We start from the raw sequence: 576,716 nt of genomic DNA, 5'->3' as shown, positions 1-576,716 counted from the left end.
CTGAGCGGAAGTGGCAGGCTTTGAGCACATCCTCTGACAGACTGGCCTGCCGCCTGCTTCAAAGGCAATACAGACTATCCATCTATTCAAAGAAGAAGGCCTATATCCAGGCCTGCATCTCTGGGGCCGCTAACAACACGGATGAACTGTTCAAACTCTGCAAGGAACTCGCCAATGGTACTGCAGTCTCCATTTCTCCTCTGCCTTCTCTGACCCTCTGCACTTCACTGGCTACACATTTCATTACAAAAACTCAGGACATCCTGTCCTCACTCTTCTCTCCACCACTCCCTTCTCCCTCACCTGCTCTCAGGGCTCCCTTGGACCCTTTCACCCCTTCCTTCCTACTCTCCTCTTCTCCTCTTTCTCTCCCATATGACCTAATGAGGTCTCTAGACAAGTCCACTCTATGAAAGCCTCATCCAAACAGGTGCTGCCCTGCTCCTCCAGAACTATAAGGTACAACATTGCCTCCCTTGCTCCAGCCTTGGCTGATTTCTGCAATCACTCGTTTGCCACTGGATCGTTCCCGCTACTCATCAAGCACTCCCTTGTGCACCCTCTCCTCAAAAAGTCTTTTGCAGAACTTTCCGGTCAGCTAACTACCACCCTGTCTCCATCAGCCCCTTCATGGGCAAACTCTTGGAGAAACGGGCAATCTCCCAGCTTATCCACCACACTGAATCTGTTGTTTGTGTCCACGACCACCAGTCTGGCTTCAAACTGCACCGTGACCACCTATGAAGATCTACTCTCTAATCTCGATTCCAACTCTCCTTCCATTCTCATCCGCATTGACCTTTCCTCTGCCTTTGATATGGTCTATCATGCCACCCTTAGAAATCGGCTCTGTGATACCCTTGGCATCATGGACCTGGCTCTGGGACAGGTTGACCTCCTACCTCTCTGACTGACCTTCCCAGATTCAACTTGCCCTTTTCTCTCCTCCTTCACACTCTTGCTGTGGTATCCCTCTACCTTGCCCCTCTAGCCCATTTGATCTCTGCCTTCTCTTCTAACTTTGAGTGTTATGTGGACGACACGCAGCTCTCCTTCAAGCTTCCCCGCACTCCCTCCTCTTCTTCCTCTCTCATTCCTGACTATCTGTCTGCTATTCAAGCATGGTGCACTGCACACAATCTCTTCCTTAATCTCAGTAAGACTGAGATCCGTTCTCATTGGGAACCCAGCTCCCTCCTTCCGTCCTACTCTCTAGCCGCCCTCCATGGGCCCCTCCCCTCATCCTCCTGTGATGCAAAAAACCTTACTGTCGGGGGGCGTGGCTAGCGCGCAAACGATGCGGACGTGAGCCGAGTGAGCTCCCGTAAGCGCCGATACAATCCTGTACTTTTATCCTGATTCCTGGGGATTTCGAGCGACATCAACGCCGCGATTGTGCCAGCGAAGCTGTGGGCTGGGATCGACTGAAATCTGGGCAGCCATCTGCCCACCCGGCGGGCCAAATCTACAATTTGCTGAAGGCTGGTGGCCCCGAACTGCGAAACCAAGATGGCCGCCGGGGCCTGAGGGCAGACCTCCTTTGCATGACTGGGACTCGGGGCGGCCTGACGTGGTGCGGTGTGGAGCGGTACATGAGGCGGACACCAGTTGAATCTGCTGACATCCGGAGGACGCCCGGACAGACCCGAGCCCGCTGACAGGCGGCTCCTGCTCTTAGGCTGTCTCGACCCAGCCCCGAGCGGTGGAGGACAGCAGCGGCTCGGCTCGACCGCGCCAGAGGTAGCTGGGTCCCCCCCCCTGCTCCATACAGAAAACGAACTCGGGTGTCGCATAGGAGGCATAAGGGGGCCACCACCTAACGGGTGTATTGTGAGATACAACGGAGGCCTGTGCGATCTCTGGAGGCCCCGTCAAACCCCAATAAAGAACGCCGAGCCCCTGCCACCCAAAGTACATATTAGCCTGTTGGAAGACGCTCTGGGGGACCCGCGGCTCTCCATCTGACCCGCTGCAGGGCTGCAACACCACACACCGGAGAGGATCCAACTGAGTATAAATAATATTGCTCGACCCACTGTGCCGGACGCTCCACGCCCTTCGGAGCCATGGGGAAAGACAGGCAGAAAAAACCATCTACACAGAGCAGTATGGACCAATTTGCCGTCGCTACCACCCTGGCCCCGGCGGGCCCAGCAACACGACCGAACTCCCCCACCGGGGATGGCTCTCTTTCTCTACATGACATAATGGCGGCAATTGCTAATTCCCGATCCTCCATGGAGACCAAAATAGACAGTATGGCGGCGGACGTTTCCTTCCTGCGCCACGACCTGCAGAAACTAACTTCCAGAACGGGAGAGGCGGAACACCGCATTTCTGAAGTGGAAGACAACATTGGCGGGATCAATCGTCAACTGTCCCAGGCCTTAAACCGCCTTAAAACCCTTGAATCAAGAGTGGAGGATGGAGAGGGAAGATCCCGCCGCAACAATGTCCGCATCCTGGGCCTGCCGGAGGGGGAGGAGGGACAATGCATGGAACTATTCTTGGAGCAGTGGCTCGTGGACATCTTCGAGGCCACATCCTTCTCAAAGTTTTTCTCAGTGGAGAGGGCTCATAGGATGCCGCCGGGCAAACCACCCCCGGGTGCTCCGCCACGTACTATCATTGCCCGCCTACTCACCTACCGAGATAGGGATGCCCTCCTGCAACTGTCACGAGCACAAGGGTCGATTACCCACAACGGCTCCCGAATCGCCTTCTTCCCGGACTATACCCGAGAAGTGCAGCGGGCATGACAATCGTTTGAGCCACTCAAGAGACAACAGGCTCAACTGAATGTGAAATACGGCCTGCTCTTCCCGGCCCAACTAAAGATATACCATAAAGGAACTACGGTTCACTTCAACGACCCACAAGAGGCATGGAAGTGGGCGGAGGCCCACGTAGAAGGCGACTGGACTGCAAGACCAAGGAGACCAAGAGGAAGACCCCGGCCGAGGCCTAGGCGAGCTTCCCCGAGGAGAAACCCAGACTGGGAAGGACAGGAGATCCTGGAGCCAGTGGCAGATCAGGAAGAACATTAAACGGACTATTGCCCCCTATTCCGGGGGCCTAGGAGCAGCGCTCTGACGTGTGGGCGTGCACTTTTCGCACCCCTGAGCCCGACGCATAAGTAGTCCACCATGGAAGATGTTGACATTGGCGCAAGGGAGGGAACTCTGGAGGAGGCTCTCATCCCCCCCCATAGCCAAGTCCTTTCCCTTTCCTTTTCCCTCCCCCCCTCTCTCTTTCTTGTTCATCTAGACCCTGCCCAAGGGTCTGGTTTTCGAGCTGACACCTTAAGTTGAAGGTTCAGCTATGTTTGGGCGACAGGTACTTCGTGTTGGGGTGGAGTATAGGGTGGGGGTGAGTTGGGAATGTTTGAAACTTTGTTTGTTATTTCAAGACTGTCACATGTTCATAGGTGACACAAACCATTATCTCTGGTTGAAGTCGCTCTGTACCGCTTTACAGAGCACCCCCGCCCTTCTGATACAGGCGTGTACCATATCACCATCTCTCACTGATTGCTACACTCTTGAAAACCCCATCATGTGTAATAGGTATCCTCTGCACAGACTAACAGGACACCCATGCGACATACTAAATCCCTGAAATTCCTTATTTGGAACGTGAATGGGATGGGGTCCGGGATTAAACGGCGTCTTCTCAGGCAATTTTTAAATAGACACTCCCCTGATGTGGCCCTTCTGACAGAAACCCACCTGGCCGGATCACACTGTGCCTTTTTTCAGAGGACTAACTACCACCTTGCCTTTCAGGCGGGGTACACAATGGGCTCCAGGGGCACCCTCATTCTGATACACAAACGCATCCCATTTACTCAGCAAATGGTTGAACGGGACCCGAGGGGCCGATACGTGTTCCTCATGGGAACGATCTGGGGTCAGACGGTGGCTATTGCCTCAATTTATTCTCCACCTGGGCTGGGACAGGAGTTACTGGACGACCTCACTACCCTTATAGGGAAACACCATCCTGATACACTCGTTCTGGGGGGAGACTTCAATGACACCATGAATGATAACATTGACCGTTCCCATCTCCGAAATCGCAACCCAGACACTCCCACTAGATTAGCCAACTTTACGTCTGCTCTTGGGCTCCGAGATGTATGGAGGGAGTTACACCCGAACGCTAGGGAGTATTCTTTCCACTCCGGCGCTCACGGCTCCATGTCCAGACTGGATTACCTCTTTTTGCCACATACCGACCTTTACAGGGCAATGTCCGCAGATTTACTCCCCCGGGGTATCTCGGACCACTCACCTCTCTTAGTTGAAATGTGTATGCAGGGTCCCCTTCCCCCTAGAACGTGGAGACTTAACAACTACTATCTAGGGTTCCCGGAACTGATAGATCGCCTAGAGGAAGTATCTGCCAAATACTTCGAAATTAACGAGGAGTCGGTGGACAACCCCGTGATACTATGGGAGGCATATAAAACAGTGCTCAGGGGTGAAATTCTCTCCTGGACGACACATAAAAGAAACATCCTGCTTCGGGAAATACTAAAAGCCGAAGAGGAAGTGAGTAACTGGGAGATTAAGCATATTTCTGACCCTACGCCCGAGACCCATCGATCCCTCCAGCGCGCCCAAGAGTGCCTCCGGAACAGAGCGATGGATGACGCTAAGCAGGCCCATTGGCAGGCTAGAGCGAGGGTGTACGAACTAGGGGACAAGACGGGTAAACTGCTCGCCTGGCTGCAGAGGAGGGACAAAGGACAACGCCATGTCCGGGAAATTGTTACGCCACAGGGCGACAGCTATCACTCAGACTCTGGGATTGCTGAGGTCTTCGCAGAGTTTTACGCAGACTTGTACCAAGCCCCGACCTCACCGCTAAACCCCTCCCTCTTAGATGCGGTAAAGCTGCCGACTCTCTCGGGGCAACAGAGAGACCAGCTGGACTCTGCCTTATCGGAGGCTGAGATTTCAGAGGCGCTATCTCAGCTCCAATCAGGGAAGGCACCGGGCCCGAATGGATTCCCTGTTGAAACTTGGCAAAAGCTAGGAGCAGATAAAATGGCTGCTCCTCTACACAGAATGTTCCTTGCTGCCCGGGAACAGGGGACCCTCCCACCAGATCTTTGCAAGGCGACTATTGTGGTCATTCCCAAGCCTAGCAAACCTCCACATGAATGTGCCTCCTATAGACCTATATCACTGATCAATGGGGAGGCTAAGATCCTTGCTAAGTTACTAGCGAACCAATTACAGTCAGTTGCACCCACCCTGGTCCACCCGGACCAATGTGGATTTATGCCTTGCAAATCGACTCGGATGAATCTACGCCGCCTCCATTTAGCATTGGAGAGATCCCCGATCATAAACGAACCCTTGGCCCTGTTGGCAATCGATTTCGAAAAGGCGTTCGACTCCATTCGATGGGACTGCCTCTGGGAGATCATGCGCCGTATGGGATTCGGAGAGGCCTTTCTGGGATAGGTGCAGTTACTTTATACTAACATCAAAGCTGAAGTGAAAGTAAACGGCTGGTCCTCCGGGTCCTTCCCCCTGGGCCGGGGTACACGACAGGGATGCCCACTGTCCCCTCTCTTATTCGCCCTTGCTATCGAACCACTGGCTCTTTGGCTTTGCCAAAACACCGCCTGGAAAGGATTCAGATGGCCGGAGGGACATGAGGATCGTACATCCCTGTATGCAGACGACCTCCTTGTATATCTGGGTGACCCACCAAGGTCTTCCCCCATTGTAACACAACTGCTCATCCGCTTTGGGGAATTCAGCGGACTCAGAATCAACTGGGAGAAATCAGTCTTCTTTCCGGTGAAGGGTGGAGAACAGGCAATTCCCCAGGAGTGCCCGTACCGGGTGGAACGACAGGGCTTTCGATACCTGGGAATATGGATATCTGGGGACCTAACAAGTTATATAGAACACAATCTCCGACCGATCACAGACCGCTTCATTATTGACGTCCAACACTGGAAACTCCTCCCCCTGACACTTATGGGAAGAGCGGCACTCTTTAAAATGATGACCCTTCCCAGATTCCTTTACGTTCTTCAGAATGCCCCACTTAAAATCCCCGATCTGGAGTTCCACCAAGTGGAGACACTTCTCAGAGATCTCATATGAGGGGGAGGCCAACCACGAATTGCGTTAACCACACTTCAAAGATCTATCTGGGAGGGAGGAATAGGAGTTCCCCGCCTCCAAACGTATTACTGGGCATCACAACTGGTAGTGGTTAATGATCTTCTCCATGGAAACCGAGACCTGCCCCATATACGTGCTGAGATAGCCACTATGCGGAACACCGACCCGCTGTCCCTCCTCTATCAACCCCTCCCGAGAACTCCCCCACCCACAACCACAACACACATGATTACGGTGTGGAGACAAGCACACCGATTCATTGGGTGGGAAAACAAAGTTACTACTGCACAACCCCTCTGGCAAAACAATAACCTAGCTGAGACCCGGAAGTTTGAGCCGTGGCCCAAGTGGGTGAATGCGGGGATTATTAGGATTGGGAATGTGCTCACGCAGGGGAGATTGACCTCATTTGATGACCTACAATTGCGATTCCAGATTCCGAATACGGAACGATACCACCACATACGCCTCGCCCACGCCCTAAAACCTTACCTAACAGTAGATACACAGCTACCAGACTATACCCCTATAGAGCGTAACATCCTCCCGGCGTACATTCCCACCAAATGCACTTCCATCCTCCATATCCTCCTTTGCTACCCCTGAATTGAACGAGCTGAAGGCGAAATGGGAAGTGGATGTGGGGGAGATAGATCCAGAGGACTGGATACAAGTCCTCATGCACCCCCGAGAAATCGCTATTTCCTCTAGGCTTCGACTCGTGCAGCTGAAAATACTGCACCGGGTTTATTACCCTAGGACGCGCCTATATGGCTGGAAACGGGCCCCAAACCCAAACTGTTTGCGATGCGGGGACGAGGAGGGAACCTTCATCCACATTTTGTGGGCATGCCCCCGGATACAAACCTTTTGGAACGCATGCTGTAGGGAACTCTCCCGAGTTCTGACCCGCACCATACCACTGGACCCAAGGGCCTTGCTCCTAGGTCTGCCTGACGAGATAGAAGCTAATAAGTGGGAGAGATTACTCCTACACACGGCGATGGGACTGATCAAGTGCAACATAGCGCAGAAATGGGGAGCCCCTGACTCCCCAACACTGGATCAATGGAAATTAGATATGGACATATGCGCTATGATGGAGCGTAGGATTTACTCAGCACGAGGCTGTCCCAACAAAGCCTCGAAAATATGGGACAGATGGGAAGAAGGAGCGACCTGAGAATCCCTCCTACAGGCTGGGGAATGTGCACTGGGTGTTTTGTATTTGTATTTGTATTACACATTATTACACGTGCTGAGGAAGCCGCTCAACTTCTGATGTTATGGGTACTATCTCCACTGATTATGAACGACCATGACAGTCTTTGAGTTGATTTGTTTGCTTGTTGCTTTATTGTGATTATTTTATTATGTTAATAACAATAAAATACTTTATAAAAAAAAAAAAACCTTACTGTCATATTCAACTCCTCTCTCTCCTTCTCTCCGCACACCACAGACCTTGCCAAGAAGGCCCACTTTCAGCTGCACCTCCTCAGAGGCATTCTCCCTTTCCTCACCTTCCCCCAGAAACTCAATGTCTCCAGAGCTGTGGTCTTCTCCAGTCCGGACTACTGCAACAACCTCTTCCTCAATCTGCCTAATTCCTCCCTTCGCCCCCCTCAACTAATCCAGAATAGGACTGTGAAAATTATTCTAGGCCTCAAGCCTAGGGGTCACATCTCTCCAGCCCTAAAATCTCTCCAATGGCTCCCGGTTGCTGTAACGATCAAGTGCAAGACCCTCTGCATCATCCACAAGGCTTTCTGGGGCTTGGGACCCCGACATATCCAACTCTCTCTCCCTAAATGCATCAGTGATGGAGCCCTTTGGTCTTCTAGCTCCAACTCTCTGCAGATCAGACACTTTCCCAAAGCGAGAGTGGGGGTTAGATCTCTTTCCTCTACATGTGCCTCCCTTTGGAATGGCCTCCCTGCCCCTCTTTCTGACTTGAGCGGGATCTCCTTAAATTCAGGAAGCTTCTCAAGACCCTGCACCCCTTGAGCCCTTCCAGCCCCGTCCCTCGTACTTAGCACGTGGACCTTTTTCCCCTGCTATCTCTGCGTTCCCCTGACACTTGTTCACCTGACCTCCCCTTAGCACTCACCTAACCCATCGCCCTTTTTCCACCCTGACCAGCACTTCCCCCTGCCTCTCCCCCACACTTCTTGTTACTGCACTTGCACGGTCCAAAAGACACAAGACCTAGTGGGACCATTTTTGTTTTCCTTCATCCCTGCCTTTCCCCCACTTCTTGTCTTGTTGCAACTTGAAACAACTTTTGCTGTATTGCATTATAAATACCCAACAAATAAAATGCAATATTTGAGTTAAAGGGTTTGGTTAAGGTTGCCAGCTGGGTCGCAAGAATGCAGAGTCATGCTGTTAACACAGAAATAATTCCAGGGCGCAACATGTTCTGGCTTATCATTTATTTAGGTTAGGTGGCAGAGAAGATGTGATAAGAGTAATTGTCAGAAATTGACTATGTGTCGCATGATGGCGTCATTGGTAAAGCTGAATGGGAGGCAGCGGTCAAAAATGACAGTGACATGTTATGTGATATACAGGGTGTAAAATATGGATGGCCAGGAAAGTGGAGATTAAAAGAAGAGGTGAGAGCGTATTGGGAGGTAAAAGAAGAGCTAAGTGTTGAGAGAGGATTGTTGTACCAATGGGGTAGGATACTTATACCTACGATGTTAAGGGAGAAGTTGGTGGCAATGGTGCATGTTAGGCACATGGGAGTGACGAGGACAAAAGCTGTGTTCAGAGAAGATTACTGGTGGCCAGGTTTTGATAGAACAATAGAGAAGAGTTTGGAAGACTGTGTTGAATGTGTGAAATCAGGAAGGGTTTAATGGCTTGCGGACATCCTTTGGTCAAGGTGGGGGTGCCAAAGGGTGTGTGGGATGAGTTGGTCATGGATGTGTTGAGTCTTGCTGATGTTGGAAGGAGCCATGGCAAGATTATTGTGCTGTTGGTGGATTTGCTGTCAAGGTGGGTGGAATATAAAATTGTGAGGGAGGCTAATGCTGTGATGGTCACAGAGTTTTGGGACAAGACTTTTTAGAGGGAAAGATTTCTGGGGAGTATTTTGAATGATAATGGTAGTCAATTTGTGGGAACAATTTTAAGGGAGTATTTGAAGAAGTATGGTATTGTTCACAAAAGGATGAGCTTGTGCCATCCGGTTTGTAATGTGGCGGTTGAGATGGTGAACAGGAGCATCATGGATGCAATAAGGATGGCCCGTGTGTGTGTTGTGAATAGGAGAGTGGCTGGGAGGGAGTGTATTGGAGCTCTCAGGATATCACCTCATGCAATGACGGATGGGAGTCAGTTTGAAATTATGAGAGGAAGACATGGGAATATGAGGGCTTTGCCTCTGTGGTTGGTAAGGCCGCGAGAGTCTGTTGCGGTGGTGGAGGATGTGAGGAAAGAAGTAGATTGAAGGAAGGAGAAATGGGTGAGGAGTGTTAAAGAAAGGAACGCCTGGAAAGCTATTGAGATATGTGTTGGAGATTGTGTAAGGATAAAGAAGGGTGTTGTGAGGAAGAAAGGAGATACTTCATATATAAATATAAATATATATACATATAGCTTTATTCAGCATTTGTGCAATTAAAGCAAAGTACATTTCATAAAAAGTTTCTTATAAAATCAGAATTGCATATAAAAGGACCATATAAAAAGAAAGGTAACATTCCATTTGTAAACAGTTTAAAACCATAAAACAGGTACAACCCCTCCATTTCGGCACATGCTCAGCCTCCTTAACCACGCCCAGTGCAACTATCTAGCAACAAAGTACAGAGTATTAAGATCATTGCTTTTCATACGTAGGTTCATTGCATCTGCTGCCCCTCTTATGTCTTTCAGATTGAAGATTGGCTTTAAGTACATCACTCGAATATCACCGTAACTAGGGCAGAACAAGACAAAATGAGGGACAGATTCACATTTTGCCCCACATGCTGTGCATTTAGTATCATTTTGCCCATACCAATTCCTCTTGAAGGAGGCCACTCGTAACATCCCCGCTCTAAGATCCTTAAGGAGCGAACGGCATAGTCTGGGTTAATAACATCCAGGTACTGTTTGTATCTGAAGGTTACCTTTAACTGCAAATATTGTGACGCCACAAGAAAGCCTTGCACAGGCTGCCTCCATTGTTCATCTACTGAAAGAGGCTGCCCTAAAGACCTTGTAGCTGTCATCAAAGACCTCTATACCGGAGCATCGCTACAGATTAGGCTGGATAAAGAGGAGAACCTTACAAAGAAAATCCTCACCATCAGGGGTCTCAAGCAGGGTTGCCCAAAGGCTCCTATTCTTTACAATCTATTCATCAACAATATGAAATATATTCTGGATCCTCCAAGATCATGCCCCCCACCCCCGAAGATCAACGGAACCTCGGCCGGCTGGTTCCTATATGCGGACGACCTGGTCCTTCTGGACAGAAAGGCCATGGATCTTAAAAAAAACGGGACGCCCTCCAGAAATAGTTAAATGCAATTTTGGAGCATGATATTCGCGCTCTTTACAAGCGTAACTAGATATTTGTAAGTCGTGAGTCAAAATTGTATTCCCAAGATGAGATTGGTACATCCAAATAGTAAGAGAGATATGCAGTTTCTTGAGTGCGAAGAAGTATAGATTTATTTCTTTGTCTTCATAAAGGTTTAAGAAACAGCCGACACATGTTTCGACCAGCTTGGTCGTTCTCATGGCCCAAACTTGAATTTGTCACGTCCCGCGGGATTCCTGATGTCTCTAATGTTCCTCCCCAAACCTCCGATCCCCTTACCCCAACTACTGCCCATCCACTTGCCCGGATCCGGGACCCACGTGTGTTCTCCGCAACCCCCCATATGCCAGGGCGATTGTGTCAGCCGTCCGCCCGCCTCCGAGGATGCCGGTTTCATTGGCATATTCCGTGGCGGCTGCGACATCAGCCTCGCTTCCTGCTTCCGCGTTGCGTGACTGACGCGTCCCGCTCACGTGTTGCTGGAACTCGATCACATGATGCGGGCGCTGGTTACGTGACCGGAAAACACTCGTAGCACTGCTATTTAAACGCTCGCATCACAGTGTTTAGTGCTTCACAGCTTTTTACCTTGGACAATGTTGGGCGCTACGTCTGCTTTTGGTTTGGATCTTGTGGAAACTGACCTCGGATTGTTTCACGGACTGTTTTGGATTCCCCTGATTAATGACCCTTGGATTTTGGAACTTTTGCTACGGATCACAGACTGTTTTTTGGACTTCCATTCTGCTACACCCCTTGGCACTACGTTTCTTGGATTTCTTGTTTGGATTCCAACTACAGGTGGGCCCAGCGCACTCAGACTTCCATATATTCTCCTGAGCTTTCACCCACTACTGGGAGCGAGACACTGGTGGGTCCCAAAACCCCTCCATAGGTTCAACTGAATCTCTACTGTCAACCCTTGGTAAGACCATTCCATTTTCTTGTTGATTGGTTTGTGGATGTTGTTCTGGCTAAGTACTTAACCGGTGTTTCTTTTCAGTGGCACAGGGATTCCCAGAAGTCTGCATCTCCGGAAGAACATCTCCCACCTGTGGCCTCAAAGGTTGTACAGAGAGTGGTTTGGACTATCTCTGTGCGACACTTGTGGACAGAGGTTTCTTCTGCCTACAAGACAGTCAAGACAGTCAAGACAGTCGATACACAACAGACTGTGAAGCCATCCTGTGGTGTAGGCAATGGAGGGTGCTGCGGAGGAACCCTTGGCTACTATGGTTCAAGCCATAGCCGTGTTACGTGCGGACATGGCCGCAGCGAACACTGCCATTCACCAACGGTTGGACTACCTCCAGAGCACGAGACATCCTCTGCACCTGAAAATGAACCCGGGGATGCCCCACAGGTTGCCCCGCCTTTAGCTCCGGTCCCACAGAATCAAATGCCCATAGTATTCCCTACTCCTTTTCCCTTGGCCACTCCAGAGAGGTATCAGGGGGAACCCAGAAAGTTCAGAACCTTCATTAATCAATGCAATGTGTAGACCCCATGTCACAAGTCACTCCCCTTCTCACCTATTTCTGTTGTGTACTTGCGACCTTCTGGGATTTCTTCTTCTTTACGGTCCAGGATTTGTATAGTCCCGAACGCTGGTCTTCGGCGTCCAGCGTGAGAGTAGCGGTTCAGTTTCCAGGAGTGTTCTACAAGTCCAGCGTAATTCCAGGAAGTAATTAAGGTACGCTCGGAGGCCCGGAAGACCGTGAATCGAGCACGCAAGGTTTTCCAGGAGATTGGGGAGGAAAGGGAACAGGAGGGAATTCAAGGGACTAGGAAAAAGGAATCAAGCGAGTGCCCCGATCGAACTCCGGCTAAGCACATCCGACTACAGGTAGCGGTAGCGTTGAGACACGCAGAGCCGCAGGGGCGTGTCTCTTTTGTAGGATGAGCAGCATGGAACGCATAGACTGATCCAGAGTATTCTGTTCCGGGTGGCCACGTTGGAAGGATAACTGCATGCAATCACCTGCGAGTCAGGGACCAGGAGGTCCAGAAAGGACGTAGACGACGGTTCATGACACCCCAGGCCTTTCCAGACTCAACCGCAAAAGCTGCCTTTGCCCTATCACATTTAGCAGGCATAGCTGCCACTTGGGCTTACCCTCTCCCAGAAAACGACGATCCAGCCCTTTATGATTTCGATCTGTTGATCACGGAAATGTCATGAGTATTTGACACCCGCCATAAAGTGCAGTCCCGGGATTTGGAACTCTTGGACCATGGACAAGGGAGAGGGCCCTTGATTGAGTATATCACTAGGTTCAATCAGCTTGCAGCAGAAACATCTCGGCCCGAAAATAAAAAGGCAGTCGTGTTTTACAGGGGTCTGTGTAACGCCATGAAGGATGCTCTTGCAGTAGTCCCCCCCTTGCCAACTACTTACCATGATCGGGTGGATCTGGCCCTGCAGGTGGATGCTAGGCATTCAGAACGCAGAGCCGAGGCCAGTTTTGCTCCTGTTCCATCATCGTCCACCGTCCCTACTGCCCCTATTTCCAGTCAGGAACGCATGCAGATTGGGGGCATACATAGTCCACTTACACCTACAGAGAGAGAGCGCAGGAGGGTGGGTAATGCATGCTACTACTGTGGCCTGACTGGCCACTATGTCAAAGAATGTCCCCGTCGGCCAAAGCTCAAGGCCCCGGGTTTTCGGAATGCTCGACCCTGGAACAGGGGGCTGGGTCGGGCGAATCCTCCTACACCCCGAATCTGAAACCTGCTTTTGGCCGTGTTAGGCCTGTCCAAGTGCAAGCCACTCTGCAACCCACACCCGATGTTTCGCACCCAGTCACGATCATCATAGACTCCGGGGCCACGGGCAACTACATTGACATTGCACTTGCTCATACTCTCAATTTGCCCCTTCTAACTAAGACCAGGCCAGAACCAGTCCAGGCGGTTGATGGTACATCATTGATATCCAGGCCCATTCAACAACAGACGGCTCCTATGCTCCTAACAATTCACGCTGCACACAAAGAAACCTTGAGTTTCGACCTCATTTCGATGCCCCAATTCGGCCTCATATTGGGGATCCCCTGGCTCCAGGAGCATAACCATCTGATAAACTGGAAAACGGGCTCGGTCCACTTCGAATCAGATCTATGCCAACACTTTTGCCTTCCTGCAACCACGAACGATACCACATCTGCTCAGGCTCTGGGGGCTATAGCACATCTAACCATAGGGGATGCTGCGATCCCATCAATAGAACATCATACAGTGGGACTGATCTCTGCAGTCATTCCCGCCCAATACCAAGACTATACAGGGGTGTTTGATCGCGGCTCCTCCGAGGTGTTTCTCCCGCATCACCCCTACGACTGCCCGATAGACCAGGTACCAGGTAGTACGATTCCTACGGGCCGGTTTTATTCCCTGTCTCCCATAGAGGACATAGCCTTAAAAGAATACATTCAAAAATCCCTTTGTTTAGGCCATATTTGTCCTTCCACATCTCCTGCGGCCAGTCCCATCTTCTCGTTCCCAAAAAAGAAGGCGACCTGCGCCCATGCGTGGATTACTGCCGACTCAATGCCATCACAGAAAAGAACCGCTATCCCATTCCCCTGATCACGCCATTACTTCATCGCCTCACTCACACGTCTTTTTTCACTAAATTAGACCTTTGCGGGGCCTACAATCTGGTCCGTGTACGTCCTGGGGACGAATGGAAAATGCTGTTTTGCATTCATTATGGGCTATATGAATACACGGTCATGCCATTTGTTCTCTGCAGTGCCCCGGGTACATTCCAGAGGTTCATGAATGACATCTTCACCGACATCCTAGATGTCTTTGTTGTAGCCTACCTGGATGACATTCTGATTTTCTCCCGAACCCTGAAAGAACACGTACCCATGTACTAGAGGTACTTTCACGGTTGCAAAAACATTCATTGTTCGCGAAACCAGAGAAATGCCAATTCCATGCTGTCACAGTGAAGTTTCTCGGTTTCCATATCTCGCCTGGGGGCCTGGCCATGAATTCCTCCAAAGTACGAGCAGTATTAGACTGGCCGGCTCCGAAAACCCTGAAATCGCTTCAGTCATTCCTTGGCTTTGCTAATTTTTATCGGCACTTTTTCTCTGGCTTCTCGTCGCTAGTGGCTCCCCTCACTTCTCTTACAAGTCCTCGCGATCCCTTTCTCTGGACCAAAACACACCAACAAGCCTTTGAGTCACTAAAGACAGCGTTCACTAACGCCCCTGTTCTACAACACCCGGACCCAGAACTACCGTTCATTGAGGAGGCTGATGTCTCCTCTTTTGCCTTGGGCGCAGTGTTGTCACAAGTCTGTCCCACCTCCTGTCGGCTTCACCCCGTGGCCTTTCACTCCCGCAAGTTTACTGATGCCGAATCCCATTACACGGTGACTGAAAAGGAGTTACTGACAGTCATGGACACCTTCCGTGTTTGGCGACACCATCTCTTAGGGGCCAAACACCAGGTCACAGTGTATTCTGATCATCAAAATCTACAGGATCTGGCATCGTTGAAATGCATTAACAGCAGACAGGTCAGATGGCATTTGTTCTTCGCAGCTTTTGACTTTGTTATCAAACACCGCTCAGGCTCTGCCCAAGGGAAAGCCGATGCCTTATCTCGTTCCCCTGGGGGGATTGCATTACCAACATACCCTGACACCCTCGTAGTCTGGGGCAAGGTGGTTTGTCTGTGCACCACATCAACACCCTTACTGGAAGAGATTCGGCATTGGGTCACCCTACACCCGGACCAATTGTCTGACTGGCACCTTATGTTTCAGGACGGTTTACCATTCGTTGCGGACCGTCTGTTTCTACCCACTACAGACACTCGCAACATGGCCCTTGCATGGTCCCATGATGCCCCTATTCATGGAGACCCCGGTCAGATGCGCACACTAGCATTGCTGAAACGTTGGTGGCCCTCCATGAAAAGGGATGTGGAGTGCTATGTTAACACCTGTGCGGTATGCGCACAATGCAAACAACATAGAGGTCATCCACTAGGCCTCCTACTTCCTTTGCCCGTCCCTCCCAGACCTTGGCACACTGTAACTATGGATTTTATCACTGATTTACCCCGGGTCCAAGGGTTTGATACTTTGTGGGGGTCATTGATTCTTTCTCCAAGATGGCTTGCTTTATCCCCTGCAAGGGCATCCCCTCCGCTCCTGCGCTGGCTAGACTGTTTTTTGAGGGTGTTATTTGTCTCTTCGGATTGCCATCGGTTATCATCTCTGACAGGGGTCCTCAGTTTACGTCACGCTTTTGGCGCTCGTTAACCGGATTACTGGGCATTGACGTGTGCTTGTCATGATGCCTACCCCCGGGGATCCAGATCAAGTCCAGCAACCCTGGAAGCAGGCATTAAGCTATTCCAAGCAAGCCCACAACCCCTGCTAGGGGCTATTTGGGTGCAGTCCTGGCATCTATGGCGCCAAGCTCATATGGAGAGTCAGTCCTGGCACCTTAGGCGCCAGGCTCATAGATTAAAACTTACCTGATGCAGACCATGCTGCAAACTTACCTGATGCAGACCATGCTGCAAGAGCTCCAAGCCAAAAGAGGCTTGGAAGGGACTACTTTACCTAGGGACTATTTTTTACTCGGGTGGGGTCGGGGAGAAATACTTACCTGGGACTACTTTGGAGGCTATTTAAACCACGCCCGAAGAGCAGCACACGCTTCGCGTTATTCTGCATCCAGCAGCGTAACGCTCACCGTGCCTACAAGTCTGCATCCAGTCTTCTGCCACGCCCGCCTCGAGTCTGGTGCTCCTAGAAAAAGGGAGAAAGAAGGAGAAAAGGTTAGAACAAGAGCAATACCTTTGATCCTTACCTGAATTCCCGTTCCACCGCGCCGTCGAGCTGGAAGAAAGAAGTTATTTTATGCGTGTCGCCTCACCTGCTGCAGCGCTGCGCTGAACTCACCGGCCTTCGCAGCATCTTTACTATCCACCACATCCTTCTGCATGTTCCCGCCGCACTCCAGCACCTAAAGAGAACACAAGAACAGCAAAGTGAGCCAAGGGAATAAACAGAGGCAATATTAGTTACCCCCTATATAGACTTACCTGATTTTACCACCGGGGGTACTATTCCTCTTCAAGGGTCGGCGCAGCCTCCACCGCATCTTTGCCGTACCCCGGCCCCTAAGGGAAACAAAAGGACAGCAAGGTGAAACAAAGGGACAAACAAGGGGAATCCTCCTCACCGCAATAGACTTACCTAATTTTACCACCGGAGACATTATTCCCCGAGACTTCATAATTTCTCTCAGCACCTGAATAAGGGAGAAAGCAACAGTTTACATACTGACATTATTTTATCGAACTGTGTTGGATAATACAAATCCTTACCTGAATGTTACCGGTTGCCACGAGGAACTCTTCGCTAGGATCAAGCTGCAACCTGCAAGGAATCGGACAAGAGTGAAAGTCAGACATTTGAACTCTTACGAACTATATACTTACGGCGTCTCACCGGAAATCTCAGAGTCAATATTGTTCTGGAACTCACCAATTCCTTTGAACCAGTGAAGCAACTGGTTATCTACACGCCCCTGCGCTCAATGCAGGATGGAGAGCTCATCTTTCCAAACCATCAGGTGAGACTATAAGAGGGGACATTAAAGGTGATCAGTGGGTAGAACAGCAGGGGGGGTTAACACTCAACTCCACGGGTGGTTAATTTCCTTTCTCCATTTGCAGAAGAATACTCCTACGGGCCAAGCAAACGAAGCTAGGTGGGCCAGTTCAGTCTGTCATCTCGGCACTACGCGTCACATTGGTGGAGACCGCAGCTGTCCAGTTCAGATTGACGCCCATGTGGGAGCCAGGTGAGCGTAACAGAACGCAAAGCCTACCCACAAATTCCCACCCGGGCATTATGGATACCTCAGAAACTGACCAATTGGCCCAATTGCTAGGGGAACTGAGGGCTGAAGTGCATTCCGCCCGTCAAGAAACCAATGCTCTTAGGAGAGAACTGATTTTGTCAAAGGAGCGAACTGATGACCTTGCTAGGCAACTACTGCAAAGCCAGGCTGGACAAACACCCCTACCAGGACTCGGGGGAAATCCAGCTCCTGTGTCATTGAGTAACCCTGTGCAAATAAGCCTACCAGGAACTATTCCATTAGCTCCGCCAGAACGCTTTTCCTGGGACCCCAAAAGGTTTGCCGTGTTTATGAACCAATGGCGCTTGCACTTTTTATGCAGACCTGGAGCCTTCCCAAACGATCAAGCCAAGGTAGCCTTTGTATTGTCATATCTCAGCGGCAGTGCAGCTGATTGGTCAATTCCACTAGTTAATCAGGATGATCCAATTCTTCGGGATTTTCAGGGCTTTCAAATGAGCATGGAAATACTATTTGCCCGGCACTCCCAAGGACAGGCCCTGGATAACGAACTTTTGTCCCTACGACAGGGTAACCAGGACCTTCTATCCTACATCGCGACCTTTAATAGGTTGATAGTGGAAACTGGATGGCCCGGGGTAAAACAAATCACATTATTTCATCGAGGGCTTTGAGGAGAACTCAAGGATGTCTTGGCTCAAGTTGTGAACCCACCTCAAGACTGCGCTGAATATATAGACTTAGTGGTCCAGTTAGATCACAGACTTCAGAACAGAAAGGCTGATCGAGCCAAGTTTGAGAATCGGGTGTTGGTCAAAACCCACGCTAACCCCAAAGGAGCAGATGCTTCAGAACCCATGCAAATCGGAGGGGTTAAAGGACCCTTAACCCAGAAGGAAAGAGAAAGGAGACGGCAAATGCAATTGTGTCTATATTGCGGAACTTCTGGGCATTTTCTACGGGATTGCCCTGTAAAACCACCCAAGAAGGTGGTAGGAGCTGCTGATAAAAGCCATATGGAGTCAGACTCAGGAAACGACCACGCCCAACAAGCGTAGAGGTCTGCTTGCCGAGCTTGAAGAAGGATACTCAGACCTCGCATTTCATCATACCAATGGTCCTCGTAGATCCAAGGCAGCCATCATGTATGCACGCAGTCAGGGCACACATTGATAGCGGGGCCATAGGAAACTATGTGGACTACAAATTGGCTTCCAGGATGAATCTACCTCTCTGCCGAAAGACCACCTCAGATGTCATCACTACAGTCGATGGAACTGAAATTGCCTCTGGGCCTGTAAATCATTCCACCGCAGAGATGACACTACTGGGTCAGGATGGGCATCGAGAGACTATTGTGGTTGATCTAATCAAAGCCCCACAGTTCCAAATAATACTGGGGATACCTTGGTTGGAAACACATAATCCTTGTATTGATTGGCGAGAGAAGAGAATAACCTTCCCGGATTGTGCACAAACCTGTTGCCCAAAGAAAAACTTGAACGCAGGCCTGGCCACAGTCACCACATTAGTCGTGCAATTACCTCCAGAATATCAAGAATTCCAGGATGTCTTCCAAAAAGAACAGGCAAACACCTCACCACCTCACAGATCGTACGATTGTCAAATCGAACTCATACCCAGTGCACAAACCCCTTGTAGCAGCATCTATGCCTTAACGGAACCTGAGAACCTTCACCTACGGCAATACCTAGACCAGTACCTTGCTAATGGCTTCATTCGCCCATCCAAGTCCCCTGATTCTTCAGCTTTGTTCTTCGTGCCCAAAAAGGAAGGTGACCTCAGAACGTGCATAGACTTCAGCGCATTGAACCAGATCACTGTTAAGAACCGATACCCATTGCCTCTGATCCCTGAACTACTAGACCAAGTAAAGGACGCCTGCATATACACTAAGTTGGATCTCTGGGGGGCATTGTTATGACTCTTGCAATTATTTACTAACAACAAAGTTTCTATGAATATATTTTTAAAGAGGTTCACTGAACCCTTACCTGCGAAGAGGGAAATGGGTAAGGATGAACAGTGGGGAGCTTTCCCAGCTCCACCTGTGACCTCGATAAGGTGAAAACAAGATCCTAGGTAAAGCAGGGGAAACCCTCCTGGGGAAGAAAACCCAAACGTAGAGTCAGACTGTAGGTCCGGAAGCAAAGTTTCCTATCTTTACGAGCGATGCAGAGTTTTGTGCGGATTTGCAGTGTTCTGGGTCCAGACGCATAAAGAGAAAGAAAAACCTTCTTAGTATTCTTGTTACAAGGATAAAGGGGTATGCAAGGGAGAATAGCAACCAAAACAAATCAGGAAAGCAGTCAGTGGACTTACCAGTTGCAAGATATCCTTTGCTTTAATTTAACTTTTTGGTGCACGTGTTGCGCAAAGTAGGAAGTCTTGATCGGGTGTGATGCACAAAGTAGTAGATTGTCCTGGCGTCTGTGAGAGGGTGTTTGCCTTTATAGCAAATATAAATTGACTGTCTGACAAATTAAACAGATTGGCAAAAAGTCCAATGCAGGGTTAATCCGACGAGTTCAGAAAGAAATTCCCCTTGGAAACACTGTGTTAGAAGTCACACAACAAGAAGGGTTTTAGATACGTATTCCTAGTTTAATTTAGACTAGAATTACAATAAGAGTTCAGAGTGGCAGAATGGCAGTGAGTATGAAAGGCACTGCTTTCCCGTCTGAAATTATGTGTTAATATACACACGGAGTATCTGCAGCCAAAGTCTCGCCGGGAACAAACTTTGAAAGGATCCCAAGATTAGTTCCGGAGTCGTAATCCAAACAAACTAAGCGAATGGGAAGTGCTGAGCAAGCCACGGGGAAGCCGTGCTGCAGCTCGAGTTACAGAGCAGGGAGAAATGAATGAGAAAAGAAAGGAAAAAAGGAAAGGAGATAGCACTTACTTCGCCCGGAGATCCATTAGTTTCACAGAGTTAAGTTTGAAGTAACGCGCCGTTCTGGGTTGGAAAGCTAGTAATAAAGGAGGAGTTAGAAGCGGCCATTTTGGAAGAGACTAGACCAACGAAGATGTTAAAATAATCGCAGTGAAAAGAATCCGCCATGTTGGGGAGGTGATTCTTGGCTTACCGATGTATTCTCCACCTTCTCCATAGGGAATACCTATGTATGACAGTATGCCCCCCTTGTGAGGGGTTAGGACCGGGTTTCCAGGGACGTGACCTGTGAAAACGTCGAATACAATCCGGAGCATGGACCTGTGAAGCAGGTTCCCATGTACGATCAGATATAGCATATTCTTTCCAGTCAATTAAATACTGAAGTACACCACGAAAGTAACGGGAATCACAGATGCCGGCCACTTCATATTCAGGCCCAGACTGAGTATCGACAGGCGGTGGGGATGTTATGTGCTTTCTCTGGAACCGATCCGGAATATAGGGTTTCAATTGTGATACGTGAAATACAGGATGTATTCTGGACCAGGAAATTGGCAGTTTCAGTCGGTAGGCTACGGTTCCAATGGCTGATAAAACAACAAAAGGTCCGAAATATCTGGGTGAGAGTTTGGAAGGTACCAGGTGGCGGGGGAGGAATTTAGAAGCTAACCAGACCTGGTCCCCTACTTGAAGAGGTGGAGTATACATTCTTTTTTTGTCAGCCTGTACCTTTTGTTGTTCTCTCGAATGGGTTAAAGCGGTAAGGGCCTTTGAATGACCTATCTTAATGGAATCCATCAAGGAAGTTATCGAGGGACTATGGGGACTAGAGGGAGTGATGGTAGGTATGCTGGAAGGGTGGTAACCATACGTGCAACAGAAGGGGGAGGTGTTGATGGAACTATGGTGGGTGTTATTATATGCAAATTCTGCTAAGGGTAAGAGTTCTGACCAATTGTCTTGAAGGGTTGACACAAAGCATCGTAAATAGTGTTCAAGGGTTTGATCTAGTCTCTCGGTTTGGCCGTTAGTCTGGGGATGGTACCCTGAACTTAAGGCACGTTTGATGCCCAAGGTTTTACAGACCAGGGTCCAATACCGAGATGTATATTGGGATCCGCGATCCGAGATTATGGTGTCAGGAAGGCCATGTTTAGAAAAGATTGAGTGGAGAAATATGGTGGCCATTTGGGCTGCAGTTGGTATTTTGGGAATGGCTACAAAGTGAGCAAGCTTGGTGAAGTAGTCAACAGTAACCATTATGGCTGTGTGATTATTGGAAGGTGGAAGATCAACAATGAAATCAGTTGATATTTGTTGCCATGGTTTGGTGGGGAGAGAAGGTTGAACCAGTAATCCAGAGGGATGATGGCGGGACGTCTTAGTTTGGCTACATACTGCACAAGAATTTACATAATCTTGCACATCTTGAGAGATTTTAGGCCACCAAAAGTGTCGGTTAATTAGCAACAAGGTTCCTTTCACGCCTCGATGTCCAGCGATAACGGAGTCATGATTCATTTGTAGAGCTTCCTTTCTTAATTCTTCCGTGGGAAGATACAATTTAGAATCATGGAAGTACAATCCATCTTCTGCGATGAGATTGAATCTTTGCTTGTCAATGGTGATAAGGGGTTCCATTGTGGAAGTTACATCCTTGATAGTGGATAAATAATCTCTAACAAGATAGATGAAAGTAGAGTCTGGGAACATCTTTTCTTTTTGAAAGGAGTGTTGGTGAGTGATGGGTTTTCGAGATAAGGCATCTGCCATGATGTTGGTGTTGCCTGGAATAAAAGTGAAATTTATCCGATAAGATGAGAAAAAATGAGCCCATCTGGCCTGTCGGCTATTTTGTGTTTCTGTATATTGTAGAACTCGTAAATTGTGATGATCGGTTCTTACCTCAATGGGAAATTGGGCTCCGATCAGTAAATGTCTCCATTCTTGTAAGGCCTTTTTTATGGCCAGAAGTTCCTTTTCTAGGACGGTGTAATTGACCTCTGAGTTGGATAAAGTCTTGGACAGATAGGCGAGAGGATGTTCTCTTCCGGCCGTGTCCATCTGTTTTAGTACCGCTCCTATGGCCTTGTTAGAGGCATCGGATTCAACTATAAAGGGTAGTTTTTGATTTGGTAGTCTCAAGATGGGGGCTGTAGTAAAGGCCTGTTTCAATTTCAAAAAGGCTTCCTGGGTTTCGTTAGTCCAGTCAAATTTGTGATTCTTCTTAAGAAGTCTAGTGATGGGAAGTATGGTACGTGAGAATTGTGGAATAAATTTGCGGTAAAAATTTGAAAACCCCAAAAAACTCTGAATTTCTTTTATGGTTTGTGGTATGGGCCAATTTAGAACTGCTTGTACTTTGGTGGGGTCCATTTGTGTCCCTTGTGCGGATAGTATGTACCCCAAATATGGGATTTGGGGTTGATGAAATACGCACTTTTCTAGTTTGGCAAAAAGATGGTTCTGTTTTAGTCTTCTTAATGCTTCCCGAACATGGATGATGTGATCAGGGAGGTTCTTGGAGAAAATCAAAATATCATCGATGTATACCACTACCGTGTGTAGTAAGAGGTCTGAAAAAACATGGTCTATAAACCTTTGGAAAACGGCAGGTGCGTTGGAGAGACCAAATGGCATAACCCTGTATTCGAAATGTCCGAATGGGGTTCTAAAAGCAGTCTTCCACTCGTCGCCTTTGCGTATTCGGATGAGGTGATAGGCGCCTCTCAGATCGAGTTTGGTGAATATGGTTGCTCCTCTCACGGCTTCTAGGATGTCTGGAATAAGGGGCATGGGGTACTTATCCGAAATGGTTATTTTATTTAACCCTCTGTAGTCTATACAGGGCCTAAGTTCAGTTGTATCCTTTTTTGGGATAAAAAATAACGACGCACCTGCCGGTGAATGAGATTCTGTGATGAGTCCGTTACGGAGATTGCTTTCCAAGTATTCATGTAGGACATTTTTTTCTGTTTGAGACAGAATGTACATCCTACCGAAAGGAATAGGTTGGTCTGGAATTAAGTCAATGGAACAATCGTCCCGACGATGGGGAGGGAGTTCTTTGTACTCAAGATCAGAAAAAACTTCTTTATAATCATGATAATGGTTAGGCAAGGTTGTCATCACTTTGATGGAGGTTGATTCCTGAGACTGAGGTATAGGCGGGAGGGTGTGAAACCCTACTGATCCCTCATTTAAACAATGGTTTACACAATGTTCTGAACCTAGAAAAAGAGTTCCTGCTGTCCAATTGATAAAAGGGTTATGTAGTCGGAGCCATGGAAGACCCAAGATCACGGGATAGTGGGCTGCTCTTATGAGGTCGAAAGCTATGTCTTCTTGATGGGTCGAAATAGTCATGTTTATCAGTTCGGTTTCTTCTTTGATAAGTCCCGAAGAGAGTGGGGTACCATCCACTCCTTCTACGGGGATGAATGTAGAACGTGATCTACGAGGGATATGATACTTGTGGGCCCAGTGGTCATCCAGGAAGTTTCCTGCGGCTCCACAATCGATCAGAGCTGGGATGTTGTCAAGTAGGTGATCTTTCACTCTCAATGATATTTTGATGAGCACCATTTGGGTAGAAATTGGAGAACTGTGTTTTCCTTCCCGGATCATAGTTCCCCTTATGACCGGGAATTTGCGTTTCCCGATCTTCTAGGAGGGACCAATGGGCAATCCTTTAACTCGTGTTCTTTGGAGGCACAGTACATACAGAGACCCAAAGTACGGCGTCTGATTCGTTCTTCTGTGGTTAAGGGGCCTCTTGCAGATCCTACTTGCATGGGTTCTTCTTCTTTGGAGGATTTGGGATGGAATTTAGTCTTTTCAGGTAAGCGGGGGTTTCTGGATCGTTTCTTTTCTGTATTACGTTCTTGTAGGCGGTAATCTAGTTGGAGAACCATAGTGATCATTTCCGCGAAATTCCCAGGTCGAGGCAGTCTAGAAATCTCGTCTTTTAGATCTTCGTTGAGTCCTCTACGTAGTAAGGTAATTAAGGCATCATCAGACCAGGCAGTCTCATGGGCCATTTGTTTGAATTGGGTTATAAAAGATAAAGTCTCCATAGACCCCTGTCGAAAGTCTAATAGATGCTCTTGTGCTGATATGATTACTTCTTGTCTTCCAAACATTGCCCTCAGACTATTGATGAATCCAGGATAGGAATCTAAAATTGGATTATTGGTTATCACTAGTGGGGTCGCCCAAGCGAGGGCAGCTCCTACAAGATTAGAAATCATATGGCCTACTTTAATGCGGTCTGTAGGAAAATAAGCAGGTTTAAAGGCGAATTGCACTACACATGAGTCTAAAAACTCACGAAGTTTTTTTGGATTACCATCATATTTACCGCCCGGTAATGGGCCTGGTGGTAAGTCGTGGTGTTGCATCATTAATTGTCTGAGAACGGATTATCGTTTTTTAGGGTCTGGACCTCTGTGGTGAGATTTTGCAATCCCGCCATCATTTGTTGTATTTGTTGGTCCATTTATTCTATTATTTTAGGCGTTACTTTCTGTTATGACTCTTGCAATTATTTACTAACAACAAAGTTTCTATGAATATATTTTTAAAGAGGTTCACTGAACCCTTACCTGCGAAGAGGGAAATGGGTAAGGATGAACAGTGGGGAGCTTTCCCAGCTCCACCTGTGACCTCGATAAGGTGAAAACAAGATCCTAGGTAAAGCAGGGGAAACCCTCCTGGGGAAGAAAACCCAAACGTAGAGTCAGACTGTAGGTCCGGAAGCAAAGTTTCCTATCTTTACGAGCGATGCAGAGTTTTGTGCGGATTTGCAGTGTTCTGGGTCCAGACGCATAAAGAGAAAGAAAAACCTTCTTAGTATTCTTGTTACAAGGATAAAGGGGTATGCAAGGGAGAATAGCAACCAAAACAAATCAGGAAAGCAGTCAGTGGACTTACCAGTTGCAAGATATCCTTTGCTTTAATTTAACTTTTTGGTGCACGTGTTGCGCAAAGTAGGAAGTCTTGATCGGGTGTGATGCACAAAGTAGTAGATTGTCCTGGCGTCTGTGAGAGGGTGTTTGCCTTTATAGCAAATATAAATTGACTGTCTGACAAATTAAACAGATTGGCAAAAAGTCCAATGCAGGGTTAATCCGACGAGTTCAGAAAGAAATTCCCCTTGGAAACACTGTGTTAGAAGTCACACAACAAGAAGGGTTTTAGATACGTATTCCTAGTTTAATTTAGACTAGAATTACAATAAGAGTTCAGAGTGGCAGAATGGCAGTGAGTATGAAAGGCACTGCTTTCCCGTCTGAAATTATGTGTTAATATACACACGGAGTATCTGCAGCCAAAGTCTCGCCGGGAACAAACTTTGAAAGGATCCCAAGATTAGTTCCGGAGTCGTAATCCAAACAAACTAAGCGAATGGGAAGTGCTGAGCAAGCCACGGGGAAGCCGTGCTGCAGCTCGAGTTACAGAGCAGGGAGAAATGAATGAGAAAAGAAAGGAAAAAAGGAAAGGAGATAGCACTTACTTCGCCCGGAGATCCATTAGTTTCACAGAGTTAAGTTTGAAGTAACGCGCCGTTCTGGGTTGGAAAGCTAGTAATAAAGGAGGAGTTAGAAGCGGCCATTTTGGAAGAGACTAGACCAACGAAGATGTTAAAATAATCGCAGTGAAAAGAATCCGCCATGTTGGGGAGGTGATTCTTGGCTTACCGATGTATTCTCCACCTTCTCCATAGGGAATACCTATGTATGACAGGCATACCATCTGGTACGTGTGAAAGAGGGCGACGAATGGAAGACTGCTTTTCGCACTAAGTACAGGTTATTCGAATACCAGGTGATGCTCTTCGAGTTGTGCAATGCGCCAGCAGCCTTCCAATACTTTATGAACGATGTCCTTCGTGAACTCATTGACGTTTGTGTTGTCGTATATATCGATGATATTCTAGTGTACTCCTCTTCAGAATCTGACCATGTGAAGCACGTCCGAGCAGTCCTTGAGAAATTGCGCCAGCACAAACTATATGCAAAACTTGAAAAATGCGTTTTTCATGCCACGGAAGTTGAATTCCTTGGGTTTATCCTGAGTCCAAAAGGAGTCCGAATGGACTCAAGAAATGTGGATGCAATTCTTAAGTGGCCATCACCAAGTTCAGTTAAAGGAGTACAAAGCATGCTCGGCTTTGCCAATTTCTACCGCAGATTCATCCCGGATTTCTCACATGTTGTACATCCCATCACGCACTCTTGCGAAAAAACAAATTCTTTATGTGGACTGAAGAAGCTGAAAATGCCTTCCAAGAGCTGAAAGCGAAATTCACGTCTGCACCTGTACTAAAGCACCCACGCCCTGAACTTCCATACATAGTGGAAACTGATGCATCCAGTTTAGCCATGGGAGCTGTCCTGTCCCAAAAGGACCCTGAAACTGGCCAGCTTCACCCAGTAGCATTTTGGTCCAGAAAGTTCTCGGCACCCGAGTTAAACTATGCGGTTACCTACAAGGAGTTATTAGCCATTAAATCCGCCTTCAAGGCTTGGCGGCACTATCTTCTCGATGCCAGGCATACCATTACTGTGATCACCGATCACCGGAACTTGCAGTATTTAAAGACAGCCAAGGCCCAATCGTCACGCCAACTCCGATGGGCATTATTCTTTGCCGAGTTCGATTTCGTGATAACCTATCGACCAAGTTGCAAGAATCGTAAAGCAGACGCCTTTTCCCGAAAAGGGATGGGAGAGGCAGAAGTGAACCCAGAAGCAGTACCTATAATTTCCAAACAAAGGATTCTTGGTATGACTACTCTACAGACACTAGAGGACATTCAGGTAAAGATCCAGCAACTCTTTGATCCTTCAGCCCTGCAGGACTGGGTAAAGAAAGGCCCGGACTACTCTGTCACCAATGACCTGCCTTATTATCAAGGGTGGCTATTTCTGCCACACAAGGAACTACAAGAGCTAGTCATTTCCCATTATCATGACACCCTAATGGAGGGGCATCCAGGTATCGCAAAGACTGAAGCTAAAATTGAGAAACAATTCTGGTGGCCCACCTGGCGAAAGGATATTAAATCATTTGTAATGTCTTGTGGCATTTGCGCCCAAAACAAAAGTGAGAAGAGAAAACCAGCTGGACTCTTACAACCTTTAGACATTCCGCCTACACCATGGCACACCCTATCGTTAGACTTTATTACTGATCTACCTCCATGCAATCGATTTAACACCATTCTAGTTATTGTGGATCTTTTTTCCAAGATGGCCCACTTTATTCCTTTAAAGAGATTACCTTCAGCTTCAATCCTGGCCAAGGAGTTCCTCGAAAACATTGTTTGCATACACGGATTTCCATCCGTATTGGTCTCTGACCGGGGCAGTCAATTCATTTCACATTTTTGGAGGAAATGTTGTCAATTGGCGCAAATCGATGTGAGGTTATCAACCAGCCACCACCCCCAAACCGATGGTCAAACGAGAGGACCAACCAGACTCTTGAACAATACCTGCGTTGTATGTTACATCAGACTGAGAGTAATTGGAAAGACATTCTTTTGGATCACCGAATATGCATACAATAATTCAGTACATTCTGGAACTGGACAAAGCCCCTTATATACCTTATATGGGCACCATCCTCGAACCTCAGACCTTGACTCACCCCAACACATTTAAAACAAGCGAAAGAAAAATACAAGAAAAATGCTGATCGGCATAGAAGTGATACTCCACAATACCAGATAGGGGACCAAGTATGGTTGGCCACAAAACACATACCTCGAAAGGGAACACGGACCTTTAACCCCAGATATTTGGGACCTTACTCTATTAAGGCCATTATCAACCCAGTGGCCGTCAAGTTGGACTGACCTGCTAATATGCGAATTGACCCCGTCTTTCATGTGTCACTTTTGAAGCCAGTGCAACCAGGGACAAGACTAACCAAGCCACCAGACCCCATCCTTATAGACGGGGAACCCGAATTTGAGGTTAAGAACATCCTGGACTCCAAGCTGGTGAAGTCAAAGCTTTTTTATTTAATCGACTGGAAAGGTTACGGACCACAGGAAAGGTCATGGGAACCTAGTGACCACGTTCATGCACCCCGATTGGTGAAAAAATTCCATTGAAATTTCCCAGACAAACCAAAACCACGGGGAAGAACGACTTTAGGAGGGACCTTGGGGGGGGGGGGGAGTGCTGTCATGATGCCTACCCCCGGGGATCCAGATCAAGTCCAGCAACCCCGGAAGCAGGCATCAAGTTATTCCAAGCAAGCCCAACAACCCCTGCTATGGGCTATTTGGGTGCAGTCCTGGCGTCTATGGCGCCAGGCTCATATGGAGAGTCAGTCCTGGCACCATAGGCGCCAGGCTCATAGATTAAAACTTACCTGATGCAGACCATGCTGCAAACTTACCTGATGCAGACCATGCTGCAAGAGCTCCAAACCAAAAGAGGCTTGGAAGGGACTACTTTACCTAGGGACTATTTTTTACTCGGGTAGGGTTGGGGAGGAATACTTACCTGGGACTACTTTGGAGGCTATTTAAACCACGCCCGAAGAGTAGCACACGCTTCGCGTTATTCTGAATCCAGCAGCGTAACGCTCACCATGCCTGCAAGTCTGCATCCAGTCTTCTGCCACGCCCGCCTCGAGTCTGGAGCTCCTAGAAAAAGGGAGAAAGAAGGAGAAAAGGTTAGAACAAGAGCAATACCTTTGATCCTTACCTGAATTCCCGTTCCACCGCGCCTTCGAGCTGGAAGAAAGAAGTTATTTTATGCGCGTCGCCTCGCCTGCTGCAGCGCCGCGCTGAACTCACCGGCCTTCGCAGCATCTGCATGGAATCCGTCAAGAGTGAAAGTCAGACATTTGAACTCTTACGAACTATATACTTACGGCGTCTCAACGGAAATCTCAGAGTCAATATTGTTCTGGAACTCACCAATTCCTTCGAACCAGTGAAGCAACTGGTTATCTATGCGCCCCTGTGCTCAATGCAGGATGGACAGCTCCTCTTTCCAAACCATCAGGTGAGACTATAAGAGGGGACATTAAAGGTGATCAGTGAGGAGAACAGCGGTGGTGGGGGTTAACACTCAACTCCACGGGTGGTTAATTCCCTTTCTCCATTTGCAGAAGAATACTCCTACGGGCCAAGCAAACGAAGCTAGGTGGGCCAGCCCAGTCTGTCATCTCGGCACTACGCGTCACATTGGTGGAGACCACAGCTGTCCAGTTCAGATTGACGCCCCTGTGGGAGCCAGGTGAGCGTAACAGCGCTTCTCCTCGGCATACCACCCCGAGACGGATGGCCCGACTGAGAGGCTCAATCAGACCCTAGAATAGTACTTACGTTGCCTGACCCTGCAACAACAGACATCATGGTTGGGGGTGGTGCACCTCGCAGAATTCGCATACAACAACGCTGAACATTCATCCACCGGGTTCTCCCCGTTCTATGTGTTGTATGGGCAGTATCCCCATGTCCTACCCTTCCTTGACAGGCCATCTTCCATCACCCCTGCTGCTGCCGCTTGTGCTAGATACCTGTCCTCCATCCACGCTCAGACCACGGCTCACCTCCTCGAGGCTCGAGCGTCTATGAAGGCTCAGGCAGATAAAAGACGGGTGATGGCCCTGTCGTATTCAGTGGGTTCCCGCATCTGGTTGTCTACCTGCCACTTACGGCTAGCGGGTTGTTGCAAGCTCCTGCCCCGCTTTGTAGGTCCTTACGTGGTCACCCAAGTCATCAACCCTGTGGCCTTTCGTCTTGCTCTCCCGAAGTCCTGGCAGATTCACCCGGTCTTCCATGTTTCCCTCCTCAAGCCCTGCCCCGGTCCTACGTGGCTACGTGCTCCGGTGGCCCCGGTGTCCCTTTCTTCTACCAATGTTTTTGAGATTCTCTGGTATTTTGGGTTCTCATTTCTGTAGGGGTCACCTTCAATACCTGGTGGATTAGTCTGGGTTTGGGCCTGAAGAGAGGTCCTGGGTGCCCGCTGTTGATGTCAGTGCTCCGCGCTTGGTGGCGCGTTTTCATAGGGACAATCCTTCTTGCCCACGGGGTCGTGGGCCTTTGGGTGGGGGCTCTGTCACGTCCCGCGGGATTCCTGATGTCTCTAATGTCCATCCCCAAACCTCCGATCCCCTTACCCCTACTTCTGCCCATCCACTTGCCCGGATCCGGGACCCACGTGTGTTCTCTGCAACCCCCCATATGCCAGGGCGATTGTGTCAGCCGTCCGCCCGCCTCCGAGGACGCCGGTTTCATTGGCATATTCCGTGGCGGCTGCGAGAACGGCCTCGTTTCCTGCTTCCACGTCGCGTGACCGACACGTCCCGCTCACGTGTTGCTGGAACTCGATCACGTGATGCAGGCGCTGGTTACGTGACCGGAAAACACTCGTAGCACTGCTATTTAAATGCTTGCATCACAGTGTTCAGTGCTTCACAGCTGTTTACCTTGGACACTGTTGGGCGCTACGTCTGCTTTTGGTTTGGATCTTGTGGAAACTGACCTCGGATTGTTTCACGGACTGTTTTGGATTCCCCTGATTATTGACCCTTGGATTTTGGAACTTTTGCTACGGATCACGGACTTTTTTTTCGACTTGCATTCTGCTACACCCCTTGGCACTACGTTTCTTGGATTTCTTGTTCGGATTCCAACTAGAGGTGGGCCCGGCGCACTCGGACCTCCATATATCCTCCTGAGATTTCACCCACTACTGGGAGCGAGACACTGGTGGGTCCCGGAACCCCTCCATAGGTTCAACTGAATCTCTACTGTCAACCCTTGGTAAGACCATTCCATTTTCTTGTTGATTGGTTTGTGGATGTTGTTCTGGCTAAGTACTTAACCAGTGTTACTTTACAGTGGCACAGGGGATCCCAGAAGTCTGCATCTCCGGAAAAACATCTCCCACCTGTGGCCTCAAAGGTTGTACAGAGAGTGGTTTGGACTATCTCTGTGCGACACTTGTGGACAGAGGTTTCTTCTGCCTACACGACAGTCAAGACAGTCAAGACAGTCCATACACAACAGAATTGGTAAACTTATTGGTTCTGAGGGACCATACTGTCCCGAAAATACGAAAAATAAATATCCTTTCCAATGGTTTGTCTCTCAAATTCTTCGATATTGTGTTGCTCTTCAATATGTTATTAGTAGGCGGATTCACAGCATGCTCTTTTGAATAAAGCGTTCTGTTAAACTTGATAAGTATCCCTTGGATAAATCCCTCGTGCCAAAGTCTCAGCCCAATGGCGTTCCGTGCAGATCAGGGTATCCTCGAGTTGACACAAACAACCAGAAACTTTACATGGATAAAACTGAGATTCTGCAGATCCAAAAACCCAGGAGGAAGGAGGAGGAGACAACCGCGATGCAGGCTGGGAAATAATCAAATTAGCCCTACAGCTTCCGTAAAATACCTAGGAATTATGATCAGTGCTAGTGGGAGTGAGAAGCTTGGATCTCCAACCTGATTCTGAAAACTAAGCAATTGACAACGCAAGGCTTAGTGATTGGGTGAAAATATGGCAAATTTACTCTCTTGCCTGTTATCCACTTTTATAACCAGAAGGTGATTCCAGCACTGTCATATGCAGGAGAGGCGGGCTTGGGGTTATCCTGGGAAACATGGGAGAAGCTGGAGAGCACATTTTGGAAGGGCATTTTAAGACTCCTAATGCAATCCCAATGGCAGTAATAAGGCATGAACTGGGCCTCTCATCCTTATATGCAAGAATTGTTTGGAAATCTCTCACTGTCTTCAGAAAAAAATAAACTCCCTGTACTGCCCCCCCCTCAATACCACCTCATCAAGATGAAACATGAAGGTATGAATGACTGGGTACGGAACCAATAGAGATCCAAATGTATAGAAATGTTGGCACAATTGGGTCTCTCAGTGAAAACATTGTTCGGGAATCGCCTCCTGGTTAAAAGGGCGCTGTGGTCGCAGATTGGTCGGAAACAGAAGCTAGGAGATCGGCCTCCAGGATTCACACCTTATCGAGAACCCTGACCACTCTCCCTAACATCACATCGGAATATCTAAGAAAATCCCTGAACCCAAGATTTCGAGACCTCTTTTTGAGATTTCGTTTAAACGTTTTACATACAAGATCCACATTGTTTCGCTATGGAGGCAAGGTCAAGGACAACAATTTGTCGACTATGTAAACTTCGGGAGGAATCTTTTCAGCACTTAGTCTCGAACTAAGAATGGAGAGAACCTTCCTTCTATACGAGAAGATGAAGAACGTCAAAGGTACGTACGCTGATGCTTGGTGGGAGAGACTTTATGAAGGTGCAAGTCCGGCAGTAACTAGGTGCCTGGTGGCCTTCCTAGAGAGGGTGTTTATGAAGGAATGTAAGGATCCTTTGGAGGAGCAGAATCTTTTGACTAGCTGAGCCTGCAATAAATAGCCACCAATGGATGCCTATTTAAAAAGTGGAAACTGGAGTCTGTCCTAGAACGGACCCTATACATGGGAGTGGATTAAGGGGAGGAGGCCTGGAGTGCAGGATAAGGGAGAAGCCCAGAGGTGTCCGATGCAGAGTCAACCTTCTAGGGCTAGAACCTTCCCCCTAACCTCCAGGATCGATCTGGGAGGTGGCTCCCCCCCGTTGGTCCAGATGACTTCCCTTTGATCTTTTTCGTTCTTGATTGTGCTTTCTTCATGTTCTTTCCCTGCTGACCCCTCCTCTTCTCACTTCTTTCTCTTTTTCTATACTTTTAACGAATTACCAGTTTGTCTTTTCTATACATATTGGTGGAAAAACAAAAGTTTTAATCTAAAACACCATTTAATAAATAAAAAAAATACAAATTGTTCATCTACAGTCCAGTCTGCATGCTGTTTTTACCACAGTCTTAGAATTGGCTGGCATGCTAGATGGACTTTACCAGAGTGATCCTAAGCCCATTTCCATGCACCAGAATTGTATGTGCTTCAGCCACAGAGTTGATCTGTTTCCTTCCAATGCCAGATCATTATTCAAAGGTTCTCTGAACATACATAACCCTGGTGCCGTCCAAATATAAACCCAAAAGGGAGTGGTTTAATAGACATTGAATGGTCAATGGGAGCAAATCACATTCAATATGCAATTTTGCATTGGGCGCACTACTGGGTTGCATCAACAGAGATTTTAGGAATGTATTTTCCACCACGCTCAAGGGCCCTATTTTGGCGTGGCCCCAGATCTCTGAGCAATATATTGCAACTGGGCTAGCTTGTACTATATCATTCTAAAGCTGGTGTTAAAGCTCCTCTCCCATGTGTTTGGAAGACCTTCCTGATGCCCCCATTTTACCTGTTTAAAGTTGTAATTGCTTTTATAACTTGTAGGTCGATTCATGGAATTAATGTGCGCCAAAAATTCCCGCGCAGAGGTGCCAAAACGTGCGATTCGCAGTAAAAGTGCGAAAATCGCAGTGCAAGTGTGAAAATCGCAGGGAAACAGCGCACATTGATTCATGGAAGTCCGTGCACGAGAAAAACATTGGATGTGCGCTAAAAATGTGCACCGCGCACGCCGGCGCACAGGTCATCCAACAGGGTGCGCCACGGCCACTGCGAAATCGCACATAGCGCGGCGCACATCACAAAAGTAGGCGTAACACGGGGCGTAACACTCGGAATGGGGAACAACGCGTGAAAATATGGGCGTCACGGGGGAAGTACAGGAGGGAAGTGCGCGGAACGCCCACACGCTCGCCTACAACCCGTATTCATGGAATCGAAAAGGGCAAACCAGCGCACGGTCAAAGACGCACACAGGGCCAAACAAGTACGCCACAAGAAAGCAGGCGGTAGCGCCCTGCACCTGAAAAAAATGTGCGCCAAAATGTGCGCTAACAAAAAGCACCCATATACAGCCATGATGAATGGTCCATACAGTGGCCCTCTAGGACAAATGAGGTGCAAAGGGGTACCGACAAACACGGACACCCGCTGTGTGAAAAATAGCATGTGCGTGTGTTCCTGGGTGCGCGGGAAGTTCCACACGCGATAGGCCTAGGTACGTGTACTTCAGGGTGCGCGGGAAGTTCCACACGCGATTAGCCTGGGTACGTGTACTACGAGGTGCGCGGGAAGATCCACACGCGATTAGCCTGGGTACGTGTGTTTCGGGGTGCGCGGGAAGTTCCACACGCGATTGGCCTGGGTACGTGTACTATGGGGTGCGCGGGAAGTTCCACACGTGATTAGCCTGGGTACGTGTACTTCGGGGTGTGCGGGAAGTTCCACACACGATTGGCCTGGGTACGTGTACTTCGGGGTGCGCGGGAAGTTCCACACGCGATTGTCCTGGGTACGTGTACTTCGGGTGCCGGGAAGTTCCACACGCGATTGGCTTCGGTACGTGTATTCCGATGTGCGTGGGAAGATTCACACGCAATTTCAGCAGGGTACGTGTATTTCGGTGGTGCCGGGGAATGCTACACGTGATTTGGCCGTGTGGGTCCTCCCAGGTGTTCCCTCTACACCCTCCACGGCCCCTGCAGGCAGCCCACACCACAGGGGACTACCCTGCACCCCTGCTCATGTCCCACAGGCAACCCATCCGCCATGGCCATGCCCACCAGCCAACCCACATCTCACCTTGCACTACTGATCACCAACACATGTCTCCCAGCACCCCCACCCCCCAGCCACCAGGGGCACCCTCCACCAGGCCCCCACTCATGTCTCCCACCGCCCCCCCCCAACAGTGCAGGGGCACCCTCCACCAGGCCCCCACTCATGTCTCCCACCACCCCCACCCCCCAGCAGTGCAGGGGCAGCCTCCACCAGGCCCCCACTCATGTCTCCCCAACCATGTCTCCCACCACCCCCACCCCCCAGCCACCAGGGGCACCCTCCACCAGGCCCCCACTCATGTCTCCCATCACCCCCACCCCCCAGCCACCAGGGGCACACTCCACCAGGCCCCCACTCATGTCTCCCACCACCCCCACCCCCCAGCAGTGCAGGGGCAGCCCCCACCAGGCCCCCACTCATGTCTACCACAACCCCACCCCCCAGCCACCAGGGGCACCCTCCACCAGGCCCCCACTCATGACTCCCACCACCCCCACCCCCCAGCAGTGCAGGGGCACCCTCCACCAGGCCCCCACTCATGTCTCCCACCACCCCCACCCCCCAGCAGTGCAGGGGCAGCCTCCACCAGGCCCCCACTCATGTCTCCCACCACCCCACCCCCCAGCCACGAGGGGCAGCCTCCACCAGGCCCCCAACCATGTCTCCCACCACCCCCACCCCCCAGCAGTGCAGGGGCAGCCTCCACCAGGCCCCCACTCATGTCTACCACCACCCCCACCCCCCAGCATCCAGGGGCACCCTCCACCAGGCCCCCACTCATGTCTCCCATCACCCCCACCCCCCAGCCACCAGGTGCACCCTCCACCAGGCCCCCAACCATGTCTCCCACCACCCCCACCCCCCAGCCACCAGGGGAAGCCTCCACCAGGCCCCCACTCACGTCTACCACCACCCCACCCCCCAGCATCCAGGGGCACCCTCCACCAGGCCCCCACTCATGTCTCCCATCACCCCCACCCCCCAGCCACCAGGGGGACCCTCCACCAGGCCCTCACTCATGTCTCCCATCACCCACACCCCCCAGCCACCAGGGGCACCCTCCACCAGGCCCCCACTCATGTCTCCCACCACCCCACCCCGCAGCAGTGCAGGGGCACCCTTCACCAGGCCCCCACTCATGTCTACCACCATCCCCACCCCCCAGCAGTGCAGGGGCACCCTCCACCAGGCCCCCACTCATGTCTCCCACCACCCCCACCCCCCATCAGTGCAGGGGCACCCTCCACCAGGACCCCACTCATGTCTACCATCACCCCCACCCCCCAGCAGTGCAGGGGCAGCCTCCACCAGGCCCCCACTCATGTCTCCCACCACCCCCATCCCCCCGGAGTGCAGGGGCACCCTCCACCAGGACCCCACTCATGTCTCCCATCACCCCCACCCCCAGCAGTGCAGGGGCAGCCTCCACCAGGCCCCCACCCATGTCTCCCACCACCCCACCCCCCAGCAGTGCAGGGGCAGCCTCCACCAAGCCCCCAACCATGTCTCCCAGCACCCCCACCCCCCAGCCACCAGGGACAACCTCCACCAGGGCCCCACTCATGTCTCCCACCACCCCCACCCCCCAGCAGTGCAGGGGCACCCTCCACCAGGCCCCCACTCATGTCTCCCACCACCCCCACCCCCCAGCAGTGCAGGGGCAGCCTCCACCAGGCCCCCACTCATGTCTCCCCAACCATGTCTCCCACCACCCCCACCCCCCAGCCACCAGGGGCACCCTCCACCAGGCCCCCACTCATGTCTCCCATCACCCCCAACCCCCAGCCACCAGGGGCACCCTCCACCAGGCCCCCACTCATGTCTCCCACCACCCCACCCCCCAGCAGTGCAGGGGCACCCTCCACCAGGCCCCCACTCATGTCTACCACCATCCCCTCCCCCCAGCAGTGCAGGGGCACCCTCCACCAGGCCCCCACTCATGTCTCCCACCACCCCCACCCCCCAGCAGTGCAGGGGCACCCTCCACCAGGACCCCACTCATGTCTACCATCACCCCCACCCCCCAGCAGTGCAGGGGCAGCCTCCACCAGGCCCCCACTCATGTCTCCCACCACCCCCACCCCCCAGCAGTGCAGGGGCACCCTCCACCAGGACCCCACTCATGTCTCCCATCACCCCCACCCCAGCAGTGCAGGGGCAGCCTCCACCAGGCCCCCACCCATGTCTCCCACCACCCCACCCCCCAGCAGTGCAGGGGCAGCCTCCACCAGGCCCCCAACCATGTCTCCCAGCACCCCCACCCCCCAGCCACCAGGGACAGCCTCCACCAGGGCCCCACTCATGTCTCCCACCACCCCCACCCCCCAGCAGTGCAGGGGCACCCTCCACCAGGCCCCCACTCATGTCTCCCACCACCCCCACCCCCCAGCAGTGCAGGGGCAGCCTCCACCAGGCCCCCACTCATGTCTCCCCAACCATGTCTCCCACCACCCCCACCCCCCAGCCACCAGGGGCACCCTCCCCCAGGCCCCCACTCATGTCTCCCATCACCCCCACCCCCCAGCCACCAGGGGCAACCTCCACCAGGCCCCCACTCATGTCTCCCACCACCCCCACCCCCCAGCAGTGCAGGGGCAGCCCCCACCAGGCCCCCACTCATGTCTACCACCACCCCACCCCCCAGCCACCAGGGGCACCCTCCACCAGGCCCCCACTCATGTCCCCCACCAACCCCACCCCCCAGCAGTGCAGGGGCAGCCCCTACCAGGCCCCCACTCATGTCTACCACCACCCCACCCCCCAGCCACCAGGGGCGCCCTCCACCAGGCCCCCACTCATGTCTCCCACCACCCCCAGCAGTGCAGGGGCACCCTCCACCAGGCCCCCACTCATGTCTCCCACCACCCCCACCCCCCAGCAGTGCAGGGGCAGCCTCCACCAGGCCCCCACTCATGTCTCCCACCACCCCATCCCCCAGCCACCAGGGGCAGCCTCCACCAGGCCCCCAACCATGTCTACCACCACCCCCACCCCCCAGCAGTGCAGTGGCAGCCTTCACCAGGGCCCCCACTCATGTCTACCACCACCCCCACCCCCCAGCATCCAGGGGCACCCTCCACCAGGCCCCCACTCATGTCTCCCATCACCCCCACCCCCCAGCCACCAGGGGCACCCTCCACCAGGCCCCCAACCATGTCTCCCACCACCCCCACCCCCCAGCCACCAGGGGCAGCCTCCACCAGGCCCCCACTCACGTCTACCACCACCCCACCCCCCAGCATCCAGGGGCACCCTCCACCAGGCCCCCACTCATGTCTCCCATCACCCCCACCCCCCAGACACCAGGGGGACCCTCCACCAGGCCCCCACTCATGTCTCCCATCACCCACACCCCCCAGCCACCAGGGGCAGCCTCCACCAGGCCCCCACTCATGTCTCCCACCACCCCACCCCCCAGCAGTGCAGGGGCACCCTGCACCAGGCCCCCACTCATGTCTACCACCATCCCCACCCCCAGCATTGCAGGGGCACCCTCCAACAGGACCCCACTCATGTCTACCATCACCCCCACCCCCCAGCAGTGCAGGGGCAGCCTCCACCAGGCCCCCACTCATGTCTCCCACCACCCCCCAGCAGTGCAGGGGCACCCTCCACCAGGACCCCACTCATGTCTCCCATCACCCCCACCCCCAGCAGTGCAGGGGCAGCCTCCACCAGGCCCCCACCCATGTCTCCCACCACCCCACCCCCCAGCAGTGCAGGGGCAGCCTCCACCAGGCCCCCAACCATGTCTCCCACCACCCCCACCCCCCAGCAGTGCAGGGGCAGCCTCCACCAGGCCCCCACTCATGTCTCCCCAACCATGTCTCCCACCACCCCACCCCCCAGCCACCAGGGGCACCCTCCACCAGGCCCCCACTCATGTCTCCCATCACCCCCACCCCCCAGCCACCAGGGGCACCCTCCAGCAGGCCCCCACTCATGTCTCCCACCACCCCACCCCCCAGCAGTGCAGGGGCACCCTCGACCAGGCCCCCACTCATGTCTACCACCATCCCCACCCCCCAGCAGTGCAGGGGCACCCTCCACCAGGCCCCCACTCATGTCTCCCACCCCCCCACCCCCAAGCAGTGCAGGGGCACCCTCCACCAGGACCCCATTCATGTCTACCATCACCCCCACCCCCCAGCAGTGCAGGGGCAGCCTCCACCAGGCCCCCACTCATGTCTCCCACCACCCCCACCCCCCAGCAGTGCAGGGGCACCCTCCACCAGGACCCCACTCATGTCTCCCATCACCCCCACCCCCAGCAGTGCAGGGGCAGCCTCCACCAGGCCCCCACCCATGTCTCCCACCACCCCACCCCCCAGCAGTGCAGGGGCAGCCTCCACCAGGCCCCCAACCATGTCTCCCAGCACCCCCACCCCCCAGCCACCAGGGACAGCCTCCACCAGGGCCCCACTCATGTCTCCCACCACCCCCACCCCCCAGCAGTGCAGGGGCACCCTCCACCAGGCCCCCACTCATGTCTCCCACCACCCCCACCCCCCAGCAGTGCAGGGGCAACCTCCACCAGGCCCCCACTCATGTCTCCCCAACCATGTCTCCCACCACCCCCACCCCCCAGCCACCAGCCACCAGGGGCACCCTCCACCAGGCCCCCACTCATGTCTCCCATCACCCCCACCCCCCAGCCACCAGGGGCAACCTCCACCAGGCCCCCACTCATGTCTCCCACCACCCCCACCCCCCAGCAGTGCAGGGGCAGCCCCCACCAGGCCCCCACTCATGTCTACCACCACCCCACCCCCCAGCCACCAGGGGCACCCTCCACCAGGCCCCCACTCATGTCTCCCACCAACCCCACCCCCCAGCAGTGCAGGGGCAGCCCCTACCAGGCCCCCACTCATGTCTACCACCACCCCACCCCCCAGCCACCAGGGGCGCCCTCCACCAGGCCCCCACTCATGTCTCCCACCACCCCCAGCAGTGCAGGGGCACCCTCCACCAGGCCCCCACTCATGTCTCCCACCACCCCCACCCCCCAGCAGTGCAGGGGCAGCCTCCACCAGGCCCCCACTCATGTCTCCCACCACCCCATCCCCCAGCCACCAGGGGCAGCCTCCACCAGGCCCCCAACCATGTCTCCCACCACCCCCACCCCCCAGCAGTGCAGGGGCAGCCTCCACCAGGCCCCCACTCATGTCTACCACCACCCCCACCCCCCAGCATCCAGGGGCACCCTCTACCAGGCCCCCACTCATGTCTCCCATCACCCCCACCCCCCAGCCACCAGGGGCACCCTCCACCAGGCCCCCAAACATGTCTCCCACCACCCCCACCCCCCAGCCACCAGGGGCAGCCTCCACCAGGCCCCCACTCACGTCTACCACCACCCCACCCCCCAGCATCCAGGGGCACCCTCCACCAGGCCCCCACTCATGTCTCCCATCACCCCCACCCCCCAGACACCAGGGGGACCCTCCACCAGGCCCCCACTCATGTCTCCCATCACCCACACCCCCCGGCCACCAGGGGCAGCCTCCACCAGGCCCCCACTCATGTCTCCCACCACCCCACCCCCCAGCAGTGCAGAGGCACCCTCCACCAGGCCCCCACTCATGTCTACCACCATCCCCACCCCCAGCAGTGCAGGGGCACCCTCCAACAGGACCCCACTCATGTCTACCATCACCCCCACCCCCCAGCAGTGCAGGGGCAGCCTCCACCAGGCCCCCACTCATGTCTCCCACCACCCCCACCCCCCAGCAGTGCAGGGGCACCCTCCACCAGGACCCCACTCATGTCTCCCATCACCCCCACCCCCAGCAGTGCAGGTGCAGCCTCCACCAGGCCCCCACCCATGTCTCCCACCACCCCACCCCCCAGCAGTGCAGGGGCAGCCTCCACCAGGCCCCCAACCATGTCTCCCAGCACCCCCACCCCCCAGCCACCAGGGACAGCCTCCACCAGGGCCCCACTCATGTCTCCCACCACCCCCACCCCCCAGCAGTGCAGGGGCACCCTCCACCAGACCCCCACTCATGTCTCCCACCACCCCCACCCCCCAGCCACCAGGGGCACCCTCCACCAGGCCCCCACTCATGTGTCCCACCACCCCCACCCCCCAGCAGTGCAGGGGCAGCCCCCACCAGGCCCCCACTCATGTCTACCACCACCCCACCCCCCAGCCACCAGGGGCACCCTCCACCAGGCCCCCACTCATGTCTCCCACCACCCCCACCCCCAGCAGTGCAGGGGCACCCTCCACCAGGCCCCCACTCATGTCTCCCACCACCCCCACCCCCCAGCAGTGCAGGGGCAGCCTCCACCAGGCCCCCACTCATGTCTCCCACCACCCCCACCCCCCAGCCACCAGGGGCAGCCTCCACCAGGCCCCCAACCATGTCTCCCACCACCCCCACCCCCCAGCAGTGCAGGGGCAGCCTCCACCAGGCCCCCAACCATGTCTACCACCACCCCCACCCCCCAGCATCCAGGGGCACCCTCCACCAGGCCCCCACTCATGTCTCCCATCACCCCCACCCCCCAGCCACCAGGGGCACCCTCCACCAGGCCCCCAACCATGTCTCCCACCACCCCCACCGCCCAGCCACCAGGGACAGCCTCCACCAGGCCCCCACTCATGTCTACCACCACCCCACCCCCCAGCATCCAGGGGCACCCTCCACCAGGCCCCCACTCATGTCTCCCATCACCCACACCCCCCAGCCACCAGGGGCACCCTCCACCAGGCCCCCACTCATGTCTCCCACCACCCCACCCCCCAGCAGTGCAGGGGCACCATCCACCAGGCCCCCACTCATGTCTACCATCACCCCCACCCCCCCAGCAGTGCAAGGGCACCCTCCACCAGGCCCCCACTCATGTCTACCATCACCCCCACCCCCCAGCAGTGCAGGGGCAGCCTCCACCAGGTCCCCACTCATGTCTCCCACCACCCCCACCCCCCAGCAGTGCAGGGGCACCCTCCACCAGGACCCCACTCATGTTTCCCATCACCTCCACCCCCCAGCAGTGCAGGGGCAGCCTCCACCAGGCCCCCACCCATGTCTCCCACCCCCAGCAGTGCAGGGGCAGCCTCCACCAGGCCCCCAACCATGTCTCCCACCACCCCCACCCCCCAGCCACCAGGGACAGCCTCCACCAGGCCCCCACTCATGTCTCCCACCACCCCACCCCCCAGCAGTGCAGGGGCACCCTCCACCAGGACCCCACTCATGTCTACCACCACCCCCACCCCCCAGCATCCAGGGGCACCCTCCACCAGGCCCCCACTCATGTCTCCCATCACCCCCACCCCCCAGCCACCAGGGGCACCCTCCACCAGGCCCCCACTCATGTCTACCACCACCCCCACCCCCCAGCAGTGCAGGGGCACCCTCCACCAGGCCCCCACTCATGTCTCCCTCCACCCCCACCCCCCAGCAGTGCAGGGGCACCCTCCACCAGGCCCCACTCATGTCTCCCACCACCCCCACCCCCCAGCAGTGCAGGGGCACCCTCCACCAGGCCCCCACTCATGTCTCCCAACACCCCCACCCCCCAGCAGTGCAGGGGCACCCTCCACCAGGCCCCCACTCATGTCTACCACCACCCCCACCCCCCAGCAGTGCAGGGGCACCCTCCACCAGGCCCCCACTCATGTCTCCCACCACCCCCACCCCCCAGCAGTGCAGGGGCACCCTCCACCAGGCCCCCACCAGGCCACCAGGACCCCCCACTCATGTCACCCACCCCCCAGCAGTGCAGGGGCACCCTCCAGCAGGACCCCACTCATGTCTCCCATCACCCCCTCCCTCCAGCAGTGCAGGGGCAGCCTCCACCAGGACCCCACTCATGTCCAACTCATGTCTCCCTGCACCCCCACCCCCCAGCCACCAGGGGCACCCTCCACCAGGCCCCCACTCAGGTCACCCACCACCCCCACCCCCCAGCAGTGCAGGGGCACCCTCCACCAGGACCCCACTCCTGTCTGCCACCACCCCCACCCCCCAGCAGTGCAGGGGCACCCTCCATCAGGCCCCCACTCATGTCTCCCACCACCCCCACCCCCAGCAGTGCAGGGGCACCCTCCACCAGGACCTCACTCATGTCTCCCATCACCCCCACCCCCCAGCAGTGCAGGGGCAGCCTCCACCAGGACCCCACTCATGTCCAACTCATGTCTCCCTGCACCCCCAACCCCCAGCCACCAGGGGCACCCTCCACCAGGCCCCCACTCAAGTCTCCCACCACCCCTCAGCAGTGCAGGGGCACCCTCCACCAGGACCCCACTCATGTCTACCACCACCCCCACCCCCCAGCATCCAGGGGCACCCTCCACCAGGCCCCCACTCATGTCTGCCATCACCCCCACCCCCCAGCACTGCAGGGGCAGCCTCCACCAGGCCCCCACTCATGTCCCCTATTACCCCCACCCCCCAGCAGTGCAGGGGCAGCCTCCACCAGGCCCCCACTCATGTCCCATATCACCCCCACCCCCCAGCAGTGCAGGGGCAGCCTCCACCAGGCCCCCACTCATGTCTACCGCCCCCCCCACCCCCCAGCATTTAGGGGCAGCCTCCACCAGGCCCCCACTCATGTCTCCCATCACCCCCACCCCCCAGCCACCAGGGGCACCCTCCACCAGGCCCCCACTCATGTCTCCCACCACCCCCACCCCCCAGCAGTGCAGGGGCACCCTCCACCAGGCCCCCACTCATGTCTACCACCACCCCCACCCCCCAGCAGTGCAGGGGCACCCTCCACCAGGCCCCAACTCATGTCTCCCACCACCCCCACCCCCAGCAGTGCAGGGGCACCCTCCACCAGGCCCCCACTCATATCTACCATCACCCCCACCCCCCAGCAGTGCAGGGGCAGCCTCCACCAGGCCCCCACTCAGGTCCAACTCATGTCTCCCTGCACCCCCACCCCCCAGCAGTGCAGGGGCACCCTCCACCAGGACCCCACTCATGTCTCCCATCACCCCCACCCCCAGCAGTGCAGGGGCACCCTCCACCAGGACCCCACTCATGTCTACCACCACCCCCACCCCCCAGCATCCAGGGGCACCCTCCACCAGGCCCCCACTCATGTCTCCCATCACCCCCACCCCCCAGCCACCAGGGGCACCCTCCACCAGGCCCCCACTCATGTCTACCACCACCCCGCCCCCCAGCAGTGCAGGGGCACCTTCCACCAGGCCCCCACTCATGTCTCCCACCACCCCCACCCCCCAGCAGTGCAGGGGCACCCTCCACCAGGCCCCCACTCATGTCACCCACCCCCCAGCAGTGCAGGGGCACCCTCCACCAGGACCCCACTCATGTCTCCCATCACCCCCACCCCCCAGCAGTGCAGGGGCAGCCTCCACCAGGACCCCACTCATGTCCAACTCATGTCTCCCTGCACCCCCACCCCCCAGCCACCAGGGGCACCCTCCACCAGGCCCCCACTCATGTCTCCCACCACCCCCACCCCCCAGCAGTGCAGGGGCACCCTCCACCAGGACCCCACTCATGTCTACCACCACCCCCACCCCCCAGCAGTGCAGGGGCACCCTCCACCAGGCCCCCACTCATGTCTCCCACCACCCACACCCCCAGCAGTGCAGGGGCACCCTCCACGAGGACCCCACTCATGTCTCCATCACCCCCACCCCCCAGCCACCAGGGGCACCCTCCACCAGGCCCCCACTCATGTCTACCACCACCCCCCGCAGTGCAGGGGCACCCTCCACCAGGCCCCCACTCATGTCTCCCACCACCCCCACCCCCCAGCAGTGCAGGGGCACCCTCCACCAGGCCCCCACGAATGTCTACCATCACCCCCACCCCCCAGCAGTGCAGGGGCAGCCTCCATCAGGCCCCCACTCATGTCCAACTCATGTGTCCCTGGACCCCCACCCCCCAGCAGTGCAGGGGCACCCTCCACCAGGACCCCACTCATGTCTCCCATTACCCCCACCCCCCAGCAGTGCAGGGGCACCCTCCACCAGGCCCCCACTCATATCTCCCACCACCCCCACCCCCAGCAGTGCAGGGGCCCCTTCCACCAGGCCCCCACTCATGTCCCCTATCACCCCCACCCCCCAGCAGTGCAGGGGCAGCCTCCACCAGGCCCCCACTCATGTCTACCACCACCCCCACCCCCCAGCCGTGCGATTTGCCTGGGTACGTGTATTCCTGGGGTGCGCGGGTAGTCTCCCATGCAATACCATCAGGGTACGTGTATTATGGGTCCGCGTGAACTTCCACACGTGATACCAGCGGGCTATGTGTTTTACGGGGTTCGCGGGAAGTTCCACACGCGATTGCCCTCGGTACGTGTATTTCGGGGTGCACGTGAACTTCCACACGTGACTGGGCCTGTGAGAGTGGGGACGTGTATTCCAGGGGTGGGCGGGAATATTTACACGCGACTGGGCCTGGGAGAGCGTGCTACGTGTATTCCTGGGGTGGGCGGGAAGATTCACACGTTTGCCTAAGACGCGCCGAAAAATAAATGGTCCAATCCTGAAACACGTATGCCAGCATGAAGCAGGCGTACGTCGACCCGCGCAGCATAAACGTGCGCGCAAACAACAAACAAGCTCAGACGCCAGGATGAATATACCGTTCCTAGCAGCAGTGGCCGTGGGTTACCAAAGGAGGAGGAGGAGGATAGTGAGGGCCCGAATTTTCACTCCCAGAACCAGCCTTTTTGGGATGCCTGATGACCAGGTGTATGGGAGGTACAGGTTTCCACCACACATAATACTGGACCTGGTCAGTGAGTGGGAGGATGACCTCACATCACCCACCCTGTGCTCCCAAGCACTCAGCCCCCTGGAGAAGGTCCTTAATGTACTGCACTTCTTGGCCACAGGATCATTTCAGCGGACAAGTGCCATAGTGGGTGGGGTGTCACAGGCCACGCAGTCACGCTGCCTACACCAGGTCTTGAACATCATCACTGCACGCCCATCAGTCCGTAGGCACATATACCTGCCCAGGACACCTGCAGAAAGGCAGGCTGCCACCCTCGATTTCTACGGTGTGGCACAATTCCCAAAAGTGCTAGGTGCCATTGACTGCACCCATGTGGCACTACGTCCCCCCAGGGCATCTGAGCACATCTATAGGAACCGCAAGCACTAGCATTCCATCAACGTGCAGGTAGTATGTAATGCCAAGGGAATCATCACCTCAGTATATGCCAACTATCCAGGGTCCACCCACGACAGCTTCATTTACCGAATGTCTACCCTAAGCCGGGACGTAGAAGCTGGGCGGCATGGCGATACATGGCTGCTTGGTGAGTATGGATGCCACTGCACATGCATGCATGTCAGATGCAGAGTTATGTCACTACCCCACTAATGATACCCATCACCTCCTCACCAGGGGACAGTGCCTACCCTCTGAGCACCCACATGATGACGCCAATTCGGAACCCCATCACACCTCCAGAGGTAAGATACAACACAGCCCATATTGCAACCCGGGGCATAGTGGAGCGCACATTCGGAGTGCTCAAGTCACGCTTTCGCTCCCTTGACCGTTCTGGCGGGCAGCTGTTATATGCGCCCCCAGTAGTGTGCAGGATCATAGTGGCTGCATGTATCCTGTACAATGTTGCAACACGCTGGGGCCTGGCTGTGGACATGGTGGTGCCCCCACAACCCCAACCACATACACGCCCGCTGCGCATGGGAGGGGATAGGGCACGGGGTGAGGCAGCCCGTACGCAGCTGGTGGCTAATTACTTCAGATAGAAATCACACCCCTGTGGAGTGCACACAGCCCTGGCACATACCATCTGATAAGCAATGATGACTCGACCTGACAATTATGACGGACAAAGGGACAGTCAACTGTCAGAACCATAGCAGCCTGAGATTGTTCATGTGGAAGTGTCACAATGTGTGCATCCCTACCTACACAAACACCACCAATGCAGTGTCATCAAAAGACACACTTCCATGCTGCAGAAATGAATACCCACTTGCAAAATACTACATGAAAACAGTGCCTTGTCACCCAACCCCTCCCCGGCACGGCCACACAACACACCATGGCATGTCATGCAATGTGAGAGGAAACAAATTAATCCCCACAACATGCCCCAAGTGTCACCAGCTACAGTGTCCCTAATGGAAACATGGCCACACATGAAATGCTCACAGTAATGCAGGACCTACAACACACATTACCAAATACTTACCAAGAATACCAATCACCTACACAACCTCCAACCTACCTTAAACATGACATTACAGACTTAAAAATTTGCTAGCCTCACTACCTGATGATGCCAGCACTCCGAACACTTCCAAGTATACAGTGTTAGCACCACGCAAGAGTGTAGGTGCACTGCTTACAACATGGACTCCAGTTCCAAGGTGTACCGCCTTGTGAAGACATGAGAAATGGACCTGCAAATTAGGAGGATGAGATGGATGCAGAGGCACATATCAATACACCATGCAGTCTACAATACAACAACAATATGCACTATGAATTTATACACAGTATTGACTACAGACTGCCCACACATTGAATGGGAGTCCAATGTCACCATGTATGTTAATGTCACTTGGGCACACCCTTTGCAAGCCCATGGAAACGGGAAGCAGGAGGTGTCAGAGCCTTCAGTCTTCTTCTCCTGGTGCAGAGGCAGAACAAACACCTCCCTTCCCGTTAGGTCTTGGGGCCTGGAGATTACACCATTGCAGGCTTCCGCGACCCTTCGGGGAAAGAGGGTTAGGGTCCGTGGAGTGGATAGGTTGAGGGTTTTAGGTTCACCGGAAAGAGGAAGAGGAAGGAGTTGTGGATAGGAATGGGGAAATTAGGGTAACATGCTCCTTGGCTCCTGCTTCCTTTCGGTGGAGTTGTAACCTGTCACTCCAATACTCTTTACAACATCTAGTAAACACTCAATACGGGAGCCTTTGTGCTGGAGCTCCAACCAGTTTGGCCTACTGCTTCTGCAGAGCCAGTGAGGATGCCAATGTTGTTCACAAACACCTGCAAAACATTTCTCAGATTATTGCATGCAAGATTCCCACATTACTGCATGTAGAAATAAGCGTTCCCCACATTGCTTCATGTGAGGTGCAGTTCTGTTAGACGTGACTCACTAGGCTCACTCTGTCATTAATTGCAACAAGAAACATAAACATGCACTTAGCTTCGTTATCAGGTGATCTGCGGTGACTGCCGTCTTTTCTGTCCATGCACCGTTCCGCGGAGTCGTCTTCCACTAGAAACAAACAAGGAATGTCAGAACGGATGCGTGCGCTAGTTCTACCCTTAAAGGGTTGATTGTTCTGAGATCGAGCGGCCCGTGTCTTTCGTTCCCCACACGGGTCTTAAGAAGTCTGGACCATGCAATGCTCCCCAAGATGCATGCGGTAGTTATGCAAGCATTACCCATGCAGGATTAATAGTTTGTGCCCCAAGAGTTAGTTTAGTTTTGCACGCGACTTGGTTTTCGTGGTTTTCTTGTTAGTGTTAGGAAAATCCCTTCCATGCAATTAGCCGCTGCGCGTAGGAACATGCGCTACTTATCTCAATTCTGACGCGGGGCCTGGGGTATGTTTTCAGGCGGGCTGGTGCCCCGCTGATGCTTGCCGACAGGAGCTCTGCAGATACACGTCAGCTCAGGTTGCCGGTCAGGATTGCGAGCGGCGCTCGTGGGGCACGGCTCGCGCATGCGCCCTCGCGTGGGCGCGGTTCCCATGTGTCCTGCCACTGGGGTTGCTGGGAAACGTAGTTTCTTGGCTGTTCTCCACCCCTGGCCTCGCGACCTGGTAAAGGGGCTAAAGGGGTGGAGAACACGTCTTGGAAAGCCAGTTGGGCGCCGAAGAGGCCCCCTCCTCCCTCCAAAACCCAACATAGGGGCCCTTTTCCCTGCCACCACCCCAACACTTGCCAGGGTCCTGACAGTACTTCCCCTCCCTCCTGTAGGCCCAGGTTTAGAGGGATTCCTTCGGTGGAACTGGCGGAGGAGCCGAGGAGCATGAATATTAGATGCTGGTTCCCAGGACCTATCCTCAGGGCCATAACCCACCCAATCCACCAGATACCACAGTGCACCTCGCCTTACTTGTGAATCTAGGATAGCCTGGACCTCGAATTCGGGGTACCCATCGATCAGGACAGGTCGAGGTTTCTTGGGCGGAATGAAAGACGGGGCTGGTTTGAGCAAAGCAACGTGAAATACTGGGTGCACTTTCATGTTTGCGGGTAGATCCAGTTTTGCTGCTACTGGACCAATCAGAGCTGTGATTTTAAATGGGCCAATGAATCGAGGTTTGAACTTAGGCGACCCCTGTAACCGAAGATTCCGTGTTGACAGCCAAACCTTGTCCCCAATCCGGTATTGCGGGCTGGGACGCCTTTTCTTGTCTGCCTGTAGTTTGTATGCCTGTTTGGCTTTATCCAAATTGTCTCGTACCTGTTGCCAGATAACCTCTAGCTGCTTCTTCTTTGTCACCACTGCTGGAACCTCTGGATACTCGTATTGAGGCACCGGCTGAAAGCGAGGATGATGCCCATACATACTATAGAAGGGCGAGGTCTTTGTTGATGTGTGAAATGCGTTATTATACGCCAGTTCGGCCAGCCATATCACCTTTGCCCAATTGTTCTCTAAACCTTGTGTCAAACAACGAAGGTATTGCTCTAAAGATAGGTTCAAGCATTCAGTTTGGCCGTCTGTCTCCGGGTGATAGCTGGTTGAGAGCCTTATTTCCATTCCCACTGATTTGCAGAAGGCCTGCCAGAACCTTGATGTGAACTGTGGTCCTCGATCCGAGATTACACTATAGGGTACACCATGTAACCGGATTATATGTTGTAGAAACAGGTCTGCCACTGTGCTGGCCGAGGGGGTACCTTGGCAGGGAATGAAGTGTGCCATTTTGGTGAGATAGTCCACTACAACCAAGATGGCATTGTAACCTTGACTTTGTGGTAGTTCCACTATCAGATCCATAGACACGGTATGCCATGGGGTGGGTGGTGTTGGGAGTGGTTGTAAAACCCCCGCCGGTTTCTGATGCTCCGACTTATTTCTCAAGCAGGTTTCACATTTGGCGATGTGTTGTTGAACTTCCTGGTTTAACCCTGGCCGCTAGAAATGCCGGAGAAGTAGCCCTACAGTCTTTTTCTTCCCTGGATGTCCCACCAAGGGTGAGTCATGGCACCATCGAATGGCCTGTTGACGAAGAGGCACTGTTGGGAGATACAACGCTGATTTAAAGAAAGGCAACCCGTCTTTCACGGTTTTGTCCTTGTCTCCGGCTGTCCAATGCACTAATTCCTGTGCCGACATGGCCTTTCTAATATCTTCAAAGATAGTATCCACAGCTATGCTACCTATGACACGACTTGGGTCCAAAATCGTCTTTGGCACGAGTTCTGATTGGCTGGAATCCGAACTAGGTTCAGGGTACCGTGAAAGTATGTCAGCTTTCCGATTCTCTACACCCGGACGGTATGTCACCACAAAATCGTATTCCGAAAATTGCATTGCCCACCGAAGCTGTCTTGGACTCAATGCTTTGGCTGATTCCAAAAATTGTAAGTTTCGGTGGTCTGTATATATCGTGACAGTGTGTCGAGCTCCCATTAAGTAATGGCGCCATTCGTCGAAGGCTGTTTTGATAGCCAGTAACTCCATGTCTGCTATTGCATAATTTTGTTCAGCTGGCAACAACATCCGGGAGTAAAAGGCAACTGGATGCAACTGACCGTCTTCATCTCTTTGTGATAATATTGCCCCAACAGCATAACTGGAAGCGTTGGTTTCCACAATGTACGGCTTGGCTGGATCCGGATGTCGCAGAACTGGCGCAGTGGTAAATGCCGCCTTCAAAGCCTGAAAACCTTCCTCTGCCTTCTCGTCCCACTGGAACGGAACTCCTTTCCGTAATAGTCGTGTCATGGGCTGCACCTTCTTAGCAAAGCCATTGATAAAACGGCGGTAGAAGTTGGCAAATCCTAAGATAGTTTGAATATCTTTCACTGAACCAGGGGAGGGCCAGTTTAGAATGGATTGCACCTTCTTTTTATCCATAGTGACCCCTTGAGGAGACAGAATAAACCCCAGGAATTCTACTGTTGTTTGATGGAATTCACATTTTTCTAGTTTGGCGTACAAATGATGTTCCCGTAGCCTTTGCAGAACGGCCTTGACATGACTCTGGTGTTTTTTAGGGTCTCGTGAGTAGATTAGTATATCGTCGATGTACACTACTGCAAATACATCGATGTAGTCATGCAAAACTTCATCTAGAAAATGTTGAAACGCTGCTGGCGCATTGCAGAGCCCGAAGGGCATTACCTGATATTCATAAAGGCCAAATTTCGTGCGGAATGCTGTCTTCCACTCGTCGCCTTGTTTTACCCGTACCAGGTGATATGCCCCACGGAGATCTAGCTTGGTGTAAATTGTGGATCCGCGCACCTGATCTAGTAACACGGGTATCAAAGGCAGGGGGTAACGATTTTTTATGGTTATCTTGTTAATTGCCCTATAGTCAATGCATGTTCTTAGATCCCCTGTTTTCTTTGGCACGAAAAATAGAGGTGAGGAAACCGGAGACTTGGAATGTCTAATAAACCCATTAGCCAAGTTCTTTTCAATATATTCTTTCAGATGTTTATCTTCTGCTTCCGTAAGTGCATATATTCGACTGCAGGGCAGTACTGCTCCTTCCACAAGATCGATTCGGCAGTCAAAAGGCCGGTGTGGGGGTAGGGTCTCGTCCGCGGCTTTGCTAAAGACGTCCCGATATGCTTCATACTCCATAGGCAGGTCGGTTTCTGAACTCCCTCCTACACAGTGAGTTACCTTCTCTGATGTTCCACAGTTCGCGTGACAGTGAGTGGAATTAAATTCCAGTACCCCGGTGCTCCAATCTATGGTTGGGTTGTGCAGCCGTAGCCAAGTCAACCCCAAAATAAACCCGAACTGGGGAGCTGCTATTACGTCAAAGCGGATGGTTTCCTGATGTGTTACTCCACAACTCAAGTGTAAGGGTAGCATTTGCTGTGTAATCGGTCCTGAAACCAACTGTGAACCATCCACCGATTTGACTTCTTCTGGACGGGATTTGTCACACAATGGAATTCCCAGTTTCATGGCCACCTGACGATCCACGAAATTCCCTGTGGCCCCAGAATCCACCATCAATGACACTGATGTCCGCTTTTCTTCCCATCTGAGGTGACCTGCTATCAAAACATGACCTGCCTGGCTATGTTGCACATTCGCTAAAATTTCAGGGGTGTCTTCAACTTTGCTCGTCCTTGCCACCCTCATGGGCGAGCGGTCACGTTTCCCGAAGGACTTCCCTTAATAGGCTTGTTCGTACATTCCCGCACAAAGTGGCGGCCTTGCTGCAATATAGACACAGTTTCTCTCTTCGCCTCTTCTCTTTCTCCTCTTTAGACAGGGGCCCACGCACAGTTCCGATCTGCATTGGTTCGTCTGTTCCTTTTTCCGATGTTTTAGGAGTCTTTTGTTGGTCGAGCCTCACTAGAGGCTTGTTCTCCCATCTGCGCCGGTCTTGTCGCCGCTCATTTTGTCTTTGGTCCAATCTAAGAGCTAGATCAATCATTGTTGAACAGGTCTTTGGTTGTGGGTCAACCTGTGCTACTAGGTCTTTTAGATCTTCCCTCAGCCCCTGATAGAACAAAGCCATCCTTTTATCCTGGGGCCAATAAGTTTCCATAGCCAGTCGATTAAATGCCGTGACATAAGTAACCAGTTCTCTATTGCCTTGTTTTAGTGTCAATAGTTCTCGATCCTTTACTAGAGTTGCAGCCCTACGATTGAAGATTTTACCAAACTCTTCGAGGAACAATTCCCAATCGTAGAGCAAACCATCGTCCTTTCGGACCAAGGGGGTGGCCCACGAGGCCGCGTCGCCCGTAAGGTAGGAAATTACAAATGCGGTGCGCGCTTGGGCTGTCCGAAAAACTGCTGGTTTGGTTAAGAAATGCAGTTGGCATTGCATTATAAACTGATTAAAGTTCTGAGGATCTCCATGGTACCTCTCTGGGGCTGCTAGGGGTATTGGTGGTTCTGTGGACACTTGCACCTGTACGGGGATAGGGGATGACACTCTAGGGGTTGGTGGTGGCGTAGCTTGGGCCTGGCTTTGGATTGTTAAAGTATGGACCTGACCCGCCAGATTCTGGTAATCCTGTCTGGTTGCGGTCAATTCCGCTTTCAAGTCCTGAAGGAGTGTAACCACATCAGCCATGGTTGTACTGCCTGGGCGCCTGATTTACACGTGGGCTCGCATTTCTGTCAGAGCCTTCAGTCTTCTTCTCCTGGCGCAGAGGCAGCACAAACACCTCCCTTCCCGTTAGGTCTTGGGGCCTGGAGATTACACCATTGCAGGCTTCCGCGACCCTTCGGGGAAAGAGGGTTAGGGTCCGTGGAGTGGATAGGTTGAGGGTTTTAGGTTCACCGGAAAGAGGAAGAGGAAGGAGTTGTGGATAGGAATGGGGAAATTAGGGTAACATGCTCCTTGGCTCCTGCTTCCTTTCGGTGGAGTTGTAACCTGTGACTCCAATACTCTTTACAACATCTAGTAAACACTCAATACGGGAGCCGTTGTGCTGGAGCTCCAACCAGTTTGGCCTACTGCTTCTGCAGAGCCAGTGAGGATGCCAATGTTGTTCACAAACACCTGCAAAACATTTCTCAGATTATTGCATGCAAGTTTCCCACATTACTTCATGTAGAAATAAGCGTTCCCCACATTGCTTCATGTGAGGTGCAGTTCTGCTAGACGTGACTCACTAGGCTCACTCTGTCATTAATTGCAACAAGAAACATAAATATGCACTTTGCTTCGTTCTCAGGTGATCTGCGGCGACTGCCGTCTTTTCTGTCCACGCACCGTTCCGCGGAGTCGTCTTCCACTAGAAACAAACAAGGAATGTCAGAACGGATGCGTGAGCTAGTTCTACCCTTAAAGGGTTAATTGTTCTAAGATCGAGCGGCCCGTGTCTTTCGTTCCCCACACGGATCTAATGGAGTCTGGACCATGCAATGCCCCCCAAGATGCATGCGGTAGTTATGCAAGCACTACCCATGCAGGATTAATAGTTTGTGCCCCAAGAGTTAGTTTCGTTTTGCACGTGACTTGGTTTTCGTGGTTTTCTTGTCAGTGTTAGGAAAATCCCTTCCATGCAATTAGCCGCTGCGCGTAGGAACATGCGCTACTTATCTCAATTCTGACGCGGGGCCTGGGGTATGTTTTCAGGCGGGCTGGTGCCCCGCTGATGCTTGCCGACCGGAGCTCTGCAGATACACGTCAGCTCAGGTTGCCAGTCAGGATTGCGAGCGGCGCTCGTGGGGCACGGTTCGCGCATGCGCCCTCGCGTGGGCGCGGTTCCCATGTGTCCTGCCGCCGGGGTTGCTGGGAAGCATAGTTTCTTGGCTGTTCTCCACCCCTGGCCTCGCGACCTGCTAAAGGGGTGGAGAACACGTCTTGAGAAGCCAGTTGGGCGCCGAAGAGGTCCCCTCCTCCCTCCAAAACCCAACATAGGGGCCCTTTTCCCTGCCACCACCCCAACACTTGCCAGGGTCCTGACAGGAGGGGTGTGTGTCACAAAAACCCAAGCATCTGAACCAAATTCATGACAAGCCTGCATGTGCCCAGCCACAATGCAGCGTATGCCCACGGGAGCCACACAAGGCAACACACTGTCCCAAATAAATAAATAAATAAATAAATAAAAAAAATAATCAAAAATGCCCACCTGTGTGGATCTTGCGAAAAAAAAACACCTCCATGGGCTCATGGCCTACACGGCTACCCTATTGTGGGAGAATCACTGCTGTGGCTCTCCTCACCCTCTGCAGCTGCATCAGGAGGTGGTGGCACTATGGGAGGCAGCCCACGCAAAGCCCTAGTCTGTTCCTCCATGGCTGCAAGCATGCGGGTGTGGTAGGTCTCGTTCTGGAGGATAATTGTGCGGAGGTCCCCATGAAACAACTCATGGGATGCCCGGGCCTCCGCCCTAGTTGCCTGCATCTCAGCTGAGAGCGTACGTGTGAGATGCTCCAGCTGCTGTTCTGTCCTTCTGTTTGTTGAAGCCTCAAGCTCAACAAGAGTCGTCCTGAGGTGAAGGAGTTCCACCCTCAGGGGTTCCCTGCGGCCCTGGGACTCTATGGAAATGGCTTCCTGCAGAGTCGCCAGTGCCGCCCGCCTGTCCCTGTCGGACGCCAACATGTCCTCCCTGTGTGACTGGCAGATGGAGTCTGTTGCCTGCTGTAGTCGCTCCATCAGCCTTTCGGGGGGGACAATGGAAGTGGCCCCCCTATCCATGGCCTGAGCCATCATCTCTGATGATGCTGCCTGTTGGGTTGCCATACCGTATATGGATTGCTCCCATGCGGTATTGCCAGGTGACTGACGGCCACCACGTCGGCGGGCACCACACCTGTCTGGGGCAAGGCGAACTGCGCCTTGCTGCGCCGGCACTGCCTTAGGCTGCAGGACTGCATTCCCCCTCTGATCTGCTGGCCCAGGAACAGGATCAGATATCGTGGAATGTGACCCTGCATCCGTAACCACCAAAGGCGTACCTGCCAACACTGACATCCCCATTGAGGGTTCTAACCCTGGTGCAGGTGGGTCGGACAGAACAGAATCCCTCCCAGGAACACTCACCTGCGACGGCACATAGTTCTCATCATCCGAATCGACACCTGAATACAGCTCGGGGGAGGTGCAGCCAGAGACACCCCTTGAGAGCACGACCTGCAGCAGTTGTGGGTTCTCACCCACCACCACACCACGTCCCTCACTTGTGGTTGGTCGGCCCTCAGACCCCTCCTGGGTCTGCACCATCTCCACAACCCCAGCAGTATCAAGTGCGTCATCCCCTGCAAAGACATAAAAGAAAACAAATGGAACAGGCATTAGCACTATGGCACACAATTAGGGCTGAGAGGCTACAGAAACAGTACTTGATTGACACATGTCCCACATGACTAAAACCCTCCCATGCATGCACCGTCACTGCGTGTGAAGGGTAGGCAGATGGCACACATTGATGACACCAAGATGGAAGATGAACACATTTGCTGTATGCTGCCTAGCAGTGGCATCACACATTGGCCAGTGATTGGCAGGTCAAATACACATGCCATCACACAGATGGCATGTACCCTAGCCATGAAGTGAAGAGGGAGAGGAGGGCACCAGTTGTTCATTCAGTCCAGTTTGCTCATGAAATTGATTTTTTCATTGAAATGGTTCAAATGTTTAACCTGGAGCTGCCAGTCCAAAATGGTCCTATAGCACAGGGACATGTCTAAACAAATCATGTCCAGGAAACAAAGCCAGTCCACTGTACCATAGCCATGTCAGACATGTGACAATAGGACTGAGAAATCCCGAGTAAAAGTGGTGGTATGCAAACAATCTGCCTGAATAAACAGAGGTAAATAAGCAACAATGTTGTGGCAAGATGACACTCCAAGGGCAACTGGCGTGGTGTTGGGCTGGATGTCTAATGTTGGCAGAAGGGATGCTGCTATACCCAAATGCTGGTGTGCAGAATGTATAGGATGAGGCACATGGGTGACCCAAACCACTCATGCACACACACCCTCACCTGGCACCCAAACAGAAGCCCTCACACACACACCATGCACATGGATGACACACACATGCATGTGCACTCACCGGACAATGCCTCATAATCTGCCAGTTCTCCCACGCCTTGGATCTGTTCCTCCGTGACGTAGGTCCCAGCAACCTGCTCATGTGGAGTGAGTTCTATGTCCTCTGCTAGAGACCCACCTCCAGTCACTAGAGTTGCGGCATGACTTGAGGCCAGCTTATTCTTTGCCCTGCGCTTCAGGTCATTCCAGCGCTTGTAGCATTCAGTAGCTGTGCGCCTCACGATTCCAAGGGCACTTATGATGTCCGCAATGGTCTGCCAGTGTGCCTGACGTTGTGCAGGTGTGGTCTTGGATCCTGCAACAATCACCATTTCGCGGTCATGTGCGGACACATACTCTACAAGTGCATTCAGTTCGGCCTCATTGAAGCTGGGCTTCCTTGACAGTCCGGACTGTGTAGCCATGTCTGGGGCATCAGCCTCTACTGGATGAGCACTCGTCCTCTTCTGCTTGGAAGGTGGTGGGGATCCTGAGTGTCCTACGCCGCTCTGGACACTAGGGGCAGGAGCCCCGGTGGACTCTGTACTAGGAGTGTGGGATTGCACACTCAGCATGGGAGTTGGTGCAGGCATTAGCTCAAGTGTGATGGTGTCAGGGGGAATGTCAGCATGATGGACTTGGACCGACACTGTCCTGGCTGGGTGTGTGAGAGGTGGGGTGGATGGAGCCGCAGCTGCCCCTGCAGCCTCCCCAGCCTGCCTACGCGGGGCTGCAGATGACCTAGCTGCCCCTGATCCACGTGGCCTGATGACACCAACGTTCACCGGCGCACGTGGCCTAGACCTGCTGACCTGGAAGTCAGCCATGGAGTCACCCTGTGCCAGGTCTGGTTCCACAGTGGGCTGGTCCAACAAGGGCTGAGCATGGATGGTGTCAGCCACGTTAACCTCAACCAGGGGGGGGGGCATGGGTGTCCCTGACTGCTCCTCCACACATGGGGGACTAGGGGCACCCTGCAAGTCACGGCCACGTCCCCTACCGGATCCACCACGGCCACCACTTGGGGCTCGGCCACCTTTGCCACCCTTACGGCTTGTTCGCCTCCCAGCCATGGCACTGATGTTATTGTGCGTATGGGAGTCGATGTGAACTATTGTCCTGGGCAATTGGGGGTGAAAGGGGTTGGGTACCAGATGGTAATCGTACCCTAGTGCTCTAGCAAGGCTGTATGTCACCCCTGGGGAAAGATGACGGGTCACGCAACGCACAGGCACCCCAAAAAAGGGAAGTAAGGTGCACTCAACCCCTCCTAGACCATGTGCGTGAAGAAATAAACCTGCACTACGCTGTGGCACCCAGAAACACAAGAATGAACGTATGCGTGTCACACGCAGCCTAGAATGACCTCTGAAGGGGTACGTGACACACGAGGCAAGCACAGATGTTAAATACGTGCGCGACTCACCGTCTGTCAGGAACAAAAGCGTGAAAAATATGCGCGGGTGCGCGTTGGCAACACCCCCGCCAAAAGAAGAATTGTACGCTGTATGAGGAGACAGGACAACAGTAGAAGGGAACGCTGTTTGAGGAAACAGACCCAGGAAAAAGAGGAAAAGAGAAAAAGCTGTCAGAGGTAACAGGGAGTACGAACTGGAAACGCCGTGAAGTAAATCGCGTGTGAACCGACAAGAAGTACAGATTTCACCCTCTCGCTCTCCACGAAAAGCACGTACAAGGAAATGGCGTTCTACACGTACCTTTTATACACACGTCACAGACGCGCATAAGCGATGAGGCCATTTCCACCAATTACACGCTTTGACACTCGGACGTGTATCTTCTTTTTTACACGCGCCATTCTCTACGGCCATGCGCGTGAAGTCACAGCTGCGCCTGGGGGCCTTTGGGCCAATGAAATCGCGTATGCGTGCAGACGCGCTTACGCGCTAACGGCCTTTCCTCAAATTACACGCAGACGTGCAGGACTTTTCACGTGCCAAATCACTCCGTATCAAGCTGGCCACGCGTAAGCACACGGAAGACCACGCTCATGCCCAGAAAGCCGATTTACTGCCCCCCAGAGACCCGAGCATGCTCCCACCTGCCATCTGCTGCTGCCTGACTGCCTGCTGTCCACGTGCCCTGCCATTTGCTGCCTGCACATCAGCCAGGGGTGCTGTTGCTGTGACCACCCCTGCTGGAACCAAAGACTCCCGACTGGGATTCCATCGCTCCACAGCCCAGCCCCAGGACCCAGTTGCCCACCCACTCCTGCCTCTGGGGTTGTCATGTCGGGCACTGCAACATCTGGCACCACTGACAACCCCTGGCCAGAGAGGCAGAGGGGCACCAGCTTCTGTGCCAGGGAAGTTGGTGTCCTGGTGGAGCAAGTCCTGGGGCAGTATGATGCCCTCTACAGAAGGGTGCGCGCCGACAAGGAAGGACGGACTCGGATCTGGACGGACATCGTGACTGCCATCAACGCGGAGGGGGTGGCAGTCCGTGACTTCCAACATGTCAAGAAGTGCTGGGAGGACTTCAGGTCCAGGACCCTCAGCAAGGCCCGGCGCCTCTTGAAGGCAGCGGATGCTAAGGGGCGCCGGGGCCACTTGTCGGAAGATCAGATGAGGGTCCTGGAACGCATATCCCCAGCGCTCCACGTCCAGGTCCTTGAGAGGCAGACCCGTCTGGAGTCGAGCGGTAAGTGTACATGCATCATGATTGTAAGCTGTGCGTGTGGTGATGTGCCAGTAGTGTGCCGGTTGCACATCTGTTTGTATGGGGCCGAGTATGGGTGGGGGTGTACAGGGCCGTGAGGATAACACATGCGAGGGCTGTCATGTGTGAGACATGGATGGTGCTTGTGTGTGTAGGCTTGCATGCCAAATGCAGTTGTGTGGGCACACATGTTTGGATGAATGTGTATGCAAGTAGGCATGTTTGTGATGTCACGCATGTATGTTGTTTTCAGCTGCATGTATCAGCACTGTGTACATGTGCATGTGTGTGTATTTGACAAGGGTGCAACAGTGATGCAACATGGATGCATGTGACAGCGGGATGTGGAAGCCTGATTGGCAGATGTGACATGGATGCCCATCGGAACACTGCGACAGTTGGCTGAGGTGTACACATGCATGCAAGTGTGGTGGTGTGCGTGCATGTGTAGTGTACTCCCTGTGTTGCATGTGATGTCTGGCTCACCTTTGCCTGCTCATGCTGTTGTATGTGTATGGATGGTGCTGGCAGTTGCGATGTGGCTGTGGTATGGCTCATGTGTGCATGTAGAAATGACATGTGTGTTGCTAATTGTGATGCCATGTCTGGGGTTTGCCAATGCCACTCATGTGCAACTTTCATGTGTGTATGTGTCCATTGTACAGTGCCCTGATGCCTGTGTTTTATTTCTCCCTGTCTGCAGCGTCAACTGATGAAGAGGGCAGAGAAGGTGCTGTGGAGCACAGCGGCGGGGATCGCACCGCCAGCCGGAGACGCAAGGCCCGGCTCCCCTCCCAGGTTGTGATCTCGTCGGGGAGTGAGGAGTCCGGTGCCGCATCCCAGGCCGCAGCTGCCGGGGGGAGGTCCAAGAGGCAGAGGTCGGAGTTGAACTCCTCGGCAGCAGAAGAGGCAGCTGTGACCCCACAGGGCCCAACGGGGGAAGATGGCACGGAGTCATCCAGGTTGGTGGGGACTTTGGTGGAGGAGGAGGCCGTGCAAGCAACAGAGACGGGGTCTGGAGGTGGGGATTCCACTGGTGCTAGTGGTGCAGTGCAGGATCAGGGACAGGAGGCAGCACAGGTCGCCGCGGAGGTGCCTGTGTGCAATCCTGTCCCTGATCCTGTCACTGCATCATCTTGCACCAGCAGGGATGCCTACGTCCAGACCCGTTTTCAGGCAGGGGATGAGCTCACGACAACTGGCCTTCCTCTGCCTGCGGACGTGGCTATCCGGGTCTGGGTTGAGCCTGTCCTGACTGGTGTGGCGTTGCGTCAACGGGCCATGCCAGGTGACCTGCAGTCTTTTCATGAGGAGACTGCACGTCATCTCGAATGGCTCGTTGACCGCGTCGGCCTACTGGGACAGGTCACCCAGGCCGGATTCCTCCGTTTAATGGGGCTTGCTCAGACCCCCTCCTCAACTGAACCCCCTATGCGCCAGTCGTCCTCCGTGCCATCTTCCCACCCATCAGTCACCTGGGTGCCCTGTGGAGCTGCCTCTGATGGTGCGGCCAGGCTGGTGGAGGAGACATCCCTGCCACAGTCGGGAGTCAGACGTCCAGCAGGGGTGGCCACATCAACGACTGCACCCCAGCCAGCGGAGGATGTGCAGGCAGCAGGAGGCAGTGCACGGGCAGAGGCGCAGCAGCAGCAGCAACGTGGTGGGAGCCATGATGGCTCGGGGCCTTCGACATCGGAGGGGCAGGCATCGGCCGGAGGGCAGGAGGACCCAGGACGGGAAGTGTCTTCCGTGTGGCAGCGGTTGGGCCACGCCATAGATGCGGAGCGGCAGCGGGCAGAAGAGGCACGGCTCACGATGGTCAGGGCGGAGAACTCCATGCGGAGGGCCCTGAGGCGGGCCGAGTGCCTCGAGGCAATCCGCAGGGAGTTTGGGGGGAACATGTGGACAGCCCTGCGGACCCTCGGGGCCATGGAGGAGGAGCGCCTCCGGGACATTGAGCAGGAGTTCGATGATGCCCTGGCCCGGAACATCCCGAAGTGAGCCGTCGGACTAGCCCGCTGCCCTTGTAAATAGTTCTGTAGTTAGTGTTAGGTTTCCTTTGGTTTAGCATTTTTTTTGGACCTTTTGGACAATGGGCCACGATTTTGTATATATATATTTTTTTTAGGTAGTGTTATTAGATAGGTTTCATTTCTTCGGTTGGGATCATGGACCCTGGATTGTTTCTCTGTATATAGTTGACTTTTGGATTTTCATTTTTTTTTTATGATTTCCCCATGGAGCAATGGTTTTCGATTTTAATTTTCCATTGGATTTACTTTTGTGGACTGTGACTTTGGACACCTTTCGTTTGCATTATGATTTGTGGTTTTGCATTATTTCACGTACCTGCTGGTTTTTTTTAAAAAAAATTCCATTATTGTTTGTTTATTTTTGATTCAATTTATGTTGCGTTTAATACATATTTTTTCTTCAAACTTCAATGTGTAGTATCATCTCATTGGTTTCATGCATATCATGATATGGGTTTTGACATTCACTGACACCCATTGGGGGTATGTGAGGGACATGTGTTAATTTCAAAACTTGCAATTGGGGTTATATCATGTTTTTGCCATTTCTAAGTGGGTGGATGCAATACTCGGGTGGGTGTTGGGCATTTGGAGGCTGACCATAAGGGCCAGGGATCTAGATTGTGATGACATGTTGGCTGGGGGACATGAGTGGGGGCCTGGTGGAGGGTGCCCCTGGATGCTGCGGGGTGGGGGTGATAGGGGACATGAGTGGGGGCCTGGTGGAGGCTGCCCCTGCACAGCTGGGGGGTGGGGGTGATGGTAGACATGAGTGGGGGCCTGGTGGAGGGGGTGGGGATGGTGGGAGACATGAGTGGGGGCCTGGTGGAGGCTGCCCCTGCACTGCTGGGGGTGGGGGTGATGGTAGACATGAGTGGGGACCTGGTGGAGGCTGCCCCTGCACTGCTGGGGGGTGGGGGTGATGGTAGACATGAGTGGGGGCCTGGTGGAGGGTGCCCCTGGTGGCTGGGGGTGGGGGTGGTGGGAGACATGAGTGGGGGCCTGGTGGAGGCTGCCCCTGCACTGCTGGGGGGTGGGGGTGATGGTAGACATGGGTGGGGGCCTGGTGGAGGGTGCCCTGGTGGCTGGGGGGTGGGGGTGGTGGTAGCCATGAGTGGGGGCCTGGTGGAGGGTGCCCCTGCACTGCTGGGGGGTGGGGGTGATGGGAGACATGAGTAGGGGCCTGGTGGAGGGTGCCCCTGGTGGCTGGGGGGTGGGGGTGGTGGGAGACATGAGTGGGGGCCTGGTGGAGGCTGCCCCTGCACTGCTGGGGGGTGGGGGTGATGGGAGACATGAGGTGGGGCCTGGTGGAGGGTGCCCCTGGTGGCTGGGGGGTGGGGGTGGTGGGAGACATGAGTGGGGGCCTGGTGGAGGCTGCCCCTGCACTGCTGGGGGGTGGGGGTGATGGTAGACATGAGTGGGGGCCTGGTGGAGGCTGCCCCTGCACTGCTGGGGGGTGGGGGTGATGGTAGACATGAGTGGGGGCCTGGTGGAGGGTGCCCCTGGTGGCTGGGGGGTGGGGGTGGTGGGAGACATGAGTGGGGGCCTGGTGGAGGCTGCCCCTGCACTGCTGGGGGGTGGGGTGATGGTAGACATGAGTGGGGGCCTGGTGGAGGGTGCCCCTGGTGGCTGGGGGGTGGGGGTGGTGGGAGACATGAGTGGGGGCCTGGTGGAGGGTGCCCCTGGGGGGTGGGGGTGGTGGGAGGCATGAGTGGGGGCCTGGTGGAGGCTGCCCCTGCACTGCTGGGGGGTGGGGGTGATGGTAGACATGAGTGGGGGCCTGGTGGAGGGTGCCCCTGGTGGCTGGGGGTGGGGGTGGTGGGAGACATGAGTGGGGGCCTGGTGGAGGCTGCCCCTGCACTGCTGGGGGGTGGGGGTGATGGGAGACATGAGTGGGGGCCTGGTGGAGGCTGCCCCTGGTGGCTGGGGGGTGGGGGTGGTGGGAGACAGGAGTGGGGGCCTGGTGGAGGCTGCCCCTGGATGCTGGGGGTGGGGGTGATGGTAGACATGAGTGGGGGCCTGGTGGAGGCTGCCCCTGCACTGCTGGGGGGTGGGGGTGATAGGGGACATGAGTGGGGGCCTGGTGGAGGCTGCCCCTGCACTGCTGGGGGGTGGGGGTGATGGTAGACATGAGTGGGGGCCTGGTGGAGGCTGCCCCGGCACTGCTGGGGGGAGGGGGTGATAGGGGACATGAGTGGGGGCCTAGTGGAGGCTGCCCCTGCACTGCTGGGGGGTGGGGGTGATGGGAGACATGAGTGGGGGCCTGTTGGAGGCTGCCCCTGCACTGCTGGGGGGTGGGGGTGATGGTAGACATGAGTGGGGGTCTGGTGGAGGATGCCCCTGGTGGCTGGGGGTGCAGGGGGACATGCGTTGGTGGGCAGTAGTGCAAGGTGACATGTGGGTTGGCTGGGGGGCATGGCCATGGTGGATGGGGTGTCTGCGGGACATGTGCAGGGTAGGCCCCTGTGGTGTGGGCCACCTGCAGGGGCCGTGGAGGGTGTAGAGGGAACACCTGGGAGGACCCACATGTGCAATTCACGTGTGGTGCTCCCCGCGCAGCCCTGGAATACACGTACCCTGATGGAATCGCGTGTGATACTTCCTGCGCACCCCTGAAATACACGTACCCTGCTGCTTTTGCGTCTGATACTTCCCACGCACCCCTGGAATACACGTACCCTGATGGAATCGCGTGTGATACTTCCCGCGCACCCCTGAAATACACGTACCCTGCTGCTTTTGCGTGTGATACTTCCCGCGCACCCCTGAAATACACGTACCCTGCTGCTTTTGCGTGTGATACTTCCCGCGCACCCCTGGAATACACGTACCCTGCTGTTTTTGCGTGTGATACTTCACGCGCACCCCTGGAATACACGTGCCCTGATGGAATCGCATGTGTTACTTCCCACGCACCCCTGATGTACACGTACCCAGGACAATCGCGTGTGGGACTTCCCGCGAACCACTGAAATACACGTTCCCCGCTTGGCGTTTGCCAGCCCTGTGAACTGGTCCAGGGTTAGCGCCGCCCTTTGCGATGATTTGGGGATTTTGAAGGCTTTTCCTTGCGCGAGGGCGTTCTTGGGGGCATTACTGGCACTGCTGCAGGGTCGCTGCGCCACTCTGCGCCACGGCTGGTTTCGGAGGCTAAAATCCATGAATACGCTGTGCGATGAAAAGGATTTTTTCGCATGCGGCTGGCGCAGTGTATCACACGGGGACACTGTGCGCCAGCTGCGTGCGCCATTTTTGTGCGAATTTCTTTGAATTACCCTGTTAATATATTCAATCTTGAAAGAGACACTGAATTTAACAAACACACACCTGAAGAGAAAAGCAGAGTGTTTAATGAGAGAAATACAAATGCAATAGAAACTTTAAGACACACTAAGAGTGCGAGAGCCAGGCCTGAGGAGAAGGGCAAACTGGAATATCTGTCAAAAGACGCAGAAGCGAAATTGAAAGAATGGTGTGACCTAAGGAGGTGTCCAGTCAAAGGGTCGACTACAAAGGGTTGAATGGTCAAAGGATCGACACCAAAGGACCGAAAACAAAAGGATTGAATTCTTTTTTTTTAAATTACATTTTTTTTTGGGGGGGTTTTCGTTTATGGAGAAAAAGAAAAAACAGGGGTTGGGGGGGGGGGCCCAAAAAAAAAATGTAAAAAATAAAAAACTGTTTTCGATCCTTTTGTTTTCGGTCCTTTGGTGTCGACCCTTTGACCTACAACCACCTAAGGAAAGGAGAATAGGATATAAAAAGAGAGAATTACAGACATTGGGTAACACTACCCTGGGAAAGGGGGACAGCAACTCTGTATAGGCAAAGTAGTTTTCAAGGTTCAAGAAGCCAATCTCTGAGAAAGGAAAAGAGTGTGATAAAGTCTTGAAGGAATTTTATGAACTAATTAAAGGAGTCACAAGAGACTACTTAAACATATCATATTAACAAGAACTGAGAAGAGGAAACCTGCAAGAAGGAAGCTGATGAGAACAGAGTCCTTCTCTTGTGCAGGGCTTCTCTTATGTTTAGTTGTTAGAATAGTGGCAAGGACAGTTAGGCTTAGTTTGGACTGTGGACTCTTTTCTATTGGAAATCCAAAGATGACTGACAAGCACATTAGTTAGTTTAATAGGTAGGGAACACCCCATATAGATAGGGACAGCTAAGCGTTACATGTATTCTTTAATAAAAACATAATTGAAATTTCCTTAAAGAGTCTTTTTCTGATCCGCCACATTGAGGTGCACAAAATTGAAGTTGAGATTGTTTGAAAGAATTTGTTCTCTAGTAATTTATTATCATATTGCTGCAAAGATTTGCTAAGCACCCCAATCTTATTATGAACTACGAGAAGACGAAGGTCATGAATTGTTCACATACGGCGGTTTCTTTTCCAACCTTGGTTATTGATGGGAACATCATTGAGCATGTTACCAGTTCAAATACCTGGGTGTGGAATTTACCACGAGGACCGACTATAGAGAACTTATTGATACAAGGAACCGTAATTCAGTGTCCAAACTGAGCCTGATGTACAGATGTATGAGAGCAGCTTCTGGCTTCAGTTTTCAGGGTGTCTTCACTCTCTACAAGCGGTGCTTCTGTACCTCAGTTCTCTATGGCTTGGAAGCACTTAGCATGAAAGACTTTTCCTGGTTAGATGTGTTGGAGGGCAAACTGGGTCCTAGTGTCCCTGTCAAAATGATTCATCTGGAACTGGGCCTCATATCATTGTCTACTATAGCTTTGAGAAGGAGAATCGTATTGTTTCTTAAATCCTGCAAAGCACCAAGATGCCCACTGTTGCACCTGCTAGGTCAACAAGTGCCTATTGTCCATCATGACCCATTGGCATCCTTGGTGTTTGCCAGTTTTGAAAACATGGGCTGCTCATTTAAATTACGTAAATCTGAAATTAACGTATTGTTGCGTGTACATGGATTGTTTCTATTTTCTTTTCTTTGTTATCCGTGATGAATTGATTCGTTTTTTTATAAGTACTATAATGTATGTTCTGGTTTCTAAATGAATGTTAAATGTATTTATTGTCTTATTGTATTACGATAAAGCTGGTTTGAGCTATAAGCATAATAATACACAAGTATTATCATACTCTTCTGGATCTCCTTACTGCCTGTTTGCATGACATGGACAGCCGGAGCTGGGGTAGTTAATGAGGGTATTCCCGCTGGAACTGACTCCACTTCTCTGCATTTCGTGTCCTTCATTATGTCAACATTACATAGAGAGTTTAACAGGTTTTCAAAACCTATTATCAATGTTTTTACCTCGGAGATGGGAGTCATTATCAAGGAGGACCTCTTAGAGGCCACTTCTGGGTAAAGTTTAGTCAATGCACTCTGTTTATTCCCCATGGGCCATTTAAAAAGACATGACGAAAATCCTCTTGAAGCATTGAGAAAATCACCTTAGCTCAAGAATATAAAAAATATTAAAATGCTCCTAAATTGTGCAAGTAAAATAAAACACCAAAAAGCAAAAATCAGCGAGGGGCGCATCATGTTATCCATGTGGAGGTCACTCTTGCCTAGAGTAACACCTTATCTAAAACTGTTCTATCAGTAGGGTCTTGAATAACAACAAAATACAAGTAGCAGGAATTTTCTATCCAGGTAGTTACTGTTCCCACAGTGCCTTGCCAGTGACTGCATTTGCCGCCTCCCTTTCGCGCTGACGCTTCACGCTGCACTAAGGATTTTGAAGGGTAACTTTGCTCCTGCAACACAGCACCGTCTCCCCAGGGACTGCCCTTGCCATTGCCCTTTCGTGCCAGCACATTGTACAGCGCTGCGGTTTTTGAAAGATAATGTTGCTCCACCAATACAATAGGGTTGTCCAAGGTCCTCCTAGTGCCTTAGGTCCTTATAAGTGTCTTCCACACTGCCTGCGACTGCCCTTGCTTCTGCCCTTTCATAGATGTCGATTTGTCCAAGCTGTAGTGAGGTGCCTTTGTTGCTGTTTAATTTAATTGAAATGCAGTGAATTAGAAGAATGTTTGAATGAGGTTCCTTCAAATGAGGAAACACAGTTCAGGGATAATTCTCCACACACAACTGCATATCTACAGCATCGAGCATTGCAAAGATAAGTTCATAGATGTCTCTCAAATCTACCAGATGGTCAACGAGTAAATATGTATGTGTGTATGGGATTAATAAACTACAGAGCAAGGAAGCAACATAGTGATGTACATAGAAGAAGCAGCACAGGGGTGACATGGAGGATGCAGCGGTAGGAGAGGTTGCAGAAGTTGCTAGGCAGGGTTGGTGGAGCGGGGGAGGGAGCTCGGCGGGATGAGGGCAGAGACGTGGTTTTGAGTGGGCCGATACACATCTGGCGAGCGGTTCTTTGAAGAATAAAGTCTTCAGGTCCTTCCAGAAGTGTAATAACTCAAATGTGATTTTAATATGTATCCTCCCAATCTATTTGTACCATGGCTTACTGTCTGACTTACAGCGCATTGTGTAGGGTCCTATGCGACTAAGAGGACAATGCTGGAGAAAACTCACCTGCAAGAGTAATATGGTACTGCTGGAAGGTATTCACACTGTTCTGAACAGTTGCTCAACACCTTCGTGGTATGTTCATTGCTAATGGTGGCTAACAGAGCACTTTCTAGCACTGCCTGAGTCTGGAAGGATGTGTGGTGTTAAGAGCTGTTTTTATTGTATCCGTTGATTAAAAAAAAAAGACGCAGGAGCATGTCATGTTCTGGTCCGAGCATGCGACAAACAGAGTATGTGGGGGCAGAAACATGACATGTGTTGATATTATGTGTAACAGTTCGAAAGAACCTTTCACGTGTCTTTTATATTCAAATTGCAAAATGCTTACAATAACACAATATAATTATAAAATACATCATAAAATAACATTTCATTCATGGTCCGATCATAAAAGAATAATCAATAGAAGGAAGATTTCCATGAGCATTTAGACAGTTGCCTTCTCAAGCTGTCCATTAATATGTTGCCACATCTTTAAACAGGCTATCATCATATGGCTACTTCCAGCCAGTAGACAGCTGGCCAGAAGCAATCTGAGCTTATTTCATTAGCATCATATGAGAACTCTTCCAGGTACATCATATATACAGGACCCAATGATCAACACGTGTGTATAGGCGCGTTAGAAAGGCCACTTCATATCATATCATAACACTGGCTCGTAATCTGCCTATTTGTTTCCATTTGTTGGCTGTTTTTACACAGGCGGCACCATCTACCTTTCTTGAGCATTCCAATTCTAGGCTCAGTTACGGCTTGTGTCGGCAGTAAATGTAAGCATAGCAGAAGGATAAATCACCCTAATGCAGGAGAAGAGGTCAAAGTAAATATTTCTGGGGATGCAGATATTCACATTGCGCACTAACGTCGTCTGTATACGATTTTAGTCTCGCCAGATGCTTGAAATGTAGTTCCCAGTCCCAGCCTTTAAGACTGCAAATGAAATCCCTATTAATAGTTACCAAATCTCCATTCCAGTACGGGTTCCAACCGATTTCTTTCAAATACATTCATTTAGTCTTACTAGCTCTTGAAGGGCATGTTTTCCGTTGTTTTTCATATGGGGGGTGGTCATAATAGGCGACTGCAGCGACTTTAGGGCTTTGATGTAGTATAGTCCTCTGCCCACGTATAAAAGGCCAGTCAATGATGTAATTCCCATCTCCACTCTTAATGCCTCTTTTGGGACACACTGCGGCAAGCCGAGAATTCCCCTCCAGATTTCACCCTCTACTCTTTTTAGCCACTTAACGTCAGCCATAACAGTAGCTTCCAACCCATATAGTATAGCCGGAGCTATGCTTTGCCCACGGTTTTGCCTGCAAAAGCCTTAATAGTAGCAGCACAGTCCACTGCATTGTTTACCTTATCTTCTACACTATCTTCCCACAGATCTCATCTGCAAGCAATGATATTTCTATACAGAAACTCTCTCCGGGACGGCCACAACTGTGTTTGTTCTCCCAGTCAGGACCTGAGCACGACTTACTAGCATTGCCTGAGTTTTATCTGTATTCATTAAAAGCCTGTTCTCAGTTGCATACAAGCAGAGCTTGCTATAGGCCCTTCTAATACCCGTCACCAAAGTGTGGCCCATAAGGACCACATCATCAGCACAGGAGAGCCCTGTGTCTGATGAGTCCCAATCCTAGAGTGGAAGCAGCGGGCACAGGCTGGTCTAGCCAGCAAATCAGTCAGATAGAGATTGAATAACATGGGCGCCAGCCCACACCCTTGCCTTAAACATCTTGTAGTGGGTATTTCTTTTATTGCAGGTGCCCATGCTGCTCAATCTTACTTGCACGTCCGTTTCCTCATGGAACTGTTGTAATATCTCCAGAATGGTCCCTGGAACATCCTGATTTCTCAGCTTGCTCCACAATCGGTCTCTGTCAACTGTATCAAGGGGGGACTTAAAGTCCACATAGAACATGTAAAGAGGGGGGTTTCCGTTCTTCCTAGCTTCAGTGGCTAACAAGCTCAGTAAGAGTATATTATCGTTAGTAGAGCAACCCACTCTGAATCCTGTCTGGAAGGGCTTAAGATCTGCCTTGATCTCTCGATATCAAGGAGACAAAGATGTTGCCCGTCTCATGGAGAATTTGTAGCGTTATTACATTCTTTACTTTTGTAGATGGGTATTAAGATTGCCCGTCTTCAAGATTCAGGAATAACTCCCTCCCTACAGACCTGGGCAAACAGTTCCAACAAGATCTCACACCAAAGCTCTGAGTTTTTGATCATTACTACACCAGCCAGACTGTCAGGCCCTAGGGCTGTAGACCTATTGAGCCTTCGAGCAAGTTTAATATCTCTTCCCCGCCAAAACTAATGTCAAACTTCGAAGGGAGCCTTTATCGGGTATAAGTAGTCTCAGTAGTTGTTGTACCATATGTTTTATCCATGATTTTTCCAATAAGGGATTTATAACTATAAGTGATTTAGGTCTTTTTATTTTGTTAAGAGTCACTTTTTTTGATGACACGCAGCATGTAGTGCCACTGGGCGTTTTTTATAGAAAGAAGCCACCTTTTTAGTCAATTGCGGTAGCCATTTCTCTCCCCACGGATCATGGCCACTGCAGCTGACACATCGGGCGTTGTTGTTCTTATCGCTTTTATTTTATGCCTGAGCCTATTTACTACCTCACAGATGATGAAATTGTATACCCCATTGTGTTTTACTTCAGTTCGTTGTGTATATGTTTTTACCAAATGCCTTGATTTTAGAGGCACAGTGGGAGAGCCATCTTATAATTTCAGTTGCCATACTAGGGGGCCTACAGTACACTATCCCCTCCCAATTTTCCATAACAAACTTCTGCATAGCCTCCAGGTTTTTTTCCGACCAGTTTACTTTGTTTCCCTCATGTTTACGTCAGTGTCACCTATGTATAACGAAAATGGGCCCACTATGTCTAGTTTTACAATCAATGTTACCAAAGAGTGGTTACTGTACGTAGTATGTTGTGTTACTAGGACTTCTTCGCAGCAGCCTTCCAGGTGTAATTTTCAGGCCTGTCACTCACCACACGCCCATTAAGCATAATGAATCCCCACCCTTTCAGGAACCGCCTTCAACTCAAACAATAGCTGTTCGGATGGCTCTGCATCACAGTGCTTTGTGCCAACACACACTTTGCAGACCCTACACTTTATCAATGCATTGTGCGTTAAAGTGACCACCAATTATAATTGAACCCCCATCATGAAAAATTACATTTAGCCTACGGTGGTTAAAGTCTGCATCAGCCATGGTTTGAGTGGCAGCAGCAGTATCTGACGGTCAGCCCTGCCATTCCGTTGCTGCTACACTGTCATTCTATAATGAGAGCAAACAAACTGCAGTGATTACAGCAGACTTTACATGCCCCCCTGTAAAGTGGCGCTCTAGGCAAGTACCTAGATTGCCAGTGCTTCCTCCAGCCCTGGATTCTGCAATCATCTTCAATTTGCACCTTAGAGTTTCAGGATATCAATACTCTCATGCATGTAATACTCACTCAGGGACAATTCTTACAGACTCATGCCTAGTGCCCGCCTCCTCCCATCTCCAGGGTACCTTGGCAATAGAAGACTGTTGCAGGCATATGCATCACTGCCAGAACACCAAGGCCTTAACTGTTTGGCCTGCTTCCTCTCTATCCCTTCACCAGCTTCAACTAAACTGCCAATCTGCAGAGTCTATTGGCTCTAACTTGCTGCTCCATCCCTGTCGGTCTGCCACTGGGAGATTGTGGCGTGGGAAATTCTAGCTTGGTGCATAAATTCAGGCGCTCTCCATGAGCACTGCAGCGCTCCCCGGCAGCTTGTTTCCACCTGTACCTGTGAATTTGTCAGTCCATTGACAGAGCAGCTTCCTGATCGTGCACCCTATTCTTATGCGAATCCTAAAACATTTGCTACGCAGTACTCTTTGGACTCTATGACCGTCCTTAGTTTTATCAAAGCAGTTTTCCTACTAAAGGAAATGCCCTTGTATCAGGCACGTCACTCACAGCCAAAAATGCTGTGCTATAAAATGATTAGGTAACTTGAATTACTTAAATGTCCTGTTTGAAGATCCTGCCATCCCACACCCAATGAGCAAAAGATATGCAGATAACCTTATTCTGCAAAAGATGATTTGAAGTATTGCCTCGCCCAGTTTATCCCAACTCTTGATACAAAAAGGGGGTTTAGTGACACTTCAGAAAGAAGGTAGGGCAAGAGACAAGGGGAAAAGGGAACTCAGGCATTCTTATAGAAAGATTTGCTATCGATGAAATCTTCCTGAATCAAGTTTCCAATACCTCGTAAAGGAAAATGAAGAAACCTTTAGCAATTGGACACTGAGAATTCTGGAAATGGAATTAAATGCGGTCCATACAGTCTGCATGTATGAAAGGTATGTACAAAGAAGTGCTCCTTTGATGATCCAGTCGAACTGCAGACCTTCCTCAATCTGCACTCCCAGTATCAAATGGAGATTTTGTTGACCTCTTGTGTCAGGCTTCGGACCCTCTCATATCTCACAGGAACTGATGTCACCCAGCACCAAACCCTCACTACCCAAACACTTCCTCAAGAGGCAACGAGTAACGATGGAAAGTTGAGTGGGCCAGGACCGTCTGGACAGGACAGATGTAGACATCTTCCTTGAAGCGTGGGGCAAAAAGGCAGGAAGGGATGGGACAGGGAGCTTTGCAGTGTAATGCCAGTGAGGCAGGAAAAGAAGTGAAGAGCAATCAGGTCCCAGACCTGTCCATAGCCCTCCCCACTCTCCAGGTGATCAGATTCTTCAGAAGATCCCCAAACTCCCCTGGGTGGACAGTCCAGCGGGTGGAAATGGCGGAAAGACTCTGGCGAGGCACAACCAGGGCTTGATGGATAATATGAAGACTTGGTGGTGAATACTAGTAGGTGCGAGTCATGAAGGCAAGCACTGGCATGTAAGGTTTTTTACAGGGACGACGAGTGAACACTAATCAAGGAGGTTGCAAGGTAAAGGGTGTGAGCAAGGAGACAGCTTTTGTAGACAACAGTTCTAACAGGTGGCTGCATCTTCTGATGAGCACTAAGCATGAGCAAAGACAATTCAGACAAGGATAACTCTTATGGTTCCTTCAAAGGGCACTGAGGCCTGCAGTCAGTGACCTGTGCAAGAACCTTTGATGATTTCTGACAGCTCGCTTGACCCACCAAATGACATGGGTGACCTGGTGAGGCAACCTGCTTTGTGGCCCACATATATGCTCAACTATACTTCCATTGGAAGAACTAGTCACATGGGTTTACGAAATAATGTCATCTTGATCCCTACAACAGTTGAATTACCTCTCCCTCATATGTCTTATTGAAACGTGATGTGCCAATTGTGTTTTCTCTGGAGACAATGGTGCAGATCCTTACCTGCTTAGCTCTGTATCCCATATGCTCAGGCTAACAACATTCTTGTTTTTCAAATATAGGGGCAGTATGCCCCTTGTTCTCCACTGTCTACTAATGGTTACCCCCTCCTGCTTGAGGGCAAATTACATAGTGCCTTCAGTAATCCCTAGATCATCGGTGCAAAGTGCCAGGGTAATGTGTTCCAATGTGGAGTACTGTCGGAAGCGGCTGACTTGGCGATTGCTCAGCGCGGCTTGACGGTCTGACGTGTGAGTAGTGTTGCGTGCAAGACGCAAGGTACTTTCCTCTGTTTCTGTTCCCAGCAGCCTCGACCTGAGCGACCTGAGCGGATAGCTGTTACGCCGGAACCGAAGCCCGTGCCGTGCCGTGTACGTGAAAGCGGAGGATTGGAGGAGTATACACGGCAGAGGCTCCTTCCAATCATCCACGGGCTGGTTCCCTGCTCCCTGCTCCTTGTGTTCCTTGTGCTCCTTGTCTCTGACGGAAGCAGGAGTTGGTAAGTGCGCGGGGGTGAGGTCCATTGGACGCCCTCTATATCGTGCACTCTGTTTAAAATACAGGAACGAAGGCAGTGTTTTGGGGCTAAGTGTGTGGCCCTACGCGTTCTCAGATAAAGAGAATGAAGTATTGGCATTGGAACACTGAACACTAAACATTGTTTTTCAGTGTATTGGAACATTAAACACCGTACTGTTTCATTGTTGAGTGCACCAAAATCCTTACCACTTCGAATTTCTACTCAATGCTCGTTGTATGTCAGCAAAAGTTTATTTAACTTGAATATACTGATTCAGTGTGTCGGAAGCGGCTTCTCTCTCTACGTGCGCATGAGAGTACGAACGTGAGGTGCGGCTTGACACGCCCCTACAGGTCCTTTCCTCTAATCTCAGCGGAGCGAGGTGGTAGCCGAGCTGAGTGAGTGAGGAGCGAGGAGTGAGGAGCTGAATTCGGCCAGGTGTCCGCTACGGCTTGGCTACGGGTCTTGGGTGGATCCAGTGAGGCGCTGCCCTGGTCGCTCACCGAGCACTGCGGTGGTGTGGACCCGCAGCAGCGGAGCGGAGTTACAGAGCTGCGGGGACACAGTCGAGCGGTGGGTGAGTTCCCTGAACATACTGGGGAACAGTGTGGGGGCCGGCCCCACCAGGTAATTGACCAGACAGGGGCGTAGAGTGTCTACGAGCCCGGGTCGACTTTGGGGGCGGGACCCCGCGGCCGTATTTTGGCTGGTCTGGTTGTAGACCACTCCGGTCGAGACTACAACTTACCGCCCCCCACGACTTTCTCAACGCCAGTTGTCTGGCACAGTTGTCTAGAGCCTGGTTGGCTGAGTGATTGCGGGTGGCCTTGAGCAACTTCCCACTGGCGAAATCTGGTTGTACAGGGCCTGTCTGCCCATAACTTTGGTGATGAATAGGGAGTAGGTAGAATCACTGAACTTAGCCTATTGAGTCCATTGAGGCTAATCAGCCCAGTATAGCAAATAATCAGTGTAACACACTAACAGTGCTAAGCTAGGTGGATCTCCTGGAATAGCTAGTCCTCTGCTATCAATCTAAGCAGATAATACCTGGAGACTGCGGGCTGAAGCCTTTGATCCAGAGCTAGTACAATAACAGCGTGCTAGTGGGAAAATAAAGTGGGCGATACCCTGCAAACTGTGAATTGTCGTAGCGTGTGGTCTGGGTACTCGTAGATAGTCCACTCGAGACGTCTCTAATGCAATCAGACAAGAATCCTAATTATCCTGTGTACAACTTAAGGAAGACCAAGTCAAGAACAGTTGCGTGGGGACCTGCTAACAAGAAGGCTGAGATGGATAACCTGATGCCCAAAATAAAAGCAAAAAAAAAAAGCTCTCCGATCAAACAAGGTGTGATTACTTCCTTCTTCCCCCCTCGAGAAATAAACTCAACTACAATCGAAGAAGTTGCATTTGACCAACGGGACAATCCTTTGGCGAGTATATCTAATTTTGAAGACATTGACAATAACTCACTATTAGACCTATGCTTAAATATCCAGAGAAACATGACACCACAACCTGAAGTAAGATTCAATAATAACAGCTGTCTATCAACAGATAAACCTATGGACATAATTTCAGGGTCTTCCATGGTCAGAGATCGACCTGAGAGACTCTCCGCATCTCCTAATTTAGCGTTAGCCTCAATGGAAGATGACCCTGATGAAATAATAGAACCGCATTGATAAATCTAGTACAGGGCTAGACGAAATAGTGGAGATTCAGGCATCGGTAGCCTCGCTGCAATTCGCACTTAAGATCTTGCTGAAAATGTCGGGGCGGATCCTAGCCAATATGGACATCCTCATCAGGGGAAATAAGGAGAGAACGATTTCGGTTGAAGATGTGGAGGCAAATCTATCTGAGGCAATCCATGCTACTAGTGAGATGGATAAGCAACAAAATTTGGAGATTAACGAGGAGTCAGACAGACCTGATCCATTCTTTTCCAAAAAACAGAAGCGTTTAGCAAGAAAAATAAACAAGGGCAAAAAAGTCAGTGTTACACAACTAACATCGACAGAGATGAATGAGAGTGGAATGACTACTAAGAAGAGTAGGAAAAGAGTCGCAAGAGCCAAGAAAAGAAAGGCAACTCGCGATGGATATTTGACCAGCTGGCTTCTCCCCGAACAGGGACCGACAGTGGACCATGAAGAAAGTGCAGAGATTGTGGAAGGGACGGAGGCGAGCCATAGCAGTGCAGTAGATACAGCCAAGGTAATCAGTCAACCGACGGTACAGGAAGATCTACCCCTTGAAGTAACAGGCACTTTGGTCAATAAGAACGAGAAGAAAGGCAGTCGAATTTGCCTTATTAAAAATCTATATCAGAGTAAGGTTAATAAATGGCTATCGCGATCAGAGTTTTTGACAAGATTATATTCTGTCCCTCAACTGCGGGTATTAATTTCAGATGACTTCCAATTCATCGAACCACTGAAAGGTCCGAACCCCAATGTCTCAGCCATCCACTGTAAATTTGCAGCCACGGCGGATCTATTAAGAAAGTATAAAGAGGAATTAAAATCAGTAGACGTGGAAGTGGATGTTGATTTAAATGAAATAGACCCCAGCTGCCGGGAGGAAGAGGTTGCCATTGCTGTGGATACAGTACCCTGCCCCAAAATACAGATGGATAAGAAAATAGAAGTGTCTGATGTCCAACAGGTCTTGAAATGGCTGGCCGACGCCCTTCCTGAGATCTTAAAGCAATCATGAGATCTATCTGTTGTATCTTGGAACTGTTGGGGTTTTAGGCATTTACTCACACCAGAGGGTTCTACGAAACTGTTTGACAAATCCAGTTGTTTCTGCCTGCAAGAGTCTTGGACATTGGACCCTTTGGTATTAGATGGGTACACGCTGTTTCATGCTGCTGCAAAAAGAGGCGACAAAGGCCGGCCTTTTGGTGGTCTGGTGATAGGAGTGGCCAATACCTTGGGCTCCAGGCAGATTGGTTCTAACTGTGGAAACAACTTACTCGCAGTTGAAGTGATACTTGAGGACATAGATTCTATGGTTTCTTTTTTGTTGGTAAATCTTTACAATCCACCTGGAGCTATACTAAGCAAACATTTGCAAGACTCACTGCAGGATGTGTTGGCAAATTGGTCACCTATAGCTATTAATTTGGGAGTAATGGTTGTGGGTGATTTCAATTGCCATATGAGAGGACGGGTGTGTAAAATGTAAAATGCAAAACCCTAAATTGAAAGAGAAGAGCATTATGCTGCATAACAAAAAAGATATTGAGGGCAGTACCTGGGAATCCCTGTTTGAATTATGGGATATGATAATGCTTAATGGCAGAACAGCTAGTGATCACCCTGGACAGTATACTTGGTCCAATGGTGCTGCTAACAGCACATTGGACTATATATATATATGTCCAGGGCTTCAAGAGCAGATTGACGATCTGATAGTTATGCCCAACGTGGGGAGCGATCATGCCGCATTAAAATGTACAATGAGTATTCCTCGAAAGCAGCCCTCAATTAGCAATACGGGTATTGTAAAAGTCAATAAGACAGGAACTAGGATTTCCTGGTCAGATAAGAATATAGCACTTGCGGCAGAAACTCTGGGAATAGTAGTGCTTAAAGAGCTACATAAATTCAATGATATGTCCATCAATTCCATAGAAGACTGGATTAGGGCTTTTTCAGGTAAACATGCTGCAGCCCCTATGGGGTGTATGATAAGTAGTGTGGGGAATAAACTACCATTCGATAAAACAATCAGAGACATGAAGCGTAATCTTAGAGCCGAGCTTCGCAGAGTTAAGAAATCAATGGCCCCAGGGGAAGCCTATTATCGGACAATTAGAGTGATTAAAAATAGATATAGATCGGCCATCAAGGAGAAAAAAAGGGCGGACAAGGTTCTTACCTGGCAAAAATTAGTGAAGACTGTATGCGAAAAGAAGACACGTAATATCTGGTCTCTCTTAAGCGAGGCTCAGGGTACACAGAGGGGGATATTGGTCAATCCGATTGAAGCGGGAGCGTGGGTCACATATCTAGAAAACAGAAACATGGTGGGTGAGGAAATAACAATATTGGGTAGGCCGCCCTGTGAGGCCCCATTTTCTGTAACGTATGAGCTCATTTTGAATAAAATCAAAGAGTTAAAATCATCAAGAGCACCGGGACCCAACGGTTTGGCTAATGTTGTCATGAAAGTATACCCAGAGTTCTGGGCAAGTTTGCTAAATATCCTGTTTCAGAAAATACTAAAGACAGGTAAAATTCCCTGCTCATGGCAGACGGCTATATTAATTCCAGTTTTTAAAAAGGGCGATAGACTCGACCCAGGCAACTACAGGTTGCTTTCCATGCTTGATGCTACTGGAAAGATATTTGCCTCACTTTTGCTTAAGGAGTTACAATCCTGGGCAGAGGGCAGAGGAGTACTGTCCAGATTCCAAAGTGGGTTTAGACAAGGTTACTCCACTGCCCACAACATCATGATCATGGATATTTTGCGAACCAGAGCCTTACGAACTGGATCGGTCCCGCTCTATGCATTATATATAGACTTCACAGCGGCGTTTGATTCCATACCCCGTAGTCGGTTATGGAACAAACTGTATACAATGGGTTGCCCTGATGGCCTAATATACTATCTAAAACTCTTGCATTCAAATAATTCAGTTAAACTGAAATTAGATCAAGATGGCCATACAACTCAAAATGTTATACAAAACAGGGGTGTCAAGCAAGGATGCGTAACGGCTCCTTTAATTTACAATCTATATACCTACGACATCCCTGAAGCATTAAATAAGGTGAGAAATTGCCCGCCGAAAATTGGGAAAGCTCGCTGCCCAGTACTAGCATACGCCGATGATTTGGTGATATTTGATCACACCATCAGTGGGATACGAAGATCTGCGGTCGCACTATGGGAATACGCAGAAGAGAATGGCTTAAGCATCAATCTAGGTAAAACAAAGATTATGAGATATACAAGAAAAAAGGTCTCCCGCGTGCAATTCACAGTAGGGGCAGTGAATATTTCATATGTCCCTCGATATTGTTATTTAGGCATTGACTTTGAAAATACTGGGGATTATTTGGCATGCAAACAAACACGCTGTATTAAAGCTGCACAGTTGACTGCCTTATTTTATAGATTTACGATCAGCCATAGCGGCTTTACTCTATGGGGTATAAGGCAACTCTATATACAGGTGTTTGCCCCGGCGATAATATATGGCCTGGAAGCACTATTAGAGTCTGATCTTAGATGGCTACAGATATTAGAGGGTAAATTCTGGCGACGTGTGCTTGGTCTACCTCCCTCTATTCCGATGGCCATCCTCAGATTAGAATTGGGTCTAACCTCCCTAAAGGCATTGGTGTTAAAGAAGCGAGCCGTGTTATATCTCAGAATGGCTCGAGACACAAGTAATGACATATTACTAGTGATACACCAAGAAATTATAAAGGAAGGATCGACCTCTTCAATTGTAGATCAGATGAACAACCTGTTCTCCGAAATAGGCTGGCAATCCAGAGATGGTAAATACTCAGATAAAGTAAACAGAGCATTGAGTAAACGTATTGATCTCTGGGATTGGCTGGAGAATCTTGTACATCTTAAGAGTTTGAGCAGCTACCAGTTTGTGCAATATAGACTATTTGAATTCAGGAAACCCCAGAGACACTTGAATATCTGTCCATCTATTAGGCTTAGACGATTTATATTACTGCTTCGCCTAGAACAACTACCTACCCTAAGCAATACGGGGAGAAAAGACAGCATGGCTGCCGAGGAACGCATCTGCCGATTATGTAAAGTGCATAAGCATTTGGAGACTGCAAAACATTTGCTGACTGAGTGTTCGGAGATGGTTGGCACTTTTACTCCCCTTCTTGGCAGTTATGTGCATGAAACTACATATATTGGGGAAGCTCTGTTTTGGCATCATTGCCTCAACTCCAACAGTCTACGTCTCTTAATAGCTCTGTATACTATTTGGTTGCAAATTGAAATAAGATTGAGTATAACTCAGTAGAGGAATAGGTTTTATGAAAATAATTCTTATACAGAAGGTGTGAAATTTATATATATCTGTGAATAATGTGAATTATTTGTTTTAAAATAGTATTTTGTATTGCAATTCATGTATATTTAAAAATTGTATTTGAAGTATGTTAGTATTTTTATCATGTTAGTCATGTTAAATTTGTGTAAAGTTTATAGTTTAAACTATAGCACAATAAATATTAAATTAAATGTGTTCCATCTTTCTAGTTTTAGTATCAGTCCAGTTGCTGAATTTTGAGCTTTCTGTAAGCGGTTCAGGCATTTTTCGTGGAGTCCTCTGTAAAGGTGGTTGGTGTTGTCCGATATGGACAGGATTACTGTGGAGTTCTGTACGGGAACAACAAATAACTAAGCATACGTCACATACATCAAATAGTTCTTAGGTGGATAAAGCAGATTCTGACAAGTGCGTTGATGTGTGGATCCAGGCAAAGGGAGTGGTCAATAACAAATTCAATATTTATTACTGCCTTGTTGTGCTGAGCGCTGGCCCCCATCTCTTTGGATGGAGTCTAAAAGGGCAGCCGTGTAAATGAGGAAAAGGAGGGGTGACTGGATCTCTGTGTGATGCCACACGTGATATTATCCTATTTTGAGAGAAATGGAGTAATCCATCTTAATGGTCTTTGCTCCTGCCTCGCTTCAGCTAGGCTGGGACAGGAGGTCGTGGATCGTGTATTGAAGGTGGCTGAAATGTACAAGGAAGCATTGGAATTTCCATTATTCTTCAGATTATCCCAAATAACTGAGAGAGCAGGTTCTGCTCCTTTCATTGACTGGAATCCTACCTGCACCTAATGCAGGATGTTGTTAGATTCCATATAGTCAAGCAGCTGTATTTACATATATTTTCTGAAGACCATAACAGAGTACAGAATGTTGGAAATTGTGTAATAGTGGCCAGGGTCAGTGTGGCAAGTAGCTGCCTTCTTTGAAGGGGCTTTATGTATGCTGTCCTACAGATTTAACAAAGTTACACCACTGCTAATTGCCTTCTTATGTAATAACCTCAAGGGGGAGTATATTGGGGATGACCCAGAGCCTCCATCCCATACCCAGCCTCGCATTTCAGTTATCCATTCCCACCCTTCCCTCCGCCCACCTCAAGGCTCCCACCATGGTCTTGAAAGCATGTCATCCAAGCAGAACAAAGAAGCTTATGGAGCATAAGCTTGTGAACGCCGGTCATGGGACTTCCCAAACCACCTGTCAATCATAGCAGGTGCTGATGACAGCAGTGGACTGGAACATGAACTGGTTAGAGTTTCCACAAGACAGCCCCACAACAGAACCAGCAAACATGTTGATGGGCGAAGATGTCACACAGGAAGATAGGAGTTCTGGGGCAACATACCTCTGCACTCTATGTCTCAAGGAGGGTTTCCCGTTTTATGCATCACCCAGTTTCCACAGGGGGGTGGGGTTCACTGGGAAATCTAGTAATAGTACTTGAAAACCCAGGAGCAATAAGTCTGTAGCTTTTGTTATGATAAGGAATTATTCAGGTTAATATGTGCATGTGGTGTCACAAAAACATCATGGTTTGTTATACAACATATAGGGCCTCATTACGAGCCCGGCACTGCACTCGTGACATTTTACTGGCACCTAGCTTGCTGGTGCCACCGGGACATTACTAGGTGCCGGTAAATGTTGTTCCCCATTCCTGTGGAGTCCCAACCGACTACATGGGAAAGGGTTCACAGAAGCGCCGGCACCTTTGCTAACGGTGCCGGCGCTTCTGTGAAGAATCTGCCTACCGTGGCAGTGTCAGACCTGTCGGATGCAGATCCCCTGACAGGCAAACTTGTAGTTTGCCGGTCTGTAAACAAGGGTGCCGGTGAGCGTACCAGCACCCTTATTTCCGGACCGGCAAAGTCGCAATGAGGCCCACAGAGTTTATTGTTACTAATATTATTAAAAACATACAAAACGAAATCTACAAAATACAAATCCACAGTGTTGATTGAAATATAAAAGGCACACGATGCATTTAAGCATCCCTAAACAGTTCAGCTACTAGGAACCATACTGAATGGGATATTAAAATCTGCATAGTAGGTGAAAGCATATTCCCTCCATTTATACATATTATTTATTTCTCTGTAGCTTTAAATCAGATAAGGATTGTTTAAAGTTATTAATTGCAAGGCATGTTTAGTGCAGATGCAAAGACATAAACCACAGCAAGTCTTTAAAAGAATATGATGGAACTAAGAGTGATGATTATTCCCTGAAGAATGTCCAGAAAATTGTGCAGTAGCACCTGGGGCGTTCCAAGTGCTGAATGAGATTACCAAAATAAATTATCTCAGGCCCAAATAACTGGACAAACTCAAAGAATATGGCAAAATACTTGTTAAGATGGATTTCTGAACTCTGACCTGGTGGGCAGAGGTTCAGAAGGCCAGCCTAGTTTCTTGGAACAGGGTAACCTTCTGGACAAGCCAGACCAATCAAGGTAGCATTGGCGGCAGTCAAGACTTGGTCTCAGGAGCGGTGAGGGTGACTGAAAGACCTCAGTGAGCACACAGATAAAAGGACCCTTACAAATAACTTCCAGTCAGGTGTATATATGTTAAAAATACAAAATAAAAATACATGTATTCAAGGCCTTTGAGTTTCAGCACAATAGTTATTAACAGCAACACTTTTAAACCAACACAATCCTACTAAAATACATATATACAAAACCCAGGGGCCTAAAGGGTTAATGCACGAAATGGGTCCATAACCTGGAAAAAGGAAGGAAGCAGGTAGTGCAAAGAGTCTTTAGGCCGTTCTGCAGTAAGCACAATCCTAACTTAAAGGCAGTCCAGTTCCTAAGAAGAGAGGAGCCTATTGCTCAAATGTATTTGCAGTGCTGGCGCACGCGGTAGTGCAGATGGGCGAAAACGGGGTCTCTTGTAGGATCTGTAGCAGTTCAGGAAGGTGGGTGAGGTGATGCAGACTAGGTTCCCACTATTCATGGAGGGTCTCCCTGTGAGGGCAGAACAGGTTCCAGGAATTAGCAATAGTTTGATAGATCAGGCTATCGGTGGAAAGGAGAGGGGCCCTCAAGGGCAACTCATGCGTAAAAATAGATGGATGCGCTGGGGGCCACCGGTAAGGGTTGCAATTACTCACCGATCCTGGTGCACTCCGGACCATACTTCGGCAGTCGAGTCCAATTCGTTTGCAGGTTCAAATGCGGCAATTCCGTGGCTCTGCAGCTTTCAGCGACGAAATTACAGCGTTGATTCCCAAACGGGACAGTGGCCATGTCTCTTCTCCTGGTGGATGGATCAGGCCAGTTTCACTGTAGCAGGCTTCAGGGCACAGAGGGGAACATCTGAAATACACTTGCAAAGTTCGTCACCACTGTTGGGTGACACAGTAACCGCGTGTTCTCCGGTTCAGGCGCTCTCTTTTTACTCCAGACCTGGGAACGCCAAGTATACGAAATTCGGTGTGAGAATGCCGTAAACACAGGATGTACCAAGTTTCATGGACATCCTCGAAACAGTGGCGGTATCAGAGCAAAGGTCCTGGGCAAGCTGGTCAGCCCACTGGTTGGCCCAGGGACACTTCAGAGAAGGCTTACTTTCAGGATTTGATAAAGGTGCCGAGAATAGTTAGTCCCACTATTCCAATGGGTCGAAGTGCCTTTGCAGACCTTCTAGTTCAATCAGATGCAGAGGGGTCCAGCGGGACGACAACGGGCTCAGTTGTTAAACCGTAATCATATAGTGCCTCCTTATTATGAATATTGGCCTAAACCCATTCGTGTTACGCAGAAAACCACGTTTGCAAAGTTCCAATTTTGGGTTAACTTCGCCGCCATTTTAAGACTCATCCGCCATTTTGATTTCAACTCATGTTCCATGTTCTAAAATGGTGAACTGTGTTTTCGACTTGCAGTCAAGCCGAACGATCTTTGAGTTTCGTTAATGTTTAGGTTGACTGAGAGCCAACAGTTTAACCTATGCAAAGAAACCTTGCGCTTCAAACGCTGCGCTCACAAGCCTCATCCTCGTATTAACATCGGAACAATGAAGAGTAAACTTTGATCGTATGCTTTAGCTGGACTGTATTGTAGTGACTCTTAGAATAAGGCTTACCATGGATCCGAGAACCTACAGCATCATTTTATTTTCATGGACATGTAAACTTTTTTAATCCTTTGCATTACATTGTAACATTTGTCATGTGAACTAGGCACAAACTCTAGCCCGCAAATTATTAACATGGATAGAGGCTGGACAATATTGCTAAAATGGTATAAATATGTCTGTGTTTAGATGTCCAGCTCTCTCACTCCTCACTGTGTCTGCTGTTACACACTGCGAGGTGTTAGGAGCCAGATAACTATCTGTTTTGCTTTGTAAACTGTACAGTAATAAAAGATATTTGTATCTTTTCAGCCTGCGATTGGTGTATTTCAATTGTGGTACTAAGCCTCAATATTTCTTTGGTCTTTCAAGGGTGCCAAACCTTCCAGCGGTTCTTCGACTCGGTTTCTTAGTTTCAGGATACTTGGATCCTATCCTTCGTTCAGTGAGAACTCAGTGAGAACTCAAGAGATCAACATGGTATGGGTGTTTGGAGCCTTCTCTTATCCAGAATCTCCTTCGCGGCAAAACAAAGAGGACCCAATGGGAGATCTGCTCTCATACAGACCAATCATGGACCCAGGCATTCACAGCACACCAGACTCTCTGGCACCCAGGACGTGTATTGGAACCAGTCCAACCCACATCCTGTAAGCACACACACAAGGCATGCAGAAGCCCGCGAAAGCTTGGCGTTTCGCGGGAGAATGCATGCCCAAATAAGGACTGACCCAGCTCGGCTCAACCTGGGGAAGGTGAAGGGGCAAGATGGCGAAAGGACAGGACAAGAACCTTGTGGCATGGCCCTTTTGTAGCCAGGCCACCTATTTGTGCCAAACGCGGTAAACGCAGTTTACCTGGCAGGAAAGGGTTAAAAATACATGAAAAGATAAGCTGCCACAAGCCCTGTCCAAGTGACATCTGCACTTCTACTAAAAATTCCTTCGAGAGTATCTAGGGCCTTTAGAAATGACAGGAAGACCCAAGTGCACTATACTGGAAGGTACATTGTGCACTAGCAACATGTTGCAACATTGACAAGGATTAAGGGAAATAAAGTCTCCCAGTACTGACTGTCTTTAAGGACATGTCAGTTTCCCCATAATAAAGTGAGCGAAAAGACCAGGCGAGTGCAGCTGAAGGTTGTGCTCCTCTAGCAAAGTCTGACTATCGTGTACAACAGCAGCAAAAAGTTGGGGGTACACAACTGGAGGGAAAATTACACAGGAAATGGAAATCTTTCCTAACAATACTACTTTATTTTAAAGTAGGGAAACCTCGCGAACAAATAGATTGTAGCTCACACACACTCAATGCATTTCAATTAAGCAAAAGATTTGATACCTCGATATACGTCAGCTATGACGTCATCCTATGTGGAAAACAGTAAAAACCTACCTGGTGGAGGGATTGGTTAAGGGAACATATATACCTATAGTTTATATGAGTGTTAGTATCATCAGTAGCTGCCCCGTATCTGGTAGGCACGCAATGAACAACCTTTAATTACGTAAAATACTGATAACATAATACCAGCAGCGGACAGGCTTCTGCAACAATGTCTACACCCCCATTGCATAGGACCTCATGATTGGTTGACATTCTCTTCCAACCTTGGATATTCGGCTCGTTAGCAGCATGTAAGCAATGAAACCCAGGTGCAGGGGAACAATGCCAGACAACTGCCTTATTAGCCTACCATCTCCCATCAGTAAGGCCCTAAGCCAAGGCTTCTTCTCTGTAGTTGACCTTGCTGCTTTACTCGCGGTACATTTCCTAATCCAGCAAGCTTCTACATTGTCTTATCTACCTTGCGTTTATGCGTATATATATCTACTGCATCTCTTGTTATCTTCTAAGTGTATATGGTTTTCTTAATCTTTGCATATATATTTACTTCATCACTTTAGTCACATCTTCATTCTCTAGATATCCATACATCAAGTTTAGTGCATCCTTGTATCTTCTCTCCTCTATGGTGCCACTTTTCATTTGTCGGACTTCACTTATAGTCCTTCTATGTCCAGTGGTCTATGCCGGTGCATTTCTACCTTATCATTTCGGGAATACATTAGATACGGTTGTCTGAGTGCATAACGTCTCTCATACCTTTGATGTGTTATTGGTATGATACCAAGTGTCATGCACAGTGTGCTCTTGCTGTTCTTCCAATATGACAGAGGTGAGGGGTTGGGCTCTATAGATAACAAACATCTGCCTCTCTACAAAATAAAAGAGAAAAGGACTGAAACATGCGCATGTAGGGTTACCACACAGCTAATAGAGCTGTGGGCAAGAACTACATTAGTAACAGAGACTTTAGGAGTATAGTTGCAACATATTACACGAACATATCAAGTGGTCAAGGGACAAATGGTTTTTGTATTGCTTTTTGCTGTTATTAGGTGTATTCTAATGGGTTTTCGGTAGAAGAGTGTTTGAGGCATGGTTTTTGACGAATTGATATTTCAATACACACTGTGGATTTTGTAGATTTAGTTGTGTATGTTTTAAATAATATTAGTAACAATAAACTCTATATTTTTAATATCAAACCATGATGGTTTTGTGACACCACATGCAAGCAGAGATCGAAATTAAGATTCAATAAGCAGGAGCTAAAAGCAGCTCCTTGGTAGGCAGCATTAACCAATGACCAGGCGCTACCACTGAGGAACCAGGATCCAGTACATTAAGTCGGTCCGATAGCACAGCGAGCAGACTGCTCGCTTTGACATCTGTGCAGCGCCTGCTGACGCAGGTTTGAATCCCGGCAGAGCCAAACTCAGCCTTTCATCCTTCCAAGGTTGATAAATGAGCACCACACACCGTGGGTAATAATAAGCAGCACTCAGATGCCTGAGGCTTTTTAGTGTTATATAAATGCTAAATTATTATTATTATTACATGGCGTTCCACAATTCTAACTTACACATAATATCCAAACATACACCACTGTGTCCATTATTTATGACCTCCTATGTTTTAAATGCCATATAGACATGTCCTAATGATTATCTGTAGATTGTCACAAACGCACACCCACATAGGTGTGTTTGTTTGGGAGTAGTTGGTCTGGGGAGCCAAAAGTAGCTCCTGGTAGTTGTTGGTGTCACACTAACCAGGCTCTTCTATGCCACAAGCAGGGGCTGAATAGCTCTCAGCTCCCCTCAATTTCGAACCCTGTGCAAATATTTACTTGAATAATTCTTTATCAGAAAAGAAGCTGCAGACTTCTTGCCCCCGAGTTTTGAAGTAATTACTGCAACATCACCCTGGATTCAAAATGCCATGAACGTATTTCCACCCGAATTTAAGATGCCAGATACCCCTTTCAATTCCCTGGGTATGAGGTGCTGTAGCACTGTCCATAACACAAATAAAAACGGATGGGAACATTTTACTTTTCTAAGACCCCCACCAATCTAAAGCCCTATTCATGATTAGCCCACAGCTGCTTCGGGGCCCCCACTCACACACCCAATACATCTCATAGTTACAGTGTAAAAAGAGTGACACACAGAAGGGGGTGTAGTAGTTAGGAAAACACAGTACAGTAGAGTAGAGGCGAAGTGAAGAAGTCAAGAGAGGACCATTGATAAGGAGAGAGAGAGAAGAACATGTGGTTAAATGGAAAGACAAAGAGGGGGAGAGACAACTGGTGAAAAGAGGAGAGTGGCAAGTAGTAGGAAGGGGCAAAATGGAGAACTCTTCAGGAAAGTGCTCATACGCTGGTGAAAAAAAGTGTCCAGATCAAGTGCCAGAAACAAGAGGTTGGGATCTCTAAGACCAGTCTTGAGTTGAGAAGAAGTCATTGGGAGATCAAACAAGAGGGGAAGAGTGAAATAACCTGTCGTCCCATTTTTCTAGCAGTGTCAGACCCCATTGAATGACCAAGGTTCCCGACATGGTGGTAACTGAAAGTCCAGTCCAGGTATACCAACTAGAGAAGGATCTGGTAGAACACCAGACTGTTCTACATATTCCAACCCCACCACTGTTGGTTCAGTCATTCCTAATCCCTTTGGTAACAAGAATAAAATTAACAAGAGAACGTCAAACTGGTTTTGAGTTATCCATTGACTCCTCGGTCATCACTACATATACTTAGTTGTGTCACATGGCCAAAAGGTTTAGAGAACACTCAGGACAAGTTTTGAGTTGTTCTCACAGAGATTATATTTACTTTCATCAAGGAGGGATGGGATAAAAGTTCCAAGACTGCCCCAGCCAAAAATAAAGTGAGAAAGCAAATGGTGCTCAGGGAAAGGAAAAATAACTTGCGCTGGGGGGTCGGATCTTTTCTCATTTCAGTCTTTATTGTCCTGCAACCCACAGTTTCAGAGTTCTATGCATAAGGCCAACTGAACGAAATAAGTGCAATATACATCACCTTTCTTGGTTCCATACTATTCTGGTTCTCCATCGTGCCGTCCCCCTGGTTCTTTCTTGAGGTGTGGCTGTATAGTCTCTGGTAGAAGGAGGGTGCTTCTGGGTGTATTGGTTGTAATGGCCCTTGGACTAAAGCATGCATTCACTCTAGGATTTACCAATGCATGCGTCCCTAAAGATAGTTGGCTTTGGTTTTTAGTTGATAGTTGTATTTCGTTTCACATGTGCTTTCAAGGTGGGTTTGCAAGAACATGGTTTCCTTGGGCCTCAAGGCAGCCACCCTACAAAGCATTCCAACACGATGGACCTCAGAGGTGCTGAGCCTCTTACTACTCTTCGTTGACATGGCTGGGGGTTGTGAAACTCTGGTAAAATACTTCGTCTGCAGGAATGAAGCTGGTGTTGCCCCACAGCTGGAGCAACAGGCATTGCATCCATCTGGCTGGCCCTTACAACAACTTCCATGTGATAATCTTCCCTTTCTAGCTTCATCCCCTCCTTGGTTCCTGGGCATATGGTGTTTACTGAGATTTCCCAGCTTCTGTCTCCCCACACAAATATTCTTGGCCATTCCCTAGTGCCTGCCTTTTCACCTCATCACCTTTACCGGTGGTGTTTTCCTCTTCCTCTCTGATTCCTTTGCCCACCTTTCCTTCTCCTCATGTTTTTCTATTTCCACACTGTTGCAGTTCTCAGGGTGCTTCTCCTTTGCTCGGTTTACAGTCTCTAATAATCTAGTCATCCGAGGCCCATCTTGCTCCAACGACCCTCTCTGTTGCCCCCTAGAACCTTTACCATTTCCTCCTACACAATTGTATCTCCTTCTCTACTCCTCTTGTTGAACAGTTTGATTTTGTTAATTTACTTCTCCTCTCCTCTCAAATTCATTGTTCTGACACTGTTTTCTTCTGGGACTTTCGTTCCACTGTTGCTCTTAATGGACAGGTCTCTCCCTCCTTGTTGCCCTGCAACCCTCTCTAACCTCCTCTATCCCCTTTACTGCATCTACCTCTTTCTTCCAGGCCTCCTTCTAACCATCTGTATACCTTCAACTCTCTCTCTCTCCCTTTTCTCCTCCACCAGGTTTGTGACTTCCCCTTTCCCCACTTGTCACGATTGTGTCACTGGCGCACCAATTGGCACCCATCATGGACTATTTAGGACTCAATTGTTTCCGTAATACTCCCTGGACAACACTTATTCATATTATTGTCTTTACTTTCCGTTTACAAGGCTTTGGAACATTCATATTTACTTTTACAAACTACATGTCCCATAATGCCCCTTGTGGCAGTTCCCATTTCCTGGCTATTTCTATACAGCAGTTCTAGCACTACAATCCCCAGAAGCCTTAGAAAACAATACAGCTTTCGCTTTCCCAGGACTAGAGAAGGCGGAGGCCAATTACATTCAGGTGTGCTGCTCCAGGTGCTGCTAATTAACCTACTTCAGCACAGGACAGCTCAGTATTTAAGCAGCTGCCTGCAGGAGCACAGGCCTCTTGCATTGAGCTTTCTACCAGTACTTTGTTGCCCTGTTTCTTGGATATTTGCTGTGTCCTGTGGCTTCCAGTTCCTGCTCTTGTTCCAGAGCCTTGTACTTCCTGCCTTGCTGCCCTGCTTCTCAGCCCTCTCTCCGCTACCTTTTGCCTGCACCTCTGTGCCTTCCATACAGCAGCCCTGCTTCCTTGTTTGCAGCTCTCTGTTCCCTGGCTACAGCCCCCTTGCTCTCTTCCTTGTTTGCAGCCCTCTGTTTCCTGGCTACAGCCCCCTAGCCCCCTATCTTATTTAAAGCCCTCTGTTTCCTGGCTACTGCTCCCTTGCTTTCTTCCTTGCCTGCAGCCCTCTGTTCATGATTCCTGTCCTTGTTTTCCTTGAGTCTTCAGTCCTCCCCCTTTGGTTATCCCCTTCAGGTATACTGTTTCCTTAATTTCCCTCTGCTAGCTTTCTCTTATCTTTCCAGCCCTGAGTTACTTTTCTTGTTTCCCGTTTACAGTTTCCTGTCGCCATTCCCTGCATTTAGATGAACAAGTTACTTCTTACCTTGTAACGCTCTTTCGACGGGATGTTCCTCCGACATATTCCTTATCTTTGATAATACGTTTCCAGCTTGCTGGTCTCAGAAATTTTTTCTCTGTAGAGGGCGCTGCGCATCGACGTCCGCCGAGTCGATGTCCCTCGACGACCACCGTATCAGCGCCGACGTCACCATGCACATAAATAGCCACGCGCAGCGCCCGTTGCTCAGTTCCGTTTTGTAGCATACGAAAAGTCATGCCTGAATTGGTTATTAACCTTGAAGGAGCGTAAACTGCAACCACAAGGGAAGTATTACTGCGGGGAAGGATGGGAGGGGCGATAAGGAATACGTCGGAGGAACATTCTGTTGAAAGAACGTTATAAGGTAAGAAGTAACTTGTTCTTCGAAGGGATTGTGTCTTCCGATGTATTCCTTATCTTTGATAGACTGCCATAGCAGTGGCATGTAATTGGAGGTGGGAGTAAGAATGTTATGTATCCCTTTAGAGATGGCCCGAATGTAATACGCCTTGCCAAATCTGGTCTCTTGACTAGTGGAGGAATCCAGGTTGTAAAATTTTGTGAATGTATGTGCGGACGACCATGTGGCAGCCGCACATAGGTCTCTGACCAGTACCCCTCTTTGGAGAGCCGAAGAGGCTGCGATACCCCTGGTTGAATGAGCCCTAAGATTTTGGGGCGGCTCTTTCCTTGCCAGTTTGTAACATTCCAGAATGGCCAAAATAACCCACCTGGAAATGGTTTGTTTTGTTATGGGTAGTCCCAACTTGTGACCTGAGTATCCTACAAACAGTTGGTCTGCTTGCCTGATCCTAGCCATTCTGCTGATGTAAAAGCTTAGAGCTCGCCTTGGGTCCAGCCAATGTATCCTTTCTTCCTCTTTCCCCGAATGGGGAGGAGGGTAGAACGAAGGTAAGGTAATTTTCTGAGTAATATGAAATTCAGAAACCACCTTTGGGAGGAAATTAGGCTTCACCTGTAGGACAACTTTGTCCTTGTGGAAAATTGTATGTGGGGGTTTACAGGAGAGAGCTTGTAGCGAGATCACCCTCCTAGCAGATGTTAGTGCTACCAATAGGACAGTTTTAAGCGTGAGAAATCTCAGCGAACAAGAGTGAAGCGGTTCAAATGGAGTGCCAATTAGGAAGTTTAAGACTAAATTTAAGTCCCATAAGGGAACCTGGAATGGTTTTGGAGGATAAACATTAGTTAATCCTTTGAGAAATTGTATTACTAGAGGTAGTTTGAAATACGATGGTTCCTCCGCAGTGCGCTTGAAGAATGAAAGCGCTGCGAGATAGCCTTTTACAGTGCCAACTTGAAGGCCTGAGTTTGCCAAGTAGAGTAGAAACGATAACACAGTTGGTGTACCACATGAAAAAGGGTCGATATTCTCTTCCCTACACCAGCTGCAAAATTTGTTCCAACGGCAGCGGTATAAAGACTTTGTTGCTGGCCTTCTGGCCGAAAGCAACACCTCCATGACGTCATCAGGGAGATCCCAATCCTTGTACCTCACCCTTTCAGAAGCCAAGCGTGAAGGTTGAGGGTTCTGGTGTCTGGATGGAGAACCTGACCTCCCTTCTGCGAGAGAAGATTCTCTTTGAGCGGAAGACGGATTGGAGGGCAGATGGACATATCTAGAAGGTCCGGGTACCACGTTCTCCTGGCCCAGTCTGGGGCAATTAGGATCATGGTTTTACGGAATCTTCTCAACCTCCTGATCATTTGAGGAATAACAGGGACTGGTGGAAACGTGTAAAGGAGTGGAAACTCCCAGTCCACTACGAACGCGTCTCCTAGAGCTCCTCTCGGGGGAAATTCCCTTGAACAGAACAGATCGCACTTCCTGTTGATGCTTGTGGCGAACAGATCCACCTGAGGGGTTCCCCAAAGGGCGAAGATCTCTTGAAGGACTTCCTGAGCTAGCTCCCACTCATGGGAGACTGTACTCTGCCTGCTCAGAGCGTCCGCTGTCAAGTTCTTCTCTCCGGCTAGGTGGACTGCCGATAGAGAGATTCCTTCCCGAATTGCCCAAAACCAGAGCTGCATTGCCTCTCTGCACAGTGGCAGTGACCCTACGCCTCCTCTTTTGTTGAGGTAGTGCATGGCCACCGTGTTGTCCGTCATTATCAGGACAATTCTCCCCTGTACTGATGGCAGGAAAGCTTTCAGCGCTAGTCTGATCGCTCTCAGCTCCATTAGGTTGATGTGTAGTCTGGACTCCGATGGAGACCAACGACCGCTGATGGTCAAGTCGTTGGCATGGGCTCCCCACCCCGTGAGTGAGGCGTCTGTGACTACTGTTATCTCCGGCCATGGTTGCCAAAACAGTTCTCCTTTCAAGATGTTCTCTGGATAGGCCCACCATTGAAGGTCGCGGGCTACTTTGTCCGGAATCCGGAGGAGATCTGTCATTCTCCCTGAGAATTGCGACCACTGAGTTCTCAGTGCCCACTGAAGAGATCTCACTCATTCTCAGGCGAGCCTCTGGCACAAGGAAGATGCAGGATGCCATGAGGCCTAGCAACCTCAAAAAGTCGAAGGCTGGGAGATGCTGGGCATTTTGAAACTTGTTGACCATCTGCAGAATATCTTGAGCCCTCACCTCTGGTGGCGAGGCTTTTCCCAGGGGAGTGTCCAGGACCGCTCCAATGAACTGGAGTCTCTGTGATGGTATCATCTGTGACTTCTTTAAATTGAGGTAGAAGCCCAGTTTGTGAAGGAAGTGGCAGACATAATCTAGCTGGGTCTGAGCTTGTTCCGAAGATACAGCCCTGATCAGCCAAACGTCCAGGTAGGGGTAGACGTGGATCCCTTCCCTCCTTAGACTCGCAGCCACTACCGACATTAGCTTGGTGAAGACCCTCGGGGCGGAGGTCAGCCCAAATGGCAGAACTCGAAATTGATAATGAGAGTCGCCAATTGCGAACCTCAGGTATTTCCTGTGTTTGGGATGGATTGGCACATGGAAATAAGCATCCTGAAGGTCCAGAGATACCAGCCAGTCCTGGAGCTGGAGGGCCTGAAGGATCTGAGAGAGAGTTAACATCTTGAACTTGTCCTTCCTGAGGAACTTTTTCAATTCTCGTAAGTCCAGGATGGGTCTCAGTCCTCCGTCCTTCTTTGGTATGAGAAAGTAGGGGGAGTACCAGCCCTTGTTCCTGTCCGCTACAGGTACCGGTTCTATGGCACCTTTCTCTAGCAGGTCTATAATTTCCTGCAAGAGGAGCGGATCTGGAACTTTTAGAGAGCTGTTCCCCGGTGGATGACTCTGAGGGATGTGTAGAAAGGGTAGGCAGTAACCATGGGCAACTGTCTCCAATGCCCAAGCATCTGACGTTATAGCCTGCCATTCCGTCAGATGATGAGTTAACCTGCCCCCTACAGGTGTCTTGTGTGGCAAGACCTCAGAGTGGTTTGGGGTCGGCTGATGCAGATGCCGAGGGTAAAGAGGCACCTGCTGCTGCTGTAGCCTTAGTACCTTTGACCCGTCCACCTCGGGTGGGTCTCCTTTGGCCTCTTTGAGCCGGCTGTCCTCTGCCTTTCCCGAATGCGGAATAATAGCTAAAGGACTTTCCTCTCCCAGAGGTTCCTGAGGGGCGAAAAGGAGTTTGGCGGATAGCAGCTCCTAAAGATTTTGCTGCTGCTTTAGGTGTCTGCAATTTTTCCAGACTGTCATCAGCCTTTTTTCCGAATAATGAAGAGCCGTCAAAGGGCATATTCAAAAGTCTGGCCTGTACATCTGGAGCAAAGCCAGACTTTCGCAACCACGCATGCCTGCGGATTGCTTGCCGCCATGGTCCTGCTGATACTGTCAGCGGAATCGATGCCAGTTTGAAGTGACTCGCACATGGCATCTTTGCCATCTTTAATAATGTTAAGGAAGGCTTCCTTTTCCTCTCCTTCGGGTATGTAGTCAGCCGCTGATGAAGCACACTCCCACAGTGTGTGACTGAAACTGGCGAGCGTACAGGTGGCGTTGATGGACTTCAACGCCATACTACAAGCAGAGAAGACTTTCTTTGCCATAGAATCATATCTCTTGTCATCTCTATCCTGTGGGACAGTAGGGTAAGCGGTCCTGCTGCTTGATGAAGTTGCCGCTTGGACCACCAGGCTCTCTGGAGTCGGGTGTTTCGATAAGTATTCAGGGTCAGCAGCAGCTACCCTATACTTGGCTGATAATCTTTTATTGACAGCAGGGATAACTTCAGGAGTTTCCCAGTTAGATGCAATTTTTCTTTGTAAAGCTGTATGGAAGGGGACCACAGGATCCTCCTGTGGACCTTTGTCTAATATGTCTGTCAGGTCATCCTGTTGAAAAACAGGCGAAGGCGCAGACCAACCCATGAATTCAATAATTCTTGCCATCAGGGTTCTATAGGGTGTTTGGCATGTTCCCCTGGGTCTGGCTTAACAAATCCCACTTCTGGGAAGTGTCCAGCCCACTTGCCTCATGTAATGACTCCTGTAGGTCTTTCAACCTTCTTTCCTCAGAGGTGAAATCCTCTGAAACAGGTAGTGTGGTCCTCTGCAACTCGAAGGTTTCCTGGTCAGAATCTTCCCCTTCTTCATAAATTGAAGATAATCCAGGGTACTCTGACCTCTGAAATGGTATAAAACCCATTTCTAAGGAAGAAGGAGCCAAATTCATCATTATCAGGCGAGAAAACGTTGATGTCGTTGTCGCCGATGTGACAGGCTTCCAAGGTGCCGAAAAGGGCGTCGAGAAAACCGGAAGAGGCCTCGAAGAACTCGAGAGGATCGGGATCCTACTCGAGGACATCGACGACGGTCTCGGCGTCGTGCCGGAGGCTCTTGGAATCACCATTGGCTGTGGAGTACCCGTGGTCTTCTCTTTCATCGGCGTCGATGTCGACGATGGCGTTGAGTTGATCGAGCGATGCGTCGAAGAATCCTTCGACAACGGCGTCGATGGCGCCGAACCATGCGTCGAAGGGATCTTCGACGACGTTGAAGACGGTGCCTTCTTACCCGATGGCCCGTGGCACTCTCGGGTGGAATGTTTCGCCGGGTGCTGCGACTCGCGGCATTTTGATTTTTTGTGTTTTTCACCCGGGGTATCACCCTCAGCTGTCTTTGAGGGGGACGAGGCCGCTTTCTCGAAGACGCTTAACATTTTCTTCCTGAATTCCTCCCACTCAGCCTGAGAGCTGTGTTTTGTGGGGCAGGAGACCGTTTCGGGGGAAACAGAAGATGAGGAAGGGGATCTTCAACGTCTCTTCTTTGAGTGTCTTGATCTCGACGAATGGTGGGAGCTACTTCGAGATCTAGAATGGGAATGTTTTTTCGACGGCGAGGAGACGAATGCCTCGACTCGGCCGAAGAAACTTTCGAGGAGGTTTTGACTGACTTACCTCTCTTGAGCTTCCCCTTGCGCTCCTTCAAGGCTTTTGCCGTCATGGACATGCAGTCCTCACACTCCGAACAATGGTGCTCGACTCCCAAGCACCACAAGCAGATCCTGTGTGGATCCGTTATCGACATTTTTTTACCGCAGTCTCGACATTCTTTGAAGCCGTATCCCGGCGTTGTTGGTTCCGATGAAGATGCCATCGAGAATGAGTTGGATATTTCGAGTAGATGTAGATTAGTTATCTGACTGAACTGAGCAATGATGTTCCGAGGCCCCACGAAGCGCAGAAAAACGGAACTGAGCAACGGACGCCGCGCGTGGCTATTTATGTGCATGGTGACGTCGGCGCTGATACGGTGGCCGTCGAGGGACATCGACTCGGCGGACGTCGCAGCGCAGCGCCCTCTACAGAGAAGAAATTTCCAGAAACGTATTATCAAAGATAAGGAATACGTCGGAGGACACAATCCCTTCGAAACTAGGTTTCTGCCCTTCGTTTCTTCCAGTTCTCTGTTCTGAACCTTGCTCTCTTTGACTTCCTTTTCCCTGGATATTTCTGTTCTTGTCTTCATTTGTGTTTTATGTAAATCCTATGTACAGAGTTTGACTGTTGGATTCCAGCAGGCAATCTCTGCCCCTTCCCTTGTCGCGTTTCAGTGTTGTACTTCGTGCCATTGTTTACAGTGTACTGGTTCCTGTTTCAAGAAGCATTCATTGTTTGGTTCCTGCACAGTCTTTTTTTTTCTCTCTCTCTCTCTCTCTCTCTCTCCTCCTCCTCTTTCTTTTCTCGGGTTCCCTGTCTTTGACCCACTCATAGTCTTCTCTTTTCATCCTTGTCCTTAAGGCCCTGTGTCTTTCTTACTCCATCTGCCACAATCCCACTTTCTTAAAGTATTTTGCATCTTCATTCTTTCTATCCTTCTCTGCTCCTCCACCACCTCCTCATGGACACGTCTCTTCACTCCTTCTCTACTCCTACCTTACTTCTTCATGACTATTTCTCTGCACTCTCTCATTCCCAACTCCTCCTCTGCTTCCTTGCAGATATTTCTGTGCACTTTTTTCCTTGTCTGACCCTCCAACTTTTTCCCTTCACCTCCTCACACTTTCCTAGTTTCTATCCTATCTTTCAGGGAACTTCAGGACTGTACTCTGCCCAGTTTAAGGGTGGAGAAGGAGGAGACTGACACAGAGGTGGCATGCTTGTTGGCATACAATTTTAATAGTACTGAAAATAAAAGCAAAACCTAACTTTCCCTAACTCTAAGAGGGGTTTCCCTACCTCCACTAAAATACTAAGGGATTCATTAGGAGTCTGGTAGTATGTATCCTGGCGGTAATCCCACCAGAATACCGCCAGCACAAATAGCACTAGCACTACTCGGTCCGGCGCTATTAGCACCAGATCAAAAGTAGCGGTACAGCAGTAAGTTCTCATTGCCCATTGGGTCCATTGGACCCAATTGGGTGGGGGTGGGCACTATTACAGCTGCTGGTAATTACGTCAGCGGCAATAGCACTGAAAACGGCTGAAAATAGGCGGTAAGGGGACATTTTAACCTCCAACAAAAAGCTGGAGGTAAAACTCCCACTTACTGCCCGGCTCATGATTGAGCTAACCCTTAAATTCGGTGGTAATAGCATAATAGCATTACCGCCGCATTTAAGGGCAAAGGCCCAACTCATGATGAGACAGACCCTAAGCGTTAAGTCAGAATATCAGTGTAAATCAATAATCCACCATCTTTTGTCAAATACGCCTACTACTGTCCCTTACATTTGCAACTAAACTAAAGAGGTAATAGATTGATCTCCTTGGTCTAGAGGAATGACTTCCTTGTTCTGGACAGCGGATCACAGTTCTAATTGTTAGGTGGGATCTTTACCTGAGTGAATGATCCCCTTCCCCAGGTCTCAACCCCTTTCCAAGGTACAAAACAAAATTCCAGGTTGAAATGTCAACACATCAATATTCCTTATTGCCCATAGTTGTTTCTTCATTATTGGGTTTCTGGAGAATGCCTACCATTCTCCAGTTTTATTGTATCTAAAACACCAGAAAAATTACTCTGTATTTTCTTCTACACACGCACCGCCAGGGGGAATGACTCCCTACCCCTGGCCTTCCTCAGGCATCTTATTGTAGTTCACAACAGTTGGGGGAATGTCTCCCTTCCCCTAGCCTTTCTCAGGCTTCTGATTGCACTTGACAGCGGTTTGGGGGAATGTCTCCCTTCCCCTGGCCTTTCTCAGGGTTCTTTAGTTTGGCAGACCTGGTTCACTCTTCTGCCAGGTACTGCCACGAAGATTACTTTGAATGAATCTCTTTTCTTCTTATTTTGGTGCAGATCTCAGACCCATATTTCTCTGTCCTGATAACTTGGCAGGCTTGGTTCCCTCTCCTGCCAAGTACTGCCACGAGGAAGAGGATGTTGGACTTCTGGTTTCCCACTATTTTGGCTCGGGTTTTTGACCCTGGTTTCCTATCTCTCTTTGTGGGATAAACTTGGTTCCCACTCTCGCCAACTACTGTGACGAAGAGGAGGGTATTTTAAATGAGGCCTCATGGGAAGGGGCTCCCCTTGGGGAGAGGTGACATCTAAGGATTTGACACAGCAGACAAGCAGTCAACCTCCTGTCTTTCCCATTCCACTTCCAACTGTGTCACTGCTGAGGGCCCACCTCTATTTTCTTTGTTTGACCTGCTCTATTTTACCTTTACTCACTCCACTTGTCTTTTTTAGCCTGCCACCAAACCAGCTACTCTACTCCACCTTCTGTCTGTAGCCCACTCCTTTTCTCCTCCACCTCTCCAGTCTCTATGCATTCAACCTCCAGTTTTCCCGACAGAGAGCTCCCTGCCACTAGGTACCACTTTTTATTCTTTACTGTGCCTCCTAATAGCTTTCCTTGACACCTACACACATAGCCTGCCTGCACTGGATGGTGGTCTGATTCCCCTTTGGCAGCCAATACCCATGACGTTCCTTGTGGTTTTCCCACTTCAATCTGTCTCAGCTATCAGAGGCTCATGGGGCTCTCCTCTGGACGTTGCTGGACTTCGCCTGATCTCCTGCACCTGACAGCAGTCTAGCTCTCACTGATCTTGTGCCTGTCTTCACCACCCCCTCCACCAGAGAATCCCAGGTAGGTGAGAAGATGAAACCCAGGATCATTATCCAATTGTTTAGTGCCCCAGTGGGAAAGGTTAGACCATGTGACACTCACAGCCGTCACAAGGATTATATGCAAACATCAGCAAATTTGCTTTTCATCATGCTACTGTAGTTTTCCTAGACAACATCCTTACACTGCAAAGGGTTTCCATGGCCCAAACAAAGAATGCATAATGCATGGCCACCTCCTGCGTTTATGAAAGCATTACAAGCTTTCCACTACGCTGACACATCTGCTCACAAAGGGAGTTCCATTTAAGTGGCGTAATGAAACCATTTGCATTTTTGGAGATTGCAATAGCTATCACAACACCTAACTTTTCAGATCCCTTAAATTATGGGAGCCGACAGCTCTCGCCTTGTGCACAGCGCTTTTCTATCCCAGAAGAACTAAGTAATGCAGTAGCATTTTAGGAATCTTACAGTTGCTGAACAACATATTACTATATTGGAATGACAACTATTAGCCATTCAAGGTTTGTAGTATAAAGGCACTATTTGGAAAGTGCAGAACAACAGGTCATGGTCATCACTATTCCCTGCAATGTGGCATACATAAAGATAGCTTTATATATGAACCAGAGGCAGTCAAGGTGGGTTCTGTTTTGATTCTGCTTTAACACTGTGACTTGACATTCTGGAGCTTTGCAATGATGTATTGGCGATGCAAGATCAAGAAAAACAGTATGGCGGATGTGTACTTCTTTCATTTAAAAACATTGATGGCTCATTTAGACCCATCATCAACAACAAGTTCTCAATTTGGGTTGAAAAAAACTCCTTTCCTGAACTTTGACAAGTAACAGGTGTGTCCCTCCTTTCCAACTTCACATTTGAATGAAAACCATACTTCGTACACATGAATATACTAAACACAGCAGTGATTTTGGCATGATAGTTCCCACTGATGGTATGAGTGATCAGGTCTTACTTTATATCAAACCTTTTGAAATGAGTTCAAAAGTGGCAAGCCACGTACCTGTGTTCTTTCTGGATACCACCCCAGAGCGAAAAATCTCACCCAAATCTTAAATACAGTAATAAAACAGTACTACAAAAAATTCTGAAACCAAAGGGAGGACAGGGTGACTACTTTTTAGCCCTTCCCTAATTGTAGTACAATACACATAGATATTACATTTTTTTGGGGCATGTAGATTTCACCTAAGAGTTGTACTGTTGCAAATGGCCCTGACCTTCAGATTCATAAAGCCGAGTAATTCCTAAATGCTCGGCATGAGAATTAGGAGGACCTTGAAGACAACTTTTAAGTCCTGGAATGCGTATTGCCAATGTAAAGAAGCTTCAGTTTACCAACAATGTGATAGAGTTTGGTTTCAACATACAGCATCCAACTGCAGATAACATTGCAAACTAAAATTATGTGACATAGGCCTCCATGAAAAAGCAGAGCCATCATCCCGTCACTCTACATCTCCTGTTGTCTTCACCTCTTATAATGCGTCCTCTGTTCATTTATCTTCTTTACTGAAGCCTGTGAAAATCTGCTACTATTTATCCAAACCTTCTTATGGAGTCTCTATTACACCAGAGCCACTCTCAGCTGTTTGTGGTAGCAATATATTGTGCTACTCTTCAGATATTTGACGGTCTGACGTTCATTCATCGCCTGTTTTTTACCGCTGCTTTTTTTGTCAAAGATTTTTGCCCCCCCAAAAAATTGAATAATATGGGGGAGGGGGTAAGGGCATATGAGGGGTAGGCTGAGGAATAAATAATAGGGGAAGAGGTTTTGGGGGGACCCTGTCACGTCCCCCGGTTTCTTAGGCTATCCTTATGCCCAGGGGAGAAGTCCGTGGCGTTTAACTTGGCGTTTGCGGCAACGCCGACCCCACCGCCGGTAATCAACTACATCTCCCAAGAGGACGATGCCCGCAAGGAACCTTTGGAACGTTTTTTACTTTCTTTTTGCGTGCGTTCCACGCCTCAATTACATTTCACTTCCTATAATTGGCCACGCCCCCAGCAAGCCGGTGCTCCTAAACCATTGCGTTACGTGAGCTACGCTCTTGGAATAAGTTCCTTTTCCCCTATTCCTTGCCTTTCTGGTTCCTGAATTCTATGTTTACCTTGGACCTTGTTATCGTCTCCTTGGTTCTGCTTTAGACCTTCGTTTGATCAACTCCCCTGCTCGACCACGGAATACACCTCGGACTTGTTTTGGATTCTGCTTCTCATGTCTGGTTTCCGCCTCCCTTCAACCCCGTAGTCTTCAAATCACTCTTGGCCACCCGCTCCCCGAGCGGAGAAACCTCACTTCTTGATTATTGTTGGGACGCTTTGCTGTGCTCATCACTTGTGGGATTTTTTGGGACGCTTTGCTGTGTTCATCACTTGTGGGATTTTTTGGGACGCTTTGCTGTGCTTATCATTTACTCCGCCCCCTTGGATAATGAGACACTTGGCTTCACTCCTTGGATACTAGGACGCTCTGCTGTTTTCTCTTGCCTACTTGCTTTTGGAACATTTGATTTTGTTTTCACTCATTGGATAGGGGGACACTCTTCTGTTGACATCACTAATCCATCATTGAGGGAAGTCTATGGTCCCCCTTCATTCAAGCAAGAAAACTTCCTCTGACCTTCACGCACTCCCATTCTTGTGTATTGTCACAAGTAGGTATTCCGCTGAAGGAAAGGAATACACAGGTAAGCTTGTGGGGCTCGGAGGGGGTAGAGGGACTGGAATTGTCAACAAACGGTATGTAATATTTGCTTTGTTTGTTTTCTTCCCTCTAGCTCCGCTGTGCGTTCTGCCTTTTTGCCTGAGCCCTTGGCCTGACAGGTGTTTCTTTTCCCTGCAAGCTGTGCTCTCAGGAGGGAAGTCTGAATTACTTTAGCGGCATCTAACCCAAGTGATTCCTCAGACTGATCGTGGAACCCTCGAAGTGCGACAGATTTAGGAGCCTAATACTGGTGCCTGCCTGTCCGAGATGGATCCTAATGCAGATCCTATGGCTGCTATGATGCAAGCCTTTACCACGTTACGCACAGACATGGCAGCAGCACATGCCGCTTTGCACCAACGCATGGATGTCATGCAAAGCTTTGTGCAACCCTTGCCGGTGGATGAGGAGTTTGGGGATGTTCCCGCTCCTGTACCACCACCGGTTCCTCCGACACCCCTAGCCCCTGTGGTGTTGCCGGGTCCTTTTCCATTGGCACCACCGGAACGCTTCACGGGAGATCCAAAAACGTATAGGACATTTGTCAATCAATGTCGTTTACATTTCCTATGCCGTCCCTTGGCATTCCCTAATTCTGAAACAAAAGCAGCTTTTGTGCTCTCTCATCTAGGCGGTATGGCTGCGGCCTGGGCGAATCCGTTGTTGGAGTCCAATGACCCGGTCTTGTACGATTTCGATGCCCTACTAGTCGCCATGAATCTGGTCTTTGACACCAGATATAAGGCTCAGGCTTCGGATTTAGAGTTTTTGGCAATATCCCAGGGGAAACAACCTCTTTTGGCGTATTTAGCCCGATTTAATCAGCTGGCCGCAGAAACCTCTTGGCCTGAATCAAAAAAGGCGGCAGTCTTTTATAAGGGGTTATCAGACGAACTTAAGGACGCATTGTCCGTTGTCCCTTCTATCCCTTCAGTATTTCCTGAATTGCTTGATTTGGTGTTACAGGTCGATGCTCGGATGCAACAAAGGCGTGGAGAACGCCGTCACCTTGATCCTCGCCCTGGCAAATCCGAATTGGGATCTTCTCCAACCTCTGGAGAGGTAGAAACCATGCAAATTGGGGCAGTAAAAGGTCCCCTCTCAAAAGCAGAGAGGGAGAGAAGAATGCAAAACAATCTGTGTCTGTATTGTGGACAAACGGGACATTTCATTCGTGTCTGCCCTAAACGCCCTGTTAAACGGGCGGGAAACGCCACGACCCGTCCCTAAATCGAGCCGACGTGACGGGTCAGCCTTCCAATGGCTCATTCCTTCAGACAGCTGCCGCGCACATATATTTAGATATGTCTTTTATGTTGCCCAACTCTCAAGTCTTTTCTAGTCCAGTCATGATAGATTCCGGGGCAACAGGTAATTATATGGATGAACATCTGGCAGCAACCTATGGTATCCCGGTAGACCCTAAGGAGTCACCAGAACTTGTTTATGCAGTAGACGGCTCCTGTTTGGTTTCGGGTCATGTTGTTAAACAAACACAACCCTTGCGGATGAGCACAACGGAAGGGCATGCAGAATACCTGTCCTTCGATCTCATTTCCACACCGCAATTTGGGGTCATCTTGGGCCTCCCATGGTTGCGTAAACATAACCCTATCATTGACTGGGTGGAACAAACAGTGCTTTTTTCTTCTCCCTTGTGTCTGAAGGACTGCTTTCCAGTTCACGGGACATCTCACCCATCTCCATGTAAGGCTCTGATTTCAAGTATCCTCACTTGTAACGCTACTACTAGGATGACGGTGGAAATACCTTCTGCATATCAGGACCTGATTGAGGTGTTTGACAAAGGTTTGTCTGAACAACTGCCGCCACATCGGGAATATGACTGTCCGATTGATTTGGTATCCAATGCCATTCTCCCCCACGGAAGGATATATTCTTTGGCACGGCCTGAGGAAGAACTCCTAAAGGAGTACGTCGAGAAATCTCTGAGATTGGGCCATATAAGACCTTCCCGTTCTCCAGCTGCTTCCCCGATTTTTTTTGTCCCAAAAAAGGAAGGGGATCTCCGGCCTTGTGTAGATTATCGTGCACTTAACGCTGTGACAATAAAAAACCAGTATCCATTACCCCTCATTTCGGAGTTGTTGGATCGCCTCTCTACCGCCAAACTCTTTACGAAACTAGATCTAAGGGGGGCCTACAATCTGGTGAGAGTGCGTGCGGGCGACGAGTGGAAGACTGCCTTCAAGTGCAAATACGGCCTTTTTGAATACCTAGTAATGCCGTTTGGTCTATGTAACGCCCCCGCAACCTTCCAACACTTTGTCAATGACATCTTCCGAGATCTGTTGGATGTTTTTGTTGTGATATATCTGGATGATATATTAATATTCTCGGAAACGTTATCACAACATGAGAACCATGTCCGGACGGTGTTACTACGTCTTCGGGAACATGGGTTATATGCAAAGGCTGAAAAATGTGTCTTTCATGTTTCCTCTGTGGAGTTTCTAGGATTCGTGATATCCTCTCAGGGTGTTCATATGCATGATGCAAAGATACGAGCAGTCCTTGATTGGCCTGCTCCTACTTCGCTTAAGGGTTTGCAATCTTTCCTAGGATTTGCTAACTTTTATAGACGCTTTATTGCATCCTTTTCAGCCATTGTAGTCCCATTGACACGCCTTACCAGTCCCTCAGTTCCCTTTTGTTGGGACATTCAGGCTCAGGACGCCTTTCAGGCCTTGAAAGAGGCGTTCACTACGGCTCCGGTCTTGCTACATCCAAACCCCCTATTACCTTTCATCATCGAAGCTGATGCCTCTGCCCTTGCCCTTGGGGCGATCTTATCTCAAAAATGCCCCACGACTCGGCAACTACATCCAGTAGCCTTCTTTTCCAGGAAATTGACTTCTCCGGAAAAACATTATACTATAATGGAACGTGAGCTATTGGCTATTCGAGCTGCTTTTAAGGAGTGGAGACACCATCTACTGGGGGGTCGACACCCTGTCACGGTTTACACGGACCACCGTAACCTACAAGCTCTATCCACGGTGAAATGTACCAACTCTAGACAAATCAGATGGCATTTGTTTTTTGCACAATTCAATTTCACGGTTTCTTATCGACCGGGCCCCTTGCATGGCAAGGCCGATGCACTTTCTCGTATCGGAGTTGATATCCCCTTCGAGGAGGCAGTCCTTCCTGTTTTGCCACACAACACGGTTATGTGTGTCTGTGCTGCAACCGGTTCCTTATTAGAACGGATCCGCCACTGTGCTGCTGACCATGGGGAGGTACTTCAAGGGCTAAAAGCACAATTGATATCAGGATTACCTTACGTACAGGAACGTCTGTATATCCCTGATGCTCGGACTCGGTTACAGGCCCTAAACTGGTCCCATGATACTCGCCTGGCGGCTCATCCAGGACAAACTAAAACAACTGATCTACTCCTCCGGTGGTGTTGGTGGCCCAATATGAAACGGGATGTGGCAGACTATGTATCTAAATGTGCCGTCTGTACACGATGCAAAACGGTACCTGGAAAACCGGTGGGGCTTCTCCAAAAAATGCCCATCCCATCACGCCCATGGCACACTGTGTCACTTGATTTTGTGGTAGAGCTGCCACCAGTCCAGGGGTTAACCACTATCTTGGTGGTGGTAGATGCCTTCACCAAGATGGCACGGTTTGTCCCCTGCAATGGTGTTCCTTCTGCTCCTACATTGGCCAAGTTGTTTTTCGAACAGGTGGTCCGCCTATTCGGCCTCCCTCAGATCCTTATCTCAGATTGTGGATCCCAATTCACCTCGCGTTTTTGGTTGGCTCTCACTCGATTTCTTGGCATTGACGTTCGCCTATCCTCAGCATACCATCCTCAGACGGACGGGCAGACAGAACGTCTTAATGCCACAATGGAGCAGTATCTCCGATGTTTGTGCCTACAATATCAATCGGACTGGCTGTCTGTATTGGGGGCTGCGGAATTCGCTTACAACAATGCCTGCCATGCATCGGCTGGTTGTTCACCCTTCTATGCCATGTATGGTTTACATCCTCGAGTTCTACCATCCACCCTTCCTTCAGTGGCACGAGTACCCGCAGCTCAGGCAACAGCCCAGTCGTTACGGTCTATCCGTGCCGCTGTGCTTCAGCATCTACACCAAGCACAGGATCGCACAAAACAAAATGCTGATAGGCATCGTAGGTCAGCCCCGGAGTATCACCTGGGGGACAAGGTCTGGCTATCCACTGTGCACCTTCGCATACCAGGCAAACGTAAGCTGAATCCCCGCTACGTGGGTCCCTATACCATCACGCGATGCATCAACGCAGTGGCATATCGTTTGGGCATACCCTCAGCTTGGAAGATCCACCCCGTGTTCCACGTCTCCCTATTACGGCCTTATGTTGCCGGTACACGTTTGGGTGATCGTCCCGCTCCTATTGCGATTCAGGGGGAGGAGGAATATGAGGTTCAGGCCATATTAGATACTCGAGTAATCCGGGGCACCCGGCATTATCTAGTAGATTGGAAAGGCTATGGCCCCGAAGATCGTACCTGGGAACCCGCCTCAAATCTTCACGCTCCGCGTCTTTTGCGGGCGTTTCTCCGGTCTAATGGTTCGAGACCCGGGGGAGGCCCATCTTTGAGGAGGGGTACTGTCACGTCCCCCGGTTTCTTAGGCTATCCTTATGCCCAGGGGAGAAGTCCGTGGCGTTTAACTTGGCGTTTGCGGCAACGCCGACGCCACCGCCGGTAATCAACTACATCTCCCAAGAGGACGATGCCCGCAAGGAACCTTTGGAACGTTTTTTACTTTCTTTTTGCGTGCGTTCCACGCCTCAATTACATTTCACTTCCTATAATTGGCCACGCCCCCAGCAAGCCGGTGCTCCTAAACCATTGCGTTACCTGAGCTACGCTCTTGGAATAAGTTCCTTTTCCCCTATTCCTTGCCTTTCTGGTTCCTGAATTCTATGTTTACCTTGGACCTTGTTATCGTCTCCTTGGTTCTGCTTTAGACCTTCGTTTGATCAACTCCCCTGCTCGACCACGGAATACACCTCGGACTTGTTTTGGATTCTGCTTCTCATGTCTGGTTTCCGCCTCCCTTCAACCCCGTAGTCTTCAAATCACTCTTGGCCACCCGCTCCCCGAGCGGAGAAACCTCACTTCTTGATTATTGTTGGGACGCTTTGCTGTGCTCATCACTTGTGGGATTTTTTGGGACGCTTTGCTGTGTTCATCACTTGTGGGATTTTTTGGGACGCTTTGCTGTGCTTATCATTTACTCCGCCCCCTTGGATCTTGAGACACTTGGCTTCACTCCTTGGATACTAGGACGCTCTGCTGTTTTCTCTTGCCTACTTGCTTTTGGAACATTTGATTTTGTTTTCACTCATTGGATAGGGGGACACTCTTCTGTTGACATCACTAATCCATCATTGAGGGAAGTCTATGGTCCCCCTTCATTCAAGCAAGAAAACTTCCTCTGACCTTCACGCACTCCCATTCTTGTGTATTGTCACAAGTAGGTATTCCGCTGAAGGAAAGGAATACACAGGTAAGCTTGTGGGGCTCGGAGGGGGTAGAGGGACTGGAATTGTCAACAAACGGTATGTAATATTTGCTTTGTTTGTTTTCTTCCCTCTAGCTCCGCTGTGCGTTCTGCCTTTTTGCCTGAGCCCTTGGCCTGACAGGTGTTTCTTTTCCCTGCAAGCTGTGCTCTCAGGAGGGAAGTCTGAATTACTTTAGCGGCATCTAACCCAAGTGATTCCTCAGACTGATCGTGGAACCCTCGAAGTGCGACAGACCCCCCCAAATAAAAATAAAAGATGTGATTATTTTAGTTCAGCAAAAATGCCACAAAAAAGGCGGGCGATGAATGAACATAGAATCACAGGTGTTATGGTCTGAATGGGCCGTCTCTCAATATAAGTACGGGTTACTCAATAACAAGACTTGTGTGACTGGGTATTGTGTATGTTCTAAGTAGCGAACCATTGGAGGTGGATCAACTCTGCAAATATAATCTGTAGCATTCGCAGTATGTCTTCAATTTCAGCTGCTCCTATCTTCCGGCTTGTATTGTGATTGGCACTAGGAACAAGAATTTGTTAAGTGCCCCACAGATGTCAGAAACCGACACAACAGAAATACCTCAAGCAATTAAATCATGTAACATATGGATTAATTGTAGGGTACAGCTTTTTAAAAAAAACCTATGTAGTCTTTAAAGTCCACCTAATGACATATGAAATGAAGAATCGTGAACGTGTGAAAAAGGTCTAGAGCTGAAGAAAACTGACTTTCTCAAGAGCAGAATTTAGGGCTTAGTTTAGTGGGCTGTGAAAAAGGAATTATTCTTGAATCAGGCACCGAGACAGTGGTAAGTTTGGAGGCAGAGAGAGCACTGGGAAGCAAGAGTGGGCTCTATATCAACTTTAGAGCTAATATAGCTAAATGCCGCCTCAAGAGTCAACTCACATTATAATCTATAGCGGAATGCATTAAGATATAAGACGTTTGCAAGAAACCTGCTGATCAGGGACAGTAAATGGAAGAAAAGACTACTAATTATCGTAAACCTCTATTGGAATCAAATGACTATTTCATAATAACAATGGAAAACACTATGTTGAAAAAAGTGCTAAAAACATGATATTTATGTGGAGAAGAGACAACCATGTGAGCCTGCTCTAAAACAGATAAACCTGGCATGGCATGGAAATCCCACCAAATTCAGTTGAAAGTAAAATGCCTGAACATAGAATGCTTTGAACATATGCCTCGCAATAGGATTTTTTTAGTTCTGAATTGTACACCTGACTTCAATTTCTGAATGTCTGCTGGCTTGTAAATTGCTTTTGTTTTAGCCATTTTTAAATTAGATAGAAAAGATACATACAATAATCCTCAATTGGAATTACTCACTTTTTGGGAACTTTTTTAATCAAGTAATAGAACCTTTTTTCTGATCCCCTGGACAGCTTGACCAAACACATTTCAGGCAAATTGACATTATAAAAGTTATGGACAGATAATGTATTTACTTAACATGATCAACCATTGAACGTTAGCATTTTCTTCTTGTGCCACTTATGGGAGAGCTCTTGGATGTGGTCCAATGTGCGTTCTGCGGTGACGCTGGAGATTCGAGCTGCACGTGAAGCATTTCTCACACTCTGGACACTTATATGGGCGCTCTCCATTATGCGCCCGCTGGTGAACAATCAAACTGGAGACCTGGATGAAACGTCTTTCACAAACAGGGCACTTGTATGGCCTCTCCCCTGTATGGATCCTCTTGTGTTCCACTAAACTGGATTTCGCCCAGAAGCATTTTTTACAGTCATTGCATTTATATTGTCTTTCTCCCAAATGATGAATCTGGGTTGCGGTAACTCTGGACTTTATACTTACATTTTGCCCACAATCCATATTCTTTGGGAGCATATCCTCTCTGAGAAGCCTCTGGTGCGGGAGAAGATTGGACTGGATGCTCACCATGTTGATGCATTCGTTGTTTGCATGGGAGATCACCCCCATCTGGCCTTCTGTCTGAAATATTGGCGCCATTGATGTTTGGATGTTGTTTGCACCTTTAGCAGAATTGCTTTGCATGGGCCATACTTGCTCTGTGTCCTGTCTGATGAGGCTCTGCCCTCTGCAGCTAAATCCCGTTGTGTGACCCTGAGGAACAGTCAAATTGGCTTTTCCTGATATTCCCATGATTTTAAGGGATCCGTCCTCTTCGGCATTAACATTCACTGTACGATCACCTGCTGAAATAAAATGAGACACACAGACTTCACAAACCAATACATAAATGTAACGTAGATTGAGTAAAAATGCAAACAGCTCACACATGTTGGCATGTTGGTTGAAATAGAGGAATAATGATAACCGGGTCCAAATATGTCACACATTTATTAGCTATGAACCTTGTACACCACACAATGAATACATTCTGCTTGCTGAAATTTCTGGAGAACCAATTAGTAGGATATCATAGTATATGAGTATTCACATTTTTCATTTCAGTTACCCACATTAGTGTATATTCCCAGGTTCTTTCATTAGAAAGCCTTTTTGGGTAAGCTCCCCTTTCCATCAGATTTCATCCTGTTGCGTACGAGGGCCATTGCCCAGTGGGCGACAGTTTTTTTTAAGAAACAGTGCTCACCTACATTCACTATAACAGAAGTTCATGTCATTTGTTTACCACAGCGATTCAGGTATATGATTTTGATCAGCTTTTGGAAATTGAAAAAAAAAAAGACAGCACTAGCCCGTATCCTTTATTTTGTTCAATATTGCACATTCTGGCCATTATTATTTAAAAGAGTATACTAATGGTCCACTATAAGAATATGAGCTGGGGGAACTGCAAAGGTTTAACTTCGCCAAATGTAGAGAGACACACACACTCACTCACTCACTGCAGGCCATTTCTTTAGTGTAGAAGAGACATGTACCACAAATCTGAAAGCTTCCAGAATACCCTCATTTGCGTGCACTTCTCTCCACCAGTATCACAACCAACCTAGACCAATGTCCTGTGTTTTTGAGCTCTCCTCCCAGCCTACATATAGGCTAGTCATGTAACACCAAGGCTATGCTTTCCCCTGGTCATCTGCCAGGAATCTGTAAAGATCACCTTTCTTCTTTGCTAACAATCAAGAAGCCACCATAAAACAATAGGAGTACCGGAAGTTGCAACCTACTCTCCTGGAATCCCTCCAAGTCCCAAACAGTGTATAAAGACATTTCGGAATGTTTAAAAACTACAACCACCATCCACTTATTCTTCACGGTCTCTCTCTGCTGCTCTACCCTTTCGGGACCCTGCATACATGTATGCCACGGTTCCTCTTTCCAGGTTGGATTTGGAGTTTCATTAATCATTCTTATTTATCACCTCATTCCTTTGTCCGTGAACAAGTCTGAGCTGTAGAGTCTTTAAAAATTCTGAAATCATCCTTGGCCCATTCTGACATTATATCCCCCAAACCTATGCTGATGTCCAGTGGAAAGGAATTTGCTCCCCCCCCAACATTAGCCCTGGTTCATAGGTTTCTGTGTTTCCCCGTAGTTTCCCCTGTCCCTGCTGTTTTTGTCCTATATCAACCTCTTTAGCACTTTTGTTTGGCATCCTTGCCTCACTGGTGTATTTGATGAAGTGCCTCTGCCTGGCTCTCAGAGTAAGGGATGGGGTGTTCATGAGGGTCTGATACCGCCACCCGCTCCATGTTGCAGGACCCAGGGCAGCTAGGGGATAGACCCCTTTCATAGGATTGGGGCATGGACAAATTGCACCAACAACTAGCATTGCCCCTTTAAGGAATCTGGAGAGAAGTGAATACACTTTTGAGCAGCAGGCAGACCACAGAGGCACTACTGTGCCACAGAATACCCTGTGGGGAGAAAACATCCAATCGAATGATTACCATATTGAACCCAGCGTGCTGGACAATCTATTTACAAGCGCTGGAACTTGCCAATATAGAATTCCTGCAAAGAGCACAACTCCGCTCCACAAACCTGATAGCAAGCATGTGAGAGTGCCAAAATAAAGATGGAGAGGGCCCTAGATGTCAGCTTGGTTCACGGAATTCCGTAAAGGAGAGGCACCCACAGAGTAGGAAGAGCACCAACAGTAGATTTAATTTAAATAAACGAATCCCATATGACAAACTATTATCCAGACACATTACAGATACTGAAGAGGGGAGGTCTCACAGAGAAGTGACAGGGCCTTGACAAAAAGCGTCAGGGTTTGGCAGAAAGGTGTGGGAATATGGAGACAGTAGAGGTGCTTAGAAGGAGCATGTTATAAGAGACAGGAAGTGAGGAGAGAAGGCTGGTTTGGATGAGGATTAAGGAAAGGAAGTGAAAGAAGAGTAGAGAAGGTGATTTGCAAAAGAGAGGAAGAGGTGAGAAACAAAGAAAAGGAGGAGGTGGAAGTGAAAAGGAGAGGGGTGATGACAGATCAGGAGATGGTGATGAGACAGACAGATAACAGAAAGAGGAGGGAGAAGTGGTGAAAGAACAGGATGAGGTGGACAGACATCTAAAGAAGGAGGTGGTGCGTGAACAGGAGGTGGTGTTAGAAAAATAGGAGGTGGTGAAAGAACAGGATGAGGTGGAGAGCCAGCTAAAGGAGATTAAACAGCAAGAGAGACACCAGGGGAAGGGGGAAAGAGGTATAAAGAATAGATAGCGAGACAGCAGGAGAAACTGAAGGAGAGGTGTGAGAAGGAGGGGGTGAAACACCCAGTGGGGGCCTGGTAAGAAGTAAAGTGGCAAGAGTGGAGAGGTAATCGCAGATGGAGAGCTGACAGAACAGGTGGTGGGAGAGAGATTGAAAGAAGCGGAGAAGAGGAAGCGGGGCCTGGGCAGGCTGATCCAGAGAGGGGAGGTACCCCTGATACACTACACATCTGATGATCCAGTGTGGATGGGAGGAGGTTGAAGAGATGGTGACAGCAGTTCATGGTAAGGAAGAACCTAATTGAAGAGGTAAAGAAGCAGAGGAGGATACCTGATGAACAATATCATTGCAGAGGTGTGTGAAGGGTAGATAGAAGGAGAGGTTTGGTGTTTGTCAGAAAACACCCAGGCTAGAAATAGAGGTGCCGCCTTCCAATTCAGCCATCCAGCCAAAGACCACCTGGAGAACTTGGGGGCATAGGATTGGTGACCTCTAGCCTCATTGTCATGGTTGCCAAGATTTGCTGATTGGAAGGGTAGGACCTCTGAAGCAGAATTTCAGAGAGAAACTGGACAAGGAGAAGTATTGGATCCTGGACATTTGGAAAGAAGTGCAGGGGAATCGTAAACGCTCCACACAGGGAGTGACATAAAACCCCAATGATTGCCAGTAAGGGGCCTGGGAATTGTAGGCTGTTGAAAGCTATGAACCTCCTTTTGGCTTTTGGTTTTGCTGGATCTCAAAGAGAAAAACTTTCTATTGGCCTATAATACTGGAACTTAAAGAGAACAAATCATGTTAGTTGTTACTGCTTAGGTCATGGGTAAGGAAACCTGTGTCCTGTGGCTTCCAGTTCCTGCTCTTGTTCCAGAGCCTTGTACTTCCTGCCTTTCTGCCCTGCTTCTCAGCCCTCTCTCCGCTACCTTTTGCCTGCACCTCTGTGCCTTCCATACAGCAGCCCTGCTTCCTTGTTTGCAGCTCTCTGTTCCCTGGCTACAGCCCCCTTGCTCTCTTCCTTGTTTGCAGCCCTCTGTTTCCTGGCTACAGCCCCCTAGCCCCCTATCTTATTTAAAGCCCTCTGTTTCCTGGCTACTGCTCCCTTGCTTTCTTCCTTGCCTGCAGCCCTCTGTTCATGATTCCTGTCCTTGTTTTCCTTGAGTCTTCAGTCCTCCCCCTTTGGTTATCCCCTTCAGGTATACTGTTTCCTTAATTTCCCTCTGCTAGCTTTCTCTTATCTTTCCAGCCCTGAGTTACTTTTCTTGTTTCCCGTTTACAGTTTCCTGTCGCCATTCCCTGCATTTAGATGAACAAGTTACTTCTTACCTTGTAACGCTCTTTCGACGGGATGTTCCTCCGACATATTCCTTATCTTTGATAATACGTTTCCAGCTTGCTGGTCTCAGAATTTTTTTCTCTGTAGAGGGCGCTGCGCATCGACGTCCGCCGAGTCGATGTCCCTCGACGACCACCGTATCAGCGCCGACGTCACCATGCACATAAATAGCCACGCGCAGCGTCCGTTGCTCAGTTCCGTTTTGTAGCATACGAAAAGTCATGCCTGAATTGGTTATTAACCTTGAAGGAGCGTAAGCTGCAACCACAAGGGAAGTATTACTGCGGGGAAGGATGGGAGGGGCGATAAGGAATACGTCGGAGGAACATTCTGTTGAAAGAACGTTATAAGGTAAGAAGTAACTTGTTCTTCGAAGGGATTGTGTCTTCCGATGTATTCCTTATCTTTGATAGACTGCCATAGCAGTGGCATGTAATTGGAGGTGGGAGTAAGAATGTTATGTATCCCTTTAGAGATGGCCCGAATGTAATACGGCCTTGCCAAATCTGGTCTCTTGACTAGTGGAGGAATCCAGGTTGTAAAATTTTGTGAATGTATGTGCGGACGACCATGTGGCAGCCGCACATATGTCTCTGACCAGTACCCCTCTTTGGAGAGCCGAAGAGGCTGCAATACCCCTGGTTGAATGAGCCCTAAGATTTTGGGGCGGCTCTTTCCTTGCCAGTTTGTAACATTCCAGAATGGCCAAAATAACCCACCTGGAAATGGTTTGTTTTGTTATGGGTAGTCCCAACTTGTGACCGGAGTATCCTACAAACAGTTGGTCTGCTTGCCTGATCCTAGCCATTCTGCTGATGTAAAAGCTTAGAGCTCGCCTTGGGTCCAGCCAATGTATCCTTTCTTCCTCTTTCCCCGAATGGGGAGGAGGGTAGAACGAAGGTAAGGTAATTTTCTGAGTAATATGAAATTCAGAAACCACCTTTGGGAGGAAATTAGGCTTCACCTGTAGGACAACTTTGTCCTTGTGGAAAATTGTATGTGGGGGTTTACAGGAGAGAGCTTGTAGCGAGATCACCCTCCTAGCAGATGTTAGTGCTACCAATAGGACAGTTTTAAGCGTGAGAAATCTCAGCGAACAAGAGTGAAGCGGTTCAAATGGAGTGCCAATTAGGAAGTTTAAGACTAAATTTAAGTCCCATAAGGGAACCTGGAATGGTTTTGGAGGATAAACATTAGTTAATCCTTTGAGAAATTGTATTACTAGAGGTAGTTTGAAATACGATGGTTCCTCCGCAGTGCGCTTGAAGAATGAAAGCGCTGCGAGATAGCCTTTTACAGTGCCAACTTGAAGGCCTGAGTTTGCCAAGTAGAGTAGAAACGATAACACAGTTGGTGTACCACATGAAAAAGGGTCGATATTCTCTTCCCTACACCAGCTGCAAAATTTGTTCCAACGGCAGCGGTATAAAGACTTTGTTGCTGGCCTTCTGGCCGAAAGCAACACCTCCATGACGTCATCAGGGAGATCCCAATCCTTGTACCTCACCCTTTCAGAAGCCAAGCGTGAAGGTTGAGGGTTCTGGTGTCTGGATGGAGAACCTGACCTCCCTTCTGCGAGAGAAGATTCTCTTTGAGCGGAAGACGGATTGGAGGGCAGATGGACATATCTAGAAGGTCCGGGTACCACGTTCTCCTGGCCCAGTCTGGGGCAATTAGGATCATGGTTTTACAGAATCTTCTCAACCTCCTGATCATTTGAGGAATAACAGGGACTGGTGGAAACGTGTAAAGGAGTGGAAACTCCCAGTCCACTACGAACGCGTCTCCTAGAGCTCCTCTCGGGGGAAATTCCCTTGAACAGAACAGATCGCACTTCCTGTTGATGCTTGTGGCGAACAGATCCACCTGAGGGGTTCCCCAAAGGGCGAAGATCTCTTGAAGGACTTCCTGAGCTAGCTCCCACTCATGGGAGACTGTACTCTGCCTGCTCAGAGCGTCCGCTGTCAAGTTCTTCTCTCCGGCTAGGTGGACTGCCGATAGAGAGATTCCTTCCCGAATTGCCCAAAACCAGAGCTGCATTGCCTCTCTGCACAGTGGCAGTGACCCTACGCCTCCTCTTTTGTTGAGGTAGTGCATGGCCACCGTGTTGTCCGTCATTATCAGGACAATTCTCCCCTGTACTGATGGCAGGAAAGCTTTCAGCGCTAGTCTGATCGCTCTCAGCTCCATTAGGTTGATGTGTAGTCTGGACTCCGATGGAGACCAACGACCGCTGATGGTCAAGTCGTTGGCATGGGCTCCCCACCCCGTGAGTGAGGCGTCTGTGACTACTGTTATCTCCGGCCATGGTTGCCAAAACAGTTCTCCTTTCAAGATGTTCTCTGGATAGGCCCACCATTGAAGGTCGCGGGCTACTTTGTCCGGAATCCGGAGGAGATCTGTCATTCTCCCTGAGAATTGCGACCACTGAGTTCTCAGTGCCCACTGAAGAGATCTCACTCATTCTCAGGCGAGCCTCTGGCACAAGGAAGATGCAGGATGCCATGAGGCCTAGCAACCTCAAAAAGTCGAAGGCTGGGAGATGCTGGGCATTTTGAAACTTGTTGACCATCTGCAGAATATCTTGAGCCCTCACCTCTGGTGGCGAGGCTTTTCCCAGGGGAGTGTCCAGGACCGCTCCAATGAACTGGAGTCTCTGTGATGGTATCATCTGTGACTTCTTTAAATTGAGGTAGAAGCCCAGTTTGTGAAGGAAGTGGCAGACATAATCTAGCTGGGTCTGAGCTTGTTCCGAAGATACAGCCCTGATCAGCCAAACGTCCAGGTAGGGGTAGACGTGGATCCCTTCCCTCCTTAGACTCGCAGCCACTACCGACATTAGCTTGGTGAAGACCCTCGGGGCGGAGGTCAGCCCAAATGGCAGAACTCGAAATTGATAATGAGAGTCGCCAATTGCGAACCTCAGGTATTTCCTGTGTTTGGGATGGATTGGCACATGGAAATAAGCATCCTGAAGGTCCAGAGATACCAGCCAGTCCTGGAGCTGGAGGGCCTGAAGGATCTGAGAGAGAGTTAACATCTTGAACTTGTCCTTCCTGAGGAACTTTTTCAATTCTCGTAAGTCCAGGATGGGTCTCAGTCCTCCGTCCTTCTTTGGTATGAGAAAGTAGGGGGAGTACCAGCCCTTGTTCCTGTCCGCTACAGGTACCGGTTCTATGGCACCTTTCTCTAGCAGGTCTATAATTTCCTGCAAGAGGAGCGGATCTGGAACTTTTAGAGAGCTGTTCCCCGGTGGATGACTCTGAGGGATGTGTAGAAAGGGTAGGCAGTAACCGTGGGCAACTGTCTCCAATGCCCAAGCATCTGACGTTATAGCCTGCCATTCCGTCAGATGATGAGTTAACCTGCCCCCTACAGGTGTCTTGTGTGGCAAGACCTCAGAGTGGTTTGGGGTCGGCTGATGCAGATGCCGAGGGTAAAGAGGCACCTGCTGCTGCTGTAGCCTTAGTACCTTTGACCCGTCCACCTCGGGTGGGTCTCCTTTGGCCTCTTTGAGCCGGCTGTCCTCTGCCTTTCCCGAATGCGGAATAATAGCTAAAGGACTTTCCTCTCCCAGAGGTTCCTGAGGGGCGAAAAGGAGTTTGGCGGATAGCAGCTCCTAAAGATTTTGCTGCTGCTTTAGGTGTCTGCAATTTTTCCAGACTGTCATCAGCCTTTTTTCCGAATAATGAAGAGCCGTCAAAGGGCATATTCAAAAGTCTGGCCTGTACATCTGGAGCAAAGCCAGACTTTCGCAACCACGCATGCCTGCGGATTGCTTGCCGCCATGGTCCTGCTGATACTGTCAGCGGAATCGATGCCAGTTTGAAGTGACTCGCACATGGCATCTTTGCCATCTTTAATAATGTTAAGGAAGGCTTCCTTTTCCTCTCCTTCGGGTATGTAGTCAGCCGCTGATGAAGCACACTCCCACAGTGTGTGACTGAACCTGGCGAGCGTACAGGTGGCGTTGATGGACTTCAACGCCATACTACAAGCAGAGAAGACTTTCTTTGCCATAGAATCGTATCTCTTGTCATCTCTATCCTGTGGGACAGTAGGGTAAGCGGTCCTGCTGCTTGATGAAGTTGCCGCTTGGACCACCAGGCTCTCTGGAGTCGGGTGTTTCGATAAGTATTCAGGGTCAGCAGCAGCTACCCTATACTTGGCTGATAATCTTTTATTGACAGCAGGGATAACTTCAGGAGTTTCCCAGTTAGATGCAATTTTTCTTTGTAAAGCTGTATGGAAGGGGACCACAGGATCCTCCTGTGGACCTTTGTCTAATATGTCTGTCAGGTCATCCTGTTGAAAAACAGGCGAAGGCGCAGACCAACCCATGAATTCAATAATTCTTGCCATCAGGGTTCTATAGGGTGTTTTGGCATGTTCCCCTGGGTCTGGCTTAACAAAACCCACTTCTGGGAAGTGTCCAGCCCACTTGCCTCATGTAATGACTCCTGTAGGTCTTTCAACCTTCTTTCCTCATAGGTGAAATCCTCTGAAACAGGTAGTGTGGTCCTCTGCAACTCGAAGGTTTCCTGGTCAGAATCTTCCCCTTCTTCATAAATTGAAGATAATCCAGGGTACTCTGACCTCTGAAATGGTATAAAACCCATTTCTAAGGAAGAAGGAGCCAAATTCATCATTATCAGGCGAGAAAACGTCGATGTCGTTCTCGCCGATGTGACAGGCTTCCAAGGTGCCGAAAAGGGCGTCGAGAAAACCGGAAGAGGCCTCGAAGAACTCGAGAGGATCGGGATCCTACTCGAGGACATCGACGACGGTACACCATTGGCTGTGGAGTACCCGTGGTCTTCTCTTTCATCGGCGTCGATGTCGGCGTCGACGATGGCGTTGAGTTGATCGAGCGATGCGTCGAAGAACCCTTCGACAACGGCGTCGATGGCGCCGAACCATACGTCGAAGGGATCTTCGACGACGTTGAAGACGGTGCCTTCTTACCCGATGGCCCGTGGCACTCTCGGGTGGAATGTTTCGCCGGGTGCTGCGACTCGCGGCATTTTGATTTTTTGTGTTTTTCACCCGGGGTATCACCCTCAGCTGTCTTTGAGGGGGACGAGGCCGCTTTCTCGAAGACGCTTAACATTTTCTTCCTGAATTCCTCCCACTCAGCCTGAGAGCTGTGTTTTGTGGGGCAGGAGACCCTTTCGGGGGAAACAGAAGATGAGGAAGGGGATCTTCGACGTCTCTTCTTTGAGTGTCTTGATCTCGACGAATGGTGGGAGCTACTTCGAGATCTAGAATGGGAATGTTTTTTCGACGGCGAGGAGACGAATGCCTCGACTCGGCCGAAGAAACTTTCGAGGAGGTTTTGACTGACTTACCTCTCTTGAGCTTCCCCTTGCGCTCCTTCAAGGCTTTTGCCGTCATGGACATGCAGTCCTCACACTCCGAACAATGGTGCTCGACTCCCAAGCACCACAAGCAGATCCTGTGTGGATCCGTTATCGACATTTTTTTACCGCAGTCTCGACATTCTTTGAAGCCGTATCCCAGCATTGTTGGTTCCGATGAAGATGCCATCGAGAATGAGTTGGATATTTCGAGTAGATGTAGATTAGTTATCTGACTGAACTGAGCAATGATGTTCCGAGGCCCCACGAAGCGCAGAAAAACGGAACTGAGCAACGGACGCCGCGCGTGGCTATTTATGTGCATGGTGACGTCGGCGCTGATACGGTGGCCGTCGAGGGACATCGACTCGGCGGACGTCGCAGCGCAGCGCCCTCTACAGAGAAGAAATTTCCAGAAACGTATTATCGAAGATAAGGAATACGTCGGAGGACACAATCCCTTCGAAACTAGGTTTCTGCCCTTCGTTTCTTCCAGTTCTCTGTTCTGAACCTTGCTCTCTTTGACTTCCTTTTCCCTGGATATTTCTGTTCTTGTCTTCATTTGTGTTTTATGTAAATCCTATGTACAGAGTTTGACTGTTGGATTCCAGCAGGCAATCTCTGCCCCTTCCCTTGTCGCGTTTCAGTGTTGTACTTCGTGCCATTGTTTACAGTGTACTGGTTCCTGTTTCAAGAAGCATTCATTGTTTGGTTCCTGCACAGTCTTTTTTTTTTCTCTCTCTCTCTCTCTCTCTCTCTCTCTCTCTCTCTCTCTCTCTCTCCTCCTCCTCTTTCTTTTCTCGGGTTCCCTGTCTTTGACCCACTCATAGTCTTCTCTTTTCATCCTTGTCCTTAAGGCCCTGTGTCTTTCTTACTCCATCTGCCACAATCCCACTTTCTTAAAGTATTTTGCATCTTCATTCTTTCTATCCTTCTCTGCTCCTCCACCACCTCCTCATGGACACGTCTCTTCACTCCTTCTCTACTCCTACCTTACTTCTTCATGACTATTTCTCTGCACTCTCTCTCATTCCCAACTCCTCCTCTGCTTCCTTGCAGATATTTCTGTGCACTTTTTTCCTTGTCTGACCCTCCAACTTTTTCCCTTCACCTCCTCACACTTTCCTAGTTTCTATCCTATCTTTCAGGGAACTTCAGGACTGTACTCTGCCCAGTTTAAGGGTGGAGAAGGAGGAGACTGACACAGAGGTGGCATGCTTGTTGGCATACAATTTTAATAGTACTGAAAATAAAAGCAAAACCTAACTTTCCCTAACTCTAAGAGGGGTTTCCCTACCTCCACTAAAATACTAAGGGATTCATTAGGAGTCTGGTAGTATGTATCCTGGCGGTAATCCCACCAGAATACCGCCAGCACAAATAGCACTACTCGGTCCGGCGCTATTAGCACCAGATCAAAAGTAGCGGTACAGCAGTAAGTTCTCATTGCCCATTGGGTCCATTGGACCCAATTGGGTGGGGGTGGGCACTATTACAGCTGCTGGTAATTACGTCAGCGGCAATAGCACTGAAAACGGCTGAAAATAGGCGGTAAGGGGACATTTTAACCTCCAACAAAAAGCTGGAGGTAAAACTCCCACTTACTGCCCGGCTCATGATTGAGCTAACCCTTAAATTTGGTGGTAATAGCATAATAGCATTACCGCCGCATTTAAGGGCAAAGGCCCAACTCATGATGAGACAGACCCTAAGCGTTAAGTCAGAATATCAGTGTAAATCAATAATCCACCATCTTTTGTCAAATACGCCTACTACTGTCCCTTACATTTGCAACTAAACTAAAGAGGTAATAGATTGATCTCCTTGGTCTAGAGGAATGACTTCCTTGTTCTGGACAGCGGATCACAGTTCTAATTGTTAGGTGGGATCTTTACCTGAGTGAATGATCCCCTTCCCCAGGTCTCAACCCCTTTCCAAGGTACAAAACAAAATTCCAGGTTGAAATGTCAACACATCAATATTCCTTATTGCCCATAGTTGTTTCTTCATTATTGGGTTTCTGGAGAATGCCTACCATTCTCCAGTTTTATTGTATCTAAAACACCAGAAAAATTACTCTGTATTTTCTTCTACACACGCACCGCCAGGGGGAATGACTCCCTACCCCTGGCCTTCCTCAGGCATCTTATTGTAGTTCACAACAGTTGGGGGAATGTCTCCCTTCCCCTAGCCTTTCTCAGGCTTCTGATTGCACTTGACAGCGGTTTGGGGGAATGTCTCCCTTCCCCTGGCCTTTCTCAGGGTTCTTTAGTTTGGCAGACCTGGTTCACTCTTCTGCCAGGTACTGCCACGAAGATTACTTTGAATGAATCTCTTTTCTTCTTATTTTGGTGCAGATCTCAGACCCGTATTTCTCTGTCCTGATAACTTGGCAGGCTTGGTTCCCTCTCCTGCCAAGTACTGCCACGAGGAAGAGGATGTTGGACTTCTGGTTTCCCACTATTTTGGCTCGGGTTTTTGACCCTGGTTTCCTATCTCTCTTTGTGGGATAAACTTGGTTCCCACTCTCGCCAACTACTGTGACGAAGAGGAGGGTATTTTAAATGAGGCCTCATGGGAAGGGGCTCCCCTTGGGGAGAGGTGACATCTAAGGATTTGACACAGCAGACAAGCAGTCAACCTCCTGTCTTTCCCATTCCACTTCCAACTGTGTCACTGCTGAGGGCCCACCTCTATTTTCTTTGTTTGACCTGCTCTATTTTACCTTTACTCACTCCACTTGTCTTTTTAAGCCTGCCACCAAACCAGCTACTCTACTCCACCTTCTGTCTGTAGCCCACTCCTTTTCTCCTCCACCTCTCCAGTCTCTATGCATTCAACCTCCAGTTTTCCCGACAGAGAGCTCCCTGCCACTAGGTACCACTTTTTATTCTTTACTGTGCCTCCTAATAGCTTTCCTTGACACCTACACACATAGCCTGCCTGCACTGGATGGTGGTCTGATTCCCCTTTGGCAGCCAATACCCATGACGTTCCTTGTGGTTTTCCCACTTCAATCTGTCTCAGCTATCAGAGGCTCATGGGGCTCTCCTCTGGACGTTGCTGGACTTCGCCTGATCTCCTGCACCTGACAGCAGTCTAGCTCTCACTGATCTTGTGCCTGTCTTCACCACCCCCTCCACCAGAGAATCCCAGGTAGGTAAGAAGATGAAACCCAGGATCATTATCCAATTGTTTAGTGCCCCAGTGGGAAAGGTTAGACCATGTGACACTCACAGCCGTCACAAGGATTATATGCAAACATCAGCAAATTTGCTTTTCATCATGCTACTGTAGTTTTCCTAGACAACATCCTTACACTGCAAAGGGTTTCCATGGCCCAAACAAAGAATGCATAATGCATGGCCACCTCCTGCGTTTATGAAAGCATTACAAGCTTTCCACTACGCTGACACATCTGCTCACAAAGGGAGTTCCATTTAAGTGGCGTAATGAAACCATTTGCATTTTTGGAGATTGCAATAGCTATCACAACACCTAACTTTTCAGATCCCTTAAATTATGGGAGCCGACAGCTCTCGCCTTGTGCACAGCGCTTTTCTATCCCAGAAGAACTAAGTAATGCAGTAGCATTTTAGGAATCTTACAGTTGCTGAACAACATATTACTATATTGGAATGACAACTATTAGCCATTCAAGGTTTGTAGTATAAAGGCACTATTTGGAAAGTGCAGAACAACAGGTCATGGTCATCACTATTCCCTGCAATGTGGCATACATAAAGATAGCTTTATATATGAACCAGAGGCAGTCAAGGTGGGTTCTGTTTTGATTCTGCTTTAACACTGTGACTTGACATTCTGGAGCTTTGCAATGATGTATTGGCGATGCAAGATCAAGAAAAACAGTATGGCGGATGTGTACTTCTTTCATTTAAAAACATTGATGGCTCATTTAGACCCATCATCAACAACAAGTTCTCAATTTGGGTTGAAAAAAACTCCTTTCCTGAACTTTGACAAGTAACAGGTGTGTCCCTCCTTTCCAACTTCACATTTGAATGAAAACCATACTTCGTACACATGAATATACTAAACACAGCAGTGATTTTGGCATGATAGTTCCCACTGATGGTATGAGTGATCAGGTCTTACTTTATATCAAACCTTTTGAAATGAGTTCAAAAGTGGCAAGCCACGTACCTGTGTTCTTTCTGGATACCACCCCAGAGCGAAAATCTCACCCAAATCTTAAATACAGTAATAAAACAGTACTACAAAAAATTCTGAAACCAAAGGGAGGACAGGGTAACTACTTTTTAGCCCTTCCCTAATTGTAGTACAATACACATAGATATTACATTTTTTTGGGGCATGTAGATTTCACCTAAGAGTTGTACTGTTGCAAATGGCCCTGACCTTCAGATTCATAAAGCCGAGTAATTCCTAAATGCTCGGCATGAGAATTAGGAGGACCTTGAAGACAACTTTTAAGTCCTGGAATGCGTATTGCCAATGTAAAGAAGCTTCAGTTTACCAACAATGTGATAGAGTTTGGTTTCAACATACAGCATCCAACTGCAGATAACATTGCAAACTAAAATTATGTGACATAGGCCTCCATGAAAAAGCAGAGCCATCATCCCGTCACTCTACATCTCCTGTTGCCTTCACCTCTTATAATGCGTCCTCTGTTCATTTATCTTCTTTACTGAAGCCTGTGAAAATCTGCTACTATTTATCCAAACCTTCTTATGGAGTCTCTATTACACCAGAGCCACTCTCAGCTGTTTGTGGTAGCAATATATTGTGCTACTCTTCAGATATTTGACGGTCTGACGTTCATTCATCGCCTGTTTTTTACCGCTGCTTTTTTTGTCAAAGATTTTTGCCCCCCCAAAAAATTGAATAATATGGGGGAGGGGGTAAGGGCATATGAGGGGTAGGCTGAGGAATAAATAATAGGGGAAGAGGTTTTGGGGGGACCCCCCCAAATAAAAATAAAAGATGTGATTATTTTAGTTCAGCAAAAATGCCACAAAAAAAGCGGGCGATGAATGAACATAGAATCAGAGGTGTTATGGTCTGAATGGGCCGTCTCTCAATATAAGTACGGGTTACTCAATAACAAGACTTGTGTGACTGGGTATTGTGTATGTTCTAAGTAGCGAACCATTGGAGGTGGATCAACTCTGCAAATATAATCTGTAGCATTCGCAGTATGTCTTCAATTTCAGCTGCTCCTATCTTCCGGCTTGTTTTGTGATTGGCACTAGGAACAAGAATTTGTTAAGTGCCCCACAGATGTCAGAAACAGACACAACAGAAATACCTCAAGCAATTAAATCATGTAACATATGGATTAATTGTAGGGTACAGCTTTTTAAAAAAAACCTATGTAGTCTTTAAAGTCCACCTAATGACATATGAAATGAAGAATCGTGAACGTGTGAAAAAGGTCTAGAGCTGAAGAAAACTGACTTTCTCAAGAGCAGAATTTAGGGCTTAGTTTAGTGGGCTGTGAAAAAGGAATTATTCTTGAATCAGGTACCGAGACAGTGGTAAGTTTGGAGGCAGAGAGAGCACTGGGAAGCAAGAGTGGGCTCTATATCAACTTTAGAGCTAATATAGCTAAATGCCGCCTCAAGAGTCAACTCACATTATAATCTATAGCGGAATGCATTAAGATATAAGACGTTTGCAAGAAACCTGCTGATCAGGGACAGTAAATGGAAGAAAAGACTACTAATTATCGTAAACCTCTATTGGAATCAAATGACTATTTCATAATAACAATGGAAAACACTATGTTGAAAAAAGTGCTAAAAACATGGTATTTATGTGGAGAAGAGACAACCATGTGAGCCTGCTCTAAAACAAATAAACCTGGCATGGCATGGAAATCCCACCAAATTCAGTTGAAAGTAAAATGCCTGAACATAGAATGCTTTGAACATATGCCTCGCAATAGGATTTTTTTAGTTCTGAATTGTACACCTGACTTCAATTTCTGAATGTCTGCTGGCCTGTAAATTGCTTTTGTTTTAGCCATTTTTAAATTAGATAGAAAAGATACATACAATAATCCTCAATTGGAATTACTCACTTTTTGGGAACTTTTTTAATCAAGTAATAGAACCTTTTTTCTGATCCCCTGGACAGCTTGACCAAACACATTTCAGGCAAATTGACATTATAAAAGTTATGGACAGATAATGAATTTACTTAACATGATCAACCATTGAACGTTAGCATTTTCTTCTTGTGCCACTTATGGGAGAGCTCTTGGATGTGGTCCAATGTGCGTTCTGCGGTGACGCAGGAGATTCGAGCTGCACGTGAAGCATTTCTCACACTCTGGACACTTATATGGGCGCTCTCCATTATGCGTCCGCTGGTGAACAATCAAACTGGAGACCTGGATGAAACGTCTTTCACAAACAGGGCACTTGTATGGCCTCTCCCCTGTATGGATCCTCTTGTGTTCCACTAAGCTGGATTTCGCCCAGAAGCATTTTTTACAGTCATTGCATTTATATTGTCTTTCTCCCAAATGATGAATCTGGGTTGCGGTAACTCTGGACTTTATACTTACATTTTGCCCACAATCCATATTCTTTGGGAGCATATCCTCTCTGAGAAGCCTCTGGTGCGGGAGAAGATTGGACTGGATGCTCACCATGTTGATGCATTCGTTGTTTGCATGGGAGATCACCCCCATCTGGCCTTCTGTCTGAAATATTGGCGCCATTGATGTTTGGATGTTGTTTGCACCAATAGCAGAATTGCTTTGCATGGGCCATACTTGCTCTGTGTCCTGTCTGATGAGGCTCTGCCCTCTGCAGCTAAATCCCGTTGTGTGACCCTGAGGAACAGTCAAATTGGCTTTTCCTGATATTCCCATGATTTTAAGGGATTCGTCCTCTTCGGCATTAACATTCACTGTACGATCACCTGCTGAAATAAAATGAGACACACAGACTTCACAAACCAATACATAAATGTAACGTAGATTGAGTAAAAATGCAAACAGCTCACACATGTTGGCATGTTGGTTGAAATAGAGGAATAATGATAACCGGGTCCAAATATGTCACACATTTATTAGCTATGAACCTTGTACACCACACAATGAATACATTCTGCTTGCTGAAATTTCTGGAGAACCAATTAGTAGGATATCATAGTATATGAGTATTCACATTTTTCATTTCAGTTACCCACATTAGTGTATATTCCCAGGTTCTTTCACTAGAAAGCCTTTTTGGGTAAGCTCCCCTTTCCATCAGATTTCATCCTGTTGCGTACGAGGGCCATTGCCCAGTGGGCGACAGTTTTTTTAAAGAAACAGTGCTCACCTACATTCACTATAACAGAAGTTCATGTCATTTGTTTACCACAGCGATTCAGGTATATGATTTTGATCAGCTTTTGGAAATTGAAAAAAAAAAAGACAGCACTAGCCCGTATCCTTTATTTTGTTCAATATTGCACATTCTGGCCATTATTATTTAAAAGAGTATACTAATGGTCCACTATAAGAATATGAGCTGGGGGAACTGCAAAGGTTTAACTTCGCCAAATGTAGAGAGACACACACACTCACTCACTCACTGCAGGCCATTTCTTTAGTGTAGAAGAGACATGTACCACAAATCTGAAAGCTTCCAGAATACCCTCATTTGCGTGCACTTCTCTCCACCAGTATCACAACCAACCTAGACCAATGTCCTGTGTTTTTGAGCTCTCCTCCCAGCCTACATATAGGCTAGTCATGTAACACCAAGGCTATGCTTTCCCCTGGTCATCTGCCAGGAATCTGTAAAGATCACCTTTCTTCTTTGCTAACAATCAAGAAGCCACCATAAAACAATAGGAGTACCGGAAGTTGCAACCTACTCTCCTGGAATCCCTCCAAGTCCCAAACAGTGTATAAAGACATTTAGGAATGTTTAAAAACTACAACCACCATCCACTTATTCTTCACGGTCTCTCTCTGCTGCTCTACCCTTTCGGGACCCTGCATACATGTATGCCACGGTTCCTCTTTCCAGGTTGGATTTGGAGTTTCATTAATCATTCTTATTTATCACCTCATTCCTTTGTCCGTGAACAAGTCTGAGCTGTAGAGTCTTTAAAAATTCTGAAATCATCCTTGGCCCATTCTGACATTATATCCCCCAAACCTATGCTGATGTCCAGTGGAAAGGAATTTGCTCCCCCCCCAACATTAGCCCTGGTTCATAGGTTTCTGTGTTTCCCCGTAGTTTCCCCTGTCCCTGCTGTTTTTGTCCTATATCAACCTCTTTAGCACTTTTGTTTGGCATCCTTGCCTCACTGGTGTATTTGATGAAGTGCCTCTGCCTGGCTCTCAGAGTAAGGGATGGGGTGTTCATGAGGGTCTGATACCGCCACCCGCTCCATGTTGCAGGACCCAGGGCAGCTAGGGGATAGACCCCTTTCATAGGATTGGGGCATGGACAAATTGCACCAACAACTAGCATTGCCCCTTTAAGGAATCTGGAGAGAAGTGAATACACTTTTGAGCAGCAGGCAGACCACAGAGGCACTACTGTGCCACAGAATACCCTGTGGGGAGAAAACATCCAATCAAATGATTACCATATTGAACCCAGCGTGCTGGACAATCTATTTACAAGCGCTGGAACTTGCCAATATAGAATTCCTGCAAAGAGCACAACTCCGCTCCACAAACCTGATAGCAAGCATGTGAGAGTGCCAAAATAAAGATGGAGAGGGCCCTAGATGTCAGCTTGGTTCACGGAATTCCGTAAAGGAGAGGCACCCACAGAGTAGGAAGAGCACCAACAGTAAATTTAATTTAAATAAACGAATCCCATATGACAAACTATTATCCAGACACATTACAGATACTGAAGAGGGGAGGTCTCACAGAGAAGTGACAGGGCCTTGACAAAAAGCGTCAGGGTTTGGCAGAAAGGTGTGGGAATATGGAGACAGTAGAGGTGCTTAGAAGGAGCATGTTATAAGAGACAGGAAGTGAGGAGAGAAGGCTGGTTTGGATGAGGATTAAGGAAAGGAAGTGAAAGAAGAGTAGAGAAGGTGATTTGCAAAAGAGAGGAAGAGGTGAGAAACAAAGAAAAGGAGGAGGTGGAAGTGAAAAGGAGAGGGGTGATGACAGATCAGGAGATGGTGATGAGAGACAGATAACAGAAAGAGGAGGGAGAAGTGGTGAAAGAACAGGATGAGGTGGACAGACATCTAAAGAAGGAGGTGGTGCGTGAACAGGAGGTGGTGTTAGAAAAATAGGAGGTGGTGAAAGAACAGGATGAGGTGGAGAGCCAGCTAAAGGAGATTAAACAGCAAGAGAGACACCAGGGGAAGGGGGAAAGAGGTATAAAGAATAGATAGCGAGACAGCAGGAGAAACTGAAGGAGAGGTGTGAGAAGGAGGGGGTGAAACACCCAGTGGGGGCCTGGTAAGAAGTAAAGTGGCAAGAGTGGAGAGGTAATCGCAGAGGGAGAGCTGACAGAACAGGTGGTGGGAGAGAGATTGAAAGAAGCGGAGAAGAGGGAGCGGGGCCTGGGCAGGCTGATCCAGAGAGGGGAGGTACCCCTGATACACTACACATCTGATGATCCAGTGTGGATGGGAGGAGGTTGAAGAGATGGTGACAGCAGTTCATGGTAAGGAAGAACCTAATTGAAGAGGTAAAGAAGCAGAGGAGGATACCTGATGAACAATATCATTGCAGAGGTGTGTGAAGGGTAGATAGAAGGAGAGGTTTGGTGTTTGTCAGAAAACACCCAGGCTAGAAATAGAGGTGCCGCCTTCCAATTCAGCCATCCAGCCAAAGACCACCTGGAGAACTTGGGGGCATAGGATTGGTGACCTCTAGCCTCATTGTCATGGTTGCCAAGATTTGCTGATTGGAAGGGTAGGACCTCTGAAGCAGAATTTCAGAGAGAAACTGGACAAGGAGAAGTATTGGATCCTGGACATTTGGAAAGAAGTGCAGGGGAATCGTAAACGCTCCACACAGGGAGTGACATAAAACCCCAATGATTGCCAGTAAGGGGCCTGGGAATTGTAGGCTGTTGAAAGCTATGAACCTCCTTTTGGCTTTTGGTTTTGCTGGATCTCAAAGAGAAAAACTTTCTATTGGCCTATAATACTGGAACTTAAAGAGAACAAATCATGTTAGTTGTTACTGCTTAGGTCATGGGTAAGGAAACCTTGAAGAAGGACTAAATCAAAGGAGGAGCTATCCTGACTATCTATTACGCTCTCCTTCTGCAGCCTGATCATTATGTTATCCCCCTCTAGTTTTAACAGATCCCAAACAAATATTAGAAACCGCATAATGTGGTGACCAGCTGATGTTTGATCCATGTCTTATGTGTGACACTAAAGTGGAGCTACCAAGCAGAGTATTGCAAAGTAAGAATGAAAGATGGAAAGAACGAGTGAAACAAAAAGAAGTGTTTGCTTTGCATGGAGGATTTGACCTAAAAGTATTCTCTGAGACTAACCTTCACTCGCCGTTCTTTCCCTCTACATTGTACAATTGACCTTTAACATTCCTTGCCACAATTCCCAAAGTTCCCTCCGTCGCACAAGTCTGTACTTTTTAGTGTTGGCAGCCAGCCATCGCAAGCTTTGCTGTTTTAAAGTACTCCCACTGTACCCAAATTGTTTCTGGTTTCCCGATGTATTCCTAAGGCCTACAGGCATGCTTGCCAAAAGCAACAAATCATTAATTTGGTCATGTCTCTTGCCTAACCATTTTCTGATTTCTCATGAAAGTGTTTTGGAAACATAACATTTGTTCAAAGCATGTATATAATGGTCCAAATCAAACATGCATTAACCAATATGTATGTCTGATTAAACCACTTCACAAAAGAGGTGTTCGAAAAATGAATCAGGACAGTATTTGTAACTTAAAAAAAATATATAATACCTTCTTTAGAAAAGCAATCAATACCTTTTTATAATTTCACCCGCCCCAATTAACCTACGTTTCAACATTCAATTCTTCACTTGTCCAACATATCTTAGTAATATATTATTTAACACTGAAAAAGGACGCTTCTCACAGGCCCCTCTAATAATGTATCTTTTCTTTGAAATCTTATTGTCAACAATCTTTGGCGGCTACGATACCGGACAGTTGACAGAAGACTGATAAATGACAATGTAAATAATATACTGGCATACACTTCTTCTGAGCTTTTATTCACTGCTTGCAATCAAACCCTGAATAAAAAAGTGGCATAAAATAAGGTGAGTTCAACTTCCATGGGAAGTTGTAGGACATGGAATGGCCAATATTGTAATTTCTTCTTCACTTGCAGGCCTTTGAGCTGGATAAGAAAGGAAACAAAAGGAATTACATCTGAGGTTTTCTTTTCTATGTCAAACAGCACACAAAAAGGTTCTTCAGTGCTATTTTAAATAAGCCTCTAAACCAATGTCTACTGCCACTCATTGGAGAGCTCTTGAGAAAGACAGCCCTGTGTGGGTTCTTCGATGTCGAATTAGATTTGAGCTACAAGTGAAACACTTATCACACTCAGGACACTTATAAGGGCGTTCTCCGTTATGAGTTCGCTGATGAACAATTAGACTAGAGTCCTGAGTAAAACTTCTCTCACAGTTGGTACATTTATATGGCTTCTCCCCAGTGTGAATTCGCCAGTGTTTAAGGAGGCAGTATTTGTTTTTGAAGAGCTTTGCACACTCATTGCACTGATACTTTCTTTCACCAAAATGTGTTCTCTGATGTACAATAAGTTTGGACTCTTCATAGAAGGTTTTCTTACAGTCTGAACACTTATACAGCAGTTCTCCTCTATGAGTTCTCTGATAAACAGACCAATTGGATTGGTTGTTGCCAATTGACATACACATTTCGTGTGCCAGCGAGCTGTCTCGTACGTGCGTTTCAAGCTCAATAATGGGGTCTATCCATTGATGTAAGCTTTTTCCACAGTCAATAAATTTGTTTTGCCCAAATTCTGTTTCTTCCAACTCCCTTTTAATGCTGATTTCCCCTGTGATGGGGATTCCCATATCATGGTCTTGGAGACGACACTCCTTGGAGTTTGTTTGAAACATTCTGTTTAGTTCAAGAATTTCATCTTCTTCAACATTTCTGTTGGCCGACCAACTGCCTGTTGGAGAAAACGAAAATCCAGTCATTTGAATTTCACAAACTGGATTAAGGAAATAAAAAAAGATTAACATTCTGATTGCTAGTCAGTGAAAGCTGACATGCTTGCTAAAAAAATGGGACATTTTCTTAATGCAGAAATTCAAGCTTGATACATTTATTTGCTTTATCAACAGAGACTTCAGAATCCACCTTCAGTGTATTTGTTTATACTGAAAGATGTTTCTGAAACACAGCGTCTGTGTTACATGAAGGCTTAGTGGGTCCCAACTCAGAGTACAACTGAGAGACAGAAGATTCTGTCTATACTCTTTTCCATCAAATCTCACCAACCCCTCTCAAAAAAACCCACACACACACACACACACACACACACACACACTATAAGACCATGAATCGAACTGAAAAGGATACAAATGACATTTGTGAAATAGAATGAGCTCAATTTGATTCAACAATTTCATCTCAGTGAAAAAAAGAAAATATTTTCATCTGACGAACACCATTAAAAGGCATATATACGGTCCCTCCTAAGACAAACAACATAACTACATATAAAAGTTGTTTAAAGGAAAAGAGGCACAACCAGACATGTCTTTGTGAGAAATCAATCCATGACTCAAAATAAAGGAACCTCAATTGATATAGTTTGGTTGTTTCCATTATTTAATCACTTTGGACAGCAGAGAAGAGATTCTTTTTAAAGTGCAACATACCAAGCTACAGTTGGAACAGGTTTTAGTTCACAAGCACGTTTACATGTGTTAGCTATTCCATTGATGTCTAAAAGTGATGTAGATGATATAAAAGGGCATTTTTTCTCTAAGTCGAGACACAAGGTGTCAGAGCTAAATGATAGTCTATAACTGGTCTTTTCTTCACAGTGAAATATATAGGCATTTCATCTCTTCCTTTGTCATTGCATTATGTAAATAAATGGCATGAAAGAGTCAAGGGGTCTTAATTAAGGTTGTTGAAAGGGGATGCACATTTGTTTCAGTAAGATAGCAAATATAATGTCCGGGTCAACTTTATTAATTATCAAAATAAACGTCTGTTAACACTCATGACTGAGCTCTTGGACGTGGTGCACTGTGTGTTCTTCGATGACGCAAGAGATTTGAACTGCAAGTGAAACATTTTTCGCACTCCTGACACTTGTAGGGGCGTTCTCCTTTATGGGTTCGCTGATGAACAATAAGACTGGACACCTGGATGAAGCGTTTCTCACACTCGGTACACTTGTATGGTCGCTCGCCTGTATGGATCCTTCTGTGTTTCACCAGGCACGACTTGTCCCGGAAAGTCTTGGCACACTCGTTGCACTGGTAAGGTCGATCACCCATGTGAGTCCTCTGGTGTGAGAGGAGTTTGGACTTTTTCATGAAGCACTTGCCACATTCGGTACACTTATGTGATAGATCCAAACTATGTCGTCTCTGGGGGGATGCTTGCATTTGTTGATTAACGTTAATGTTGCTGTGCACACAAGACCTATCCCACACATGGGCTTCCTGTTGAAGAACGGGAGCAATCAATTTGTGTGAGGTCTTTGGACTGTCTGCCGACTTATACTGTTGTAGCCCTGTTCTTTGAAGGCTCTTTGTTGTGCACTTTTGTTCGTTGAGGAAACATCTCATCTTGTGCTGCTGGAGAATGGTCCCCTTGGCTTTTTCTGGTAATTTTCTGTGTCGTTCAAGAGTTTTGGCATCTTCAACATTTCTGTTCACCAGCGCACTGTCTGCTGGAGAAAATGAGAACCCAGTCATATGTATTCTACCAACCGAGGCAAAAAAACTGAAAAAATATACAATTGTGCATGTGTCAATCAGACAACACACCAGAAAAATATTTTCTTTGTAAATTTGTAATGAAAATTATGTCAATCAGACAAGTATTCCGATATATTTGAGGAGAAACACATGCATATATGTGGATTCCAGGAAATAGCACTAATGATGAACATAAAAACATGATGGAATACAAACAGACCATCTCTGCACATAAACACAACCGCCCACAAAGTCCATATCACATTCTCATTTAGCCGTGACTTAAAACTGATAATTCAGCTAGGGTAGATTTCAGCTAAATCAGGGTTCACAGGCATCTCAGAGCTGTATACACTTGGTTCTGATCATTTACTGTAAACAACAACAATTCTCATCATAATTCTGCATGTCTACTTTTATATTTCAAAGTCCTCACTTGGAAATTAAAATGAATAGCTGTGTTTCTCCAAGTGCCCATCACCAATGTCCATCGTCAGAAAAGTATACTGAAGGCGCTTACTTTGAAAACAAAACATGTTTGTTTACATCTACAATATACCTCAGCGTGGTTTAAACTGTCGGACACCAACTTGTTTTTATTTGTGCACAAGATGTTCTTCATGCAGCCACACAATTTGCCATTAATTTGAACATCTGATATTATTCATTTGAACTCTAAAGCCCAGACCCTCCAAAAGAGATGAACACATTCAGATTCCCTTTGACACCTCCTTTGCGCATTTGCACAAATTGGGGCAGATCCTGCGCATTTCAATGCACATCTTGAATTCAAAAACAGGGTGAACAATGAAATGTGCAGAAAAGATGCACATTCCCTGCACCTGATTGGTGATTTGTTATGAATGACAGGGTATTTCCTGACTGTGTCCTGTTTTTTTGTATTGTAGCACCATTGGTTTGAACCACTGCTCTTACAGTTACATTTATATCCCACAAACTGGTATAGAAATATGTTTATTTTCCCAGATTAGTGGGCCCTTTAAGAACCAGTCACTGTGAGATGTGCTCGCAGCACCTACGTGTTTGTTTTTTCTCCAAAGGTCTTTGAATTTGGTTCGTAGGACCATCATGCTCTTTAACCTGGGGAGGGTGTCGGTATAGATACCTCTGTGACTATCCTACCACAGGGACTAAGGGAGGGTGACAAATTGATCCTGTCCAGGTCGCCTGCAGGGCCATAACTCTCTGGCATGGGAGGCCCAGATAAATGTCCCTAAAGCAAGGCAGGGGACATTGTCACAGGGTTTACTGTGATGCTTATGGTACCATTGCCTCTTGCAGTTATGCAGGTCTCGGCCTAATTATGACTTTACTGCCATGGAAGCGATGACAAAGAAGTACTTTTGGAAATTCTACATGCCATATTTCTATTAATCCTTATTTTTCTTTTTTTAAATTAATATTTTGGGGATGTAAATGGATGCAGTACAGCAGCAGATCATACTGCTACTGCACAATTTTGAATAATGCTGAGCAGGATCCTTAGTGAATGCATTACATCTTCTAAGCATAACGTGAAGAGGTTAGATGGTGGGCAACCGAGATGCCCACTTTTCAAATTCTTCAGTGGTCGTCCTGTAGATTCCTTTTCATGAAGTTGAAGGTATGCCTCAGTGCACCCTTTCACGTCATGATTTTTTAAAAACTTCTACGAGACTTTTTCAATGTTTCCCGCCACCTCTGGATACAGGTAAAAACTGGAGTAACTTACATGAGGTAGTTCAACTCATAATCAGGAAGTATTAACTGAATGTAGTATTCCTATGAATAGGAATACTGCATGAAGAAAACACCACGTAAGTTATCATTGTGTGGGCAGTAAAAACACACCGGTTTTTAAATAATGTGACCGTCAAACTCATAATGAGGGCTACTTTGTGAAATCACAATTGTCTTTTTCCATTGTTTTGCCATCTGAATGTTTCCCCAACACCTTTAGCCAATTGCTTGCTTCTGCAGGAAAGATGACGATTATGATTACCAACTATTTGCTTCATGGCATAATCACAAAACACAGGTGATGAGACACGGTTTTCTTTGTACATGATACTACCATGAGGGAATTTAACAAAGTTACTCACCGTAGTGACTACCTTACTCCTAGTCCATAGTTCCCTATCCTCCATAATTTTAGGACATTCCGTCCTGTGGGATGGGACCGGAGCACTTTTTTGTAAAAAAGCATGAAATTGAAAAATGTGTCCTTCTCTTTTTACGCGGGGTACCGCACGCAGCCGTAACCCCGCTCTCCTTAGCTCTGCCCGCACACTGCCCTTCAGTCCTTTTCTGAGACCATTTAAGCAATAATAGAGGATACTTATTACAGGAGACGGCGGGCGGGCGTATGGAGGAAAGGGGACTATGGATTAGGAGTAAGGTAGTCACTACGGTGAGTAACTTTGTTATACTCCTACGTCCCGTCCCCTTTCCTCCATACTTTTGGGAGATCACCAAGGGTGGATGGAACTCTTTACTGAAAAAGGTTTTTGAGAACAGCTTGCCCGAACTGGGCATCAGCCCTAGAGCTCAGGTCTAAGCAGTAATGTTTTACAAAAGCTGAGGTGGAAGCCCACGTAACTGCTTTGGCAATGGTTTCCCAGGGAACATATTTTTGGAAGGCAATGGCAGCTGCCTTGCCCCGCACCAGATGGGCATGAATTCCCTTCGGAGGCTTAAGGCCCTGAATGGTATACGCCTCAGAGATACAGGAAGCAATCCATCGGGAGATAGTTGCTTTCGAGGTCGGCTTTCCTTTTGGGTCACCGAATGACCTCGCCTTACATCCAAGTTATGCAGAACCTTCTCGGCATCTGAAACCGGTTCTGGGAAGAAAACTGGTAAAGAAATAGACTGGTTCAGATGAAAATCGGATACCACCTTCAGAAGGAAAGAAGGATTGGTCCGAAGGACAACCTTATCCTTGTGAAATGTGAGGAATGGATGTTCTACCCACAAGGCCTGGAGCTCACTTATACGCCTTGCTGAGGTCACCACAATCAGAAAAGCTATTTTCCATATAAGGAATTTCAAATCCACTGTAGCCATAGTCTCAAAGGGTTTATGGCATAAAGCAGTAAGAACCACATTCAGTTCCCACTTAGGATGCGGGTTATGCACAGGTGGATACAGATGCAATAGACCTGCAAAGTGCCTTTTAATGACAGGGTTTGTCATAGAAAAGGAGCAAGAGTCCAAAGGCAGGTAAGCGGCAATAGCCGACAAGTAAGTCCCTGCAAGAAAAAAAACATGCATGCCTGAAGCTGCCAGATGAGAAATGAAGGACAGCACTGTGTCCATGGCAGCTTCTCTGGGGTCCAGCTTTTTTGCTAAACACCAGTGACAGAAACTGAGCCATTTGCTCCTATACTGAGACCTGGTCGAAGGTTTTCTAGCCGCCTGGATGATGCACATATTATCTGCAGACAAATTGAATCTTTCTAAAGATTTGAACTCGGGCACCAGGCCGCCAAGCTGAATTATTGTGTAGAGGGGTACCACATCTGCTGATCGCTCTGGTGACGCAGGTTGGGAATCAGCAGAAGCCTGATTGGTGAGCAGACTGACAGATGCTGAAGCTGTGAAAACCGGAATCTGGCTGGCCACGAGGGGACTATGGACAGAAGAGGGCAATTCAACATGTTCCTGAGCTTGCATAGCCCTCAGTGAATCAGAGGAAGAGGTGGGAAGGCGTAGGCCCTCATATGGTGCCACTGAATCTCGAGAGCATCCCCCAGGGAAGAAGCTCCAAGCCCGTTCTTGGAAGCATAAAGAGGAAGTTTCCTGTTCGATGACTTCGCAAAGAAGTCTACTTCTGGAGTGCTCCAATGGAGAAAAAGGTCAGAGAGGATCTCCGTGTTCAGCTCCCACTCGTAGCGGACCACGGCTCGCCGGCTGAGTGAGTCTGCCATTACATTCAGCTTGCCCGGAATGTGTACCGCCAACAGCCAAACACTGTGCTGAATGGCCCATTCCCAAATCTGAATAGCTAGATCTACAAGGGGAGGTGACCTGGTACCACCCTGCTTGTTGACATAAAACATGGACAGTACATTGTCAGTGCGGACCAGCTTGTTCACAATCCATGGCTTGAAAGCTTTGAGAACCAGGAAAATCGCCAGGAGCTCCAGATAATTTATATGAAATTGTCCTGCGGCGACCACAGGTCGAAAACCTGGAGATGATCCATCGTCATGCCCCACCCGATAAGGGAGGAGTCTGTCGTAATGGTCACCTGAGGGGAGGGCTCCTGAAAAGGCGCACCCACCAACAGATTGTTGGAAGAAGACCACCATAAGAGATCTGTCATCATGCAGGGTGGAATCGGAATCATTTTGGTGTCTGGGTCCACTGCCTGAAGCCAGGAGCGCCGAAAAGCCAACTGCGTAAGTCGCATCTTGAGACGCGCAAGGAGAAGAGCAAGAATTCATGAGGCCATGAGGCCCAGTAGCCTCTGGAAGCACCAGGCGGACATGCATTCTGACTGAATGCAGACTTGACATGTGGTTAACAGATCCGCCATCCTGTCCACCGTCAAGTACACTCTGCAGTCGATTGTGTTCCAACGGAAACCAAGGAATATCAGGTCCTGAAAGATCGTCATGGAGGATTTCCGCCAGTTCACCGACAGCCCGAGACTGAACAGGAGCTGAAGGAGAGACTGAAGATTGCTCAAGGCTTTCACCGGACAAGGACTGCACAGAAGCCAGTTGTCCAAGTATGGATACACATGAATACCCTGTAGCCTTAAAAAGGGCGCAATGACTGACATCATCTTCGTGAAGACACGCAGCGCCGAGCTGAGACCAAAAGGGAGCACTCGAAACTGGTAGTGCTCCTCTCCCAGGGAGAACCGCAGATATTTACGATGAAGCCTCCAAATCAGGATAGGCATATAAGCATCTTGAAGGTCCACAACACTGAGACAGTCACCCTTCTGAAGAGAGGACTTTATTTGGCAGGGCGTAATCATCTTGAATTTCTCTTGGGGAAGAGAAAGGTTGAACTGGGAAAGGTCTAGAATGGTGCACAGGCCAGCCTGGGTGGGTTTTGGCACTGTAAACAGAGGAGTAGAAGCCACCCTCTCGTTCCACTGGGGGAATGGGTTCTACAGCCCCCAGATCTAGAAGCTTCTGGACCTCGGCAGAGACGTCTTTATGGGAGGGCAAAAGGGGCACTTGCCCAGGGCCCCCACCTTGGAGGAGGCCCCACAAGGCTAGCTGATCTGAGAAAGTAAGATTCCATTGTTCACCAGTCTTAAATAGCACACGTCAGTATATTTTATGGGGGGCTGCTGAGGCTCTAAACCCATTGCCTTTCTGTTTTGGCAAGTGCATTCTGCCTTTATCAATTCATCATGTATTGCTTTCTGTGTTCACTGTGGTATACATAGATTGTGTGTTTCTTATGGCAGAACTCTGTAGCATTCTTTCCTTCCTTTGGGAATTATGTTGATCATGTACAATAGGCAATGGTGAAATGCATATTGATAAATTGAGTACCGCAATGGTTCAGTAGTTAGCTCAGTGTGTGAAGCACCCATTGCAGAGATGTGTTCATATGCAAAATTAGAATATCACATTTCAGCAAGGCTGGTTGAGCCTTTCCTATGTCTGAAGTTTATAAACCTGCCTGTATGTACTTGGTTTTGCAGAACAACCTCTGCTATTATCAGCAATGTACCTGTACCAGATAGGAGTTGCTATAAAAACTAACATATCATCTGTATGGTGAAGGTCTAGAAATTGGTTTGTTCAGGTGAGATGTTGTGAAAACCTAGGCAATCGCCTCCAACGATGGCATAAACTGTAAGTCCAAGAGGTGAATAAATATCCAAATTCAAGACTATGATACGACAACGTCCATGTTTGTATCCTGGATTTGCCAGCAGATGATACAATGATCCTGGTCAAATTAGCTAATATATCTTAAATTACTGTGCTGTCTTCTGTGAGGTTGGCCTTCTAGCATGCTGCTCGTATCGTTTAGCCCATTACTTGATCTTTCTTCTTATGTAGGCCATTTGGGTGGAAGGGTTGATAGACGACGGAAGAGAGCGGACCATATGTTGCAGGCCTCAGACAAGCATATTTTAAGGTCTGCTTGTTTGACACAAAAAACAGTTTGCTTTTTGGTAAAAGTCAAACGTTTTTATGCACGTTTATAAATGAAAATGTCACAAGCCATTGTTTTAGAAGTATTTATAGCTTTAAAACACAAACAACAAACCCAGATTAAATGTGTTAAATCACATTGATTGGTGTGCTGGTTCTTATATACTTCCCTGTATGATGGAGAGAATGAAGCTAGAATCATTCCCATTTTGGATAACACCCTTCTATAATATTTTGTTTAAAAATGATCATGCTTGGTAATGTGATTTATGTACTTTACAAGTCCGTTTTTTATAAAATGAGATTGTTTTAGTTCATGTTGATGAGAAGGCAAACCTATGGATAATTTCGGGCGCTGGGAGGATTCAAAGATCCATGAATATAGCTGATTTGCTAGAGATTTGGGTTCATCACCAGGTCCGAGGAGTCTTGGTTGTCTTAGTCATTTAATGTTTTGTTATTGTTGTAAAAAACCCAATACCAGCACAATTTCAAAACATTAAGTTGGACAGAAATTGCCCGTTATGTTCAACATAGGTAAGTGCACACAGCCGACGCGCGTTTCGACCTAAGTCTTTTTCAGGGCTGTGAGTAGTGCATGTGGTTTGTGTGATTAGGGATTCGGTGAGCGATGCAGTGACATGATTGTGTACCATAATTGAATAAACAAAAAACACAACATTAATATCAAAACATTACGGTCCCATGGTAGTTTGTAAGGTTTGCAAGAAACAAATGCAAGAACACAGGTAAAGTAGCATAGTTGGATGGTTTATCAGGTGGTGATAGTGAGTGCATGTGAAGTGGTTCGCCAAGGCAGGTAAAGTAATGCAATGTCATAAGATACAGTTGGGTGTACATTGATTATCATTTGCGAGGTAAATGATACAAAATAGATGAGCAAAGTACCAAGGAAAGAAGAGAAGGGGAAATGAATCGGTTAGTTAATAAAGCCAAGTAGGATTTATAAGGCGGTGAGTTAAGAAGCAGGGTGTAGTGGCTTACCCAATGGAGTAGCGATAAGGCTCTGGATAGACCTGATGGGTGGTCCTCCTGAGTCAGGGCGCCACTGGGGCTGGATAGCCAATTCTGAGAAAGATAAGGGTAAAAGTTGTAGGTCCGTGGAAGGAGATAATAAAGTAGGAGAGCACCCATGTTGGGGGTGCCGGAAGGTGTTGTTTGGACCCGAGGGTGGGTGGGGCAGAAGTGTGCCATTAGGAAGGGTAGGGGACAAGCAGCTAGTGTTGGATCCAAATGCTCAGTAGTTAGGTAACCAGAGTGTCGTGAAGCGCAAGTAAGGAGAACGGCAGGGTGGTCAGGTGTAGTGGCCCTAAGGTTGAAGGAGGTGAATTGGAAGGAAGGCAGGATGGCCTCGGAATTAGTATTACAAGAGGTCTCGGTAAGAAACAAGCTTGCACGGGGATGCCCTCATGAGGTAAGTACGGGGATGTGAGGCGTAAAGAGCGGTGCACAGAGAGATGCGGGGCAGCCTGGGACCTTAGAGGATCTGGGTTGCATGGTTGGTGCAGAAGGGGGGGGGGGCCTGCGAGGGCCAGAATATGAGGAGGAGCCATAGCAAGGTATGCTTGCAGAGAGCTGAATACAGCTGCTGGCAAGGGAGCGGTTAGCGCTGGGGGAGGTTGGATTGAGGTCGGATGCGGGCGGGAAATGGGGAGGAGAAAGAGGCTTGAAATATATCGGAGCGTTAGCGTCCCTATATATAGGTACAGTGAGGGGATGAGAATCGTGTGAATCGATGGGCAGGTGAAAGTGAGGGAACCAGGGACCTGGTATGAAGTCGGTTGGGCGGTTCGTTCTGGAGGGGGGGAGGAGCCCGGGAGGGCTAGGCAGCTGAGCGGCGCATGAACGAGGTGTGCTCGCGGTCCGCTAAAAAGACCGCTGGGTTGCAACGGGTGGCGCTAGGGGGATGGGATAATGTAAAAGGTGGCCGTGAATATGTGAAGCCGTATGAAACAAGCTTGCACGGAATGGCTTTAGCGTCCGGGACTTACCTGGTGCCGAGTCGGCGTGTTTTAGTTCATGGTAAGAACTGTAAAAGAAAGTGGTCAAATGCAGAAATTGCAGAGTTGGCACAAATCCCAGCTTCACCTCTTAACCAATGTGTGATCATGGGCATCTCATTTAATCTTGCATTGCCTAACCTCTCAACATTGCCAGTCCCTAAACCTTTCAAAATTGTCAGCCCTTACGAGTGATTTCCTTCTCATGGTATGATCTTCATAAAAACCTTATTCATGGTTTCACTGTGTTAATAGTGAGCATATTTATATCGCACACCACAGGAATTTGTTCCTTTGATATTTAATGGCAACACTATTTGAAAACCCTATCCCACTTCTAATCTCTGTTTGGATAAAGACACCTTGTTGGTAGCTTCTAATATGCCACCACTATCCATGCTACGGTTTGTTTAGCGTTCTCCTTCCGTCCAAATGGTGGTCTCTATCGCTGCATGAGCACTTTTGCATTCTGTGAGGCAGCTAATGTGAGTTCTCGGTCTATTATGGGTTACATGTACCTTTTATATACGGTCCTGCATTAATACTACATCTACCTACCTGGATGTCATTGATAAAAAAGTATCCTGTATGTACAAGAACAGTAACCCCTTTGTTGACTGCTAATGTTGATCTTCAAATGCTACTTGTTTATCATTCTGATTAGAGCAAGAATGAAGAGGGCAAGGGGACTTAAAGGGAGTAAAAGTGCTCATTATGCTGCGAGACAGCATATCAACCTATAGGTTGTGAGCGTGAGTGGTGGAGGTTGATGGGCGAAACCAGTATTCTTGATCCCTTTATTCCTTTGGTTTGGTGGAGGGGGGCCCCAAATATGTCCATGCGCAAGGCCCCAAAAGTGCTTAAGATGGCCCTGGACCTCGGCTCTGAAGGAGGGCATCCCCGACTGCTGAAAGGAAGGATTGAAGAGTGGGGTAGGGGGAAGGGGCAAGCAAAGCCCGCCCGAGCACTGGACAAAACCCACCGGTCGTCGGTGATGGTTTGCCACGTCTCCAGTTGAGACGAGATTCGTCCTCCCACCGGAGTCTCGTGCGAGCGCCAAAAAATATCATTTTGCAGACTTTTCGGCAGAGAGACTACCTGTCCCTGAAGAGGAGGCTGACGGCAGAGAAAAACCAGCCACGTTGCTGCCTCTGGTCCTGCGCGATCTGCGGTCTTTGAACCCTCTGAAGCCTGAAGAGGATCGAGATAGGGACCCAGATCTCTGAGCTGTGACTGGGGCCTTCACGAGCAGCGACAAAGACTTGGCAGTTTGCGTGCTCGCCTTAGTCTTACTGAGCTCGTCATCTGTTGAAGAATGAAACAACTCTTTGCCATCAAAAGGCAGGTCCAGAACTTTATATTGGACCTCCTTCAAAAACTTTGTTGCATGAATCCAAGCCTGACAATGGGCCGAGGTGTCAACATGATGCGCAGAAGCCTCCAGCATATCCTGCACCAAAACACTCTGGCGTCCGACAAGCCGACTTTAAGGTCTTCCAACCTGTCAGCAGGAATGAACTCCTGGAAGTCAGCCAAATCTCTCCACACTTTCATATTTACTGCCACAGGATGAGCTCTGCGTTGGCCTGACGCAATTGCAGCGCTAAATTGGCAAAAATATTCTTGCCCAAGCAATCAAGCAATTTGTCCTCCTTGGAGAGAACTTGAGCCACAGCTGTGGAAGTCGGAGAGGCTGGCTTGGATTGCAGAGTGGCGCGGGCATGATGCCAAGGCTACTCCCAGACCTTGCGGGCCTCGGCCAGGACGTCCCTCTGAAGGAACAGGCCGGTGCGCTTCTGTGGAGACAAGGTTAGCACCCCCGAAAGCACCCCTTCCTGCGGAGCGGGTGCCTGACGCACTGGTATGTCAAGGAGTGACATCATGTCCAGTACCCGGTCGTGAAAAGCTCGGACAGAGCGGTGCTGGTCCTCACTGTCCTGATCTGCCAAAGGATCATCTAGAACATCCGGATCCCCCAGCTGCGACGTGACCGGCGTCAGATTGACATCACGCTCTGCTGGAGTCTTGTCCAACGGTGACAAGGGGGGCAGAGGTGGAAGAGCTGGAGGAGGAACGGGAGGCAGAGGAGGTGCTGCTGCCGGGGCGACAGGCGCTGTGACAGGAACTGTTGGGGCAGGCAACCAAGTCTGAGGGCAGATTTCCCTAAAAAGGCCCTTAAAGTACTCTCTCATGGGATCAGAATTCCTTAGACTAAGAAATTTCCCAAACAAGGCATCCTCTGCCGAGACCTTAGGCACTGGAGTGGGCAGAGGCATCTCATGAGGAGCATAACCCCACAAACGCAGTGAGGAGGGCTGCCAAGAGGGCCCACCACCAACCGGGTCTACATAGACCAATGGGGCAGATGTAGGAGGAAGCAAGACTGAATGTGGTAGTGGCATCGGAGCACGCCAGTCATGGGAACGGCGGAACGGATTCACACTGTCGCGTGGAAAAGGTTGTCCACCGAAAAGAAGGTTCCCAGCACCCACCGTCGATAGCGTGGGTGTAAGGGAAGAATCCGAAATGGCCACCGTAGTCCACGCGGGAAGGCCCACCATTTTGTGAACATCTGAGGAGAACTGCATCACATGTGTAGATGAGGCAAGGACTTGACTGAAATGTTAGCCTTGACACAAGGATCCTCGGCAGAGACGGTACTATGGGGCCTTGGATGTTTACTGGACATCCTGTCCCCTGAATTAGCCTCCAAAGGAGGAACATCTGCAATGCCGGTAACGGAGGAGTTACGGTCGATGACCTCTCCCTGTGCCCCCTCAACAGAACCGGTAACACCGCGAGGGTGGGAAAGTTGGGGAATCCACCTCACAGACAAGACCCTAACAGGCCTCCCGGTTCTGTTGGCAACACCTTAGCCTCGTTAAGAGGAACCTCGAAACTGAGTCTGGTCTTAATAGCTCCCCCGAGAGGGGCCTCGACCCGTGGTTCGGTACAGAAAGACTCAACAGAGGCCTCAGGGCGCCCCCCGGTGTCTGTGTGGGAAGCACCTGACAAGGAGACCTTGGAGCGAACTCTGGGACCCAACGCCTCAGCACGACTATGTTGGCTATTAACACCTGATCGCTGAACCTTGGATCGTGATCTGCGGAAACCGTCAGAGAAAACCCTGATACGTCTATTAGGTCTGCGTTGCACCTCAGGGAGAACCTTGGTAGCAGAGCGTTTGAAGCCCCTCCCATACCTGGAGGACCCCGGAAAGGAGTCCCCCGGCCGGGGTTCCCTGAAAAGTAAGGAACTTACCAGGCCTCTCTTCTTTCCGTCGATGAAGAGTTGGAAATGCGATGGAGGAACCGTCTGGAAGATCTGCTCTCACCGACGAAAGCGAGTTGCAGAAGAAACACGAGTCCCAACGGTGATCCGGTCACAGACACTCCAAGCAGAGAGAATGGCGATCCGCCCTAGCGAAGCGAAGTTCGCAAGAACAGCAAGTGGCAAATCCCAGATGCTCCGGCACAGACGGAGGACTACGCGACCGCAGAACTGGAGCAGGAGAGAAGGACAATGGGAAGAAAAAAGGGTCTTACCAGTGATGTTAGTGTGTCCAGCCCCGACCGCGCGGAGAAAAGGACTGAAGGACGATGCTCGGGGCAGAGCTACGGAGGGCAGGGTTATGGCCGCGTGCGGTACCCCGCATAAAAAGGACACATTTTTCAATTTTGATGCTTTTTTTTTACAAAAAGTGCTCCTGTACCGTCCCACAGGTCGGAATGTCCCAAAAGTATGGAGGAAAGGGGACAGGACGTAGGAGTAATCCCCAAATTCAAGCCATTATGCACATTTCTCTGTGTCAAAACACACACACACACTTTGGTGATCTGCCAACATCTACAGCACCCCTATCAGTGCTTTTCACTGTCCCTATGGCATGAAAATACAGGGGACGACATAACCTGGCATATGGAGCTCACGCAAGGAGTTTAAAAGTGTGTTGTCCTCTGGGGGCTCGGCTTTGGGAGCTTTCTGTGTCTCCTTGGCAGCACTACCAAGACGGCTGCGTCACCAGATCCACGAGACGCTAAGAAAAATCCAGGTATGCACCGAAAAACGCGACACTTTACTTGTCAGATGGGAGGAATTTTACTAAACAGACAGCCACATTCATAAAGCAATAGATGCCTTTTAGACAAAACCTTTGTAGGGAAGTGAAAGCAAGATGGGACAGCTTTTCGAAGAGGACTCGCAAGAGTCTATTTCTCAAGGCAGAGACTGCATAATATGGTCAAAGGTGAGGATAATGTATGCCTTTGGTGCAAAAACACTGTCTGGAGCTTCTATCACATGATTTGGGAATGCTGAACGATCCAGCGTCACTGGACGTTGGTAATGAGTGGATGTATCAGAAATTGTTGGGTAGACCAAAACCCAAAGTAGTTCTACTGGAATACTGGTTGGCCATGGCTGTAACTAGACACACAAAACTCCTACCAGCCACAGGCTTTATTGTCACCAGGAGAGATGTTGCCGTGTCCTGGGGGCACATACAAGTCAGCGGCTTTCTGTCTGGAGTGAAGGTCTAGATAGAAGTAAGCTCCTGAATTAAATGGTATATCAAACCGGTCATGCCCGACGAAATATGGGAACCATAGACCCAGTATTATGTCTACAAAGGTGTGAGATGATAAACATGAGTCTCCCGGATGTCTTGCCAGGACTCAATACCCGTGTTAAAAAATCTGTAAAAAGTTTGGCATTTGGCCGGGAAGGGAGGGAAGCGATGAACAGTGCAGTGTAACTGTATTCTGTTTATCCTCAAAGCAATGACCTAAACTGTATCAGATGCATTAAAAACGCCAATAAAAATAACTTAAAGTTCAAGTGAATCATACAGTTGTATGTTTAAATGGTGGGCACAATGCAGGTGCCACCATTCTATTACACATTAAAGCAGTAAATATGCTCAAGGTTCATTTGTACAACAAAATGATAGTTTAATACACATTTTATAAACTTTGCAAACAAGGTTATATTGCATTTTGAATACAAATAGTTCACTTGTTCATATTCATGTTCACTAAAACATGTAACTAATGTACCATTGCGTACTACCACCCCATCCTCTTCCACTTATCCATCTTAATGGTATGGGTATTAGCTTTATGGAAAGGAGTTCGGACCATGAAAGAAGAACTGTATTAATGCCCGGCTCTTCAAAAAATGAAAATGTTTAACCCATTCCCTTGACGAGTATGTACCAACTTGACCCCTCACCAAGAAGTCTTATTCTCTTGCTTGCCCTTCCGTAGAAAGTCCGGCCCCCAGCTGAAGATGGATGCGACCACGTTGCTCCTGCGTTTGGTTGCCTCTTTTTCTGTAGATAATTGGCTTGGCTTCTAGTTATGGCATATTAACGCTTGCATTCCGAGGCTGTGGCGTGATAGGTGGTAGGGAATAGGACTGCTTGATGCAGCAGTTCGTGGCTGTACCTTGTTTAAGTATCTTTAGAGTACTTCAGGCTGTGCTTTGTTGAGGCAAACATATGAAGGTGATCTATTTCCTCTGTATGAGCAGGGTCTTTGCACTTCTTTTATTTCCATCAGAATGTCTTAAACAGGTGTAGTCCATCCCGGTCATGAACCACATCGGAAGGTTGATCAGCAATGCCAGAGTTTGCTTGGTTTTGTGGATCTTGTTGGCGGCCCCTATTATTCTACTTTGAGCCTGTGCTCGCAAGCTTGCAGTCTCGCATCTGGGATGTGCAGTGTTGTAGAACTTGTGTCTGTGTTTTTTTTCCATGGGTTGGGTCCGTGAATCTCATGTGTTGCCTCACTGCATTAGTCAGCCGATGAGAGTATCAGGTGAAGACTTGGTTCGGCTTTGGTATGTCTTCCTAGAGTAAGAACTTTGGCAAGGAAGAGAAGCAGGGTGGCAATTCATTCATTACTTACAAAGACCTTGCGTTTCCATGCCATGCCTTCTGCTGATGTCGGTACACTAAGCAACCTTTGTGGGGAGCGATCATGCACAAGTACATCGAGGTCAAGATGAGAGATGTATAGATAATTTTTAAAGGACAAGTGGTATTGCTGTTTCAAGAACTACATCCTAGCCGTGCTAATACCGCCAAACTTAAAATACTCTAACCGCCTTCATGACATGACATGCTGTAAAGTAGCATGGTTACAGGCTTGCGTTAGTCCTCATTAAGTAGTACGTCTGGAATGGTTACCTCTTCTTTCTTGGAGGCATTTGTGCCTCAATGTCAAAGTAGGCAGTTTTTGAATTTCTTGGTTAGCAAACCCATAATCCTGCCAAGTGGTAAAACTGGCAGCATTCAGAAATGTTAGCATGGACTGGTTGTAGAAGTGCACTCATATGTCACAAGATAGAAATAAGTACATTAAATAAATTGAGCTAATAACCAAAGAATTCTAGGTGCTTACCTATTAGATCTGTGCTACCAGATCAAACATACTGTTCGACGATCCTCTGCACGCCAGTTCACTACACATCAGAACACTGCTCACATTTCTTCACCATCCCCTCCCACGGTTCCAGGCTCAGGTGATTCGGTTAACCCAAAGAACCGGAATCCCCGTACCAGCTTTGGTGTACGGGCTCGATTGCAACCCTTTCTGCATTGGCAATTGCCTTGGAGAGCGTTTAGCAGAAGGGGCGGTGTTACGTCACCACGTCGGTCACGTGATCCAGAGTCACGTGTCCCTGTTGGACGTCACATGATCCAGAGACGTCACATGACTCCCAGACACACAGTATAAAGGTCTGAGAGACAGAACACTCATTGCTTCTCAGCTGGCTTCAGACCCTGTTTGGCGTTACTACTTGCTCCTTGCTATCTTGATCACGGAACTCTACCTCGGACTCCCTCGGACACCCCTTTTTGTACCTTTACTTGGAACTGTTGACCTGTTGCCGGATTTTGGACTACACCTCGACTTGCCTTTGGATCATCCCTGGTTACCTTGCTGAACTTCTACGCCCTTTCCCTTCTTGGGATTCAAGTCAAGCCCTCTCTCCTACAGGTGGCTAGCCCTTCATCCACGCTAACCTGCGGTTCTACCATTCCAGGGACCGCCGCATCAACTGAGTCTCGAACCTCTCTACTAGGTTACCTGGGTTACCCTTACACCAGATAGGTAAGACATTTTAGATCCTTTTGTTTATCTGACTGTGTTGTAATTGCCTGGTACTTAACCCCGTTCCTTCTCGACAGCAGCATCGGTGTTCCAGAGGCTCCGTGGATCTGGGAAGACATCTCCCACCTGTGGCCTCAAAGGTCACGCAGCGGGTTTCTATTTAAGTTCCCCTGTGCGTCATTTGGGGACAGAGGACTCATCGGTCTACACGACACTCAAGTCAGAACAGACTGAGAAGCCGTATAGTCGTGTTTGACGATGCAGGGATCCACGGAAGAACCCATAGCTGCTTTAGTCCAGGCAATTACAATATTAAGGGCAGATATGGCAGCCGCGAACACAGTGTTCCACCAAAGGTTGGATTCCATACAGAGTGTTCAGCATTCCCTTCCTGCAGACCCTGAGTTTGGAGATGCCAGCTCCTTCACCACACCCCCTCCCTTGGCTACTTCTACAGTCCCAACTCCAATGATCCTCCCATCTCCTTCCCCTCTGGCTGCTCCGGAACGCTATCAAGGTGACCCCAAGAAATTCAGAACCTTTGTTAATCAGTGCAAGTTACACTTCCTATGCAGACCTTTGGCTTTTCCTACTTCCACTACTAAAGCCGCCTTCGCCCTCTCCCATTTAGCCGGAACGGCTGCCGCTTGGGCTAATCCCCTGCTAGAGAACAATAGCCCAGTCCTTTACGACTTTGATTTGTTGGTTCTAGAAATGTCTCGAGTATTCGATACTCGTCACAAGGCGCAGTCTAGGGATTTGGAGTTTTTGGAACTGACTCAGGGTAGAAGGACTTTGATAGAATACATCACCCGTTTCAATCAGCTAGTTGCAGAAACATCATGGCCAGAAAACAAGCGGGCGTGGTCTTTTATAGGGGGTTGAGTAACACCATGAAAGATGCTTTATCGGTGATCCCTTCTATGCCTACTCAGTATCAGGAATTGGTTGATCTCGTCTTGCAGGTAGATGCACGACGATCAGAGCGTAGAGCTGAATTGGGGGTCTCTTCCCATCCTACTCTTGCTAGTGCTCCTGCTTCCAGTACAGAAGAACCTATGCAAGTGGGAGGTTTACGTAGTCCTATCACAACATCAGAGAGGGAACGTAGAAGGGTGGACAATGCATGCTTTTATTGTGGCACCACTGGACATGTTGTGAAAGAGTGTCCTCGACGCCCCAAGAAGAGCCAGGTTTTTCGGATGGCTCGACCTTAGATCCGGAGAACAGGTCGAGTGTCCCGTCATCATCTCCGGGTACCTCTCTTGCCTTTGCTCGTGTCCAACCCGTCTCTGTAAAGGCTACTCTATGTCCCTCTACAGGCCTTCTTCATGCAGTCAATATCATCATTGATTCAGGTGCCACTGGTAATTACATAGATATTGATTTGGCCCATTCCCTCAACCTACCTTTAGTGGTAAAAACACGACCGGAACATGTCCAAGCCGTAGACGGCTCTGCATTGGTTTCTGGTCCTGTTAGACACCAAACTGCACCCCTCTTGTTGAACATACAAGAAACACACACAGAAACCATATGCTTTGATTTAATTACCACACCCCAATTCGGTATCATACTAGGAATTCCTTGGTTACGTGAACACAACCCACTGATCAATTGGCAGTCAGGCACTGTACTCTTCGAGTCCGAAGTCTGTCAGAATTACTGTCTCCCGGTCCATCAAGCCTCTGATACACCTTCTCGGGCCTTAGGAGCATTAGCTCAACTCACTGTTGATGATCCAGAGATTGTTCATTCGCATACTGTTGGGGGGTTGGTGTCTGGGATTCCGCCTGAGTACAATGCATTCGAATCGGTTTTCGATCGGGGCTCTTCCGAGGTACTTCCTCCACATAGACCATATGACTGCCCAATCGAAATACTTCCTGATTCCGCTATCCCTTCGGGCAGGATCTATTCTTTGTCCCCTTCGGAGGAACAAGCATTGAAAGAGTATGTACAGAACGCCTTACGTTTAGGACACATCCGTCCCTCCACTTCACCAGCAGCAAGTCCCATATTCTTTGTACCCAAGAAGGAGGGGGATTTACGCCCTTGTGTGGATTATCGACGTCTTAACGCTATCACAAAAAAGGATAGATATCCAATCCCGTTAATCACCCCACTTCTGGACCATTTAACTCATGCTTCCGTTTTCACCAAGCTTGACCTACGTGGCGCATACAATTTAGTACGCGTTCGCGAGGGAGACGAGTGGAAAACGGCTTTCTGTACTCGTTACGGCTTGTACGAATATTTAGTCATGCCTTTTGGCCTATGTAATGCCCCAGCCACATTCCAACGATTCATGAATGACATATTCAGGGATATTCTGGACGTTTACATGGTTGTGTATTTGGACGACATCTTAATCTTTTCTCGTGATCTTGATAACCATGTAAAGCATGTACGAGAAGTACTATCCCGTTTGAGAGAACATTCCTTATTTGCCAAACCTGAGAAATGTCAGTTCCATAAAACTTCTGTTGAGTTTCTGGGTTTCCATATCACCCCTGGGGCGTTGTCCATGAACGAATCTAAGGTCAAAGCAGTATTAGATTGGCCAGTACCTCAAACACTCAAGTCCTTGCAGGCCTTTTTGGGATTCGCCAACTTTTATAGACGTTTCATTTCTTCTGTTTCCTCAATTGTTGCGCCGCTCACGGCTCTGACTAGTCCTCAGGTACCCTATCATTGGCACGGGGAACATCAGGAGGCTTTTGAGGCTCTGAAAACTGCTTTCACTACCGCACCGGTACTCCAGCACCCCAATCCTGACCTGCCGTTCATAGTAGAGGCAGATGCCTCTTCTTTTGCTCTTGGTGCGGTATTGTCACAAACGTGTCCTACAAAAGGCAAATTACATCCAGTGGCATACCATTCCCGTAAGTTCTCCAGTACTGAGACTCATTACACTGTTACGGAGAAAGAACTCTTGGCTGTCATGGATGCCTTTCGTGTTTGGCGCCATCATCTTCTGGGGGCCAAACATCCCATCACGGTATACTCAGATCACCGGAATTTACAGGATCTGGCCTCATTGAAGTGCATTAATAGCAGACAGGTCCGATGGCATCTTTTCTTTTCCTCTTTTGATTTTCGTATTATGCATCGTCCTGGCACTGCACATGGAAAAGCAGACGCCTTGTCCCGTTCCCCAGGGGGGGTCGTGTTGCCAACCTTTCCTGACACTGTTCTCGGAAAGAGTCATGTGATTTGTCTGTGTACACCTTCATTGTCGTTATTAGACTCGGTCCGATCTTGGACTAGCAATCACTCCGACCAGTTGCGAGAATGGGACCCCGTGTTTTCTGATGGGTTGCCTTTCGTACATGACCGTCTATTCCTTCCCACACCTGACACTCGTAATCTGGCCCTTGAGTGGTCTCATGATGCCCCTTTTAATGCCCATCCCGGTCAAGAGCGCACTTTAGATCTTCTCAAGCGCTGGTGTTGGTGGCCATCTATGAAGCGCGATGTAGACTGCTATGTCAATTCATGTGCAGTGTGTGCTCAGGCTAAACATCGGAAAGGCCGACCGATTGGGTTGCTACTTCCGCTTCCAGTTCCTCCCAGGCCTTGGCATACACTGACTATGGATTTCGTTACCGATCTCCCCAAATCACGAGGCTTTGACTCCATCTGGGTAGTGGTGGACACGTTTACAAAAATGGCTCGTTTTGTCCCTTGTAAAGGTATTCCTTCGGCCCCGGTCTTGGCGGACTTGTTTTTTGAACATGTGTTCATGTTATTCGGCCTCCCTTCGGTCATTATATCCGATCGAGGATCACAGTTCACCTCTCGGTTTTGGAGGTCGTTGACTAAATTGTTGGGCATTGATTCCAGGTATTCTTCGGCATATCATCCTGAGACCGATGGGCAGACCGAAAGGACGAATCAATCTATGGAGCAGTATCTTCGCTGCCTTATATTGCAACATCAGACCTCCTGGTTGGCCGTTTTGCGGCTTGCTGAGTTCGCGTACAACAACGCGGCTCATTCAGCTACAGGTTATTCTCCTTTCTACGCTCTCTACGGCCAACATCCCATGGTCTTGCCAGTCCCTGATGCTTCTAGTTCTTCGAATCCTGCGGCCACGACGTGTCTTAGGGATCTGTCTGCTGTACATGCTAGTACTGTGGTGCATCTCACGGAAGCGAAGACTGCCATGAAGGCCCGTGTGGATGGCAAACGTCTGGCTGCTCCCCCTCTGGTGGTGGGTTCTAGGGTCTGGTTGTCTTCACATCACCTTCGCCTAGTGGGTTGCCGGAAACTGCTACCTCGTTTTGTCGGCCCGTATGTAGTCTCACAGGTAGTGAATCCGGTGGCTTTTCGTCTTGTGCTTCCTAGTTCTTGGCGTATCCATCCTGTCTTCCATGTATCCCTCCTCAAGCCTTGCCCCGATTCTGTCCGCCTTCGTACCCCTGTTGCACCGGTGTCCCTGTCCTCTCCTGATGTCTTTGAGGTGTCAGCCATTTTAGGGTCCCGATGGTTTAGGGGTAGGCTCCAATATCTGGTGGATTGGAAGGGTTACGGCCCGGAGGAGCGTTCATGGGTTTCCGCCTTGGATCTGAACGCCCCTCGGCTGGTGGCCCGCTTCCATAAGGATCATCCGTCCTGCCCACGGGGTCGTGGGCCGTTGGGGGGGGGGCTATGTTAGACGATCCTCTCCACGCCAGTTCACTACACATCAGAACACTGCTCACATTTCTTCACCATCCCCTCCCACGGTTCCAGGCTCAGGTGATTCGGTTAACCCAAAGAGCCGGAATCCCCGTACCAGCTTTGGTGTACGGGCTCGATTGCAACCCTTTCTGCATTGGCAATTGCCTTGGAGAGCGTTTAGCAGAAGGGGCGGTGTTACGTCACCACGTCGGTCACGTGATCCAGAGTCACGTGTCCCTGTTGGACGTCACATGATCCAGAGACGTCACATGACTCCCAGACACACAGTATAAAGGTCTGAGAGACAGAACACTCATTGCTTCTCAGCTGGCTTCAGACCCTGTTTGGCGTTACTACTTGCTCCTTGCTATCTTGATCACGGAACTCTACCTCGGACTCCCTCGGACATCCCTTTTTGTACCTTTACTTGGAACTGTTGACCTGTTGCCGGATTTTGGACTACACCTCGACTTGCCTTTGGATCATCCCTGGTTACCTTGCTGAACTTCTACGCCCTTTCCCTTCTTGGGATTCAAGTCAAGCCCTCTCTCCTACAGGTGGCTAGCCCTTCATCCACGCTAACCTGCGGTTCTACCATTCCAGGGACCGCCGCATCAACTGAGTCTCGAACCTCTCTACTAGGTTACCTGGGTTACCCTTACACCAGATAGGTAAGACATTTTAGATCCTTTTGTTTATCTGACTGTGTTGTAATTGCCTGGTACTTAACCCCGTTCCTTCTCGACAGCAGCATCGGTGTTCCAGAGGCTCCGTGGATCTGGGAAGACATCTCCCACCTGTGGCCTCAAAGGTCGCGCAGCGGGTTTCTATTTAAGTTCCCCTGTGCGTCACTTGGGGACAGAGGACTCATCGGTCTACACGACACTCAAGTCAGAACACATACATTGGAAAACAAACAAGGTGTCTCAGTAACACGCTGAGACACAAATAGGTGCACAACTTGTACAATCAACGAGATTGCAAATATATTTTTTCTTAATTAATAATGAATCATGTAAGAATAAATGACAGATTCTTAAAAATTAAATCTATGATTTTATGATTTTGCAGATCAAATCAATTCATAATAGTCAGTGTAGGCAATATCACAAAATAAGAATTCACATAAGAAAATCTGTTCACAATCACAGTGGTTCATAACTAAATGAATCAGTGTACTTTGAAAATGTAATTAATAATCAACTTCAATTCTTAATTTGACTTCATATATATGTCACGATATCTGGACCAGGGCTCTGTTATAGATGCTTGTCTTAATATGCTCCAGTAGTCTATTACTATGCGTTTCGGGCAACTTGCCCTTCTTCAGGTATTGATATTGTTGTAAGTCTTCCTATTGGGTTAATAAAAATAAATAAGAGTGTAAGTATTTATTGTTGATACTATATAAAGTATTATATCAAAACAAATCAAAAATAGGAATCTTTATATAGTTCCATACACTAACATGTGTCTTCTACAATGATAAATCAGAAATATACGATGTTAGCTGTCAGGTGCATGAATAACACTCTTAAAATAAAATCAAAGTAAGGGAAATAAGCTTCAGAGATTGGACCTCGGAATACCATACTTCACTCAAATATACTAACAGTACTAAACAGAAGATCTGAGGTGGGACATTTTGCTGTAAGGCACGGTGTCCCGCACGATAAACAGATCTTCAAAAGTACGAGAAATACATGTGATTGTTAATTAATCACTAATTAACAATAGGCTCACCTCTGGGTGTCTGTTCTGTTTAAGTCGGACAATCCTCAAAGGGATGTGCTCTGTTGACAGAGCGCTCTATATGTTGAAGTACTTCCACTGTGAAAGAAATATACATATAGCCATCACCTCTCTGGGTAATGTAGTTGTTTAATAATCATTTTGAAAGGATGGAAAGGCATACCTGCAGGTAACTATGTTGGTTCCCTCCTGTTTGGTGGGTTTTTTTGTGGAAAAAAGCGTGGATGGTTACGAGTTCGAACCTTTTAATGTTACACGTTCAGCGTTTCTGGTCCCTGATTGGTAAACAAGGATAAACATTGCAAATCTGCTTCAAATCATTACACACTATCTAATATCCCAAAGGCAACTGTTCGGAGTCAAAGCTTACCTTCAAAAGCGATGGACTAGTTTTTCTGTCCAATCCGAAATTAACCGTCGTCACGTATTGCGGATCAAGAATTACACAGTGCGTTTAGGGTAATCGTTATATTTATCCTAGCATTTCGTATTAATCTTTTTTCTAAATACATACTCGTACGTAGGTCAACGGCAACTCTTCTGTCCCGGGACACCGGTAAGCTGCACTCCTTCCTGTTCCACCGCACGGAGGCAAAGCCAATCCGCTCCCTCTGAGTGGTTTTTCAATAACAAGACCTTTCTCAGGGTTTCTTACAAGACGCCATCTTTGTAAGAGAAATGGCGGCTGTTCTGTCCGTAAGGGTATTGAATTACCAGATTACATTACTGGCGGCCATCTTGGAATAAAAAATGGAGGTGCCGGTTTTCAGGAATCTATAGTATATAAGTGTTGGTCTTCATGACTTTTTATATGAGAACACCATCTGTCATCAGGTTTGGTGATAGGTAGAATATTAATTTCCAGAATATGTTCGTCCTATGCTGAACTTACTGAAGGTTGTTCAAAGATTCGAGCAGTATTTTATGACTCAAGGGGTCCATGTATCAGTAACATCACCCAGTCTGACCAAGGTATTTGGCAATGATTAAAAGTTACCTAAGTTCTTAAGGATAACAGTTGTGCTTCCACATTGTATACAGGCATTCTTCAAAAACAGAATCAATTTCAAACATGTTTCTTAAATCATAGCTGTTCAGCGACAACGTGGTTATCATTCAAAACCACGTGCCAATCCTTCATCCATGTACTGAAATAGTAATGCATTACAACCACATATAGGGACGTATTATATACAGATGAATATTCTTTAAAGCTTCACAAACTTCCCAAGCCTATAGGTTTTAAATTTTACAACATGTCAGATCACAAACAATATATACAAGATCATAACAGACAATGTTACAGATCACAAGAAGCAGTACAAGTTCCATTCAAGGTTCATACCCCTAGAATACATAGAGTCCAAATGTTCAATCCAATATGTGTCTCTTTGCTACAAGAGTCTCTGGAGGTTACTGCCTCGTCTAGGTAATACCACATGTTCAAGAATAACAAATTGTAATTGGGCCACAGAGTGTTTGAGATCTTTAAAATGTTGTGCAACCGGGGATTTAACTGAAACTGTCCTTACATTGGATTTATGTTCAACCCATCTCTGTTTGGCTTTTCTACCTGTGAGGCCTACATAATACAGTCCGCACAGACATCTTATGCCATATATGACACTCTTTGTATCACATGTTGAGGTATGTCGAAGGGAAATCTTATTACCATTATGAGGATGGTGTATGTAATTGCCTCTAATGATGTTGTGGCAGCAGTTACAGTTGTTACAGGGTAAAGTACCCTTACACAAAATCGATTTCACTTTTTGGTAACCAAAATCTGATTTAGTTAGATGGTCTCTTATAGATTTACTTTTACTGTATGCAAACAAAGGTACTGTTGGAAACAGTTGTTGCAGCTTTGGATCCATGGTTAGAGTTTCCCAATTCTTCTTAATGATTTTCTTAATCTGTTGGCTTTGTTGAGAATACGTGGTTACAAATACCAACTTCTCCTCTTCAGTTTTTCTGTTTGTTTGCAAGGTATCTGATCTTGACATCCCCTTCACCTTTGTAAGGTCCTGTTGAATTCATATTGTATCATATCCTCTCAGAAGGAATTTCTTTGTAAGTTAATTTGCCTTCCTATGAAATTCACCCTCTTCAGATACTATCCTTCTGTATCTCAGCAACTGGCTCAATGGTATACTTTCAACTGTTCTTCTCGGATGGAAGCTTGATGCCAAGAGTAAACTGTTTCTATCGGTTTGTTTCGTATGGAAATCTTGCCAGTTTTACTGCTACCACATCACTAGTAACTGGTCCCCCACAGAATGAGGACTGTCACGAGGAGTATTGCCCTAAAGTAATGTTCCACATTAAATAAGATGCCAGTCACTTAGACCACCATGTTCCACTCAGCGTGCAGGGTTAGAGTTTGAATACATTGCAAAATGTCCAGCTGAAGTCAAAGAAACATTGTACTGCAAATATTACTCACAGACACAACGTTCCCTTTACGCATGCATGTTAGACTAGAAAAATCAATCATGCCTCATTGTATGCTACAGGGACAATATATATCGGATTTCCCATGATGCATAAGCGAGAAGCAGTACAAAACCTCTGCGAAACGGTCAAAAAGTCCTCACCGATATCAGGTACACAGTGGCCCGTTTCCTCAAGATTCTACTGCAATGCACCATACAACTGCTCAATCTTATACAACTAAATATTACCCATGTGCCCACTAGGTGCCAACCTCTTGGCCATCTGTACTGCTAGGGCAATTCAGAGTTGATGTATCCGACAGCCATCTTATGTTGGGGAGCTTTCTAGCACGCAGCTTTTGTTCCGTCAACCTCTCGGATCAAGCAGCCACATTAGACATACAATATACTTTTCTACAACAACACAACCTTTTGATTGGTTCCACTGCGGACGTTGTTCACATTTAATATGCCGCATTACCTTTTTTCTGTTTTAGCTGCTTTAATGGAATGAGTTACACCCCATAGTATGAGCCCCCTTCTTTTCACTATGTGCATGTCTGCTTGAAGAGATAATGTTGTACTAGTTACGCCTAGTGCGCACAGGTCCTGTGTTTAACGGCAGTCCATGCTGCCATTTTAACACTTGCTCATGCAGGACAATGCAGGGAAGATGCATAATTCTGTTATTGAACATTTCAAAGTATGCAGATCAATTACACAAGAGACTACAACAATATTATGTACCCAAAAAATCAACAAATCTTCCTCTCATGTCTTTGTACTCCTTGATCATCCTAAATTAACCCGGCTTCTTATCTTCTGGGGACCTTAGGAAGGTTGGGAAAGACGCCAGAGGTGGCGACATATTTCTGGACCTTTCAGGACTATATTTCCCAGATGCCCCTTCCCTGCACAAACCTATCAGAGCACCTGGGGTTCAGAAATCAAGACATTAAAGCCTGCTCCGTGCTTATCCTGGGAGTCATCAGTTGCAATGACTGTCACGAGGAAGACAGTGATAAGAAATCAAAGACTGACTTTCAGAGAAATGCAAGCTTTATTGAAAGATTCAGCACACGCAGGCAGAATAACCAAACTGAAAGTTAGATTCAGGATAGCCAATATAAAACCGCTGTGCCCCAACACAGCCCAAGGCATCCCTAACTTCAGGGGGAGAAGGTCTCTCATCTTTTCTTAAGGTACTTGTTATAAGGTCCTCTTGGTAAACCTCTCCCGGCCCACAATTTCCCTGTATCGGCAGCCTCCTTACTCTCCTCCTTAATCTCACTCTTGAGGGTTTCCCGCATCCTTTTATTTCTTCCCATTCTTTCAGGCTTTAGGGGTTTCCTGCATCCGCTTTCCTCTCTCTGTCAGTCTCCCATGCTGAGGGGAGCAATAACTGATACATTGTCGAAGGGAATGCATAAGGTTGGGTGCTCATAAGTTTGAGATGGCCTGCCTTGTGTCTACGTTGCTTAAAGACTACTAGATTTGCACAACCTCTCCTGCATCCTTGACACCGGAGTGCCTAGAGTAGGATGCGAGTATGTCTTTGGCCCAGTAGTGATCAGGGTTTGAGTCAGCGTAGGTGTGTTGAACAATGTTTAGGAAACATGGAAGTAAACATTATCCTTCTCACTCCTTAGCCTAGACCCTGAATGGCCAGTTTTATAGGCTGAACATCTGGCCGAAATGATGAGCTCTCTTAAAGGAGGGTGGGCTTTGAACTGTGGCTCCTCTATGAGAACTAAGTCACGCAAGGGAGAAATTGATATATTCCTTTTCAAATTATTTCTCTATGAACAGATAATTGTTTAAATAAAAACCTGCAACAAAACATACATTAAAGCATACATTTCTTTTTATTGATTCCAATAGACAAAAACATGTCAAACTCTGTTCACATATGTCCAATGAGACCATCCGTATTGTTCACCTGCTTAAGTGTGACAAAAAAATATCAAAAACCACATTTCACACTTTATATAAAACAGTAAATCATAATATTGTGAAATTCTGTGCTATGAGTTACAGTCTCTGATCAACCATTAAATGTCTTTTTGTCTAACTTGTGGCTCAATATGACACTTCAATTCTGCATTTCCCAAGAACTTGCCATCTCAGAATACAACCCTAATGTCCTGATTATGAAATGCATGCAAAAATAGGAAAGTGTTATTTCATGACGGAAGAACACTTTACTTTTAAGCACCATATTCTGGAAAAGTGATAATGTGGCAGCCTGGCGTCAAAGCCACCACTTTTGCATGTGGCTGATTTACTGCTTGATAACAGTCTTAGCAACCATGAGGAATGCAGAGCAGGAGCTGTGAGTGGATTCTCGTTTCAAAAGCACTGATTTTGCACATAAAAAAATGAGATACTCTACAACACCTCTTAGGTGCCGTTATGGTCTACTGCACCACCACTTTTCTAAATTGCTGAAAGCTTAAGGACACTTTCGCAAATTAGAAAAGTAGCAGTCTTTAAAGAAATGCTAGTACTGCCACTGGAGCACATGCTTCTGCCACATGTTTCTATCCAATACTTCCATCCACCTAAGAATGGTGGTGCTGGAAACTGATGGGAAGAATGTTGGCTTTCCACACACTGGGCCTCATTACGACCCTGGCGGAGTGGGTTTACGCCAGCGTTATTCGCGGCGGACCCGTCCGCCCTACTACGAGTTTCCGTAGCGCCATGGAGCGTTTTCCGCCTGGTTTTTCCGGGCGGAGAAATCCATGGCGCTACGGGACCTTGTCGTTAATTACGCCACCGTATTTTACGGTGGCGTAATTAACGCCTTCCCCACTCCCATTATACCCTATGGGGCAAAAATGGGAATGGGGAAGGGTAAAATGGGGGATGGGGATTTACCGCCCCGCCAAGGTCGGAATGGGGCGGAAAATCCGCCAACCCCCATGGCGCTATCGGCAGCTTTCCGCCGTGCTCCATGGTGCATTTTGCACCGCGATTTCCGCCAGGGTCGTAATGAGGGCCACTCTCTTTCCCTCTCTATTCTTCCCTCTGGTCAGACACACTCAGCTGGACACACTTTGGATGTTCACATCTCCTCAGACATCCCCCTCTCTAACCCTCTCACTTCTCCACTCTCCTGGACTGACCAGTTTCTGCTTTCCTCTCACCTGAAACTGCCTGTCCCCCTGGCAGAACGTACCCCAGCACTGCCACCTTCCTTCGCGGTCATTCGACCTATGAAGCGAGTGTTAGTTGCACCTTTTCCTCCTCCTCCTACCCCTGCGGCTGACTCCCACTCTGACACAGCCCTCTCCAACCTTCATCTCTCTATCTCCAATGCTCTCGATATCCTTGACGCCGTCATGAGGATCTATCTGAAGCCTGCCTGCAAGTGCAATTCTTGGTATGACTCCGACCTGGTCCCTCTGAAAAGAAAGTGCAGAGCGGCCGAGCGGAAGTGGAGGGCTTTGGGCACATCCTCTGACAAACTAGTCTGCCGCCTGGTCCAAAGGCAATACAGACTCTCCGTCTACTCCAAGAAGAGGGTCCACATTCAAGCCTACATCTCTGCAGCCTCTAACGGCACGGCCAAATCTTTGAAAATCGGCAAGGAGCTAGCCAATTTGTCTGCAGTCTCTACCTCTCCTGTTTCTTCCCAGGCCCTCTGTACTGCCCTAGCCTCCAATTTCACCACTAAAACTCGGGACAGCCTGTCCCTGCTATCTTCCTCTCCTCATCTTTCTCCCCCTACCTCTCTCAGGCTCCCCCGGCCACCCTTCCCTTCCCTCTCCTTTCCTTCTCTCCTATGACACCTGAGGATGCTTCTAGACAAGTCCTGTCTATGAAAGTTTCATCCCCTGCTCCTCCAGAACCATTAAGGACAACATAGTTTTACTCGCTCCAGCCTTGGCCGATTTCTGCAATCATTCCTTTGCCACTGGATCTTTCCCCTCTCTTCTCAAGCACTACCTTGTGCACCCCCTCCTGAAAAAGCCTTTTGCTGATCCTTCCTAACCGGCGAACTATTGCCCGATCTCTAACACTCTTCTCCTGGGCAATCTCCTAGCCAACTCTCAGCTAAATCTCCACAATGAATCTGCTGGTTATCTCCATGACCATCTGTCTAGCTTCAGATCGGCCAGAGGCATGGAAACTGCTCTCCTTAACTCCTGTGAAGATCTGCTCTCCAACCTTGACGATAGCTCTCACTCTATCCTCATCCTCCTTGACCTCTCTTCTGCCTTTGACATGGTCAATCACGCCCCCCTGATCAACCGTCTCAGTGTGAACCTTGGCATCACTCGACAGGCTCTGGCGTGGCTGACCTCCTTCCTGTTGGAACGACCCTCCCAAGCCCAACTTGGGCCCTTTCTCTCCACCACCTCTCTTTTCACATGTGGTGTTCCCCAGGGCTTTATCCTATCACCCTGGCTCTTCAAAGCGACGTCGATCTGGCTCCCCTGGCCCACCTGATCCCTACTTTCTCCTCTAACTTTCAGTGTTATGGTAATGACACTCAGCTCTCTTTCAGTCTACCCTCAGACTCCTCTCCCTCCACGCTCATTCCTGACTGTCTGCATGCTATTCAGGTAAGGTGCGCCTCCAACAAACACTGCCAGTAAGCCAGAGATCCTTCTTATTGGGACCCCTTCTCGCGCTTTTCCTCTCTCGCTGTGGCGCCCTCTTGGGGCCCGTTCCCTCACTCTCCTGTGAGGCAAAAAACCTTGGCGTCATCTTCAACTCCACTCTCTCCTCCCCACACATCACAGACCTTGCCAAAAAGTCCCACTTCCATCTGCACCTCCTCAGAGGTATCCTATCTTTTCTCACCTTCCCCCAGAAGCTCACTGTCTCCAGAGCTCTGGTTCTCTCCAGGCTGGACTATTGCAACAGCCTCTTTCTCAATCTTCCTAACTCTACACTTCGCCCTCTTCAACGAATCCAGAACAGGACTGTGAGACTTATCATTGGCCTCAAGCCCAGGTACTGCAGCTCTCCAGCTCTGAAAACTCTAAATTGACTCCCTGTGGCCGCAAGGATCAAGTTCAAGAGCCTATGCATCATCCTCAAGTCTTTCTGGGGCTGTGGTCCTCTCTATATCCAACATTCTCTTCCTAAATACCTTCCTTCTAGTGCCCTTCGCTCAACTACCTCAAACTCTTTGCGGGTTGGACACTTCTCCAAACAGAGAGTGGGGGTAGATATCTCTCCTCTGCAAGTGCCTCCCTCTGGAATGGCCCCCCTGCTCCTCTCAGAATAGAGCCGGATCACCTGAAGTTCAGAATGCTGCTCAAGACCTTCCTCTTTTCCTCTTCCTTCTCTCTCCCTCTACCCTGCTAATCTGTCTGCTCATCCTGACTGGTGGCGTGGTTCCCCTCAGAGTTACACAGGGTCCACATCCCCCGACCAGTCACCCTGAACTGCCTTCTGGCACACCTAGCACTTCAAGTCTGGAACTGCACCCCTGTAGTCCTTTGCCATCCCCGCACTTACTCAGAGCTCTGCTGCCCTGACTGCACTTCTGCCCACACCCTCTCCCCAGCACTTCTCATTGCACTTGCACGATCTGAATGTCACAAGGCCTATTAAGATCGTTTGTCCTGTCATCCCTCTGTCTCACCACCTTGTCTTGTGGCACCTAGAAACACTTGTGTAAAGGCGCGTTATAAATACCACATCATATCACAAGCTCGGTGTCCGGTCAATTGGTCGACAACAAACTGGTCGACTGCAATTTGGTCGACACCATTTGGTCGAATGCCAAATGGTCGAATTTTTTTTTTTTTATATGTGTTTTGTGGGTTTTCGTGTGGGGAAAAAAAAAAGAAAGAAAAAAAGGGGGTTGGGGGGGAGACCCCCCAAAAAAACCAAAAAAGGGGTAAAAAAAAAAAAAAAAAATTCGACCATTTGGCATTCGACGAAATGGTGTCGACCAATTGTCCTGTCGACCAAATGTTTTCGACCAATTGACTGGTAACCCACAAGCTCAGAATCTGGCACTCAGTGTCCATCATGTGTTACGGATGGGTCACAAGGTTTTTCACTTGTTTTTGGGCATTCTAGGCATCATTACAATTGGTGGTAATTCGGTGGTAAATCTGCCCAATTACCACCAAACTCGATTACTGTTACCGCCACTTGGTTTTGCAGGATTACAAGTGGGGGTAGGGCAGTGCTAATCCCCATTTTTGGAGTTCACAGGACACCTTTGGGATTTCAGCAGAATTACTGCTGGTGGTAATTCCAACAGTAGTAATTCCACCCATTTCCGGGGGTAAGGTGGACCCACCTTGGCACCAAAAGTGTAGTACGCTGGTGCAGAATGCAACGTTAACAGAAGTACTACCACATTACCGCTGTTTTTACCTGCACTGCCGTACTTGTAATGAGACCCATTGTGTTCTTTGTCCTTGTTCCTGCCGTTTCGGGTCAAGAAATGCCTTATGTGGATTGCCCTTTCCTAGGGAAATCTGGGGCTTTTGGTAGCCCAGGAGAAGTTTGTGTGTGTGGTCAGAGGAAGGGGCTGGGGTGTCTAGTCCTAATCCACATCCCCGGTGCCCGAATGTCTTATGCAGGGCATATGTTGTGGCCAGTGGCTATCCATGATTTGCTAGCCACTGTCTGTTTTAATGGTGCAGTTACTTACCATTGGTAGGCTTGGGCAGCTTGTCAGCCCCTATCTAGGATAAAAGGAAGGCTCATGGAGCTATTCAACAGATCATCAGTGGAGGCAAGACGTCTAAAAGGAGTGCAGCGTTCTGATGACCGGAGGACGACCCCTGCAGCTGACCAGCATCGACTCCTGTGCCGTCTCGGTGAAGCCCTGCTCCTCTGTCCAGATCTCAAAACCTTTGTTCGTTCTTTGACCCGTGGACTGATGGGAACAATAGGTCTCAACCCCTGCTCGAGGATCTGTGACTTCTGAGCCTTCAGAAGTGTCCCTGGACCAACAGGTGGATTGACCAGCTGTTTCATGGGGTACCTCGCTGAAGCTAGTGCAGTCCCAATGCATCCTTGGAACTTGGAGGATCTTCAACCTGTGTAACAAGACGCATGCTCCTGCATTTTCAGTCTTTTCGTATAAACAGAAGCTGTGCCTGCTCCTTTGTTCATCCGTTCAAGATCACCTGTCACCGCCTGACCGTGGTGACTCCTATTGCAACACTCCTTTTCGATGGAGAAATTGTAGCAAAGGGGTACCTAAATCACTCTTTCCTGACTTTGGTCAGTGGCGGCCTGATCAAGGATCCCTTCCTAAGACTATCCCAGGACTGGGATTGACTGATTTTACTTACCTGAACTTTATCTAACTTTTTTACTATTATTAATTATAACCACTGGAATTGCCAATTTAATCATAAGCCTACCTGTGAAGTATGATATGATATGATATTTTATTTATAGCGCGCCGATACACATGTTTCTACCTTGGAACTGGTGACATTTTTGTGCAAGGTCACAAACCATCTTAGGGTTGGACTTTATGAGAGCTAGGGAAGCTGTTCTGTGATTATCTTGAAGTGTTCTTTCTATTTCGAATGCATCTCAGTACTTACCTGTGTTTCACTGGTGATTGAATCAAATGCAATATTTTTTCTCGCGAGGGTGAATCTATATGACATGCATTACTGACCGTAACCGTATTTCTGGTGCTTGCATCTGCTTAGATTCACATGCTGTGCATATAGCCTGACATCTAGTGGTAATCGCAGAGTTTTGCATCTTTCTATCGAAGATCGAAAAAATGAAGTCGAGATGGGCGTGACTTTAACACTATCCCTAACGTGACGTGTAGTGTACCCAAAATCCTTCAAGCGTTCATGTCCCACTGGTTGTTTTTGTTCTGCTGATAGGCAGCCTTATAAAATGTGGGAGTGAGTGGAGAAGAAAAGGTGTAAAATGTCTGTTTCTTCGACTCCAAGAGGGGAGGAAGGGGGGCGCATGTGAATCTAAGCCGATACAAGCACCAGAATTATGATTACGTGAGTAATGTATGTCTTCTGATGCTTGCGTATGTGCTTAGAACCACATGCTGTGCATAGACAAGTGAGCAGTACCAGGAGATGGCGGTGGGATGGGTGAATGAACAGAAGCAAAGAGATGTCTTAGCACCGCTTGTTCCACCTGAGAATCAGGCAGAGTGTGTGTCTAAGTAGTAATGCAGAGTCAAAGTGTGAACAGAACTCCAGGTAGCTGCCTTGCAAATAGAATCAAGAGGAACATTTGCAATAAAGGTTACAGTAGCTCCTGTGCCTCGAGTAGAATGTGCTCTAGGCATAAAGGGTAAATCTCTTTTGGCAAGAGAGTAACACAGTGTGATGCTTTTAACAATCCATCTAGATATGGCGACTAAGAGACAGGGTTCCTTTCTCTACCAGCGCCAGCAGAAACAAAGGCATGGTCTGTCTTTCTTAGTGGTTTTGTTTTATCAAGGTAATGTACCACTGCTCTCCTAACATCTAGTGTATGTAGGCTTCTTTCAGCTTAGTGGGATGCTGAAAAAAAGTTGGTAGTTCAATGGTCTGGTTCACATGGAACTTTGAAATGAATTTAAGCGCAAAGAGGAGATGTGTGCGTGCTACCACTTTGTCCTTTTTAAAAAAAAAATGTTTTTAAATTAATTTTATCAAACAACAAATAACAAACCAAACTCAACTTACAGTGAATACATAACTTGCTCATAAATGCACATACATTGTTACTATTCCGCCCACTGTATTTCCCATCCCACCCCCCTCCCGAGCCTACTTTCTCCCATTGTTAGTCTCCACCTCTTGTGGTGGGGAGACCTCTCCCGCCACTCCTATTGAATCTTTATCACTTGGTCCATCATACGAAGGCCCAAATAGCTCTGCTATTAGTTGTCGCTAACCCGCTAGGGCTTCAGCTTCACCCTCTATGTCCCCTTTACAAGCTTCCTGCCATGCCACTGTTTCTGCCTCCGCCCACTTCTGCAAGTCCCTCCACCACGTCTCCACTCTGGGCTTGTGACACGCTTTCCATCCCATCGCAATCCTTCTCTTCGCCAGAACATATGCCAGATCTTTCAATTTACTCACATGTTTATGCTTCCGCGGTCTGGGAACCCTCCCAACAAACAAGCCCACACAGTATCCACCTTCATGCAGATTCCCTTGTCTTCCATTTTCTGTGCTATATCTCTCAAATATTTCGCTATCAGTGGGCATGCCCAGAACATATGTACCATTCCTGCGTTTTCCTCATTGCATTTGGGACACATTTGGCTTCCGGGTTCTTAAATTTGGCTATCTTTAGTGGCGTCAGATATGCTCTGTGAGTTATATACAACTGTATTTGTTGCAGCCTAGCATTTCTCGATACTTTTTTATGATACCCCTGGGCCCTTTCCCACATCCCGTCACTCATCAGGTCCCCTACTTCTTCCTCCCAGTCCAGTCTAAGTTGCACCACTTCCTTGCCCACTTGAGTCATCATCATCTTGAACACTCTAGACGTTTCATGCCCTCCTTCTTCTATATCATATATCACATCTAGTGTGGTGTCCGGTTCCTCTGCAAGTTCCACCTCGGACCAGGTATTTTTAATTCGTTGCACCATCCCATGATACGTAATATATTGCCCAGCACTCAACCCAGTTTGTTCCACCAGCTCCTCAAATTCCAATATTTTCCCTTCTTGCCACACATCCCCCAATGTTGCTATTCCTACCGGTTCCCAATACTTCCTAATCATTAACCTTAGTTGCTTTTCTGTTCCCATCATTGTGACCAATGGGATTTGCGAAGAGCACAGGGCCGGCTTGTCCATCAACCGGCATGCCCTCTGCCACATCCCCCACCCAAGACCCAACATCCCCGGACGACCTCTTAGCTCCCGCTTGGGTAACCATATCATTTCTCTCAAAGTATGGAGTGCAATCTCCTTGATGCAGCCTATGTTCTAAGGTAGGCTCCGCAGAGAGCCATTTGGCTACATGTTGCAATTGGCTCGCCTCATAATATACTTCCCAGTTTGGTAATTTAATGCCCCCTTTCTCATGCGGATTTTGGAGTTTCCACAGGGCTACCCTGTCCCTCATCCCGTGCCATAGGAATTCCCTGCATATGCTGTCCAACCTAATAAAGAATTGCCAGGATATGGAGTATGGGATGTTCGCGAAGCAATGCAACAGTCTGGGCAATGCCACCATCTTGAGCATTGCCCCACGCCCCATCATTGCCAAGGGGAGTCTCGGCCAGAACTTCATGCTGTTTTCCAGTTTCTGAACCGTTCTTACTGTATTATGCCTGTGTTCGGCTTCTACTGTATGGTATATGTCTATCCCAAGATATCTAAAGGTTGTGGCCTCCCACGGTATCTGGAGTACCGGCAAATTCTCCGCCAATAGCCCCCTATATCTGCCCAGCGGGAACACACAGGATTTACTTGGGTTCACAGCTATACCTGAGAGTTCAGCAAACCTCTCCTCCACTTCTAACACATACTGCAGATTCTCCTCTGGGTAGCGCAAATACAATAACATATCATCTGCGCATAGTGAAATTAAATGTGATGTTTCCCCGACGACAATGCCTATTGCATCATATTGCTGCCTTAAATAAATCGCCAGTGGCTCCAAAGCCAGAATATACAACATGGAGGACCAGGGGCATCCCTGTCTGGTCCCTCTACCAAGTCGCCACCTTTCACAGATCACAGTTCCTGTCTTCACTCTCGCTAATGGCGCACTATATAGGAGTTCTACCCAGTGAAGATATCCTGGCCCCATACCGTAGTTGGCTAGGGCCGCCTTCAGCCAGGGCCACTTGACCGAGTCAAATGCCTTGATCGCATCCAGCGACACTATCGCCATTTCGCTAGTGTCTCCTTCAGTATGTTCGACCACTCGATGGAGTCGCCTCAAATTAGTCGAGATATTCCTATTTGGGACATATCCTGTTTGATCAGGGTGAATTAGTTTATTTATGACCTTCTTTAGTCTGTTTGCTAGAACCGCTATTAAAATCTTACTATCTTGGTTTAACATCGATAGGGGCCTATAGGATCCGCAGTCACTACCAGGCCTATTGGGCTTGGGGAGTGGTATGATAACCGCTTCGCGCAGTGATTCCGGTAGTCTCCCGACTTCATATGCTTCGTTAAGCATTTCCAGCAGTGGGGGGAAAATCTCTGCCTTATATGCCTTATAAAATTCGCTTGGGAGTCCGTCGGTTCCCGGGGTTTTACACGTGGGCAGCTGCCTCACCACTTCTTCTAGCTCCTCTAGGGTGATCAGGGCATCTAGCTCCTCCCTTTCCTCTACACTAATTTGGGGTAGCCCAATATCTTCCAGTATGTCTCCTATTTCCCCCCTGTTGCTCCTCGTCCCATCTCCGTACAAGTGTCTATAATAGTCTGCACATTCTTGATTAACCCTCTCTTGCGTATCCACTACGTCGCCATTGTCTTTCACTATTGTTCTGATTGGAGGCCTGGGAGTCTCGTTTTTGTAGAACCACGCAAGGAGTCTTCCTAGTTTGTCGCCTCCAGCATGTTTTCTTTCTATGTACTTTTTATAATTAAGATTACATATTCTCTCCCAATATCCTGCACATTTCTGATGCAGGCCCAGTGCCATTTCGGTATCTTCCTTAGTGTTGCTGCCCCGTTCCAATACCCTCTCTAGTTCCTTTTCAGAGTCCTGTAATTCGGTCAGAATCCCATTCTGCAGTCCTTTAGACTTGGCTATGGCAATTCCTCTCACTACCACTTTAAAGGCTTCCCAGAGTGTGCCGCCCGCTGCCTTAACACTGCCAGTATTTATCTCGAAATAACTTATTATTTCCTCTCGCATATCCTCCCTAAATACGCTATCTTTAAGCGCTTCTGCACGCAATCGCCATGTGGGTATCCTCCCCCTTGGTGGTCTGTATTGCCACATTAGCAGCAGTGGCGAGTGGTTCGAGAGGACCCTAGCTTTGTATTCCGCCTGCGTTATTTCGGTCAGTAACTCCTGCGTGACAAATACATAGTCCAGTCTTGTATATAGGCCCTGTGGGGCTGCATAGTGTGAATATTGTCTATCTTGCGGATGACGTGTTCTCCATGCATCCGTCAGCCCAAAATCTGCCAGTAGTGCATGTAGTGCCTTTGCAGCCGGGGTGGGTCTAACTATTTTAGTGTCTGATCTATTTATGTTGGGGTTCAACACACAATTGAAATCTCCCCCCCACAATATAGCTCCCCCACGCTGCCACTGAGTTTACTATATAGGGTCCTAAAATACGCTGCTGTATCTTGGTTCGGGGAATAAGTATTTACGATGCAGATCTCTCTATTTTCCACCATCCCTCTCATGATCACCATCCTACCATCCGCCTCTACTTGCGAGCTCAGCAACTGAAACGGAACATGTGGGGCCACCCATGTGATTACCCCTCTTGCATAGGCAGAGTATGTTGCCCCTACCACTGTCCCTCTCCACTTTTTCCGTACCACTTTCAGTTTATCTTATGTTAAATGAGTTTCTTGTAACAGGGCTATATCCACTTTCTGTCTGCGTAGGTACATCATTACCTTGTTCCGCTTCAGATAACTATTGAGTCCCCTAATGTTCCAAGTGACTATCTTAAGGTCTCCCATGGTTCGTCTCGTGTTCCGTGAGGTGTAGGCTCACCCCATAACTCTTCCCCAACTATAACAAACCACAGCACACAAAACCCCTTCCCTCCCCCCTCCCCACCCTAATCCAACCCCAACAGTTGCCCAGCTCCATCCCTGGATATCAGGCTCCCCCGCGTTTGGGCCTACCCTGATACCCCGGGCAAGACCCCAGCAGGGTGTCACCGCACTATCGGCGACCTAACTAAACTCTAAATGGGGGATGTAAAGGTTGGTCCTGCAAGGCTCCTTATCAAAGTCATGATCGCAATATTCACGGATCATGTGTTTCTCCCAGCCTGATCACACCATTTAGCAAGCTACTTCAGTGACTATATTCAAGTTCCATAGTCTTAGATTCTGACACCCCCCGGTGCCCCTCTCACTCATTACTTATCCGCGTCACCTCCTTCTCCCGTCCGAACGTCCGAACGTCCGACTGCTGGGGGCAACCCTGCATGTCGAGCCATCCCATAGCTTCTTCTGGAGTTTCAAAAAACAACGTTCTGTGCTTGTGAAAAACGTTTAGTTTAGCCGGATAAAGCAACATGTACTTATGACCCGCTTCCCGCAATCTTCTCTTGACTGCCCAAAGTTCATTCTGCTCCGCTGCACCGTCAGGGTATAATCCGGGTAAGCCGTTATGTTTGCCGACCCTCTTTGTATTGTCCAACCTTTGCGAAAGTGTTCCAGGATCCTTTCTCGATCCCTGTAGTTAAGTATCTTGGCGATCACCGGCCTAGGTGGGCCTCCTGGCGGTGGTCTCCTAGTTAGGGCCCTGTGCGCCCTTTCCACCGCGAACCCCTGAGACAGCACTCCTCCAGTGATTCCCTGTAGCAACATTGTTTCAACAAACTCTGTGTGGTTATGGCCTTCTGTTCCTTCCGGCAGTCCAACAATACGGATATTATTCCTCCGGGCCCATCTCCTTCTCGAGGTTCTCTGTGCGCTCCGCCACAGACCTAACGTCTTGCCGTAGTAGATTCACGTCCTCTTGCACTGCCTCAACCTGGAGCTCCAGCGCTGTTTTTAGTTCTGTCACTGCCAGTTCAAGCTTGGTCTCCCAAGCCACCTTCAGATCGGCGATCGCCTCAAGGACCTCCTGGTTCGTGCCCATGGTGGCACTGCTGCCAACTTGGGCTCTGTCTTTGCTCCTGGCTCCCTCCGGGCCGGGCGGCGTCTTAGTGTATTTGTCTAATGTAGGTTGCTTACCCTTCAGTCTTGGGGGTTTATTAGACATAGCGCTGTGTCTATCAGTCGTGGGTCAGCCCCTTCGCCCGTGGTCTTCAGTCCCAGCAAGGGTGGGTTCTTGTTATCCCCAAAGGGCCGATGGTATCTGCTGGTTCCCTCGATCGTCCCCTCTCCGAGCACTCCACCAGCGTCTCTCCCCCTGCTTCACTGGGAGTATTGTCACTGCCGTACCCAGCCGTTGGGGGGCCGCTTACCACCTTAATAGTACACACGGGCCCTCTTGATCGGTATGCCTCCTCCGTTCGTCAAGGTCCTCAGCTATGCAGGTCGGGGACCCTCTTTCACTGCGGCCACCTGGACTGGGCAATGTGATAATTATTTCGTACCACTACCGATCCTTCTCTGCTGTTGTCGAACGGAGACAGCTCCTCCATCTCAGGGGTGTGCCCCTCGGAATCTTTGTTCTCGTCCGTGGCCATTTTGATGTCCCTTTCGCGGCCGGCCTTTCAGTACAAAGTAACAATCCGACTGTTCCTCCGCTATAAATGTGCAGCCAGCCTGCTCATGCTCTGCGCCTTCCCACGCCTGCACATACTTTTTGGGCCGCCGTTGATCAAAAAAATATGCGTTTCTTGGTCGGATCAAGTAGTCGGATCACGGAGCTCACAGGGTTCTCAGCCTATTCCATGGCTGCCAAGCCACGTCCCCTTTGTCCTTATGAATGATTACAAATGGGTCTTGAACTGACTCTAACTCTCCTGGTAGAGGTAATGGCCACCAGAAAAGCAGATGAGAGGCTTAAGACTAGCGTTATGCATTGGCTCAAAAGGAGGTCCCATTAGTCTTGTAAGAACAACATTCAAGTCCCATCCAGGAGTTGGGCTAGAAATAGGAGGGTGACGTCTTTTCACCCCTTCCACGAATGCTTTAATCAATGGAATTTTACACCAAGAAACCTTGCTGTGAGATGTGGTGTACACAGAGAGGGCAGCAAGGTGGACCTTGAGTTGAAAACAAACTCTGAATCTAAGAGGTGTGCAAGATAAAGGACTATTGGCCTCATTACAAGTTTGGCGGTAAGTAGTAAAGTTGGAGGTAACTCCATTACTGCCAACTTTACCACTATGCCAAATTACAAGTTTGGGCCTGGAGTCGAGGATTTGCCTCCAGGAAATTCCTGGATGTAAATCCTCCAAATCAACGCCAACAAATCGGCAGAATTGGCGGAATTATCGCAGCAGTAATTCCACTGCGGTAATTCCGACAAAAGAACACCATTGAGTCCAATGGAATCAAATTAAATGGGGAATTACACTGCCACTACCACTTGTAATCTGGCGGAAATTCCGCTGGACCAAGTGGCGGTAACAGTAATTCGTTGCTTGAACTGTATTCAAACCTACATTCCTTCTACACGCTGTAACTAATTGTTGACAACTGATACCATGTTAAATCACAATGCTTCATGTCACTTACCTTACTCAATGTCATGTAACCACTTACCTGTTCACATTTTTGGGTTTTAAAACATATTATACCACACTCTATACGTTTCACATGGCATCCCCTGTATGCTCGTCACAGCCTTGAAAAAGACTGTGGTTGGGTCGAAACACGTGTTGGCTAATCTGTGCTATTAAAAAGCACCGATATATACATTGAGCACTTGAACTTATTTCAGGGTTTTCTAAAGACACAGAACTGGACTGTTTCAAATTATCTCAAGATCAGAGAACGCCTTAAGATAAAGGAAACTAATAACCAACTCAGCGCCATTGTGACACAGGTTCAATACCCACACTGTCTAAACCAAGAAACGAGATGGAAGGCCACCATCTCACAAGAACTTAGTTACAGGGAGCAGAGTTTCTCTCAGGATTGAACAAATATAGCACAGTGATCCTCAATTTCTAGTGCCTTATCTCTCTTGTGTTTGAAAAGCTTTCTGTGCGTCTGTGGTGAGAGTGGTTTCTACTGTGGGGGTGGTAAAAGGTTTCCCCTTCAGAAGGTGCTCCTGGGAATACCACAGCAGAGAGTGAACGAGGGCGCCCCACTGACCGCTTGCTTGACACCATTGGCTCTAGAGTCACTCCTGCATAGGGCGCATGCACAGACGGGCATGTGGAACCAGGAAGATGCAGGATGCCATCATACCTAGCAGCCACATGGCTTTTCGTACGGTTACCCGACGACTGGCTACATACTAACGGGTCTGGAACAACATGTATTGAACCTCTCGTTGGAGGGAAAGTCAAGCCCGTCTTCTGTTCAAATTAGTGCTTGTAGAAACAGTTTGACGTGACTGGGGACCAGACTTGATTTTTTTCTCATTGATTGAGAACCCCAGGTTTGTAAAGAAGATCTACAGTCTTTTGGGTGTTCTCCAGGCACGCCTGGTGCGAGTCTCCAGGTATGAGCCAGTCATGAATATAAGGGAACACTGGGATGAATTACCTGCACAGGTGAGCTGCAGCCACTGCTAGTACCTTTGTAAACACACTTGAAGCTGAGGCAATGCTGAAGGGTAGTACCTGTGAATCTTGAACCCGAGGTACTTTCATATCCAAGGTGGCCATGTAATCCCCCTGTTGTAGCAACGGAATTACCTCCTGTACAGTTATCATCCTGAAACTTTGGAGGTTTGACAAAACAAGGTGCATGGTTAGATCCTTTTTGGGTACAAGGAAGTATATTGAATAAATACCCTTGTTTACCTGAAAATCTGGGATGACCTTGATCGCTCCCTTTTGTAGCAGGATCTGGACTTCTTCTATCAGGATGTGTAGATTATGCCGGCAACAGCCGCCTGCTTTTCGGCGGGTGGTATCGCGAGGGGGGGGGGTAGGAATTCTATGCAATAGTTGCCGCTGATGGGTTTGAGGAGCCACTGATCCGAGATCATGCCCTCCCATGCGTGGGTGAAAGATGTTAATCGTCCCCCTACCGTGAAAACATGGCAGGGGACCTGCACCACTGAGTTTATTTGCTGACTGGGCAGCCTCTGGCTGCTGAGTTTCTCCCTCTACCCTTGCCACGCCATAATCCCTGCTGTTGGGGAGGGGGAGTTGCCAACTGCTGGAAGTGCCCGGGCCCAAATACCAAGGAGACCCTCCCGTTCCGTAGGCACCTTGTAAGGAGCGGGAAAAGGATTGCCCGCAAAAGGATTGGTTGGTATTAAAGAAACCCAGTCGAACAAATGGCTTGGCTGAGATTTGGTTCAGTGACTCCAGCGTTTCGTGTTCTTTCTTTGTGGTTCTGAAGGCCTTGTCTGCCGCTTTCCCTAAGAGGGCAGAATCTGCCACAGGTTTATTAATAAGAGAGGCCTATGTTTTGGCATGAAGCCAGAGTTGCGGAGCCAGGTCAGGCGTTTTAACAGGGTTCCCTCTGCTACTACCCGTCCTGCTGTCTCTGCCGAATCAAGGGTATATTTTTATATGTTTTGCGTCACCTGATGCCCTCCATTCACCACTGCCAGAAGCCGAGATCTAGTAGGCTATGGAACACTTTGTAGGCCTTCGTGCACTAGCCCCCACTGTACATCGTTACAGCTAGGCCAGGAGTGTGGTGTTATTAGCTATACGAGTGCTAAAAGCAGCTGAGGTGGTAAAACGTTTCCAGAGAGCATAAAGCTTCTTGCAGTCCTTATAGGGAGGTGACGAGGACAGAGGAACCCCTTCACGTTTCCTGGTGGTTGTCACAACCAGGGAGTCCGGAAAGGCATGACCTCTGATATATAAAGGATCTGAGGGCGCAGGACAAAACCTTTTTTTGACTCTCGGGTTGACGGCCCGAGTGAGGGAGGGCATAAGTAAGGAGGGGGCAAGGCGCTTCTTAGAAGTGTGCTAGCCTGGAACTACCAGGGGCATCAGGGAGCACGTCAGTAATGAGACATCAGGTGTGGGTTGTGAAGGAGGAGGAGGGCCGGGGAGCGGAGGGAAGGGATAAAGGTGGCGAGACAGGTGGGTCTGGCCAGCCCTAATAAAGACTTTTCTTTTTGGTGTTCGCGCTCTGACAGGGAGGAATGATGCGTCCCGACGAAGGAGCCAGAGGAAGAGTGTGACGTACGAGAGCCGGAGGTGAATGTCAGCGAGGAACCATTTGATTGGGCATATTAAGAAGGAGCGGGGCCGGCCGACAGAAGGCGAGGAAGCATTTGATTGGGCATATTAAGAAGGAGCGGGCCAGCAGACAGAAGGCAGGAGTCGGTACGCTGGCCTGCTGGAAATGTTACCGGGGTGAGGTTATTATCCTGCAGCAGCAGGAACTGGCATCCGAGCCTGCTGGTCATAAGGAGACGGGCATACGCGGAACGCCACCAACGAGGGACAACTGTTACTGAAAAGGAGCGGGGTAGGCTCCACTCCATATTCCCCAAGGGATTTACTCTGAGGATACCGAAGAACATTAACCTGCGGAACGCCGCCGCCGAGGGAGGTCTACTCAGGCCAAAGACTGAAGTACTGGCCTGGAGGGCTGGGCCATGGAGATCTCGCTAACAAGGGAAAAGAGACATTTCAGCCCTGCCAGGGTTCATCATACTGCGGACCGCTGCCAACGAGGGAGCGGCAGTAAGAGCGGTCTGAGTTTCCTTCTATTTTCTTGTTTGTTTATTTTTGTTGTGTGGGACAGGGCAGCTCAAGCTACGACCCTGGGGGGGAGAGGAAGGAGGTTGCATAGGGTACGGCCAAACACAAGCCAGGGATTAAGACTACTAAATCAGGTGGGTCATTGTGCCGTAACAACTACCCCATCACGAATGGACTATAACTTACACACCCTGAGTGGGCACTAGCACTCAATAGACCCCTGCAACTATTACCATTGTGTCTGTGTCTTCTCCTTGCCAATCCTGGGCAAGTAACAAAGGCACAACATGCATGTCATTGGTGCTGCTCTCTTGGCACTTTGAACTCTTCCTTGCACCTCTTAAGGTTGACTGAGGAGTGTCTGAGCAACAGAACCAACATGCACTTCTTTGCTCCTGCAGGATCCTTCATTCCACCTCCCAAGTCTCTCATTGTTTTATTGCTTAGTTCTTTCACTGCATTGTGTTTCACTATAACTGGCTCTCACAGTCTCAGAGCTTTAGCATTATATCAGGTTTTTCCCACTTTTACGGCTTTCTCCCGCCAGGGTTTCCCCTCACAGCACTATGGCACGGTCTCACTGGGTCCTTCATTCTAAGTACCTCAGCATTGGCTCACAGCATCCCTCTCTCGCTCTCTTCCAGCATATCAGCATCCGATTAGTGTCTCTCTCTTCTGAGAGTCAGTGCTGGGTCACTGTTGAGTACTGTAAAGACACTTTTCTTTTTTCATAACACACTTTTGTTACTTTTTATATAGGTCCAGAACAGGCTTGTGGCAGTGTTACTGTTTGTATGCTTTTTTAAATGTATTATTATTAATATTTTTGAAGCAATAATGCGTTTTTGGGGATTGTACTCTTAAAATGGCTAACTTCAGTGGTTTAAATCCTGTTCTTGGACGCATAGCCTTTTTAGGTGCGTTTGAACTGGATCAAAATGGGCAGAGCGACTTTCCTGCCCCAATACACATTTCAGCTACACTGACGTCACTGTTGGACAGCCACTCTCAGAATGAATGCTACTAGGTCCCCTAGAAACACTTGTGTACAGGTGCGTCATACATGACATATCATAACAGAGGCACGCTGTAGAAATGTTTCTGCCACCTGCATTGGCCAAGTCAGCCAATAGGATAGCCTACTTAAAACTCTATGGTCTCAACAAAGCCTGAACTGCTCCTAACATCGTAAAGAGTGGTGGGCGGGGGGATTTGTCTTTTCTTAAATTTGTCATTTTAAGCACTGTTTGGTAAACTTTAATATGGTTTAAAGGTTCTTTCATCCTTCTTTCTACCAGTCTGCAACTTTCTGGTTGCAGCACCCTTGTCACTCTCCTCCTCAGTCTCGGGTTTGAGGATGTCCCACCCTCTTCTCTTACCACAGGCTCTGTCTCCTTTCTACTAGTCTCTCTGGCTTAAGGATTTCCTCTCCAGCAATCTCTTGGGCTTAGGAATTTCCTGCACTCTTTTCTCTTGTTGTCCCCCTGGCTTAAGCTCCTGGTTTGATTTTCAGTAATCAAATATTTCAAAAGATGGTGGGGCTTTGTCTGCAAATGCTGGGAAATCCTCTTCAGGCGTGTTAGGTAGAGGCAAGCGGCCTGGACTGCCTGTGGCTTTCCTAAAGACCTAAGGAAGGCACACTGATGCCTAGAATCTGAGAGTATGCCCACATAGATGCCTCTCTTTGTTGTTCCTGGTCCTCTTTGATGCTGTGGCACACTCTTCTCCCCCACCTTGGGCCCAGCCCCTTTTGCCCAATAACTGCTCTGAAACCTAGCCTTGACCCTAACCAGCCTTCTTGAACCTTACAAACTAATTTCTCTATGTACTCATGCTGAACTTCTCCAAACTCCACCGGATCCCCACTCCTTATCTGCTCTCACTAGTTCCTTCTGCTGTTCGCCCCCTTCCTCCTTATCTTCTCCTGCGAACTCCACCTGTTTAACAATCTCCTCCAGAGGTTTAAACACCCCCTTCTTGTCCTCTTAACCTGCTATGTCCTCCTTCTGTCCACCAATCTCTCACAACATTCGGCCCTTCTTTTCTTTGTGTCCTTCCTCGCTTTCATCACCCTCCTCCTTGTTCATCTCGCCCACCACCTCCAGGGATTCCCAAGCCTTCTCCTCAATTTCTCCTTCTGCTTTTGAGATCCATCCTCATTTTATCCTTCTGATATGTATATCTCCTCCCCCGAACCCTCCTTCCACCACTTTCTGATGTTGTTCTCTCTCCTCCTTAAACCTTCTTCACACCAGCTTCTCCCATTCTCGTTATCCACCTCCTTCCACTCTCAAAACTCCTCATTCTCCTCTCCAGGCTCCTCTTTCCTTTTAGGTTCTTTCTTCTCTCCAACCATCTCCAAAGTCTGTCTTCCACAACTGACTGAACTTTGAGGTGGGGATTAGTGCCTGTGTGTGTAAATTGGAGGGTGGACCAAGCCTTCAAAGTCCTTTTTTCTTCTGGAATGCCACTCCAGCACATGTCACAATCTCAGCAGGGCTGCGATTGGCATAGTGTGTGCCTTTCATTCTCTCTGGAAATATTCAGGCAAGTAAAAGTTAAGTAATTTCCTCTATGGCCTCTGCTCCATTTTCGTGGGGTTCATGGAACAAGCAAGGCCATTTTAATTCTGTTCGGGATGCATAGGCAGACTTGCTTGGCAGGCGGCATAGGAGATTTTAAACAGACTCTGACCTGCACAAGCATGCAAGCAGGGCCATGTAGCAAGTTTCACAAAGGTCCTGCTGTCAGCCCGAATGCTCCCAATGAATGATGAAAGAATTCAGACTATACTCTACTGAACTCTGTTGACACTTGGAGTTATCCTCCCTTAAAACAGCTCCACTTTTCCTGCTAGCTGTCCCATAGTATATAGGTCTCAAACAGGGACACAGACATGGGGTTCTGTGAGAATGATATACAGCTGTATGGTCTGATTCGTTCTCACCCTTCCTTAAAGGGCCATTGTCACCTCTACATGCCCTGTGACTGTCCCCTGACTTATGGAAGTGATTAATTGAAGGTGACCAGAGGATCCTACCTATACCACTCCCAGGTCCATCATACTCCGATCTGGAGTACTCGGCTCTCTTGGTCATCCCATGAAAAGTCCCCATACATTATGGCCGTGCTCTTTCCACTCTTCCTGAAATTAGGACTACTCTTTTAGAAGTGATGTGCATCTCTGTGATACCTAACCGTATTGCACTAAACCACTTTTCCCCCGTCTCGGAATCAGAGAAAGGACCTGACTCTGATGATCATCTACATCTTCTGTTGCCTTCCCCCTCCACAATCAGTAAAATAACTCAACCAACTCAAAGCTCTTGTGAGCTATCTCACTTGTAACTCAGACCACATTGATTTCAATGTGCCTCTTTATAATATCAACTCCCCGCTCACTGTCATATTCAAGGACCTATGGAAAATATGTTGTCGTAACTATAAAGATCTGGGAGCAACCAACCAGCTACCTCACATCCTTGATACCATTACACATAGGGGGAAGATATTAGGTTCAATCGTCTGTGATGAATCTGGCAATGTCATCACTCTTTCCCCAGAGGAAGCTTCTCATCATATGGCTAGGGGATGGCAGCCACTACCTGATTCTGACCCTCGGGTGGCTATATGAGGGAGGACCACATGGGGGGAGGTCACCCTCAAGGGGATGCCATGTCATCGTCAGAGGAGGTCATAGACCCCCCATTCCCTTTTAGGGATGCCCCCCCCCCTTCCTCAGGCCTTAATGGCATATCCTAACAAACTCCCTCAATAACTTCCTAAGCCTATAGCCAGTATTCCTCAATATCACATGAAAACCAGCATATTAGGAACTGGGACGAGGAAGAGGCAAGGAGTAGTATTGACTACTCCTAAAGAGAACCAACACCAGCCCGCTCAATATCACATGAAAACCAACATGTTAGGAACTGGGACGAGGAAAGGGCAAGGAGTAGTAATGGATACTCCTAAAGATAAACAACACCAGCCTCCTCAATATTACATTAAAAACGACATGACTGAAAGAAAAACCAAAGGGACATTGGCCCTCATTACGACCCTGGCGGAAAGTAACTGACCGGACCGCCATAGCGTAAATAGCGTTTCCGCCATTGCACGACGGAGTAAAGTGCGGCTAATTCTGACCCATCGGGCACGAGCACTACGCCATGGCGGAAGTGCAAAGTCCGCGATGGCGGAAATGTCCCCAAAACGCCCCTCACCGCCGTCGTACGGCGCCCTAGGTGCAATTCCGCCACCCATCATAGCGGTCACCGTAATGAGCGGGAATCGCAAAATACGGTGACCGTAAATATACGGAAACGGAAGTAAAAACATGGTCCCGGAACGGGAAACAGCACGCCGTACACCTATAAAATCAGAATCCCAACACAACCATCAAAAATCCTACCCTGAGACACATCCCAACCCATTAGCCACCCTAGTGAAAACAATAAAAATGGGAAAAGTTGCTAAAAAAGCGTGCGACCGCAAGCGGCAGGTCCACTTCTCCCATGAGGAACTCACCGTGCTCACAGAGACCCTCCAGGAGAATGCTGCCGTCGTCTTCTCGACGCAAATGACCAGGACGGCACTTGCGAACAAGAAGGCCATATGGGCCCTGGTGGCACAGCGGGTAAGTGCGGTGGGGACCGCACCCCGCAACCCACAGCAATGCAGAAAGCGATGGGACGACTTGCGGATACGCGTACGGAGCATACTATCTGCCAACCGTAACATTGCCACAGCTACCGGGGGAGGATCGGAATCACCCATCAAGTTGACCCCCTGGGAAGAAATCTGTGCCTCCACCATTGGAATGGAGAGTATAGAGGGAGTCGGAGGGATGGAGAAAGGAGTGCAGACATCCGAAGAATCAGGTAGTTGGGCCAAATAAAACAATGCTAAATCCACAATGTCCAATCATGTGAAGTACCATGTGTCCACATAGTGCAACAGAAACACATGTCCAGGAGAACGTCCACATACATTGGCCTGATAGCGCACTTTAAAACTCACATTAAATACATAAATAATTAAAAATCCTAAAAACACCCTCTACACGTGCAGCATGCACACCCTAACTGCAGGCTGCAAAACAACTGCATCCTCAATCCACACAAAAATGAAACCACCTCCAAGGCCCTGACCCAAATCACCCTCAGGTACCACCCCAATGCATGTGATACATTGCCATTCCAATTTCCACAGACCCATAAATAACGCTCGCCCTCCTTTACTCCAACACAGGGTCCGATTCAAACGACGAGCTCCAGGACACCCCTACCAGCACACCTGCAAAGAGGGCCAAGACCAACGGCCAAAGACCCTCCACCTCAGCTGCACGGATCAAGACACGGCAGCAGCACAAATCAAGTGGCAGCACACAGGAGGGGACTTCAACAGGCACCCCAGCAGCCAGCATGCCCACAACAGCAGCACCACAGGTCCCCCCAATGGATGCCACAGAAGGCACTGCTTCTGGTGGCAGCAGCACCATAGGTGACACTGCATTAATGGCAGCATGCTCCGACACAGAAAACGGTGCTGTCGATGTAGGATCCATCCATGACCTGTCTCAATCCCCCTGTTTGTTTCATCCCGTACACCATGAGGATACCACGCAGGGGCACCCACAAGACGACGACTGGCCATCCCCCACAAGCCCTGTGGCAAGGCAACATGAGGTGACCAGACCCTCTGTGACACCACCGCAAATGGCCATGGCCCAGCAGAGGCAACAGTCCCTCGACCAGGTGATCGTGCAACAGCAGCAACTGGCCACGCTCCTCAAGGAGCATGCTGATGAATGTGGGGGTACTAAGGCAGCCATAGAAACATCAACTGAGACACTTAGGTCAGAAATGGAGAGAAGCACAGATACACTAAGGGCACAAATGGAGAGAAGCACCGAGAGCCCGAGGGTACAAATGGAGAGAAGCACCGAGAGCCTGAGGGTACAAATGGAGAGAAGCACCGAGAGCCTGAGGGGGGAACTGCATGCGACGTCCAAAGACGTATGTGTTGAACTTGCCGCAGTGCGCCGTGTGCTCACTGAGCTCTCACAAACCCTTAGGGACATGCATGGACGTGAGCAGGCAGAGACATCTTCCGTTGCAAGTTCCGTCCAGGGCAGCCCCCAACGTAGATCTGGGAGGAACCTGCGCTCCACAGGCAGGGGTGCCCCTGATACCCGGAGAGGGGGCTTGCAATAGCGTCTGCCCACTGACAATGAGCATCTTTGGACACTGGTGTTCGGGGGGGAGGTAGGAGGGTGGAAGGGGTGTGTTGGGCTTTCTTGGGTGGCGGGTCGATGGGGTGTGTAACATAATTTCACATATGCTATAAACATTTCACAATCATCCAATGAGATGTGTGGACATTGATCTTTGTGTACGAGGCCTTTATAGGCGTACAGTCCATATTGTGCATGTTCCAGACACACACAGTGCCACAAGTCCCGTGTCCATGTATCAGCCACCAGGCGTGAGTGCTAGAAGCATGAATCTATGAGAATCTGACGAATTTCACGGCCCTCCTGTGCCTCGCGGACTCCTTGAGGTGCTGCCACATCCCCACCCTCATCATGACCATCTTCAGGTGCTTGCAGTCCTGCGTCAGGGGGCATGGGCACATTTCTACGTACGCACAAGTTGTGTAGCATGACACATGCCATGACCATCTTTGCAACCTTCTCATGGCGGTACAGGAGTGCCCCGCCAGACCTGCTGAGGCAGCGGAAACGAGTCTTCAGTAGGCCGAATGCCTGTTCTATGACTACACGGGTACGTGAGTGGGCATGGTTGTAGTCCTCCTCATGCTGGTTCTGTGGGTTCCGGAGTGGTGTAAGGAGCCATCTCTTCAGTGGATACCCGGCATCACCTATATGTGGACAATAAAGGATGTTTGTGGAATGACATAGCTACGTACACATCCCCCCACCCCTTCCTGCCAGGTCATTGCCGCATCACATACCCCACATTATCATGCATGAAATGAGACTCACCGAGTAGCCAGGATCTGTTCCCTGCGTGTCGCTCCATGTAGCGTGGTATTGTAGAGTTCCTCAAGACCATAGAATCATGGGTTGATCCAGGAAATCGGGCACAATAATGTGTAATGATCCTGTTGGAGTCACACACCATTTGTACATTAAGAGAATGATATTGTTTTCGGTTGCGGTACTGGGCCTCCATGGCATGTGGCACAACCAATTCCACATGGGTGCAGTCGATGGCACCAATGCAACCCGGTATGCCGGCAAGTGCATGGAATCCCACTTTCGTGTTCGTAATTTCCTGCTCCGAGCGTGGTAGAGAGATGTAGTCTGCGTGCTTCAGGAGGGCATCGAGCACTTGCGATAGTGTCCGTGACAACAGTGGCTGTGAAATGCCATGCAACTGTCCGACTGTGTGCTGGTAGGTGCCTGTGGCCAGGAAGTGTAGTACAGACACCACCTTCAGTAGGGGTGGGATGGCGGTTGGGCTATCTATCATGCTGGCAAGGTCAGCGTGTGTCATGTCCACAATGGCGGTTATGGTGTCCCGGTCCAAACGGTAGAGGGTGTGGATCTGCTCATCAGTGAGGTTGAACGGATGAGCTCGGAGGCGTGGGATTGCGGGCTGCCTGCGTGGTGGTAGTGGCTGTGCTGGTGGGCCTTGCTGGCCCTGCCTTGCCCTCCTCCTCCTCCTCCTCCGTCTCCTCTGTGCGGCCGGTTGTTGTAGTAGTTGGTGTTCGTCTTCTTCTTGAAGTTGGAGTACTTGCAGTGCTATCAGGTCCCCCAGGGCCAACATCGCTAGTGCTGCCGGTAGCATTTTGGAGTGGGTGTGGTTGTGGGAGGGGGTTGGGTGTGCAATTTATGTGTTTTCAGGCTGTATGGCCTCCACCTGTGGTGATTCATTCCACCTGTGCAAGCTGCAATCCCCTTTGGGCGAGCACGTCCCGCACACAACGCTGCAATTCGACGCATGGCATCTTGCTATTACAATCATGTATTTAATCCCGATGGCAGTGGAATATTGGTTCATATGTTCATTCTGCAATGGTCCCATTGTTTCACATACTATCTTTACAGTCGCGAACAAACTTGTGAAGGGTCAGTGGAATGTAGTACTCGATTAACGCTGGACCCTCATGCAGCACTGTACCGAGGTTCACCGACGGGCGGGGCGTCCCATTTGTGAGTGAAGCCAGTTGCCATTTTCACACACTGCCGCACTACATGGATGAATTTGTGATTTCAAGCGGTCACAGATGCCTTTTCGACGTGATGTTGCAAATGTGGAATTCGAAGGACAGCGCTTTCGGTTTTCAGCTAGCGGCGAGGAGACGCCCACAGGTCTGACTGCAGATATTAAGTTCTATTGTTTAATGTCATTGGGACAGGGGCCATGGCGAGAATGCAATGATTGATATGAATAGTATGGGATGCGCAATAGCGTAGTGGACGATAAGGCAGGACGTTCCCAAATACATGTTACTTCACAACACTAGAATTCCGGGCTGGAGCACAGTGGATTTTGCAGACTGCATTACGCACAGACTCAATGGAAATTTCACATGTTATGTGAGTAAATAATCAGGCGTTTTCATAACGGGATGAGGGTATGATGTATGGATGCATGGACAGATGATTTAATTGAGAGTTTACCATGTACATGGCTTTTTGGAATCTATCCACTTCCCCTGCGCTATGTGATGCAGAGCTGCCATAGTGGGAACATCGTCTATCTGCCCTTGTTGAACCCTCCCTGTCTCGACGCGCCTTCAAACACTTGTGTCTATGCACGTTACTAATCCCATCTGATGGATTCTGTTTTAACAGACGCATGCACACAAACACTCGTTTGTAATAGTGTATTCACCTCGATTTGTATAGTTATGATTCGCAAGTGATTTTTGGGTGGGAATGATCCTTTTGAGTGGGCTAACATGCATATGGCTGTAGATTTAGTGTGATCATTGAAGTGAGTAATTCAAATTAAGTTCTGATGCCCATACCATTCTTTTTCATTTCATTTGGGTGACCGGTATCTCCTCCCCTTTTGCCGCTGCCATCTGTATGCCACTCCTGTAGATGGCTTTTACTCCCGACACCTGCTGCTTCGTGTTAATCAGTGGAGCACCATTACGATCTTATGGGACGATCGCCAATGGGCCACATGCCCTTACGCAGTACTAGTGGCTAGGAGCAACATATCGACCTTTCAGCTGGACTAGTGCCTACCTAATGGGACGGCCCTGCGGTTCTAGGCGCTTCCATGTTGCCTTTTTGAACGTGTATGTAGCCCCTGTGTACCATGAAGGAACAGGGCGTCACACAAGCAGAAGCTTGTCATTTATTGCGGATGCAGCCCACAATACTGAAATGTATTTTGGAGTTCATGACCTAATGGCTGTATGGGCTTGGTGATTTTGTAGTGCATTAAATTTCTATTCTGATATTAACCGTGTAGCGTTATTCTTTGCAAGTAATGTAGCATATTCCTATTTGTGGAGCGATGTATTGTGAGTAGATCTGCATTGGGTTCCGGCTTCTGGTTATAGTTGCGTGGTACCGTACTGGGCGCGTTTGCCTACGAAGCCCAGTGAGGTCAGGGATAGGGGCTGCCATTATGACTGTTTTAATGATGTCATGCTCAGGGGCGGGGGATTAGCTTTTGTGTAACAGATGCCGGTCAGCCAGGTGGATTGGTGGAATGATGTGATTATCAGAATATGGCTGGTCACAGGTGCCTGTGTTTGCGTGCGTTTCTTGGAGGGAGACTGAGGTCATGTCCATTGGAATAGCTTCTGTATTCGTGCCATCTGTGCCCTGCAGCTCCCATTGGCCCCTCTTGAGATGGGCCTGGCTGCTCAGTCACTCTGCCAACTTGTGTGGTACATGCTTATGCTGATGGTTGGTTTGTTTACTGGCAAGAGTACAGGGCTGGTGCAGTCTCCCTCAGGTTACTGCTTTGAATTTTGCCTTACACTGGTGTCAAGCGATGGGGGCCTGTTGTTGTTTTGTCTCATATTTCAGTTCATATTGCTGTACTTGACCCTTCACGTGCCTGTGCTGCATCAGTACGGCAATGGTGAATTGGCAAATATGGATGGCCACTCACAAGGCACTTGGAGCCCCTACATTCATTTGTTCGTTGCCATGCATGGGTGACGTGTACATTTCACTGGTTGCATTGTGTGACTTCATTGCACCTACGAGGAGTTGTGCAATGTGGCCAGGGAGTGGTGTACAGGCACTCAGTAGGGCCATTTACGGTTGGTTCGCGTTGCCGTTCTTCTCACCATGGCGGAATGGTACTTTCCGCCATGCTTGATGGCGTTAGGTAAATGTCCGCTAGGGTCAGAATTCGCGTACCGTTGCGCCATGGTGGTAATTACGGTTTCGCATGGCGCGCATGCGCGTACTTGGTGCAGTTAGCGTTGGCGTTCACTACGGTGTCGCTAATGGCATCGTACTTTACGGTGACGGGTCATAATCGCACCGAGCGCTATTCGATGGCGGTATTGCATTTCCGCCATCGTTTTTCGATTTCCGCCAGGGTCGTAATGAGGGCCATTGTGTGTTAGGGTCAGCAGGGGACTATACCAGATATTTTTGAAAAGCAAGCTGAATTAACTTTTTACAAGTACTGAACACTCGCTGTACATATAATTTGCATGAAAGTCCTGGCATGAGAGTATAACAGGCAAAGCCAAGTGTGTGAATCAAAGTCAAGTTTGTAGAACAAGCTGCATGCAAATCCTGGCAGGAGAGTACATCAGGCAAAGTCAAGTATATATAAAGAACTATAAAAGAGCATCCCAAGGAAGACCCATGGCCTTGGGGATTTTGAATTGCATTTGAATGAAGAAGAAAACCTGGCAAGGGAGTATGCCAGGTATCCAGTAAGTCTAAAACCAATACCCAAATTGCAGTACCGTTAAAAAGAGAATCCCAAGGAATTTATTTTGAATGTGGAGAGAAACCTGGGGACAGGAGTCATTTCCGTGGGAGTGCATTACAACAAGAAGAGGAAGACGTAGTCCTTTTGAACTAGAAGGAACTTGGATTAATCTTTTGTTCTGAACTGTTTGGAAGAGAGTTATTCCCTGGACCTGTAAACGTTAATCATTTGGAACCTTTGTGTTGGAGTTTGAACTTTTGGGCTGGATTGACTCCCTAAGAACCTTACAGTTAGTTTTAGAGTGTGAGGGCGAGGATAGGATTTTAGACACAGGATGTACATTTACTTTGCACATCATGACACTGGACTGACCCTTTGTTTTGGTTGAAGTAGGGCAAATAGCTCCTAGACTAGGGATAGTGAGGCATTTTCCAACCCCTTTTCATTTTAATAAAATCCTGTAGACAAAACTGATTCCTTTATGACTGTGTCTCCTCCTTACCAGGTCTGTCCACTAATTTTGCAACTCTATGACCCCATTCATCAGAACTCTTGAGCCCAGGTTCTTCATCACTCATACTTTTCGCTCCAAAAGAAATATTGTTATATTGCCTTTTGGCTCCTTGAATAATACTATCAAGATGCCCTTCGAATAGACAGTATAAAGTTTTTATATAATAAGACAGTTTAACACACCTACACCTTTTAGCACTTTAAACAGTCTGTAAAACGAAGGAAACACTTCTCCCAGTTTTACCCACAATGGTGACCAAGTGGAGCAACATCTACAAAGGAGACAGAACCAAATATAAGAATCATCTGGGTCTTTATGATACAGACATCTTTAGGGCCAAAGAATGTTTCTATATATACCAGGCAAAAAAACATGCAAACAGCAGGAAATACCTTAAGGTTATTGAGGATCTTTCCAACCCCACATTTGTAGCTAAAACTATCACTTCTTCCAAAAAGCTCTGGAATAGCACTATTACTATTTGCTACCAAAAGCACCAGACATATATAGTGGAGTGCAGGAGCAGAGTGGGCAGTCTTCTGTAGTGTGTGCTGTGGACTACTTTGAGCGTGGAGTTGGTTCCCTCGAGGAACGCTTTGTTGGTGACACCCGGGAAGGCTGTACTCAGCTAGAACACATTGTAAGCCTCCTACCAAGCGGAACGCACCGAGCGGACTGCAGAAACAGAGTGGGCAGTCTTCTGCAGTCTCCGAAAGCGACAAAACTACTGCTGGCGTACACTTTGGTGAAGGTCGGTGACAGAAACATTTCCGGTTCGGTGAGAAATACTTATTTTTAGTTAGAACATCTATTGAATCTGCTTCTGTAGGATGTATTTGTTGCGATGTAAAACTACTGACGGGACCAATTTGCAGGCTGGTCAGCAATTTGAGAAAGCAACCTCTTTTATTCCAAATATGCCTGATTCATTTAATCAGGGGATGCAGCCCACAACTCCACTTCTATCAGTGAGAACACAGATCATGGATTATACAATTACATCAACAAATAATAAGAAACAAATTCCTGATTTCCTCGTGCTAGGAGTGTAAGTGTGGGCAATATGCCACACATGCAGTACTTAATGTTTGGATGTTTGAGGTTTGGAGCTATTTCACCTTTTTAAGCTCAGAGCCAAATAGCAGTCGCTCTTCCTATTAATGTGGATTGTATGGATGGACATGAAGGGAATATAGATACTGTAGCAGAAGTTTACTCTTCTATGAGACTCTCTACTACTGTAGCAATATTTGCTTCTATCTCACCAAATGCTTCTATGCATGCACCCAATTCCTCGCTTTTATCAGAGAGTTTGTATTGTATATTTTCACAGGCGGATGCGCCTAATTCCCAGACTATCACGGCCCCTTCATTGGCGGCCTTAAATATTGTTCTAAACTCTTTGGTAAAAGTGTTTGAACTATTGAAAGAAGAAGTTAAAGAGCATAGTATGCCATTTGTGGGTCTACAACTAAAACTTCATGAGCGTGTGACATGATTATAACAATGATCATTTGAAATGGAGAGGTGTGAAGCTCAAGAGAGTAACAGGCAAACACCAATCCCTGACATCATTTTAGATTCCCCTCCCTCAGAGTCAGTTCTACAAGAGTTCCTGAGGTTGAGTCCTTTCCCTTGTAGTGGTGAGAAAGATCCTCCTCTTCTTCCTGTCTCAAATAGAACAATCGGTGGTGGTAATAAATACGCAGCCAAGTTCTTCCACCCTTCCACCCAAGGTCAGATGAAGAAAACAACAAAAAAGAAAAAAAAAGGAAAGTGCAAAAAAGCCTCCTCATGTAAAAGAGAATTGGGAGTGAAAGAAGAGACCAAAAGCAAGGGTAGATTCTATCCCCTGTTTAGTGAAGGTAATTCAAATTCCGATTCTATCCCTTGTTTAGTGAAGGTAATTCAAATTCCCCAACTCCAAATGTTGAAGTACATGTGGTGAAACCTATGATTGAGAGGAAAATAGGAAGAAAAAGAAGAAGAATAAGAAAAGTTCAAGGAATTTAGGGACGTTGACATCATCAACTATTGCTTCCTTATATTCACGTGGCTTCACAGACCGATTTGCATAGTAAGGTGTTGCATGAAACCTTATGTTCTTTGGCGTCTAAGCCCCTCTGGAGGAGCCCCGGCAATGTGAAAGTAATCATGATAAATTCCTTGATACTCATATTAGAAGAAATTAGATTAATAATCCACCAGCTGTTCACCACCTATCCTGGTCGGCTCTGGAGCAGGAAAAAACCTGTGAGGAGCTAGGAGTCATCTTGGAAGTGATATTTCAGAGCGAGAGACAATTGACCTTGAATTGGCAGTTTGTTCTTGCTTTATTTAAGGGGATTACAAAACTGCAACATGTGTCAACAACGGATATTGCCTTTGTTCCTTTCATTGACTCACAACGTGTGGACATGAAACTAGACATACCATCGAGGTTTGTACGTTTGAATATGCTGCATGCTCTGGATGATTTAACATTTAGGGGTTTTGACTTTTATAGGTCACCCTTTGAACCATTAGGTCCTTGCATCTCATGTTTATCAGTCCCCCATATGTGGATTACTTGTAAACCCAGTCTGCAGGCAACAAGCAGAACAATTGTAAAGCCAGCGAATCAGAAGAACCAGGATTGGACCTGGGTGACCGAATGTTTAACTAAGGGGGTTTCCGAGAGAAGGTCAATTAGACTAAGTTTTTAATACAATTGAAGCTGGAACAGAGATCTCCTGGAACTCATGTCGGTTCAAACAACTAGTGAGCAACCCAGAGATTAGTGATCATTTTTCAAGTTTGTATACTGGTTTGTTTCCAGGAGACATTTTCCCAGTTTCCCTTTTGTTTTGATGGTTATTGCACATTAGTACAAAAGGCCATATGAGGACACTCGGGATGACCCATGGTTGGCTTAATATGGAACAAGTTACTTACCTGTAACTGTTATTCTCCAGCACGGGTCTGGCATGGATTCACATGCTCATGAATATTCCCCGTCGTCAGGCTGGGAATCCTCGGTAAAGAAAAAATCAGTATCAGTTTCGTTTCTGAACTGTCTTTCTTAGTAGTAACCAATCACTGGTCTCTGGGTCATACTGCCCCCAGCCAATAACTGCCCACTCCCTAAGCCCCTCCCCTGGCAGCCATCCTCAGATTTGGTAGCACGTAAAGTGGCTGTAGGACCAAGTGAAGAGCCGCAGAGGGGTAGGCGGGAGGGTTTGCATGTGAATCCATGCCAGACCCATGCTGAAGAACAACAGTTACAGGTAAGTAACTTGTTCCTTCTCCAGCATGGGGTCTGGCATGGATTCACATGCTCATGAATATAAGAATACATAGCAGTACACACATGCACAACCACAGGAGGTGGCAAGGCTCAACATTAAGCATTTAATCAACTCAACATTAAGCAACTCTTACCTCCTCACCAGGCCCACCTTCAGGCGAACAGGTTGCGCAGCACTGCTTGGCCGACTCTGGACTCCTCCATGGAATCCTGGTCGACGCAGTAGAGTCTCGTGAAGGTGTGCATCGACCTCCACGTAGCAGCCCTGCAGATGTCCAGCAGGGGCACACCAGACAAGAACGCCGTGGTAGCAGCGATCGCGCTGGTCGAATGGGCTCTCTGACGGCCGGGCAACGGTCGGTTTGCCAACCGGTGACAGTGCATGATGCAGCTGGAGAGCCATCTGGAAATGGAAGCCTTCGAGAGAGAATTCCCTTGGTTCACAGGTTCAAAGTTCACAAATAGCTGTGACGTCTTCCGAAAAATCTATTTGTGGGGTCCACGTAGAACTTCAGCGCTGTAGCAACATCCAGCGAGTGCAAAGTCCTCTCGGCCGGCAACGAAGGCGACGGGAAGAAAACTGTCAACACCAAGGGCTCGTTGAGATGGAAGTCCGATGGCACCTTGGGCATGAAGGAGGGGTGCATCCTCAGCACCACCCTCATTTTGTGAACAGTCAAGTATGGAGGCTTGCAGGATAGGGCCTGGATCTCTCCCACTAGTCGTGCAGAGGTGATTGCCACGAGAAACGCTGTTTTCCACTACAGGAACTTCAACGGTGCCGAATGCAGAGGCTCTAATGGTGGCCCCATGAGCCTGGTCAGCACCACGTTGAGCTCCCACGCCGGGGCCAGAGCCTTCACCGGCGGGAATGAACGGACCAGTCCTTTCATAAACTCTTTCACCAGGCGATGAGACCACAGAGATGATCGTCCCGTAGTTCTGGTGTAACGGGAGATCGCCGCTAGATGTATCTTGATGGAGGCATGAGCTAGCACCGCCTTAGCCAGCGACAGCAGGTACGGCAGCACTTGAGGGGCCATAATTCGCAGAGGGTTAATCTTCTGTACACGGCACCAGACAGAGAACCTCTTCCATTTGTGTCCATAGCACTTGAGAGTTGAGGACGCTGGGATATCATACCCTCCAAACTCTAGTGCTGCAGGAGCCAGGCCTGCAAGTTCAACGACCCCGGGTCATGATGGAAGTTGGCGCCTCCTTCCCTGGAGAGAAGGTCCGCGACCGTCGGAAGCTTGACTAGGGGGAACGCTGACAAATCCAGAAGGTCCGGGAACAATATCTGCCTCGGCCACGCTGGTGTGACGAGGATCATCCTGCACTGGGACTTCTTGTGTTGGTTGAGGAGTCGTAGCAGCAACGGCAATGGGGGGAACACATACAGGAACAGGCCGTCCCAGGGGAACGAGAAAGCATCGCCCATGCTCCTCAGCTGGGGAAACCTGCTGGCAAACCTCTGGCACTTGGAGTTCATCGCCGTCGCGAATAGATCGATCTGGGGGTTGCCCCATCGTTGAAAAAGTCGAAGCACTTGATCCTGATGCAGTTCCCACTCGTGGCACGAGCGCAGCTCCCTGCTGAGTGAGTCGGCGATGGTGTTCTTTATTCCTGCCAGATGGAAGGGCACCAGAAACATCCCCTGGGCGACGGCCCAGTGCCACAGATCCAGGGCCTCCTTGGATAGGGCTGGGGATCTGGTGCCTCCCTGCTTCCGGATGTAGAACAACGTGGTGGTGTTGTCGGTGAAAATCCTCACCACCTTGGGACGTTGATGTGGAGTGCCCTCTCCTCCGGGAGCCAAAGGCCTCGTGTGTGGAGATCTCCGGTGTGCGCTCCCCATCCCCCCAGAGAGGCCTACGTCGTCACCATCTCCTGATGTGCCGGGGTCTGAAAGTCCCTGCCCGCCGCCAGATGCGCGTGGGCGCCCCACCACCGAATTGCTTGGCGGAAGACCTCGTTGAGCGGGATCTTGTCCTCGAAACTGCACGCTGCTTGCATCCAACGGGCGTCGAGGAACTCTTGTAAAGGACACATCCGCAGCCGGCACAGGCGCACCAGGTAGATGCATGAGGACATCATGCCGAGAAGGGACTTGATGGACCTCGCCCTGACCACGTCTTTGGCCAGCAGGCGCTGCACCTTGCCCAGGGTGGCCTTCGTCCTTTCCTCCGACTGAGAGGCCAATCGCGCCACTGTGTCGAGGTTGGCTCCCAGAAACAGTGCGACCTGCGACTGAACCAGGTGGGATTTTGAGAAGTTGATGGAGAATCCCAGATCCGTGAGCAGTTGGACGGTCTTCGCTGTGTGCTCGACGGTGAGTTCTCTTGTCCTTGCTCGGATGAGCCAATCGTCCAGGTAGGGGTAGACGTGGATCCCCTGCAGGCGCAGCCGCGCCGCCACTGGTGCTAGGCACTTGGTGAATACCTTGGGGGCCGACTTCAATCAGAATGGAAGGGCCTTGAATTGGTAGTGCCGCCCTTGGACCACGAATCTGATAAACTTTTGGTGTCCTTTTAGAATGGGGATGTGAAAGTAAGCATCCTCCAAGTCCAGCGACGATTGGAAGTCGCCTTCCTCCAGCTGTCCCAGCACGTGCTGGAGGGTGACCATCCGGAACTTCTGGGCCTTGATGTATTTGTTTAACCGTCGCAGGTCCAGGATGGGTCGCCACCCGCCTGTCTTCTTTCTGACGAGGAAGTATCGCGAGTACACTCCGGAGCACCCAGAGCCTCTTTGGGACGAGCTCGATGGCTCCTTTCTTCAGCATTGCCCTTCCAACAGCAACTGGGGGACGCGATTTTCCTTCCTGGCCATGGGTGAATGTGGGGCACTTCTTTAGGAATTCGAGTGTGTGCCCGCGGGCCAGGGCGTCCAGCACCCAATGGTCGGTGGAGATGGACTCCCACATGCCGACGAACTTCGCCAGCCGGCCTCCCATCGGGGTGCTCAGGTGGGGGCCTGACGCTACGGCCGGTTCAGTCCTGCTTGGCCGCGGCTTTGCTGCCTTGGCCTCCTTGGCGACGATGACGAGATCCTCCTGACTTGCCGCATCCTCTGTAGGCCTCTTGCTTCGAGGAACGGGCTGCCTGGCGGTAGGTAGAGGAGCCGCCGCCGAATCCTTTGGAGGCACCTTGCTTGCCTCCGGAGTTCCGAAAGGGCGGCCGTCGTTGTTTCAAAACCCCCAAGGCCCGGGCCGTCTCTGTGTCGGTCTTGATGGCCTGCAGTGATTTGTCCACTGTCTTTCCAAAGAGGTTATTCCCTTCGAAGGGCATGTCCAAAACTCTGGTTTGCACATCCTGACGGAAATTCATTGCCTTGAGCCAACCACGCTGTCGAAGACAAACACTGTTGCCCAAATGGCGGAAACCGGTTTCAGCAATGTCCATGGCCACCGTTATGGCATGGTCCGACACCACCTCGCCCTCCTGCAGGATCTCTAGGGCCTCTGCCCTCTTGTCATCCGGGAGGAAGTCCAGCAGAGGAGCCATCTTAAACCCAAGCTCCCTGTCATAACGGGCCATAATCGCTAAGGCGTTGGCCGCTTTAACCGTCGCTGCAGACGAGATGACCTGTCGCCCCATGGCATCCAGTTTCTTCCACTCACCGTCCGGTGGGGGTGGGGGGGGAGGTGGAAGACTAAGCCGTAGCCCCTGCCGCCTTCTTCTTGGCCGCTGCCAAGATGACCGTATCCGGGGTCGGCTGGGCCCTAAGGCACAGAGGGGTGGAATCAGGGACCCGGTACTTCTTCTCATACCGGTCTCTCTTGGCAGGAGTCGTGGACGGGTTCTTCAGGAGCGATAGCCCCTCGTCCCAGATGTCATCTAGTAACGGGACCGAGAGGACCGCTTCCTTTTGGCCTCACGCCGTTGATAAAGGAAACCTTCCTTCTTCTGTTCTTCGGGGCAGAGCGAGAAGAGCTCGGATGCCCTGGCAATCATGGTGTGGAAAGAGCCAATTTCTTCGGGCGGGGAGGCCCGAGGCGGTGGTGGTGATGGAAGGTCCATCCCGTCGTCACCACCGTCGTCATCCGTCCCCGTCATGGCCGTCTCCGTTTCTGTGTCCTCATTGAGATCAGGGGAAGGGGATAAAGGCTGCGAGGGCCGCGCAGGCTGGAAGGGCGGGGGGGGGGTGAACTCTTCTCTGCTTGTTTGGAGGGCTCCCCGACAGGCCAGGTTCCGCTGGATCTTCCGTCGGGGGTACAGGCAGCCTGGTCCTTATCTCTGTACATAAGGCCTGGATCGCCATCAAGATGGCTCCCGAGTTGTCCTGGGGCTCGGGTACCGGCTGCGATGGGCGCGACAGTTGGGGAGTGGAATCCTCCGCCTCCACGGGACCCTCGTCGGTGCCACCTTCGCTCTCTTCGTCCACTTCGTCAGGATCCCTCCCGTGGGACCGGACCTCCTCGAACTTCTTGTTGAGGACCTTCACGACCCCAGCCAGCTCCTCCTCAGAGGCTGAATCCGTGTCTGTGATAGCCACCGCCCCGTCCTCTTTTTCCACCAGGGTTCTCACAGGGGTCTTATCGATGGGCTGAAAAGAGGATTCCCTCCGCGGTGGCAGGGAAACTCTGGGCCCCAAGGTCGCCTCCACTGGGGTAGCCTCCACAGACTTCGCCAGGGCCGCCACGATTCCCTCGATGGATGCCTTAGCCGGGTGAATCAGGCCCTTAACGACCTTAGGCGCGCCTGAGGCCTTCACCTTGGGGGGAGGGTCACCGCCTCGCTCCACCTCGGCTGTTTCCGTCGGGATTGACCAGGGCTTCTCCAGAAGCTTACCCGGGTTCTCCGACTTCCTCTTTCCCGAGCCAGAGCGCTGGCTCGTGGTTGATGGCGTCGGTGAAAGCGCACCCTGCCTGGCAGCCGAGGAGCCCGACCATTCGGCGCTCCCGGTGCCCGCAGACTCACAGTGCTTAGCCTTCTGTTGGGCCCCCGTTGCCGGAGCGCCCTCAAAGGACTTAGAAGACCGCTCGGACCTCTTCTTCTGCTCACCTCCTTCCAGACAGTTGGTGAGGCGGATACGCTGATCCTTCATAGTTCGTTTGGACAAGTTTTTGCAAAACGCACAGTCCTTCTCCACATGCGTTTTGTCTTTGTGCAGGCAGTAGAGGCATCTAGAATGTTCGTCCTCCTTGAATACATTCTGCAATCCGCATCCAGGGCAGTTCCTGAACAGCTTGGATCCGGGCGTTAAGTTTCCTTTGTCCTGGGCCATGTCCACGAGGTAGGCCTCAAGGTCTTCTGGAATCCTCCAAAAGTGTAACTCAATGAGAACTTCGCCCTTGACCGGCGTAGAGAATTCCAAAACGGGTCACCGTTGATCAGAAGTAGAAACGGTGGAGCTTGAGGCTCGATTGAGTGAAAAAATTAGATAAAACTCCTTGAAAAATCGCAAAACGCAGTAAAAGCTCGAGAGCTATAGCACGAGGACTCCCAACACTTGAACGTGCAGTAAAAATCTGAGGATGGCTGCCAGGGGAGGGGCTTAGGGAGAGGGCAGTCATTGGCCTGGGGCAGCATGACCCAGAGACCATTGATTGGTTACTACTAAGAAAGACAGTTCAGAAACTAAACTGTTAATGATTTTTTCTTTACCGAGGATTCCCTGCCTGATGGGGAATATTCACGAGCATGTGAATCCGTGCCAGACCCCATGCTGGAGAACAGCGGTTAACACTTCTGGGACATCAAATATCTCGATATTCGATGATTCTATAGTGGGAATCCTTCATGTCCAGTGTGATGAATCAGATGATTCCCCCAGAAAACTTGGGACAATTCTCATGTGGCCAGGGAAAGGCAGACGCGTCCTGATCCTGACCCTGGCGGGGTGGTGTTCTGCAGGAGGATCCCATAGGTGGGCAGGGGGGGATCAGTTCAGGAGGACTTGGAAAACCCCTTCACTAACTTCCCTAGAGACCCTAGAACCTTAATAGCCTACTGTAGAATTGAAACTTTGAAAAAAAAGTTAATTTGAACATTATGGGACTTCAAGTCCCACAGTGCCCAAAGAACTGGGATGAGGAAGAGGGATTCAGAGGCACTAGACTGCAAGATGCAGTCTAGTGGTTCGAATGACCCACAACTGAGCAGGACTTTTTATTTTTTTACTTAGATGTTTGCCATTTTGTTAGGAAATACAAGTCACAAAATGGAGGCACATATACTTGTCAAACTTCCTCCCTCTGTTAAGTTACTCACAGCGACCGTTCTAGCAGAACGAACATTAGTCCAGTTACAAGAGGCAGTAAGCCACACTCAATGGCTGCACCGGACTGTTGATTGGCTCGTTATGTCCCCTTCTGGCGTTGGTATGGTAAGTGCCCAGCGCTATCCCTCCATGGCAATCAGAGTTTAGGTTTATCACTACCCCATTTTAACATAAAAGTCTCCCATTCAATATGAAACGATTCCAAACAGTCGTTCACCACAGGAGACAGCGTCTCATACATGAATATGTCCCATAGTTTGTTCAACCAATCGTTTTTGGAGGGTAAGGAGACACACTTCCATTTCTGGGTTAAAGCCACTCTCCCTGTTCACAGCATAGCTTCAATAAGTTTGGGGAATCTTGGCACATTTCTATCCTCGTCCGGGACACTGAGGAGCAGTTGGAGAGGTTCCAAATCAGGGGTTTTTACCCCCTGTGTCTTTGATCCAACTAAGGACTCCGACCAGTAAAACTTTACCTTTGGGTAAGACCACCACATGAGGAACCAGACTGGTCACAGAGTCTGGGGCAGCGGGGGGAGGATCCTGGGACATCTTGGAAAGTCTAAGGTGGGGGAAGGGTGGGGTAGGTGCTCACAGTGTAGTAATTTGAAGTTGTGCTCCATTGCTGAGGTGTAAAGATTGCCAGAAAACATAAGCTTGTACATTTTAGCCCAGGATTCTTCTGGAATTTCCTGCCCTGATTGTTCGGCCCAAAACTGCTTGTAATTCTGTCTCCCTTCCAAGTCGGACATAATCATTACTTTGTAAATTTTGGATAGAATTCCCTTTCTTGATGTGGCTTCGTTAATGAGTTTCTCAAAGGGGGTGAGGGGTCTAGAAATTTTGGGGAGCTATCTCGGGTCGGACAGGATACCCTTGAGGCGAAGGTACTCAAAAACGCTCAGAGAATTCACCCCCAGAGACTCAGACAAGGGAATGATTTCAATAAATTGGCCTTCTGGGAATAGTTGACCAGCTCTCTGTAGACAGTTGGCAGATCATTTTTGTGAGTGGCAAAAGCCCCTCCCTCCAATTTCCAGCGGGGACCCCTACATTGAACTCAACGGGGATGGCCAGAAAGAGAGGAGGTTATTATTTCTACCCCTTTTCCATAAACTGCACAAGACGGCCAGAGTGGGATGATTCCTAATGTGGTCGGGGATAGCTTTTGTTGGGAACCATAATAAGTCCCTGATTTTCTTTGGGTGAGTGCCTAGGTCTTCGATGTAAGTCCAGTATGTGCCCAAGTTGTCTCTAAGATGTTCTAACATGACTCGAAGTTGGGTCGCCTTGTAGTACAACCGAAAGTTGGGGAGCCCAAAGCCACTGAAATCTGTATGCAGGGTTAGTGTCGTCATTTTAATTCTAGGCCTCTTCCTCTTTCATATGAATTTGTTTAGCATCGTCTTTCATTTGGCAAAAAAGGATTCAGGGAGAGGGGTCGGGAGGGGAGTAAATAGGTACAGCAGCCGGGGAAGTACATTCATCTTAATTGTTACCATTCTCCCAAACCAATAGTGTTAGCGGGCCCAGCAAGTTAAATATGATTTGATCTTCACCAACATTGGAGAAAAGTTGTGGTCTACCAGCGTTGTGAGATCCCTGGGGATTTTAATTCCCCAAGTACGGGGTAGCTATGTTTTCAATTCTCATCCCACCTATGGTTCTCTTGTCTCTAGTGCAGAGTCATCGGTTACAATGGGCATTATGCTAGACCTAGGAATATTTATTTTCAGGCCTGAGAACCGATCAAACAGGTTTATTTGAGAGAGCAGTTCAGGCAGGGACTTTTCTATGTCTGTCAAAAAGCATAGGATATCGTCTGCAAACACGTAGAGTCTAAAGTCTAAAATACCACAGCAAATTCCTGCTATTCTTTGCTTTGGTTTTCCCTAATTGCAATAGCCAGGGGCTCCATCATAAGGGCATATAACAAGGGGGAGATGGGGCAGCCTTGTCTAGTTCCTCTAGTAAGGTGGAAGGGGACCGAGCACACTAGCCACCAGGTTGTTATAAACAACCATGATCCATTGCCTAAAGTTTTTACCAAACCCCTTCCTTTGAAGGACGTTGCCCATGTAACTCCATTCTACTTGATCAAAGGCTTTCTCGGAATCTGTTGAGACTAAGTAAGCACTCATCCCCTTATTTTGCGACTCGTACATTAAGTTGACCTATTTCCTTGTATTATCTGAACCCTGGCGGCCCGGTATAACCCTTCTTGGTCCCCATGGACCAGGGAGGACATTGCGTGGTGAAGTCTATCGGCTAAGACTTTTCCCATGATCTTTACGTCAGTATTCAAGAATGAAATGGGGCGGTAGGATTGGCATTGTGGTGGGTCTTTGCCATCCTTTGGGGGAATGACTATGAGGGCTGAGAGCATGGTTCTCGGGAGGGACCCAGATACAAGGGCGTTGTTGAACACTTTGGTCATGAAGGGGGCCAGAGTAGAGCAGAATGTTTTAAAGAATCGAACTATGAAGCCGTCATCCCTAGGCGCTGTGTCCCTTTTCATTTTACCTATGGTATCAAGAACCTCCTCCTCAGTAAATGAGGCTTCCAAAGCGGCCACTTTGTCTGGAGACAGACAAGAGATGGGGAGAGCATATAAAAATTGGTCAATGTGTGAACCTTCCTCTTTATATTCAGTCGTATAGAGAGTTTCATAATATTTATGAAATTCCTCTGCTATTTGGGCGTTGTCTATAAGTTTTTAGCCACACGCTGATTGTGTTGCGGCTACCCTTCTAGAGTTTCTCTGCTCCCTTAACCTCCACGCCAATATTTTGTCAGCTTGCTCCCCCTTTTCCATGTATTTTTGTTTTAGGAACGCCAATGTACGTTCTGTTTAATGGATCATGAGGGCCTTCAGTTCGGCTCTGTGTTTCTGGAGTTTCTCCTGGTCTCCAGGAAGCATTTGGGACCTCAGTTTACCCCATGTTGTAGTTTTTCTATCTTGCCCCTAAGTGCTGGCTCTTGTGCTGCTCTTTCTCTTTTCTTTTTGACTCCCATTCCTATTAACACTCCTTGGATAGTTGCCTTGAAAGCCTCCCACACTTCCGGAACCCCCACCTTGCCATTGTCAATGAAATGAAAGAATTCTTTGATGGATTTCAACAGTGCCTGGGCCGTCTCGCTATCTTTTAACAGCAGGTTGTTGCATGACCATTTAGTACTGTGTTTAACTGAGAACCATTACCCTATTCTGATTCTGACCATGTTGTGGTCCGACCACGGTATGGACTCCGTGGTTGATTCCAGCACTTTGTTTTCAAGTGGAAGTCTATCCTTGAGAACGTATTGTGCACTTTAGAGTATTAAGTGAACGTGGGGTCCCGCCCACTCACTTGGGAGAAAGAATCCACCACCCCCAGCTCTTTGTTGGTCTGTTGAAAGCAGAAAGCTTTTTTGTACTGCTCACAGGAGACATTATGTGTGGCCAACCCCTTTCCTATCTATGTCAGGTTACAGGACCATGTTAAAGTCGACCCCTATAATTAATGGACCTTCAACTAATGATTGAATCTTACCCTCAGTGAATCTCAGAATTGGTCTTGTCCGTCATTCGGACAGTACACTGAGACAAGAGTAACTGCATTGCTTTTGATCTCCTCTTTCACCATTACATAGTGACCACAGGGATCTTTTGACTCCACCTTACGGACAAGGTTTAGCTTGGTAGCCACCACAATTGCAACCCCCTTCTTTTTAGACTAGTTGGACATGCAAAATACCTTACATATTTCTTTGGCTCTAAGGGCCGGCTCCTTTCCTCTCTGCCAGTGTGTTTCCTGCAGAAACATGATGCCTAACTTAGATTGGTGGAATTCGCGTGTTGTCAGGAATCTCTTGTTCGGGGAGTTTAAACCTCTGACGTTTAGTGAGCCCAGTGTCAAAGTACAGATCACATTATCCATTTACATCTGAGTTCGAGCCGCATACTATCCTCTTATCGGGACCGCCTGACCCGTGAACTGGTATCATAAACCAAACAATGTTGTCTTTTGATAACCAAACCTTCTGTAGAATGGTCTTAACTGACATAATGAACATGTTAAACCCCATGCAAACAACCCCCCCCCCCCAAGGCCCACCCCTTGGGCCTGGACTCAGGACGACATCCTGGACATTGTTGGGCCAGACCACCATTAGTACCCCACCCATGGGCCTTCTGTAACCACAATGCCACCTCTGAGCCCCTGTCAGTAAGCCCCCTTCTTGTGTGTTTAACACAGCATTCAGACTCCCTGAACTTTGATGAGTCAAAGCAGAAAAAAAAGGATGAAAAGAAACCATTAGACTACTTTGGCGGCTAGGGGATCCTCCCAGCACTCAACCGGTCAATGAGGAAATGAATGTGTCCCTAAGCTTGAGTAGATCACCAGTCTTCTCCCACGAGCCGCAGAGGTATACCCCGTCCCCTCAAGTTTGTGAGGGGGATGCCGGGTGCATCTTCTTAACTTTGTGGAGCCCTTTGACCCTGCGCCTGTGTCCTGGGCCTTTGCTTTTTGGGGGCGTGCTCTAGGATCCCTCCGGGCCCTCAAGGGCAGCCACTGGAGTGGCCACCAGAGTGGCCACCAAGTAGGTCCTGCATCACTCTATTGATGTCGTCCTCTGTGACCAAGTTGTATTTGAATCCCTCTAACTCGAAGGCGAGAGAGAAGGGGAATCCCCATCTGTATTGCACACCCTTTGTTGTGAGCCATTTGGTTAAGGGGAGTGCGGACTCTTCTGTGGGAAAGGGTGAAGGCCGATGGGTCCTGGAATATAGAAATTTAGAAGGATCCCCAACCCACCGGACCTTTCTTTCTCACCATGTCCAGTACTTTTGCTTTTTCCGAGTAGTAATGGAATTTAGCCAACACTAATTGCGGCCCCTGGGCACCCCCTCCTGCTCTGTGTGCTATGTCAATGGTAGGTTCTGTGGTGTTATCGTCATTAAAGACTTTCCTGACTACTTCCTTCATGGCTTTAGTCACGTCCCCTTGCGTTTCTCCATCCCTTATTGGAAAGCCAAAAACCTCAGGTTGAATCAGCGTTCTCGGTTTTTAAAATAGTCTATTTTCAAGGCAGACTGTTCCTCCCTCCTTTAGAGTTCCGCGATTCTCATGTCAATCTGGGTCTCCAGGATGTCGATCGAGGATTGGTTTGCCTCAAAGCTCTGGATTCTGTTGTCTATATTCTCCAACTTCTTGTCAACGCCCATCAAGCCTTTTGCCAATGTCCGATCTGAAGCCCCTTATTTCACTGAGCAGCGCTTCCATGTCCTTCCTCAAGGACTGGGATTCCTCCATGCTTGGTGATGGCAAGGGGGGTGTAGTCACCTGGGGCTGCCTGGGATCTGCTTCGTAGTGGAATTTATGGAGCATGGTAGACCAACTCATGAGTGACAGGCCTCCCACGGAAAACTTCAAGATCAGGATGGCGGTTTATGCTGGGAATGATCAGGCTCCAGCGCCAGTAAAGCACTCCAATGCCAGACGGTTGAAGCTGCTGTGGGGTCAAAGGCCCTGATTCACCAGGGAGGGACACCACCCCTTGCGTGGAGCACCAGGGGCACCAAGCCCTCCTGGCAGCGGAATCCAGTCTGGGGCACTCATGCTGGTATGGGCGAAGGGAGCGCGCAGGAAGGCAACCCTCAAATGGCACCTCTCCTTGTTCTGGGTTCCCTCAGGGCTCAATATTAGGCTATTGATAGGCTGAAATGTTGGGGAGGGTGGCCCAGCTTGCTCAGGTTCCTGGGATGCGAGCAGTGCCTCCAGCCCTCCTCAGAAGCGGATGTGGGGTGGGCTCCAGCGGGACGAGATGGAACAGGGGCACAACCAAGGTTCGCCCGGCTTCTGTCCCCTTGCTTCCACACGTGGGTCCTGCGAAAAGGGCAACCCTACTCCTTCAGAGGGCAGCCGTGTGTGAGTGGGGGTCGCAGCATGCTCTGGAGTCCTTTGTCTGGGGGGCCTCCCCTACACCGCACTTCCTCACTGGTCCAACGGCACACAGTGACCCTCCAGATATGAGTTTTCCCTCTGAGGGTCAGTGGAATTCAGGGACTCCTTTATTACCCCCGGTGGCGGTCCGGGGCCACTTCAATAACAGCTCCTCCTGTGTCCGGGACTCCCTCCCCCACCAGATACCTTCAGCTGTTCAGAGAGGTAGCCGCCTCGGTTTCCGCGTCAGAGGGTTGGGGGGGGGCTTGGACACCCCGTAGCTGTCCCTCACTCCTCACCTTCTCCCTCCACCATAAGGGATCTCCCCTCTCCGGACCCCGAACAGCTTCTCCCCTCTCTGGGCCCACATCGAGGCCCGGGCTCTGGTGACACTCCTGTGGACCCAGCGGCCAGATCGGGAGCTGGGCTCTTCCTCAGTCTTTTGCAGCGGGCTTATCTGAGCACAGGAAAAAGCATCTGAGGGGTGGCCCAGTATGTCACACACAGGGGGCAGGGGGCGTAGGTGGGTTTTATTATTGTCGGTGGGGGCTCTCTGGGGGCACTCTAAACCCTGAAACAGACCCGTTGGTTAGGAGCGGCGCAGAGCAGTTAGCTCATCTGCACCCCCTGGTGGCCTCCCTCACTCAGCGTGATCTATGAGTATATAACACTCCTCAAGTTCTGGCTATTAGAATTAAGCGGTGGAGTGGTTGCAGAGACTCCACATTGCAATGGCAGCAAAAAAAGAAGAGAAACAGATGGCGGAGCTGCCGCTATTTTCAGGATGAGGGTCCCGAGAAGGTCTCTAACTTTGATGGCCTTGTATGCAGAGGCTGCACGGTGGGAAGAGTTGCTGTGAAAGGCTTTCCCCCTGGAGAGAGAGAGAGGCTCTCAGTTTTGTAAGTTGTGCTCTGGTGGCAGACGAGCACCTGCGTGCTTCAGGAGCAAGGAACGCTCTGTTCCTGACTGGCGCGGGCAGCAAACCGAAGCAGTTTGCCATTCAGGAGGAGGCAGAGGAAGCAGAATGCACTGTAATAGAGCCAGCGGACGCGTATGCAGCAACCAGTGAATTCACCACTGTTGGGTAACCCTGGTATGCTCTGCAATCGCCCACTGGCCACTAATCATTATTGTTAATACTGAACTGATATAAAGAAGTTGAAGAGCCATGATAACCACTTGTTGAACAGGCCAGAGAGGAAAGGTTATAATTGTTATTTTAAAGGCCAACATCATTGCCAAAGCCAAGAGAGGGCACTTCTGAAGCAAGCCAACTATAAACCCCATTGCCAGAGTGAGGAAGAGGCAATAGTTGGAAAAGACCTCAATAAGCATTGTCTAAGCCAAGCAAGAGGAAGTAAGTGTGATAGGGAGCCATTATCAGCATGTGTTTGATGTAAGAGTGGGAAAACAAGAATGACAGGAGAGAAGCCCTCCTGAAAGGAAGCATTCAGGAGGAGAGGAGCATAACCTGCATTGCATGTGGCAATCACAAGAGTGGAACAAACATCATCAATGTGTACCATGTCTTCCCAGAAGAAGTAGTAGATTTTGATGTTGTTAAAAGTCAAAGACTTTACTAAACTGTTTGAAGTAAACTTTACCACAAAGCTACTTGTAGTAGTCTTTGGAGCTTTGAGTCCTGGCAGGTGAGTATACCAGGACAGAGACCTTTAAGTGGTAGTCTTGGCAGGTAAGTGGACAAGGAAGAAGTCATTGAAGTACTGTGTTATTGCTGAAGGCTGTGAAGAAGTGGCAGGACCACTAAAGTATTTTGTGAACTGTTGTGGAATCATCCAGACAAAACAGTGTTGTTGATACCAATGAATTGTGGAAGTGTTTTGTTTCTCAAGAAGTTATGTTGAACTCTTTGCTACAGGTGGAGTTAAAAAGACTTGTAGTTTAGTTCAACTGTTTGTCAAAGTCCAATTAAAAGATTTTTGGAGTAAAAAGAACTTTATAATCAAACTTGGTTACAAAACAGAACTTTTCTATTTTGAACTTTTGATTGAAAATCCTGATTTGAATCTGGGGAAGGGGAACTAAGCCAGGTCACAAGGATATACAGTTATTAGGTTTATGTTGGACATAACTGTTATTTCTGTTATCTTTGAACTGCCATATATTCCCTTTATGAGTTTGATGAATGGCTAAGCGTGAGGGACAGATTCCTTTTGTTAGTGTGTTTCTTTTAGTTTATTTTGATAGGCAGGGAAATACTCTTCATGGTAGGGACAGTGAGGCATTTGTCAAACCCTTTTGAGTTAATGAAATGGCATCTTATGAAAAACCTTTACCGAGTCTTCCGCCTCACATTTCTGACCCTTCACACCAGGCATGTACTAAAAGAGAGAAATGGCCCATTTTAGTTACAAATCGTATTAGAATGAGTCTGTGATGGGTCTCGGAAAATGTATTGAACATATTGACAAGCTATTGGGCGAATTTAACGCCAACTACTTAGGGGAAGTACCGCTTACTAATAATACAGGATTGATTCTGTCCAAGTATCAGCGACAACCGAATGAGAGGGAAAACAATGGGCAAATGCGCTTCAAGATTGAAATCTTATTTGTTTAAATGAAAACGGTCCTAGAGAACCCTTGTGCTAGACTACATGGACTATGGCAGACACAAGTACATGGTTAGACTTCATATATGTCACAGAACTATTATACAAGCATTGTACTCAGTTGGACATTAAGGATACAAACCTTAGTGACCATAAGGTTCTTTATGCTATCTTTGCCAAGTGGTGCCAAGAAGATGGTGATAAACAATTGACACAAATGCAAGTCTCAAGAAAAAATTATAGTTTATCTTGGCATCCAAGGAATATAAGACATTTTTACTTTCAAAATGGAAACTTACGCTGGTCAGTTTCCATGTAAGGAAAAATAAGTTTGGCTAACTCCAGTATACTTCCCAGGCCTTACACGGCATTGCATTGTGGAGGTGCAAGACTTGAGCATATGTCCCCTAGATATATTCATAATATTCAACAATATAAAAGGTATATGAGAATCCACATTAGAAAAACATTAAGAGAACAACGCCAGGTGGATATTAGGGATGCTCGTATCAGGAAAATTAAAAAAAAAAGATATAAGAACATTATTAAAAGAACCAAACATAAAGGGTGTGGAATGAAAATAGTGAAAAAAATAATTCAGTGTATATTTAACAAGGGGATGTGAACTATTGGAGGGTGGTCAACAATCAAGATGACTTCCAATTAAATGCAGAGGAAAATCCTATTCAGGAGTTGGCATGGGTAAAACATTTTGACGGTTTATTTGCTCCTGTACATGCTGGAAAGAATATGCCATAAGGATTTGGTTCCTGGACTCTGATATTTGATAGAGAAGATATCAGACTCGCAATTGTAAAAGCAAATGATTCTAGAGCTGCAGGTACGGGAGGTTTATGTAACCGGGTTTTAAAATGACATCCAATCATTTGGTCAAATTTGCTATTCCCTCTATTTAATAAGACACTGAAAACCCACTGCCTTGCAGATTCTTGGCTGGATGCTTTTAATATCCCCATACATAAAAAGGGGAGTAAACTAGACCTTTTCAACTACCGGCCAATAACGTTACTGGACGCAGAGTCAAACATGTTTGCCTCTTTGGTCCTAAGAAATCTGAGGGCTTGGGCAGAGCACTGGGGGATTTTGAAACCTTTTCAAATGGGGTTTAGACGTGGGGTTGGGACCTTCCTTCTAGGTCTTGTTATGGATCATCTCCAACACATGACCTACATGAAGGGCCCCCAAGATATTTATGTAGCCAGTATAGATTTATCTCTGGCGTTTGACACCATAAATAGAGATACTTTAAGGCAGAAATTAAATACCTGGGGGATTCCATCTTCCCTTTTGAATATCTTGATTGGTCTATACTCAAATACAACCCTCACATTAGGCTGAAGATTGAAGGAGATGTGACAACATATGTCAAAGCTTTTCAAGGGGTGGAAGAGGGTTGTTTATTATCTCCCCTCTTGTTCAAGCTTTACTTGGCAGAGTTGGGGGAATGTCTGGGGTACGACATCCTATCATCGACACCGTTTTTTTTTGACGTGTGTTTTTACGAACAATTTTTGATGAAGAGAAAACACAAACAATTTTGGGGGCAGGGAGTTTTTGGAAAGGGCATAAAAAGTGTTGGGGCAGTCCGGAACAGTAAAATATAGGTGTTAGAAGGGGCGTTTGTGGGGGGCACCCCAAAAAATAAAATAAATAACATTTCGATTAGTTGTTTCAGCAAAAATTGTTCGGAAAAACACCAGTCGAAAAAAGGGTGTCAATGATGTGACATAGAACCATATCTGGTGCCTAAGTCATTTGATTCTCTGCAGCTGTTTGGAACTAAAATTGCATATGTAACATACGCGGATGACATAATACTTTATGACTGTACACAAGTGGGCCTTCAAAGAATGATACTGTATTTTGTGTGCTTTGCAAAGATAAATGATCTGGTTGTAAATGAGCCAAAAAACAAAATACTTCCTTTCCAGGCAAACCACAAGAAACGTAGAAGTAGCTGGTGGTTAGGAAAGCAAAAACTTGAATTATCAGACTCGTTGACATATTTAGGTTTCACAGTTATGGAAACAAAAAAAGCTTTAATTACCATGGTGAAAAGAAATGGGGCTGGAAAAGTATTAATCTCTATTGAAGTGGGACCTAACCCTGATTGAAGGACTGACATCGAAGTCTGTGCTGCCATTACCTAAATGTGTGCCCATGGAGTTATTGCGCTTTGAGCTAGGACTGGTTTCCCTTAATACAAAATTTATGTGGAAGATTACTTATTAAAAAGTTTAAAGATCCTGTAGCTTTTTTCACAATACACTGAATTTAATGAATCGGCATACAATTCACAAAATGTTTATGTCCAGGTTTGTGATGGGATCTTTCAGAGCCGGGTCTCGATTTGACAAACGCGTTAGAGAATATGACAGCCCTGAAGAAGAAAATATACCAAATGGATTGGTGTCAAACCTGTGCAAAAATTACGAAATATAAGGTATTTGGAGATTTAGCTCTGGTTCATAAACAACAGGGAATCATGGCTCAATATTTCCTGAAATTTCTGAGTTTGAAATATAGAAATAGTTGCATGCATTTTAGACTAAATTTGCTGCGGACTAATGAAAATGTACTGAGGTGCGGGAAAAGTGGTGAGCTAGGTTCCTCTTGCCGTTACTGTAATAAGGATTGCGAATCATTGAAGCATATGGTGATATATTGTGAGAATTTGTACGAAGAACGGATTGAGTTTTTTGGTCGTTTTATGCACTCTACAAGTTTTATATTGACTGGTGTGTTATGGGAACATTTTTATACAGAAAATTCTTTAGCTCTGTTTTAGCGTTATTGCGCTTTCTAAAAAAGTTTGGCCTAGTATAATGAGTCATGGTAGGTTTTAATGTTATAGTGATTGAAATTTGTATATGAAATTTGTATATGTAATTTTCAATCAATCAAATAACTTTATTCGGCTAAACTGCCATAGAAGTCACAAAGATAAAAAAATACATGAATAAAAAGAGTTAAAACACGATCAGTTAAATGAAGTAAAAGAAAAGAGTACATTTGATGAAGGTGATGGGTGCCCACTAAAATGAGTGAAGAAGGTATGAGAAGTTTCTTTATAGAGTCTAGTAGCAAGATTAAACGTGCAGCCCCAATGGCACTTAATAATGACAACATTTGGTGACTTTGACACATTATTGCTTAAAAAATAATGGCCGAATTTTGTGTTTAAATGATTTCAGAGTCACTTCTCTGTCATTGGGCACATTTGTTTTCGTCTTAGAAGCCAAGCTCTATTGACATATTTGGCGACACAACTTACTATGAATGGATTTACAGTCCCTTTACATAATTCCAGTGCATCAATAGTTGAACTAACACCAGCTTCCCTGAGTAGGGGACGTAAATGTATCACCATTAGTGGTTTTGTGGCCATGCATAAGAACAGAAAGTGGGACTCTGCCTCGTCTCCCAGGCCACATACAGGGCAGACCTTTGAGCCACCCCCAACCCAGAGGTTGGTCAGAGGGCCAATTGGTAGGGTCAGAAACCGTAGTCTTACAAAAAGTGATCTTGCATATAGGGGGATAAATAATTGAGATAACATTCTAGGCCAAATTCAGATTTAGAGCAAAGGTACCCCGGGCCACAATGTAATCTGCTTGCATTTTCAATCATCTTTTCCTTTCACAGGACAATGGCAGCCTTCTTAATTCCTATATAGGTGGCCTTGTCCATATTTTGCGGCTGTTCCCACAGTCTGGCTTTGCTAAGATCGCACAAGCTTCTTTTCACATAGGCCATCCAAGGAGTGGTTTTGCCACCCTCAAGACACAGAAGGTGTTTTAGGGCATCTAAATACTTCCCCAGATCTTTGGAACTCCAGAGTCTCACGCATTACAGTGTTGGAGAAAAGAAGCTACATTCGCTGATTGGACGTACATCGAGTTCTAGATTTATCAGAGCGTTAGGGGTCGAGCTGGTGAGCTGTAACAGTTGTTTCATACATTTTGTTTTCCACCCTACGAAGACTGAGTGTGCTGGAGCATAGAGGGAGGCCGGGATAGCCTGTTTGCCCTACAGCTCAACGGCAGGATGAATTGCCCCTCTCCCATGTCTGTAAAAGAAGGATAGTGTTGCTCCAGCATATTTCCCCAGCGTGGAACATTACTTCTTTAGCTGGGATGTCCATTGCTCATTTTCGTTAAAGCAGATAACCAAGTAATCATAGAATTTGACCTATTCTAAAGGATGGCCTTTCACTTTGATGTGTAATCTGCACTGCTTGGAGAATCTTGGTTTAAACACCAAGAGTTTTGTTTTGCCAATGTTTAAACTTAGGTCTAGGTGAGAACTTTTTGTTTAAAAAAAAGGTTGCCAGGCAGGTTTTCAACCCTTGTGGCGTAGTGGATAACAGGACTGCATCATCTGCATAGAGGAGAGCAGAATATCTGTTCTGACTCATTCTTAGGCAATCCACGCTGTACAGCTCCTGGATCACAGCAATCAGATGAGCGGGGGGCCTTTCTTATTCAGAGGACCTGCCACATTTGTTTCTTGAGACCATGTTAAAAGCGGCCCTCAGGTCAACGGAAATTGCATTTAAATTCATAAGCTTAAGCACTGTGTACTTTACAATCAGTAAAAATAATCTAAAACTTTAGTCCACAGCACATTTATGCTTCTGAAAGCCAGCATGAAACCCACTGATTATTTTGTTCTCATTAGCCTGTGCTTGAGGTTTGGCACAGGATTACCTTAGCAAAGATCTTTGCTGTTGAATCCAGGAGCGAAATAGGTCTGTAGTTTGCTGGAGAGTCCCTGCCCCCCTTCTTGTAAATTGGTATAATGACTGCTTGCTGCTAGGTATGAGGTACTGTGTTCACTTCAATAACTGCGTTAAAAAGTTTATACAGTACATGTAATTTTGATATGAAATATGGTTATAATTTTGAGAATGTTAGTTTTGTAATTAATTATGCATGCTATACATTTTGTGTGAAGTTTTAATCAAAACTGATTGTATTAAGGAATGTCCTGGTCTCCTTGCTGGAACAGCCAATTATATTAACAGCTCTTTCAGGGAAGGGTGTTTCGCAACATGTTTTAACCACACCCTAGTTTGTCCCCCCCCAAAAAATAAACTATCAGTGCAGTATATTACAGACCTACTGCCATCTTTCTCCACAGACCTCCAGAATAGGAGTACTTTAGGGGGGATTCTGACTTAGAGGCGTTCAGTCATAATCCCACAGATGGTAGCTTCGCCCCATTGGCTCCTCAGCCAAGCACATACACCAAATGTCTGAACCTGCGGTTCCTCTCGTACTGAGTCGGATTACTATATGCAACAACACATCATCTGTAGGGTAAAACTAACCTGTCTCACGATGGTCTAATCCCAGCTCACGTTCCCTGTTTATTGTAGTTGTAATTTATATAGTGCCTTTTACCATTATTACAGTGTCAATGCGCTAGTGGTGGGAATGTCCTCGGGGACTGAAGTCCAGAATGTTGGAGATCATGGAGTAAGATTAGAATGTGTGTGTGCATTTGGCTATGATAAGGGTTAGCAGGGCTGGCTCCAGTAGAAAGCAAACCACGAGATCAGGCATGTGGATGGGTGCTGAGAGGGGTCAGGAGATGGCGTGAGTGCCAGAAACTCGCTATGTGTCCAGCTGGGCTGAATTTGTCATAGGTCTTCACTGCATACTGATGTCAGAGGTATTGAGGTGTAGTCTGGTTTAAGTAATGGGAGCAATTATGTGAACAGCGAGACCTAATTTGTCATAGTCGTTGCTGTATTCTGATGGGTTCTGGTGGCCATGCCTGCTGCCAGTGTCCACCGGAGTGGTGCGTTTAAATGGAGCTAGAAATTAGGATGGAGATGTGTTGCATGTGCACCCGATCAGGTAGTGACATCCTCTGTTGATACTTGTAGCGGAAACAAAATTGTTAGCGACAGGCTAGGCTTCACAAATTGCCACTCGTAGAGCACAGGCTATACTTTCAAGCTCTTCCAGGTGGAGACCATGGCGCATCTTCACAGATAGTGTACGTGCACTAAAGCTTCACAATTGTTTCCTTTACCATGAAAGGCCAATCCTGAAGTTCATCCAGGCATGATACCCGGCCACCCGTCACGTACTTCCAGTGCAATTCAGGGCAAGTTCCTGATTGCGTTCTGGAACAATAAGCAAGGAACCCCCACATGCCCTTCATGGCCATGGTACAATTCCTCCCAGGACAATATATTTCCAGACATCACAATCTATCTGAATGCAGCGGTGCTGACTAATCATTGTGAGGTGCAGTGACTAATCAATCTTGTGACATTTCATGGTGTGAAAACGAGATGATGGCCTGTGTCCAGCTAGTGGTGCTTAAGGGATCCAAGGTCATGGTTGGTATTTGATAGTGTGTGAGGTCAGGGCCGCCGCAATAACGGCATGCGCTGCCAGGAGCTGAATGTTCATATGCTCGGATTGGGAATTGGAAGATTAGGGACGGGTTTCAGGATAATGTGGGAAATAGCTAGATTTTGAGGACTTTTGTCATATGTCATCCAGCAAGACACTCCTGATCCCTGACGGCCCAGCTTCCATCCAGAATATAGAAAGGATTCCACATTACTGACTGTATGCAACAATGCTTTCCAGGTGGATGATATGGGCAGGTGCACTCTATTCTGTCTGCTAACTCTCTCAGCCACACTGAATTCAGTAGATTATGAGATTACAATATGCAGGTTAGATGCATTACTGAAAGAACATGCCTTTCAATGGATCACCTCCGTTTTGGCAGGAAGAACATAGAAGTTGGTTATTGGGGCTTTCCAATCAAAAATGATCTCCACCTACTGTGGATTGCCATGGGGTTCCCACATTTTACCTTTTCTTATTAAACTACATAGTTTACTTCTATTTGAATTTATGTATAGGTTTAAAGTAGTGTACCAATCTGAGGCGATCTATGCACAGTTATATAACAGCATCACTAATCTTACCAACTAACAATGACTTAATGAGCCATTACCTTTATACCATCCAAGCTTAAATGAGATTCTTATCCTAGATCCCAGGACCACATTGGATTACCAAATAATCCCCACCCCCAAAGTTATCTTCCAGTGTCATGTATTATTTTCATTGCTCAAGAGGACAGAGCCATTGTGGTGGGTGCCATGATTAACCATACCTGGATTATGTGAATGCAATATTTGCGGGATATACCACATTTTTAACAGACAGTCTACAGGTGACACAGAATGCAGCAGCCAGTCTCGTTTTGGGTTTCTCATTCAGAGACCATGGGCCTCATTACACGTTGTGCGGTAAAAATCTCAAATTACCGGCATGGCGCTCTTAACGTGTCCGCCCTCGCAAGAGGGTGCTAATAATTACGAGTACGCGGACACGAGCATAGCGCCATGCCGCTAAAGACCCAAAAAAGTCACTTACCGCCCTCGCCGAAAGTGCAGATGGCACCTCTGCCCTCATGCTGCATGCAAATAGCGGTCACCGCAATTAGCGGTGAACGTTAAATTGCGGAACCGGAAATAGCGTCATCGCACAGGAATGGGAAAGAGCACGGCGGCCATCTTTAAAAACACAATCCATTGCCATCCACTGCCCCCTGGACCTGTTTGGAGTAGGTTGCAGTTGCAAATCATCAGGGACACCTTCAACATGCCCAAGGCATTTAAAGAAAGCACCGACAGGCAGCGCAAAGAAAGATTTACATCAGAGGAGTTGAACATGCTGACCCAGACCCTGGCTGACAATGCCGACGTTGTCTTCGCCAACGGCATGCGGCGGCCGACACTACTAAAAAAAACATCTGGGATGAAGTTGCGGTGAAAGTCAGTGCAGTCGGCACCAGCACCCGCACTGTGCTTGAGTGCAGGAAAAGGTGGAACGACCTCAGACTGCAGGTGAGGGGCATCCTTGCCGAAAACTACTGAATAGCCACTGCAGGTGGAGCCGGTTCACCCATCAAACTAAAGGAATGGGAGGAGACCTGTGGAAACCTAATCGCAGTGGAATCCATTGAGTTAGTAGGCAAGGCGTGGGAACCACTTCGGATGGAGGTGAGTGTACACATGAAAGGATGCTATGTGAATGTACTGTTCCCCCCAAATGTGAGCCCAGAATCCTCTCACGCATGGACACACATCCACACATGCATCCATCCCTGCCCATGTCAGTGTCAGACCCAAACACACACACATGCACACATCACCAGAGACAAGTGCCAAACACAACCATGCATGGATGAGGCACTGAACTGACACATCACCTGCATCCACAATTATTAAGTCCCAATGGCCACAACTGCATTATTGATGTATTGTGCATGAAGTACATAGAAAAGTAACCAATGCCATCCCCCTTCTTGTCCCTGACAGGCTCACATACAGACGGTGAGGATGCCGCAAATGCATCCCAGGCACCGCCTACAAGTAAGAGACCAAGGGCACAGGACTCTGAGGACACCCCCACGACATCAAGGGTCAGGGGGGGAAGGTTCCACATGATGAGTGTCAAGCATCGGAGGAGTGCCACTGCCAGGATAGAAGTAGCCACACCACTAACTACAGCCCCACCACCGGAGGTGAACCCACAACCACCAATACCAGCCACCAAGGGCCCACCATCAGCTGCGCCAAGCTTCACCTGCTGTCATGGATGCATCTGAGGGCACAGCAGCCACTACACCATCACCCAGCACTGCCCTCGAGCTGGCCACCATCCGGCAGCGTCAACAGGAACTAACTGTGCTGGTTGGCCAGCATGTTGAGGAGGCTGCCCATCTCAGGGAGGATATTGTGGAGAAGGCAAGGCACTCCAGTGAGAGGATGGAGGCCTGTACTGACAGGCTGTGTGAGGAGATAGTCAGACTTAGGGAGGTCCTCACTCGAATAGCAGACACAATGGACCGCCACTTCACACCACCAGGACAGTCTGCCACGTCGTCATCTGCCGGTTCAATGCAGACAAGCCCCCTCCGCCGCTCAACACGCACCACCAGGCGCATGTCTGGCCATCCTCCAAATGCTGCTGCAGACAATGGCCAATAGGGGGTTTATGGCGATTCTTCTGCGTGCATGGCCCAACGCAAACATGGCAGGCACATGAGGAACTGTTGTGGGTGGAAGGGTGTTAGGGGTCTGTTGTGGGGGGTGGGTGTAAGGGTGTTATGGGTCTGTTGTGGGGGGTGGGTGGAAGGGTGTTATGGGTCTGTTGTGGGGGGTGGGTGGAAGGGTGGTGGGATGTTTGGGGACATGCACTTTTTCATCTTTCCGTTACTTAATACACTGGTGTCTGATCAAAACACAGGCATGGACATCTTCATTGTGTTTGTGTACTTTATTGGCGACAGGGTCCATTGCGTGCTTCCAAACATACCCATATCCATGTGACAGCACCAAAACATGTTCCTCAGAATATTTGGTTGATCAGATGCTGTCTCACAGCACGTCCCTCCTGCCCATCCCCTCTTGCAAGACCTGCATCCCCTTCACCTCCGTCCTCATCACCATCATCATCCTCATCAGGTTCTTCTATTTCAACGTCAGGGGGCAATGGCACATTCCATCTGATACACATATTGTGCAGCATGACACATGCCATGGTGATCTTGGCCACCTTCTCATGGCCATACAGGAGAGCACCACCAGACCTGCTAATGCACCTAAACCGTGACTTCAAAAGGCCAAAAGTCTGCTCGATCACAATGCGGGTACGGGTATGTGCACAATTGTATTCCTCTTCGTGCCTGTTCTGTGGGTTCCGTACAGGTGTGAGGAGCCAGCTCTTCAGGGGATATCCCGCATCACCTGTATGGGGGAACGAATGGGGTCCTGTTACTTTTCACCTCAAGAGCGGCCTGTTCATATCACACAAATTGACATTGCATTGTGATTCAAGTACACAGTTAACAGCATACATGCAGATGGTCTGTGTGACAGCAATGTGCAAGGGTGAGCTCGACCCTGCAAGTAGACATGCCCCATTAATGCCTCCAACAGTAATTGACATGTCCTGGGTGAGGCGAGGTCTTAGGTGTCCCTGGGCCCAGGCAGATTTGGTTCCTCACTGCTGTTGTACTGCCATTCCAACATTGATGTTGCCATGCAGTGAGGCATCACTTCAGTGGTGGTAAAGGTGCGTGGTGAAATGCTATGGCTATGGCTAGGGCTGATCCCTTTGCATGCATCATAGGGCACATTGCATTATTGATGTTGTGTTGGACTGATTCCGGATGACTATCTTGATGGCACGTATGAAATCTGGGTATTTTGTGGCGTGGAATGTTGTGCAATGTGTATGTGGATGGATGTTTGATGTTACTAGTCCTGAAATGTCATCTGTGTTGTGTAGCTCATACTTGCATGTCGGTTCATCTCAAGTACGTTGCGGCCTTCCCAGATGGACATTGGCGTACATCTGTTTGTGAATTTTGCAGACAGACGACAAGCTACACCCAGTTGGAGTATGTATCTCCCCCCCGCCAATCACACCCAGTTGGAGTATGCATCTCCCCCCCCCCCCCCCCCCCCATCACACTGCCATGTGCTTGCCCTACTACTCACCAAGTAGCCACGAACGTTGTGCGGTTTGTCGCTCCATGTAGCGTGGGATAGTTGAGTTCCGCAGGACCTTGGAATCATGGGTTGATCTGGGAAATCGGGCACAGCAATGTGTGATTATCTTTTTGGCGTCACATACCATTTGGACATTGATGGAGTGGAATTGCTTCCTGTTTCGGTAGACCACTTCATTGCGATGTGGGACCACCAATTCCACATGTGTACAGTTGATGGCCCGATGCAACTTGGGATGCCTGCCAGTGAATAGAAGCCAACTTTGGTGTTTGCAATCTCCTGGGCAGTCCGTGGCATGGATATGTGTTCAAGTGCATGCTTCAGGAGGGCATAGAGTACCTGGTTCAGCGTGCGTGAGAATACTGGTTGGGAGATGCCATGCATCTGGCCCACTGTATGCTGGTAGGTGCCTGTGGCCAGGAAGTGGAGCACAGTCACCACCTTGAGTAGAGGAGGGATGGCAGTTCTGATGTCTATGAGGCTCACAATGTCGTCGTGTATCATGTCCACAATGCTGGTGATGGTATCCCGGTCCAGACGGTACAGGGTGTGTATCTGCTCAGGGGTTAGGTTAAATGGACTGGCTCTGATCCTGGGGATTGGTGGGTGCCTCTGTGGTATGATTAGGTGCCGTGGTGGTGCTTGCTGTGCCTGTCTTGCCCTCCTCCTCCTCCCCCTGCGTCTCCTTTGTGCTGCCTGTTGTTGTTGCAGCTGTGCTGCAATCATGTCCTCCAGCCCATGTAATGCTGATAGTATTGGAACCATCTTGGTGTGGGAAGGGGTGTGGTGTGCTCCTTTTGAGCTGCCACAGTCTCCATTGCCTCCACCTGTGCTGATTGTGTCCGCCTGTGGCAGGTGGGAACACTGCTCAGTTCTCTTAACGTGTGGTTCGCGATGCCGGTATTGGCGCAATGGCGGTAAGGGGTTTTGGGGGCTTTACCATGCCGCTATTGGCATGTCCACTAGCCTTGTGATGCTGTGCTAATAGCGGCATGGCGTAATTTACGGGATGGACGGTCGCGCGCATGCGGCCTGTCCGCTATTAGTGGCACCGTACTTAGCCGCGCCGCTAATGGCGGTGAGGCGGGTCGTAATCCGCATGGGGATTTAACGTTACCGGTATTCTGTTACCGGTAACGTTAAATCCATAACGCCTACCGTGTAATGAGGCCCCATATCTCAGAAAAGAACAAATTACTTACCCCTTGTAATGTTCTTTCTACAGGATTCTTCCAATGGATTGTTTCCTCCCACAGGTTGCTCATCTTTGATAGACTCGCATAGCAGTTTTGAAGATGGAGGTGGGAGAATGGATTGTTAACACATAATATTGTTCAGAACAGCTCTTCCAAAGCGATCATCCCGGCCCTAGAAGGTGTCCAAACAGTCATTCTTTGAGAAAGTTAGTAGTGAAGACAAAGTTGCAGCATTGCAAATGTCCTGCACTGGTACACCTCTTTGGGGAGCCGAAGTGGTTGCCACTCCTCTAGTGGAATGGGCTCTTAGGCTTTCAGGGACACTTTTTCCTGCAATGGGCTAGCACTCCAAAATGCAGAAGATGATCCAATGGGATAAAGGTATTTGGTCATGGCTGGTATAACCAATAAATAGTATGTCATCTAGCCTGACATTAGCCATCCTAGAAATGTAGAAACTAAGAGCCCTAAAAAGCTGGTAAAGGTTTTTTCTGTGTCATATGGAATTCAGACATCTCCAGCGCGAGGTACACTGGAGCTTGGGCAGTGCAGCTCAGCGTCCGAAAGCTCTCGTACGAAGGACGGCGCCATTCCGCACGGACCAATTCGTTTAAAAGGTTGCTCTCGGCGAGCTGTGACGCGACTATAAATCGCCAGTGATATTTCACTGGGCAGTCCCCCCGCATCAACCAATCAGTGCTTCAGCCACATCAGAGCCTTTCACAGAAGCGGATCACACACGTACCGTACGCTTCATTTGTAAGAAGCGCTACTAGCGGGGATTGCGATTCTCTTTCCCCATCTTGTAATCCACTACATCGTGGGAAGCCTCACGACCTGCTTAAGAATCATCCATGCCCATGAGCTTAAAGGCAACCTCATTTTCATGACCTTGGTTTATGGTAATCCATGGTGAAACCAGGAGCCACATTGCAGACTCATACCAATACGATATTTAGTATCTGTTTTGTTGTGATATGTGTTCTCAGCAACACTACCGTGAGTGTTGTTAATATACCAAGACTAGCACTGGTCTAGACATATAGAATTGTATTTTGTGCTGCATCAGTTGCATTTGCACAACAGTGTTCTGTTTTGTTTGTTGACAGCCCCTGACGAATTTCCTTCTAATATATTTTTTTCACCCGTTACATTTTGGAAAGAAACATGTTGGTATGAATTGTATGTATGTGGATGTATGAGTGATGGAGAATTTGAATGGAGTGTCAGACTATGTTTACAAGTTCAATTTGCACAGCACATGACACTTGCATCTATACCACTGACCTTTAGGCCATTGTGATTGAATACTTTGTCCTTTTTTTGTTCAACTGTCTGAAACACCCTTTGCACTGTTTTATTTTACTGATATTGCGTCGATTAATTTTAATGGTGACCTTTTGGTATTGTTTAATAATTTTTATCTTTTATATGTTAAATAAAATTGCTTAATTGTTGAAGTCTTATTCGGAGTGTGCTTCTGATTCTAATATAGCGGCAGTACTATCCGGCGATGTTGGTTCCTGGTGCCAACCATGGTCTTTACTGTGTTAACAGTTTCTAATAGCCCACCTAATCTTAATGTTTGTTGTAAAAGGTGCAGAACCTTAATGAGGGCCGGTTAGTAGTGGGCAGTGCCACTCCCTCAGCTTCCTTTTTGTGTGTAAAGGAATTCAGACATAACCCTGAGAAGGAAGGAGTGACGAACCCTCAAATTTACTTTCTCCTTGGAAAATATTGTTAAGGGTGGTTTACATGACAGGGCTTGTGGCTCGCTCACTCTGCAAGCAGAAGTGATGTCTACCAAAAAGATTGTTTTCAATGTTAACAACCAAAGTAGAAAAGAATGGAGAGATTCAAATGGAGCTCCCATTAAGAAAGTTAATACCAGGTTCAAATCATTAATACCAGGTTCAACAAGTCATTTTCATATCTGTAACAAGCGCCACGATGCCCTCTGGGCTGCCTGTGCGCTCAACAAATGCAAATAAATAAATAAAATGAAATCCCACGACGGAACCAGAAAAGGGACTGGTGGGAAAGTATTTGTCAGTCCTTTGAGGAATTAAATGTCAATTAGCATCTTTAAGTATGAGTCTTGTTCTGGCGTACGTTTAAAAATGGTTAACGCCACTAGGTAGCCTTGATGGTAGCCACCTTTAGACCCTGATGGGCTAAGTGCAGCAAAAACGAAAGCGCTGTAAGTGTATTGCAAGTGAAAGGATCAATAGCTTTAGCTCTGCACCAGCTGCAAAACCTGTTCCAAAAGCAGCAACTTAGTGCTTTTGTTGCTGGTCTTCTGGCTGACAGCAACACCTCCATCATGTCTTACAGGACCTCTCAGAAACCAGGCGTGAAGGTTCAGAGTTCGGGTTTCTGAGTGAAAAAGGTCTCCCTCTTGTGGAAGTAGGTCCACTGTCTGGGGAAGATGGAATGGAGGGCAGATGGACATGTCTAGAAGGTCTGTGTACCACGTTCTCTTGGCCCAATCCCGAGCAATCAGGATCATAGGCTTCCCAGACTTCCTCAACCTCCTGATTACATGAGGAATGACAGGGACTGAAGGGAACGCATACAGGAGTGGAAATTCCCAGTCCACTATGGACATGTTGAATTTCAGAAATTCCCTGGAGCTGAAAAAGCCACTCTTCTTGTTGATACTGGACACAAACAGATTCACTTGAGGGGTTCCCCAAAGGATAAAGATCTCAAGAAGGACTTCCTGAGCCAGCTCCCACTCATGGGAGAGTCTGCTCTGCTTGCTCAGAGCATCTTTTGTCCTATTCTTTTCTCAGTCTACGTGAACACTCGGCAGGGAGATCCTGTTTTGTAGCGCCCAAAGCCAGACCTGCATAACGTCTTCCTCTTTGTCTTCCTCAAAAATGGATCGAAAAGAATTGCAGAAATCTTTTTTCGACTGAAATCTGAAAGTCGAAGTTGGATCGGAGGTCGACATCGAAGGGCCCTTTGACTTCGATTCCTTCGACAAGTAGGGCACATGAGCCTTTCGCTTCGATGTCTCCATCGTCGCCACTTTCAATGCTACTCAAGATGACATCCCTGAGGCTTTCTGACCCAGGCTTTTGGCTGCGCTAATCAAAGTCTTATTTGATTCCCTGCCGGTCTTGAAAGGCACAGTGGGATCGTTAGCCTTCTTCAGTTCTTTCGAGGGACCAGGATTGGTAGTCTTCAAGTCCATCATTTTTTGGACTGAACTTTTCTTATTCGGCCGATGAAGAGGTCTTATCGGGAAAAGGTACCTGATGCTTGTTGGGCAAGGAATCGGAAGATGATGAGCGATGACATCGTTTCATCAATTGCTTTCATGACGTCGAAGAAGAAGAGTGGAGGGAGTCGCTCCTGGATCTCCAATGCTTAGAATGTTTAGAGTTTTTTGGGCCATTCTGGAGGCACCCGAGACAAATTCTGTGCGGATCAGTGATCGACCTCTTTGAGTCACAGAGTCCACACATCTCTTAAAGACTGTCTTCGGCGTAGACATTGTGAAGATTTACTCAAAAGTAAATACATTAATTGATAGATTTGCTGAGGCGAGTCGAACTGTTCAGAGAGCATGCTGTGCCTGCAGAAAAACAGAACTGAGGCAATGGGAGCAATGCATGCTATTTATACAGTCATCAACGTCACGTCCGGACGCAGGAATGGTAACTGTCGAGGGGCATCGACTCGATGCCACACAGCACCCTCTGCTGTTGAAAGGTTTTACAAGACTGCAAAGCAGGATATATCAAAGATGAGGAATCCATGGAAGGACACAATCCATTAGAAATATAGATCTCTACACAGATGTGAAATAAAAGAGATGTGGGATTTTGGCCATAAATATCTGGCTGACAAAACTGAAAAAAAACATTAGGTCTACGAGACCTTCAAACTGTGTTTTTAATTCTCCCAAAGCATGCTACTCCACCTGAAGAGATCACTGCTTTTTCAGCTGTGGTCAGTGCCAATGAAACACTCTCCTGCTGGGCCTTAGACTAGAGCCTAACCAGAAGCAGTTCAGAACAAACTTGAAGACTCTTATTTCCAAAAATGAACACTTACAGTGATGAACAGTACAAATAGGCCATTTAGTTCACAGTGGCTCTTTTACAAATGATCATACTCTCACTCACTCAATCAATCACTCACTCACTCAGTTGCACCACTTAATAAATATAACATTTCTTTCAACAGATAAATATGATGTTGAACATTTGGAATCAAATACATTTTCTGCATCCATTTTGTGACTTTGTGAGATAACCAAGGTGGGGTTCTTCAGTCAAATACAGCGCAGGACATCAGCTAAGTTATATGTATGTTTATTACCAGTTGTACACTTAGCCCAAGTGTAATGCAGGAAGTAACACTGGCCCAACAACACTCCAGCTGAGGTCTCGCTCTAACTGTCAATCTCACCCATCATAATTCAAAGATACCAACATTCCACATGAACATGACATTCCACTGGGAAACTGGGGATCCTGCACAGCACACACAGCTAACCAACCACAGCAAAGTAAACAACAAATGCTGTCCACCAGGTACAGGAGATAGCAGAATGTCTAACAGTGAGAACTCCTAGCCGCACCATTCAACGGTACCGAACAAACAACCACACTCGCCACCACTCACCATCACTGTAACCAACAATGGTAAAACACCCATAGGCAAACCCCCGACTGTAATCACAGTCTAAACTCACTGCACGACCCTCTGTCTGTAACCGACAGTCTATACTCCCACACCAAACACTACCTCGATGATTTTAACCAACAGTCTAAAGTCTAAACTCCACAACTGTAATCAACAGTAACTCTCACTCTCAACTCTCCTTTGTGACTGTGAGCCCTCAGTCAACTCTCACCAACTCTAAACTCAAAACCACTGTCTGTAATCAGTCAAGACCCGACTTTAACCAAATATTGAAAACTCTGAATCACCTCACAAGTAACCAACATTCTAAAGTCTAAATTCCACGACTGTAAACAGTCAAATCCCTAATCACCACACGACCTCCCGACTGTAACCAACAGTCAAATCTCTAAACTCAATACACACCACACCCCGCGACTGTTACTAACAGTCAAAACTCCCGCTGTACCGAACAGCTGTAACACTACACCTACCTTGCCGACTGGTAACCAACAGTCAAGACACCAGCTGTAACCAACAGCTAAACACACCTACTGTACAACCAGCATAATACTAATATACACATACACACACACACACACACACACACACACACACACACACACACACACACACACACACACACACACACACACACACACACACACACACACACACACACACGCAAAACAAACACAAACAACAGTAAATGAACAGATATCACAGATGCAGGAACAATTGCACAATATCCTGAACCACCTACACCTGTAAATCCAAACAAATGCACTCCTGTAAGGGAAACAACGTTAACATGAACAGTAAAACGCCCACATTACTGTCACGCTTGAGGAAGTGAATTTCCTGCACCCACATGTTCAAATTGAATTACTGAAGGTAAAACCCTGTTACTGTCCCAAAAAGGTACACTGCCTGCATGACATCAACACAGTGTCCCACAAGATGAACACCCCATACCCACAAGTCCAGATTCGCCCTAAAAAGGAAATTAACGTTAAGGCATGGAAAATGTGACAACAAAACATCACTAAAGCAAAACATATTGAACACTAGTGGGTAACAGTGCCACAACATGTACACTCACCCCAACACTACCGGCCCTGAACAAGATCAACCCATGTCCACCTCATTAACAACGCTAACCCAGAGGCCACAACACCAACTCACGAAAAGAAAATCACCAGCCTCACCCAAACACTTTGCTACTTAGTCGTCAGACAAGTTGAAGGCCTTCAGCTGGACATAAAACCCCCACAGATCAGGATCCAGCTCCCTCAAATTCTCTACAAAACTGCTGCACCTTGCACAGAACACCTCGCAGAAAGTCTTGCCCACGGTACAGATGGGACATCTCCCCATGTCTAGTGGCTCACCGGAGACTGGAGACTCCATTACAGTCCCTTGCTGCCTCTTACAACCCCTCTTTTGTTCCAGTTCTCCCCCCACACTCACCAACTGGAGACTTCATTAAAGTCCCCTCATGCCTCTTTGCCCCCTTCCTACCAGAACCGCGGCCCCAAACCGGCTCCTGACATCCCACATCGCCAGCAGCAGAAAGCGATTCCTCTTTGGAACGCAGCATTCCACCAGACGCGGCTGCATCGCTGCTTGATGTGCCACTGACATCACCATTCTATTTGATACAGCGGATGGGAAATCTTCTCCGTCCACAAAAGGTTGCCCTCCAACTAGACCACGACCAAACACAGGATATTATGTCGGCTGCTCTCCCCGGCACTAGACTCCGATACTGTGCCACACTCCACTCTCCTCCTCATAATGCCCACCGGAACACTCCTCAATGCCGGGGACACCATACTCTGTGGTCCTTGCCGTGTAGGACACCTGCTCATCACCAGCGGACACGGCACTCCTCGGTGTCCCGCCCAGGCACCTTCCTGCGCCACCCAGCCCGCAGGAGAGCAGAGGCCTTCACGGAGGTCTTTGCCAAAGCCTCCACACACAAGGTTCTTCGATCACGACACACGGGCGGGGATCCTCGTCTGCGCCGCCTGGCACAGGACTCTGGCCCCGTTACTGCAGCAACTGTCACCAGGCCAAGGCGACCAAAACAAAACCGCCTGCTCTGCCCGGATAACAGGTCGGGAAGCCTTCTGCACTACCAGGCACAACACCTAGGACTGCTTCCCTTGTGCCGCTTGACTAACGGCACAGAACCCTCTGCACCACCCAGCCACAGACTGTAGAGAGGGCCCAAAGCAACCTCTGTTATCTGTATTGCAGGCCATGAAGCCGCTTTCTCTTATTGTAGACCGGCAATAACCTATCTCCAGATTTTTAATAATTGATGAGTTTGTTATGCTATTTGTGAAATGCTCTCAAAATCAAAAAGAGTTTCTTCTACAATACATGTGGATAAGTCATAAATGATGGTCTTATGAGCTGTGTTATTTTGCCAGATCATTAGTCTTTGTTAATTAATGCAGGAATATGGTTTTAGGCCACCTTTATGTGCTTACGTCTTACTTTGTTCATTTAATTGTGAAAAGGAGCACAAATTACAAAGTGTCTTTTTTATGTAATTTATCTAGTAGAATGAGACCGTTTTTACTGAAATAAAGTGAATTGAATTAAGGAACAAGTTACTTACCTGTAACTGTTGTTCTCCAGCATGGGTCTGGCATGGATTCACATGCTCATGAATATTCCCCGTCGTCAGGCCGGGAATCCTCGGTATAGAAAAAATCAGTATCAGTTTCGTTTCTGATCTGTCTTTCTCAGTAGTAACCAATCACTGGTCTCTGGGCCATACTGCCCCCAGCCAATGACTGCCCTCTCCCTAAGCCCCACCCCTGGCAGCCATCCTCAGATTTGGTAGCACGTGAAGTGGCAGTATGACCAAGTGAAGAGCCGCAGAGGGGTAGGCGGGAGGGTTCGCATGTGAATCCATGCCAGATCCATGCTGGAGAACAACAGTTACAGGTAAGCAACTTGTTCCTTCTCCAGCATGGGGTCTGGCATGGATTCACATGCTCATGAATATAATACATAGCAGTATACACATGCACAACCACGCGAGGTGGCAAAAGGCTCAATATCAAGCAATACAACAACTCAACATTAAGCAACTCTTACCTCCTCACCAGGCTCACCTTAGGCGAACAGGTTGCCTGTTCCCTGGAATCCCGGTCGACGCAGTAGAATCTCGTGAAGGTGTGCGTCGACCTCCACGTAGCAGCCCTGCAGATGTCGAGCAGGGGCACACCAGACAGGAACGCCGTAGTAGCAGCGATCGCTCTGGTCGAATGGGTTCTCGGACGGCCGGGCAGCGGTCGGTTTACCAACCGGTGACAGTGCATGATGCAGCCGGAGAGCCATCTGGAAATGGAAGTCTTCGAGAGAGCCTTCCCTTGATTCACAGGTCCAAAGTTCACAAACAGCTGTGATGTCTTCCGGAAACTCTTCGTGCGGTCCATGTAGAACTTCAGCGCTCTAGCTACATCTAGCGAGTGCAGAGTCCTCTCAGCCGGCGACGAAGGCGACGGGAAGAAAACTGGCAACACCAAGGGCTCGTTGAGGTGGAAGTCCGACGGCACCTTGGGCATGAAGGAGGGGTGCGTCCTCAGCACCACCCTCGTGTCGTGAAAAGTAAAGTATGGAGGCTTGCAAGACAGGGCCTGGATCTCTCCCACTCGTCGTGCAGAGGTGATGGCCATGAGGAATGCTGTCTTCCACGACAGAAACTTCAACGGCGCTGAATGCATAGGCTCGAATGGGGCCCCCATGAGCCTAGTTAGTACCACGTTGAGCTCCCACGCCGGGGCAGGGGCCTTCACCGGCGGGAATGATCGGACAGTCCTTTCATAAATTCCTTCACCAGACGATGAGACCACAAGGACGCCCTTCCTGTAGTTCTGGTGTAACGCGAGACGGCAGCCAGATGTACCTTGATGGAAGCGTGAGATAGGCCAGCCTTGGCCAAAGACAGTAGGTACGGCAATACTTGAGGGGCCGTAATCCGCAGAGGGTTAATCTTCTGTGCCCGGCACCAGACAGAGAACCTCTTCCATTTGTGTCCATACCACTTGAGAGTTGAGGATGCCCTGGCCTTTGCAAGAACCTCTCTGCAGTCGGCCGGTATGTCGTATCCTCCAAACTCTAGTGCTGCAGGAGCCAGGCCTGCAAGTTCAGCGACTCTGGTTCGTGATGAAGAATGGCGCCTCCTTCTCTGAAGAGAAGATCCGCGTCTGTCGGCAGCTTGACTGGTCTGGACGCTGACAAGTCCAGAAGGTCCGGGAACCAGATCTGCCTCGGCCACGCTGGTGCGATGAGGTTCATCTTGCACCGGGACCTCTTGAGCTGGTTGACGAGCCGGAGTAGCAACGGCAACGGCGGGAATGCATAAAGGTACAGGCCGTCCCAGGGGAACGGGAAAGCATCGCCCATGCTCCTCGATTGGGGAAACCTGCTGGCGAACCTCCGGCACTTGGAGTTCGCCGCCGTCGCGAAGAGATCGATCTGGGGTTCGCCCCATCGTCGGAAGAGTCGGTCCACTTGATCCTGGCGCAGTTCCCACTCGTGGCACGAGCGCAGCTCCCTGCTGAGTGAGTCGGCGATGGTGTTTTTTATCCCTGCCAGATGAAAGGGTACCAGAAATATCCCTTGGGCGATGGCCCAAAGCCACAGATCCTGGGCTTCCTTGGACAGGGCAGGGGATCTGGTTCCGCCCTGCTTCCGAATGTAAAACATTGTGGTGGTGTTGTCGGTGAAGATCCTCACCACATTGCCCTTGAGGGATGGAAGGAAGGACCTGAGGGCCCAGAACACTGCGTGGAGCTCCAAGATGTTGATGTGGAGAGTCTTATCCTCCGAGCACCAAAGGCCTCTCGCGTGGAGACCCCCGGTGTGCGCTCCCCAACCTTCCAGGGAGGCATCCGTCGTCACCGTGACCTGGTGGGCCGGGGCTAGGAAGCCTGTTCCCGCTGTCAGATGAGCGCGGACACCCCACCATCGTATCGCCTGACGGAACGTTTCGTCGAGCGAAATCCTGTCCTCGAAGCTGCCCGTCGTCTGGATCCAGTGGCCGTCGAGGAATTCTTGCAAGGGCCCCATCCGAAGTCTGCAATGGGGCACCAGATAAATGCAGGAGGACATCATTCCGAGGAGGGACTTGATAGACCTCACTCTGGCCACGTCCGTGCCAGTAGAGGTTGCACCTTTCCTAGGATGGTCCTTATCCTTTCCTCCGACGGTGAGGCCCGCCGCGCCACTGTGTCGAGCTGTGCTCCCAGAAACAGGGCGACTTGCGACGGGACCAGGTGGCATTTTGGAAAGTTGATGGAGAACCCCAGGTCCGTGAGCAGCTGGACGGACTTCGCAGTGTGTTCCACGGCGAGCTCCCTTGTTCTTGCCCGTATGAGCCAGTCGTCCAGGTAGGGATAGACGTGGATCCCCTGCAGGCACAGCCGCGCCGCCACCGGTGCTAGGCACTTGGTGAACACCCTTTTAATCCGAAACGGGAGGGCCTTGAACTGTTAGTGCCGCCCTTTGACCACGTACCTGAGGAACTTTCGGTGCCTCTTTAGAATAGGGATGTGGAAGTAAGCATCCTCAAAGTCCATCGACGACAGGAAATCGCCCTCCTCCAGCTGTCCCAGCACGTGCTGGAGGGTGACCATCCGGAACTTCTGTGCCTTGATGTATTTGTTTAGTCATCGCAGGTCCAGGATGGGACGCCATCCTCCTGTCTTCTTCCTCACGAGGAAGTATCTTGAGTAAACTCCGGAGCCCCGAAGCCTCTTCGGGACGAGCTCGATGGCACCTTTCCTGAGCATCGCCCGTACTTCCAACAGCAGTTGAGGGATGTGGTTTTACTTCCTGGCCACGGGAGGAATGCGGGGGCACCTCTTCTGGAACTCGAGGGTGTGCCCCAGGGCCAGTGCGTCCAGCACCCAACGGTCGGTGGAGATGGACTCCCACACGCCGACGAACTTCGTCTGCCGGCCTCCCACCAGGGTGCTCCGGCGGGGGCCCGACCCGACGGACGGTTCAATCTTGCTTGGAGGCCGCTTTGCCTCTTTGACCACCTTGGCGACGACGGCGGGATGCACCTGACTTGCCGCGTCCCCTGTAGGCCTCCTGCGACGAAGACCTTGCCGCTTGACGGTAAGTAGAGGAGCTGCTGCCGGCTCCCTTGGAGGCACCCTTGTCTGCCTCCGGAGCTCCGAAAGGACGGCCGTCGCTGTTGGAGCAAACCCAGTGCACGGGCCGTCTCCGTGTCCGTCTTGATCGCCTGAAGGGATTCATCAACCGCCTTGCCAAAAAGGTTGTTCCCATCGAAGGGCATGTCCAAAACCTTGGTCTGAACGTCCTGGCGGAAATCCGTCGCCCTGAGCCATCCTCGTCGTCTCAGGCAAACGCCGTTGCCCAACTGACAGAAACCGGTGTCGGCGATGTCCGTAGCCACCGTAATGGCGTGGTCCGAGGCAATCTCACCTTCCTGCAAGATTTCCAGGGCCTCAGCCCTCTTGGCATCCGGAAGGAAGTCCAACAGCGGGGCGATCTTGAGCCACAACTCCCTGTCGTAGCGGGCTACGATGGCCAGGGCGTTGGCCGCCTTGATGGTCGTTGCTGCAGATGAGATGACCCGTCGTCCCATCGCATCCAGTTTCTTACCCTCGCCGTCCGGAGGGGAGGTTGAAGTCGAGGCCGATGCCCCCCCCCCGCTTTCTTCTTGACCGCCGCCGAAACGACCGAGTCCGGGGTAGGTTGCGCCCTAAGGCACGAGGGGGCAGCGCCGGGGACCCGGTACTTCTTCTCGTACCGGTCCCTCTTTGCAGGAGCCGTGGCAGGGTTCTTGAGGAGGGCGAGCCCCTCATCCCAGATGTCATCAAGAAGCGGTACGGCGAGGACCGTCTTCCTTTTAGCCTCGCGCCGCTGGTAAAGGAACCCCTCCTTTTCCTCGGGGCAGAGCTGGAAGAGCTCGGATGCCCTGGAGATCATTGCATGGAAGGATCCAATCTCGTCGGGCGGGGACGCCCGGGCAGGGGGCTACGGGGGACACGTCCCGTCGTCGCCTTTGTCGTCATCCATACCCGTCGTAGTCGTGTCCATGCCTGTATCGTCCCCATGGGTAGTGGACCGGGGGAAGGTAGAGAAGGCCGCAGAGGCGGGATAGGAGGCCTAGGATGCGTCCTCCTCCTCTTAAGCGGTGGGCTCCCCGAAGGTCCTGGCTCCGGATCCTCCGTCGGGTCTGGCTCAGGCTCCTCCGTCGGGGGAATGGGCAACCTAGTCCTTATCTCCGAGTATAAGGACTGGATGGCTGACAAGATGGCCGCCGAGGTGTCCTGCGGCGCTGGAAACGACGGGAGCGAGGGCTCTTGAGGAGCCTCATCAGCGTCACTGTCGCCCTCGTCGTCGCCCTCATCGGGATCCCTCCCAATAGGCTGGGTCTCCTCCACGACTTGGATGAGCTCCTCTTCAGAGGTCGTGTCCGTATCCACGACGGCCACCACCACCCCCCCCTTTCCAACGAGGACTTCGTGGGGGTCTTCTCGATGGGCCTGAAAGACGACTCCCTCCATGGTGGCAGGGAGACTCTGGTACCTGAGGGCGCCTCCACTGGTGTAGCCTCCACAGGATGAGCCAGGGCCGCGGCGACATCCTAAATCGAGGTCCTAGCAGGGTGAATCACGGCCAACGTCACCTTCTGTACGCCTGGGGCCTTCACCTTCGGGGGAGGGTCCGAGCCTCGCTCCCCTTCTGCCGGAGTCTTCGAGATCGACCGGGGCCTCTCCAGAAGCTTCGCCGGGTTCTCGGACTTCCTCTTACCCGAGCCAGAGCGTTGGCTCGTGGTCGATGGCGCCGGGGAGGGTGCGCCCTGCCTGGCAGCCAAGGAGCCCGACCGTTCGGCGCTCCCGGTGCCCGCGGACTGACGGTGCTTAGCCTTTTGTTGGGCCCCCGTCGCCGTAGCACCCTCACAGGACTTAGAAGACCGCTCTGACTTCTTCTTCTTCTCGCCTGGCGGGCTCTTACCTTCCAGCCAGTTGGCGAGACGGAGGTGGCGATCCTTCATGGTCCGCTCCGACATGTTTCCACAAAACGCGCAGTCCTTTTCCTTGTGCGTCTTGTCCTCATGGAGACAGTAGAGGCATAACAAATGCTCGTCCTCCTTGAAAACGTTCTGAAGCTGGCATCCAGGGCAGGTCCTGAATAGCTTCCCGGCGTCGAGTTCCCTTTCTCCTGGGCCATGTCCGGGGTAGGCCTCGGAACTTCTGGAATCCTCCAAAAGCGTAACTCGATGAAATCTTCACCCTTGAGGGGCGTAGAAACTCCAAAACGGATCCCCGTTGATCGGAAGTAGCAACGGTGGAGCTTGAGGCTCTTTTAACAGAAAAAATGAGAAAATCTCCTGAAAAAAGCGCGAAAATGCAGCAAAAGCTCGAGAGCTAAGCACGAGGACTCCCAACACTTGAACGTGCGGTAAAAATCTGAGGATGGCTGCCAGGGGTGGGGCTTAGGGAGAGGGCAGTCATTGGCTGGGGGCAGTATGACCCAGAGACCAGTGATTGGTTACTACTGAGAAAGACAGATCAGAAACGAAACGGATACTGATGTTTTCTATACCGAGGATTCCCGGCCTGACGACAGGGAATATTCATGAGCATGTGAATCCATGCCAGACCCCATACTGGAGAAATACTTTTTCTGCTTCTATTTTGTTACGATGCGCCTGCCATATTGGGTTGCATTTACTCTCTCTGATTTGGTGCAACCTAACAATCTATTCTGAAACATTACGTTCTGGACTCTTAAAATCTTTCATAAAAGCCAAGTATCTCCCTTAGCCCCATTTACAATGCAGTTTTCTTTGTCATTTCAAATTGTCATGCAAAGTCGCAAATAATACCTGACTAAAATACAGCGGGCCAATCATAATATGGTCCTTCAACGTGCTCTATGCTGTCAACTCCAAGATGGAGGGCATGCCTCCTTGTTATGATGTAACAAAAACACCTGTTTCAAGTGGTACAAATAACTCCAATGTGCAACTTGCATATCTTAAGAAAGCACAGGCGATCCCAGAAACTATGCAACTTCTTATAAACCATGGAGTACCCTAATAACTGTCCAGTCCCACTGCTGTTTGGTTTCTTAGTGGATGGGTTGCCCCAGACAGTGGATACGTGGAAAGAGAGGAAGGCATGGTCCTTGGAGCTGGCACAGGATCTCTCTGCATTCCAGTGAAATAAAACATGTGGGTTGGTCCATGGGGGCAACTTGACTTACCGTTATGCTTCACGCAAAAGAGGATCATTTATAGGAACTACTGGACACCATCCAGAATGCACCACTGTGCCCTGTCAGAATCTGACTGTTGCTGGAATTGTGGAAAAGAAACTGGGAAACTGATGAACACACTACGGAAATGTCCTAAAGTGTCAAAATTTTGGAATTTTATGCTTGAGAGAATCAAACAAAAATAAAAGGGCAACCCTTATGATAAATTGACCACAGGCTTACGGGTAAAAAATAAACAATCACAAAAAACAGACCTCAGAGCAACGCCTAAAATGAATAAACAAGTTCAGATATAGAGAAGATAAGAAAACGTAACAGCTCAGCAGATTGATTTGTTCAGCATATACACATTTCTAAAATGTATGCAATAAAAGAAAACCGTTTCAAAATAATTCTCATAAAAGTAAGCAGTGGGACAAATAACAGATCCACATTCCATATGTGAACCGAGTAACGATCAACATAGACAAATAAAAACATGTATATAGACACTAAAAAACAAGTATTATAGCATAGACTAGATTAGGCAAAAAAATCACTGTGTAACTCAGGATTGGCATGTCTTTAAAGAGAGTCCAGTTTTTACAATTACTTTCGTTTGGATAATCTCAAGGGATGCATTAGTCTGCTATTATTCAAAGAAAAACAACAGGGGTGGAGATGATTCAATAGCCGTATTTTCCTTGCCAGCTTAAGTTTTAGCCATTAAAGTCTATTGGTTCTGACTCAGCCTACCTCGGGGCAAATAAAAAATTGCTTCTGCGCGGTGTAATGCACAAAAGCGTGGGTCCTAGTCACTTAGTAGTAGTTCCTGGTGGGAAAGTCATTTCCATATTTCTGCAAAACGGAATATATTGTATTTTATATGTCCTTGCTTCCAGTCCTGACTGCATAGACGGCTCCAGTATCCCAAAAGGGTCAAGAGGCGACATTCATAAAAGTTCTGAATTTAATATGAATGCCCTTTCCTGTGTGCTTTACGAATGCACAGGTGATCTTTGTGTACCATTTGATGTTCCTTGATGGTCCTTGCGATTATCGGAGTATCAAATGGAAAGTAAGGAGTCAGGCTTTGGCCAGTCAGCATATGAGTAAGCTGAGTTCCTATTGCACATTGAAATATAAGAAATATAGGCTTCATTACAAGTACAGTGGTAAGTGGTAAACGTGGCAGTAATTCTCTTACCACCACTTTTACCACTATGCCGAATGAAACGTTCCAGCAATTAGCACCAGTGGAATTACCACTGAAATCTGGCAGAATTAGCCCCATCACTACTTCCGCCGGCGAAATTACCGCCAGGAATAAAAATGGTATTTCCACCATAGTACAAGTGGCATTACCACCGAAATACTGCCAACAATGGGTGGCAATTCTGACAAAAAATGGGTGCAGTTACCTCCACCAAACAGGTGGAGGTAAATGCATCCAAGCGGAAGACAATTAAGCCACAAGTGCACCCAAATGACTGAAACAGAGTATGTAAGGCACACACCTTTCCCAAACTCAATTCCAAGCACCATGCAGCCCATGGCAATTGCCAACTATGATATTCAAGGTTCCTACTGTATATTGACCTACAGAGGATAGCACAACAGCTGCAACAAAGGAACCCACCGGGACCAAGGCGGAAGAGAAGTGTGGGAAGGAGGGCGACCTATACCCAGAGTCAGACCATCGCCCCGGACACTGACAGATGCGCAGTTGATAACACTGTATCACCTCAACCGCCAAACAATTGTAGACCTCCTCACCCTTATCCAGCCGAACATTGAGAGTACCATTAACATACAAACATTCATACCACTGCTGCTAAAGCTGGTATCAGTACTGCACTTCTGTGCCACAGTACATATCAGCACACCATCTGCATGCTGCATGGCATGTCACAACCAACATTTTCCAAAGTGCTAGATGCACTCCTGAAACATGTGACCAACACATCTCTCTGCCCAGCACCCCTGCAGATGTCCATGCCACGAAGGCCAGATTTTACACCCACTTCCCCGATGTAATAGCAGCTCTGGACTGCACACATGTGGCATTGGTGGCACCCCAGGTATCAGAGCATGTGCTTTGAAATAGGAAACAGCACCATTTCCTGAATGTGCAATGTACATGCTACGCAGACCTCACTGTAACCCACTGCTGCATTCATTTCCCAGGTTCAAGTTATGATGCCATGTTTTTATGAAGCACCACCCTTCCTGCATCAGCACACTAGGATCCTAGGTATGTAGCCAGAAAGTTGAATGTGGAAATGAAGGAGGTGGGGAAGGAGATTAAAGATCCACCATGCACATGCAGCACAAAGTATCGGCGGGCATGATCCATATGGCCTCACAAACACCCCATGCATGCCCCCTCCGCCCTAAAGCAGTCGGGCTGAATGGACCACAAGTCCAAGAATGCATAGGACACTGACTGAACATGCCTTTCTCAGATAGATCACCCCTATCCTACGCTACACACTACAGAAATTATACAGGGCCCAAGTGGCCCCCATGGTAGCAGAAAGGAAAGCACTCCACCAGACCCTATAGCACATAACTCTCCGGAGACATTCAAAACACCAAGCAAACACACTGCCACAGGCACACAACAAATACACTAGAATGGCCAAGAAAAAGGCAGCAAAGGCCGCAACATGCAAAGTAACCATTGGGATGTGCAGGGACGATTGGGGAATCCAGACTACAGGTGTACATACATATGCTGCTGTGCAGAATGGACACAAATCATTGTGGATTGTCAAATGCAAGGGAAACGCACCCCAATGGCACTATAGAGTACTCAAATAACTGCACGGAAGTCAATCACATGCACCACGTAGTCAGGACAGGGAAATACGGCCATTAACTATTTGAAAGTAACACTGTTTCATTCCACTTGCAGGTGGCTCTGGCTACCCACAACTACAATGACTTATGACCCCAATAATGCCACATGAAATTGCCTACAACGAGGAACACACAAGGACCAGGGTATGCACAGAACACACATTTGGATTCTTGAAAGGTACATTCCAGGGCCTCCACCGGACTGTAAGGGCACTTATGCACAGGCCAGAAAAGGTTGGGAAGATAGTCCTTGTGTGTGTGATGCTGCATAATGCATCAGGAGGAATGTACCATTGCCTGCTGACGAGGACGTGGCACAGGCAGACTCAGATGAGTAGGGTGACGAGACAGGAGCTGGCAGACCAGCACAGGATGGCCGTGCAGAAGCAAGGGTTTGGCGCATGCAGCGTCAAGCATTGAGGGACAATTTGTTCTGAAAACAATATCCGCACTACACATTGTAAATAGTTTAAAAATGTTTAATGTATTAAAATCTATAACACTACTCAAAAGACTACCGATCTTTACATGTGTTGCAAACTCCATTTATTAATGTGAAACCCATGCCCTTCCACCTCCCTCAATCCCCAACACACACACCCTCCCACTTCTCTCAATCCCCAACACCAACACCCTCCCACTTCCCTCAAACCCCAACACCCACCCCCTCCCAACTCCCTCATCCCCAACTCCCATGCCCTCCCACCTCCCTCGATCCCCAACACTCATGCCCTCCCACCTCCCTTAATACCCAATGTCATCTTGGTGTCAGGCATTATTTTTTACGCTGCTTCTCTTGGCCAGAGGGAGCCTTTGGTGCGTGACTGGCGGTGTGCAACGGCTTCCTACAGGGACTCCCTGCTTGTGACCCTTCTGTAGGGATAATGGAGGCAGAGCTGACAGACTCCAGGCCACGCATGTGTTGCATCATGAGAAGAAGTGCCCTCTGCATATTTTCCAGGCCAGAATACAGTGTCTCTGTAAGCTCCCGCAGCCTCTGGCCGACCACAGTATTCGCCACTGTAGACTCAGATGGATGTCGGCTTTTACGTGTCATTTCCTTGGCTATTCTCCTTGTGGCCCCTTGCAGAGCATCACGCATGGGCTGTGCATGCTGCAGGTGGAGCTCTCTGAACTCTTCCATTCTATCATGCCACTTTTCCATTCTTGTGAGCCTATTCCAGATGGCAGATAAGGCATAAATGGGCAGGTCAGCAGGTGGGCGAACAAGTAAAGTGTTGGGTGTGAAATCACTCTCAGAAATTGCTGCATCGCCACCATCCGAAGAATCATCACTGCCATTGGGCTGTGTGATTGACTGCATGTCTACAGCAACAGGGGATTGCAGAGGACTAATCAAAGGAGGAGCAAAGCCTGAAGGGAGTGGCCTGAATGAGGGCAGGTCAATTCTAGCCCCACCCCTGACTGGTGACAAAGAGCTGATGCTGGAGATCGATAAAGGGTGCCTAGTGGCCGTGGTCGGCAGAGGTAATCCTGCTTTACTTGACCCAGGCACATTTCTGGCATCGGAGGTGAGGGATGGTACAACTGGCAAGGGAACTGCCGGATTTACTGCTGAGGTGGTGATGGGTGCAGCAGCAGATGTGGGTGCAGGCAGCTTGGTGACAGTGGCTGGTGCAGAGGTTACTATGGGGGTGACAATGCCAGTAGAGGCAACAGCTGCTTCCTGCCTGATGTCTGGAGTGCATGGGTGGCCGAAGAGATGCTTGGGGTTTCAGGTTCTACAGCTGCATTGATGGGCACGGCAGGTGGAGCGATACATCACTGCCACTGGTACCTTCACCATGGCTGCCTTGTGTGCCTGTAATGAGAGAAAAGACAGAGATTACTTTTCCATGTATACTGTGGCAGGTACATGCATAGAACATAGGGAATGTTCACAGGGTGCATGTGTGTCTTCGTCCTGGTGTGATGGAGAGGGTGTGTCCCCTGGGCTGTTGGCACAGGTGGATACAGTTGTAGGACTGCATTTGTGGATGGTGTCTGTCCAGCCTTATGTGTTGTTCAATGCTTGTGATAGTACTCTGTTTCCTGGGGTGGATGCCTTTTTTGATGCTATATTGCACATGTGTTGGCTCATTTGTGGGGGCCTGAAAATAACAATCATCTGACACAGTGCATATGGCATGATCGTGGGAATTTCTGAGTTGCTGGTCATGATGCTGTGCATTTCTGGCTGTCAAGGGGGCATGAGGTGACTCATCTGTTGAGGTCTACAGTTATCACATTTGTTTACATTTTTTGCCACATGGTGCAACTCCGAGGTCTACACGTGGAATGGGTTGTCATACGTATTCCTGTGACTTTGTTTACGGTGAGTCAGCAGGGGGCTAAACTACAACATTGTCACTTGTGTGTTTGCCTAATACTGGCTGGGACAAATGCACTGCCTTGACATTTCCCTCCCCCCTTGGTCTACTTTTGTGCTCACCTCGTTCTGGTTGGCTTCCTGCTCCCGCCTCTGTTGCTCCAATTCCCTCTATTCCTTGCATGTGAAGGATGCTTGCCAGTCTCTCCTCCCGGGGGTAAGGTGCAATGGCTCCACTGTGCCTCCTCCAGTGGCAGTCTCGTGGCGATTAGATTGCGGGCACGTGCTTTGAGGTAATTCTCCCTCTACCTGCAGTCTTCCACGTCCCACTGCCACTACCTTGTTCCTTGTGTTGTCCCATATTATGCTCTTGTGGCAGACAGATGTTTTGTGCTGATTTGCCCCAAACAGATCATCAGCATTGGCCACCACCTCATCTGCCAATACCGACAGCTCTGCCTCACTGAATTTGGGTTTGTGGACCCTCAATTCTGGCACCGTCGTCTTGCCCTTGGCTACTGGCATGTTTCCACAAAGTTTGGTAGCTGGATGGCAAAAGAAAATGGTGTTTTGAAGATGGAGTGCGTTTTTAAAGATGGCTGCCACTGAGCTTCCCATTTGCGAAATGATTCTATTGCCGTCCAGCAGTAATTACAGCGGCAGAATTAACAGTCAGCAATTCCACCAGCGGAATTACCATTTGGTAATTCCTCCATTATTCCAGAAGTAACAGTAATTCCACCAAAACTTTGTGGATTTACAGTTGCAGGTTGATTATCGTCGGTATTACCATTACTGCCGATGGTTTGTGCGCACTTCAGTCAACCTGTGATGTGCAGGTAATTCAGCTGGACACCATGGCAGTAACAGTCATTCTGTCTGGTGGAATTAAAGCCCAATTTACCACCTTACTTGTAGTGGAACCCTGCGTCTAGTCTTTTTAAACCCTTCCACCTTAAGACGCTTAAATGTTGTCGGAAAATGGTGGTGGTTCCCAAGTTGTTCAATTATGGCATTTTTACTTCCATTTTGGGCAAAGCCAACAGGATGAGACTTCTTGCATTGGGATATTGGCCTACATTGTTGCAGTCACCATGGGCATGTTCTCTTACAGTGTTAGCATGTTTAGTGCCCTTATTCGTAGTGGGGGCACTAGCCTACACTGGTGCTGCCGGTACTGCCATATTTTCTAACAGTGGCATGTTTTTTTTTTAACATTCTTTATTAGAATTTTATAATATAAGTCAAAAGTGATACAATATAACAATCAATAAATAAAACAGGAATCATGTAATTAATTTCAACTCGCATTTTTGTACAATATTTACAAAAGATGCACATTTCAGAAGATTTATAAAAGGATGGAGCGGACAGAAACAAGGAGAGAAAAGTAGGCAAAAGAAGAAAGAAGGAAATTGATAGAAGAAAAGACACAAAGGCAGAGGAAAGGGATAAAGAGGAAGAAGGGAGGGGGAGAAGAAAAAAAGGGGTAATAGAGGGAATTAACACATACAATTCGTTAAAGGCATTCCAAATTGAGGAGTATTTGTCTATTCTTTTCGATCTCTGATAGCTTATCTTTTCTTTACTCGAAAGAATTGCTAGATCATGTTGCCAGCCATCAATTATTGCTGTGGCATCGATCTTCCAACACTTCAGAATCTGCTTTTTTGTTATCAGAAACACTCGATATGACCAGAAAAGCTGATCTACAGATAGCTGAATACCCACTGGGAATAGTCCTAACGCACACAGACAAAGAGAGCGAGGGAGCGATAGACCTAATACAAGCTCCATTCGCTGTAAGACCTCCTCCCAAAAGCTTGCAACATTTACACAAGACCAAAACATGTGCCAGTAATTACCAATTTCTAATTTGCAATTGCAGCATGTGTCTACTTGCATGAATTTACACTGTGTCATCTTCAAAGGAGTTCAGTATATACCATGCACGATTCTTTGTTGAGTAAATCTCAGGTTTAGATCAGCCTTATATCTGGATGGCATGTCTTTTTTTACATTCATTAATCATTGGGACAATCTGAGATACAATTGAGTTACAGACGCAACATTGTGGGCCATACTTAACCAATTCACAAAACCCATAAGGAAACAATTACATTTGTAATTATTAGAATGTATGCTATTGCTTTGTATCAATACTGATAGTATAAACATGTATTAGCCTTAACAAAGCCTTGGTATATGTGAAACACAAGCACGTGCACAACTATCAGAAATGATTGATTTCACATGAATGACTATTGATTGGATTATTATTATAAGCTTGGAGTTTCCATGTATATATATTATGAAAGATTCTTGATTTAGCATTTGCTTGTAAAATTGCAACAAATCAATGCATCACCAATAGATGTTTTTTGGGAACTGAAGGTTAGATATAAATATAATCTTTTTATAAGAATCAAATTCGTTTTATTACCTGCGCAATCGGTTCCACCAGGTTTATTTGTACCGAGATTACAGGGTTATTAGATGAATATACCCACCCCAAGAGACACATGCAACTGATAAACTGCACATAAATTGTTCACCTTAACTAAGCAATTAATAATACACCTTAAACACAAGTCAGAAGGTGCAGGGAGGTCTATTCACCAATTTCCTGACATTCTTTAACATAAATGTGCACTCAAGAAAGAAATACTCACATTGTGAATGGCAATTTATTTGTTTACGCCCTAAAAATATTATTCCAACTTCAAAAAATATGGAGCAAAATACTGCCACTTTACAATTCCTATCTGAAGCCCAGGATGAAGGGTAACTAACTCAACTTAATCCACTGATGATGGGGACGGGCATCTGGGTCAGTGATACACCAACCCACAATTGTATTGCTGCTGAAGGGCACTATTCTATTGCTGCTGAAGGTGTGAGGCACTTATATAAGGCCAGCACATTGCTCTGGCTGGTGTATATTAATGATTAGTTTTTATTGTTTTATTGTTGTATTCATGGTTTGCAGAAAACCTTACACAACATAAATAGACAATGGCCCTCATTCCGAGTTTGGAGTTAAGTACCGGTCATTACCAGCATGGAGCAAATACCATGTCCGAGCTGGAAATAGACCGCTAAAAGCGGCACAAGCTTTGCGCCATGCCGGTAAAGTACCTAGCGCCATGCCGCAAAAGGGCCCCAAAAAGCCCTTACTGGCATGAAGCGTACCGTACATAACACTACCGCCATAGAGTAAAGTGGCAATAGCGGTGGCCGTAAATAGTGGTGCCCGTAAATTACGGCTACCGTAAATTACGGTCACCGCTACATAGAGGAACCGGAAATATCGTCATCGCACCGGAACGGGAAGGAGCGCAGCGGCCATCTTTAAAAACACAATCTATTGCCATCCTCGCCAGGCAGGACCCCTGGGACCATTGTGAACCTTGGAAAAGCCTGACAGAAGCACCAGGAATGCCAAAAGCACCCAAAAAGGGAGCAGACCGGCTCCGCAAGCAGCGCTTCAGCCCCGACGAATTGCAGATGATGGTGGACACCCTCGAGGAGCATGCCGATATCGTCTTCAGCGGAGACATGCGGAGAGGGGCGGTGCTCAGGAAGAAAAACATCTGGGCACTAGTGGGCCAGAGGGTGAGCTCAGTCAGCAGCACCCCCTGCACTCCCAAGGACTGCCGCAAGCGGTGGGACGACCTGCGGCTGAGGGTGCGGAGCATCCTCTCGGCAAACCGCAGCCAGGCCCAGGAGACTGGAGGGGGCCTAAGTACCCCCATTAAACTGATGCCATGGGAGGAGACGTGTGCTGGCTTGATTGGCCAAGAATCAATAGAAGGGGTCGGCAACATGGAGTGTGGGGCACCGTCGTCCACTGATGGAGGTGAGTGTCCAAAGTCAACACTGCCAATGCCAATGCCATGATATACACTTGAAAGGCCTGGCCAAGGAGTCACGGCATGGTGCACACCCACCCCCCATTAAATTCATGCCGAAGCAACTGCGACCCAAGCAAGTTCCAAGTGCAAGGGCTTAACGCACATTACACATACTGCACGAAGTGGCCCATCCCATGAGGCACACTGGGCAGCTGTTGTGGACAGTGTGCTAGTCACACAGCACAGTACCCGGCCAACATGAGTGACACCGACACCTGCATGCATAACCCATCCATAAATTGAATGTAGTGCCGTTACACACCCAAATGCCCATAACCCCCAAATGACTGAATATGTGAATGTAGCCATGTATGAAAGTTGGCTCTCAAATCATCACTCATGCCATCCCTCTCTTCTACCCCCACAGGCAGTGAGCATGACAGCGAGGACCACGAGGCGAGCTGTCCCACCACCTCCAGGGGCAAAGGCAGTGTCCGCTGCATCCCAGCCAGGAAGAGCACACCTGGAAGCGTAACACCGGCTCCTTCAAGGCCCATGGAGGGTGCACCACCCCCACCCCTTCCTGCATTGGCGCCAGGAACATCGGCAACACCAAAGTCTGAGAAGTCAAGTGTGGCTGGGAAGGTGGCAGCCACGGCCCCTCTGGAATCTGTAGACAGCCCCTTTTCCACCTGTGGAGCGGCAGAGGACACATTTTCAGACGTCCACACCCCAGAGGCCAGCTCCTACCCACAGGTCTCATGCAGCGACGAGGGCGAGCCAGACACACCTGGCCAATGTGCCCGTGGACCATCACAGGAACAAGCCAATCCTGTGCCCAGTCCCCCAGGCGAAGCCCTGGCAGGTCATGGCAGCACAATCCCCTGCAGGGACGACACACCATCGGCTGACGTGCAGCGCAGCTCACTGCCCTCATCACCGAGCTGATGCAGGACAATCAGCAAGGCAGGGAGGAGTGGCGGGAGGAATTAAGGGCAATGCGGCAGTTGGTGACGGACAGCACCAACCGTCTATGTGATGTCCTCGGACGCATTACCGATGCCCTGGAGGCTGCACGTCCTTCACAAAAGGTCGAGCATGAGGACACCCCGTCGACCAGTAACTCGACACGGACGAGCCCACTGTGTCGGTCACTCAGTTCCCAGCACCGCCGGGACATGGCTCCCCCTGGCCCCGGGAGCGCAGAGTAACTTGCCTACCAGCAACATGTGGCCTACATGGACACCATGGGACTAGTGTTGGGGAGTTGGGGGGGGTAGGGGGAGGGGAGTGAGGATGAGTGTGTGTGTGGGGGGGGTTGGGGGAGGGGGATGAGGGTGTGTGGGGGAGGTCGGGGTAGGGAGGTGGGGTGGTGGAGGGTTTGTTTTTCACTTAGGCATTTTCAATTTCAATACACCATTTGTGTTGCAAAGGTAAACCAGTGTGGACATTCATCATTGCGCATGTGTCTTTTGATATCTGACAGTGCATAGTGTACATGTATCCCCACACCCAGTGCCCTATGTCCTCATGTCATGACACCCTCTGCTGACTTGTGTGTCAGTAATATTGTCCAATCAATGCATGCCACACGGCATGTCCCTCCTGTGCATCGGCACCATGATGCTGTCCTGCCCCTTCTTCCTCCACCTACCCATCATCATCTGGTGGTAGCAGTCCCATGTCAGGGGACAGGGGCACGTTCCGACGGATGCACATATTGTGCAGAATTACACATGCCATGGGGATCTTGGACACCTTCTCATGGCTGTAGATGGGTGCCCCATCCGACTGGCTGAGGCAACAAAATCGTGCATTCAACAGGCCAAAGGCCTGCTTAATCACCACACGTGTACGGGTATGGGAACGATTGTAGTCCTCCTTGTGCCTGTTCTGTGGGTTTCAGACAGGGGTCATGAGCCATGGCATCAAGGGATAGCCACCATCACCTGCATGAGATGGGAATTAAGGTAAGTGTTTGTACATTCATGGTGGACAACTGAACTAGCCTTACATGGCAGCAGGTGATTTCTGCCCATACGCACATGTCCCTGGATGCATTGACCCCATTCCTGGCCCCGCTATGTGTCCTGTGCAATGGAATGATGGAGGGGGTAGCATCTTCAAGATGGTTTATGGTGTGCACTCACATCTTGTAGAACATGCATCGTATATGCATGCAGCAGTCTTGGGGTAAGATCCTTGAAGTGCTGTGTTGTGTGAGATTTGGTAGTAGGGAGTGTTGGCTGTAGTCAGTAGCATATTCGTCATTCTGCACTGATCCGTACTATGGTGACTTACAGCACTCCTATGGGTGTGCAGTACCAGTGACATACTGTGGTATCCCTGTTGGGCTCACATCAATGCACTCCTAAGGATGACTGTCCTGTGTGGTGATATGCTGGAGGCAGCGACATAGTGCATATGCAGTGCATAGTGCTGGAAGCCCTTACGATGTGTGAGGGCCACCGATGACTGGTGCATGTGTTGTTGAATGCGGCCAGGTTACCTGTTATTCATGTAGTGTTAGGTGTCGGCCTTACTTCCTCACTGTGGGATTTGGTAGTCATGTGCCGTTTCACTTGCTTTGGGGCACAGTGTTCGGTGAATTGCACATCGCGCACTGGCTTCAACATTTCCACCCAGGTGGAGTATGCATTCCCCCACCTTCCCACCCAGGTGGGGTATGCAGCCACCCACCTCACAACCCCGATGCACTGCCATGGCCCAGTCAGGCAACTCACCAGGCAGCCAGGCACGTCGTCCTGCATGTCGCTCCATATGGCGTAGTAGCGTGGAGTTCCGCAGGACCAAAGAGTCATGAGTTGATCCTGGATATCGGCACAGCAATGTGTGATGATCTTGCTGGCGTTGCATACCATCTGCACGTTGATGGAGTGGTATTGCTGGCGGTTGCGAAATGCCTCCATGGCATGCGGAACCACCAACTCCACGTGGGTGCAGTCGAGGGAACCTATACAATTTGGCATGCCTGCCAGTGCATGGAAGGCAACTTTTGTATCGAATATCTCCTGGGGAGTCCGTGGTAGGGATGTGTAGTCCCTTGTGTGCTTGTGTAGGGCAAGCAGCACTTGGTTCAGTATCCGGGAAAATAAGGGTTGTGATATGCCATGCATGTGCCCCACTGTGTGCTGGTAGGTGCCTGTGGCAAGGAAGTGGAGCACAGACACTACCTTCAGTAGAGGGGGGATGGCAGTGTGTATTTCTATGAGGCTCACTATGTCGTCATGGATCAGGTCCACTATGGTGGTGATGGTGTCACGGTCAAGTCGGTACAGGGTGTGCATCTGCTCTGGTGTTAGGTTGAAGGGGGTGACACTGATGCGAGGGATTTGGGGCTGCCGGCGTGGCAACGGGGGCTGCACTGGTGGGGCATGCTGGGCCTGTCTCACCCTCCTTCTCCTCCTGTGTCTCCTCTGTGGTGGGGGCTGTGGTGGTTTTTGTTGTTGTTATTGTTGTTGTTCTTGCTGCCTTGCAAGCAGGGCCTCCAGCTCCAGTAATGCCACTATTATTGTTATCATCTTGGTGTGGGAGGGGGTGTGGTGTGTGGGTGTGCTCCTTTTGTGCTGTGCCAGACTCCATTGCCTTCACCTGTGCTGATTGTGTGCACCTGTGGCTCTTGGTAACACTGCTCAGGGTTCTTAACACCTTCTCCGAGATGCCGTTATTTACTCCATGCCGGTAAGCTACTTTTCGGCCTTCAGTAGGCCGTTGTTTGCATGTCCGCAGGGCTTGTGATCAGCTTTGGTTTACGGCATGCCGGTAATGCCGGCATGTTGTGTCGCGCTCGCGCGCATGGACTGCTATTTATGGCATCGTACTTTATGATGCCGTAAATAATGGTCTGGTTGGTCAGAATATACCGTAGCGGAAAGCGATGCCGGTAATCCTTTACCGGCATCGTTTTTCCCTTACCTCCAAGCTTGGAATGACCCCCAATGTATCAAAAGAATAATAAAAACATTATTGCATTAAAACATACAGCAAAAAATATTTTTAACTATTCAGAATTACATATTTCAATTTCCAAAATATACTACAACATTGACATCAAACAGGTTTAAGATTTGTTGTGCCCAGTTCTATTGTGACATGCGTTAAGAACACGTTAAGGGCTAGGATCAGAGAAATGTTAGTGCCCCACAAACATCTGCTCCAAAATAAATTTGTGGACACCTCTGTGTTTTTATCAAATTTATCCTTGAAACTCCTTAGTCGCATACTGTCAAAGTAAGAACACATAGTGACTAAATGCCTCAGAGTTTCAGGAGAATCCTCGCCCCCACAGAATCTTCATTGATTTGAGGAAGAGTTACTGGCTAACAACATAGTGGGATCCTTTGAATACTTGATCCTCTCATAAGTAGTAAGTTGATTGAGCCTAAAGCGCATGTAAGTCATGCGAATATTAGCACAAGGAAATCTTTGGAAATATAATGGTCATAGTTTTCCTATTCCATGTGACTGTCCTCCCTTGTTGACTAGTAGAGAGACCTATTAAGTCCAGTCTAAGATGGAAAATCGGAATGGAGACAGTCAGAGTAACGGAAAAGGGGTATGTGATCTCCTAAATTAGTATGGATATGTTTCAGATGACTACAGTTATTCCTAATGCCATTAGCAACACAAAATACCTAAATCCTAGAACTGTAGGGCCCTCTGTGCCAAGTGTGTTTAGAATAGGGGAAAAGAGGAGGATGGTCCAAAAGGGCCAGATCCCATTCCTCCAAAAAAAGATCCCATCGGATTCAACATTATTAACTATTTGTAGGGATTTTTGTAGAACACTGAATTTTGGCTGCACTGTGAGCTCATCATCAATGGTGCAGTCTCCAGGGTAAAGGTCTTTTGTGGCACAGAAGGAGAATAAGTGGCATGAAAAAGCAGTACACCATTATTATTTGGCAGTAAAATCGATGGTGGGCTGCAAGCCATACTTATCCTGGATCCTTGTGTTGGGGTATATGGATTTTATCCCAACAGAAAGGAGACGTTCACATTGCACACACCATATTAATGTTATGATGGTACAAGAATGGATGTGATATTGTTACAATGTTGCAGTTTTGCATCGATCTAGAACAGTTAATTGAAGTTTGTTAAATTATACTTTTAGTGTTTCTTTGTGTCTAGTATGATACATTTAGATTTGCATACCTGTAGCAACATAATATGGGAGCACATTGTGCAACTTCGCGCAATGAGATTTAAAACGCAGAGCGTCATACAAAGTGGGAAAAGGCTCTTGAATGGGAAACCCATTATGAGGGGATGCAGTAGTTTTGAACACACGTACATAAATAGAAACATGCACACATGGGAAATACATGGGAGATTGGATGCCACTGACTCTGGGTTTGAAAAATAGATTTAGAACTTGTTCGGAAGACTGGCTTGCTAAGGGGGAAGGTATTGATTGACACAGTGATAGCTGCAACAACATGGGAGCTGCTATTTGGAGCAGAAATAGAATGAAGAGCGATGGGCCCAGGGTTTGAGCTTGGAAATTGTTGTTTGAGTGCTTAAAGAAGCATCTGCCACCTGGCAGGGTCAATATGGGGTTAGTGGCTAAAACTGTAGAAGGGTGACAGGAGACGAAGGTGACTGCGGGGCTGTGGGAAGGTAAAACAGTTTAGCAAGAAAAGGAGTATAATGGGACCGAAGGCCAGATGGATTGAAATGGTGGTTGAATAATGAAAGGGCATGAAAGGACACCAAGAATAAATATCCATGGTGTCAGAGTGTTTGGAGAACCAAAGAGTAAGTGCCCATACATAAACCATGCATGTCAGATTTAGCATTGCAGGTCTGCGACCAAGTGGAATCAGTACTAAAATGGTATTGTATGCCTATTTTAGGGTGGAGTGTCCTGCAGGAAGGAACCCAAGAAGAGGATTGGACTTGTATTTGCAATGTCATGAAACTGCATGTCTAAGGGGATGGTGCCACAGTGAAGGCAGCCAATGAGATTGTTGGGACTAGATTTCCTTGTAGAGTGCTGAAACATTTGTATTTTGGGTGATGACTTTGTACGGGAACATGAGGGAAATGTGGGAATTTGTTAACTGTTCTGGAAATGTATATATACTGTATCTGTTTTGTGGTTCAGGGAGACTAAGGTTAGTTCAATCTCCAAGAAGTTGTCTAGTCTCTCCCCAGTGACCGCTGTGAAATAATGACAACGTGCATTCACTTCTCGAGAGGCATAGACATGGGAGGGTCTGAGCGGGCAAGTGCCACCCAAATTCTGTAAATGCCAACTCAGCAGTGCTGTGTGGGTATTTACAGATGTTAATGTCACTGCGGTGGGTCCAATTACATTAGTTTCAGGACCCACTTGTTAGACAATCCTGGCTAATCCTCTTGCTATTTTAGAGTGCAGAGATCCGAGGTCAGCCCTGACACTTGGCAGGAGAATAAGGCTACTTTACTTAATGGTGCACCTTGGCCTATTGCCTGTGCATGCCTTAACATGGTGAAGGGACAGGAAATTAAAGTTGGATTGTCCATGTCAGTGCAGGCTTGCTGAGGTCCAAGACGTCATCCGCATTTTCCTCTTCTGCCCTTTTATTGTGAATTGCCTGGTTGAAGCCCTTTCTTCATTTTCTGCAGAATATCCTGCTACAGGTGGTTTTGAAAATGCACTTGGAGATATAGGGAGTGTTTGGTTGCTAAAGTGTTTGGGGCAAGCCAAAGCTGAAGTTTTCCGACTGTCAAATGAATTATTTCAAATGTGCCATGCACATTTAATATGCCAGATATAGCTTGATGATGAATTTCAATGGAATATGTTACATTTTTCTTCTTTTTGATTAGGTTCACATTCAGGTCAATATAACAAACACAATATACAGTGCAGTTATTAGCGCGGGATGTACATGAACATTGCCAACACGTAGCATGAAGAAGAGGAGAGAAACTTAATAACGATAGAGTCCAACATATGGCTTGTGGTACTGGGCATGCATGTACCCTCTTGCAAAGAAAATACGAGGACCCATTTTATACCACAGATTTCCACTCAGTGTAGAACCACAATCCAAAAGGGGAATGCACCACTCGCACTCAAGTGTTCACAGGCTGGACCACGTTTGCATCATGCTGCCCGTCACCAGCTTGGGCCAGGATATAGGAGCAGAAAGGGGCCCATACATGCCAGGGTCTAGTAGAGACTATAATCATTGCACAATAATCACGCTCAATTTCACAGCACCAGGTGATCGCCACCATCCAGACATCACAGGTAGGCAGCACAGGACTTGTCCACATCATTAATATGCATCTCCTGACCAGAGTGCCTAGTGATAGAAATTTCCATGAAACCTTAGGGGGGCACAGTAACTATCCAAAGATACAACGCAACCATTCCCACGGCACACAGTGACCCCACACAGACGTCAACACTGTCACCACCCCATCCCAAAAAAAGAACAGCTTTGGGCACGTTCAAATCATGTGTATAAAATTGGAATCCGCGCTCCGACACCGCAGGCACATACCATTTCTCATAGGATCAAACCGTTGGTGTTGCACAAGAGCAAGATCTGCTTGATGTAGAGTTTTAAATTGGATCAACTTAAATCTGATACTAACCGCGCACGGACGTGTTATCTGAAACAATCCCACTGCTCCTCAGTAAATGCACTACCCAGATCCTCCTCCCATTTGCCCCTAACTAATAGAGCAACCATTGTAGACTCCTGCTGGGCCATGCGGTACATAGGAGACAACTTTATGATTGCCGAGCGCGTCAAGGAGAAACTGCAAGAGTGGGGTAGTCGATGGTTCCTGCGTGAAAGTCAAGGACCACACATAAAAAGCCACCGGGATCTGGCAATACTGAAACCAACGGCCAAAACATGCCCCCATTTCAGCAACAAATTGCTCTTGCATGAGAACTGTTCCCTCCAGGTACAACTCATACATAAAGCTGATACCAGTGCGTTCCCACTGTGTCGCGATAGCCTTGTCACAGGCAACCCTGAAGAGAAAGAGGGTAAACCGATTCCCTCTCGATCTGCAAATGTGGAGAGTAGATAGAGCCAGGCATCCAGTAGGTATCAAAATTAACGTGTGAGGTCAGATACAATAATTCCATGTCTGGGACTCTGAGGCCCCCCCCCCCCCCGGCCATAAGACTGCACCAGTGTTTCCCAGCTTACCAGGAGAGCCTTAGGGGACCAAGTCAATTTCACCAGAAGAAATATAATCTCTGCAACAAAAAACCACCAGACCGGTATATTCTGAAAGTAGCACAGATGTTTAGGCAAGATTACAATCTTCGCGACGGCAATACGACCGAGGGCCGAGAGATGGATAGTACTCCAACAAGCAACTTTACCATGAAGCGCTTGAAGAAATTTGTGGTGGTTATCACGCAAAAGCCAAGTGTGAGCACGACTAATTCTGACCCCAAGATACTGCACCGAGGACTGCTCCCATCTATACAGACCAATATCACAAGGGGGTTTTGTATGTTCCTTCAGTGGGAACAGGATCGATTTAGCCCAGTTTATCCTCAACCCAGAGACATCCCCACGTCAGTGGGGCCGAGTTGATTATGGGATCCTTAAAATATAAAACACCATCATCAGCGTGAAAATAAACTAACTCACGCTACCCTACCATTGCCGAGCCTTGATCCAGATGGGATTTATGAAGGTGCCTGGGTAAGGGCGCTACCATAATCGCAAAGAGCAAGGGCAACAAAAGGCATCCTTGCCAAGTCCCCCAACCTAATATAAAAAAAAAGGGTATGATCTTTTGCCAAACAAACCAATTTGTGCACCAGCGCCAGCATACTACATCCTGACCGCTCGCAGAAAATAAGCAGGCAAACCCACTCTCTCCAAGACAGCAAACAGGTAATTTCAACCCTTTGAATGGAAAGCCTTTTCGGCATCCAATAAGGCACCTACCTTCTGCACCTTAGGATCAATTTGAGCTAAAATAGCGAAGAAGCGTGGTAAATTAAGAGAGGTAGACCTCCCGGGCATAAATCCTGACTGATCCGGATCGATACGTGAGGAGAAATGAGGCAATAGTCGGCCTGGCAGAACTTTAGCAAATATATCTTTGTATCAAGGTTCAGTAAGGAAATTGGCTGGTATGAAGCACACTGCAACAGATGCTTATTCGGCTTCAATATAAGCAATACAATTGCTACATGCTTTGTGGGATGCAAATCCACCAACTGCAACGATTCCTGCCAGACCTGCAGCAGGTACTTAGATACCCCAGGCCCGAATTCATTGTAAAATTTGGCTGATATGCTGTCTGAACCAGGGACTTTGGAAGACACAAGCTTTGAAATAGCTGCCGATATCTCCTCTAAAGAGACATGCAGAGCCAGGACCTCACAGGCCTCACTATCCAATACAGGCATCGAAGAATCCGAACAATACTCTGGGTGTTTCATGCTCCCTTGCTGGATATAAACTCATGTAATAAAACAGTCTCCAATATCTGATCGGTCTGTCACCACCCGGCCACCCGTCGCCCTTATCGCAGGTTAATCTGGGGAACCCCATTCTCTTTTCAGCATCGCCGCCAGATGGCGTCCAGGTCTACCTTCCTCCCCATGCCTCTGAGCCAAAGCGGGGGCTGCCATATACCTAGCCTCCCTGTCAGCAATCACTCGAAATGTATCCAATGATGTCTTAAGAGAAGCAAGGACCTCAATCCGCTGTGCTCCATGCAGGTGGAGATATAGGAGCTTCAGCCTTTTATCCAAATCATCCAGCTGTTGCTTGACAGTTCTAAGCATTCTGCATTCCAGACCCATACAGCGCACCCGGAGGCACACCATAAATGTTTCCCAAACTACAGCCTTACTGGAAACGGAACCTACATTACACTACAAAAACATAGATACAAACTCGCCAATCTCGGCACAGAAGACAATATCCTGCAGGGCGTGGGACAAAGCGCCAGAAATGGCGCACCACCGCGCGGGGATGTAGACAAAGCGACCATTGAATCAGAGAATGGTCTGAAAGCATGCAAGGGTATATCATGCACTCCCTGGTTGAGTGCACGAAGGTTGGCCCTGCCAAGATGTAGTCAATTCGGGACTGCATATCGTGCACTGTAGAATAATATAAATATTACCTGCCACCCGGATTTTAACAAACGCCACACATCAATGTAGAACCATATGAGCGGATGACAAGAGGGGGTCTAGAGCTACCACCGGATCTGTCCTTAAGAGTGTTGAGCGTAAGATTAAAATCCTCGGCCCACATCAAGTTAGTGTGCACATACAGAGAGCATCATAAAACTCAGGGTAATTGACATTAGGCCCATACATATTAATAATCATTACCTGTCTACGAGCCAAAATCCCCAAAACCAAAACAAGTCTGCCCTCTGGATCAATCAATGCATTGATCCAAGACCCGGAATCTCAATGATTTGTGAATCAGTGTAATAACCCCACGAGAATAGGAGGAGACTGATGTATAATACCGGGCCGCTCCCCATGCTATGGCCGCCACCTCAATGGACTCTGCCACCAAATGGGTTTCCTGTAATAGCACAATTTTGGCCCCATCCCGCCCACAGTAACCCCTGAGTTACACAAACATATAGCATTGGTAAAGTGTAAGTGCAGTTTTGCTGATGTGACACTGCTCGGGAGCGTGCCTATGCTGATGACACAGATCTAGGTGCCAATGCAGTGCAGGCCATGGGTGATCTTCTAGAGGATGGGGGTCAAACTGCCATATGCATAGTTCGTGGTGGATGTTTGCCTTCGCTCCAGTCAGGGTTTAAGTGGTTGGAATTAGAGTTAAGGAATCACAGTCGGCACATCACCCGTTTCGATCAGCGTTATGATTCAGAGTACCTGCACTAACAAGCCCGTTTTCGCCACATGCTCCTTGTCCTTCAAGCATCAAAGGCAGGCAATCAAGTGCAGCTCTTACACGCCACGCTACAGGCACAAGCTCTCGGCAATGAGGGGGCCTGCAGGAGGCACCAGGGCGGACCAGCACCTGCCCCAATCGGTACCAGTAAGTTGCACAACTCCAGGACCACAGGGCCTCCCTCCAGTACTGCCAGATTGCTCAGCCAGCACGAACGCGAGACACACCGTACATGCACCGGGGTTTCACACAGTGGAAACCAGCATGTATCCCCGCCGATCAGCGATGGTTACAGCACAAGACCATCTACTCCATTCAGCCCATCGCAGATCTCAGAGTTCATCTGCCACATCGGTCGAGAGCATCCCCCTCACTTTTTTAATTTCTAGAAGTTTCCATCCGGTTGGATGTATAGATATATTACAATAACTTTTACAGAATTGAAATGTATAGATATATTACAAGAACATTTCTAATATTAAGATTTAATGACACTTTCCGAAAACACTCAAGGGCAATGGAGGTTGAGGGAACGTTTACCTATGTGTATCGCGTCACTTGAAAATGTTTTTTTGAGGACCAGACTGATCAGGTTGTTACCCTGAAAGTATAGGGAAGGAAAACACTGGGGAATGTTGGTTTAACTTATGTAAAAAAAGTTAACAGTATGTTATTGTACTTATTGTATATTGCATTTCATGCATTGTAAAGACTTTGCTGAAACCCATATCCAATAAAATTGCTTCTACTGAAATTTACAGCAATGGACTCAGTTTCTCAAGCAAACGTTATGAAGCCATTGCAGTCCACAGCTGGGTGCGATGGGGTTGCCCAATACAACCAGATCTACCAAGTAGTAGTCCTAAACACCTATGCAATGCTGAAAATCAAGGAATTGCCATTACCTCACTGTCGAAACTTGTGTGCTACAGCCACAGTTACATCAGCTATGGGATTCTCCTTGTTGTATGCTGCACAGCCATCACAACCTCTAGAGCTTAGGTCTGTGACTGCCAGGATGCATTTTCAACACTCTGCCCTTTGCTTGTGGTACCTCTTCACCTCCCCTGACCTGTGGGTCAGCCCAGTGCTTGGCAGAGAGAGAGAAGCCCTCAGCATTCGGACTGGGTGCTGATGAAGAGTGGGCAGAAGCGAACATTGAAGCGGACTTGCCACACTGCTGGGGCATACACTACTAGTGATTTGAGGGGTGCAAAGCAACAGGGCTTAGGGAGGTTTGCCCCATGCAGTGGTTGAGGGGAAAAATTATAACTGCATTACAAAGAATGCAGCGAGAAAACCACAATACATACAATGTGTTGAGATCACCTAAATTGCAAAGAATGGGGGCGTATCAATGAAAGGTTTAAGCATCATTGTTCAAACCTATATTATTTAGTTAAATTAAAATTTACAATTGTTCAGAAGCTCATGATTAAATGCGGTAATACCGATAAACTAGGATAAAGGGGCAGCCCTGCTAGCTTTTTTGCCTGTGTCTAATTTTTAAGCTGGATCTAGCATTTTCTATACAATGTATATGGTTCATTGTTGTTCAGCAGAGTTTTGGGTTTTAGCTGTCACCTTTGTAACGTCAATGCTGGGGACGTAAGATATTTCTATACCTTTTGAACCAGAAAAAGCCAACCATCGTAACTGACAGTTCTCAGGGGGTAAAGGCGCTCAATGAATGATTTCTAAAGACGGGTCATAGTAGTCTAACTGGTTTATCTCTAAAGCGCCATCTTATGCTGCCCTCAAATTGCTGGTAGTTGGTTGTGTGAAGCACAGCTGCCAAGTCACACTGTCCATTGCTTATATAAACTGTTCAAACTTATGATGCAAGAATACATTCTGAGAAGCAGCTACTCACTTGTGGATCCATTCCTCGCAGTTGCTTTCCCACTGGATAAATGGTGACTGATGAAATCAGGCTTTCCCTGCAGTATCTGGCGGGGCACATCCGGAATGATCGTGCGAGCTGTGACGACAAAAGTCAGTTGAATAATGTACTCTATCAGACCAAAGGATACATTTGACAGATCTGCTTATCATGCATTTTCTAGGCAGTAATGCTGCATTCCAAGGACCATTACAAAATTAACCCTAAATGAGGGCCAAAGGAGGTTACCATTGGCAATTGCCTGGGGATGGGTAGATTATTGCTACTAGAACTTTCCATACAATGTAGGTAGAATGTTCTGTTGAAAACAAATTAAGACAAAGGCGAAAAACTGGAATGCTGGTACAAAAGAGTTATGCAGCCATTATTGCCCACGGTCACACTAATGTCGGCGATGAAACTGCCAACCTTTCGATGTTCTAACTAAATGTATTTGCAATAGCACCCTTGAAGAAAGCGCCAGCCAATCAGGAGCCATAGAACGAGGGCTCTGTTTGCCAGCAGAAGCATTGTTGTTTGGAACTTGGCGCTTTGCACTGTGAGTCCCCCGTTCTCTTTTGTTCCTCGAACCCATCTGATGCACCCTGCACCCTGATGGCCTGCAACCATCTACTGCTCTTTGCCCCAACCCTGTCAAAGCATCACTTGCCTTACTCAGCTTGCCAGATGTCCCCGTCACCTTCCTCCTAACTATTGCAGCATCTCTCCCCACTATTGAAATGTAGAAGGGGCTGTGCACTTGGCCCTAAACTGCTATCCGCAATGGGTGCTAATGGCATTAAGCAACTGGGTCTGGGTTGGGCTTTTTGTTGGCAGCAACAGCACTGAGGTCTCACTGAAGCCCTCACTTTGCTGCCCTACCATGGCTCGGGATGGCAGGCTGTTACCACACCAGAACGCAGTGCTTAATGCTACAGTACTTCATATAAAGTGCTCCTGGACTGGAGCCAGCGAAGTGCTTCACAAAGACTAATGAGGAATCATAAAAAGGCCAGAAATACAACTATATAAAAAACAACCCTCAAAGTATCAAGAAAAAGAACAAGGCAGCATTCGCAGCATGACAAAACTCCATATCTTCAGACAAGACGTTTTTCACCCAAGCTGAAGGAAATCTGATGTACCTATAGAGCTAGCTGCACTTTGTCAATCGATGGGGAATGGCCATTTTTCAGACACTTTTAGCCAATGGATTCCCAATTCGATTACTAGAGATGGGTGCTCCTATTACTTATACTGTTTTGAAAGAACATATTAAGATGAGAATATGTTTTGTCTTGGGGTATTTAGTACCTATGCATAATAAAGTGGAACATGTATTTTGAAAAATGTACAGAAAGTCCTTCAGATATCTATCTATCTTATCTATCTATCTATCATTGTTTTTGTGTAGTGCAAAATCGCCCATAGGCCTCAAAGTGCTCACAGAGACGAACAACAGATAACAAACAAGCTGATGCTAGTAACTGGTATCAAGGGCGCAGAGAGGGTTCGCATCTCATTCGTTTTCTCCCTCGTCAAACAGATGGGTCTTGAGTTGTTTCTTAAACACAATAAGAGACACACTATTCTTAACCAAAGGGGGCAGAGAGTTCCAAACCATAGGCGCCAAGAAGGCAAAGTTTGTGCCACCTACTCTTTTAAGGATTTGGCGTGGTTGATGTAAGATCAAGAAACTATCAATCCTGGCTTTCCACATAAATGATACAACCAAGTGTATTTATTTGTACAATAAAACATGGGAATGTGATTCACATTACACATGTTTTGGTATAAACATCGCAAATGGGTTGGGCGTTCTTTCGAGCAAAGGATAATTTAAAGTGGCCGCGGTTGCATGGAAAGACTTAAATCAGGAGATGCAAATGGTGTGCTGTGGGTTCAGAATTTGGACACTAAAGTGAAGCATTCAAGTAAGGACTGTTTCTTTTCCACAAAAAACTGCATGTGTGAATAGTTTATAAAGGTCTACAAGTATAACTAAACATTATCAACACACATTTCAGTCTTCCGAATGACTTAGGGCAGGACATCTTTAGGAGGCTTTTTGTTATATTGTAGATAATTCAGGTTACAATAGCAGTGCCAGGGACCTGCAAAGTTAGACAAAGGTTTGTTTTTGTTTGATACTTTTGGCAATAGAGGTTACATCTTTTTTTATATGTTAACAACATTGTTTAATTAAGCAATACCACCTGAGTTGGGAGGCATTACCATCTGGTAATGGCCCGGGACCAAAGTTGCTCAGGCCTTAACATGGGTTGAAGCGGTAGTATCTCCCAACTCAGGGGCTATTTCATTTCATCATTTGTATAGTGCCTTTCACCATGGGGATGGTCCCAACGCACTGTCTGGTGAAAGCCCTCGGAAAGACCGAAGTTCGAAGTATGGGAAAGTTCGGAGGTGCTAGTATGCGTGTATTAGGCATTAAAGGTTATGAGGGCTTGGCCGAGTCCCTGCTAGCCACCCATGTCTAATTGGCATGTGTATGGGTGGAGAGATGTACACAAGGGAAATAAGCTGGAGTGTGTGTGTAAGATAGTCAGTTATGTGTGTAGGTACACTTCACATTTTTTGTCGTGAAAGGTAGTGTGAGAAACCTGAAGGTGGTGTCTCCCTAGCAAGTCCCTGGGGTTTAGTCATCCAGGTGGCCAGGACACGGTGCTAACGGTTGCTAACGGTGCCAGTGCTTCAGTGAAAACCCTGCCGGTAGGGGCCTGAACACCCAGCAGGTCAGGCCTACCGGGAGTTCATGCCCCTACCGGCAAACTCTTATTTCCGGACTGCCAAACTTGTAATGAGGCCCTATGTACCTTCAACTCCAAGAGGGCAGGAAGGATGGGCGCATGTGAATCTAAGCAGAAACAAGCATCAGAAATACGATTACGGTGAATAATGTATGCCTTCTGAGGCTTATGTATCTGCTTAGAATTGCATGCTTTGCATAGACTAGAGAGTAATACCTGGACAAGTTGGTGGGTTGTTAGAAGGTACAGCGGAAAAAATAGGTCTTACCACGGCTTTCCCCACCTGGGAGTCCCTTCTTAAATGTGTATCCAAACATTAGGGGTATATGATGTTGTAAATGGAACTCCAAGTTGCTGCCTTGCAAATGGCATCCAAAGTACATTTGCTATGAATGCTAGAGTAGCTTCAGTTCCCAGAGTTGAATGTGCTCTGGGTGTGAAAGGTAACGTTTTATTGGAAAGAGAAAAACAAATTTTGATGCATTTGATAATCCATCTGAAAATAGCTGATTTAGAGACAGCATCCCTTCTCTTCCCGTGCCTATGGAAACAAAGAACTGATCTGTGTTTCCCTTCAACATCTTTTCTTCTGTCCACCACTATGGTGCTTGTACCAGCGATTACTAGATCGTCCCACTGACCATTTGCATGAGACCAATTCTTTGCTAACCACTCTTGCACTGGACATATGCACAGATTTGTGTGTGGGACAAGGTATACACATGAAGCCATCATCCAGAGAAGGCGCATTGCGGTTCGTACGGTTACCTGACGACCGGCTACAGAATGAGGAATTTGAAACTGCATGTTTTGTACCGTTTCGTTGGGGGGGGGAAGACCAAGGGCCTCATTAGAAGGTCCCCAGTCTGGGACAAAATGCTGGTAAAACTGACCGGAAATACTGGCACCAGCATTTTTTCCAGACTGAGGAAACACAAGTTTGCTGGTGGGGCCAGTGATCTAGCGGCAGGGCTGACCTGCCAGTAGATCAGGCCCCTACCAGCAAATAAATGCTGGAATCACCGGCACTACAGGTGCCGGTAATTCCAGCAATCCCATCCCATGGAGTCCTGACTCCATGGAATGGGAACTTACCGGGTGTCTCTGTTGCCCGTAATATCGGGCAGAGGAAACGGTAAAGAGGTTTTGCTGATATCCGGTAGGTAATCCACAGTGAAACTTTGCTCTGTGAAGCAGAGTATGTTGAGAGAGCCGCTAGGCGTACTTTTAATGAGTTGAAGACTAAGCCCGAGTCTAAAAGATATAGTAGATAGTGTCATATATTTAGACCATAACACAAAACGTTTCCATTTGTTAAAATAGCAATGTCGCGTATTTGGTTTACTTGCCTCCTTAAGAATGGCCATACATCTTTGGTCTAGCTTTAAGTGACCAAATTCTTTGACCTCAGGAGCCAGGCTGCTAAATTCAATGTCTGAGGGCACGGTTGGAGTATCGTCCCTCGATCTTGTGACAACATGTTGGCTGGACACAGTAGTTTCATGGGAGGACACAGGGACATCATCTGCAGGTGTGAGAACCATGTTTGTCATGCCCACATAGGAGCTATCAGGATAAATGTTACTTGTTCCCGGTGTAGCTTGTGGACTATTTTGTTGAGAAGAGGTGTTGGGGGAAAAGCGTATGCACATTTCCCTGACCAATTCATTAGTAGTGCGTTCCCTTTGGAACCTTTCTGGGGAAACCTGGATGTGTAGTCTAGGTATTGTATGTTCTCTTTAGTAGCAAAGAGGTCTATTTCTGGGAACCCCCAGTTTGAGAAGGAGTTTTGTAGCACGTCTGTGTTTAGTTGCCACTTGTGTTCTGATGGTAGCACTGCAATTCTGCTCAGTACGTCTGACATTGAATTGAGTTCCCCTGGAACATGTTGTGCTAGGAGAAACATGTTGTGTTTTAGTGCCCACACATACATTTTCTGGGCTAGTTTGGGACAGCCCTGGGGAATATGTTGCCCCCTGTTGTTTATGTAAAACATGGCTCTGGTGCTTTCTGTCAGGATGAGGACTCTCTTGTGTACTAGCTGTGTCTTGAACGCTTGAAGTGCTTTGAAGACAGCTAGCAGTTCTAGAAGGTTGATATGCTTCTTGGTTAATGCCTGTGTCCACACTCTGTGTGCAGTGTGATGGAGAAAGTAAGTGCCCCACCCTGTTAGGGATGCATCTGTTTTAAGAGTGGCTTTGATTGCTGGTGTGTTGAAAGGTTTTCCCTTTAACAGGTTGTCTTTGGACCACCATTACAGTGATTGAGCTAGAGCATGCAAAACCAACACTAGATCGCACCACATACCTCTCGCAACCACAGTTTTGCTAACCATTCTTGCATTGGACGCATGCGCAGTCAGGCGTATAGGCACTAGAGAAATGCAGGAAGCCATAATTCCCAGAAGGTGCATTGCCTTTCACACTGTTACTTGACGACCGGCTACATACTGAGGTATTTGGAATACCATGTTTTAGAAAATCACGTTGGGGGGAGGGAGACCAGTCTGTCGTTTGTTTTGATTAGTGCCCCTAGAAGTTGTTTTACTTGGTAGGGCACTAGACTCTATTTTTTCTCTTTTATGTAGAATCCTAATTGGACAGTAGGCCGACTGTTAGTTGGGTCTTCTGCAGACACATTTGAGGTGAGTCTCCTGTTATTAGCCAGCCGTCTAAGTAAGGGTACACTGGAATGGACTGCCTTTGCAAGTGGGCAGCCACTACTGCTAGTACCTTTGTAAACACCCTGGGGGCTGAGACCATGCCGAATGGTAGAACTTTTAATTGGTAGAGCTTGTCCCCCACTTTGAATCTTAGGTAGTTTTTGTGTGTTTTGGCAACATTGAAATATGAAAGTATGCATCTTTCATGTCCAATGTTGCCATGCAATCCCCTTGTTTTAGTAGGAGAATTACCTCCTGTAACATAGTCATTCTGAATTTTTGAGGCTTGACAAACTTGTTTGTGTGAGATACTCACGTAAGCCAGAACTACTTGACAGTTCCCTGTAGGCGAGAATTGTCAGGTCGGGATCAGTATGGGCCTCCTCAAAGAGAGTGACCTTACCTATGAAATACCACCCTGTCCGAGCCAATCGGTTATGGACAGGAGGGTGGTGGCAAAAAAAACACCAGGTATTCACCAGCCTAAAGAGAAAGGAAGTTGAGAGTTAGTACAGAAATCAAGTAAGGTAGAAGTATGTATTATAGAGTAGTGAATGCTAGACTAACCTGAAGGTGCAGTGAATAGTTGTTAAATATAGATGGTAGAAAAAACTCTTTATAGCAAATATTCCTTGATAGAATGTCCAGATTGGGATGGTAGAAAAACTTCCAAAAGGTTTAAGGGAGGTAGGGCAAAAGGGAAGGGGAGTTAATTGGTTAATGGGGACCCTAATTCCCGGACGAAATGAGGGCACGCTAAGGGAAAGCAAAGACGCAATGAAAACAGCAAGGCGTCCAAAGTTCAAAGCACTCTGAGTAAGCAATGGATAATCCTTAAGAAGTCTGTAGAAGAAGGTAATATGTAAAAAAAAAAAACCAGGCAAACAGCAAACCAGCAAGTACAAATCCAGTAGCAGTCCGTAGTACAAAATAGGTTCAAGAAGCCAGGTAATCGGCAATTAGATAACACAAGAAAAAGGGCAGAGTGGTATTACTAGAGCAAAGGATTCAGCAGAGCTGAATTCGGGAACCAGCGTGGAACGTTGGAAGTCAAGGAAACAAAGAACTTCAATCAGAAGCGTCCGCTGATTTTGAAGTATGTATACTTCAAAATGATGACGTGCATCATGGGGCAGGCCGCAGAGGATTGTCTCTGTGGCAACCAATTGTGTGCAGGACGGGGGCATGACACAGTCCGAGGACCAAAGCGATTGAGAGCGCAACATTCATGTTGGCGCCATGGCAACCGCCAGACGAGTCCTGTGGCCACGTGTTTGCTGTGTCTAAACACACAGCAGCGGCTGCAAACAGCCGGTGCGAGAACCGTGACAGTTTGCAGAGCGCAGGTCAAGTACTTGGCGCATCGTTACATCTTTCATTGGAATAAGGAAGTACACTGAATAAATACCTTGATTTTCCTATAGCGGTGGTACCTGCTCTATTGCTCCTTTTTCCAGTAGGGTTAGAATCTCCTCTTGTAGGATAAGAAATTGTTTAGAAGAAATCTTTCTTGAACGAGGAGAGTGGTGGTGTGGTGTTTCGATGAATTCTATGGAGTACCCTTTTGCCACTGTCGCGAGCACTCAGCAATCTGATGTTATTCCCTCCCATTGCTGGCTGAAAAGTGTTATGCGACCCCCGAATGGGGATGCATGGGAGTGAACATCAAACGGCCTGTCATTTGTTGTCAGGGGCAGTTGAGCCACTACTGGCTGCAACCCTGCCTCGCCCTTTTCTGCAGCAAAACCCCTCTGTTGGTTGGACTGATAGGAGTCATACTGAGGCTGGGACTGTAAGAAGAGGAGCCAGACGCCCCAAATTCTGGTTGGTTGGATCTACTGAACCCTTGGCTACGAAATGTATGCCATGTGTTGAAGACACCCCTCAGGAGATATGGCTTATTTGGAAATTGTCCTAGAGTCTTTATCGTCTCACGTTTCCTTTTTGGAGGTTTCGAGTTGTTCATCAACAGCCTTCCGGAACAGGACTGCAGCTTCTATAGGCATGTTGATTAGTGCCGCTTGAGATTCGGGTTTAAAAACATGGAATCACAGAGCCACGAGTGCCTTTTTCACAGGGTCTCTTCAGCAATGACTCTCCCTGAGGTGTCGGCTGAGTCCAGGACATTCTTAAGAATATTTTGTGCCACTTGCTTCTCCTTATGCAGATTTTCAGCAGATGTGAGTTAGCAGGTTCTGGTACCGAGTCCAGGTTTATGAGCACCTTGTCCCATTGAGTGTTGTTGTAGCTGCTTGCAAGCAGTGTTGTACGTTTGCAGTTCTAGTTATATAGGCCCCTCAGGTGGAAATGTGTTAACCTAACATCTATAAGCGTTTCCACTCTTTGTTAGGGGATGCTTCTGAGGTTGAGAGTCTAACACCAGCTCTCTTTCTGGTAGTGGTGACTACTAGGGGGTCAGGTTTCACATGTCCCCTGATGTATGAAGGGTGTGAAGGCGAGGGTTTGAATATTATTTCAACTCTCGGGTTTACCGCACTAGTGAGTGAAAGTGTAGAAAGAGACAGAATTATTCTTTTTAATAGACTGGAGCAAGGGAACAGCCTAGCTGACGGCCTACATACCAGATGTCTTGATCTGTCTGATCTTGTTGATTATCCCTCTGTTGTGAGTCATGGGAGGTATCCATGGCTGTAAGTGTGGAAGTATAAGTGGGGGACGGATGGCGCCGCGGTTGATCTGTCTCTAGGGGTTGAGACATCTCTAAGTCTAATGTTTTTTGGCGAATGGGATATCTGTTCATGAAATCAACTAAAGAAGAAATTTTGTCCATTGTGTCCGCAAAGCCTTCTTTTATCCAGGTCCCTGTCTTAGGTGTCTCTGCTAAGGGGAACATGATAGCTTGTGGGTCTTCCCTTGGTCTTTTCTTCTAAAAAGATTGGGATAGAGGTGAAAGGGCCTCTTCATAATGGTGTACCTCTTGAGAGGCAGCAGTATTGTGAGTTTTATGGCCATGGGACTTTTTGTAATGTTTCCTGCCGAAAAGTGACTTTTCCGTTTTTTCGATGGGTGTTTCGACACCTCTGAATCATCCATTGAGTGTGTCTTATGCATGTCTGTAGCTGCTGTTTTATCTGTGTCGCCTTGCGGTGAACACGGTTGCGGCAGGCTTTTTTAGTACTTGGTCGGTAGGCCACAAGGTGCCTGCCACCAGCATGCGGCCTTCTTTCGACGGCTCTGTCAAAGATCGTCCTGGGGGTATGTGTTGGGCATGCGTGCGTGTGCGTCCTTATCGCCACAGGCTTTCCCCATAGCAGCGCGCTGCGACTGCCTTTCGGGGCTGGGGACTGACGCGCGGGAGCCTGATGGTTTCCTTGTGATGTCCTTGGACTCTGAACCAGAGCCTTCGCTGCGCTGGCCTTCCCAATCAGACTCAAAGAGACCGGCAACAGCTTCTGATTTAGCCATCATGGCATGTGCCGCCCACCTCTTAGTTCGGCCCTCTTTTAGGGTTTTGGGCCTAAAAAGTTTACATGATGCGCAATGGGTCTCTTGGTGATGCAGAGGTAGGCAATGGTTACACACTCTGTAAGTGTCCTTCGACTGATATTTTCTGTTGCAATTTGGACAGAACTTAAATGGAGTTCGCTCTATGGTGTAAGTAAATATTAAGGGCAGCAAAGCAGAAGTAGTGAATGTATGAAATGGAGGTGTGCATTCTTTATAAGAAAATGGATCAGACCTCCACGCTCCCTACTGCTAGGCCAAAGCCAAGTGTAGGCCGAAGCTCGTTGCTGGAAGGATGGTCTGTTTCGGTCATTGAATTTGTCTTTCATGGAGATGTAGCGTTGAGTGGTAAATGTCGAAATATGAATAAAGTCATAATAATTCAAAAGTAGCATAGCTACAGGACTCCACGAGAACATGTCTAACCACGATGGCGGAAAGAAATAAGGGACCTCGATGCGTGAGGGATCATGGGTACAGTCAACGTCACACTAGGGATAAGATTACAAACACACCCAGTCGACATCCTTTTTCGAACTTCGAAAACTTCATGTGCAATACTCTGCGCCTACCACTAGATGTCGGCCTATGCAAAGCATGTGATTCTAAGCAGATCCACAAGCCTCAAAATGTGTGTGTGTATGTATATATGTATATATATATATATATATATACATACATACACACACACACGTCCTAGCCTACCCTCTTCTTTTGCTTACCTAGGCACCACCTTTCACTTTCCTGAGAAATATGGTTAACAGAAGTTTTGCTGTCGGCTGGGGCAGTACTCAGAGCAGTGTGAAAAGTATGCTCTGCTCAGCGTGGCTAACTGCACCCAGACTGCTATTTTATGTGTATGCATACTTCAGTCATGTGTGTGTTCATCAGCTATGAGTTTGTGGCTCCACACCCATCATAAATGATTAAATAGAGGCTGATATCGACGCATAATGCCATACTGTTGCTGCTATTCAAGACATGAATTACCCTGCCTAAAAGGGCTTGGAATGTACGAAAAATAGTGCATGCTACCTGGCAACATCTTACTTCTCCTTGCCCATAGGGTGATTTGCAGCTTCAGCACATGTTTCAACTATAGTGCCTAGCTAGCGTCTTACATTTCACTACTTCTTTTGACTCTTAGTCTGGAATCTACAAGAGTGTCTTGACTACCAATCTGAGTCCAGGGCTGTGGGCATTTCCACACTTACATGTGGGATATAAGTCCAGGCTCGATCTGCTTACGGTTTTAACAATAATTTGTATTGTGGTTTTTATTAAACAAGGTTTCAAATGGTCAGTTGAGGTAAGATAACACAAGGAAAACGGAACTACAGTTGGACATTTTCTCCCTGTGATTAATATCTCCCCATTTCCACACACAAGCATCCTCCAGTTTACCAGTCTCCTTTCCTTTCTAAGACGGGATTGTGAATACATTGAAAACAAAATGTTCCAAAACAGAAGTCTGGATGACCAGTTTTTCTGTAGTCTCGGAATGTCTTCAGCTAACTAAAATAAATGAAAAACAAAGGGGGGTCTGGGAATCTCTCTACCAGCACGAACACAGCCTAATGACCTGTTCTTGGGTGAATAACCCCTGGGAGAGACTCTACCAAGTCTTTAGCTCACTGTCCCTTTCACAGAGAAGAAATTTCCCCCGCATATCAGCCTTTGTCCTGCCCTGGGGCAGTCCAGCGCCGAAATGCTAGGCAATTCTCCTCTGAACAAGAGTACCATCAGTAACCCCATACACGTGTTTCAGCCTTGTTGGGCATCATCAGTGAGGTGAAACTGTTGCCTCTCTAAGAACAGTGAGCAAGGGGTCCACGTCTGGATCGCCCTGTTAACTTAGGGTGAAACCCAAAGTTAATTTATTCAAAACAAAGGGGGGTCTGGGAATCTCTCTACCAGCACAAACACAGCCTAATGACCTGTTCATGGGTGAATAACCCCTGGGAGAGACTCTACCAAGTCTTTAGCTCACTGTCCCTTTCACAGAGAAGAAATTTCCCCGCATATCAGCCTTTGTCCTGCCCTGGGGCAGTCCAGCGCCGAAATGCTAGGCAATTCTCCTCTGAACAAGAGTACCATCAGTAACCCCATACACGTGTTTCAGCCTTGTTGGGCATCATCAGTGAGGTGAAACTGTTGCCTCTCTAAGAACAGTGAGCAAGGGGTCCACGTCTGGATCGCCCTGACAACTTAGGGTGAAACCCAAAGTTAATTTATTCAAAACAAAGGGGGGTCTGGGAATCTCTCTACCAGCACGAACACAGCCTAATGACCTGTTCTTGGGTGAATAACCCCTGGGAGAGACTCTACCAAGTCTTTAGCTCACTGTCCCTTTCACAGAGAAGAAATTTCCCCGCATATCAGCCTTTGTCCTGCCCTGGGGCAGTCCAGCGCCGAAATGCTAAGCAATTCTCCTCTGAACAAGAGTACCATCAGTAACCCCATACACGTGTTTCAGCCTTGTTGGGCATCATCAGTGAGATGAAACTGTTGCCTCTCTAAGAACAGTGAGCAAGGGGTCCACGTCTGGATCGCCCTGTTAACTTAGGGTGAAACCCAAAGTTAATTTATTCAAAACAAAGGGGGGTCTGGGAATCTCTCTACCAGCACGAACACAGCCTAATGACCTGTTCTTGGGTGAATAACCCCTGGGAGAGACTCTACCAAGTCTTTAGCTCACTGTCCCTTTCACAGAGAAGAAATTTCCCCGCATATCAGCCTTTGTCCTGCCCTGGGGCAGTCCAGCGCCGAAATGCTAGGCAATTCCACCCAAGAACAAGTCAATGGGCTGTGTTTGTGCTGGTAGAGAGTTTCCCAGACCCCCCTTCTTTTGCATACATTAACTTTGGGTCTAACCCTAAGTTACCAGGGCAATCCAGACGTGGACCCCTTGCTCACTGTTCTTAGGGAGGCGCAGCTTCACCTCACTGATGATGCCCAACAAGGCTGAAACACGTGTATGGGGTTGCTGTGGTACTCTTGTTCAGAGGAGAATTGCCTAGCATTTCGGTGCTGGACTGCCCCTGTGCAGGACAAAGACTGATATGTGGGGAAATTTCTTCTCTGTGAAAAGAACAGTGAGCTAAAGACTTGGTTGAGACTCTCCCAGGGGCCATCCACCCAAGAACAAGTCAATGGGCTGTGTTTGTGCTGGTAGAGAGTTTCCCAGACCCCCCTTCTTTTGCATACATTAACTTTGGGTCTAACCCTAAGTTACCAGGGCAATCCAGACGTGGACCCCTTGCTCACTGTTCTCAGGGAGGCGCAGCTTCACCTCACTGATGATGCCCAACAAGGCTGAAACACGCGTATGGGGTTGCTGTGGTACTCTTGTTCAGAGGAGAATTGCCTAGCATTTCGGTGCTGGACTGCCCCTGTGCAGGACAAAGACTGATATGTGGGGACATTTCTTCTCTGTGAAAAGAACAGTGAGCTAAAGACTTGGTTGAGACTCTCCCAGGGGCCATCCACCCAAGAACAAGTCAATGGGCTGTGTTTGTGCTGGTAGAGAGTTTCCCAGACCCCCCTTCTTTTGCATACATTAACTTTGGGTCTAACCCTAAGTTACCAGGGCAATCCAGACGTGGACCCCTTGCTCACTGTTCTTAGGGAGGCGCAGCTTCACCGAACTGATGATGCCCAACAAGGCTGAAACACGTGTATGGGGTTGCTGTGGTACTCTTGTTCAGAGGAGAATTGCCTAGCATTTCGGTGCTGGACTGCCCCTGTGCAGGACAAAGACTGATATGTGGGGAAATTTCTTCTCTGTGAAAAGAACAGTGAGCTAAAGACTTGGTTGAGACTCTCCCAGGGGCCATCCACCCAAGAACAAGTCAATGGGCTGTGTTTGTGCTGGTAGAGAGTTTCCCAGACCCCCCTTCTTTTGCATACATTAACTTTGGGTCTAACCCTAAGTTACCAGGGCAATCCAGACGTGGACCCCTTGCTCACTGTTCTTAGGGAGGCGCAGCTTCACCTCACTGATGATGCCCAACAAGGCTGAAACACGTGTATGGGGTTGCTGTGGTACTCTTGTTCAGAGGAGAATTGCCTAGCATTTCGGTGCTGGACTGCCCCTGTGCAGGACAAAGACTGATATGTGGGGAAATTTCTTCTCTGTGAAAAGAACAGTGAGCTAAAGACTTGGTTGAGACTCTCCCAGGGGCCATCCACCCAAGAACAAGTCAATAGGCTGTGTTTGTGCTGGTAGAGAGTTTCCCAGACCCCCCTTCTTTTGCATACATTAACTTTGGGTCTAACCCTAAGTTACCAGGGTAATCCAGACGTGGACCCCTTGCTCACTGTTCTTAGGGAGGCGCAGCTTCACCTCACTGATGATGCCCAACAAGGCTGAAACACGTGTATGGGGTTGCTGTGGTACTCTTGTTCAGAGGAGAATTGCCTAGCATTTCGGTGCTGGACTGCCCCTGTGCAGGACAAAGACTGATATGTGGGGACATTTCTTCTCTGTGAAAAGAACAGTGAGCTAAAGACTTGGTTGAGACTCTCCCAGGGGCCATCCACCCAAGAACAAGTCAATGGGCTGTGTTTGTGCTGGTAGAGAGTTTCCCAGACCCCCCTTCTTTTGCGTAACTAAAATAAATGTCTTTCAAAGGTCACTCCGGGTCTCTCCCCTCGGTCACTCGGTCTCTTGACAAATTAACCAGTTTGTCAAGAAAGAGATCACTGTAGCTGTAGGGGTTCCATGTGTTAATATCCCCGCAAGAATATCGGCATACAAAAATATCGCCATATTTTTCCGGCGATATTAAGGTATGGAACCTGCAGGGGACACCCCCGCAACTCCCCGCATTATTTTTAAAGGAGCGGGGGACACCCCTGGAGCCCCCGCTCCCAAAAACCCCCACAAAAAAATTGCCTATGGCCGTTACAGGCGACCATATATACAGCAATATTTTTGGTGTGGATAATATGTAGTGAGACCGCTGTAGGGTGAAGGTTTCCTGGTATGGCTGTCATTACAAAGGTTGCTAATTCTGGCTGGATCACTGGCAGAACAAGAAATCAAGAAGAACCTTAGTCAAGCTTGTCACAAGGTTCCTAACTCCTTATCAAACAATTTGTTACTGATTTTCAGTGACAAGGTAACAGCGTTTGCACCAGAGGTGGGCTGGGGAAGAAGCACTAAAGGATGCCTGCTGTCGATAAAGGGTGCTTGCTGCTGCCTGGGCCTTACTCTAGCCAGAGGGTCCTGAGCCTGGGAGCTCACAATTCACTCTTACACTCTTTATAACTCTGATATCAGAATGTACCTAAGAGGCTTCCCCTTAAGGGCTTTTCTCTGCTGGCTTGGGAAACCCCTGCTTCACCTCAATGCTCCACCACCGTCACATAACTGACTCAACTGGGCTGAGAGCAACAGGGAGCTCACCACAACACCACCAGAAGCCCTGTTTCCATCTGCCTGAGGCTGCCGGCAGAGACCAGGAGACCTAAAAAAAAGCATCCAGGATTGATCTAGAGACTGACCCTGTGACCTTTGACAAAGTTACTTCAGGGTTACTTTGGGTATATAAACACTGTCCTGTGGGCATCCATTCGCCCGGGCCTCCAGAGCAAAAGGAAGACAGAGCTAAGGGTTGCTACTATATCCTTCTCTATTTCATTCCGTGTTCTGTGTTAGCCCCAGTTTGCCACAGGTTCCCACAAAAATGCCTTGCATACAGCGCACAAAAACATTCAAATCTACCTACAACACTCTACTAAAACAACTATTTGCATACACCTGCATCTGCGAGTACCCCTAGCTTCCTAATTACTGTAGTCTCTCCACACAGTGCTACTCACCTTTAATGCATTCCCACCTGCTCCTCCTCCTACTCACCTCTCCGTACACTTTCTCCAATCACGCTACAACTTCCTCCTATCCTATCCCTCTTGCAAACCTCAATTCAAAACTCCCACTACCCATCTCTCTTCCACCACCTTCCAACAAACAAAGCCGACAAGCTAACCATACCTCCTCTAACACCAATCCACATCGTCTCTCTTCCTCTGAGATTCTACTTCTATACTCTTCCTTACCTCATCAACTGAACATTGCACTCTGGAATGTTCAGTCTGTAAGCAACAACACTTCTTTTATCACTGACTACTTTGACTCCAGCTCCCCTCCCACAGACCTTCTTGCTATTACTGAAACCTGGATTTCTTCATCCGACACCTCCACTCTGGCGGCCTTAAGACGACTCCAAACTATCCTTCATTCACTCTCCTTGACTGACTGGCAGAGGTGGAGGCATCGTGCACCTACTCTCTTCCTGCTTCAATGCCTCACAAATCTCGAATGCCACATCCTCTCTGACCTCTTTTATTGAATTCATTATCTCTACTATTGCTCTGCCCTACTCGGTTCACATCATCTCCCACTATCGCTCTCCTGGTCCCACTGGACCATTCTTTGATGATCTTGGGCAACTAATTGATCGTCTTTCCACTAAACATCACCTCATCCTCTTAGGTAACTTTAAACTTCCCTCTCCAAGCACTTCTCAAAAATCAGAACTTCAGTCTTTTCTTAGTGACCACGCTCTGCACTCAATCCATAACCTACTTACCCACATAGGGGGAAATTTGGATCTCTTATTCATCTCCACCTCTACTGTCACACCAGCCATATCAGATCACTCAATTGTTTCCACCACTATCTCGTTTCCACCCTCTGACCTTGCCTCACCACTTGCTTCTCCTATTAATAAAAGGAAATGTAAACCTGGTCATTCTCCCCTTTCTCTCCGACCTACAGTTCTCAATCTCCTCCTTCACACCTGATGCCTCTTCCACCAACACTGCCTTCTCCAGCTTCCAATCCCTACTATGACACATTCTCCTTACTTCATACTGCTTACTTTCACCCCTAAGTCTCACCATCTTCAGCCATGGGTCACCCCATTCATATGCTCTCTCTGCAAAGATATGCATTGGCAGCTGCACAAATGAGGACCTCTCTGCCCTGAACTCTCTCAAGTCCACTCTTGATAGACCGTAAATGGAATTCTACTTAACCCTTAATGACTCTCACTCCAACCATCCTCGTCGGCTAGAGGGCATCCTAAACTCACTCCTCCTAAGTCTATGACTATCAACTCCACTCTCACAGCTATTGACCTAGCTAAATACTTCGCTGCACAAATTGCCAAAAACGTCCAACATTAGACTCTCTCCTGACCTTCCTCATCCTCCCTCCTACTACATTTTACACTCTGCCTACTCTACCATCATCCTCTGCATCTTTCTCCCACTTTAATCACACTATTGCTGACAAAGTGCTAACTCTACTGATGTAACGCTCACCTGGTATCCACGGGGACGTCACTCCTGTTCTGACCTCTTACGACCTCAAACCCTTCCCTGGAGTCTACTCGACTGGAGACTGGGCCTGAAACACAGGATTGGTAGAGTTTAACTCCCTATTGTCTCTGTGTGCTTGAACCCCTTCTTCCCCGGGGTCCAACCCTTCCCTTTGATCCACAGCTCACCTTGTTTTCTTGGAAAGTGTGCTCTCCGTCCTGCTTTCAGCGCAGGGTTGCGTTGATTCATGCAGGCTTGTTGCTGCCTAGTTACTTCACTGGCAAGAGTCCGACAGGTAAGTATAATGAGTCTTTTGAACAGTTCTCTAACTTCGTTCCTTTCCTTCCTTAGATGATGGCTGGCGTCCACGGATGGCGACGTGCTGCTGAGATGAGTAGCGCTGAAGGTGACTGAGATCGCGATGCGCAATGCGACCCTTTCGTATTTGTATTGAACTGAGTTCTTTTTCTGTGTCTTTTAGGTGGCGTGCCGTTTTCAACGTGGATGCAGATTATGAAGAAGAAATGCGGTGAGACAGAGTTCCCCCAGAGCGGCTGGGATTGAGGTAAGCGTTGAAGCTCGTAGAGTCTTTAAAAATAAGCGAAGATTTGCTGAATGCTTACTAATGCCTTTTTTCTGTTCTTTTCCCTTTTCCTTTGGAAGCTGTGTGCCGGGATGGGAATGACACCGCCGAAGATGCCCGCAGAACAGAAGGAGCGATGAATGATGAGCAGAAGCGCCGCAAGGTAAGGCTGTTCCTAACGCTGTTCTTGCAGGAGCTGAGCGCAGAAGAAAGATGCAGGCCTACCGGAGACCAATCCGAACACGGTGAGTATCACGCTGCAGGTGCAGAAAACACAAAGCATGTTTCTCAGCCTGGGCGTGGCTTAAATAGTCTCTGGGTATCCCAGGTGTCTCTGGGCTGCACCACACCCAAAAGACTAGACTGCACATGCATTTCTGAGAACCACAATATGTGGGGGCATCCATCTTGTCCCCATCAATGCACTACAAGTCCAATCCCCAATGTTATCCTATGGGAGTGAGTGAGTCTGGTGACACAAGTCTGACTCCAACTGGGTCTTTGGAGGGATGGAGAGGCCCTTGAGGGCCATGTAGGTGATCGTGGCCTGGCTCCAGCCTGACATCTTGGAGGGCTGTGGACATGAGGGGCAGGAATCATAACAACTGATGAAAGCTAACCCCTCTTGTGCCCCATCAGACCCTCTTGCTCCTCAGCTGGTCAAGCCTCTGACTTCACTGAACTCTTCAAACTGTCCCTCGACTCTGCTTGCTTTCCCTGTGTTTTCAAAACAGCCACGGTCATCCCACTCCTAAAAAAGAAAGGGGGTGACACGAACCTATCAGCTACCTTTCACCTAGTGTCTCTCCTTCTGCACTAATCTCAAGTGCTCAAAAGGGTTGTGTTCAACAGTCTTACCAATTTCTTAGGCATCCACAACCTTCGAGACACCCTACTAGCAGGTAACTCCAAGGAAACTGCTTGCATGTATGAGTCCAACTTCATCGCCTCTGCTAAGCACTCCAATCTATCCTTCATCTTAATTCTCCTTGACCTGTCTGCTGCCTTTGACACTGTCGATCACTCTGATCTCCTTAATACTCTTTTTCTTCTTTGGGGTCGCGATCAAGCCCTTGCTTGGATTGAATCATATCTTGCACCTTGCCAATTCTCGCTCTCCTGAAACAACAACACCTCTCAACTCACTCCTCTAACTATTGGTGTTCCACAAGGCTCTGTCTTGAGTCCGCTCCTCTTTACATTCTACACCTCTGTTCTTGTGGCACTAATCTCCTCCTTTGGGTTCTTGTACCAACTCTTTGCGGATGATACCCAATCCTCTTCTCTTTTCCTGAGCTCACCTCTGATCTTCCTTTCAACATTTCAAACTGTCTCTCCGTCATTAAATATTGTATGGATTCACCCTCTCTGATGTTAAACTCTGCAAAAACAGAGGTGCTCTTCCTTATCAAAAGCTCTCTCTCATCTCTTCCTCTGCCTATCTAGTTCCCACCTGAAACTCTCCCCTAATCTTCTTCAGCTAGAAACCTCAGCGTCATCTACGACCCTTCTCACACCTTCTCTACTTTCATCTCCAAAACTGAAACAGCAGTTCACCTCAACCTCCTAAATATTATGAAAATCAGGCACCTCATTCCTTTCAACACCACCAAGAATCTGTTAACCACTCTTTTCTTCTCTAAACTGGACTACTGTACCATCATCCTCTTTGAACTCCCCAACTATACTGTCTGTCCTCTCGACAAGATCATTGACTTTGGGCTCTCTTTGAACTCCCTCACTTCACACAAACTTCCTCGTACAGTCACCAGGTTCACAAATCTATCCACGGTAAGGCACCATTGTATCTATCCTCCTCTATCCAACCCTACAAGACTTCTCATAATCGCTGCTCTGCTTCCTCGACTACCCTTGTGACTCCTTTCAGACTTATCCTTTCCCTGTTTCTTGGCAGCGGTTTTTCTTTGGTGGAGAAAAGACCTTTCCTCTCCCAATGCCAAGGTTGTCTGAATAGATACAGACCAGCCAGCCAATATAATGCCCAAATGGTCAGTGGATCTACTGAGAACCGGAGGAACAGCGTTGAATTCAGGCTGGAGACTGGATGAAGTGAAGTCCGGCAACAGGAAAGTTGCAACACAGCGTGCTGAGTCAGAGGAGATGTTTTGATGTCTGGATTGAATCAGACTCCTCCTCTGCAGCGTGACGATGGAACGCAAAAAAAACGTGGCCCATCATGTGAATTGCAATGGAACACTAGGAACAAGCTGTGGTTGGCATTATCTAACAAGCCGGTTCCCATGTTCTTTCAGAAGGCAGGTAACCTTTCCAATGACTGAGATATTGCATAGATCCACGATAGAAACAAGAATAACAGATCTGAGCCGCAGATACAAAGCAGCGAAGATACTGCTCCAAGGTTTGATTGGTGCGCTCTTTTTTCAATTTGATTGGGGATGAAAGCCAGATGATAAACCGGATTGAATACCTACATTCCTGCAGAGAGACTTCCAAAATGCTGATGTATATTGTGACCCTGATCGGAGATCACGGCTTTAGGTAGGCTGTGTAGCCTAAATGTCTCTTTAACCCCTTAAAGGCTAACCTCGATGAAATTGTATGCAAATAGGATGAGCATACTCGTGCTTAGCACTTAAGGAGTTAAAGAAGATGTGACTTATTTCTACTGCTGAAGGGATTTTGAAGCAAGGTGTGAAATTAGCCATCTTAGTGAAGGTATCCACAGTTACCATGATCACTGTACAGATCACTGAAGGAAGTAACTTAACGATAAAATCTGTGGCCATCTTTTCCCAGGGACGAGTAGGTAAGGTAAATTGAAGATGTTTACCTGGAGGTTTTTGTCGAGGTGTTTTCACTTGTGCGCACACTAAACAAGATTGACAAAAGCCTTTAACATGTTTACGCAACTGTGGCCACCTGAAATGTCTCTGAACCAGGTGAAGGGTAGATTGATTCCTCTGATGTCCTGCAATCTTACAACTGTGACACATATGTAAGACACTTCTTTGTAAGGCCCCAGATGGTAGATATAACGCAGAGCCATGAAACCATAAGCCGTCTTGGGAATCCAGGTCTGGTAAAGTGGGGTCAATACTTGAGTAAACTTGATGTACTTCTTGTAGAAAAGGCTGTATTAAGCATACAAAGGAAGTGTCGGGAAATATTCTTTCATAGTTGTTAGGTTCTTTGTGAAGTGGTGCGTCCATACAGGACAAAGCATCAGCAATGATGTTGTCAGTCCCTGGGATAAAGGTAAGATGAAACGGGAATTGGTAAACTAAATATGCCCAATGGGCTTGGCGGCTGTTTCTGCACTCAAAGGAATGCAAAAGGACAAGGCCTGCGATGATCTGTTCTGAGTTCTGTTTCCTGTTCTGCCGCCAAGAGATGATGCTGCCATTCTTTACAAGTTGTCTTGAGGGCTAAACGTTCCTTTTCCAGAACCAAATAGTTCCTCTCTGAGGCAGTTAAAGTCCTAGAATAGTAAGTCAGAGGATGTTCCTTCTGATCAGAAGCAATTTGTTTGAGTACTGTGCCAATAGCACCCCCTGAAGCATCAGTCTGTACAATAAACATCTAAACATCTTGTGTGGATCTGGTGGGATTAGAATGGGTGCAAAAGTGAAATCTTTTTTGAGTTGTTGAAATGCCTTTTCTGCATCGTTGTTCCAAACAAAGGTGGTGGTTTTCTTTAGGAGAGAGGTGATTGGAAGAACAGTCTAGGAAAAAGTTGGTATGAATTTTCTATCAAAATTTGAGAGTCCTAGAAATGTGTGGATGTATTTCACATTCCCTGGGCTTTTCCATCAAAGAATGGCTGCGACTTTATGAGGATCCATTAAATGCCTTTTGGGAATAGAATATAATCTAAATAGGGCACACTGGAAGAATTGAAGATACATTTCTCTGGTTTTACTTGGAGTTGGTTATCCTGCAATCGCTGTAGTATTGTTCTTATTGTTCTTACGTGAGAAACGTGTTCCTGTAGAGTCTTGGAGAAGATCAAAATGTCGTCCAGATAGACGATAACAGTGTGAAACAGTAGATCTGCAAAGATATGGTCCATTTAACGCTGAAAAACAGCAGAGGTGTTTGCCAGTCCAAAAGGCATAACAGAACATTTGAAATGACCGCAGGGTGTCCTAAAAGTGATCTTCCATTAATCTCTGCTCTTAATCTGTATTTAATTATAGGCCACCCAGCGATCTAACTTGGTGAACATATTGGGAGACTGAACAGCAACTAATATATACAGAATCAACGGGAGCAGATATTTGTCTTACACTGTCACAGCATTAAGTCCCTGATAGTCCAAACAGGGTGACCAAATTCTAATTTTTATGTGTCTGAACCTTCATTGTGAGGTTCTGTATCGCTGCCACCAATTCCCAAAGCTGCACCTTAGTGTCCACAATAGGGTGGCGTTGCAAGCTTTCAGACTTCCGCTTTACCTGTTTCTTGGCAGTGGTTCTTCTTTGGTGGAGAAAAGGCCTTTCCTCTCCCGATGCCAGGGCTGACTGAATAGATACAGACAGGCCGGGCAATAGGAGAGGCCAGACCCAAGGAAAAAGTTCAAAGGAGTAAAACAAAGTTTGATAACGTAGTAGGATTCTGCAGCGTATGAAAAATTCCAAGGATAATGCCCAAATGGTCAATGGTTCCGGTGGATGTACTGAGAACCAGAGGACCAGCGTTGAATTCAGGCTGGAGACCAGGTGAAGTGAAGTCCGGGATCACTGCAGATGCAGGACAGCCAGAACAGGCGAAAGGAAGGAAGCAGGACTGCAGAATGAGGGTAGCACATGGAATAGGAGATAAACGAGGATAGAGCAAGGAACGGCCAGGGAAGAGGAGGAAACTGATAGAAGTCAGAATGGAATGAAAAGGACAGTTCTGAGAGAGCGTTACAGGCAACAGGAAAGTTGCAACGCAGTGCGTTGCGTCGCAGGAAATGTTTTGATGTACAGGTTGAATCAGGCTCCTCCTCTGGAGCGTGACGACGGAACGCAAAAAGCACGGGGGGTTGAATCAGGCTCCTCCTCTGGAGCGTGACGACGGAACGCAAAAAACACGGGGGCCAACTTGTGAAAGGCAATGAAACACTAGGAACAAGCCATGGTTGGCATTATCTACACCATCTATCCCAAAGAGACCACGGATGGTGTTGTGGTCTAACAGCTCCTTGCCCTCCATGTTCTTCCTCTCGCTTCCGCTATTTCTCTCTTCTTGCTCCACTTGCATGGAATTCTCTTCCCCTGGACTTCTGAGAAACAGTCTACTTGGATTTGATCAAAACCAAACTAAAAGCCTACCTCCTTGCCTCAGAGTTACCCTCTTAACCTACCTCTCATCTGCCTGCTAGCTGCTATGTTTTCCTCACCTCTAGCCTGCCTCTGTCCCTCACTTCCTCTTCCTCCTCTCTAGCACTTCACCCGTCATAGTCGCATCCTGAGCATATCTGGCTATAACGCGTACCAGCACTTAAAAATGCCCAATGTTCATTGTCCTTAATCTATGTATGTCTACTTTTGTATAGCCTCCCCCTTCTCTAATGCTAGCTTTCACAAATGTTTTCATTGGGGGAGGGGGAGGGGCAGGAGGGGGCTCTGCACTTCACCCATCTTTCTCTAGCTGCAGCACGGCTCTGTCCTCAGTCAAATCTCCCTTGCGCTCTCTGGTCTTCACTCTCCCTCAGGAATGTCGTCGCTTACCAAATGTCATAAGGCATTTTTTAGAATCAACTGTATTAATGTTTAAGTATATATGCTTGTTTGTTACAGTTTTAGATATAATACGTTTAGTACTTTTGTAATATTCTATTGTAATTTTGTTTGTGAACATTTTTGTAAAGGTTTATATAAACCAAAAACAATAAAGATAATAATAACATAAGGCATTTCTTCCTCCAAGACTGTCAATTCCAGTGTTTCCTACTTATCTTCAGGGTGTGGTTTAACCATATGGGTGCTGTGGCGGGTCAGAAGGATGAGACAGACCACAGATTGCCATCTTTAACAAGTATGTATTAGAAAAAAAGCCTCACTTTCCCTAATCTAAGGGCTTCCTTACCTACAGCCAAAACTAGGGTGCTCGTCGTCTGTGTCAACGTCCAAAGTAAATGTCTGTCCTCAGTCCCAAAACTAACCTATGCTGACCCTGCCACTAATAGACAACAAATAAGGAACAGGAGAATGACTCCCTTCTCCTGGGATGGAAACAGCTTTCAGTATAAAACCTTCAAATAGTGTTTAAGTTATTTCTTGTATTAAGTCTTTAAATTCTTCTAGAGGATTTTTCCACATTCATTTTCTGGTTACTCTTTGCTTTCTTGTCTCTCTGTCTTGAGGGGTATTGACCCATGTATCCACTTGTATTCTGCCTTCATTAAATAACAGCCTCCCTATTCCTTGTACTTTTCATTCCACCTGTATGGAAACCCTTCTTGTGTCTCTGTCTGCTTATCTTCTCAATGGGATCTGTGTATTGTACCCAGTGGTCAGCTTGACTCTGCTCAGGATTTTGCCATTCCCTGGGTAGAGAGGGAATGGTTCTGTAGGGATTCTCATTCTTCTTATTGTATTTGATACTACTCGGACGAGTATGAGGAGTCCCATAAGTATTCTTCCTCTTCTTATACTTCTCTGTACTAATGGGACGAGGATGATGAGTCCCGTAAGTATTCTCGGACAAGTATGATGAGTCCTGTACATATTCTCACTCTTCTGTCAGTATGCCAATGGGGTTTTAGCCAGCCCTATCCCCGGGTCGCCTGCTCTCCCTGCTACCTTCCTGGATTAGAGTCTGCGTCACCGGGTTGGCATTCCACTCTGGGACATAGTTTCTTTCCCACACGATGGTTCTCGTGTTTGCCATCGTTCAGTTTCTAATTTCGCTTTGGCGTATTTCACCTATATCGGTATCGGCATAGAGATGGTTTCTCCTGCTCTACTCTTCTTAGCCACCGTTTGTTGGGATGTCTCTTGGCTTCTCTTTGTTCTTGGGTACTGCTCTGGGTACCCATGTTTGGATGGGATCCATAGAGAGAGGGGTTTTCTCTTCACCCGGTCTCCAGCTACCACCTCGTGGCTTCCCTTCGTTCTCGGGTACCTCTTGGGATACCCTTTGTGGATGGTATTGGTACGGAAAGGGGTTCTCTCCCCTCCCATTCTCTGGCCCCCACCTGTTACTGGCGCATCCCTCCTGGGATACTTGATCAACTCCCAGCCTCTCGGTAGGCTTCTTCCGTTCAGGTGTTCTCCTGACACCTGTTCCTTCAGGCTTCTTGGCTCCCCAGTGTTCCCTGCTCCCCGTTTTCTGGAGCCAGTTTGAAACTCCCGGGTCTCTCGCCATTGTTTTGCTCCTCCCACTTTTATTTCGCTAAACTGAGGCTTCCGCAGTTTCCAGCCTGTTCTTTATGTTAGTGCCATGCTCATCCTGACTCCATTGGGTTTCTTCAATCCAGTGTGAGGCAGCTCTTTATCCTCCCCTTGGTGTCTACTCATCTCAGTATCAAGCAGATTTGTATCTTTGTCAGAGGTGTCGCATTGACAGGTGTAGGCGCATTCTGGTTTTATAGAGATGGCTTTATTGGATTCTTGAGTGAGATGGAAAGGGTGTTCCTCATGGGAACAGGAGTCCTTATCCTCTTGGGGGAATTCTCTCCCTGTGAGGTCCTGTTTGCCGCCACCCCTACAGGAAATATCATTTAGTGGGCAGCACACCTACCTAGCCTAACAAGGAATGGCTCCCCCCTGGGGAGAAGTGACTGAATCCCTTGATTCGTCACATTGCTTATTAGTGGACTTTCCCTCTTGTGTATGTCATACAAAGCATTCCTTGAATGTTGTAGCACTTTATTATATATAAGTAAGGAATGATGCTGATCTAGGAAATCAACAGTCGAAATAAATGGGCACGGTAACTCACATTACTCTCCCACACAGTTATTCCTGGAAAAGTGCACCAGTCTTGAGGCCAAAGATAATGTTAGATTTGTTAACCTGCCAAAGGTGTGGGAGAAGCATATGAACATGTTGTATTTTATGACTAGCTGTTGCCTGCGGCTTCGCTTGTGTGGATTTTGGGATTTGGTACAATAGTGGTTCTACCTTCAGGTGCTAGGATTAGCAGAGAATAAGGTGAGCTCACTCTGGAACAAGCCACATAAAGCTGCTGATGCGAGAAGCAGTCTTCCCATAATTCAATCCCTGCTACCTTTAAAGTCTGCCCCTGTGATTTGTTGATGGTCACGGGGAAACCAACCTTTAAGGGATATTCAAGTCTTTTGACTTCAAACAGATATTCTGAAGGTATTAGAGATATTCGTGGCATGAACATGGACTCCCCCTGGCCAGAACCGGTTAGCACCGTAGCCTCAATCACATTTCTGTGGAACGCTTTCACTCACTGTCAGGTGGTTGTCCTAGCCCTGCACTTGCCTGTTGGGCGGTAGACCTCCCTCTTTGCTTGGGATGTCAATGCCCATGCACTTACCTATTGCCTCCCAACAGGCACCTTCGGCACTTCCCCCATTGGGGGATCCTATAGCACTTACACCCCTGCTGCTCCCCCCCTTTTCTTTTTCACTCCACTTGCACGTTCTGAATGTCACAAGGCCTAATAGGACCGCTTTTCGTTTTATTATTCATTCATTGCCATTTCTATCGGTTTTTTGTTCCCTTGCTCCTTTCCCTTTTGCCTTGTGGTGCTAAACACTGTTCTTGCTGTACAAGTGCCTTATAAATATCCAATAAATAAAATAAATCTAGTGCCATTACAGAGCTTAGGTGGGTTGAGGTTCTGCAATAATATCACAGGTGCTCCCACTTTGAGAAAAAGTTTGTGTTCCGGAAGACCAGGAGGATTTCAAGTGTTCAAGCACTCAATGGGGTTGTGAACTGCGTCATCACTTTGAATCACTGGGTTTACAGATTTGTACTCCTCCGAAAGAATTAATGACATTACGGCAACCATACTGTTCTTTGGAGTTAAAATGGCACGCTCATATAACGATTCTGTAGAGTTCTTCATTTGATTTTTTATGCCAGGGTACATTTTGGATGTGAGGTCTGCTAGAGAATTGACAACTGTGCCGAGGTCAAAAGGGTCAATTTTGCTCTCAAATACGGGATACTCTCCGTTACCAATTTTTAGAAGCAGTTTCGGAAACGTACTTATTATGAAGATTGAAAATGTGAATTTGAATTTTTCTAACATCTTCAGTTTGTGAGATATGGGTATCCTTCAAAAATAATTCACCCCCCTTTTCCCATCCCTTAACTGGATTTTCAGAAAATGGTAAAACATGTGCTTCACTATTTTTGAAGAAGAGTCTACATACCAATTTTCACGTCTGTAACATTTTCGATTTTTGACATATAGGTATCCTCATTGTCACGCTCACCTGATTCCCACGGAGGCGCAGGTCTGGCTTCGAGTGCCGATGCTTCTTCAATGGTGAAGCGCAGGACTCTGAAGATGGACAGGTAGGGCCCCTCTACTCTGGCTTCTCTGGCTCGTAGGAATATTCCCCTGTGCGTGAAAAGGGAGTATTACCTACTGACGGAATAATGCTCAAGCCTCCCACTTCCTTCCAACCCTCCACGATACCCTTGCACGATTCCCCGTGAAGTTTCACCTTAGGGTCTGGAAGGATGAGTTCTCCATCCTGCTTCTGATGCAGGGGCGCGTTGAAACCCAGTTACTTCACTGGATTGAGGTTTGATGGAAGTTCAAATAAGCTTGACTATTCAGGTAAGGCGCTGTAAGAGTTCTGTTGCAAGTTCAAAAGTTCAAGCTTAATAATAATGTTCATAGTCTTATTGCAGCAAGCGCTAACGCTTATGTCTTTTTCCCCTTAGGGGCCGGGGTCCGGAATGCCAGGAAGCGGCAGGACCCGAAATGAAATGGGAATGACCCAACTGGTAAGTCTTAGAAGGAAACTGAGCTTTTCCTATTCCCTTCCTTCTCTCACCTTGTGTTCTTGTCTTTTTCTCTCTAGGCACTGGGAAGTGGCTGCGGATCCGGATGATCGCTGCTGAAGATGGAGGTGCCCAGGAAAGGTGAGTGAAATGCAGCGCTGCAGCGATCGAAACGAAATGCTTTTAAAAATGATGTCTTCCCTTTCAGGATCGTCGGTGTAATGTCTCTGTGGTACAGCTTTAGCAGGTAAGGTCTTCTTTCTCACCAATTCTCTCTTATCTCCCTTTGCAGGTGACCCAGGATGCTGACAGGCGTGGCTGAAGTCCAGATGCAGGAGCTGACACGGTGAGCGTCCAGCTGCGAGGAGCAGAACAACGCGAAGCAAGAGTTGCTGATCGGGTGTGGTTTAAATAGCTTTGGAAGAAGTTCCAGGTATGTATCCTTCCACCGATCAGGTATGTATCCTTCCCCGACCACACCCAGGTGGAAAGTAGTCCCACAGGTAAAGTAGTTCCATTCAGGCCTCAAGAGGGCCTGGATGTAGCAGCATGGTCTGCATCAGGTAAGTGCACATTGAAACACTTGAACACATGTCTAGCTTTATGAGCCTGGCGCCTAAGGCGCCAGGACCGGGGTCCAACATGAGCCTGGCGCCTAAGGCGCCAGGACTGTGTCCAGAGGGCCCCAGCTTGGGCCCGCTGGCACTTCCCTGGGGGGAATGATGCCTGCCTCTGGGGTTGCTGGGTCGGACTCGGCTCCTTGGAGGTAGGCATCATGACACTCATAAAATAAAAAAATCCTTCCTTAGTGAGTGCCTACATCATGAAAACAATGTACCTTTCATATTTCACATCCCTAGGTTAAACGGTCTGGGCTGGGCGTTGATCAGTCAGTCAAAAATCCCCCCCTTTGTATCTCCTTAGGGATGGAATTTCCTAAAATCCTTCCTTACTGAGCGCCTATTCCATGAAAACAATGTACCTTCCAAATTTCATGTTCCTTGGTTAAACGGTTTGAGCTGGGCGTTGATGAGTCAGTCAGTCAGTCAATGAGTCAGTCAGTCAGGACTTCTTTTATTTATATAGATTGTGTTTTTATGTTTATGCTTTGATGGGATTATACCCCAAAATAAAGCTTTTTTTGAGTGACTAACATTAAAGAACGTGATAATTGTAGAATACGAATTAGTTTCTGTACATTTGTCAATCCTCTTTGATTTTGGAAAGAATGGTATTTTATCACATAATTTTCTTTCACATATATCATAAGAAGAGATTGTGTAAATGGCAAACATACATACAATCACACATTAACTATCCTAAGCAACATAATATATAATTACTAAACACAACTGATCTAAATATCTTCATCCAAGTTACATTTAAAAAGGTCATTAGATGTCACAAATCAATTCCATCATACTAGCACATGATTTTCATCTAATATATGGGTGTATCTAAAGCATGGTTACAATAGTTAAATACACAAATTAATTAGAAGGAATTTAACATTTATTTATCACTATTTCTAACCTAACCATAACAATTACATGAAACAATTAAGATCATTATCCAAGTTCATACCTTTAGGGGATAAAGATGATATTTTTTTCAGTCCAGAAACATTCTCTTCTGACTAAAATATTTTGGATATCACCTCTTTTCGGTCATCATAAGACTTCTAATTTTACAAATTCAATTTGTTCAATATTATGATGATGTTAAATAAAAAGGATTGTAACTGGATATTTCATATTTTTTGGTTCTAATGTTAGATTTATGTTCAGTTCAGTGAATCTTAGCACCCCGTGTGGTCATACCAACACAATACATGCCACAAGGACAACACATTGTATAAGTAGCAGCAGCCTTAGCCGTATCACAGATAGATTATTCTTCATAATACATCTTTTTACCTGCAGAAGGTTGTTTGATGCCATTACCTTTAGTTAGGTTATTAAAATGTTGATATGTAAGGCAGGAAAGGTCGCACTCCATTTAGACATTTTTTAAACCTGTTTATGTATTGAACTATCTGCTTTTACAATTACATTCTTATATGAGCGATTTCTGTAAGCAAAGGTTGAAGGGTGTGGAAAGAGTTTATGTAATCGCTCATCGTGTGAAAAAATTCTCCAACGTTTCAATATGATATTTTTTATCTTAGAAGTCTGTTTTGAAAATGTAGTGACATGTATTAAAGAAGGTGGGTCTTTCTTATCTATGGCGATAATAACCTTTCTTTCTTAAGGTTGGCAGCTTTATTAACTGCTCTTGACAAAATCTTTTCACCATTAAGTTGTGCCCAAAACATATTTAAAAGCTGATCATTCTTTTGGTTCAACTATTAAAAATAATCCATCTAACTCTTAATAATAGACTACAGGGTAAACATTTCACAATCAAACCACGACAGAAACTTTGAGCATGGAGTACATTATTTCTATCTGTTGGTTTTGTAAACATTGTAGAGAAGCCCCTCAACGCTCACACCAGAAAAAATACAACCAACTAGCGAAAAAGGTCCAGCACACCTCTTGAAAGGAAAACAAGGTGTATTACCATAAAAAGACAAAGACACCAGCAAAGTACTCTGACGGAATTAAGATGGGCGATATTTTATAAAGGTACAAAGCGTCTCAACTGATGTACATTGCACAGGTTACATATCCACGTAGCTGGTTGGTGCATCCCTATACATAGGCGGCCTGCTCCATCTGGGATGCCATACTTCCACAAGGGGGGGTTCTTTGCAAATCATCGAGTGCAAGGATCCTTATTGGCAATTATAAGCATTGCCGATCTGTGGTCTAATGTGCACCTAGTACTGCAGACATGGGCGCAGAGGATACCTTCGAGGTCATGATAACTCTAAAACTTCAGCTCAGGCTTAAATGTGTTATTTTCCATTCCTGGCACCTCGGAGCACAAATCACATGGGCCCAGAATAATCTGCTGTGATCTTTCTAATAAATTGGCAATCTAACAGTCTTATGGTCGGTGGTCTGGGACTGACTGGCACTCTGAGACGGGGGCATCTGGGCACTATAACTTAAGGTTTGGGCTGGGGGAGGTCAGAGGCTTGTGCCCTCCTTCTCATGGATACCTTTGTGCAGGGAGTTCCCGGCCCCCTTATGGCCTTTCAGGGCACATTCCTTCTGGGATACGAATGCTAGTAGTATGAGACAATGAGAGGTTTATGACTCTCTGCAGGTTTTCTCACTGCTATCTATGCTACAACCCGAACCTGCATGCCCATGTCTATTCTCTATGGTCTGAGCCTGGGCCTACTGTCCTGGCTGCAGCATGGCACTAAGCCTCGATTCCAAAATGGCAGCTAGTTTCTAAAATGGCATTCCATTCTTAGCACAATCTACATTTAAGCAAATTATATCTACCCATGAAACAGCTTAACACGCTCAAAGGTCTCCGACTCATCCAGAACCTGTTGGGGGCCTGGGACAATCGTCCCCACTTCCTAACAATAGTGTTGTAGAAATAGCAAGTTGTGATGAAGATATTTTCACATCCAAGAAATGGATGGAGTCTCGATTAAACTCATATGTATATTTAGTATGGTCCCTAAGACTATTCATGTATTGTGATAAATCCTATGGAGTCATCACCAAATCCCAGCCTAATGTCTCCTCCCATGTGGCCAGGGAAAGGCAGCTGTTACCTGATCTTAACTCTGGGGGTTTTATCGGGAGGAAGGATCACATGGGAGGAGACAGCTATCAAGGGGAATTGGTGACTCCAATAGGAAAGACGCAGTTTTCATCTTCCTCTGAGGATGAAGATGAAATCATTCCCAAATACTTAATGGCATGCTATCAATGTGCTAGTCCCTCTAATATTAATGTTCAAAGAGCATGTATTAAAAAGTCAGTTACAGAGAATGAAGTTGGTGCTTCAAAGGTTCAGGAATTGAAGTGGAACACCTTGAATTATCATTTGTCTACCTTTTTGAGAAATTCTCATTCTAATGTGGAATTACAAACTCCTTCCACAATCTCTGCTTATTGTAATAACTCTCAGTTCATAGAACAGCCTGACGTTGTTAAATATAACATGAAACAACCTAACGTTAAATATTCTTCAGTTCCCCTAATGCCAAAATTACTTGGAGGAAGAAGAGGCGCTCAGAGGCAATGGGGATTCAGAATGGTGAAAACTCAAATGTGTGGTCTAGTTGCTGTCATTCAAAGCACCTGAGCGGGATATTTAAATCCCAAGATGAGGAGCAGCTGAAGGGAGTTGTGGTTGGAGCTGAAGTGAAATCAGAGAATGAAAGTGCAGAAGAAGATGACAGAGGAGCAATTCAATGGCTGTGTGGGAGGCGTAGCTGGGAAAGCTGAAGTCATCCGAGGTGCAGGAGCAGCCACGGAGAGAGGTCTGCTAGCAGCAGCCCCCCTGAAAGTACAAGCCCAGTTGAACTGCAGAGCACACTCAGCAGAAAGCGTTGTACTAAGAAGAAGCCCAGCTGAGTACGAGAAGTGTTCCCGGAGCAGATTGAAGCAGACTGGTAAAGTCGCCGAAGATCAACAGAGCTGTCAACGCATAAGACAGATGCGCAACTTACCCGAGGGCTCGCAGAGGCTGAGAAGAAAGCCGACTGAGCGCTGAAGGATCTGTGCGAAGCCCAGAAGCAAACGGGAGCCGCCGCAGAGAACCAGTGAGTTGGCAGCAAAACAATGCAAACCCTGGGGCACGCCGTATACAAAAGCAGTTTAAAAGAAGTAATTTTGAACACTGAACAATTGATAAAAGCAAATCAAAACTCATTTATTCAATGCAGAACAGTTAAATGACAGAAAAGAAAGTTCCCTTATAGGGAACCACACCAAGGGGAAAATAGTACTACCCACAGCCAAGAGGCTGTCAAAGAATTTAGGAAAATAACAAGAGGGGAATGTTTGTGACCAATACTACCCACAGCCAAGAGGCTGTGAAATGATTTGGGAAAACAACCAGTGGGAAAAACCTCTAACCAATACTACTCACACCCCAAAGGCTATCTCCATATTATATCAAGACAATCCCTGGGAAAATCTCAAAACCAGCAACACCCTCAGCTAAGAAGTTGTGAGAAAGTCTTAGCAAAGCAATCAAAGCATAAAATCCCTTTTCAGAGATATACTTTTGAGAAAGCGTGTATTTCATACTGCCAACAGCTAAGTGACTGTGAAACTATATTAAAGAGACAAGGACGCAACTGCTATGCGTCAAAAGGCTATCAGGAAGTTGTAGAAAGATCAATTGAGAATAATTCTTGTACATTTCGTTCTCAGTTAAGGAAACACTGGAATAAAAAATGACAAGAGTCAAAACACCATTAGAAAAAGCAATTGTTGGCCATACCTCAATCCAAGAGAGATTGGCAAAGGTACACTGGTGTGGAAAATACTGGAATACTGGAATCAATATTGCCACCAAGTTTGAAGTTAATTGCAGGAGTTTTGGCAGGCGGATAGACCAAGAAAGGGTGTATAGTAGTTAGTAATGGCAGGTGAGTGGACCAGGAAAGAAGAAGATGGTGGTTTGATATCTTTGTGGCAGAAAGATATTGGAAAAGAACCTTTGTTGAATGAAGAGGATTCATGTACTGTAACAAGTGTTTGGCAAGAAGTAGCCCTAATGGACAAGTTGCTTTTTGCTATCCTGATAAAAGTGTTTGTATCAAGAAGTAGTGTTGGGAACCATTGAAGTGCTGTCTTGACAAGAAGTCGTTTCTTTGAAGAAATTGTTACGTGGTGACAGAATAATTATATCTGGCTTTGAACCTTTGTTTGAGAAGAAAGTTGACCATCATTTCAAGAAAGATATTGTGGAAGACATTGGGCTTCATTACAAGCCTGGCGGTCCGGAAACAAGGGTGCCATTAGAAACATACCGGTACCCTTTGCGGACCACCAGACTATGAGAATGCCTGCAGGGGTCGGTGCTCCCGGTAGGTCTGACCTGCCGGGAGCTCGGCCCCTTCAGGCATGGTTTTTACGGAAGCACCAGCACTGTTATCAATGGTGCCGGCGCTTCTGTGTCCCCATTCCTGTGGAGTCCTATGGGACTACATGCGAATGGGGACTTACACTTTCCGCCGGACTTGAAATGTCCCGGTGGCACCGGGATCTCAGATGGCGGAACAGTGTTTTACGAGGCCGGTGGCAACCCCCGACCTTGTAATGAGGCCCACTGACTTGTTTTGAGTTATCAATCAACTGTGATGAAAAGGACATTTGTGATATCTCTGAAAAAGACACAGTGGTTGAAATCATAACTCATTTCGGTATTCCTGAATTGATCCAGAGGAAGGGAATACAGCCCTGGTTACAAGGAGTACTTCCAAGAACATATGAGTTTGAATTACTGTTTTTGTTGAACCAAAAGTCAGCCATATGTGATTTGATTGTATGTATAAGTGTGAGGGACAGAGACAGTTTGGACACTAAGTAATTTTTCTTTAGCTTTAGTTGCATTTGGACCACACTAGGAAAGTGTTGGCACTATGTCACACGTTATTTATTCCTGTATTGAAGGGGATTATATACCCCAAAAACAGTTTGTCATTTTGATAACTGCATATATGTTGCATCTATTTCAATCATTAGGCACCAGGTCTGAAAATACAGCAATTCTAGGTGAGCTCTAACATTCTGCTTCTTCAGTAATAACGTCACTTAATACTATTGATATCGGGCCTATAAGGGCCAACCCCCACTACCAATCCACCCACATTGGGATTAACAGTATTCCAGTTACTTGACTTAAATGACCACAATTCGCAACGAATGAGACTTGGGTGTGGGCACTAACAAACCATGCATGATTATTTATTGACAGCTAATAAAGTATCTGGGTGCCTCGCCTACTCCACCCTTATAATTACTATGTGTTGAGGACTACTATCATTAGAGTATACTGCTAATACATTTAGTGAATTTGCACCGAACTGTAACATATAGGTCTGCTAAAATCATGTGCCTCATTTTTGATACTAGTTTTTTTTCAGATTTTCCTTGTTTGTACTCTGCCTATACTCCTGTCAAATCACGATTATGGTATGTATCAATGAGTCGCATTCATTGTGTCATACGTTAAATGTAACTTGTTTTGATTTTATTATTGTATGGGATATAAACAGCCTTGACAAAGACAGAATGTCTAGGCTGTGACTATCTCCATACCAGAGAGATTTAAACATTTATTTTTGAATACTAATTTAACCATTCAGCTGATTCTGTACGTATAATAATTCTGACTACTTAGGTTACAATTGGCATGTGGCTAAGCGTGAAGAGCTAGTTACATTCTGATACTGGTATATTGTCTTGTGGTTTGGGGATATTATCCACAGTTTACTAGCCACATGGCTGGCCTTACTATCTTATAACTTTGTGTCTCAGCACACTTACAAGTGGTTGTACCCTAAACGTTTATTGTATCTTTCAAGTCAGTAGTTGTGTTCCGCATAAATGGTTGTGGCATGGTATAAATATCTTGAGATAAAAGTCCTAATAAGTTGTTTCTCGCTGCTATGATAGGTCAACCTGTAGAATGTCTCAGTGACTTGTGAATTTTAGGAAGAATGTAAACTAAAGAATCAATGGATGTGAATTTAAAAGAAAACGCTTAGCTGTTGTCAAAATCCAGTGCAACATTTCTGTTTGTCCCAATACAGTTTTAATGAAAGACTAGACGTCTTGAGTAGGAGCTGTATCTAAAAACATGTATGTTGAGGTGTTGTTGAGTTATCTTAAGCATTCTTCTACATGGTGTTTTGTATCCATAATAACAATCGCACCTCCCTTATTCATCAAAGGCTTGATTCGTATCCATTCATTCTCTGATAGAATTGTTGAAATTCATTACTACATAAATTCTTGCTCCAGGATGTATATTTCAAGTTTTGTAGATCTATTAAGACATTTTTGTATACATAATGGAGTACTGGATATTTTATTGAAGGAGTAAAGGTACCTTTAGGTTGAAATTCTAAAGTGTCTTTCTTCAAACCATTTGAATGATTGTTTTGTTCTATCATCATATTAAAAATGTTCAATTTAATTTTTCGAATTAATCTAAAGAGATCAATCTGTTCATTGAAAGAGGTAGTTTGAACAAAGGATAATCCCTTTTTTTTTTTTTATAAAACTCTAATCTGTAATGCAGAGAGTTCCAGACTATGTAAATTGACTATTATGCTTTCTTCTGAAGTTGTTTTTTCTGCAAACTGTTTTTTTTCTCCTGGCTTTTTCATATTGAACTTTGTGTATAAAACCTATCTATATTGAGTCAGCGGTGAAAGCTTTAGCTAAATTATATAAAGAGGTGACAGAAGCCATTTTTATTCTATTTAAATATGGTTGTGCTATTCATTCATCAAGCTCTTCCATAGAATGATCAGCGTAAAGAAGTAAAAATTCATAAATGAGTCAGCTATATCTTTCGGAGTTGACACCAAGGAACCAAATGGACAACCGATATATGTCTTCCCAGTTGTCTTTTCCGAATCAGGTGGACTAGGAGCCTTCCAGAATTATCTAATACTCACAGAAAGAACCCCCGGCTTCCTATGTAGAGAAAGAGCCACAGCTGTCAAATGCATATTTAGATCATTTTTTACCCTGTTCAGGGATCTCAATGTGGAAAATATAAGGAGATTCTCTGTATTCTAGGACTCAAAAACTTCCAAAGAGTGTAAAGTTGAAATAAACAAAATGTCTATCCTAGAGAATGTAGCAAGCCTTGGAGACTGGAAAGTATAATCCCTGGCCATTGAATAAAGCAGATGCCATGCACTAAGGAGTGCCACATCTGTAATCATATGAGTTTGGGGACATCAGGTCAATTTAGTGAATGGTTGATTGCCTCATTCCAGTAGCCACCTATCAATAAGCAACGCTGCAAATCGGACTTGGGAATTTGCATGATTTTTGTAAAAAAAAGGATTGGTTATCCACACAGGGAGTATATACTGACATCATTTAGGTGTGTTGTTGTACTGGATTTCCAGGATTCACTGTTCAACGACCATCTGTATCTGTAATGTACTCCTTCATAGTAAATGGAAGTAATTTGTGCAAAAGGATCATTACCCCATTTTCTTGTCTCCAGTAGGAGTAAAGTAGCAATATGTCCATCGTTTTGCAATCTTGTCATTGTTTTGGAGGTTCAAATGAGCTTCTTGCATGTCACGTCTAAGTATGATTTGTCTCAGGAAGGTAATTAATTATGTGCTTGATCAGGTTGTTGAACATGTACACATTCCACATGAGAACTTGGTTTGGATTGTCAGACTTTCAATGTAGGGTTCATGACACAACTAAAGTTTCAAGTTCCAAAAAGCCATCTAAAATATTTCTGGGGTCTTACATATCATGGACCTCAGCTGCAGCTGTCCTTCCTGGCTTATTTATTTAAAAACCTATTGGAATTTTCCTCTGTGGAGTTGGAGCAGGCTCATCTGAATGGGAAGCTGCACCATTGGTAAAAGTGGATAAGATGGCACACACTTTGCCCGTACACATAGCCCCATACTACTAAGAATTCCATTGCAAGCAAAGAGAGGCATGTGCAAAGACCCAAGCAAAGTGAGTGAGTATTTGCTTTACCTAAGAAAACTACTATCTTATTTCAAGAATATTAGGAGCAAAATCCTGAAAAAAACCTCTCATCTCTGGCTGTTCCACTGGGTGTCTTTTTTGTACCTAGCCAAAGACATGACCTTTTCTTTTACAGAAAACCACAAAATACCTATAATTAGGGGTCCTAGATGTGTGTTTGAATCTGAGTGTGGGCAGAGGGCTCTGTGTGAACTGTCAATTTCTGTGGGGTGTGAACTATACATCTGAAGCGTTTCATAAAGAAGGTGTGAAATTAAAGATTTTGGATGCTGACCCTTGGATGCCCTTCAGGACCCCAACAATACGTATGTTGTGCCTTTTTCTGGATTCAAAATCATCAAGAAAGTCTTCCAGGAGTGAGATATGTCAAAGTAATTGTGGGGGATTTTCTTATGGATATTCATGCCATCCTCCAATTGAGAGTTCTGTGATTCCACCTATGTGAGGTAGGAGGAGATGATCTGCCTTCATGTCTCTAACATTTCTGTGTATCTGTCAGGTGAGGACAAAGGCAGTGAATATGGCAAGGGAAATGTGCACAAGATCACACAGTGAATAGCTTTGAGTCAAACAACATGCACACAGGAACCAAGACACATGTATAGTAAAACCCAGGAGTGCAAATAGAGTGTGACAAAAATACAAATATATGAGAAAGGATATGGGGTAAGCACTTAGAAGCTCCTTATAATTACAAGGAAAGTTGGCAAGCTCCTTACCCACAATTGCTGTTACAGGTACTGACAGCGCTAAGCCCACATACAGGGCAAGCAACGACAGGATCTGTGAGCTAACACTCTTGATGGTATTGAATAAGGTAACTTAAAAACAGTACTCACAAGGACAAGAAATACAACTTGAATGTCAGCAAAGCCCACAAACCCTGTTGATCAAACAGGGACCCAGAAAGGCTATAACAGCAATGGCAGGGTAACTAAATACATAAGACTCAAGACAAGGGGCAAGCAGGAATAGTGATTACAGAATAATGAGGAAAACCTAGGCATTCACACAGGAGCTAGCTACAACAGCACACCACACCTAATAATCAATGGGAAATAAATGCAGAAGTACAAGGGAAAACCTGGAATGGATTCAAAGAGAAAGTAAAGGAACAGGAGCAGAGAAAACAAAATTACAAAGGCAAACCTCCCCCACCCATCCAAGGAAAAAGGCAGGAAGCTAAATCTATAAAGAGGAAAGACTAAAGCATCAAGGTTTACAGCAGCAAAGGGCAAAGTCAAAGAAATATAGAACACAGGCAAACTGGGCTGCACCAAAAAGGAAAGCACTGACAAATGCTGCCTGCAAACAGAGGAAGACAGAAAGGAAATCTAGGAAGCAGAAATCACAATTAAGCACATTAAATTCAAAATCCAGGGATAAGGAACAAGAAATAGAAACTAGGAACTAGGCACAAAGCTAAGAACCAAGAACAAGGGACCAGTCACAAACAGGAACACTGCATCAATGACCAGCGGTGGACTGAAGCAAACTCAGGCTTTTGAAGCTGCTTAACGAGCACACGCCTCAGGTGTGCTGCTTGTTGCACCTGCAGCCACATGTGTTGCCTATCCTCCATCCAACCTTGTCTTGCAAGGGTGGAGATGAAGCAGTGGGCCAGTCATTCTGGGAAGCATAGTCATTTGATTAAAGCAGCATGCTGGCTGCCAAAAACCTGGAATGGATCCGGAAGGGAAGTAGCTTGGAAAATAAGGATTTAGTGCTCCCACTTCATCACAGCACTGTAGAATAAGGTTCGGAAGGAAAGTCCAGCAGGGAATAAACCCCAAATCATGCCCCCAAGTGGTAGGAACAGGAGCTAAGGGAGCGAATCGTGACAATAGCATATTTTGATTTTTTGCTATCTGCTTGATGAGTGTATATATTTATTTTGGATATCGATGTTTGTCCTGTGGATGGCTAGAATCAATGACCTGACACACTCGGGAAATATAAAGTTCAACATACATTTTGGAGAACCTGTACAGCGGTTGGGCACAATAATAAAACTAAGAAGCATAGGAGTGCAATGGAAACGTCAGACTGGGTCGAAGGACTGTGCAGCCACTGAAAGTTTAGGGCAACAGAAAAGTCTTTCCAAACAGTTATAATAAATGTCTTTAAGCTTCTAAGCAACTTGGTACTTGCTTTCTCCCAGGTTCTTGGTCAGTCACCCGCAGTACTTGGTTGTGGAAATATCTCCCATTTCTATACTTACTTCTGATGGGTGTTTGCACGTGGTGTGTTCTCCTTCGAGTTCTCTGCTGGTTGTTCCACCTAGTTGACCACAACAGAGATGTAATGGTGCAGTGAGGGGAAAAGAGAGGTTTGACTCAAGGTAAAGGCCTCACCTAAAGTCTAGCTTATGGACCAGAACAGTGAGGCATGGTGGGCAGCCAGCTATTCTGTGAGATAAATCTGATATTGTGATGCCATCCGGTATCCCCAACGTCCCAGCCTCTCTCCTTCTTGCCTTGAACTCCAACCCTCAATCCTCCTCATCGCAACCTCTGGTTGCTCCTCTTTATACTTTCTCTCTCACAATCTGTAGTTCACTCCTCCACTACACACTAGAACCATAAGGTCCACAAACGTTCTATCCCTTGTATCTAAGGATTCCTCCCTGTGTCACTACCTCTCATCAATGTACCCCCAAGCTTGCTTTTCACCTTCTTCCCCCACTGTCACTGTCCTCTCCTTCACCCCTCTGGGAACTGAACTCAATAACGTTGCTCCCCATGCCACTTTGGCCACCTCGCTTACTTTCACTCCTTTGAACCCCGCCCTCTACACAACTGCCAGATCCGAGGCCTTCACCCCTTTGGGAATGTCCTTCGCTCCTCGGAGCACCAACTCCTCTATTCTCGGTTTACCCTCCTTGGCTGCCCTTTTCAGGCTCTTCTGTTAAACCTTTAGGTACCTATAAGGACAAGCCCTCTAGATCTCTTCTCCAGACGTCTGGGCTTTGGCTAGCCTCCTGTTGTCTCCTTCCCCCAGCCCTAAATTGGTCCCTTACTCTTTCTCCAGTTTCAAGCTCACAGCCCTCTTCTGGTCTCTCCAAACCCCCACACTGTCATACAGAGCGGAGTGCTTTTGTAGTGCTGTGTTCCCACCTTCCAGCTCCTCTATGGTGAAAAAGGATTCAGGTGTGTTAGGAGTGATGAGTGTTGGTTGTCGGGCTACACCCCGTGGGATGGTCAGCAGCCCGGATATGGGACTTAGTATTGGCTGTTTCAACCCCTTGGGTGGTCCTCCCATTGTCTTCGACACCCACCCTGCCTTAACAGCCTCTCTCTGAGTTAAGGCAACTCAGGTGCGTCTCCTCAGGCAGCTCGGATTGGGATTGTCTGGTGGGGCCCACCCCTGAGAATAACTTACATTTCTGATATGGAACTTGGAGCTGGCTCGTTTCTTCTCTTAGGCAATCTGCTCTCTCTTTGTCACGCCGGAAACTGGCCCACGGAGTGGAATCTACTGGCCCATCTGTTCTTAGTTGTGTTAGAATGGAAGCCTTGTGCGATGGACAGCTGTTTGACTATCGAGTGGCCCTTCCTAATAGAGGTCCCTCTTTTTCCTGATGTAGAATTATTACAGATTCCTGCAGATGCAAGAGGGGAGCTGGGTGTGAAGGTGCTGCTGGTTATGCGGAACCACCATTCCTCATTTCCCTCATGGGGACAGTAGCTACAGTGTCTCCAGTTTCTGCGGAATCTAAAATACTGTGTGTGATTTCCGTTCTCACACCTGGCCAATAAATTCCCTCCTTGGTCTGTTCAGTTCCTTGGGGCCCTGTGGGGACAGGATACCCATGCCATCCTTGAACTGGGGTCCCATTAAGTGCCCCTCTAAGGAAGCACAGACCAAGGGGTGATCTATTAGCCCTCAAGTGACTGACCTGTGCCATGATGGTGACCTGGGGATCCTCCCCATACCGCTCCAGGTCTATCATCCTCTAGTTTGAGGCGGTACCAGACCTATTGGACAACCCCGCTAAGGGCCTTCTGGAATAAGCACAGCACTTTGTCACGGTATTCCACAACAAAGATTCTATATTTATCATACAGGTTGTCAGATTGAGTGACCTTAGCTTTTCTTTATTGGGATTGACTTGACTTCTATGCAGAATTTGCCATCAGTAAAAAGACAAGACACTATTAAACAATGTAGAGGGTGTGAGGGACCTGAAGGCATCCGCCCATCTACTCCCCTTGGAGCTTCCTCTCAGGTGGCCAGGTTAAGGCCATCGCTCTTGGATCCGGACCCTGGGGGTGGTGTCATGGTCTCAGAGCAAGGACCACGAGTTCCATCACACAAAGGGTCCAGTTGGACCCAGTCCTGGCGCCTTTGGCACCAGGCTCATGAGAAAGTGTGCGCTGCACACTTTATTTCTAGTGCACGTGCTATTTCATCCTCTGCAGGACCCCCACATGCATTCTGGTCAGGTGTGGCCATAGGAAGTCATTGGGCTGCACGTGCAGCATCTTCTGGGAGTGGCAGGGTGGAGCCACAATGCAGGGCTAAGGGGCGTGGCTGGGACCAGGCTATTTAAGCCTGCCCCGCCCGCATGCCAGCGCTTCGGGTTAGTCTGCTCATTGCAGCGTAACGCTCACCGCCGCCTGAAGCGTTTCTTTCCTGATTCCAGTGATACCATCGCCTGAAGCGCATCTTACCTGATTTCAGCAAGACCATCGCCTGAAGCGCATCTTACCTGATTCCAGCAATACCATCCATCATCACCTGAAGCGCATCTTACCCGATTCCAGCAATACCATCTACATCGTCTGCAGCGCATCTCACCTGATCCTAGCAGTCACTGCCGTTGGAGCGCATCCTTATCTGTTTGGATTTCCTTTCCAACACTTACTTGGGAGCTCATCTAGGCCAGCATCCTCGTGGTCCCAGCCATCCATCGACCTCCGGCAGATGTTTGGATAGCTGCTCCTCGTCTGACTTCGCCAGGCCATCCCTGCAGGAAAAAAGACAAAGAAGGTTAGAAACAACATAAAGACATTACGCTAAGGTCGCGTGCAACACAATCCTCACGCTGACCGTAGAACCAAACGTACCATCTATTTGGGACATTGTAAACTCCTCAGGACTACCAGCACCGCGACTCCACTGGGCCTTGCATCACCTATTGGGGAAAAGGAAAGACATCACAAGGAATATGAACAATAATCATGAAAAAATAGACATGGCAAAGGAATACGGACAATAATCATTGTTAAAGAACACTTACCTTAGCAGTGGATCAGTCAAGCCAGTCTGGGCTGCCAAGCACATGGACCAGTGAAGGAACTGGGTCCATTTAAAGCGCCCCTGCACTGGAGAAGCAGGACGGAGAGCTCACCCTCATAAATAAACAGATGAGACTATATGGGTAAACGCATGCTCACCACATTCTGGGAAGAAGGGTTCAAGGGAAACTACAGCCATATCACAGCATTCTCACGGCATCTCGCATTCTCATAGGGGCAGTATCAACAACCAGAGCAATCCACAACACAGGAGCAGGGGAAGAAGCCTGATCCAGGGGAGCCAGTTCCAGGGAGGACTGGCCCGTGCCCCAACGTTCCCGCAGAGACCAGGTGAGCGTAACAGAACGCAAAGCCTCTCTAAATATCTGCCTGGGCGTTATGGAGACCTCGGAAACTGACCAGTTGGCCCAACTACTGGGGGAACTGCGGGCCGAAGTTCATGCTTCCAGACAAGAGACCAATGCCGTGAGAAGGGACCTTATTGTAGCTCGACAACGAACTGATGACTTGGCAAGACAGATGCTTCAGACACACGCAGGTCAGGTTCCATTACCGGGGGTTGCACAACCACCTATGCCGCAGCCATCGCCACCAGTTCAAGTGGTACTTCCAGGCCCGCCCGAACGTTTTATCAGCGATCCAAATAAGTATGCCATATTCATGAACCAATGTCGTCTTCACTTTCTGTGCCGACCTGGAGCTTTTCCTAACAATAGTGCAAGAGTTGCCTTTGTTCTTTCATATTCAGGAGGAAGCGCAGCGCACTGGTCGATACCATTAGTAATCCAAGATGATCCTCTACTCCGGAACTTTGGAGAATTCCAATGGGAAATGGAAAAGTTGTTTGCTAGGCACACCGAAGGACAAGCCCTGGATAACAAAATATTGTCCCTCAGACAGGGAAACCAAGATCTGCTGACTTATATCGCTACCTTTAATCGTCTTGTAGCACAGACAAACTGGCCTGAAGAGAAGAGGACCACACTCTTTTATTGGGGATTGCGTGGGGAACTAAAGGATGTGCTAGTCCAAGTGGTCAACCCTCCTGAAGGGTGTGCGGAGTACATCAATCTGACGGTACAGCTTGAACACAGGTTGCAGAATCGAAAAATGGATTGCACAAGAACTGAAGGGAGGTCGGTCTATATGCAACCGCTGGACAATCCAATCAAAACCCACCGAACCAATGCAGATCGGGGGATTACGGGCTCCTATTTCCAAGGCGTAGAGTGACAAAAGGAGACAACAACAACTCTGTTTATACTGCGGAAGAGCGGGACATTTTCTCCGGGAATGCCTGGTAAAACCCCCCAAAAGGATAGTAGGTGCAAAGGACAATGGCAACGAAGAAAAAGAACAAAACCCGGAAAGCTCCAATGTCCGACAAGCGTAGGGATCCACTTGTCGAGCGAAAAGAAGGAATCTGTACAGACCTCACACCTGGTCATCCTGGTACTTTTGGTCAACCATCAACAACCAACAAAGGTACATGCCTTGGAGGCATATATTGATAGCGGAGTGGTGGGAAATTATATTGACCAATATCTGGCTGCACGAATAGGCCTTCCTCTCCAGCAAAAGCTCAAATCGGAAAACGTCACAGTGGTGGATGGTTTACAGTGGTTATCGGGCCCAGTGACGCAATATACCGACAAAGTCATGCTGATGTGTCAGGATGGTCATCGGGAAGACCTCTCGTTCGATCTTATTGGGGCTCCCCAGTTTCAGATGATCATAGGAATGCCGTGACTGGAAACTCACAACCCTAGGATCGACTGGCGAACACGAGTGCTGACCTTTCCTCAAGAATGTGCTAGCATCTGCTACCACAAAGGTGTGAAGGGCAAGGAACGCAAAATGAAATCTATCCTGGGGCTCTCTGGTTCCCTACCCCCCCCGAATATCTGGATTACAAGGATGTGTTCCAGAAGGAGCAAGCAAACACCCTGCCTCCACACAGACCTTACGACTGCCAGATCGATCAGGTGCCCGGAGCACAAATCCCCTGCAGTCGAATTTACGCTCCAACTAAGCAAGAAAACCAACATCTGAAGTCTTACCTGGATCATTATCTAGCTAATGGTTTCATCCGCCCATCTAAGTTCCCTGCCTCCTCAGCTCTTTTATTTGTACCAAAGAAAGAGGGCGACTTAAGAACTTGTACCGATTATAGAGCACTGAACCAAATCATAGTAAAGAACAGATACCCTCTGCCACTCATCCCAGAACCTCTAGATCAAGTGAAGAATGCTCAAATCTACACAAAACTGGACCTACGAGGAGCCTACCATCTTGTGAGAGTTAAAAAGGGAAACGAGTAGAAGACCGCATTCCGAACCAAATATGGACTTTTCGAATATCAGGTCATGCCCTTTGGATTATGCAATGCCCCGGCGGCGTTCCAATTCTTCATGAACGATTTGCTCCACAAATTATTTGATGTTTGCGTACTCGTTTACATTGATGACATTATTATTTACTCTATGTCCAAGGAGGATCACGTAGGCCATGTAAGAGCAGTTCTGGAAACGCTTCATCAGCATCGGCTGTTTGCCAAATTGGAAAAATGCTTCTTCCATGTCACAGAAGTTACATTTTTGGGCTTCATGCTTACCCCACGAGGAGTTCACATGGATACACGCAAGGTGGATGCTATCCTTCAGTGGCCATCACCAACATCCACAAAAGGAGTACAAAGTGTGCTCGGATTTTCCAACTTTTATTGACGGTTTATTCCCAGGTTTCACAAATAGTTCATTCAATCACCTCCCTGATGAGAAAAAATAAGAAATTTCTCTGGTCCCCCGAGGCAGGAAACGCCTTCCAGGAGCAGAAACTTGCCTTCACTTCAGCACTAGTTCTTCTGCACCCCTGACCTGATCTGCCATATGCGGTCGAAACAGACACCTCCAGTATAGCCATGGGAGCAGTATTGTCAAAGAGAGACTCGGACACGTGACAACTACATCCCATAGCATTTTGGTCTCTTAAGTTTTCTGCGCCGGAATTAAATTATGCAATCACTGACAAGGAACTATTAGCAATCAAAGGAGCCTTCAAAACATGGAGACACTATCTTCTGGGAGCAAGGCACACAGTCATGGTTATCACAGATCACCGCAATCTGCAATACTTGAGCAGAGCCCAATCTTCACGCTAGATTCGTTGGGCTCTTTTCTCTGCAGAATACGATTTTGTCATTACTTACAGACCTGGAGTGCTCAATGGGAAAGCGGACGCTCTATCACGCATGGGTGAGGACAAGGAAGCTTACGCAACATCTGAGCCTGTGGCCATTATTCCCGAAGAACGGATCCGGAACCAAATTGCTGCCACCGCCTGTTGGTGTTCTCCGATCTCGGATGAACCAAACTGCACAACAGGAGTGGTTAGCAAGGGGAGACCAATACACCATCAAGGATGATCTACCCTATTTTCAAGGAAGACTATAGATTCAGGAGAAGAAATTGCAAGATCAGATAATAACAAATTACCATGAATCATTAGTCAAGACTCTGGCCAAAATTCAAAAGGGCTATTGGTGGCTAACCTGGAGAAAAGACATTGCCCAATTCATTGCAACCTGTGGTGTGTGCGCTCAACACAAATCTCAGAAGTTAAGCCCCGCCGGGTTACTACACCCCTTGACTGTACCACCAGCACCATGGCATACGCTGTCTATGGACTTTATCACTGATCTTCCTCCCTGCAACGGATTTAACACGATCCTGGTTATTGTAGACTTATTCTCCAAGATGGCTCATTTTATTTCATTGAAGGGGTTTCCCACTGCTTCCGCCCCTGCCACTGTGTTTTTGGAGCAAATTGTTAAGTTGCATGGTTTCCCATCGGTATTAATTTCAGATCGCGGAACACAGTTCGTCTCAGCTCTCTGGAGGAGGGGCTGCAAGATAGCCAAAATTGACCTCCGGTTAGCCACGAGTGTTCTTCCCCAAACCGATGGCCAAACTGAAAGGACCAACCAGACTTTGGAGCAATACCTGAGATGTAAGTTACAACAAACTGAGGAGTCCTGGAAAGATATCCTTTGGTTGACAGAATTTGCCTATAATAACTCCGTCCACACTAGCACCGGACAGACCCCATTCTACACTGTGCAAGGTCGACATCCTCGAACATCCACTTGTGATTCGCCTGACGAATTGGAAATGCCAGCAGTTGCAACATTGCACAAGACTATCACTCGAACCCTTAAGGAAGCGGCAGAAAATCTGACCAGAGCTAAGGAACAGAAAACATTTGCAGACTGACATCGAAGAGAGGCTCCGCATTATTAAGTCGGGGATAAGGTTTGGTTGGCGTCCAAGAACATTCCCTTGAAACGACCCTGAGCCTTCCGTCCCAGGTACCTAGGACCTTATCCCATCAAGGCCATCATTAACCCTGCTGACATGAAATTGGATTTACCAGCTAACATGCAGATCCATCCGGTGTTCCATGTCTCTCTTTTGAAACCAATGAAGCACAACCCGAGCCCGACATCATAGGAGGGGAACCGGAATACAAAGTCAAAACCCTTCTGGATTCCAAGATAGTACGATCTAAACTGTATTACCTTATAGACTGGAAAGGTTATGGACCTCAAGATCGTACATGGGAGCCTTATGAATTTGTCCATGCCCCACGGCTAATCAGACAATTCCATCGTAAAAACCCCACCAAACCTGGACCAGGTGGGAGAGCGTGCGTGAGAGGGGCCTTGAGGAGGAGTGCTGTCATGGCCACAAAGCAAGGACCACGAGTTCCATCACACAAAGGGTCTAGCTGGACCCAGTCCTGGCGCCTTTGGCGCCAGGCTCATGAGAAAGTGTGCGCTGCACACTTTATTTCTAGTGCACATGCCATTTCATCCTCTGCAGGACCCCCACATGCATCCAGGTCGGGTGTGGCCATAGGAAGTCATTGGGCTACACGCGCAGCATCTTCTGGGAGTGGCAGGATGGAGCCACAAGGTAGGGTTAAGGGGCGTGGCTGGGACCAGGCTATTTAAGCCTGCCCCGCCCGCATGCCAGCGCTTCGCGTTAGTCTGCTCACTGCAGCATAATGCTCAACGCTGCCTGAAGCGCTTCTTACCTGATTCCAGTGATACCATCGCCTGAAGCGCATCTTACCTGATTTCAGCCACACCATCGCCTGAAGCGCATCTTACCCGATTCCAGCAATACCATCGCCAGAAGCGCATCTTACCTGATTCCAGCAATACCATCCATCATCGCCTGAAGCGCATCTTACCCGATTCCAGCAATACCATCTATATCGCCTGCAGAGCATCTTACCTGATCCTAGCAGTCACCGCCGTGGGACCGCATCCTTACCTGTTCCCGATTTCCAACACTTACTCGGGAGCTCATCTCAGCCAGCATCCTAGCGGTCCCAGCCATCCATCGCTCCTGCGTCTCTCCTACCATGCATAACATTTTCACGAAGCCCCCGTTTGATGATCTGGAACTTCTGGGTGTCACCTACACTAACTATGCAGATGACACTCAGATTCTCATCCAACTTTCGGGGGATTATGAACAGGATTTGGCCTTGGTGAATAAGATATACCTCATCATCCAGGCATGGATGGCCCGTCATGGTCTATGCCTGAATGATGACAAAACGGAACCCATCATACTGGGGAATGTTATAGATGGCAGCACCATTAAAGTAGCAAAAGAGGTAAAAACTTTAGGTTTTTACCTCGACTCTTGCCTCTCTCTAACAAAGCAGGTGAGTGTGATGGCCTCTAGAACCGCATACACCTTTAAGTTGATTAGAGCAGCAAAACCATACCTGTCCACTACCAGCTCCCTCACCCTATCAAGAGCTCTAGTATTATCTAAATTGGACTATTGTAACGCATTATACATAGGGTCTAATAAACACACGCTGCAAAAAATCAAACATTCCAGAACAATGCCATCAGAGCCGCCTTAGGAATCCCAAGAAGAGAGCATATCTCAGATATCAGAAGACAATCTAATTGGCTCTCTACAGCGGACAAAATTAAACTTAAAACAGTATCAATAACATTCAAAAGTATTAATGATATAGCCCCCAAATACCTAACAGAAAGGTTCAAAAGAAGAACTTCCAATAGACCTACCAGAGAAGCATATACCAACCAGCTAGTTGTGCCCCCATTTAAACTGAGCACTGCCGGAGGCAACAGCTTCCCTGTCAAAGCAGCCCAGTTGTGGAACTCCCTCCCACCCTCTTTACGGTCTGACCAATCCTATCCACACTTCAGACTCAACTGTATTAATTGGCTCAAAGAAAACGACCTATAACTGACCGACACCAGGACTACTTACGCCTTACCCATCTGTTAATCTGTAGCTGAACGCATACTCACATGCTCATCTCCCCCGCTTACTCCACCTTGCGTTTTGACTGTCAATGTATACTGTGTATACAAATACCTGTGTATATAACTCTGTATATAACTCCGTGTACAAACTTGTAGGGTAATCATTATCCTGTTGTCAATGTATCCTGTATCTACGTGAAATGTGTAACTGTAACTTGTAAGCTTAAAGTATTCTTGCACACGCGCCCGGGTACCTTCGGGTCTGGCGCGCGCTATAAATAAATAAACAAACAAACATCGACCTCCGGCAGATCTTCGGATAGCTGCCCCTCGTCTGACTTTGCCAGGCCATCCCTGCAGGAAAAAGGATGAAGAAGGTTAGAAACAACATAAAGACATTATGCTAAGGTCGCGTGCAACACAATCCTCGCGCTGACCGTATAACCAAACTTACCATCTATTTGGGACATTGTAAACTCCTCAGGACTCCATTGGGGCTCGCTTTCAGCACCGCGGCTCCACTTGGCTTCGCATCACCTATTGGGGAGAAGGAAAGACATTACAAGGAATACGAACAATAATCATGGGACAATAAACATTGCAAAGGAATACGGATAATAATCATTGTTAAAGAACACTTACATTAGAAGTCGATCAGTCACAGCCGGTCTGGGCTGCCAAGCACATGGACCAGTGAAGGAACTAGGTCCATTTAAAGCGCCCCAACACTTGAGAAGCAGGACGGAGAGCTCACCCTCATAAACAAACAGGTGAGACTATATGGGTAAACGCATGCTCACCACATTCTGGGAAGAAGGGTTCGAGGGAAACTACAGCCATATCACAGCATTCTCACGGCCTCTCGCATTCTCACAGGGGCAGTATCAACAACCAGAGCAGTCCACAACACAGGAGCAGGGGAAGAAGCCTGATCAAGGGGAGCCAGTTCCAGGGAGGGCTGCAACCGTGCCCCAACATCCCCACAGAGACCAGGTGAGCGTAACAGGTGGATATGCGATGGGGGATCACCTGGGTGGAGGGACATTGGGGAGTGGGGAAGAGGGTCTTTAGGTGAGGCATGGTATCTCCCTTTCCCTTATCAAAATTAATCCTACCGCCCTACCTTCATAGGTTTTTGACAGTCTTTTCCTCGTTCACACACACCAACTGTCCCACATGCATACTCCTTTATGACTGTGATGATGAAGAGGCAACTGGGAGTTATGCACCCTACAGTAGGTGACACTACTTTAATACTGAGTCGAGGAAGAGGACTATGGAGTACCATTACAATGCCCATGCATGACCCACTAATAGAATTCACTATAGTCAGGCAAAGGACTTGCACCTGCAAATGATTGAGAGGCTACAGGTGCATAAAAGGAGAGACAGGCAGGAGCGAGGGAGAAACCTGCCTGGGAAGACGGACACAGGAACCCGACGTGGGGCAGGCTGGAGAGGGGCCAGTAAAAAGGACGCCAAACATTACCGAGGGGTGGGAGATACTCCTGCAGTCCCCTGTGCCATGTGTCCACAACCAGAGCTGTGGGACAAAGAAGACACCAGTGCGCTGTAGTCCACTGCAGAGAGGTTTGAAGGAGGCGAGCACTGCTCGCCGGAGCTCCCAACACGCACAAGGGGAGTGAGAAAGAGCCGGAGATGAGAACAAAGACCCCTGCAGGTGCGGCCAGACAGAAGTGAGTGAAAGATAGGGAACACTCCTACCAGAGCGTTCCAGGGGCTGGATTTGGACAGAAGGAAATGCTGATAGCACAGAAACATTATAATGAATGGGTTTGAAGACTGAATGGAATAATATTGAATATCGAAGTCCAAAGGAAAGCCAAGAACATAAAGTGCCATGGGTTATCGGTTGTGAGACTTGTGATGGGTGGGTCGTGTGGTCCGACAACTGCGCCTAGACCGATTAGCCCTTGCTTGGGAAAGACCCAGGAAGGTAAAGATACAGAAGGTGTTTTGTTTAATAAGTGTTAAAGTGATTGAAGAAAGAAGCAATCTATGTGAACTATTACAAAATCAGAAGGGTTACAAAGTTGAGCTGGAATCATTATTGAAAGCTGAGAGATTTGAATTGACTGTGGTTTTGAAGCTGGAAGAGCTGCCTTCTTGGGGAAAGACACCCCGAGACTTTGTGAACTGTGGTGACCTTGGGGAAGGGAACCCCTGAGGCCTTTTGGAGTTGTTTTGAACTTGGGGAAGGAAACCCAGAGGCCCTTTTTGGAACTGCTTGAACCTGGGGAAGGGGAAGCTGAAAAGCAAGCCAGGAGCTCGAAGCTCGGAACTTTATATTGAACACTGTTTCTTTTATTGCTGACATCCCTACACATTGTATATCTTTAGTTGTGAGGTTTTGGACATGTTTAACGTAATGACACAGACAATGCTTAGTTCCTTTCGGTGGGGAAATCCCACCTTAGCATAGAGCAGGTTAGGCCTTACTCCATCCTGACATATAAGAGAAATATATGTTTTTTTAGAAAGGTGAATCTGTTGTCTGTGTGTTACTTCATGATGTCTTCACAAGGGTCATTAACATTAAATACCATGAGATAGTATGTGGTATGAGGTATAAAACTTCTCCCGTGAGTGCACTAAGCATAGCTCGTTTGAGGATTATTTAATATGGCCTGAGTAAGATGTGCAAACCCCCTATTGCAGCAATACTCTCCACCACACAGCCCACAGTAATGTATCTGTGAAGTTCACCTCAGCCCTTCTTTTATACACACACCAGATAGCCGTTCTTGTTACAAGTAACAGGGGCCTTCCCGCTAGGAGGCGTTAACTGCAGATTGAGGGCCAACCTTATCTACAATCTTGCCAGCAGAGTCACAGATGAGTATCAGAAAATAGTGGCCCCAACGTTCGTGGCTCGTAAGCATGTCGATCACCATTGGAGTCTGCACTGATTTATGAAGCGCTTCACCTTCCATTATTTATCTGCTGCACTGCATGCACACCATCCAGGCTCACCAGCCCGAGCTGGAGTTGAGCTCGGGTATCCAGAAGTTGCAGGCACTAAAATAGCTTTCCATCTGCTGGAAAGGAGAACGTTGCATAGGCCCATGTCGTGGCTGGGAGAGGAGTCACATCTGCTGTATGTATCTCGGGGCACCTTTCTAGCCAGTACACATAGCAGGAGATGCGAGAGACTTTCCACAAACAGGGCCAGTGGAAATGCTGTGTAATATTGGGGTCTAACCACCAAAATAATATTGGCAGCATGGCTGGAGCTCAAAGCCTACGTTGTCTTCAAGGCATTGGCTAAACAGTGCCCCCCCCTTGCACTCCTTTCTGCACTTTTTTTAAACTCTCCCCTTTTGTAAGAAAAGGGAAGTGCATTTTCTGTTATTGGCCACCAGCTTTGAACTCCCTTCTCCTTAATTTCTTTGAGAATCATATCGTATTTAGCAAAGTGATTAAGTCTTGACTATTTCCTGCCTGGCCTTCAAATTCCTGTCACCAGTTCTAGCACCTTAAGACTGCAGGGTGAATGCATGCTCTACAAATCCAAATACCAGTTCTAGGCTTGTGCCCATTTTTGTTTTTATACCTATAACTATGCCACTGCTGGGTGAACTTTGTTGCCTCCACACGGGATAAGGTTGTGGCAAGGTTGGGTCAGCTGAGCAGGGCCTTGAGATTAGAGAAGCAGGTCGGGGGTGGGGCATGAATGTTGGTAGTGAGCATTCAGCTTGATGCTAGAGGGCTGGAGCGTTACAGTGAAGGTTCTTAAGTTTGATGATGTGTATGGTGACTTCTGGGTGAGATGTCAAGCCCTGCCTTAAAGAACAGTTTATAGGGAGGCCACTGTTTTGCAGAGAGCCCGACAGAGTACCATAAGTAAAGAGAAGTCTAAGAATATCAGGGAATGCTGAACACCGCGCACAGGTAGCAAAAAGTTAATGAGTCTATCAAGGGTAGAAAAAGCCTTTCCTACAAATCAAAAAGACTGTATATTTGAAAAACGTGGTTTAAAATAAAGTGTAGTGAATTCTATACTCACTTGATGTGGTACTGTTAACACATTTCCTCCTTTCAAATCCACAAAAATCTGGGTAAAGTGCTTCTTCTTCTTGTTTCACTCTTAATGAAAAGACAGAGGTAACAACTGGATGGGCTAGTAATAAACATAAAAGAAATATTGATAATCATGTCACCAAATGTAAGTTTTACATAGCATATTCAGAAGAATCATAATGCTGTGACTTGAAAACAATTGCATCATTAACTCAATGGACTAGTCACTGAGAGCTGCATAACCTTTCAGGTGCCAGATAGGAATATGTTTTTGTTAAGATCTTCTAATAGAGACCTGGAGCATCAAATTAAGTAAGTTTTAGGCAGAAACCTGTGCAGTTCCCTCTGGGACCACTGCAAAAGATTTAAGACTACAGGTGTTTGGCAGTAAACCCACTTGGTAGCAGTCTGTACCACACAGATTCACTTGGTAGCTGTGGCCGAGCAGTCAGACTTCCCTCAAGAAGAGTTAGGCAGTATACAGAGTATTCACAATAGGTCAGAAGAACACAGTAGAACAAGCAAACACTGACCAGAGCTTGGTGTAAAAGAGATATAAGTATTTATTTAAAACCACATCGGATAAAACACACAGGCACTAATATTAAGCAGTTCAAAAACACGGTCACTAAAAGATATACACTCCCTTAAAAGAATATTAGACAAGTCTTAAGTAAAGCCCCACTTATTTTCGGTGAGCGCTTAACGCATTTGGCACTCTAATAATTTGTTTTAAAAGGGAGAGAAAAGCAGAGTATAAATTGAAACAGATCCCAACACTTTCACAAGAACACAGCAAGAGAGGAAGGCAGAGTCAAACCGTGAAGTTAGAGTTCAGAAGGCCGGATCCACTTTAAGAGGATCAGAACGAAATGTGTCCAAGGTCACACAGTTGAAAAGTGCACAAAAGTCTCGAAAAGGTTCAGAAAGAGTTGGACCAAAAGAAAGGGACCAGTTAAATGGTCAAGGCAGCCAGCCCAGTCCAGAAGGTTAAGGGGTTATTATTACCTTGGAGCAATCTTTAGAAAGGGAGGCCTGGCGGACACGGTACCTTAAAGTGGCGAGAATACTCCAGCGGGAGCAGTTGTTCCTGGCAGCGGATGCAAGTCGGTGCTTCGTCCGGGGGAAGAGAGGATCTCGTCGGGGAGGAAGACAGGAGTCCGTTGCACTGCCAGGGAAGAAACCAGCCGCGGAGTTCTCAGTTAAAAGGAGCGGGCCTTTGGTTCGCGGTCCAGTGGTAAGTGGCTATCCGGTTGTCGGGGTGCTTGGCACGGGCAATTCGACCACAAGACGTCCTGGGATGCGAGGAAATGAAGGTAAACTGGTTGTGCCCACCAGTCAGGGGAAGAAGACTCTCCAGCAGGGAGATCTTCTCTGTCGTCGGGAAGTGGTGAGTCGGTTCCGCAGGGCTCCACCGGTGGTGTCGTCGTAGCAGGTCAGCTCAGCTTCTCCCTCGTCGGATTCTCCGGTCCTGTGGCGACTTCTGAAGTTCCAGTCCCCAAAGCCCTGCTTTTATGCAGCACACCCCCATTCACTCAGCCTAGCTGTCAATCAAACATGCTAAGTGGTGAGCTGGCCGGCTCACCACTTGGGCCAATCACACAAGAGTGCGACTTGAGTTACCAAGGTAACTCAGTCCAGGGTGCCTAAACCCCCTCCCACACCCTCTGTGGTACCCAGACAGAGTGGCACCACTTTTGGAGGCTTCTGTGGAGAAGCCCGCCAAAAGTGGAACAAAGGGCTAGACTTGGGTTGGAGTCACAGAAGAGAACACAAATGCCATTTTAGAATAGAGTCCTGGCAAAAAATACCAAACGGCGACTTAATATTAAATAAATAAACTGGCGGTATGTTAAATAAATAAACTGGCGGTATGTTCGAGGCTATGAGAATTAAATAATTAAAGTTGGTAGCCTCGAACAATGGGAAAATCCCATAGGGATATATTCGCGGTCGAATATAAAAAGTAGTATCCACTGCCACCAGCCAAAACTCAATCAGGGGGGACGGAGACGTGCCCCCTCGACTAACAGACCCTGGGGCAATCAAATTGCCCCGTCCACAATATGATGGTTTGTACTGGTTTCTGTTCATAATTTGGGACTAGTAAAGCCAATGGTGACTTTACATGCCCTGGGAGACAGTAGTCAGTCCCAGGGTATGGATTCTATGGTGGGGTGTCACTATGACACCCCTGTGTCACTGCACGGAGGGTGCTGTGTAACACACATAGTAAAAACACATGAGACCCTATGGAGTAAAGGACTCCATAGCCCATAAAACACATTAACAGTCAAAGGAACACCATAGATCATGTCCAAGAGTGGGAAAAAACGAGTCTCACTCTTGGCAGGAGAAAAAAACAAACTCCAGAAATCCAGCAAAGCTGCTGGGGCACTCACTAGGTTAGGAAATTCAGTCTAAACAGAGAAGTCTCCCTAACACTAAGTTGTTGAGAACATTACAGATGTAACACTGTATTAGAAAGATTTCTGGAATTGTAACAACATGAGGAAACATGCACTGGGAGAGCCAATAGTTTTGGCGTTTGTATAGTCAACACATTGTGCCCGGTAGGTGGTCTCTTAGGCCCTTGCTGTGGGACCAGACAGGTAGCTAACATGGGCAAAAGGCAATGGCCACTTTTTCAAAGATTGCCATCAAATTAAGAAGTCAAATTAAAAACAACAACAATAATACTATGAACAGGGTGTCACAACATGGCTGGGACCAAGAGTTATGCCAAGACTCAAAGTTTCTAGTTTCACTACATTTTATCACGATCACAGTGCACATGATATGCCAACTTAACATAAAGAGAGCTTTTAACAAATAATACATTAGGATGGTCTGGCTCTCCCACTCCTGGATAGGCGTCTGAGGCCTTCAGATTTTGAGCAAGTTCCTCCAGGTCACCCCGGTATGTCCTCAGTCCAAAACACGGTTTACCAGCCCCTTTGTAGTACTTTTTGCACTGTAGGTTCCTGAGGGGTTCCCAAATGATAGAAGGTTTCTAAGTAGTGTGAGATACCTGAGACTGTCTAACTTACTAGTCCCCGGGTAGCCGTCATCCAGGTGGCCAGGACAAGGCCATCGCTATTGGATCCAGTTCCTCGGGATGGACCAGTGCGGAAGGATCACCTGGAGGGGAGGTCCTCATGGAGTGGAGGTGGTACACCAGAGGTGAGACGCGGTATCCCCCTTCTTAGAACAACTTTTCCCCATCTTACCACGTAGGATATTCAGACACTCTACACGCCCCCTCCCCTTTCCTTTGCTTACACAAACACTTTTGCACAACATGAAAGACAACGGACTAACACCAGAACCATTTACCTGACATGTCCCAACACAAGAGTCAGGCAAGGTCAGGCAATTGACCAGAATCACACACACCTGACGTCCCTTTCCCTTCCCCACAGGGATAAAAGATGGAGCACAAGAGCACACTACGAGAGAGGAAGACTGCACAATGAGACAGCTATCCCAGTACGCCCAAGCAGCGAGAACCGAAAGGTCAACAAGGAGAGAAGCGACCTTGCTCTTTCCGACCCAGACTTGCAAAGGCTCCCAGAAAGGAATCATAAGACTGCGAACAATAGCCAGCGTGTGTTGCAGTAGACGTCAACTGTACACAGAGCTCTCCTACACTGAAAATCAGGACAGGGAGAGACGATTGGGGCTGTGGTACCGGCCTTGACTCCAGAGACAAGAAAAGCCAAGCGGTTCATCACAGCCGGTGAGTCGAGGGAAGAACCGATAAGAAACTGAACTGTGTTGAACGAAAGAAGCGAATAACAAGTTAAGAGAAAATCAAAGAACTGGTAACTCCTAAAGGGTAGACCAGCTACAGATGAGTCCAGCACCAGGTGTGTGCTCACTTGAGAGACTCTGGCTAATTCCCTATTGTTGAAACTACCAAAACCACAAGGCCTTGGGAAAGCCGCCAGGAAAAGGTCAAAGTGGTCATACAGGGGTCTAGCAAAATCCTCTATACAGTCGAAAGTGTTTGACCGACAAGTAATGGAAAAGCTAAGGGAGATGAATCCCGCATAGTGAGAAAGGAAAAGGAACATTGTGTTGGCAAGAGTGAACCCGACGGTGGGATGCCGACAGAAAAGGGCGAAGCATGATGCCCCAATGAACATTGTGGTGTCAAGGGGGAACTCGACAGAGGGATGTCCACAGTGGATTGTTTAAAAAGACATTGGGCCTCATTACGACCCTGGCGGTACGGAGTGAACGGCGCTGTAAAAGGTGCCGGCGCCGTTCACTCCGTACCGCCGCATTAGGAGTTCCCCTCGCGGGACACGGTACGTACGCCTGGGAAAACCAGGCGTGTTTACCGGGTCCCGCGAGGGGAAGAGGGAGCAAACAACGGGCCATCTCATAATGGACCGTTGTTTGCTCCCTCTCCCATTCCCATTCAGCCCTATGGGGGCTGAAATGAGAATGGGGAAGGACCGTGTCCGGGTCCTTGGAGGGAGGAATTACCGGGCCTTCCGAACTCCGAGGACACGAGGACCCGGACCCCGCCGAACTCGTAATGAGGGCCATTAAGACTTGTGAATACGAAACGTGAAATGGTTTTGTACACCAAGCCGTGGTGAAACCCGACAGAGGGAGGCAAACATTCTAGAAGAGTCTGAGCCCGGAAAAGGGGGATCTAGGGATGAAAAGCCATCACCCAACGACACGTGAATTCTAGAAGGGTCTGAGCCCGGAAGAGCGGGATCCAGGGTTCAAAAGCCATCACCCAATGACAGGTGAATGTAGTAGATGTTTTTTAATACAAGCCATACTGAACCCAAAGGAGGAAGGCTGACATCCGAGAGGGGTCTGATCCTGGAAGAGGGAGACACAGGGGGGAGGAACCATCATCCTAGTGCAACCAGAAAGGAACTTTTGTTTATTATTTTTAACCTATCAGGTCCTTGGAGGTAAGAAACTTAACCACTGATGGTCCTGATATCGCTAGGAACTTTTTGTGGACCTGAGCCCAGAAGAGGGGGATCCAGGGGTGAAAAGTCATCATCCAACGTACATACGGAAAGGAACTATTTGTTTCCTATTTTGAACACCTCAGGTCCTCGGAGGCAAGAGACTTTTTGTATAAAAGAGACTTTACCACCGGAGGTCCTGATACCTGAGAACGGAACTGTAGTCTCGTGCTGAGAAAGCTTCAGAGTGTGCTGGGCTCAGGAGTCCCGCCTTGTCCGATGCTCAAAACGTGTAGAGGGGAGACCCCCGGCTACCACATCCTGCCTTATCATTTGTGAACACTTCTTTCTTTCTTGTGAACCCTATCCCACACTCTTCTGCATTTAGTTGTAAGGATTGGTAATAGTTTTCGTTTAGGAAAGGCCCTTTTATTTGGCAAAACGCCACTAGGACTGCCTTATTATTATATTATTATTTGATGGTAACAGCTTGCTCCCATCTTAGATTTAGGTTTAGATTAGGCGTTTTTCCAACCTATACAGTTTGATAAACACCCTTGAACTGTGATCACTTGTGTCTGTCTTTACTGTTGCCACCATGAGTTCCTTACAGTAGTGTGTTGGGGATTTTAAGGTTCCAATTTTTTGTGTAGGCTTCCAAATCTCATAGAACTAATTTAACTCTAGTCAACAGGTTTTTAAATAGTTGTGTAAGGGCTGAGAGTCTTCCTGGATGAACAGCCTCTTGGTTTGCTTTATAGAGGGCCCCATCTGCTTTCTTCCCTTCTGTCCATCTACTCCCGACGTACTCTCCCTGTGCCACACTTGTTCCTCCTTTTATCTTCTGGGCCTGATTGGGGCAACCTGGTCAACGAGGACCTGCCTGGGCAGACTGGCTAGGCTGCAGTGATCAGTCCCTGTTTCCTAAGGTTCACAAAAATCAAAAATTAGATGTCAGCACCCCCTACTCAACATCATTACCACCTTCTGCTGTCCCCGATTCCTCTGCAAAACTATTACCACCTCTGTCAACCCTCCTCCATAAGGCTACTTTCATCTCTTGATGTCGTTATCTCTTCCTTATGACTACTGCCACTTCCTGAAGTTACCACTTCCTTGTCAAGACAATTACCACTACCTGAGCCTACCACCTCAAGACTGCTACCACCTCTTGATGTTACCATGCCCTCTTCCACAATGCCCCATTCATCTCTTGAGGCCACCCCCTCATATCCCTCAATACCTACCACCTTCAATTCCTGGTGTTGCCACATCCTCTACCTCAATACCATATTCACCTGTTGGCTGATGTTGCTGCTTCCTCTTCCACAATACCACCCTCATCTCCTGATGTTACACCTCCTCTCCCTAAATACCAAACTCAGCATTTGATGCTATCATTGCCTCAGTACTTCTTCCCTCCTCCGATCCCTTGCTCACCAGTTTCTACTTCCACCGTACTCCTCAGTCTCTCCAATGTCATCTGCCAATCCAGTTTCTGTTCTCTCCAATCTTCTCTGTTCGTCAACCGTCCCCAAACCCTAAACTCCTTCCCCAACAACTCGAACTACCTGACTCAAGCCTTTGGTTTATATAGGCCTCTATGCCTTACCTTGGGTTGACTCTTTCCAAGGGTCTGCACCAGTGCTCTACAACTAATTCAGGGCTGGTATTGGCTGTCTGTTCTGAGCTCAATAAAACTTACTTTCAGCTTTATCAGCTGGGCCAAGCCTTTGTCTGGCCTCACCACCGTCTTGACATTTATGTTGTTCTGCCTGTTTCTGCTTAGCACTGCCTTGGCAAGGACGGAAATCTTCTGGTTCCCAAGCACACGAGACGTCTGCGGGTAAATCCCTAGGTAGCTATCTAACTTCCTGCAATCTGAAGAGAATGCTGGCTGTTGGAGAAAGTGCACGCCTATTTATCCCTGGCAAGGGTGCATATGGGTAGACAATCGGGTAGTAGGTTTTAATCATTTGAGGGGAACCATAATGCAGGAAAACGGAGACCCAGCAATTTTGTATCCTGTACAGGACTCAGTAAGCATTTTTCATGAGGTTTTGAAATTACTTATACTGCATGATGTTGTACAGATTAAAAAGTATGCATTTAAAAGGCATCTCAAGGAAGACGCTTCCTATCCATGACTTGCTGTGTTTGTTTTCATTCTGGAGGAATTTGGATGGGACTAGAGGGGCTTTAAGGCTCTTTCGGTTGGATGAAGATCCACATACGTTTCTCTTGTAACTGTCTCCTACCAAATGACAGTGAGCAAGGGAGAGTGACCAGGGGGTCCACTGCATAACGCCCCCAATCCCATCATCCACTAGCTCAGGGAGGCATCCAGCTCCCTGAGTCACCCACTTGGTGGTCCTCAGAACTAAGCAGGGGACTTTGTTGCAAGGGTAAGCCATGAAGCACAAATAATTAAAAAAAGCCATATGAAACCACTAAATACAAACATCCTCCCGGGCATTTCTACTGCCCAACAAGGTGCTGAATCTGGCTTGAATCTTAAGGGTGGTCACGATACATTGTGATAATGCACATGCAACATTGTGGCTTCACATCTGTAACAAGAGTACAAAAGTGGAAGGCATTCTGGCGGCTTCTACTTTAATATTACACGGTGCAGTCAGCATTTACTAACATCCAAGAATTATCATCATCTGTGTAGGCAAATACAGGGTCTTTAGTTCGGTCTCCAAGCATTCTTTAAAAATGGAATGCATTTTGACCCGTATCTCTATCTCAACTACCTTTACCCTCAAAGTTCTGCTTGTTTATCGACCTCCATGGGCTGATACTGCATTTTATGCTGAATGTCCGGCATTGGTGCTTGAATTGCAAACTAAATATCCTGATCTGATTACTATTGGTGACTTTAATCTGCCTGCTAATTTGGTCACGGCAGTGCAGGTCACCAATTTTATGGCTCTGATGGCTGCCCTAGGACTCCTTCGGGAGGTAAATGCCCCTACCCATCAACGTGGCAATACGATAGATCTTATTTTTGCCCCACTATCCTATGTTGCCACTGCTACTCTTATCCCTGTAATGTGGTCAGGTCATCTTATGGTGCTTTTTTCCATCCCTCTCAAAGTTTCTCCCCCCACTGTGACAAAGTCTGTAATTCTTAAGCGCAGTTGGTTCGGGGTGTCTAATCTTGAGCTGACTACCTCTTTACAAATTGTGGTCCTGTGGCAAGCTGTTCCTTGGCCACATTGGAAGCTTCTTTCACAGCAACTGCTGACGCATTTCCCCCTTATAAGCTATGCAAGCAACTTAGCCGCCCCCCTGAACCATGGCTCTCGCAGGAATTTAGAGAAAGTAAATTACGGTGAAGGCAAGCTGAAAGAAAGTGCCATCTCAGCTACTCCTCTAAAACCCTCTTTCATAGTACTCTTACTGCCTATCATCACAAAGCAGTGTTGAGTGCAAAAAGAGTTTATTTTGGCCATACAGTGGAGAGGGCTATTAATAAACGGAAAGCCCTATTTGATTTAGTTCAATCTCTCTCTACGCCAGAGATAGGACAGGCTGTGGTGCCGCCCTCTCAGGACTTATGTGACTCCCTTTCAACTTGCTTTGTGACAAAAATTGCTACCAATCGGGACAACATTAAAGTTGAGGCTATGGCATCGATAGCTGATACGGTTCTTGTGAAACCTCCCCCAGCTAGAGGGTCATGGTCCACATTTCCCCTTTTCTCTAATCTTGATGTTCTGTCAACTATTCACCGACTGAAATCTGCATCCCCTGCGGATGCTATACCTTTGGCTGTTCTACAGGAGGCGTCAGGTGATCTAATCACTCATATCACCTCAGCAGTTAACGCCTCTTTCGCTACTGGAGTGATGCCGTGCTCACTTAAGCATGCCCTAGTTATTCCTCTGCTTAAAAAGCCTTCCCTGGATCCGGACGTGCTGGCCAACTATCGCCCTATCTCGCTCCTACCATTCATGATGAAAGTTCTGGAGGCACTGGTATCTCCCCTTTTTGTCTACTTTTCTGGAGTTCTCCCAGTATTTTGATCTATTTCAATCTGGTTTTCGGCCTGGTAGAGGTACAGAATCTGTTTTGAACTCAGTAATGGACGATCTGTTATGTCTGGTAGATCAGGCTGGTGTCGGAGCAGTCCTGTTATTAGATCTGTCGTCTGCTTTCGACACTGTCGACAATTCTCTTCTTATTTCCCGTCTATTCAATGCCGGCCTCTCTGGCCAAGTCCTGAACTGGTTCACGGCTTTCCTGGCAGACCGCACTCAATCAGTGTCTCTTCCTCCTTTCCGCTCTGCCCCGGCCTCTCTTTCAGCATTGTCCCCTATTTTATTCAATATTTATATTAGATATCTTCTGCTCCTCATTCAGTCACATGGGTTTCGCTATTATTCTTATGCTGGCGATACCCAGATTTTGGTCCGTCTGGACCCGACTAAATCTGAAAACTGCCGAACGGCTGAGAAAGTGGGGGTCATTACAAGTTTCCTGGTCCGGGAACTACGATACCGGTAAGCTTATCGGCACCGTAGTTCCCGGACCGGCAAACTACGAGTTCTGCTCGCCGGTGCCATTTCATTCCTACAGCCAGTCAAGCTCTGGTGGTTGCAGCTCTGGTTCTAAGTGTATCGGAATACTGTAACTCGCTTTATTTGGCTCGGCCTGGCTACCTGACTGGGGGCCTACAGTTACTCCGGAATGCTGCTGATAGATCTATCCTGCGCCCCCCTTTCGGAGCCCACATGACCCCTCTGCTGAGGCAATTGCATTGGCTTCCGGTTGTTGACCGGATTATGTTTAAGTTCATGTGCATAGTGCACCGGGCCTTTTATGGCATGGGAGCAGCATTTTTGCAAGCCAAGTTTGTCTGCTACATTCCCACTCATTCTCTCCGATCACAAGCGACTCTGCAGGTGGTGGTTCCTTGGTTCAGGTTAGCTTGAAAAGGGGGGTGCACCTTCTCGGTGGCAGCCGCCAAAGTATGCAATTATCTTCCTCTTGCCCTGCGGGGGACCATAGACCACTTTGCTTTTCATCGGAAACTGAAAACAATGCTCTTCTAGATACAGCAATACCATTAATAACTCCTCACTTCTCCAGTGCCATGATACCTTCGGGTGTAAGTGCGCTTCAATACATTCAGTTAACATAACATAACATGACATAACAATTACATCACTACCAATAATTGACTAACACCTGAGTACTCATCACAATGCTCATAGAAAATGATTGCCACCAGATACTGCCCATGATTGCCATTAAATGCTCAGATATTGCACCACTGCCAATGATTGCCTCAAATGCCAAGGCACATGCCACATTGCCGCAGATTGCCAATATCTGCCCGTGAAGGTAACCCATTTCGAGGAATTACCATCAAGCCTGGGAACATGCCACATTGCCATGCAATACCCAAATACTTGCTACAATGTCAAACATTGGCAACAAATGAAGAGATACTTGCAGCATTGCCAAGGAGTGACATCAATTGTCAGATGTGAACTCCTTTACCAAGCATTCCATCAACTGCCTGGCCTCGATGCCATGAATTGCCATCAACTGCTATCCACGCAAATGGTTGCCATAAATTGCCCACATAGTTACCGGTTGACGCCACATGTCCCATTAATACCTCCTTCCTACTACCTGCCTCCTATTGTCTTCAAAATTGCTGTGGGAGAGACCAGCAAAGTATTGCTGAATTCTTCTGCAGCTGGCACCTCAGAAATGTGTGTCACAGGAAAGGAATACAGTGATGTTGCACTCTTCTCCAGCAGGCCAAAATAGAAGAGGAGCTGGCCACAAGAGAAAGGTCCAGCTTGCTCAATTTTTCTGACACCAGCCTTCTCCCTTCTGCCATTGGGACCATAAGTAGGGAGGTGGGCGGTGATGGGGAAGTGCAGAGATACTTCTGCTTGCCTTTCTGGTGCTTCCATGCTCATCAGATTTCATAGATGCAACACCATCCCCGTCTCCAACCATGTAAAAATGCTAGGCGGTTACCTGGACGCAGAATTGAACATGAAAAAACACGTCAAAGCTATTGTCTCCTCCACAACGTTTTCTACCAAACTCATTAACCTTTCCAGGAAATTCCTCACTTCCGACAACTGCCTTACTCTAACCAGAGCCATCATAGGCCGTAAATTAGACTATTGCAATGCCATTTTAGTTGGGACTTCAACCACAAATCTTCACAAACTCCAACTCCTGCAAAACAATGCCCTCAGAGCATGCAGGGGCTTGAGGCTCTCACACCACATTTCCAACATCAGGCAGGAGGCTCATTGGCTTCCCATCAAAGCCTGCATTGAGTTCAAACTCCTAGCCATCACTTAATCGCTGCTTACATAACACTGCCCCCCATCTCACAAACCGTATCACTAAGAAACACAACCTGCGCAATCTCCGTTCCTCCATCACTTCTGTCCTGAGCATTCCCAGATTTACTAGACAAAGAGCCGGGGGCTCCTGTTTAACCACCATCGCTCCCACACTCTAGAACGCCCTGCCTTGGCACATACAAGAGGAACATGCCTGCACTATCTTCTGCAAGAAAGCAAAAACCTTTTTATTCAACAAATATCTGTAATGCACTGCCTTACCTACATGTATCTGACTCTTCACCTCTGATACAATGTAATCACCATATTGCTATCATACCTGTAACGTTATGTTCTTCTAACCTAGTACTTTAGCGCCGTGATACCTCTGGGTCTGGGCGCTATCAACAAATACACTAAATAAATAAATAAACAAATCAGAAGATAGGCGAGGCAGGAGGAGTGCATCTTTTCCCACATGACCAATATGGTACTAGGACATGGGTTGCTATGGGTAGCAGGAAAAACACCCCTCAGGCAGCACAAGGCAAATAGAAAGAATTGCTGTCTTACTCTAATTTCATGACACCAAGGATCGAAAATGCAGACTGCAAGCCTCCATTACTGCAACACAACATTATGACTGATCAGCAGTCTAGTGTTTGTGCAGGAGAGAGACGAGGATGTGACATTCTATGGATGGTCACACAAAACGACGTGTACACTCTACAATGTATGCCACAGCCACATAGCAATGGCTTTAACAAAATCGAAAAAGAAACCTTTCTGTAGGCATTTCTATTGAGACTGTATGCCTCGCATCCATTTTAGCGATCAGATTGATGTAATCAGATTATGGTCGCCTTTGTTTTGAAGTGACAGTATGCCCCAAAAGAAGTTTCCCCCTAAAGCTGGCTCTATATGTACTGTGACAAAGTCACATGGAACACACCAGTGAGGGAGACTGTAGGGGCAGGGGAAGCTGTCTGTTACATGATGCAACCAGAGGAGATGGTATTTGGAGGATCCCTCTGAGTCCTCCCACATTACCTATGGTCCAAAACGAGGGTCAAGGAGTACCTTCCCAACATCTGCAAGGCCCCATAAAAATCCACCCCAGTGCTTGCAACAACAACACAATTTCGGGCTTTGTTATACAGAGGTTCATTGGCACCCTCCACCCAGTGGAAGGAGGTCAGAAATAAAAACCCTCTCAGGACAAACCCTAGGATCTACTGATTTCCACAAGACCATCTCAAAAAGATAATGGCCCTCATTACGAGCATGGCTGTCTGGGAAGTATGGTACCAGTAAGCATGCCGGTACCGTACTACGGGCTCTGCTCGCGGGAACCGTTTCACCCGCCAGGTTTTTCCTGGCGGGTGTAAGGGCACCCGCGAGCAGAGCATGTCGGATGCACCGGCACATACAGAGTTGTGCCGGTGCATCCGACGTCCCCATCTCCATTCAGCCCTATTGGGCAGAATGGGGATGAGGAGGCCCTTGATTCCGACACCCGAAAATGGGCAAGTACCGGGTCCGCCTAACTCGGCATGACTCGCTTCTTGCCCATTCACGGGTGCCAGAAAAAATGCAACTCCGGCGGTAGCCATGCCGTTTTTAATGGCACGGCTACTGCCAGAGTTGTAATGAGGCCCACTGTTTGTTACCTCAAACCAAAAAAGAGGAATGCATCTGGAATTTCCCAAACCATATCAGGAGAAGGAAAAGGCATTTGTATTTTAGTTAATTGATAAAGATCTTTCACCAAAGCGCTATATACAGAAAGAAAGGGTACAATAACATGTGACAGTAATGTGAGGGGTCAGAAATGAAAGCCAGACAAAGTTGTCATGTTTTTGGTTAAAGATTTTTATCAACTTAAACGGGTTGGGAAAATGCCTCTCTGACTCTGCTCTAAGAGCCGTTTCCCTACCTAAAACCAAAAACTAAGGATCTGTCTTTGTCAGATTGTTATAAGTCCCCCACAAAAATCCTTGTTTCCAAACGTTCTATCCTGACCCTCACACAAAATAATAAAGTGACACAGGAAATATCTTTAACCTGGTATTTGCAAAAAGTGTTCTGAAATAAAAATAGAACAGCTACAATGTAAATGTTCTCCAAAAATACTGAAAAGTCCTTCCTTCCAGAGGGTTATTCCCTTCCCCTCTATTCTTCACATATCTGTGTGATTACTGCGACCCCTATAATTCTGAGGGCCGAAATGCTGACTTTTTAATGTTTTTTTTTATTTTTTTATCCCACTTTACACCATATCTTTACTGTAATATCACATACCCCCAACCCACATATTGTCATGATGCCCGCTCCCGGGGAGCCGGTTCAAGCCCTGCATCCCCGAAAGCGGACATCCAGTCCCCAAGGAAGGACCCAGCAACCCCATATAGGGGCCCTTTGGACAGTGTCCTGGCGCCTATGGCGCCAAGCTCATTATGGAAGTGCTAGGGTGCACTTACCTGATGCAGACCATGCTGCAGGATCCCGGCCTCCTTGAGGCCTGAAAGGAACTACTTTACCTGTGGGACTAATTTACCATCCGGGCGTGGTCGGGGACGGATACATACCTGATTGGAGGAAGGATACATACCTGGAACTTCTTCCAAGGCTATTTAAACCCCACCCGAACAGCCACACGTGCTTCGCGTTGTTTTGCATCTAGCAGCTGGACGCTCACCGTGTCTGCTCCTGCATCCTGACTTCTGCCACGCCTGCCAGCATCCTGGATCACCTGCAAAGGAAGAGAAGAAGAGAACAGAAGAAGGAAAAGTCCTTACCTGCTAAAAGCCGCATCCCGGAGACATCTCGCCGACAATCCTGAAAAGGAAGACTTTTATTTAAAAGCTCATCGCGTCGATCGCTGCAGCGCCGCATTCCACTCACCTTTACAGGGCGCCTCCATGTTCAGCAGCGATCATCCGGATTCGCAGTCACGCCCCAGCGCCTAGGGAGAAAAAGACCAGAACAAAAGGTGAGAGAGAGAAGGGAATAAGGAAAGCTAAATCTCCATGTTAAGACTTACCTGTTGATTAATTCCCTCTTCATTTCGGGTCTGCGCCGCATCCTGGCATTTCCGGACCCCGGCCCCTAAGGGGAAAAAGAGACATCAGCGTTAATGAGCGAACGAAAAGACATTACCAAAAAACGCTCATTAAAGACTTACCTGATTTCTACAAGGATTTCACCTCTCATCTCGGGTCGGTGCCTGTTCCCCGGCATTCTGTACCCCGGCCCCTATGGGGAAAAAGACACTAGCATTAGTACATTAATGCATGGACACAAGGGGAACCTCTTATCAAAAAACTTACCTGGAAGCGAAGCAAGTTTGGTTCTCACCAATCTGAAAATCCAGTGAAGTAACTGGATACCAACGCGCCCCTGCATCAGAAGCAGGATGCAGAGCTCGTCCTTCCAGACCCTAAGGTGAGACGCTACGAGGAATCACAGAAGGGTTTCGAGGAGGGTGAGAGGGGAAAGTGGGAGGCTGATTGCATTACCCCGCAGACAGTTAATCCCCTATTTTCGCCTACAGAAGGATACTTCTGCGAGCCAGACAAGCCAGATTTGGGGGCCCGGTCCAGTCCGTCTTCCGAACCCTGTGCATCACCTTAGAAGAGGTCACAGCAGCGCGAACCAGGCCAGCGCCTCCGTGGGAGTCAGGTGAGCGTTACACATATATATGTGCTGTAAGGGGGTTGTTAAAAAAAAAAGTCGGAATTTCGGACGTTGGAATTATGAGGGCGATATTTTGGGCCATTACCTTCTTCACTGGTATCACAAATGTCTCTGGGTCTAGTAGTTCTTTATGTCTTCCTTGGCCCACAACAATCTTATTGGATGAAAACTGTTCAACCTTGTAAGTTCTTCTTTAACAAAAGTTCCCTCCTTTCACACAAGTTCGTTCTTTGTTAACAAACACTGTTTCTGATTGACACTCCTTGTAGGTTTGCAATTTGCCTGGTGTACTCTCCTGCAAGGACTTCTCTTGCATTCACAACGGCCTGATGTTCTCCTGCCAGGTCTTCTCTTGTCTTAAAGTTCCTCTTTACATCCAAGTAGCATATACCTTTCTTGCCTTGGTGTAGCTACTTGTTTTCCTGCTCTTCTAAGCTTTCCCCACATTTGCATTCATTCCTTCTTGGGCTTCGGGTTGGCAATCTGCCCTTTTGAAACAATCTTCTTATTATTTTGCTTTCCGTTCCTTAACAATGTTCAAAGTCTCTTTGGCACGGTCGCGGAAACGCCAGAGGGTTCCCACTCTGCTCTGACAGAATCCCTGGCTTTCTGTAGCATTTCTGAGCTGGCTTTCTCTTATGTGGTGTACCTTTTGCCATCTGCTTCCCACTCTGGGCATCTGACGTCTCTCCAGTTTCTCTCACGACTCCGCTCCTGCATGCTGGCTTCTTCTCGGACCCCGGTAAGCACAACACTTCTTCTTTTGACTGCTGGACGGCCATGGACCCCTTGCGTTTCCTGGCATCTCCACGGCCGCCTCGCTTGCACCATGTTTCTTTCCTTTTCTGCTGGTGAGCTCCTTCGCTGTGCCAAACCGGCTCGTGCCTCCAGCTTCCGCATACCGACTCGTGCCTCCAGCTTCTGCACACTGGCTCGTGCCTGCAGCCTCCGTCGGCCTTCACTGGAGATGTCACATCTTCTCCTGAGCTCTCTCTCACAGTTCGTTGACCACTTAAAAAGGTCCCACACACCAGTGTTTTCATGAAAGAAAACTAGCATGGCAATAGGGTATTGGGCAACAGGGGGTCTTCCACATGGGAACATGGGGGAAACCGCCCCTCCTCCAATGAAGCTATGACATCTTCCCAGTGGCTATCTCCTCCCATGTGATCCTCCCTCATATAGCTGCCCCCAGGGTCAGGATCAGGTAGTGGCTAGCGTCCCCTGGCCACATGGGAGGAGGCTACCATCGGGGAATCCAGACAGAGAGACAGAGCGAAAGAGAGAGAGATATGGCTGCCAATTGTTTTGCCTTGAAAGGGCTAGCCCCCCACCCCATATCCCCTAACTAACTGACTCCCCTCTAAGATATCCTAACACCTTACACTACACATACAAATCCCTCCGACAGCCATCACAGGCCTAGTCATAGGCCATAACTAAGCTCTCCTCTTTCGGCCTATCACACTCTTTCAGTCAGAGGCCAACCAGATCCAAAGCGCTGTAGTCTATCAGATCTTGGGTTCTTCCCTATGGATTACATACTCCCAAGTTTCTCTGCTAAAACACAAAGAAAGCAGATTTACATTCAGGAAACGGGCACTTCAAACCTGCACACATCAACACTGCTAGTTTCTTATCTGCCTCTCCCACTGTCCCACTAGTGAACCGCACCTCCCTTTTTTGTTCCTCCCTTTTTTCTTGCAGACCCATGCAAAGCGAGGCCGCCAATAGTCGCAGAAGGGCACTAGACCACTTAAACTGCATTACATTTATTTTTGGAAAGGAAAATCATCATTTGACCTTTGAAGGTTTTCTATTAGGAATTGACGATTGAATTAAAGTTGCAGAGGTTCCTTTCCTGTGACGTCAGAGTCCCCCCACTTTTTATTTTAGGACTTATGCCCAGGTCCCTGGCTGGCACTTCATGCAGATTTGGTGAGTGGTACTAGGGTCCTGTGACAGGCCTAAAAAGAGTTGTTTCTCCTTCCTCCACTTATTTGAACTGAGCACACCACTGGTGGATAAGAAAGAAAACAGACTTATGTGTTTGGAGGCCATATTTCTGCCCATTGCATAGTAAAGAAAAGGCATTTAGCTTTCTAATTTTAATATTGCATTGTCTTAGTCTTTTCAAACTTTTCTTTTGAAAGCTATAGAATCATCTTCAGCCTGAAAAGTGTGATGTGAATGTAAAGCCTCCGATTCAGGACGTACCTTCTAAGGATGTGGAAACTTGTTTAGAAACTTGTTTGTGATGTCTTTCGATGTACCGTCAATTGTGCATTAAAGATAATCTCCCCCCCAGAACGAGGAAGCCCGGGTGCCCCACAGTTCTCCTCAACGGGCCAATAGCCTACAGCCAAGAGGCTGTTTCTCGTATTCGTCTGGGACACCGATGTGCTGCCATAATGCAATTCATGGTTAATACTGCTGACTGTTCAACATGTGAACTGCTGGTTGTTTCTTGTTTTATGCCGCTGTGTATTTACATATAAAACCAATAAACAGAGTTCTAAAAAACAAAAGAGTGCGTTAAAGATTTACACTTCGATGCTTGTCGCCTGGTGCGTGGATGACTGGTATCTTTATGCGCAATAATGGAAGTTGGTTCGCTCGAGTTTTGTTGAAGATGTTTGTCTTGTGGCAAATGTGAAGACGAGGGCCCAGAGGACAAAAGACGCTTCAAGCCAGAATCAGGGTGACACTTTTTTCTGATACCATGTGGCCATGCTTCAACCTTTTAGTTGACGAATGGCTAGGAGCTCTGTTTTAAGCGTGTGTTTGCCTTTGTCACAGAGTGTGGTCTCCATCACAGGTCCTCCGGCCTGCTTCTCAGAGGTGGGGACTGGCACGCAGGATTAAGACTTGCTCTTCGTCAGACTCTTTTTTTTTTTACAGTTTGTTTTATTGACAACATACATATAGGGCTGAACGAAACGGTCCGTTCCACCAGTAAGACACAAAAAATTAAAGAAACAAGTTGTCAGTTTTTCCAAAATGAACTCCCTTCCCACCACCCTCCTCCCTCCCACCCTAACCCAATGTCAACATACCAAGTTTTGAGAGTTCACGAACAATAATAGCTCTGGGGAGAACGATTGCTTGCCAAATACCAATTAGACAAATCACTTGACACAGTGGGTTCAGCTTGTGAATTAAACGGAGGGAAACAATCACAGTCTCAAGGAAGAATGGAGATAGGCATCTCGTGGAGGCAACTTAAGATACAGTCTACAGGCGCATAGAAATACAATCCTCGTGGAGAAGAACTGCAGTCCATTCTTGCACAAAGTCCGTCATGGTGTCGTTCGATATTGCGGTAAGCTTTTCATATATGAAAATCGACCTGAGTTTGCAGAGCCATTCCTCTTTGGACGGGGCCAATGCACTTTTCCACTTTTGGGCGAGCGTTAACCTCCCCGCTCTCAACATGGCCCCAATGACCTTAGGGAACGCATTCAGTTCTGTCTCCGGTGCGGGGGTGCCCAGGAGGATTTCCAATGGCAGTAAGGTCGGGCAGAACCCCTCAATTTCCTTAATCCAGCTAAGTAGTTCCGACCAATAAACCTGAATGACTGGGCATTCCCACCACAAATGAAACCATGTGCCCCGTTGGTGACACCCTCTGGGGCAAAAGGGGGACACGTCCCTAAACATTTTGGACAGGGTGGTCGGGGGCGGTGCCATGAATGGAGAATTTTGAAGTTATGTTCCATAGCAGCCGTATACAGAGAACCCGTGAAAATGCATTTAAAAATCGCCCTCCACGTATGATCATCCAGAGGCATGCCCAGCCTGGTTTCCCAGATCTTTTTGAAAGGTTGTCTACCCTCCAGGTCCGCTGTAATCAAGACGCTATAGAACATAGATAAGGAGCCCCTCCGCGTTGTGCTTTTGGCCAGGATAGTCTCGAAAGGGGTGAGGGGGCGTTTGAGACGATCGGTCCAGCGAGGGTGGGCCAAGATCCCCTTCAAGCGTAGGTATTCGAAGACTGAGGGAGGGTTGTCCGCCAATGCTTCGGTCAGTTTGTCATATTCTATAAAACCCTCCTCACGATACAATTGAGAGATTCTCTCCAGGCCCATGTCTGACCAAGATTGGGTGTCTCGGAATCCCTTGGAGCCCAGATCAATAGGGGGCCCCCAGAGTGAAGTCAGGGGGGATGGCCAAGAGGATAGTTGTTGGTTAGCAGCGTTAGGCTTCCAAACCGCCCAGAGGGCCGCCAAGGTGGGATGAGTTCTGAGATGTGGGGGGAGAACCCTAGGGGGGGCCCACAAAAGGTCTCTAACTTTTCTCGGGTGGGCATGAATGTCCTCAATATATGTCCAATATGTTCCCATGTCATCCCTCATATGTTCCAACATTCCTCGGAGCTGGGCTTCTTTATAGTAAAGCCTGAAGTCCGGGAGACCGAATCCACCCTCTGACTTTGGTAGGGTCAAAGTAGAAGTATTGACTCTCGTCCTTTTGCCATTCCAGATAAATTGGAGGACCCAGGATTGGAGTACCTCAAAAAAGGCCTCGGGTATCATCACAGGGAGTGCCGCGAAGAGATAAAGGAGGCGGGGCAAGATATTCATCTTCATCGTAACCATGCGCCCCAGCCAAGAGAGTGTAAGGGGAGCCCATCGTTTAAGGTCGCTACTAACCTGAGCCAAGATCCCCGGGAAATTGCATTGGTATAGTTGGGAGAGGTCTCTGGGGATGATGGTGCCCAGGTATCTGGTGGATTCCCGCTCTATTCTTACCCCCAGTATTTCGGTGCTGCCCTCAATCTCATGTTCCCCTGAACCCATGGGCATTACGCTAGACTTGGACGTATTTACCTTCAGCCCCGAGAAGGAGCCGAAGTAGTGTATGAGATCAAATAATCGTGGTAGGGAGACCCGGAGGTTGGTTAGGTAGCACGGGATATCATCTGCTTACAAGGATAGTTTAAAGTCGCAGTCGCCACACCTTATCCCCGTGATCTCTTGGTCTGTCCTGACTGCGATAGCCAGGGGTTCCATCGCCAAAGCATATAAAAGGGGAGAGAGGGGGCATCCCTGTCGGGTGCCCCTGGAAAGGGAGAACGGCTCTGAGGTGCCTCTGTTGACCAATACTCTCGCTGAGGGGCCGTTGGAAAGTGCTGCGATCCACCCACAGAAGTTGTCTCCCAACCCCATCTTGCGGAGAACTCTGCCCATGTAAGGCCACTCGACACGGTCGAAGGCCTTTTCTGAGTCTAACGAAAGAAGGTAGCCTTCAACCTCCTGTCTTGAAGCTTCATGCATGAGATCGAGGGTTTTACTAATGTTGTCTGATCCCTGGCGCCCCGAAACAAAACCCACCTGATCGCCATGTACTAGGGAAGGAAGGAGTTTCGCTAATCTATTCGCTAGGAGTTTAGCCAGGATTTTAACATCAGTGTTGAGAAGGGAAATGGGGCGATATGATTGGCAATGGGCGGGATCTTTTCCCTCCTTGGGAAGCACTACAATCAAAGCCGACATCATCGTGGGTGGGAGGGAGCCCTGATTCAGTGCGGCGTTGAACATCTTGGCCATGAATGGGGCAAGCGTGGACCGATATGTTTTATAAAACTTGACTGTGTAGCCATCGTCCCCCAGGGCTGTTCCGCTTTTCAGCGAGGATATGGTATCTATTATTTCTTGTGGGGTTATGGGCAGCTCCAATAACTCAGCTTTGTCGGGGTGGAGGCCCGGTATCGGGAGGGAGTCGAGAAAGCTGTCAACCTCGTTCACATCACCCACGTATTCCGAGCTGTACAGCCTTTCATAATATCGCCTAAATAGTTCAGCGATTTTACTATCCCGCACTGTCGAGTCCCCCTCCGGGGTGTGGATGGAATTAACCCTTCTGCTGTTTCTGAACTCACGAAGCCTCCAAGCCAGTATCCTATCCGCCTTTTCCCCCTTTTCCATATATTTCTGTTTTAAGAAAGAGAGTTTCTTCTCCGTCTGACCCACAAGGAGATCTGCTAATTTGGTTCGTAACCTCTGCAATTCCTCCCATTTCCCAGGAAACATCTGTGTTTTTAATTTCCCCCCTGGTTGTATTGCCTCTATCTTCTCCCTTAGTGATTTCTCCTCCCGGACTCTTTCCCTCTTTTTCCCCGACCCTATCCCAATGAGGGTGCCTCTAATAGTAGCCTTGAATGCCTCCCATACTCCCATGACCCCAACCTCACCGTTATCATTGAGGGAAAAGTAGTCCTCAATGGCCACCAGAAGGGATTGGCGGACCTCTTTGTCTTGCAAAAGAAGGTCATTACACCTCCACCGGGAACCTACTGCTGGGGCAGGGGGGAGACCCAATGTAAATTCTACCATGTCGTGGTCAGTCCAAGGGACAATCTCCACTCCCGAGTCAGTGACCTCCCTCTGAAGCGAAGTCTCAACCAAAATGTAGTCAATACGAGAGAAAGCTGCGTGAGGCCTTGAGTAAAAAGTATAGTCGGGATTCCGGCCCTGCTTGCAGGTGCATGTGTCACTCAGGCCCAGTTCCCTGTTCACTTCGCGAAAGGCCACAGCAAGTCTCTCGTGGAGGCGCATGTTCGGGCAGAGTTTAGCAGATTTCCTATCCCTCTCGCGGCATAGAACCATATTAAAATCTCCCCCAACCAATAGGGTACCCTCCGAGAATGATATTATTATTTATTTCATTCCAACCCAGACGGCATCTTGTGCTTCATTCGGGGCATAAATACCCACCAGTGTAAACAGCCGACCCCACACCTCCCCCTTAACCATGAGATATCGTCCATCTGGATCTGATTTCAAAGCTTTAAGCACAAAATGGGCCCCGGGGGATACCACCAAGGCTACTCCTCGCTTCTTTGCCTGAGAAGATGCCGTAAATACCTGATCAATAGTTTTAGCCCTGAGCTTTGGTTCCTTGCCCCGAACCCAGTGAGTTTCCTGTACAAATAAGAAGTGAAGCCGGAGCCTTGCAAATTCCCGCACCAACAACGACCTCTTTGTAGGCGAGTTGAGCCCCCGCACATTTAGCGATCCCACTGTCAAGTATGTGAGCAAATCATCCATTATTACACTGATAAAAGCTCGTAGCTCCCCTCGACAAACAGCAACAGTTCCTGCTCCCACAGTGCTTGCCTACACCATTAGAGGCTCGTGAAAGTCTTGGGGGTGCGTAGTAGACCCCAAAACTTGGCATTCCATAACTGTAACCCCAACTTCCCAACCCCCTTACTTTCCCCCCTCCTCCCCCTTCCCCCCTGATCGCCTGGCAGGTCGTTGGTGTCATTCTATCGCCAACCAGGCCACCATTGTCTCCCCCTCCGGGCTCAATAACTCTTGATTAACAACAACTCGAGCCCCCCCTCACCCCCAAGGTCGTCCTTGGGTATAAACAATTGTTTCCCCCATCCACTCACGAAGTCGATTGCAGGCTTTTTCATTAATCACCACGGTCCCTTTCATGTGTCCGGGAGCCCCGGGGATGCCGGGGCCAGTCTCCTGAATTTCCTTTGGCCTTGAACCCTGCGTCTTTCCCTTGGGGCCCTGGTCCCTTTTGGGCCTGTCGGAGCTCGCTCACCCTCCTGGTCACCCAGCTCCATATTCGGACCGGCCAATAGTTCGCTTGACACTCTCTGGATGTCGTCCTCCGTCACCAGGGCATACTTGTAGCCTTCAAGCTCGAAAGAGAGTGAGAAGGGGTATCCCCACCTGTACCGGACCCCCTTGGACTGGAGCATTTTTGTCATCGGAGAGCCTAGTCGGCGCCTCGCCAGTGTAAAAGCTGACAGATCCTGATAGATTGAGATCTGGGCCCCTTCCCACTCCACTGGGCCTGTCTTGCGAGCCAATTGGAGAATCTTGCTTTTCTCGGCAAAATAGTGAAAGCGAACAAGAATGGACCTGGGGCCTCTGGAGGATGCGCCCGCTCTGTGGGCCCTGTCGATGGTGGGCACATTCGTGTTGGCCCCTCCGAACAGCAGACCGACCACTGCGCTGACAGCTTTATTGATGTCCGCTTGCGTTTCACCTTCGTGCTCCGGGAAACCTAGAAAGCGCAAGTTACACCGACGTTCCCTGTTCTCTAAGTCATCCAACTTCAAGGAGCATTTCTCTTCCCTACTTTCAAGCTCCGCCAGGCGCATATCGAATTGGGTCTCGAAGATATCGTTGGAGGCAGTGTTATTCTCGAGCGCAAGAACTCTATCGTCTATTTTGTCAACTTTCTTGTCCAGGGTGTCCAGTCGCAGCGCTATATCTGCCCTGAAGCCTCTGATTTCCTCCAGGAGGGCCGCCATGCCCCTGGTGACAGTGCTGGTGTCCGCCGCTTCCTGGTGTGTCTGTGCCGCCATTTCAGGACGTACTTGGGGGCCCGGGGACGGACGGCGAAATCTCTGTAGTGCCTCCTTCCAGCTCATAGGCCCCCCCGGATATCTCTGACTCGAGGGGTCTGCCTCCAAAAAGCATGTGTTCAGGGGGGGCTCACCGCCGGCTTTCTCCAGGCACAGGGGGACCCAGCGGCGCCGCCCCGGGCCCTCCCCGGATGTTGCAGGGGGCTTGCGTCTGCCCCAGGGGGAGCGGGTCCAGCTACATCCAGGGTGCGCCCTGCCACCACTACCTCCCTCCGGGGAGAAGGGGGAAGGCGCCAGCCAGCGTCGCTCGGCCTAGTCACAGGCCGCTCTCTAGCCCGGGCTCCGCGTAGTTTCTTGTGGAGCCGCGGCGCCGAAGGGGGTAGGGGTCACTCTCCCTCCAAACTTCAGCGGGTCGCGGTTTCGCAGCGGCTCCACTGCGGAAGTTCAAATTTCGGGGTGATGTGCCCACCAACGTTGGCAAGGTGGGGGTATGGTTTGCTCCTCACTCTGGGGGTGCAGGGGGGGCTCAAGACCCTCAAACGGTGCCCATCGGAGGAGACGAGCTGAGATGCTTCAGCACATATCTGCGCCCCCTGGTGGATTCCTCGTCAGACTCTTAAGCGCCCATTGGGTTATCTGCCTCGGCCTGCATGGCGTAGGCATACAAAGATTTAGTATATCTGTCTTTTAAAGTTTTGGGTTGAAACAATTCACAGGACAGACAGCTCTATTCAGAGTGGTCTCTCGGAAGGCAGTGGTTGCACACGCGGTTTGTGTCCTTCCACGGATACATCCTATCCTATTGCAGAATGGACAGAGCTTAAAATGAGCATTTTCCATGATTTTTGAAAAAGGCAGTGCGACACACTGTTTGGAGGGGAAAGATGTGAAAAGACATTCTCTAAAATAATTGAAAGTATGAGAATCCCTCCCACTTTCCCTACAGAGCCTGCTATAGGCCGTAGCCAGCGAGTCGTTCAGTTGAGGAGAACAGTTACTGAAGGTTTTGAGTTTTGGTGATGAACGCCGAAAACAGCTGATCGTCAAGTGATGGTGAAGTAGCGGTAGCAAAATAAACATCTCTAAATTAGGTTTAATACTTTAATAATGCGTGAGGACCATGGATACAGTACATATCACTAGGGATAGTATTACAAACACGCCCAGTCGACGTGCCTTTTTGGACTTTGAAAACAAATCATACAATACTCTGCAACTACCACTAGATGTCGGCCTATGCAAAGCATGTAATTCTAAGCAGATCCACAAGCCTCGGAAATATATATACATTCCCATCTATGCGTTTGTCATTGTCTATCCATACCTCTCTATACATTTTACTGAATGTATCTCGTTATGTACATCAATGTACATATCCATCACGGTCTATATACCTTGATCCATATGCATGTCTCAATGGCTCCCTCCAGCTCATCCTTCCACCAATATTTGTGTTTTCAAATATATAAATGTATATGTTGATCACTCTCTATCCATCTACATTTATTCTTCTCCATGTATGCATCTTTACATATGCCTCTATCAATTGGTCTGTATACATTGATCTCAAAGTGTATTTCTCTGTCTGCAGCTTTATCTATCATCACTCTCTATGCATCTGTCTATATCTGTATACATTTGGCTGGTGATCTATCAACATTTTTGTCCAACTCTGTATCTCGATAGATGATTCTCCAACCAAAACAAGTAGCCCACACACTCTGTCTATATACCTGTCTTTCTGTTTCTCTGTATGTCTGTAGTATTGTGTTTTTCAACCTTGTATAATGTATTGCACGCTCTAATATGCCATTGCTGTGGCCAAGAAGCCCTGTGTAGTTGATTGGCCTTTTGAAGACCATAGTCTGTCATGGGAAGACGTGAAGAGAGGATTTATAAATGAGTGTGTGTGTTTTCATCCAGCACAGAAGGTACAAAGGGAGTGGCTAGGTAGCTAGCAGTAACACATAGCTATCAGGTGAGGTAATAGATGCAGTGACTAATTTTGAAGGAGGTGGGAGGGGCATAAGGGTCAAACGATGTTACTGATGGACCGAATTTTGCATGTTTCTAGGTTGTATTGGGTTTGAGGTGGCGATGCATGTTTTCATTCTGTGTAATCGAGTAGTGTTTATTGAGAAGTGTGAAGGTGGGTGGGCTGTTGCGGGGGGTGATAACAGTTATGTTTTGTTGTGATGGGGTGCTTGACTTTACATTGAAGAAAGACTGGCACCTGGTTGTAAAAGCTCTTACGACAGTAATGGCATTATATGATCGATAGATTCACAGTAAGTAGTGTAAATCCCAAAAAGTAAAAAAAAAAAAACACTGCCAAGACCGAGAGCACAAACAACCAAGCTCACATCCAGCCCGCTCAACACACAGGTTTGAAGGATGCAAGGTATAGGGCTTGTGCTCTATCACCAAGACTACGAAACCCAGGCATGGAACCCTGGTACCCGCTGCATAATAGCTAGAGCAGAAACACAGTACTGCGCACCTATTGGTGCCTAGGTGTAAGAACGCAAGTGGTTTTCCCCTGGGTTCAATGCTGGCTGTCTCCATAGAGAGGATCCAAGTACGGAAACACATGAACGCTGTTGGTGGTATATTATGAACCATTACTATTAGGGTAGTAACCAGTGTTACATGATCGGGGAGGGCAGGCCATGACAAATGTAGTGCTACTTTTCCCATCAAATGCACCTTGATTAATGATAAACATACACACAATCGTTTCTGCACCCCATATGTTGACTTGACTCAGTACCCTCTCCCTGCAACATTCGGACAGGCGTGGGAAATGGCGCTGTCTGCTCATGCTCTGCATCTGGTTCAGACCCTTATTGAGCCTGCAGTGCAGTCGGCCTCCTGGAGTGTGATACGAATCGCAAGCCCTGCTGCGACACCCATTGTGCATGTGGGGTGCACAGCAGCATCATACAGTCGCACTGATGTTCGTATCCTACTCCAGGCCGCCGTTCTCCAGGCAGCCAGGCCGAGCAGGAACACAAGGCAACACTGCTGTCCCGGACAGGATGCCCAAAAGAGAAGCCAACAGGAGACAGCAAGAAAGTGCTGAACTGGCAGCCACAAACTGCACTCCAGCCAAGCAACAAGGCACACCATGCTTGGTTTGAAATCAAGCATGGTACGTGTCACCAACTAGCCAGATTGGAAACTTAAGAGCCGACAGTCCAGACCCTCCTGCAACCCCTTCCACTGCTGCACGATGGCCTCCCTTCTGTACATCTATGACAAACCTTATCATAGATGCCATGAAAAAAAAGTCATGCCACAGTAAGCAGGCAGGCAGCTGGTGCCTGCGGGCCCCCTATGCCCAAGGAGCACTGGTCAGCAGCACAGGCTGCCCATGCCTTGGGCGGCCCTCAGCACACAGCACTGTGTGGTGTCTGTGTTCTGCACTGCTCCAGGCTGCAGCAGTAGCCCAGAGCAGAGTGGGACAGATGTCTGGAGACCATTAAAATGGCAGTGGTGCGTGGTATAAATCACAATAAAAGTCATAACATGGACACCTGTTTCTGGTGTGCTCCTGCTCGGACGGCAATGTAATTGTTTTGGCAGAGGGACACTGAGCAGCCACCCCACTGGCCCTCACTTGGGACACCACTGGTTACTATTTTATCAAACTCACATAAAACTGTGGACATAATTGTCTCTGTTACTGAAAGACACTGCTTGAATTGGGTTGAAATAAGTTACTCGTTATTGATTGTACCAAAATAAATTTGATTTTGAAGACAAACTATAATCTGTTCGCATTGTAAAATGATCTGACCAGATGAACACTCCTTTATACACATGTAGTCTTGTACGTTAAAATGATGAAAATAATTTAAGAATATTAGATTAAGATTGTGTCTATTTATAGTAAAGAAAAAAGAAAATATTTGCTTCTTTTGAAAAGTAAAAATGTTTTTCTTTTTTTCACTGCACAGCTTGTAATTGAAACTGGACTATAATAGTGTTCATTTTTGTGGTATTTGTTCCCGAAAACGAAACCTTCCTTTGGCAATGTTACCACGCAATGCAGGGTCTCTGTTATTTTTCCCTGAATGCCTTGTACTAACAATTTCAAGGACACAATGTGCCGAGTAACCACAAATAAATTATAGGATTTACTATAACGAAACATAAGATACAAAAGTGAAGTTTCTATTTATAAAAGCTGTCAAACGAGACGGTGCTTCTACTTTACATTGCTAGAATGGAAAACCAGCAAGTAATGTAAGGAAACGTTTACATTATATGTATGCAATCATATGCCTGATGATTAACAATGTGCTGCATAGATAGTTAAGTTGACGAAAAGACTGGACATCGGAAATTTACATTTTACCGAAAAAGAAAATGTTTAATTAAAATGTTGATTTATTGTCCAACTTATTTTTCACATTGGGTTCTGCAATATATGTTTACCTTCCAAAATGTACATAGTTATATCATTGGGATGTGCGTGTGCCATGGATACAATATTCCCGCGGATGGGTTATTTAACAGAATTGAAGAATAACCATCAGTTATGGAACTGTAATATCCATATTCTGGTACGATTTTGAGGCACCAGTTTGCCCATTTGTGCTGCCAGTGATCCAGAGCAACATGCCAACCTTTATGGTAAGAAGACATACCAATGGCAAAGTGTTGCATTTCGACGTGAAAGTAGACCTGACGGTGCATCCATGGCAACTCTCCGCACCGGCCCCGGCAGGGTCTGACCTGCCGGGCGAAGAGACCCCGGCAGACAGACTGGTAGTGGCGCGGTCCAAAAACAAGGGTGCCGGCAAGCTTACCGGCCCCCCTGTTTCCGGACCGCCATACTTGTAATGAGGCCCAGCTACTTGGTAAATTCCTGATTATTAGTATTTTCCTAAAAGTGTAAGTTGTTTTCTTCTTTTTGTGAAAAGAAAGTAAACTTTTATGCTGCGTGTGTGTTGATCTTCCTGGATTTGCATTAGTTAATGTGATGACATAGGTGATGACAAGGTACGTTTGGCTATGCTGTGCACCAACGTCATGAGAAGAGGGGGAGCATATCGGTTTGACATGTCGCTGTCAACTTGAGGGGCGGGTGATCTGATGTACTGCCGCAAGGGCACTTGAATTTAGGGCGATGGATCAACGGATAATATTAACACAAGATGTCGGTTTTTGACCCATGAGTTTCACATCTGTAAATGTGAGAAAACTGAAGGCAAGATATGGTCCAAAATACATGCCCGATCCATTGGGCCAATAAAAATTCCTGAGAGAACTTCCCCTTTAGGTCATGACAAAAAAGGGATGTCCCCAAAGCACACAAAATAAATCTCGCTTCATTTAATTCAATACCACATAAACCCTTCTAAAAATAATACAAAATGCATTCCCAAGTAACATATGTGGAATTCATAATCATTGAAAAACAAAACACATTCAAACCAGCCCAATCACCAAACAATCTTGACACAGACATCCACCTCACTCAAATTGCATTAAACAAAGAAGTAAAATACACTGTTATGACATAATTCCTTAATTTTACAATAAACTATTTATATCAACAGTGGATACAGAAAGATTATTTTTGTACAATCATAAAAAAATGACATTTACTTAAAAGAAACTGACTGTTTCACCCTTATCTGCCTGTATAATTGCATGGCAATGTTTTCTTTCCAGTGCTGAATCCAGGGAGTGGAGCTTGCCCCACCCAGGTAAGAAAGTAGTTCCTGTTCACAGAGGACTTCTAATAGGCTGGTAAGTAAGCAGCATGGTCTGCTGCAGGTAAGTCCACCCAAGCATCTGCACACATATTATGAGCCCGGCGCTTCTAGTGCCGGGACCGATGATTCTGATGAGCCTGGTGCCACCGGCGCCAGGACAAGGTCCAAAAGGTTCCCGTGGGGACCGGCTGGTGCCTAGGATTAGGGGCCTGCTTCCAAGGACGTTGGGCTGGTCCTGGCTCCTTGGAAGCAGTGATCATGACAGTACCCCCCCTCAAGGCCCCTCCTAAGCGTGTCTTCTCCGGGGGTTTTGGCTTGTCGGGATGATTCAGATGGAATCTCTTGACCAGACGAGGTGCGTGGACATATTCTGAGGGTTCCCAAGACCTTTCCTGGGGGCCGTATCCTTTCCAATCAACCAGATAATATAACTTAGATTTGGAGATCTTGGAGTCTAGAATGTTCTTTACTTCAAATTCGAGTTCTCCGTCTACCAAAACAGGTTCTGGGAGTTCAGTCAATCGGGTTTCTGGTTGTACTGGTTTTAATAAGGAGACATGGAATACTGGATGTATTTTCATATGCGCAGGTAATTCCAATTTGACCGCCACCGGATTAACTATGGTAGAGATGGGGTAAGGTCCAAGGTATCTCGGGTTGAAGGTGCGGGGTCCTTTTAGAGGCAGGTGCTTAGTGGATAACCAGACCTGATCTACTGCGTAGTGAGGGGCCTCTTTACGGTGTCGATCTGCTCCCTTTTTGACTTGAGCTTTAGCTCTTTGCAGATGGGCAGTGGCTTCTTTAAAAGCACGGGTAATCTCAGAGTGCAAATAATCCACAGCAGGTGTTTCGAATTCTTGGGGAGGATCCAGATTAGAGGTTCTAGGATGATGTCCGTATAATAGGAAGAAGGGAGTCTTCCCGGTTCCAGAATGAGTCGAATTGTTGTAAGCGTATTCAACGATCCAAAGAATATCCTTCCAAGGGTTTTCAGTTTGTTGGAGCATGCAACGCAGATATTGCTCTAGAGTCTGATTTGTCCTCTCGGTTTGTCCGTCAGTTTGGGGATGGTGACTGGTTGAAAGTCTTACATCAATTTGGGCTAGACGACAGCAACTTCGCCAAAAGTGGGAGATGAATTGACTTCCCCTATCGGAGATTAAAACCGAGGGAAAACCGTGTAACCGAACGATGTTTTCTAAGAATTCTCGGGCCAATACCGAAGCCGAAGGTAGGCCCTTCAGGGGAATGAAGTGAGCCATCTTGGAGAATAGATCCACGACTACTAAAATGGTATTATACCCTGAGCATGGAGGTAAGTCCGTGATGAAATCCATGGACAGGGTATGCCATGGACAGGGAGGAATATCCAGAGGGTGTAAAAGGCCGGCTGGTTTCTCCCTCTGACTTTTATTCTGGGCACACACACCGCAGGAGATTACAAAGTCTCTAATATCCTTCTTCCATGATGGCCACCAGAAATGTCTCTTGATCTTTTCCATGGTTTTGGTAATGCCAGGGTGACCCTCCATTAGAGAGTCGTGATAACCGGAGATTACTTGTTTTTGTATTTTCTCACAGGGCAAGTACAATCGCCTTTGGAAATATGGTAGGTCTTGATCCACTGAGAATTCTTTTCCCTTTAATTGCCAGTCCTGCAAATCAGCCGGAGTTAGGAGTGACTTGACTGTAGTCTTGATGTCTTCAAAGGATTGAGCGCTGACCAACCCCAAAATCCTTTGTTCTGGGATTATGGGTATTGGTTCCGGATTGGTCAAATGTTCATCTACTCCCATCCGAGAAAGGGCATCTGCTTTTCCGTTTTTACTGCCGGGTCGATAAGTAATTAGAAAGTCAAACTCAGCCAGAAACAGAGCCCAGCGAAGCTGTCTGGAAGACTGAGCTTTGGCCGTCTTCAGATATTGTAGATTGCGGTGGTCAGTCATTACGGTGACTGTGTGTCTGGCTCCCAAAAGATAATGCCGCCAGGCTTTAAAGGCCGATCTGATAGCTAGAAGTTCCTTGTCTGTAATTGAATAGTTGATCTCGGAAGCCGAGAATTTGCGGGACCAAAAGGCTACTGGATGTAATTGGTATGTGACCGGATCTCTTTGTGATAACACTGCCCCCATAGCAAGACTAGAAGCATCCGTTTCCACGATGTAGGGGAGTTCTGGGCGAGGATGTTTTAGAACAGGTGCAGAAATGAATTTAGCTTTTAAGTCCTGAAAAGCTTGTTCTGCTTCAGTAGACCATTCAAAACGTTTGTTCTTCTTTAACAGAGCGGTGATGGGCTGGACTATCCGAGAGAATTCAGGAATGAATCTGCGGTAAAAGTTAGCGAAACCTAATATGCTTTGAACTCCTTTTACCGAGGTTGGTGATGGCCACTTGATGATTGCGTCGACCTTCTTTGAATCCATATGAACCCCATTAGGTGACAATATGAATCCCAGGAACTCAACTTCAGTTACGTTGAAAACGCATTTTTCAAGCTTGGCAAAAAGGTTATGTTGACGCAGTCTCTCGAGAACCTTTTTAACGTGTCTCTGATGTTCCTCTTCAGATGATGAATAGACAAGGATGTCATCAATGTAGACAACAACACACACATCTATGAGTTCTCTAAGGACATCGTTCATAAAATACTGGAAAGCGGCAGGAGCGTTACAAAGTCCAAAGGGCATCACTTGATATTCGAATAGCCCATACTTGGTGCGAAAGGCCGTCTTCCACTCATCGCCTTCTTTTATTCGTACCAAGTGGTAGGCTCCTCTGAGATCCAACTTTGTATATATACATGCTTCTTTGACTTGGTCCAGGAGTTCAGGGATCAAAGGTAACGGGTATCTGTTTTTAATGGTGATTTGATTCAGGGCGCGGTAATCTATACAAGTTCTAAGGTCTCCTTCCTTTTTCGGAACGAAGAACAAAGCCGAGGAAGCTGAAGATTTAGAAGGACGGATAAACCCGTTAGCTAGGTATTGGTCCAGATATTGCCTGAGGTGAAGATTCTCTGGCTCGGTGAGGGCATAAATCCTACTGCAAGGAGGAGTTGTTCCGGGTATCAGGTCTATTTGACAGTCGTAAGACCTATGAGGAGGCAGGGTGTTAGCTTGATCCTTCCGAAAGACATCTTGGAATTCTTGGTAGTCGGGAGGTAATTTGGGAACCTCAGAAGAGATTGCCGCCACTGAAACTTCAGGCCGAGGATAACAAGTGGTAAAACATTCTGGAAACTGAACCGTCTTTGCTCGCCAGTTGATCTGAGGATTGTGCTTCTCTAACCAAGGGATTCCCAGAATGATCTGGAACTGAGGGGCCTTGATCACATCGAACACGATTTTCTCCCGGTGTCCATCTTGGCTCACTAGCGTCACTTCTTGGGTGGCGTGCGTTACTGGTCCGGAGGCTATCTCCGTGCCATCCACTGTAGTAATGACGTCTTTTACTGCCTTAGGGACAAGGGGTAGATTCATCCTTGATGCCATTTCACGGTCCACATAATTGCCGATTGCTCCGCTGTCGATGTAAGCTTCAATTGCATGCAAACGATCCGGACGTGCAGGACTAATGAGGACCATGGGCACCACGAAGTGCGAGGTCACGGGACAGATCTTAACGCTCGGCAAGAGGACCTCTACACTTGCCGGGCTAGGTCGTTTCCCTGCTCAGAACTTGAGGTACTGGAATCTGCGGCTCCTACAGCCTTCTTAGCTGGTTTCACTGGACAGTCTCGAAGAAAGTGCCCCGAGTTCCCGCAATAGAGGCATAATTGCAGCTGTCTTCTTCTTTCCCGCTCCTTTTGGGTTGAAGGACCTTTCATCCCCCCTATTTGCATGGGTTCCACAGTGTCAGCTCCCTTAGTAGAAGTCTGTGGTTTAGAAAACACTCGGGTATCAAATTTAGAACGATCAGCCTTCCTGTTCTGTAATCTGTGGTCCAATTGGACGACTAAGTCAATATAGTCTGAACATTCTTGTGGAGGGTTCACAACTTGAGCTAACACATCCTTGAGCTCTCCACGCAGGCCTCTGTAGAAAAGCGTAATTCTCTTATCCTCGGGCCATTGAGTTTCCACTATGAGTCTGTTGAATGAGGCTATATAGGTCAAGAGGTCTTGATTACCTTGTCGTAATGAAAGAAGTTCATTGTCCAAGGCCTGCCCTTGTGCATGTCTTGCAAACAGTTTCTCCATGCTGGACTGGAAGTCCTGGAAATCATGTAAAACCGGATCATCCTGGGTGACTAAAGGGATCGACCAATCTGCGGCGCTGCCACTGAGATAAGAAAGCACAAAAGCCACTTTGGTCTGGTCTGTTGGGAATGCAGCTGGTCGACATAAGAAATGTAAGCGGCACTGGTTGAGGAACACTGCAAATTTCTTTGGGTCACCAGAAAAACGTTCGGGCGGAGCCAAGGGCACATTACCAGGTAGATTGATTTGCACTGGATTTACAGATGATGCAGAAGGATAGCTTCCTCCTGGAGTGGGCAGGGGTGTCTGTCCTGCCTGCGTTTGTAACAATTGGCTAGCGAGGTCCTCTGTTCGCTGCTTGGAAACTATCAGTTCTCTTCTTAGAGAGCTTGTTTCCTGACGAGCTGCATGTACTTCTGCTCTTAATTCCCCGAGCAACTGGGCTAAGTGATCAGTGTCTGAGGTTTCCATTGCGCCTGGGTAGGAGTTTTGCGGTGGGCTTCGCGTTCTGTAACGCTCACCTGATTCCCACGGAGGCGCTGATCTTGGCAGGAAGGTGTCTGTGACTCGAAAGGTGATGTGCAGAACCCGATGGGCTTCTGGGGTTGAACCTCTTCGCACTGTGTGTCGAACTCGTAGGGTGAGGTTTCTGCAGGTGAAAGAATATGGGGGGTTAATGGTCTGGGTTATTCAATGTCCCTATTCCTCTCTCTCCCTCTCCGTAGAACCCCCAGGTCAACGTGCTCACCTTAGATAGGTGAATGCTGGGCTCTCCATCTGCGTCGGGCGCAGGGCGCTGTTGCCAGTTCCTTCACTGGTGAAACATAGGCCTCTTGGACTCAGAAGACCGTTACCGTCGTTAACTGCACGAGCGGTGAGTTTCCAGACACCTTTTTAGTCTTTAGGTGCACGGCACGTTAACATTGAACAGGACTTCGTATAATGCTTTTCTCCCTTTTGTCTTGCAGGACTCTTGAGGAAGATGGAGTGAAGCGCCTGGAAATGCGTGAGTAAATGCAAGCGCTCTAACTGTCTTTTCCCTTGCAGCGTAGTTCATGCCGAAGAGACGCCGGAGTATTGCAGGCGTTCTAATGCGAAGAGCGCGATGGGCATAAGTAAATACCTGTCTAATGTCTCTTCTTTTGTCTTTCAGAAGTTGGTTTGCAGCGCCGGAGTCCGCGGAATGTCCGTAAGTAGATACAATGCTTTTATCTCCGCAGGCGGCGATGCAGTGTGAAGAAATCCAGAATTCACAGAGTGCCGGTGAGTAGTGACAATGTTTTTATCTTTGCAGGCGGAGGTGCAGCGTGCCGAAAATGACCGCAGCCGATGGATCAGGTGAGTAGCACTGCGAGTTAAGGCTGTCTTGCTGACCTGCTGTTTCTTGTCTCTGCAGGTGCTGCTCTCGACTGGATGCGGGAATGGTGAGTATGCTTCTTGCAGATTCAGGATGCAGGAATGGTGAGTATGCTTCTTGCAGATTCAGGATGCAGGAATGGTGAGTATGATTCTTGCAGATTCAGGATCTTAAGAAGAAAGGCTGGAACAGACTCGGTGAGCGTTCTGCTGCAGATGCAGAATAACGCGAAGCACGTTTCGTCTATCGGGTGTGGTTTAAATAGCCTTGGAGTGATGAGGCGTCTTCCTCCACGGCCCCGCCTAGGTAAGAAAAGAGTTCCAGTTCCAGAAGCTTTCCAGTGCTGAATCCAGGGAGTGGAGCTTGCCCCACCCAGGTAAGAAAGTAGTTCCTGTTCACAGAGGACTTCTAATAGGCTGGTAAGTAAGCAGCATGGTCTGCTGCAGGTAAGTCCACCCAAGCATCTGCACACATATTATGAGCCCGGCGCTTCCAGTGCCGGGACCGATGATTCTGATGAGCCTGGTGCCACCGGCGCCAGGACAAGGTCCAAAAGGTTCCCGTGGGGACCGGCTGGTGCCTAGGATTAGGGTTAGGGGCCTGCTTCGAAGGACGTTGGGCTGGTCCTGGCTCCTTGGAAGCAGTGATCATGACACTATTGCTGGGTCTGGCAGGTTGGGGGAGAAAGGTGCTGTTATATGTCCCTCCATTCTTGATGCTACAATCTGAGACCATCATTCTAAAATGAAATCCTCCCTTGCTTCATAAGTTTGTGTCAAATTTCCACCACTCCTAGGACATTGTGCTGCTAGCATTCTATCCACCCCCTTCCTAACTGGAGGAGGATATGTAGCAGCATTTGGATGTCCAAAGGGCTGTGCTGACATATTTGGATAAGACCTCATCTTTTATGAAGGGGAGACAACATGTACATGAAGTTCGGCACAACTGGGCAGGGATGAATTTTTCAGTAGTCTCCCTTGGTGGACGAATCAGCTTCAGGATCTCGCTGGCAAGGATTTCAGGGGTTCCCTTTCCAGGTTGAATACAAGGTCGATCTACTAGAGGCATGGCTACAAGCTTGGTGGATGCTCAAGGAATTTTTATGGCCGTCACTTGCAGAGCAGCCACATGGGCGGATCGGATCGTAGCACATTTATGAGACAATATCGACTGAATGTGGCGGATCCAAGTGTATTTTTGCACTAGTGTTCAGAACGCAGGCACCCGTTAATAAGGATGGTGTTCTCTGAGTTCATCAGTATGAATAAAGGGGATCGGTGGTGTCAGGCATCTATAGTGGTATGTGTGTTTCATAGGCTCCTTCCTTGTCGAGGTTTTGGCATTCTTCAAAATTAAGAACTTGGATGAGTAAGAGGGCTGTGGGGGTGATACCCAGATTACTTGCTGGTAACCTTCATTGTTCCCAGTCATTTTCTTCCTCGTCATAGTACTTACAAACTGCCTCTCCCAGCCGACTGGAGGTAGGGCTCCATAATCTGAAGAAAACATTGTTAATGGTTGGGTTGTGAGATACTGGTAGTATTTATATCTAGATACTGGTAAGAGGCATGACGCATATCCAGGTAAAGAGTTAGAAATACTGTCAAGAGGAAGACTAGGAGTAATGAATATTACTGCTAAGCAATCTTTCTAATAACCATAAGCAGAACATATGTTTACTCCCAACATAACAACCGGGGGGGTAGAGTGATGTATGCCTCAGATCTTCACAATAGTTGCAAGGGGATACAGAGCCCAGACACTTCATTGTTCAATTCAATCACAGTGATATAGATCCCAGTCGCTTTTTTGTTCAATTCAGTTACAGGGATACCAAGCCCAGATGTCTCTTTGGTCAATTCAGTCAAAGGGATACAGAGCCCAGATGCTTCTTTGTTCAATTCAGTCATAGGGATATAGAGCTGAGCTGCTTCTTTGTTCAATTCAGTCACAGGGATACAGAGCCCAGCCGCTTCTTTGTTCAATTGATAGTCACACAGATATAGTGTCCATTTGCTTCTTTGCTACTATTCACCTTCACAGGGCTAAAGTACCAAGCTTGTTATTTGTAATGCAGCTAGGAGGATAGCGCATGGCTCATTTGCTCCTGCTCCAGGGATATGGTACCCCAGCTCACTCACAAGGGTTAGTGGCTCCTTGCATAGGTAATATTGGGCCGCATTACAAGTTGGCCGATGCAGATAGAATTCAGTGGCATCACTGTATACCGCTGCATTACTGCACTGCCCAACTATAACTTTGGCTGAAAGTTGAAGGATTCACCTCCAGCTATAACCTGGAGGTAAATCCACAAGCTTTTTGGCAAATTTCAGCAGAATTACTGTGGCCGAATTACCATTGAGGTAATTTTGGCTCAGATCCCCATGGAGTCCTATGGACTCCAATTAATGGGGACTAACACCGCCTACCACCATGTGTGATCCGGCAGTAATACTGCCGGATCAAGTGGCAGTAAGTGCAATACAGTTTGGTGGTATCCTGGTGGATTTACAGCTGAGATACCACCAAATATATACAGAGGCCCATTGTACGCTTCTTTTTTTTAAACTTTTATTTTTGGTGGCAGAGGATTACAACAAACACGCATGTTAAAGCGAATGATGCATCAATATATACATGAACAGTATTGCAGTAACCACAAAGGCAACAGCACAGCACGTAGGGAATTAATAGAGCATAGTGTTCCATGGCGATCAGGTACTTTCCAATGGGGCCGGAGATGAGCCACTCTCAGATGTTCTCGACTCATGATTGTTAAGGTAGCTGTTGAATGCCGTCCATATGTTCTTGGGGGGTGAGTGGGCAGGGAGAATAGTAATGTATTCTTCACAGTTTGGAGACCATGTGAGCAAGCTTAGCCACTTATGATACGTCGGGGAGAGGGGCTCTTCCAGCTTTGGAGTATACATTTTTTGGCCACTATGCAGTTTATGTTGAGAAATGTAGCCATGCGTTTAACATCATCGGTTTTCCACACCCCAAACAAGATCCCCAGTGGGTCAGGGTCAATTGCTGTGTCAATTACCTCATTATAAACAAAGAGGAACTCCAAATGCCTCGGGAACACAAGGGAACAAGAACCTAGTATATAACAAAAGATGTTCCCGTATTGGCTAAAGTTATAACAAAATTTAAAAAGCTAACAGTACCTATTCAACTGGTAGCTAATAGAGAACAAATCATTCAGTTTAACAAGTGCACTTATATCACCAGCCATACTAAACCTCAACGGCGCCATTTATTAGTGGCACCTAACATGGAAAACTCAGAGTATATGAAGAAAAAATAAAAAAAATGTATTTATAAAGGTAAACATGAATGTGCAAGTAGGTAAACATATATTGGTTAGTCTTCAAATATATGCAAAATACATTGGCCCTCATTACGACCCTGGCGGTAAGTGAAAAACGATGGCGGTATAGCATCGCTTACCGCTCCGGCCGATTATGACCTGATAAAGCGCTATTAGCGGCACCGTAATTAACGGTGCCGCTAAAAGTGCCAAGGGTGCAGGCACGCGGCCACCCATGCCGCAAATACCGGCATGGCGCAAAGTGGGGAACATTACGAGTTGCACGGACATGCAATTAACGCCCTAGTGAAGGCCGTAAAGTACCTTACCGCCATGGTGCAAATACCGCCATCGCGGACCACCCGTAAACGGCCACGTGCAGTGTTCCCAACTGCCACAGGTGCACACAATCAGCACAGGTGGAGGCAATACAGACGGGGCAAGCACCAAAGGAGCACACCCCACCCCTTCCCACACCCAGTCACACTCCACAATGATTCCAATACTACTAGCAATGCTGGGGCTGGAGGACCTGATTGCAGTGGAAGTGCTACTACAACAACAACAACAACAGGCAGCACAGAGGAGACGCAGGAGGAGAAGGAGGGCAAGGCAGGGCCAGCATGCCCCACCAGCACAGCCAGTGGCACCACGCAGGCAGCCCCCAATCCCACGCATCAGAGCCAGTCCATTCAATCTAACCGCTGAGCAGATCCACACCCTGTACCGTCTGGACCGGGACACCATCACCACCATTGTGGCCATGATACATGACGACATTGTCAGCCTGATTGAAACACGCGCCGCCATCCCACCCCTACTGAAGGTAGTGTCTGTGCTCCACTTCTTGGCCACAGGCACCTACCAGCACACAGTGAGGCACTTGCATGGCATTTCACAACCATTATTCTCACGTACGCTGAACCAAGTGCTTGATGCCCTCCTCAAGCACACAGACGACCACATTTCCTTACCACGGTCTGCCCAGGAGATCTCAAACACCAAAGTAGGTTTCCATTCACTGGCCGGCATACCTGGTTGCATTGGCGCCATCGACTGCAGCCATGTGGAATTGGTGGTCCCACATGCCATGGAGGTAGCGTACCGCAACCGTAAACTATACCACTCAACGTGCAAATGGTATGTGACTCGAACAGGATCGTCACAGATTGTTGTGCCCGATTCCCCGGATCAACCCATGATTCAATGGTCCTGCGGAACTCCATGATACCACGCTACTTCACCTGGCTGAGATGGGAGGGGGGGGGAGATGCATGCTTCACCTGGCTGAAATGGGAGGGGGGGAGATGCATACTTCACCTGGCTGAGATGGGGGGGGATGCATACTTCACCTGGCTGAGATGGGGGGGGGAGATGCATACTTCACCTGGCTGAGATGGGGGGGTGAGATGCATACTTCACCTGGCTGAGATGGGGGGGGTGAGATGCATACTTCACCTGGCTGAGATGGGGGGGGGGGAGAGATGCATACTTCACCTGGCTGAGATGGGGAGGGGGGAGATGCATACTTCACCTGGCTGCGAGTGCCAGAGGGAATGGAGCATGCTCATACCCCAAAGCAGCCCAGACTGGAGCTGACACCTGACCACATAATGCAAGATGTAAGCAGCCCTACCATGTAAATGAAGCAGTGTCACAACCATTCCACAGCCATCTGCATGTGCACTGTACCAAATCAGACCGCATCCCCCTCAACAAAATGCAGCTACAAGCAATGACTATAGCCAATACACAGCACCAAACACCATCAACTGAAAGGACAGTTCCCCATTACTGCGTACAAAGGAGTCACATGAGGGTCAAATACATCAATACACCACTACACTGACACAGAGGCCCAACTGAATTGCATGACACCATTTGTTGTGCGTAGTGAGATCATCATGAGGCTGACATCAACGGTGCCAGGATGAAAGCATACAAATTACTGGACCTCTGCCAGATCACAGAAACAACCGCTGTGGACTAACACAGTGCATAAGCACTCGCAAGGAACTGGACCCCCCTGCGCCCTCTAGTTGATGGCATGCAAACAAGTCCATAAGAGGAATACACACATAGCAGTCACATCGTGTGTCTCCATTCATGCATGGAAATGGGGTTGAATTTAAGAAATAAATGCATGCAATGGTGTCACTTGAAGAGGTCAAATATGATGTGATAACTTACACATACATTCTTGCCCACATGCAGGTGATGCAGGCTATCCCTTGAAGGAACAAGTTACTTACCTGTAACTGTTGTTCTCCAGCGTGGGTCTGGCATGGATTCACATGCTCATGAATAGTCCCCGTCGTCAGGCTGGGAATCCTCGGTAAAGAAAAATCGGTATCAGTTTCGTTTCTGATCTGTCTTTCGTAGTAGTAACCAATCACTGATCTCTGCGTCATACTGACCACAGCCAATGACTGCCATCTCCCTAAGCCATGCCTCTGGCAGCCATCTTCAGATTTGGTAGCACGTGAAGTGGCAGTATGACCAAGTGAAGAGCCGCAGAGGGGTAGGCGGGAGGGTTCGCATGTGAATCCATGCCAGACCCACGCTGGAGAACAACAGTTACAGGTAAGTAACTTGTTCCTTCTCCAGCATGCGGTCTGGCATGGATTCACATGCTCATGAATAAAAGAATACATAGCAGTACACACATGCACAACCACGGGAGGTGGCAACAGGCTCAACATTAAGCAATACAACAACTCAACATTAAGCATCTCTTAACTTCTCACCAGGCTCACCTTAGGCGAACAGGTTGCGCAGCACTGCTTGGCCGACCCTGGACTCCTCCCAGGAATCCCGGTCGACGCAGTAGAATTTCGTGAAGGTGTGCGTCGACCTCCAGGTAGCAGCCCTGCAGATGTCCAGCAGGGGCACACCAGATAGGAACGCCGTGGTAGCTGCGATCGCTCTGGTGGAATGGGCTCTCGGACGGCCGGGCAGCGGTCGGTTTGCCAACCGATGACAGTACATGATACAGCCGGAGAGCCATCTGGAAATGGAAGCCTTTGAGAGAGCCTTCCCCTGATTGACAGGTCCAAAGTTCACAAAAAGTTGTGACGTCTTCCGAAAACTCTTTGTGCGGTCCACGTAGAACTTCAGCGCTCTAGCCACATCCAGCGAGTGCAAAGTCCTTTCAGCCGGCGACGAAGGCGACGGGAAGAAAACAGGCAACACCAAGGGTTCGTTGAGGTGGAAGTTCGACGGCACCTTGGGCATGAAGGAGGGGTGCGTCCTGAGCACTACCCTCGTGTCGTGAAAAGTCAAGTACGGGGGCTTGCAGGAAAGGGCCTGTATCTCTCCCACCCGTCGTGCGGAGGTGATGGCCACAAGAAACGCTGTTTTCCACAACAAGAACTTCAACGGAGCTGAGTGCAGAGGCTCGAAAGGAGGTCCCATGAGCTTGGTCAGCACCACGTTGAGCTCCCACGCCGGGGCCAGAGCCTTCACCGGCAGGAACGATCTGAACAGTCCCTTCATGAATTCTTTCACCAGATGATGAGACCACAAAGACGTCCGTCCCGTGGTTCTGGTGTATCGGGAGATCGCAGCAAGATGAATCTTGATGGAAGCGTGCGCCAGTCCAGCCTTGGCCAGCGTCAGTAGGTACGGCAGTACTTGAGGAGCCGTAATTCGTAGAGGGTTAATCTTCTGTGCGTGGCACCAGACAGAGAACCTCTTCCATTTGTGTCCCTAGCATTTAAGAGTTGAGGACGCCCTGGCCTTTGCAAGAACCTCTCTGCAGTCGGCCTGTATGTCGTAACCTCCAAACTCTAACACTGCAAGAGCCAGGCCTGCAAGTTCAGCGACTTCGGGTCGTGATGGAGGATGGCGCCTCCTTCCCTGGAGAGAAGATCTGCGTCCACTGGCAGCTTGATTGACGGGGACGCTGACAAATCCAGAAGGTCCGGGAACCATATCTGCCTCGGCCACGCAGGTGCGACGAGGATCATCCTGCACCGTGACCTCTTGAGCTGGTTGATGAGCCAGATCAGCAACGGCAATGGAGGGAACGCGTATAGAAACAGGCCCTCCCAGGGGAACGAGAAAGCATCGCCCATGCTCCTCGGCTGGGGAAACCTGCTGGCGAACCTCCGGCACTTAGAGTTCGTCGCCGTCGCGAACAGATCGATCTAGGGTGTGCCCCACCGTCGGAAGAGGCGGTCCACTAGATCCTGTCGTAGTTCCCACTCGTGGCACGAGCGCAGCTCTCTGCTGAGCGAGTCGGCGATGGTGTTTTTTATTCCTGCCAGATGAAACGGCACCAGAAACATCCCTTGGGCGACGGCCCAATGCCACAGATCCTGCGCCTCCTTGGACAGGGCTGGGGATCTGGTACCGCCCTGCTTCCTGATGTAGAACATAGTGGTGGTGTTGTCGGTGAAGATCCTCACCACCTTGCCCTTGAGGGACGGAAGAAAGGACCCGAGGGCCCAAAACACTGCACGGAGCTCCAGGACGTTGATATGGAGGGACTTCTCCATCGGAAGCCAAAGGCCTCTCGCGTGCAGATTTTCGGTGTGCGCTCCCCACCCTTCCAGGGAGGCATCCGTGGTCACTGTCTTCTGGTGGCCCGGGGTCTGGAAGTCCATGCCTGCCGTCAGATGCGCGCGGGTGCCCCACCACTGGATCGCTCGTCGGAAGCTCTCGTCAAGTGTGATCCTGTCCTCGAAGCTGCCCGTCGTCTGGATCCAGCGAGCGTACAGGAACTCCTGTAACGGGCGCCTCCGAAGCCTGCACAGGCGGATGAGATAAATGCAAGAAGACATCATTCCGAGGAGGGATTTGATGGACCTCACCCTGGCCGTGTCCGCATCCAGCATCCGCTGCACCTTGCCCAAGATGGCCCTCGTCCTTTCCTCCGACGGAGAGGCCAGAAGCGCCACTGTGTCGAGTTTCGCTCCCAGAAACAGTGCGACTTGCGCGGGCACCAGGTGGGACTTGGCGTAGTTTATGGAGAATACCAGGTCCGTGAGTAGTTGGACAGTCCTCGCCGTGTGCCCCGCGGCGAGCTCCCTTGTCTTTGCTCGGATGAGCCAGTCGTCCAGGTAGGGGTAGACGTGGATCCCCTCCAGGCGCAGCCGCGCCGCCACCGGTGCGAGGCACTTGGTGAACACCCTGGGTGCTGACCTCAATCCGAAGGGAAGGGCTCTGAACTGGTAGTGACGCCCTTGGACCACGAATCTGAGAAATTTTCGGTGTCCCTTTAGGATGGGGATATGGAAGTAAGCATCCTCCAAATCCAACGACGACAGGAAATCGCCCTCCTCCAGCTGTCCCAGGACGTGCTGGAGGGTGACCATCCGGAACTTCGGTGCCTTGATGAATTTGTTCAGTCGTCGTAGGTCCAGGATGGGACGCCATCCTCCTGTCTTCTTCTTCACAAGGAAGTATCTTGAGTAAACTCCGGAGCCCCGAAGCCTCTTTGGGACGAGCTCGATGGCGCCTTTCTTGAGCATCGCCTTTACCTCCAAGAGAAGTTGAGGGATGTGATGTTCCTTCCTGGCCACTGGGGGGGACGCGCGGGCACTTCTTTAGAAACTCGAGCGCGTGACCCTGGGCCAGGGCGTCCAGCACCCAACGGTCGGTGGAGATGGACTCCCACACGCTGACGAAGTTCGCCAGCCGGCCTCCCACCGGGATGCTTCGGTGGGGGCCCGTCCCCACGGCCGGTTCAGTCCTGCTTTGACAAGGCTTTGCCGCCTTGTCCTCCCTGACGACGACGGCGGGGTCCGCCCGACTTGCCTTGTCCCCTGTAGCCTTCCTGTGACGACGAACGGGCCGCTTGACGGTAGGTGGAATATCCGCCGCCGGAACCTTTGGAGGCACCCTGCTTGCCTCCGGCGCTCCAAAAGGGCAGCCGTCGTTGCTGGAGAACACCAAGAGCCCGGGCCGTCTCCGTGTCCATCTTGATGGCTTGTAGGGAATCGTCCACTGTTTTCCCAAACAGGTTGCTCCCGTCGAACGGCATGTCCAAAACTCTGGTCTGCACGTCCTGCCGGAAGTCTGTTGCCTTGAGCCATCCACGCCGTCTAAGGCACACGCCGTTGCCCAACTGGCGAAACCCAGTGTCAGCGATGTCCGTCGCTATCGTAATGGCGTGGTCCGACGCCACTTCTCCTTCCTGCAAGATCTCTAGGGCCTCCGACCTCTTGTCGTCCGGTAGGAAGTCCAGCAGGGGGGCGATCTTGTACCACAACTCCCTGTCGTAGCGGGCTACAATAGCCGAGGCGTTGGCAGCCTTAATCGCCGTCGCTGCCGATGAGATGACTCTGCGTCCCATCGTGTCCAATTTCTTTCCCTCGCCGGGGGGGAGGTTGACGTAGAGGCCGAAGCCCCCCCTGCTTTCTTCCTGGCCGCCGCGGGGACGACCGAGTCTGGGGTCGGCTGTGCCCGAAGGCACAAGGGGGCCGCGTCCGGGACCCGGTACTTCTTCTCGTACCGATCCCTTCTCGCAGGCGTTGTGGATGGGTTCTTGAGGAGGGCGAGACCCTCATCCCAGATATCGTCCAGTAGAGGTACAGCGAGGACCGTCTTCCTCTTGGTCTCACGCCGTTGATAAAGGAAACCTTCCTTCTTCTTCTCTTCCGGGCAGAGCTGGAAAAGCTTGGATGCCCTGGCGATCATGGCATGAAACGATCCAATCTCGTCGGGCGGGGAAGCCCGGGGAGGAGGTGACGACGGAAGATCCTCGTCGTAAACTTTGTCGTCTGTACCCGTCGCGGCCGTGTCCGTCCCCGTATCATCCCCACGGGTCGTGGACGGAGAGGAGGGCTGAGCAGGGCGCGATGGTTGAAAAGGAGGTGGAGGATGAATCCTTCTTCTCTTAGGAGGAGGGCTCCCAGAAGGGCCTGGCTCCGGGTCCCCCGTCAGGAGCGATTCCTCCGTTGGTGGTAACGGCAATCTCGTCCTTATCTCCGAGCATAAGGACTGTATAGCCAACAAAATGGCCGCCGAGTTGTCTTGCGGCACTGGTTGAGGGGATTCCGACGGGCGGTCAGGAACCTCGTCAGCACCCTCGACGTTCTCGTCGTCTCCTACGTCGGGGTCCCTCCCGACGGGCTGGTCTTCTTCCACGCCAATGCCGTGGCTTAAGACTTCGATCAGCTCCTCTTCAGAGGTTGAGGCCGAATCCACGATGGCCTCCTGCCCCCCTTTTTCTTCTCCGTCGGAGGTTTCACGGGGGTCCTGTCGATGGGCTTGAAAGAGGACTCCCTCCGCGGTGGCAGGGAGACTCTGGGCCCCGAGGTTGCCTCCACTGGTATAGCCTCCACAGGCTGAGCCAGGGCCGCCGCAACTGTCTCGATAGAGGCCTTGGCAGGGTGGATCAAGGCTTTCACCACCTTAGCTGCGCTCACCGCCTTCTCCTTGGGGGGAGGGTCACCGCCTCGCTCCCCCTCCGATGGGGCCTTCGAGCTCGACCGGGGCCTCTCCAGAAGCTTCGCCGGGTGCTCGGACTTCCTCTTACCCGAGCCAGAGCGTTGGCTCCTGGTTGATGGCGCCAGGGAGGTTGCGCCCTGCCTGGCAACCGAAGAGCCCGACCGTTCGGCGCTCCCGGTGCCAGCAGACTCGCGGTGCTTGGCCTTCTGTTGGGCCCCCGATTTAATTCAGTGTGAATAGAAATAAAAATAAAAACACCCATATTTAGTGATTTAGAAAGATCGCCATATTAAGGTATACTGGGTCCATACCTAAAGTACCACTAAAGCGGCCCCTATACAGGCATTCTGGAGAAAGAACACCGATTCGGTCCACTCAAGTATGCGGAGTCACTTCAGGGGGATGGAAACATATCTATAGCAAAATGGATGTCGTTAGGGAATTGAACACAAATTCTATTGATGAATGCTGACTCACAGGAAATAAGCGTAAGAATTACCTCGGCAAGTGTCTCTAGGATACTTCCCCAAAAATTCCCCAATTTACGACAAGTCAACAACATATGCAAGTGATCAGGTTTCTCCACCTTGCAGCGGGGACAGGAATGTGTGGTAGTGTGGACAAACTTAGAAATTTTGAGAGGGGTGTAGTACAGCCTGTTCAGTAGTTTGTACTGCATAGCTCGGTAGCGAAAGTTGAGGGACACTTTTTTGGTATGCAAACACATTTTCCCCCACAGTTGGTCAATGTATTCTGCGTGTAGCGCTGTTCAAGGGCCTGAGTGCGGTCCCAGTCCTGTCCAGATTGGTGTCCAGTATAAAGTTCATATCCCCACCCCATATGATCTGGATTCCCACGTATCCCAGCAGTATGGCTGCCACAGTGTCCACAAACTCAGGGGCATCCACATTGGGACCGTAGGTGTTCACAAGAAGGTACTCCGTTTACTATGGTAAAGTGTAATACGACATATCTACCATCGGGATCTATGTAGCTCTTATGTAGAACGAATTTGATGGATTTGTGGATGAGTGTCAGCATGCCTCTGGCCTGTGTGGAATAGGAGGTGAAGTATCTATTAAGTCTGGTTATAGGTGAAAGGGTTGAATTAAAAGGACCGAAATACAATTGGTTCGAGTCAAAAGGACCTAAAACAAAAAAAATCGAATGTACTATATATTTTTTTTTTTTGGGGGGGTGCCCAAACCCCTGTTTTTTGACCAAAAACAACACATTTTATCTATACCAAGCAAAAAAAAAAAAAAAAACATTTAAAAAAAAGCATTCGCTTTTTTAGTTTTAGGTTCTTTTGACTCGAACCAATTGTATTTCGGTCCTTTTTATTCGACCCTTTGACTGGACACCGTTAAGTCCCCATGATGGTGCCATAATTTTACGGGCCTTAGTGTCGTTACTTAATCCCCGGACATTCCAGGACATTATGCTAGTAGGCATTTCACTCGTCTAAGGCACATCCCAGCTCACCCAACGTGGTGTGCACATGCAGTCTGTGAAGTCACTTTTAAGACACTCCAACATAGCGCGTTTTGCCGGTCTGCCCCCGCCTTTTCCAATGTAACTTGCCAAAACTCTGCCTCCCCCCACCCTCGCCATCCAGTAACATCCAGCGGCACCCTTGCCCTCCATCTTCCACCCACCTCTAACAGCCGCCCTGAGATGGGTGCCAGTAGACCGATCCCAACATGGACGACCCGTACTTTTGGCCCAACGGGGGCTCGTACCAAGCAAAACTTCCAACATAGTTTTGCAACTGCAGTGGGGTACATTGTCATGGGCCCAACGGGGGCCAAAACCTAAAACTTCCCCTCTAGTAACCATTGCAACCGCAGCAGGGAGTGCTGTTGCCGTGCATCCGACCATGATAATAACACTGAAGCACCAAGAGTGGTACTACAGGTAGGCAGTATAAACAACACAAACATGTTTACCAATGCACTGACTGAGCGGTGACTATGAAGTAGACTCAGAGCAGCTGCAGGCATGAGCCGGCACATCCAGGTCTTACGGGCATAGCAAAAGATAACTGTGTATAAGAGCATAGTGAGAGGGATACTATGGCAGGTACGTTATGGGGTGAGAGCTTCTAACAACAGTACAGGTGTCAGAGCAAGTAGTGATCGCGACATTATCGATGCATGTGGGAGGGAAGCATTGTCTCCAACCCCGCTGTTCTTATGAAATTCAGGGGATTCGGAGTGCTTGACCTCTGGGAGTCTGAGGATGGTCAGATGATAGAGCAACCATTATACCCGAGATCGTCAACCCGGCTGGTGGGCGGCAACCACATCACTGTGAATCCCACCCCCACGCAGGAGATAGTTCTGGAATTGCTCTTACCCTGATCATGAGTCCCATCAGGCCACTATATCAAACCCCCACACAGTCAAAGAACAAGGAGCATCAGCGTTCAGGCCATAAATACCATAGAGACGGTCAGGGCCCGGCTCAGTCATTGTCCATGTGGTCTTCAGCAGGGTTGTGGAGAGGAATCGATGATTCGATGAACTTCACGGCCTCATCCGGGACCGTGAAAAAATATAGTTTCTGCCTGAAAGTGAATTTGAGTCGGGCTGGGAACAGCATAGCATATGGGATGTTGCGCTCTCTCAAGAGCTTTATCACGCCCAGAAAGTGACGCCGTTCCTGTTGGACTCCTACAGAGAAGTCCGGCAAGATATGTTTGATCGGCGAGCCGAGCCGAAGCTCACCCTTTTCTCGTGACAGGCAAAGGATGTGATCTCTATCCCGATATTTGAGGATCCTGGCGATGATGGGTCTGGGAAAGTCGCCAGGTTTAGGCCGCGGTGAGGGGGCCCGGTGGGTGCGTTCAATCGTGAAGAAGGGTGACAGGTCAGGGCCATCGAGTAGTTCCTTGAGTACATTTTCAACTGCTAACTCCATGCGCCCTTTAAGGGCATTTTCAGGGACCCTGATAATTCGAACATTGTTTTCGGCGCGATCTGGACTCCAAATCGTCGCATTTTGCTCTGACCGTCTTCATGTCGCGTGTGAGTGTAGCGACAGTGTCCTGGAGCGTATGTAGAGCATCCTCATTGGTTCCAATTCTGGATTCCGCCTCGGTGATCCTGGCACCAGCCTGATCAATCTGAGTTTTAAGTGATGCAACATTGGCATTAATGTCGTCCAGTTTTTCGTGAAAAGAGGCAACGTTTTTGGCCATGGATTCCATCATCGTGGCAAGGTCAGGGGTTGGCGTGTCTGGACGCGAGTCAGTCTCTTCCTGATTAGCAGATGTGTGCCCCGGGTCCGACCGAGGTGTTGCCTTTGCAAATTGGTCCATGGCACCCACTTTATTGTTACCACAGGCCCTGTTCGACATTGCAGTATGGCCAGTGGTTCCCTGTAGTCCCAATTTATCAGGAGTGTGGTCTTGGTGGATAAAGTGGTGGTCGAATACGAGGCTAGTAGGCGGCTGGGTGGCAGAACAGCTGTGGAGGAGGGGTTAGTTGCAGGCACCGCTAGCCGGGGACCAAGCGGTCGCAGCGGAGGCTCCAGTGTGAGTACAGGTCCCGTGATGAGCCGCATTCAGAGTGGTGCAGGACCCAAAAGTGTGGTTAGGAGTGGCGATGACAATGATAGTGGGTGCGTGCAATCACCAGTGTTCACAGGTCCCATAAGTTAATCAGCTGTGGCAGAGAGTTTATGCTAGGCAATGAGTGCAACGGGGACCACGCTTTCCAAATCAATGTGGGGCTGACTAGTGCAGGCCAGTCGACGTGGCGGGGAGGACACCACAGCAAGGACGTGAGGCCCCCAGTCGGGAGTGGAAATCAGGGTGGGCCAGACCACGCCGTAGTAATATTATGGCCCAGGCACCGACAATAGTGGCAGGTGCGGCGCTGTGGAGTACAGCGCCAAGGGGGGGGGGCCAGCTAGCCCAGTGAAAAGGAGTAGAGTTCAGTCCAGGTTCAGTGCCACGCAGTCCCCCATATATGGGGCACACACAGTTCCGTACCTGTATCCTTCGGGCCCGATCAGCATCCAGGGCGCAGGAGAGCATCCGCCGCCCCCGGCAGGTCACAGGGCCACAATGGCGGGGTGATCAGCCAGCTCCCGCTGGCCGCGCTGCGTTGAGGGGGACTATAGATAAGCCCAGGAGGTATCCAGGGTAAATGGCGCCAGCCGCGACCCCGGCGACCGGTGGAGTAACGGACACAGAGGGAAGGGACCCACAGAACCGGCCAGCCTGGCAGTCCTGATAGGAGGAGCGGCAGGTGGATGGTGGCACTCTCGTTCGAGGTCTCCACACCGCGCTCCAGGCACAGACAATGCTCGGCTCGCCCTCAGTGTCAGAGGGCCAGCCGTAACAGCCGTGGCCCCGGCCAGCGACGCAAGGCGGCAAAGCTCTCCCTTTTCCCCCACCACCACAGCGGTCACAGAAGGGGGGGTCAGTGCATACAGTGCCGGCCAGCTTGATGACTCCGCTGCGAGGAGCGCAGGTGGATGGCGGCACTCCCCCGCTGAGGCCCCGCAAAATGCGCCGGGCACGGTTGATAAGCGGTCCGGGTCCAGCACCGGAGAACCAGTCGCAGCAGCAGCGTCCCCCGCTAACAGCGCAGAGGGGAGAAACTCCTCACCGCCTCCACCCCCGCTATTCGCCCAGGCCCTGGAGGCGGGCCAGTCGTAGATCAGAACGGGACCGGCGACCTCCCATGCAGCATCGCCACGGCCAGACTCGACAACCAACAGTTCTAGGGCATCACAGCTCCGATTTCGTCCGGGGTTGCAGGAGGTCCTAGCCCAAGCCAGCAGATGCACAGGGTGATAGGATTCACTAGTGAATAAATGAGATATACGCCGTTGATGCCGGATTTTGTGTCAGATGTACAAGGAGCTCAGAAGCTAAGCGGCCATTTTCTGGATGCTCAACAGCACCCCCCCACCCATTGTACCCTTCTCATTACAAAGGGGTATCATGTCCTTCTCACTATAAAGTTATATGGTGCCCATCTCACTTATAGACAATCTCAGTCTCTTAAATCTTTCCATGTCCCTCAGCAGCTTGGCCAGCCTGGCAAGTTTGGAAAGAACTCTCAGGGCTTCTGGATCTCCCAGTCTGCGTCTGTGTTCCTGCTTCTGGCTTCCCTTCAGTGATGCTGGAATCTGTCTTTATCACTCCTTCTGATCTGTGGGCTCCTGAGGTATTGCTACTCTTTCCTTGTCTTTCTCTCGACTTTTATAGGCCTCTACTTACTGCGCTTTCACTAGCATTGTACACCATTGGTTGTTTTCTGTTCCTTTTTGCTTTTAGGTTGGTCTGTTTTCCTATGTATGTTATTTTCTCCAGCTAGTGTGGGTTTGCAGCATCCTGAATCTACCCAAGGCACAGGCTCCAGGAAGTAGTCCCACTCTCTGTAATGCCGGGGCCATTACTGCTGGTACGTATGTCTTTAAAGACCCTGGGGATCCCTGGTGGCATACAGGACCTTGCAGCTGCACACTATCAGTGCAACGTCCAGGTATACACATGGAATGGGTCGTCTTACGTATTCGTGTGACATTGTTGACGGTGAGCCAGCAAGGGACTCAACATCAACATTGTCACATGTGTGTCAGCTTAATGCTGGCTGGGCCACATGCACTGCCTTCACATTTCCCTGCCCCCATAGTGTGCTTTTGTGCTCACCTGGTTGGCTCCTGCCTCTGCTGCTCCAATTCGCTCAGTCCCTTCCATGTGAAGGCTGCCTCCCACTCTCTCCTTCCAGGCAGTAAGGTGCAGGGCTCCCCTATGCCTCCTACAGTAGCAGTTGTCTCACGTTGATGAGAGGTGAGGAGACTTAGGACATGCACCTAGAGGTCATGCCACTACCTTGTCCCTTATTTCAGCCCATACTGTGCTCTTGCGGCGGACAGATGTTTTGCACTGATTTGCCCCAGACAGTTCCTCAGCATTGGCCACCATCTCATCTGCTAATACCTGCAGCTCTGCCTCACTGAATTTGGGTGTGCGTACCCTCAATTCTGGCCCCCTTGTCTCCTGGCATGATTCCACAAAGTTTGGCAGCTGGATGGCCAAGGGAAATGGTGGATTGAAGATGGATTGTGTTTTTAAAGATGGCCGTCGCTGAGCTTCTCATTTGCAAAATGATGCTTTCTCCGCTGAATTGTAATTGTGTGGCGGAATTACTGCTCAGTAATTCCACCATCAGAATTACCGTTCGGTAATTCTTCCACTTTTCCGGTGATAACAGTAATTCTGCTTACATTTGGCAGACATACTGATCAAAGTTGATTTTCAGCAGTAATTCCGCCAGATGTTTTGTGCGCGCTTCGGTCAACCTTGTAATATGGGAGTTATTCTCCTGGACAACACAGCAGTAACTGTAATTCCGTCCGGCGGAATTGTCGCCCGATTTACTGCCTGATTTGTAATGAGGGCCTTAATCGCTTTATCATTATCATTTGGTAGTGGGGTGTTGTGTAGTTTGCGAATTCCTCCTAGCCAGTCCTCTGACAACACAATATAAAGATTCAAGACTCAAACAGAAATGTGTTTGATATGTAAATTGTGACTTTGAAAGAATAAGACTTGAAAGAAAGAAAGACACATCAAAGGTGAATTGGTTAGGAAGGTCAAAACTGTGTCAGAACTCCTACAGGAATTAGAGGCATTGATCGAGACACAGGAACTATAGTAGGCTGGACTAGGTGAGCTACTATTTGCCAATATAACAAACAGAATTACCCATTTTCTACGCAACCCTCATCAAGTCAGAATCTAACACTGTGCAGAAGAATCACAAAAAAAGGACTATATAACATCATATTTAGCTCATCATGGCAACATATATATGATAAGGCAATATTTGAAAGGAAAAGCTAAGCACAAGTAAAGGCCAATACGTTTGATTTGCCACTTGCAGCTGTCGTCCTCCCTCCAGCCAAGGAACTAACTTAATCTTGAAATCCACCAGTGAACAGAAGGTCAAAAATATTCTGAAGAGAAGTAAACCTTCATCATCCAAAGAAGATCCACTGCTCAGTAGAAATACGCACAAATATTCTAACCGCCTCATTTCACCAATGCCTAAAATCCGAAATCAATCTATCATGCTACCCCAAGAATCAAATGTTGTGTGTGGATGCAGCTGGGATGTGTGTCAGGCCTGCACTGAGCTGAGTGGAATGTTTAAAGTGGTACTGGGTGAATGTTCCTCGAGTCAGTTGGTGCCAGGCGGTTGGATAGGATGATATCCTGACAACAGGAATAAAGCAACTTGAATGAAGAACCTGAGGTGCCTGATGTATTTACCCAAACTAGACCTCTATTTCATTTTAATTAACTCAACCAAAAGCCTGAAGATCTTACAAGATAGAACCCGATGGTAAACTGCCACTGGTATTCAAGAACATAGGAAATATAGTGTCAATTCTTGGAAAAGCATGTGTTTCGGCCAGGTACTCTGCTTAGTTGATCTGTTACCTACTTTCAAAACAGTCAACCATGGAAACCGTTTTATTGCACTTTAATCCATAATGAAAGGGACTGACAGAGCACTTTATTGGTGTACGAGCTATGGAATGCTCCCAATTCATGCAAATGTAACCCTCCCCCTTTTAGTAGCCTTTTCACCAACTCCTCTTCCAGATGATCATCCAACACAGTATCTGCGAAGATTCACAGCCGATGGCCCCCACCCTTAAAGCTGTGTTAAGAACTGGCATGTCAGCGCGGTAAGGCCCATTTAACTAAATAACTGAGTGGAGACATTTGTAAAGTGCCTCTGCAAAACTGCACCTTTGTGTTAGTCTTAGGTATTGTGCTGATCCTTTTGCAAGTGCCCAAAGCTTAGTTTGTACAGAATGCTGCCAAGTAATTACATGAAGGAAGAGAGGGAATCTTTTACAGACTTTAGCTGCCAACACAATTCCTACACTTTACAAATGTACTTCTTAGAATGCTAATAGCCTTGCCAGGTAAGAAGATTAGTACCATCCTGACACAGACAATTAAAAGTGGTATATGACATACACCACTATAAACAAAGTTAAATGCTTAGGTAAGGTCGTAGAAGATCACTCTATTATGAACTGGTAATCAATACCGTCCCATCCACGCTTTCAAGTCCCACCATTAGAAGGACCACACTTTACTAATCTCTGCAATGTTTGCTATTGCAATTTAGGCAATTACCAAGAGAGGGTATTGCAGCCTGTCCTTTGACCCTTGGACCCATTCCCATAATGTTAACTATTCCCCAGGGTTTACCTTCTGGGCTGGTCTGCCTTGACCAGCTGGAGGTCTTAAGGGTTCATGGAGGACCCTGCAATATAAGACTGGTGATGGAGTGGGGAGCCTGGGGCATCCCCCCATTTATATCCTCAGGGGGCCTACATCACAGATCGGATGTTAGAACCTGGCCACCAAGGGTACCCCAGAACCATCATCCAGCCCCCAACATGTGAGTCTGTCCCATCACCTAGTTAATAAACAGAAATGTTCACTTCAGCTAGTACAGTCTCCCTGACAATGTATCCCTATCCCCAATGTATCCGAGAAGCATTAATCAATTCAATACTAGGTCACACTAACTCCATCTGTGTTAGTGTTCCCATTGTTATGCTAAATAAAGTAAAAAAATGCAGCTGTCAGATCAATTTGTACCAAAGGAAATTAATTACTACATCTCCGGCACCAACAGGTCTGTCCACATAGATTACATTTATGGGGCTGCGTCTTCCACAGGAATCCTTATAACCCCACTCCCCCAACACCACATATTTAGCTGCACTATGCACCAGGACGCATGATTTGCGCTGGTCATCCAGGAAGTTCCTGTCCATCATAACTACCAAAAGGAAATGCACAGAAGGAAGACTCTTCCACATACGGGAAGACAGGGTATGGAACTCCTGTGTCATCTCTTTGAAATTATCAAGTGAGACACTTTCCATTTCCACTCGCCCAAACTTGAAAAGAAACCGATTTCACTTTGGTACCAGGGTCCTTTTTGTCCTCTTGCTGGTGCCACAATGAGCAGCACAAAGAAGCATTTGTTTCAGCATTGGAAATTATACAAGAAGTGGCACTCATTCAGTTGCTGCCTCAACTAAGCAGAAGACACTATTTGCCTAAATTCCAAGAGATAGGAACGAACAAGTCAAAGTCTAACAGTTTATGGTAGACGTGGCTGCCGGACCGAAGGATGTGTATTTACTTTGGGCGCACGCATTGGCTTTACATGACTTCACGCAAGTGCAGTTAAATTGGAATATGTACTGTTTTTACAAGTGTCAATTCAGACATTTTTAGTAATCTTGCACTGAATATTGAAGAAAAAAACAATTGCAGCACTAAGTGGGAAGTTTAAATGACTTCTTCTTTCTTGTGAGATCCATGTGCCACTCTTGTAGACACTCCATTGCAGGCACACTCCCTGGTGTCCTTGACACTAGCGGATTTCGGTACACCATTTAGGATTCCCTGTTGAAGACGTAGATTAAATAATTCCATCACATCGAAACTGGTCGGACACTGAAGATTGTTGGAGATGTGATTTAATGAATTGCAATATTTATTATTCTGATCCATTCCAATATTTGATGACATGTCCCTAAATTTCTGAAATATTATGAAATTCTCTTTAAATCTTCATGTCATCATCTGAAAGTTTTTTTTACATTTAAAACCAATTTTTGTGGATGTATTTTCTTTATGTATGAGAATGTATGTTGATGAATGATTGAATTGTTCATTGCAGCTATGTGTTTGGCTATCTGCAATGTTTTAAATTTTGTTCTTCCTGCAACCCTATGTAATTTAGTGTTGATTAATATATGATTGATTTATTTTTGTACATTTTGTATCAAGTTCAATAAATAATACTTTTGATACGCAATATCTGAATGGAGTCCTCTGCACAATTATTCAGAATATACTGGTGACAAAGTCAGACACCCTAAAAGGATTTCTGTTTTCATTTGACATAAATGGAAATACCTTGAAGACCATTACATTCAATGTTGATAGGTCTTTACATCATTTGCTTGCTGCAACTACCTTTGCGGATTCAGGCATGAGCTGGTCATACATACAATCCGCAAACCGCACACCTAAACTCAAAGGAGCCTTAATAAACGCTAGATCCTTAGTCGCCCATGCCATAGAAATATCTGAAGTCATCTCGACTGAAGACTACGACTTCCTAGCCATTACAGAAACTTGGCTGCATGAGGCATCAGGCCCAGCACTATCCCTAGCTGTACCCAACAATTATACTATCCTCAGAACGGATAGGTGCGGAGCTCGAGGTGGCGGACTAGCCATCATCGTCAAAACTAAACTCGGGATGAGACTCACCCCTTCACCAACCATTGAATCCTTTGAGATAATGTCTACCAAGACCCCAACAGCTAACTCTCAAACTCTTAACCTTCACTTGATATACAGACCTCCAGGTCCTATCAAGAATTTCATAGAAGACTTAACTACCATCCTATCAGAAAACCTCAAAGACACTACTCAATCAATACTACTAGGTGACCTCAATATTGGCTTCAATGATATCAACGACGTACACGCCACATCAGCATCCAACACCCTAACAGAACTGGGATACACCCAAAGAGTACTTGAGCCCACCCATATCAAAGGGAGAACCCTTGATTGGATTGCTGACCACATCTGCAATATATCCACTCTCACCATCTCACCCCAAATCTGGTCAAATCACCATCTAATCTCATTCTCCTTGGACACTGTCACCCCTAAACTGCAACAACCGTGTGCACCACCTGCACTTACCAGAAACAAAAAAAACAATACACTAGACAAACTACTTCCCGGCATCATGCTCACTCTGGACGCTTTACCTGACAACCTTAACCCTAACAGCCTGTTGGAAGAATTTAACAACATCATGAACAAAACCCTTGACGACATCGCACCACTAAAGCTCAGAAACAGCAAACCACAGAGCCACCTGAACAACTGGTTCACCCCTCTCCTAAAAAATCTGAGATTAGAGAAAAGGAAATGGGAAAATACGTGGAAAACTAACCCCACTCCAGAAAATAAACTGAAACTAGTTAACATCTCTTCTCACTATAAAAAAGAAATCATTTTAGCCAAACAAGAGACTTACAATAACAGAATTACACAAGCTAATTCAAGCACAAAAGAACTGTTCGCCATACTCAGAGAACTGGAAAACCCAATAACACCTCAAGATAACTGTCTTAAAGACAAAAAATGGTGCTCTGAAATCCAGCACGCTCTCCCTAACAAAGTCCGAAACCTTCAAAAGAAAATAGAACTAAAACGTGAGACATTAGCGTCCAATATATTACCGCCTACTAAGACACTCCCTAACTTCAAACCTACTACGCAATTCCACTTCTCCAAAGTCTCCATACTAGAAGTAGAGAAAGTAATACTCGGTCTAAAACCCTCCAACTGCAAAGGAGACCTATGTCCAGCACAACTCATCAAAGATGCCGCACGAGATCTAGCACCATTTATCACTAAGTTAATTAATGCCTCCTTTACCTCAGGCATTATCCCCAGTAACTTAAAAGAGTCTTGGGTGCTCCCACTCTTAAAAAAGGCTACTTTAGACCCCACTATACCTACCAATTATAGACCTATTACTACGGTACCGTTCCTTTTGAAGATCCTGGACAAGGTGGCATATATCCAAATCCAGAATTTCCTGGAACATAACCAACTATTAGGCTCCCGACAATCTGGCTTCCGCCCTCTTCACGGCACAGAAACTGCACTGATTGACCTTAAAGCTCAAATAGACAAAGTACGAGATTCTGGAAAACCAGCACTCCTCCTGCTACTAGACCTATCGGCCGCTTTTGATTTAGTGGACCATAAAATCCTATGTAACCACCTAGCCTCTGCAGCACACTTCTCCACCGAGGCCATAGCATGGATACAATCTTTCCTTAGTGACCGCACCATGAGGGTTTTCTCACCTACAGCAGCTGCAGACCCCATCCCTATTACCTGCGGTGTGCCACAGGGATCGTGCGTTTCACCAACGCTATATAACATATTCACCAAGCCCCTGTTTGATGATTTGGACCATCTGGGTATCACGTATACTAACTACGCTGACGATACCCAGATCCTCCTCCCACTCACGGGGGTTTACGAAAAAGATCTAGCACTGGTGAACAAAATATACAGCATCGTTCAGGCATGGATGGCAACCCATGGATTATGCCTGAACAATGATAAAACTGAGCTTCTTATCCTAGGCACAGCACCCCTCATCAATAAACTAAGTACAAATTACTCCTCCTTTATCATAGATGGGAACTGCATACAAGTTGCTAAAGAAGTCAAAACATTAGGGATCTACCTTGATTCTACCTTATCATTCTCCAAACAGGTAAATTCCCTAGCCTCCTCAACAGCCTACACATGCAAGCTCATTAGAGCAGGAAAACAATTCCTATCCCAGCACAGTTGTCTAACACTAGCCAGAGCCCTTATCATCTCTAAACTAGATTATTGTAACGCACTGTACATAGGAGCCACTAAATCCATCATCAACAAAATCCAGATACAGCAAAACAAGGCCCTCCGAGCAGCATTGAACATCCCCAGGAGAGAACACATTACAGAAACAAGAAGGAAACACAAATGGCTTTCCACCCATGAGAAAATCAGACTTAAAACTGCATCCCTCACATACAAATCTCTACACAACAAAGCCCCACAATACCTTAAGGACAGATTCACCAGATCACACTCCACAAGACAAACCAGACTTGCTTACACCAATCGCCTCCAAGTACCTTGTTTTAAACTGACCACCATAGGCGGAGCTAGTTTCCCAGTCAAAGCTGCTCAATTGTGGAACGAATTACCTACTACCGCGAGGCTAGAACATTCTTTTTCCAAATTCAGGCAAATTATAATTAACTGGCTGACGACAGCTACTGCCAAATGAATATATGAAAATGCTTACGCCTGTCTGCTACACAGCATCTGTACCATATGATTGTAAACTTGTATTTGTAAACTTGCATCTGTAACTGGTAATTATCTGTAACATGTAACTGTAACCCGTAATGTATGCTCCAAGCTGTACATCTTCTTACTTTCTGCGCCCTTATACCCCAGGGTCCGGTGCGCATAATAAATACTAAACAAACAAACAAACAAACAAACAATGCACGTAAACCCCTCAATTGTATGATATCTTGAAATGTATACAATTCATGTAAAAACGTAGGTTCATAAAGACAGTTTTCTATTTTGCATCAAAATGTAAATGGAGACAATTTTGAAAATAAATTGTTTGACAGCAATACTGGCAGGTGAAAATGGGGACATAGGGCACAAAGAACTCAATACTTTAATAAATGGGAAATTATTCTGGAATGATATAAAAGCGCTGACTAAAAAATAATGCTAGGGTATTTTTGTTAGTAAATGAACTCAAGTCTCATTTGGTCAGGAAGATTTGCCCAAGAAACCTTGATATTCAAAGGTTCCTAAGAACTTCTTACTCACTTGATGTGGGATTATTTACACTTTCTGTCCTTTTACAGTCGTGACTTTTCATGCCATTTTGTTCTTCCTCTCTTTTCAGTTTTATTGGAATGGGAGATGTAACACATGAATGACCTGTAATAAAGAAAACATAATATTTCATAAAAACATTTTTTACAAGGACTTGAAAAGTATGACTAAATCCTATTTTAGCATGCCCAGGGACTCACTGCAATGGCTCCCAACACACAGGATTAAAATGATGATTGTGAAGTAGACATCCACAGATCATACAAGAGTCAGTAGTTAAGTTCAACACATGTAATGACATTGTCAGGATGGGTATAGATAAGGCCTATAGGTTCTGTGGGAAATCAAACTACAAATTATAAAAACTAATATGATACAAGTGGCAGGACCAGTTAACTCAAAGTGTCTCTGGCCCTATATATGGGAACACTGGGGTTTCCATTAACCCATAACTAAATGTTTCAATAGTCCAACTGCCAGAGTATAGCGCCTGGTTCGCTTCTGTGACAAAGGATCAACCAAACACACAGGAGTCTCCAATAAAGTTTAACACTAGTGGGCTTTGAAAATGCCATTTACATACTCCTACTAGCAAGAATCTCTTTGCCCTTGCATTGGGTTTTTGTCAGGTGGTGTTTTTCTAACCCTCCACCAGCTCGCTCTTCTGGGCCAAGGTCTTCTTGGTTCCTTATCTGTGTTCTCCTCTCTTCCTAGCTTCTGAGAAATAGCTCTAGACAGGCTTTTTAGTTTCACTTCTTCCCGGCCTCTGGTATTGGCCAATGTCTGAGATATACCCCTCTGCAGGCTTAGCGTTTTCTCTCCTTCTTGGTCTCTGACCTCGGCCAGGATCTGCAACATAGCCCTCAGCAGACTCTGAGTGTTGTCGCCTTCTTTTGGTCTTATCTTTGACTGGGTCTGTGGCGTAACCCTCACAGTCTCTTTGCATTTCTTCTCTTCTGCTTCTGGCCCCTGGCAGCGACTGAGGTATTGACTTAAAAAAGCGTTTGCATGCCTCTTTCAAGTGCCCTTCCTCTGGTTTCCCTGCGTCTGGCTCTTTTTGTTGTTTGCCTTTCTTCCTTGCCCTCTTCAGGGTGACAGCCCGGTCTGTGACACTCCCTGAAGGTCCTGGTGTATGGGTATAAGTGGGTGATTAATATGATTGTCCAATCCTTACCGTAATTGGTTGATCCCCTTTTCCACTTGAACGTCCATCGCCAATTGTTTATTTCCTTTTCCTAATGCCCTCCTGCCAGGTGTTTTAGGTACTTGAAAGTGCTCCCTTTGCTTGACTCCCAATCTCATATTAGTAATACTGTCTAGTAATGGGCTGTGCAGCAGCGACTGAAGGCTTAAAAGGATGCACCGTCATTTCGAAGTCAGTCAATAGAATGGGTGTCTACAATAAATGGGAGCTGAAGCTGCATCAATGTTCTTCTGGAGGGGCACAGACTGTACCTGGGGTTCTTCAGTAAGTTGCGAGTTTGCTGTTGAGAGAGCTGGAGAAGATCAGCTATGTTCTGGCTTTGGGTCATGGTCTCAATAATCCCTGGATGCCCAGTGATAATCCTTTTCTGTGCATGTTAGAATCTCATCTGCAGAGCTCCTGTTAGGCATGAACCTCAAGTTTGTAACAAATCTTCACCTGGGAGGTGGGCTCTACTTTGAGGCGCTGGTGCTGCACAGAAATCTTAGGGCAACATCATTATATATTCTGGAGGATGGAATCTCCTTCTAGGTGCTGTGATTGCTTAATATCTCTGAGGCAACCTAGGATCTACTTTAGGAAATGAGTCTCTTCAGAGGCACTGTGATTGCACAATATAAACACAGGAGCAGAGGAGGGAGTAAGCAGAGTTGAGGTCGAGAGGAGATTGGAGGAGAAAGGAGAGAGGATATGGGGAATAAAAGCAGAAGTGAAGCAGTGAGGAGGAAGAGAAATGAAAGGGGAGAAGAGGAAGCGAAAGAGTTGGCAGGGGGAATAACGCAAAACAGTTGAGAACGGAGGTAGAGGAAACAACTGAGGAAGAGCAGGAGGGAGAAGATAGGGCGTAGAAAGGAAGAAGAGTGAATGGAGTCAGCAAGAGGCAGAAGACAGTAGGACGTGGTTACGAGGAACAGAGTATAACAGAATGAGGAGGGATGTAGAAATGAGGCAGAGAAGATCAAAAAAGTGATAGTGAGAGAGGCAGAAGAGAGCAACCGACTAAGAGGGTCCAGGAGAAGGAACATAACAAGCAAGGGGTTAGTGTTAATAGACAGTATGAAGAGGAGGAGAGGTGAAGGAATTAGCTGTGTGGCAGAAGTGCAAGGAGGCCATAGAAAAAGAAGGTGGACTGTGCAGGGAAAATCGGTTGTAGGTGAAGACGAGGCAGTAAGGTAGTGCGTTTCTCCAAGGAAGAGAAAGGAAAGGGGAAAGGAGATGAGAGATTATCAGAGATGAAGAAGGGAGACTCTCTAGATTCTCAACCTTAAGCATTATCAAATAGTGGCAGTGAAGACACTGGTGGCAGTGTATAGGCTACTTGAGGAACCAGCCAACCTAACCCATCCCATCAACAAGGGTCAAGAGCAGTCTGCTAATTCTAGGGCCCAACACAGGGTAATGGGTCTGATGCCTGGCCCACGTCAAGATGATTTAAGGCACCCAAGGTGATAGATCCAGGCATTCCTGACATCAAGGTGGACCAACGTGACATCCTAACAAGACCAGCCAGCAAGCAAAGATGCCTCAAAGTGTCAAGACAGGAGCAAGTTTATTTAAAACCTCAGAGACTTTGAGTGACTGTGTTGTCACCAGGTTTGCTGATCTGTGCAGGGGACAGGAATGAGGTGAGGTTTAGTTGATTGTATTTATTCCCAAATCTAACACCTTGGGCTCAGTTGGACCAAATCCCCTGACCCTTGTTGTTGTATTCAATTAAGAACCTGAACCAACACCAGAGTTTTGAGTTTATGTGGTTCCTTCAATCATGACGGTAACAACCAAATGTTGTCTCATATTATTTAAGATCCAATTATTATATTCACAGCCCCTTTTCGTCAAAAACATTCTGTCCCCAATTACGATTTTAATACATTCTTCAGTATGTATTCTCTTTTCAGACGGCCCTTGTCACAACGATCAGACTAGCCCATCATGCCATCTTGGGATAAAAAGCTTTAGTCGTATCAGAGTTTCCATGTTTCCTAATTAATTTTGGCTGATGAAGTGAACTCTTCTTTCCTCTCTGGCTTTGGATAACCGTGGTTCTGTTTTTTCACTTTTTATCTCCATCTATTCCTCTTTAATATCAATGTGATTAAAAATGTGAATTCATACACTTAATTTCAGGCAGTTATAACTACTCACCAGGTGGTTCTTTCTTTTGTTTTAAATATATTACCCTCTTCTGTTTTCATTAATTTGCTTTTGTTTGTGTGTATCCTACTCCCGGTTCATGCTCGCACAGTCTGACAAAAGCTATCTTCAGCTCTGCAGCAAAGTCTGTGACAGTTCCTAACACTGAGCCTTTTATTGTGTCACTAGTTAGCGTGATTATTCATAGAAAGCTCAAGTTTGTTAACCCCCAGTTTCTCCTTACTTTGAGAATGTGACTGGTTAGTCCTACCATGATCCCATTTTGCTTCATATGTTCTCCCTTTATTATGAATATTGCTCCCTTGTTGGTAATTACTGATAATTAGGCCTTGCTCAGGCTGATATGCATTTATGTAGTCAAGATGAAGTTCCCACTTTGCCACATTGGTCCGTGGCCCAGTGCTGTACCTCCAGACCGGTTCCTTCATGAGTGTCAGCGAGAGCAGGGACAGCAGATCTGCTGATAAAGTGCCGGCTGGCAGAACAAAGGTTTTCTTTGCACAGCAGGCAAGTGGAGTATGCAGCGGCAGCCCAGCTCTGGTCCAGGTTTAAAGTATAAAGGACTAAGTAGCATTTAACATTATTAATATTACACATAAGGAACTTAGTGTTGTGGAGAATACCCCTTATACCGCAGTCTGGTAACTCTTGACCTAGTGGGCATCTCTGGTCTCCAGAGACCATCTGGTCTCAAAAGTAGAGGCGACATGTGACTTTGTCAAACTGTCTGAACAGTAATGCATGCTAAATGGAGTTATTGATTGCATTTTTTTTAATGTTCAGTGGGAGCAAGTTACACAGGTTCCTAATCTGCACTGATATGTGCCCCTACCCCTACAGTGATCCTCTGGGCTGCCATGGGCATGCTTACTCCTTCTGAGGGGTTGAATCCAGTTCCTGAGATTGTTCCGCACACCATGACCATGGTTGAACCGCTCAGGGCATAGACTTCTTGGGGAAGGATGTTTGGGATAGCTTGAGAAAGGAATAGTTTGAATATAACCAATAACTAGCAACTAAAGCACTTTGAAATAGAAAACACTATAGTGCAAAGACCCATTATGACTGTGCTGGTCCGGTAACACCGGTAAACCTGCTCCCATCCCACCTCTCCCTTCTCTCTCTCTCTCTTACTACCTGCACCCCTCTCTTCTGAAACATCTCCCTCAATAACCTGTCTCCTGATTTTACACATGCTCTCTACCTGTCTCTCTGCACAACCTTACACCCATTTCTCTCCATTCACCACTACTACTCCTACTACCACCTTTCACTTCATCTCCCACTCTCCTGTCATGCACTCTCCGTCACTTACTCTCACTTTCGCATCCTTTCTTCAACACTTCTCCCCCTCGTTTCCTTTACCTCCCTCTCACCTTTCAACCCCACCACACTAGAGTCAACTGGTACCACTATCTCTCTGTTACACATAATACCTTACCATCACTCTTTCAGAACACTGCCACAATATCCTCAGCCCTCCAGTTCACTGTCCGCCCTCCACCTGGTCTCTTGGTCCACCACTATTCCACCTGACCTCAGCGAACACTGTTCAACCTCCTCTGTGCTGGCTGGGCTATTATATCCCAGTTTTCCCTCTTCCAACACGCCTTCCGGCTCCCAGTGGTCCCTCTGATCCGATGCTCCCATTGGTCAATCTCTACCTAAGCTATCCCACTCTGGGTTGGGACTTCTCCTTGTGGATTTCTTCCTGTGCTGGTGTGTTTGGCTTCCAACTGTGTTTGGGGAAGAACTGTGTCCCATCTGCTCTCCTGCAGTGCCTTCTCACTTCTGGTTCATTTTTTTGCTGCCCCACCATTCCCAGGGTCCGTCTGGGGTTGACGGGTCAGGTGTTGGGTGTCTCATCTATACTAGGCAGGAAAATTCCTAGTCCATCCCATATCTGGTCTTGAGTCCATTCATCTTGTTCCAGTAAAGGTTTTCTTGGTTGCTCCCATGTGCATTCTAGATGTTGCGTTTCTGAAAAAGACAATAGAGAACTCTGCCCAAAAGAAAAGGCTGACAGTCATAGTGGAAGGGACAGTCATACCAGCAGTCATAGACGAGGCACACTCAGGAGGGGCAGGCACTACTACCCCCCGCCACTCTGTCTCTTGGGTAGGAACGGATCTGGTGTGCACACTGATAGGCCCTCTAACCTACGTTGGAGGGTTCCCGGTTTCCCTCTGACACAATCATTACCATGACCTCTGATACAATCACTAAGGGCGTCCTTTCCCTTTTGCAGTGGCCTTCAACCTGTGGGGTGCGCCCCTGAAGGGACATAAATCTGACATTTCCACAAAACGACAGGCGCTAACTGTTAATTAAGGAAACTAAGAGTTTGTCTGAGTCTGGGTTTCATGGTTAAGGAAAGGAGGGGCTACACCCAGCAGCTCTTTCTGAGTCAGCAGAAAGAAACATAGCAATTGAGCTGGAGTTGAGTGCCAGGGAGAGTTGTGGTAGGAGGGAGAAGCACAGACTGAAAGTTGGAAGAATTAAAAGAGGTGACAGAAACAGAGAGAGAGAATAAGAGAAAATGTGAGAGAAGGGAGAATGCAGAGAGGGCCAGGGAGTCCCCATGCAAAAGTATGCAGATGACAGTTGTACCTGGGAATTTCATCTGAGGGTGATCTTTATCGACTCCAGCACAGCCTTTAGGGTTGAGAATCTTGGATAGCTGGACATTTCTTTAATTTGAACACATCTAAGAACAAATGGGTGTTATTTTCTCATCACAATTACTGTGATGCAATTCTCGCTTGGTTTGCAATTGACTCCATTCCCGGTGCTCTGTCAAACGTGATCCATCATTTAAATTCCTGAGTTAATATTTGGGCCCCTGTTTGTTCTTCATCCTTCACATTAATTATTTATTTTTGTTAAAGGCAGTTCAACCTCTTGTTTTCATTGGTCTCCCTCAAGCCACTCTGTGTCCTCTGAGACACTTCCACATGCCGCTGTTAGGTTAGTGCCAGGGACCAGGTAGTTTGACCATATTTCCCCTGTTCTGAAAGAGCTTCACTGGTTACCCTCAAATGCCAGAATAATATTCGGACTGGCTACAACGTGGCTAACTGTCAAACCCCAATCCATCTCTCTGATATGTTATTTCTGGAGGTAAGCAATGCATAAGTAGTCAGGCCACTAGGTCATTGATCCTCTCTGAAGAGTTTCTTTACTGGAGCCACAGTGGCGGTTTGGAATGCAAGTTGTATGTGAAAATGTTGCAAGCAAAAACATTTCCATTTGTTTGATGTTTGTACCCTAACTACTAAAATGACCACCAAACATGCTCTAAGACTGGTTATTTTACTATTATAAACTCCAGTCCTAGAATATTTGGTGCAAGTGCTTGTTAGACGTCAGTGAACAAATTTGAAAAAACATCGCCTCCTGGCAACATTTTCAGCAGCAACATTATCCCTGGATACCAGAATGCCCTACCAACCAATCTGCGTTTGATCCTGTACCTGTAAAAGTGTTCATGTTATTTCTGTAAAGTGCTCTGTTATGTTCATGCTATATAAAATAAAATAGAATGAAACACAGCCAGGAAAAAAGAAAGCTGCAACAAATGAAGCAATACAATGAGAAAGGAGGGAAGGAGAAAAGTAAAAAAAGAAGAGAAATGTTTAGGAGCAACCCAATTGTCAATTTTAAGATACCCGGCAGCCATGACCAGCAGAATATCTCTGCATATGACATTATTCAATATGACTAATTCCACAGTCCTACTGATATCATTGCTTACCTATGTTTTAATTCTCAATATTGCTGCCACTTCTACCTCCAATATTCTATCATACACACGTGTTTATAGTAACAGCTTTACAAACGTTGGTACTGTAGCTTTTCTCATAACCACATATATAAATCAAAACCTAAAATAAAAATGATTCCAATTCCATTATCAAAATTGTATTAATAGCTTTTGAATACAAATTATCTTTATGATTTCCAAAACTCTAGAGTAGATAAACGCACTAAAGTCAATATTTCCCCTACGAATTACCATGAAATGATCGAATGGAGAAATTGCTGATTCTTTTTTAAAATAACGCGGGGGAAGACCCCCAGCCCACCCTCCTACTTCAACTATTACCCTTACCCCACCCCACACCTACACATTAGTAAAATGTCCCCAAATTTTGAGATAAATCGGCAAAACAAATTTGGTAATTTCTCCATTCGTTATTTTCAATTCGATCATTTCTACGGATTCCCTCCCCTACAAATAACTCTCCAAGTATTTTGTACAATATTTGCAGAATCTGTCATCAATTCAAAGTATTGCTTTCCAGGTCGTTATATCAAGCAATGACATTTGCTTAAAAACAAAACCATACAAAAATAAATTCGGAGGATCATCTTTCTCTCACCCGGCAGCATTAACCTGGAATCACCTATCAAAAAACATATGCAACACAAGGGATCATTTGGAATTCAGGAAACTACTCAAAACCTGGCTCTTCACTCCAGAACCAGAAGGAAGTATGCACCCAAAAAGAAACAAGAACCTTAAGGAGTAACCCATGACCCTAAGTTAATCTTCCCTAACCGTCGTGGGTAGGGGGGAACCCGATCAACACTTGCCCACATAGGAAACATAGGTAGGCAAGGACCGCAAATGTCAGGTAGGGAGTGATAAGAACACTATCCCCAATCATTGCAAATCCAGGACAGGGAAGACCTAAACATCAGCCAGTAAGACATACCACTAGGGTAACACAGAGGAAAACAGCCCATCCCCAACTCGCCAATCCCAACCAGGCAGACAAACTTCAGTAACAAACACACAGGATAATCATGGATGTTAAGCACAGAAACGCAAAGACAAAGAGGTAAGGAAAACCGGCTAACCCAACTCCAACTCCAACTCCAAAGCCTCAACATTCCACTTTCACTTCCCATACAGAAAATCACAAAACATCTCTGCACAGCAATACGCACATACTTGACCACACTGCAACAACAGACTTACAACATACACTCCCTCACAACAGCACATGGGAAGTCGCACCGACCCGAACACTGCACTTAAGCTTATCAAACGGTGCAAACCGAACTGAAGCTGCCAACATGTAAATCACAACTCTCACTTTCCTTTCCCCACTACACCCTACTAACCCCCACAGACGCACCCCTTTTTTTCTTTCCACACCCTCCTTTTCAGACCCACCAGAAAGCTTTGGGACCACTCCAGTGGTAACGGTGCGCGGTACAAATACCGTTAACATTCACGGTAACATTAACATAGACTCATCCTCAAAATCAATAGGTCCAACATGTCTCCTAGATGTTTGCAGACACGCGCGTCCTTCATTGCATCTTTTCTGTCTATTCTAGGAGTGTGGACAACCTGTTGCTCTTCAGGGAAACCCCAAATTCATTTATAGGAGAGAGTTACCATAGAATTCAATAATGTCTATGCCCAATGAAACTTTGAAAACTTGGCAAGTATGCAAATTGCCTGAAAACATTTCTCAGTATCTATTGCGCTAGTGCTTTCTATGAGTAGTGCCAGGAATATTTCCATATCCATAATGTCTTGCAGGCCAAGCAAATGCTATTGCATTGTTACTCTCCCCTTATAAAGTTATGTTAGCACTGCTGAAGTAGGGAAGGCAGAGCATGAAATGTGTCTAACCAAAATCCTTACAGGGCAAATTAATAGGTTTGTAAGGTGGGCTAATGAAAACAGGGCTAAACCAGACAAGGTAGTATCATTTAGTTTTCTTAACAGAGAAGGACAATGGCAGGTAACTGTTATGACTTGTCTTATCAATGCTTGAGAATTGTATCTGTGCGCTGCTATTGCTTTCGGAGTAGCACACACATGCAACATGGACAGGCGCACACATGATCACAGCTTAGAGGGAACATAGGTTGGGACTATGAGACAGAAGGGCTGTGTCTTATTACTTGGTCATTTTATCAAAGGTAACATGATAAAATGGCCTGCTATCAATATCCCTTCTTAAATGATTGCACCCAGTTGGTCCTACATGTTCCAAAGATAATGTGTAAAGAGCAGTAATGCGCTAGTTGGGAACAAAATCAAACAAGCAATGGAGCACATTTTCCTGCCCTAAATGTCTATGGGCCTCATTACAAGTTTGTCAGTATTTCGTCAGTAAATCTGCCAAAATACGGGCCGAATAGGTTACCTTTACCGCCACTTGGTCCTGAATATTTACCACAGGATTACAAGTGGTGGTAAGGAAACCATCTAAATCAGCTTCAGGTGAAAATGCCAATCGTTTAGAGTATCCCAAAAATCCAAGTGGAAATATCATTGACAGAAAGACGGTTTATCTCTCGTATATCGGTTTCTGGGGGCATTGATGTTGATTCTGCTTGGTCATGTAGAACTTGGTAAGCTTAGGTTTACAAATGAACCTAAACAAATCATTTTGTGTCAATACATAGTCCAAATTAGTACTGATGTTTCTGCTGGAGAGATAGGGCTGTTTGAGATGTTATATATAATCAGTTGATCATTTCATGTTGGCATACCCCCTTCTCTTGCTCTGTCCTCTTCCAAAGAGGTTGATCCAATTGTATGTAACCTGATGCATTTAGAATTGCATTATAGTGCATTTTTATGGTACATTTACATTTATGAACAACTGAGTTCTGCATACATAGTTCTGTATAGAATACTTTAGCTTGTAGATCGTACCAGCAAAGATCATCAGCTATTTAATTTGTATTATTCATAAAAAGGATTAGAAAAGCAGTCCTCGAGAATGCACTATGCAAAAGACCTTGCACTTTGTATATACAAGTATTTTGCTGTGCTTTGATGACGTGATGATAATGTGATTGCGGCACATATGACCAGGGGCACACAGCTGGGGACTGATATAGCAAAGAAAAAATTGCTTTGGAGCAGCCTGCCCCAGAAACATGTTTCTGGGCACAGATAAAGGTGGCCTTCGACAGTGTAAGACACTTTTTGCTGCTGATAGATAACCAGACGCAGACAGACAATGCAAGCATACCCCAGCCTAGAGCTGAAGGGGTGTACCGATTAAATTGTTGATACACATCCCTCCTAAGGGCAGGACTTTAACGTCTCTGCTCCATAGATCTGCATTTAATACATTAGACCCAGAGAGAATGTCCATCAAATGACATGCAAGTATAATGACATAATGCATATAATGCCATGCACACCTTTGAAGGGGGGCTGGCTACTTGCATGATTGAGGAGATGCATGCTTTTAGAGGTCCTGTCACAGGTGACTAGCTACAGCCACAGGAGATGCCCTGTTTGACTTGGCAAGCAGGCTTATTATAACTGATATGCTGGGGAATCTCGTCTTAAAAATGTGTGCTCTTGATGGTCATTGCATTTTGAAATGAGTGATTAATTCATTAGCATTGTGGTTTCAGAACAGAGTTTTCGTGTTTTTGGGTTATGCAAACTGGAGAAACAGGATTGACTCATTAACATTCTGGTTTCAATATTTTGCTGTTGATCATTGCAATCTTGAGATATAGAATTGATCCATTTAAAATTGTGCTTTTATTATTGCATTTCTCTCCTGCAAAGAGACAGCCTCATTATAAGTGTGACCGGACCGGCAAACTACGAGTTCTGCTCGCGGGTGCCTTCTCGCCCGCCAGGTCTGACCTGGCGGGCGAACCGGCACCTGCGTTCACAAATGGTGCCGGAGCATCCGACCTCCCCATTCCCATTGAGCCCTATGCAGCTCAAATGGGAATGGGGAGCATTTTTTCCCCGATGTCCGTGAAAGGGCAATTACCGGGTCCGGCGGGGCCGTAATGACCCGGTAACTCCCCATTTGCGGGTGCCGGAAAAAATCGCAAGTTTGGCGGCAGCCTGCCGTTTCTACCGGCAAGGTTACCTCAGTCCGGCGGTAACCCAGCCGATGCTACCGGCAGGTTGCCGAAGGGCTTGCAATATTTACCGGCGCCTGGCTTGACGGTAACACTGCGGTATTACAACCCCGGCGTTCCGGGAAGTCAGGCGCCGGTAAACGGTAAATCCCCATTCCAATTTGAGTTTCATAGGACGCAATGGGAACAACAGTGCCGGTAAACTAACCAGCACCATTGTTTCCGGACCGGCAAACTTGTAATGAGGCCCACTATGATTTATGCATTTGTTTAGTTTGAGTCTTACAGTTTTCTAAGGAGAATAGTGTGATATGTGGGCATGAGCAGAGTAGCTTTGGGGTTTGGTTTTTTGAAAAGTGGTTTCTTATAAGACCCTGTCATGAATGCGGTTTGAGAAATAGGACGCAAACCCTGCAAGAGGTTTGATTTGCTTTGATTTGTTGGTGATTCATTAAAGACTGAATTGTGAGATATTATATTGTAATTAAGGTTCTCTTTTATACAACAATAGTCATTTCTGAATCATTATATAATTATATAAAAAATAAATATAATTTTGGGGGTGGGGGGCCACCAGGTCAATCAGCCCCTGAATCAATATGAAAAAGTTGTGCTGACATATGCAAGTATTATACCATTCTGTTTGCTCTGTTATTCGCTTCTCTATTCCTTTCTAATATGCATGGGAGGTAACACTATATTTAACCCCTTGATTGCGGAGGGCAAGCTATCTTGTCCTCCGCACTACGTTCACAGTGCAGTGGACATCCTCTGCAATACTCACCTCTGGGGCAGCGGGTGGGGCGCTCCTGTTCCAGACCCCCAGGCTGTGAAGGGGAAGACCTCCCCTTCCATGCCGGAGGTTGGGGGTGAAACCTGATCACGTTGTGCGCCAACGTGATCTGGAAGGGATATTTACATGTTCAAGCTTTTCGGCTTCAGCATGTAAGTTGAGAAGCCACACAAATGCGTACTGCTTGGGCAGTTTTTGCTCAATATGCTTGGGGGAGGGCTCGCGGAAAGGGGAGATGCCCCCCACACAAGCAGATTGCTGGTTGAGAAGCAATCGATCCTCAACCAGCAAACACCTCTGGACCACCAGGGAATTGATGTTGGGGGCGTGGGGCCCCGAGGCCAAACAACCCCCCACCCACACCAAAAACAAATAATATGGTGGCATAATGTGTTGCTTTCTTTGGGGGCAGGTGCAGTTTAGCACCCATCTGCCTCCAAAGAAGGCCAAAAAAAAAGCCATGTGCCAAAAAGGCACACTTGACGGCATTAGGAAATCCACCCAGGGGTCCGACACCCATTTTGCCACTCCAGATAAGCAGCAAGGACCACTAGGCCACCAGGGATATAATTTTGGGGGTGGGGGGCCACCAGGTCAATCAGCCCCCCCCCCCATAAAATGCCAACCATATGGCATAATGTTGTTTTGCCTACTTCGGGGGCAAATTGGTGCAGTTTTGCACAGATTTTACCCCAAAGAAGGCAAAAACCATATTACACTCCTTATATAGTGGAACGCTGGGGGATGTCAGGGGGCTGGCCCCTTGCCTGTGGCCCAGCCCCCTTAGCATCCCCCCCAGGACAGGCAAATCCTTGCTGCTTCCCAGGGGGCGAGGGGCACAATTGGGGTTCTGGACCCATTTTGCCACCACTGGTAAGCAGCAAGGGCCACTAGGCCACCAGGGAAATGATCCTGGGGATGGGCACCACGGGTGTCCACCCTCCCCCAGGACAATCCACTCCCCACTGTCACCCCCAAAAAATGGAAACGAGATGGCATAATGTTGTTTTGCCTTACTTGGGGGTCAAATGAGTGCAGTTTTGCAGCCATTTTCCCCCAAGGAAGGCAAAACAGCATTGGGCAATTTTGCCAGAGGCACACTTGGGAGCATCAGGGGGCTGGCCCTATGCCTGTAGTGCCAGCCCCCTCAGGAATCCCCCCCCCATGCAGGGGCAGATCCTTCTGCTTTCCTGTGGGGGTAACATTGAGGGTCTGGTCCTATTTTGCGAACCCTGGGAAGCAGTAAGGAATACTAAACCACCAGGGAAAAGATTCTGGGGTTGGGGGGCTGTTTCGCACGTTACCCGTAGCAGCACCCCTGGCTGTCCTGGATCTCTGGCCAGGCCACTTTAGAGCTTGGCTGTTCTGGAGCTCTGGCCATGCTGCGTTACAGCTTTTCCCTGCGGCGAGGGATGGTTACCCTGCCGGGACATTCCATGACCACCGCTGGGCTGTGGGGTGGTCGACCCATATGCGAGGCAAGACATGCAAGTCCCTGGGCAGCACTCCCAGCTGTCCTAGAGCTCTGGCTGGGCTGCATTACAGCTTTCCCCTCCAGGGAGGGATGGGGATCCTGCTGGGGCTCCCTGGGACTGATGCAGGGCCTGGAGACAGATGACCCACATGTGAGACAGGCACCCAAGGGCAGGGGCAGTACACTCAGCTGTCCTGGAGCTGTGGCCTGACTGCGTTACAGCTTTTCCCTCCAGGGAGGGATGGGGACCGTGCTGGGGCTCCTTGGGACCGCCGCTGGACTTGGGGACAGTCAATCAACATGGGAGACAGGCGTCCAAGGCTGGGGGAAGCACCCCGCAATTCTGGGAGCTCTGGTTGTGCCGTGTTACAGCTGTTCCCCCCGGGACACCCCATGACTGCCGGTCTTGGGGATGGTTGACCTATATGGGAGACAGGTGCCCCAGGCTGGGGACATCAACCAGACCATCCTGGAGCTCTAGCCTGGCTGTGTTACAGGTTTTCCCTCCAGGGAGGGAGAGAGAGAGACCCTGCTGGTGCTCCCTGGGACACTCGCTGTACTTGTGGACGGTCAACCCACATTGGAGACAGGCGCCCAAGGCTGGGGGCAGCACCCCCGGCTGTCCTGGAACTCTGGATGCGCTGCTTTTCTGCGATTTCCACTGGGGGGGGATGTGGACCTTACAGAGGCTCCCTAGGAGCTGGGCTTTGGGACGGTCAAACCACAGGGGAGACAGGCTGTCACGACCGCGAGTTCCTGGCGTTTGTGGAAGAGGTGGAAACATGGCGGCCGTCAGACTGTGCCGCCATGCTGTGTTCCCAAACGTTGTTAGCGGATCATGGCCGCTGCTGGGTGTATTTACCCGTTTACGCTCGGCGGTTCGGCGCGTTGCAACTTCTGATTCCTCATTGTTGCTAGCGCTCCGTTGTTCACTCGCTTGGCGGTGTTCCGCCTCTGTCCTTTTTTCCCCTTTTGCCTCTCGTCCCGTAGTTCTCTCTCCTCTCTCGCTGCGGCCCTTTCTTCCCTGGGGTGCTTGGTTGGCTCGTTCTCCCTTCTCTTTTCTCCTGCCTTTGCCTTCTTGAGTATCTCTCTTTCGCCCTGGCTCTCCCCCCCCATTGCTTTCCATCTGTTCCGTTCTCTCAACATACCTTGCGGAGCCCATACCTGCCGGGTTCGCCGGTCTCCATATCCAGCTGATTCGGATCCTCATCTTGTTTCCGTTTCACTGTTTTCCTACCCTCTGAAGGGTTTTTTGTGCCGCAAGGCTTTTCCCCTTGCCCGCTTGTCTGTCGCGGGGGGGAGTCACCGTTGATTCGTTCCCAAGGGGTCACAGTGGCTTCCTCCCGAGGCCGACCCTATCTACACAAGCAGAGGAGGACTCCTACTCATCGGTCCCGCGGGAAGAAGTTGGATTTCTCATCACCATCAGGTGAGGAGGAAGGGGAGCTTGAAGTCTCTCAGGGTTCGAGTGGGGTGGACGATATAACGGATAACCCTGTTGATACGCCCCTAGCATCAAGCATTGTTGATAGCTTGCAACGCCAAGATACCGACATGGCAACTCCCCAGCAACTTCAAGAATTGGTCGCGGCAGTACAAAACTTAAACCTGGAAGTTCAAGCTCTTAAGACTGCCAATACCGCTCTCCAACAGAGAGTTACCGCCAGAGAACAGCAAGTCACAGATCTACCCCCTTTGCCTTTGGTGTCAGGCAAATTCGATGGACCGGAGAAAAAAGTCAAAGAATTCCTGGAAGCCTGTAATATCCATTTCGCTTTCAGACAGAACGCCTTTTCCTCCGATCACGCTAAAGTGGGGTTTATGATCACACACATGACTGGTAATGCCCTAGCGTGGGCTACCCCATTGGTGTCCCAGTCCGACCCAGTGCTACAGAACTTTGTAGCATTCAAGGATCTTCTCAAGCAGATGTTTCTTCGCACTGAAAGCGCTCACCTGGCTAGTGAAGACCTGTTGGATGTTCGTCAGGGTAGTTCTGACCTACTCACTTACATATCCTCCTTCAAGAGACTGGCTGCAGAAGCAGGCTGGCAAGAAGTGGCTCAATACACCATCTTCAGGAGGGGCTTGCGCGAAGAGCTGAAGGACGAGCTTGCTAGGATCCCTCGCCCCGATTCTTTCTCAGATCTCATCAAGGCGGTTGTACGGATAGATTTCAGGTTGACTGAACGGAAGAATGAAAAGAGAAAGACCCGTAACTCTAGTTCTTATCTAGAGACTCACCCTTCGACCTCCTCACCTGCCACTCGTCCATCCTCCCGGGAAGAACCTACGCAAATAGGAACTACCAGAGCTCTCGACAGCGGAAGAAAAGAAGAGGAGAAGGGAGGGCAACCTTTGCCTTTACTGTGGCTCCTCCACTCACCTCTTGAGAGACTGCCCAGATGTACCCCCCAGACGTCAGGGAAACGAACGCCCTCGGTAGTTGGCAGGACGGACTACCGAGGGGCTTTCCCCAGTTCCTACGTCACTCTTTCTGTTACTTCAGCCCAACCCTCGGCAGACCAACGTTTAATGGTGGTATCCATCCAGCTTCAATTCAGAGGAAAGGAAATCGAGACCCTGGCCCTGCTGGATTGTGGAGCAGCGGGGAACTTCCTGGACACCTTGTGGGCCGACAAGGTAGGCCTTCGCAGGATAGCCAAGAAGGAAGATCAGAAGGTAGAGGGTGTAGGTGGTACCCCTCTATGCTCTGGCCTTATCACCCACACCACAGAAGAGGTACGGGTATCCATTCAACAACATACTGAAGTACTGAACTTCGATATCATCCGCGCAGCTCATTTCCCAGTCATATTGGGGATTGGTTGGCTCCGACGACACAACCCTACCATAGATTGGTCTACGAATCTTCTAACCTTTCGTTCTGCTTACTGCCAGGAGAAGTGCCTTCCAGGTCCCTCATTCGAAAGTGTCAAGACGGTGTGTGCCCCGGAGAGGAGCACGATCCATTGTATCCCAGGCTGTTTTCAGGAATACGCTACTGTGTTCCAAAACCAACAACCCATGGAACTTACTCCTCATCGACCTGAGGACTGTAGGATAGACCTAGTCCCTCAGGCTCTAGTTCCATTTTGCAGGATGTATCCCCTTTCCCTGTCTGAAAAGGAAGTCCTTAGACGCTACTTAGATGACAACTTAGCCAACAGACTTATCCGACCATCCAGATCACCAGCAGGAGCATCTCTCTTCTTCATTCCCAAGAGGGACTCCAAGGACTTAAGACCCTGTATCGATTACAGAGGCCTTAACCAACTCACCATCAAGGACCGGTATCCTATGCCTATCATCTCGGAGATCCTGGAGGCTGTCCAAGGCTCGGTTGTTTTTTCCAAACTCGACCTACATAATGCTTATCATTTGCTCCGCATCAGGACCGGCGACGAATGGAAAACGGCTTTCCGCACTCCCTTTGGGTTGTTTGAATATCAGGTTATGCCGTTCGGACTGGTCAATGCTCCCTCGATCTTTCAAAGGTTTTTGGACCGCATATTTTCTGAACTGTTGGGCCAAAACACTGTTGTTTACTTAGACGATATTCTGGTTTACTCCCGTCAGACCGAAGAGCATACCCGACATGTGAAGGAAGTATTACACAGGCTACAGCAACATCATTTGTTGGTCAAGCCGGAAAAATGTGCTTTCGCCAAATCCTCCGTCTCCTATCTGGGGTTTATTTTGTCGAGTGAGGGGATCACCATGTATCCTAAGAAGGTCAAAGCCATTCTAGCCTGGCCCTCCCCTTCGTCGGTCAAGGAGATTCAAAGATTTTTGGGCCTGGCCAACTTCTACCGGAAGTTTATTCCCGAATTTTCCAGCCTCACTCTGCCTATCACCTCCTTACTAAAGAAATCCTCGATGCCTTTTCGCTGGTCCAAGGAAGCCGAGGAGAGTTTCATCTGTTTGAAAAGAAGGTTCTGTTCTGCCCCCATTCTGAGACAGCCTGACCAACTGCTACCTTTTGTTCTTGAGACCGACGCCTCCGCTGGTGGGGTAGGCGCCGTTCTCCTACAATCCAATCAAGGCCAAGAACATCCCATCGTCTATTTTTCCAAGACTCTGAACCCTAGTCAGCTGAACTACTCAGTCATAGAAAAATAACTCTTAGCTATGAAACTGGCTTGTCTAGAATGGAGGCATCTGCTTCAAGGAAGCTTACACCCATTCCTGATACGTACTGATCACAAAAACCTACAGATCCTACGTCAACAAGAGTGTTATAACACCAGGCAAGCCCGATGGGTACATTTCTTTGCAGTGTTCCATTTTTTCTGATTACATACATACCTGGTACCCAAAACCAGGCTGCTGACGCTTTGTCTCGCAGAGATGAGACCTCTCCGGGATATAAGAAAGAGCTCATGTTTCCTCATATCAAGATCATTTCCGCTGTATCATCTTTCCTGGAAGAAGTGAGGGAAAGATCCCTTTCCCCAGAAGAATCACTCTTGCATGTGGGGAGAACTCCGGTGGATCAGAGGGACGGTCTGTACTTCACTTGAGGGAGGCTTATCCTTCCTTCACAAGACCTCAGATTACAAGCTCTCCAGTGGTGTCACGACTCTAAGGTGGCATGGCATAGAGGCTTACGAGGAACTTTGGAATTGCTGCAGAGGTCCTTTTATTGGCCCAGTATGCGAGCTGATACCCAGGCTTATATCCAGACCTGTCTGTCCTGTATGCAAAATAAACATTCCACTCGAAGTCCTCTTGGCCTGCTCCAACAAGACTCTATTCCTTCAGTCCCTTGGCAGCATATATCTACTGATGTCATCGTAGATCTACCATTTTTCCCAGGGCTGTACCTGTATCATGGTAACTGTGGACTCTTTCTCGAAACTGGCTCATTTTTCCCCCTTTCCCAGTATACCTTCGGCCTCCCTTATGGCGGAAGTCTTCATGAAAGATATCTTCAGGTTGCATGGTCTTCCCAAAAAGATCATGTCTGACCGTGGGAGCCAGTACACCTCAAAATTCTGGACTGCCTTGTGCAAACTGCTGAGTATCGAGAGGGCACTCTCTTCCGGGTTTCACCCACAGACTAACGGACAGACTGAAAGATTAAACGGGACCCTCGAGCAGTATTTGAGGTGCTTCATCAACCAACAACAGGATAACTGGGTTTCCCTTTTACCCACAGCCGAGTTCACCTATAACAATTCTGTACACAGCGCACTTGGTATCAGCCCTTTCTTTTGTACCTATGGGTACCATCCTCAATCCATAGTACCCACCTTCTGGACTGAAACTCTCATACCTTCCTCAGAAACCTCTCTGGCGAAATTAAAGGAAGCCCGTAACACAGCCAACCAAAGTCTCCTAAGGGCTAACACCCGAAACAAACTACAAGCTGATAAACACCGGAGACCTGTACCCGACTGGGACAGAGGTTCCAAGGTCATGCTGTCCACCAAGTTTTTGTCCCGCTGGGTACGTCCTTCTAAACTGTCTCCCCGATTCATTGGTCCCTTTGAAGTCCTATCCAAGATCAATCCAGTGGCTTATCGCCTCAGGCTGCCAAAGAATCTTAGCCGCATTCATCCAACCTTTCATACCTCTCAATTGCGTCCCTTTGTATTGGGAAACAGAAAACAGAATACCCCCCAACTACACATTTTGCCGGCTCCCACCTCTGAGGAATATGAGGTCTCCCACATCCGGGATTATCGATACCACAGAGGCCGCCTTGAATATCTTATTCATTGGAAAGGATATCCTTCATCTGAGGATACCTGGGAACCTCGGACCCATGTGCATGCTTCCCGTTTACTACGTCAGTTTCACAGATTGCATCCCAGCAAGCCGGGGGGAACCCGCCTTCGAGGGGGGCATACTGTCACGACCGCGAGTTCCTGGCGTTTGTGGAAGAGGTGGAAACATGGCGGCCGTCAGACTGTGCCGCCACGCTGTGTTCCCAAACGTCGTTAGCGGTCTAGTCTTTTCCATCATGGCCGCCGCCGAGTGTATTTACCTGTTTACGCTCGGCGGTTCGGCGCGTTGCAACTTCTGATTCCTCATTGTTGCTAGCGCTCTGTTGTTCACTCGCTTGGCGGTGTTCCGCCTCTGTCCTTTTTTCCCCTTTTGCCTCTCTCGTCCTGTTGTTCTCTCTCCTCTCTCGCTGCGCCCCTTTCTTCCCTGGGGTGCTTGGTTGGCTCGTTCTCCCTTCTCTTCTCTCCTGCCTTTGCCTTCTTGAGTATCTCTCTTTCGCCCTGGCTCTCCCCCCCCACATTGCTTACCATCTGTTCCGTTCTCTCAACATACCTTGCGGAGCCCATACCTGCCGGGTTCGCCGGTCTCCATATCCAGCTGATTCGGATCCTCATCTTGTTTCCGGTTCATCGGTTTCCTACGCTCCGAAGGGGTTTTTATGCCGCAAGGCTTTTCCCCTTGCCCGCTTGTCTGTCGCGAGGGGGAGTCACCGTTGATTCGATCCCACGGGAAGAAGTTGGATTTCTCATCATCATCAGGTGAGGAGGAAAGGGAGCTTGAAGACTCTCAGGGTTTGAGTGGGGTGGACGATATAACGGATAACCCTGTTGATACGCCCCTAGCATCAAGCATTGTTGATACAGGCACGCAAGGCCGGGGCAGCACCCCCTTCCGCACTGGACCTCTGGCTGGGCTGTGTTACAGCTTTTCCCTCCATTGAGGGATGCGGACACTGCCAATGCTGCCTGGGACCGCAGTTGGACTGGAGGAAGATCGACCCACATGGGAGACAGGTGCCCATGGCCAGGGACTTTAGCCCCGACCGTCCTGGAGCTCTGGTTACAGCTTTTCCCTCTGGGAGGGAGGGGGACCCTTCAGGGCTTCCTGGGACCGCAGCTGGGCTTGGGGGCAGTTGACCCACATGGGAGACAGGCGCCCAAGGTTCGGGACATCACCCCCAGCTGTCTTAGAGCTGTGGCTGGGCTGCAGTCCTAGGGACCCCTGACATGTTGACCATCCCTCCCCAGAGGGAAAAGCTAGAACACGGCATGGAGAACTGGGAGACAGGTGCCCATAGCCAAGGACCTCATCCCCGGCCATCCTGAGCCCTTCCTGTGCCGCATTACAGCTTTTCCCTCCGGGGAGGGATGGTGACCCTGCCAGGGCTCCCTGGGACTGCTGCTAAACTTGAGGATGGTTTAGTCACATGGGAGACAGGTGCCCAAGACTGGAGACCTCGCCCCGACCATCCTGGAGCTCTGGCCTACTGCGTCACAAGTTTTCCCTCCAGGGAGGGATGGTGACCCTGCCAGGGGTCCCTCGGTCCGCTGCTGGACTTGGACCGACATGGGAGACGGGCGCCTAAGGCCAGGGGCAGCACTCCTGGCCATCCTCGACCTCTGGCTGAGCTGCGTTACAGCTTTTCCCTCAAGTGAGGGATGGGGACCCTGCCAGGGATGCCTGGGACCGCTGCTGGACTTGGGGACGGTCGACCCACCTGGGAGACATGCGCCCAAGGCCAGCAGCCCCCGGCCATACTTGACCTTTGGCTGTGCCGCGTTACACCTTTTCCCTCTGAGGTGGTGCAGGTGCCCCGCTGGGTCACCCATGACTGCCGATGGACTCGGGGACGGTCGGTCCACAGAGGAGACAGGTGCCAAAGGCCAGGGACATCATCCCCAGCCATCCTAGAGCTGTGGCTGGGCTGTGTTACAGCTTTTCCCTCCGGGGAGGGATGGGGACCTTGCAAGGGATCCCTGGGTCTGCCGCTGGACTTTGGGATGGTCGACCCTTTTTCTTTTCTGCCCAGGTAAGCGCACCCACGCATGTGAGGTACTGTTTTTGTCGGGACACCTGTAGTAGCGTGGTTGCTGCCGTGTTTCGGTGGTTTCCTGGTCACTAATTTCTGAAAAATGTTCCCCTACATTTTGGACTTTTACAGGCCTTGTGGGTAATACATTCCAGGGCGATTCGCGCAAGTCATACCTCATTGGATCCCCACCGGTGTCTTCTTTTCAGAAATACATGGGGTTCCCTGTTTTTCTTGGTGGGTGCGACACCCCAGGACCAAATATGTGGGTTGTCCACAAAACAAATCTAGCAAAAATGTGGTCTTCACCAGGGCGTTTGATGTACCAGTGATTTAGCCTTTTCCCTTTGCGCCCAGGTCAGTGCACCCACACATGTGAGGTACCGTTTTCGTTGCGATACCTGTGGAAACGAGGGAAGGTAGGACATGTGCTGTTGCCGGTGGTTCCTGGTGGCAAAAGTCTGAAAGTTGTGTTTTTCCCCCTACATTTTGGACTTTGCCAGGCCCTGTGGGTAATAAAATCTAGGGCTATCCGTGCAAGTCAGACCTCTTTGGATTCCCACTGCTGTCTTCTTTTCAGAAATGCATGGGGTGCCCTGTTTTCTTTGGTGGCTGCGACCAGCCAGGCCCAAACCTGTGGGTTGTCCACAAGACCAAATGCTGTAAAAATGTGTCAAAGAAAAGATAGACTCCACGACTCTGCGCCAGTATTTGTGGTGAAGACTCAGTGTTTTATTCACAATTGTTTCATATAAGTGCCCATTCGTAGTGATTACACGTGTTTTGGCTCAACTGTGCCTTTGTCAAATCAGGGCAATTTCTGTAAACATTTATTAACACCACATGATTTCATAAACAATAATATAGTATTATTCCAGTATATTGACATAATGTTTCCAATATCATACACATAATAAAAAAATTAATAAACATAAATTGTCAAACCAGTTTTAACAGTATCCAAGACAGAGATTGCGGGTTGGTATAGGGGAGGATTGTATAGGGTGAGAGATATAAAGAAAACACAAACAGGAAACAAAAAAGATAATAAAGTAAGCAAAAAGGATAAATTATTGAATTTTAGTGTTCATTATTGAGTAATAGATACTTGAATAAATAAATACCGTAACTATATTTCTTATTTTAAAACCCACAAATGGGTAGCTTACCCGATTGCACTTGTTGGCTTATTCCTCAAAGCATCAGTATTAGCTAATTCAAATGGTCTTAGTCCCATGTTCCATGTTTCTGTAATAAATATATTACGATGCACCGTAGTAACCATGACCAGCGTTAATATAAATTATTGTCTATCCTACGGTCGATATGTTAATATCCAAATCACCTTTTTTGATAATATTAATTTTCCATTTATATAGGATGAAAAGTGTCCTCCAAAACTAAATGTTACGATCTACATCTATGCGTACGTGAGTGCGAACCAATTAAATTAGCACTGTGCTCGTAGGTAATGCATCGAAAACATTCTCCAATTCAATAATACCTTCGGTAGTGGTAACTGATGGTCTAATCATTCGAGATCTTAATCTCAAAAGCAAAACTTACCCGTAACAAATTAGTCCCTTGCGTTGGCTTAAAAACTGTCTCGTACGGCCGCGCCATCTTGTCTAATGTTGATATAGCGTTGCTAGGCCATGTAGTTCATGTTGTCATAGCAATGCTGTAAGGAACCCTAATCCACTGTGTGAGAAAATATATCCGCCATTTTGAACTTATTTACAAATTGGAAGGCAATGGTTTCCAATTGTACAAATAACACCAACATTAGCCAAAAATGGTTTTTATGGGTATATTCTATACTGCACAATTTATACGCATCTTAATATTGTTATTATCCAAGTTTGTAGATTTATTTGGAATGAATTTGTACCTACGTGCAGATCTCGTAGTACGCGGTGACGTATTCCGCAAACAAGTGTTTATTTACCCACGACACACCAATTAGCAATTTCGATTCTGCTATCTGCATAATACAGAATAGTCTAACTCCATTGGCGCCAATGTAAGGGGGCTCAAAAATGTACGTTCCCTTTTTAATATTATATATACTTGGCATATAGATGTTTGTATGTTTTTATACTGATATGCTGGTTTAAAAATCGGTATTAGGCTTCGAAATAGTGACACAAGTACATGTTGATAATAAATTGCATTACCAAGTGGCATGTTAATACAAAATTTCAGGAACTATGCCATCTCATTATCAGTGTTCAATCCAGTTAATGTCAAATTGAAGTGACATATTAGTCGTGCCTCTGCTTGCCGTAATGCTCTGATCCTATCCCCTCCTCTTATGTTCAATGTGATGTGTTGCAATCCAATGAATTTAATATTAGTCTTCTCATCTATTTGATGCAACCTTTGCCATTGTATTGCTAATGGCAGAGACGGGTCCTGACTCCCAATATTTGATAGATGCTCACGAATTGTCATTCTTAATTCCCTCTTCGTACTCCCTATGTATATCTTACGACACACACAGATGATACCATACACCACATACTACGTTCCACAGTTCATGCCTTGCTTAATTTTGATTGATTTGTCATTAATGTCTTTGAATGTTTTAGTTTTCTCTACTGCATATTTGCAGATTGAACAGATACCACATCTCCTGAATCCGAGGTCTTCAGTCTTTAACCATGTTTGGTGCCTAGTTTCTTTAAGGTCTGGCAATAGCGACTGACTAATTAGTATTTTCAAAGTATCAGCTCTCTTGTAGATCATTAGTGGTTTATCACCCACATATTTACTTATATGATCATCCAATTTAAGCAGATGCCAATGTTTATGTAATGTCTTGCGAATTTTCTGGTGATCCTTAGTAATTTGAGTTATGAACATGACTTCCATCGTTCTATCAGATAACAGTTTTGACTTAATTTGTAGCGTGTCTTGCGGTTTAAATTTTTTAGTTTTATCATATGCCTTTTTCACAGATTTCAATTGGTACCCCCTATTCTTGAAGCGATTTTTTAACAGTGCATATTCTTGTTCACATTTTTCATGTTCCTGACAGTTACGGCTTGCTCGAATATAACCTCCCAATGGGATTTTGTTGATAGTTGTTGGGTGATGGCAGCTCTTAGCATGTAGGATGGAATTCACCTCTGTGCGTTTTCTGAAGGTCCAAGTCTCTAATTTGTGGCCATCTGAGTGTATCGTTAGGTCCAAGAAGTTAATTTGGTTAGCATTGCATTCACCTATGAATTCTATATCAAAACAGTTTCTATTCAACCTATTAATAAATTCTTGAAAATGATCACTGGTCCCTTCCCAAATCAGAAAAACATCATCTATGTACCGCCTCCATAAGCATATTTTGGTACCATAATCAGGGTCTCAATAGACTACGTGATCTTCCAATATACCCATGAAAAGGTTAGCCAGGGCTCGTGCATACTTGGTGCCCATAGCTACCCCTTCCATTTGTTTGTAAATATAGTTGTTGAAAGTAAATAAATTGAAGTCCAATGTTAGTTGCAGCAATTCATTCAGCATTTGAATTTGTTGGAAAAATGAGGCTAAATCGTTTTTGAAGGTATAGTCAATTGTGGCTATTGCCCATTTATGCTGAGTAGATGTATATAGGGCCTTCACGTCTAAGGTGGCATTGACATGAGAACTGGCATGAACTGTGGAACGTAGTATGTGGTGTATGGTATTATCTGTGTGTGTCGTAAGATATACATAGGGAGTACGAAGAGGGAATTAAGAATGACAATTCGTGAGCATCTATCAAAGATTGGGAGTCAGGACCCGTCTCTGCCATTAGCAATACAATGGCAAAGGTTGCATCAAATAGATGAGAAGACTAATATTAAATTCATTGGATTGCAACACATCACATTGAACATAAGAGGAGGGGATAGGATCAGAGCATTACGGCAAGCAGAGGCACGATTAATATGTCACTTCAATTTGACATTAACTGGATTGAACACTGATAATGAGATGGCATAGTTCCTGAAGTTGTATACATTGACATGAGACTATAAGATACTGACTAATTTTGTCAACAGTAACTGCAGTATTTTTTGTATTAACATGCAACTTGGTAATGCAATTTATTATCATAATGTACTTGTGTCACTATTTCGAAGCCTAATACCGATTTTTAAACCAGCATAACAATATAAAAATATACAAACATCTATATGCCAAGTATATATAATATTCAAAAGGGAACGTACATTTTTGAGCCCCTTACATTGGCGCCAATGGAGTTAGACGATTCTGTATTATGCATACAGCAGAATCGAAATTGCAAATTGCTGTGGCGTGGGTAAATAACACTTGTTTGCGGAATACGTTACCGCGTACAATGAGATCTGCACATAGGTACAAATTAATTCCAAATAAATCCACAAACTTGGATAATAACAATATTAAGATGCGTATAAATTGTGCAGTATAGAGTATAACCATATAAACAATTTTTGGCTAATGTTGGCGTTATTTGTACTATTGGAAACCATTGCCTTCCAATTTGTAAATAAGTTCAAAATGGCAGATATATTTTCTCACATAGTGGATTAGGGGACCTTGCAGCATTGCTATGAAAAAGTGAACTACGTGGCCATAGCAACGCTATATCAACATTAGACAAGATGGTGCCGCCGTACGAGACGGTGTTTAAGCCAACGCAAGGGACTGTAATTTGTTACGGGTAAGCTTTACTTTTGAAATTAAGCTCTCGAATGATTAGACCATGAGTTACCACTACCGAAGGTATTATTGAATTGGAGAATATTTTCGATGCATTACCTACAAGCACAGCGCTAATTTAATTAGTTTGCGCTCATGTACGCATAGATGTAGATCGTAACATTTTCTTTTGGAGGACACTTTTCGTCCTATATAAATGGATAATGGATATTATCAAAAAAGGTGATTTGGATATGAACATATCGACCGGAGGATAGAGAATAATTCATATTAACGCTGGTCATGGTTACTTAGGTGCATCGTAATATATTTATTACAGAAACATGGAACACGGGACTAATACCATTTGAATTAGCTAATACTGATGCTTTGAGGAATAAGCCAACAAGTGCAATCGGGTAAGCTACCCATTTGTGGGTTTTAAAATAAGAAATATAGTTACAATATTATTGATTTATTAAAGTATCTATTACTCAATAATGGACACTAAAATTCAATAATTTATCCTTTTTGCTTACTTTATTATCTTTTTTTTTCCTGTTTATGTTTTCTTTATATCTCTCAGCCTATACAATCCTACCCTATAACAACCCGCAATCTCTGTCTTGGATACTGTTAAAACTGATTATTGACAATTTATGTTTATTAATTTTTTTTATTATGTGTATGATCTTGGAAACATTATGTCAATATACTGGAATAATACTATATTATTGTTTATGAAATCATGTGGTGTTAATGAATGTTTACAGAAATTGCTCTGATTTGACAAAGGCACAGTTGAGCCGTAACACGTGTAATCACTACTAATGGGCACTTATATGAAATAATTGTGAATAAAACTGTCATGACCCACAGAACGCGCCCCTTCTGGACTTCCTGGTCCTTATCGCGACGGGGTCTGTATTCATTGTTTCTTCCAACATGGCCGTATCACATGACACGCCTCGCACCAGCCTTCACGGCGGACGTTGTACGTCCCATAAATGTGCCATGCACCCGCGGCCCCACGCGTCTTAATGCTATTGCGAAGTAGCGACCAGACGTGTGCTCCGTAGCTCGCGGTATTGTATCCTTGCTTATTCCTGCTACCCCATCCTAGTCCCTTTCCTTCCTTTCTTGGCTCCTGGACTCGTGTGCTTGTTGCGCACCCTGTTACTTTCCCGGACCCCTGCATCCCGGAACCTTGAACGCATGCTGGAGTCGGAAGAGACTCGTGCAGCCTTATTCAAGACTCGATCAGATCGCAAGAAGGCATCGACCAAGAAATCCAGCAAAGATCGAACTCAGGTGAGAAGGGGGGAACTCCTTGACAGTTTGAGACGCCACCCGACCGAACTCGATATGGACATGGAAACGGCTGTCCAGGATTTGATGCGTGGCATGCAAGAGCTATCAACCGAGGTGCAGAATCTAAAGGCGGAAAACGCTACTCTCAAACAATTAGTTCTATCCCGTGATTCTGCCACAAAAGAAAGTGTATTGCTGGGCGGCATAGTGGACAAATACGATGGCTCAGCAGAAACCTTTCGTGGATTCCTGGATTCATGTTTGGTCCACTTTTCTTTTAAACCCTATTACTTTTCAACTCCCAGGGCTAAGGTGGGGTTCATCATTTCCCACCTTTCAGGAAATGCCTTGACCTGGGCCACGCCCCTCGTTAATTCCGGCGATACTCTTCTGGATGACTATGATGGCTTAATACAAGCCCTTAAGACCATGTTTGACCGTCCAGAGCAGGTCTATAGTGCCCAAGAACGCCTGTTAGACTTCCAGCAAGGATCCCAGGATATGCTCACCTATGTTACCCGATTCAAGCAATTAGTCAAGGAAGCTGATTGGTCCCCGGAGGCGAGTTTTACCCTTTTCAGGAGAGGACTGAATGAGGAGATTAAGGATGAGTTGTCCAGAGTGGCTCGCCCAAACTCATTTCAGGCACTAATGGACCTTGCCTTGCAAATAGAATTCCGTATCCAGGAAAGGAAGGCAGAGAAGAAGAAAGCCAGAGCTAATCCTCCGAAGCTGTCTTTCGAGAATGCCACCAAGACGGACACAAACCCAGGCTCAGTCTCTGAACCTGAACCCATGCAGATAGGAGCCTTCCGTGGACCTATATCCCCGCAAGAAAGAATGAGAAGGATTCATACGGGGTTGTGCATGTATTGTGCCTCAGACAAACACTTGGTTAGGGAGTGTCCTCTAGCCCCTCCTCGGCCTTTGGGAAACGCCAGCTCCCGATCCTAGATGGAGCAGAGCTTCGGGAGAGAGATGTTTGCTCCACATCAATTCCATCCTTGAACTCTCCTGGACAAAACAATTTGGTGATACTACAGGCCTTCCTGTCGCCCTCCAAGAATAAGACCTATCCCATTCTGGCCTTGGTGCACTGCGGAGCTATGGGAATCTTCATTGATCAAGACTGGGTTGTTAGTCATCATATTCCGTACGAGACACGAAGCACCATGCAGCCGGTGGAAGCAATCGACGGAAGACCCCTCTCTTCAGGACCCATAAACCTGCAGACAAAAGAGATCCAACTTTCCATAAACCATCACCAAGAGCGGATTACATTCGACATCATTAAGTCAGCCCATTACCACATGGTATTGGGCATGCCCTGGTTACAAAAGCACAATCCATATATCAATTGGACAGCCGGATCACTATTCCAAGGCTCAGAGTTTTGCATGTCCCACTGTCTATCCCTGGATCCCTCCTCGACACCTCCTAAAGAAACACTAAGAGACCAAAAAACACCACTCATGGTTTCCAATATCATACCTTTCCCAGTGGCCTATCAGGGATATGCTGATGTATTTTCAACTGCCATAGTCCAGGCCTTACCCCCTCACAGACCTGAAGACTGTGCCATAGTTACAGATCCCTCAGCAGTGATTCCCTTCAGCAGAATGTTCATTCTTTCTGAACCTGAGAAAAAGGCCCTCCGAGAATACCTGGACACCAATCTTGAAAACGGCATCATAAGACCCTCAAAATCTCCAGCGGGTGCTTTGTTGTTCTTCGTTCCCAAGAAGGACACCAAGGAACTCAGACCTTGCCTCGACTATCGTGGCTTAAATCAATGCAACCTCAAAGATCGGCACCCACTGCCCTTGATCTCGGATATCCTGGAAGCTGTGAGAGGCGCCGTAATATTCACAAAGCTGGATCTCCGGGGTGCCTACCATTTAATTCGTGTCCGGGAAGGAGACAAATGGAAACAGCCTTTAGAACACCCTCTGGTCACTGAATATCTAGTCATGCCCTTTGGGCTAGCTAATGCCCCCGCAGTTTTTCAACGTTTTATGGATAGGGTGTTTTCTGACATGTTATTCCTCTTCGTCATTGTCTATCTGGATGATATATTGATCTTTTCCAAGGATCCTCTAAAGCAGGCTTGTCCAACCTTTTTGAATGTGGGGCCGAAGCATTAACTTTTTGTCACCCAGTGGGCCGGCGAGCAAAAAGTCAACAACCTCACCCAAAGCAGTATATTAAAAAGCGATATTGTGTGACCTTTGACACAATAGCATCACAGGCAGTGATAGCCATGCAGTCCCAAGGATAGCTTTTGGTGTCATGGGCAGTGATCAAAGGTTAGTTGCTTGTGATTTCTTACAGTGTCTATGTGTTCATATTTTTCTGAAATAGTGGGGGCGACCGAGCGTAGCGAGGGAGCTACAAGGTTCTAGGGAATTTTTTTTCAAATATGGGGTTGAAATGGTGCATTTTACAGCAGAAAAGGTGACAAAAAAGCCATAAATGTACAATCAGTTCTAAAGGGGAACATGAAAATTCCATGTCACCAACAGCAGAAAAGAACATTTTACAACACAACACATTTTAATGATCAATGTGTCCACAGTGTAAGACAGCAATGTCACTGATGTAACACATTGTCATGCTGGTTGTACCCAAAATATGCCTCTGTAGCAACATGTCTATGCTGGCTGTTCCCAATTTAGGCCAGCATTGTCCTGTACAAAGCATGATTGATGCTGCCTGAGCATGTGCACTGTGCCCAATACATATGGCAGCTTATCTCTGTAATACACATTACTTCTGTGGTGATGAAAGAAGCATAATTCAATTCAACAGATAAAATGTGGAAAAGTGATCACCCAAAGGTGAACCTAATTGAAGAAACGCAATGTGAGCACAATCTAAAAGTATGCAACCTAGCAGGCAGAGTGCACACTTTACCTTTTCTTTCACCAATAAATCGGGGGAGAGCGCAAACGCAGTCCCCCACTACCAGAAATAATGCAGTCGTGTATCCCGCATTTGGGAACATAGCAGGGGTCAGCAAATCCGATGTGCAATGGGTAAGCCTCACCCTGGGAGATCTGCCCTTGAGATCACATTCTCCCCTGCCAGCTAAGTATGAGTTGCATGCAAGAGAGAAGGGGTTGGGTCAGTTCTGGGAAGCCCCACTAAGCGAGGGTGAGAAGGCAGGCCCTGACCCAGCCCCAACCCCCCAATCCCCGGAAGCTCTGAGCGTCTGCAGAGCTGCCTGTCCCGCGTGTAGGGGGAAGCTCCAGCAGGCAGAGCCCAGCAGAAGAGCAGATTGTAGCGCAGTTCCTTTCTCCCATCATGCGCTGCTCGGCCCGAGATTTGTATACATAGCAGGATGGCTCGAGCAGGCCTGTTGCAGTCTGCCCACTGGCCTGTCGGCACCAGACAGGCCCATGGCCATCCTGAGCATAGCTGCTCAGCGCTGGCCCCATTGACACCATCATAATCATCCTGGACCTCGACGCTCCACCACCCCTGAATCTCAGAGTTCTGCTCAATGACAATGCTGAAGCTTTGACATCTTTGCCGTAACCATATGTAGTGTTGTGTCAGCCGAGCCTGCACAGCGCCAAAGGCAAGTATTCCCTTGTCAGGGCCCAGAGGTCACTGAGTCTTCCAGTGCCATCCACTTGGCACGGCCTACTGTTCCCAGCGTTTTCTACCCGCAAATCAGCACCACTGCCAAACAGAACTGCATCATTGGGGCCCATCGCTGCTGCTCGCCGACTTGACCCCAGCCCAGCGCAAAGGCACCCATGCTTCTGGTATGATGCTGACAGCCTAGCTCTGCGGAGATCCGAAAGACAAGAACTAAGGTATTTTGGGAACATAGTACTATTGTTTTTTGTGTTGCAACTGTATCAGCTCACGCCTCTCCTGAAGGGTATAGGCTGCCCTCAGACTGCTCTACCAAAAGAGTGAAAATAAGTTATACCTGTTGGGCTTGCCTGTTTCACTTTTATGATTGAGATCACTGCATGGGTATTAAGCGTGTTATAAATAACCTATCATATCAGATCATATCATAGATCACAGATCAAGATCATAAGCAACTTCCAGAAACCTTGGCAGGTGGTCCACTGAGGCCCATTTGCAGGTTGCAGTGTGTTATTGGGGCACTACTAGGGTAACATATTGTGCTGTACATGTGGTATTCGCCATGCTTTGATACCCCACTGGCCACATCTAAAATGTCCAATGTACTTGGTATAATACATGGACATTTTCATCAATCCGCACTGTGCTTAGAGGTAAACGTAACTGAGCTCCCGCTGGTCTTCTTTGTCTCGAGACGAGGAAAAAAAGCACTGCAAAGGTTACGTTTCTCAGCTTCCACTCGTATTTTCTCCAGAGGTGCAGCAACTATTCGAAGTGTACTCCGATCCATTTTGTGAACAAACTCAATCCACTAACAAACGAAAACTTTGGTTCCCATTGATTTGGATTTTGTTTCCTTTCTATACATTTCTGGACAGTATTTTTGAAAGGTTGTTCTTGAGTGTGTAGATTATTTGCTAGTGCCCACTTTTGAGGATGGCAATTTCGACAAAACATTTTTTTGCCGCATTTTTTTACCAAAAAAATATAGATAGTAATTTTGGGTAAGGTATATCGAAAGTGAGGGTGCAGGGGTTCTGCCACCGGTTTTTGTGGTAAAAAAAGCAATAAAATTGACCCAAATGAATGTGGCAAAATTGGCATTCACCATAAAAAATGCAGAGAAAGTTTATTGATACGATTATGTATGTGTCCACAGGTCAATCACAGCATGGCTGGGATTTGTAAGGGGGCCATGGTGATTGAATCGGGTTTACTGGTGAAAGGATGGTGATCCAGCACAGAGCGGCTCCTTTTGTGCCAATGTTTCCAAGTCTCCCCCCAAAAATATTGTGACTGATGATGCCGATAGCAGTCTAGTAGATTGAGTGTGCGCTCAGAATTCTCATTCATCTTGTTCTTTTATGTGTCCCAAATAGAGCACAGAGTAGCTTTGCGCACAGGCACATTTAAATAAAAAAAAAAAAACATTTTTTTTTTTTTTAATCAAGCGTTGTCCAACATACAACCTCGCAGGCCACATAAAATGGCTTGGCGGGCCGCATTGTGGCCCGCGGGCCGTATGTTGGACAACCTTGCTCTAAAGCATGAAGAACATGTAAAGGCAGTATTACAACGACTCCGTGAACACAAACTTTTAGCCAAACCCGAAAAATGCTTGTTTCACGTTACTTCTGTTCACTACCTTTGATTCATCCTTAGCCCAGAAGAATTGGTAAGGATCCTTCAAAGGTAAAAGCCATACTGGCTTGGCTCGCTCCCACATCTGTGAAACAAGTTCAATCCTTCCTGTGGCTTGCCAACTTCTACCGGAAGTTCATTTCTACCTTTTCCGAGATCGTTCAGCCGATCGTTGCTCTCTTGAAGAAAGACACCCCCTTTATTTGGTCTACACCGCAAGATAAAGCATTCCAACGATTGAAGACAGAGTTCACGCAAGCCCCCATCCTGGCCCAACCCGACATAAATCGCTCATTCCTAGTGGAAACCGATGCCTCTAACTACGCCATAGGAGCGGTCTTGAAACAGGTACTTGAGGATAAACTGGAACACCCCATTGCTTACCTCTCACGAACCCCGACTCCCAGTGAGACACACTATTCCGTCCTGGAAAAGGAACTGTTAGCCATCCGTCAAGCCTTCACTGAATGGCGACATCTACTTCTGGGTGCTAGATATCCAGTTCAGGTCCGCATGGACCATCGGAATCTTCAAATTCTACAGTCGTTGGAGTGCAGGAACAGTCGTCAGGAGCGTTGGGCCTACTTCTTTGCCCAGTACCAAAATCCCAAATCACTCATGTTCCCGGATCACAAAACATGATTGCTGACGCCTTATCTCGACGTCCTGACTATGTAACCACTGAAGACAAGGCCTATCCTAAGATGTTTCCCCACACGATCTTTGTAGCTCAAGCAGTCAACCTCCTGGAAGAAATCTGAGTGCAAACCCAATCCTCTGACCTCTGGAAGGATACTTTAAGGAAGAATTCATGGAACCTAAGAGTTAAAGAAGGATATGTATTCAAGGACAATGCACTGGTCATTCCTACACAGAAATTACAACAAACAATGATAAACCTCTGCCATGATACCCTTCACTCCGGACATCGTGGCATAACTAACACCCTCTGTCTTATACAAAGACAGTATTGGTAGCCTGGAATGAAGACCGACGTACAACAGTACATCAAAGCTTTTGCTGTCTGCAGTCAAAACAAACATGATAACAAGAGACCGGCAGGTCTTCTACTACAACCTTTACTGCCAACAAGACCATGGGAATTCATTGCTACAGACTCCATTGTGGAATTACCACCTTCCCGAGGATACACGACCATCATGGTAACCATAGACTTGTTCACTCATATGGCTCATTTTACACCCCTGTGTAAGCTGCCATCCTCGTCTGAGCTTGCTGGAATCTTCCTGGAACACATATTTCGTTTACATGGACTTCCTTCCAAGATCATCTCTGATCGAGGACCTCAATACGTCTCTCAATTCTGGAAACATCTCTGTCGCATTTTCGGAATCCAACGTGCCTTTTCGTCTGGTTATCATCCCCAAACCAATGGGGCCACAGAACGTGCTAATCAGACCCTGGAACAGTATCTTCGATGTTTCGCCACCAAGGTTCGAGATGACTGGTCGCTCCCAATACCCGTGGCTGAATTCGCCTACAACAATTCCAACCATTCAGCACTTAAGACCAGTCCTTTTTTTTGTAGCCAAGGTTTCCATCCATCGGTTCTACCCTCTGTTCTCCCTCATCCTACACCAGTACCTACTGTCGACTCCTAGATATAAACCCTCATCAACGTTAACCAAGAGGCCAAAGAAAACTTAGAGAGGGCCAGAACACAGACTAAGAGGTATGCGGATTCCAAAAGAAGACCAGGTCCTTCTTATGCTATCGGTGATCAAGTCTGGTTGTCTTCGAAATTACTACTCCGGCATCTACGGCCAAACAAGTTGGCCCCTCGGTACTATGGTCCATTTTCCATCAAGGAAATTATCAATCCAGTTTCATACCGGATTAGACTACCAGACTCTTGGAAGAGAATTCACCCAGTATTCCACACATCCTTATTAAAAACCTACAACCAATCCTCCCGGAAATCCTGCCGACCTCCTCCTCTATTGGTCGACAACCAATTGGAGTATGAAGTATCCCGAATATGTGATTCCAGGTATAAACGGGGTCAGCTTCAATAGCTGGTTGAATGGAAAGGATATCCTCCTAGTGAAAGAACCTGGGAACCACTTCCTAATCTCAAGTCCCCTCGACTACTCAGAAGATTTCACCTTATACACCCGGGCAAACCTGGTGGAACAGGGTTTCGGAGGAGGCTCTGGACTTCCTGGTCCTTTTCGCGACGTAGCCTGTATAAATTATTTCTTCCAACATGGCCGTATCACATGACACGCCTCGCACCAGCCTTCATGGCGGATGTTGTACGTCCCATAAATGTGCCACGCCCCGCGCATCTCAATGCTATTGCGAAGTAGCGACCAGACGTGTGCTCTATAGCGACCAGACGTGTGCTCTGTAGCTCGCGGTATTGTATCCTTGCTTATTCCTGCTACCCCATCCTGGTCCCTTTCCTTCCTTTCTTGGTTCCTGGACTTGTGTGCTTGTTGCGCACCCTGTTACTTTCCCGGACTCCTGGATCCCTGCATCCCGGAACCTTGAACGCACGCTGGAGTCGGAAGAGACTCGTGCAGCCTTATTCAAGACTCGATCAGTTCGCAAGAAGGCATCAACCAAGAAATCCAGCAAAGATCGAACTCCGGTGAGAAGGGGGGGAACTCCTTGACAAAAACAGGGCGTCTTCACCACAAATACTGTCGCAGAGTCGTGGAGTCAATCTTTTCTTTGACACATATTTTCATGACGGTTTAGGCTTTGTACCGTTATACTCCATTGAACTGCGACAAGTAATTCTTATACTTATTAAGAGTGGTCCATATTGGAACTTACTAGTTGACCCGCAGGTATTACAAGGAGTTGCCGACAGACCAGTTCTGTTTAAAACCAACCCTTTCTGCAGTAGAAATGTGGTCTTCCCAGGACATTTGGTGAACTTGGAATTTTGTCTACTTTTCAGAAATGTATGCCTTTCTGTGTTCCCATTGAGCTTTTCTACCCTCCTCTTCCATTCCGTCCAAGCATGCCCCATAAAAAAGGGAACAATCGCCTACCTCTCACAAAACTGATGGTAACCTTATGAAATATATGTTATTTTGTTTCCACTCAACCTGTTCCCGAAAGCTTGGAAAATGGCAAATTAGGAACTGCAAACCATTTGATCCTAGCTCTTACAAGAAAAAAACCATAGGCTTCTTTGTACATCATTTTATTGGCATTTTCTGAAAAAACACATTTTTGTTACTTTCTCACACCCCCCTACAGCAAACGACTAGTCCTTGGTGGTGTTATGACTGCCTACCGTCCTCATTGGACCCCCAAATAAACAACAATATATAATCAGTATTTTTTCAGTAAACATTTTTTGCTAACATTTGTTTTATTTTTAAATTTGTTAATATCACATGGAACCAAATCACAATTATAAGTAAACCATGATTTAAGCTGGCAATAGTTTGCTGTGGTTATTTGTTTTCTCTTTTTTGTTATATTTAGTTATGTCTATGTTATGTAATGTCTTATGCTAAGGATTGCTCTATAGTGTTTTCTATTACAGCTTGGACCTTCAAATAACAGAGTATAAATGCATTACCAATGTTGAGAAAACCACTATAGTTGAAATCATAGTATGGCAAATGAAACCTTGGTTTTGGAACTGGCAGTACTGGGTCAGCACCTGTCATTAGCTGTTTGGCAATAGAACTGCTGACATTGAATTTCAAAACCTGGGCACCTGGAGGTGTCACATGACCGGGACTGTCAGACAATGAAGGATCAAGGGTATGTGTCAAGGGTATGTGTAGCTAATGGAAAAGCACTAGAGCGTTTAGAAGGGACGTCACTCGACTGATCTTTATAGAAGGTTTGAGATGCATTGATGGGTGTGCCGTTGACACCTATATCGGAAACAAATTGCCATCGGCATCAAAGATGGGCTGGTTCAGACTGACACAGCCCTTATTTTCTTCTCTCCCTGGGTTTCATTGTTAATCTGTCATGGCCTGCTTGGTCTATATAGGTGTTCAGGGGCAGAAGTTAGGTTGCGTTTTGAAAGTATAAGGGCGTATAATATCTGATGCTATTGTGTTGCAATGCTAGAAACTATCTCTGTCAACACTACTCTTTAAAGTATGTTGTGTGGGCCTTGTTCCGCCATCATTGCTTACCGCTCCTCCATTTGCAATTCCAAAAGACCTCACACCATTGTTTAATGTCTTTCTGTTTTGAATCTTAGCTTAGAACTCCAATTTTAACCAAGAGTGAAGTGTAGTAATATTGACAAACAAAATTGTTTCAGTATGTAAAAAGTATTTTTAATTCAAGTAGTGGCTCCAATATTAGCAGAGACGACTGGTGTAGTGACATTACAGTTGCCGTAGTCTGAAGAGTGTTCAGGCATAGTGTGGATTGCTATGTCAGTAAATATGTCACGGCTGGACCACATTTTTTTGGGGGACACATGGGGCACATCATTACATTTGTAACAGGGGCTTGTCTGAATCAGTCTATCAACCCCAAGGGCAATTGTCTATAGTTGAGGGCGCTCCGTTATGCATCCGTACTGTTGTATACCTCTGTAAAGCGCTCTGTTGCTTCTCAAAGCTGGGTCTGAGCTCAATAACTACAATAATAATAATAATAATAATAATGCTATACTTTACATACAAACACATGTACAATGAACATGCACATTTGTCAGATATGTCAAACATACATTCTATGTGTGTCCACTTGTCAGGCCGTATTGGAAAATATCCAGACCCTTATTGCTTCTATGCTCTTAATGCACTCACGCTGGCTGTGATGTCGGGGCCAGTATATACAGAGCTGACGTGAACCATGACCTCAGTACCGCATTTATCCTTAGCACTCAGATCCTAATGGACTGCAGAACAGTGAAGCTGTAGAAACTATCTGCCAATTAGGACATGTTGGGAGAGAGATTAGGAATTTGTGGGAGGAACATTCTTTAGAAAGAACATTACTGAGAGGTAAATACATTGTTCTTCTAATTCATCCCTTCCTCCCACAGATTCCTCATCTATACTGGACATCCATAGCGGTACTGTAGGAGGGAAAAGAAGGAGAGGACACCACCTGAAAACTCTATAGGACTGCTCTACCACAGCGAGCTTCCTGCCCTGAAAGGTAATCCGAGCAGTAATGTTTGGCAAACATGTGCAGTGATACCCAAGTAGCTTCTTAGCAAATGTCCAAGAGAGGGACCCCCCCCCTTCTCTGGAAGGTAGCGGCAGCAGCCACGTCTTTAGTAGAATGAGCCAAGAGACCCTGAGGAACATCTTTCCCAAACAAATTGTAGCATTCCAAGGTAAAGAGGATGATTCCCCTTCAAAGACTCTTTAGTCGCATCCAGGCCAGCACGGGCACCAGCATAACACACAAACAGCTGGTCATCTTTCCTGACGACCCTCGTCCAAGAGCCATAATAGTTGATGCCCTGCACAGGGTCCAGCTGATGGAAATCGCTCCTCAGCCTTGGAGCGTTGAGGTGGAGAAAAAAACCACAAGAAGATGGGTCATTTGTGAGAGATGGAAATCCGAGACCACCTTTGGAAGGAAAGGCGATTTCATTCTCGATGTCACCTTCTCTGTGGAAAAAACAAGTATGGATGTTTAACAGATAACGCCTGGAGCTTACTCACCAGTCTCGCGGATGTGATGGCTCACCATAAAATCACACTAAGGGTAAGCAATCTTAATGAACAAGAATGCAGGAGTTCAAACAGAGCGCCTATTAAGTCGTCAAACCTAAATTAAAATCCTACCTAGAAACAACAAACTGCCATGAGGGAAACTGGTTGATGAATCCCCTCAAAAACTGCATAAAAGGTGGGGATCGTGAAGAAAGAGCCCTGTTCAGGAGTCCTTTTAAATACCAAAATGGCAGCCATGTACTACTTTACAGTGCCACTTTGTAGGCACGTCTTAACCAACAAATCAGAACATCCAAAACAGAAAAGGTAGGACAGGTGAATGAGTCCAGATCCCTCTCCTAACACCAAGACAACAATTTACACCACCTGCAGACATAGTGGCTGGCACCAAGTTGAAAGGAGCACTCCAGGACACTGTCTAAAAAATCTCACTCTTTGTACATCGACCTCTCAGCAGCCAAACATGAAGTTTCAAGCTGATAAGGTTCAGTTGAAGGACCCTCCCTACAATTTGCAAGAGCAAACCCATTCTCAATAGGAGGCACCAGTGAGTGCAGATGAGAATGCCCAGAAGCTGAGGGTACCACGATCTCCGGGCCCAGTATGGAGCAAACAAAATCAATGTGAACCCGAACTGCACAGCTATGTGACAAGTAGCGGTATGACAGGGATCAGCAGAAATACGGTATCCCTACATATTATCCCAACCAAAAATATCGCCGTACATATGGTCGTTTGTCTTGCCATAGGCGATATTTTTGGGGGGAGGGTAATGTGTGGCAGTGGGGTTTGCGGGGGTGTCATCCGCACATTTAAAAATAATGCAGGGGTTGCGGGGGTGTCCCACGCAGGGTCCATGGCTCAATATCGCCACAAAAATATGGCGATATGTTTGTATCGCGATATATTAACACATGGAACCAGAAATAGATGGAGGAGATTGGAGTCCCACTCGACTGCCAATGCATCCCCCAGAGCTCCCTATCGAGGAAATTCCCTGGAACAGAACAAGTTGCACTTTCTGTTTACACTGGAGACAAAGAGTTCCAATTTAGGAGCCACTGACAAGGAGAAGATCTCCTCCAGAACTTCCTGGCACTTGTGGTTGTCTAAGGTCTGCCTGCTCAAAGCATCCGCTAGGACGTTCTCTGTCCTAGATAGATGGGACATTGTCAGAGACACACCGCTCTTCAGAGCCCAGAACCACAATTGCATTGCTTTCCTGCACAGAGATTAGGAGCACACAACACCAAGTTGGTTGAGGTAATGCATGGCCACTGTGTTGTCGGCCCGCACTGAGGAGAGGAAGGCAACCAAGGCCGGCCTGCTCACCTTCAATTCCAGCAAACTGTTGTGTTCTGGAGATTATATGGGAGACTAAAGTCCACTCACCATCAGAATAGCTGGTGAGTGCCCTACCCTTCCGCATCGATGACCACCATCAGTTGAGGCTAGGGTTGCCAAAAACGGCGCTCACTTTCAGCACGTGGGGGTCACGGAACAAAGAGACCTGCAAAATGTCTGACATTTTCCCCTGATACTGAGACCACGAACACTAAAGTGACCTCATGTGTAACCAGGCGTCCGGCACCACCAAAATGGAGATGCTATGAGATCATTTAAGTGCAGGCAGTCCAGTGCCGGATGCAGCTCCCGGATTGGAGGACATGAACCATCTAGAAGATGTTCGCCATTCAATCCTCAGGAGGGAAGGCCCTACCCAGAAGAGTCTCCAAGAATGCACTGATAAACCAGAAGGACTGGGACAGCGAAACATGGGACTTCTTGAATTCAGGGAGCAGCTCATACTGCATCAGGTTGCCCATGCGGTACAGATGTGAGGGCGACTTGTTAGGGAAGTGAGATTGGATGAGCCATTCTTCCAGGGAGGGTAATGCATGGATGCGTTACCTCCTGAGGAGAGTCCCAAGTACTGCAAGCAGTGAGCTGAAGATCCTGGAAACTGAAGAAAGGCCAAACAGCAGGACCTTGAATTGATAGCGGGAAGACCCTGCAATAAATATCAGATACTTCCTATACTTGAGATGGATCGGCACATGGAAGTAGGTGTCCCGAAGATCCAGGGACACCAGCTAGCCCTGCAGATTGACACCCTCGAGGATCTGAGCAAGGGTGACTATCCTGAACTTTCCTTTGCGCAGGTACAAGTTCAAGAGTCTCAGAGCCAGGATGGCACACAGGCCCCAGTCTTTCTTCAGAACCACAACATATCCGACTACCAGCCTCTGCCTCATTCCAAATGTGGTACAAGTTCTATGGACCCTTTTGCCAGAAGCTGAAAAACCCCCACCAACAGGAGAGGGTTCAGAGGTAAAGGGGATCAGGGCAACAGGGGCACTGAGCAAAGGGAGACAATAACCTTAATGCACAACCTGCAAGGCCCAGGCGTTGGATGTGCTACATTGCCATTCCTCGCCGTACAGAGAAATTCTCCCCCTAACAGGGATATGGTGTTGCAAGTCTCCTTCACACACGTTTTATACCTGGTGCAGAAGAGGGTAGTGCCGACTTGGCGATGCCTCCTCTCAGAGCTCCAGGGCCTCTTCCCTGGGGGAGGCAAGGGGATGGTAGCATAGTGGCCGCTATGGCCAGCGGTCCCCAGCCGCGCTGGCCAAGAGTTGAAAACACATGCTGTGTCAAGAACGGACTGCAAGATTTGGTGCGCAGCCTACCTGCCATCATTAACTAGGGTGCTGAATCCCTCTCTCATATCACTGGCCATCACGTTCTCAGCAGCATAAGATACCATTGTCCAGAGGCCAAAAGAAAATTTGGCCATGGCGCAAGCAGTATTCACCACCCCCATTGAGAGGCTACCTGAGATGAACACATTGTGTCCCCATGCATCCAGTCTATTGCTATCACTGTCAGGAGGAAAAGAGGGAAGTGGGGATGTCTTATGGTTTCTGTTGCAGCCAGAACCACCAAGCACTCCAGAGATCCATGAATGGAAAGGAAGGCTGAATCTGAGGGTGCCGGATGGTGCTTTTTAGCCAGGTCTCGGTCCACAGCAGGAACAGAGGCCATTTTTTCCCATGCAACTAACACCAGGACCTCTACTGCCGGGTTAAAAGGCAGTTACGTTTTCTCTTTGTGAGCCCCCACTGAGGATGTCCATAAATTCAAGTTGAACCTTCGGTCTGTTAAGAGCCTAAAAACCCCATTCTGTCAACCACCTCAAAAGGAGTTGTACAAATGGGCTTAGTTTAATGATCATTGGGATGAATGTATTTTTTTCAGTGTTTTGATAAGAAGAAAATGTAATGAAAAGAAGGGACAGCAGCTTCCTTTATTGGGCAGCAGAACATTGGATCCCATTAATACTGTAGTGTTGATATTAGGTTAAGTCATGTTGTGGATGTGTGATGGCCTTGGGACATGCTCAAGAATTCTCAATAGTTGGGGGGTGCAGATAATCATATTGGACTCCCTCCAACTGACAGTTTTGGGTGGATCAAAAATTAAGATCCTGCCATGTGCCAAAAACTTCTCTCAGAAATGAATCAAAACTCTTGTACGATTTGCTTCTCACACTCAAGTCCATATTCACTTAGTCGATCAACTCTATAGACGAAAGAAATACACAGACCTTAAAGTAATGCCCATGTACAGACTCTGGGCCAACGTCAATGGCATTGGCAAATATATAACATACACTAATGAGCTTTAGATATGCCTCCAATACGTCTTTACCATACTCCTTCCTTCCCAACACATTCTTACTCAGTTATTTTCTAGTTGCCAGTATTTTTCTTGACAAGGATCACAAACAGGATTTAACTCCAAACACTTATAGAAACTTCTAAAAAGAAAACCAACTCACCAATGCTGGAATCATCACTGCTTTTGTTCTCTTCTAGAGCCTGATCATCCAGAGCACAAGGCTCCTCTTGTCTTGTAATCCTCAGTAAAAGGTCAGGATTAATCGAAGAGTATCCTACAAAGAAAGACATATCCGGTGGTAATGCTACTAGAACAAGGATTTTTAAAAAAAGGTTATATTTATTTCAGTGTGTTTATAGTTTATACAAACTTTTCACACATTACATAAAATCAATCAACGTTAGTTTCAAAAACCGAATCCAATTAGAACCCAATTAATACTCTTTAAATACTTCATACAATACATAAATAATTTCAATAGGACTCCACCTAAAATATACAAATGTTAAAACATTGGCTTCATTACAAGTCTGGCGGTAACTGTGCCATTTTACCGGCACCTGGCTTGCCGGAAACACCGGGGCATTACAACCCCGGCGTTCCGGGAAGTCAGGCACTGGTAATTGTAAATCCCCGTTCCCATTGAGTCCCAAAGACTCAATGGCAATGGGGACCACGGGAGCACCGGCACTGTTAATAACGATGCTGGTGCTTCCATGAAACTCTGCAGACTGGTGCAATACGCCCACCCGCGAGGTTTGACCATGGCGGGCAGGACGGCACCCGCCCACATAGTTGTACTGTGCCGGTCTGGTAACAACGGTGCCGGTAGGCTTACCGGCACCGTTGTTACCGGACCGACAGTCGTAATGAGGCCTATTATTACATTCCTATAGCGGACTGCGGTTGTCTATATTAATAAATAAAAATCAAATGAAGTCTCCTAAAATGCTCATGAAAAGAAACACTTCAATCATCAGCAGAATAGTACACCTAGGTGTCTTATTAATAAGGTGTTCATACTTATATCACACTAAAAAAGCTTTTCAACTTTGTAACACAGATAGATAATGGTCAAGGTGGTTTATAGTCATGATATCGACTGAAAAAATGTCGAGTCATAAAATCGAAAAAAAATGTTGAAAAAATAAATCGAATTTCTTTTTTAATACGTTTTATAATCAAAATCGGGGGGGGGTTCCCCCCCATATAAATAAAAAAATAAAGAATTCGATTTTTTTTTCCACATTTTTATTGTAATTGGACATTTTATTTCCGATATTATGACTGACCACCGGTCAAGGTCAGAGACACATTGGTACCAGTCAAGCAACATGGCCAAATAGCATCGGTTTTGATACTTTCAGGGTAATAGGCAAACTCACCCAGGCTATTAACATACCATGGAGCAAGCACTGGACAGGAGGTTAAAACATGTCTGTTGGTTTCCGGAATGATCATGCTTTAACATATACAGCAGGTTCTCTGTTCTTTGGCTAAGCCCTTACATTCACTGCTAACCATCAATGGGCAATTTATTCATTCTTAACATCAAAAAAGTTCTGCTATGCTTGGGCGACGGAAACTAAATAAGGTGTCTTTGCGGGAAGTATGTTCCAGATTTACAAATGCTTGAAAAGATTTAGGTTTAGCTTGATGACAATACGAGGCACTCGAATCACTCGTCCTTTTTTGAGCAATCCGTTCCTTGGTATACCATAGCTTTTACTCCACTTAGCTACCCACTCCATTTCCTCAAAATATCTTTCAGTACGAGTTCGAAATTATCGAAACTGAAAATCCCTCTTTTTTAGTCATTGTACTAGAAACCAGCTATAAGAGTGGGCATTCTGGGTCAGTCATTATTTTTACAAACAACAAACCTCTACATATTGTACAGTTTGCGTGAATATAGATGAGCCCCAGCTCTATTCTAATAGCTTCTAGTAGTATACGTTTAAATACACCCAGTACTTATTACCGCACTTTATCCGCCAGATTATCAAGCCATTTTGTATGTGTGCCATAAGCGGCTTCCAAGCCCTACATGATAGCTGTCGTAAATAATTGCGTATATGCCAGAATAACCCCCCTGTAAACTAAATCCAGAAGCGTGTCTGGATTTCTTCTGCTGCAATAATACCTTGAATCCCCCACATCAAGCCACCATAAGGCCTGCCATTTCCCCTTTTCCCATTTTCCCACCAATTGATGGAAGCCAGCTGACGATCTGAATGTCACAAGTGCCTATTATGATCGTTTTTGTTTTGTCCTCCCTTTTCCCCCACCCTCTTGTCTTGTTGCACCTCGAAACACCAGTACATAAGCCATTATAAATACCCATTAAATGCATTTATTAATTCAATGAAATAAAAATAGCAACGATTTTCAATGCGGACATTAATGCAATGGCTTTCCTGGCTTTAATATCATGCAATGCTTTGCTCCCAGCTTTATCAGTTACTGTTAACCCTAGGAATACATATGATGAGACTATCTCCACCGTGCCCTGGTCTACTATCAGGCTAGCAGGTTTTCCTTATCTGGAACGATACCCATGTATATAGTCTTCCCAAAGTTAATCAATAGCTTGTTCTCATTAGCGTAGTAGCATAACTTCCCCACACTCCGCTTCAGTCCTACAAGAGTGTGATCAATTCCCACCACGTCGCCCGCGTAGGCCATCCAAGGTTTTGGACGATTACCCAGTTAGGGATGGAAGTTGTTTACCTTTGTCAGCTCTCCTTCCAGGTCTGCCAGGTAGAGATTAAACAGCATGGGGGCCAAGACTCATCCTTGCTTGACACCTCTTTCAGTCGGGATTTCCCTAGTTAACTCCCCATGCTGTTTACTCTCACCTGCACTCGAGTGTTTGTATGAAGCTGGATAATCCTAGATAGCAAACCCTCAGAGATCCCCATATCCCTCAACTTATTCTTGAGCTATGGCGTCTAAAGCAGACGAAAAATCAATGACCAGAATGTATAGCGGGGGAATATGCGCATGCCTTGCATTATAAATCAGAGAATTGAAAACAAGCATGCTATGCATAGTCGCAGACGCCGCACGAAATCCCGTTTTAAAGTCACTTAACACATGATTATGCTTAGCCCACACGTAAATAGAAGACTTTACTAGGCACATTCAAATGTTCCTTGCAAACATTTTTCAGAAAAGGTAGCAGGCGCCCCTCTCCCGAATGAACACATGGCATGATAACCTGTTCTGTGGGTTTTACCACAATGAGAGTATGCAGCCATCGCTTTTTGCTCACTGTACCTTTCACAGATGGGAAATTTTTCATTTGCATATCAGTCTTTGTCACGCCCACATGGGCAGTCCAGCACCAAAATGCTATGGTAATTCTCATCTGAACAAGAGTACCAACAGCAACCCCATACACGTGTTTGGGCCTCATCATGAGGTGGAGCTGTGCCTATTTGAGCGCAGTGAGCAGGGGGTCCACGTCTGGGTTCCCCCAGGTAACTCAGGGTGACCAACCCTAAGTCCCTTGCAACCATTTTTCAAAAAAGGTAGCAGGCGCCCCTCTCCCGAATGAACGTGGCATGATAACCTGTTCTGTGGGTTTTACCCACTATGAGAGTTTGCAGCCATCGCTTTTTGCTCGCTGTACCTTTCATAGATGGGAAATATCAATTTGCATATCAGTCTTTGTCCTGCCCACATGGGCAGTCCAGCACCGAAATCGGGGGTCGCAGAGTCTCACCCAGCGGGTAGTGGCGCCCAGCTCCCACCTCCTTGCTTTCCATAGTGTGCAGGTAACAAATCAGCCATACCATATGTGGTGTCCTTCACTGCATTTGCTCATGTCTGACGAAGGAAAAAAGAAATCTAGCTCCCAGCAGAGCAATCTGCCCCATTTGTCAGCTCGACCCACCAACATAGAGGGGTCACATTAAAGTATCAGTTCAAGCCGCAGTGGATGTTGTAGGCCAACAGCTTTCCATCGACAAGCAGGAGCTATTCCTTCAAAAGGGTAAACGTATTGCTCCCATGCCATCCTAGGGAACTAAGAGGTTGCACCTCTGCCATTTTGTGTCATATTAGCTCCTTCCAGCAGCATTCTATTGTGGTCCATCCACATGTTCACTGCCTACAGACTATCAAATAAATGTGTCTTACCACCATGCATCACTTTTAATCTAGCTGGTTACATGAGCATATATTTGAGACCCATGTGTTGTAACCCTGCCTTAGTGGGGACAAACGTATTCCTCTTCTTTTGCACCATATGATGCACCATAGGTGTGTAGTCAGTATATACAGCAATCTCAGAGTTACCATCCGTATTTTCCCACCTTCCCTAGAGAACTGCACCACCACCTCCCTGTCCCTGAAATTCAAAACTGTGGCGATAACAGGCCAGGAATACAAACCTGGGGGGGAATCTCCTCTCAAAGGATCGATGGACACTCTCAATCGCGAAACCCTGTGATAGTTTCTCAGGACCCACTTCCTGTAGTAGAAGGGTCTCATAGGTAGTAGGGTCCGCGCCTTCAATTCCTTCCGGCAGGCCAAGTACACCGATGTTGTTTCTGTGTGACCTGTCCTCTGTGCTCAGCATGCAGTTCAAGTGCAGCATTTTTCAACTCTAGAGTCGTCAGTCTTACTTCCAAATCCACTGCAGCTTCGCTGTAGCTGTCTCAGTCAGCAGTGTCTGTACACGTGACTCTCTTCGCAAACGAGCATACGTCTTGACGCAGAAGTTGTACGTCCACCTTCACTTGATCACTCCCATTTTCCAACGAGGTCCGTAAAGCGGAAATAGCTGTGTGTATTTTGCCTTCCTGAACATCTGATTGTGGCTCTTAGCGATCCGCGCCTTCCGGGGGCACAGTTGGGGTCGGATCTCGCTGCCTTTCCTGGTTCGTGAAGGATTCGATGATCACACCCTTGTTGATCAGTTTGGTGGATGGCATGGCGGAGTGAGTGTCCAGGGTGTAGGTCAGAACTCCCAGGTCAGTATCACAGATGATGGGGCAAATACGTTGCTAATGGAAAATGTCACAAAGAAAGGTCTGCTCCTTTCCAAATAGTAGCGTATGGAAGTAGTGCTACCGCAGCCACTGTAAAAAATTCAGTACAGTCTTCCAAGGGGGTAGTGCATATTCAGACACGAACTCCAGCCCTTCAGGATCAGACAAGGGTGGTAGACACAAGTAGTTTTCGCCCCTTTCGCTTCAGTAAGTGACTTCCAGGCAATAGTAAGGGTGGTATACAGTGTGTTCAGTAGTTGGGGTGCCTCAGCAGAATCTCCAGTATTATACACTTCCAGAACCACTTTGGGTGATATCAGAGTCCCTGTCAATCAATTCCAAAAGTCCCAATATGTATGAGGCTCCTGGTGCCTTTCAATGCGTACCTGCGTAGTAGGCCTTACAGTGCGTTTTGGACCCACCCAGGGAGCTCCAAGGATGACTGCTAGTCAATGAGAGCCTCTCAGCTTACAGTTCAATATTGTCTGATCCTCTCATTCAAGCAGCGTTAGTGTAATAACTTCGTTCATGTACACTTTAATACGTGTCCATCAGTGTTGCATACAATTCCAATGCTATAAACGTACCCCAGAGAGTGCTCCAGCCGATCCTGTATGCATCTCCTGGGGCCCAACCTATACACCCCTGCGCCAGTCTCTGTTAGCCCTTCCGGCCTGAGGAATGTCAACACAGGGAATAATTCCAATAAATTACACTAACCTGATTGAAACTGGTTGGTCTGGAAGCAGAAAGAGCAGCTGACAAGAATCGCCCCGAGGTCCCTGCTCCTCCCCTCACCCGGAACTCAGAACCAGCGAGGAAGGAGCACGAACCCCAGGGAAAACCTCTGGGGAAGAAAACCCTGGGAGGCGATGATGACCGGAGCTTCGGATGGGAAACTTCTAGTGAATGGGATCCTGGGAAGTCCGTAGCTTGCAGTCCTCTGAAGAGAGAAATGACAGGTAAGTATGAGGAAAAGGTAAGTGTTAGAAAATAGAAGGAAGGATGTTCAGAAGCTTACGGGAGGCCCCAAGATGAATTCGGATCCTATCAGTGAAATGGCTCTTATCGAGGTAAGATGGCGAGTGCGAGAGCAGTCCTGAATCCTCCTGAATGGTCTGAGAGAGGAAAAGTGGTAAGTAAAGAAGAAACAAGAACAAGGGGAAAGAAAGTTCCTCCGAACTGAAAGAGAGAAGACTAACTGCAGTTAGCCACACGGGGAATGCGAAGCAGATTGAATGGGATACTACGGGAAGCGGACCGGGGAGTGAAAGCAAACCCGGAAGTAAAGACGCCTTCAGAAGCACTCCCGAAAGCCCACACGGAATGGAAATTCTAAGGAGAGAGTAAGGGAGAATAGATCGGGTTAGATTGCAATCGGTTCTTGACAGAAGGAAAAGAGCCTAGTTTTCGAACTTACGGAGCGTCTATCACAGTAGCGACGCATTGCAAAGACCGTCTCCGATCCTTAAATATGATCATGTGATTCGTCGTCACCCTCTGCTGGAAGCGTGGCGACATCATGTGACTCGTGGCAGTCGTCCTTGGAAAACGTGAAACAACTAGACTGCTAATGCCTGAATACTTCACCCTTCCTATTCTTGGTACTACATCAGGACGAATCGATCCACATATTCATTTCTGATGCAACCAAGTCCAACGTCGGAAAAGTGTAACAGTCTCCATTCCAAGAATCCTGCCTCTGCTATGCTTCTCAGCGTCGCAAGGATCCCTGAACCGCACCGGTGCTCCCAGGCAGCAATCACAAGGGCGGCAGAATGATGCACTTCTCAGATGTTCAGGCCACCTCATTAAGCCAGGGGGAGAAGTGCCCGGGGCCGCATCCTAATCTGCCGGAGCACGGTCTTCATTAGTATAGTCTCTGCATTCTGTTAGCCCTTCCGTACCAGCACCAGCATTCCTCACACCGGTCTCTGGCACCATCCAGGGTCCCTGGCCCACTTAGCAGTCGGTGGCTGTGTGGCATGCACACCGCCAACCAGAGCCAGTCAACGTTCACGCTCAGTCCGGATCTGCAGCTTTAATCCGAGGCAGCAAACAGGCGCTGGAGCTTCCACATTGCCGGCGCGGCCGCCATATTGTGTCCCAGCGACCAGTTCTTCGCTGTGGGATTATCTCAGCCTTCCCGGACCAGATTTGAGTCAGAGCGGGGCCAGGCAAGAAGCAGCAGATGTCAGGAGTCAGTGCTGATGTGTCAACAGCCTGCAGCCCCACCACACCTGCGCATGAAGGATCTTTCACAGGATCTGGGTGAGAGCTCAGACAGAACATGTCTCTCTACATGAGCTCTGGCCACGCCCTCCAGCGCCAAAGTATCAATATGATGTGCGGCAGCTTCTACCAGGTCTTGAGCCAGAACTCTGTCATCTGATAAACTGATTTTTAAATGTTCGAGTTTGTCTTGGGGAATGACCTGTTTGAATTCTGAAAGCTCCGTTCAGAGTTTTAGGTTTGGCGCAGCCAGCACTGCTTCTGTATTTGCTGGGCGGAAATGGAGGGCCGCATCTGTAAAGACCTTCTTTTCAACCTCTTCTAAACTCTTATCTTCCATTGACAAGACTAGTGATGCCGAGGAAGATGATGGAAAAGGATTGGAATGGAGGGTTGCCTTTGCCACGACTGTAGAAGATAGGAGGAGACATGTGGTTAGGGGAATTTCCTGAGACACTTGAAGCCTGCATCGAGCAGCTATCTATTTGTTTATGTGTGAGCCCGTGTGTGGCTTCTCCCACACTTTCCGGGTTTCAGCCAAAATGTCCTTTTGAAGGAAAAGGCCAGATCATTCCTGAGTCTCCAAGCTCAGGCTCAGGAACATGCTCCACCGGAGGTGAAGGGGTGGAGGTGGAACTTCCATTGTTTCAGAGGTTTCAGTGGTTTTGGGGAAAACACCCCTGAAGACGTCCTTAAGAAGGACTTCATCGGGTATGAGTGCATCAGGTTTTGGAAACAGCAGAAAAAAGCCTCTTCCGAAGATGGTCTTGGCTGTGGAGTCGGAACCGGTCTGTCAAACGGATTATGTCACCACAATTCCGTCGACATCGGCTGCCAAAAGAGTCACTCCATCCACAGATCAACGTAGTGTAACGGTGCCGATGTAGGAGAACGCGGTATTGTAGGTGGAGAAGCATTCTCGGATTCCAATCCTGTGAAGAATCTGAGGATGTCATCCCTTCTCCTCTAGGGGGAGACCTTTCCCAGGGGTCCAGGGCGGTGCGCAAACAGTACAATAATCCCCCTCAGGTGGTGCACAGCGGGAGGATCACCTGGGAAGGAAAGCCCCTTATGGCACTAGGGAAGATCCACTTCAGGAGACACAGTATGACCCTGCTGAAAGTCTGTCAACCCCTTTTCAGGAATTCAATTCCCCTCTTATCTGCCCTGATAGAACTGATTTGTTTTATTGTGAAACCAATCCAACTAGTTCATTCATGCAGAGTAAAGAGCTAACCAATATTGACATTGACTTATTACTTCTGAAACCATGTACTGAAACGAGGAAGAGAACCGCCAGATTGAAGATCACTCGGGTAAACCATAGTGAGCAGTCTAGTTCTATAACAAATCTGATTGGTTCAGAACAACTCCCCTACCCAACGCAGGAGTTTAAAATGTAGTACAGCTGAGAGCCAGAGGAGAACCCCTCTGGGTAGCGGTGACTGGGGAATCAATGCTGTCAACTGGAAAACAGTGCTCGCAGACGGAAGACCGATACAGGGACCAAACGCTGTTTTACGGCAAAGGAGAGAGAGAACGAACGTAGGCTGAGAGCTTGCTACTCTGAAGTTCACTTACCGAATATACAGGAGCGTCTTACCGTGTCCACAGCAATGCCAAAGTGAGAGCGGACCACTAAAAGAAAGCGGGAAGCTGCAGACAAACAACCAAACCGAGACCAAGTCCAAAGGCTACCAGAGCCTTGAGACGGAATCCTGCCGCCGAGAAGACCGAAAACAAAGGTACGCAGGCTGGTGAGGATTGAAAGGCGGTCCGGGGAAACCGGGTGAAGCACAGAAAGGACAGAATGAGGGTCAGAAAGTATTGTGGACTAATACACCAAAAGAAATATGGAGAAGCAACAGGGCAGATACCCCAGTCATGAAAAAATACATGGCAAGTGAAGTCTTGGGATCCGCACCCATATAAAGTAGAAGAAATAAGAGATTCAGAGACTCCATGTGAAAGCAAGATTGGAAACAGGAAACACAATATTTGGCAGGAGAGTAAACCAAATGAACCAAAGGTTCCATTGCAAGCCTGGGACCCGCACCCAAAGGAGAGACCACAGATAAAAGGGTCTGGGACCCTAAGGCTAATCAGAGGATAATCAGAAATAACAGTGGCTGGAACCCTTTACCAGAAAGACAATATATGGAACACCTGGCTCTTGGCAGGAAAGTATACCAAGACCCCTCAAGTATTGTGAGTCTGGGATTCAAATCCACAAACAAAGTTGGAACCAAAGGGGCTTAAAACCCTAGAACTGAGAAACATGTTGTAGTTTTGAACAAACCTTGGTGTTTTGTTTGAGGAGAGACTGGAAAGACAGTTGTCCTTTTCAAGTCGCGGGGTAAGGAGCAACTCTCCCCCACCCCCTTCCAGACTGTAAGGATTTCTCCCAAAGGATGCATACGGCAAAGATTTGGGCCTGGTATCCGCACCTGATGCAACTGAAGGCACCAACAAAATGGGCGACGTTGTTGGCACTGGTGGGGCCACCATTTTGAGACTGTCTGTGGTGAGATGCGTCAAAGATCTGTCAGAGGCCATGGTGGGTTTGGCCAATATTTTATTTAGGAGTCTTTGATGATTCTTTAGCCCTTTTTGAGGGATCCTCGGCAAAGCCAGTAGAAGTGGACTTTGGATGAGCCTCTGTCCTTTTTGCTCCCTCAGACTGGTCGGTACAAAGTTTAGCCCCTTTGAGTGAAACCTCAGAAATCAATCTGGTCAATCTGGTTTTATTAGCCCTGGAGCGAAGATACACGGCTTTGCTGAGGGATTTATTAGCCCCTTTCTGGTGAACCTTGGAAGTGACCACGGTACCTTAAGCGCCGAGAGGGAGAACCTCAGAGGAAACTCTGGTTTCCAGCTTAGATCCCAAATTGGATACCTCAGGGTGAGCCCTGGTGATGCTAGAGTCTGTACGACTCCTCCCTCAACTGGATGACCCTGGGCAGGAGTCAACCAGGCAGGTTGCTCTGAAAAGGAAGGTACTCACCGGGCAATTTCATCTCGATGAATTCTCATAAGTGGACCGGAGGAGCACAATGGAAGACCTCCATTCACGTGATAAGCCTTCTTTCGAGTTAGAGGACCGAGAGGGAGTAGCAGTAGATAAATGCATTCCAGTGTTGGTTGACACTCCTAGACACTTGAGGCAAAGATTGTGAGGGTCTGCCGCTGAGTAATTACATCCGCAAGAAACACACGAGGTGAAGCCCTTACGCTCCGCCATAGGAAAAGAAAACGACTGCCGTACCAAAGCAGGAAGACAAATTGAAGGACAAAAAGCAGGGTAAGAAAAAATCCTGGCGTAGCCAAGTCCATCCGTTCCTGACCGTGTGGAGGAAAGGACTGAAGGCCAATGGGCTGGGCAGGGCTCAGCAAGGCGGGACTAAAGCCACAGGCACTGCGAACCCATAGAAATAGAAAAGGGACAATATTTGTTTATGCTGTCAAAAAGTGCTCTGGTCCCATCCCGAAGGACAGAATATCCCACAAGTATGGAGGAAAGGGGGCAGGATGTAGGAGTAAGGCGATTCACAAAAAAGGCTGTGGGTGTCACTGAAGACATTAGTAGCCTCTAAAGCGAACTTTAGTTAGATGATGACGATGTTATTAGTAGCCTCTAAAGAGAACTCTAGATGATGACAATGTTATTTAAATCATGCCTCAAAAAGACAGGGTAACAAATTAGACAAGAAATGGAAGCACATGATTTTATTAGTCCTCAATTTAATTTCCTTTCATATCGCTTAATGGGCACTTTGTTTCTGGTGGCCCTAGTAGCCTATCTCCTAAAGCAAGGTCCTGCAACATTTGGCTTTCCTAGTGTTATATCCCGGCGGATTCAACCACCGATACCCCGCCATCAGTTTCGTTGTGTACGGCATTCTGTTTGAAAACAATGGAAGTTGCCATGGAAACTATCCGTAAGGACGACTCTTCCGTGTTCACGTGATTGAAGCGCCCGTGTCTGCGCATGACGTGTAAGCCCCGCCTCTCTAATGTTTAAATCCGGCACAGGCGTTTACATAGCACTTCTAATTGTGGCGTTTACTTCATCATTGATTGCTTGCCAATTAATTTCCTGGCCTGACCCAGCGAATGCATTCTGGATTTCCTTCATTCTAAATCCCTGTGTTACGACACTTTGATATCGTGACCTCAGAGCTGTTCCGTCCGCTGTTACCTCGAGTCATTCCCACAGCGTTTCCTCCCGCTGCTACCTCAAATCAACCCACAGCATTACCATCCCGCTGTTAATTAGACAGCATTCAACCCTCTGTTGTTCGATCGCCCTTATTTCCTGGATTGGACCATTTCAGCTTCCAGCTGATTATGCCTTTGGAAGCCACGTGGTCGTCGCAGACTTCCTTCCTGATGGCTGGTTACCGCAAGGAGTTAGTTTGTCACCGCGGACTCCTTTCCTGACGGTTTGTGAACGCTCTGAGTAAGTTTTCATTTGACACTATTTGACTACTCAATTCTTACTGGAACGCAAGTTGTCATTTCATGTAACATCCTGAATAGTGCTTATGATGCTTTGAGTCAACTGGACACTAGTAGTATTCCTTCTCCCTTTAAGAGTGTACATTTGGGAACTGTTCAACGTACCTGCCTCCATGAACCTACTTTATATTGGAATTCAATTAACTTCCTCAACACGTGCACATATAAACCTGTGAACGCTATGCTGCCTAGTGCACCAACCCGTCACTAGCGCGTCCCTTGTGCCGCCCGGGTTAGTACTCCTTTACTAACATTCCTGTTTGTTATTTTTTCTTTACGTTGTTGTTTCTAGCTGAATTGGATTCCTCCTCATTCCCTTATTCCTTCCTCATCTCCATACCATGGGTAAGGTTGTCCTACCATTAGAGAAATAGATCAGATTAGACAACAACCCTAGGTTCGCTATAGGTATTCTTCTTTATAGGTTCCTTCTATTTCTTCCATCAAACCATTTTCCACAGGTATTACTTTAGTGAGGTTAAGGGGAATATTGAACATTTTTGTTTATGTTGGTATTCATTTCTTTGTGGTTTCTTGCAGCATTGGTCTGGCGGTGCGTGTGTTTCCCGCTCTTTCATACGATCAACTCCTCTGTCTGTTTTTGCTAGAATAGTAGAGGGGTATATCGTAGAGAAGAGTTCCCTCAGGTTGAGCTGGTCAGAATTCTTGAATTCAGACTGAATGACTGAATGATGTTCTGAGAGGCATCTACTCCTTATTCTACACTTGGTTCCGCTTGGCTGAATTGGAGGACGTTTAACCAACGCCCCTAGCCCTTGAGGACTGGTGAGTAACACCTAGATGTTTTGGACTGCAACTCCCATAAGCCCTAGCTAGCATAGACAATGTTAAAGGATCATGGGAGTCATAGTTCAAAACATCTAGAGAACGATAGGTTGCAGACTCTTGTTAAATAGATTTCACAGAAGGCAGAACTCTGCCGCTCAGCACCTTCAAGGTCTAAGACATGCGCACATAACCTCAACAAAGCCTTCCCTTCATTCGTTCCCATAAGCCAAGCGTGTTTCTTTGTGCAAGAAGAATCTTACCTGTCCAATACACCCCCCTTACCTTAGGGCTTGCAAAATAATGGGCAGTAGAATTACCACAACAAGGAAAAAAAGACACATACAGCAACACTTCAACATGGGTTATTATAGACCCTGGCCAATGTTGCTATTTAGTTTTACAATGTATGATTAGTGACACTTGGAGCCTCATTAAGAGTTTGGTGTTACTTCTTTAGGAAATACCGCCAAACTCAAATACAGTTACCACATGCAGCAATCATGCAGTAACAGGAAGAATGCACATGATTTAGAGTCATGCAGACCCTTCAGTTATTTCCCATTTTGGGGTTCCCATAGGTGGGTCTGTAGAGGGCAGCATAGCGAGTAGGTTCTTGCAGTAGGAACAGAGTAGGAACCAGATGGTCTGAGGCTGAGAGTCACATCATCTTTGCTAATGAGAAAAGAAATTCCTAAGCGTAGCAGAGCAGGTCCATGGAACAGCATGATAGTGGGACCCAGGAAGCCTCAGGCTGATAGTCGCATCACTGTGCTGTGTTGCTGCTGACAAAACAGACTTCTAAGTGTAGCAGAGCATAGCAGGCTTTTCCTTGCAGCTCCTTGTAGCTCCATGGGCTCTTTTGAGATTTGCAAGTTCTGAGGCCTGCTGTATGTGTAGTTAATGCTGCATATCTGCTGCTCTTGCACAGGTTTGGTGGTGAAGTGGGGATTTATCTCCAGCACACCACAGGAGGTAAATCCCCCCCTTTTCTTCACAAATCAGCATATTTACAGCTGCGGAATTACTGCTCTCAGTAAATCCGCAAAAATCCCCTTTGGACCCCAAAAATGGGGATTAACACTGATTTACTACCACTTGTAATCTGATGATAAATCCGCCTGACTGTGTGGCTCTAACAGTAAACGAGGTTGACAGTAATTCCACAGAAAAAAAATCACATAATTAACACCAAACCCATAATGAGGCCCTGTGTTTTGACAGCAGTATTTACTGTGCTGCCTAACAATCTGTTTTACCTTTTTGTTAATCCTCCTCCAATGCAAATATTGACACCTATATTTAATCCTCAACGTGGACATATAGGGTGGATAGAAAGCTTTAATTGACTCAAGTGCCGCTGTTCCTGTAAAGAAGCTAAGGCTTTCTGAGGCAACACAATGTACTAAGTAGTTATACCTGGATTCTTTAGAATCTGGAATATAGAGGCGTTAAGGGATATTCTGCTTCACGTGTGCAACAATTGTGGAAGGGCTGACATCTCATCACCCAGATTAAGTACACATAAATCCCTGTTGATTTTTTTTATATAATGAAAATTGGTATTACTCAAGCAGCAAGCAAATCTTTATTATTGGGGGAAGACTTTAATGCTTATCTTGGTAACATTACAATTTCATATTGGCAGGGCCTACATGGTTTTTGGGTTTGGGAAGTCTGTGAAACCAGATAGCTATCTACTATTATAAATAATCAAGGCAAGAAATTAAGTGGCTTTGACTATGCGTCATGAATGGCAACTCAAAGCTGAACTTTCCTGCTAAAGGTACTTTCACTAGGTCCCCAAAAGGTCCAACATACTACTTCATTATACGATATTGTGACTTATGGCACGTCAAACACATGGAAGTTTTAGTCTAACTGGAAAGTGATCAATAGCCACTCTTGTTAGATTTAGCTGTGGAATGTCATCAGATAATTTCTAAATCTAAGCAACCGATTGTTCCACGGTCTACTTCCTGGCAGCTTTGTCGCAAATGGAACAAAATTGATCCTAAGAAAATCATGGACAGAATTATAACAAGGGGTACTGGTTATCAGATTATTTAAATTATTCTATGTTTCGATCATACAATGCTCTGAAAGTGACAATATTGACTATTTAATCTAACAACAGGCCATAAGCAGCCTGCTCTTAGACAGACATGGTTTCAAAGTTACTGCAGGGAATCTAAACAAACACTACTGTTAGTGTGCAAGGATAATACTTCTTCTGTTGGCCAATGTAGGACAGATAAGACTTTCTATAGGCAAACATTGTACAAGGCAAACAATGTGAGAAAGATGTTGCACGGTAATGTGTTATTGCCTTAAGAAATAGGTAAGATTCTAGGAAGTTTTGGAGAGTTTCTGCTTCTGGGTCCAAAGTCAATCCTCTCGATGACGCTACAGTAGCTATTATCTCGGAATCCATTGTGGGTTTCTAGCCGGATAAGGCTTGGAGTGATTTGTATAATGTAGCATTGGATCGCTGGGCTACACTTCTATTAAATCTAATGCGGACTGAGCTCTAAAACAGAATCCTACCAGCAACTTTGCTAAATTTTAATAAAGTTATAGTTGTCAAGATCCCAAATGATATTGCCCCATATCTTTGAGCAATATATCCCTTAAAAATGTGGAGAAAACCTTGCTGAATAGATCATTGATGTGGGTCTCAAAGGAGTGTATATAGTCTTGCTCACTATGGTGCCCTAGCGTCTCACGCAATACTTCACATTGCTGGATTTTTCGATGGCCTTTAAAAAGGAAAAACTGGCTGATTCTATATTCTATTCTCCTCAGCCTCAGTATTGATGAACAACTGCTGAACACGATTATGTCGTTATAAACCGTTTGATACAGGGCAAAGTGTACATCAAGGATGTATAATGGCTCCACTGTTAGTGGTTTGGAACACTGTTGGCCAAAACCCAGCATGTACCATATTTTCAGACAAGAGCGGGTCCATGCTTGGTCTATGCAGCAGATCTCTCCTTTGTGAAGTGTGCAGTGAGCTAAAACGTGGCTGTAGACCCTCTTGAGGGTGTGCAGTCATAAAATCGAATAAATAATGTCGAATTACAAAAAAATTGAAAGAATAATGTCGGGAAAAAAAGTCAAATGTTTTTAGTTTTTTTTTGTGGGGGTTCCGCATGTAAAATAAAAGGTAAAAAAAGGGGGGGTTGGGGCATCCCCCCATTTCAAATAAAAAACCTAATAAAAAAGAAATTCGACTTATTTTTTTCGACATTATTGTATTCAATTTTTTGACTTTCGACATTATTGTATTCGATTTTATGACTATAAACCCCTCTTCAGTGGAAGAAATTCCATAGAACAGGGAATTTGAGCTATGTTCGTTCTCAGTAGAGAGGCTCCTACACTACTTTGTTATTTTGTAAAATTTAGGGGTTTCACCCTAATCCAGACGTGGACCCCTTGCTCACTGTGCTTTGAGAGGCTCAGGTTCAGCGCACTGAGGAGGCCCAACAAGGCCGAAACATGTGTCTGTGGTTGCTGAGGTTACTCTTGTACAGAGGAGAATAGCTTACCATTTCAGTTATGGACTGCACTTGTGGGTGGGTCCAGACTGATATGCAAATGGATATTTTCCTTTGTGAAGGGTGCAGTGAGCTAAAACGTGATTGTAGACCCGCCTGAGAGTAAGACATTCCATAGAACAGGGTATTTGACCTATGTTCGTTCTCAGTAGAGGGGCTCCCACACTCCTTTGTAACTATGCAGAAAATGTAGTCTTGATTACTTAGAAAAACGAATTGATGGGATTTCACCATCAATATCCCCAAATCATTTATTATAATCATCAGTAGAAAAGAGAAAAGCAATCATGTTTTCATGTGTTAAGATTTGTGAACCTGGAAGGGTCCAAAGGTTTGATTATCTGGAGGTACGGTTCTATGAAAATAATTCTTGTGCATCCCATGTACTTAATATATCTCTATAAATGAATCTAGTGAATGCAGATTACTTTAAGATTTTCTGCAACACAATATCTCGGCTAAAATATGGGTTAATAATGTTTTGTCTCAGGTTTTTCGGTTGTATAGCGGTACGAGACAGGGGTGTCCTCTTTCGCCCCTTTTGTTTAATTTGGTCCTGGAGCCGTTGTTGGTTTATCTTAGGCAGGAGCAGAATATCTGTGGTTGGAAGTTGAGAAATGATGAGGTGAAAGTCCTAGCATATGCTGACGATCTGACGGTGGTCTTGAGGAATCCGGAGGTGGGTGGACCCTTATTGAGGAATATGTTGCAAGAGGTGGGAGAATTGTCTGGCTACAAAGTGAACTGGGGTAAAACAGTAGTTTTCCCGCTTCAGATGAACCCGGTGAATGGGAGGTGGTTGGATTGGGATTGCCAATGGGCTGATGTTTCGGTGAAATATTTAGGAGTCTACTTGGTGCGCGATATTAAGAGAACGGTAGAATACAATGTAGACAAATTGAGAGAAATTCTGCTGAAGGATGTACAAAGATGGGAAAGATTGACTCTAAGCATCTGGGCAAGAATCAATGCTATCAAGATGATGCTGTTGCCAAAGGTCCTGTATTTTATTCAATCACTTCCTCTTAAATTTACTAAAAGAGTGCTCCGGAGCATTGATAGGATTTTTATGGACTTCCTATGGGGAAAAGGTAATAGGCCAAAAATTCCACGATTTATTTTGGTGCGTAGAGTTAAAGATGGGGGCTTTGGTTATCCGGTATTGGAGAATTATTGTAGGGGATTTTTATTGAAGAAGGTTTCTTATTACTTTGAGGAAGGGCGGGGATCAGACCCATATTGGCTTTTAATGGAAAAGGAAATGCTGCATCCCTTTTCCCTGGACTGTTTATATTCGTATGGGAGGTTGGCAAATTCTGGTACAAAATTGGAGACTCTAGTGATTTCTAAGTCAGTGTTGGTTAATTGGATTCTGGGGTGTGGGCAATCCTTGTATTTGTATGATTCAGCCTCTATTTGGCTGAATCCGGGTTTAGAAATGAATAATAAAATGCTTAATTGGAGGGGCTGGGCTAACAGGGGCATTCTGAAAATAGGGGATGTATGGAGAGGGGGGAGGATGGTACCGTTTGAAGAATTAGCTAATCGTTATAGTCTGCATAATAGAGAGGCAGGTAGATATGGGCTTTTGGAGCGGTTGCTGATGGAAAGATTGCAAATGTTGAGCGACCTTTGAGTGGTAGACCTCAGATTTGTGAGATTTTTGCTACGTCTCCTAGGACAGTTTCTACATATGTTAGGTTGATGCCTTTGCAGGACATTACGAGGAGTTCCTGGGGTCAGTTGCGAATGAAGTGGGTGTCTGAATTGGAAACTGATCTTTCTGATGGCTTGTGAGATAATAGCTGGAGGGCTTCGGTGAGGACCAAGCTTGATTTAAATCTGAGGTATATTCACCAATGTCTTTTAGGCCGTATTTATTGGACACCAGTGAAAACGAAGGAGAGAGGCTTGGCTGATGTAGATATGTGCTGGGGGTGTGGAGGCTCGAGAGGGACCTATCTACATATGCTCTGGGAGTGTAGTAGAGTGCTGGACTTTTGGAGAGAAGTTTTGGATTGCATTGATATGGTAACTAGTATGACACTGCCTCGTACTTTTCTGTCAGTGATTTTCCTTTCAACTGATAGTCGAAGTGTGGAGATGTGGGATTGTTCGGAATGGATTGATAGAGCATTGTTGATGGCCATAAAACAAATAATGAAGGTGTGAAAATCCAGGAAGAAGCCACATTGTGAGAACTGGGTGTCGGATATGCGGACGCTCTCTTGGTATGAGAAGACTCGGGCAGTTCGACAACGTAGGGAAACTGAGTACGAGGAGAGATGGGGGTCATTCAGGGATTTATTTGGATGAGGTGTAGGCTTTGGTTTATTTTGTGGATATTGAGGTTGGGGATTGGTAGGGGTGTATGTTTTGTCCTTTTTTTTGTGTTTTGTGTTGTCACGTCTTGCCATGAGATAGGAGGGTGGGGATGCTTTCGGATTTCGTTTTGTATAGCTGTTACTTTAGTAGTAATTTGCATTTTGTTGCACTGATGTATATGGAGTAATCTTTTGCTTGTTCCCATTCTGTTGTTACTCAGTTGTATTATGTTTTGTATAATTATTAAATAAAGTTGATTAAAAAAAAAGGGCCCTATCAAAAGCAAAGGAACTATTGAATTTATGAACTGCCTTTAGATCTCTCATTTCTTATTTGAAATGTGCCCAATTTTATTATGTCTTTCAACAAGTCATTTGTGTCAACAAGAAAGCAGTTTCATCGAACATTTTGTTAAAATATATGCAATTGGCGGATAATCCAAAATCATTACTGTGATGCTGGAAATGCATTGGAGGGACAGGGCCTCCATGTCCTTCTCCTCTACTCCTTTATCATGAGTGTTCTGTGTTATTTTCTGCACAGGAGTCCAGTTGGGACCCCTGGAAGTGCAGCCCTTCCTCTTTTTGTTTGTGGTGAACAGAGACCCTTGGGATACCCTTATGGCACCCATGGGTGGGGGTACAAACCAGTACCCCTATTGTATGTTTTTGGGCACCTGTGTGTTGCCCACAGAGCAGGGTATGGGCTGGTGGCAGTTTCATGCTGATTTGACAGGAGCTCTGAGTATCCTCCATTTTGGGATACGGAGGCCCTGCCATAGGAATCAGTGGATTCCTGATAGAAGGCAAGATGGCCCCTGGGGCCTCTTGGTTTCTATTGCCTGTTACCTTGTTTTCCAAAAGTCATGGGAAGCCCTGACTCTGCCCCTTCCCCTAACTGGCTGTTGGGTGGAAGAAACATATGGTCCTGGGGGGAAGTCCAGGCCAGACTGGCAGCCTTCCCAGTGACTGTATGTTGTGGGTACACCCTTGGGGTTGGACCTGTGTGACTGGAGTGCGTGACCAATATGCATTTCCTGTTATGTGTGTCAAGTTTCTCTGTGTGTGACACAATGAATGAGACAGCCCTGACTGAAACTGACATAAATGCAGTGTGGTGTGCTGAAAGGCAGGGTGCTTGCCCCAATCCACATTCCTGAAGTAATACCCCGACATTCTTGCAGAGATAGAGCGAGGGTCTGCCTCCCACTGTGGTCTAGTGGGTTAAGGCCTCAGAGAAGTTTTGAAACGGCAGAAGCAGCGGCTGATGGTAAAGTAGCAGTTGCTCGGGCAGACTTTGCACCTCTCCCTCGTCCACCACGAGGGACTCTTCTTTGGCCCCTTTGACTAGCCAGTCCTCTCGCTCTTCCAACTGAGGAGTAGAAGCGAAAGGACTTAACTGTCCAAGATCCACTGGGGTGAGATGGCTGCAGCTATTTGATGGCGGCACCAAGGGATTTGGCTGCCACCTTTGAGGTCTGCAGCTACTCTAGGCTTTCGTCAGCCTTATTGCCAAACAGCTGAGTGCCATCAAAGGGCATGTTGGGGAGTCTGGATTGCACATTCCTCAACCATGCAAACCTGCATATTACCGTGCTTGCCGCTATGGCACTGCTGATGCTATCAGCCGAGTCCAGTCCTGATTGTAGAGACTCACACATAGCCTCCTTACTGACTCTTACAATATTCAGGTAGCCATCTCTTTCTTACCCTTCGGGAATATGGTCAGCCGCCATAGCTACACAGTCCCACAGTGTGAATGTAAACTTTGCTAAGGCACAAGTTGCGTTTACTTGAGAGCCATGCTCCCGGCAGAAAATACCTTCCTAGCCCAAGCGTTGAAACGTTTATCGTCACTGGTGGGTTGGTTGGTTAAGCAGCAGTCTGTTTGGATATAGCCGTCGCTGCCTGAACTACGAGGCTCTCTGGTGTTGAGTGCTTTGAGAGATAGCTAGGGTCGCTACTTGAGGGCCTGTACTTCTTGGTGAGTTTCTTATTCACTGCTGAACTTGATTCAGGAACCTACCAATTTGCCATAACCCTTTTTTGAAGTGGGAAATGGAATGGGAGGATGGGATCCTTCTGTGTAACTTTATCAAGAATATCTGTCAGGTCGTCTTGCTCAAATGGTGGAGCAGGTCCGCCCCATCCCAGAAAATCTGTAACTCTGGTCACAAGGTGCCTATAAGAGGCATCTGCATGGTCTGCCGCATCTTGTTTGCCAAACTCAGGTTCCGGTGATGTGTCAACACCACTAGCAAATTGGAGATTCTCATTCAAATCTTTTAACCTACATCCCTCTGAAATTAGGCTTTCTGGGGCGTTAGGTGTGCCAAACCCCAAACCAAATGGGGGGAATGTCCTGGTCCAAAGGCTCGTACTCCTCATAAATGGAGGATAAAGACTTGAAAAAATCCTTCTTTGGCAAAGGTGTCACAATCCTACCCGCCTGCTACCCAGCACTGCTACATGTGCACATTCAGAGACCCTGTTTATGGCATAATTGCGCAGTTAAAACCTGCAAACTGTCTCTGCATTACTTTACTTGTTTTACCGCCGCAGTTCTGGACTAATCTAATTTCATGTTCCATTCCGGCTTTTGGGGTAAACCAGCAGATGCATTCTGGTACCTGTATGCTGTCCAAGAGGCAAAGGGCTGGAGAAGGCATACTAAGTACATTTGTTTGCAGCAAGCTTCTAAGAGCTGGAGAGGCACTGATTGCATTCACCTGTACCAAGCCACTGCAGACTAGGCTGCTGAGAGCTAAAGAGACTTTAATTACAATCCACTACTGCAGGCTACTGAAGCAGGAGCTGGGCTTAATTGAGCACAACTGCCTGAGACTGTAATCAGCTCCACCCTATTGGAGCTGTTGGCTGGGTGGGCCTTTATAAGCTCACTCTGAACAGAAGTAGTTGTTCAGTCAACTGCTTCCACTGGGAGTTTGTGCTTTTAATCCTTTTCTGAATATCTTGATTTTTGGCTTCTGAATCCTGTTTCTTGTTGTTGCTTTGCAGCATCCTTCACAGTCTGCTTTTGCAGTCTGCCTGTTTTTAACCTTTCCTTGATTTCCAGCTTTTGACTTTTGAAACCCGTCTTGTTTTGCTGTTAAAGCCACTCAGTTCTTTACTGATATCCTTTCTGCCTTTCCGTAAACACCCTGTTTTCTATAAGCATTTCTGCTTCACAGACTCTTCCAGTTTCTGCCTAGTTTCTCTCTCTTTCTCTCTATAATCCCAGTGTCTTGAAGTTTCCTGTTTGCTCCTTTCCTGCGATATTACCAGACTTCAGTCCATAGTTCTAGTGCCTTTTCTTAAGTACTCTGAGTATCCTGAACCCCTCATATTTGCTGTGTTGGCAGCGACCTGTCTTGTCTGAGACGTTTGCCTTGTGTATTCTGATATTTCAGTCTTTGCTTTGTACTTTGTTTCTCTAGCCTGTCCTGTACCTGGTTATTTCTTTCTATGCCGTTTTCCTCCTGTATTACATCTTAGGCCACTGTTGTGCCACCGCTCTGTACCTGTTTACAGTTTGGTCTCTGCTCAGATCAGATAAGGGAAAGACTTCTGTTGCCTTTGTCTAGTCCGTTGGAGTCTTACCTGCCTCAGTATATTGTCTCCAGATTGACCCTTTCACTGAGCAAAACAGTCTCTTCAACATGCTCCAATTTATGACGCTGATGTATGACAGTTGTCAAGAGTAATCTGCTGGTACCGATCCCAATGGCTTTGCCTAATCCATGGAGACCCCTTATCATGTTCTATTACACCCTTTATTCTGATCAATGTGTGTTGCCCAGTATATTTTCTTGTCCTTGCCTTCTCTCTGTCTCTTTACTTACAGCCCGCTTCTGCCCCTGCAGTTCCTGTGAATACCTGTTTCAACTCTATCAGCTTGGTATGTACCCTGTTTCTGTCATATGCTAGCATTGCCTCAGGAATCTCCCCTAATCTACAGTGTATACTGTGAGATATAGCTTTTGCTCTGTGCTCTCCAGCCACACTCCTGACAAAAGGCTTGTAGGATTTTTCAACTTGTTTTGAAATTGTCGAAGGTTTAGTGGGCAAAGGCGCTGATGGCTTCAACCCTGATGGTGTCGATGGCTTCGACTCTAACGGCATTGATGGCCTCGACATCGACGGTCTTGACTCTACTGGCGTTGACATTATCGACAATTTCTTCGTCGATTTTGCCGTTGATTAAGCCCTCGAATGACTTGACCCTTGACTCAAAGGAGTCTTTGATGATTTTTCATTGTGTTGAGACCTCAGGGGTTCTCGAGGGGTCTCTGGCTTATGTCCCAGGCTCGAGGGCGCATAGGAACTAGCCTTAGCCCGTTCCTTGTCGACTTTCAACAGCATGACAGGAGCATGGTCTCTTTCTTTCTCTTTTGAGGGGGGACGTGCCCGCCTTCCTGAAAGTTTTAAGCATTTCATGCCTGAATTCTTCCCACTTGGCTGGAGTGGAGAATTTGGTCGGGCAGGGTAACATTCTCTCTGGAGAGGAATCGGATGGGGGCGGAAAAGGCAACCTATATTGTGTTTTCTTTGCCTTCTTCGAAGAGGCTCTCACAAAAAAGGAAGCGTGACATATTTCTCAAAGAGTTAGCAATAACGGGCACTGTGCGTGCTATTTATACCGACAATGACATCGACTCCAAGGGATATCGAGTCGACCGCATCGATGCACAATGCCCCCTGCCAAATCTTTTTTCTGAAGAAGCTGAAGGGAAGATATCAAAAGATGAGCAATACGTGTGAGGACACAATCCATTCAAAATGTCTATCATCTTCAGCAAATGTGTGCAATGTATTTTTCATGCTGCAGTCGGTTTCTCAGTGAGTTCCCAATCTAAACACAACTATAACAATCATGATAAGCATGCCCGGCTGATGATGTGTCACGACTCTTGGGGGCCCATTTCAACATGATGGTTGGGTGCCTAACTTGCTTAGAGCGGAAAATGTCTGAGGCACCCATGGGGTGCATACATTATAATGAGGATAAATAAATACAGCTGGGGGTTAAAAGCCACCATTATCTGCTGAAAGAGCAAATGCCCACTGGAAAGCTATAACCCCTTTTTCAGCAAGTGGCAAAGTGGAGAAACTGGTGTTAAATGGAAACCAGGTAATAACATTTCTGTATACCCTGACGAAAGTGATGGCCGGAAGGGCTCCAGCAAATGCAGCTTGTAAGGCGAGTGCTGCAAAGCAAACATTTAAAGCCCCAGACAAATGTAATAGAAAGGAATATCCTGCTGTGTTATAAGACTGCTGACTGTCAACATGGGGGCAGTTGCTGAGGGTCGGCTTGAGGCCCCTTTCAACTGAAAAAGGTGAAAGGCCCTGACGCCATCCCTGATGACAAGACTCACATGTGTGTACACAATTTACTTTTTAAGTGTAAATCCTCGAATTGTGGTACCATGATTTTGCTCATTCTTCATCGCACCAAAGTTCTAAATAAAAATGGTCTGTCCATCAGGCTCACATGAGGCAATACTGTATGATGAATCATCCCAGCTGTCCTCATCAGTTAGTGCATACTCAATGGGATTGTAGTTATAGCCACCTTTCAACAAAGTGGATGTGCTCGAACTATGCCTGACATTTTACTAGGAACAGCTCCATCATTAAGAACAAGGTCCCTTGGCTGTTTTGACTCGTCGAGAAGCTGAGACTATACAATCAGCGAGATCATCTAGACGAGAGACTGATGGGGTGTACACATATAAATTCTAATCACGATCAATTTGAAACCAGGAACTTTGTTGATCTTTTTTTACAGGGATTCTAAAAGGAAACCCTTCTGCAAATATGCTGAATGAAGACATTCTTTTCCTGTGTAGCTGAAGGAAAATCTACATGCAGACTTGATAAACGGCAGCTGTCCCCAGCCCCCCTCTTTTCTCTCTCTACTCTCAAATGTCACAGGTTCAAGCCAGTCACACCTTGCTTAAGCGTGTTTCACCGTTCCTGTGGTGGGTGTGTTGTATTTTATGTAAATCTGTGTTGAACGTTTTACAAACCAAGTCAAGCTGTTGGGTCTGCCGCTATGTACACATTTGCTATTGAATTGGACACATGTGAGCTGCAAAACACAAACGGAAGTGCATAGCTATTGACAATCTCCATTGAGTTCAATATGTATTTTATATTTTTACACAAGCTTTCCCAAAGATTTAATGTACACATTGCTCTGCCATTGAATATCGCAATGTGAAACACACTACTCCATGTCGTTCACAGAATCGAAAATAAAATTGGGTCTTGGTTGTCACAAATGAGCTACAAGCTATATTTGTTTTAATTCATTTAGAAATGGGCTCAGTTTGAATTAATAATGCATTTCACAAAGGCCACAGTCATTTTCACAACCTGAGTGTTAAACTTTATTTTATTAGCACGTGTTCTTTGAAAAGAATTACCTGCATACTGCGGCTTCAGACTTAATACAATGTAACCGTTGTTTGTATTTCTTGGAAGACTATGGGCCTCATTAGTAGCTTGGTCATGCAGTAAAAAGGTTATAGCAATTCCGTTATTGCCACTCTTTCAGCAGTAACAGAATTACTGACACTTTTACCACGGTCAGAGGTCCAGGTGAAGCACTATGGCCTCCTTGTAAAAGGGTGAATTTTCTCATGAGAGTTCTTCCTCGGTAATAATGGAAAACATGAATACAAGAGGCTCAGGTGAAAAGGGGAAGGGAATACCGCCAGGTAAGTTCCCAGCATTAAAAGGAAAACCAACAATATTTGAGTTAGTATTAACAGAATACCTGTACCACCACCCATTTCTCTTCTTCCCAATAGGACATATCCTACAAGTAGCAAGCAGAAAAGGAGTGGTGAACCTACTGAGAGTATCTCCCACCACAATTTGATGGAAGTCCATAGACTAGGCAACCGCCTGTTGATTACTAGCCTAACGGACGCACAGGCAAAGGTCACAGTCCAACCAATATCAGACAGAAGCAATACCAGGGACAGAGAAGTTCGGAGCCACGTAATCCAAAACGAATCCTGAGTGGGGATCCAAGAGACCGTCCAAAAAACAAGAGCCCAAGGTCAAGAACAATAAATCCAGAGAACAGTCAATGTCTTGAAGGGATCAACCAAGTATTGAGAACACCAGCAGGATTTGAAATTCACAACAACAAACGATGCTACTCACCACCGGGAAGTGGTCCACGCGCGCTCTGGCGGATCTGAAACAGGAGGGGTGTGGAGGTTAGTAGGGTGTAGTGGGAGCAGGAGAGTGAGAGCTGGGATGTCTGGTTGGCAGCTTCATGTAACGTTCACCTGGTATCCACGGGGACGTCACGCAGCCTGTTCTGACCTCTTACGACCTCGAACCCTTCCCTGGAGGCTATTCGACTGGAGACTGGGCCTGAAACACAGGATTGGTAGAGTTTAACTCCCATTTGTCTCTGTGTGCTTGAACCCCTTCTTCCCCGGGGTCCAACCCTTCCCTTTGATCCATAGCTCACCTTGTTTTCTTGGATAGTGTGCTCTCCGTCCTGCCTTCAGCGCAGGGGCGCGTTGATTGATGCGGGCTCGTTGCTGCCTAGTTACTTCACTGGCAAGAGTCCGACAGGTAAGTATAATGAGTCTTTTGAACAGTTCTCTAATTTCGTTCCTTTCCTTCCTTAGATGATGGCCGGCGTCCGGGGATGGCGGCGTGCTGCTGAGATGTGTAGCGCTGAAGGTGAGTGAGAGCGCAATGCACCATGCACCCCTTTCGTATCTGCATTGAACTGAGTTATTTTTCTGTGTCTTTTAGGTGCCGCACCGTTTTCAGCGTGGATGCCGGTTATGAAGAACAAATGCGGTGAGTGAGCGCGGTATGCGGCACCTCTAGATGTTTCCACGCTAACCTGGAGTGTCTTTTCCCTCTTGCAGATGGATGAGAAGTTCCGGAGACAGAGTTGCCCCAGAACGGCTAGGATTCAGGTAAGCGTTTGAAGCTCGAACAGAATTTAAAATTAAGCGAAGATTTGCAGAATGCTTCCTAATGCCTTTTTTCTGTTCTTTTCCCTTTTACTTAGGAAGCAGCGTGCCGGGATGGGAATGACACCGCCGAAGATGCCCACAGAACAGAAGGAGCGATGACTGATGGGCAGAAGCGCCGCAAGGTAAGGCTGTTCCTAACGGTGTTCTTGTTCTTACAGGAGCTGAGCGCAGAAGAAAGATGCAGGCCTACTGGAGACCGATCCGAACACGATGAGTGTCACGCTGCAGGTGCAGAAAACGCAAAGCATGTTTCTCAGCCTGGGTGTGGCTTAAATAGTCTCTGGGTATCCCAGGTGCCTCTGGGCTGAACCACACCCAAAAGACTAGACCGCACATGCAGTTCTGGGAACCGAAATATGTGGGGGCATCCATCTTGTCCCCATCAATGCACTACAAGTCCAATCCCCAATGTTATCCTATGGGAGTGAGTGAGTCTGGTGCCACAAGCGCCAAGTCTGACTCCAAGTGGGTCTTTGGAGGGATGGAGAGGCCCTTGAGGGCCATGTAGGTGATCGTGGCCTGGCTCCAGCCTGACATCTTGGAGGGCTGGGGACATGAGGGGCAGTGACACTTCAGTTCGGTTTTCACTGTGCGCTAAGCTTGAGTGCAGTTATCGGATTGGTGAGAGTTCCAATGTGCTGTTGATACCGGTTATGTGTTTTTTGTCTGTTGTTGCGGTGTGGTGAAGTACGCGTGGATTGCTGTGCGGCGAAGTGGTTGTATGGGTTTCTGTGTGAGAAGTGTATGGGGAAAGTTGAGGTTTTCTAGTTGTGGTTAGTGGGTTTTTTGGGGTCTTCTTTCCTTACCTCTTAGTCTTTGCGTTTGTTTGTTCCACATCTATGGATATCCTGCAAGTTTGGTATTTTAGTTTGTCTGTCTAGTTGGCAGGTATGATGGGTTGGCAGTTTTCCCCTGTGCTACTTTAATTGTTTACCTGTTCGAAGCAGGCGTGATCCCCCTCCCTGGTGTTGGCGATGTATAGTTTACAGGATTCTTTCTCTCTTCCTGCCCATTTCCGTGTTGGTGGTCCTGACCTGCCAATGTTTCCTCTGCGGACTAGCTGTATGTGGGCATGGCGTCCTCCCCAGCTCTCCTGGTCCCTCCTTCTCTATTCCCAAGTGGGATCCTAACATACCTACGTTTCCCTTATGGTATGGTCGTATGCATTAATGGCATCCTCCCCCACCCTGCAGTTAGGGATGATAGGTTTGGAGATTAGGGAGGAAGGGTTCCCTCCCTGGGATTCTTGTTTCCCACTGCGTATATGCTTCCTAGTTGATGCCTTCTGGCTCTGGGGCAAAGAGCCAAGTATTTTGCAATTTTCTGAATTGAAGATGGTCCCTTTTGTTACATATGTTTTTAGGTAGCTTTTTCCAGGATATTGGTGCCAGGTGAGAGAAAAATGAACCTTTGAATGTTCTTTTGTTCTATGATTTTGATTCTAGGCGGATGTTGTTGCTTGATCTGAGTGGTCTTGTTGGGCCGTAGATATTTACTTTCTCTTTTAGGAACTCTGCTCCTTGAGTATGGATTGCTCTGTGCATTATGCACATTGATTTGAACTTTACTCGCTGATTTATTGGTAGCCAGTGTAGCATTTTCAGTGCTGGTGTAAAAGAACCTGCTACCCTCGGTACACCCCCTTTTGGCGTGGGCGTTTCGCCACGGGCCCGTTTGGCGCGGCCAGTTGGCTGCAGCGGCCAGTTCGTCGTGCCCATTTCAGCGCAGGAGCCTTTGTGGCGCCGCCGATTTGGCGCGAGGGACGTTTGGATGTGGCTGACATTGCAGCCACGTCTAAACTTCCTCACGCCAAATTTAAAATTATTATTTTCAAATGAAGCACGTTGACGGGAACTGTGCCTGACAACGTGTTGCATTTGAAAATAATTTGGGGTCAAGTGACTACGTGAAGTGTGTGGAACAGGGAAGTGTGTGAAGGATCAGGGTTCGTATGTGTGCACGTATGTGTCTATATGGGATACATTACTCACCGTAATCGTATTTCTGATGCTTGTATCTGCTTAGATTCACATGCTGTGCATAGGCCGACATCTAGTGGAAGCTGCGGAGTATTACAGTTTGTTTTTCGAAACTCGAAAATGGGCGTCGACACAGGCGTGCCAGTAATACTATCCCTAGTGTGACGTCCACTGTACCCAAGATCCCTCACGCGTCTAGGATCCTCAGATTGTATTTTTTCTGACATGAGGAAGCATGAGGAGTAGCGTGAGTACAGATAATCCAAGCAGATAGACAGAAAGGTAAGACTACCAGTAATCATGCGCCTTCTCTCGGAGGGGAGGAAGGGTGGGTCGCATGTGAATCTAAGCAGATACAAGCATCAGAAATACGATTACGGTGAGTAATGTATCCCTTCTGAGGCTTGTGGAATCTGCTTAGATCACATGCTGTGCATAGATTAGCGAGCAGTACCAGAAGAAGGAGGTGGGATGTGAGAAGAGTCATGAGCAAACAGGTGTCTCAGAACCGCTTATCCCACTTGTGTATCTGTCTTGGAATGAGTGTCAATGCAGTAATGCTGAGTAAAAGTGTGAATAGAGCTCCAAGTAGCTGCTTTGCAAATGGTGTCGAGGGGAACATTTGCAATGAAAGCCAGAGTGGCCCCAATGCCTCTAGTAGAGTGGGCTCTTGGCGTAAAAAGGCAGAGTTTTTTCAGAAAGAGAGTAACACAGCTGTATACAGTTGATAATCCACTTCTAAATAGCGCCTTTAGAGACGCGATCTCCCTCTCTGCCTGTAGCTACGGAGACAAACAGTTGATCTGTTTTCCTTAGCGGTCTGGTTTTGTTTACATAGTAGAGGACCGCCCTACGCACATCTAGGGTGTGTAGTTTCACCTTAGCCGAGCTTTGCGGGTTCTGGAAGAAAGCCGGAAGCTCGATGGACTGGTTTACATGGAATTTAGATATAAATTTAGGTGAGAACCTAGGGTGTGTGCGTAAAACCAGTTTGTCTTTGTGGACAGTAAAGAAAGGATCCTGCACTGACAGAGCCTGAATTTCACTGACCCTTCTTATAGAGGTAATGGCTACTAAGAAGGCAGTTTTATAAGTCAGGTGTTTGAGACTACTTTTATGCATGGGTTCGAAAGGGGGGCCCATGAGCTTAGCTAGCACCACATTAAGGTCCCATCCTGGTGGTGGGTTAGAAATAGGAGGGTGAAGTCTCTTTACTCCTTCCATGAAGGCTTTAACTACTGGTACTTTCCACCACGACACCTTGTTATGGGATGTGGTGTAAGCCGAGAGGGCAGCCAGGTGTACTTTCAGAGAGTTAAAAACCAATCCTGCATCCAGCAGGTGGAGCATGTATGTCACAATGTTGGAAGGAGTGCAATCAACCGGGTTGATTTGTTTATTCTGGCACCAAATAACAAATCTCTTCCACTTGTCAGAGTAACAGTGCCTTGTGTTTGGTTTCCTGGATTCTTTTAGGATGTCCATACACCTCTGTGGTAAATTGAGATGTCCAAACTCTATGACCTCAGGAGCCATGCTGCCAGGTTCATTGAATTGGGTTGCTGGTGCACTGTTTGACCTTGTTGCTGGGACAGTAGGTTGTACCAGGCTGGGAGTTTGATGGGCTCGCACACCGCCATCCTGCGTAGGTGTGGAAACCATGGTTGTCTCGCCCACATGGGAGCAACTAGGATGAGCGTCATCGATTCCTTGTTCATCTTGTACACTACCTTCCTGATGAGAGGAGTTGGTGGAAAAGCATACGCAAACATCCCTGACCAGTTCATCCACAGGGCGTTCCCTTGGGAGTCTGGCTGGGGGAACCTGGATGCAAATCCTGGGCATTGTTTGTTTTCGCTTGTGGCGAATAAGTCTATAGTGGGGAAACCCCACTGAGAGAAGAGATCTTCTACGATCTCTCTGTGAAGGACCCATTCGTGTTCTTCTGGGAGGGAGTCTCTGCTTAGAGCATCCGCTAGGGAATTGAGCTCCCCTGGAACATGTTGCGATGACAGGAAGATGTTCCGTCTGAGAGCCCATATCCAGATTTTCTGGGCAAGCTTGGATAGATTTGGCGAACGAGTCCCTCCTTGCTTGTTCAGATAGAACATGGCTGTCGTGCTGTCTGTCCGGATCTGCACCGACAAGTTTATTAGATGGGGCTCGAACGCCCGAAGCGCTCTGAATACTGCCAGAAGCTCTAGCAGGTTGATGTGGTTCTTGGCTACTGAGTGAGACCAGAGACCCTGAGCTGTGTGGTGGAGAAGGTGAGCTCCCCACCCAGTCAGGCATGCATCTGTAGTCACGACTGCCTGCACTTCGGGATCGTAAAAGGGTTTTCCCCTTGCGAGATTCTCTCTTGTCCACCAGTGTAGGCTCTGTACAAGTGTTGGCGAAACGACCACTAGATCGTCCCACTGACCACTTGCCTGAGACCACTGTTTCGCCAACCATTCCTGCATAGGACGCATGCGCAGTCGCGCGTGGGGGACCAGGTAAATGCATGACGCCATCATGCCCAGTAACCGCATTGCTTTGCGTACCGTTATTTGTTGACCGGACTGATAATGTGGAATTTTCAGTAGTATATTCCGAATTCTTTCTTCCGAAGGGAAGGTCAACCCTTTCTGAGTATCTAGGATTGCTCCCAGGAACTGTTTTGAGGTGCTTGGCACTAGGCTTGACTTCTTCTCGTTGATTGAGAAGCCTAATTCGTGGAGGAGGTCGATAGTCCTTTGAATGTTTGTCCTGCAAATTCCTGGGGTTGCCCCCGTTATGAGCCAGTCGTCCAGATAAGTGTACACTGGGATTGCCTCCCTGCGTAGGTGTGCAGCTGCCACCGCCAGTACCTTGGTGAATACCCTGGGTGCTGAAGCTATCCCGAAGGGCAGTACCTTGAATTGGTAGTGCCGACTGTCCACCTTGAAGCGCAAGTACTTTCTGTGCGCCGGGAGCATGGAAATATGAAAATAAGCATCTTTCATATCCAAGGTTGCCATGTAATCCCCCTTTTTTAGGAGGGGGATTACCTCTTGTAGCGTGGTCATACGGAATTTTTGGGGCTTGACATACTTGTTGGCAGGCCGTAGTCCAGTACTGGGCGCATTGTCAAATCTTTCTTTGGCACAAGGAAGTAAGTTGAATAGATACCCTTGTTTACCTGGTGTCCTGGGACGAGTTCTATCGCGTCCTTTTCGAGCAGAATGGCAATCTCCTCGAGGAGGATCTTCTGATGTTCTAAAGAGTGTACTCTTTGTCGTGGAGGATGGTTCCGGGGACGCTGCAGTAATTCTATACAATATCCTGTGGACACTGTTGACAGCACCCATCTGTCTGAGGTGATCCCTTCCCAAGCCTGGGTGAAGTTGGAAATGCGTCCCCCTACTGGGGTTGCGTGAGAAGGGACCCTGAACTGAGCGTCACTGCTTTGGTGGGGGCGTGCCACCTCCCTTGTTGGGGCTGCCTCTGCCTCTTCCACGCCCTCTCTTGTTACCCCTGCCGTAACTTTGGGTAGACTGCTGGCTGTTGTTCCACTGTGTACCCTGTACCTGGGCATAGTTGCCTCTTTGAGAATTTTGGCCGCGTGGGCGACGAAAATTACTATTCCCCCTCTGGTTCGTGGGTTTGTTGGTTAGTTGGCCAAGGGATTTCAGTGTCTCGTATTCGTCCTTGGCGTTTTTAAGTGCGTCTTCGACCGCTTTCCCAAACAATAGATCGGGTTCCACCGGCTTGTCTATTAATGAAGCCTGAGTTTCTGTTTTGAACCCCGACTGCCGTAACCACGCATGTCTTTTGATAACAGTACCTTCTGCTATCAATCTTCCTGCGTTGTCCGCGGCGTCGAAAGTTGCTTTTAATATGCAACCAGACACAGCTCTCCCTTCTGCCGAGATCCGAGCCAGTTGGCCCTTTAACGGTTCAGGAGCAGAGGCTATGAGCGCCGCGACCTCTTCCCATTGATGGCAGTTGTAGCTGGCCAACAGGGTGGTGGAGTTAGCAATCCTTGCTTGGTAGGCGGACGTTGAGGCTACCTTCCTGCCAAACCCGTAAAGTTTCTTGCTCTCCTTGTCGGGAGGAGCTTCAGATGAAGATAAGGGTGTTCCAGCCCTCTTCCGAGTGTTGGTAACAACTAGGGAGTCTGGTTTAAGATGTCCTCTTATATAGAGAGGGTCAGACTGGGCTGCCCGGAAAAGCTTTTCGACCCTGGGGTTGACTGCTCTGGTGAGGTTTGGGTTCACCAGGGACGGGTCTATTGTTCGTTGGATGGATTTAAGGATAGGGATGGTCTGAGCGACCGGCCTCCTCTCTCCCACCAACTCTTCTGCGAAGTCCCTTTCCTCCTGTACACCGTGGGTGTCGATGTGAAAATGTTCTGCCGCGCGAGCGAGAACCTCATTAAGGAGGGGCTGGTTATCGACTGGCGAGTCGGTAATTGGGGCTTCGTTCTCTACCGGGGAATCTACTCATCTTCTTCCTCCTCCTGATCCTCATCATCCGCATAGTATTCCGTCCCGGCTTGTTCCTCCATAATTCCAAACTCCTGTTCCCCCTCAGGGAATGGAGTAGAGTAAGGCTGCACCTCGAAGGGTTCAGGTCTTTCGAACCAGGCCTTTTTACTTAGGGGGATAGGATCAGTGGAACCTGAGGGTGTGGCCCCGTGAGGGTCATACGAGAGGAAATGCTCTGGATTCTTGTCGTAGAAATCAGCCAAGGAAGACATCCTTGACATGACCCTGTCTATGTCTTCAGTGGACCATTCTTTGGAACAGGGTATGACTTTAGTAGGCAATTTAGGGGACTTATCAAGGGTACCCTTGCTGGATGTTGATCTCTCAGTAGACTTGTATTTATCTGTTTGCTTAGGGGGGGAAGGATGGTCGTACAGGAGTGGAAGAATGTGCTTTCCGCTGTTTCCCCCCCTCCCCGTGCGTGGAAAAATGTTTTCCCTGTCCCTTGGAGGCCCCAGAGACTTTCGACGCCTGGCGTCGAGGATCGGGAGAGGTATCTGTGTTTTTCGAGCGTGGGGCCTCGCTGGTGTTAACTATGGGCTCCGTCTCTTGGAGCGCGGCCTGGGGGTGGAAGTCGTCTTCGTCCTCCGACGATCGAACTTCCGTTAGTCTAGGGAGCGAGGCACTCTTGGCAAGAGTGGATGATTGCCTTGCGTCATGAGGCGATCTCGATCGAGAGCGCCCAGAGGAAACCGAGTCGGACCGTTCTATCTGTGCCTCTTTCCGAGAAGTCGACGTCGTCGAGGTTCGGTTGGACTTAGTGTGCTTAGTGTGTGTAGGGTGTGTAGCGCTTGCGTCGCCGGGGGTCTTCCCCATAGCCGCCCTGCCGGACGACCTTCCGAGGTCGGGGACCTGCGCTCGGCTGTCTTTCGACGCCGTAATGCCCTCGCCGTCCGAAAGTACGGCGTCGCTGCCATCGCTGAAGGCGCCCTCCGCTGCCATGGCCGCCTGCCTGGCGTGGTGGGCCCAACGCTTAGTCGAACGGTCCTTAAGTGTCTTAGGTTTAAACCTACTACACGCTCTGCAGTTCGCTTCGGGGTGGTCCCTCGGCAAGCAGAGATTGCACGTGGCGTGCCGGTCGACCCAAGGGTATTTGCGGTTGCACTTGGGGCAGAATTGGAAAGGGGTACCCTCCATACGCACCTAAAGGCAGCGGGCTGGTAAGTGTATGAAATATATAAGATAAGGTGTACTTATCTATCAAGAGTGAAGAGTATGTACCACCCCCCACTCTCCCTACTTGCAGGGCCGAGGCCAGCGGCCTACCAGGCCCGGGCCGAGGCCAGCGGCCTTCCGAGGCCCAGATCCGTCGTGCGGCAGCCGACGGTCGATGTCTTCTCCAGCCGTCGTCGAGTGTCGAGGGTCGACGTTGGGGTGGGGAAGGATGCCAATAAGAATTATAATTTTCAATTATTAGCAAAAGTATGGCTAAGGCCAGGGGACTCCGCAAGATGCTTCCGACCAGTATGGCGGAAAAAAACAATCTGAGGATCCTAGACGCGTGAGGGATCTTGGGTACAGTGGACGTCACACTAGGGATAGTATTACTGGCACGCCTGTGTCGACGCCCATTTTCGAGTTTCGAAAAACAAACTAATACTCCGCAGCTTCCACTAGATGTCGGCCTATGCACAGCATGTGATCTAAGCAGATTCCACAAGCCTCAGAAGCATGTGTTATATACAGCGTGTATTTCAGCGTGAATGCTCTTATTGGCATCCGTCCGTGTATTTGTACAGGGGTGTGTGTGCTGAGGGGGCATTTATGAAGACGTGTGCGCATGCATTTCTATGTATGCTTGTATGTGGGTACACTTTGATGTGTGTGATGTGTACAAGTCTGTGTGTCTTCATATGCCTGTCTGTGGTTACGCGTTCCCCTGCATCGGTGCGTGCCTGTGTGCCTGACACATGCCCGTCTGTGAGAGTTATTCGGGGAATGTGGCTCCCATCCTGGAAGCTAATAGTGCATGTTTGATGGTTAAAGAGGTCACGAGAGCCTCTTGAGGTCACCGGCGCGCATTCGGCATGTATCCCCTTGGGTGCACAGAAGTGGGCGGCCCTGGCGTCAGAAGAGATCGCCTGCATGCTGTTCGCACTTCTCCAGGAAAGCTGGCAGTGCACTGGCCACGAAGATTCCACCGGCGTGCTGGCAGCATCTCGAGCGTGCACTCTAGCTCTGCTATACACCCCACTAGCTGTGCTATACCCCTCACTAGCTCTACTATACCCCTCACTAGCTCTGCTATACCCCTCACTAGCTCTGCTATACACCCCACTAGCTCTGCTATACCCCTCACTAGCTCTGCTATACCCCTCACTAGCTCTACTATACCCCTCACTAGCTCTGCTATACCCCCACTAGCTCTGCTATACCCCTCACTCGCTCTGCTATACAGGCCACTCGCTCTGCTATACCCCGCACTAGCTCTGCTATACCCCCACTAGCTCTGCTATACACCCCACTAGCTCTGCTATACTCCTCACTAGCTCTGCTATACCCCTCACTAGCTCTGCTATACACCTCACTAGCTCTGCTATACACACACCCCACTAGCTCTGCTATACGCACACCCCACAAGCTCTGCTATACACCCCACTAGCTCTGCTATACCCCTCACTAGCTCTGCTATACCCCTCACTAGCTCTGCTATACCCCCACCTCACACACAAAGTAACACAACAAACATGTGTGCGCACACACACACACACAGTGACAAAACGTGTACACACAAACATACATTGTGAGAAAACTCACACACACATACATACAGTTAGAGAACAAACCTACACACACTTAACTAAAACACACAGCGTTTTGACCATATAGTACTTTGAAAAGCATTTAAGGTTACTCAAGTAAAACAACCTCTACAATGTCACGAGTTACCGATGCTGAGTACACATTACTGGCCTATCATCATAAACATTCCTTAAAAAAAGAACTCGCCCAAAGTCAACGCCTTTAATAAGAGTGAATGGCGATATGGCGGTGCGAAGAGAGTAGGCGCTAAGCCACATACAATTCACATTTCAACCTCAACGTGTCCTCAGAAACGTGCACAGTCTATGCCAGGCTCTTTATTTTAGATGTAGGCGGGACTAGGGTATATTGCAAAAAATGACGTCTGAGCGGTTCTAATACATGTCTGAGTGCGTGTTTATAAGCAGGCAAGTTTTTAATTCTGATGCCGTGTTGCTTTATTGTGCCGCATTTATTTTCCTTACACAACGACTCAAAACAATGACAATATCCCCCCCACGCCAAAACATCCCCGCGCCCAAACGTCGAAGTGCTGAACTGGGCGCGCCAAAATGGGCGTGCCCAATTGTCTCCTGCGCCGAATCGGTCGCGCCAAATCGGCCTGCGTCGAACTGGCCGCGCCTAATCGTCCTGCTCCGTGCTACCCTCTCTAAAAGATGAAAACTAGTGATTAAGAAACTAACACCCACAAGTCAGGAAGGGCTCACAGGGAAATAGGTGAGTTTAGATAAACTAGGTTTCAGATTATGTAAGAAGCTGAACCAAGCTGGGGGACAGAGGGCATCATTATAAGTTTGCCAGTCCGGAAACAATGGTACTGGTAAGCTTGCCGGTACCGTTGTTTCGGGACCGGCAAACTACGGGTCTGCGAGCGGGTGGCTGTCAGCCCGGCGGAACGGCCCCCGCTCGCAGACCATGTCGGATGCACCGGCACTGTTCACGAATGGTGCCATTGCATCCGACCTCCCCATTCCCATTGAGCCCTATGGAGCTCAAATGGGAATGGGAACTAATAATTACTGGCACCCGGCAATGGGCAATTACCGGATCTGGCGGGGCTCGAATGCCCCGGTAATTGCCCATTGCTGGTAAATTCATGACTCCGCCAGTGTCAGAATGAGGCCCAGAGTTTCAGAGTTCTTGGTGAGCAGATGCCAAAAAAGGCAGAGCTGAACTTCCTTGGTAAGAAGCAAGTCACTAGTCCAATACAGTCACCATGTCTGAGTAAATCTGCTTATGAGCCTAAGAAATGTACACCTTGTCAAGTTTTGCAAATTCTATTATTTTTGCCTATAATATATATAAGCATGTGTTACCCATGTTTGCCACATATTTTCTTTTTCATGGTAAAACAATTAAGAGGCATGATGTAGTTGTATCAGGTAACCTTTCAACTATCCTTTGTACTGGTTAGGTGGTTAGGTAGGATCAGGTAGCACCTGCCTTCCCCAGGCCACCTGGGAGGAGACTTTAGGCTGGGTGGGATTCTGTGAGAACTCTGTAGGATTCATCATACTACCTAGTTTGCTGCTTGGCTGTAGATTGCTTTCCATTTCTAGAAGTGAATAGGAGAAGAGCATGATTCTAGGACTGTAGTAAACTAGATTACTGCTAATACTGGGGAGTGCAGTATTGAATGTACGATTTGTAATGATCATATATTATCTATTTAAGAATTGCAATTCCTACTGTACCTGCTCCCCTTCACAGTGCCTTAGATGTTCCAGTGAACAGGCACTTTGCAGTATAAGATAGTACAATTCTAACTTATAAGAAAGGGGTCCCCATATTCTTTTTTAAATATTGTGCATTTACCTGCAGTGCCACAAGAAGTGTTTTCCCTTCCCTTCTGTGGTTGCTGGCCCCAAGGATGTGGCACTTCGGCTTTCTTAATCCTGAACACGACATCCGTATTTACAATCGCATAGCCTGGAGATAAGGAAGAAAAATGAATTAGAAATGTGCGACCACACAGGCAGAAAAAGCCTAGGCACACTGAGTTAACACATTTCACTACATTAAGAGTCATTTCAATCGAAAATCAGCAGGAAAAAAAATAGTTTACTGACTCAACTAATTGTTTACTACAGCAGGATGTTTACAAAGCCTAACTGATCAGCCGTGTAGAGATTGGCTGGCGAGGAATTATGCACACCCGAGCTGAGGGTGTGTGCAGAGCAAAGCGTGGTAAAGTCAGTGTGCAGACCGTGGATGAAGAGGTATTCAGAGCCTGGATGAGGTGGAGCACATTGTCTGGCTGGGGCATAGAGAGATCGAGAACTGTATAAAACAGGAAGCTTTTGGAATTAACACTTTAGCGTGTTAGGGCTGAATGAAGAATGTGGTCTGTCTTGAATACTTTCATTCAGTAAGATAGTTCATGACGGCTTAAGGTACAACTAGCCTGGGCATCAGCTCATCGTTCTGCCTATTCACATAATGTACATGTGTTTTTACCATTAACAGCATGTGAAATAGTGAAATATATTTCACCCTATAGAAGGCAGGCATACATACAATGGGGGTCAGTTTAGAGACCATCCTCCATTTGAGAGTGAGTCTAGATACACTAGCAAGGTTATTGTCTGCATTCCAGTTCCATGATTAAAGTACACAAAACTATAAAATAAGAAGTATTTATTTTCACACTATGTGGACGCTCACTAAAAGGTGACCAATGTGAATACAAGATAAGGAACCACATAGGTGTGTTTGGCGTTCTGTGAATGGTTTTCTTGCTTGAGTACGATTATTTACTGTGTTAACATTGATATGAATGCTAAATTAAAAACATATTACTTTTTGAAAGGGTATCGGATGAGGGCGAAAGGGATCCTTCACAACCATGTGGTGCTAAAGTGATCTGTGGGTAATGCACTTGCAAATGTTGTAAGAACAGACTGTGTGTTCATATGGAATGAGACATGTCAATAATTGATTGACCAAAACAAGAAAACCTGAATAAAGTAACATAAGTTTGTAAGACAATTAATACAGACAAAAGTGTTCTTTAAAAAATGCTGAATGACTTATCAGCGCAGATTTTTATTTATTTATTTATACCGCGCCAGAGCCCGCAGGCATTAGAGAAGCAATAATGTGGAAACCCGGACAGTAGGTGGTTTGCTACTCTATAGAATAGATTGAGGAGGAATGCAGTGCCTGGCTGAGAATTTGTGCCGAATCTGGCTAAAGGATGTTGCATTGTTATTTTATGTGTATCATATGTAGGAGAGAGTAGCTAGGAATGCATGCACAGCATGGCTGATGGTATGCAAAGCATGATTGAAATGACACATAGTGCATTTGAGTATGTGCATAGCACGGAGGATTTGTTGGCGTGTGATCAATGTTCGGATGATGATCTGCAGACAGTGGTTGAGCGTGAGCAAAGCATGGCTGAGAGTATGTAGAGCCAACATGAAGGTGTGCAATAGAGAGTAGCAGGGTGTTGCTAAGGATTCACAGAGCATGACTGAGGATGCCTGGCAGAGGATGTGTAAAGCAGGATTGAGAATGTGCAGTGTGTGAGTGGAGGTGCGGTCATGTCTGTAACAGGGATCAAAGGACAAAGCACACTCAGAAGTGTAAAGGAAAGGTGTTTTTATTGTGGAACCTTTACAGTGAATGAGACCATAACAAATAGGGTTGGCACGCAATCAGGATGATTCAGATTGCTGTAAATAACTCACGGTGTCGGGGTAAACTCAAAGGCTATTGAATGCTTTCTCTTCAGCTTGCAAGGTGTCAGGCTTCCTTTCCAGGCTAGGTGACGATAACCACAAACAAAACTTGACAAGAAAACAAGCCATAGCCAGTAAACCAGGTCATCATTCAGAGCAGCCTCTGGACTTCCCATTGCTCGTTTTATCGTGCTCTAGTCCTCAGGTGGCACTGTTTTGTGGGGACATCTCCTTTCCTTTTCCTTCTATTCTGAAACCTGCCACTGTTGGTTTGTTCTTTTCAGGGTTCTGCAACGTCGGTTCCCGCAGATTGCCAACCAGGTGCAGAAATTGAGACCCTTGGACAAGGGAGGGAGGGGCCTTGGTGGATAACGTATTACCTCCTGCATGCATCGATATAGATCCTGAGTAGTTGGTGTGAACCCAAGAAGAAGAGCAGGGGAAGAGGGTGACCAACTACACACAGGTTCTCCCTTCTACTAATGATGCTTACATTTATTTTGAGCGCCCTGGCCTCACTTTAACTTTTCTACCGCGTTCAAGCACTCTATTCTACACTCCCCTTCCTCGCCCTCTCAATCCTCGTCTCTGCTGGCCATCCTTGGCTCATATTTCCTATTCCACTCTTCAAGGGCACAGTTTTTTATCTAAAAAACAAAATACTCTTGCTCGATTTTCCAGGGGTCTCATTCTGTAACCTTAATTGTTGTGTGCAGGCGCGTTATAAATACCACATCTTATCATATCACATCATGTCATGTCATATCATATATGTGAAGGTGCAGATCTGGCACTTTCCCACCTTTTCCACTGAAATTCCTAGATTCACCTGTTTACACCTTTTTGGCCATTACTATCACTGTTCTACCCTTCTTCACACCTTTGAACACTCTGATCACTGTACTGTCCTTCACCCATTTGGGCACTGGTCTCTCTAACATCACCTTCTTCACCCCTTTGGGCACTGGGCTTACTGACCCCACCTTCTTTTCTCAACTATACCAGGGCTATCAGTCTTTGGCCACCACTCTCGGACCCCTAGCCTCTTGCCAGAGTACCTCTTTCAAGCCTCTCAGGCTCCTGCTCCAACCCCTCAGCTGAAATCTCAGGCATCAATGCAAACCAGCCATCTGGGTCCCTCCTCCAGTCCTCTGGGCCTTGGGCAGACTCCTACTACCTCCTCCATCAACCTCCATATAGGCTCGTCCCTCCTCCAGCTCATGTCCCCCTTCTGCTCTCTCTAAATTCCCACTCTACCAGACTGACGCTTTGTGCTTCTATAGTGCTGTGCTAACACCTCCCAGACCCTCTCTAGTCATAGGGAATTTCAGGTGTTAGCTGGGATGGGGTTTGGCCATGAGAATGCAACCCGGGGGATGGCGTAAAGCCCGGCTATGGGGCTTGGTCCTCCCTCTGCCGAGGACACCATGACCCTGACTTTCAGCCTCTCTCTCTCTCTGGGTTAAAGGAACTAACGTGTGTCTCTTCGGGCAGCTGGTGTAGGCAATGGCTGGTAGGCCCATCCCTGAAGATGTGGGAGTTGAGGCTGGCTGGGTCCTCATTTAGGGTGGCCCATTCTCTGGTTGTCACACGCCAACACTGCCCCCAGAGTGGACTCTTATCTGTTTTTAGCTGAATGAGAATGGATGGCTTGTGCGACGGACTGCTAGTTGACCGTTGAGTTTCCTGTCCTAATTCAGGTCCCTCTCAGCTGTAGACTATAAGGCGTTTGGTGCCAGTGCGAGGTGAGCCAGGCATGCAGGTCCTGCTGGTTGTGCATTAGCGCCATTCCTCGCTTCCATTAAAAGGATAATAGCTACAGATTCCCTAGTTTCAGTGGAATCAAACGTATTGTGCTTTGGGGAAAGCCTGGTTTCCTTTCTCTCATACCCTATGGTCAACGGTTCCCCGATGTATGCCTACGAAGTCTGTAGAAGTTTGCAAGCACTACCCCCCCATCGTCTCCAATCCAGGGTTCCATTAAATTCCCCTCTAAGGTAGAAGCCCTTCCCAAAGGGGTAAGTAATCTATTGGGCTTCCTGTAATTGGCCCTTGCCCTTGGATGGGAGCCAGTGAAAATGATTGTGGGATCGACACCACACCACCCCCAGGCCCATCATCCTGGGGAGTGTGACAAATCTGGACTATTGGTCCTTCTCACCATAGGGGAGCCACCCATTTGTGGATAGTGAGGTGAGCCTGCTAAGCAAGACCCTCCCTAAGAGTCTGGGAAAGTGGGACTTCACAGGGAGTGACTCCCCTCTTGGGGACAAGGACTCCCATGTCCAGAGTACATTGTGTGTTTACATGGGAATCAAAAGACTGTAGTTACTTCTGTTTTGGAATCTCTAAATAATGGCATTTCTTCAAATCTCTTTGGCTTCAGGTAATGCTGGATCTTGTCTGAACTCCACCGTCGAAGAGCAGCGACACACTACTTTTGTTTGAGATGATGTACATAAAACAACGAGGAAATGGAATGGAGGCGAGAGAATCCTACGTAGAGGCGATCCTCTGACGGGAGGACATCCTAGCTGGGCAAATCCACACTAGAACGTGGAGCCAGCGGTAGCGGTGACCACTAGTAAGACGCCGGAAGGCTGGCGTCCTGAATGGCAACAATGCCAAAGTCGAGAGAGAGGAGGAGACTGTGAAGAAACAGTCTTCGTCTGGTGGCTTGACCATACAGAAGCCATGGTGAGCCGGGACCAGTTAACAGACGCAGAGACCAGACCGCAGCAGAGAGATCTGATCCTCGATTTCCGCAAGAGAAGTATACCAGCTGCCAAGCAACGGAAGGGAACGCTCTCGAAGAGGTAACGTTGCTGAGAGGGCGCGAACAGCTGTATCCAAGGCTGGAAAAGCCTAAAAGGTTATGGGAGCCAGGAAAAACCAAACAGGCAGACACACAACCAAGGCCCCTCTAAAGTAACCCGACCAGAGGGCCAAAGGGTTTTGGGGAGCCCTACAAAGAGAGACATAATTTTACAAGGCTGGTAAAGCCAAACAGGTTATGGGAGGCAGGTCAACCCGAACGGGCAAACGCCCAACCGAGGCCCTGCTAAAGCAGGCCTAATTGAGGACCAAAGGGCTTTGGGGAGCCCTAGAAATATAAAGAATATAAAGTAAGACTGGGAAAAGAGAGGACTAGGAGGGTTCACGTGCCAAAACTAAAGAAAGCAAAATGTTCCAACACCAAGTCAGAAATGGTGGCCTTGTATTAAAGATACTTTTTTCCGTGCAAAGGAGGGAATATGATGGAAGTGTAGAAAGCTTTAAGACTGGCCATTGTAAGGGAGCAGAAGAAGGAGGTTGACACAAAGGTGGCATGTTTGGTGCAGAAGACTTTTATTGAATATGAACGAGAAAACCTATTCCTAAGAGGGGTTCCCTGCCTCAACTAAAGATAAGATGTCTGTTAGGATGTCTCTCAACTCAAAGGTGTCCACTGTCCTGTGTCAAGAAAACCTTACTTCTGTCCTTTACACTAGAAACAAATGAATAAGCCAGTACTGTTCTGGTCCAAGGAGAATGACTCCCTTCTCCAGGGTTATAGTTCCTTGTTTGTTGAAACAATTCCCAAATCTTATAACTGTCTCGTGTCTCACACATTGTCAGGGGAAATGGCTCCCTTTCCCTGATGGTAAAGTTCCAAGCAATACTTTCTTGGTGGGCCACGAGAATGGCACCCTTTCTCCTGACATCCAGTCTCAGAGCGCAGGTGAATGACTCCCTTCCCCAGGCCTTTTTTGGACCTTACGGCCGTTCAAGTTACCTAGCGATGACTCCCTTCTCTTGATATCTTGTTATCAGTTCCTTACAACCAAGGGGAATGACTCTCTTCCCCATGTCTTCTTTTCATTATGCTTTACACTTACAACATCCAATTGTTAGGAGGGTCCACAACCTTGTCTTCTCTTCTTCTTTGATCCTGCCCACTTGGTTCACTTCCCTGCCAAGTACTGCCACGAGGAAGATGACTCGGATCACTTTCTTGCTTTAGGTCCCAGACCCTGGTTTCTCTTCTTCTTTGAACTGGCCCACTTGGTACACTTCCCTGCCAGGTACTGCCACAAGGAAGATGCCCCTTATTCTGTTTAGTGTCCCTGACTCTCCTTTGGCTGTCAGTGGATTTATTTGGGACTATCCCTCTCAAGTTCCCTTTATGGTGTTCCCTGGTGGTCAGCAGGCTTTGTTCCAACACTGCAATGAGGAGAAGGTTTGTAGGCTTTCTTCCCCTGCCGCGCCAAGGGTTATGGTTGCAAAGGGGCCTAGGGACAACTGCATGCGCCTTCTTGGTAGGCCGCCCCACGTCTCCTCTGGCTCTTCCGTGCCACTAGTTATCTTGTTGAGAGTTGCGGCACATCAACGGGGCATCCATGGATGACAGGCGTTTGGCTTGGCTTCTCAGGTGTCTTGCTTTTCCTGTGGCCGTGCAACAGCGTTCCTGGCTGCCTTCTGCGTTCCTTCCTCCTCTCGACACTGCTGTGCACAGGTCTGCTCCTGCGGCCCTCCTGATCACCAGAGGCGACGGACTGCTAGCGTCCTTGGAGCTCTCGCTCTCCGGATCAGCAATGCAGGTTTGTATCTCCCGCGTTCGGTGCGCAGCACACAATTGCAGTCTTCTGCGGGTGCCCGAGACCAAGTGTTTAGTCCATTGTAGATTTGTATGGAATGTTGCTGGCAGTGTATGGGCCCATTGTAACTTTCATAGGTTTCATCTTCATTGCTCCGCAGGGCCTACTCGTCCCAGTGCTTGGATTACCTAGGTTCCTGTCATTATTCTTCATCTCAGCATTTTCAAGAACCTTGAGGTACAATGACTTGTACATAGGTCTACTGTCTCCAATGAGGTTGGCAGAGGAAGGAGAGGTTTGAGTATCTAAGGGGTGTGATGTTCTCATAAGGGCTTTACCCTAGATGGTCTTCGTTATCCCCAAAGGAGGAGCCTATTCCCATGAGATCGTCCTGCATTACACCACCCCCAGGGGGACTGTCGGTTAGCCGTCTCACCTCCCTGGTCTCATGGTAAAGGGCTCCCCCCTCAGGGAGAAGTGACGACATTTAGGGAATCCTCATACCATCAAACAATACAGCGCACATTGAGCCAGTGCTTGTGAAGTGCTGTTCTGCCGGCAGGTTATCTTCCTCTGTGAACCCAACAAACTTTATTATTACATTCCCTTGCAAACTTGGTTTGAACTCCTATTTGAAAGAAAACACTATTACATGGCGGCTAACTCCTCCCACTTTGTCTTGCCCCTTTAAATCTGGCGTGCATTTGCGCGAGCGCATTGAGCGAGTGCTTGTGGAGTGCTTTTCCGCTGGCAAGCTATCTTCCTCTGTGAACCCAGGTACGGAGTCCATTGCTACAATCAACACCATCTGCACTGACTTAAATTCTCAACTGTTTACCCACCACTCTTTTCTTTCTACAGCGAACGTTATTATTAGATTGCCTTGCGAACTTGAACTCCTATTTAAAAAGAAAACACCATTACCTGGCGGGTAACTCTGCCCACTTTGCCTCCCCCGTTGCGCGCGCACCTTGAGCGAGTGCCTGTGGAGTGCTGCTCTGTTGTTCAGTTGGTGAGTAAATAATAGCGGGTGAGACACCTAGCTGTCTGTGTGTATTTAGAAACCTGTTAATTTTATATTTACTTTGATTTGTACTCCTCATATTGTGTATTTAAAATCCCCTTTTGGTGTTCCTATCATCCTATCAACTATGTACACACTAAAATCAGCGATGTCTCGGCGTGCGGGTCGAATTGCTCATCTGTCTCCCCGATCGCCCCCTCCGGCAGTGCCTACTCCTGCCAGGCGCACTCGGGAATTCAATTGCAAGAAACACTGTTCAAAATCATGGTCTACGGACATTAGGCATTACTGCCAATTGAATTTCCGCAGTGCTCTTACTCCATCTCTTCCACAGGTTTCCTGAAGCGACAATGTTAAACCAGTTGAGTCGCAGACTTCCTGTCTCTCATCTGGCTGACGATATACCAGATGCCGTACTATTGGCGGAAATGCCTCAAACAAATCCAGGCCCTGTACAGAACTTGTTCACAACTGTGCCTTCTATTAACTACACTATCGAGGCCCTCCCAATTAACCATTGATTGACAACCCATGTGCAAATTTACTCAACAGATTTGCATCAAATACCTATACTTTATTCCCAAATTGTTCAACAGATGCATATTCCTTTGCCGTCTCAACATTTACCTGTTCCATCCTTGTTATGTCAAGCACCACCAATGCCTGAGAATTGACCCTGTATTGTGTTACCTTCTGTTTTTTTTTATACTTCTGCATTAGTCCAGGAAACTCATTTAGACGGGATATGTTTCCGTCCCCCTTTAAACTCGTCTCATTCCCCACTTCTTTATCAAGATTCTAAGAACTCCTCCTTTATTTCCTCATTGAGCTCTCCAGCATCTTTTGTAAAACCTACTCCGAGACTCTCATTAGGAATGAAGCTTCCGGTTAATACCCTACTTGAGGTCACCTTGTTAGCAATGAATAATGGGTTGCTAGATTTTACTAAGCTCTTTGAAACTCTTTAAAGCAAAGTTAATGATCAAACATGATCAAACATTACTTATTAATTCAGTCCTGCAGAAAGTGGATATGATACTGCCGCAATTTGATACACTACTGCATCAATTGTTAGAGCATCGTACTTCTTGTGCATCTAATCCAAGTATAAGTGATCCACCTTCTGATTTTCCCCAGTCCATTTCTGCTCCTGGAGTGGATCCCAACCAAACTGATTCAATTCAAACTATAACTGATTCCCAACACTTACATCCACAAGACCCCATTGTTGTTTCCCCTTGTCATTCTAACAAATCTATCAATGTCCTAGATGAACCATTATTTTAGCTATTTAAAAACAAGAGACATCGTAAGAAAGGTAAAATAATACAAACCCATGATAAAAAAAAGTCTGCTCCACTCAATCTGCCATAAATAGTTCTAAAAAATGTATAGACTCCTTAACAATTCTGCGTAAAAAACCTAGTTTGTTGAAACAAACAACTTAACAGAATAAGGCTCTTTCCCTCCTATCTAAGAGAAAAAGGAAAATACAGCAATCTGAAGCTCCTCAACCTCCTTCCCCGCAGGCTGATATATCCTCGCTTACTCCTCTGGATCCAAATCAATTAAACAAATCGAGGATCAAGACTTGATGGATTTGTCCATCTATTCCATGACGTCCCTGCCCCCATGTTCACCTCCTGGCTGTCCTTTATCTATCCATGAGAATTTGGCCTTACGAAATAAGACAGCAAGAGCCAATGATGGCAGTAGGGCCCTCGTATCTGACAACAGTTTTATCACCATGGAACAAAGGAGGCAGCGCCTCTTGGTATCATCTAAAAGCCCTCAAATTGCTTCTAGATCTATAAATCGCGACAAGTCTTCAACGCAATCCTGGGCTTTTCTAGGTGGAGCAGCAACTCCTTTGTATACTCATTCTAGAGAATCTATTCACCATGAATATAACAACATAACTTTGAGACCTATTCCAGCCAAGGATCAACCTCGGGCTGCATCTCTAGAACTAGAAAACCTTAGACATTCAGATTGCTTACACTTATTAATGAAAGATAGGCAGAGACATGATCCATATCCCAATAGAATTACAATTCTTACTTTACTTAAAACAATTCTGAGTTTAAAAGTAATTCAAACTTAAGATATCAAATATATTGAATTCATTGACAATCGCAAATTGGACAAAGTTTGATTGATAATTCCCTCTCGACTAGTCAGACAACTATTAGTGAATGCGAAGGAACAACTTCAACACCGTGGCTCCAGCCTGACTATAGCTACCGAGACATATCATTGTAATTTGACTTGAAAAGCCCCTTTGAAATAATTATCTCCAAAGAGAAATTCAGTTCCCTCTGCTGAACCATTATCTATTACTTGTCATGGGGCCCAACATGCTCTTGTACGAGATGTTGTTTTCAGAAGGCCTAAGCAAACATCCAGAGATTCTTCTAGGACATGGCTTGCAAAGGCATTCAAAGACAACACTACTGCCTCTACTCACTAGTGCCATGCTCCTAAAGAGATGACCAAGATAAAAGTTGGAGTCTGGAACACTCGAGGATTTAAACATCTGGGTGAGATATTTGCTGAATCCCCGCAATAAAACATCCAAAAGGTCATCCATCAGCAGGACTCCTTACAGCCATCAAATTAAATCTTGGCTGTACTTTGTTTCCCTGGGCCTCTCCTCATCCATTTATTAAACTAACCAAACTCTGTCCCTTGGCTACCTACCGGCCTCTAACCAAAAATACAGCCATCCTTAATTTGTGCTGGAATTCTTCTGCTATATCCGATGACAGCTTCTTATCATCTATTGGTAACATGTTAGATCTAGCAATGTCTGATGATACAACTGATACAATCCTGATAGCTGGTGACCTAAATGTCAAATGTCTCAACATTAGGTGTTCACATCTTTCTTCTAGAGCCAAACGCTGGATGTCCCTAATGAATGATAGGGGCTTCACAATGCAAAATGGAAATCTGCCTGGTGATATTCCCTCTCGACCTACATGGCACCGAAATTCCCCCACAGCCATGATAGATTACATATTTGTCACAAAACATTCAATTTACTTTATGGAATCATTTGAGGTACTTTCCACACTTAAGAGCGATCATAATCTCTTGGCCCTAAACCATGCTTCAATCAGACCAAACCTCTCATGATTACTACAAGCACACCATACAAGTCCCAGGAGACCAAAATAGAATTAATCGGACAGAAAATAAGCTTTGTCATTTGTATGGCTGTTTATCTGTGCCAGGAAAGTCTTCTAACTTTCCCTCTGTTCCACTATACATCGAAGTCCTTGATCTTTTCGCGGAAAGGCCACAGACAAAACACTGTCCACTTTTTATCCTAAAGCACTCATATGACTATGAGATTCAAGATATGAAGACCATTGTTAGGAGAGTTTGAAGGCAAATCATTCAAGCAAATCTCCCAGATAAAGCCATTAACCTAAAAAACATTAAAAACAAAGTACAAAAACTGGTCTAAATTGCACCGATACAATAAAATTCAACAAGATGGTGAAGCAATGCTCGTCACTCTAGCTTCTAAGTTTAGTGCCGAGATTTGGTTGCTTCTCAAGCTCGGCACCAATGATGCATCATTTGCACGGATGATTAATGTAATCAATGAACAGACTTGGTACCTTCATTTTAGCAAACATTTTGCAAAACCCCTCGTTACCCCCCCTATGCATGAGCTCCTCCTAGTTGATCTCCATTGCCTAATTTTTACACTTTTACACATGAAGATATCTTTTTAGAAATGAAGAAATTGAGCACTTCTAGAGCACCTGGCCCTGGTGGCCTTTCTGATAGGGTGTTAAAAGCCTATCCAGATTTGTGGTCATCCATTCTTATCTCAATTTTTTGACAAGTTCTTAATTCTGGCTCCATTCCGCATTCCTGGAAGCAATCAATTATCCCAATATTTAAGAAAGGTGATCTGTCTTTACTATCTAATTATTGACCGATAGCCCTACTGGACATACCGGGAAACATCTTTGGCCGATTAGTTTTAAGATATCTTTTAAAATGGCTTTCAGCTGCTTCGCTATTCGACGTCCACCAATCTGGATTTGTCCCTAATCTAGAGACAGCAGTGAACCTACTAATCTTGTCGGCTATAAAAAAAAAACATGTTTTTCAATCAGGACAACAAATATACTTTGCTTTTATAGATTTTAAACAAGCCTTCGACTCAATTCCGAGGGAATTGCTTTGGTCTGAATTGTTGAAGACAGGCTGCCCCACCTACCCTACCTTTACTACTGCAATTTCACTTTGGTACCTTCATCCATGTCAAACTAAATCACAAAGACCTTCTATCTCAAGCGATTCTGACTTTTCGGGCTATCAAACAAGGCTGTATTTTAGCATCTGTTCTTTTTAACTATTTTATTAGAGACCTTGGTATATATTTAAAATTCTGTTTCTTCCTCCCCCCCCAAAAGCAAGAAATGTCTCTATGTTTTGGCTACTTCATGCAGACGATCTTGTGCTGTTAGATAAAACCCCAATAGGATTACAGAGAAAATTACAAGCCTTAGAACATTATGCCCTTGCCAATTCTCTCTCCATTAACAAAGAAAAATAAGATATTCTTAACATGACTAAACATACATTCAAATCTGTTTTAATGGACCATAGATACCAAGAAACTCAGTGTTGTTCAAGAATATAGATACCTAGCACATAATATCAACTCCAGTAAAGTAGGTACTCCATATAAAGTAGATTTGAGGCATAAGAGGGAGTCTTTAGCGGCTCAAGCCACTATCATTCGGCATATATATGGAAAGTTCTCTTATATTCCTGTTATAACGTTTTACAAACAAAAAGATGTTCCTATCATTGCCTATTGAGTACATGCCAAACCTCCTGAACATTGCCCAAAATGGGTTCCTCCTGGAAGGACTTTTCTGGAAAAAAGTCCTCCCTCTACCTCAGTCCTTGCCCATACAAATTATCCGATATTAGTTAGGCTTATTGTCTCTGAAAATTGTCGCCTGGCATAGTATTATGTTATATCGGAAATTTATTTTAAACTGTTTAACTCTTGCCAACCTACTGCCAGCTCTGGCTTCTTCTTTACAAGACAAACATGATAATTCCTTAAGTACTTGGAAGAATCATTGCCTTAATTTAATGCTCAGAGCTGACATTGATGAAAAACATCTTTTTCACATACCTTTGAGGGCCAAAAGGAAACTATGGGCATATGATTGGAGTGGTACTTGGTAGGAGTGCAATTAGTATAATTTATTTAAAAACAGGAATTTTAAAATCTTAAAAATCCAAAGACTCAATCAGATTCCAATCTATTTACAGAAATGTCCTGATCCCAGTTATTGCAGTAATTACATGCGATTTAGATTCAATCTTTGGCCGACAAACTAATTTTTAGCTACCCGTACTAACGCCTTAGGAGCCCAATCCTGGTGCAGATTTTGTATGAATGTTAATCAAAATGAAACATTAAACCATTTAAGAGTGCACTGTCCAAACCTAGCAGCCCAGAGGAAAGAACGTTTTTATAGATTTTGTTCTCCATCTGCATTCTTGACACCTGACTGTATGCAGAACATGATTATTAATTGGCATTCCATCTCATTAAATTTGGCTGTGATAAATTATTTGTTGAAACTGAACTTGACTAATTAACTTTCCACATATATTTATCACCTATACAGTCTTTCCTTTAAATAATTGTAGATCTGTTTTTATATCATGGGCCTCCATATTTGCCCTTGCTTCAGTATTTGCGTGATCTCTTCCCCAAATACCACCCTATATTTCGCAATCAGATTCATTCAATTTTATGTCTTAAACATTTCCAGAAGTTTATTTTCCCATTTTACATGTATTAACTGAAATTTGTATTGTATATTTTTGAATGTTATAAGGTTGAAATTTCACCTAAATCAATAAACAAAAATATATATACATACCGTTCAAAGCCTGCAGAGAGGCTGGAAGACTGCATTGTGAGAAAATGAAAAACCTTCAAAACCATCTCTTATAGAGAGATATCAGTACTTGAGCTGAGCAAAACCCATGGATAGAGGCTATTGTACCGGTCCATATTTTTGATCTTCTTTTATAAGTGGTTGGGTTTGGACTAAGGACTATTTCTTTTGGATATTTTCACAAACAGCATAGTTTTAGTTAATTAGGAAGGGAAGTTCCCTCATAACGGTAGGGCTAGATAGGTGTTTTTCTTATTATTTAATAGACACTCTTAAATATGGCACACCTTAGTCTGACTCCTCCTTCTGGTTCACCACATATGGTGCAGAGAAGTCAGATATAGGCCGGTTGATATAAGCTTGGGACCCCTGCTATTCACGAAGTTGACAGAGAAGGCCAAACCCCTTACTCTTGCAACCCCACCGTCCATTGGACTCGATGTGTATAGTACAGACAAAATGTCTAAACCAGCAAATTAAAGGCGACTCATACTAATAGGTCTGAGTCTTTACCCTACAGGGAACTTACATCAGAATAGCTCCTAAATCCGGATCCGCCTGGCGACATGCATTAGAGTTTGCAGCTGGCGGGACAGATCCTGAATATAGGGGGTGGGGGTTTAAGGTTATCCTCCATAACCATGATACTATAGCCTATCTGGTAACAGAGGGGGAAGCCGTAGCGCAAGGGATGCTTAAAAAGGTCCTAACGCCAATACCTGAAGAGGTAGACACCTTAGTAGAAACAGAAAGAGGGATGCTGGGATTTGGAGAAGCCGACCTCATCAGAGAGGAATCAGGTATAGTAGAAGCCGAGGATATCGCCCCATTACCCGATCTTGCATTCACCCAAAGGACCGACCCAGCCCGCACCGAGGCATTTGGGAAGGTAACCTTGGATGAACAAGGGTGTAGGTAAACTGGTCCTTTCTTCTTTCTAAAGAAAGAATTACTTTATTGTGAGGCTGTTTGGAAAGATTGTCTTAACCGTACACAATTGGTAATCCTGTGAAGTCATCAGAGGGTAGTGTTGTAGCTGGCCCATTCCCATCTAACAGAAACCTAGCAGGTAATAGGGAAAATCCAAAGCCAGGTAATACCCATTTCTACTAGCCCAGAGTGTTCGCAGATGTGAAGAACTATCTCTCTACCTGCAAAATTTGTCAAAAGACTGCAGCCACTCCAGTTTCCCAGGTCCCATTGCAACACCTTTCCATGTTCTCCTGCATAGCGATGGGCATAGTGGGCCCACTAGAAACATCTAAGTTGGGAAATGAATTCATACACATGATTGTTGACTATGCTATTCAGTATCCTGAAACATTTCCCCTTTGGGATAATATGAGTCAACAAATCATGAAACATCCAATTCCCTTCCTTTCACGAGTCAGATTTCCAAAGGAAATCCTCACGGATCAAGGTACCACTTTTATGTCTAAAATTATATAGGACGTAAAAGAAATATTGCACATTAAAACCCTATGCACCCCCGTCTATCACCCACATACAGATGGCTATGTGGAAAGGTTTGACCAAACCTTAAAAAGAATACTCTACAAGCTGGTAGAGGCCGATGCTAGAAATTGGGAAATCATGATTCCCTGGACCCTCTTTGCAGTTAGGAAAACACCTCAGGCGTCTCTAGGTTATTCCCCTTTTTTGAGTTATTAGATGGGTGAGGACTTCGAGATGCACTGGATACTGTCAGGGGTCACAGGGATCCGAGGGGGCATCTGAGGGCACAGGGACAGGCTACCAGACATGGGCATCTGAGGGATCAGGGATATTAGGGACAGGCTATCAAACATTTTGCAGGCATGCTGACAAAGCAGCAGCACATGGTGAGGCACAGATACCACTACAGAAAGTTGTTTTGCCCTCATTGCAGGCAGATCCATTGGAACGCTGTCAGAACTACAAGTACCAGGCTCCAGACTAAACAACAGTGGCCATTTGGGCGTGTCCCGTTAAACGGGCATGCGTGGCCCTAGCACGGGGCTTTCGCATGTGCAGAGCAGAACTCCAGCCCAAGGAGCAAGTTCGAGGGGCCCCATTAGATTGGATCCCAGGCCCCTCGCCATCCACAAAATAAGTGTGGGAACGTTGCGGGGGAGAGGCATAGTGCATGGGCAAGTGGCGAGCACCACAGTGGGGAACATGCCCAGAGGCCAAGCCCCCACCGGATCTTTCCGGCCCCTGCTCAATGTGCGGATAAGTCGCGCGTTCTGCAGCGCATTCCCTATTCCAGTACCTGAGCAGGGACATGCGCAGGGGCCAAGCCCCAACCAGATCCTACCGGCCCCTGCTCTGAGTGCAGATAAGTACACCCAGTGTTGCACGCTTTGACAATCCCCACTCCTGCATGCTAACAAAACCTAACTAACGCTTGTGGGGAAGAAAGCGCCCTTCCTACAGTTATTTTGACCCCAGGAGCCATAGGCATGAATAGCTCAATAAATCTAACCCGGTGTGATTAGGCACAGGTTGTTCACATGCTAGTACTTGCTGTCTTAGACAGTGCTCCCAGTACCGTTTCTCATTCAGCTTTCTTTTTCATCCACCATGCGAACTCAGAAGTTTCAGGTTGCATCGTGGAGGCAACCAGGACACCCCACAAAGCTAAGTGTTCTTGTAGTTCTATTGTTTTTATTGTATGTGCAAAGCCACAGTGGTTATGGGGCTTGTGAAATTCCACAGTGGCTGGGGGTACTTATCAAAGCCTGATTATAGAGCCAAGCATGTGAGGTAACAGGCAATGGGTTACCTTATGTGTGAATGAGTGAGTGCAAGTGTAAGGCAAACAGTGTGTTGTATGACTGAGAGGCTGCAGGAACCACACCCGAACACGCAGCCGCCAAGGAGTAATACCTATCCTACTTCCCCCATACCTATCCATAAGCTCTCCCTAACCCTCTTTCCGACTTCTCCTACCTATACACTCAATGAAACTCTAACCCTCCTTCCCCGCTTGGGTTGCGGGATTCTGTGTGCTTCAACACCCGCAGGCCCCAAAACCGTAGTGGGGGGTTGAGTGGTTCATGCTACCCCCGCACAGGGCAACAGAGTCCTGTCAGGTATGCTAAAAGAACCTGAGAAGGGGCCATCCTACCCATTTCCCCAGACTGCTCAGAAGCGAATATTCATATGGCCGCTGTTAGTGAAATCGTAAAAAATCAGTTATGAAGGGACCAAGAACATCAATAGACCCTACACGATAGACAAGCGGTAGCCCGATCTTTCTCTGTTGGGGGAATCGGTCTCAGTTCTCCTTCCCACCTCAGGGAACAAAATTATCTCAGTCTTTGTCCTGCCCAGGGGCAGTCCAGCACCGAAATACTTGGCAATTCTCCTCTGTGAAAGGGACAGTGAGCTAAAGACTTGGAAGAGTCTCTCCCAGGGGTTATTCACCCAAGAACAGGTCATTGGGCTGTGTTTGTGCTGGTAGAGAGATTCCCAGATCCCCCTTTGTTTTGCATCATTTAAATATATATCCAATCTTGATTTAACCAAGAGATACTGGCAGATACCCCTAAAAACCACTGATTGGGAAAAGACTGCCTATTCCACCCCACAAGGGTGTTTTCAAACTCTAGTACTCCCCTTTGGTTTGCACGGTGCTCCTGCTACATTCCAGAGGTTAATGGATAAGATTTTAAGACCGTACTCTAGCTTTTCTGAAGCCTACTTGGATGACATTATCATACAAGTAAGGTCTGGCCCGAACACATTCCCCACCTCTACGTGGTCGCAAAAGCTCTCAAGAGAGCAGATTTAATGGCAAACCCGAAGAATTGCCATCTGGCCCAAGCAGCTCCAAAGTATCTGGGCTACTTTGTGAAAAAATGAATGATTAAATCTTAGGCTGAAAAAGTCAAAGCAGTCCAACAAACACCTGTACCTAAAACCAAGCAAGACCTTCGAGCTTTTTTAGGATTCACAGACTATTATTACCTGTCTTCTATACCTAATTATTCCAACTTTGCCACCAATCTTATGGACAAAATAGAGAACGCCCACCCACAAAAGCTTGTCTGGGGAAAAGAAGATCAATGAAGCTTTGCAGGTTTAAAGCAAATTGTATGCCAAGAACATGTCTGAAAAGGTCTGACTTCAATTGTGAATTCATCCTTCATGCCTCGAAGGTCAGGCTGGGAGCAGTATTGTCACAAGAGCATGATGGCATGGAAAACCCCGCCTCGGATATGGGTAGGAAGTTGTTCGCTAGAGATCAATCATATGCAACCATTGAGCTGGAAGCCCTAGCCATCAAATGGGCACTCTTAAACCTGTGTTATTTTCAAACAGGAAGATAATTCTGGCTCATAACAGACTACTCCACTGTGACCTGCTTAAGTCTAAGGAAATATTCCAATGCCCGAGTCATGAGATGGTTTTTAGATATTCAACCTTTTTGGTTTCCCTGTGACACATCGAAAGGGGAAAGAAGGCAATGTGGACTTTTTGAGCCATTTCGCGCTTCATAATCAAGGGGGAGCCACTCGTTTAACAGGGGGGTATGTGACAAATCTGGACTATTCGTCCCTTTTCCCCAAAGGGGAGCCCCCCCTTTGAGGCAAGGGAGGTGAGCCCGCTAAGCAAGACATTAACTAGGGGTCTGGGAAAGTGTGACCTCACTGGGAACGTCTCCCGTCTTGGGGACAAGGACTCCCATTCCTGTAAGGAACTTCCTGTCCAGAATGCACCGACTGCCTACATGGATATCAGAAAGACTGTTTCTTCTGTTTTGGACCCTCTGAATAGTGACATTTCTTCAATATTTTTGGCTTCAGGTAATGCTGGATCTCGCCTGAACTCCACAGTGAAAGAGCAGTGGCACACCTCTTTTGTTTGTGATGACGTACATAAAAATAACGAGGAACTTGGAATAGAGGAGTGAGAATCTTATGCAGGGGCAAGACTCTGATGGGAGGATGTCTTGGAGGGGCAGAGCCAGGTTAGACTGCAGAGCTAGCAGTAGCATGAGGAGCAAGCTGATCGCTAACAAGAGGCTGGACTGCTGGTGTCCTGCATGGCAACAAAGCCAAAGAGAAAGATGGAGACAGTGAAGAAACTATATCGCCTGGTGACGTGACCAACCAAGGCCCTGCTAAAATAAGCTGACCAGAGGGTCAAGAGGCTTCAAGGAATCCTGGAAAGAGAGACATTATTATCCAAGGTTGTGTTATGAATCCTTTGGAGTCATCACTAATTGCCCGACAAGGATCTCCTCCCACGTGGCCAGGGTACGGCAGCCACTTCCTGATCCTGACCCTGTGGTATTATAACGGAGGATCACATGGGAGGATAAGACTGTCGGGGTAAGGTGGTGACCCCAGCAGGAGAGACGTTGTATTCTTCTCTACATAAGGAAGATTGCATAATTGCGAACATTTTGATGGCTTATTGTCACTATACAAGGCCTCCCTGTTGTAAATCCCAAAAACCCTTCTTTAAAATCACTGTAGGCAAGATAATATTTGTACCTCATACACACATAACACTCCTTTAACGTCTCCTATCGCTAATGGCTCTTTGTCCAGAAATCTTGAACAATATCACATTGAAGGTCCCAAAAATTTTACAAACTCCAACTCCCAGAAAAGCCTCAAGAGCTGAGACGAGGAAGAGGAGGAAGCACTTAATGACGATCAAGAAAAACAGAAACATGCAGACTAGTTGTTTTGAGGAGGTCTGGGTGAGCGGGACATTTAAAAATGGTAGCTGCTTTCACAAGAGAGTCGGGGAAGAAGGAAGCAGGCCCGGAGACGAGAGAAGCAGAATTGAAGCAAGAGGCCATGCGGAGGACTGCGATGGAGGAAGCAGGGACAGCTACACCGCTCCTCACAGGTGTTACATACCGGTGTGGCGCGATGCTGGCAGGGACACTACAAGCACCAGAAAAGAGCTGTCGGAAGACTGACAACAATAGCAAAGCTAACCGGAATATGGTTGGACAGCGCTTGAGTAGGCAATTGAGCGCAGCGCTGCCCAGAGAGCAAAACGGATGCCTACTATGCAGTGGAGGCTGTTCCAGAGCGGGAGCTTCACAGAAGCGGCATGCCATGGCTCAGGAATACTTCAGTACACCAGTGAGTTTACCCAAAGCCATTGGGGACCCCAGGGTGTACCGACAGGCATGGGAGCAATTAAACTATTTTGAATGCTGACCAAATGAAGTAAAAAGACAGAATCGGAAGATCTGAAGAATACCCCATACATGAAATACCAAGGTGGGGAAACTTGGAGGAAGCATTAACCCAAACGAAGGAATAATAATAAAGATATAAAACGGCAGAACTTGAACAAATACCCATACATGAGGTGCCAGTGTGGGGAAATTTGAAACAACTAGTACCTCAAGCCAATGAAGTAGCAATACAGTAAAGTAGCACAACTGTGCCGAATTAAAGGACAGTGAACGCAAGAAGTAGTCCTGGTGAAAGGCGTACACCAGTCAGTGAACATTGGGAAGCAGGATACCCGTTAGGAAAGAAAACCAGCGGTTCTGTAAGCGGATCTGTAAGACCCAGAAAGGGATACCTGGCAGGGGAGTGTACAACGAGGTCCAGAAAAAGTGCATAAGGCGTGGAAAGTCCTGGCAGGAGAGTATACCAGGAAGTCCAATAACGTTGTCTAAAGAAACATATTTGTTTTACAAAGTATATGGTATGGAAGTGCACTGGAGATACTTTTGCCATTCTCAAGAAGCTATCATTTGAAAGAGACACTTTGCCATCCTTAAAATGCTATAAGTAGGACTGGGAAAAGAGAGGACCAGGAGAGTTCACATGCTGAAACCAAAGAAAGGAACATTTTCCAACACCAAGTCAGAAATGGTGGCATTGTGTTAAAGAGACCCTTTTTCATGCAAAGAAGGGAATGTGGTGGAACTGTATAAAGATTTAAGACTGGCCGATTAAAGCCTGCAGAGAGCCTGGAAGACCCGATTGGAAGAAATTATCGAACTTTTAAAACCATGGGTTGCAGAGAGATCCTAGAAGTTGGGCCAAGCAAAACCCAAGGATAGAGGCTATTGCTCAGATCCATATTTTTGTTCTGTTTTTCTAAGTGGTAGGGCCAGATAGCATATAGGGTCTGGACTAAGGACTATTTATTTTGGAAATGTTGACAAGCACCATTAGTTTTAATATATTAGGTAGGGAGGTTCCCTCATAGTGTTAGGGCTAGACAAGATTTTTTTAATTATTTAAATAAACACCCTTGAACATCTCACACCTTAGTCCGACTCCTTCTGGTTGACAACAGTAGGCACACGTCCCCCTTGGCCACCCCACTAGGGACCGCCCGAATAGGCAGGGGACATTGTCACAGTAGCTTGAGATGCTATATTTCAAGGAGAGCAGAACATGGGTTAAAAATAATCTAGGCTTTAATCAAATATGATGGCAGGATATTTTGCACACTTTTCCAAAGCTGTTGTATTGATTTGTATTAGGATGGTTTTCTTCAGCCCTGTGTTCAGGGTTAGGGAAAAACCAACCCACATTTAGGCAACATGTTTTCCCCTAAATCCACCTCACTGTTGTAGGATTAAACATGGCTGAGAAGTAAAGTCTAAACTCTTAAGAGGGGAAAAGGGTGTGGTTAAAGGTACAGTATGCCTCTAATAAAATCAATACAGGGATGTTCACAGATTATATTAGTGAACATATATGTGTATCTGCTGTGTGGGTAAGTAACACATTAAAGTAGTTCACAGGTGAGTAACTTAGTTAAATATAGTGCTTGCAGTGTCTTTTGGGATGTGACTTTAGTAGATAGGGTCGTCAGATATATGGCTTTTCTCTGCAGTGGACATTCCATTGAAGCATTATTATGGGAAGCCTGCCTGCCATTCACTCATTTTATCTCCCCCGCTCTAACTCCCTATCCCTATTTTCCTAACCCCCTGACCATTTAAACCCATACAAACATCTCAGTAAAATGCAGCAGAAAGGCTCTTTTCCAAATACTTTAAAATGGCTTCAGGTAAATGGGGGATATCAGGTTCATGTAGGACATTGATGAGGCAGGGGCATCCCAGGAACAAGTGCATTTTAACTCAAATAACATCTTCTATAGAGTTCAGTGTTAACGGTACAATTAACTCGCAAGACAAGATTAATACGATTGATGGTGTAATGTCATACCATATTATGTCATCTTTTGTTATGTTGCATTTGCAATGTCATATTGATTAGTAGGAAGGAATCTTCGATACAACCATGACATTGGTAGCCTAGGATAGTATGTAGAAGGGCTTTGCCAGCCTGATTCATTGGGGATGGCTTCAATATGCCACGGTTCACAATGGCACCATGGCACTGTGGAAGGCTTAAAGACCGGACCACTGCTGAGTCCACCAAACCCTTTTACCAGTATTGCCAGTTGGTCCCATGGGCTTACCACAGGATTACCAATGATGGAAGGTTTGTCCGTAGGACTCTATTGGGATTTTGGCAGAATTACTGCAAGTGGTATATCAGCTGTGGTAATTCTGACAATGTGTTAAAGTGGAGGATTTGCCTCCAGCATCATACTGGAGTTGAATGTTCCACTTCAAGGGCAAACACAGAGGTAATTAATTATGTTACCACTAAAAAAAGCATTGATTACGGGAAAAAAACTATTATAATTACCACCACTTTTTTACTGCACTGCCATGCTTGCAATGTGTCATGTCCTGCGGGCGCAGGTGGTCCTTGTGGCAACGGTCGAAGGGCATTGGTTTGATTTCCAGGAAGATGGCGCTGTGGAGAAGGAGTGGTGTTCTAGCCTCCAGTGGCACTTCCCTACACTTAGCCCCGCCTCTGACATCCAGGAACAGATATCATTCCGCTGTAACTGAGCAACGCTGCGTTGCTACTGCATCCATAGCTACCCTCCGTGAGTCTCGTAATCGTCTGTTCTTGTGATCAGATTCAGCTCTACTCTGTCCACCTAAACTGTTCTAATCTCTCTCTCTCTCTGTACGGTAGGCGTCGCCACGGTACAAGGGGATCCGGTTCTTAGTGAGAGAAATAATTCCTTTGTTTCAGTACTAACGCCTAATCCTCCTGCAGCAAGTTCAGAAGAAGAATTGAGCTAGGGGGTATTCTTTCAGGTCTTATCCCGTTCCTATGATAACCCTTTCTTTCCATTTGATCATCCGTAGCTGCAGCTGGCGGATGCCAAGTGGTTTCCTAGACAACGGAAGTCTGCAGACGCATTGTTTTAGCAGTTCACGCCGAATCCCAGCCCCTCTTTGAATATTCAGCTTCTAGCCCTCTTTAATTAAGTTGAGAGAGGAAATAGGTTTTGGGAAATCTTATTAATATGTTCAAACTTAACTTAACAATCACTCTTCTGACTCGTAATACATAGCTGCAGCTGGCTGACGCCGCATTGTTCCCCAGGCAACGGAGCTCGCGTACACAGACCCGGAAGCCAGCAGACCCCTGTCCTCAGCCACCTTCACAGCATTGCCTCTTCCCTGTACCAGTCCTGACATCGGTAGGAAAGCAATCTTCTTTGTTCTGGGGTTGTGATGATTCGATTCTGTTCTTCTCTCATTCTAAACATATCCTTCCAACTTCAAATAGCACGCTCCAGGTTTATGGTGGTTTACTTGTTTCCTCAAAAGATTTCTTCAGGCATTAAGTACCCACAACCTGCTCCCACGGTAAGCTTAAGTTCAACCGAGGTAAAACCTCTGTGAAGCAGTTTGACTTTAATACAATCCCTTTTCTTGACAGATCCTGAAGAGAAGAGCACTGTGCATCCTGAGTCTTAGAAGTCTGTTATCCATACCTCACAGCAATCCTCTGACTAAAGGACCTGCCTGGAGAAAACATCCCAATCAGAGCTAACAACAGGGTTTTGTTCCCCAGAGGGTTTCCCTGGGAACCCAATCCCTTGTTGAATAGTGAAACTACAGGTGGGTGTAGGGCAACCAGGGGGGTTCTTCATACTTCACCAAAGGCTGCAGAAGATCCAGGTAGGCGACTTTCCATTTTGATTTACATCAGATTGCACAGGTGGTGTTTACCCGCATTAATAGTCATAACAGATTGTGGCCCAGTGCCGTTAAATATTTAGTATATCCAGACATGGATACGTGCTTTTAGACTACTGTAGTGGTGGTTTGGCGCAGTTCAAAAACATTGTACCATAAAAGGGGAAACTAATATGGAACATTTTGCCAATTTTTTGTTCATTCAGTTGTGAACATGGCCAATTTGCATTTTGCACCCGCCCAATCGCCACCCCCTCCCACATGTTTTCATTAAAAGTGTTTCGCAATGTATGAGCTGTGAAGATAACATTTCTCTTGCCTGTGAGCCCATTTTGGAGAACATCCACTTCTGTTCCAAGCCCATTCTCTCAATTTTTGCTGACTGGTTTCCAGAATGGAGAGCCCCTTCAGAGCTGATTCCTGGGTGCACTGATGTTCATGTTGTTGGCTTTCAACCTACACGATTCCCTTCCTGCCACTCAGTTCTGTGATGTGACGTTATTGCAGCATAAAGCGCTGTACAAGCAACAAAGCATGCCATAGCCTTAAGGCCACAGCCAAAGCCTAGTAACATAACATAGCACACGAGAAGGGTGCCACTGTCAATGCATATAGAAAGACATGCATTTGGCCCTTCTTGCTCTACCAACCTTATTTGTGCTACATCCACCTTCGCCTTCCACATGGTCCAATGAATACAATCTGCATAGGTTGCTCAGGCTATATCTTTTCTCTATAAGGGTCTATATATTACTATTAATAATAAAGATGTGTTTCATTATGTTCAACAGTGCAGTAATATATTTGTATATAGTATAACACATTTCTCCTGCAGTGACCTCTTTAACAGTGCAACACTGTATGCAATATAAATAGGTCTACTGCATTAACTAAATGTTACAGACAAGTGGAGATGCGTTGAAAAAGGATCTTTGTCATATCTGGCAAATGTACATGTAACCAGGAGGTTATTCAGTCTGCATGTGCTATGAATGTAAAGTATAGCAGAGACCAAAACTATAGACAGCTACTCTTAGGGTTGATTGACTAATTTATCATTACCGTTTCCCCTGTAAGCCGTAGACCCACAGAATATGGCTGAGTCCTATGAAAAACCTGGTGTAGCTATTACATAGCAATCCTCTCTGTTCCTGAAACCTCTCCACTGTAGGAATAAGGTTTTTAAACTAGTTTTATCTACTGGTAATTAACAGTCGCCTAAATTCTAAATATTATTGACATGCAATGTAATGATTTTTAATTTCCTTGTTTTTACAGACTACGGTCTACCAAAAGGCCATTCATTCACAGAGCATCAAGGCCATAACAACGGCAGGAGGCGCCATACAAATATCAAGTAACATAGCAGAACACAGCATGTATGTATCTGAGCCGCAGGGGTCCTTCGAGTGTCTGCCAACTTAGTAATGATAGGCCTCTGGCTTTACCTGTTAACGGCACTCCAATCACCCAGTGCTTATGCCTCTTCGTATCAGGATACTCATGGCCACTTTTGTGTAAGTCGACACGTAACAGTTCCCCAGCGCCGAATTCTGCAGTACTCAAAAATGTGCCTCTAAGAAAGAATCTCTCCTCACACTCCATCTGCCCCTGATTTTTTGAAAACCTGTCAAGTTGTTAGCTCAGATAAAATGCGAAGTCAATATTGCTTCTAAAGGCCCATGGCAGTTGCAAGGGATACTTTTTGAATATCAGATGGCTATTGAGGTTTTGCCCATTCATGGCCCTGGGAAGCATTAAGTTGTAGCAGGAGCTCATTGACTAGTCGTCTTGACTGTTGCAATACATTCCTTTGGGTTACTTCAACAACACGTATTAGCAGACTCCATGTGACTCAAAACTGATTGGTTTCTGGATGGAGGAAAAAAGATCATGTCCAAGTTATTCACAGGAACCGGATGTGGCTTCCAGTAGAGTAAAACATTCTGCCTAAAAATGCATCCATGGGACTGCTCCTGCCTACCTTCAGAATAGCAGCATACGGTATAACCCACAATGGAACCTTTGGTCTGTTGAGGATCACAGACTATTCATCCCCAGAACTGTCAGGCCAGAAGAGAGAATACTTTATTCTTGGGGCCCAAGTTTCGGAATACATTACCAAGTTCTGTCCAAAACAGCTCAAGCTTTTTCTAGTTCCAGGCCCCCGTTCAAGCAGCATCTGTTCAGGTAGATGTTAGGTATACATTCTAGTGGAGATGCTATCAGCAAGTCTAAGCAATATATAACTGATCCCACTAAGTGACCGACTAGGAAAAAAAAGAAAAACAATACAGGGGCGCCATCTTTTGCCTGTTCCACCCACTTGGCTGTCAACCGCCCCAGACGCAACACCACGCCACATGTTGCACTATCCACCCACGTACCCCGGAATCCGCAGAGGTCACACAGTTCCACTACTTTTTTCAGTACACTTATACCACTGCGAATGAGTGCAAACTCTGCTTTCAGTCTCTATCATGCAACGTTTGGTGGAAAACCCAATCACCTCAAAGCTTTCTCAACTTCTTCTATGGCAAATACAGAAGACATCCTATTCAGTAACTGGCCAAATCTGTTCTTGACCACACTGACACAGGTTTCCTGATCAGGCATTGGCAACGACCCCAAATGGCCACATCCATTAACTTTCCTAAAAAGGAAAACAGTTTTAGCTGTAGAACTTCTATGGGATGTTCAACACAAGATAGCCATCAAGGGGCCCTTTTTCAGAAAACAGGCTCAGTTCCCAAACTAAGTTACAAATGTGTGTATTATACAAGGTATCACTGTCACCCTCAGTGTGGAGTAAACACAGGTAAACACAGCTTACTGTGCAAGGTTATTCGCCCCGGGACACCAGGTGTGCTTTTTTGGTACCTCAACCTGAGAGCCTTAAGGGACGCACACAGCACTGAGGTGCCTCATTGGTGTAGCCTTAGATTAGGACTCACTAGGGAAAAAGGTTTAATGACCCGAAAATTAAAATGTTCAGGGGGATCACAAAAGAGCAACAGATAAGGACTTGCTGCCCGAAGGTTTGGAAAAGGGGGCTGAGGGTAGAGGGTACATGCATTAATGAAAGTAGTCTAATCATACAAATACGAACGTTGTGCCGTTTACCTATTGCTGTTTATTAAGACAAATGGTTCGAATCATTTTTACAAAATAAGTAGAAACGTAAACAATACGTGACAGATGAACTCGCAGTCTTAAATGTGTTATCTGCTCGTTATGATCATCTTATTATACACTATTCTTAAAGGGGCTACTAACGTGGTGCTGCAGTAAAGTTTAACACATTTGATTTTTTATTAAGGATTACATGGTCTACCTTGCTTGCTAGACGCTTGGCAGCATTTTAGAATCCTTATTAGCTTTGAATAAACAACCCAATATTGTATGGCTACAGCAGGCCTTTAGTGAACTCATTTGCTTAATTTTACATAGTTGTCAAAATGTTTGTATCAAAAGAATGATCATGTTTATCAATGTCCATGTGTATTTGATAATTTAGCATTTCGAAAATCTGCACTATTGGTAAGTAGTGGGGATTTGTTTGTAATGAACAACAATATATCCTGTGTCTGCAATAAAGCAGCAAGGTACGGTGGGAAATGTAACAGGTGATTATAGGCACAAGCAAGCACAACATATTTCAATAGTTGTGTTTTGTTCGAACAGTCGTGGTGCCTTGCTTTGCAACGGTCACCGAGTGCACCAAGTGGGCACACAATACAAGACAGGTTTCTGGGGGGCACCAAGAGTTGTATTCAACAAATAAGAAAAAGATGACTGGTTTTTACGAGGGTGAATAGTGGAAGAGCTAGCTTTGAGTGCAGTGGGGCTGGGGATAGCATGGGATGCTTAATTTAGCAAAGGTCAAGGCTCCCCCAGCCCTCTGCCCATACAGGATCAAATCAAATAGGCCTGAACGTGCTGACAGGGACCGTCTCTGTGACGTAGTTCAAAAGTGAAGAGTCCACAGAGCACCAAATTAAATTGTGCACAAAAGGAAAGGGTTCCACAGTTTCTGGTTGTGGCTCTCACTGGCCCTAATACACCATCTGATAAATCGCCCTCGTCTTTTTATCTCTAGGCTCTGGATTTGCAGTGCTACCGAACCCTTTCCGTTCAATCAGCAGTTATGTCCATTGATAGCGATGACATTGCAGGATCTGTCACTTCACCAATGCCCTTTTTTTGACCAGATGTATGTCTGACTTGTCCTGTAGGGTTACTTCTTTGGAGGTCCAGGCTGAGGCAGAGAGGCTGCTAGCTCCCTTGAATACCACCCTTCTCCAGGGTCTTAGGCTCAAGGGCGCTTCCCTCCTTTTACTCTAGATGTAGCCTCCGGGAAGGCCGCACTGTCTCAGGCCTCCTGCCACCTCTTGACATTTACCCTGCACTGACCTGGTCTGCTTCAACCTCCCTAGACTCTGACTAATGGGGTCACATGTTAGCATCTCTCTTCAGTTTTATTCAGTCCTCCTCCTTAGATGGTAGCACCTGGCCCCTACCCGTTCAATTCCTCACTCTCCAACCTCCTTAATTCTTTCTTCCTCCAGATGGTATCATTCCCCTTAGAATCTCCTTAGTACACGCCTCCTCCAAACTCCAAATCTCCCCTTCAGATGGTATAACCTTCTCATCTCCACATTATGCTTTGCTTTAAATGACTAAATTTCAAGCGCCTTTAAAGCAGCTATAAAAGACAGCAACCCCTTAAAAAAGCAAAAACAAGAAAAAACTAGAAGGGTAGACTTGGAAATCTAATCTGTTAACTAGGCTAGGGACCCATATTTTCACCTAACATTCGCATTACGCCTTCCATTCACAGGACATGGTAACTGCAGCCCAGGGTGAGCAGGCTAGTCAAAGGCTGGATTTTGTACATTAACTCCCATAAGCGGCCAGCCTCAGCCAAGAGGATTCCTGCCTCACATGCCAGTATAGCAATTATTTTAAAGGCCCTCGCCGGACTCGGGGACCTCCAGGAGAGTCGGACTGGGGCTTCTGCCCCCATGGAAGCCCCGGTCGAAATTCCACCCTCAGTTAAATGTGCCCATATTTCCTTCCAGCTTTCCCATCTCTAGAAACTGGCCGTTCCTGGATTAGGAGAGCAAGTAGAGGGGTTTAGCATGCTCGGTTTCCTTGGGCATGATTTCTACATGCCTTAGCTCACCACAAGATTGTGGAAGGCAGAAATGTCCGATCACAGCCAACCCATATACCTAATGCACTTTGGACACAAGCCTGGTGAGGTGAGGTGAGGTTTTTTGCTCGCTTTTCAAAGAGCTTTAGCAAACTGGGAAAATGTGGATTTCTCACATACAACGATGTCCGTGTTTTCTTGGGCATGGCTTAAATATGCCCAGGCTCACCATGCAGCGAGTAACTACCAGATATAGCCCCTGGCACAGTGAACACCTCGTCTCCAGTTATCTCTCCTTTCAGCATTGCACCCCATCATGAGACAGGTGAGTCTTATGATAAATGTGGTCCAATTGTACACATGGCTTCTCCAACTCTTCCTGGTCATGCCTTCCTGATCATCTCATATATCCCTCACCCTCATCCCAACTATCAAACCCACTTTTCTCCTCCCTACCGCTATTGAATCTTCTGCCGTACTCTTCCACCATACTCCTCCTTTGCCTCTGTGAGAGGCAAAAGCACGTCAACGCCATGAACTATGGCAAGAAGCACTATATAAATGCAAGATAACATAACATAACTTTGAGGTCCTCTCAAAAGCACTTAGAATGTGCTGGAATTCCAGCTTCTACACCGCCAGATCCATATCTAGATGGTCCTTCAGCACCAAGACTTCATGACAATGGCAGACATTGCACTATATGACACCCAAGGATCCATAAATTCAAGTTGCAAGCTACTAGCAAGCCATAAAAAAATCCCTTGCTATCTCAATTCTAGTCATACACACGGCATACAATTTCTTAATTGCCAAGAGTACAATTTCACTAGCCAATTGCCAAGGGGGAGTAAGGGTAGCTCAGGAGCAACGTGTTTGTCTTGGAAGCAAGACAACGCAGCGCAACACAGGTTCGAATCCTGATCCCGCACTTAGAAACCACTCATTGGTATTAAGCACGTTATAAAAGAACAATTATAATTATAGTGGCGAGTACACATTCTGCACCCTGTGATACCCATTACATAACGTAGCATCCCACAGAACACTCCACCAAGTGTACACCCAAGTTGCAAACCCAGCTTTGCTTTGTCTTGGACCTGTAATAAGGATGTGCCAGATAAATTCAACGTTGTTCTGTAAACTTTCCAGACTCTATGGATGTGGGTGAAGATATGCACTCCACACAATGCAGACTTGGATACAAACGTGGGCTGGATTTTAATCCTGCTCCTTTCCACAGGGCAGGGTTAGCAAGAGACATCAAGACTGCAAAAACATAGGTCTGCAAACACGTCAATCAAAATTTGAGCACTGGACATTTACCTTAACAGCTTAGATTCCTATGGAAAAAATATTAATTCACGTACAATCAGTGGATATGTGAACAATACATGATAAATTAAGGTGTACACAAATGTGGATTAACTTCATACTGTTAAATGCTTACTGAGTCAAAGGTACCCTCTGATTGGATGCAAAGCAATTCTTACAATACAGGAAATAATGGGCCTCATAACGAGTTTGGTGGTCATTTCGAAGGTATATCTGCTGAATTACTGCCAAAATCATGTACCATTACCATCACTGAGCCCCGCATTACCAGGGCCTCGTTACGAGTTTGACAGAACAGAAAACGTTTTGGTAATGCTGATACTGCCCTTTTCCAGCGGTAACGGAAATACTGCCGTTTTTACTGCACCAATGAATTCCGAGTTTGGAGGTAAAATGGAGAATTCATCGCCATCAATAAAGTGGAGGTGCATCATCCACTTCACCTCAAAACCTGGCGGAATTACAGCATCAGTATTACTGCTAAGGGTAATTCCGCCAGAATCCCCAGGAGTCCTGTGGACTCTACAAATGGGGCTTTACACTGCCTTGTGACCACTTACAATACAATCCCACGGACCGGGTGGCAGCAGCGCTACACTCTTTTGCTGATAATTTGGCAGATTTACAGCTGAATTACCATCAAACTCGTAATTTGTTTTACCTGTTGTATTCTCTCTGGATTACATTCACTTTCTAACAGAAACTGTACTGTGAACATTTCTTTTAACAATCCAATTGTGTATACAGGTACACATTAATAGATATGCAGTATTCGTAAGCAGGTGCATTACACAGTGTAGGATTATTTCTAATTTAGCGAGGAATGCAATTAAATATTGATCAGCAACCAGTGAATAGGAAAACGCCTGCAAGCTTCTGTTTTTACTGTTATTATGTTCCCATAAACATCTTCATTAAAGCACAGTTTGTTTCCTCTTTTCTATAACGCGTCCCAAATGTGGCAGGTCCACTTTGGGGTCAGGCTTCGCTGGTTATTGTCCATTGGTACAAGGGACTATTTCACAGTTTGCCGAGGATAGTATCAGAAAATTAAAGGAAACAATGTAAGACAACACGAGGAATTTCCCAGAAATCGGCAAAGGAGTGTCCAAGAGAGCTCATCCAACTGTGAGGAAGGACCAGATGAAAACATGGCCGCCATGCTCGGGTCTGGTGATCTGCATATACTCTGGTTAACGTGAATTCTATTAATACTCATAGGAAATGTAGAACTGTGGCGGCGAGTGAATCAGACCGATGCTTAATTGTTGAAAAAGCACCATACCAGCTTTTTCATATTAGAGAAATCTTGGGTTAACATTCCCTAGTAAAACCAGAATGTTTTCCTATATATTTAATAAAAACGCTCTATGGCAACCAACTGGAAACCGAGAACAGCAACTTATTCCAGGAGAAAGCCATATTCATTTATAAAAGTAGGTGCCCCTAAGATAATTGATCTAACTCTAGTAACTAAAATCGGAAGAAAAAAATCCTATAATAATTGTATCTATTTAGATACCTCTCTTAGCTTCAATGAAGAAATACGAACATAATATTATGTGATGTCAGCACCAAGCCACCATTGAGGACTTGTGAATCTATATCCACAAGCAAGTATAGCAAGAACGGTTACTGTTCCAAGCTTAGCCCCTTCCTCTTGCATGGTAACTGATATCTACCACTCTACCGCCTTTAAACGTAACTCAACTTGTGCCAACATACCATGAACAGACAACTCCCAACTGAAGCTTTCATGACGTGCACCCCCAACAAACCACACCAACCCTCCTTAGACCCGAATTCCAGCCACCAATGAATACCTTTGCTAAGGATCATGCAACATCTTTAAAACAATTCACTGACAGCGCAGTAGAAAAGAGCTAGAAGGGGTTTTAAAAACATTTCCCGCTTAGCCATATTGAAACACTGTTGGCAGACAGCTACTACCGTCAGAAAAAGGTCAGTGTAGTTTTGCTTTTTTCTCAAATGGTGAATTGATGTTTATACATCGCACACTAGTCTAATAATCACCTGAACATTTCTAGGTGGGGAAAGAAGTACGTGATGGAAAGGCCTTCTAATTACAAGAAATGCACCACAAAAACTATATAATAATGGTAGTGGCACGATTCAAAAATAACAACGCAGTAGGTGCATAGAAGACATTGCACAGCCGCTACTATATGATGAAGAATGTTGGTGAGGAAATGCTTATAATCCGGGATTATTTAAAACGAAACACAATGGTTTAATGTGTTTAGACATAGCCTTCAGAGGCAATGATGTAGGGGAGCGGACAAATCCCTCTGGTACTTTCTGTAGGTTTCCATGATCTGGTAATGCAATCTAAGGGGAGCTGGACCCATTTAGAAAAAAAGCTTTCCCTATGGACCGGGGAGGGATTATGACTATTTATGGGCTGATCTTGCACTGGATTAACCTATCAAGCTCGTCAGTATAATCAAAACTGCAATAAAGCCATACTGTTTTTAATACCAAAAAGATAGCGAATACGTGAATTATACAAACTTAATACACCTTAGTTTTCCTTGCCTGTTCATTGAAACAAGGAACAGTCTTGCTTACTATTCTTAATCAAATAAGAGTGTTAAACATCACTTCTTAACAGCCCAACATATAGACTAGTGCTTGTTCCAAGTTGCTCTCTGTGGATTTCTACTCAGGTGTGGGGGGTTAATGGGAGGTTGGAAGGGAGGCGAAGGAACTGTTATAGTGGTATTAGTGTCTCATTTTACATCTGAAAAAGGCACTCTAATGTAGCGCAATCAACCTCAGTTGCAGAGGACCGTGTGGTTCAGAAATGAATGTGAACACTTGTCACTTTACTCTGCGGGGAATGTCAATTCTATTAATTCCAGAATACGCAAAAGGATGACATCGGCAATGTCTCGCTTATATCAGGCCTCGGCCAAGTGATCCCAATTTGAAGCTATTTCAATCGAGATTTAAATCCACTAGAAAACTGACAATCATGCTAACAAGCAACCAGTCATGTTGTGGCTTTGTAGCACCAAAGAGCAAGGTGTAGACACTTCCACCAAACCAACGCAGTCATCTACGCCACCTAATTCGACAGAGGTACCCAATTGTCCCGCTACCACATGCACATATCCTCATTTAAGACTTCGAAAAGCTGCCTATCAGAATCAACAGTAGACAGGAATGCGGCCTGCAACTGGTAACCCTGTTACCATCACACATGGCAACAATAATTGCCCCCAACAACCCACCTCAGCAGTACTATCCCAGTTTCCCAACCTTTATGAGAAGTTCAAAAGCACTCACTACCTACCTTAGTTCAGAGTATCCAAGTGCTCAATAAAGAATTAAGAAAAAGAAATCTACAAAAGACAAATGATTTATGGTCAAAACCAAACGCTTCAACAGACCCCAATGGATCCTCAAGCTGCTACGAGTAAAAAAATAAAAAAAAAAAATGGCCAACAGAATCATTTAAAGTTGGAACAAACATCCATAACCTGATCACACACCTTAACCTTATTTTCTGACGGTCAAAAGAAACGTGGTTTTCTGATAAATTCACTCCCAAGTTGAATGACGTAGTGCTATGTGTGCTCCAAATCCAGTGGAAGATAGAAGTACCACACTGGATGGCAGCGTGGTACTGCTGTACTGAAGACAGTATGATTGCTATGCTAACAAAGAACAATCCTTCCATCAAACAACTAGCCAACGAATGTAATGTGAACTGCAGGAAGTCCTTTATCTTAGCAATCATCTACCATTCCACGGGCTACAAAAGCATATTCCTGGACTCCTTCCTCATTCTAACCGTGGGCATGCCTTTCCCCAACAAGATCAGACTTCTGTTTGATCCACATTTTTGAATATGCAACCCACTGGTCAAAACCAGTACCTAAATAGAATTGGCAAGTTGTGTTTCACCCAGTTAGTCCAGCCTCAAATATGCAAAGCATGTCACACTCTCAACATGGTGGGTCATCTTCCAGGTGAAGTGGATCAGAAAAAAGGGCAGTAATGCAATTAGAGATATTTTTACATTTTGCCTCGTTTTGGAGCATTTGTGTGGGGGAGTGTGGGCATAAAATGTACGCCTCCATTTCCTGCTCCCTATACTAATACTAGTGCATTAACGGTGAGATGGATTTTCATGCTGGCGTTAATCCAATGAATTCCTATGTGTGAAATAACCAGCTGGTAAAAGCTGACAGATTCCATATGAATCTAATGTAAATACTTGCCGTGATTGTTAAATGCCAGAGGCATTTCCACTTTTCCACGGCATAGTGGAAAAGTGAAGAGTAAAGACGGAAATCATTTTTCTTTTACTCCACACTGTCCCACTAACTAGTGGAAAGGGTCAATATTGCACGGAGGGGACCTTTAGCATAAATGTGCAAACCAGCGGACACACCCAATGCAATTAACGTGGGGGCCAACATGACCCACCTCCCAACACCCCCCCCCCTCTTGCCCATGGCCTTTACTTCCTACACTGAGGTTCTAGAAGTGAAAAAGCACTGAAATCCTGGTCACATTTTTCTTCAATCATGCAGCCTGGGTTCAAACAGTACTCCAGTATCTGACATCCTTTGGAGTCTGTGGTCGGCCTAACTGTGAAACACAAGACTTGGTTGTTGTTCAACTCTGTTTATTACCATACATGATGCAAAGTAAGGTTGGGTTAACGCCTACGAGCCCTCTGGTACAACTATAAACGCAATTTCTCTGGGCAAAACAAGGTGAGGATTGGGACAACTAAAACTGGATTGATTCAGATAAGGGTAAATACGTCACGTTAGAAATATCCCTGCTATTGCAAGTCCTTTTCTCAGGTTGAGACGTCCTTATCTAGAAATCAAATGGGCTAAAATTTGCCCAAGAGAAATCCGAGTCTTAACAAGTCTTGGTCCATTTGACTACACTAGTCTAATAACAAAGTTTCAAGGATTGACCCAAATCAATAACTCACCACCTGTTCTTAAATGTTCATCCCTAAACTGATACAATTGCACAGGACAGATGTAGATGGTTCTCACAATCTATTCTCCCTCCAGACCTCTCTGTTTTCACCTTGGCTTCTTGACCCGTTTTTGATTTTGTCCCAGCCCAATGAGGCACTCATCTCTTTTTCTCTTAGACCTTGAGTGACCCTGTTCAGATGGCAGGCAATCTATTTTCCTATGGCTCCCTAATGATCATATCTGAGTTGTGAGGTTATAAGGGGTTTCTCCTGTTTAAACCTTGGGTTACATATGTATCCCCAGTATTTCTCCAGGCTGATATTTCCAAGGCTTCTTCAAAGGTTTTCTCCCAGACTGTTTGGTTTCACTGTTCTTGACAGTTCCTCCCCTGGATCTTGATTCTCAGGACTCTCGAACATGTCCTTCTTCATGCTATGACTTCAGATGTAGGTCTCTGGTGTTATAAATAGCCTGTTTGAAAATCTGGCTTTCAGACATTTTAAGCAGGTTTTCCACCAGACCCTTACTTTCTGTCTTTCACAGGGTCTTCTTGTAGACAATAGTGTCAGGCTTCTTAGTAGGTCTTCCACCAGATCTCAGGCTTCAGGGTTCGTACCATGTTTTATTCCTGATATTAGCTTTCAGGTCTCCCATTAGGTTTTCCTTCAAACCTTTTGGCCATTAGGATTCATACTAGTTCATTTTCAAGACCATGCCTTGATAGGCCCCACCCGTACCGAACTAACATTCAACTGGTTGCAATGGGTATTTCTCCCCCATCATCAGGGTCCTTGTCAGGCAGCTGTTACTCTACTGCCCTCTTGCGATGGGCCAGTCACACTTTCTTCTTTCTTGGAATTGGTGGTGGAGGACTATTGGCCCTTAAGTTATCTCAAGGTAGGAAGATAAGTATATCACTCCGCAGCTCAGTCTCCTCTCCCCAGTTTCTCTACTTCTCAGTCTGCACTTCCAAAGCTATACAGGAATCCATCAGCCTTTCTTCTGTCTGGGAACCTCTCCTTCGATTGGTCTCCCCCTTCTGACAAGGGAGAAAGCTTGGTCTCTCTCTCTCTTGGTCTCTCTCGGTCTCTCTCTCTTGGTTTCTCTTGGTCTCTCTCTCTCTCTTGGTCTCTCTCGGTCTCTCTCTCTCTCTCTCTCCAGTAACATACCAGCAGCCAACACTACAGCGATGAAATATCCCCCACCCACAATTGCCATGATGGCTTTAGAGTGAGCGGATGCGCCAAACTTACACACTTAGATATCAGAAAGAAACTGCTAGCATCCCTCGATGAAGGCAAAACTGCAGCGATTATAGGTATTGACCTGTTGGTTGCTCATTATATGATTTATTAATCTACCTTATTTCATTGTTTCTATGACAATACAGTAATTGCAGGGACAGCTCTCACTGGATTAGGCATGCGTCTACACAGTCTGTTTTACCAAGTTAAGATAGGCCACTTCTCTTCAGCAGCCCTGGAAACATGCAGCATACAAGAAGGCTCAGTTCCATCTCATTGGAATTTCACAGAATAGAATAGCCCACTATCCACTTTGATTGGACAGCATACAATGGGCCTCATTATTACTTTAGCAGCAAGGTAAAAAAGCGTGGGTAATTCCATTTCCCCCAATTTTTGGGACAGTAATAGAATTACCGCCACTTTTACTGCACTGCTGAATCTGACCATGAAGTGGAGGATTTAACTAAAGCATGGTGCTGAAGGTAAATCCACTTTCCTCAAGGCTAAAAATCACAAGGTTTACTGCACAGAATTACTACTTGTGGTAAATCCACCAAAGAAAAAACCACAGAGTCCTCGAGACTCCAAACATGGGGGTTTAGATCACCATACCACCACTTGCAATCCCATGCTAATGCCACGGGACCGAGTGGTGGCAAGCAAAACTATTATTTTGGCAGTAAATCAGTGGATTTTCTGCCAATTTACAGCCAAATTCATAATGAGACCCACAGTCTTTTCAAATGTTTGAGGACTGCATACAGCTCAACATCCACATGGGTAATCCAAAATACAATATTGGATGAGATCGAGCAGCCGAGTCCTCAATGGCTACAAGATGGAAGTGTTGCTATCCAGTATTATCAGATCTAACAACCTACAATTTAGCTGATCATTAACCGTCAGGGGCCACTTTAAAGAAGTTTTCCAAAACCAATTAATTAGGGGGTCACCTCTGAGACTTTGTTAACTTTCACAAGTCAAGTTCATGCAGTGATGATCATGCTATCATTTTGCCACATTGTAGATTTGGAACAGTCCTGGGTGCTACGAAATGTATACATCACAAGGCTCAGAAACAGGGTAACAGCCCTCGTTCTGGCCTTACACCCATAAGATAAGAACTCATTACATCAGCATTTAAATCCCTATATTGCCTCTAGAAACAAAGACTCATGGTCATGGTTGTGCTTCAGTCACAGATTATATGGAACTTCCAACACTAAATCCCAGTATATAACCTGAGATTGGCATTAGAGACAAAATACTATGGGCTTTATGAGCTACAGGCTGCAGAACAATTGGAGCCTCTAACTAAGGGTACAAAAAAACACCTTAAACTCTGAAAGGAATTCAAAATTACACACTCCCAGCGGAGCTTTCATACTCTCATACAAAGGCACATTAAATGTGAAACAAAGTGAGGTCTGGGATTCTCTCTACCAGCACAAACACAGCCCAATTACCTGTTCTTGGGTGAATAACCCCTGGGAGAGACTCTACTAAGTCTTTAGCTCACTGTCACTTTCACAGAGTAGAAATGTCCCTGCATATCAGTCTTTGTCCTGCCCAGGGGCAGTCCAGCACCAAAATGCTAGGCAATTCTCCTCTGAACAAGAGTACCAACAGAAAACCCATACACCTATTTCAGCCTTGTTGGGCATCATCAGTGAGGTGAAGCTGTGCCTCTCTAAGAACAGTGAGCAGGGGGTCCACGTCTGGATCCCCTGGTAAGTTAGGGTGAGACCCAAAGTTAATTTATGCAAAACAAAGGGGTGTTCTGGGAATCCGTCTACCAGCACAAACACAGCCCAATTGCCTGTTCTTGGGTGAATAAACCCTGGGAGAGACTCTACCAAGTCTTTAGCTCACTGTCCCTTTCACAGAGAAGAAATATCTCTGCCTATCAGTCTTTGTCCTGCCCAGGGGCAGTCCAGCACCGAAATGCTAGGCAATTCTCCTCTGAACAAGAGTCCCAACAGCAACTCCATACATGTGTTTCAGCCTTGTTGAGCATCATCAGTGAGGTGAAGCTGTGCCTCTCTGTGAACAGTGAGCAAGGGATCCACATCTGGATCTCCCTGGTAATTTAGGGTGAGACACAAAGTTAATTTATGCAAAACAAAGGGCGGTCTGGGAATCTCTCTACCAGCACGAACACAGTCCAATTACCTGTTCTTGGGTGAATAACCCCTGGGAGAAACTCTAGCAAGTCTTTAGCTCACTGTCCCTTTCACAGAGAAGACATTTCCACCATGGCTGCCCTAAACCGGCATGCAACAGGGCACCGACCACAAACAAACCGAGCACTAAAGTAGCAATAAAACCCAAAATAATTCTGTAAAATGGAAATCAATAGTGCCATAACACTGAACAACTGACATCTACCCATCTCTTTATTTTGTATAGTGCCACTCACCCGGAGGGCTCGGAGCGCTGACAAGATTAATGACAAAAACACATACTCTACACCTGCTAAAAACCAAAGCCATTATGATATCACAAGGAGTCCTATTGAAAAAAGAATGTTCTCACTTCGCTCATCTTAATAGGGAACCCACCAGACCCATCCTTCGTGACAAAGGACTCAAGAACCAAATCCACTCCATGCTTTCAGGATAGCCATACAAAGTAGATCTGAGAAAAAGAAATCGCAATGGGAGTTATTTTCACAGTCAGTTTTTATCCTAAAAAACTAGTGTGGTCAGAGCTCTCGGAGACTGGACTTCAAGCCCCACGATCTAAAGAATACAATGTATGGAGTTTAATGACTTATCCATTTTGATTAATCCTAAAACGGGACTGTCTTACGAACTATGAGTAGGGGCTCCTGCACTGGTGAGCCCTTATCCTTCAACTCACCCAGTCCCTTGTCCTGCTTCACTTACCTAAGTCTATGTTGTCCCTCCTATTCCTTTCTTCGAAATGCTTCCTGACCTTCTACTCACCCTATTTATTTATAGACGTCAAAGCAATACGTCAAAACAGTAGTTTTCTGCAAAGCTTTTTAGTCAATCAGACTGAAGATGAAATAATAACCAGAGACACATATAGATACCAAGGGCCTCAAATAAGAAAGACACACGTTATATTTAACATTATGCATTTGGAAGGTGTAATTCAGTGTCACAAGCCTCTTCAGAGGAATGTGGAGATAGGTTAAATCATCCACACAAAGAAACACAAAATCCTTTGGGAAACGCAGCTGCACGAATCAGTACATACCACCAGCAGTATACGAGTAGGGAAAAAGATGGAGCATGTGGTTTTACCCAGAGATATCAGCGCCCCGTGGATCTCCAGCATCACGTTTCTGTACAGCTGCTTTTCCCACTCGGCCAGGAGCCTCCACTCATCCTCAGAGAAACAGACTGCGACATCCTTGAATGTAACTGGCGTCTAAAGAGACAAGAATTTCTGTATCAGTCTGAAATCTTTTCCGTTTTCAAACACATGCAACGAGACAGCAGGCTAGAACTTTCCTACGCAGTAAGACACAAGGAGATCCTTGAATTGGTCCCAGTGACGAATGTAAGGGTTGAACCTAGAGTGGACTGGCTAACAATGTTGACCTTCTAGCTCCATTTCGCACTCCAAAGGGCAAGTTATTCCCAAAATTATTTGAAGGGCTTTCGATATTATTTAAGGTGCAAAGTCATTATTATGGTATTTATTAAGTGCGGACCTAGCTTCGAGAGGCAACAGAGCATTTTAGAGGTATACAACAATACAAATACACAACACAGTGCTTTTCAGAGGTAAAAACAGAGCAGATATACAGCGGGGGTAACCTACAGAGGGGCACAGAGGAGGGGTACAGTTGTACAGGGTGGCAGAGAGGTGCGGACAGCGGCTAGGGATTCAGGGGGTGCAGGGGTGCTGTGATGGCCTAGTTGTTGAAGAGGAGAGGGCTCCTAGAAGAGGTAGGTCTTGAGTTCCTTTCTGAACTTTAGGAGCGTGGGGGCGAGTCTGATGCTGACGAGGCCATAGTCTTGGGGGCGTAGGCAGAGAAGGTTTCCTTTTTGCAGCCGCAGATTTGAAGTCTGCACGTGTCCTGGCTTCTGGTGGTGCACTGTCTGCTGGAGGCGCAGAGTTTCTCCACTGGGTAGCTGGGTGACTCGAGGGGGACTGCCTCATAGACGATGCAGGTGATTTGTGCATGCAGTGGGAGCCAGTGAAGGTTGATGAGGGCAGGGGTGATGTGGTCGTATCTGTGTAGAGCTTTGATGAGGCCTGTGGCCGCATGTACAACACTTCTCAGAGGCAAAAGGGAGGACGACGGGAGGCCTTCGTGGAGGGCATTGCCCCCATCCATGTGGGATAGGACAAGTGCTTGAACGGTGGATCTAAAGTGTCCTGAGGGAGGAAGGGTTAGACTTTCCACAGGAGGGAGAGCCGACCCCAAGCTGTCTGAGTTTTCTTAGCTTTGTGTGTCTTGAACGAGAGGTGTTTGTCGATGTGGAACTCGAGGGACTTGGCACAGGAGGTGAGCTCGGGTGTGACATTAAGTTGAAAGTAACATGGCCACATTATTCCTTTCCCCAAGAAACCATCAGAGGTCAATATCTTTCAAGTCAGCCTCTTGAAAACGAGATGTCGTTTGGATACCTTTTATAACAGTGACATTGTGTTAATTCATTTTCATTGATATAAGAAAGGAGATGTGCAGTATCTGCTTGCAAATGTTATGTAGAATGTTGGCTTGTGAGATAGAAGCAATGAGTGAGTGTTCCTGGGTTCCAGAGTTGACAGATGGGGTTAAACTGGAAAGATATACCATCATCTGGTACCATATGGCTGTTCACAGTCTTCACAAGCTACGTCCAGAGTAGCTATTTGTTAAAGAACTGTTGGCTGCCACCAAAAGCATGCTGGCACGAAAGCAGAAAGAAGGTTTGAAGAGTTCGAGTTCAGTATGGACCGATGATGCAGAAATCTGTGTGCGAGCCATGCAGGTCTAGAGATCTATCATCATAACATTTGTACTTGGCCTGCCTGGTGATCTTAAGCCTCTGGTCGTCTGGTAAGATGCTAATGCTTTGGTGATACTGCACAGTGCTGGGTCACAGAAGGATTTTTGGGCAACACAGAGAGCCTAAAATTAAATCCGTTGCTTGCTGTGCAGCCGAAGTAAAGGCTTCATGGATGGGAAGAATTGGTCAAAATCTTTCAGCGTGAAGAAGAGGCAAGCTTGATTTTGAGGGTTTTGTAGCTTGAGTTTGGGGTTTGTTGGTTGAACGAATAAGATCCCTTTGCAATAGCCAACTGGGGAGATGAGTGGTGGGAGCAATGTATTGCACCGGGTGGAGACAGAAGGGCTGCAACTCTGAAGCCGACATCCCCAAATGTGTGAGGGAAGAAATTTAAGGCGGGGATGGAATAGGAAAACTATCACCTCAAAGTCTGGCCTTCCATTGTCCTGCTGGCATGAGGGCTTAGGTGTCCTGTTTACCAGAAAAGCTTTGCTCTCCTTCTGTCTTGCCAGGATTAATTTAGACTAACAGAAATTAATTAATTGCGTTTTTTTCCATGTGTGGTGGAGGCAGGTGCATATAATGACACGCTAAGTACTGCCCCGGTACATGCGTGGGGCAAACTGACTCCAAGGCTTATCTTAATTGTCAAAGAAATCATAAACAATTGATTCATTTGTTTGTTTTTTTGAAAGCCTGTGGTTCACAACTATTATATTTATTTTGTTTTTACAGAAATAAAATCACTTTCATATCTTTTCAACAATTCAATGATCATATAAATGCAATAAAATTAATACATACATCCGATAACACATACAATATATACATTTGGGCATGATTGGTTCTTGTTGCTTAATTTAAAGAAAAAGGAGAGAAAAATAGAATACAAGGACGAGAAAGTGTGGACAGAACTAGTAACAAGTTTGCAAATGATGTATCAATATCACAGTTCTTCCTATCGGACCAGTTTCAAAAGAGACCAATATTAGATCTTTGAGCACCTAATCATGAACCCCTGGCGGGGCATTTTCCTTTATATTTTGTTGCTACTACCCTGGCCCCTGCCAGAGCAGGGGTTGCCCTTAAGTATATATCTTCTCTCTGTCTTGGACACAGTGTCTGTTACAGTCACCTTGCCTCTGATCAATCCAATCTGGCTTGCCGTTACCGTCAACATATTTTATTGTCTGTAACTAAGTTTTGCAAATTCCTGTATCTGCTGCGCCCTGTTACCCTAGGGTATTTCGGCGCATTACAAATAATAAACAAACAAACAAACAACAAGTGTCTCCAGGCATTATTGAATTTCAAAAGGGCGTTAAGGGCTCCCCTCTGCTTGCACTGTCTTAACACAGCACACACTGAGCAACTCCTCTTCAACACTGGATTGAGAATATCTAAACTCAATGTATTTCCTCCCTAACAGCAATTCAATCTCATCTCCCACTGCCCTGCAAACATGATGCCCTGGATTTTGCAAAGCTACGGATCATGCTCTGGGACCACAGTAAGAAACATGATATGTCACCTTCCTGTGTCTGCCAGAAGAGCACTGCTGCAGAAGGGTTACACAGAGGCAGGGGACAGTAGCCTGCGGCTGGCTGTTCCTGGACAATCCAGCGTGGAAGATAGCTCAACAAAAGCAGACACACAGGGATCAGCATGCCTCCAAGATATGGGGTGATCCACACCACATGAACATCTGGAAATTATAAAGATGTGATAAAGGGGAAGAGACGGGGGAGAGAGAGGGAGAGGTATCAAGATTGAGGATATAAAGGAAATATCCCCCACCTAATGACCAATCAACGAACTCTAGCAGATTTTGATCTGGCTACTGTGAAGTGGATGCCTGTTTGTCGCTTGGAGGGGAAATCTGGGAGCAAGGGGGAGCTACCTGCTCTGTGATGCGACGCATGCAGTCGGCATAAGGGGCTCGCCAGTCCTTCCTTGGCTGATTCTGGAGGGAAGCCCTGCTCAAAATTGGTAAAAAACATCACATCAGTCAAGGGGACGTATGTTATATAGCCTATATTAGAGAGGTGAGTTGGGTTAAGGTCTCAGAACCCCTCCCAACGCCCAAAGGGCGAAAACACAGACAATCGACCACAGAACCCCTGTTTGTCATTCCCAGAGCAATAAGGTACTTTGACTTACTGTTCACTACCTGGCTGCGGGTCCAGGCCAGGTGCAGGACTGAATCAGTAGCACACAAGTCACATTTCAAGCTACTAGTCAGGCATAAAAAGCCACTCACAATCTCAACTCTCCACATACACCAAGCATAAACATTTGTACTCACCAGGAGTACATTATCACTAGCCAAGGGCTAGTAGTGAATGCACATTTTGAAGCCTGAGTAGCGCACATTGGGTGTGCAAGCTATGGCATGGAACACGACACAGAGTAAAACAGATAACATTCAGAAGAAATACAGGCAGTGAAAGTTGGCACTCGGGGCATAGGTGCTAGGAATTAAACTCGCAGAAGCACAGAAAAGAAAGGCTGCCGGGTCTGTGGGCTGCAATGATGCTGCAGCATGTCCCAAACATGGTGTACCAATGTTTTTAAAACCCTGGACTGTGGGTGCCAGTACACAAGCTGATTCCCATTGCAAAATGGACATCGCCCGCAGGCTGAGGAAATCACCAGCCACACAATTCAGGTGGAGGAGGATATTTATGGGAGAGACGGATTATGAAGCAGACCCCTAATGGGAAAATGGACCCACAAATCAAATCACTCCTTGTTCCAATCACTCCATTAACAACTATATAAAAAAAATAGAGGCACAAGTAGCCTAGCCTGATGGGTATTAAGAGGGTGTTCCAGAGAGAGAGTGGTGTTATAGTGAATAGAAAGACAGATAAATGGGAGAGCAGAACCTGCCTATTAGTAACAGTGAGACAGACAAGGGGTGGACAGGGCCAGCAAAGCCATAGCTTACGAGAAATCAGGTTGAAGGGAGGTGTCAGACTGGGAGCCCTGCCGAGAACCTGGGACCAAATACTGGCAGTAGCCAAACCTTGCGGAAAGCATCATTCTGAAACCAGCTGGGGCCAACAGCCTGGGCTCTGGTGGTAGTTGAGACCACCAGCACAAACAAGAGAGCCCTGTTACCTCTAAGAACCCAGACAGGGGACAGAAAACCCTGCATTGCATGAAAGTACCCAAGTAGGGAGGAGATCTACCCATAACAGTAAAGAAACCTATAGTGCAACAGGGGTTCAATAAAGGGTTTGCCCTGGTATCAGCTGTGAGGCCACTGCCTTGTCTTATAGTCCAGGATGCAGACAAAGATCAGGGCAAAGACCAGGCCAAAGACAAAGGCCAAGGGAAAGCCAATGACCAAGGCAATTACAAAGGCCAAAAAGAAGACCAAGAACCACAACCAAGTTCAGCCAAGTGTGCGGGATGGGCCCCTTTAAAAACCCTGTGTCTATGAGTGACCTGAAGAACAATGTTCAGGATGAACACAGAAGAGTTTGAACCCAAGTAAAGAATTAGGCCCTTAGTAGGAGTTTGCCGGGCTGGAATAAATGCCGGAGTAAATGTCAGTAATTCCAGCACCAGCATCTTTTCCAGACAGGCAAAACACAGGTTTGCCGGTTTGAGCAGTGAACTACTGGCAGACCTGACCTGCCGGGATTTCAGGCACCTACAGGCAAATAATTGCCAGAATCACCGGCACAGGTGCTATTAGTGCCGGTAATTCTGGCAATCCAATGGACTCCATCGAATTGGAACTTACCGGCGTCTCCATTGCCCATAATATCACAGTAATAATGGGATATCGGGCTGCAGAGACTATAAATCAGTTTTGCCAGTATCCCGCCGGTAACGGCTGCAGGATACAAGCGTATCTGTAATGAGGGCCATTACGTCCTTTTGTTTATTCCCTTGCATTGCATTATTCATCCTTCTTTACAGCGTTTTGCTTAAGTCTTCCCTTTTTCAATTTTGTACTTGTCCCACAGACCATGCTACTACCTCCTTACGTTACAAACCAAATGAAGGCATTGAAACATATCTGTTTTGTGTGTGTTCTATGATAGCTCGGGAGGATAGCTCTGGGGCAACGTGCTAGCCTTGGAAGCAAGACGACGCAGAGCAACACAGGTTCAATCCCCGGGTCAGCGCTTAGAAACCTCTGGGTATTAAGCACGTTATAAATAACCAATTATAATATTTATAAATATTAGAATAATTATAGCATCCTGTGACACTTGTTAGAATGGCTCTTTGTATCTGGAGATAAGAAGGGGCCAATTACACCTTAGCTTGGTGCAGCACAAAGGAATCTAGCAAAGAAATTCAAAAGGGAAAAATGAGAAAAAAGCACTGTCAAAGCCATTAGTTTTGCCAAAGGGAAATGTTTCAGTCGTGCAGACCTCCTGCCAGTTCCTAAGTAGAGAAACCACAAGGTATCATGCATGGCGGTGGTCAGAAATGGATGACTGTGTTATGCTATAGTTGGCTTTAATCGCCATGGTTTTGGATGGTCGCCCTGGTCCACCAACGTTGAGCAACAGTTACCCATGGTTTGATCTATGCTAATCCATACCTGGTGATGGTCGACCATGTTCAGAAATGGTTATCAATGGACGGCCACAGTTGGCACAGGGTTGCTCATGGTCTATCATGTTTGACTGTGGTTGGAGATGAATGGCAATGATTACAATAGTCAACTAGGGTGTGCAATGGTCAACTGTAGTTTGTGACCACATTGCATACCAATGACCTCACCCTAAAAAACATGCACCAGTACTAATAATACCAAATGAGTTACACTAAAATAGGTACTAACTGAGATACAAGGCAATGCCATACAAGGCAATGCCAATGAACAGCCATGACCCATATGTATCTCTGATATGCCAACCCTGATCTCTGCACATCTTTAGCAGTAATGCTGCCTCACAGATAGATGACCACAAAATGATGAAAAAAAGCCAAAACGAAAAACAATGTGCTGTCATTCAGACTAAGAAACAACAGCATGTTAAAAGTGGAATGCTTCACATATTCAGTCCTATCCGCTCAAGGCGACCGGCCATATACAAATCGGTCTTAATTCTACCACATTAGGGCCAATCTAGTCCAAAGGTCCCCTGTGCACTGGAACACAAGCAAACACACACCTTTTGTGCATATATTATGAGTGCCTATTGCACAAAAATTCACTTGCCAACTCAATTCTAGATATACACACAGCACACCATTTCTTACTCACCGAGACACAATTATCACTAGCCAATGGCTAGCGGCGAGCGCAAGGTTTGTGCCCTACTGTAATGGGGTATAGGGGCTAAAACAATGGCATTCAAGCTGCCCAATAAATCCTCTGTGTTTTGATTAATTTAAAGTTTTCCATCCGTCACTTTTTGGTGCAGATAGTGGTTCTCACTAGGTGGGATGCCAAGGCGGGGTTTCCCCTGATCGGTTTGCCTAGGGAATCAAGCTACAGCTCACTGCTGATGGACAACAAAGCTGAAACATGCCTGGTGTTATTTGTTTCTATGCAGAAGCGATCTGGCCTAGCATCTAGAAATTTCGGCTGGCTTTGTCCCATTGAGAGCTGGGCCAAGACGAATTTGCATATGAGCTAAACATTATGGTTATGATTAATGTGGATTGTGGCCTATAAGTTCGGTTGGACTGCTCCCATTGGGACATACGAAAAGACTGATTCAGTGGCACAGATGGACTAAAAATGATGCAATGGAAGGTGCCCAACAGAATTAGTTGTTCAAATTATTAATGCAAAGTTTTATATCTGTCATTTTTTGATGTCTATAAATGTAATAAATCAGCTACACCAAAGCTTGGCCAGGCTGCTGAATCTCAAGCAACCAACCCAGGCCAATATGCTGAACCTGCATCTCCTTGTCCAAGTGCTAAATACAGAGAATTGCTGACCAAGACAATCAATCGACTGCAACTCCAGCAAAAGCCTTGAAAAGTTGCAATACCAATGGCAGACATCTCCAGCCAAGACAATGATCGACACGCATCCGCTAATTGTTGCACTGAAAGTGCTACAGCAAGTACTTGACATGGTGCTGATTTATCAGTAGCAACCGCTAGCCAATATGCTGGATTAGCAGAAAGCTGTGGTAATGGTACAGAATGAGAGGCGTGGCTGGCAGCATCTTATTATGGGCACCTGATCCCTGAGCTGTGGCTGCCCAGTGCTTGTTGTCTCTGTAGTTCCCGCATTTTTAACTAAATAAATATCCTGTCACAGATGGCCTTAGTAAATCACAGACAAATAGGTCAGCATTATCATGCTTTTTTTTTAAGGAATTTGTCTGGGAGATTGGGACGAGTGAGACTAAGAGAGTACCTATGGCTCTTTTGACGTCCACGTGGACTTCCTCTTGAAGCCTTTAAGAATGCTTTTAGCCCTTCCCCATTTTCAGTCTACATTTGTGTATGGCAGCCATGTTGCTTATTTTTTTGTGGTGGCTTTCTTGCTGTGCTGTCGAGTTTTGTTCCCAACTGGGTTTGGGGAGGATTTCTGTGTCTCCCCTGATTTTCTGCAGTCCATTGTCACTCGCAGTTTGTTTTCTGTTGCTAAGCCATTCGCCGGACGCCTGTCTGGGGTTGGGCGTCTTATCTCTTTTTGGCAGGAAAAGTTCCAGTCCATTCCGTGCCTGAGAAGGAGAGGTCTGGGAATCTCTCTACCAGCATGAACACAGCGCAATGACCTGTTCTTGGGTGAATAACCCCTGGGAGAGACTCTACCAAGTCTTTAGCTCACTGTCCCTTTCACAGAAAAGACATTTCCCTGCATATCAGTCTTTGTCCTGCCCAGGGGCAGTCCAGCACCGAAATACTAGGCAATTCTCCTCTGAGCAAGAGTACCAACAGCAACCCCATACACGTGTTTCAGCCTTGTTGGGCATCATCAGTGAGGTGAAGCTGTGCCTCTCTAGGAACAGCGAGCAAGGGGTCCACGTCTGGATCGCCCTGGTAACTTAGGGTGAGACACAAAGTCAATTTATGCAAAACAAGGGGGGGGGGTTGGGAATCTCTCTACCAGCACGAACACAGCCCAATGACCTGTTCTTGGATGAATAACCAGTGGGAGAGGCCTGGCCTTTACTCCATTCCCATGGTTACAGTATGGGTTTCCTTGGTTGCACCCAGGTGCCTTCTGGAAGTTGCAGTTGTGAAAAAGGCAAAAGAGACCGCTGGCCAGAAGAGAGGGCGACAAGCATTGTGGAAGTGACAGTGGTACCAGCAGTCCCATTCATTGCACACTGCAGGGTGGCAGGGAATGCCCCTAGCTCCCCCACCCCCAACTCCCTCACTCCATCTCTGGAGTAGGACCTGCTCTGGTATACACCCTGGTAGGTCACCTACCCCAGATCAGAAGCAGTGCCTGTTTCCGACTGGCAGGGTCATGACCATGAAACTTTCACAATCCTGAGCTGGTGAGCCCCGATTAGACAATGCTGATGCTGGAGGAGTTTTCTCCTTAAGCAGCTCTGCCTTTCAAAGCTCTCCCATTTAGGCTCAGATACACCTAAGATAGCAGATACTGATACTAGAAAAGCAGTGCAGTGAAGCTTGCTCCATGCCTGGTGGCCCCCTGCACCAAAGCATGGGGGCGGACTGCAGAGTGAAGAACACAGAGTGATTGCTGCAGAGATTCTCCTAAGAAATAATACAGTCCCCACGACTCCCGTTTGAGGAGCCATAGAAATGGGCCCTGGAATTGGCAGAGCTGCCCTGCTAGGGGTACAGAGTGGAGTGTGGGAATACTGGTGGGGAGTGCTGTGGACTCTTGATCTTTCACACCCTGCCTGCTGGAATCACAGAGAGGACACAGACAGGATCCTCTGCTCTTTGCAGCCTACAGGTGTTGAAGACGTCGGAGCTGCTGAGACTTCTGCTCTGCCCCTGTGCAGAGGTGCCTAACAAGAAGGATTCATATCACCCTACAGAGTTAGTGTCAAGCAGGCACCTGAATATAGATGTGGATCCCCCCAAACAGCGTGTCTCATCCAGAACTCAAGGCCCCAGAAGATAAGTGCTGTCAGCATTCTTTGTTGCCTCCCAGCCATACAATCATATATCTTTGATCAGTGCATAAAAGGTGCACTTGCCTGCAGCCACTGGCCAGTGATAATTGACTCTTGGCCAGTAAGAAATGGTTTGCTATTTATATGCTTAGAATTGAAGTGGTGAGTAACTTTGTATGGCTCGCTAGTAGTTTGTAACTTGAAATATTTACCCTTGCTTTGATTCGAAAGGGGTGTTTTCACTGCATCTGGACGGCTAGGTATTGTACCTCTGGGATTCCAGAGGTTGAGCCCTGGTCTCCATGGATTACCCTGCCTATACACCTCCTGGACTCTATCGAGGTGGTACTTTTAGCCTGTTGGGATGTTCTTGTGCACCTTTAGGACCTGAAGCTCAGAAAGTCATATTTCCTTGTTGCTCTACCTTGCTGGGGGCTGAAGGAAGGCTCGGACGATGATATCACAGTGTTACTCTGACTAGAGTGACATTATAGGTCCTGACTGATAACCCGCTAAATCTGTACCTAGGAAATGTCAGGACATGGGTGTTCACGAAAAGCGAGCACAATGAAGGCCATTTGGTCAGGCTTGAGCAGTATAGGAACTATGGAGATGAAGGGCTACGAGGGTCTGCCCCATGTCACACGAAGAGAAACAAGAACCACCACCAACCATCACTGATTGTTCAATCACTAAGTGAGAGTTAATGGATTATCTCACCTTTCTTAAAAATTATATTGATAACAAAATGAAGAAAGAAATCTAGCCAGCATCAGCAGACTCGCACAACTGTCTTGATTCCGTCAGACAATATGTTACTCTTCTGGTGGGGGGATCATGTGGATGAAAATGTGATAATGTAAGGTCTTTTCAACAACTACAAAATGGCTGCAACTATATTAAAAGCAAACTTGAAGAAACCAGATACATCCTAATTCTCGAAATGGATAGCCTTGAAGAATTAAAAACTTGTCATCAACGAGAAAACCTCAAAGTGAAGGGCTTGATTGAGTGAACAGAGGGGGCTGACCTAGAAGGTTGGATTCACTGGCTGTTCCCGGCGATAGTCTCCCAGATCCAAAAAGATGGCACTACAAATGACAGGCTATAGAGAGATCATCCCTTGAGGCACAGGGCTCACACCTCTCCAAGAGACAACCTTATTAAGTTTTATAAGGCAAGTCCCAAATTCAAATAATACAACTCGATCCAATGAGCCAAAAATGAAACACGAGATGTGAGAAAACACAAATGTTTAATACACACAGCCCGGGCTGGGGAATCATCAAAAAGATATTCAACATTGCATCATGAAATAGCTGCATTTATAGTAAGAATCAGAAGTGAGGTGACAACAAATGTTACAGGTTATTCACAAATCCCCAGCGTGTGACAGGGCAATGCCATTTACTCTAGTGGTAAATCTATACAATACCTAGCCCGATTGACCTATCCTACCCCTTGTGACCATGTGATAACCTCAGTTTATTGATTGATTGGTGATGGGACAATCTTTCTTCCCATGATGCTGATTGGGTATTAAACTTTTGACATATCATATAAACGTAACTTTTTGGTTATCTCATGTGGCGTATCATTGGAGTCAATGGGGCTCATTACGAGTCCGGCGGTAACCGTCCCGGAAATTCCGGCAGGTTACCGCCGGACTCGTATTACCATTCCGCCTCCGTGATTGGGTGTTAAGCATTGAGGAAAGAGTACAAAGCTACCCTTTTTGCTGATGACATTACCCTCTCAGGTTCTAACTTCCATACCCTCTATCTTAGAGCTTTTGATAAACTTTCAAGCTGTAATTGGCTTAAAAGTCAACTAAAATTAAAATAAGGCATTCAATATCTACATTACATTACAGTTGCATGAACCGTTGATGGTCTGATTCCAAAATAACTTATTTGGATAATTACACCACACGCATTATGTATGTGTTCAAAATCGCATGCAGGTTTAAAACCAAATGCTCTCCTAAGACAGAAGAGGAAAGGAAAGCAGAGATGCCATCTCTCTTTTGCAGCCCTCCGACATCTCAGGAAGGCTATAAAATAAGCTGCAGCATAAAAGAAAAGCATAAAAAGCATTTTATCATTATCAATTGCGCTCAGTTAATTCGAAAATTACTCCCATTACATTCAACAGTTACAAGCAGTGCTTTCAGTGGGCCTGGGCCAGCCGGGGCCGGGCCCCAGCAGTCTCCAAAAAGTGGGACTGAGCCGGGACCCTGCTGGGGCCCCCCGTCCCACCGCAACGCAGCCGCGACAGGAGAAGTGCCCACAGTAAGTCAGACAAACTAACAGAAGTGGCACTTCAGTCATTAACTGTAAATTCCTCTGGTGACACCTCACGCGAGGGGTCACCAGAGGACGTTACAGTCCCTTTGTTTCCCCGGGTCACCGAGGAGTCTTTGACCCTCGGCGAACCTGGGGACTCTGTGCTGATTTCTGTGGTTATAAAAGATGGCTTGAAAAGTACACAACTCAAGCCATCTTTTATAAAGCTTTGCCGATGGACAAATCCGTCGGCAAAGCTTTATAAAAGATGACCTGAATTGTGTACTTTTCAAGCCATATTTTATAAACATAGAAATATGTTACAGATTTCTATGTTTATAAAAGATTATTTGCATAGTACACAAACCATAGTAAGGTACGCATACAAATATATAAATGCTTACATGCATTTATATATTTTCCGTACCTTCCTTTTATTTGTGTGTTTTTAGGCCACGCCCACCCCACAAGCCACACTCCCAAAGAGGGACCCGTCTCGATTTCTTACCCCACTTAAAGCCCTGCTTACAAGTGACTAAAATGTGTTAACATGTAACAGTTGCAACTCTCAGCTACAACTGTGGACTGTTTTTGAATTGTTATACGTGTTCCCTGCATCCAAGAGTTTTATGGTCTTTTAGAAAATACATCAATTCCAGACCTGCATTCCATGCATAATATTCCATCAGCCATTGAAATAAAAAATATGTATTTCTTTCGCTTATCGAATGTAATGTCCCTTGGGTTTTCTTTACTAATCGTTTCATTCTGAACCATCTGATGAAGAAGTCTATAGGACTTCGAAAGCTAATACATTGTTCCATCTGTGCATACAATTTCAATTAGTCCAAAAAACATGACCCACTTTGAGTAATTCATATTCTCCTCTCAGAATTCAAGAGACCATGGCCCTCATTACAACACCGGCGCTAAACCATGGCGCTATTAGCACCATGGTTGGTGCCGGTATTGTAACGAGTCCGCCAATGTTCAATGGGGAATTACCACCCCGTTCCAAGGTTGACGGGGCGGTAATTCCCCATTGAACATTGGCCCTTCCCCATTCCCATTTTTGCCCCATAGGGCTCAATGGGACTGGGGAAGGCGGCAAGTACGGTACCGCAAATTGCGGTACTGTGCTTACCTCGAGAGTCCCTTTGCGGGTCCCTACTTTAACGGCTGGACTAGACCAGCCGGTCAGGTCGGGTCTCGCAAAGGGACCTCGTAGTAAGGCGCTAAGTGATTAACAACGCTGCAGCCTTTTACGGCGCCGTTAACCACTTAGCGCCAGGGACGTAATGAGGCCCCATATCTCCAATTGCTACAAGATACTTTTGACTCTGCAGAAACTACTACACCAGAATATGTCACAGCATGGCATAGGGTGGTAGGGAAGGAATTAAGGCATGACACTTGGGCGAGGATATGGTGTTGCACCAAAATAGACCTTCCCTAACACACTATGATCACACAATGCAGAACTTGATGCTAGGGTGCACAGAAGCAAGACAAAAACAGCACCAGTACACCAAAACACCCTAACTGAAACCAAAGGCAACATGGAGGTTAGTATATGTAAGACATTATTGAAGCACAGCCTGGCCAGAACCCTACTTGGCGGTCTGGTGAGTGGTAGGTAGGGGTAATGGTCTTGGAAGGTGGGTCCTCATTGCAGGCAGGAGCGTAGGAGGTGGAGGGGAGGGATTAACAGCACTGGGATTAACAGCACTAATGGGACCAATGTAGCTACAAGGGTCAATGCGAGAGAAGGTGATTTTCTGGTATGGGATGGAACTAAACTTGTATGGGGTTATCACACCACACCATCCAATGCTGTCGTATCAGCAAAGAAAGAGCCACAGGGTGGAGTGCAAAACAACACAGTGTCTTCACCCGGGATACCTGATTACAATGCCCGTAGTTTAAATGACCGAAACCCGTCTGCCATATCATGGTTGTATAACACCCCCACCAGCCAGCCTGCCCTCACCCTAAAAAATGACCTGCAAGATAACGTCAGGGACGAAAGGGAAAAGCTGTTAGCAATACACGAGATATTATATGATGCATGGGCTACGGGGGGCGGGAATGAGAAAGGGGGGTCTATTTTATCCTTCACCCAGGAAGCTGGGAAGTACATGAGGAACAAAAACAACAGACGGAAGAGGGAAGCGGGGAGGAGGAAGTATGATGAGTACTATGGGTTAGGTCTAGAAAAGATGGAAGACCCACGACACCCCCACCAAACAAATAAGTGGTATGCAGATATGAGTGCCACAGCCAAACAAACAACAAACGAGAGCCGTTATGTCTGCTCCCTCATCCCTCACGCTTCAGGTACACCCAAAGTATTGTTACCCAAGGAGTTGCCAATTATAGATGCCCAATGTCTCCTTCATCTCACGTTATGCAGAATTAAGAACACCTTCCAGGCACACGAAGTTACTTTTCAAATGTTGCAGAACGAGAAAACGTGCTACCCAAAAACAGCAGGGGTGGTATGCCTGAAAGAACCATTTTTTGTAATACAAGGGCCACTTTTTTCTGATAACAAGTGGAAGGATGAAGAAGTAATGTGCAAGGCGGAAGCACTGAGAGGTGTGGCACCAGAGAAATTGCAATGGATAGAAGAAACATGCACACCAGTATGGAAAGAACACATTTCAAAACTAACCTGGGTAACCGCCATTGAAAAACCTTTCAAACTACAAAGCGAAATAGACTATGAACTGTGTCTTAAAGGAGAGGGGAAGACCTCCATGGGAACAAACAAGAACTGTAACAAGACCCTCACTATCCCAGATCTGAGAAAAGGGACAGCGGCCCTTATGGACATGTATTGGGTATGCGGCAACCAGGCATACCTACACCTCCCCCCGTCGTGGAGTGGCAGCTGTTCAATGGCCACTCTACACTCAGCCCTAATGGTAATACCGGAGAGCCACATTGACGAGAGCAAAAAGACACAGGGACACCGGCAACAGAGTGCAGCCCAACCAACTGCGGAGTCACAAATGTACGTCCTGTCTTCCGGAAACAAGGGAGAATTGCTGAACCGTAACAAACGTGCATCAAACTACATATCCAAGGAATCATCAGAACTATTGGCCCAGATCCCAGATAAATATCGATTATTCAGCTCAGCAGAAACATTCTTTGCCTCACTGGTCTCAAGTGTCCAAGCAAGAGCAAATGCAAAATGGCTCCAGATAACACGCTGGGAACTGATTCAGCTGGCGAACGACACTGAAGAAGGGTTTAACGTAATCAAAGTGGAACTAAGGGCTTTACGACTGATGACTATGCAAAACAGGTATGTCCTGGACCTGTTGACAGCAATGGATGGAGGTGTTTGCCGAAAAATCGGAAGTGCCTGCTGCACTTTCGTACCTTCCGAAGACGCAGAAAATGGCTCCCTGTCCCATGTGATCGAGGCAGTCCACAACCTAGGAGAAAAAATGAGAATGGAAGGCGGAGCAGAGGACAGTACATGGTTTGATAACATTTTCTCCTGGGTCCCTCATGGCTTGGAACAACCGTGAAGTTTTTAATGCCAGCCGTGGTGTTCCTCCTTTTAATTTTTTGCCTGTGCCAGGTGGGTCTTCGAGTTTGTGCTAACGCAGTACCAAATGGTGCAATGATGATGGTGACAATGGGCAACACCCGTGGAACAATACAAAACATGCAGGAAGTACAGGTCCAAACAGGAACAGATGATACACCAAGATATCAGCTAGTGCCTATCTATCACGACAAAGATATCATAGATAAAGCATGGCACACCACCATCAGAGAGCCCCGTGTATTAGAATGGTACCAGGAGGTGTGGGTAGACTTGGCGGGAGATGGCGGATGTATCTACCTGACTTGTACCCCAGATGAGTATGCCAGAAGAGGGGAAAGTTTACGGGGGGTGTGCAGAGCATGGATGCCCATAAAAGGCACTCCTGCATGGGACGAGGCAGTGATGGACGAAGCGGAGTGTAGGAGGTTGGAGGAGTTAAAGTATTCGTTACTTAAGTAACGAAAGGGGGGAAATGTAGGGGAGGAGTGGTCCAAAAGGGCCCCCCCTTGCCTACATCTCCACCCCGGGTGAGGGCCATGGCTCATCGGGCGTTTCCTCCTACCACCAGGGCCCAGGTGTTGGATGGCTCACCTGCTGAAGACATTGCCGCACGTATTAAATCTAGCTAGGCCTCAGAAACCATTTTCTGTCTGCTAAAGATGGTGTGCGCTCAGCGCGCTGCAGCGCGGCCCCCACCTTCAGATAGTTCCAGTCCTCCCTGTCTCCGCAGCACCATGGTAGATCCGCTGCAAGCACGTTCCCACGAACAAACGAACAAGACGGGCATGATCTAGCGTAATACATTAACATTGTAACAATTCACCTTCCGCAGTGTACCACTGTTTCCACAATGACCCGGTCAGCAAGGCCTGGGCGATGGGAAAATCTGTAGAATGGTCATCTGCTGAAAGCAGACAGGCACCCAAATATGAATGTAAAAAACCACTTTTAACACATGTATCCTCTCCATACAACCACTTTTACTAAAAGAAATCTGTGAAACAGTGTAATTATCGTACATGACACCAGCCGTAAAGGACCCACACCCCTGCAGGGGTGTACAAATGTTAAAAGCATTTCCGGGGGATTATTCTTCATAAGTACCACTGAAAGCCCCACGCCCCGCGGTCCCGTACCACAACTGAACTGATGCTGCTAGAGTACACAAGAAAACAAATGTAACTATACCCATGACACATGTGAAGAGTGTGCGAGAATGCACTCGTCACACGTGTAGGTCTAGGCTCCTCATGTGCCATATCCGCCACGTACAGTGGCGGGTTACTTTCTATGTACTCCACCAACCCTAGAACTACCTCACTCACTGCAAATGTATATGAATATAACTAATTACTGTAGTTGTAAGACATAGTGTATGAATAAGGTGCTCAGACTGGGTATAATCGAAACACATCCAGCAAAGTTTAAATGCATGTTTCAAAATGATTTGAATAAGTATTATAGAGTGTTCAAATGTTTGTGATGATTTTTACCTAAAATCGGCAACACACGAGAGAGATACCTTTGTGAAATGCATGCAAGGCCGTTCCCCCTCCCACCCTGCGAAGGCTGCCAAGACATGAGAGCAGAGGCCCGCGCTGCGCTACTCCACCTCCCCCAACCAGACTGGAGCCGCTTCAAAGATTTGTAGCCCCCTCTGCAGCACCCAAGGCCACGGCCCGCCACCTGCACTATTTACAGCACAGCAGTAAACCTCTGCCTGAACACACACTTCTAACGGCGCCCCCTCGTAAACCCCATAGCCCACCGGACCATCTTAGACTTATGGACCTGTGCAATCAGGACACCCAACACTTTGACAACACACAGCGGAACATCCATAACAACTTCTAACAAGGCAGAAAGACCTGTATCGCCCGTCCCAGGCCCTGAAGCTTAGCCCCTCGACCTATAGCCCCGGTCAACAGGACACTGGTAACCATGCCCTGACGTATTACCTCCAGACCCCTCACAAGGTACATTCCTCCTGTGTTGCATTAACCTGTAGAATAACCTATTGGAAGATTTACTAAAGAAGATAATATTGCAATGACTGAATGACTGCGGTGTGCATGGCCCAGGGCAAATAAGTCAGGAAAGGACATTCATCTCTGACACTGGCCACAATGGCACAACAACACCGCCCGGATGAACCCAGACCAACCCGCGAGGCTGACCAGTGACGTCTTCCAGCCAAAGCCAACCACATCGCAGCAGCACCTATAGTTAGTCGTCGCCACCCAATCCCATTGAACTTGTGCCCCCTATAGTATGTAGGTTCTTATGACGTTTTTTGTAAATATATACGCCTGTCTTTGCTATTGTCAGACAGAGCGCTCTCGGAGTTTTGCAGAGTTCTTTGCATGCCCTATTCTAATTGATAAACTCCCATTTAAGCTCACCCGCACTCTGTCCTGGCTTTATTCCCGAATTGGGAGAGTCCTTTATTGTCTCTCATTGCGGGGAGGATCTTGCTGGTTGGGGACGCATGCCTTCAGTGGTGACCCCGAAAGCGTGATTATTATTATTATTGTTATTCTTTCCCGACCTAACATTACCGTCCCCTTTTGGCACGAGAATCTCCGGTCGAAAAGGGATACGCACCGTGAGCCGGCTCCGGGAGGCTGCCCGCCAACAGCGACCGGTACACTAAGAAGTGCGCACTCAATAGAGAGGGTACGGGATCCCGGTTGAAAAATCCCCTTTGAGTACCGCTCGCCGGAGCCGGGGCTGACTGTTGAGCTGACGGCGACACTGCCTGGGCGGACCCAGTTTCGGAGACTATCGGTTCAAGAAGGGCACGTGAGTATTGAGTGCGAGCGATTGTAAAGGGAGCGGGGAAAGAAGTGTAGGACAGGGAACGAAGAGGGGGTACACAGATCTACTAAGGATCATCTTAAAATTTTCTTGCTTTTTCTTTGCATATGGCCATTAGGATTACGAGGTGAATAAGAGATAAAAGTGACGGGAACCTAGCTCCGAAAGGGGGTGGAAGGCGGCGCCGCATAGTGCTATATTGACTAGTACTGGGAATATATGAGGAAGTGGAATATAAGATAAAAGTGTTCAGCAAAAGGGGGCACTGAGAATATATTAGTAACCGCTATTACTTCTTTTTTCTTTTTCTTTTTCTTTAGGGGTAGGAGGAGAATAAAAGGTGAGATTAGCACAAACTTAGGGGGAAAGTAAAAAAAAAAAGGGGAGGTCCTACTAGAGGGGGGAAGCGCAGGCTAGTATATATATATATATATATATATATATATATATATATATATATATATATATACTAGCCTGCGCTAGTATATATATATATATACGCATTCAAATAAGACGGATAGGGACAGCCGGCTAAGGGAGGAAAGGGAGGGCAGCTCGAGTGGTGAATTGAGTGGTAGCAAGAGGTGTGTGCACCTCGTATGTGTCGAAAGACAATTTGATGTTGTGAATGTGTAAAACTGTTATACATGTATAGTAGTTAAATGGTCATGGTAAGTGTGACCGGATAAAACTTTTTTTTTGGAGACAATGTTGATACAGTGAAGTGAGTGGGTACCTTTTTGATTTCCGAGTTGATAATGTCAAAATAAATGATGGGTTGCTCTTGTATGTGCCCCCCAAAGAGAATAGTGTAGAAACTGTGTCCAGCCAGCTTTGTATTGTGCAGACAGGGGAGGAGAGCCCAAAGGAGCCCAATATTGAATGTGAAGTAGAAAACGAAAAATAATACTGATAATACATTTACATTGTAGTGCAAACACACAGAGACACGCAAGCACTAGGAGGGCGCAGAGATGGGGGCCGAAACACCCCTATCACATATTTGTAAGAATCTCCAAGGGTACGCGGAGCGGATTAAGAAATACCACGACCAATGGATAACCGAGTTGAAGGGAGAGGGGTTACCCCAGATATGGCCCGAGGGAGGGTCATTTGATAAAAGTGTTCTGGATATGGTGGCCACATGCATTTATTTGAAGTACAAAGGGAAACAGTTGCAAAATAGAAGGGAAGCATTAGATCTTTGGAGGCTATTTGAAGAGATACCACCGTCTAAAACACCAGTATTAAATCCTGATCTCCCGTCCACCACAGACAATCCACTAATGATACAGAAAGATGTCAAAGAATTGTCAAGTGTAGCACCACCGGTAGAGGTAATAAGTTTGTACCCGATATTAGCCAAGCCTGTACCCGCAGAAGGATACAGTGACCCCACATATGTGCCTCCCCCGACAACTACTACACCCCACCGGCCCACGGCGCCCCCACCATATGAGAGTACGAGAGAGCGAGGCCAGGCAAGTACACAAAGGGTGGACATAGAGAAACTCACAGATGATTTACAGTCAAGACTTTCAATAGCAAAAGATGAGCTCTCCAGGATAAAAGACATGTGTGGACAAACAGCACTTGATACGGCTAGATCAGGGCGCACGTCTAGAGCGCCAGGAGAGAATAGAAAGCCTGAAGAGGGGTGGAAAAAAGGCGAGATACTGTTCAGAATTGAAGAAGAACCGACACGCATAATTGAAATAGGGACACGAGAGGGAGATACTGACAATGAAGAAAGGCCTATGGGGGACAGAGAGGAATTGCTATGTGACATAAGGGACGAGTTAGAAGAAAGCGACAGGTTGAGCATGGCAATGGGAGGGGGAAGCGAAGGGGGGGATGGTACGTGTTCAATGAGAACCCTGGCTGATGAGTGGACGGGGCGATTAAGGAATAGAGTGGGGAAAATGGCATCACTGGGAACCTCAGCAGCCAAAACGGGTCTGGATGCAACGACAAAAGGAAGGCTACAGCTCCCATTGATACATAGGGGAGGGGGGAGGCCTAACTACATCCCATGGGCTCAGATGGATAAAGCCAATTTATTAAAGCTATTGCCCCCGTTATCAGGAGGGGCAAGCAAGTGGATATACGCCTTTGAGAAACACACTGCCGGGGTACCCCTAGCTATAGGGGATGTGAAGAGTTTGCTCGTATCAGCAGTGGGCGATCAGGCTGAAAGAGTATGGGTTAAGGCCGGTTTCCCGGGAGTAACATTAGACTGTGACCGCCATGACGGGGCCTCCTTTAACACAGTGCGTGCCAGGGTGTGGGATGCCTTACGCGAAACATTCCCAGATACACCAGACTTACAGTCAGTGATGCAGTGTACAATGAATGACGGGGAGGAGGCTATGGATTACATTTTTCGGGTCCAAGAGATGTGGAGAGCTGAAACGGGCACGCCCTGGTATCAATCGACATCTCTATTTTACTTCATTATAAAAAGAGGGCTCCCAAAGGAAGTGCAGAAGGCGCTCGACAAAATAGCAGGTATCGAAGCAAAGGGATGGCCAGAGATTCAGAGCATAATAGTACACCATTGTAAACGAATCAAGGAGAGGGAGAAGGAGGTGGCGCAGAAAAGATTGGCAGACGAGGCGAAGTTAGTACAGACAAAGTTGGTGAAGGTTGCAGCAGCAGTAGCCGCGCTCCCACACAGCAGGGAGGGAGATGATGAGGAGGAGGGGCTGATAGCACTACAAGGAAGGATGGCAACTAATTGGGCGGGAATGGGACAGCGGCAATGGAATGAGCAGGAGCAAGGCGGAGGTCCGCAGTGGCAAGAGTGGACCCCTCGAGGGGGACGAGGTGGGTACAGGGGCCGAAGAGGAGGTGGATCAGGGTACGGGGGAATGAGAGGAAATGGATGGCAAGGTCCTAGAGGAGCGCAAGGAAGTTGCTGGAACTGCGGGAGATGGGGGCATTACTCTAGAGAGTGCAGGAGCAGACCCAACAACGGGTTCCAAGAGGTAGAACAATATGGCCATCCCCATCCAGGAAGCCCATATGGTCTCCCAATGGGACAACAGCAACTAAGAAACCCAGGCCAAGGTAATGCCCGCCAGCAACAGGGACCCCAGTATAGAACACAGAATCACCCACAAAACAATGACAGTATGCAATACACGCCAGGTAACCCTTTCGCGACAACAGCAAACGGGGCCCCTGCACCAGCACCTTACAACGGCATGTCAGTGGTTTCAGGAAGTGTCTTTAATGAGGGGGGCGATGAGACACCCCGCATAGGACAGCCCACAGAGAACACTTGCGTGTCCAGTTCTATCTACCACCTACAATGCAGCAGAGGAACCATTGGTAGGGGCGCAGAAAGGAGACAAGCAGTTCATATTCATGGTTGATTCGGGAGCGGAGAAATCATGTATCAGAGAGTTAGAGACGCAGGGGTTCTCTGGGGCTGTAATTGAAGTTCCTTACACAGAAGCTTTGGATGTAACAGTGGGGGGTAAAACTGTGAAGGCACCCTTACTGTATTACGAACATTCACCAATAAATTTGTTAGGGAGGGATCTCCTGAGTAAACTTAACATGACCATATCATTTACCGAGAGAGGAATAGTGTGTTCTACACCCGGGATATGCCCCTTGCGTGCGATGTTGGTGGTGCAAGCCTACACAACCACACAGGAAATACGAGGGCTGCCACAGAATGAGGAAATGTTTATTGAAGGGCTAAAGACTTTGGCCCTCATAATCCCAGAACTAAGAAGAATGGACTGGAGGATCCCAGCGGAATTCCTCTTCCGCCCCATAGTGTGTCCCAACGCAGCACTAGGATCAGTGGTATCATTGGACTTGCACCCTGTACAGGTATCAGCGAAAAGGATCGCTGTGATTGGAGTGGACAGGGAAGGATGTGAGTGGCGCACAGTGCTGTGCACAGACGCCAACATCGCCCTACGGGAGTTAGCGGATGAGGATCTCTTTTCAGACACAGAAGGGGATGGTGAGATAGTAATGGAAATAGCGATGCCCTGTGACATTTTGATTCAAGCCAGGGAAACCCCCGTCCAATTGATGGCAGTGGTAGGAGCACCGCCGTCATTTTTTGATGACGACATGAGGCTCGTACCAAACAATTTGTGGACAACAGGCCCCCATGATGTAGGGCTGCTGCACGGAGTACAACCTGTGGTAATAAAACTAAAGCAAGGAGCAATCTTTCCCCGAGTTAAACAGTATCCATTGTCCCGTGAAGCTGAAGAAGGGATAAAAGAAACAATAAACGCACTACTAGCACAAGGGATAATAGTGCCTTCAAACTCCCCATGTAACACATGTATTTATCCAATCAAAAAAGCAAAAGGGGGGTCTTGGAGGATGATACAGGATTTACGCCCCCTCAATGATGTAATTGAGAAGGAGTTCCCTCTAGTCCCGAACCCTGCATCAATACTATGTAGCATCCCAAAGGTGGCATCACATTTCACAGTAGTGGACTTGAAAAATGCATTTTTTTCAATACCCCTGGCTGAAGAGAGTAGATACCTCACAGCATTCACACTGGGGGGTAAAAGATATGAACACTGCAGACTACCACAGGGATACTGTGAGAGCCCGAGTATATTCAACCGCATATTGCATGAAGACTTGGGAAACCTATCAGTTGAGAGTACGATCATTCAGTACGTAGACGATTTATTAGTGTGTGCACACGACGAGGTAACATGCAGAAAGGATTCAACAACGCTCCTGACCCTACTGGCAAACAAGGGGTACAAAGTAGACAAGGAAAAGTTACAGAACTGCCTGACAGAGGTCTTATACCTGGGACAGCTCATATCAAAAGATGGAAAAAGAATAATTCCCGACAGGGTAGAAGCAATAAGATCAGTAGGAGAACCCGCAACAGTGAAAGACATGCAGAAATTCTTGGGGATGTGCAACTATTGCCGAGAATGGATATTAGATTACGCAGCATACACGAGGCCCCTCCTACAAGCACTCAAGGAAGCACAACAGGAGAATAAAAAAATAGAATGGTCAGAAGAAATGAGCACATCATTCCAGTCATTAAAAGAGCTAATTTCAAGCGCTCCAGTGCTAGCAAACCCTGATTATGGACGCAAATTTTACCTATTTTCACACTGCAAAGGAACACTCATGACAGCTGTACTGACACAAAAGACGTCCCTAGGACACAAGCCATTGGCTTACTATAGTGGTACTTTGGATGCCGTGATGCAAGGCCATTTCGCGTGCGAGCAATCACTCGCTGCAGCCGCGTTAGCGATTGAGAAAAGTGCCACAATAGTAATGGGTTGCCCCGTGACATTGTTTGTGGAACATTCATTATTTGCAATACTTGAGAGGTCAAAGAGCACACTGACCACACAGCGGGCGACAGCCTACGAGATTATATTGTCTAGCGCCAATATCCATGTGGTGAGATGTAAGACAGTGAACCCCGCCACATTCATTACAGAAGCGTGCACACTAGAGGACATGCAGGACCACGATTGCGCAACCTACACAGGAGAAAGAGGGGAGGACACAGTGGTGTGTGAGAACGCTCTGAGCGAGGGGGAAGTGTACTTCGTGGACGGGTCTGCATCAATTGACGTGGACACGGGAGAAAAACACGTTGGCATGGCCGTAGTGAGGTTAGAAGACGGTGAGTATGAAACACTGGTACAGTACCGCCTCCCCTCACATTACTCCGCACAAGCAGCAGAACTGATTGCGCTCATAGAAGCACTACATGCAGCAAAGGGTTGTGCAGTGACAATATACACAGACTCAGCTTACATGACGACGACAGTACATGGAGGTCTAGCAAGATGGGGGCGTAGGGGATTTAGACGGGCAGACGGAACACCAGTACAGCATGCAGAATTGTTGAAAGAGCTAATTGAGGCCCTATAAAACCCTACTACAGTAGCAATAGTAAAATGCCAAGCACATACATCCAATACGGACGTTGTGTCTCTGGGGAACGCAGCAGCGGACGCTGCCGCCAAGGAGGCTTCCTATTTTCAGAAATATGACGCAGGTGAGTACATGCTTCAGCATAAGAGAAACGAAGAGCCCCCAGAAGGGTACAATATGATGCCCATATCGCAAATACTAGAATTGCAGGAAGGCGCTAGCGCAGACGAAAAATTGATGTGGACTAAACGAGGGTGCAACAGGTCGGGAACAGACTTGCTATGGCGGCAAAATAACTCAGGGAAGGTGGTGATGCCCATCCAGTTACTAGAAATTGCGTTTCAACAACTACACTTCCCCGCACATAATACCAAACAGCACATTGCAGCAGAAATACAGGAAGATTGGTTCGTGCCCTGTCTCCAGGAGCACGTATCTCGATTAGCAATGGAATGTACAACATGCCAAATATACAATTCAGGAATGACATTACGCACGCTCCGGGGAACAATCCCTAAGCCCATTGGTCCATTCAGAGAACTGCATATAGATTACGCAGACATGGGGGAAAGGTGTAATGGCGCACGGTACATGATCGTGGTTGTGTGCCCATTCTCAAGGTGGGTGGAAGCTGGACCATGTGCACGGCCTGATGCCAAAAGCGCTGCCAAGTTCCTAGTGAGGGAAATATTCCCGCGCTGGGGAATTTGTGACGTGATTCGCTCAGACAATGGCACTCATTTTGTAAATGAACTTTTCAAGGAAGTAACTGCATTATTGGGAATAAAACACAAATTGTGCTCAATTTATCATCCTCAAAGTAATGGCGTAGTGGAAAAGATGAACGGACTGCTAAAGAGCAGGCTGTCAAAACTCTGCTTTTCGTTGAAAAAGAACTGGATCTACTGTCTGCCCCTTGCGCTATTTGAATTGAGAAATCAGCCAAGTAAGGATCACCATTTGTCCCCGCACGAAATCGTGACTGGGAGACGAATGCACACAGCTCACTCCCCGCTGCGCGAACACTCAGATGCACACAGAAGCGCCGCGATATTAGGGGAGGAATTCACGGACTATCTGAAAAAATTAACAAGGGCAGCGCGCGTAATATCACGGCAGCTCTCCCCACCCTTCACAATAGAGGAGGGAAACGTGACAGGGTCTGTCACAGAACCTGAGCAGCAGCTACAGCTCATGCCAGGAGAAGTGATATATGTCAGGAGTTTTGTGCGTCGATGGAATGCACCACGGTTCCACGGCCCATACGAGGTAGTGTTCTGCACTCCCACAGCTGTAAAAGTGAAGGGATTGCGGTACTGGATACACTTGACAGATGTGCGAAAAGCTTATACTAATGTGCAAGAGGAGGCAGATGAGGAGGCACAGACAACAGCAACCAATTTAACTGAACAAAATGTCTGAACATTGACTTGTGTGTGTGCTTCAGCAATGAACACGAATGGGAAAGTGACTGATGAAGTATTGTTGCATTTTCTTGTCTATTTGTTTTTTTGTCGTGTTTTATCCTATTATGCGATTGATGAAATGATCAAATTTTAACGTCTGTGAATTCCCCTCCCTACAACCCTACCCGCTTCCATTTCCCGTCAACATATAACGGCCCTAATGGTGCCAACAAAACGTTTACATGCATGCACTTAATGCACTTTTGTATCTTACACAGGAACTACCATGGCATCCAACAGGCAGCCTGCAACGGATAGAATTAGTAGAATGAGAGAAATATTAAATGAGAGATGCAGATATTCGTATGAGTGCGGATTATCTATATGCATTACGATGTTTTTTATGATAATGTTTGGCTTGGTTACATATTGGTTTATAGCGTTCATCTCTATCGAGATGAACGAGGGGGGAGGGATTAACAGCACTGGGATTAACAGCACTAATGGGACCAATGTAGCTACAAGGGTCAATGCGAGAGAAGGTGATTTTCTGGTATGGGATGGAACTAAACTTGTATGGGGTTATCACACCACACCATCCAATGCTGTCGTATCAGCAAAGAAAGAGCCACAGGGTGGAGTGCAAAACAACACAGTGTCTTCACCCGGGATACCTGATTACAATGCCCGTAGTTTAAATGACCGAAACCCGTCTGCCATATCATGGTTGTATAACACCCCCACCAGCCAGCCTGCCCTCACCCCAAAAAATGACCTGCAAGATAACGTCAGGGACGAAAGGGAAAAGCTGTTAGCAATACACGAGATATTATATGATGCATGGGCTACGGGGGGCGGGAATGAGAAAGGGGGGTCTATTTTATCCTTCAGCCAGGAAGCTGGGAAGTACATGAGGAACAAAAACAACAGACGGAAGAGGGAAGCGGGGAGGAGGAAGTATGATGAGTACTATGGGTTAGGTCTAGATAAGATGGAAGACCCACGACACCCCCACCAAACAAATAAGTGGTATGCAGATATGAGTGCCACAGCCAAACAAACAACAAACGAGAGCTGTTATGTCTGCTCCCTCATCCCTCACGCTTCAGGTACACCCAAAGTATTGTTACCCAAGGAGTTGCCAATTATAGATGCCCAATGTCTCCTTCATCTCACGTTATGCAGAATTAAGAACACCTTCCAGGCACACAAAGTTACTTTTCAAATGTTGCAGAACGAGAAAACGTGCTACCCAAAAACAGCAGGGGTGGTATGCCTGAAAGAACCATTTTTTGTAATACAAGGGACACTTTTTTCTGATAACAAGTGGAAGGATGAAGAAGTAATGTGCAAGGCAGAAGCACTGAGAGGTGTGGCACCAGAGAAATTGCAATGGATAGAAGAAACATGCACACCAGTATGGAAAGAACACATTTCAAAACTAACCTGGGTAACCGCCATTGAAAAACCTTTCAAACTACAAAGCGAAATAGACTATGAACTGTGTTTTAAAGGAGAGGGGAAGACCTCCATGGGAACAAACAAGAACTGTAACAAGACCCTCACTATCCCAGATCTGAGAAAAGGGACAGCGGGCCTTATGGACACGTATTGGGTATGCGGCAACCAGGCATACCTACACCTCCCCCCGTCGTGGAGTGGCAGCTGCTCAATGGCCACTCTACACTCAGCCCTAATGGTAATACCGGAGAGCCACATTGACGAGAGCAAAAAGACACAGGGACACCGGCAACAGAGTGCAGCCCAACCAACTGCGGAGTCACAAATGTACGTCCTGTCTTCCGGAAACAAGGGAGAATTGCTGAACCGTAACAAACGTGCATCAAACTACATATCCAAGGAATCATCAGAACTATTGGCCCAGATCCCAGATAAATATCGATTATTCAGCTCAGCAGAAACATTCTTTGCCTCACTGGTCTCAAGTGTCCAAGCAAGAGCAAATGCAAAATGGCTCCAGAGAACACGCTGGGAACTGATTCAGCTGGCGAACGACACTGAAGAAGGGTTTAACGTAATCAAAGTGGAACTAAGGGCTTTACGACTGATGACTATGCAAAACAGGTATGTCCTGGACCTGTTGACAGCAATGGATGGAGGTGTTTGCCGAAAAATCGGAAGTGCCTGCTGCACTTTCGTACCTTCCGAAGACGCAGAAAATGGCTCCCTGTCCCATGTGATCGAGGCAGTCCACAACCTAGGAGAAAAAATGAGAATGGAAGGCGGAGCAGAGGACAGTACATGGTTTGATAACATTTTCTCCTGGGTCCCCTCATGGCTTGGAACAACCGTGAAGTTTTTAATGCCAGCCGTGGTGTTCCTCCTTTTAATTTTTTGCCTGTGCCAGGTGGGTCTTCGAGTTTGTGCTAACGCAGTACCAAATGGTGCAATGATGATGGTGACAATGGGCAACACCCGTGGAACAATACAAAACATGCAGGAAGTACAGGTCCAAACAGGAACAGATGATACACCAAGATATCAGCTAGTGCCTATCTATCACGACAAAGATATCATAGATAAAGCATGGCACACCACCATCAGAGAGCCCCGTGTATTAGAATGGTACCAGGAGGTGTGGGTAGACTTGGCGGGAGATGGCGGATGTATCTACCTGACTTGTACCCCAGATGAGTATGCCAGAAGAGGGGAAAGTTTACGGGGGGTGTGCAGAGCATGGATGCCCATAAAAGGCACTCCTGCATGGGACGAGGCAGTGATGGACGAAGCGGAGTGTAGGAGGTTGGAGGAGTTAAAGTATTCGTTACTTAAGTAACGAAAGGGGGGAATGTAGGGGAGGAGTGGTCCAAAAGGGCCCCCCCCCTTGCCTACATCTCCACCCCGGGTGAGGGCCATGGCTCATCGGCCGTTCCCTCCTACCACCAGGGCCCAGGTGGTGGATGGCTCACCTGCTGAAGACATTGCCCGCACGTATTAAATCTAGCTAGGCCTCAGAAACCATTTTCTGTCTGCTAAAGATGGTGTGCGCTCAGCGCGCTGCAGCGCGGCCCCCACCTTCAGATAGTTCCAGTCCTCCCTGTCTCCGCAGCACCATGGTAGATCCGCTGCAAGCACGTTCCCACGAACAAACGAACAAGACGGGCATTATCTAGCGTAATACATTAACATTGTAACAGTTCACCTTCCGCAGTGTACCACTGTTTCCACAATGACCCGGTCAGCAAGGCCTGGGCGATGGGAAAATCTGTAGAATGGTCATCTGCTGAAAGCAGACAGGCACCCAAATATGAATGTAAAAAACCACTTTTAACACATGTATCATCTCCATACAACCACTTTTACTAAAAGAAATCTGTGAAACAGTGTAATTATCGTACATGACACCAGCCGTAAAGGACCCACACCCCTGCAGGGGTGTACAAATGTTAAAAGCATTTCCGGGGGATTATTCTTCATAAGTACCACTGAAAGCCCCACACCCCGCGGTCCCGTACCACAACTGAACTGATGCTGCTAGAGTACACAAGAAAACGAATGTAACTATACCCATGACACATGTGAAGAGTGTGCGAGAATGCACTCGTCACACGTGTAGGTCTAGGCTCCTCATGTGCCATCTCCGCCACGTACAGTGGCGGGTTACTTTCTATGTACTCCACCAACCCTAGAACTACCTCACTCACTGCAAATGTATATGCATATAACTAATTACTGTAGTTGTAAGACATAGTGTATGAATAAGGTGCTCAGACTGGGTATAATCGAAACACATCCAGCAAAGTTTAAATGCATGTTTCAAAATGATTTGAATATGTATTATAGAGTGTTCAAACGTTTGTGATGATTTTTACCTAAAATCGGCAACACACGAGGGAGATACCTTTGTGAAATGCATGCAAGGCCGTTCCCCCTCCCACCCTGCGAAGGCTGCCAAGACATGAGAGCAGAGGCCCGCGCTGCGCTACTCCACCTCCCCCAACCAGACTGGAGCCGCTTCAAAGATTTGTAGCCCCCTCTGCAGCACCCAAGGCCACGGCCCGCCACCTGCACTATTTACAGCACAGCAGTAAACCTCTGCCTGAACACACACTTCTAACGTCGCCCCCTCGTAAACCCCATAGCCCACCGGACCATCTTAGACTTATGGCCCTGTGCAATCAGGACACCCAACACTTTGACAACATACAGCGGAACATCCATAACAACTTCTAACAAGGCAGAAAGACCTGTATCGCCCGTCCCAGGCCCTGAAGCTTAGCCCCTCGACCTATAGCCCCGGTCAACAGGACACTGGTAACCATGCCCTGACGTATTACCTCCAGACCCCTCACAAGGTACATTCCTCCTGTGTTGCATTAACCTGTAGAATAACCTATTGGAAGATTTACTAAAGAAGATAATATTGCAATGACTGAATGACTGCGGTGTGCATGGCCCAGGGCAAATAAGTCAGGAAAGGACATTCATCTCTGACACTGGCCACAATGGCACAACAACACCGCCCGGATGAACCCAGCCAACCCGCCAGGCCCAGCCCAACCCGCGAGGCTGACCAGTGACGTCTTCCAGCCAAAGCCAACTACATCGCAGCAGCACCTATAGTTAATCGTCGCCACCCAATCCCATTGAACTTGTGCCCCCTATAGTATGTAGGTTCTTATGACGTTTTTTGTAAATATATACGCCTGTCTTTGCTATTGTCAGACAGAGCGCTCTCGGAGTTTTGCAGAGTTCTTTGCATGCCCTATTCTAATTGATAAACTCCCATTTAAGCTCACCCGCACTCTGTCCTGGCTTTATTCCCGAATTGGGAGAGTCCTTTATTGTCTCTCATTGCGGGGAGGATCGTGCTGGTTGGGGACGCATGCCTTCAGTCCATATTAGAAGATCTGCACAAGAATAAGTCTGTGTTTGATGGCATGTATACACAAGGCAAAGTGCTATCCAATATAAAAATGGAAAAACATTGGGTGTAATTCCGAGTATGGAGGTAGCCATGCTGCTTTTAGCGGCATTGCTACCCCCATACCGGGTACCGGGTGCCCTGAATGGGGAAATACCGGGCCATTCTGACCTTGGAGGGCCCGGAATTTCCCCATTCAGGGAACCCAGACCCTGTGCATCCCCATTCCCATTCGAGACGCCATAGGGCTCAATGGGGAGTATGCTAACAGGCCCGTTAATGATGTGCCCGTTGTTAGCATGCTGGACCGCTCGCGGGCCCTGCAAGTGGACCTCGTAATGAGGAGGTAGGGGGTTAACAGGGCCGGCAGCTCTACCGGCCCCGTTAACTCCATACCACCAGGGTTGTAATGACCTCCATTGTATCACTTTCCAGACTTCCTTTTAAACATGCCTCCCTTGGTTCCCAACAATCAGCTTGTTCCAGCCCAGATCCAATGATATTCGCTGAAGTCCTCCCTCCCCGGACTCATGACCCAAACTGCCATCCAATTTAGCACTCCCTTGTATCCTGTGGCTCCTCTCTCTATGTTTTTGTTCGTCCTCGCCGCCATCTTTCCTGTCTTTTCCTGGCTCTCATCCCCATCCATGTCCCAAGGCATCACAGCGGCCTCAGACCTCGATGGAGGTCTGCCTCTCTGGCCTGCAGATGTGGCATGGCACTCCTGCTCCATTGCCGCTGTCTGTGTCCGGGGCCAAGGACTGACTTGTTTCCGCTCTGTGGGCTGTCTCTCCCCAGCCGCAGCATCCTGCCATCGGACCGCTGCACCCTAGACAGGGAAGCATGGAATAATGTGGGGAGGGACGTGGGTTACGCCGGTCACCTGCTTACACTCCATCACTTACTCACAAACACACTTTTACCCACTTCCCTGCCCCTACCCCTGCCCTTCGCCACCACAAACATTCCTCCTCCTCTCCCAAACAGACACGCACTCACTCACAACACACACAATAAATAAACACTTACTGTAAGGAACTTGAGGCCGTCTCACTTTTCCCCATGGATCCTCCTCTCAGGTGGCCAGGGAAAGACCATCGCTTTTGGATCCCGACCCTGGGGGTGGATATGTGAGGGAGGATCACCTGGGTGGAGGGAGCTTGAGGAGCGGGGAGAGGACATCCTTAGGTGAGACATTTTATCCCCCTTTCACTTTTCAAAATGAACACTCTATCCCTCAAGCCTTTGTAGGCTACTGTCAGCCCTTTCCCTTTTCTTCCCCCTCTAATGTCCAACAGAAACACAATATTTCAACACTAGGATGAGGAAGAGACCAACTAGGAGGACACATTCTCATTTGGATGAGACCAACCTAAATCAGCCTTATATTGTTAATGCAGACCCACATCAGTCAAGTACCAAGACGAGGAGGAGACAACACAGAGTAATGCACACTTCCTTTCATTTTAACCTCCCCAAACATCACTCTGGTTCCGAGCCGAAGAAGAGGGTTATGGAGGACTTCAATTGTACCAGCCAGGCATGTCCAGGTTTTAGCATGGTCAGGCAATTGAACTTAATGACCCACACTTGCGGTCATTTAACAATCCCCATAGTTATAAATTGGCTGGATACACAGGGAGACCGAGAAAGAAGCAGGCTGTAGAGGCCGAACTGGCTGGAGAGGAGCTGTGTCGAGCAGGAGAGAGGCACAGAGGCGAAGGCTGACCGTGTGAGGGTCTGGAAACCCTGCTGCCCTCCACGTCAGGTGCACGCATCGGGAGTTGTGGGGTGCCGATGCATTCCAGCTGCCACAGGACTCCTAGAGAAAGAGCAGTGCTCTCTGTGGCTGCCACGAGGGAAGAACGGAGCTACTGGCCGCGGGACTCCAGGAGAGCGAGCGGTGCTCACTGAGGCTGCCGCAAGTGAAGAGTGGAGCAATAAGAAGCCAGAAAGCGAAGCGGAGAGTGGAATCAAACCCAAGAGAGCTGCCATATACAACCAGTGAGTGGAAACAGGGAAACGCTCATACTGGGGTGCTCCGGGGACGTGAAACAAATATTTATAAATTCCGAACAAACTAAAAGTAGTTAAAAGCACTTTTGAAAGCTGAAACAAGTAATTTTGAGTACCAAACTAACAGAAAGGCACTGTAAGCACTTTTTTCTTAAACAATATGGGTTGGGAAAATACCTCTCTATCCCTATTCTAAAGAGGAACTTCCCTAGCTAGAAACTAAAGCTAAGGGTCTGTCTGTGTCAGCATGTCAGCTATTAAAGAAAGTCGCCTTGTGTCCAAAAACTCCCTTTTCTGACCCTCGCACTACAAACAAAACAACAGAAGGTGCAAGGAAATGTCTTTATCTTGATGTTGGCAAAAGGTGTTCAAAACCAAAAATATAAGGATGACTCCAACAAACCTTTTCTCCAAGGTCAAGGCCCATGGATCCAGAGTTGGTCCCCTTTCACTGGATTCTTATACAGGATGGCTAAATGTCTCTTCAGCTACTAGGTCCTTTTCTCAGTTGATCATTTAGTAACGGTGCCGCCTGCTTCCTACAGATAATGAATCTGAAGCCCAACGCCTCCTGTTCAGCAGAGTGTGTTTTTATCAGGGCAACAATTAAAGGAGATACCAGTTTGAGTAACACCCAGTTAGTCATACTATTGTGCTTTGGGAGTTGGATGCGAGTTATGTCCGTGGGGCTAATTGGTGGTAGGTCACCAATTTGGGAGAAGATTTCCAAAATAATTTTACAATTCAAAAACGGGTTGCGATTCGTTGGGAATATCTCCTCTATCTTGACCCATTTTCCCAGTGACTTTGCATCTTCGTCCGTGATGTTTTTTCTATTAGCCGTTTGGGCTAGTGCCGGGTGTTCCCTCGATCGCATTTGAGATGATGGCTGCAGATGGTCATTGACGCACATGCTGCCTCTGGTTCTCTTGTTCAAAAAGTGGGTTGTTTCCAAATGTGCCTTGTTGTGGTACGTGGAGCTGATAATTGGTTTAGAGTATAGGAGCAAGAGAAGGAACAGTAAAAGTGGGGCATTTAAGATGGGTGTTGGAAGCATGTATCCATTGACCAATTGGTTCATAATGGTGTGGCTTCTATGATATTCTGTCTCCAGGTTTATGAACCTTAGGCTTCGATGTGTGCGTGTTGATACCTTGGTTTACTCCCCTGGCATCCTGTATTCTTTTACAGCGGCGTTTGATATTGTTTTTCCTTTTGTTTAAGCTGTTGGGCATTTGGCAATTAGGCTTGTATTTCAAATAGGCAGAATAGGAGGGGAAGTAGGAATAGGGACGTTGGCATGTGAGATTTCTTTTACTGTGTAAGGCGTCAGCGAGACTTCCTTGTAGCCCCAATCCGTTTCCCCCATATTATTCTCCCAGTTTTCCGACAGTGTTTCTTCAAGTGACCTCTGTAAATTGAGATCCAGTATGGCTAGGTGTCTGCTCACTGTGATTGTGTTTCCCTGGTTAGTGTTACTTAGAAGCAGTGAGTTTTTCAAAATTAGGTCTACTACCCTGGTAAAAATCAGCTTAAATTCACTTTGTTCTTTTGCAATGGTTGCACAAAATATCATTACAGCCTCGACACTGGAAGCAACTGCATTTATCTTTGATATCAGTTTGGTGTTATTATTCAAAAGTGCCGCTCTTGGTGTAGACAAGTATGATTCTTCATCACCATATGTAGCACTCGAGAAATAGTCTGACGGCTGTGAAGAGGATACCATTTTGGTCAGATCTGGAGTGGTGGATAAATTTGTGCCTATGAGGTTATCAAGTCTCTCGGATGTCTGCGTGGGTCTATTTGCATTTTCCAGGGAGTTGCGTTTGAGCCCAGTACACATTTTCAGCAGCGAGTTATTGTTGTCAATTATAGGTGAGGAATTAGTGACTGATGAGTGGGAGGGAGAGGAAAGTACCACTTGGTTTTTCGAGGCAGCAGCCGGCAACAGTTCCCAGAAAGGAAGTAATTACTGGTTGATTTCCTGAAATCTCTGCCACTTTCTTCTTTTTACCATCTTTGGTGTTTGGCTCAGGGCTGCGTGTTTGCTTTGCGCCACGGGCATTGGTGCTGCATAAGACATATTTGCGAGCATTCGCTCGCTTCATTTTTCTACCAGCTGGTGTGTAATCCTGGTTTAAGGTCTCTCTCATTGATGTTCGCGTCACTAAGTGCACTGAGTGGCACCGAGTATAATTTAAAGTATATCGAATAATAGCAATAAACCCAGTCTGCCACGGTCGTGGTCCAGCAGGCTACCTCCGACTGCTGGCAGAAGGGCGTCTTGCTTAGACAGATTCTCATTGTATTAAAACGGAAGCAAGAGTTTCCGCTATTTGTTTGTCGGTTAGGTTAATGTATTCCGATATTAGAACACCCTAGCGGGCGTTTTACAATTTTGATTGGTCAATCTGCGGGCTGTACGAACTGGTATAGTCCGCAGATTGATTACAGCCTGCAATTAGGGTTGTAATTACTTACCTGTTTCCGCGGAGCTGCCGGCGGCAGTGGAAGCCTGCAAACTGGACGCAGCCCCGCCCGCAGAAACAAAGCTGAAAGAAATGCTTTCCGCTTTCAGGTCGGAAGGAAAGCGTTTCAACAGTGTAAAAGCTGCATTTTAGCTTAATATGGAACGTAAATATGTAATTTTTCCCAGCAACCAAGTCACAGGGAACCTTTCCCTCACTTCCTCACGTTCATTGGTGCATGGAAACACAAATGTAAGTTGATAGCCTGCTAAATTAATGTATATGCGGATGCTGCTTGCAAATGTTTTGTTACTGTATGTTAGTGTGGAATAATTGGAAACTTACATTTCTGTAGAGGGGGGAAAAAACACACCTGAAGTAACCTTAATTAGAACAGTGGGCACACATACCCACAATTGATTCCTCTTTAATGGCATACTTCTCCAACCCAATTACCTTCCACCACCCTATAAAAAAAACACAACCAAGTAAACGGCTGCAGCATAGTAGCTTGTACTTTGGTGTGCTTCACTGTGCTGTTCGATAGGAATGGTAGTGATATAATTTATCCTCCTTGGAAATAAAACCCTTGAAGAGTGGCTGAAAGAAGATACCGAAGGCATGGAGGAAATGCCTAAAAGACACAATTGTGTGTCTGATGCAGATTAAAATGCCCTGGAGATTAACAGGTGTGATGCCAACACCCATAATACTACTAAATGGGCAACCAACATCTTTAAAACCTGGCTAGCACAGTGCAAACTTTCCTTGCAGTTTGAAGAACTGGAACTCCCAATGTTGAACAACTTGCTGCGGAAGTTTTAGACAGAGGTACGCAATTCATCTGGTGCTGAACATCAACCTGAAAGCCTAATTTCAATCCGTGCTGGCCTCAATAGATACCTGAGCAACCCTTAATTTTCGTGAAATGTGAACTTGATGCATGGGAGTTCCAGAGTGCCAAAAATATTTTTACTGCCATGATAAAAAAAGCAAGACGTGAGTGCAAAGATCAGACAACGCACAAACCATGCATTAGTGGAAACGATCTGCACACACTAAAGAACCGTGGAATTTTCATAACAGACCATCCAATAACTCTGCAATATAACGTATGGAACGATATACAACTGCATTTTGCACGATGAGGAAGAGAAGGACAGCGTGCTCTACCAAGTGATGCTTTCCGTATTGGCACAGACGAAACCGGACGCAAATATGCAACATTATCATTTAATGAAACCACTAAAATCCACCAATCCATAAATGTGAAAAACTGAGCTAGCCTTCGTGGCGCAATGTAGGAAATTCCAGATGAGGAGGATTGCCCTATTAAATCATTGGAACTATATATACACAACAACTTCCCCAGAATGCACCATGTTTCTTTGTCCTAGCCAAAAAGATGACAATTTCTGAAAGCAAACTGAACCCTATTTGGTATACCTGTCGACCACCAAAAACACACTGGGCTCAATGATGCAAACAATCAGCAAGAAAGCAAAGTTAAGTGCTATCTACACAAACCACTCTTTGCATGCTACAACTGTGCAGATTTTAGCCAATGCAGGCTTGGAAACATGTCAAATAATATCGGTAACTGGCCACAGAACTGAGTCCTCAATTAAATGCTACTGGACCCCGCAGTACTGTTTGAGAATGGAATGGTCTGGACTTCTACACAATGTAGGAAAACCAGATGACAAAACTGCAACTTCTCATTCTACCACAAAAGTGGGCACAGATACACCTACAACAAGCAGAAAAAGACAATATCCAGCAGTAACTGAAAGAAGTGAAAAAACCAATTGCAATAACTTTATCAGAGGAATGTCCAAGCACATCAACAAAGGGCAATACTATAAGTGGTACCATATGTACTTCTGCAGCCAACAAAAATAATAAATAACCTAAACTGTCCCAGAAAACTAATGAAGAGGCTGAAGAAAGTGTTCCAGATGTACTACCAAGCACATCATCTGGGCATAATTTGCTGTCTACCACCTCAACCCCAAATATAAGCAGATGTGCAGTCCCCAGTCTTGTTCCAAATGGTCAATTTATCAATTGCACCCTTAATTTCTAAGGTACCACACACTTAAACCTCAAATAGAAAACTTTCTTTTGGAACCTGCACTTTCCAAATAAATACTTAATGTCTGCAAAATGTATATACAATTTTTCAATGTATTCTACTTTAATTAAACACCAAGGGTGCTCTAATAGCTTTATAGACCTGCAGCTGAGGCCCTCTTTCATAATTCGCCTACATAAAGCAACGGGGCCCCTTGCCCCCATCTCCTCACGTTGTTTGATCCACCGGTGTATGGGAATTGAAAGGGAGGAAATGGACATAAAAAGTAAGTGTATTCATTGCACGCTATGTTAATGGGTATGCAGACCTACCTTGCAAATGTTGTGCTATTCTATTTAAATGTGTAATGATTAAATGCTTATATTTGTGTACTTTAAAATAGCTTTATAGACCTGCAGCGAGGGCCGTATCGGGTGTTATGGTCCCTCATACCTCGTTAAACTCAGTCTTCAGGGCCCATAACGCCCGGTACGGCCCTTCGCTGCTAGTCTATAAAGCTGTATTAAGGTGAAAAGCAGGGACGTTTACCGGCACTCCGCCGTGGACCACAGCAGACCACTCCCAAGCCACTCTTGATTATTTGCATGTCTGCCGATGCCCAAGCTGCACTTATGCACATTTTCACTCCACAATGTTTCTCTCTGAAATGAAAATGTGTACATTATACAAAGTCTTGAATTTGCACAGTCCGCGTTTTGCAAATTGGAATAATGAAGAGTTTAGCATTTCTTGTCTGTGAAAAAAAGAATCACTTGGAATTCATTTTTGGACAGACTTCGTCCCAAAATTTGCTTTTTACACGGTTTACCATGCAAAATAAGTTGTGCAGGAATATTCTGTACTTGCTGTGACTGAGCAAAACGCTTTTTCCTCATAAAGTGTGAAAGCAAAAAGCACGATCCAGGAGGCCCACTTAAAATTGCACACATCATTATTGAAAACCAGCTCTGACGCTGTGTGTTATCCTCAGGGAGTGAGGGGTGGGCCGAGGCATGCAGGAAAGTCTCGGAATAATGATTATTTTTGCTGTCTTAATATTTAAGCAATATGCCCCTCGCTGCGGGGCCATTACCGAGTCAGGTAATGCCCCAGGGCCCATAGTTACAGGCCCGAGCGAAGCCTTTCGGAATGGAAAAGAAAAAAAAAAAAAGACTACAAAAATGGCTGCCGGGGAAGGGAAAACAGAGTCAGTTTTCCCTTTCAATTGGCGGCCTTCGGGAGCGGATGTGCTGGGGAAAGAGAAAAAAAGATAAGTGGGGTTGGGAGGGCAGGGAGGGGATTGTTGGAGGTGTGGGGGTCAGGGGTGGGGCAAACACTCATGGCAGCATCCAGCCCTGCGGAGGCTAGGAGCAGGGATTACCCTGTTCTTAGCCTCCTCATCCCACGCACTTGCATGATCTGAATGACACCTGGCCTAGTAGTATCGTTGTTCGGCCTCCCTTTGTTCACCCTTCCTTGCCTCGTTGCGCCTTGAAACACTTGTGTTTATGCTACAAATGCCATATCATATCATATAATTGGCTGAAGGGCTGCCACACCCCCCTGCCAGTGACAGGAATGAAGCTTCAGCTTCGAGGGATTCCGCATTGGGTATGGACTGGGCGAGGGCCAATCAGAATGCTTCTTACATTCTGATTGACCCTCGCTGGGTGCTAATCTAATTTTCATTGTTGTTAATGTTCTCAGATGGAAGCCGTCACGGCATATAGATGGCAATGTATTGAGTGAAATGGTTAAAGTAATATTGGCAGGGCCAGAAGAGGCTCTCCTGGTGTCTACCTTAGCAGCTGCTTTATGAAAGCACAGAACACATGGCTTTGCGGTTGTGCCCAGCAGCATACAGCAGCCTGGAGTGGCGTTAGGAGAACGTTTTGATACGCTGTATTGTGATTAGTTTATTTTCTTCAAAACTGCATCTTTCGTTTGCTATTTCCAATGCGGGTGAGTTGAGAGCTATGTTCATCTGTGTAACTTTGCTAATGACCTTAATCCCTGCAAAGTATCATCTCAACACCGAGCTACCTGAGCAGTAATATGGGCGGAGGGCTAGAGATACCCCAGGACAGTTTTGTCCTACTCCTTGCAGGGTCTGACTGGGACAAGAAATAGGCCTAGGCACCAAAAAAAACATTTTTTTTTTTTTTTTAAAAGTGGCACGTCCCTCGTCTCAAAAAAAGTGGCCCTCAAACCATCATCTGTGAATCACATCAATTCACGGCTTTACAAAAATGCTACTTATGGAGGATTCATGTTTTTTTTGCATGTAATGTTTTGTGTAAACGCTTGAGAAAGTGAAAACATTCAGTGTTCTAATACTTATACACAAGCCAAAACCATTGGCTTTGCAAATGCTTGTTTTTAACAGGACTTCGGCGAAGTGCACGGATAGTACTTACAAATCGAGTGCTGGAAGGCAGACCTGGTCAAGACATTTCTTACTACACCAGTAGCAACTTCAAGTCATTAACTCTCAGAATACTGCTTTGAAAAGAACTGGCATGCCATTTGAGCATAAACTTTGATGGTAAGGCCTGAATAAAATAACTCAATGAGATCCCAGGAGGATATGTTTTGGGCGGGGAGTGTGAGGAAGTGGGTTGGACATAAGGATTCGCATGGCCACGGGCAGTCTGGGTGGGTAAATACCCAAAAAACACCTAAGGTTTGTGTCCCTCCTCGCAGGCCATTTCTCCACACAGTGGGGACCAGCGTCTGCCCCTGCCCCCCCCCCCTTGCCCTGTCTAACTATACCTCTGCTAAAGCACTGAATGTTTGCCACCTCCCCCATTCTCTGCCCGCAGATTGTTTTTCAGTAATGGCATTATGCACCGGGCAACTTCAGACAGATTAGATAAAGCCCTGAGGGGAGCTACTAAAATGGTGCCCGGACTTCAATGTTTTAGTCTGAAGGCAGACAGCGTGAAAATACGAGTGGGGCCTTTAAATAGAATGTGGACGAAATACCTTGAGTGGACGGGCAGATTTCTTTCCGCTGTGCGTCCAGCTTCACGGAGGGAGGGAGGGTCAGTCAGTGCTTTAAGTGGGGTAAGAAATTGAGGGGGGGGGCTGATTTGGGGGTCGTGGCTTGCCTGATGGCCATGGCCTAAAACTTGAAGGCGCAGCCTAAAGAAGAGCATGTCAAAATGAACAGGGGTGATATCATCTACATAACTAAGCACATACTGCAACACTGCTGGTACAACCAAAACGTGTGTTCATGGGCAAATCATTCAATTGCACTGCTCAGGGTGAGGCTTTTTAAAAAGCGAGAAAGTTGACTGCTTTTAATATAAAATACAAGCAGTCCTTGCATTCGTGGAGGGGGGCCTACCAACAACTTTTTTCTCAGGGGTTTCGGCATAAAAAAAGATTGTATACCACTGCCATTGCCCATGCCTGCTTGCAGGGGGTGCTGTGTGAGAATTCCTTCCTTCCTTCCTTCCTTCCTTCCTTCCTTCCTTCCTTCCTTCCTTCCTTCCTTCCTTCCTTCCTTCCTTCCTTCCTTCCTTCCTTCCTTCCTTCCTTCCTTCCTTCCTTCCTTCCTTCCTTCCTTCCTTCCTTCCTTCCTTCCTTCCTTCCTTCCTTCCTTCCTTTCCCCCCCCCCCCCCCCCCCCCCCATCAGAAGGCCAGTTTTTTGCCTCTCCTGCTGAGCATCCAGCTGCCTCCCTGGCTGTCCCACTTCCCCAGGTGTCTGTAGCTCTTTTTTTCTTCCAAAACCAAGCTGTGGCATAGAAGGCTGGGCACCTTTTGTGTAGCATGATGGGGTTAATGGGTCAACCATTACCATTCTTTTGTCTCCACTCCTGTTGTGCCTGTTACTCTCAGCCCTATGCTGTAAAAGGCACAACAGGGAGTGGAGACAAAAGGGTGTTAATGGTGGGTGGGATGCTGTGCATTTCCTGAGCTGTGACTGACAGAAGTGCAGTGCAGCCACAGAGTCACACAAACTAGTTTGAGCAAAGCTGTGACTGGCCCGCACTTCTGTCAGTCACAGCTGCCTGACCTGATGACGGCGTGCTCATCTCTCAGTCGCGGCTGCAGCCGTGGCAGGACAATGACCTGCCGTCAAGTGGTGAGCTCAGCCTCACTTTTTGGAGACTGCTGGGGCCCAGCCCCGGCCCACTTAAAGCACTGGCATCAGTGATTGTATAACATTAATATTTGAGGGCTTGTGTTTCCCCCAAAGGGTGTTTGCGGGTTGGGGGAGCGGGGGGCTGTTTCCAAGTTGTCAGCGTGTCGCTTCACACACAGGTGGTGTGCTCGTTTCTTCGTACATACCTGCTTGGTACAGTATCGCCAGGGCAATCACGTGATGAATATTTGGAAATGCATGCGCCCCGCCACTCTGTGTAGAGGTGGGGTGATCTACGTCGATAGGATGCCCCATGCAGGCAGGCCTTATCCAAGGCTGGCTGCCATTTCCTCAGTCCTATGGGCATTTCAGAGACAACAGTCTCAGGGTATAGTAGTTGCAGGCCAGACAGAGAAGGTGGCTGGTGCTGCTCTTCAAAGGGCCGAATTGACTTACCTCATTTACATGAGGGCACGTCAGTGCAAATTAGTGAATCCAGCGCTTTCCCTCCGCACATGCAGATTCGGTATTAAAGAAGTAGTATTATGGCCCATTCTTTTATACTGGAGGCCCGACTGGTAAATGTCAACATGCACCATTTGTGCAAGGACTGCAGTATTTTAAGTGTGGTGGTTTAGCTAATTTTTTTATTATTTTATCAACAAAATTCCAAACATTACAAACTATAAGGACATCCGCATTTATGCTTCACACCATTATATTACAAATTAAACATTTCAGTCCTCCCCCCTCCCATCCCCTTAACTCGAGCCCCTGTTTACCTGTCACTACCTATTTATCTCCAGGCATGTCTGCTTCGATTATCTCTTCCATATCATCTTCACTATGGTCGGCCTGGGAGGGTCCTATCATCGAGGCCACTAGTTGTCTCCATGCTATCAGGGGTCCCACCTCCACCTCCCCCCTCTGCTGACTGCTTAGTACCAAGCAGCCGTTTCTGCCTCTGCCCATTTCATGAGGTCCGCCCACCACATCTCAATTCTAGGCGGTTGGGCTGCCTTCCAGACCCATTGCAATTCTCTGCTTGGCCAGAATGTAGGCCAGGTCTTTCATCTTACTAATGTGCTTCAAGTTACGTGGTCTAGTGAAACTCCCCAGCATGCATGCCCAGGCTGACTCCACCTCCAAAGTAATTCCTTTTTCCGCAAGGTGTATCTTCAGCTCTATCCAAAACCTCCCCACCTCCGGGGAAGCCCAAAACATGTGTAGCATTCCCACTTTCTCCTGCCCACACCGTGGGCATTTTTGTACCGTCGGGCCTCCAAACTTGGTGATTTTACTGGGGGTCATGTATGCCCTATGACTGACATACAATTGAATCTGCTGAAGCCTCGCATTTCGGGACACCTTCTTATGATACCTTTGGGCTCTGTCCCATTGCCCATTCAACATGGGTTCTCCCATTTCCTCCTCCCAGTCTCGCGTCAGTTGGAGTGGCTCTTTTCCCACCCTGGTCCCCAGTAGCTCATATAGGCGAGATATTTCATGCCCACCCTCCGAAATATCATACATCGTCTCGATGGTTGCATCAGGTTGTTCTGTGAGTACTGCCTCAGACCAACATTCTCGCACCCGTTTAATAATTCTGGTATAGGTAATATGTTGCCCTTTGTGCACCCTGGTGTCCTCTACTAGTTTCTGAAAATCCAGTGCCACCCCCTCCTGTCATATATCCCCAAGAGTTGCCAGGGCCACCAGTTCCCAATATCTGCGGATCCCCTTTATCATTTGGGGGTCCTCGCCGCATAGCGCCACTAACGGCACCTGCAGGGAGAATGGGGTTGGGTTTCCCACCACTTGCCATGCCCTGCGCCACATTTCCCAGCCTAGCACCAGCAATCTCGCCATACCTAGCACCTTTGGTTTCGGCAGCCACACTGTCTCTCTAAGGAAGAAGGGGGCAGGGTCCTTATACAATAGCCTGGCTTCGGCTGTTTCTTCTTCAGACAACCACCTGGCCACATATTGCAGCTGTCCCGCCAAATAATATAACTCAAGGTTCGGCAGGTTTATACCCCCCGTCACACGAGTTTTGTAGATTCCAAAGGGCCACCCTATTCCTGGAGTTGTGCCATAAGAAACCCCTGCACAAGCTGTGGAGTTTAACAAAAAAGCGTTTGGGGATCGCATACGGTATGTTTACAAAAAAATGTAACAGTCTAGGCAGGACTACCATCTTAATCAAAGCCGCTCTACCCACCATAGCCAAGGGCAGTCTGGACCAAAAACCCCATGCTGTTCTTAATGCCGTCCACTGCCTTTACTGTATTGTGTTTGTGTTCCTGCTCAGTCGAGTGGTATATGTTAATTCCTAGATACCGGAACGACTCGGTCTGCCAGGGTTTTGGCATGACCGGTAGGTTCCTAGGCAGGGTTCGTCTGTACCTCCCCAGGGGGAACATGCTTGATTTCTTGGGGTTCACCGCTATGCCTGAGAGGGTGGCGTAACGTTCCATCACCTCCAGGACATATTGTAGATTTTCCTCTGGGAAGCGAAGATATAAGAGTATATCATCGGCGTACAATGATATGAGATGCGAAACCCCCGCAGTATGGATCCCTATCTCCCTGTATTGTTGTCTGAGGCAGATTGCCAGTGGCTCCAATGCAAGGATATACAGCATGGGCGACCAGGGGGAGCCCGGTCTAGTACCCCTGCTGAGTTGCCATTTATCTGAGATTGTGGTGCCCGTTTTTGACCCTGGCAATTGGAGAGCTATATAGCATTTTAACCCACCTCAGGTATGTCGGCCCCATCCCGTATTCTCTCAGAGTCGCCAACAACCAGGGCCATCTCACCGAGTCGAAAGCCTTAATGGTATCCAGCGAGACTATTGCCAGTTCGCCGGGGTCCTTCTCTGGTCAATAATGTGGTGGAGTCTCCTATGATTATCGGTTATGTTCCTGCCAGGAACGTAGCCTGTTTGGTCGGGGTGTATCAATTTGCCAAAGACTCGCTTGAGCCTGTTCGCTAGCGCTGATGTGAGGATTTTGCTGTCCTGATTAAGCATCGATAGGGGTCTGTATGACCCGCAGTCTGTGCTTGGCTTACCCGGTTTTAAGAGCGGGATGACCACCGCCTCCCATAGGGACTCTGGCAACCTGCCGTGCACAAACGCCTCGTTAAGCATGGCCAACAGCAGGGGGAGCGCCTCTTGTTTGTAAGTTTTATAGAATTCACTGGGGAGCCTGTCTGACCCCAGGGCTTTGCACCTGGGCAGGTGCTGAACCACTATCTACAATTCTTCTAGCATGATTGGGGCGTCCAGGTCCTTTCGTTCCTGATCGTCTAATTTGGGCAGGCCTAGTGTTTCTTGAATCTCTTGATCTGTCCCTTCCCCTGCATCTCCATAAAGACATTTATAATATCTAAGGAACCCCCCATTAACTCCCTTTTGGGTGTCCCAGCACTGGCCTTCGTCTCCTCCAATATCCCTGATCACTGGCCGTGGTGTTTCATTCTTATATAACCAGGCCAACAGCCTACCCGGCTTGTCTCAACTTGCGTGTTGCCTTTCGACATATTTCTTGTAACTCAGCTTGCATAGTCTATCCCAGTGCTCACTGCTGGCTTGGTCGAACAGCTTCGTCCTTTCCACATCCTCCTGTGAGGTGCCCCTCTTACGCATTATGTCTTCCAGCTCCCTCTCTGTTTCTTGCAACTCCCGCTCTATGCCCCCTTGGAGCCCTCTAGATCTTGATATGGCTACTCCCCGTATAATGCCTCCCACAAGGTTCCCACCGATTGGACACTACTTGTGTTAGTGTCAAAATACTCAGTGATCGCCTCCCTCAAGTCCTCCCAGAATCCCGAGTCCTGCAGGGCCTCCGCTCTGAGCTTCCACGTCGGGATTCTCGCTCTAGGGGGCTGGTGTCGCCACTCCAGAACCAAGGGGGCGTGGTCCGAGAGCACTCTGGCCTTGTATTCCACACCGTCATCTCTCCTACCAGCTCTGAAGCGGCAACAATGTAATCCAGCCTCGTGTGCAGGTTTTGTGGGGCCACGTAGTGTGAGTACTGCCTATCTGCTGGGTGTAACTGTCTCCAGACATCTTCGAGTCCCAAGTCTCTAAGTAGGGCCTGTAATGCCTTTGCGGCCGGAGTGGGTCTGTCTGGTTTACCATCTGATCTGTCCATTTTAGGGTTTAATATACAGTTAAAATCCCACCCCATAAGATCGCGCTGCCCAGTAGGGGTCCAATTTTGCCATACAGGGTCCTAAAGTAGGTCACTGTATCTTGGTTAGGGGCCTATACATTTATAATACTCACTTCCCTGTTTTCCAGCATCCCCCTCACCACTGTCATTCTGCCTTCTGGGTCTATTGTGGTCTGAAGCAGTTGAAATGGTACATGCGGTGCCACCCACGTGATGACCCCCCTCGCGTAAGCTGAGTATGTGGCTCCCGTGGTACACCCTCTCCACTGTCTCTGGACCACCTCCAGCTTCTCCCTAGTGAGATGGGGTTCCTGTAGTAGTGCTATGTCAATCTTAAGCCTTCTTAGGTACATCATTACTTTATTCCGCTTCAAATAGCTGTTGAGGCCCCTCACGTTCCAGGTCACCACCCTAAGGCTACCCAACGCCATCTGTGGGTTCTCCCTCCCGCCTGATTTAACACAAAATTGGGCTTGTTCCCCTCCCACTCCCAACAAAAACGCCCCAACTAACCCCCCCTCACCCCCCTGCCCAACTACCAACACTGCACACAACCCCTTACCTCCCCCCACCCCACCCAACCGCAACAAGTGCCCAGCTCCATCCCTGGATCTCAGGCAAGTGCCAGCTCCATCCCTGGATCTCAGGCTCACCCACATTTAGTCCTGCCTCGGAATGCCGAGGTCAGGAACTCGGCAGGATGTCACCGGACTACTGGTGACCTAACTAATCTACTCGTTATGGGGGTACGAGGGCTGATTCCGTAAGGCTCCCCTGCTGTTATCTAAGTTTCATGTGCTCACGGATCATGCAAATATGTATAGCCCTAATTGCACCCTCCCGAAGTCTATGACCTGTACTATAATCAAGTCCCAATGTCCTGGACTGTGACATCGCGGGTGCCACAGTTAAATGTTACTTATCTGCACCGTCTCCTGTCTGGATACCCGATTCTTGGGGGCAGCTCTGCAAGTCCAGCCACCCCATGGCGTCCTCTGGGGTTTCAAAAAACAATGTTCTGCTCTTGTGGAACACTTTCAGTTTTGCAGGGTAGATCAACATATACTTGTGGCCTTCTTCACGCAGTCTTCTTTTCACGACCCCAAAGTTCATGCGTCGGCGTTGCACCTACAGGGTGTAATCCGGGTATGCGGTTATGTTTGCCGATGCTCTTTGTATCGGTCCGCCATTCCGAAAGTATTCAAGGATTCTCTCCCGGTCACAATAGTTCAGGATCTTAGCTATCACCGGCCTGGGGAGTGGGGGCTCCCGGTGGTGGCCTGCTCATCAGGGCCCTATGCACCCTTTCCACAGCAAACCCTTGAGTCAGCACTCCCCCGGTTATCTCCTGAAGCAGCATTGATTCAATGTACTCCGTAGGGTTGGGTCCCTCGGCTCCTTCAGGCAATCCAACGATCCGTATGTTATTCCTGCAGGTGCGTCCTTCCGCCTCCTCCGCTCTACTTTCCAGGGTGCCCACTCGTACTATGGCATGAAGTTCGGATTTGTGGGCTGCACACACCGCTGTATTCGGGGCCACCTCTTTTTCTAGGCCACCTGTGCGTTCAGCCAGCGACCTGACATCTTGCCAGAGAAGATTCACCTCCTCTTGTAAAGCCCCGACTTTGAGCTCTAGTGCCGCTTTCAGCTCGTTCATGGCCAATCCTAGTTTGGTTTCCCAAGCCACTTTCAAGTCAGCAATCACAGCGAGGATCTCCTGCTCTTTGCCCATAGTGTCCGTGCCCCCAGTGAGGATTTTGTCTTTGCTTCTGGCCCCTTCTGCCCCCGGCGATGCTCTGGTGTATTCTTCGAGTGTGGGTTGCTTGCGCTTTGCTCTAGGGAGTTTATTCATCATCGTGGTGTGCCGGAGCTGTGTGTTCAGGCTCCATCACATATGGCCTTTGGTCTTCAGTAGGTTAGATTGCTGCTTGTGTCAGGGCCCGAGCAGGCCATGTCAAGAGTACCCCCAGACTGCCGGTTCTGTTCCTGGAGTGGGCTGTGTCCTCCCACGTAATTGTTATTGAGCTATGCAATCCTCTCAAGACTCGAGCCCCAGCCCTTGTTGGCCTGGGTCCATGGGTGCACACCACAGAGCTTATGGGGCTCTCCAGGTGCACGCGCCGGCCCAGCGCGCGTCCACCGTGAACCACACCAAGTTGCCGTCACTTTCTCCACAAAGGTGGTGATTGTGGAGCCTCCACCAGACACGCTTCACTGTGCCCCCATGTTCGTTTCCTACATAGGCTGGGAGGGTGTCTCTTCCCACCCATCTATGGTTGTACTGTTCGTGAGTCTGACTCAAGGTGGGCACATTGCCATTTTCTTACTGCCTTTTATAATCATTCATTTTATGCGGGCGCAATACTTGTTTTGTACAGTCCAAGGCACCAGGCCCGATTGCAAGGCTGATCTCTTCGCACTCTAATCAGCGCTCCTGCCCCCGCGGGGTTATTTCTCTGCGGGCACACTCATCTGTTGTGCACACTGCGGCTCCTGCCTATAATGGAGTGCTCCAGCACTCTGTGTCGTCACTCCTTGGAGCGATCCATTGTGCAATCGCGTGAGGCTCCCAGGAATCCCAGGCGCTTCTGTGTACACTTTCGCCCGTTTACTCGGCCCCTGGAAGCATTAGCACCAGTGCAGTCTAACAATGGGTCTCCCTCGTTTCGCACGGCTGGTCCCGCACCCACCTCAGTGCTAGGGGCAGCCGTGCCTCGCTGCATCCAGCCTTGGGGGCTTTGCGTGCTGGGAATCTATGCGGTTGCATCCGCTTCTGACCTTCGGGAGCCAGGCATCAGTGTCCCAGCGGGTGTCGGAGTGGCTCTAATGCGCCGTAGCTTGCTTCTGTCTGTAATCGCTGCAGTGCAGACACCTTCTCCGCTCTGCTAGCTGACTCCTTTGTCAGCTCCTCGTGTCTGCCATTTTGGGGTCTCAGCCCCGGAGTGCATGGGCCTGGCGATGTCCGCAGGGCCGTCCTCTTCCTTCGCTCAGGCTCCAAACTTGCAGGATACCCGTGCTCCACCTTCATGGACGGGCACACACATTTTCTGGGGACAAGTGCGTGTGTGCACTTATAATCAGGATCGGATGCCGGATCTCAGGAGCTCTCCCAGGGCTAAACTCCTCACATGGCTCTCGTAGCCACGCCTCTCTGGTGGTTTAACTATAACCTACTTATAGCTGCACTGCACCCTGTGTCGCCAAAATACACAGGTGGCATAGTGGTTTGCGTGTGGCGGCCTAGCCTAAAATAATGGGGGTCACCAAGGTGCACCAGTAGGAGGTCGAAACAATCCCGAACTCCACTTGCGTCCGTTCAAGACCCAATGCTGGGTGCATGTGCTACTTGGAGTTGAGGATGAGAAGGGACTCTACTCCGTACCAACAATGTCTCTGCTAGAAACCCCTTCAGCCACAACAGCCCAGATCGCCATTATAATACTGCAGTTGCAGGGGGCAATGCGGCGTGGGCTGTGGACGGGGTCATATGCACCTTATCTATCCCCAATAACTAGCATTTCAGTACTTCAGTCTATGTCCTAAACCATTCTAGTAACATGGGGCATGCCTTCTGGGTATTATGTCTGTTTAGTGTGGGAGGATTTTTGGTGGGCAATTAAAAATACATGCAATGTACATATTGGCATTTGTTTTATTTTTTCCTGCATTACCCGTCTCTTTCCTCTCTGCCCGCTATGATGAGCACAGATATCTCCAAACGCTCCGCTCAGTCCTCGCACCCCCCTGAGCATGCATGCATGCATGCATATATATATATATATATATATATATATCTCTCTCTCTCTCTCTCCCTCCCTCCCTCCCTCCCTCTCCACTCTGCACCCAGCTCTACTCTATATTCTCATCTCCTGTGCACCCTTTTCTCCCAAGTCCCTTCCCTGCACCCCACACCAGGTCACTACTCTGACACACTTCCCTCTGCACGCTCTCATTTGCAAAACTAGAAGCCCCACCTATGCCCTTTCTAGCCTACACCACTCGCCCTGTGTTCTGGTCTTTCCTGCACCCCTCTCTCACCTGCGCACACTGGTATCATGCTGCAAACCATCCCTATCTTTCCTCCCTCCTCCCTTGCTCCTCTCTGCGAGTTTCTGTCCTCTAGGTTTTGGCAGGCTTCAACGAGATTCTGCAAAATGATGCGTATTCCTGTGGAACTGAACATTTCCTTGGGGCAAACATGAGCAGCATAATTGAATATAAAGCATTATTTTCCCAGTATGATAAATAGGACCCAGGGCACAACGTTTATTATATCAAGGCAAAGTGAGAAAGACACATCACCTCATGTAGTACAACAGTGATGTGTAAAGGCGAACATGGCTGCAGAATTGAGGCTCTTTGTGCGAAATCCCTTTTGTGAAGCCTGAAAGAACTGCTCCTGTAATGTTCCCTAGTCTTATTTATTGTTGACTTGCTCAAACGAGGAGCAAGTCTGTGGGTTATCGGTAGTGAAGACTGAAGTATGGCGAGACTGTATGGAAGGCATTCAAATGACAATATTAACAGGTACTTCTCTTGCGGGTGTGTGGGGACATTGCTTTTCATGAAAGTGTACAATGCCTTGATATACATACCTTGTCCATGCATTAGTGGTTCATGGTGAACATGTTGTTTAATCCTATTTCCTGCATCCTTTTATTAAATCAATATATTCGGTGGTGATCAAAACTATGATCCAGATCTTTCCTTTTAACCGATATGTCCATATCTACCTCCTATGCTTTAAACTCCACCTCCACAATCACTTAACATATTTTACCCTTCTGGGTTTACTTCAAAGAAGTGAATAACAAAACATTAGCTCCTTGAGGTAAGATGGCATATAGAGAAAAGCAACACTAAGATTCTAGTACTTACTGTGTGTGTCACTGACTTCACTCTGTGGGGTGGGGGGAAGAGGGGACTGAGTAGAGCATTCCAGCCTGTGTACTGTAATCCAGTCCTACTCTCCTCGGTTGGGCATGGGTTAGGCTGCCAGTGCCTGGTGGGGCTGGAGCACTGCTGCAGCAGCCAGGCAGCTCCAGTTGGGCCCCTCACTTGGTGGTTGGTTGCAGGCAGGCCGCACCGGCAGGGACTAGATCAGCGGTCCGGTCCACCTGCACCTCCCTTTTATGAGTTTGCTGTGTCTCTCCTGAGCTACCTCGTGCTGGGGTGTGACTGTGTGAGTGACACAAGGTCACAACACGAGATGATAGTGGCACTGGCAGAAGCTCAGCTTCAGGCCCTCAGCCCACACACTTCAGTCACCATAAGCCCACCCACCCACCGAGCCCCCAGAACAATTTGTTGCACTTGCAAATGCAATGTGTTGCAATTCGCAAGTGGAGACTAGGAGCGGGCTGGTGGCTTCCTGACTGGCACCACGCCATCACCAGCAGATGGCTTGGGCCAGGCTCAGAGGCAGCCCAGCACAACAACTCTATTGTGATGCATTCCTGAAAGCAAGGTACCCTTAGGTATTACCTTTCTTTAATGAATGCATCCACTGTGGCATGCCGTGAGGTGACCGCTGTCCTGAGCGGGCCACAGGCAAGCAATCAAAGCAAAGTAACTTAAGTTACAAAAATATTATAACCCCAAAACCGGCCCAGGGTGGTGGCTTTATGAAACTGGCCCCCAGGGCGTCCCAGGGATTCAGCCCGTGGCCGAATGCCCGATAGCCCCAGTCCGACCCTGCATCCATGCTGCAATCTCACCCCTGTCCTCTCACAAGTATCACCGCGAGAGAGGGAAATCACTCAGAGGTGCAGTGCTTGCAGGGCGGCACAAGGTGAGGGGCCAGCAGGAGCATATTGCTCTTATGGGAAACTGGGGATGAGGAGGTCAACTGACTTCTGCAATGTTCAAAACAATCAAACTACGGTCAACTGACAGGCCTACAAATGGATGTAACTTGGTTTAAATAAAAGAGCTGCTACTGTGAATTCTAAGCCAAGGTACACAAACACCATGGAAAATCAAAAGCTTTGCACTAATGACAAAGACAAAAAAGATGCAGGTAACCACACAATGTTGATAATGTAGTTATTACTGGATGGCACACAATTAGGCACAAAAAGGCCAGTCTGGGTGGTGCTAGAATAAGGAGTTAACTATCCATATCATAGAATCTTCTGTCTTTTTGGAGAAGTTATATGATTCGACCTTGTAACTCATTGTTGAAGAGTTGTGGGGATGCCCCTCACTGCATTATGTTCTACTCTGAACGTTTTGTAGGGTGATGCACACCACAAGCGGCTTCCTGGCACTGACAAGCTAAACTGCTAAATGCCAGATGATTCTGTCTTGTACGTTTAAGCATGTGGATAAGGCAGGCTGATGCAGAGGGAAGGTTCCATGAGTATATGTATTGCATGAACATGTAAGCATAAGTTTAAAATACACAAGGAATATTGCCGAGGCCCAGTGCAAAGGCAGAAAAGGAAGTTGGCTCCTACTGATTCAGAGCTGCATGTGCCACAACCACCTTCCCTTCCTCATTAATCCAAGGGCTGCCTCAATACAAACAAAACACCACAACACAGTGGGCTACTCTCGAAGCTGGACTACTGTAACAGCCTCTATCTTAATCTGCCTGCCTCCACTCTCCGCCCTCTGCAACTCATCCAGAACAGAACTGCGAGACTTGTCCTTGGCCTCAAGCCCAGGGACCGTATCTCTCCAGGACTGAAATCTCTACACTGGCTCCCAGTGGCTGCGAGGATAAAGTTCAAAACCCTCTGCATTGTCCACAAGGCCTTCTGGGGCCTGGGTCCTAAATACCTTCAACTCTCTCTTCCCAAATATCTTCCTTCCCGAGCCCTTCGCTCATCCGCCTCCAACTCCCTCAGGGTTAGCCGCTTCTCGAAGCAACGAGCTGGGGGTAGATCTCTCTCCGCGGCAGGGGCCTCCCTCTGGAACAGCCTTCCTGCCTCCCTGAAACTTGAGGAGAACCATCTCCGGTTCCGGAAGCACCTCAAAACCTTCCTCTTTGCTTCTGCTTTCCCTCTCCCTCTCCCTCTCCCCTGCTGAGCGGCTAATTAATTTTCACTGAAGCTGCACTGATCCTGCAATTGGACCACTCTAAACGGCCTCGGTCCTGGGCCCTGCCACTCTCCACTTGCACTGATGCCCTGGAACCCCTTTGCACTGCGGGTCTGTCTCTGTATCCCTACAGCCCCCCCTCCCCCAGCACTTGTTCTGCACTTACCTCACACTTGCCACCAGCTGGCCCTATTTATTTATTTATTACGTACGCCTCTTACCTTGTACTGCACTTCCCCCCCCTCCCCTTCCCCTTGCACTTTTCCCCTCCCCTACCCCTGCACTTGCGCGATCTGAATGACACCTGGCCTAGTAGGATCGTTTTCTGTCTCCCCTTGTACCCCCCTCCCTGCCTCGTCGCGCCTTGAAACACTTGTGTATAGGCGCGTTACAAATACCATATCATATCATATCATTATTAGCATAGCTAAAGTACCCTCTGCAAAGTTTCTGTAGCACCCCTCACATCTCAACACTGTACAGAGATGGCTGGTCACTGTTAGGCAGAATCCTGTGCAGTGCCCTTACGGACCACTACACACAATTAAGACTACAGGTGGCAATTCAGGTTTTACCTTTGGTACAAGACTGTACTACTAGGTTATAGTGGTAGCAGGAGCGGAGCAGCCAGGCTTATCTCAAGAGTATATGAGTAGTAGCAGAGATTACACAAAGGGACACAATTACTGTGGCTCAAGCAAACACTGACTCAAGGTTTCAGGTAAAAAATATAAGTACATTTATTTATAAGCCGTTTGTTATTAACACAACACTTCTATTAAATTTAAAACCACACGTTAAATACACTACAACTGACAAATTCCCTTTGCACAGTATAAATCAAGGTAAGTACACTGTGTTTGAGAGAACCGGTGCTACGAAACAATATGCGTTACCGTGGATACAATTGCAATCACTTTTTACTAAATAAAATGTGTATCCGTGGCAAGAAATGCTACCGGGGCAAAAACACACTTAGCACCCGAGATACCCAGAGAGAGAGTTGGGGGCAAAAATCATAGGCAATATGTTAGGCAGGCACACAGAATCGAAGAACATTCATAGACAGAAATACAAGAGTCAAGAGGCCGGAGCCATTGTCAATTGGAAGCAGGTTCCTGTGTCGAGGATCACACGTCGGATAGTTCGGGATTCAAAGTTGCCAAGAGTACTTTAGATATTGTCAAATGTTCGGAAGCAAAAGTTATAAGAAGGAGGGAAAAATAAGGGCAATTTCACCCAAATAGGGATTTCACCCAAAATTCCTCAAGCAGGACACAGTACCTTTTCAAAGAAGAAGCTGGTGCCACTGCAGTTGTGGGTCTACGGGAAACTACCAGGAACGATTCCTGGCTTCGGCACGAAAAAGGACGATGAAGGGGGTCTACACCACACAGGGATGAGGCCGGCAGCAGCGACAATGAATAAAAGGTGCGCTCCTTATCAGGAAAGGCTCTTAAGGTGGCTATCCGGACCACTAAAGCAGTGTGCAGCGATTTCGACCACGAAGGCGACCTCTGGCTGAAGACGACGAGCTGGTTATCCCCACCAGGCTTAAGGGAAGACGACTCCGGACTGGATCTCCTCTTAGTCGTTGAAGGGTGGATAGCTCAGGACTGCAACAGGGCTTCACCGGTACGGGGTAGTTGCAGCAGTCAACCTTTCCTCTGCCTATCTTCGGTTCCTTGTAGTTCCAGTGGCGACTCTCTGACTTCCAGCCCAAGAGACCTGCCTTTTATGCGAAAATCCCCCATTCACCCAGCCTGGCTCTCAATCACACAGCAGGGGGGTTGTCCAGCCGAGAAAACCACCTCAGCCAATCATGAAAAAGTGTGACTTGGGATTCCTAGGATACCCTGTGCAGGGGGTGACTAGACCCCTCCCTCACATTCAGCCAACCTAAACACCCAGGCACCTTGAGGAGGGCTTCTTAGCAGAAGCCCACCAAAAGACAGTGAACAAAGAAGGCAAACCTGGTTTGCCGCGCAAAGTAAAACACAAGAAGGGTTTTAACAAAAAGAAATGGCGAATGAACCGCACCGGAGTCAAAAGAAAAAGTATTTGGTCAAGCGGGTTTAAGTTCGAGGCTAACACAATAGCCTACAATATTACCACGGTTATATAAAATAACCGCGGTAGAAAATTAGGCTAGATACCACTGCCACCAGCCATGTCTAAATGTTAAAAAGAGCAAAACAATGCTCTGAGGTACAGATAAAAAGGGCTAAGAGTTAACCCTTCCAGTACTCCATGTAAGATGGGGTGTACTGGATCTGTGGTTAATTTGACTAAGTAAAGTTAATGGTAACCTTTTCTGGGGGACAGTAGTCAGCCTCAGAAATGGAGTCGGTGGGAAGTCTGAACGACCACCCTGTGTCACGGCACAGAAGGTGCTGTGAGACACACAAAGGAAGGGGGCTACTGAAGTGGTGTACAATCACAAAAACAGGTAAAAACACATAGCAAAACACAAGTAAGAGGGGTGGAAAGCTTGCACTCTTACCAAGTGGAAAGAAGAGATCCAGCAAAGCTGCTGAGGGACTCACTAGGTAAGGGAAAATTAGCCATGAAATGAGAATTCTCCCTATCAGTCACTACCAAACTACATGAACTCAGTGAGTTAGATGCTTCAGTGGAGATCCATGGTCACACTGTTAGAGGCTACATTATTAACTTCCAGAGAGGTCCACTTTGTTTTTCATTTTTTTGGGAGTTGCTTGTATTAATACTGGTCCGGCGGCAGGTAAGGGTGGCGGCTGTTCAAGCCGCAAGCTGTTAAAGTAAGCGGGCTGAGTCTGTCCCGAGTCTGCCTCCGACAGGGGTTCATTGAAGTCCCTTGGAGTCTTTCTGAGGAGGTATCGAGACTCAACTTACCTTCATTAAAGGCCAATTGCGATGAGCAGAGGTGGCAGGATCGTGTATGCCACAGCTGCAGTTATTTGCCCATCTGCAAGAAGTCTCCAACTTGCTTCCGGTGTTGGCGCTGTAGGTGTGCACCATGCTCAGTAAGTCCTGCTTAATTTCCTTAATTACTGTGCTGGCACAGTTGCTCTAATTTCCCTGTGAGCATCTTTGTTTGCCCTTCCATCCAGCCCTGATGTCACCAACAGGGTTTGTTTTCATTTCAACACCTTGACATTACTTCTACCTTTACTGTTAGATTCTGATGCTTGGAACGCTGCCGATGCCTTCATCTGATATCTCCAGCAATTAACTGCCTGTGTTGTTTGTCGTGACATTTGCCTGTGCAATCTGTTTTTTGGGGCATATATCTCGGTTTTAAACAGCCACTAGGGCGATCAGGTGGTAAGTGTGCCGATAGAGTGGTGGATCGCAGGCGGAGTGCAGGACTTGGCCTAGGGGGTAGCCTACACGTTGATTTACATTGTGACTCACCTTAACCTTCACCCGTCAAGATTGGCACACAACGTGTAGCAAGGCAGCTCATCCTGCTTGTAATTTTCGCCATCCTGACTGTTGCACTTGAAACTGCGCTCAGAACCAATTTACCATGCCACACTGTTGATTTTTAGAGTTAGAGGGGTTTCATTTTTGACGTATTGTTCTGCTCCTTTTGAGTTTTTGAACACTAAATGTTGATAGTTGTAGAGTGAATAACCAGGTCTCGAAGAGGTTTTATACTTATGATTTTATTCATTCAGCTTTTATGATAATTATTATATGTTCTTGTTTTATTATCCAATGGCTGCCTTACATTCTTTAATATGTGGGAAAATACTTATTTGTATTCCCGCCTGTGTTCAGATAATAACTTTAAAGCAAAATGAAACACTGGAAAAGAATTTTGTTTTATGCTTAGAGACACAGGTTTTTATTATAGCTGAGGCTAAGTCTGTATGGTCATACAATCTACCATGCAAACCACCTGCCCTCATTATCACTCTGTGTCTGCTCTCCCTCAATCACAAGGAGAGCATTTATACATTTTACAGTTAGTGTAATCTTACAAAGGTCTTTGACCCTGGCTAAATCTGAACTCCGGCAAGGGCGTCAACTAACTCTCTTTCAGCTGTTCCTTGGCTATATAGCATACAAAACTTGCTTTGTAAGTACAAGTGGGCAGCTGGATCCATACATAGGCATTTTATGTTGTTGCAAACTCAGGATTTCTAAAGCAAGACATGCGCACAATTTTCCTGGTTTAGAGAAACTATGTCGAAAACGGCTTCCAAAGCCTACAATATTTAATACACAGCTCACAAATAACCACATTGTAGTTATATCATTTGATTGCACCACACTTTACTGAAAGGGGGAAGCCTGTTAGTGCAGCAATATGTCTAAAAGGAAGGCCCTGAAATCCCCCTAATGGTAAGGCGGGTAAATGTGTTGTTGCATTCACTAATCACATTAATGAGGCTAATGCCATGCTAAGTGAAATTGCAAGCCTACTATATGATATTGAGCCTCAAGACTCATGTCCCCGATTAAGCAAGAGGGGTGCTGGGCAAGCTGCCTTAAATTGCGTAATGACAGGTAACCCAGTCAAAATTGGAGCAGCTCCTATGTCACAAATGGTGGGAGCTTGTTACACTTCAGGCTTCCCCGCGGGCATCCTTGCCGAATACAACTTCTTTACAGGCTCCTCTATGGTCCAGGTACAAGCTACCATGGCGTCTGTACAAACGTCGACGCATTCCAGGTCACCTGACACGTCTTGTACGTGGAAGACGTACAGCAAGCCACGCCCCTCTTACGACTATAAAACCACCGTCTTCCAAGGGGCTTGTTGCTGCTTATTAGCGTTACCAGCTACACGCGGTTTCGTCCATTTCCTCTTCGTGTCTTCCTACAGGAATCCTTATCTGATCTCCTGGTTTTGACCCTTTGCCTGACTTTTAGATTGCCTCGTCTCCTCCTTCATTCCTGTCGTGCTCGTCTGGTTGTTGGACTCGGAACGCTACTGGATACGCCTCTCTTCTGTGTCTTGCGGTTCTTTCCTGGTTGCCGCTCTGCACTTCAATTTTGCTGTCTACTATCCGGATCATCTCAACAGCTATTCAACTATACTCGTGTATTCAGGTACATACCTATTGTCTTCCATGGATATTGTCTTCTGTTGGATTCTGGGACATTGAGTGACTTTTTTGTGAGATTGCTCTTAAGTGCATATGAACGCCCTCCGGAACTGCACCAACCCGGCACTAGTGCGTCCCTCGTGCCGTTCGGGGTTACTTACCTATACTAACTTCCCTGTTTGTTATTTTCTCCTGTCGTCTTCAGAATCCTGGACTCCTCTTACTCCATTTATCTTTATTCAGGTCAGTTGTTTATCAATTCTATAGCTATAGTGGGAACCGATACCGATTTAGTTCAATTCCACTCATTTGTGTCATTCTTTGTAGATCATCCCGGGGAAACTCAACTCCACTCCAATATCTATCTAGGTAGTTGTCCAATCATTTCAACTGTTCTAATCACTTGTATAATATCAACACTGTCTAATATCTTGGTCTTCTTTTGCAGCATTGGTACTGGCGGTGTGTGTTCTCCCCGCTCTTTTACTCAATTGACACCTCTGTCTGTTCTAACTGAAACAGCAGAGAGGTACATTGTGGAAAAGAGCCCCTCTTTGAGGAAGCCTGAGTCTTGTACTCAGGGGAGCTGGGGTGGAAGGCTGAATTTGGAATCTTATACCACCAACATCTCCAAGGTCATTTTTTCTGCATCTTCGGCCTATTCGGAGTGGTGAGTAACAGAATTAGCAGCCTTAAAAAAAAAATTAAAAAATGTCCAGAGAGGCCAGTGATGCTTTGAATCAAATCGTGCAAATGGTCACGGATCTACGTACCGACTTGACCAATGCACAAGAAGCACTGCGCCAACGCATGGACGCCATTCAATCTTTGGTTACCACACCAGCGTCACAGATGGCTGGTGTTGGAGCTAAAGGTTCAGGGTTTCCACCACCACAGCAAGAACCAAACCCGATCATGCTTACATCCCAGTTCCCTCTAGCTCCTCCTGAACGCTTCCTAGGCGACCCTAAACAATATCGAACCTTCTTTAATCAATGCAAATTGCATTTTCTGTGTCGCCCCGCCTCATTTCCCACATCTACAACCAAAGCAGCTTTTGTTTTATCTCATTTGGGAGGCACTGCAGCCGCATGGGCTAACCCGTTGTTGGAATCTAATAGTCATGTTCTCTACAATTGTGATGCCCTTCTTGCTATGATGAGTAAAGTATTTGATACACGTTATACTATTCATGCTACTGATCTGGAACTCTTAAAACATCGACAAGGAAACAATTCTTTATTAGTTTATTTGGCACAATTCAATCAGTTGGCAGCAGAAACTGACTGGCCTGAAGAAAAGAAGACAGCTGTCTTCTCTCAAGGCCTCTCAGATGAACTAAAGGACATCCTCTCCAGTGTTCCTGTAGTCCCCGCGGCATTCGGGGAACTGCTAGACTTAGTCCTTCAGATTGATGCTCGTAAGTCCGAAAGACGCGGCGAAAAGAAAACTGCAGTGTTCAGCACGGTTTCAGCAGAGGCCTCGTCTTCGTCGTCTCCTGTGCCTGAACCTATGCAGATTGGGGTGGTTAGGGGACCGCTTACCCCTGCTCAACGAGAATATCGTCGAGCACACAATCTCTGCATGTATTGTGGGGCCCCTGATCACTTATTACCCGAGTGTACCAAAAAACCTAAAAGAAAGGCGGGAAACGCCAAATCCCGACAGTAGAAACTCACCCTTGGACTCTACATTACAGAATCCGAGTCATTTAGTCCGTCTACCTGTTACATTTTCCTTAGATCATGGTGTTTCATTCCAGACAACAGCCGTGATTAATTCAGGTGCAACAGGTAATTATGTTGATCAATGTTTTGCCGCCATGTCAAAAATACCACTGGTTCGCAAAACTATACCTGAAACAGTGAATGCAGTGGATGGTTCACTTCTTGTCTCAGGAATGGTAATTCACCAAACAGTTCCACTACATATGAGTACTGATGAAGGCCATACTGAAGACATATCATTTGATATCATTAAAGCACCAGCTTACAAAGTCATTCTGGGCATTCCATGGTTGAAACTTCATAATCCTGCCATCGACTGGTCGACATCTCAGATTCAGTTCCCTTCCAATATGTGCAATACTCGATGTACTACATTACTCAGTATTACCCATGATAGTCCAGTCAGGGCGCTAGTTTCACCTACGATGCATATCGGAGCGGTCTCTAAAAATGTTACCCCTGTGATACCTTTTCAATATGCAGATTACACAGATGTTTTTGACAAAGGGATGGCAGAAACTCTACCCCCACGTAGAGCTTATGATTGCCCAATAGACTTAATTCCGGGTGTAAAAATACCATCCGGCAGAGTGTACTCACTCACTCTCAAAGAAGAAGAAGTTCTTAAAGATTACATAGACAAGGCTTTGACCATGGGATTCATTCGCTCTTCCAAATCACCAATTTCATCACCACTTTTCTTTGTCCCTAAGAAGGAAGGGGATCTACGTTCTTGTATTGATTATCATGCTTTGAATGCAGCAACCATAAAAAAACAGTATCCTCTTCCTCTGATCTCTGTCCTTCTTGATCAATTGGGTTCTTCCAAAATATTCACTAAGCTTGTTCTCAGAGGAGCTTACAATCTCGTCCGCATGAGAGAGGGCGACGAATGGACGACCGCATTTAAAACACGTTACGGTTTGAGTATCTTGTCATGCCTTTTGGTTTATGTAATGCCCCGGACACCTTTCAAGCTTTCATGAATGATCTGTTTTACGACATTCTTGATCAATTTGTTGTTGTCTATCTGGACGACATCTTGATTTACTCTCAAAACCAGGAAGACCACGAAAAACATGTCAAGATATTACTCCAACGTCTGAGGGAACATAGATTGTTTGTTAAAGCCGAAAAGTGCATATTTCATGCCTCATAGGTGGAATTTTTGGGATATGACCTTACTAACAATGGAGTGCGCATGAGTCAATCCAAAATTAGTGCGATTCTGGAATGGCCTGTGCCCAATTCAGTCAAATCTTTACAATCATTCCTGGGATTTGCAAACTTTTATAGACGCTTCATCAATGGGTTTTCTGAAATATCTGCACCACTTACCTCTCTGACAAGTGCCAAAGTACCATTTGTATGGTCTTCAGAAGCTCAGAGAGCCTTTGATCAATTAAAATCAGCCTTCACTTCCGCTCCTGTCCTCAAACATCCTGATCCCGAGCTTCCTTTTTTTGTTGAAGCTGATGCTTCAGGTTATGCCCTTGGGGCGGTATTGTCTCAAACCTGTCCGCATTCGGGAGAGATTCATCCTGTTGCCTATTTCTCTCGTAAATTGACAGCTTACGAAAAGAATTATTCCATCACAGAACGCGAACTTTTAGCCATCAGAGACGCATTCTTGGAATGGAGGCCTCATCTTTTGGGGGCCAAACACCTTGTAACTGTATATTCGGATAACCGCAGTCTGTTAGCCTTCAAATCTATGAAATGTTTTACGGCTAGACAGGCGCGGTGGTATTTATTCTTTTCACAATACCAATTTGTTATCACATACCGTCCTGCTAAAGCTCAAGTCCCGGCTGATACTCTCTCGCGCTTACATGCGGATGGTCAGTCTCAACAGATCGAAGCTCTTCCTCTTCTACCAAACAAGGTGGTTTGTGGTTGTTCTGTTCAGCCCTCTTTGCGTTCAATCATCCTTGATTGGGTTTCAAAACATCCAATATAGATCACTGACCTCAATCTGGAAATCATTCAGGGTATGCCATTCATTCAAGGGTGCGTCTATATACCCTCAGGTCAAGCTAGAGATTTAGCGCTTCAGTGGTCTCCCGATTCTTTGATTGCTGCACATCCAGGAAGTCAAAAAACTCTTGAAGCCTTACGGCGTTGGGCTTGGTGGCCTTCCATGGTTCGTGATGTAAAGGATTACATTTTGACTTGTTCCATATGCACTCAGTGTAAAACTTCTAGAGCCAAACCAGTTGGATTGTTACAACCTCTTCCTGTGCCATACAAACCTTGGCAGATGCTGTCAATGGATTTCATTGTGGAACTTCCTGACGTTCAGGGTTATGACACTATTTGGGTAATTGTCGATTACTTCACTAAATATGCATTGTTCATACCTTGTTCTGGTTTGCCTGCAGCTCCGGAATTGGCGAAACTGTTCTTGACAAATGTGTTTCGTTTCTTTGGTTTACCCTCGGTTATTGTTTCAGATCGTGGCACACAATTTATGTCACGATTTTGGAAGGCTCTTACAGCTTCTCTGGGTATTGAGGACAGGTATTCCTCGGTTTACCATCCTCAAACGGATGGGCAGACAGAGAACTAATGCTACCATCGAACAGTATCTACGCTGTTTATGCCTTCAGTACCAACAGTCTTGGTTTACTTCTTTGCCTTTTGCAGAATTGCATACAACAACTCTATGCATACATCAACTGGAGTTTCTCCCTTTATTGCCCTGTATGGTGGTCATCCTAGGGCACTTCCACTTGATCCTGTATTACCGGCCATTAATCCTCCAGCAAATGATTGCATCAGAGATCTCGATAAGATTCATCGGGATGTACGCTGTCATTTACTCCGAGCTCAAGATCGTGCCAAGAAGTATGCTGATGTGCATCAATCACCTGATCCAGTCGGCATGAAGGTGTGGTTATCGTCCTGCAATTTGCGAATTGCAGGCAAACGCTCGCTTCTGCCCAAATTTGTGGGACCCTATGTCATTACTGATGTCATCAATCCTGTGGCAGTTAAGCTTTCTCTGCCGCAATCATGGCGCATACATCCAGTCTTTCATGTCTCCTTGATCAAGTCTTTCATCCATGGGACCCGTCTGCCTACTCGTCCTTCGCCGATCTTGGTGGATGGTGAGGAGGAATATGAGGTCTCGCGTATCCTGGACTGCAGGGTGTCTAGGGGTATGTTGTTCTACCTGGTGGATTGGAAGGGGTATGGGCCTGAGGACCGTACTTGGGAGCCACTCTCCAATTTGCATTGTCCGCTTCTTCTGAGGAGCTTCCATTCCGCCAGGGGGTTGCCGGAGTCTTTGGGGGAGGATGCTGTTACACTTCAGGCTTCCCCGCGGGCATCCTTGCCAAATACAACTTCTTTACAGGCTCCTCTATGGTCCAGGTACAAGCTACCATGGCGTCTGTACAAATGTCGACCTATTCCAGGTCACCTGACACGTCTTGTACGTGGAAGACGTACAGCAAGCCACGCCCCTCTTACGACTATAAAACCACTGTCTTCCAAGGGGCTCGTTGCTGCTAATTAGCGTTACCAGCTACACGCGGTTTTGTCCGTTTCCTCTTCGTGTCTTCCTACACGAATCCTTATCTGAACTCCTGGTTTTGACCCTTTGCCTGACTTTTGGATTGCCTCGTCTCCTCCTTCATTCCTGTCGTGCTCGTCTGGTTGTTGGACTCGGAACGCTACTGGATACGCCTCTCTTCTGTGTCTTGCGGTTCTTTCCTGGTTGCCGCTCTGCACTTCAATTTTGCTGTCTACTATCCGGATCATCTCAACAGCTATTCAACTATACTCGTGTACTCAGGTACATACCTATTGTCTTCCATGGATATTGTCTTCTGTTGGATTCTGGGACATTGAGTGACTTTTTTGTGAGATTGCTCTTAAGTGCATATGAACGCCCTCCTGAACTGCACCAACCCGGCACTAGTGCGTCCCTCGTGCCGTTCGGGGTTACTTACCTATACTAACTTCCCTGTTTGTTATTTTCTCCTGTCGTTGTCTTCCGAATCCTGGACTCCTCTTACTCCATTTATCTTTATTCAGGTCATTTGTTTATCAATTCTATAGCTATAGTGGGAACCGATACTGATTTAGTTCAATTCCACTTATTTGTGTCATTCTTTGTAGATCATCCCGGGGAAACTCAACTCCAATCCAATATCTATCTAGGTAGTTGTCCAATCATTTCAACTGTTCTAATCACTTGTATAATATCAACACTGTCTAATATCTTGGTATTCTTTTGCAGCATTGGTATTGGCGGTGTGTGTTCTCCCCGCTCTTTTACTCAATTGACACCTCTGTCTGTTCTAACTGAAACAGCAGAGAGGTACATTGTGGAAAAGAGCCCCTCTTTGAGGAAGCCTGAGTCTTGTACTCAGGGGAGCTGGGGTGGAAGGCTGAATTTGGAATCTTATACCACCAACATCTCCAAGGTCATTTTTTCTGCATCTTCAGCCTATTCGGAGTGGTGAGTAACAGAGCTGCACCTTTTAAATCCAGTAAGACACATCCTGCTGTTAGAGTATCAAAAGAGGATTTACAGATACAGGGCCTTCAAATCCTAAGCAGATCTAAAGTCCCCCTGACGGCGTTGGCCGAGGTGTGGGGGGAGGGGACTACTCCCGAGATATGAAGACAATCACCCCACCCCCACACAGCAGGCCGGAAAAACATACAACATCCCAGTGGAAATGAACGTCCCAAGTACGACATCTTCTGGGGACAGAGCGAGAGCACAGGGTGGTGGGAGGTTTGGGGGGGGGGGGGAGTAGAGGGCAGGATGGGGGCCTAGCACCTATATTGCAGCATAGATTTGTGAGGTAGTAACTTATCCATCTGATGTAGAGATTTGCAATAGGTTTGCCACTCTGACCGAAAAGATGGGAGGCATCAGGACTGGACTTGCACTTTTCAGGGGCTGCAAGTAACACTCCAGCCTGCAAGACCCATGAGGAGCAAGGGGCCCTTCATTCTCAGTATTTCAATTAAATTGTCTGCTCCGAGCCAACCCCCAAATCAAAGATGCTTTAACCATTTATTAAGATATTCATATGCCCAACACTCACGTTCAATTGGCAGGAACCAGATTCAATAGATTCATACCCTCTTCTCTGTGATTTGCCATCCTATTTTACCACTGTGGCTGCTTTCACCACAATCGGCTCATTGGAAGTGATTGTTAGTAATAACTAACTACACAATAAATCCAGCTAGTTTTCCAGGGACAGTTATGATGCCAGCTTAATGCCCATTTCCTGACCCAAGGAGTACGGAGCCCAGATCTCCTTCCTACTAGTGAGGTCGATTGACGGGCTCCGCACTATAGTCCGCTCACAGGGCTTATAGCCAGTGGGGAATTAGTGGAGGATTTGGCCATTCGGGATGCCCCTGAGAGCAACTGCTTGCCGGGGCCTGGGGTGCGATATGTGTCTTGTAACATAGTTGCAGTGAATACATATCTGGTAGACAATAATTGGCTGCATTTTATTTATTCTTTTGGAGTAATTAGTCTCCAAGAGACCTGGACTGTACAAACTCCTCACTTGCAGGGATGTTCTACATATGCCATTCCAGCTTTGCAAGGCCCAGGTTGTAGACCCAGTGGTGGGGTTTTCAATACCGCCCTATTTCTGCTTATCAAGGTCCAAGATGTCGGCTCCAGCAATGTTCTGGAGCTTAAGCTGAAGCTTCACAATGTTAGTGAGGCTCTTTACATCAACTTGTACAACCACTATTCCCGGAGGAAGTGGGGTGGGGAGTGCATTTTGGAATCTTCTCCCAGCTGCAAGATAGAATTATTACATGGAGATCAAGATGTAGGGGACCTGTTAGGGTAGTGGTCATGGATGATTTTAACATAATAATATTATTATTATTTTTATTATTAACAATAATAATAATGCAATATGAACCCTTGGACATAATGGAAGGAATCCTTGATGAGGAAGACACCATTTGGGGTGTATCAGAACTTAACTCTTGTAAACCCAAGAGACAGTACAGGAATGTGGAAGAGGTAGACAACATGATTATGGGGGCTAACCTAAGGCAATGGCAGATTCCCAGGAGATACCATTACCTTTGATGGTGGTGGCCGCACAAGTAGGATTGATTATATCTTAGTTAACCTTGAGGCTTGGGCATCCGTGAAGGATTTTAATGCCGTAGACAGTCCAGAGAGTGACCACCATGCGCTGGTACTGGCGGCTGATGAAGCATTTATGGGGCTGACCCATAGGCCTATAGTGGGATTCAGTAGTGTTATTTCAATCTCATGCCATTCTAGGCGCACCATCAAATGGTCACGTCTGAACCCAGAGGAAGTCATAGCAAGGGCATATGGGTGTATTGTGAAGGAGCTAGAGCAATTCTATATATATATATATATATATATATATATATATATATATATATATATATATATATATATATGTGATGCTCAGGGAATTAGAACCACGCATAAGAAACCTATTAGCTCTTTAAGAGCCCTTGTTACCAAACTATGCAAGACAATCTCACGACATGTACAGGGCAGGGCGTCTTGGTATGACAGAGCGCCGTTGGCTCAAATGTTTACTGTTTGAAAAAGCTAAAGCGGTCCACAAGGATGCTAGGTTAGATCTACGAGAAGACAGAAAGAACTAATCGCTCGCTTCCTTAAAAAACGCGCAAGAAAGCGGACTGGGCAGAGCAGATTTGGAGCTCTCTGCTTTCTGCCATTGAGAATGGAGATTTTCGTGAATTCTGGTCTATCATGGGGGAAAGAGCGCACAAATTCCGATGGCTTATACCAGTGTTGTATACCGGAAGCCACCTGGGTAGATCATTTCTCTACAGTCTATCATGAAACCAGGGAATTTGGGATGATTGGCTTGCAGGGGGAGGAGACTAAACAGATGGGCAATAGCAGTAGTCTCCCTTCAGGCCTATAGAGCTCAAGCTAGGCAAGAGGCCACGTACGGCGCAGAGCTATGGGGACAGAAGGGGTGGCAGATCTTGTCAACTACTGAAAATAAATATCTGAAAAACATCCTTTGTCTACCCTGCAGCACCCCGAACCTCCCAGTGTTCCTTGAGACTGGCATGCTGCACACAGAATCTTATTGCAGGGCTAGGCCCCTGTATTACTTGGCGAGGATCTGGGCTTCTCCCCATTCAGCCCGCTACAGGGCAGCGCTAAGCGATTTGCTGTCGCAACCAGGAGGAAAATCAATGCTCTGGTTCCATCATGTTAAAAATGAATTGCAACAGATGTGCCGCCTTGGAGAGGCGGATCTACCTGGCCAGAGGCTGCCCCAGGAAATTTCAGAAGATCTGGGGGAGATGGGAGGACTTTGTGTAGTTCCCACTCGTAGATGTGTCGACTTCCGCATTGTGCCCTTGCTCCGGACTATGTGTATGCTGTAACCTGCCCTTAAGGTGAACGGCGGGGACGCCACCATTGATTCTTTATGTAACCTGCCGACCGCCTTATTTTTGTGTGTGTATTGCTGTTGTAAGTGTTCTTAAGCCAATCAAACGAATTATAAAAAATAAAAATAAATGAATTGCATAAATTAGAGCTAGATGAGCTCTGGACAGATCCCGGCAACTGGAATGGCGACTGCAAGGCAACCATTAAGGAAGTCTACAAAATGAAAACGGAGCAAGATCTTTTAGCTACTGTCAGCCAATTCTCTATTCTGCTCTGTTATTGGGATTTGAGGTACTCTACTGAATATGAATTGTACCTCGATCATGTAAACCTCAAGTTTTCCAGAGCCTTGTACGTAGAATTGTCGAGTTGGCACCCTCCCACTAGCTGGCCTCTGCAATAAATGGAACTCGAGGGAGGTGGCTACCTGCCCCCTTTGCAAAGACAATACTGAGACAGATACTTATTTTGTTTTAATCTGCCCCCTTGGCTTGCTCGAGCGGAAAAGGTTCCGGAGTCCCCTTTTGAGGGAAAGACTGGTCAGGACCACCATGTCCCTTTGTTGCTGTTCCACGGATTTGCTAGCAGTATATTGCACTTTGAAGTACCCCCCAATGGGCATGGCGCAGGAGGGGGAGAGCTCAGGCCCTGTGACATTCATTGGCTGATATGGTTTATCGACTGGTTTTAGCTCAAGCTATTTAAATGCTGCTGTGATGATGTATATGGATTGATTTCTTTAGGGATAATGCGATAGCCTTTTGTACATGTTGGCAGTTCATTTTGATATATGTGCATTTTACGATGATGGTTATACGATTGCACATCTATATTCGTGTTTTGACTGATTGTATTGCTTTTATGATATATTTTTATCGCAAATAAAGCTGAAATTATGCTGATTAATACTGGTGCTCCGTTTGAGGATTGCAAGCACTATATACAACTATTATATGTTGCATGTGGTTGTACCATGGCCCATGTACAGCGCCTTTGTGTATTCATTCACAGCAAAGTGAGAGAACATGTATTGTATTACCTCGTGGCAACCTTTCTAACAATGTTTGTAGAAGCTTCATGTTCTGTGTCAATTCTTTCAACCACACTGGTGTGTGAAGGGGAAGAATTTAAGAGTTTTCAGAACTGGGCCACATTCTCCTGCTGCCTGTGCTAGAGGCGGCTTCCAAGTCCGCCCAAAACTCCATCCAATTATACTGAATGCTCAACCTAGCTCGGCTAGTTATACACTATTTTGTGGGCACCTTTTTTTTAGTTTATTCCAAAGTGCAAACAATGTGATTATTCATGTGAGATGTAAACATTAAAAATGCATGCAATCCTCTGCTTTGGAGGTCATATTGCAGTCAGATTTTCAAGGTCAGAGAGTCAGGAATAGCCAAGCGTTGGGCATGTCCCTCATTCCCAAGAACACCTCCACCCCTTTAGCTTGCTCTTGTCAGTCAGTCTGTCTGTCTGTCTGTCTGTCCCCCAGTCCATTACTCAAAGATGTAAAATTGAAAATGATGAAAAGGCTGAAAGCCCCGCCATTTTCTTATCAGTGATGGGTGAACGTCAAAGCACTGAAGGCGGCGAGAGGCCATTTAGGCAACATACAAGCTAACATGCGCAATTTCAACCGGGGCATGCTTGACCAGTTCTATTGTTTTATTTTGCATTCTGGCACTGGTAGTCCTAAATGTACAGTATAAAGCAAAACTCCAAGTATGGGACTGTAGGGAGGTGGGGTGGGCGGAGGTGGAGCAAACAGGATTTGGCAAGTATCTCGGGAATCGTCCATGCAGCTTCTAGTAAGCAATTTGCCGGTCATCTTCCATTGTGTCAGTAAAACCTTCAGTAAGGTAGGTTCCCAGTTTCCATGAGTCACTCATGTTTGTTATTTGTATAGTGGTGCTTTAAATTTCCTATAGCAAAATAAACAAAGTAATAGCTGGGTGGTTTTGAATTAATCATAACCTCTGGTATGGCTCTGGGCAGCCATTCCGGACCATCGTTCTTCAGCCTGCAAAGCCATTACAGAAAGGGCAAAAACCATATGCAAATCAGGCTTGGTTCTACACCAAAGAGGCCAGTCCAGACCGAACTGCTTGCTCACATTCCTTCTTTACGAGACCACACACATGTTTCGGCCTCATTAGGCATCCTCTGTGAGGTTTAGCGTGGGTCTCTAGGCCCAGAAGTTTCGGGACCCACGTCTGGGCAAGCCCGTCCTACTCGGGGTGACTTAAGCAAAACATAAGAAATTATGGATGGAATCTTTTGAATGAATCTTAACCTCTGGCATTGCCCAGATGTCTGGGGTTACCAGAGGTTAAGATTAATCCCAAACCTTACAGCCATCAACTCTTTTGTTTTGCTCAAATTGGCTCCAGGCTCTTTCACGAGATACAATGCATGGTCCGGATCGACGCCCCCATCCTTTGGCACATTTAGTAGTGCTGTCCGTGGTGTTTCCCTTAAAAATGAATGTTTAATATAAACAGCACTGACTTATGATTGCCTATGTGTTTTACATCACAAGTATTTTTATTATCAACTATGCAATTTAAATGGTGGTTTACAGCCACAGTACTCTGAGCTGGTACAGCATGGGCCACTACGCTGTATTGGCCTTTCAGGCCAAAATGTGCCAGTCCTCCCCTGAACCAGGCCATACACTAACCTCCTGCACCAACATCCTCAACCTCTACCCTCAAAACACACTATACACATACCGACCGAGCCACTCGCACACAGCTGCAACAGACATCAACTAACAGAACGATATGCGTCCACGATAAACCTAGATAACATAGTATCCGCCAATATATCCTACCATCAAGGGTATGAAAGTCTCCACTCTTGACACAAGCGAAAGCATCCTCAAGACACATGACGCCTAGAAACAGACCCAGACACAGAGTTGAGAGTACTGCAAGTATGCATGCATCAACAACAACAAATCTACCATGCATTGTCCCTCTCTCTCCACTAACCTAACCCAATCCCTCTCCAGCATATTCGGGGACTATGCAAACGGATTCAATCAAATTTCTAGTATAATTGTAAATTGTGTGATTTTTTATGAGGTGCTGTAGTACACTGCTACTGGGTGAAGGGCCACTTTGTAAATATTTTAAATAAACAAATAAAAAGGAAATCGTTGGACAAATGACTGCCTGGACAGCCACACTGAGCCGGGTGCTGAATCAGCATGGGCCACCTCCAACCAAGGTCCTGAATCGCCAACAACTGCGGGGCAAGGTACTTAATGAACAACACACACCATGGCCCGGATGTACAATAAGCATCAACTACAGGCAATGGCTCCGAGTGAGCAACAACTGCTGGCCAAGAATACGAATGAGCATCAGCAATCGCTCATGACAAGGTACTCAACAAGGAAAAGCCAACTTTGGCCAAGGGTGCTGCATCTCCAACAACTGCTGACCTGGCTGCTGAGCTACCAGACATTACTAGCCAACATGCTGAATCAGCAGCAAACGCATGCAGATTCTGAATCGGCAACAACTGCTGGCCAGATGCAGAACAAGAAACCACTGGCAAAGCCTCTTAACCAGCAACACCAACCAAGGGCCAAATGTAGAATACGAAACACTAGCAGACATTGATGGACAAGCAACTGAGTCAGCAATAGCACTGAATTCATAAAGTGCTGAATCAGGTTCAATGGGTGGCCAAACTACAGATTTAGAAGCAACAAATGGCTAGGGTGATGGATACGCAGCACTGAGTGCGAGCACATGTAGCCAATCATCAGCACAAACTACAGTCCAGGGTTGTGGGTCAGTGGAAGCTGGTCAAAGTGCTGAAACACTACTCACCAGGGATCTCTGTGGTTAGATCTGTGAAACAAATACGGTCTTGTTATTACCGAAACGCATAGTTCAGCAGCTCGCGTAGCAGTTGCTGCCCATAGACAACATTTTCAGGTTAATAAGCAGTGACTACTGCTCGTCTAGCAGCTTTACAAAGGTTGCTGCTGATTCATCAATGTGGCCAGAAGTGGTGACTGCTGATTTTGCAGCTTGGCCTATAGTTGCTACTAGCTTTCACCTTGGTCAGCAGTGGCTTTACTGAGCACATTCGCCGTTGGTAGCTTGTGATTCAGCACCTTGGTCAACTCTTCAACTGATCATTCCCTTGTAGGGATAGGGATGCCGAGTCAGCAGTTGCGTTTGTTGATTCAGCACCATGGAGAACACTTTGGCTGCTTCGTCATCCTGGCCTGCAGATGTTACTTGTGTCTAATCTCCAGCTACTACAATGATGAGCATTTATGTTATGCTCCATCATGTTACTGGAATTAAATGAAACACCAGTTGGCTCTTGATATTTTCAAGAAGGCCCGTGCAATGATTTGAAACAAGGTGTTGCCTTTGTAAAAAAAAAAGTCTTTAAACGCATATATGGTGAAGCCTGTACTGCAAATCATACATTTTTCATGTTAATGTAAACACCACACCGGCATATCAAACAGACCTCCAACCAATCTCCCTATGCACATCGAGAGCATGTGTGGAACCAAACACTGTCCCCCTTTCCCTTATCTCTAATACCAAAATGGCTTAATAATTGGCAAATGTTGGACAAGGTACCTAATCAGCACCACTTGTTGACCAACGTTCTGAAACCAGAAGAAGCAACCGTTGGCCAAGGTGATGGATCAGCACCATTAACGTTAGCTAAGGTACTAAATTAGAAGCAGAAGCATATAGTGCATATAGTCAAGGTGACGACGACCTGAGCAGCGACATCATCTGCTAGACAAGGTGCTCCGCCGTCAGGGTTCTGAATCACCAGTGACACACTGTGGCCAGATCAGCAGAAACCTCTAGTAAAGGTGTTGATTTAACAGACCACAGTCTGTACCCGCTGTCCAAGGTGCAGAGTCTACTGCCACTGACACATCATGTCAACCGCTGGCCGTGGTGCTGAATAGCAAACCTTTAGGTACAATGCCAATTCAAAACAAAAACGATGGAGTCCAACATAAGAAACAACTTGGAGGAATCAGAAGAGTCAACCACTGTCTCTTCTTCGGACGAAAAGAAATGCATTATTTGACTGCTCACGGTGTGCTGTTGAAAGGGCGGACGTGGATTGCTGGCATGGTCTGTAATGATAAAAACACGAGCACAAATAAAGGCACAATTACTTGATACGGGTCTGTCGATTCATGGCAGGGTGGGGGCTACCATCAAGGACCGACTGGCGAAGATATGAGATTTCCTTTTAGGTTTCAATAGACCGTCATAAGTGTGAGGAACAAAAAGAACATAAAAAAGGAAAGGCGATGCTACATTTTAGCTCTACATAGTGGTACGTTTCACTCACAAAATTAAGTAACCTGCTTGTGCCCTGCAACAGAAAACAGTTAAAATGACGAATGAAAACTGTGGGTATAGTTTATTGACAACTTCCTAAAATCTCGCTTAATACTTAGGGCCATGTTGTGTGTGACTGCAGACCCCCTCAACTGATATGGGTCTTCGAGTGACAATGCATTGCATCCTATTAATTTCCGAGAACGAGACAGGGGAAAGAGAGAGGGCATAGAGAGCGCGAAATAGACGGAACAGGAGACAAATAAACCTACTATTGCGATACATATTTTTGCATCTGCAATTATTATACATGTAAGGGGTTATCTTTTTGTTTGATGAAAGAATATTTTGAATTAAAAAGGCTAGACATCTAAATGCGAAACTGAGGATTTGGCTAATGACTTCTAAATATTTTGGGTAGCCAATTAAGGAATATTTTGTAGAACCACGTGAAAAAATGTCTAGCAAAGCGAGTGCGGCGTAATTTGGATGTGCGGACTAAGGAAAATTTAGGGCCATCGAGTTGTATGCCAGAAGCCAGTGAACATGTTACGGGGATACGACAGAGATATTTGTAGGGGTGGCACTTCTTCTACCCTGATCCGCATCGCCCTTACCAGCTCAGCCATGTTCTCCTGCGCTCCAGCACTCCTCTCCAGCAATGGGCGAGGCGGCCAGCTCTTTCCTCACCGGCGCACGTCAGTTTCCCTGTAGGGTCAGTGTGGGGTAAACCGTCTGCACCCTCTTCAAAAGGAAAATCTGTTGTTTGACTTCACATTTCTAGAGGTCTTCTACGGCCGCCAGTCAACAGTGCAATTACACACGTCTGGCCGATCCAACCATCTTTTCCCAGTTGGGCTGGGGCACGTAAATCCTATGATATTAGAGACAAGGAGAGCCACCTTCACAGAATCCATTCCTACTCGACATAAACAAAGCAGAGCTCATCCCAAACCCGGAAGTTGACGTGGAGCGCACGCGCGCAGTTTGGATAACTGACCCCTTGAGCATGCGCGCTGTTACTTGGTTGAAGCCAAAATCACCGCCCTTCATTCAGTTCGAAAAAATCCAGATTTAAGGTAATTGATTGCGATTGGGCTTGTTTTTATACAGTCATCTAAATATTAGTCGCCATGATTTTAGGCGGAATAATCTGTAAATGTTTCAACAACAAAAAAAAGTACTAAAAACGGAACTACATAAAAGGAACATTATTAGTAATTTAAAAAAAGGCGTGCTTCCACAAAGAGTAATAATTGGTTGTTGACTGGACCTAAAAACGAATATTAAAAGATGTCTACTGTGTTTTCATAAAGCGTGCTTTCAGTGACTTACTTCAGTGACTGGCTGGTTACGCGCATGCTTATTGAATATCTCTAAAATTACTAAAGGTAATCAACATTACACCTAAATTATATAGTAACAGTCCGAAGTAGAAGAAGACAGGCAGTCCTTCTTGGTAGACGGACAAAAGTAGCTTTTTTTCCCACAAGCCACCTCCTGCCCACCTAAAATACCAGACTCCCTAGCTTCACGGCCGTTTATTTTAGCACGCGGCGTGTGTGAGTTGGGGTATGAGAAAGTGGTGGTGTTCTCAGATTCATTGAGTGGGTTACAGGCGATTGTGGCAGGGGATGGTGATAGGAAGGATGTGATTTTGGACATTAGGATGAAGATTGATCGGTGTGTGCGCGGGGGTATGGATTTGGAGTTGGCGTGGGTTCCAGTCACAGTAGCATTTTGGGAAATGAGTTGGTGGATCTGGCGGCGGGTGAGGGTATGAGGAGGGGAGCGATTGATGTGAGGTTGCCTTTGAGTGTGGATGAGGTGAAGGCTGTGATGGTGAGACGGGTCCTGGATGAGTGGCAGGAGAGGTGGGTGAATGGGGTGAAGGGCAGGTGGATGTTCGGTGTTCGTGGGAAAGTGTCGGTGAAGGTGGATGCAGGGAGTTCAGAATGGAGGAGGGGGGGTAGGTGATGCTGAATCGGTTGAGGATAGGTCATGTGGGTCTGAATGACTGTCTATTTCGAATAGGGAAGCGTGAATCAAGGGACTGTGCGGTGTGTGGGGTGCCTGAAACGGTGGGACATTTTTTGATTAGGTGTGAAAGACATGTTGCAGAGAATTGATGAGGGTTCGGTTGACTGCGTTGGGTGTGGCTGAGCTGAGTGAGAGGACTATACTGGGAGGTGATGGGGAGAGAGGCAGGAGGAGGAGTAGTGTGATGTTGGATTTTGTGAGGCAGACGGGGAGGTGGGAGGAGTTGTGAGCTTAAATGGAGCCAAATAATAATTAGTGGGTACGGTGCACATCATCCTATAGGATGGGGAAGCGCCTGCGTGGGTCCGCCCACGCTTCCGATAATTAAGAAGAAGAAGAAGAAGAAGAAGAAGTAAGCAAACCCGCACAGATCCCACGGCAGGAGCATCAAGTAGAACCCGGTATAGTTTTTTCACAGAAGTAGGTAATCCGGCAACCCTCATCCTGTCAACATAGCTCTCAACCATTTGTGTCACAAAGGCGGGTGAAAACACCCGATTTTATTTTTGGCGGGTGAGAGGCACATTGAAATGAATGGGCGTGTTAGAGGCTTGGCGGGTGAGTCAGCTGTTTACAAGGCGGGTGACACCCGCCAAAAGCGTGTGAGTTGAGAGCTATGCATCCAATGTAAGTATCAGACATTTGACCACGGGAATCCGAAGCTCACTATCAACTGGAAACCAGGGGAACGCTCATTCAACCAGGCGCCCAAACATTCCAGCAGGAAAGGACTCTCAAACAGAACACCAGACAATCTCATGCAAACAGAGGAAGATAACAATACCTCTCATAACCTGGGCACTGTGGCGCCCTGCCTCGTCCCTTTCATTGACTAGATCACATGGTTAACACCATGTGACCTTTGCACAAGTCCTGGAAGCTACCATGCTCCCAGGAGAGGTGACATGCAACAGGTATTGGGCCAGTTCAGGCCACTAGACAATCGCCCAAACTGTCCCGGGTTACCAAAGTAGTATCACCACACTTTAACAAATGACAATGACAGAGGGCCCTTTGTGGCTTGAAAGGCTGCAGGTTTATGAATTACACACACACTTGAATTCTAGCTTTAGTTCCAGTTATAATTGTCATCAATGCAAAATCACCCCTTGATTACAATATTACTTTGAGTGCAAACATTGTACTTTGATAAAAAACAATTTCAATTTATGCGGCGATCAGTCGACTGAGTCCAATTTGACTTCCCCTTTGAAACCTCATTGTAGAGACATTGCAAGTCTCCCAGTCTCACGAGATCTCGGCGCAAACCAGAAAGAGCCGGGTCGCAAGAGCGCAAAGTGCCAGAAACCAGAGCAGAGGGCACGGAGCAGGTTGAGCTCCTGGCGCTCCTCTGATGGGACTTTAACAACCCACTTACAGACTTTGAGGCATCACAGCAACCTGCACTGTTGAGGGGTTAAGGACTGCTGAGTTCATGGTTAATGTAATGCTGGTACTGCTGCTTAAATAAAGAGGTTTAACCAGCTGCACTGAAGTCTCCCTCACATTATTATACAACATAATTGACGACGAGGATCAAGACTCATCCCACGCGGCGCCATGCAAGGAGCAACTCCACCCCCGCCTTTTCTTCAAACGCCAGGTAGGCCTGCCATCCCATGGCAACAATGGCAACCCTTTTTTACCACGCACCTGGAAGCATTGGGAGGCGCAGGGTACACAGCGGCAAGATGCAGAGCCATGTTATTGAATGTGCTAGGCGTAGAAGGACAACAAGTGTTTGCAAGCATTACGCCCGAAGAAGCAGTGGATGAAAATGACGACATGTATAAGAAGGCCGTCAGGAGAATAACGAAACGGTTTGCCAGCAAAGAAAACACAGTTTTGCACAGAATACGGTTCTACAGCCGCAAAACAGGAAGCATCCGAACCGGTGGACGACTATGTGACTAAGCTACGCAAATTAGCCGCACTGTGCAATTTTGGAAATAACGCTGAAGGACTAATCTGCGATATGCTGACAGTACATACCAACAGCAGGAAAGTGCAGTACAAGTTTATTTTAGAAGAGGAGTTACAGCTGGAAAAGGCCGTCGAGATCGCGAGGGTGGTTGAGGAGACCACGGGACGAAGGAAAGAATACGCGGGTGGGGCTGGCCCAGCAGAAGTATAAGCCATAGCCTTCCAGACCAAGAAAGAGAAACTAGTCGCTGATGCAAAAGAAAGGAAGCAGGGAAGAAAAGAACCTTTGAAGTGCCACAGATGCACCAGCACTAAACACTTGGCAAACGACCGAGAATGTCCGACAAGAGACAAAGAGTGCTAAGTTTGCAAGAAAATCAGACACTTTTCGATAGTATGCAAAAAAGTCGGAAATGTCAAAGCAGAGTACAACGCAGAGAGAGATTCCTCCTCTGATAAAGAAGGGAGGCCCACTGTGTTAATGGTGAGCAGCCCACGAACCAGGAGAGAAAAGCCTCACTGTGCCATCAGAATAAATGGCATGGAAACGAGAGTCACGGCGGACTCCGGCTCGGACTAAACCATACTGCCCCTTCGGCCATATAAAGAGATGATGGGCGCTGAAACGGTCGAGGTCCTCAGCACCCGCCACAAGCCCACAGTATTTGGAGGTGCATCCATTGACCTACTAGGGTACATCAAAGGGAAAGTAGAGTTCAAGGGGAGAGAAACCACCACAAGAATATATTTCAGTCAAGAAGGCCCAACAGTCCTAGGGTGGGACGATCAAGCCAAGCTCAAAATCAAGTTGGATCCCAGCACGGAAGACCAAGTGTTGACGGTCAGTACAAGAGGAGCGCCGGTGGTCAAGGAAGACTTTCCCAAGCTGTTCCCGGAAGGGCCAGGAAAGATTAAAAACTTTGTTCACAAGATACTGCTCCAGGTGAATGCAGTCCATATCAAACACATAGTGAGACCAGTGCCAGCGACAGCCTGAGACCCACTCAAAAACCAGCTTGACAGAATGGTGAAGGAGGGCACCATTGAAGAAGTCTAGGCCTCAGAGTGGTTGAGCCCTGTGGTCCTCATCAGAAACATAATTCACAAGACTTAAGGGTGTTCACTGATTTTTGCAGTCCAAACCTGGAAGTAATTTCAGACAGCTACCCTCTTCCTACCATCAATGAGCTAATCCTCATGATGAAAGAGGCCAGAATGTTCTCAAAGTTAGACATGAGGGACGTGTATCATCAAATTCACTTGCACAAAGTCTCCAAGCCACTTACTGCATTCATCACTCCGTTTGGCACATACCAGTTCACGAAGATGCCATTCGGCGTGTCATCTGGAGCCTCAACCTTCCAGCGAATGATGGACCTGCTACTACTGGACATAGGAAATATGTCCTATTTCCAGGACAATATACTGGTCTACGCCGCAGATGAACATACACATGACCTTACCTTAAAGAAGGTTCTCACCAAGCTGCAGGATGCTGGAGTCAAGTTAAGGTATGAAAAGTGCCTATTGAGAGCACATGAAGTTGAGTACTTAGGGTACCAGATCTCGTCACAAGGCATACGCCCCAAACATAACCTATTGGGAGCCATAATCAAAGCTCCAGAGCCAACTAACAAGGATGAAGTTAGGTCATTCCTAGGACTCGCAGAATATTATGCCAATTCATCCCCAAGTTTTCAGAAATTTTGACTCTGCTGAGAGATCTACTCAAATAAGGCACTGAATTCACCTGTCTGGAAGCCCAGAAAAAGGCAGTGGAAACGATCAAACAACGCATAGTGGAAGCACCGTGCCTGCAGCTGTCCAATCCAGATTGGTGTACAGTCATCACCATGGACGACCAGCGCATGCGGATTAGGAGCTGTCCTCACACAAAAGAAAGGAGACTCAGAACACGTGGTGGCTTTCGCCTCTAAAGCCCTGTCTACGGCTGAGAAGAACTACTCCACAGTCGAGAAGGAGATGCTGGCGTGTGCATGGGCGGTTGAACATTTCAGTGCTTATGTGTGGGGCACTAAATTTAAACTGGTCACCGACCATAAGCCACTCATTCATGTGCTCAGTCCAGGAGGGACAAAAGCGTTGACATCCTGGTTGGCACGCATCACGGCCAAGCTGCAGGAGTATACCTTTGAGATTAATGACATAGCAGGATGGAAAAATGCACAGGCGGACTGCGTGTCAAGGCTACCTGAAGACAAAGACAAAGCCACCACCTTCCCGCAGGATGACTGCATAGTGGCGTCTATCCATGACCTCAAGGGCCCAGATTTCCTGGAACTAAGTGAGAGGCACTGGAATGAAGAAGACAGCAAAGACCCCACGATGGGGAGAATCAGAGAGTGGATCAGGAAGGGATGGCCAGATGAAAGGTCTGTGCCAGAAGGCATGAGACCGTACTGGAAGGTGGCTGAGGAAGTTTCAGAAGCGGATGGGCTTATCATGAAAAGCAATCAAGTGATACCACCAACGGGATGAGAAAAATGATGTTATGCAGAGGCCACTCAGGGCATCTATGGAACACCATGACGCAGCAAAGAGTGGGGGAAGCGTACTGGGTGGCCCTCCATGGATCAAGAAATGTACACAATGATAGAGTAATGCCACAAGTGTCTCAACAGTGATAAACGCTTAAGGATCAGGCAAGCCCCGACGATTCCCACGGAGATCCCCGAAGCAGTATGGTTGAAAGCGCAGCTGGTAAAACTCCTTTATTTAAGAAGCAGTACCAGCATTACATTAACCATGAACTCAGCAGTCCTTAAGTCATAGGACAACTGGCCCTCAACAGTGCAGGTTGCTGTGATGCCCCAAAGTCTGTAAGTGGGTTGTTAAAGTCCCATCAGAGGAGCGCTGGGAGCTCAACCTGCTTTGTGCCCTCTGCTCTGGCTTCTGGCACTTAGCACTCTTACGACCTGGCACTTCCTGGTTCCTGCAGATATCTCGCGAGACTGGGAGTCTCACAATGTCTCTAAACACCTCCCTTTGATAATGCAGAAAAAAACTTACTGCATAACATAGTCATTGTATCTCACACGTTTTCTTAACATAATATGTATCTCGGCAACTTCCGCCTTTCTATACTGGTTAGGTCGTTGCTACCCAGGTGAATTACCAGGACCTCAGGTTTGTGACACTTTTATGTCTCAATCCTAACGTCAGCACACATCCTGCTAACATTGCTTTTCCCATTCATATTCCATACAAATAAACGTCTAACATTACGCCTGTCGCACACTTGATCTGCACAAAAATAATGTCTTTTCCTCCTAATGACCAGTGCACTGTAGCCATTTGCGTATTATTGGCCAGTGTGTGGCCGTGGGCCTGCACTGGTGATCCATGGGCTGACCATTCAGATAGAGGGCCTCCATGATCTACACCAACTGCTTGTGCCTGTCTGAAACATGAAGGTCCCTGCTACACCATCCTACCAGACCATGACGCCACCTGTACATGAAGGGATAGATAAAAGAGTCAAACGGTGCTCTCCCGCAACCATTAGACAAGAGACGCTCACTGTTAACTAAAAGCGCATGGTAAAGTGATAGATCAGAAGACGGTGTTCCTAAGCAACCAATGGGTGCAAGGCCCCCATGGCACCCCTGTAACGCATGCTGCCCTTTTCCTGAAATATTTCGTCTGACCCTGCTGTGGTGGGGGCCCAAGTCTGGCCATATGGATGTGAGGCGCAATGTTATTTTACAATGACACACGCCTCCCTCCCTCCCGCCCCCCCAACATTGCTACCCTTAAGTCCCTGGCATTCAGGCTAGCGCTGGGTAAGGTGAGGGCTTTATTTTAACTACCTTTGACTCCACACCAACTGCTGAGTCTCGGTCTTACCAAACGTGTCACACGTTATGCCAGCCGTGCACCGTCCCATACTGCATCTCCTCTGTGCCTTCTGTATCGCTTATTCTCCCAGCGCCGGGCTAGTTCGGCATCACAATTGCCATTGCCACTCCGACGGTGCCCGAAACCATAATTCCCTTATGTTTAATAAGGGTCTCAGATAATCTGGGATGCATTTCCCCATAACTGAAGTGAGAAAGAAAACTGCCGTTTCACCATTGATCCCGCGCACACGAGAGCCAGGCCCGAGCACGCAATTCCAGCCCTGATATGACCTGTTGGGGGTCTGTCAGTGCCCCCACTCGCGATGCCCGTGAGACCCCCAACATCCCCATACAGACTCAGCCTGCAGATGTCTGTAGTGTTCGGGCTCCCTGGTCGTACTGACGCGGCCGGTAACGCCCCCTTTATTTATAGTGCATGCGGCGGAGAGCAACGTCACTCAGCCGCGTTCTACATCCCTTAAAGGGGCAGCACCACACTCCTCCTTTTCCATGAGGACAACACCTTTACATTAACAAAATCGCACAACAACCAAACATATAAACCAATGTAACCAAAACACATCACCGAACAGTACCCCTTTAATAACTGCCGCCTTGGGTCCCCCTTATGACTACTACAACCCACGGGTCGTTCAGGATACCTGTCCTATCACATAGTCGCTGAGGCGAACATGTTTCCCTCGCCCTGTCCTCGGGGGGTACCCCATGCTTGCCTCCGGCACGGGAGATCCATCAGCTGGCGTCCATCGGCGGGAGACGGAGGGAAGGGTCCAGCACCTCCACCCTCGTCGGGTACCTCCACACTGTCCTGCACTTGGGGTGTATCAGTCCTCGTTTCCCTCAGTTTCTTGAAAAAGCTCACGTTCCATGTGACTGATGATCTGCCATCGGATGCTGTCACCATCGAGCCTTTCACAGTTACAACATCCAGCGGCTCGGGTTCATAGGGTAGGGGCAGCTTCCGGTGGGGGTGCCTGTTTCGAATCAGCACTTCATCCCCGGGCGCCAGGTGTTGGGGCCGGAGCCCTCTCCTTGCGTTCTCTTGCTCGGTCCTCAGCCGGCGATCACACTCCACTTGCTGGTCGTCAATGACCTCTGGTTCTTTTTCTGTGACCTCTCGCAGCAGTCCCCTTGGGCACCGCTTGAAAAGTGCTTCTGCCGGTGCCACCCTCGTCGATGTATGAGGAGTGGACCAGTAGACCCTCAGAAATTGGTAAAGCGCTCTTCTCAGACACCGGCCTTGGCCCTGCGCTATGCGGAATGTCTTATTCAGAGTCTGCATTAGTCTTACTGCCTCCCCATTTGCTCTTGGCCAGAGCGGGGTGATCTTCCAATGTTGAACCCCATACCTGTCCAACTCCGCGAACCACTCGCCCTGTAAGGGCACCCATTGTCTGAGCACAGGGTATGGGGAAACCGCGAGAGGTGAAGACTTTCTCTAGGGCCACCACCACATGTTCAAAGGCCACCGACTCGACGAATTCAACCTTCGGATATCAGAAGTATTCGTCCACCACCACCAGGAAGTGGGTACCCTTCATGGTGGATACAAAGTCCGCATGTACCACCTCCCATGGGGAGGCGCCTCGGGGCATTAACTCGATAGCCGTCTCTCGCTGTGCGGGGAAAGCCGCCTGGCCCCATACGCATGCAGCCACGTGCTCATCCACCCACCGCTTCAGTTCGGGGAACCACACTTTCAGGCGCAGTCGGGCCTTGGTTTTTGCAGCCCCTTGATGTCCCTGACGGGCCAGACTTATTACTTCCTGGATCTTGGCCTGGGGGACAACGATTCGGTCGCCCCTCAGCAGGGGACTGTGGCGGAGAATGATAGTTCTTCCCTCACCCTTCACAACTGTTCCAACATGCCTTTTGGTTCTTGCGTGCACCCCGCCAGGGATACCAGCACACTCTTCCATGATCCCTGTTGCATGGCAGTCTTTAGGATGCGAAAACATCCAGCCTGGGCAGCTGCCGCCTCCAGATCCTCCAGCGGCAAGGCGTTCGGGGTAGCTGCTTCCACCACCATCTGCACGTGGTCGTCCGCTTCCTCCGCACATGTGTCTGGTGCATCTCCACTGCTGCTACCCGGGTGGTGGGACAAATAGTCTGCTGCATTGTTGGAGCAGGGTCTGTACACCTGCGAGACCCCGTACTCAATTAGTGCGAGCATCCATTGTTCAATTCTCGCCGGTGGTTTTGACGACGACCCATCCAGAATGGGGAGCAGCGGCTTATGGTCAGTCACAACAGTCACAGGCCTGCCCAGGACGTAGAGCCTGAAGTGCCGCACCCCCACAGGACAGAAAGGGCCTCCCGCTCGATCTGGGAGTAGCGCTGTTCGGTGTCCGACAGCACCTTGCTTGCATACGCCACTGGGCGGACGCTGTCATCAGGGCCGACCTGCGTTAATACGGCCCCCAGGCCAAACGGGCTGGCATCCACAATTATCTCCGACTGGAGTACAGGGTCGAAAAACGACATTGTGTCCTCTGCTGTGAGGGTGCCTTTGATGTCTTCAAATGCTGCCTGCTCGAGAGGGCCTCACTGCCACACTTGTCTTTCTTGGTGAAGGCCCTCAAGGGCTCTGAACAGGACGCCAAGTTCTTAATAAATCGTCCGCAGTAGGTCACCATCCCTAGAAAACTCCTCATCTCGGACACATTCTCCGGGGGCCGGGCCTCTTTAATGTCCTTCACTTTCCTTGGGCCTGGGGACACTCCACCCTCTTTGAACATGAACCCAATAACTTGATGGTTGGCTGTAGAAATTTGCATTTCTCCCGATGGAAGATAAGGCCCAGCGACTGCAGCCGCTCAAACGTCTTGGCCAGCTTGCGTACATGGTCTACCTCAGTCTTTGCAAATACAAGGATGTTGTCGCTGATGTTCAACACCCCATCAAGATCTGCCAGGGCGCCTCTGATTATATTTTGAAATACCTTGGCCACTGATGACACCCCAAAACGGAGTCTTTTGTACCCATATAGACCTCTGTGGGTGGTGAAGGTCGTGATGTATCTCGACTCTGGTTGCAGGACGACCTGCTCATATCCAGCACTGAGGTCAAGCTTCGAGAAGAAGCAAGCTCCTTGTAGCTCCATGATAATGTCATCGATGGTCGGTGTTAGGTGTTGCTCCCTCCATATGGCCTTGTTGGGAAGCCTCATGTCGACGCAGATCCTTAATGAGTCGGGTTGTTTTGGTTTCCTGGCAACCACAATAGGGGATACCCACGGTGTGGGACCTTCAACCTTTTCGATGATGTCCAGGTTGACTAAATTGTCCAGTTCTTTGTCCACTAGTTCTCTCAGGTGAAAGGGCACTCTACGGTGTTTGAGAGCAATGGGCTGCACTGACTCATCAATGTGTAGCCTCACCGGATCGCCAGCCATCTGTCCTATCCCCTGGAACAGGCGAGAGTATTTGTCCAGCAGGTCGTGAATGTCCTCCAGGTACACAGAGTAAACGAAACTCACAATGCCCAGGCCCTCCGCTGCTGCGCAGCTCAGCAGCGTGTTAACATAGAATCGGGCTGTGATCCTTGACCCAGCATGCTCTACCTTGGCCACAAACGCCCCATCCAGGAGAATTGGTTCAGACCCTCCAAATGTAAATATGCAAGCTCTGGGGGTGACCAGCTTTGGTAGGCTGTCCATAGCATCATAATGTCCTCGGGCCATCACGTTGACAGACGCACCCGTATCCACCAGCACCGAGACGGGAGACCTGTTCACTGCAACAATGCACTGTGGTTGTCGTCTGCTTTTTGACTTGAGAGCCTCGACACTCGACACAAAGAAGAGGTTCTCCTCTTCTTCTTCCTCCTCGTCCACCTGTGCACCTTCCCCCCCTTGGTCGACTTGGGCCATATTGGGCGGGCGAGATTGTCAAAGGAAGCCAGACCTCACCGGGCCTCTGGGCACCATTACTGGCAGAGATGCTTTGCACACCCGTGCGTAGTGGTCAGCAAGGCCGCACCGCCCACAGGTTCTTCCTACCGCCGGACACTCCGCAGGGTGGGGCAGGTCGTAGCCGCACTTCTTCAACCAACTACAGGTGGGGAACCCCTACTCCATGGGCATCTGGGGTAAAGGACAATGCATGCTAAACAAGTGTGATGCCCTATAGAGTGAAACCTCAATAAATGTGTTTCAAAAGTAACTATTGAGATGATGTACTCACTCATTTTATGAAATTTCAATAGAATAAAATGAATTTTAAGTTAGTACACAGTCTCTGGCCCTCATCATGTTACTTTTGAAATACATTAATTGAGGTTTCACTCCATAGGGCATCACAGTTGTTTAGCATACGTAGCCGCACTTCTGACACGCTTCTCCAGCTCTACCGCCCCGGTCGTGGAAGTTGCCGCTGGGTCTCCTGGCACCTCTGCTGCCACGCCCCACTGCACACACCTCCTCCGTTTTTACGGGACATGTGCCTGCCTCCATGCTGGATGCACACGCCTCTGAGACCTCGTGGCAACGCCCCAATTCCAGGATGCGTGCAAGGGTGGTCCCTGGTTCCCTCAGCACCTGTCGTCGCAGTTTCCCTGACAAGCACGCCTAGATCAGGAGGATCCCGATCATATCATCGAGGTCACCCCGCGCACATGTCAGAGACAGGCGTTTGAGACGACCATAAATGTGTCCAGCGTCTCATCCTCCTTCTGGCAAGCCGACAACATCACAAAGCACTCATAGTCTGCGTTGGCTAAGGGGAAGAAGTGATTGCAGAGAGCTGTCTTGGCTGCATCATAAGAGACATTGGCAGTCTGGAGGGACTCTATTTCTTGCACCGCAGGCCCTGCTGCATATAGCAGCATCGCCAACTTACTGTCCTCGTTGGTCTCTATGGTAGCCCTGAAGTACATGTCGAGACAGTCAACCCACCTCTTCCATCTAGGCCCCAGACTGGATGGTGGGCCCGAGACGTCGAATTCCGGGATTGGCTGGAGTGCCACAGGGGCCTGCATTTGTGCCATGACTTGGGGCCTCCAAGGCCTTGAAGTACACCAGTCCAGAAACCTAACCTGAGCTCAGCAGCCAGACCTGATGATGATTTCCAGCAGGCCCTGCAGGCCGCAAAGTCCACCAGTCCAGAAGTCTGACTTGAGCTCAGCAGCTAGTCATGATGATGATGATGATGATGAAGGTGAAGATCTCCAGCTGCAGAACTGCGCAAATGGGCCACAGTCCACCAAGGATGTTCCAAGAATTGAGCCAGGGAGGTCCAGGGACAAAGCAGGAATCAGCAGTCTTCCCTAGCACGTCACCTTCACTCAGTCTAATTCGCCCAAAAATTTAAAAAAACTTCAAAATGTGGGCATGTGTGAGCAGAGATAGCTGCCCGCTATCATTGTATCCGAAAATTGGGGCTGGATGGCATTCACGGGCCCCTCCGGAGCACCGTGATCATCCACTGCCTGATTCGCAAAATAGCCGCCTGCCCCGTGGTAGACACTCGGCCCGCGGCACAGAACGAACGAAGTTCCTCATCTGCTCCGTTTTCAAAAATTGTTTCATTCATCACCGCCAGGCCCGGGCGAGATACCGGACTCGGCGCCACAATTGGTGGTCTGTCAGTGCCCCCACTTGCGATGCTCGTGAGCCTCAAAACCCCCCCACAGACTCAGCCTACAGACGTCTGTAGTGTTCGGGCTCCACGGTCGCACTGACGCGGCCAGGAACGCTCCCTTTATTTATAGTGCATGCAGCGGAGTGCAACGTCACTCCACCCCGTGCTACATCCCTTAAAGGGGCAGCACCACACGACCCGTCTGCCGCTATTGTTACACCTAATCTCAATTCTCTCTTCATCTGTAACCTTAAATATGGGAGAATACAAAAACCATTGCCAATAACGGCAGCAAATCGTCCGCCTCAGCCACTCGTAGGTGTCTCCCATCGTAATCGAGCCCTGCAGCCAAGATGCAAGACGCAGCTTTCGTCCTCACTATGAAACTGCATTTGACAAAGCAGAAAAGCACATACAATCAGAAGGACTTTTCTAGTTTGAAGTAAAACATGAAATGCTGATATAAAGAAAAGAGGGGCGGGAGGTAAAGACGACACACTACTGTAATGGAACCGCCATATTATGGCAGGATTTGCTCCTGTAATGGCAGAAGTAGGTAATCTGGCAACTCTCCAATATAAGCGCCTCGAAAAACCTTGTATACAAGGGCATTATAAATACCCAATAAAAAAAATAAAGACATTCAACCACAGCAATCCCTATCCCAGTATCAACTGGCAACCAGGGGAACACTCACTCAAGCAGGCACCCAGAAATTCTAAGGCAGGAAAGGGACAATCACACAGAACACCAGACATTCTCCTGAAAGCAGAGAAAGGCAGGAAGATAACAAAAAATCTAAAAATCACACACTGGGCGGGTGTCACTCGCCAGGGAAGCTGTTCTCTCACCCGCCAATCCCCCAACCCATGCATGCAATCAATGGGCTCTCACCAGTCAAGAAGGAAATCTCTTGTGTTTTCACTTGATAACACATCCCTCTTATATCCTGTAAAAAAAAAAACAAAGCAAATGATCATATAGAAAGAGAAGGAAAAAGACACATGGGAAGCATTCCGATAAGGAGGCAAACAGGCGGTATCTGGTCAATTAGTTGAATGCTATTGCACCTAACACCAATCCATCGAATTATAAGCATCGAAATGTCATTCCATTAAATGACCATTTCATTGTCTATTATTCGATGGATCCATCGGAATGTGTTATATTGGATTAGGGTTAGGGTTGGGGCTAGGGTTAGATAAAGGGTTAGATTAGGATTAGGGTTGGGGCTAGGGTTAGATTTAGGGTTAGGGTTGGGGCTAGGGTTAGATAGGGGTTAGGGTTTGGGGCTAGGGTTAGATTAAGGATCACATTAGGGTTAGGGTTAGGGGGTGGGCATGGGGTTTGGGGGCTGGCTGAGGGGGCAACCCCCCCCTCCAATATACATAAAAACTTTAAAACGTTACAATGAGCTGGCCAGTGCCAAAATTTCAGCACTGGACAGCTCCATCTAACGTTTTAAAGTTACAAAAAAGCTTTGAAATGCTATTTTGTACTTGTAAAAGTGCATTTCCATTAAAACCAGTCCATTTATATTTTCGATGGACTGGTTTAGATGGAAATTCACTTTTACATGTTAAAGATAGCCTGTTGATGCTTTGGCAGATGATGCTTTGCATTAGATGGTTTGGTATGTAGATGCTTTTTTTCTGCTGGATTGACCATAAACCCAAACCGGCTGTTGCAATGTGGCTTTTGCTATAGATGACCAGGAGTCGACCGGTAGAAAAGGAAACCTCCTTTAATAGTTTCACTGTAGTACAGTATAGGTAAGCCCACAGGTTACAGGACTCCAGTACATTGGGGAGCGCCCAATGGCACACCCTCTGTCTCAGCCAGCCACTCTCCTGCTGTTATCCAAGAACATTCAGCAGGTAACACTCACACCACATTCCTCTCTCAGAACACTCCAACATCACATTCATGCAAAGTAGACAGGGCAGGAGGAAAGCACATTGCAGCACATCTCGCCCTTATGTTAAATCAGAATGTGAACACAATCAAAGAAACCTATATAAAGACTGGAGGTGGGTCTCTGTACTCCTGCTCTCTAGATGGCAGGGGAGAGGCACAGAGGACCCCAGCCAAGATTCTCTATTTGGTACACGTGGGCAAGCAATCAAGGCCTAGCTCTCAGGAGGTGATGCAGGCTGGTTCTTAAGTACAGTGTAGTCCCCAAGCACCCACAAAGGAATGTCCACACACTGTATTAGTGAAAACACAGTTCTTTATATAAATAGGATTCAGGTTATATACACAATCACAATAACACACGTTGTGCTCAGTTAATCTAAAATGGCAAATATATACACAGTTCTACATGGTAGTGCAATTATTATGAGATTTCATTAAAGTGCAACTGTACTTAGTTTAAATGTCACATAAATTAAGTAATAAAGCGAACAAACAATAGGCATAGGAGGAAAAGCAGTTGGTTAGAACAATGGGCAGAATACTGGCCCCTACCACTAGACACATTTCTGTCTGGAGATCCCCCCCACCTGGGCAACCTGTAAAATAAAGATATACTACAAGCCTAGTCCATATATTGTTCACGGAGTCTTATTTCCTTCTGAAATGCTTCTACCCCCCACAATGTTCCTGGAATAGCAGAGTTCTTCGAAGAGGTGTTGATGGATCCTTCTTGATGACTCCCTTTAAGGCAGGAGCCACGGATCATCGATAGTCCTCAAAGAAGGTGGACTTGGTGTCGATGGTTCTCGATGGAAAGTTGGATGGCGTCAAGGAAGCAGCTTCGGTCCTGGCGGTTTTCGTCAACGATCGGTCGTGGACATCCTGAAAAGACAAGGCATGCGGTGCACCTCAACGACAATGGTGCATAGCCGCAAAGAGTCTATGAAGAACTTTGGCCCAGCAAGGCCGTTGAGTCGTCCGGAGTCTCTGCGGTCTTTGGGCGGCGGATGCTCTTCGGCATGTCTGTGGCCTCGACTTTCTCTGGCGGGACCACATGGTCGGCGGTGCTGGCGAGAGCGTACTTGGATTTAAAGTGTCTTAATCAGGTGGAGCGTTGCGGCTCCAGTCGTTGCCGGCGTGGCATCAAGCAGTCCCCACTTCTGGGCAACACATCTTCGACGGGCCTCCAGTGGTTGTAGCAAACCTGCAAACCCTGGTCGACGGCAGTGGACGGAATGGCCGGTGCTTCTCTTCGTTCTCCTCGGCAGGCCCTGTCTCTGGTCGGCAACCTGTCGAGGGTCTAACTTCCAGGGAGCTTCGACAAAGGTTGGTGGTGCTTGATGGTCCCTCGTAGCTCGGGAAGAAGTCTCCTAACCAGGTCCTCTCTCGATCAGTCCTCGATAAACTTGACAGTTTTCGGATCGGGTCGAAGCAAATGCAGCAGCAAGTCTTCTTCCAGCTGTGCTCCAAGGATCAACTTCAGCTTCTGAACGATTTCTAGCAGTGAGAGGCCCCCAGCTATACTGTTCTGTCTCTCATTCATTCTGCTGGGTCACACTCATTCAGGCCATTCTCCTCCCTCACAAACACTCACAACAAGGAATGTGTATTGGGACAAATACCCAGCCATTCAGCACTCCACACTGCATTCATACCAGTTTCGGGCAGGGCGTTCTCATTCATTGTATTACATACCGGAAACCAGACACCGATAACAAGAAGTGCATATTGGTCACACACTCCATTCACCCAGGTGCCACCCACAGCATGTACCCACAACAGAGTCACTGGGAAGGTTCCAGCCAGTCTGACCTGGACTTCCCAACAATACCATATATGGAACTTCCACCCAACAGCCAGTCAGGGGGAGGGACAGAGGCAGGGCTTCCCAGGTCTTTGCGAAAACAAGGTAACAGGTACTAGAAAGCAAGATGCCACAAGGGCCACCTTGTTTTCTATCAAGAATCAACTGATTTCAATGGCAGGACCTGGGTATCCCCAAAATGGAGGATACTCAGAGCACCTGTCAAATTCAGCATGGAGCTGCCACCAGCCCATACCCTGCTCTGTGGGCCACACACAGGTGCCCAAACATACACTAGGGGCACAGTATTGTACCCCAACCCATGGGTGCCATAAGGGTAGCCCAAGGGTCTGTACACCATACCAAAAAGAGGGAGAGCTGCACTACCAGGAATGCCACATGGACTCCTGGGCAGAAAACAATACAGAACACATATGAAAAAAAGACTATGGAACAAGGACAGGGATGCCCTGTCCCTCCAATGCATTTCCAGCATCACAACATACACATCAAAAAGTAGCACCAGGGATTCCAAGATAGCCGCCAGACCGAGAACACTGAACAGGTGCTCTCTGTCCCGCCCACACTTAAAGGCACCAAAAAAGCAGGAAATCCCCTCCCCGGGTAGCATCCGGCAGTCAGATAGTGTGGAAGCACGGACCAGACAGGGATGAACCCGCGGCACACCACCGGCACAAAAGAGCAGTCCCTCGACGGGACAAGACAGAAGGGGCAGTCTACATGCCCAAGCAGTTTGCGTCCCACAGGTGCATTCCCCATACAGCCCTGGTGAGCAGCACACACAACTGGAGCAAACAAGGCTTTAGTCCCTCCAGAGGAGGCAAGCAACACGTTCATAAAACCAGGAGAGAAGTGGGATCTGACCCTGAAAGGGAGACAACCAGGAAAAGAAGCGGGGGGGGAACTATCAAGCACAATAAGAGATTCCCTAATGCCACTGTGACCGGGAGACCGGAATAACAGTAAAATGGACAAGGAGAAGAGGCCCTCCCTGGGGAACTAAGAGGAAATGCAGGGCACTAATCACAAATCCCTATCAGAGGCTGGGGGCAAGCATCCAGAAGCGGAACAGGGCATATAGGGGTCGGGAGAGGAGGCCTTGATCACTGCAGGCTGGCGCCCAATGCCTCCAGTCCCCGACAACACCTAAAACCAAGAGAATAGAGACATAAAAGGAACAACAGCAAGGGACCACTCTCCCCCTCCCCCCGTCTACAACAGCTGACCAAGGCACAAGGCAGGATGTCAAAAAACAGAGGAAAAGACTGCCAGACCCCACGACAAAAAACCCACTGACTGAGGGAGCAACACAGAAAATGCAGGGGAAGGAGGGGGTACAAACCCTGAGGCAGAACAGATGATGGACAGGGTAGACGAGACCCCGCAAGAAGAGATACCAAAAGAGCGGGCAGTCACATAAAAGTTCCTGGAGCAATGCTTCCAGAACTTTGAGAATAGGATGGCGAATACGATCCAATCTCAACTGGATAAAAATAGAGAAGATCTGGCAGGGGCGTTAAAGGATGTGATGGGAGAACTACACATACTTGAAGCTAGAGTGGACACAAACGAGAAAGCCCTTCAGGAGATGGCCAACGACTCTCACAAAATGGAAGACTTGATGGAGCACCTAGCTAGAGCTACCCACAACTTGGAGATCCAGACCGAGGATCTCGCAAACAGATCGAGGAGAGCAAACATAAGAGTCAAAGCAATCCCTGAACCAGTGTCAAGGATGGCACTCTATTAAGAGTAGCACAGAACACCCAGAAAGGGTTTGGGTGGTTGTGCCAAATAAAGTGGACAGATAAGAACACACACAGCGGAAAGGAAAGAGAACGAAGAGTAAGCAAGAGTAGCAAGGGAAAAGATACAGAATGAATACCCTCTTGGGGTGTATGCAGATATAGGAAAAGAGTATTCCACGAACCTTGGAAATACTCTAGCCTTCTGCACAGTTTGCTATAACAGAGGCCCACGCTGTTTGCTCATGACTTGGAACAGCAGCTCTGGGTGTCTGTAATGTAGAAACAGGACAAGGGAAGGGGCAGAGGTTGACTGAAGGGAACCAACAGACAAGCTCTGTACAAAAGGGTCTACAAACAGTACAAGAGAAGATACTACAGACAAATCCAGGAAAGGAGGTGATAGCAAACTAGCAGAAGGAAATGAAAGGAAAGTCGTGTAACAGGATAGGATAGCAGAGGACAGTAAGGAACAAGGTTGAGAGCTCAGAGGAGCAGGAAAGCAATGAGTAAGCCCACAGGGGTAGGACTGTAAGGTAGAACGCCCAGAGAAAAAGGGCTTAGGGCAGCAGAGTAAAGCAGACTGCACGGCAAGGATCCCGTAAGGGCCGGGCAGTAAGGAGTGAACCCTGAGGGACAGGGCCGATGAACGTAGAAGGTAGCAGAGGACTGTAGAGAGCTGCTAGGCCGAGAACCCAGCGGAAAAGGTAGGTAGTAGGCAGCGAAGCGGGATACGCTGCAAAGTAGGAAGGCCCAGAGGACAAGGGCTGTAGGTAGCCAGAGAGAGGTAGGCTGCAGAGCAGGGAGCCCCAGAGGACAAGGGCTAAGGCAGCCGGAGTGAGGCAGGCTGCAGGGCAGGGAGCCCAGAGGACAAGGGCTGAGGAAGGAAAGCAGCTGAGCGTGATCAGCAGCAATGTGGAGAGCCCGGTAGGACAAGGGCGGAGGCTGGAAGGCAGCAGAGCGTGATCGGCTGCAATGTGGAAAGCCCGGTAGGACAAGGGCGAAGGCAGGAAGGCAGCAGAGCGTGATCGGCTACAATGTGGAGAGCCCGGCAGGGCAAGGGCGAAGGCTGGAAGGCAGCAGAGCGTGATCGGCTGCAATGTGGAGAGCCCGGCAGGGCAAGGGCGAAGGCTGGAAGGCAGCAGAGCGTGATCGGCTGCAATGTGGAGAGCCCGGCAGGGCAAGGGCGAAGGCTGGAAGGCAGCAGAGCGTGATCCGCTGTAATGTGGAGACCGCCAGGGCACTGGAACAAAAAGCAGGTGAAAGCAGGAAACTGCATACAAAGTTTGTAGCTCAAAGCAAAAAGGTGCCGGAAGGACTCTCAATGCAAGAGACTGAGCTCTCGCAGGCAGCAGCCTTTATACTGCCCAGCCCAGCACAGAGGCAGGCTAATTGGTTGCACCTGGCTCAGCACACCTGCAGACAATCGGCCACCTCCCTCTCTGTTCCTGAGCTGGTGGGAGCAGAGCAAATCCCTAGGGCTTCTGGGGATTGTAGTTCTGATAAAGAAAAATAGGAATAGCCAGGAATGGATTGTTATAGCCAAGTGCATTATGGTAAGTGTAGTTTTCTGTGAAAAATAAAAAGGCACCAAAGTCTTGCAAATGGGAAATAAAGTCCAAATAGTGAATAACGGTTGATCCAGGAGTTTTCTATAGATAAATGAATAACCATTTGTCCATATTGATTGCCAATGTATGCGCCCATGGCGCAGGCATGACAACCAGTAGGGGATGCAGAATTGTCTCAAACAATAAGACACATCTTTGCAGACCTGATGGATGCAGCGGACTGGGCAGAAATCAAGTTGGACCGGATCCATAGAGTGGGGCCTTAAAGAAATTAACTGAGAACAAGGCCAAGAGACACCCTGGTCACCAAGCATGAATATACCCAGAACGAAAAAATCCTGGGTGCCGCAAGAAGAGCAAAGGATCTCCACTTTAATGGCTCTGCTATCCAATTCTGTCAGGATCTCTCCCAGGTTACACTCACTAAGAGAAGGATGATGCGTCCAGTAGTGCAGGAGCCTATGAAAAGAGGTACCAAATACAGAATGACTTTCCCCTTCGGCCTTCTGTTCGAACTTGAAGGCAGGCAAAGGAGAATTACTACGGCAGAAGAAGCAGCAAGTATCCTGGGAATAGAATGCAATTCAACCAACAGTGAGGCCCAGGGCCCAAGAAAAGATCAGTTGAAAAGAAAGGCGTAGGAATGGTCCACACAAGAATCAAAAAAGAAAGCAAGGAAAAAGAGGGACCCAGGAGCACTGCCAGAAAATAACCCACAGGAAAATGACTCCCCAGAAAGGGACTCTTCCACCTAAACACAAGTCTGAGGGAAGAAAAGAAAAACAACAAAAAACACCCGGGGAGGGGTCACGGTTAGCAACTGCAGTGGGGCAGGGAAGGAAGAGGGGGATTCTTGGGAATGGCACATGGGTCAGGGACGACCTGCAAGGGGTAACGCTGGGAGAGGAAGGGAATTCAACCCCTGAGCAGGAGATTCGGGAGGGGTCAGAGGCTGGTTGAGCCTACCCAGCGAGGAGGGAGGGAAAGGGCGGAAGTTACAGAAGGGATAGGGGAGGGGGCGGGGGGCAAAGGAGGGGAACCAGGTCCAAGTCCAGCCAAGCACGCTCACAAATTAAGGCCCACAAATACAAAACCATCAAACAATGGCTAATGAGAAAACACTAAAAGTCCTATCACTAAATATTAAAAGCCTAAAAACTCGCCAACAAAAAGGACAAAATTCGAACACTTCCTAGCGAGAAAAAAAACCCAGACTGGATCACCCTAAAAGAAATCCACATACAGGAGAAAGATAAACATAAGATACGATAGCAAGGCTATAATCAGATCCAACAATCCAACAATGCATCAAAAAAAGAGGGGGACCTAATAGCAGTGCGGAACAATTCAGATCTCAAGACGTTAGACGTCAACAGAGACACTAAAGGGAGGTATATCGCCACACTCCTCCAGGGAAAGGGGAGACCATTCACTCTAGCCACCATATACGCACCTAACACAAGACCACTTCATCCAAACACACACTAAAAAGAATTGGAGGGATTCGCGAGGGTTAGAATAATACTCACAGGAGACTAATTTAGCATGGGATCCAGAAAGGGACAGGAGTGCTAGAATCTCTTACTCCCAGAACAAACCCTGCAAAGAATTGAGGGCAAAAATGGACAACCCATCACTGGTAGACGCCTGTAGGGAAAAGCGAGGCGACAGCAGGGGGTATACATTCTATTCACATGTACACAGATCAACATCTAGAATAGATTACATCTGAGTTTCGAGATCCTTATTAAGGCAAGTAGCAGACATAGAAGTGGGAACTATGGCAATATCGGACCATGCCCCGATCACACTGAAAATTAGAAGGAAATTAAACCCAGTGGGGCTATGGAAATGGAAATACCCAGTTTAGGTTTTCAAAGATGAGATCCTGAAAGGGGAACTACAGGAAGGGATAGAGACATACTTTCAAACCAATGACATCCAGGAAATAAGCCCACTCATTATCTGGGACGTATTTAAATCCACGATAAGGGAACGCAAACTACTAGAGGAAGATTTAGAAGCCAAAATGAAAGCGGTTATGCTTAAAATGGCAGCAGGGACGACAGGGGAAATTAGAAGGGAATACAGGGCAATCAGGGACCAACTTGAAATTATACAAACCAGTAGAGCAGTGCGCTCCCTAATGCACCTGAGACAGAGAGATTACCTTAAAGCGAACAGGTCAGATAAGCTCCCAGCTAAAATGCTGAGACAAGAAGGGAAAGGTAGGATCATCCTAAAGATCAGGACACTAGAGGGGGGGAAAGCTCCAAACAAACATCCATTACGAGCAAATTCACAAAATACTACTCAACCCTATATAAGTCGGACGACCCTAAGAGTCAGGCCCAACTAGAATACCTGGAAAACTGTAGCCTACCAAATATTACGGGCCAAAACAGGGCAGAACTAGAGAAATACATCACCATAGAGGAAGTCTGCAAAGCAATCACGTCACTCCCACAAAATAAAGCCCCAGGCCCAGACAGATTCACAACTGATTTTTTAATGAACTATTCAGGGAGGATTTGGCCCCTCGCCTAACCGCTGTTTTCAACAAGTTCAGGCAGGGGGGTGGAGGGATTTCACCCTCAATGGAAGAGGCAAAACTAGTTCTGTTACCCAAACCAGGGAAGGACCCGACTTTATGCAGCTCTTATAGACCAATAGCGCTCAGCAACACAGACACTAAGATCTTCATCAAAATCCTAGCAACTCAACTAGAGATCCTCCTTCCCAAGTTCATATACCCTGATCAGTCAGGCTTCATAAGAGGCAGACAGATGTACAACACCCGTAGGACCGCCCACATAATTGAAAAGGTCCACAAAACACACACTTCAGCCATATTGGTCATACTAGACGCTGAAAAAGCTTTTGACAGGTTGGAATGGGAATACATGTTCCATACCATGCTCAAAA

The 576,716-nt window shown here is 47.4% G+C and overlaps 1 protein-coding gene and 1 non-coding gene across 7 annotated transcripts; both read right to left on the bottom strand.

The window, feature by feature from the left end:
• Positions 1-108,582: 108,582 nt before the first annotated feature.
• LOC138527196 (zinc finger protein 334-like) lies at positions 108,583-554,264 on the bottom strand. 6 transcript variants are annotated; one of them, XM_069638318.1, is made up of 9 exons: positions 553,928-554,264; positions 481,313-481,439; positions 441,920-442,033; positions 404,577-404,690; positions 362,603-362,716; positions 303,787-303,900; positions 251,839-251,946; positions 125,113-125,474; positions 108,583-109,437 (listed from the first exon to the last, which is right to left on the bottom strand). In XM_069638318.1, the coding sequence occupies exons 1-9, from the start codon at positions 553,937-553,939 to the stop codon at positions 109,420-109,422; spliced, it is 1,083 nt and encodes a 360-aa protein (XP_069494419.1). In that variant the 5' UTR covers positions 553,940-554,264; the 3' UTR covers positions 108,583-109,419. The 6 variants fall into 6 exon arrangements, with proteins under 6 accessions (XP_069494419.1, XP_069494412.1, XP_069494409.1 ...); XM_069638311.1 differs by lacking the exon at positions 108,583-109,437 and having other exon boundaries at positions 124,616-125,474; XM_069638308.1 differs by lacking the exons at positions 108,583-109,437; positions 125,113-125,474 and adding an exon at positions 125,601-130,675.
• On the bottom strand, positions 392,777-392,938 carry LOC138565531 (U1 spliceosomal RNA). The gene has a single exon (XR_011301375.1). It is a non-coding gene; the product is annotated as a U1 spliceosomal RNA (small nuclear RNA).
• Positions 554,265-576,716: the final 22,452 nt, after the last annotated feature.

Source organism: Ambystoma mexicanum, chromosome 1q (genome assembly GCF_040938575.1).
Source record: "Ambystoma mexicanum isolate Mex_15411 chromosome 1q, UKY_AmexF1_1, whole genome shotgun sequence".
In the NCBI taxonomy this organism is placed as follows: Eukaryota; Metazoa; Chordata; class Amphibia; order Caudata; family Ambystomatidae; genus Ambystoma; species Ambystoma mexicanum.
This window is presented reverse-complemented; position numbering and strand designations above follow the sequence as displayed.

What these genes read in the sequence shown, in the direction of transcription:
- LOC138527196 (XM_069638308.1), bottom strand. An exon ending in CACTTCTTGTGGCACTGCAG is followed by an intron (nt 404,691 to 441,919) that starts GTAAATGCACAA and finishes CTTTCTTTGTAG; the next exon opens with GATACTCTTCGATTAATCCT. An exon ending in TGCGAGGAATGGATCCACAA is followed by an intron (nt 130,676 to 251,838) that starts GTGAGTAGCTGC and finishes TTTCTCCAACAG; the next exon opens with GCAGTTGGTCGGCCAACAGA.